This window comes from Microcaecilia unicolor, chromosome 3 (genome assembly GCF_901765095.1).
Source record: "Microcaecilia unicolor chromosome 3, aMicUni1.1, whole genome shotgun sequence".
Taxonomy (NCBI): Eukaryota; Metazoa; Chordata; class Amphibia; order Gymnophiona; family Siphonopidae; genus Microcaecilia; species Microcaecilia unicolor.
Window position 1 is genome coordinate 525914701 of NC_044033.1, and position 519930 is coordinate 526434630.

Here is a 519930-nt window from a genome sequence, read left to right on the forward strand (position 1 = left end):
CTATCCAAACCTACTGACGTATCAGGAGTCTCTAAACAGTAATAAGATATTAACTGTAAACAATGTCCATGTTGCAGCTTTACAACATTTCTTCCATCGAGACTAACCTCAAGTGGGTTGCCAATACACCCACTGTTGTGACATTATGTGCCCTGACATGACCCTCAAACATCACGTTTGCCTGGACATAAGTGAAGAAATGCAATCTGCTAGCTAATTAAAGTGCACTTGACAACAACCATCTCTGGCTTACTGGAGTAAAAAAAAATAAAAAATAAATAAATAAAAAGCATGGTGGACTTTTAAGGGCTTTAGAGTACATGCTAAGTATTAAGGCTCATTTGCAATCCAATGTGTGAAAGATTCTTTTCACCTTTGTGGGCATGAGGCCAAAGGAAAAATGCTGGCAGGATGATTAACAAAAAAATCACCCTACAGATTTCGTACAGGATGAATCAGTCACTACAGCAGAAATTACTACCACCGAAAATAAGACCTTCAATGTCAAGTACTTCAGATCACACTCATCTAGTGGTTCAAAGAAAGGCTTCAGCTAGGTTTTGGCATTAGGGGCCCAATATTCAAAGGATTTATGCTCCTAAGCTGGCCTTTTTGTAGTTTTGGTTTTTATTTTGCATGTGTTAAATGGCCTCAACTATATATAACTTGTAACCACTCGCCTCCACCTACCCTCCTCTCCTCTTTCCTCTACACATTAATTGATTTGATTACTTTATTTTTTTGTCTATTAGATTGTAAGCTCCTTGAGCAGGGACTGTCTTTCTTCTATGTTTGTGCAGCGCTGCGTATGCCTTGTAGCGCTATAGAAATGCTAAATAGTAGTAGTAGTAGTAAATAGGTGCAACCAGAAAAAAAAAAAAGGCCAAAAAGTTCTATTACTGGTTATTCAACTTAGTTTCAAGAACTTTATTTTTTTTTGCTGACTTTTCTTCTGGTCACAGAGATTGGTGGACTGATTTTTAAGATTTCTAGGTTGAACCTTTGTGTTTGAACTTTAGAATGCTGTTGCCTAGAATGTTGCTTTAACATTTTTTATTTTGCAACGAAAAATGGATTGTTTGCACCCAGAACACAGCTTCCTTGCAAATGGTTCTGCCCACATCCATTGTATATAGGCTCAGTCAACACACGTTAAACTTGCATTTTTTTTCAATTTTATTTGAAAACATGTACATTTTTAGACAAATGGTATTAGTATATAAATTTGATTTTGTTTATACACAATATAAAGACATTTCCTTCATTATGTTTCAATTATAAAGACTGGAAGGAAGATCCACAGGCAAGATGGGCCGTCTTGGGCACAAGAATAATAAAAATGAGTTGTATAATGCTTAAGCGCACAAACACATCAGAAGAGGTAACCATGTTAGTGTGAGAGATACTTTCATTGCCACATCATCATAAGCAAAAAGCACGCTCGTTCTAACAGAGAAATGCAGACATGCAGGTTATTAGCTAAAATTTGGCATGCCGTACAAAAAGGCATATGCGTGTGCACACAACAGCTACACAGAGCTGTGGACCAGCTTAAAATAGCTGTCGGTTTATTTAACCAACGTGGTTTCAGAAAATGTCTTACTGAAGCACAGTAGACCATCAGCATCCTCATTTTAACTGCCAGAAAATAAGAAACTCATCTGCAGTGCATTAGATATTAGTTCCCTGGGTGTTCAGTGCCAGCCAGGTTATACGATGCATGCTAAAAAGAAACCAAATGGTCTTAAACCGAGTTTAATAAATGCAGGATTCTGAAGAACATGAGTTCATTACTGCAGCACTCAGGCATGCCTGATTTTGGACGGTGTGTAGTTTTTATCTATTGCTTCATCTTGTAAAAACATGTGGAGACATCGTTCATTCTGTGCCAAAGGGTGGCCTGCAACTCTGAGAAGAAAATAAAAATTTCAATTAGATTATTTTTTTGTAGAAAATGTTTGAGCAAACCTCCAGAAAGGGGAGTAAGTCAGGTTATTAGTTGCAATTGAGTGTGTTATTTTAAATAGCCTCCCCCCCTCCACCCCCCAGAGGTTTATGGTCATAAAATGAACAAATCATCTTCTCCCTCACCTTAGAAGCATCAAATCCAGAATCATCCACACAGGACATTCAGCACAGTAAAAAAAAAAAAAAAAAAAAACCAACCCTATTTGACAAATCAAACTTTGACACTACCTTCCACTTCTATGCACAATATACAGTAAAGCTTTTTTTTTTTTTTTCTGATACCCTTAATTACAGCAAGTTAGATTGGTGAATGTGTATACTGAAAGGTAAAAGACAGTAGTGCATTACAGATTTCCTGTAACCAGTTCCATTCACTCCTATTGATCTCAAACTAATATCTTCAGGTCTTGCTTCCTTTCACTCTTTTTAAATCAAACAAAATAAAACATGGAAAAGAAAATAAGATGATACCTTTTTTATTGGACATAACTTAATACATTTCTTGATTAGCTTTCGAAGGTTGCCCTTCTTCGTCAGATCGGAAATAAGCAAATGTGCTAGCTGACAGTATATATAAGTGAAAACATTCAAGCATTACTATGACAGTCTGACAGGGTGGGAGGATGGGGGTGGGTCGGAGGTATGCATGGGGACATCAAAGCATATCATTGATATTCTAACAGGGTGGGTGTGGACAGGTGAGGGGAGGGTGATCAACAGAGACATACAGCTTTATGGTTTATAATGGGTTAGGAACCCCAGGTCCTTGTTAAGTCCTTTCTGTTGGGTGTTAAAATATTCAATCATTCTGACTTCAAAGGTCTTACGTTCTTGTATGGTTTTAAAGTTACCTTTCAGTATTCTCACTGTGAAATCACTGGTACAATGTCCTGGTTCTGTGAAGTGCTGTCCCACCGGGGTGGGGGCCCTACTGGCTGTATTGTTCATGTGATGTCTATGTAAATTGAATCTTGTCTTAAGCATCTGGCCTGTTTCTCCAATATAGCATCCTTCGTTACATTTTTTACACTGAATGATATATACCACATTGGAAGATGAGCAAGTGAAAGATCCCTTTATGTTAAATATCTTTCCTTTGTGGATGACTGTGGGGGTCCTGTGAAATATTTTGGCATAGTTTGCAACTGGATAAATTACAGGGAAGTGTGCCCTTCTGTTCCTTTTTAGTCTGTGATGGAAGTTTACTTCTGATTAGCTTGTGTTTTAAGTTGGGTGGCTGTCGGAAGGCCAGTACTGGTGGGGATGGGACTATCTCTTTCAGTAATTCATCCTCCTGGAGTATAGGTTGTAGATCTCTTATGATTTTCCTCAGTTTTTCCAGCTCTGGATTGTATGTCACTACAAGGGGGATTCTGTCTGTGGATTTTTTCTCCTTGTACTGTAGCAGATTCTCCCTGGGTGTTTTGAGGGAGAAGGCAATATTCTTGGAGATTATTTTGGGGTTGTAGCCTGTTTGAAGGATGCAGTCAGGCTTTTAAGGTATCTGTCTCTGTCCCCTGGGTCAGAGCAGATACGGTGGTATCTTGTGGCTTGGCTGTAAATGATGGATCTTTTTGTATGTGAAGGATGGAAGCTGGAGTTGTGGAGGTAGCTGCATCTGTCTGTGGGTTTCTTGTATATAGATGTTTGTATACAGCCATCACTGATTGAGACCGTGGTGTCCAAAAAATTGACTTTTTCTGGGGAGTAGTCAATTTTGAATCTGATTGTAGGATGGTATGTATTGAAGGCAGAATAACATTGTTTCAGAGTTTCTTCACCCTCCATCCAAATCATAAAAATGTCATCGATGTACCGGTAGTATTTTAGAGGTTTGGTCTGGTGTGTATTCAGAAATGTGTCTTCCAGCTCAGCCATAAAAAGGTTGGCATATTGGGGTGCTGTCCTGGTGCCCATCATTTGTAGATAGATATCATTGTTAAAGCGGAAGTAGTTGTGAGTTAAAATGAATTTGATTAATTTTGTAATAGTTTCTGGTGAGTATTGATGGTCCAGTGTGGATTTTTTTAGGAGTCTTCCACATGCAGCTATGCCATCCGCATGTGGAATGTTGCTGTATAGTGATTCTCCATCCATCGTGACCAGAAGGGTGTTAGGTGGTAGTTGCTTGATATTTTTCAATTTATTCAGAAAGTCTGTGGTGTCTTGTATGAAGCTGTTAGTTTTGTGTACGAGAGGTTTCAGAATTCCCTCTATGAATCCAGATATTTCTTCCGTGAGTGTGCCAATACCTGATATGATTGGTCTGCCAGGGTTTCCCGGTTTGTGGATCTTGCGTAGCATGTAGAATGTGCCCACAGCAGGCTGGTTTGGTATGAGTTTCTTCAGGTGAGGTTGCGCTTGTGTAGGAAATGTTTTGATAAGGTCTTTCAGCTGTTTTGTGTAATCCTGTGTGGGGTCCTCAGTTAGTTTCTTGTAGTATTTATTGTCTGGGAGCTGTCTGTGCCCCTCTTCAATGTATTTTTGTATGTTCATAATTACCACTGCGCCTCCTTTGTCTGCGGGTTTGATGATAATGTGTTCATTAGTTTGTAGGGTTCTTATGGCCGCTCTTTCTGGTGGGGTAAGATTGTACAGGATTCTCTTTTGTTTGTTGAAAAGTTGGGATTTCACCCTATGTCTGAAACTTTCTATGTAATTATCCAGCTTGTAGTTTTGTCCCTCCTGTGGGGTGAAATAAGTGTTCTTTCGTTTAAGACTGTATTCCGGTCTGTTTGGTGTCCCTTTATTATAGAAATGTGTTTTAAGGCGAATTTTTCTAAAGAATTCTTCTAGGTCTGAGTATAGTTGGATTTCATCTAGTTTCCTGGATGGGCAGAATGAGAGCCCTTTGGAGAGCACAGAGACCTCATGCTGTGATAACTGATGGTTCGAGAGGTTTATTATCCCCATTTGGTTTGCATCTGTAAAGGTGTGATCAGTATTCCCTGGTTTGTTTGGGCTCTGATTTTCACATGCCTCAGATGTGTATCCAAGTGTCTCCAAGGAGTCTGGGGATGTTGGTTCTGCAGAGTTGTAGCTATTCAAGGATAAGCAGTTTCTCTCTCTTTGATTTTGAAGAAGAGAATATAGCTTTATTTCCTTTTTGTGGATAGCAATGTATTGTTTTTCTCCTTGGATGTTATGTAGGTCCTCTTTAAGTTGGTTCACAAGGTGTGGATGTAATTCCTCCATGTTCCTCATGATTACATCCCTTTGGGTTTGTATTATTCTTTTTTTACTTGTAGAGTTGATGTATAAGTTCATTTCTTAGTTTCTGACTAGTGCGTTTGCAGAGTTTCTCTGCATAGTCAGAATTGTAAGTTGAATGTTTTCACTTATATACACTGTCAGCTAGCACATTTGCTTATTTCCGATCTGACGAAGAAGGGCAACCTTCGAAAGCTTATCAAGAAATGTATTAAGTTATGTCCAATAAAAAAGGTATCATCTTATTTTCTATTCCATGTTTTATTTTGTTTGATTTCTATTGATAACCTTAAGAGTGGACTAACACGGCTACCACACTCCTCTACTCTTTTTAAAAAATCCACATTTTTAAACTGGAGAATTCTATAGTAAGGAGATGTGTAAAACTGGTAGTAGAAAATAAAATCGCAATTTCCTCAACAACAAAAAAAAAAACCATGGACATGGAAGAGGATCAAATATATAAGATCACGTTCATTGTTGATTTAATCTTGAATTGAGAATGAATGTGACTGTTGAGCAGACTGGATGGATCATTCAGGTCTTTATCTGCTGTCACTATGTTAATACATAGGATGGTGAACCCAACTTGCGCTAAATGAGGCAAGTCTCACTGGGAACGATTTTGGCTGTCAGGACCTGAGGCACAGCTGTGTTGACATCAGAGTAAAACTTACCCCTATAAGAGCTACTTGCAGCTGTAGCCTGAAGGGACAAGGACTTTGTGAGCTCTTTCAGAGCCATGTGGAGGCTTGGGACTTTACATCTTTCCCTGTCCCCAACTGCCACATGGAAGTGAAGAATTAAACTGTGAAGAATTAAACTGTAAAGGCCTGATCCTGTTACTCCTATGGTAGGTCCCACGGATAAGTTTGTGGATGCCGGGGAAGGTATTTGCCTCAGTGATTTCTCCTATTTTAGTGGATAGCCCTTTCAAACCTCTACCTCCCATATTCTACCGCCCATAAATTTCATTGATGGTCTACCCTCTGGTTCTTGAATCTGGAGAGGGTGATATGAACACAGGAGGTGATAATTCTAACAGTCTGACAGAGTGGGAGGGTGCTGAAATAGAATTTAGATGGGACCTTAATACCCTCAGAGATGTTTATTTTTGCATCCGCAATGGCTACTACCAAGTTAACTGTGATTAAGTCAGTTCATTTCTCAGTTTATGTAATTTTTTATATGGCCTTCTTCTACTGTTCCCCCTAGAATTTTCAAATGCAGAATTGTGGAAGATGACTAGACTAGAATCTAGTGTGTCAATTTGCCCTTCCCAATTATGTAACTTTTCTGCTGAAGCTCCTGTCAACTTCGCAAGAAGAAATGATTAGAACAGCAAAGAGATTTCTGCTCATACTTGAATTAATTACCTTATTGGAGAATGCAAATCAAGCTTTAATGAAATAATTTTAAGAATTTCAACAAGCATGTACTTGAAAAAGAAATCAGAAAAAGACACAGAAACACAGGGAAAACCCTTAATAGAAGAATTAAACGTCATCCATTAGTCCACAATATTGCTGGAATCAAGTTGGAAATAAAGATACAGAAAAAGGAAAAAAAAAACACCTTAACAAGGCAGATGAATCCTATACAGCAACAGCCAGATTATGTACTAACCAAGGGGAACTACCATCACAAGCCAACACTAATTCCAATTGCTTAGGTTCAAGAAATCTCACACTAGAAAGCCGTGCGAAAAATACAACAAAGAAAATGTTCCACTCAATGTGGAAACTCAAAAGAGTAAAACCTTTCTTCCCAAGGGAAACATTCTGCAGCCTGGTACAATCAATGGTGCTAAGCCACCTAGATTACTGCAATGCCATCTATGCCGGATGCAAAGAACAAATCATTAAGCAACTCCAAACTGCTCAAAACACAGCAGCCAGACTCATATTTGGAAAAACAAAATACGAAAGCGCCAAACCCCTAAGAGAAAAACTACACTGGCTGCCACTTAAAGAACGTATTGCATTCAAAATCTGCACCCTGGTTAATAAAATCATTCATGGTGAGGCCCCGGTCTACATGCCAGATCTCATAGACTTACCAACCAGGAACACAAAAAGGTCAGCACGCACATTCTTGAATCTCCACTACCCCAGCTGCAAAGGACTAAAATATAAATCAACATATGCATCCAGCTTTTCCTATATAAGAACGCAACTATGGAATGCACTACCATACGCCATAAAAACAATGCACAACCTAAAAAACTTCCGAAAATCACTAAAAACCAACCTGTTCAATAAAGCATACCATAATGATCCATCCTAAATACTAGACAACAAAACTTACACCAGAACTGGACAAAACCGAACTCTCTACACCTGACTGCTTCATTTACTTTGCCGCTAATGAACTTTAACGCAATACCACTTTATTTCTCATTCCGGAAATGAATTCTCTATACTTGATTCCTTTCTAATCTGTCACTTATGAACTTTAATGCAATAGCACTTTGTATTTCTCATCCTGGAAATGGCGATCACTATTACGGAATAATGTAAGCCACATTGAGATTGCAAATAGGTGGGAAAATGTGGGATAAAAATGCAACAAATAAATAAATAAATAAATAACCTATCATCGCCATTAAATTTTACATAACATAACAAGAAATTTAAACAAGACAATTTGTTTTTGAAATCAAAATGGGATCTCACTAAGGATAATTAGCAGTATAATAAACTTGTGTTTTATTTTCTGTTAAAAAGAATGACTTGTTCAGTTGAAATGTTAAAATATTATGTCCTGGAAGTTTTGTATGTGTCAGTGGAGGATTTGCCTGTGATTCCTAAAGCTTTTTAAGCGCCCACCTCTATCAAGAGAATGTGGGGTCAAATCAGGAGAGTTTAACGAGTTCTTCTCTAGGAGGGATTTAAAATTTGACTTATTAGAGACATCCGTGGAAGAAAACTAAATAGTAGTAACATTTTAGCGTTCTATTGATATAGATGAGATTAAAAAAAAAAAAGATTTTAAATATCAGCATATTATTTCATGGTTATAAGATCGATGTTTTTCCACATTTGACTTTTAATACCTTAGAGATAAAGAGAGAATTTCTGTTTCTATGTGGTCTAAAGCAGAGCTTAACAATTTTTTTTTTTTTTTTGGGGGGGGGGGGGGGGGGGACACACAATCCCATGGCCGTGGCTGCTGCAATGCCAGCGACCCGCTCCGTGTAATGCTAGCAACTCCACAGAGGCACATCTAAATTAAATATCAGAATACAACAACATTTTCTTTTCAACTTTCTCAATAGATTTTTTGGAAGGAAGAGAAAGGGAGGTGCAATTTGATTTGTGTATTATCAGAGTTTTAGAGGGATATATTTTGCAGTCTTGATTTATGAGGAATAGAAGAGGATAAGTAATGCAGGAGATCTTATTAGAAGTATTCCTTTTTTTTTTTTTAATTTACATGACCTTCTCCAGTGGTGCTTTTGGGATGTGACAGGCTTCCTTATTGTTTACGATTTTAATTTTCTCCTTTTGCCTACAATTGACAGAACTGTAATAATTTTTTTATGAAAAAAAAACCCCCAGACAAGATCATGGACATTACAGACATCTTAATCTTTAGCACCCTCAATTTGGCATTAGATTTCTGTATATCAAAGGGGTTAATGGCTTATCACTTTTGCACAAAATGCTGAGTCCTATTTAGGATACCTTTCAAATAGTGATTCCCATACTTCAGTTTGTTACTAATATCATCAAAATTACAGATACAGTGCACTGGAAAAGTCTTTATAGCCTTGTTTAAAACAGTTCAAAACGCATTCATGTAGAAGCTGATTTCACTGATCTACACAACATACTGCATATTTTCAACATGAAAGAATTACAAACATCTTCAAAAAGTTATTAATAAGCCCAAAATTCTCCACACTATTTGCCACAGTAACATAGTAACATAGTAGATGACGGCAGAAAAAGACCTGCACGGTCTATCCAGTCTGCCCAACAAGATAACTCATATGTGCTAATTTTGTGTATACCCTACTTTGATTTGTACCTGTGTTCTTCAGGGCACAGACTGTATAAGTCTGCCCAGCACTATCCCAGCCTCCCAACCACCAGCCCTGCCTCCCAACCACCGGCTCTGGCACAGACCGTATAAGTCTGCCCAGCACTATCCCCGCCTCCCAACCACCAGCCCCACCTCCCGATCTTGACTAAGCTCCTGAGGATCCATTCCTTCTGCACTATTTGCCACAGTAAACATTTCCGTTTACAAAACTTGCCGTATCAAGGCCCATATGTTAGAGACAAAACTGAATTAAAAAAAAATGTAAATAGAGAGGTGTGATAGCCGTGTTAGTCCACTCTTAAAGGTTATCAATAGAAATCAAACAAAATAAAACATGGAAAAGAAAATAAGATGATACCTTTTTTATTGGACATAACTTAATACATTTCTTGATTAGCTTTCGAAGGTTGCCCTTCTTCGTCAGATCGGAAATAAGCAAATGTGGTAGCAGATAGTATATATAAGAGAAACATCAAAGCACTACTTTGACAGTCTGACCGAGTGGGAGGGTGGGGGTATGCATGGGGACATCAAAGCATTTCATTGATATTCTAACAGGATGGGTGTTGGTAGGTGAGAGGAGCAGAGAAATACAACTTTATGGTTTATAATGGGCTAGAAAACCCAGATCCTTATTAAGTCCTGTCTGTTGGGTGTCAAAATATTCAATCATTCTGACTTCAAAGGTCTTACGGTCCTGTATTGTTTTAAAATTACCTTTCAGTATTCTTACTGTGAAATCACTGGTGCAGTGTTCTGGTCTTGTAAAGTGTTGGCCCACAGGGGTGGGGGCTTGACTGGCACCGGCTATTTTCATGTGATGTCTGTGCAGATTGAATCTTGTCTTAAGCATCTGGCCTGTTTCTCCAATATAGCATCCTTCATTACATTTTTTACACCGAATGATATATACCACATTGGAAGATGAGCATGTAAAAGATTCTTTTATGTTGAATATTTTTCCCTTGTGAATGACTGTGGGGTCCTGTGAAATGTTTTGGCATAGCTTGCAGCTGCATATGTTACAGGGAAACGTGCCCTTTTTTAAAACAATACAGGAACGTAAGACCTTTGAAGTAAGAATGATTGAATATTTTGACACCCAACAGACAGGACTTAATAAGGATCTGGGTTTTCTAGCCCATTATAAACCATAAAGTTGTATTTCTCTGCTCCTCTCACCTACCAACACCCATCCTGTTAGAATATCAATGAAATGCTTTGATGTCCCCATGCATACCCCCACCCTCCCACTCGGTCAGACTGTCAAAGTAGTGCTTTGATGTTTCTCTTATATATACTATCTGCTACCACATTTGCTTATTTCCGATCTGACGAAGAAGGGCAACCTTCGAAAGCTAATCAAGAAATGTATTAAGTTATGTCCAATAAAAAAGGTATCATCTTATTTTCTTTTCTATGTTTTATTTTGTTTGATTTCTATTGATAACCCAAAAAAATTTAAAAATCAGATCTTGTTCACCATAAAAATAACAAGCAGTAACCCATGACAAAAAAATGATAAAACAATAAATTACTTGGGAAAAAACATATGCAACAATCATCAAAAAAGTGGAGGAAAAGTCCTCATAAAACTATTATAAAAAGACACCCATAAAATAAATCATGGAGGCCACAAATCAAATTGTATCCAGTGAAAAAGTAATCATAGATCTAAAAAAACCTACATAAATAATGTGTTTCTTTATTTTATAGCATATCTCTTTATATCAAAAAAATCATTTCTTTAATAAATATATTATAGAGATCAAAAAGTGCACTTAAGCTTTGTTGCTAATAGTGATTCACTCCGCAGCATTGGAACTTCAAAGAACTCAAGACATAAAGCTCCTCATTCGGCATCCCAATGGAACCAATCTTCTAATGTTGAAGCAATGTTATAGCCCCCAATATAGCATCATGGATCAACAGAGGTAGGCATAGGTCCCAACGGGGATCCGTTTCGCTACGGCTTCTTCTGGAGACCTAGCCATGAGGACACCGTTGCCTTGTAAACCTGCGGTTTTCATTGTACTTTTTGAGCTCTACAATATATTTATTAAAGAAATGACTTCTTAATATAAAATAGACAGTTATTTGTGGAGGTTTTTTTAGACCTATAATTACTTTTTCACTGGATACAATTCGAGTTGTGGCCCCCCCATGATCTATTTTATGGGTGTCTTTTTGTATCAGTTTTATGAGATCTTTTCCTCTACTTTTTTGATGATTGTTACATGTTTTTCATGAGTAATTTATTGTTTCATCACCATATGTTAGAGAGCCACCAGTGTCTGATCACATTAGCTGATCTGATCTCAATACCCTTCCACTGTAAGAAGTTAATTTGAAGCAAATGCCTATACATAATGAACATGAAGCTGCTGAAACTCGGTGGTAAAGAATACAAGAATATTTAAAAACCTTTGTAAAGTGCAGACAAGCTAAATAAGACAGGTGGTCCCACAAAACAGAAGCAGGTGTAGCGAAGTGACTCAAAGGCTTACATCCTAAGCTGGAGAAACTTTCCAGTGTGAGCTCCATTGATGACATCACTAATGTTCTATTAATGACATCACTAATGCTATCCTGTTTTCCTTTGGAACAAATGCTGACTGCTCGACAACTGGCACTGTGGCTTCCTGGACTATGGGATGGTCTCCCCGAGAGCTGCTGAGCAGATGGCATTCAGCTATTGAAAAGGGGTGAAATCTTCTGTAGCAGACTGGCTAACTTACTGACAAGGGTAGTACAGCAGGACTGATGGGATGGGAGGACAGAGCTCTCTGGTAAGTAAACACACACTTGCATAGGAATGGGGGGGGGGGGGGGGGGGGGAGGGTAACCTCGAGAGAACTACTAATGCCCATAGAATGGGAAATAAAGTTCTGAATTGAGGAAGCAATGGAAGAGGCAGACTTGAATTTTGTGGCAATCATGCAGATGTGCTACAAGAAAGCAAAGTTAACTCCCTGTAACAAGTGATCTCCAAGGACAGAAGGCCAATTAATCTTACATGGGGGCGACATCATCCATGGAGCCTGGTGAGGAAAACGCTGCCTAGTATAATTTTATTTTAAGAGTTTGAGGCAGCGCTCCCACCGTGCACATGCAGACGCATTCTCACCTGATTTGCAAGTGTGGGACCAACAGTCCTATAATATGGCTAATAATAAATCCAAATCCTAGAGGAGGTGGGAGGGTATGTAAGACTAATTGGCCTGCTGTCCTTGAAGAACACCTGCTACAGGTAAGTACTTTCACTTTCTCCAAGGACAAGAGGCCATATTAGTCTTACATGTGGGAAACCCTAACTCCCAGGCTCACCCAAAACAAATAAAAACGGGCCTAGGAGGGCGGAGTTAGATTCTAGATAAATTCTGCAAGACTGTCTGACCAAACCAGCTGTCGCTTCACGTATCACGCTCAAGGCAGTAGTGGGATGTGAATGTGCAAAATCTTTTCAATGGAGGTTAATCTCAAGTGGGCTTCCGATGCAGCCATTATGACATCTGACATTATGAGCCTTGACATGGCCCTCCAGAGTTAGCCCAGCCTGGGAATGCAGTCTGCAAGCTAATTTGAAAGAGTGTGTTTACCAATGGCCACCCCCATTCTGTTGGGATCAAAAGAAAGAAAGGAAAAAAAAATTGAGCAAACTGTCTATAAGACCTAGTATGCTCCAGGTAAAATGCAAAGGCTCGCTTGCAGTCCAAGGTGTGCAGTGTGCTTTTGCCAGGATGAGCATGCGAAGAATGGTGGCAGAACGATTAAGATGGAACTCGGACACTACCTTTGGAAGGAACTTAGGGTGGATATGAAGAACTACTCTGCTGTGATGAAATTTTGTGTAAGGTGGATCTGCTACTGGGGCCTGAAGCTCACTGACCATGCAAACTGAAGTAACTGCCACCAAGAACAAAACCTTCCAGGTCAAAGTACTTCAGATGACAGGAACCTAGTGATCAAAAAGAGCTTTCATCAACTAGGTAAGAACATCACTGAGGTCCCATGACACAGGCGGAGGTTTGACAGGGAGGCCTTGTCAAAAGCAAACCTCACACAAATTGAACTACTAGATGGTGTCCTATACGGTGATGGTAAGCACTAATTGCACTGAGGTGAACCCTTACGGAGCTGGTCTTGAGACCTGATTCGGACAGGTGCAGAAGGTATTCAAGAAGGTTCTGTGTAGGGCAGAGAAAGAGGATATAGGACCCTGCTCTCACAGCAGACAGCAAACTTCCTCCCTTTGAAAGTGTAACACCACTTAGTAGATTCTTTCCTAGAAGCCAGCAAGACTTTGGAGACACCCTCCAGGAGATTCAAGGAAGCCTATTCTACACTCTCAACATCAAGGACATAAGAGCCAGAGACTGGAGATTGGGATGCAGATCTGCATTAGGAGGGTTAAAAAACATTCCAATCTCCATGGTTCTTCAGAGAATAACTCCAGAAGAAACAGGAACCATAACTGTCTGGGCCAATAAGGAGGGTGGCCAGTGAAACTGGTAATCGTGGAAAATATATAACAAGTGTAGAAAAATGGTACAGCCTGAGGCCTTGTGGAAAAAGATAGGTCAAGTAATAGGACCTAGAAATCAAATGGGCCTCTCTGTATCAAAAGATGACAAGAAAACAGTGACACTGGTTTCTGACAGTTTGGAAGATGCTAGATGTCGAAACTAAGAGATGACGAAATAACTGTATAAACACCAGAGGTGCAAGAAGAAAAGGAGAAGTTGTGGTCAGAAGTCCAGTACGAACCAGGTGTGGAAAGTTGGGGTTTTTCAGTTATGAAAATCTGCGGTTAGAAGTGTCATAACAGTCATCTGGAAAATTAGGCGTAACATGTTTATCGGTTGTAATTGGATATAACAAAAGAGAGGGAACGAAGTACAAACTAAAGTCCAAACAAAAAAACAGCACCATGGGCCTTTAAAAATGGAACACAGTTCTTTAATGAATGAGCCTTGACAAAAAGACCCGACACGGGCCGTGTTTCAGTGACTAGCACCTGCGTCAGGGGTCACAGTGATGACGTGGAAAACTTGGGGAATAACTCGAATATATTCCTCTACAATATATTATTCCTTACCCCACGTCTCATATAGTAAAAGCTACAAAGCAACAAGGCACTTTCACTTTCTGTATCCAAACGTGGGGTAAGGAATAATATATTGTAGCGGAATATATTTGAGTATTGCTTGCCTTCTGGAGACCAAAATCTTAGCCACTGAATCAATGAAATTGAAACAGAGTTGGGCACAAGATTTTTTTTTTTTTGTTACTTGCAGCTGTTGATTAGAAAACAGAGGGGAATAGCTATCCTTCTAGTTAAGCATCTGCAATACTCCATTCTCTCTCCCTGTGTTGATCTTGAGGGACAGTGGGCGACTGCAGTTGCAAAAAGCTTCCCATTACTATTGGCTGATCAATATACTATATACGGGCCAAATGTCTATGACCCGACATTTATCATGTATCCAAACAGGTATCAATATTTAAAGTTGATCACATCTTTGGGGGGGGGGGGGGGGGGAAGGACACCTAAGTGTCCCTAAGGATGCAACCCTGGAGAGAAAACATTTAAACACTTCAAGGTGCCAAGCAGCGAAGGACTCACTACAGAATTTTATCAGAAATTTGAGTCCATGCTTGTTTTTACTTACCCAAAAAAGTGAGGGATTTTTTTCTGAAGCTGCTCTTGTGGTTTCCCTATACCACTTCTCACCAAGAATTAAAGAACCATAACCCTTCTTAACTATGACTAAGATAAATGCAAACGTTTTGGCTGAAAAACTGGCCAAAGTGATTAGGTCCCTTGCCCATACATCTCAAAGTGGTTTAATCAAAGGCTGTATGGTGATGGATAATGCTCAAGTATTCTATTCATGTAGTTTATGCAACCAAACATGCCAGATCCCGCATGAAATCAGAATGAATTCAGATATAAAAGAGGTGACCGTACGCAATGTAATTCTTAAGGCATTTGTTTTTGCAGGCAATGTGTTATTATATTTTTCGCCACTGCAACAATCTCTACCATAGCTGTTCACCCTGTTACATGACTCTGGAACTCTGTCAGGATATACTAAGACAAACCATGCCGCTCAATATTCACTACAATACTCCAGTTAAATAGAAAGGGAGTCAGAGATGCAGGTTCATCTTAGCTCACCACGGAACAGGGCAGCTGTAGCCAGCTGACCCCCATGGTATTACTACAGGATCGCTTTTATAGGTTAAGATACGCCATCAATTAGCCATATACTTGGCAGGCAGGTAACTGCAAACCACTGGAATAGCCTCACAAAACACCTTACACATAACTAGACATTACCAAATAAGAGAAAGTACAAAAATGAGTAAAACAGAATGATATTTCTTCTATATTGAGTTCATTCTTTTGTAGGTAATACGATTTAATGGATGGCATTATTTTGTTCACCCATCAATGATGCAATGTTTATAACTGCAGTGCAATAACCTATAATCATTTCAAAATATAAAACAGACACTTCATATTCCATGAAGCTTACAATCTAGCAAAGACGAATAAGTTGGTTACTAAAGCAAACGCATTTTGTGAAACATGGTTAAACTAGCAACATTAAGACTGCGAAAAGACTGAAAAGTAATATCAAGTAGATTTTTACGAAGGACCACAATATGAACAGACAGCATGAAGGTAGCAGCTTGAAAGGCTGTTCTAGATCACAGGTTCTCCACCAGGTCCTCAGCACAAACTAAGCCAGTCTGGTTTTCAAGATATCCACAATGGATATGCATGAGAGATTTGCATACAATGGAGGATGTGCATTGATTTATCTCATACATTTCATCATGGGTGTCCTGAAAACCTGAATGGCCGAGTGTCTGAGGACTAGGTTGAGAATCCCTCTTCTAGACATATGGAGCAACAAGGCTGAAAGCATATGGTTAGGAAACGTAACAGTTCACCAACTCGTTGTAGGTCATTTGACCCATCAGTACAGCTTACTGCTTATCAAAACAGCATATTAATCCTTCATATTTTGTTTCTTCAAAAATTATATGCTACAAGGTTTCTAAAGATTTATCACTCCATAATGCATTTTTGAATAAGACAAATGATACCCATATGTTTTATGGTCTTTATAGGACTAAGTTTATTAATTTTCTCCGTGTGTAACTTCACATAAGGAGTCCATAGGTAAACGATCAGAAGTGCAATTATCAATTCTTACTGTTCAGAAGATAGTGCATTCCTTAAAAGCAAAAACCAGCATCAACCTAAAACATTTTCCCCATAAATGCTATAATTCTGAGATAATTTACATAAATTAAAGCAAAACAAATACAAAATTCAGGTCAATACCAGGATATGATCTTGCTGGAAGAGTTCCAGCAGATATGCTAATTTATGATGTTCACATAATCAAGCAGAGCAATTCCAAGCACAATGCTTTTCATGTTGGTTAGAAGATATGGAGAAGGTAAGAGAAAGGAATTTAGCTCAAACCATTTTCAGTTACCGAGTAAGGAAAGTTGAATTCAGCTACAGTACCCTGGGGGGGGCTCATAATCTCAGTTTGTACCTGAGGCAATGGAAGGCTAAGTGACCTGCCCAAGATCACAAGGAGATTTGAACTGGGCTTCCCTGGTTCTCAGCCTGCTGCTCCAATTCTCAACTGCCCAGAAGCAGTATTGTGAGGCACACAGGTTTGATTTCTAGGATGGGGTTAGACTGCTCCAAATCACAAGGTGGGAGAAATCTGAAGAACAGAGGCACAATCACAGCCACTGTCAGACCACATGCTGCTGCCTGGCCCCTTCAGATTGTCGATTTCTCTTATGCAACCCAGAGCAAAATATTGAGCAGCTGAGAATGAAAATGCACAGAACTTCACCTAAGAAGTCATTCAGTTAGAAGATGCCGACTCTTCAAATGTGTCTAACTATTCTGTGTTCTAGTTTGTGTATATAATTGGACACAGGTTGGGGAGCCAGGTGCTGTTCAGTGCCTGTAAGTCAAGGCTGTCAATACTTACTTGTTAATAAACTGTTCAAGCCCTTGCTTCCTTTCCTCTATAAACGCGTCATCAAATATTCCGTCATCTCCCCTGAAAGGGAGCTGCCGTAAAAAAGCTTTTCCAGGCAAGGATGGAACTACCACCTAAAGACAAGCAAATGTGAAAAATGATTAGAATCCTTAGGAGCCCCAGTGCAGCTTATTTGTTATTTAGGCATCCTTATCTTTGCCTGATCATCCCAAGAACCTCTATTTCTAGTCAGGTGGCTAGAGAACTCAGTCCCACGAGGAACACACTTTATACTCTTCTGCTATGTTCATCACTTGACAGGACTTTGAGGCTACTGACCTGTTCTAAACCATCTGTTTGCTTGTGTCCATTGTTAACTTTTAATCCAAAGTTAAAACAAAGCTCTCTTTTCATCCTGCACACTAGAATAGCCTTATTCACTCTGCCCTGTGATCCTTTATACCTGGAGCTCTGCAGTGATTTCACCAGCTTCCCTCAACTGTGCTCCATCTCCAGTCACCTTCTGTTCTCCACCAAAGACTCCCCATCTACTACATATCCTACAGAGGGTTATCTTTCCCTCCTGGAAATGCCTCATTTGCCTCTTTGGGCTCAAGCTTAGGAGATTGGATTAACCTTATATTTGTTGTGCACAATGATACTGATGCTTCTCAAACTTTATGCAGTCGCAACCCCATTTGAGTGGACAAATAAGCAATGACCCCAGCCCTACTTCACTCCCATGCTGCTACCTTAGACCCACATGTAGTGCTGGTGTGATGCTGCCATGTTCTACAGCTGCCACTGAAGCCACAGTAGCCAAGCTGTAGCACTCCTGTTGGACCCCCATTTTGGGGCCACGACACAGTTTGGAAAGTGCTGCCCTTCACAAATTACAAACATAACATTACAATGTCACAGGATGCACTAGTGCTTTTCTTTTTCATGGCTATTCTACTTTTTCTGTTTTTAAGTTTAGAGGATTTTTTTTTTTAACTAATTTGCCTACTTTCTTACTAACGCATCTTTTTACTGTGTACAAAAAAAAAAGGGGTAAAGAAAAGAATTCTCTTTATTCAGGTCACTGTCATTTGGACAGCAGCCAAAATCCTCCTGGATCTTTTGTTACTTGGGGGCTCTGCTCCATGCAATGAAAGAAAGCTTCTAGAAGAGGGTCATTCTGGGGCTTATAGTTGGCACCAGTAGCCGAGAAAGAAGCACCTTGGTGGCGTATATTAATTCACAGGAATGTGTTGATGTAAAAAAAATAGACAAAGTCTGGCTGCTAATAGCACACCTGGAATGTGGTCTTTGAGAAGGAGGTTTCCTGGCACAGACACTAGAAACAAAGTCCTGAAACATAAAATCCAGATTCTGAGACAGCCAGGTATACTTACTGTAAAACAAGTCACCATTAACAAATGTTCCTTGCATTAAAACCTATAATAAAGATTTCTTCCTCTCTATGAAATTCATCAAAACATCAAGAATGAAAGCACTCATTTTAAGAAGATCAACCTTCATAACTAATACAGTAAATGGCTGCATGAAAGACCAAACAGGTCTATCCAGTCTACCTAAGATTGGATTTTTTCATTTGAGGTAGGTGATTGTGAGTGTACCAGTTCCCATAAGGAAGCCAGCATAACTCTTCTTCCTGGTCCCACCACCATTCTCTACAATGCCAAAGAACTGGCCTCTACCGCTTCCACTGGTAGGCCACTTCAGATCATTATCTTCCTCTACGATTCTTATAAGAGCAATAATAAACCCAACCAACCATCCAGGTTCCTCTATCATGTCTTACTATTAATTTTTGTAATAACCCTGTTTTGGGTTAAATGTCTGTTCAAGGCAGAGAGTCTAGAAGTTTATATCAAATCAGTAAACAGTCGTCTAAAAAAAAGGAATATTTATCTGAGCCAATGTATGTCTAACTGTTATGGTCACCAGTGGCAGTTTCATATGTGTTGGCTCAAAACTTATTTTGTTGACAGCAACTTGGTATTTGAAATATACTTTGAAGTAGATTTTAGTCACAATTGTTGCACAATATACACAACGATTAAGCAATGACCTTAAGACTGTATTGAAAAAACTACACAATTTCTGATGGTCCCTTTATTTTCCTGAACACACCACATAAGTTATAGCAAGAGAGGATTAACAGAATTGTTCTGGAATACTGCGATACTTATATTTGGTGTTATTTGATGGTCAGGCTGTTAGGGGTTGTAACCTGCTCACAACTAATTTCCTAGATCAGAAATAAAATGGGAACCTTGAAATTCAAATCATCCACAGGGCACAGATGGTAGAAAACTAGACTGGGGCTATCAACATAGAGGTCCCTGCTTCCAAATTTTCAAAGAGAAGTCTGCAGATCTGCAAGCAGTGTCACTTAACACACAACCAGGAGCTTTTCCTGAACCCCAGGGAAAAAAAAAACAACTCACCTTGCTTTCTCGCTCTAGTTCACTTCGCAACCATTCAAAATCACTGTATCTTCTTCGAACAGAAGACTCTTTCAACTTGAAAATAGGAAGATTGGTCTAAGAGAAAAACATTTCAAAATTAGTGTTTAAGATGAAAAAAACATGATGCATAAATATTTTTAAACATAAGAAATCAAGGGACTTGATTAATTTATCATAATGAACAACTGACAAGAGACAGGAAAGGAGGTTGTTCATTTAAGTTTGTCAGTGCATTTCTTTATCATAAAGACTGGACTCTAGAGATCAAAGAGTGTGGGGAAGTCTAATTTAAAATTGGGATCCATAAACTAAGTATAATTCAACATTTTTTTCTACCAAGTGAAATAATTACAAATACATAACATACTATAAACAAACAACAATAAAGAGCAAATTCATACTATACGAAAGATCTCAGTAATTTGAAAAACAAAAGTACTATAAAACAATTTTAAGCTGCTTTGTGTGGAGAAAACACGTGCATAAACGGGTACAAATGTGTTGCTATTGGTTGTTCTTCTAAATTAAGTAGGTAGATTTTGCCACCATTTGTGCCTAGTCCAACTTAAAAAAAAACAACCTAGCTTTTAGCAACATGCAATTACTAATCTGAAGATTTTAAAACTGCAAATAAAGGAAAGTGACTATGGCATCCAAAAGTCTTGACACACTTCCAACTGATTTACTACTACTAAAAAAAAAAGTTTACAAAACCCCAAACATTTAGTTATTCATTACCCTTCAATTAGGTGAAAACAATATTTTGACCCTTCTAAACTAATAGATGGTGTATGTTCTAATTTCAACAACCACGGGTTACTTTCAGCAGCCTTCTAAAATTCTTTATAACCCTCTGTTTGTAAACTCCTCCAGCAACCAGTTTCAACGGTGAGACAATTTTAGGAAATGGAACTGTTGAAGTCAACATTAAGATCTTCAGACCAATAAAAAAACTGATAGAACTGGCCAAAAGAAGAAATTAGGTCTTACTTAATAAATTTTCAATTAGTCCTTCCCACTGTTCCAGAATCTGTGGGATAGTTGTGTCCATCAACCAGCAGGTGGACATAAAGAACTGAAAACTGAGCCGAGACCTCTCTCTCTCAGCATCCAGTATAGCTCCTCAGTAATTACGTAGACAAGGAGTAAGGAAAAACTCTATAACCTAACACTAACCAGACAAGAAAACATGTATGGACCTCTCTCATCTCCAAGCAACTTGTAGTGAACAAAAAAGATATGCAGGAAGCACAATGCAAGGTGATAGTTATTATTTTAACCTACTACTTTGCACAGACTAAACATCTAAGAAACCTTGGGAGGGCCTCTGGAATAGTGGAAAGGACTAATGGAAACTAAATTATCAGGTAAGACCTAATGTCTCCTTCCATTACAAGCTTCTCACTATTCCTGAGTCTGTGGGATGTTCAAAAGCAATCCCTAGAGTGGGTGGGATCCTGGTGCTGACGCCCTGAAGACCGAAGCCCCAAAACCTGCTTCCAAGCATGCAGCAACGTCTACCCTGTAGTGCTTGGCAAAGGTATGCAGTGACAACCACATCATTGCCTTGCAAATATCAGTTGAAAACAGTAACATGGTGTCCGCCCAGGATGTCACTGTACATCTCGAAAAATGACCCCGCGAGGAGCCTGCTTCCTCACAAGTAAATAAACTGATGTGATAGTCTCCTTCAGCTATCTAGCAATTGTGGGCTTGGAAGCCATGAGGCCCGCGCCTCTGCTTACTAAAAAGCACAGTCTAACCCCCTGATGGCGAACCTATGACACGCGTGTCAGCACTGACACGCGTAGCCATTTTCGATGACACGCGGCACCGCCGCAGTGTGGTCCGCCCTCCCTCCTCGCTCCCAGAAACTAACCTTAAAGCCTCCTTTCACGTCGCAGCAAGCAGCAGCAGGGCAGGCCACTCCTTCCTTCCGTGTCCCGTCCTCGCCTGACGTCCGTGAGGGCGGAGCACAGAAGGAAGGAGGAGAGGTCTGCCTTGCTGCGGCTTGCTGCGACGTGAAAGGAGGCTTTAAGGTTAGTTCTGGGCCCGGTAGCGGGTGGAGGGGGGGCCCAGCGACCTCGGGTGGGCAGCGATCTTTCTCGAAGTGACACACCACCTGAGTTATGCTCGGTTTTTTGGCGAATTTTGACACACCAAGCTCAAAAGGTTGCCCATCACTGGTCTAACCGATTTGCAAAAAACTCATTCGTGACTTCCAGATACTTAATGAGGACTTTACACGCGTTGAGAAGCTTCAAGGAATAATACAAAGCCTCTTTGTCCTCTCTATGAAAAGACTGAAGCTCCACAGAATGGTTGAGATAAAATGCAGGTACCACTTTTGGAAGAAAGGAACGAACGAACCATGGCCAGGGAGACACCAGACTCTGAACAGCAAAAAAGCATCCCAACAAGAAAATCTGAAATTCTGAAACCTTATATGCTGACATAACAGCCACCAAGAACGCTGTCTTTAGCGTAATGTCTTTCAAGGAGACCTTCTGAAGTTGCTCAAAAAGGGTGTCCGAAGAGCCCAAAGGACTGAATTAAGGTTTCACTGTGGACATAGCGTATGAAAAGCATGCAAGCGGCCCATTCCCCACAAGAATCTAACAAGATCCATGTGAGCCGCAAGAGATATCTTCTGTAGTCGGCTCCGGAAAATGCGATCCTTTTCAACATGTGGACTACCGTGGGCCAAGGAAAGCAGATGTGTCTTTGACTAGGGCTGCCAGTAGGGCATTAAGCACAGTTCTTTCCAAAGGCCGAAGAACGTGGGCACTCTGGCACTCCTTTTTGTCACCATCAGTTCCAGAAGTGGAGAATCTCATCAGTCTACTACCAGCTGAAAAATTCTGGTTGGACAGTTCCCATTCTCCTGGGTCTACGGAGAGCCTGCTGAGAAAGTCCATCTCAAAACAAAACAACGAAAAGAAGTGTCCCCCTAACTACAAGTCACACAATATAAAAAAAAAAAAAAAAGAAAGAAAGAGAGAAGTCGAGGGTAGACCAAATGTATATCCAAAGAGCAGGTTTATTACATTTTAAAAAATCGTAAGACTCGACACAGTCCTGTGTTTCAGCGCTTGTTGCACCTGCCTCAGGAGTCAATGTCAATTATCTCAGCCACTGACTGTAATAACAGATAAATGGGCTTGAATACAGCATTCAGTGAAGACACAAGAAGGTATCGTCACAGCAACAAATTCAAGCATAAATGCGTGTCAGCCGAGGACTACTGAGGCAGGCGCAGCAAGCACCGAAACGAAGGACTGCATCGAGTCTTGATTTTTTTATGTGAGAATAAACTTGCTGTTTGGATATACATTTGATCTACCACCTATTTCTCTTTTTTTGTATATTGAGAAAGTCTCTCGCTACATTCAAGGACCCAGCATTCCAATTCCCCAGGCTAAACAGAGACAAGGCAGATACTCCATCTACTACATTGTCCAAAAGAAGGAAGGCACCTTTCGTCCTGTCTTAGATCTTAAAGCTCTAAACTGCTACAGCCGAGTGTCCTGCTTTCACACATCAGATAAGGAGGGAGAAGTAGAGTTAGCCTATCTGCCCACAGTCCAGGTCTAAACTAGATCTCTTAGGAGGGTCAGTGGGGTAAGAAACTGAAGCACCTTTCAGCAACTCTGACTGTCCCTGCTTCAATAAATATAGACCTGGTGTAAGAGCAATATAAACTCCGGAGAGAACAAAACTCCCGATGCAACTGAATGCTTTTGTCAGGTCCTGAGGCTGGAAAATGGTGGTTGTGCTCTGCGCATGATCAGCCAGAGGCTGCTCTTCACTGCCAGGCAGCCCCAACAAAATGGCGCCTATTTCCATGAACTCGAATCAAACTGTGCACTGGCCCTGCTGGAGAGCCTGAAGACCCTAGCATATTCAGATGCTGCATCAAATCTGAAGATGTGCCGCCGCCAATCGACTCCTCTGTCCTGTGAGATTTCTGACTTACACGCAGTGCAACACCCCCGATGTCAGCTGGAGAGTCCCACAGCAAGACCACCACTTAACTGCCTCTGCAGGAGACGCCATTCACCCCAACTGTCACAAGCACAGCACAGCGTGCCCAAAGCGGTGAGTCACAATCCCTCCCCTGCACCAAGTAGAACTTGCAGCCCTCCAAGCGGTTCTGAGTCAAACTAATTGGACTTATCAATGCTGGCTGCTGCTCACAAGCTCACAGTCTTCAGAAGTCTTAAGGCTCAGGACTGAAACTCTGTCCCACGCTCTCCAACAAACCTCTTTCCTTTTTTTTTTTTTAAAAGTTGTGCTGGAAAAGGAGAGCTCCACAGGACACATGGGAGAGGTGAAGGGAGGGAAAAAGTAAATTCACAGGGGCACCACAATGATCTGAAGACCTTCAAGGTATGACTCTGCAGACTCAAGCCCCGACAAAGCTCAGCTGACCAACTGAATGGGGGGAAAGCTGACAGTCGCCCAGGAGCACATGGTTCGGTGTGGAGTATCCTTAAAATACCATTGCAACAGGACATTTAGGGAATCCCAGTAGAGAGATTTCAACAATGCTGAAAGTAAGCCAGGTGTGCTTAATGACAGAGCAGGATAAAGGATGCACATTATCCCCTTCAACTTCTAAGCAGCTTGTAGATCCAAGGAAAAAAAACACAATCTGAAGTGCCTGTATACAGATGCTAGAAGTCTAAAAAATAAGATGGGAGAGTTAGAGTAAATAGCACTAAATGATAAGGTGAATAGGCAGAATATTCAACTTGTCGAGGGCACTTCAAGGGGAGGCCTATTAATTGTGAAATGAAAAGACATCATTACGTTATTCAGATAAGTTCACGTTTTGATATACATTTATGTTTAAGCACTAATGTGTGGGGCAGGGCGATAGCACATATAGAAATAAAATGAAAGGGAGGCCCGATGAATGAAGTGCTAAACCACTTGGCAACGAAATATATTGCCTTTTTACAAAAGAAAGTGGTGTGTTGGCTGAGGGCTCCCTTTATCACACATATATATGTATTTATAAAAAGGTTTAAAAAAAAAAAGGTATTTGTGATCTTTCTGCCTGTATTGAACAGCAGATTTTTGAACTTGGAATGCTATTAGCCCGGACTTAAAGCAAATATTGAGTCTTGGTTTTTTGTTTTTGAGCTCTCGTTAGTACCAAAGACTGAGGGATTTGTTTTGAGGGTAAATATAATAGGCATCTCAAAGACTTGGTGGAAAGAGGGCAATCAATGGGTCACTGTGTTATAGCAGGGTACAAACTGTATTGCAATGATACAGAGGATCAAACTGGAGGGGGAGTTGTGCTACATGTTAAACAGAACATAAGAGTAGCCATACTGTGCCAGACCAATGGTCCATCTAGCCCAGTATCCTGTTTTCCAAACAGTGGCCAAGCCACATCACAAGTAGCTGGCAGAAACCCAAATAAACATTCCACATAAAACAGATAGCAGCGTGGAATCATTATGGATAGAAATTCCATGTGTGAAGGGAAGGAGTATTCTTGTAGGGCTATACTACCATCCAGCGGGACAGAACAGACAGACAGCTGAAGACATGTTTACAGAGATTAGGAAAGCTTGCAAATTGGGCAACACTATAATTATGGGTGATTTCAATTACCCCAATAGTGACTGGATAAATGAAATATAATTTCTAGACATAATAAATGACCACTTCTTGGAGCAACTGGAACCAACAAGAGGGGGAGCCATTTTTCTGGTTCTTGGTAGCGTGCAGAACATAGTGCAAGAGGTGGCGGTGTTGGGTCCCCTGGGAAACAGTGATCATAACATGATCGAGTTTGAGCTACTATCTGGGAAAGGGGGACTATAATAAAATGAGAAAAATGGTTAAAAAGAAGCTAAAAGGATCGGATGCTAAGGTTAGGACACTAAATCACAAGTGGACGTTATTCAAAAATACCATCTTAGAAGCCCAGACAAAGGTGGAAACAAGAAAAAATGACAGCCAGCATGGTTAAAAGATGAAGTGAAAGAGGCTATTAGAGACAAAGAATGGAAACAGAATCCAATTGAAGAAAACAAGAAGCAACATAAGCAGTGTCAAGCTAGGATGCAAAGCACTGATAAAGAAGGCTCAAAAAGAATAAGAAGAAGAACTTGTCGCAGAGACAAAAATTCATAGCAACACCTTTTTCAGGTACATCAGAAGCAGAAAGCCTGTGAGGGAATCCATGGGACTGTTAGATCATCAAGGAGCAAAGGGGTACTCAGGAAGGACAAGGCCATAGCCAAAAGACTAAATGAACTCTTTGCGTCAATCTTTACGAAAGACGATATAAGATATCTACCTGTACTGGAAATGGTTTTCAAGGGTGATGATGCAGAGAAAGTGAAAAAAAATCTCGGTGAACTTGTAAGATGTACTGACCCAAATTAACAAGTTAAAGAGTGATAAATCACCTGGACCAGATGGTATACACCCCAGGGTACTGAAAAGAACTCAAACAAGAAATTGCTGATCTGTTAGTGATCTGTACCTGTTGTTAAAATTATCCATAGTACCTGAAGATTGGAGGGTGGCCAATGTAATGCCGATATTTTAAGAGGGTTCCAGGGGTGATCTGGGAAATTATAGACCAGTAAGCCTGATTTCAGTGCCGGGCAAAACAGTGGAAACTTATTATAAAAAATAAAATTATGGAAAACAGACAAACATGGTTTAATGGAACAGAGTCAGAATGAGTCACCAAGGGAAGTCTTGCCTCACCAACTTGCTTCATTTCTTTGAAGGTATAAACAAACATGTGGATAAAGGCTAGCCGGTTGATGTAGCAAATCTAGATTTTCAGAAAGGTTTTGAAAAGTTCCTCATGAGAGACTCCTGAGAAAATTAAAATGTCAAGGGATAGGAGGCAGTGTCCTTCTGTGGATTAGTAATTGGTTACTGGTCAGAAAGCAGAAGGTACAGTTAAATGACCATTTTTCTCAACAGAGGAGGGTGAATAGTGGAATGCTGCAGGGATCTGAACTGGGATTGGTGTTACTTAACATATTTATAAAAGATCTGGAAAACAGAACACTGAGTGAAGTGATTATATTTGCAGATAACACAAAGCTATTCAAAGCTGTCAAAACAAATGCAGATTGTGAAAAATTGCAGAAGACTTTAGGAAACTTTAAGACTGGGCATTCAAACTGACCCACATTGGGAAGAATAATCTGAATCAGTTACCTGATGCTAGGGTCCGCCTTAGGAGTCAACACCCAAGAAAAAGATCGAGGTTGTCACTGTAGACAATACGCTGACATCTTCTTCCCAGTGTGCAACAGAAGCCAAAAAGCCAACAGGATAGTAGGAATTATTAGGAAAGGGAATTATTAGGAAAGGAGGAGTGGCCTAGTGGTTAGGGTGGTGGATTTTGGTCCTGAGGAACTGAGTTCGATTCCCGGCACAGGCAGCTCCTTGTGACTCTGGGCAAGTCACTTAACCCTCCATTGCCCCATGTAAGCCGCATTGAGCCTGATGAGTGGGATAGCGCGGGGTACAAATGTAACAAAAAAAAAAAAACACCACCAAAAATATTAGAATGCATCTGTACTGCTCCATGGTGCGCCCTCACCTTGAGTACTTCTGGTCGCAGTATCTCAAAAAAGATATAGTGGAATTAGAAAAGGTTCAAAGAAGAGCAATCAAAATGATAAAAAGGGATGGAACTCCTGCCATATGACGAAAGGCTAAAGAGGTTAGGGCTCTTCAGCTTAGAAAAGAGATGGCTGAGGGGGGATATGATTGAGGTCTATAAAATCCCGAGTGGTGTAGAATGAGTAAAAGTGAATTGATTTTTCACTCTTTCAAAAATTAGAAAGACCGGGGGGACACAATGAAATTATATGGAAATACTTTAAAAAACAAATAGGAGGAAATATTTTTTCACTCAAAGAATAGTTAAGCTCTGGAACTCACTGCTGGAGGTTGTGGGAACAGCGGTTAGCATATCTGGTTTTAAAAAGGTTTGGGCAAGTTACTGGAGGAAAAACCCATAGTCTGTTGTTGAGGTGGACAGAGGGGAAGCCACTGCGTGTCCCAGGATTGGTAGCATGGCATGTTGCTACTAATTGGGTTTCTGCCAGGTACTTGTGACCTTGACTGGCCATTGTTGGAGGCAGTGTACAGGGCTAGATGGGTTACTGGTCTGACCCAGTGTGGCTATTCTTATGTTCTCCAATCCCGTGGAACCTCTCCCATCTCCAAGGAGTAGACTACTGGTTAGAGCAGTAGATGAGAACCAGGAAAGCAAGGACTCAAATCTCACTTTTTTGACACTTTGTGACCTTGGACAAATCACTTCACCCTTCATTAAGGAGAGGGAGACTAAGCTTTTTTTGGGGCACCATCCACCCTCTGTACTCGAGTTGTAAATTGTCTTGAGCTAGTACCTAGAAAGGTAATTCAATCCAAATCCTCCTTATCCAAGTCAGTTTTAGGTTTCTTCCTCTTTGGTTTTCCATCATTCTAACCCATTACTACAATTCATATATTCTACTTTCAAATTATACAGTACATATCCAAACTTCCCAGATTATCCCATACTCAATCCAGTACCCAGATTATATCAATCATCCCCATATCACACCAACAAGCTCTGTAATAATCTTAACTATCATCTGAACTAGCCAGGCTGTTCCCCAAACAGCTAACAAGGCTGTTGTCTTAACATCTGACTACTTAGGACCCAAGGTCTATTGGTCCCTGACCAATCTTCTGCTACACTGACTACCTAGTAGCCTGCAGTGCCACTATATCGTATCTTCTCCCTGTTTTTTCATTATCATCTCTTCCCTTAATGGTGTCAAAGAAGAAATTTTACCTTACCTGATAACTTCCCATCCTTAAGTCCTGCTAAGTCAGTTCAGACTGAAGGGTTATATCCCTCTATCAGCAGATGAAGGCAAAGGCTTAAAGATTTCAACACAGGTGCAGCCAGGAATATTCCTAATATGCTAATGCCACAGATAAGAGAAACTACATACACGTGGAACCCATTATCAAATGGGAAACCCCTCTGTAGACAGCAGAATATTAAAGAAAATTATGTATAACTAGTAAAAAAGGCCCGTTTCTGGCACAAATGAAACGGGCGCTAGCAAGGTTTTCCTCGGAGTGTATGTTTGAGAGAGAGTGTGTGTGTGTGAGAGATGGAGTGTGTGTGTCAGAGAGATGGAGTGTGTGTGTGTTTGGGTGAAAGAGAGAGATGGAGTGTGTGTGTGAGACAGAGAGATAGAGAGTGTGTATGTGTGTGTGTGTGTGTGTGTGTGTGTGTGTGTGTGTGTGTGTGACAGAGAGATAGAGACTCTGTGTGTGTGTGTGTGTGTGTGACAGAGAGATAGAGACTCTGTGTGTGTGTGTGTGTGTGTGTGACAGAGATAGAGACTGTGTGTGTGTGTGACAGAGAGATAGAGTGTGATAGACAGAGAGAGTGTATGTGAGAGACAGAGTGAGTGCCCCCACCCCCCCTCTCAGGGTCCCCTTCCCCCCCACTTTATGGTCTGAGGACCCCCTTCCAACCCCACCTCTCTGGTCTATGGAACCCACTCCCCCCCCCCCCCCCCATCAGGTCCCTGGACCCCCCCTCCCCTGCCCAGCGACCCTCCTCTCAAAGCAGCGGGAGCGCGGTTGTTATAATAGTATACGCGGCTGGCTGGCTGTTTTTTCTTTACATTTCTCTTTTTCTGTTCCTCTTCCCCGTCGACATTTTCCTGTGCATCCATTGGTTGCGTGTCATAATGGGTCCAGTGACGTCAGCGATCCACGGAGCCTAGCAGACCAACTCCAAAGGAGCCACAGTCTGAGGCAGCAAGATTAGAACGTTGGAGGTGAGAATTATATAGGATGAATAGAGTGGAGGAGTGGCCTAGTGGTTAGGGTGGTGGACTCTAGTCCTGGGGAACTGAGTTCAATTCCCACTTCAGGCACAGGCAGCTCCTTGTGACTCTGGGCAAGTCACTTAACCCTCCATTGCCCCAGGTACAAATAAGTACCTGTATATAATATGTAAGCGGCATTGAGCCTGCCATGAGTGGGAAAGTGCGTGGTACAAAATGTAACAAAAAAAAACATAGGAAAGGATAGCCTAAAGCTAAGGATTACCAGCACACTGTAATCTTCCCAGGAGAGAGTCCTAGACTGGTCTAGCAGGACTCAAGGAAAGGAAATTAACAGGTAAGGGTAAATTTCTCCTTCCTCACCATCCTATTAGACCAGTCCAGACTTACAGAATGTATCGTAGCTTTATCCCACCAGGTGAGTGAAACACACAATACCTTGCAACACAGCTGTGGCAAATGCAGCATCTTCATTGGCCTGAACCTCAATTTTGTAATGTTTCACAAAAGAATGCAGTGAGGACCAAGTGGCTGCTATGTGGGGATATCCTCAGGGTCAATCACGCTTCCACCCAAGAAGAAAAGTGAGCTCAGATCTGCTGAAATCTCTTTCCAATTGAGGAGGTAAGTTGTTCCTATTGCCTTATCCAAAGCGCAACAGATTTTGAGGCTGCGTCACCTTTTGCAGCCCACGGAATATAACAGCCTCACTTACAAAAAGAATCTGAGACGACAAGATAATGCAAAAGGAGGCTCTGTATATATTCAACTTACAAAGGATTCAAAAACCGAACTGCAACTCCTTGTGACACTGAGCAGGACACTTAATCCTCCACTGCCCTAGGTACAAAACTTAGATTGTAAGCACACTAGGGACAGAGCACCTGCAAATATGTAAACCGCTTTGGCTGTATCACAGAAAGGCAGTATATCAAATCCATGATCCCCTTTATCATTTTTGATTCCAGAAAAGTTGGAAGCACAATCATCTGATTTAGATGAAGGGGGAAAACCACATTCAGAAGACAGGCTGGTACTGTTCTAATGGAAACAAAATAGCTGAAAAGGACAGGTAAGGATCTCTGTAAGAGTCTGCAATTCAGATACTCTCCTGACCAAATGGTCACTTAAAAAAAAAAAAAAAAAAAAAAAAAGACTGTTTAATGACAAAAGCTCAAAGGGTGGTTTGGAAAGAGCCATTAAGACCAAACTGAGGTCACAAGGGCTAAATTTTCTGAACTGCCTACAAAAATGGACTGAAAACCTCTGCTTCAGAGAATAAGGGCCAAGCCCTGGTCAAGACCCCACAAGAACATAAGAATTGCCCTACTGGATGAGACCAAAGGTCCATCTAATCCAGTATCCTGCTTCCAACAGGTGGCCAAGAAAAGTGACAAGTACCTGGCAGAATCCCAAGTAGCAGAAAGATTCAATGCTACCATCATTCAGTGATGATAAGCAGTGGCTTTCCCCAGATCTAACAGTTCATGTACTTTACCTCCAGGAACCTAACCAAACCTTTTTTAAACCAAGTTTAAGTTTCAATTCAACGTATCATCAACAACACCACCTAGATCCCTTTCTTGGTTCGTAACTCCTAACGTGGAACCTTGCATGACGTAGCTATAATTCGGGTTCCTCTTTCCCACATGCATCACTTTGCACTTGCTCACATTAAACGTCATCTGCCATTTAGACGCCCAGTCTCCCAGTCTCGTAAGGTCCTCTTGTAATTTTTCACAATCCTCCTGCGATTTAATGACTTTGAATAACTTTGTGTCATCAGCAAATTTAATTATCTCACTAGTTTCTTAATAATAGTCTCTACCATTTTGCCCAGCACCGATGTCAGACTCACCGGTCTATAATTTCCTAGATCTCCTCTGAAACCTTTTTTAAACATCAGCATTACATTGGCCACCCTCCAATCTTCCGGTACCACGCTCGATTTTAAGGATAAATTACATGTTTCTAACAATAGCTCCGCAAGCTCATTTTTCAGTTCTATCAGTTCTCTGGGATGAATACCATCCGGTCCAGGAGATTTGCTACTCTTCAGTTTGTAGAACTGCCCCATTACATCCAGGTTTATAAAGAATTCATTAAGTTTCTCCAACTCGTCAGCTTCGAATACCATTTCCAGCACCGGTATCCCACCCAAATCTTCCTCGGTGAAGACCGAAGCAAAGAATTCATTTAATCTCTCCGCTACGGCTTTGTCTTCCCTTATCGCCCCTTTTACTCCTCGGTCATCTAGCGGTCCAACTGATTCTTTTGCCAGCTTCCCGATTTTAATATACCTAAAAAAAATTTTTACTATGTGTTTTTGCCTCCAACGCAATTTTTTTTTTTTAAGTCCCTCTTAGCTTTCCTTATTAGCGCTTTGCATTTGACTTGACATTCCTTATGCCATTTCTTATTATTTTCAGTCGGTTCCGTCTTCCATTCTCTGAAGGATTTTCTTTTAGCTCTAATAGCTTCCTTCACCTCACTATTTAACCACGCCGGCTGTCATTTGGTCTTCCGTCCTCCTTTTTTAATACGTGGAATATATTTGGCCTTGGCTTCCAGGATGGTGTTTTTGAACAGCATCCACGCCTGATGTAAATTTTTGACCCTCACAGTCGTTCCTCTAAGTTTTCTTTTCACCGTTCTTCTCATTTTATCATAGTCTCCTTTTTAAAGTTAAACGCTAACATATTTGATTTCCTATGTATACTTACTTCAAAGCTAATATAAAATCCGACCATATTATGATCACTATTATCAAGCGGCCCCCAGCACCATTACCTCCTGCACCAGATCATGCACTCCACTAAGGACCATCAAAGCGGTTTACAAAATGATAAATAAGAGTTAGAGAGGAGGAACTACAATATTCATAGGAAGTGCAGGAATAAGGAACAAGGAAAAGGGGTGGAGAGGAAAGGGGCAGATAGCCTGTCAGGAACTCTTCTTACTCCAGAAAAGTGCAGGAATAAGGAACAAGGAAAAGGGGTAGAGAGGAAAGGGGCAGATAGCCTGTCAGGAACTCTTCTTACTCCAGAAAAGTGCAGGAATAAGGAACAAGGAAAAGGGATAGAGAGGAAAGGGGCAGATAGCCTGTCAGGAACTCTTCTTGCTCTAGAAGACTATCTAGTTAGAGGCCCAAATACCTGTTTGAAAAGATAGGTTTTAAGGGCATATGACAGACAGTAACAAGCAGAGAGTTCCACAGAGTAGGTCTGGACAAAGAAAACATTGCTTTCTATTAAGTGGCTAATGGCATTATGTGAGTGTAGGAAAATTGAAAAGATGTTATGTGGCAGAACTAAGTTCCCAAGCCGGTTGAGCGAGACAGTAAGTACCGAGAGAAGATAGGAGGTTGGCCAATAGAGTTTTGTGAATTAAGGCTATGATTTTATATAAGTACATAAGTATTGCCACATTGGGACAGACCAAAGTTCCATCAAGCCCAGTGTCCTGTTTATGACAGTGGCCAATCCAGGTCACAAATACCTGGCAAGATCCCATAAAAGCTTAATACATTTTATGCTGCTTATCCTAGAAATAAGCAGTGAATTTTCGTCATTTTAATAATGGTCTATGGACTTTTCATTTAGCAAGCTGTCCAAACCTTTTTTTAAACCCCGCTAAGCTAGCTGCCTTTACCACATTCTCTGGCAAATCCAGAGTGAAGAAACATTTTCTCCGATTCATTTTAAATTTACTACTTTGTAGTTTCATCGCATGCCCCCTAGTCCGAGTATTTTTGGAATGAGTAAACAAACGATTCACGTCTACCTGTTCCACTCCACTCATTATTTTATAGACCTCTATCATATCTCCCCTCAGCCGTCTTTTCTCCAAGCTGAAGAGCCCCAGCCACTTCAGCCTTTCCTCATAGGGAAGTCGCCCAACCCCCTTTATCATTGTCGTCACCCTTCTCTGTACCTTTTCTAATTCCACTATATCTTTTTTGAGATGCGGTAACCAGAATTGAACACAATATTCGAGGTGCGGTTAAACCATGGGCAGATACAAAAGCATTATAACAGCCTCATTTTTGTTTTCCATTCCTTTCCTAATAATACATAACATTCTATTTTCTTTCTTAGCTGCCTCAGTACACTGAGCACAGGGTTTCAATGTATCATCAACGACAACTCCTAGATCCCTTTCTTGGTCAGTGACTCCTAACGTGGAACTTTGCATTCTGTAGCTATAATTCGGGTTCCTCTTTCCCACATGCATCACTTTGCATTTGCTCACATTAAACGTCATCTGCCATTTAGACGCCCAGTCTTCTAGTCTCGTAAGGTCCTCTTGCAATTTAATGACTTTGAATAACTTTGTATCGTCAGCAAATTTAATTACCTCACTAGTTACTCCCATCTCTATATCACTTATGTTAAAAAGCAGCGGTCCCAGCACAGACCACTGGGAAACCTCACTATCTACCCCTCTCCATTGAGAATACTGACCATTTAATCCTACTCTCCGTTTTCTCTCTTTTACCAGTTTTTAATCCACAACAGGACACTGCCTCCTATACCATGACTCCAATTTCCTCTGGAGTCTCTCATGAGGTACTTTGTCAAACACCTTCTGGAAATCCAGATACAAAATATAGCGGAAGATACATACCTGTAGCAGGTATTCTCAGAGGACAGCAGGCTGATTGTTCTCACTGATGGGTGATGTCCACGGCAGCCCCCTCAGAACAGGAGAGATTCCCTAGCAAACTCCAAAAGTCTCGTGGGAGGTCCAGCGCACGGGGCACGCCCACCACGTATGCGCGGCCGTCTTCCCGCCCGTGCGTGACCACTCCCGCTCAGTTAAATGAATAGCAAAAATGAAACAAACACTCCAAAGGGGAGGCGGGAGGGTTTGTGAGAACAATCAGCCTGCTGTCCTTGGAGAATACCTGCTACAGGCATGTATCTTCCGCTTTCTCCGAGGACAAGCAGGCTGCTTGTTCTCACTGATGGGGTATCCCTAGCCCCCAGGCTCACTCAAAACAACAAAAAGGGTCAATTGCAACGGCGAGGAAATAAGAATTGACCTACGAAGAACAACTAACTGAGAGTGCAGCCTGAACAGAATAAAACAGGGCCTAGGAGGGTGGAGTTGGATTCTAAACCCAAACAGATTCTGCAGCACCAACTGCCCAAACCGACTGTCGCATTGGGTATCCTGCTGAAGGCAGTAATACGATGTGAATGTGTGGACTGATGACCACGTCACAGCCTTGCAAATCTCTTCAATAATGGCTGACTTCAAGTGGGTCACTGACACTGCCATGGCTCTAACACTATGAGCCGTTACAGGACCCTCAAGAGTCAGCCCAGCTTGGGCGTAAGTGAAGGAAATGCAATCTGCTAGCCAATTGGAGATGGTGCATTTCCCGACAGACACTCTCCTTCCTATTGGGGTGAAAAGAAACAAACATTTGGGCGGACTGTTTGTGGGGGCTTGTCTGCTCCAGATAGAAGGCCAATGCTCTCTTGCAGTCCAATGTGTGCAACTGACGTTCAGCAGGGCGGGTATGCGGACGGGGAAAAAAGGTTGGCAAGACAATTGACTGGTTCAGATGGAACTCCGACACCACCTTTGGCAGGAACTTAGGGTGAGTGCGGAGGACTACTCTGTTATGATGGAATTTGGTGTAAGAAGCATGGGCTACCAAGGCTTGAAGCTCACTGACTCTATGAGCTGAAGTAACAGCCACCAAGAAAATGACCTTCAAGGTCAAGTCTGGAACAGAACTGAGGCAGCTTGTGATTGGCTTGAGAGGCAAAAAGATCCACTGAGGGGGTGCCCCACTCCCCGAAGTACCACACTCGAATTGAGCGACCACTCGTGCGGTTGCATAATTCTGCTCAACCTGTCGGCCAGACTGTTGTTTATGCCTGCCAGGTACGTGGCTTGGAGAAGCATGCCGTGCCGGCGAACCCAACGCCACATCCTGATGGCTACCTGACACAGGGGGTGAGAACCGGTGTCCCCCTGCTTGTTGATGTAGTACATTGCAACCTGATTGTCCGAATTTGAATGACTTGAAAGGACAGCCGATCTCTGAAAGCCCTTAGAGCGTTCCAGACCACTCTCAACTCCAGAAGGTTGATCTGCAGACCTGATTCCTGGAGGGACCACAGTCCTTGAGTGTGAAGCCCATCAACATGGGCTCCCCACCCCAGGAGAGATGCATCCATCATCAGCACCTTTTGCGGCTGAGGAATTTGGAAAGGGCGTCCCCAAGGTCAAATTGGACTGAATCGTCCACCAGTAGAGAGAATCGCAAAAACTGGTGAACAGCTGGATTGCATCCTCTAGATTCTCCGCAGCCTGATACCACTGGGAAGCTAGGGTCCATTGAGCAGATCTCACGTGGAGACAAGCCATGGGAGTCACATGGACTGTGGAGGCCATATGGCCCAGGAGTCTCAACATCTGCCGAGCTGCGAGCTGCTGAGACGCTCTGGCCCGAGAGGCGAGAGACAGAAGATTCTCCGCCCTCTCCTCGGGTAGATAGGCATGAGCCATCTGTGAATTCAGCAGAGCTCCTATGAATTTGAGTGTCTGAACTGGGCGGAGTTGGGACTTTGGGTAATTTATCACAAACCCCAGTAGCTCCAGAAGTTGAATAGTCATCTGCATGGACTGTAGTGCTCCTGCCTCCGAGGTGCTCTTCACCAGCCAATCGTCGAGATAAAGGAACACATGCATTCCCAGTTTGCGTAGAGACGCCGCAACCACTACCAGGCATTTTGTAAACACCCGTGGTGCAAAGGGTAGCTCACAATACTGAAAATGCTGTGTTCCCAGACGGAATCAAAGATACTGCCTGTGAGCTGGTAGTATCGGGATGTGGGTATAAGCATCCTTCAAATCCAGGGAGCATAGCTAATCGTTTTTCTGAATCAGGGGGAGATGGGTGCCCAGGGAAAGCATCCTGAACTTTTCTCGGACCAGATATTTGTTCAGGCCCCTTAGGTCTAGGATGGGACGCATCGCCCCTGTTTTCTTCCGCACAAGGAAGTACCTGGAATAGAATCCCAGCCCCTCTTGCCCTGGAGGAACGGGCTCGACCGCATTGGCGCTGAGAAGGGCAGAGAGTTCTACTAACGGTAGAACTGAATTAGTAAAGTGCAAGTACTGTATTACTGTTTCGTCCAGGAAACAGCTACAGTTCTATTTTATTTATCACACTGTCCTACATGCACAAGTACTTCAATGCCACACTCAGCCTCTGGATGACCTACAGATATTGTTGTGCCTTGCTCTCCATGGATTGTCTCTGTGAAACTTAATCTCACAAGAGGTTTTAAAGGCAGCTGAATTTTTCCTCCCAGGTAACCACATTTGTTCATTGTACTAATGACTTAAGATCAAAATTGCAGCTAACAAAACTCTTATTATGTTAGAAGTCAAGATTATACTCAAAAAAGTTGGATTGCTGTAAATAAAGGGATTCTTATCCATAGGAAGAGATGAACTGAAGTCCCCCAGAGTGCAAGATGAGTCAGAGAAATAAAAGAACCAGATTATTTGTCTCTAATTGCACCTATTGGCTTTTTACCCGACTTCAACCTTCTGCATTCAAATATTAATTCCCAGTGTCTAAAGCCAGAAAAGACTTTGGAACCAGAGTGTTTTCTCCAGGTGAGAGTTTGCATTTTCAATTCCTTCCTCTCAAATTACCTTCCAAAAAGGATTAACTGCTCTCTTTTATTGAGCATTTAAAGATCAGGCTTGTGAAAGAGAGCTCCCTCAGAATATCCATACTTCTGGGTACGGAAGTGTATAAAGTTAATCTCTGAAACATATCAGGCTTACAGGTGCAATATTAGGGTACGAATGCCAATGCAGCTCGTGTTACCATCCATTTACCCTTTTGAACTTTTGACACTACTAACGTAACACCCAACTCATTTTGCACAATACAATCATTGGAGGTTTAAGTACCTTTACACCTATCAATTTTGTGCATAAGTAATCCGAAGGAGGTCTTCGGTCATTTCAAGTGTAAGAGCACAGAAGGATCAGCATTCCAGCTTGGGAGAAACTCATTTCAAAATAAAACAAAACAAAAAATGCTGCAAACTTATCCAAAGGGCACATCATTAAAGGGGAGTGTCTGGAGCTGGGTGTTTCTCCTTATCTAACTCTCCACAGAGCATGCATGAATTTTGTTTTAAATGCTGATGTCATGATGAAACTTAAATTTACAGTCTCTTCTACCTCCTTGGATGTCCCTCTGTGATTCCCAAGCCAACCTGAGCTCCACATACAAACTTCAAGCTTCAGCTTTCTCTACATCAGCACCAATCACCACCACCATAACCTTTCTAGCTTCCTAAGCCCCATTACTGGAATTTTAGATTAATTCCTCTTCAACATCCTTATCAAAGCCTGCTGGTCTCTACATAGCATAGCAACAGCCTGTCCTTTCTGGTCTCTATTCTATAATTTGTAATTCATGAAAATGTTAATTTACTCTTTATCTTATAACACACACATTTATTTGTGTAAGAGCTTGAACCCTAGGGTTCCCCATTTTGTACTGTTTCATATAACAGAACACCACAATTTTGAAGGCTAACAGCTATCTACTTATATTTGTATGGGAATTCAAAACATACCGCAAAATGGCCAACATTGGCATGTCTTTTCTACTATATGATACTAGTATGGTTAAATGAGCTATGAGCCGCTTTACCAAACGAATGGAACAAAATCCCTGTACGTACTCCAGTCAGACAATTCTCCCTCCATCAACTGGAAGAACCAAAGTGCAATCCTCACAACAAACCAGAGACCCAATGACAACCAACAACAAAAAGATAAGCTTGAATATCAATATGACCATAAATTCAAAAAAGATAGACGCACAAACAACTACGAACTGTTAAGCATACCAACATCAAACACGGCACATATACCCCGATACCTACAGGATATATAAATGCTAGATCAGCAGTAAACAAGTCAGCGATACTTAGAGACTGGATAAAAATGGAAGAACTAGGTCAACTGTTCATAACAGAAACATGGCTACACCTCAGACAGCCCAGTACTGCTCAACCTATGCCCATGGGGTTATAAAATAACACACATCAACAGAACTAAAAAGGAAGGAGGTGGGGTTGCATTAAAATACAAATCCCAATTAAAAGTAGAACATATTGCTGAACATATATCTTTAGCACTTGAAATCCTGGCATGCAAAATCACAGATACATGAAGCAGATGAATCCATTACGAATGGGTTGTGTCCACCTACCAGAAGAGGGAGCTAGAGAACACTGCAAACCATAGTGCCTCTAGGACGGCTAGCTCCATCTGCCTCTCAGTATTTTGAAGCTTCCAAAGAAGTGTTAAACCGCAAAGTAGCATAACATGAACTTTCCTCACAGTGAACGAACACCCCAGAACAGGAGCAATAACACAAAGGCGGGACGAACTCAACCTCCTGTAGTAGAACAGAAATCCTGAAGACTGTTTTCCAACTTCTCCCAATGAGGGAACATGTCTGCAGGAAAAACTGAACACAAAACAGAGTCAATCCGGAAGGGATCACGGAGTCATCTGCTGTGACTAAAGGAAAGAAAATTACCAAGGTGAGAACCTAATTTTCCCTTCCTTGTCATCAGCAGCAGATGAATCCATTACGAATGGGATGTATCAAAGCAATCCCTAGATAGGGCGGGAACAAGCCACACCACGCGCAAGCACTTGTGCTCCAAAAAGCGCGTCCCTCCTAGCAGCCACATCCAGCCTGTAATGACGGGCAAAAGAGAGCTTAGAAGCCCAAGTAGCTTAACTACATATCTCTTGAAGAGAGAGTGCTTCCGTGTCAGCCCAAGAGGAGGAAATCGCTCTTGTGGAATGTACCTTAAAGGCGTCAGGCGGAGGCCGGCCAGATAGCAGATACGCAGAAAAAATGGCTTCCTTAAGCCAACGGGCTATAGTGGCTTTAGACACTGGAGACCCTCTGCGAGGACCTGACAACAATACAAAAAGGTGATCAGAGGTCCTGAAAGCATTTGACATCTGCAGATACTGCAACAGAACCCAGCGCACATCCAGAAGGTGCAACTGCCCAAAAGACTCTGGAAACTCCTCCCTAGTAAAGGAGGGCAGAAAAATAGGCTGGTTTAGGTGAAACGCTGAAACCACCTTAGGCAGAAAGGAAGGCACAGTACGTACCGTTACTCCGGACTGAGAACTGCAGAAATGGGTCTCGACAGGACAGCGCCTGGAGCTTAGACACCTGTCCCGCCGATGTAATGGCCACCAAAAAGACTGTCTTTAGAGTCACATCCTTCTCCGAAGCTCACCTCAGCGGCTCGAAGGGCGAACACTGAAGAGCCTTTAATACTAGCCCCAGGTTCCAAGCCGGACAAGGTGTCTGCACGGGAGGACGGAGCCGAAATACCCCTCTAAGAAACCGTGCAATGTCTGGATGTGCAGCTAAGGAGAGGCCAGCGACCTTCCCTCGAAAGCATGCCAATGCTGCCACTTGCACCCGCAGGGAATTATAGGCCAAGCCTTTTTGTACACCATCCTGCAAAAAGTCAAGAATTGGCGAGACAGAAGCCCGCATGGGTGTGATCGCCTTTGGAACACAGGCCTCAAACTAGTGCCAAATCCGGGTATACGCAACAGAAGTGGACTGCTTGCGGGCCTGCAAGAGAGTGGAGATGACCTTGTTAGAATAGCCCTTGTCTCTCAATTGCACCCTCTCAATAGCCATGCCGTAAGACCAAAGCGGCAGGGATCCTCCATGGTTACCGGGCCCTGTGTCAACAGGTTCGGTACCAGAGGCAAAGGAAGAGGAGCCTCCACCAGCATCCGCCGGAGGTCCGCATACCAGGGCTGCCTGGGCCAATCCGGGGCAATGAGAATCACCACTCCCTGGTGCAGCCGAATTCGAAGGAGTACTCACCCTATCAAGGGCCAAGGCGGGAACACATATAGGAGGCCCAGAGGCCAGGGTTGAGCCAAGGCATCCAACCCCGCCGAGCGAGGATCTCTCCATCTGCTGTAAAAGCACGGGACTTTGGCATTGGTGCCTGACACCATCAGATCTGCTACGGGCGTTCCCCATTTGGCACAGAGTTGAAGGAACACTTCGTCTGCCAACTCCCACTCCGCTGGGTCGATGTGGTGTCTGCTTAGATAATCGGCTTGCACGTTGCTCTGACCTGCAATATGAGCTGCTGACAGGAATTGTAGATGCAGCTCGGCCCAGTGGCAAATCTGAGCAGCCTGCGCGGCCAGTGCTCTGCACTGCGTTCCGCCTTGACGATTTATGTAGGTCACTGTCATCATATTGTCTGACAGCACTCTGACAGCCAATCCCTCCAAGGTCGATTGAAAGGCCAGCAACGCCTGGAAAATTGCTTTTAACTCCAAGTGATTGATGGACCACTTCTTCGAGTGTCCACAGACCCTGGGCATGCCTCTCCTGGCAATGAGCTCCCCAGCCCTTCAGGCTGGCATTGGTTACCACCAAGCACCAGTCGGGGAGTGCTAACGGCATTCCTCGCCGCAGCTTGGTGTCTGAGAGCCAACACTCCATGCTGAGTCGGGCCGCAGGGAGCCAACTGAGTCTGAACTGATAATCCTGGGAAATGGGAGGCCAACGTTGTAGCAGGGAACACTGCAGCGGTCTCATGTGCGCTCTCGCCCAAGGCACCACTCCTAGGGTGGCCGTCATCGACCCCCAAGAGCTGGACAATGTCCCAAGCTCGCGGGCAAAGCATCCTCAGGAGCAGACGGACCTGGGTCTGAAGCTTGCACCTCCTTTGCTCGGGTAAAAAAACCAAGCCCCAGGCCGTGTCGAACCGAACCCCCAAATACTCTAGAGATTGAGAGGGGGTCAGGTGACTTTTGGGTATATTGACGACCCAGCCCAGAGATTGCAGTACCGAGATCACTCTGGCTGTTACATGACGACTTTCTGCAGAGTCCACTCTGATGAGCCAGTCGTCGAGGTACGGGTGAACCCGGATACCCTCTCGCCTGAGAAAGGCAGCTACTACCACCATTACCTTGGAAAAGGTTCAGGGAGCTGTGGCGAGACCAAAAGGCAAGGCCCAAAACTGAAAGTGTTTTCCCAACACCGCAAACCAGAGAAACCGCTGGTGCGGGGGCCAAACAGGGATGTGCAAGTAAGCTTCTTTCAGGTCCAGAGACGTGAGAAACTCTCCTGGCTGAACCGCCGCAATGACGGAGCGCAGGGTTTCCATGTGGAAATGCCGTACTTTGAGTGACTCGTTGACTTTCTTCAAGTCGAGAATGGGCCGAAAAGGCCCACCTTTTCACGGCACCACAAAATAAATGGAGTAACGACCGCAGCCACGTTCGGCGGGAGGCACGGGGGATCACTGCTCCCAGGTGCAACAAGCCTTGCAAGGTCTCCTCTACCGCCGCCCGTTTGACGGCAGTGCCGCATCGGGACTCCAAAAACACTTCTCTAGCTGGGGCAGTAAATTCCAATCTGTAGCCGTCTCTGATCAGGTCCAAAACCCACTGATCTGAGGTAAACTTGACCCACTCCTCGAGAAAGAGGGAAAGACGTCCTCCAACTGCAGGAATCGAGGAGTGAGCCGGCGCACCATCATTAAGAGGATCGCCCATGAACTCAGGCCTTGAACCGGCCGCTGTGGAGCGTTTGTCCGAGCGAAAGGAGTTCCTCTGCTGAAAACGGGCACGCGAAGTAAACCCAGCAGAACGCCCAGGGCGGTACCTTCTAGCTTCACGGAAGCGAGGTCTGGAAGAGGAGGGAACCATCTGACCCTTGGAAGAAGGCCGCGGCCTATTCTCGGGTAACCCGCTGGGGTTTAGCATCCCCCAGGCCCTTGACAATTTTCTCCAACTCCTCACCAAATAGGAGAAGGCCCTGGAAGGGCAACTTTGCTTAGAGGCCATGTCAGCCGCCCAATGCTGAAGCCATAGAAGGCGGCGAGTGGCCACCGCCACAGACATCTGTTTAGCCAAGGCTCTGACCAGATCATAAAGGGCGTCAGCCAAAAATGACAAGGCCGACTCCATCCGCGGTGCCACCTCCACAAGGGACTCCGCTCCATCCCCGGGCTGTTCCACTGCCTGTTGCAACCAAGCGAGGCAGGCTCGAGCAGCAAAACAACTGCACACAGACGCCCGTAAGGCTAGACCTGAAATTTCAAAGGGCTGTTTCATTGCTGATTCCAGTCGTCGGTCCTGCTTGTCCCTCAGGGCGACCCCTCCCCTCTAGTGAGAGGGTAGTCTTCTTCGTCACAGCCGTGACTAGGGCATCTACTTTAGGCACGGCCAAGCGTGCCAAGTGCTCCTCACTAAGAAGGTATAAGTGCCCCATTGCCCTGGCAACTTTCAAAGGCCCCTCGGGGTCAGCCCAATGGGCCGAAATAAGCTCTTGGATGGAGTCATGCAAAGGAAAGGCTCGAGCAGGCTTCTTAGTACTTGCCATCCTTGGATTACCAGAGGAGGCCTCACCAAGCGCAGGATCTTCAATAGAGAGGGCCTGCAAGGCGTCAGAAATAAGCGCTGACAGCTCCTCACGGTGGAAAATCCTAACCGCGGTGGGATCATCTGGATCCAGTGGCAATCTGGCACCTTCCTCTGGCTCCTCAGACCACGAAGGCCTGCCAGATCCCTCAGAATCCCCACAGCCCGACCACGGGGGGGAAAAGGGAGGTGCGCCACTCTATGAAGGGGAATTTACCCTTCTATGCTTGTCCTGCGGCCAACTGTCTGGGGAAAAAACGCCTGACAGCCATCCCGGGCCAGCCTCCACTGGAGGGAAACCAGGTAGCAACGCAGAGTCAGACACCTGCGGCAGAGCCCTCTTTAACATGAACACTTTATGTAAAAGCAACACAAACGCAGGGGAGAAAGGCTCACCCTGGTCTCCCGGTTCCAATCCGGGGCAAGCAGCTCCTCTGGTAGCCTCCATCTGAGACTCCCCTCCAGCTCAGACCCCTCCGCTCCTGCGGGGGTCGGACCATGCGACGCATCCAAGATGGCGCCCGCTGTCAGCTCCACCGAGCGGGAAGAGACATCGCTCGCCATGCTCATACCAACCCTGATGTCTGCAGAGCACGATTTACAGAGCCCCGCTGCTAATCTGCGCTTGTCACAATGTGAACAGCGCTTAACAACCTCCACAGCCATCGCTGAAAACGGCGAAAAATTTCAAAAGCATGGACTAATGACACAAAGCCAAGATGGATTTAGTGAAGGGAAATCTTGCCTCAACAATCTAATTACATATCTTTGAAGGGGTAAACAAACATGTGGATAAAGGTGAGCTGGTCAATACTGTGTATCTGGATTTTCAAAAAGCGTCTGACAAAGTACCTCATGAAAGACTCCAGAGGAAATTGGAGAGCCATGGGATAGGAGGTAGTGTCATACTGTGGATAAAAAACTGGTTAAAAATAGAAAACCAAAACAGAGAGTAGGGTTAAATGGTCAGTATTCTCAATGGAGAAGGGTAGATATTGGGGTTCCCCAGGGTTCTCTGCTGGGACTGCTTCTTTTTAACATATTTATAAATGATCTAGAGAAGGGAGTAATTAGTGAGGTAATTAAATTTGCTGATGACACACAGTTATTCAAAGTTGTTAAACTCACAAAAGGATTGTGAAAAATTACAAAGGTAAAATTATGTATCATACCTGATAATTTTCTTTCCATTAATCATAGCTGATCAATCCATAGACTGGTGGGTTGTGTCCATCTACCAGCAGGTGGAGATAGAGAGCAATCCTTTTGCCTCCCTATATGTGGTCATGTGCTGCCGGAAACTCCTCTATGTCGATATCCAAGCTCCATCCGCAGGACTCAGCACTTAGAGAATTACACCCACAAAGGGACACTCTGCCCAGCTCACCACCGCCGAAACGGGGGAGGGGAATTAACCCAGCTCATCCCCACACAAGTGGGGGAGGGGAATCCATCCAGCTCATCCCCGCGGAGCGGGGGAGGGACACCACACCCGCCGATGCGGGGGGATCTGGCTTATCCTGCAACCGCAACCGCGGGAGGAGCTGACTGACCCTAACACCGCCGAAGCGGGAGGGGTACAAAGCTGCCCTACTGCCGCACGAAGCAGGAGGGAGAGCCGGCAGAATTTAAGTCTCAATCCAGCCCCGTAAAACGGAGGGGAGAGGAATGCAGCAGCTCACTAACACAAATTCGTCTCAACTCTTGAAGAATCCATTGAAAAACTTGAACACGAAGTCCTCCTGAACAGGAACTGAAGACTAAACTTGAACCTGAAATGCAACCAGAATATAAACAATACAGATATCTGGGAGGGACTATGGATTGATCAGCTATGATTAATGGAAAGAAAATTATCAGGTATGATACATAATTTTACCTTCCATATCATCATGCTGATCAATCTATAGACTGGTGGGATGTACTGAAGCAGTACTCACCCAGGGCGGGACATAAAAATCCCTGACCGCAACACTGAAGCTCCAAACCGGGCCTCCGCCCGAGCAGCCACAGTCAAGCGGTAATGCCTGGAGAAGGTATGGGCCGATGCCCAAGTTGCCGCCTTGCAAATCTCTTCCAAGGAGAGGGATCCGGCCTCTGCCATCGAGGCCGCCTGAGCTCTAGTGGAGTGAGCCTTCAGCTGGATAGGCGGCACCTTCCCCGCGGCCACATAAGCCGCTGCAATGGCTTCCTTGACCCATCTTGCCACTGTAGGCTTAGCAGCCTGCAGACCCTTACGAGGACCTGCAAACAGGACAAACAGATGATCCGACTTCCGGAAATCATTGGTCACTTCCAAGTATCTGATGATGACTCGTCTCACATCCAGATATTTGAGAGCAGAGTATTCCTCTGGGTAGTCCTCCCTACGAAAGGAAGGGAGACAGAGCTGCTGATTCACATGGAAGCGAGAAACAATCTTGGGCAGGAAGGAAGGCACTGTGCAAATAGACACTCCTGCCTCCGTGAACTGCAGAAAGGGCTCTCGACATGAGAGTGCCTGGAGCTCGGAAACTCTTCTGGCTGAAGTGATAGCCACCAAAAAGACTGCTTTCAACGTCAGGTCTTTCAGAGATGCCCTTGACAAGGGTTCAAAAGGCGGCTTCTGCAAGGCTCTTAGTACCAGGTTGAGATTCCACGCAGGCACCACTGAGTGCAGAGGAGGGCGCAGGTGATTAACTCCCTTGAGAAAGCGCACCACATCTGGCTGCGAAGCCAGGGAAGCACCCTTCAGGCGGCCCCTGAAGCAAGCCAGAGCCGCTACCTGGACTTTAAGGGAACTGAGCGACAGGCCTTTCTCCAGACCTTCTTGCAGGAACGCCAACACTGAAGAAATTAGAGCAGTGAAGGGAGAAAGTGAGCCTGCTTCACACCACGCTGCAAAGGTACGCCAAACCCTGGCGTAAGCAGTAGAAGTAGAGCGCTTCCTCGCTCTCAGCATAGTGGCGATGACCTTGTCTGAGAAGCCCTTCTTTCTCAGACGCTGCCGCTCAATAGCCAGGCCGTAAGACCAAAGTGGGAGGGATCCTCCATCACCACGGGACCCTGATGCAACAGGCCCTGCTCCACTGGCAGCCGCAGAGGATCGTCCACTGAGAGCCTGATCAAGTCCGCATACCAGGGACGTCTGGGCCAGTCCGGACCCACCAGGATTATCCGGCCCGGATGCTTTGCCACCCGGTCTAGCACCCTGCCCAACATGGGCCAGGGCGGGAAAACATAGAGAAGCTCCTGTGTCGGCCACTGTTGGAGAAGAGCATCTACTCCCAGGGATCGAGGGTCCCGTCCTCTGCTGAAAAAGCGCGGCACTTGGCAATTGGCCGATGACGCCATCAGATCTAGGCTCGGCTGGCCCCAACGCTTCGTGATGTCCAAGAACGCCTGAGCAGATAGCTGCCACTCTCCGGGATCCAAGGTATGGCGACTGAGAAAGTCCGCCTTGACATTCATGACTCCGGCAATGTGGGCCGCTGACAGCTGTTCCAGGTTCGCTTCTGCCCACTGGCATAGATTCATGGCCTCCTTGGCTAGAGGGGCGCTCTTGGTACCTCCCTGGCGGTTGACATAGGCCACAGCCGTGGCATTGTCCGACAGGACCCGTACTGGCTTCAACGCCAGTACCGGGATGAACTCCAAAAGCGCCAACCGAATGGCTCCGAGTTCCAGGAGGTTGATAGACCACTTTGCCTCTGCAGGAGACCAAAGCCCCTGCGCTGTCCTTCCCAAGCAGTGGGCTCCCCAGCCCGACAAAGAGGCGTCCGTCGTGACGACATTCCACTCCGGGGTCACCAGAGGCATTCCCGCAGACAACTTGTCTGTCTGCAGCCACCAGCTCAGCGCCTTGCGCACTGCTGGGTCCAAGGGAAGGCGCACAGCATAATCCTCCGACATCGGAGTCCAGCGCTGCAGCAGAGAGTGTTGTAGTGGTCTCATATGAGCCCTGGCCCAGTGCACTACTTCCATCGTGGCTGTCATAGAGCCCAACAGCTGCACATAGTCCCAAGCCCGAAGAGGAGAGGCTACTAGGAACTGGTCCACCTGAGCCTGAAGTTTGACAATCCGATTGTCTGGCAGGAACACTCTGCCCACTTGGGTGTCGAATCGAACTCCCAGATACTCCAGGGACTGAGTCGGGCGCAGCTGGCTCTTCTCCCAGTTGATGATCCACCCCAGGGAGCTCAAAAGAGCAACCACCCGGTCCACAGCTTTGCCGCACTCTGCATAAGAGGGGGCTCGGATCAACCAGTCGTCCAGATAAGGATGGACTTGTACTCCTTCCTTTCGCAGGAAGGCCGCGATGACCACCATTACTTTGGAGAAGGTCCGCGGAGCAGTAGCCAACCCGAAAGGGAGGGCTCTGAACTGGAAGTGTCGGCCCAGGACTGCAAAACGCAGAAAGCGTTGATGAGGAGGCCAGATGGGAATATGCAGGTACGCTTCCTTGATGTCCAAGGAAGCCAAGAACTCCCCTGCCTTCACTGCCGCTATAACAGAGCGGAGAGTCTCCATGCGAAAGTGCCGCATTTTCAAGGCCCGATTGACCCCTTTGAGGTCGAGGATAGGCCGGACAGAACCTCCTTTCTTTGGTACCACAAAGTAAATGGAGTAACGTCCCTTGCCAATCTGATTTTCTGGCACCGGAACGACCGCACCCAGGCGTATCATGTTGTCCAAGGTCTGCTGCACTGCCACAGCTTTGACCGGAGACTTGCAGGGAGAGAGTACAAACCCGTCTCTTAAGGGTCGGCAGAACTCTAACTTGTAGCCGTCTCTGATGACTTCCAGAACCCAAGCGTCTGAAGTTACCCTGGTCCACTCTCCCAGAAACGAGGACAGGCGTCCTCCAATCTGCACTGGGCCATGGACCAGGGCCCCGTCATTGGGTACGAGACCCTGGGGGAGGACCGGAGGGCGCACCTCTGGGACGGCGGTCTCTGCGAAAGGAATGCTGCTTGGGGGAGAAATTCCTCTTGAAGGAAGAGGGGGCAGAGGAGCCCGACTTGCCTGGGCGGTACCGACGGGCTTCCTGAAACCGTCCTCTGGAGATACCGGGGCGAGCACTGGCCCGAGCCCTGACCTCTGGTAACCTCTTGCCCTTAGACGTGCCGAGATCAGTCACAATTTTGTCCAGCTCGACCCCAAAGAGCAGCTTGCCTTTAAAAGGCAACTTTGCCAGGCGGGACTTAGAGGCGTGGTCCGCAGACCAATGTTTCAGCCAAAGCCAGCGCCGCGCAGAGACTGTCTGAGCCATACCTTTAGCCGAGGCTCTCAAGACATCATACAGTAAGTCTGCCAAATAAGCCAAGCCCGATTCCAGGGCCGGCCAGTCAGCCCTCAAGGAAGGATCCGAGGGGGAAGCCCGCTGCACCATCGTCAGGCACGCCCTGGCCACATAGGAGCCGCAAACTGAGGCCTGCAAACTTAAGGCAGTCGCCTCGAAGGACGACCTTAAAGCCGCTTCCAATCTTCTGTCTTGGGCGTCCTTTATGGCCGTGCCACCTTCCACCGGCAACGCCGTTTTCTTAGTCACCGCAGTGATTAAAGAATCCACGGTAGGCCAAATAAAGGCCTCACGTTCACTTTCAGGCAAAGGATAGAGGCGGGACATAGCCCTAGCCACTTTGAGGCTCGCTTCCGGGACATCCCATTGAGCCGAAATTAAGGTGTGTATGGCATCATGCACGTGGAAGGTTCTAGGCGGGCGCTTCATCCCCAGCATAATGGCAGAGCCAACAGGGGCTGAGGGAGAGACGTCCTCTGGCGAGGAAATCTTCAAAATGCTCATGGCCTGCAGTAACAGGTTGGGCAAATCCTCTGAGCGAAAGATCCGCGCTGCAGAGGGGTCATCCACTCCATCCGAGAGGGAATCCGTCTCCTCCAAGGAATCCCCAAAGGACCGTTGGGAGAACTCAGATACGCTGCCCTCATCTACATCAGAGGAAACAGCGTCCTCTAAGGCCTTGGAATTCACCAGAGGGCGTTTACTTCCGGGGGCCTCAATCCCGTTATCGGACAAGGGAGAAGGGGCAGCGTTTTGCATAAGGAAGGCCTGATGCAGCAGCAAAATAAACTCGGGGGAGAAACCCCCCAGACTGTGTATTTCAGCAGCCTGGGCCACAGCCCTAGACGCACCCTCAACCGGCGCTCGCAAGAGCGGGGGAGAAACATGCTGCGCATCCAAGATGGCGTACGGCATGACACTCCGCGAAGGAGCCGTGCGGGAAGAACGGCGCTTAACTTTAGCCGCCTTTTTGCCGTCGCCCAAATCAAGGGCGGCCATGGCATTAACGTCTCCCACCTCAAGGGCGGCCCAAGAAGAAGCCGTCCGAGCAGCGTGGCCGGCCAAGATAGCGGAGGCGAGCAGCGGGGGATGGGTGTTTATGGCGGGAAAAACCGCCGCACCGGAGGAAGAACCGGGACACTGACCGGCCTCCAAACTGACACCCAACAAGGGTGTATTAGACTTTAAAACCCCCGCATCCCCGCTAGAAGCGCCCAAGCGATCCGGGGAGCGACTCTTTGCGCCCTCGCCCTCCGACGCCATAGGCCACGTGGAGATCAATCGGGGAACCCCCTGCCCGCTATAAAAAGGTAAAAATTACCTGCTTCTCGCTCCGAGCTGTAACGACCTGGTGTCCCAGTGAGTAGCTGCAATAAACGTTTAAATAAACTTCGAAATAAACGCCCTTAAGGACGTCCAAAATTTTTTTTTTTTTTTTACGGAGCCAGCGGGAGGGGGGAGAAAAGGAGGGACCTGGCGCCACCAGGTTTGCACTTGCTCAAGAAGAGCCCTCAACCCCAGGTACTCAACAAAACCTAAAGATTAGGCTTGGAGACCTAGCCAGAGCTGCTGCTGTGTGTGACCACCAGATGCTGAGATAGAGAACATACTGAGGAGTTTCCGGCAGCACATGACCACATATAGGGAGGCAAAAGTTTGCTCTCTATCTCCACCTGCTGGTAGATGGACACAACCCACCAGTCTATGGATTGATCAGCATGATGATATGGAAAGGACATTACAAGACTGGGAGACTGGGCATCTAAATGGCAGATGCATTTAATGTGAGCAAGTGCAAAGTGATGTATGTGGGAAAGACGAACCCAAATTATAGCTACGTAATGCAAGGTTCCACATTAGGAGTCAACGGCCAGCAAAGGGATCTAGGTATCATCGTTGATTATATGTTGAAACACTCTACTCAGTTTGCTGCTGCTGCAGCAAAGAAAGCAAATAGAATGTTAGGTATTATTAGGAAAGGAATGGAAAATAAAAACAAGGATGTTATAATGCCTTTGTATCATTCCATGGTGGGAACACACCTCGAATACTGTGTGCAATTCTGGTCACCGCATCTCAAAAAAGATAACGTGGAATTAGAAAAGGTATAGAGAAGGGCCACTTCCCTATGAGGAAATGCTGAAACGGCTTGGGTTCTTCAGCTTGGAGAAAAGACAGCTGAGGGGAGATATAATAGAGGTATACAAAATACTGAGTGGAGTGGAACGGGTAGATGTGAATCGCTTGTTTACTCTTTCCAAAAATACTAGGACCAGGAGGCACTGAATGAAGCTACAAAGTGGTAAACTTAAAACGAATCAGAGAAAATATTACTTCATTCAACATGACAGAGAATGTGGTAAAAGCAGTTAGCTTAGCGTGGTTTTAAAAAGGTTTGGATGGCTTCCTAAAAGAAAAGAAGCCATTATTAAAATGGACTTGAGGAAAATCCACTGCTTATTTCTGGGATAAGCAGCATAAAATGTATTGAACTGTTTTGGCATCTTGCCAGGTACTTGTGACCGGGATTGGCCACTGCTGGAAACAGGATACTGAGCTTGATGGACCCTCAGTCTGTCCCAGTATGGCAACACATATGTACTTATGTATTCAGGACTATCTGGAATATTCCTTCTCCACAAGTCCAATCTGTATTATCTGCTGGAGGAAAAATATGACTGACAATATGCCAAACCTTTCTGTCTGGTGTGCGGTGGTGGTGGCGGACAAAAAAAGAAAAACAGGATGTTAAGAATTATTAGGAAAGGAATGCAAAATAAGACCAAGAATTCTATAATGCCTCTGTATCGCTTCATGGTGCGACCTCACATTGAGAACTGCGTTCAATTCTGGTTGATTTATCTAAAAAAAAAAAAAAAAAAAAGATATAGCGAAATTAGAAAAGGTTCAAAGAAGTGCTGTCAAAATGACAGTGATTGGAACTTCTCCCATATAAGGAAAGAGAAAGTTAGGCCTCTTCAGCTTGGAAAAGTGACGGCTACAAAATCTTGAGTGGAGTAGAATGGGTATAAGTAAACCGATTTTTCACTCTTTCAAAAAGTGCAAAGACCAGGGGACACTCAATGAAATTACATGGATATACTTTTAAAACAAACTATTTTCTCACTCAAAGAATAGTTAAGCTAAGGAATTTGTTGCTGGAGGATGTGGTTAACAGTGGTTAGCTTATCTGGGTTTTAAAAATTTTTGGACAAGTTCCTGGAGGTAAAGTCCATAATCTGTTATTGATATGGACATGGGGGAAGCCACTGCTTGCCCTGGGATTGGTAGTATGGATGTTGCTACTAATTGGGTTTCTTCTAGGTACTTGTGACCTGGATTGGCCACCATTGGAAGCAGGATACTGGGCTAGATGGACCACTGGTCTGTCCCAGTATGGCTATTCTTATGTTATGTAAGTTCCAAGCTAAATAAGTTCTTCTACCAGTGATGTCACAGAAATCTTTCAAGCTTCTCTGCCTCCATCTGCTGGTACAAGGACACAACCCACTGGTCTAGACTAGTCTAGCAGGACAAAATGTAAAGTCACCTTTTAAACAAAAGCCCCAAAAGATCTTAACACTGTTGATATTTTAAACTGAAAATGCATTTTAAGTGTTTCAGAAAAGATGTTAAAGCATTTATATGCAAAAAGATCACTATTTTTTCTCCCAGAACTAGAAATCACAAAATTAACGTTTCTTTTATCCTCTAAAAGACAAGCAATGCATAGACTAAAACAGACACTCCTTTCTCTTGAAGTCTGAGTGATTAACAATAATAAAGCATAGTTCAACAATGCCATTAAGTACGACACAGTTCCGCTGATTGGCAGCACTGCCACAACAATACAGTATTTCTTTCAGCAAAGCCTAACAAACAGTAATTATGGCTCTAATATCCAAAAAGCTTTTAATCACACATCTTTCTTCATTTCAAATTCTTTGCCTGCCTCTTCCTAAAATTCTAGGGACATTTTTCTGTTTATAAAGGGGAGTGGATCAGTATTTACACACGAACACCGAGGAGTTATTTTACCTACTGATCTCATCAATAGTCAGTTTGGATTCTTAGGGGTACTTTTAATGTCATTCTGTCTTTTGTCTGTTTTGTCGTCAAATAGTCATTTTGGGGCCACTGAAGAAGCTGTCGTGTGTAGCAGAATGAAGTTAACAAAAGGAATGTGCACACATTAGTGGGTGAATGATGCAGAAACAGGTTTGATGCACAGTATATTGACATATGTGCTAAGTAAGATATCAGCTATTCTACCCCAATGCAGATATGATTTTAGGAGAGCACAATGCAAAGAAAATTACCACCTGGTCCAAGGCATGAAAAGGTTAGTTTACCTTTTGGATCAGGGAAGAAAAGCTAATAAGCCTGCTCCCCCCCCCCCCCCCCCACCCCAAGACGACTCAAATCCTCCAGACCCCCCCCCCCCCGATACCCCCACAAATAAACCTGGTGTCTAGCGGCAGCCCCCAAACCAATAGCCTAGGTAGTCTAATGGCCCCTCCTCCATGGCCCTCTAGCCCCAACATTTAAAAACAAATGTTCCTGCTGTTTAGTAGCATACCTTCCCACCCCTCTTCTGGCCCCACCAGCCCCCATCATGTGTATCAATGTCTCTGCATTGCCATTTTAGAAAATGAAGGTGCCCGACCCCATGCGATGCAACTTGGAATGTACCTAGCAAGGACAGTGTGACAAATAAGGGTGAAATGGGATGGGGGAGGAGGGGGCTACTACATTACCAGGATGGGAAAATTATGTCTTACTGCTGCACTAAGAGAAAGAGAAGTTATCAGGTTTGACAATTTTCCCTTCCTTAGTGTAGCAGCAGATGAATCCAGAAACTAGCGAGATATATGCAAGCCATCCCTAAAGGGGGGGGGGGGGGGGAATCCGTCGCGCCTGCGGAAAAGGACAGACACCTCAAAACTAGCATCCAACAGCGCAGCTACATCTAAACAGTAATGCCTTGAGAAGGTATGCAGAGAAGCCCAAGTAGTCACCCTACAGATCTCCCCCAGGAAAAAAACTCCATACCGCTGCTCAGGTGGTCACCATGTGTGGAATGCGCCCGTAGACATGAGCAAGCTACGGCCTGCCAGCATATATGCTGAAGAAATGGTGTCCCGAATCCACCGCACAATGGTTGCTTTTGACATTATCTCTATTCAAACATGACAGCAACACAAAAAAGATGATCCAGCTATTAGAAACTGTTCACGACTTGCAGGTAGCAAAGAAGCGCTCTGCAAACATCCAAGCACCGCAGGACCTGAAAATCCATCGGATTATCCTCCTCACAAAAAGAAGACAAGATGATTGGCTGATTGAGATGAAACACCGAGACAACCTTTGGCATAAATGGCGTCAACAGTTCGAATAGTCACTACTTCAGCCGAGAACCAACGAAAGGGATCCCGACACTACAGGGTCTGAAGATTCAATACCCGTCAAGCCGAAGCCATGGCCACAAAAAACACCATCTTCACAGTAAGATCCTTCTATGATGCCCTACGCAGAGGTTAGAATGACATCCCTCATACTGCCTTGAGAACCAAATTAAGGCTCCAATCCGGAAACAGACATCGAAACAGTGGTTTGAGACTGACCCAAATCAGAAAATGGACCACATCCAGATGACAGGGCAAGAGCTTCAAATATCTGAGAGAGTCATTTTAAGCCCAGAATCACAGATATAGAAGGCAGTCAAGCAATATTTATTTATTGCATTTTTATCCCACATTTTCCCACCTTTTTGCGGGCTCAGTGTGGCTTACAATACATTATGAATGATGGAAATTACATTTTGTTACAATTCGGTTATGGATTACATTGTGAAGAGTTATACGAGACAAAATCAAAGTATCGTTAAGGAATATATCAATGGAAGAGAACATTGAAACATTGGAAGGAAAACAACGAGAAACTAGAGGGTCTGAGGACAATATATAACATATAATAACGAAAAACCTATGGTATACATTTTCTGTGATTAAAGGTATGAGTGTGGTGAGATTTCAGGATTGAGAATTCATAAGTGGATGTGTTGATGTTTGTGTGAAGCAAGAGAAAAAAAACACAAAGCTTTATTCTCACATCAATGGCAAGTTCTTTCACTTGAAACTATATAATCTATATATATAAAACTCACCCTCAACGTTCTATTTGCACTAACGTCACTGAAGCCAGGTTCGTAAGTTCGAAGCTCTGAAGCCACACAAAATCACAGTCTGTGGGCCCCGCCCTCGCGTCAAACGTTATGACGTTGAGGGCGGAGCACATTCTCAGCTCCAACGTTGTACTGCACTGTAGCTCTGCTCCGCCCTCGCGTCAAAATGCGATGACGTCGAGGGCAGAGCACACGTTACTCTTATCGGTTCCTACTGAAGGGGCATTCACATGACGCTGAAATCTTCTGTTTCGGCAGGTCAGTGGGGTGGGGGGGCCTTCGGAGAGGGGGGAGCGCCGGCAGCGACGACATCGGTGGGGGTGGAAGGGGGTGCACTGGCAACACACACATCGGGGGGAACGGAACTGTCACGGATGCTGGGGGGCGTGCCAAAAGGGCCAGGGTCACAGCACATTCGCACGGAGCCTGCAGGGGGGCCGGCGACACATGGAGACACAAAGGGACGGAGGGGAGCCTTGCTAGCGCCCGTTTCATTGCGATTTGAAACGGGCCTTCGTTACTAGTCTTTTGATAAAAGATTATTTCCCAGAAGCCAGAGGCACTTGCTCAAATAATCCAAAATCATGTATTATTTCTCTTGAAAATGGCAGATACAAATCAAGGTCAGATATACAAATAGTACATATGAGTTTATCTTGTTGGGCAGACTAGATGGACCGTACAGGTCTTTTTCTGCCGTCACTTACTATGTTACTGTGTAACCCGTACCCAAAGAGAATTACAGGCCAGGCCCTTTTGCAGACTCTCCTACAAAAAGGCCAACAGATACAGCAAAGAAACAGAGAAAAGGACCCACACCAGAGAAAAGCACCACGCCTCAAAGGTGCAGCTCACACTCGCATACGCTGAAGTAGTAGACTGCTTTTAAGGCTGTGAAACAGTCAAAATGACCAACTCCTAATAGCCTCTTCAGTCTTGCCCTCTCAAGAGCCAGGCCTTAAGACACAGGGTAGAGGAGGTCAGAAGTCAACAGAAGATGAAGGGAAGCCTCCATGAGGATGCGAATCAAGTCTGAATACCACAGACTCTGAGATCAATCTGGAGCCACTAGCACCACCATGCCCCGATGGCACCCGATCCTGTGGATGACCCTATCAGCGGCCATCTGCCACAGTTGAAGAAGCGCTTCCAGACCCTCTGAACAAAATTCTCTTCTGCCACTGAAGAACCTGGCCATCTATGAGTTGGCCCTGGTAACCATGAGATCTATGGATAAGAGTCTCACCACTGCTCGATCAGCTGACAACTCCCACCCTGCCTGGACCAGGACATGGCGGCTGAGGAAGTTCGCCTGCACGTTGAGGTTGCCGAGAGGTACGTCAAGTGCTTCTTTGCCCACTGCAAAAGAGTCCATGCCTCAGCTGCCAAGGACACACTGCACGTGCCTCCCTGCCATATGATGTAGGCCACTGCAGTTGTATTGTCAGATGTGACATGAACCGGGTGGCCATCCAGCAAGGCCTGAAAGGACGTCAGCGCATATGCTATTGCCCACGGCTCCAGGCGACTGATTGGCCATTTCGCCTCCATCACAGACGAGATGCATGGCACATACCGATGGAGACAATGTACCCCTCAGCCCAAAAGACTGGTATCCGTCACCACCACTACCCACTGCGGGGAAGCCAAATGCACCCCCCTGCTCAAGTTGGAGATGCAAAGCCACCAGCCCATGTTGCGCTTCGCCACTGGCAACCACCGGAGATGAACCTGTTAATCCTGTGACACTGGTGACCAGTGACTCAACAGCGCCAGCTGCAACAAACAACTAGGAGCACCTACCCAAACCGTCCAATTAACCTTTTGGAATTACTCTGAACAAAGTCACGGTCTTTCACTATCTTGCTATGAATTATAGAAGAAAACTTCACTATGGAGTGGCCTGACCGCCTTTTTGAAAGAATTCACTAAAGGCAGTGTACAGTTGGAATAAATCAAACACAAGTAACAGAATTACAGTAGTAAAAATATTCAAACAACATTACAAAGTATGGTATAGTATACTACTTACAATGTCAACAATACGTAACAGAACATTTTAATAGATAAGCAAAGATGGAACAAATAGGTAGGTAAGAGTAACAGGAGTCAGAAAATAAGGTTACTAATTTAAAGAAAGTTGCACATGAGGTCAGAGAGATGAATAAATGTTATCTCAGCTAAGGTAAGAGTCGATAAACTATATTAAACACTATTGAAAACAACAGCAAAAGATTATTAGAAATAACGGACTGCCTATGTGTGGTCCATCTGTAAAAAGTCTAAAGTTGTCTAAATTCAGATAGGCAGTACTGAAAAAGGTGGATAAAAGATTTTTTTTTTTTTTTGTTTTTTTACTTGAAAGCTTCCTATATCTAGATATATATCAAGAAATAAAATTGAACAACACTAAGGGCCTTGTTTACTAAGCCATGCTGTAGGCACGCTAGTGTTTTTAGAGCACGCTAATACTAGAGACATCCATAGGAATATATGGGTGTTTCTAGCGTTAGCATGTGCTAAACTAAAAATGTTAGTAAACGGGGCCAGAAAACAGCAATAAAACTCTGTATTTTGTGCTAATTTTTCTACACTATTCAATACTATTGTCAGATGTATATACATAGCCAAATTTAAGTGAGGATATCTTGTTTCCTGATTGGTTCATCTTAACTGTTGTAATCTGCCTTGGGAAGACTGGTGTTATAAACATGGAATATACTGAAAATTAAATGAAACTAAAATTGAACTCTCCTTTCATTGGGGCACATGGAATCACATCTTCATTTCTTTTGTAGAAGTTTACATTTTAGATACACAAATGGGTTATTCTATTTTTAGAATGTTTCAGGGACAAGTGGTTTTACAAGTCAAAATAATAAAAACACTTTGTTTCATGCAGATCTCTCATTTGTTAAAACATAACTAAAAAGGGTTATAAGCCCCTAATGCTGTCCACTGGTTTTCTCTTATAATTTCTTAAGACGTGGAGGGGCATAATTGAACGAAAACGTCTATCTCCATGGGCGTTTATCTCCGAGAACGGGTCCGTGAAGGGGCGGACCGAACTGTATTTTCGCAAAAAAAAAAAAAGACGTCCATGTTTTATTCGACAATTTGTGAGCTGGGCGTTTTTGTCTTTCAGCGATAATGGAAAATGAAAGCGCCCAGCTCAAAAACGAATAAATCCAAGGCATTTGTTCGTGGGAGGGGCCAGGAGTCGTAGTGCACTGGTCCCCCTCACATGCCAGGACACCAACCGGGCACCCTAGGGGGCACTTTTACAAAAACAAAAAAAAAGGTAAAAGAGCTCCCAGGTGCATAGCACCCTTCCCTTGTGTGTTGAGCCCCCCAAATCCCCCTCAAAACCCACTGCCCACAAGTCTACACCATTACTATAGCCCTAAGGGGTGAAGGGGGGCACCTACATGTGGGTACAGTGGGTTTGGGGGGGTTGGATGACTAAGCATTAAGCAGCACAATTGTAACAGGTAGGGGGGGATGGGCCTGGGTCCACCTGCCTGAAGTCCACTGCACCCCCTAACAACTGCTCCAGGGACCTGCATACTGCTGCCAGGGAGGTGGGTATGACATTTGAGGGTGAAAATAAAAAGTTGTGAAACGGCATATTTTGTGGTGGGAGGGGGTTTGTGACCACTGGGGGAGTCAGGGGAGGTCATCCCCGATTCCCTCCAGTGGTCATCTGGTCATTTAGGGCCTTATTCGTGGAAAAACAGGGTCCAGGAAAAGTGCCCTAAATTCTCGCTAAAAACGCATATTTTTCTTCCATTATCGGCGAAAGGCACCCATCTCTGATCGCCCGATAACCACGCCCCAGTTCTGCCTTCACCACGCCCCCATCAACTTTGTCCGCATCAGAGTGCAGTTGAAAACGTCCAAATTCGGCTTTCAATTATACCGCTTTATTCGTTTTTGTGAGATAAACGTATATCTCCCGATTTGGGTCGCAATATAGGCATTTTTCTTTTTCAATTATAAGCTGGATACTGTGCCAAAAAAAAAAAAAAAAAAACTTCTCTTCTATCTGGTCGATAATAAAAGGAACTCACTGTGAAAAACTATCCACCTTAAAAGGTTGTTTTGTTGCTGTACATGAGCAATTATGATACTGCATAACTGTGTTTTTGTTCCTAGTCATGCATCCAAAGGTTATATAATCCTTCTAAGAAAGCCAGTTAATCATTTAACTTATTAGTGGAACATAAGCACATTTTCAACATAGTAATACTAGAGCCCCGCTAAGGAACAGGTTATTTTGAGTTCGTCTTCACTTGAAGACGCTTGCTTTCCTTGTGCCATCACCAACCAGTTGGCTAGGCAGTGCCTTAAAAGATGGAGGATAAAGGATTTTTTTATTTTTGACATTTATATCCCACATTATCTCAAACAAACTCAGGTTCAATGTGGCTTACATTTGCGATCTGAAAGCGCAAAACCCCTCCGCAAAAACTACACTGGCTCCCAATCAAAGAAAGCATTGTTTTCAAAATCTGCACTCTGGTCCACAAAAGTATCTACGGTGAAGCCCCGGGATACATGACAGACTTGACTGACCTTCCAACTAGAAACACATCCGAATCTACACGAATGTACCCAAATCTGCACTACCCAAGCTGCAAAGGACTCAAATACAAATCAACCTACGCATCCAATTTCTCCTACATAAGCACACAACTGTGGAACGCATTACCAAAAGCCTTGAAAACCACGTTCGACCACCTAAACTTCCGGAAAAAACTAAAAACTAACCTGTTTAAAAAGGCATACCCTACCAATCCATCATAAATGCCTGATCTCTGCAACACAACAAACCTAAAGTACGAAATGGACATAACACAACTCTTCCATTGAACGATTCCCTAATGTGGCTGGGCCACATGAACTTTATCTTACCACAACATCACTTTGTATTTGTTTACACCGAAGTATGCAAACACCTCTCTGGTACTATGTAAGCCACATTGAGCCTACAAATAGGTGGGAAAATGTGGGATACAAATGTAACAAATAAATAAATAAAATACAGTGAGAAGAATAGAATTCAGTAACATCATGGGAGTAAGTCAATGAATATGTCAAACATTGAACAATGAGATTACCGTATATGATGTCGCACATTCATAAACAAAGCATAGACAGTTATTAAAACGTTATCACATGCACACACCAAAATAGGCATCCATACACACACCGCAAAAGTAAACAACTTTCACAGCACAACACAGTTTATACAATTGTTTTAACCACCCTTAGGTTTCGCCGTTGGGTTTAACTAGAAATATTATGTGCATATAAGGTCTGGAAAAATTAATTACAACAACCGAAGTTTAAAGCAAATGCCCATTACTTGGTAGCAATAATGAAACAGTGATGGAATATTCACATAGCAGCAGTCAACAGATTCATTTTCCACTGAACATAATTAACTTTGTATGAGCTTGGCAGCTACAAATGTGCTGCTTGCTACTGTATTTTGTATTTTTGTATAGTTTGCCTGCCTAATAAAATCACACTCATCTATATACAAACACACAGCCGTTAGACAAAGATTCCAAACCCCCAAAACAAACAAATGCCTTTTACAACAGACTTGATGAAATAAATATACACAACAGAACTGGACAAATGTTGGCACATTTAAACTGATTCTGGACAGAACTTCTGCATGAAGGAAACTCTTCCCTCATTACTCAAAACCTCTCTTTGAAACAGTAGTAATTAAAAAAACAAAATCAAGTGCATTTTACAATTTACCACTGTATTCCACACAACAAAAATGAGCAAGCTCCAACATACCATCTTTTTCTTGGGATATATGCACAGGAAAAAAAGATGTTAAATGCTCCAAAGTTTCAACCTAATTAATGTTTGTTTGTTTTTAAATCTTTGTACTTATAAATAGAAAGAGTGAATGTGGGGCACCCGATTCTCATAACATGATGTCTGTGTCTATTGTCCTTTACTAGGTGAAAATATCTCTGCAGGATCCTATAACCAGCCCCCCCCCCCCCCCAACCCCCTAAGACACAATGATTACAATTTATGAACCAATTACTACTCTAACCGATGAAACCGATACTACTTGTGTACATCCGTATGCTGCACAAGCCGGTATATCTCTATATATAAAAGGCACCACCAACGTTCTAAATGAAGCCTCCAGCCGGAAGTGTGAAGGGGGAGAGATATCCAGTTTCCCCATGAGTGTCTGCCAAGCCCTCGCTCTCTCTGTAACATAAACAGTGAAGGAAAACACAGCAAAGCACGAAATCAAATCGCTCTCTCTGTAACAGTGAAGGACTCCGAGGGGGGAGGGGAGAGAGGGCAGAAGCCCTCACTATCTCTGTAACACAAACACAGCAGAGCAGGAAACTTAACACTGAAGGACTTGACTCCGAGGGGGGAGGGGACAGAGGGCAGGGACACACACACTCCCACATGCACACAGAAGAAAACCTTGCTAGCTCCCGTTTCATTTGCATCAGAAACGGGGCTTTTTTACTAGTAAGTACATAAGTAATGCCACACTGGGAAAAGACCAAGGGTCCATTGAGCGCAGCATCCTGTCCACGACAGCGGCTAATCCAGGTCAAGGGCACCTGGCGAGCTTCCCAAACAAACATTCTATACATGTTATTCCTGGAATTGTGGATTTTTCCCAAGTTCATTTAGTAGTGGTTTATGGACTTGTCCTTTAGGAAACTGTCTAACCCATTTTTAAACTCTGCCAAACTGCCGTCAATAAAGAACGACAATGTGGGTGCAACAGCTGATAGGTTTGTTTGCTTTGTTTTGGGTGTTAATATGGCAGCTGTGCAGGAAGACAGCTTCAGCTTTGACATCATGCCATCTCCTGTTCTCAATCTAACCTCCTTGGTCTGACCAGAGGACTGGGACTACAGGAAACAGGTCTAACTGGTGGCCTTGAACATGTATGAGGAACCCACAGGCTATTAAGAACCCAAATCCTGGGATCTTAAAACAATAACTGAACTGGGTCCTCTATATGATTATTCAAGTCCCCAACTATCAACAGCCTTTCTCTACGGCCAACAAAGAGATATGATCTAATAAATGTATTTGACACAACTGGAGCAGACTATGGTCTATCCAGTATCAACAAAATGTAAGGCTCTGTCTGTAGTAGTCACTAGCAAGACTTCATCAGCAGAACTGTACAATCCTGTAGACTAATTCTGAAAGCAGAGGAGTAGGCCTAATGGTTAGAGCAGTGGGTTGAGAACTGGAGAACTAGAGTTTAAATACGACTCTTCTTAGGCTAGACATAGTAGCCCAGCCAGTCAAGACATTGGTAGTTTCATGCCAGGAAAGGAAAGCTAAAAGTCACTTATGAGTCTCCAAGCTTACATCAGTAACAGTTAAAGGGCGGATGTTCAGTATCTAGTGTTTTACCTACCTACTGAACACTCTCCATAATGCACAACAATCCAAACACAAGATAACCACAATAACAAGATTTAGTCTGGCCAATTTCACTTCTGCAGGAATGCCACAGCAGCCTGCAAACATTTTTCAGAGAGATTCCCTTTTGTATGACTAGAGTCCTCCGTTTCTCCATGGGCTTTTAGGAGCGCCATTAATGTTGTTGTTTACACCTAGCCTTGGACACATCAACCATTCTATTAAAAACAAATTCTGATATTACACCTAATGCTACCTCTCCAGGGCTTCAACCAACTCCACCTAATTTTAGAAATTGTTTTCTACTTTAAAATGATTGCTCCTAGTGCAGTGGTTCCCAAACCTGGTCCTGGAGGCACCCCAGTCAGTCAGGTTTTTCAGGATATCCACAATTAATATTCATGAGAGAGATTTGCATGCACTGCCTACACCTCATGTAAATCTCCCTCATGAATATTCGCTGTGGATATCCTGAAAACCTGACTGGCTGGGGTGCCTCCAGGACCAGGTTTGGGAATCATTGTTCTAGTGTATTAAACCTTTGAAGAATTTGAAAGAGTCCATCCTATTTAGATCCTGAAGTCTAAAATCATAACAGCTTTTGAAACTGACCCCTGCACCTTTTTTCAGTATCTGCTCCCTGGCTTACGCCACGCCAAAAAAAGAGTTGCTATTTCAGACCTACTATGAGGTTTGCCAACCACTATAACTTTGATAGCATGCCGGGAAAGGAAAGCTAAAAGTCAGTTGTGAGTCTCCAAGCTTATATCAGTAACAGTTAAAGGACGTTCAATATCTAATGTTATGGAAACAGTAATGGAATTCAAACGTGCATGGGATAAACACAAAGGAATCCTGTTTAGAAGGAATGATTCCGCGGAATCTTAGCGGAGATTGGGTGGTGACACTGTTAATTGGGAAACAAAACGGGAGCTGGGCAGACTTATTTATTGCATTTGTATCCCACATTTTCCCACCTATTTGCAGGCTCAAAGTGGCTTACATAGTTTTGTTAACACAATTAGTCCTGGATGTCAGGTACAATTATTGTTGTGCAGAGATTAATTAAGGGAAGAATTAGAGAGAAGGAAGGAATTTATTAGGTATAGTAGACTTCTACGGTCTACGTCCTGATTGTAACTGAATAGATATGGATGGGCTGGAGTGTAAATTTTATGGGGCTTTGATGTTAGCTTCAGAACTTAGTACAAGAACAGTGCGGGGCAGACTTCTACGGTCTGTGCCCTGAGAAAGGCAAGGACAAATCAAACTCAGGTATAAAGTATCACATACCATGTAAAATGAGTTTATCTTGTTGGGCAGACTGGATGTACCGTAAGGTCTTTATCTGCCATCATTTACTATGTTACTCTTTAGGGTTCTACATGGAATGTTGCTACTAATTGGGATTCTGGAATCTTGTAATTCTTTAGGGTTCCAGAATCTTGTTATTCTTTGGGGTTCTACATGGAATGTTGCTACTAATTAGGATTCCAGAATCTTGTTATTCTTTGGGGTTCTACATGGAATGTTGCTACTAATTAGGATTCCAGAATCTTGTAACTCCTTTAGGATTCCAGAATCTTCAGAACTTTTAGTACAAAAACAATGCTGGGCAGACTTCTACGGTCTGGGCCCTGAGAAAGGCAAGGACAAATCAAACTCGGGTATAAAGTATCACATACCATGTAAATGAGTTTATCTTGTTGGTCAGACTGGATGGACCGTTCAGGTCTTTATCTGACGTCATTTACTATGTTACTCTTTGGGGTTCTACATGGAATGTTGCTACTCTTTAGGGTTCCAGAATCTTGCTATTCTTTGGGGTTCTACATGGAATGTTGCTAGTCTTTGAGATTCTATATGGAATCTTCGGAACCTTTAGTACAAGAAGACTAAAATGACACATCCCAGTTATCCCACCCTGTTTAGGTGTGGCCAAGTAGCCTGATAGTAAGATCTGGAAGGGCTCTGCTGTCAAAGTGCCCGGGACGCACGAGATCCCGACAGGAGGCGGCTTAGCCTGGGTCTCTGGGAGGAGCCAGGCCCAGCTCAGTCGGACTCTCACCTTCAGTCGGATCTCGTAGGTGGTGAAGCGGGTCCGACCCACTCCCACCGTCTGCGGGCTGCTCACGTCGATCTCCAAGAAGTTACTGGGCGGCCCGTAGGCGTCGTTCAGGGTCTGCGGTTTGCTCAGCAGACGCCGAGTATCAGCCACGGTGTCCGCCATGACCGCGCTCCTCGTCGGCCACCACCGCCCTCGCGCGCCGCTGCCGCTGGGGCCTAACCTGCCCGACACCTCCTCCTCCGCCTCCGCCTCTCTCCAAGGCAACCGCCGCCCGGAAACGGGAAGTGACGCCACACGCACACTAGCGCGGCGTCATGGGAGACGTAGTTTTTTTTCCCCCCCGACATAGGACTTAAACGCCGAGAGGGTTGTTGTTCTGTTCAGTTCGCGTTTCTTCGAACCTCCTCCAGTCCTTGCGGCAGTCTTTGATCAGGCAATATGGACGTTAATCACCAAAATCATTTTAATAGACCGCTTTTATTGTACACAACTACTACTACTTATCACTTCTATAGCGCTACAAGGCATACGCAGCGCTGTACACTTGAACATGAAAAGATAGTCCCTGCTCAAAGAGCTCACAATCTAAATATGGAATGTTGCTGGTGGAGTAGCAACATTCCATGTAGAATCTCAAATAGTAGCAACAGAATCTGAAATAGTAGGAACATTCCATGTAGAATCTCAAGTAATAGCAACATTCCAGAATCTCAAATAGTAACAACATCCCATGTTCCACTGCACTAACCACTAGGCTACTCCTCCACTAGCAACATTCCATGTAGAAGTCGGCCCTTGCAGATCACCAATGTGGCCCACGCAGGCTTCTGCTTCTGTGAGTCTGACGTCCTGCACGTATGTGCAGGACGTCAGACTCACAGAAACATAAGCCTGCGTGGCCGCGTTGCTGATCTGCAAGGGCAGGCTTCTACATTACTACTACTTCTACTAGTTATCACTTCTATAGCGCTACAAGGCATACGCAGCGCTGTACACCATACATGTAAAGACAGTCCCTGCTCAAAGAGCTCACAATCTAAATATGGAATGTTGCTGGTGGAGTAGCAACATTCCATGTAGAATCTCAAATAGTAGCAACAGAATCTGAAATAGTAGGAACATTCCATGTAGAATCTCAAATAGTAGCAACATTCCATCTAGAATGTCAAGTAATAGCAACATTCCAGAATCTCAAATAGTAACAACATCCCATGTTCCACTGCACTAACCACTAGGCTACTCCTCCACTAGCAACATTCCATGTAGAAGTCGGCCCTTGCAGATCACCAATGTGGCCCACGCAGGCTTCTGCTTCTGTGAGTCTGACGTCCTGCACGTATGTGCAGGACGTCAGACTCACAGAAACAGAAGCCTGCGTGGCCGCGTTGCTGATCTGCAAGGGCAGGCTTCTACATTACTACTACTTCTACTAGTTATCACTTCTATAGCGCTACAAGGCATACGCAGCGCTGTACACCATACATGTAAAGACAGTCCCTGCTCAAAGAGCTCACAATCTAAATATGGAATGTTGCTGGTGGAGTAGCAACATTCCATGTAGAATCTCAAATAGTAGCAACAGAATCTGAAATAGTAGGAACATTCCATGTAGAATCTCAAATAGTAGCAACATTCCATCTAGAATGTCAAGTAATAGCAACATTCCAGAATCTCAAATAGTAACAACATCCCATGTTCCACTGCACTAACCACTAGGCTACTCCTCCACTAGCAACATTCCATGTAGAAGTCGGCCCTTGCAGATCACCAATGTGGCCCACGCAGGCTTCTGCTTCTGTGAGTCTGACGTCCTGCACATACGTGCAGGACGTCAGACTCACAGAAACAGAAGCCTGCGTGGCCGCGTTGCTGATCTGCAAGGGCAGGCTTCTACATTACTACTACTTCTACTAGTTATCACTTCTATAGCGCTACAAGGCATACGCAGCGCTGTACACCATACATGTAAAGACAGTCCCTGCTCAAAGAGCTCACAATCTAAATATGGAATGTTGCTGGTGGAGTAGCAACATTCCATGTAGAATCTCAAATAGTAGCAACAGAATCTGAAATAGTAGGAACATTCCATGTAGAATCTCAAATAGTAGCAACATTCCATCTAGAATGTCAAGTAATAGCAACATTCCAGAATCTCAAATAGTAACAACATCCCATGTTCCACTGCACTAACCACTAGGCTACTCCTCCACTAGCAACATTCCATGTAGAAGTCGGCCCTTGCAGATCACCAATGTGGCCCACGCAGGCTTCTGCTTCTGTGAGTCTGACGTCCTGCACGTATGTGCAGGACGTCAGACTCACAGAAACAGAAGCCTGCGTGGCCGCGTTGCTGATCTGCAAGGGCAGGCTTCTACATTACTACTACTTCTACTAGTTATCACTTCTATAGCGCTACAAGGCATACGCAGCGCTGTACACCATACATGTAAAGACAGTCCCTGCTCAAAGAGCTCACAATCTAAATATGGAATGTTGCTGGTGGAGTAGCAACATTCCATGTAGAATCTCAAATAGTAGCAACAGAATCTCCAATAGCAGCAACATTCCATGTAGAATCTCAAGTAATAGCAACATTCCAGAATCTCAAATAGTAACAACATCCCATGTTCCACTGCACTAACCACTAGGCTACTCCTCCACTAGCAACATTCCATGTAGAAGTCGGCCCTTGCAGATCACCAATGTGGCCCACGCAGGCTTCTGCTTCTGTGAGTCTGACGTCCTGCACGTATGTGCAGGACGTCAGACTCACAGAAACAGAAGCCTGCGTGGCCGCGTTGCTGATCTGCAAGGGCAGGCTTCTACATTACTACTACTTCTACTAGTTATCACTTCTATAGCGCTACAAGGCATACGCAGCGCTGTACACCATACATGTAAAGACAGTCCCTGCTCAAAGAGCTCACAATCTAAATATGGAATGTTGCTGGTGGAGTAGCAACATTCCATGTAGAATCTCAAATAGTAGCAACAGAATCTCCAATAGCAGCAACATTCCATGTAGAATCTCAAGTAATAGCAACATTCCAGAATCTCAAATAGTAACAACATCCCATGTTCCACTGCACTAACCACTAGGCTACTCCTCCACTAGCAACATTCCATGTAGAATCTCCAATAGTAGCAACAGTCCATGTAGAATCTCCAATAGTAGCAACAGAATCTCCAATAGTAGGAACATTCCATGTAGAATCTCAAATAGTAGCAACATTCCATATAGATTCTCAAATAGTAGCAACAGAATCTCCAATAGTAGGAACATTCCATGTAGAATCACAAATAGTAGCAACATTCCATATAGATTCTCAAATAGTAGCAACAGAATCTCAAATAGTAACAATATTCCATGTCCCACTGCACTAACCACTAGGCTACTCCTCCACTAGCAACATTCCATGTAGAATCTCCAATAGTAGCAACAGAATCTCCAATAGTAGCAACATTCCAGAATCTCAAATAGTAGCAACATTCCATCTAGAATGTCAAGTAATAGCAACATTCCAGAATCTCAAATAGTAGCAACGTTCGATGTTCCACTGCACTAACCACTAGGCTACTCCTCCACTAGCAACATTCCAGTTAGAAGCCTGCCCTTGCAGATCAGCAACACTGCCGCGCAGGCTTCTGTTTCTGTGAGTCTGACATCGTCCTGCACGTACATGCAGGATGTCAGACTCACAGAAACAGAAGCCTGCGCGGCCGCGTTGCTGATCTGCAAGGGCAGGCTTCTACATTACTCCTACTACTACTACTACTTATCATTTCTGTAGTGCTACAAGGCATACGCAGCGCTGTACACCATACACAAAAAGACAGTCCCTGCTCAAAGAGCTTACAATCTAGATAAGACAGGTAAACAGACAGAACAATTAAGGGTAATGGAATAAAGAGGTGAGGATAAACGGACAGGGCAAGTGAGTAGTAGTTAGGACATAACATAACAGAGGTGTAACTTTCTTAAATTCTGACACAGTCCTCATCTCCACGACCTCCACTGGGAGGCCGTTCCACACCTCCGTGAAAGATGTGTGGATATTATGAATTATGTACGAGGGGCGTAGCCAGACATCTCGGTGGGAGGGGACCAGAGACCGAGGTTGGGGGCACATTTTGAATGCCGCCCCACACCAATGCCTCACCTCGCCCCCCCCTCACAAAGAAATACCTTTGCTGGCAGGGGTCCCCAACCTCCGCCAGCTGAAGCCTTCAGCACGGTCTCCGGCACAGCCGCGTTCACTGCCTGCCCCCTGATGTTCTTCTTGTGCATGCAGACACTCAGCGGTCTCCGACGCAGCTGCGTTCAGCGGTCTCCGGCGCAGCTGCATTCAGCGGTCTCCGGCGCAGCTGCGTTCGCTGCCTGTCCCCACTCTTCTTTTTTTCTCCTCCTCAGCGTCAGCATGCACAGGAGGAGCAAGAAGAAGAGCAGGGGGCAGGCTGCGAATGCGGCTCTGCCGGAGACCGTGCTGAAGGCTTCAGCTGCATAAGGTGGGAGGATCTGTAATTATTGTTGATATTATGATAATTTCATTCAAAGTGTTCATACATGGGGGTGGGGTTTGGAAAGGATAAAAGTATCTGCTTGGTCTTTGGTTACCCACAACCCCAGCGGAGACCCAAGAAGATAAGGGGTGTCCTGTCCTGGCATAAGAAGTGGGGGCTGCAAAAGCAACAAAAATTGGATTGTCTTCCGCCTTCGTGGAAGCGGGAAATTACTTCAGAGGAGGGCGGGACACAGTGAGGGAAGGCCCGAGGCAGCCTACTTCCTTCAGAGATACCACCGATTCAAAGATTTAAGAACTGAATGCAGGGTGGCAGAAGCCAGAAGGGGGCTGTCAGAGCTGAGGGTGGACAGGTAGGGGCTCAAACTAGCAGCTGAGAACGGGGCTAAGGCTGCAACTGGGAGCTGCCTGTAAGGTGCCCTCCAGAGGTCGGTGCCCCTGCCACACTTACCATGCTGCATCAGCCCTGGGCATCCAGAACTTTTTGAGTGAGACCAGGGTTACATTATCTTCCCTATCAATCACTTGTCTTAGGATATAGGAGAGCTTGGAGATTTTGAACCAGGCATGACTGACAAGGTTTATAAGAGGTGGGCACTTAAAGGGTTGAAAAGGGTGTCTGATCTTTTGGAGGATGATGACCATCTTATGCTACTTGATGAGGAGATAAAGAGAATTTATGACATTAACCCCAATCATATGTGGTGGTGGCGGCCAGGTGAATTCAGGATTTTGGAAATTATTCCCTGGATCAGTTCCTGTTGAGTTTAAAATTCATCAAATCATAAGTACATAAGTAATGCCACACCGAGAAAAGACCAAGGGTACATCGAGCCCAGCATCCTGTCCACGACAGCGGCCAATCCAGGCCAAGGGCACCTGGCAAGCTTCCCATACGTACAAACATTCTATACATGTTATTCCTGGAATTGTGGATTTTTCCCAAGTCCATTTAGTAGCGGTTTATGGACATGTCCTTTAGGAAACCGTCTAACCCCTTTTTAAACTCTGCCAAGCTAACCGCCTTCACCACGTTCAATTACGCGTTGGGTGAAGAAAAATTTTCTCTGATTTGTTTTAAATTTACTACACTGTAGTTTCATCGCATGCCCCCTAGTCCTAGTATTTTTGGAAAGCGTGAACAGATGCTTCGCATCCACCTGTTCTACTCCACTCATTATTTTATATACCTCTATCATGTCTCCCCTCAGCCGTCTCTTCTCCAAGCTGTATAGCCCTAGCCTCCTTAGTCTTTCTTCATAGGGAAGTCGTCCTATCCCCACTATCATTTTAGTCGCCCTTCGCTTCACCTTTTCCAATTCTACTATATCTTTCTTGAGATGCGGCGACCAGAATTGAACACAATACTCAAGGTGCGGTCGCACCATGGAGCGATACAACGGCATTATAACATCCTCACACCTATTTTCCATACCTTTCCTAATAATACCCAACGTTCTATTCGCTTTCCTAGCTGCAGCAGCACACTGAGCAGAAGGTTTCAGTGTATTATCGATGACGACACCCAGATTCCTTTCTTGGTCCGTAACTCCTAACGTGGAACCTTGCATGACGTAGCTATAGTTCGGGTTCTTATTTACCACATGCATCACCTTGCACTTGCTCACATTAAATGTCATCTGCCATTTAGCCGCCCAGTCTCCCAGTCTCGTAAGGTCATTCTGTAATTTTTCACAATCCTGTCGCAAGTTAACGACTTTGAATAAGTTTGTGTCATCTGCAAATTTAATTACCTCGCTAGTTACTCCCATCTCTAAATCATTTATAAATATATTAAAAAGCAGTGGTCCTAGCACAGACCCCTGAGGAACCCCACTAACTACCCTTCTCCATTGTGAATACTGCCCATTTAACCCCACTCTCTGTTTCCTATCCTTCAACCAGTTTTTAATCCACAATAGGACATTTCCTCCTATCCCATGACCCTCCAATTTCCTCTGTAGCCTTTCATGAGGTACCTTGTCAAACGCCTTTTGAAAATCCAGATACACAATATCAACCGACTCCCCTTTGTCCACATGTTTGTTCACTCCTTCAAAGAATTGAAGTAAATTGGTCAGGCAAGATTTCCCCAAACAAAAGCCATGCTGACTTGGAGGCATATTTTCAAAGCACTTTGGGAGGCTAAGTTCCATAGGTTTCTATGGAACTTTGGGAAGCTAAGTGCTTTGAAAATGAGCTTGTTGGTCTCAGTAATCCATGTCCTCGGATGTGCTCTGTAATTTTGTTTTTGATAATAGCCTCTACCATTTTCCACGGCACCGACGTCAGACTCACCGGTCTATAATTTCCCGGATCTCCCCTGGAGCCTTTTTAAAAAATGGGCGTTACATTGGCCACCCTCCAATCTTCCGGTACCACGCTCGATTTTAAGGATAAGTTGCATATCACTAGCAGTAGCTCCGCAAGCTCATTTTTCAGTTCTATCAGTACTCTAGGATGAATACCATCCGGTCCAGGAGATTTGCTACTCTTCAGTTTGCTGAACTGCCCCATTACGTCCTCCAGATTTACCTTGAAGTCAGTAAGTTTCTCCAACTCGTCCACCATTTCCAACACCGGTATCCCACCCAAATTTTCCTTGGTGAAGGCCGAAGCAAAGAATTCATTCAATCTCTCTACTACATCTTTATCTTCCTTGATTGCCCCTTTTACCCCTCGGTCATCCAGCGGCCCAACCGATTCTTTTGCCGTCTTCCTGCTTTTAATATACCGAAAAATTTTTTGCTATGTTTTTGTGCCTCTAATGCTATCGTTTTTTTGTAATCCCTCTTGGCCTTCTTTATCTGCGCCTTGCATTTGCTTTGACACTCCATATGCTGCGAGGTAAGAACTCCCAAAAGCAATTTCAAATATACACAAAATGGTGGGAGCTCATCCACTGTCTGACGGCCAAGGATCAATGTCAGTGCAGGAGGAAAAAGCCGAAGGTGCCCAGCTCAAAAACAAACAAATCCAAGGCATTGGGTCGTGGGAGGGGCCAGGATTCATAGTGCACTGGTCCCCCTCACATGCCAGGACACCAACCGGGCACCCTAGGGGCACTTGTAACAATTAAAAAAAAAAGTTAAATACCTCCCAAGTCCATAGCTCCCATCCCTTGGGTGCTGAGCCCCTCAAATCCCCCACAAAACCCACCGCCCACGCTGAAGGGGGGCACCTACATGTGGGTACAGTGGGTTTTGGGGGTGGTTTGGAGGGCTCCCATTTATCACCACAAGTGTAACAGGTAGGGGGGGAATGGGCCTGGGTTCACCTGGGTGAAGTCCACTGCATCCACTAACAACTGCTCCAGGGACCTGCATACTGCTGTGATGGAGCTGGGTATGGCATCTGAGGCTGGCATACAGGCTGGAAAAAAGTTGTTAAAGTTGTTTTTTTATGGTGGGAGGGGGTTAGTGACCACTGGGGGAGTCAGGGTGGTCATCCCCGAATCCCTCCGGTGGTCATCTGGTCATTTAGGGAACTTTTTTGGGACTTGTTTGTGGGGAAAAAAGGGTCCAAAAATGACCCAAATTCGCACTAAAAATGCCTTTCTTTTTTTGATTATCGGCCGAAGGCGCCCATCTCTCCTCGGCCGATAAACACGCCCCAGTCCCGCCTTCACCATGCCTCCGACACGCCCCGTCAACTTTGACCGTTTCCGCAACAGATTGCAGTTGAAGATGCCCAAAATCGGCTTTCGATTATACCAAGATGGGCGCCCATCTCGCGATTTGGGTCGAAATATGGGCGCCCATCACTTTCGAAAATAAGGCTGATAACGTTCTATGAGAGTGCGGAAATTGCCAGCTAATTAATGCTGTGTAATTTATTCAGTGATGTTAATGCATTTGTCAATCTCAATTTTAATCTCCTGTAATATTCTTTTCTGATCTCTCAGGTACTTCCCGCACATTCTCTCATGTGACTCACATACTAGCTCACGTGTGATTCATGTTCTGCCTCTTGTGTGCTTTCACACTAGCCCATGGGTACTCTGCACACTGGCTCTACTGTGCTGCACGCTCTAAATCTCGCTTGCTTCACGCACTGGCTCTTCTATGCTTCATTCTCTCTCTCTCTCTCTCTCTCTCTCTCGTGAGCTTCATGCACTGCCCCTTGTGTGCTTCTCGCACTGTGTCTCATGTGTTTACAGGTCCAAGAAAACAAATAGGCAGGTGATTCTGAAGATGCAGCATGGAATAGAAAAAAAGATGCGAATCGCCAATGGCAATGTTGAGAAAAATAATTTATTCACCATATTATTTAAAATAAACCCGACACCACCACGTTTTGCCCTCTTAAAGGGCTGCATCAGGGGCTAGCATATAACAACTGTAAAAAAGACATATACATATGTGTATAAATAAATCATCCCAGAACAACATACTAAAAAATAAAACATATCATAAAACATATATAAAATCATATATACATCAAACATATAAACGGCGAGTGACCGACTCACTCGCAAATGCGCAGTAGAGACTTCCCTCTCTGTCCCGCCCCCGCGTCAATACGTGATGACGAGGGCGGGACAGAGAGGAAAACTGCGCCGTCGAGGTTGATACCGCTCCCCCCCACCCGCCCACCCGAGGTCGCCGCTACCGTTACCCCCCTCCCACACACACACACCCGGCCCGGGCCCTCTCTCCGCTACTAAACTTACACATCCATTCGCCGGAACACAGCACGCACATCAGCTGAGCTGCCGTCGGCCTTCCTTCCCTGCCTGTGTCCCGCCCTCGCTGACGTTACGTCACAGGAGGGCGGGACACAGGCAGAGAAGGAAGGGCCGACGGCAGCTCAGCTGATGTGCGTGCTGCGTTCCGGCGAATGGATGTGTACGTTTAGTAGCGGAGAGAGAGAGGGCCCGGGCCGGGTGGAGGGATGGCGGCGACTCCGGGGGGGGGGGGGAACGGTAGCGGTGGCAACCTCACGGGGAGGGAGGGAGGGGGAAGGAAGGAAGTAAAACCCCAATACCAGCCCGTTTTTACGGGCTCAACGGCTAGTAAACAAATAAATCACACAAATTTATACATACCCCAGTGGTGCAGTAAAACCAATTCCACCTATGGACTAAAACAACTAAAAACAAGAAACAATGGCTTCGTGTATGAAACGATGGAGAATCAAAGCAGCCTATGGTATAGAGTATAAATGAGCAGGATCAGCATCTAACAATGTATGCTAAAAACAGCAAGAAAAAAAGAACAGCAGGAAACTAAAACTGCTTAGGTAAAAACAATATTATCCATATCTTATGTAGAATCAGCGTAGGTCATATAAACAGCATGATTAAATAACAGCAAGAGACTGAAACCACATAAATAAAACAATTATATCTATGTCATATGTTCCAAATAAATACTATAGTTTACTAAACCTAGATGTGCCACAGGGCACATCTAATTCCTATGGGCCTGGCCACACATAACCCGAGCCATGCCCCAGCAAACAACTCCCTAAACGTTAGTCCATCAATAATTCAAAATAAGCAGCCAAATATACTCCTAACTCTGATTCGTTTCCAAATATACCTGAGAGGGTTTCTTGGTTCCAGTCACAACTGCCCCCGTGATTGGGAATTGCTTTGCTACATTCCACAAGTCCTCGACTGACTTGTGGAATGAAAAGGAAAGAAACATTATGTCTTACCTGATCATTTTCTTTCCTTTAGTCCCATTAGATCACTGTTTTTACACTAGGTCATGCTTCGAGAACAGTGACGCTCACACTCTCATCAAGAAGCTCAGAAGTTTTCTTTCTCCATCCTCTTAAGGTGTTGTTAGAGAAATCCAGTGTTTGCACAAGACTCTCCTTATGAGAACCAATAGCACTTTGCCATACAGGGACTCCTGAGGCAGGCCTGAATGGCCGAAACACGACTCGTGTCGAGTCCAGTTTTTTAAGAATAAACTCTTGCTGTGAACTTTTTTCTGAGTCCAGTAGAAGTTTGTTTGGCGTCATCCATCTTGTCACCATCACCGTGTTCTTTTCTTGGTTACACCTTGTTGGATACATGCTAAGTGCACATTCTTCCCAGAAGTTGAGACAGATTTCTCAGTCTCTTTCGTTTATAAACAAAACAAAGAGAGAAAAGTTGAGAATATCTCATGTTCTGGCAAAGCCTTATCTAAGGCTTCTACTCAGTAGTTATCACATTACATGATGAGTTTGTATTTCACTTCAGTTCCAGTGCTCAATACCTTGTCTCTACGACAGGCAGCTTCCATAGCTTTGGCTTATGATGGGCCCTTATGAATAAATTGATATTCTCACTACCCTCTGTACGCTATATATAACCTCCACTGCATTGTCATTCAGAATACTCGGGACTCTTGGACTGTACAACAGTGGCATAGCTATGGGGGCCCACGGGGGCCTGGGCCCCCCAAACTGACTCTGGGGCGCCCTCCGATTTCAACACCCCCCTCCGCATAACTGACCCCTGGACCCCTCTATCGTGACCCTCTCGACCCCTCCCCCCTTTCCACCAAAAGCCCTACCCCGCCGCCGTCTTGTTCCTGTGCTGACGACTACCAAACTTCTCTTCTCAGCTGCGCCAGGGCGTTGCTTGATGAATGATCATCTGTTCAAGTTTCTGTGCGTGCGTCTGACATCAGACGCAGGCACATAAACTTCAACAGATGATCATTCAACAAGCATCGCCAGCGCAGACGAGAAGAGAACTTTGGCTGTCTTCAGCACAGGTATGCGACGCTGGCGGGGGAGGGTTTTCTGCGGGAAGGGGGGGGGTTGAGAGGGTCGCAGCACAGGAGTCCAGGGGTCAGTAACGCGGAGGGGGGGTGTTGAAATCGGAGGGAGGGGGGAGTCTGGAACTCGGTGGGAGGGGCGTGAGGGGGCCTTGAACTGGGAGTGAGGGGGGTCTGGAACTCAGAAGGGAGGGAGGGAGGGGGTCTGGAACTCAGACGGAAGGAACGGAAGGAAGGGAGGGAGGAGTCTGGGGAGGGGGGTCTGGAACTCGAAAGGGATGGACGGAGGGAGGGAGGTCTGGAACTCGGAAGGGAGGGGGGTCTGGCACTTAGAAGAGAGGGAGGGAGGGAGTCTGGAGGGAGGGGGGATTACCTTGATAGCGCCCATTTCATTGCCTACCGAAACGGGCCTTTTATACTAGTAAAATCATAAGTTCACTTTCATATATCAAACCAGCAGGGTTAAAAGACTGTGCCAACTGACTCCCCAGCTAATGGGGAAAGGCGGTCAGCCTGTTTCTCCTATCTGTGTCCTCTTAAAGAGCTCCGGGATCAGTAGTCCTGCTTGTGTCACTGCAGAATGCAAGACTACCATTCCCAGGATGCCTGAGGCCAACATAACACACTTTCTCAAATTGTCCCTGAAGACTTAGAGGGAGTTGGTAAGTTTACAAAATGCACATTTTTTTTATCTCATGTAGAAATGTCATATCACATATGGATAAACACAAAAATGTGAGTGGAGGGGGGGGGGGGGGGGGGGAGAGACAGACAGTTTTCAAAAATCAGATGTTTTCGCTGAAGATTACTCTGTGATTTTCTTTAATTATTCCTGACATTTCACCCATTCATATTGTGAACCCGCTCTAATAGCAGAAGGAAAAAACAAAATACCCTTGTCTTGTCTCCTTGTTGATTCATCGTTCTCAAGGAGACGGGGCTGTTTGTAAAAGAGAAGTTATTTGTTATTTAAATCACTTTTTGCCGAAGATGTTTTATTTCTCTATTTGTGCTTCTAAAATACTTTAACAATGGGCTTTTTTTTTGCAATGTCTATTCAATTCACAGCAATTTATAATAAAATCCAGCACTAAGTGGGCACAGGTGTTGATGTCTCCAGTGTGCTGGAATGACTCAAACTACAATTACAAGGATCGCAATCCAATGGGGTGGAGCGTAATCCAAGTATGATTAGTATTGCTATTTCTCTAGACACAGTGTTCCAATGGAGCAGCATATAATCCAAGTATTTTTTAGGCAATCGCTTTACGGATAATGTTCTAATGGGGTACTACAACTACCTGTGGCGTAGCCACGGGTGGGCCTGGGTGGGCCAGAGCCCACCCACTTAGGGCTCAGGCCCACCCAACAGTAGCACATAGTTAGCGGTAGCTGCTGGGGATCCCATGCTCCGCCAGCTGAAGACAACCCCCTGATGGTAACGAAAATGCTATTCTCCATAATACTGGCACCTGCTCGTGCTCAGTTTTCAGCGCAGGCCTGCTGCAGACTGCCAAGGTGGAAAGAAGTGTTTTCCCACCAGCTGAGATATTTTTTTTGGTGCCCAACCCACTTCTTGCCTTGGCCCACCCAAAATCTGTTGTCTGGCTACGCCCTTGACTACTACTCAAGATTTCTAAAGCGCTGCCAGACTTACGCAGTGCTGTACAGTCAAACATGAAGAGAGAGACAGTCCCTGCTCAAAAGAGCTTACAATCTAAAAGACATTACAACAGAGACAATCAAATTAGGACAGCATAGTACATCTGATTACACAATAGTTCATAGGGAAAGACTAATAGATCTAAACAGCTAAAGACAATTAAGGTATGCAAATGCATAATACAGACAGATTGGTAGTGGTATTGAACAGAGGAGTAATGGCAAGGTTAAGTGCCAAAAGCAGAGTCGAAAAGATGGGCTTTGAGCAAGGATTTGAAGATGGTTAGGGATGGGGCCTGACATATCAGTTCAGTTCAGGTGTAGGGTATCATCTGAGTATTTGCATGCACGCCCTTTAAAGATAAGGTTTCCCTGGGGCAGGACATAATCTGAGTATTTTCAGGCACCTCCTTTTACAGAAAATGTTCCAGTGGAGTGGGGTATAATCTGAGTATTTCCATGTACTCCTTATATGTAGACAATGTCACAATATACATCCCTTACAAAAATGATCTAACAGAAATCACCAAAGAAGCTTGAACATCATGAACTCATGGGTGAATGCATTTCAACTAAAACTTAGCACAGAAAAAAACACACTGTCTCATCCTCTCATCCCAATATAACACGAACAAACCCACCAACATAACCACCCCAGACTACACCCTCCCTATCTCACTCAGACAGCCTGAAAATTCTCGGAGTTACAATCGACCGAAATCTCACACTAGAGAGCCAAGTGAAAGCTACAACAAAATGTTCCACTCAATGTGGAAGCTCAAACGAGTGAAACCTTTTTTTCCCCCGAGGGAATATTTCGCAACTTGGTACAATCTATGTGTCACACATGAACTTTACTGTACCATAACCTCACTCTGTATTTGCTCATACTGGTATTGGCGATCGTCTCTACGAAATTCAATGCGAAGAAATGCAAAGTGATGCACTTAGGGAATAGAAATCCACGGGAGACGTATGTGTTAGGCGGGGAGAGTCTGATAGGTACGGACGGGGAGAGGGATCTTGGGGTGATAGTATCTGAGGATCTGAAGGCGACGAAACAGTGTGACAAGGCGGTGGCCGTAGCCAGAAGGTTGCTAGGCTGTATAGAGAGAGGTGTGACCAGCAGAAGAAAGGGGGTGTTGATGCCCCTGTATAAGTCGTTGGTGAGGCCCCACCTGGAGTATTGTGTTCAGTTTTGGAGGCCGTATCTTGTTAATGATGTAAAAAGAATTGAAGCGGTGCAAAGAAAAGCTACGAGAATGGTATGGGATTTGCGTTACAAGACGTATGAGGAGAGACTTGCTGAACTAAACATGTATACTCTGGAGGAAAGGAGAAACAGGGGTGATATGATACAGACGTTCAAATATTTGAAAGGTATTAATCCGCAAACGAACCTTTTCCGGAGATGGGAAGATGGTAGAACGAGAGGACATGAAATGAGATTGAAGGGGAGCAGACTCAAGAAAAATGTCAGGAAGTATTTTTTCATGGAGAGAGTAGTGGATGCTTGGAATGCCCTCCCGCGGGAGGTGGTGGAAATGAAAACGGTAACGGAATTCAAACATGCGTGGGATAAGCATAAAGGAATCCTGTGCCGAAGGAATGGATCCTCAGGAGCTTAGTCAAGATCGGGAGGCGGGGCTGGTGGTTGGGAGGTGAGGATAGTGCTGGGCAGACTTATACGGTCTGTGCCAGAGCCGGTGGTTGGGAGGAGGGACTGGTGGTTGGGAGGCGGGGATAGTGCTGGACAGACTTATACGGTCTGTGCCCTGAAGAGCACAGGTACAAATCAAAGTAGGGTATACACAAAAAGCAGCAAATATGAGTTATCTTGTTGGGCAGACTGGATGGACCGTGCAGGTCTTTTTCTGCCGTCATCTACTATGTTACTATATGTTACTATGTAAGCCACATTGAGCCTGCAAATAGGTGGGAAAATGTGAGATACAAATGCAACAAATTAATAAATAAATACAGATAATGCTCCAGAGGGGTGTGTGTTCTGCCCCAATTTGCATGGAGGCAGGCTGTTTGTTCTTTATGAATATATGTTAGCAATGTCTGTAACAGGTTAATTGCCTGTACGTTTAATGTAAGGATGCGCCCTTAAGTACATAAGTACATAAGTACATAAGTAGTGCCATACTGGGAAGACCAAAGGTCCATCTAGCCCAGCATCCTGTCACCGACAGTGGCCAATCCAGGTCAAGGGCACCTGGCACGCTCCCCAAACGTAAAAACATTCCAGACAAGTTATACCTAAAATGAGGAATTTTTCCAGTCCATTTAATAGCGGTCTATGGACTTGTCCTTTAGGAATCTATCTAACCCCTTTTTAAACTCCGTCAAGCTAACCGCCCGTACCACGTTCTCCGGCAATGAATTCCAGAGTCTAATTACACGTTGGGTGAAGAAAAATTTTCTCCGATTCGTTTTAAATTTACCACACTGTAGCTTCAACTCATGCCTTCTAGTCCTAGTATTTTTGGATAGCGTGAACAGTCGCTTCACATCCACCCGATCCATTCCACTCATTATTTTATACACTTCTATCATATCTCCCCTCAGCCGTCTCTTCTCCAAGCTGAAAAGCCCTAGCCTTCTCAGCCTCTCTTCATAGGAAAGTCGTCCCATCCCCACTATCATTTTCGTCGCCCTTCGCTGTACCTTTTCCAATTCTACTATATCTTTTTTGAGATACGGAGACCAGTACTGAACACAATACTCCAGCTGCGGTCGCACCATGGAGCGATACAACGGCATTATAACATCCGCACACCTGGACTCCATACCCTTCCTAACTACAAATCCCTGTAATCTTGTAGTTCTCTATAACAGGCTCTTTCTGAGCACATGGCCTAGATCCCAGTGTTTTATGGGACTCTTCCTGTGCATGTTGGAGTAGTTGCCCCCCACTCCCACCCTTCCTCCCTCAGGTCTATAACAGTTAGTCTGCAGCATTCTCCTCTGTGAACTGAATCTGCCTATGCTGTACTTTGCTGGATGACCCCCTTCAAACTGCTGAGTTGCTATCAAGATTTTGCCAGTGTACAATTATAAACAGTATTTCTACTCAGCGTGTTGCTGGGTCTTCTCAGCTTCTCTTGCATGGAGAGAGAGCTGGTTAAGAACAAACTTCCAGTTTGCGAGGCAAAACTCTTGTTCAGCACAGCTGAACTGTAAATGACTTGTAATTGTTTGATTACTGCAGTAAAGAAGATTTTGGTTCAAGAGTTCTCATAGTGATGTTCCGTACTCTGGAATAAGCTGCAGCGAATCACAGCCAGTGAGAGAGCTGAACAGCGCGGGGTATAATCTGAGTGTTTGCAGACACCCCCTTTTACAGATAATGTTCCAGTGTGATTGGGTATGGAAGAGCAAAGTTTCTTTGGCAAGAGAAGCACTTTTCGTTCCTCCTTGTCTGTAGATATAGGAAACCGCTGTTATCTTATCCGAGCACACTCTCACTGACATGCCCCGAATGAGAGAAGCAAACACCAAAACAGAATTCCTGATTGTTCTGAGCTCTAGTCTGTTCATAGATCAATTTCAACATAGAGACATTACGATTGCTCACAATACACTAATTCAGGAAGTCAAATACCTGTGGAACATTACAAATGTGGATCAAGCTCCTTGTGCAATGTTAATATTAACATTAAAACCTTTGGTCATCCAGAGACTGGTGAGAGATTCGAGCTAAGAAGTTTCACCAACTGTAAAAGCTCAGGAGTCATTTACATTGCCCAGTGCCCATGTGGATGACTTTCGGGCTCATTTTCAAAAGAGAAGGACGCCCATCTTTCGACACAAATCAGAAGATAGACGTCCTTCTCACAGAAACGTCCAAATCGGTATAATCGAAAGCTGATTTTGGACGTCCCCAGGGATGGTCAAAGTTCAAGGGGGGTGTATCGGAGGTGTAGCGAAGGCGGGACTTGGGTGTGCCTAACACTTGGACGTCCTTGACCCATAATGGAAAAAGAGAAGGACATCCCTGACGAGCACTTGGACCTGTTTTATTTTCACCCGGACCTGTTTTTCTTACGACTATAGCACACAAAGGTGCCCGAAATGACCAGATGACCACCGAAGAGAATCAAGGATGACCTCCCGTTACTCCCCCAGTGGTCACTAACCCCCTCCCACCCTCAAAAAACATCTTTCAAAATATGTCGTGCCAGCCTCAGATGTCATACTCAGGTCCATGACAGAAGTATGCAGGTCCCTGGAGCTGACATTGCTGCTTGGATGTCTCAACGCCATCTAAAGCTCAACATGACCAAAACTGAACTTCTCATTTTTCCCCCTAAACCCACCTCCCCTCTTCCCCCTTTCTCTATCTCTGTTAATGGCTCTCACATCCTCCCTGACTCCTCGGCTTGTAACCTTGAAGTCATCTTTGATTCCTCTCTCTCCTTCTCTGCCCATATTCAACAGATCGCCAAAACCTGTCGCTTCGTTATCTACACTATTAGCAAAATTCACCCCTTCCTTTCTGAATACACTGCCAGAACCCTTATCTACACCCTTGTCACCTCTTGCTTGAACTATTGCGATTTACTTCTCACTGGTCTTCCGCTCAGCCATCTCTCTCCTCTCCAATCTGTCCAAAATTCTGCGGCATGACTTGTTTTCCACCAGAATCATTATACTCACACTAGCCCGCTCCTCAAGTCACTTCACTGGCTCCCTGTCCGCTTCCGCATTCAGTTTAAACTTCTCGTACTGACCTTTAAATGCATCCACTCTGCAGCCCCCCATTACCTCTCCGCTCTCATCTCTCCCTACATTCCACCCTGTGAACTCCGTTCACTAGACAAATCTCTCGTCATCCTCCTTCTCCTCCACTGCTAACTCCAGGCTTTGCTCCTTTTCTCTCGCAGCACCTTATGCCTGGAATAGACTTCCTGGACCTATACGTCTAGCTCCATCTCTGTTTTCAAATCTATGCTGAAAACCCACCTTTTCACTGCTGCTTTTGGCTCCTAGCCACAATTGCCCTCCCCTTATCCCTTCCTCCCTTCTCACCCATTACTTCCCTCACCCGTAACTGTCTTCTCTGTCTGTATTATTTAGATTGTAAGCTCTTTTGAGCAGGGACTGTCTCTTTGTATCAGGTGTTCAGCGCTGCATGCATCTGGTAGCGCTATACAAATGCTAATAATAATAATAATTGCTGAACAAGGGGTGTGATCTCATTATATCCCAATGCCATTTTATGATCCCCATTATGGCTTCTCCTCCGGGTACATATCTCGTCACAAAAGTCACGATCTTGTCTTTGTCTTTCCTGTAGCAACAAGTCCCTGTTATTAAATTTCGCCCTGGTATAAGCGCGCTTCACAATTTTACACGGATAGTTTCCTTGTATTAATCTGGCACCAAAATGTTCAGAATGTGCCTTGTAATCTTGTTCTGATGTGCATATGCGCTTAAACCGAAGAAATTGGGAAAACGGGAGACTCTGAGCTGTAGTTTCAAAGCACTTAGACTTACAAAGTTCTATAGGTTACTATCCTGCTTATAATCGAACGAGAAAAACGCCCAAGTTCCGACCTAAATCGGGAGATGGACGTTTATCTCACAAAAACGTATAACGCGGTATAATTGAAAGCCGAACTTGGACGTTTTCAACTGCACTCCATCACGGAAGCGTACAAAGTTGACGGGGGCGTGTTGGAGGCGTGTTGGAGGTGTGGTGAAGGCGGGACTGGGGCATGGTTATCACCCGAACAGAGATGGGCGCCTTTCGCCGATAATGGAAAAAAAGTATGCGTTTGTAGCTAGAATTTAGGGCACTTTTCCTGGACCCTGTTTTTTCACGAACAAGGCCCCAAAAAGTGCCCTAAACGACCAGATTACCCCCAGAGGGAATCGGGGATGACCTCCCCTGACTCCCCCCAGTGGTCACAAACCCCCTCCCACCACAAAATATGCCGTTTCACAACTGTTTATTTTCACCCTCAAATGTCATACCCACCTCCCTGGCAGCAGTATGCAGGTCACTGGAGCAGTTATTAGGGGGTACAGTGGACTTCAGGCAGGTGGACCCAGGCCCATCCCCCCCTACCTGTTACAACTGTGCTGCTTAATGCTTATTAGTCGTCCAACCCCCCAAACCCACTGTACCCACATGTAGGTGCCCCCCCCTTCACCCCTTAGGGCTATAGTAATGGTGTAGACTTGTGGGCAGTGGGATTTGAGGGGGATTTGAGGGGCTCAACACACAAGGGAAGGGTGCTATGCACCTGGGAGCTGTTTTACCTTTTTTTTTTTGTTTTTGTAAAAGTGCCCCCTAGGGTGCCCGGTTGGTGTCCTGGCATGTGAGGGGGACCAGTGCACTACGAATCCTGGCCCCTCCCACGAACAAATGCCTTGGATTTATTCGTTTTTGAGCTGGGTGCTTTCATTTTCCATTATCGCTGAAAAACAAAAACGCCCAGCTCACAAATTGTCGAATAAAACATGGACGTCTATTTTTTTTTGAAAATACGGTTCAGTCCGCCCCTTCACGGACCCGTTCTCGGAGATAAACGCCCATGGAGATAGACGTTTTCGTTCGATTATGCCCCTCTATGCAACTTTGTAAGTCTAAGTGCTTTGAAAATGAGCCCATCTGTCTCCGTGCTTTCGGATGACAACTCCCATATTCCAGAAACGTATTCCTGTCTGTACTCTTAGTGAATACTCTCGTACTAATCTGTTTGTGCATCAAAAGTATCTCTACATCTAGGAAATGTATTTTATCATGTGAATAAGTTAACGTGAACTGGATTCTGGTGTGGCAGCAATTCAGCCAATGATGAAATTCTTGAAGTGCAGGCATTAAAGATGAACACTGAAGTGGTTGTCAAACGTTCAGATAAGGGGGGGGAGCCACGGTGTTGCTTGACAGAACTGCAGGACATATGGGGTATTGTTATTTGAATATTTTTACTGCTGTAATTGTGTATTGCTCATGTTTGATTTATTCTTACTGTAAATAAATCCTAATAAATAAATAAATAAATTCAGATAGTGATATTATTATTTTTGTGGGAGTGATTGCTCCTGGTGCGCTATCATTGTTGCTAAAGTTATTCAAATAGCGATCGTATTCTTATTATTGAGGGCATGTTTGATCCTGGGTGCTCTGTTCTTGTTTATGTGAAGTTATTCAAATATTGATCTACTTCTTATTATTATTGTTGAGGGAGTGTTTGTTCCCTGCGCTCTATCCTTGTTGCTAAAGTTAAGAACAAATAGCCATACTGGGTCAGACCAATGGTCCATCTAGCCCAGTATCCTGTTTCCAACAGTGGGCAATCCGGGTCACAAGTCCCCTGGTAGAATCTGAAAGAGCAGCAACATTCCAGAATCTCAAAGAGTAACAAGATTCCGGAATCCCAAATAGTACCAACATTCTATGCTACCAATCCCAGAGCAAGCAATGGCTTCCCCCATGTTTATCTCAGTAGCAGATTGTGGACTTTTCCTCCAGAAACTCTTCCAACGTAAGAGTGGCCATACTGGGTCAGATCAGTGGGTCCTGATATTATTATTATTATTACAGAGAGTGTTTGTTCCTTGCGCTCTGTTCTTGTTGATAAAGTTATGCAAATAGAGATCTTCTTCTTCTTCACCTTCTTCTTGTTGTTGTTGAAGTGTTTTGTTGTTAATAAAGTTATTCAAGACCGTCATGGCGGCGGCCAGGTCGCCCTTGGTTACTCTCTGCTCTTTCTTGGGTACCGTCCGGCACCGGTGCAAAGTGGTGCCGCTGATTTCGCGGTTTTGTCCAGGTGAGTAGCTGAGTCCCGGTCGAGCTCCGGTACCGGGAAGGGGGTTGGGCACCGGGCCCGCCTCCCTGCTTCTGTGTCATTCGTTGCCCGACCGGCGGTGCTGTGGCATCTTGTCCTGCTTTTTCATTCCAGTTTCTCCCAAGCCTTCGATCCAGGGCTCAAGTCTCTCTCCTTTGCCACCGACCTCGCCCTTTTCTTACAACGCGCGTTAACTGTTAGCGCTGCGCGATAGGGATTGTTCACTTTCAACCAAGGTTTGGTTACTACTCAGTCAGTGCCTCCAAAGGACAGGATACTGTCTGTCCTCCTCGTTCTCTTCTGCTGCCTGTTGAAAAGCTGATACTGCAGTCAACACGGTTCTCCCAGGATGATCCCATCCCCTAGGAATGGAGAAACTGCCTTGGGGGTTGGAACAGTGGACTTATAGGGAGCCAAGGTTCAGATTCTGCCTTGCACTTTGTGGCTTCCCCTCACTGCTTCATTTCCAGTCTATCTATCCTATATAATAAAATGCACCTCCAACATTCTGAAGCTGACTGCATGGCTGAGGCATTCCTGCTCTCTGTATCCATCTCCTGAATTGACATCACGTACTTCCGGGTTCGTCACAAGCAGAAGTGACCAACCACACGAGGTTTCTGGGCTTCAGAATGTTGGAGGTGCATTCTATTAAATAGGATTGGTCAGTTCCTTTCCTATATAATAAAAGGCACCTCCAACATTCTGAAGCTGACTGCATGGCTGAGGCATTCCTGCTCTCTGTATCCATCTCCTGAATTGACATCACCTACTTCCGGGTTCGTCACAAGCAGAAGTGACCAACCACACGAGGTTTCTGGGCTTCAGAATGTTGGAGGTGCATTCTATTAAATAGGATTGGTCAGTTCCTTTCCTATATAATAAAAGGCACCTCCAACATTCTGAAGCTGACTGCATGGCTGAGGCATTCCTGCTCTCTGTATCCATCTCCTGAATTGACATCACATACTTCCGGGTTCGTTCGTCACAAGCAGAAGTGACCAACCACACGAGGTTTCTCGGCTTCAGAATGTTGGAGGTGCATTCTATTAAATAGGATTGGTCAGTTCCTTTCCTATATAATAAAAGGCACCTCCAACATTCTGAAGCTGACTGCATGGCTGAGGCATTCCTGCTCTCTGTATCCATCTCCTGAATTGACATCACGTACTTCCGGGTTCGTCACAAGCAGAAGTGACCAAGCACACGAGGTTTCTGGGCTTCAGAATGTTGGAGGTGCATTCTATTAAATAGGATTGGTCAGTTCCTTTCTTATATAATAAAAGGCACCTCCAACATTCTGAAGCTGACTGCATGGTTGAGGCATTCCTGCTCTCTGTATTCATCTCCTGAATTGACATCACGTACTTCCGGGTTCGTCACAAGCAGAAGTGACCAACCACACGAGGTTTCTCGGCTTCAGAATGTTGGAGGTGCATTCCATTAAATAGGATTGGTCAGTTCCTTTCCTATATAATAAAAGGCACCTCCAACATTCTGAAGCTGACTGCATGGCTGAGGCATTCCTGCTCTCTGTATCCATCTCCTGAATTGACATCACGTACTTCCAGGTTCGTCACAAGCAGAAGTGACCAACCACACGAGGTTTCTCGGCTTCAGAATGTTGGAGGTGCATTCCATTAAATAGGATTGGTCAGTTCCTTTCCTATATAATAAAAGGCACCGCCAACATTCTGAAGCTGACTGCATGGCTGAGGCATTCCTGCTCTCTGTATCCATCTCCTGAATTGACATCACGTACTTCCGGGTTCGTCACAAGCAGAAGTGACCACCACACGAGGTTTCTGGGCTTCAGAATGTTGGAGGTGCATTCCATTAAATAGGATTGGTCAGTTCCTTTCCTATATAATAAAAGGCACCTCCAACATTCTGAAGCTGACTGCATGGCTGAGGCATTCCTGCTCTCTGTATCCATCTCCTGAATTGACATCACGTACTTCCGGGTTCGTCACAAGCAGAAGTGACCAACCACACGAGGTTTCTGGGCTTCAGAATGTTGGAGGTGCATTCTATTAAATAGGATTGGTCAGTTCCTTTCCTATATAATAAAAGGCACCTCCAACATTCTGAAGCTGACTGCATGGCTGAGGCATTCCTGCTCTCTGTATCCATCTCCTGAATTGACATCACGTACTTCCGGGTTCGTCACAAGCAGAAGTGACCAACCACACGAGGTTTCTGGGCTTCAGAATGTTGGAGGTGCATTCTATTAAATAGGATTGGTCAGTTCCTTTCCTATATAATAAAAGGCAGCTCCAACATTCTGAAGCTGACTGCATGGCTGAGGCATTCCTGCTCTCTGTATCCATCTCCTGAATTGACATCACCTACTTCCGGGTTCGTCACAAGCAGAAGTGACCAACCACACGAGGTTTCTGGGCTTCAGAATGTTGGAGGTGCATTCTATTAAATAGGATTGGTCAGTTCCTTTCCTATATAATAAAAGGCACCTCCAACATTCTGAAGCTGACTGCATGGCTGAGGCATTCCTGCTCTCTGTATCCATCTCCTGAATTGACATCACCTACTTCCGGGTTCGTCACAAGCAGAAGTGACCAACCACACGAGGTTTCTGGGCTTCAGAATGTTGGAGGTGCATTCCATTAAATAGGATTGGTCAGTTCCTTTCCTATATAATAAAAGGCACCTCCAATATTCTGAAGCTGACTGCATGGCTGAGGCATTCCTGCTCTCTGTATCCATCTCCTGAATTGACATCACGTACTTCCGGGTTCGTCACAAGCAGAAGTGACCAACCACACGAGGTTTCTGGGCTTCAGAATGTTGGAGGTGCATTCTATTAAATAGGATTGGTCAGTTCCTTTTCTATATAATAAAAGGCACCTCCAACATTCTGAAGCTGACTGCATGGCTGAGGCATTTCTGCTCTCTGTATCCATCTCCTGAATTGACATCAGGTACTTCCGGGTTCGTCACAAGCAGAAGTGACCAACCACACGAGGTTTCTGGGCTTCAGAATGTTGGAGGTGCATTCTATTAAATAGGATTGGTCAGTTCCTTTCCTATATAATAAAAGGCACCTCCAACATTCTGAAGCTGACTGCATGGCTGAGGCATTCCTGCTCTCTGTATCTATCTCCTGAATTGACATCAGGTACTTCCGGGTTCGTCACAAGCAGAAGTGACCAACCACACGAGGTTTCTGGGCTTCAGAATGTTGGAGGTGCATTCTATTAAATAGGATTGGTCAGTTCCTTTCCTATATAATAAAAGGCAGCTCCAACATTCTGAAGCTGACTGCATGGCTGAGGCATTCCTGCTCTCTGTATCCATCTCCTGAATTGACATCATGTACTTCCGGGTTCCTCACAAGCAGAAGTGACCAACCACACGAGGTTTCTGGGCTTCAGAATGTTGGAGGTGCATTCCATTAAATAGGATTGGTCAGTTCCTTTCCTATATAATAAAAGGCACCTCCAACATTCTGAAGCTGACTGCATGGCTGAGGCATTCCTGCTCTCTGTATCCATCTCCTGAATTGACATCATGTACTTCTGGGTTCGTCACAAGCAGAAGTGACCAACCACACGAGGTTTCTCGGCTTCACAATGTTGGCGGTGCATTCTATTAAATAGGATTGCGAGTGCGCAGCGTCCTGCACAGTAACGCTCAGACACCAGAGAGAGAGGGGGGGCCTGACACCAGAGAGAGGGAGGAGGTATCTCAGGTATCTCTGTCACACACACACTCTCTCTCTCTCACAGTCAATGTCTTTCTCACTCTCACAAACTGTCTCTCACACACTCTATCACATTCACTCTCTATGTGTCACACAGTCACTCACACACTCTCTTGATCTCATACATTCAGTCTCACAGAGAGTCTGTGTCTCACACACACTCTCTTGATCTCATACACTCAGTCTCACAGAGAGTCTGTGTCTCACACACACACTCTCTCTCGCACACACTGTATCTGTGTGAAACACACTCTCTCTCTCACACACTGTGTCTCACATACGCGCTTGCACACTGTCATTCTCACACACACACACACACTCTCTCTCTCACACAGACACACTCGCACCCAAACTCACTCTCTCTCTCACACAGTCACTCTCACATACACTCTCTCAAACATACACACTCCGAGGAAAACCTTGCTAGTGCCCGTTTCATTTGTGTCAGAAACAGGCCTTTTTTACTAGTTTATTTATAATGTTTCATTTTACAAGGGTCACTTGCAAATAGTAAATCAGAGATGACTGTAATTTTAATACAATTCAAAAGAGAAGAAAATACTAGGAATATGTTATATTGTTATCATGAAATGACTATGCCTATCTTCTCATACCAACATTCAAACTATAAGAATTGTACCTGCTATCACGAAATGATTATATCATAACCACACTCTGTAAGCCACTTTGAGCCTGCAAATAGGTGGGGAAATGCGGGATAAAAATGCAATAAATAAATAAATAAATATCTACAATCAATGGCTTTCTTAGACCACAAAAAGTGGAAAAATCAGGAGGGGGGGGGGAGAGGAAAGCTTTATAAATGAGGAAGTATTATATTAATACATAAATCAAAGAAAATGGCCTGGTCAATTCATATTCTTCTAATCTTAATCAGGAATCTTATTCTCTAACCTCTAAATTATCCAGAATCTTTTTATTATCTAGAAAAACTTGAAGCTGGTCTGGTTCAAAAAAAGACATATTTCTCCCAATAAATTATTTCAAACATTTACATGGATATACTAATGAAAATGTTGTCCCCAGTTTTTTTTTTTTTGTTTGTTTCTTCTCTCAAAGCCAAGAATCTCTTTCTTCTATCCTGTGTTATTTTTGTGACATTATGGAAGAGCCAAATCTGTTGTCTGCAAAAGCTTTTTTAAGGAGTTTTTGAAGTATAGTTTCATAATCGAATTAACGTCAAATACTAAAGACACATCAGTTCCAGTTTATAAGTCCTCTGGGGGTTGGAGTTGGATCTACTTGTGCTTGTTTGTAAGTTGCTTTCAGTTCATAATTGAAAAGGTGAATGATAAATTCAAAATATTATTTCTTCTTGAAGCTATTCTTTCTCATTTTGGGTCACGCACTTTGGTAATTATGTCTAGAACATGTTATTTTATGTTGCAGTTCTTGTGTTTGAGAACATATTCGAGTTCACAAAACATCTTTAAAATACGCTGTTCTCATTTGGAATTCTTGAATAATCAGATTTTTAATTTTTTAAGATCTTGTAGGAAAAAAGCCTCCGAAAACATCTGGTGTTACACATTGAATTATATACACATCCGTTTATCCATCATAGGCTTAAAAAACTTCCAAACTTTAATTGTAACATTTTTAAATTTTTATTTAAAAAAGAAAAGCTCCTTACTTAATTTTGTAAGCATTCAATGAAAGATCACCCCGATGCTGGCTATCGTTTTACGATGCCTAACCCACTGCCTCAGGAGGTGATGACCTTAAACCTGGAAAAGTGCAGTGAAAGGTTACCCTGACATTGGCCACCGTTTGACAGGCCCTAACCCACTGCCTCTGGGGGTGATGACCTTAAACTGGAAAAGTGCAGTGAAAGGTTACCCTGACATTGGCCACCGTTTCGCAGTGCCTAACCCACTGCCTCTGGGGGTGATGACCTTAAAATGGAAAAGTGCAGTGAAAGGTTACCCTGACATTGGCCACCGTTTCACAGGCCCTAACCCACTGCCTCTGGGGGTGATGACCTTAAACTGGAAAAGTGCAGTGAAAGGTTACCCTGACACTAGCCACCGTTTCGCAGTGCCTAACCCACTGCCTCTGGGGGTGATGACCTTAAACTGGAAAAGTGCAGTGAAAGGTTACCCTGACACTGGCCACCGTTTCACAGGCCCTAACCCACTGCCTCTGGGGGTGATGACCTTAAACTGGAAAAGTGCAGTGAAAGGTTACCCTGACACTGGCCACCGTTTCACAGGCCCTAACCCACTGCCTCTGGGGGTGATGACCTTAAACCGAGAAGGTGCAGTGAAATGTCACCTCGATGCTGACCTCCGTTTCGCAGTGCCTAACCCACTGCCTCTGGGGGTGATGACCTTAAACTGGAAAAGTGCAGTGAAAGGTTACCCTGACACTGGCCACCGTTTCACAGGCCCTAACCCACTGCCTCTGGGGGTGATGACCTTAAACCGAGAAGGTGCAGTGAAATGTCACCTCGATGCTGACCTCCGTTTCGCAGTGCCTAACCCACTGCCTCTGGGGGTGATGACCTTAAACTGGAAAAGTGCAGTGAAAGGTTACCCTGACACTGGCCACCGTTTCACAGGCCCTAACCCACTGCCTCTGGGGGTGATGACCTTAAACCGAGAAGGTGCAGTGAAATGTCACCTCGATGCTGACCTCCGTTTCGCAGTGCCTAACCCACTGCCTCTGGGGGTGATGACCTTAAGCTGGAAAAGTGCAGTGAAAGGTTACCCTGACACTGGCCACCGTTTCACAGGCCCTAACCCACTGCCTCTGGGGGTGATGACCTTAAACCGAGAAGGTGCAGTGAAATGTCACCTCGATGCTGACCTCCGTTTCGCAGTGCCTAAACTGGTGCCTCAGGGGTTGATGACAAACCAGTAAAGTGCCTGAGGCAGCAGGTTAGGCACCACCGCTGACCTTCTGTTCAAAATATTTGTGAGTGACATTGCTGAAGGGTTGAAAGGTAAGATTTGCCTTTTTGGAGATGATATTAAGATTTGTAATAGAGTGGACACCCTGGAGGGTGTGGAAAACATGAGACAGGATTTTCAAGATTTAGAAGAATGGTCCAATGTTAGTCAGTTAAATTTAAACAAAAAAGTGCAGAATGATGCATTTGGGGACTAGAAATCCAAGGGAGCCGTATGTCCTAGGAGGTGAAAGGCTGATATGCACAGACAGGGAGAGGGACCTTGGGGTGATAGTGTCCGAGGAGCTTAAACTAACAAAACAGTGTGACAAGGCGGTGGCCATAGGCAGGAGGATTGTAGGCTGCATCGAGAGAGGTGTTTACCAGCAGAAGAAAGGAGGTGTTACTGTCCCTATAGTCGCTGGTGATGCCCCACCTGGAGTATTGTGTTGGGTTTTGGAGGCCATATCTTGCTAAGGATGTAAAGAAGCGGTCCAGAGGAAGGCGACAAAAATGGGAAGGTGTTTGTGCCAAAACATATACGAGAAGAGACTGTAAAACCTGAATATGAATACTCTGGCTGTGATGAGCTAAGACCAATACTGGGCAGACTTGTACTGTCTGTGTCCCGTATATGGCAATCTGGTTCAGAACACAGTTATTTGTTTGATCTTTTGTCTTAGTAGATTTGATAGGGCACGTGTTTATTGTGCTGAATCACACTGGCTTACTGTTCAGGCAAGAATCGCATTTAAATTGCGTTGCTTAATATTTCAAATAGGGCAACTGTGGCTTTAACTCCAGATAAAATATGGTTGATGAAGATGTTCTTTAAGAATACAGAGAAGGAATTTATGGGACTTAAAATACGTATATTCCCAGATGTGTCAAAAGAGACTCAGAAAAGACGTCGTCAGTTCTTATTACTTAAGCCAGGAGTTCTTCAGATTGGTGCTACCTTTTACTTGCGTTACCCATGTAAATGTGTTGACCGGTGCCAGTCGGTAAAATATGTTTTCTTTGAGCCCTTACATCTTACAGAATTTCTTGTAGTCAGATCTTTGGGGTTAAGAGAATGTTAATGATTTAGTGACATTAATATGTATATTAATGAGCTCTGTTAATGGAAAGACATTTTGTTGCCGCACAGGGTTTTTTTTATCCTATTTTTTGCTTATGTTGCAATATTTCCTATATGATAATTCCACTTATGTAAATCTTGGATCCAAAATTGAGGACTTGAGTGCACCTATTCATAAATTTCTTCTTTTATTTTATAATTGCATTATGTAACCAATACTGAATAGTACTACTACTACTACTACTTAACATTTCTAAAGCGCTACTAGGGTTACGCAGCGCTGTACAATTTAACATGGAAGGACAGTCCCTGCTCAAGGAGCTTACAATCTAATAGATAAGAGTGAGACAAATATAGGACAATCAAGCCATTGTGACATCACTGATGAGGTTGGCTCTTAGGCATTGGTGGATTGAGGCATTATGACATCACAATCTCAGCTCTGGATACCAGAGACTGAAACTCTTCACACCAAGGGGGGAAGTGGGCCAAGTATAGGACAGTCGAGCCATTGTGACATCACTGATGAGGTTGGCTCTTAGGCATTGGTGGAATGAGGCATTATGACATCACAATCTCAGCTCTGGTTAAATCACTGCTATATGTAATACTACTACTACTACTTAACATTTCTAGAGCGCTACTAGGGTTACGCAGCGCTGTACAATTTAACATGGAAGGACAGTCCCTGCTCAAGGAGCTTACAATCTAAAAGACAGGTGTACAATCTAAAGACAATCTAAACAATCTAAAGACAAGTGTACAGTCAAAAGACAAGTGTAGAGTTCCTCTGATAGGGCATACTATATTTCACGAAAGGTTAGGTGCCGAAAGCAGCCTTGAAGAGGTGAGTTTTAAGCAGAGATTTGAAGATGGGTAGGGAGGGGGCTTGGCGTAGGGGTTGAGGAAGATTGTTCCAAGCATAGGGTGAGGCAAGGCAGAATGAGCGGAGCCTGGAGTTGGCAGTGGTGGAGAAGGGAACTGAAAGGAGGGATTTGTCCTGTGAGCGGAGGTTACGGGCGGGAACATAGGGGGAGATGAGGGTAGAGAGGTAGTGAGGAGCCGCAGACCGGGTGTATTTGTAGGTAAGGAGGAGAATCTTGAATTGTATGCGGTATCTGATCGGAAGCCAGTGAAGTGACCTGACGAGAGGGGTGATATGAGTATATCGGTTCCGGCGGAATATAAGACGTGCGGCAGCGTTCTGAACGGATTGAAGGGGGGATAGATGGCTAAGTGGGAGGCCGGTGAGGAGTAGGTTGCAGTAGTCAAGGCGAGAGGTAATGAGAGTGTGGACGAGAGTTCGTGTGGTGTGCTCAAATAGGAAAGGGCGAATTTTGCTGATGTTGAAGAGGAAGAAGCGACAGGTCTTGGCAGTCTGTTGGATATGCGCAGAGAAGGAGAGGGAGGAGTCGAAGATGACTCCGAGGTTGCGGGCAGATGGGACGGGGAGGATGAGGGTGTTGTCAACTGAGATGGAGAGTGGAGGAAGAGGAGAGGTGGGTTTAGGTGGAAAGACGAGGAGCTCGGTTTTGGACATGTTCAGCTTTAGGTGACGGTTGGACATCCAGGCAGCAATGTTGGATAAGCAGGCCGATACCTTGGCCTGGGTCTCCGCAGTGATGTCTGGTGTGGAGAGGTATAGCTGGGTGTCATCAGCATAAAGATGATACTGAAAACCATGAGATGAGATCAGTGAGCCTAGGGATGAGGTGTAGATTGAGAAGAGAAGGGGTCCAAGGACAGATCCCTGGGGAACTCCGACAGATAGTGGGATGGGAGTGGAGGAAGATTCATGAGAGTGTACTCTGAAGGTGCGGTGGGAGAGATAAGAGGAGAACCAGGAAAGGACGGAGCCTTGGAACCCAAAAGAGGACAGTGTGGCAAGAAGTAAATCATGATTGACAGTGTCAAACGCAGCGGATAGAATAGTCTACTTTTCTGTACGTTTTTAATTGATTAGAAATTTAAATAAAATATATTTAAAATAATTCATGGAACGGTCCCTTTTTATATATAGATTTGATTCATATTACAGATCAAACGTTTAAACAATCTGCTAGAAATCCATTAAGGTTGATTTTTCCAAGTCCAAGAGGAATGAAACTGTCCAAAATTTGTCTCTTTTTTTTTCATATTTGGTAGCAAAAACATGTAACTCCTTATCCTTAAATGTAACCTCAGAATCAAATTATTTTATTTTTAGAAAAGCACTAAAAACAGTTTTATTCTTGAACTACAGTCTGCATAAGTAATGATAGTTCTGTCAAACTGAAGATTTTTGAATTTTATGTTTGGTATAAGCTGTTGTAACTTCCAGGGTAATTGATCTTGCCTCTAATTGTAATTTATTTCTTTATTTATTGCATTTGTATCCCACATTATCCCACCTATTTGCAGGCACAATGTGGCTTACATAACAGTGTCATTCCTGAATATCACAAACAGTTATTAGTGTGCAGAGATTAAGAGGCATATTTTCAAAGCACTTAGCCTTTCAAAGTTCCATAGTAATTTATTCAGTTGCAAACTATGCCAAAATATTTCACAGGACCCCACAGTTACCCACAAAGGAAAGATATTCAACATAAAGGGATCTTTCACTTGCTCATCTTCCAATGTGGTATATATCATTCAGTGTAAAAAATGTAACGAAGGATGCTATATTGGAGAAACAGGCCAGATGCTTAAGACAAGATTCAATTTACATAGACATCACATGAACAATACTGGTGCCAGTAGGGTTCCCACGCCTGTTGGTCAACATTTTACAGGACCAGGACACTGTACCAGTGACTTCACAGTGAGAATGCTGAAAGGTAACTTTAAAACCATACAAGAACGTAAGACCTTTGAAGTCAAAATGATTGAATATTTTAACACCCAACAGAAAGGACTTAACAAGGACCTGGGGTTCCTAGCCCATTATAAACCATAAAGCTGTATTTCTCTGTTGATCACCCCACCCCTCACCTATCCACACCCATCCTGTTAGAATATCAATGATATGCTTTGATGTCCCCATGCATACCTCCGACCCACCCCCATCCTCCCACCCTGTCAGACTGTCATAGTAATGCTTGAATGTTTTCACTTATATACACTGTCAGCACATTTGCTTATTTCCGATCTGAGGAAGAAGGGCAACCTTCGAAAGCTAATCAAGAAATGTATTAAGTTATGTCCAATAAAAAAAGGTATCATCTTATTTTCTTTTCCATGTTTTATTTTGTTTGATTTCTATAGATTCTACATGGAATGTTGCTATTCCACTAGCAACATTCCATGTAGAAGTCGGCCCTTGTAGATCACCAATGTGGCCGCGCAGGCTTCTGCTTCTGTGAGTCTGACGTCCTGCACGTACGTGCAGGACGTCAGACTCACAGAAACAGAAGCCTGCGCAGCCTTCTACATGGAATGTTGCTAGTGGAATAGCAACATTCCATGTAGAATCTCCAATAGTAGCAACATTCCATGTAGAATCTCCAATGGTATCTATTTTGCTGTCATAGTAATGCTTGAATGTTTTCACTTATATACACTGTCAGCTAGCACATTTGCTTATTTCCAATCTGAGGAAGAAGGGCAACCTTCGAAAGCTAATCAAGAAATGTATTAAGTTATGTCCAATAAAAAAGGTATCATCTTATTTTCTTTTCCATGTTTTATTTTGTTTGATTTCTATTGATAAAGTTCCATAGAAACCTATGGAACTTTGGAAGGCTAAGTGCTTTGAAAATATGCCTCTAAGTAATCTGTGCTGACGTCAATTTAGGAGAACGTGGAATGTATAAGATGTTTATTATTATGATGATGATGGTGGTGGCACCTCATTGGCTTTATGCATTCCAGATGCTACCACTGTTTTTGATAGTGAGAGATGAAAAACATGTACTCTGTGCTGTTCAAAGATATTTGTGGCAAGGGGAACGAGTGCGATTGCCTATAGCTATTACCCAGATGCCACAAATACAGGGGAGGTTTGGGCCTCTTAAATTTAAGCTATTTTATGATAGCCTGTGGTGTGCAGCACATCAGGGGTTGATATAGAGACACACAGGATTTTGTTTTGTAACTTCTATAGAAACCAGTTTCACTGCTTCAGTACATTTTATTTGTTTTCTGCACACTACGTTACAGCCTTCCCCTCCATAAGTACATAAGTATTGCCATACTGGGAAAGACCAAAGGTCCACCGAGCCCAGCATCCTGTTTCCAACAGTGGCCAATCCAGGTCACAAATACCCAGCAAGATCCCAAAAAAGTTCAATACATTTTATGCTGCATATCTCAGAAATAAGCAGTGGAGTTTCCCCAAGTCCATTTTAATAACGGTCTATGGACTTTTCCTTTAGGAAGCCGTCCAAACCTTTTTTAAACCCTGTTAAGCTAAACGCCTTTACCACATTCTCTGGCAACGAATTCCAGAGTTTAATTACACGTTGAGTGAAGAAAAACTTTCTCCGATTTGTTTTAATTTTACTACTTTGTAGCTTAATCGAATGACCCCTAGACCTAATATTTTTGGAAAGAGTAAACAGATGATTCACGTCTACCCTTTCCACTCCACTCATTATTTTATAGACCTCTATCATATCTCCCCTCAGCCGCCTTTTCTCCAAGCTGAAGAGCCCAACACACTTTAGCCTTTCCTCATAGGGAAGTCATCCCATCCCCTTTATTATTTTTGTCGCCCTTCTCTGCACCTTTTCTAATTCCACTATATCTTTTTTGAGATGCGGCGACCAGAATTGAACACAATATTCAAGGTGCGATCGCACCATGGAGCAATACAAAGACATTATAACGTCCTCATTTTTGTTTTCCTTTCCTTTCCTAATACATCAGGATGTAATGACTTAAGATAATTTGAAAATTTCTTCCTTTTAACTGGGTGATTTAATCCATTTACTTTGTAAGTGATAATGTGTAAATTAGCCATCATACATTAAAAATTCTGAAAACAAAACTAAGCCCCATGACCAATGTCGAGATAGTAGCAGGCTTCTAGAAGAAAAAAGGTTATTAAACTAGAAATAGAATACATAACCATGACCATTTTAAATCTGTACAAAAACATTACTTGGGAGTCATAATTGATAGATCTTTGACAGTGGAGCAGCATGTGAACTCTGTGGTCAAGCAAATGTTCTTCTCCCTTTGGAAGCTTAAGCGTATCCAGCCTTATTTCCCTAGAGAGGTTTTCCGCAGCCTAGTTCAGTCCCTGGTTATAAGTCGTCTCGATTACAGCAACAGTGTCTATGGGGGATGCACATCCATGTTACTAAAAAAACTGCTCAGAACATGGCAGCTCGACTCATCTTCGGTAAATCGAGATTTGAAAGTTCAAGCCCACTACGTGAGAGGCTGTACTGGCTTCCTGTGAAGGACCGTATCGTTTTCAAGATCTGCGCATTGGTGCACAAAATCATCTATGGAGATGCTCCTGCTTACATGGACACTCTCATTAACTTGCCACCCAGGAACTCCTGCAAGTCAGCTCGCTCGTATCTCAATCTCCACTATCCAGCTTTCAGTGGCCTAAAGTATAAGACTGTGTATGCTTCCTCTTTTTCTTACCTTAGCACTCAGTTCTGGAATGGGCTGCCCCAAGTGGTTAAATTCACCACTGATCACCCGACTTTTAAGAAGCGGCTCAAGACCTTCCTTTTCGGTAGAGCATATGCCGTGAGCCCTCCTGGTGCCTCATTCTTCTGAACCACGGCTGCCACAGCGACAAATTGTCACCTTCCCCTCTCTCCTGCTCCCTCCTGCTGTTCCTCTTTCCCTATTACGACTCTAATTACTGTATTCTGTAATATTGTTATTTAATAGACTATTGTATGCCACATTGAGCCTGCCCGTGGGTGGGAATAATGTGGGATATAAATGCCATAAATTAAAAAAAAAAATAGTAAAAATAGTTCAACATAGGAAAGGTAAATCAAAATACCAAGGGTGAGAATGGAACTAGGTCCGAGAGAGCGTTGTGAAGGAGAGGCCTTTAGTGGGAGGTTTGATGATGCAGGTTGTATAAAACTACTTCCAAGGCATCGATACAGTAGCCAATAGAACCTTGTTAGCAGGTTTTCAATGAAGAAGATTTGTCATCATTAGGAAGGGTGCAGTGATAGATCGATGCGAAGCAGAAACAGGCTTTCAACGCATGTGTATTGATTCCAAGAAAAGCTTTAATTCAGTAGGTTCCAGATATGTGTGCATTCGATTATTGTAGTTTACATGCATTCTGGCTGGATGAAGAAGACCAAATTTAGCCCCAATGTCTTTTAATGATTGTCGCAGTTGCAGAAATTCTTTCCTTTTAATCGCAATAGATTTGCCTAAGTCTGGAACAATTAAAAGACGCCTTGATATAATAGCTGAGGATGAGATTTAGCTGCAATAAAAATTGCAAGAGCTTGCTTGTATCTAAGTAGTTTGGCGACTATCGGTCTAGGATTTTTCACCGGTGAGATAGGCCTTGATGGTACTCGATTCGCTCTTTAAAATTCTAACGACATGTCTAGTTTAAGTTGGAGGAGCTTAGGAATCAGGTCAGTTAGGAAAGGGATGGCATCTGTTACTTTGGATGTTTCTGGAAGACCAAGAATTCTGATATTACACGCCAATTCAGTAGGTCTTCCAGTTCTCTTTGCAGTTTAGAAATGTCCTGTTTATGTTTCTCAGCCTTTCCCGTTTGTCTGTCATAATTAGATTGTAAGCTCTGTCGAGCAGGGACTGTCTCTTCATGTTCAAATGTACAGCGCTGCGTACATCTAGTAGCGCTATAGAAATAAGTAGTAGTAGTAGTTCTCCGTTGTGAACCGATCGGCATGCCTGTATTTCCAGCTTAGAAACCTCAGCATATTGAGTATTAAAAACTTCAAGTTCTGATCAAATTGCTTTTGTGGCTTCTACTTGCTCTGTCATAATGGATTTTAAAGATCTCATTTCTTAAACAAGGAGATCCAGTTGAGTATCAGACGCTTTCGACGCCATTTTTTTCTGGCGTGCTCGGTTCTCTTTCCTGCCCACTGCCACTGCTCTGGGCTGGTGCCGCCACGTCTTCAAAATGGCCACGGAGACTTCCTGTGGCAGACCCACAACATTACCGCTTGAAGTCTGGAGAAGATTGGGTTTGTAGTAAAGTGGGCACTTCATGGCACCAGTCTGAAGTCTTTAGGGTGCGATCAGTCCCCAGCTGCAGTTCCGCTAGGCAGTTCTGTGGGTGGGCAGCTTGCCGCCACTTTCAAAAGCAGAGTCTGATCCTCTCGCTCCTGTCCATCCTACTCACCTAGTCTGCTGGATATTAAGGACCATCCACACCCCCAAAATACCAACCAGACTGCTCCGCCAAGAGGTCACCATTGTGCAACAGCTACTGACCACCCGTAAAATTTCCACTCAAAAGGCAGGGGCTGCTTCTGTGCATTGCTCTGAATGCACATTTGAATATTAATTTATTTGCCTACGATTCTCATTGTGTGCTGCCACGAACGGTAAAAAGCTTGCAAAGCCCCTTGGTGCATGACTCAATAAAGACCGTGCTCGCTAAACCGGCTGGAGCCGGTCGTAAACCCACGATGCTGGTTCGGTAAATCTTGTGTATTGGGCCCTTATTTGCGTCTAAAATCTGTAGACTGTTTCCCTGAAATCAAGTCAATCCAAAGCAGTGAAATGCTCATAAGGAGTGGAGGAGTGGCCTAGTGGTTAGAATGGTGGACTTTGGTCCTGGGGAACTGGGTTCAATTCCTACTTCAGGCACAGGCAGCTCCTTGTGACTCTGGGCAAGTCACTTAACCCTCCATTGCCCCATGTAAGCCGCATTGAGCCTGCCATGAGTGGGAAAGCGCGGGGTACAAATAAAATAAAAAAATAAGAAAAAAAAGATAAAGAACTTGATCTACCATGTTGTGCCCATGAGGATAATGCTTAATAGCTCCCAGAGAGAGAAAATGAAGCTTTGATTTATGAGAAAGCATCACATCACCATGAATTGAGACCTTTGCTGTCCAGTCTGCCTGCTGTAACAAAGGTGCCCTTCCGTCAGCACTTTAAACAGTACTGGAGGACATAGTGTTGTGCTTTACTTATGTCAAAATTTCAGCTGAGACTACTGAGCTAAAAAGTGATGGATAATCATTTTTAATGTAGAGGATCTGTTCTCACAACATTTTATAAGTACAGTGGGGGAAATAAGTATTTGATCCCTTGCTGATTTTGTAAGTTTGCCCACTGACAAAGACATGAGCAGCCCATAATTGAAGGGTAGGTTATTGGTAACAGTGAGAGATAGCACATCACAAATTAAATCCGGAAAATCACATTGTGGAAAGTATATGAATTTATTTGCATTCTGCAGAGGGAAATAAGTATTTGATCCCTCTGGCAAACAAGACCTAATACTTGGTGGCAAAACCCTTGTTGGCAAGCACAGCGGTCAGACGTCTTCTGTAGTTGATGATGAGGTTTGCACACATGTCAGGAGGAATTTTGGTCCACTCCTCTTTGCAGATCATCTCTAAATCATTAAGAGTTCTGGGCTGTCGCTTGGCAACTCGCAGCTTCAGCTCCCTCCATAAGTTTTCAATGGGATTAACATAGTAACATAGTAACATAGTAACATAGTAGATGACGGCAGAAAAAGACCTGCATGGTCCATCCAGTCTGCCCAAGACAAACTCATATGTGTATACATTACCTTGAATTTGTACCTGTCCTTTTCAGGGCACAGACCGTACAAGTCTGCCCTGCAGTATTTCCCGCCTCCCAACCACCAGTCCCGCCTCCCATCACCAGCTCTGGTACAGACCGTATAAGTCTGCCCTCCCCTATCCTCGCCTCCCAACCACCCCCCTCTTCCCCCCAACTGCTCCACCACCCAATTTCAGCTAAGCTTCTGAGGATCCATTCCTTCTGCACAGGATTCCTCTATGCATATCCCACGCATGTTTGAACTCCGTTACCGTTTTCATCTCCACCACCCCCCGCGGGAGGGCATTCCAAGCGTCCACCACCCTCTCCGTGAAAAAATACTTCCTGACATCTTTCCTGAGTCTGCCCCCCTTCAATCTCATTTCATGTCCTCTCGTTCTACCGCCTTCCCATCTCCGGAAAAGATTCGTTTGCGGATTAATACCTTTCAGATATTTGAACGTCTGTATCATATCACCCCTGTTCCTCCTTTCCTCCAGGGTGTACATGTTCAGGTCGGCAAGCCTCTCTTCATAAGTCTTGGAACGTAAATCCCATACCATCCTCGTAGCTTTCCTTTGCACCGCTTCCATTTTTTTAACATCCTTCGCAAGATACGGCCTCCAAAACTGAACACAATACTCCAGGTGTGGCCTCACCAACGTCTTATACAGGGGCATTAAAACCTCCTTTCTTCTGCTGATCACTCCTCTCTCTATACAGCCTAGCAATCTTCTAGCTACCGCCACCGCCTTGTCGCACTGTTTCGTCACCTTCAGGTCCTCAGATACTATCACCCCAAGATCCCTCTCCCCGTCCGTGCCTATCAGACTCTCTCCGCCTAACACATACGTCTCCCTTGGATTTCTACTCCCTAAGTGCATCACTTTGCATTTCTTCGCATTGAATTTTAATTGCCAAACGTTAGACCATTCTTCTAGCTTCTTCAGATCTTTTTTCATGTTTTCCACACCCTCCGGGGTGTCCACTCTGTTGGAAATCTTGGTGTCATCCGCAAAAAGGTAAACTTTACCTTGTAACCCTTCGGCAATGTCACTCACAAATATATTGAACAGAATCGGCCCCAGCACCGATCCCTGAGGCACTCCACTACTCACCTTTCCCTCCTCCGAGCGAACTCCATTTACCACCACCCTCTGGCGTCTGTCCGTCAACCAGTTTCTAATCCAGTTCACCACTTCGGGTCCTATCTTCAGGCCGTCTAGTTTATTTAAGAGCCTCCTGTGGGGAACCGTGTCAAAAGCCTTGCTGAAATCTAAGTAGATGACGTCCATAGCACGTCCTTGATTTAATTCTCCCGTCACCCAGTCAAAGAATTCAATGAGATTCGTTTGGCACGATTTCCCTTTGGTGAAACCATGTTGTTTCGGATCTTGCAACTTATTGGCTTCCAGGAAATTCACTATCCTTTCTTTCAGCATGGTTTCCATTACTTTTCCAATAACCGAAGTGAGGCTTACCGGCCTGTAGTTTCCAGCTTCTTCCCTATCCCCACTTTTGTGAAGAGGTACCACCTCCGCCGTTCTCCAATCCCTCGGAACCTCTCCCGTCTCCAAGGATTTATTAAACAAATCTTTAAGAGGACTTGCCAGGACCTCTCTGAGCTCCCTCAATATTCTGGGGTGGATCCCGTCCGGTCCCATGGCTTTGTCCACCTTTAGCTTTCCAAGTTGTTGATACACACTCTCTTCCGTGAACGGTGCTATATCCATTCCATTCTCAGGTGTACTTTTGCCAGTCCCTCGCGGTCCTTCTCCAGGATTTTCTTCAGTGAAAACCGAACAAAAGTAGCTATTTAGTAAATTGGCTTTTTCTTCATCATTATCTACATAGCGGTTCGCTGTATCTTTTAGTCTCACAATTCCCTTTTTAGTCCTTCTTCTTTCACTAATATATCTGAAGAAATTTTTGTCGCCCCTCCTTACATTTCTAGCCATTTGTTCTTCCGCTTGCGCCTTCGCCAGACGTACCTCTCTCTTGGCTTCTTTCAGTTTCATCCGGTATTCCTCCCTGTGTTCCTCTTCTTGAGATTGTCTATATTTCTGGAACGCCAACTCTTTAGCCTTTATTTTCTCAGCCACTTGCTTGGAGAACCATATCGGTTTCCTTTTCCTCTTGCTTTTATTTACTCTCCTTACATAAAGGTCTGTGGCCCTATTTATTGCTTCTTTCAGCCTGGACCACTGCCCTTCCACTTCCTGTTTGTCCTCCCAGCCCATCATCTCCTTCCTCAGGTATTCCCCCATTTTACTAAAGTCAGTACGCTTGAAATCCAGGACTTTGAGTTTAGAGTGGCCGCCCTCCACTTCAGCCGTTATATCAAACCAAACCGTTTGATGGTCACTGTTTCCCAGATGTGCTCAGCCAAGGTCTGGTGACTGGCTAGGCCACTCCATGACCCTAATGTGCTTCTTCCTGAGCCACTCCTTTGTTGCCTTGGCTGTATGTTTTGGGTCATTGTCGTGCTGGAAGACCCAGCCACGACCCATTTTTAAGGCCCTGGCGGAGGGAAGGAGGTTGTCACTCAGAATTGTACGGTACATGGCCCCATCCATTCTCCCATTGATGCGGTGAAGTAGTCCTGTGCCCTTAGCAGAGAAACACCCCCAAAACATAACATTTCCACCTCCATGCTTGACAGTGGGGACGGTGTTCTTTGGGTCATAGGCAGCATTTCTCTTCCTCCAAACACGGCGAGTTGAGTTCATGCCAAAGAGCTCAATTTTTGTCTCATCTGACCACAGCACCTTCTCCCAATCACTCTCGGCATCATCCAGGTGTTCACTGGCAAACTTCAGACGGGCCGTCACATGTGCCTTCCGGAGCAGGGGGACCTTGCGGGCACTGCAGGATTGCAATCCGTTATGTCGTAATGTGTTACCAATGGTTTTCGTGGTGACAGTGGTCCCAGCTGCCTTGAGATCATTGACAAGTTCCCCCCTTGTAGTTGTAGGCTGATTTCTAACCTTCCTCATGATCAAGGATACCCCACGAGGTGAGATTTTGCGTGGAGCCCCAGATCTTTGTCGATTGACAGTCATTTTGTACTTCTTCCATTTTCTTACTATGGCACCAACAGTTGTCTCCTTCTCGCCCAGCGTCTTACTGATGGTTTTGTAGCCCATTCCAGCCTTGTGCAGGTGTATGATCTTGTCCCTGACATCCTTAGACAGCTCCTTGCTCTTGGCCATTTTGTAGAGGTTAGAGTCTGACTGATTCACTGAGTCTGTGGACAGGTGTCTTTCATACAGGTGACCATTGCCGACAGCTGTCGTCATGCAGGTAACGAGTTGATTTGGAGCATCTACCTGGTCTGTAGGGGCCAGATCTCTTACTGGTTGGTGGGGGATCAAATACTTATTTCCCTCTGCAGAATGCAAATAAATTCATATACTTTCCACAATGTGATTTTCCGGATTTAATTTGTGATGTGCTATCTCTCACTGTTACCAATAACCTACCCTTCAATTATGGGCTGCTCATGTCTTTGTCAGTGGGCAAACTTACAAAATCAGCAAGGGATCAAATACTTATTTCCCCCACTGTATAAAGTCCCATGTTAGGATGGGCATGAAAAGGTTTTGTGCAGGTCCTGGTCCTGGAGCGTGAGCCTACACGAAGGATTCAGAGCATGTGACAGTATCCTTTGACAGTCCAAAAAAACAAACATAAGGAAAAACAATATATGTGAGATCCATAGTAAAAAGTTCGGTACATAATTGGAAAGACTGAAATGGGGGGGGGGGGGGGAGGGGGGGAGGGCACATACAGAGATGAAAAGGAGAAGATTGAACTCCAGAAATGAATCTGGAAGTCCCAGTAAGGGTGAGCGGAGAGAAGGATGAGAAGGAGCAGAGATGAAATGGAGAGGAGGCGAAAGAAAGATTTAGGGGTCATTTTACTAAGATGCGCTATTCCTATGGGTGTCTTATCATTTACCTCGATAATCGTTAGCGTGCCTTAGTAAAAGGACCTCTTAGTGCTAGGCATCAACTAAATTGTGAACAGGCATAGGAATAAGGCTAACGAACAGCAGTGAAGAGAGACATGTATTGAGGGGAGGGGGGTCACAGAGACTTGGTTTCCTTCCCTTCATCAGCTGTGCCTATAGAAAATCTATACCCCCCGTTCTAAAATGTTTTCCATTTGTTGCCTGTAGTATGATTCAATATACTGCCTTTCTGTGGTTCCAATCAAAGCAGTTTGCATGTTATATGCAGGTACTTATTTTGTACCCGGGGCAGTGGAGGGTTAAGGGACTTGCCCAGAGTCACAAGGAGCTGCAGTGGGAATGGAACCCAGTTCTCCTGGTTCTCAGGCCACTGCACTATCCATTAGCCTACTCTTCCGCTCTGTTCTATGTCCAACGTCTGTTCCATGTATCTACACATTACCCCACAAGATCTATGTGATATCCACTTAAATATTTGACCAGGAAGAGGCCAGTGGCAACTCTGAAAGAGCTACAGGCTTCCATGGTCAAAGTGTGCATGTGAAAACATCCCAAACACTCCACAAATCTGACCTGGCCTATATGGTAGGGGTGGTAAGAAGGAAAACATTGACTAAAGAAAGCTGACTTGCATCCGTTTTGACAACGGTAAAGGAAACTCAGGAGATACTGTAGTCATGTGACAAAATGTTCTGTGGTCTGACACAAGTAAAAAGAACTTTTTGGCCTGCATACTAAGCATTGCATTTGGCACAAACCCAGCATGTAACGTTTCACAGAGCCATCTCTGCTGTTAAACACGGTGTTGGCAGTATAATGTGGGCATACTTCTCATCAGGAGATCCTGGATCATTTGTCAGAATAGAAGGGGCAATTATTATTATTATTTATTGCATTTGTATCCCACATATTCCCACCTATTTCCAGGCTCAATGTAGCTTACATAGGTTTGTTAACATTGTCATTTCAGGATATCAGATACAGTTAGTGATGTGTAGCGATTAGGAAGGGAAGAGAGAAGAAGGAAGGGAGTGATTAGGGTAGTTATAGAAGGTGGGCGTTCCTAGTTGAATACAGAAAAAAAAGTGTGAAAACGTCCATGAGGTAAATCTGCCGCCCTCTGCAAGAAAACTGAAGCTGGGATGGAAGTATCAGGGTTGCCAGATGGGCGGTTTTCCCGCCCAATTGGGCGGTTTTCCGCAACCCACTGCGGGAAACTTTTGCCCGTGGCGGGTTGCGGTTTTTTGGGCTCGTTTTCTTTTTTCTGTGCGGGTTTTGGGCGGTTTTTTGGCCGGCGGGGGGTGGGGCTAATGGTGACAGAGGCGGGGTTTGTGACGTTTTCGGCGGGGTTTGTTGATGTATTGGTCGGGGTGATGATGGTGGGGGCGGGGCGATGATGGTGGGGGCGGGGCTGATGACGGCGGGGGCGGGGGTGATGACGGCGGGGGCGGGGGTGATGATGGAAGGGGCGGGGATGATGACGTCAGGGGTGGGGTGATGACGGAAGGGGCGGGGGTGATGACGTCGGGGGTGGGTTTTGAGCGGTTTTGTGTGGGAATTTTTTTTTTCTATATGGCAACCCTGGGAAGTATGTCTTTCAGTATGATAACACAAAACACACAGCCAAAGCTACGGTGCAGTGACCAAGGGACAAAAAAGGTAAATGTCGTTCAGTAACCGAGTCAGAACCTGTGTCATGATGTGAAGATCACTGTCTACCAGTGTTGTAAAGAAGCATGTGTAACATCGAAAACTCAAGCCCCTGGATTCTATAAAGGTCACCTGAATTTGTGTGACAAAATTTGGGGCTAATCCTGAGATGAACTGTTAAAACTAAAACCATTACTGTCTTATGATTGCCGTGATAAATTTTATTCTGATGTTGATTTTAGCTTTTTGTTTTAAATTGTTTATATTCTTACTAACCGTTAAGCCCGTAAAAACGGGCGAGTATTGCAGCCCTCCTCTCTCCCCTGGCCTCACCCCGTCCACCGATCCCCCCCCCCCCCCCCATATCCAGCGACCCTCCTCTTTCCCTTGGCCTCCCCCCTCCCCTCATATCCAGCAACCCTCCTCTCTTCCCTGCTCTCACCACAAGTCCAGCAACCATGGCCTCTCCCCCCTGCCCTCCCCCCATGTCCAGCTACCCTCATCGCCGCCGCTCCCTCCCCCCTCCGTGCCGGGCACCCTGCACTGACCTGACCGCGCCTCTCACCTCCGTGTGGAAGCGCTACAGGCAGCAGCAGATCACTCTACTGCTGCCTGCAGCGCTTCCACACGGAGGTGAGAGGCGCGGTCAGGTCAGTGCAGGGGGCCCGATACGGAGGGGGGTGGGAGCGGCGGCGGGGATGGGGGGAGGTTGGAGGTTGTTTTGCGCGATGTTCCTTTCCAGGCGGCGTCCGACAATTCGACTCTGTTTCCCTCTCTGTTCCGCCCTCTGACATCATGACGTCTTGACGCGAGGGCGGGACAGAGAGGGAAGTCTGTACTGCGCATTTGCAAGTGAGCTACTACATAAAGCCGACACCTACACAAGACCACAATGTATTCTTCTACCACATATATACGCACTTGATTGTAAAACCACGTGTTAACAAGTACGCAAGTACACAATGCATTCTTCCACCATGTATGTACGCACTTGATTGCAAAATCATGTGCATATCTGAAGTCCGGAAATGGCAATCGCCATAACGGCAAATGTAAGCCACATTGAGCCTGCAAATAGGTGGGAAAATGTGGGATACAAATAATAAAATAATAATAATATGTTTGATAATTGGTAAAGAGTTTAAGGGGGTGGAGTGTTTAGTTGGACGATACATCAGTTACCCATTGTTTGTTTTGTATCTTTATTTTACATTTATTCTATAATCTGCCTCCTTCTCTTTGTGGGTCTAGCGAAGGATATAAATGTTAAATTAGACTAACAAACGATTGAAGACCTATCTCTTCGAAAAAGCATACCACAAGGATCAAAACATATAAATCCCATATACATCACAACAATGCCTCAAGACATTACCTCACGTACTCCACTTCCCCGTACTCTCTCCCTTCCAACAATCTACCCATAGATAAAAACTGTTTACCCCATCGCTCTCCTGCTATTATTCGATCACCCTAGTAATTCCCCAACGTCATATCCTATAGTTTCTACGCCCCAAAGGTGATTGATCTGACTGTATCTTCTTAACTTTTCACAATGGAACCCATAATCGTAATGTAACAAACTGTATTTCCATTATTTACAATGTATTGTAAGCCACACTGAGCCCGCAAATAGGTGAGAAAATGTGGGATACAAATGCAATTAAATAAAAAAAATTAAAAAAAATGACTGCTTTTTGCCATTGGTGCTTAGATGGCAACTTCTATAATTGGGGAAATAAAGCCCGTGCTGGGCAGATATCTACGGTCTATGCCCTGATCGTGGCTGGACAGGTCTGGAAGGGCTGAAGTAAGGCTTTGATGTCGGCTTCAGTACTTGGTGAATAAGGCCAGTGTCAGCAGTCTTAACATTAACAGTCTGTGTGCCGAAAATTGCAAGGGTGGAAGAGGTCTTGATGGGAAAGTTGGTGAGATTTTTTTTCCCTCCTTTACTTTGCTCCCAGTCCAACTGTATACATCTGACTAGGATTTATGAGTACACATCAGTTAGCAATGGTTTTATTGACCACTAGACAGGCACCTAGAGGTGAGTTAATTTGCAAAAATGAGAATTTCCTAACCCCGGCTCACTTGCCTGTACCTTTATCCCCCTCCTCTTTAATTCCCCTTGCCTCTTACTTGTTCTGTCTGTTACCTGTCTCTAAGTATTCAGAACATCTGATGATTTCTCCATATATCATACAATATAGAGCTCACACACACCTTCAGTGTCTATTTGATACTCACACTGAAGGTGTGTGTGAGCTCTATATTGTATGCTATATGGAGAAATATATTATAGACAACCTTGAAAATCATCAGATGTTCTGAATTTGTATGTTAAAGCCTCCTGGTCATTGATGTGACCCCTGACGCAGGTGCGGTAGCACCGAAACACGGCCCGTGTCGGGTCTCTCTTCAATCAATTTTCATTATTAAAGGATTTTTTTTTTTAATGTAAGAACTGTGTCCCTTTTATTTGTAAAGGCCCTTTGTGCTGTTTTTCTTGGAGGAAGACCGTTGTGACATCTGGACCGTGGGGAGGGAAGGGTTACAAAATGGACAAAATCTCTGGCTAGGTGCAAATAAAGGCTGATGACACCAGAAGCCAGGCCTGGTTCTGGTTAAAATGGAAATCCCAGGTATTTGAAGAAGGTACTAACTTTGTTTAAAGAGACTAGAGAATTCCTTCCAACCACTTCTTTTGTCCTTGCAGAATACACCACTCACACAGCAGAGGTTGTGACTCCTCCTGATTCGGTAGCAGACACTAAGTCCAAGGCCCCTGAAGCCTGCACTGGCCCTTTAGAGCATTATGACTGTCTGACAGTAGCGGGCGAACTAAGGAAAGACGAGCACCAAAGAAGGGTTATGCAACACTTGCAGAAGCTACATGAGGATCTGAAAGGATATGCCATTGGTTCCAGCAGCATTCTCGCCAAGGTGAGCCGGCCGTTATTATTTTATTATTTGTAGCATTTGTATCCCACATTTTCCCACCTATTTGCAGGCTCAATGTGGCTTACATTTGCCGTTATGGCGATTGCCATTTCCGGACTTCAGATATGCACATGATTTTGCAATCAAGTGCGTACATACATGGTGGAAGAATGCATTGTGTACTTGCGTACTTATTATTTATTTGTTACATTGGTACCCTGCGCTTTCCCACTCATGGCAGGCTCAATGCGGCTTACATGGGGCAATGGAGGGTTAAGTGACTTGCCCAGAGTCACAAGGAGCTGCCTGTGCCTGAAGTGGGAATCAAACTCAGTTCCTCAGTTCCCCAGGACCAAAGTCCACCACCCTAACCACTAGGCCACTCCTCCACGCAACATTCCATGTAGAAGTCGGCCCTTGCAGATCAGCAATGTGGCCGCGCAGGCTTCTGCTAGGACGTCAGACTCACAGAAACAGAAGCCTGCGCAGCCTTCTACATGGAATGTTGCTAGTGGAATAGCAACATTCCATGTAGAATCTCCAATAGTATCTATTTTATTTTTGTTACATTTGTACCCTGCGCTTTCCCACTCATGGCAGGCTCAATGCGGCTTACATGGGGCAATGGAGGGTTAAGTGACTTGCCCAGAGTCACAAGGAGCTGCCTGTGCCTGAAGTGGGAATTGAACTCAGTTCCCCAGGACCAAAGTCCACCACCCTAACCACTAGGCCACTCCTCCACTGTTGCTACTATTTGAGATTCTACATGGAATGTTGCTATTCCACTAGCAGTCAGCCCTTGCAGATCACCAATGTGGCCGCGCAGGCTTCTGCTTCTGTGAGTCTGACGTCCTGCACGTACGTGCAGGACGTCAGACTCACAGAAACAGAAGCCTGCGCAGCCTTCTACATGGAATGTTGCTAGTGGAATAGCAACATTCCATGTAGAATCTCCAATAGTAGCAACATTCCATCTAGAATCTCCATTAGTATCTATTTTATTTTTGTTACATTTGTACCCTGCGCTTTCCCACTCATGGCAGGCTCAATGCGGCTTACATGGGGCAATGGAGGGTTAAGTGACTTGCCCAGAGTCACAAGGAGCTGCCTGTGCCTGAAGTGGGAATTGAATTCAGTTCCTCAGGACCAAAGTCCACCACCCTAACCACTAGGCCACTCCTCCACTTGTTAACACGTGTTTTGCAAATAAGTGCGTATATGTGTAGTAGAAGAATACATTGTGGTCTTGTGTAGGTGTCGGCTTGTCAGGTCTTGGTGGACTGTGCAGTTGGCATAGGGAGGTTCCTCCTTTGCTGACCTTAAAGGGATACTGCCAGGATTGGGACTTTTTAAAAGAAGGGATCTTGGAAATTTAAGTGGCACTTTTTAAATTATGCCTTACCAGCTATGACTTTTATTAAAACTTGTTTGCTTGTTTATTTATTTATAATAGTTACATTTGCACCCCACATTTTCCCACCTATTTGCATGAGCATTGGATGTCACCTGACCTACTGGCGTGTGCATGTGGTGACCTCTCAGCACACAGTGCCAGTAAATCAGAGAGAAATTTTACATGTGCACACTACAGTGTTGTAAGTTTCAACTTCCATTCCTCCTTTGCTTACAGTGCTGTGGCTCAAATCCAGAGAGCGACTGAGGGAGCTGACTGGAATTTTCTTTTATGTACCATTAAATTCTTGCGGGGACGGGTTGGGATGGGTTAAATGTTTGCGGGGATGGGTAAGAATCCAGTGGGGACGGGTGAGATTCCAGCAGGGACGGGCGGGGATGGGTAAGATTTCTGTCCCCGTGCAATTCTCTACTTTGAAAGCTAGTCAAGATGATACCAACTTAGTACCTTTTGGTGCTCATTTTCAAAGCACATAGACTTACAAAGGAGCAAAGAGGGGCATTTTCGATATGATGTCTAAATCAGACTTTGGACGTTTTGTGCTAAACGTCCCAAATCCAAATAGGAAATATGGCCATTTTTGAAACCACACAACTTCTGTCTTTTTTTTTTTTTCTAAAATACCATTTGTAACAAGGATTTATGCTCTGTGTGTTTATCTTTTCAGGCTATTTTCAAAAAAAGCACAAATGTAAAACATAGAAAATCAAGCCATTGAGGCGTAGGAGGGGCCAGCATTTTTAGTAGACTGGTTCCCTAGACATCCCAGGAGAGCAATGGGGCACCCTAGGGGGCACTGCTGTGGATTTCATATAAATATTCCCAGGAACACATCTCACGTTGCTCACTTATCTTGTCTACTGAGCCCTCTAAAACCCCCTACCTGCAACTGTACACCAGTACAATCGCTCTTTTGGGTGAAGGGGGCACCTATATATGGGTACATTGGGTTTCTGGTGAGTTTTGGAGGGCTTACAGTTTCCACCACAAGTGTAACAGATAGGGGGAGGTATTGGCCTGGGTCCACATGTCTACAATGCATTGCACCCACCACTACACTACTCCAGGGACCTGCATGCTTCTCTGATGAACCTGGCTATAACATCTGAGGCCGTGTCACGAAAGCCCTTGGGCCACAGCCACACCCTGACTGCGGCAGAAAAGTCCCCTGGCCATCCAGAAGGCAGGAACTGTGGTACGGCTGGAACTGAAGCCAGGCGTGAATGTAGGCTGGGACAAGATGAGGTGGACTTGACTGGAGCTGGAACCAGGCAAGCAGGATCCGGGACAAGACAAGCAAGGCAGCAACTAGGAACAAGCAACCCATTGCAAAGACAGTGAGTGTCAGGCCCCGTTGCTCTGAAATAGGCCAGTGGGGTCTGAGGTCAGTGAGGAGTGCCGCAGCCTAACTCCTGTTGCAGGAATACACAAAGGTGCTGCCCTTGTATGCATGTGCATTACTAAGAGACCCCACCCCCTGGCAGGACTGAACCAGGGCGGCCTGTGCCTCCCACAGAGTGGTGCCACCAGTAGCCTACCCCAGTGAGGAATGCCGAAGGGAGCTGCAACCCCCCACCCCGGGTTCCTGAGGTCAGTGCGCCGCCTGGGCCTCACAGCACAGCCAGGGCCTTGAGAGTGCTCCCTCCTCCAGGGGCCTCCTCTCCTTGGTCTAGGGTAGAGTATCTGAGGAGCCTGATGATAGAACTTTCTCAGGAGCAAAGAAACAAGACTGGCAGTCTTCCACAAGTTGTCCTCGGAACCATAGAGCTTCTTGGAATCAGGGGTGTCCTAGACCACGCCCCCACAGTCTAGTTCTTCAGGCTCGATACGAAAAATAGGCTTTTCCTTTGGTTCATCCCTGGACATGGAGTCTGGGTCTCAGATGGTAGGCATGAACAAGCTTTATCCTGAAGAAGCTTCCCTCCCCGGAGAGATTCACAGCCTCCTTGTTCTCCAGACGAGGAGGACACATTTCAGCTTGCTGCTCGGGATATTCCTCCGCTCGAATCCCATTGGTCCGGGGCAGAGCATCAGGAATACCAGTGATGGCTATGATGACAGCTGGTGTCTCAAAATCCAAACAGGGTCGGTGACAAGAGTCACTCCAGGTGGAAATTTCACCTCTCTCCCAATCCAAGGTCAGGTTGTGTTCTTGTAGCCAGGGCAATCTCGAGACGTTGGGCTTCACTGATGGAGGACATATAAAGCGATTTCCTCCCTATGGTCACTGATGCACAAGCGTACTGGAACCGTCCGGGTTTTCAGATGTCCTTGAATAGTTCCATAGACTGAGGAGACCGGAATGGGTTGGACAAATCTTGGGTAGGAATCTTGAAGTGCTGTACAAGGGCTTCACCGATAAAGTTTCCTCCTGCTCCAGAATCTAGGAGAACCTGGACACGCTTCTCTCCTTGATATAAATCAAGTACTGCCAGAACTAGAAGTTGGGTTTGAAAATTCCTGGGGGACAGACCCAGTGCAACTCCCCTAGCCAGGACTCGGCTCAGAGATTCATATTTCTTAGGGCAATTGAGAGCATAGTGTCCACTCTCACCACAATAGAGGAATAAATTCAGGGTCCGACACCTCTGCCTCTCTTGCATAGAAAGGAGGACGTGGTCCACTTGCTTGGGTTCTTCATTTTATCATAGTCGTTTTTTTGAAAATTAAATGCTGCTATGGTGGATTTCCTTTATGATTTCACTCCATGTATTAACTCAGATTTTATCATGTGATGATCAGTGTTTTCTAGTGGATCGAACACTGTTACCTCTCGTACTATACCCTGCATTCCACTAAGGACTAGATCTACAATGGCTCCCCCTCTTGTTGGTTCCTGGACCAGTTGCTGCAAGAAGCATTCATTTATTACATCTAGGAATGTTACCTCCTTAGCGCTCCCTGATGTAACATTTATCCCGTCAACAATGGGGTAATTGGACTCTCCCATTATTATACTGTTGCCCAATTTGCCCACTTTCCTAATTTCGGTAACCATTTCCTCATCTGTCTGTTCGTTCTGTTCTGGCAAATGGTAGTAAAGCCCTACCAGAGTACTTCTTCCTTTCACATATGGAATTTCTATCCGTAAGGATTTCACGTATCGATTGATGCCATTTCAAAGGCATGGGTTTCTCTTTGTGTTCTACTAAGTTTAGCAAGAATCACGGCATAAGAGGACTTATTTGTCCTACGAGACCCTTTATAAACTTCACGTAACGAGCAAAGTTTACTTAGTTAAAATGTACTTAAGACAAATTGTGCTTATGTACAGAAAGATTCACTCAACCCTGTTTGTAAACCACTCTGTGGCATGTGCTGATACGCTTCTCATATATCACAGTTGTCTTTTGGACAGACTGATTTCATTTGGTCTCACAGGCACTGTCATACACCGGTTCTTCTCTTTTCTTTCTGGATGTACTTTCAAGGTCATGCCTTGGTCTTCCATCTAGTATGTTGTGTCATGCAAGGTTGGGTCACTCTTAAATATTAATCTTAGTCTCCTGGGTACAACCATCCAAGAGTGTGGGATTAATGCTTGCTATTATGCTGACAATATTGTACTACTTCACCACACAGACGCTCTTTTCCCAGCTTTACTGCCTCTAGAACATTGTTTGGCTAAATTTGCAGACTGGCTTCTTGAAAATTCATTAATCCTAAATTGGTCCAAAACAGTTGCCTCCTGGCTGACTGGTCACCCATCTTGTCCTTCCCCTACACCAGCTCTATTGCACTCCCCAGCACTGTTCTCTTTAAGCTGAGCAGGAGTTCTCCATCTACAGTTCTGCCAGTGGGGGGGGGGGGGGGGGGGGTGATGTTTCACTATCACATTTTCAATAGTGAGGGACAGGAAAGCCCTGCAGGACTTCAGGAAACCCTAGCGATTGAAAACATAAAACAGTTGGAGGACTCCTGCTTAGCACAGAGGGAACAGTGCTCCCCAGACCACTTAGTAGATTCCTTCAGATACCTTGGTGTCTCTGTATTTCTTCTGTAGTGCAATGCTGCTTCCGTGCTCTTTGTCAGATAAGATCCATTCGTGGCCTGTTAGACAACTCCAAACTTAATTCTTCATGCCACTGTTTTCTTATGGCTCAATTACTTTGACATGGTATTTGCCGGTCTCCCCCATTCATCTCTCAAGTGCCTTCAATCAGTCCAAAATACAGCCATTAGGATCCTCTGTCACACCTGCAAATTTGATTGCGTATCTCTCCTTTACCAGCACCGCTGGCTCCCAGTTCCAGTAGGAAAAAGGAGGTGATGATGCCCCTGTATAAGACTCTGGTGAGACCTAATTTAGAATGTTATGTATAATTCTGGAGTTTTATTAAGAGTTTGCTATGACACAGTATTCCCACTTGCTGTACAGCTCACATGCAGCTGGCTCGTATGAACAATTTGACACACATCATTTTCAGTGACTCATCGATTGGAACTTGTGACTCCTGACACAGGCTTAGTTGCCGAAACATGGCTGTGTCAAGTCATCTGTTTTCTTGTGCCACAAACCTTCACTAATAAACATAATGTTGACTAAAGATATCAGGGACTGGATTGAACGTCATTTGCTTTTCCTCACTTTCCCATTGTCCTTTCCTTCCTTGTACAATTCTGGAGCCCGCACCTTCAAAAAGATACAAACAGGATGGAGTCGGTCCAGAGGGCGGCTACTAAATGGTCAGTGGTCTTCTTTATAAAGTGTATGGGGACAGACTTAAAGATCTCACTATGTATTGTGAGCACTCTGGAGGGCTGGTGCGAGGGAAAGGGGATAGTGGGTCTTTCAGCCGGCATCATCCCCGTTCATTCAGCCCAGCTAGGAGAACAGGGCGCCCTCTAGGGATCAAACGGCCAGGGAAAGCTGTAATACAGGAGAAAAACTACACTTCCCAGAAGCCAGTGCAGGGTCAGCTGAACTCCCAGGAGGGGGAGGGTGGAGTGACTGATTGGGAGATGAGGTCTGATCCTGGAGATGGGGAACAGCTGGTGGAGCTTGGGGAGGAGGAGATGGAGTGGAATAAAGAGGAGGTAGAAGGAGAAGGTAAGGAGGAGTGCATGGAGGTTGGAGGGTTTGCTCAAACTTCCTCAGGAAAGGTAAAGGCTTTGGTGGCGGGAGTGTGGCCCAAGCTGTGCATACTTGGAGAGGATAAGATAATCCAGTGGGGAAGCCACTGGTGGAAGAAGCTAACCCATAAACTATCTAAGGGTAGAAGATAGTGCTGATGAGGGGAGGCTACAATGGGGAGCAAGACAAAGGTTTGCTGGGTGTGATATTCTGAGTTAAGATTGGACTGTGTTAATAAGCTGAATGTGGAAAAACTGAACTGACTCTTGCATTCTTGATGAAGAAACTGCTTGAAGATTAAAGCTGTATTAAAAGATGCTGAGAGAATAAAGACCTGTGGTTTTCAAGAACTATAAGACTGCTGGAGGTTTGTGTGTCCCAGTCGTGAGCTGATCCTGGTTGCAGGTCAGCTGGGCAGCAGTTAAACTAGGACAAGCAGTGCAGCAAGGCCGTGGTTGCAGCTCGTACAGGGGAAAAGCTAGCCAAGCTAAGCAGGGTCGACCCCGGCTCTCACCTGGAAGGGTGACCTGGTTACAGAATGGTGGCAGTGGTGGGATTGTCTGAACAACCCGCCGGCAAAAGAAGCGTGCATTGCTCCGAGTTCCGGTAAGCATATACGGGACTCGGGTAACCAGGAGGAGGGGGGATATAGAGGGCCAGAGCTGTGTAATACCGCACTTGGAGAGTGTTCTTTGTTGTTCCCTTTCTCTCAGGTACCGGTGGCTAAGGCGACATGGAGTCGAAGGAGCTGCTGTCTTTTATGGCCCACCAGTTCCAAAAGCAGCAGGAAATGGCTCAGAGACTTCTAGAGGATTCCTTGGCTGCTTCTCGAGCACAGATACAACCGGTGCTGGAGGTGGTGCAGGAATTGTTACGGGCAGTACCCCTACCGAGGAAAGAGAGCACCTCATTGGAGGCTACAGCCACTGGAGCTGTGCCTGGAAGCCTGGAGCCTGGACGGGTTAATTGGCTGCCTTGGGGCAAATTAACAGAGCAGGACGACATTGAGGATTATCTGGGGACTTTTGAGCGGGTAGCATTGGCGGCTGCCTGGCCTCAAGAACAATGGACCATCAGACTGGCTCCCGCCCTGTCCGGGGAAGCCCTGGCAGCTTTTCGGAGCCTGTTGCCAGGGGACGTGGTGGATTACCAAAAGCTGAAAACGGCTATTTTGGACCGGTATGGGGTAAGCAGACAAACTTATCGCAGGCGCTTCCGGAGTTGGAGGTGGAGGGAGGGGGAGACTCCGAAGGCCTTGGCCCAGAAGCTGATGGACTTGGCTATCAAATGGTTAGAGCCTGATAAGAGGGCAGTGACCCAGTTATTGCAGGATCTGGTGCTGGAGCAGTTTTTAGAGGCTCTACCGGAGAGTATCCGGGTTAATTTGATCAGGAAGGGATGTGAGACTCTGGAAGAAGCTATCAAAGGCTTTGAATACTTCCTGGAGTCACAATACTCCAAGGGGGGAGAGGATGTCTGGCGGGGTGGTCGGGGTAAAATGTTCAAAGGATCTGGGTGGAGGGAGGAAGGGCCTAAGGAGGATGATAGAGTGTGCTACCGATGTGGGAAGTCGGGACATCTGAGGAGGGACTGTAGGGCCAAGTTGGGGCTCATATCTCAGGTAACCCCCTCTAAGGAACCCCAGTTTACGCATTGGGTTAAGATAGGAGGGGTCCCGGTGGAAGGACTTTTGGACTCAGGAGCGGACCAGACAATGTGCTCCCAGAAGTTGTGGGGGCAGATTGCCCGGAAAGGGGGTCAGCAGGGTAGGAAGAGAGACCGGTCTGTGGCTATTCAGTGCATACACGGGGCCTCCTCAAGGTATCCAGTCCGGCTAGTAGACATACAGGACCAGGAGGGCCTTCAGTGGGTGTGGGTGGCTGTACTTCCTAGGCTACCTCAGGATCTCATTTTAGGAAGGGATTGGGCTCCATTCACATACTGCCTTGGGGGTAAGCAAGCCTTGGTATCTACCCGGGCCCAGGAGAGGCAGGGAAAGGAGCAGGAACTGTCCCTGGCACAAGTATTTCCCTTCCAGGGAGAGGTTATGGGAAGGCCGGGGAAGACAAGGAAAGGCTCTCAGCAAAAGAAACGAGGTCAGGAGCAAAGGCGGCAGCATTGTCAAGAGCTCCTTCATCAGGGGAGGTTCCCAGGGGATACGGAACAGGTGTTAGAGAGATTCCCTGATTTTCCCAAAGAGCAAAAAGATGACCAGACATTGCAATATGCGTGGGAGCGGGTAGATCAAGAGGGAGAAACCAGCTTCCCTCGGTTTGTTAGTGACAAGGGGTTGCTATATCGGCTGTCCTGTTTAGCCGGGGGGAAGGAACCTCAGAAGCAGTTAGTAGTACCGAGGGGGTTTAGGGACCTGGTGTTACGGGTATCTCATGATCATATCTTAGGGGGTCACAAGGGGGCTCAGAATACACTCCGGCAGGTATTAAACAGATTTTACTGGCCCGGGGTGTATAAAGAGGTGGAACAATTTTGCAGCTCCTGTAGTCAGTGTCAGAGGGTATCAGAGCAAATACCGAACAGAGTGCCCCTACAACCCTTCCCCGTATAGGGACTCCTATTACCCGTATGGCAATGGATATGATCGGGCCCATTGATAAGTCCCGAAGGGGGTATTCCTATATTCTAGTGATCATGGATATGGCCACAAGGTATCCCTGGGCCGTGCCGCTTCGTACCACCTCAGCGAAAGTTATTGCGGCCCAGCTAATTCGGATCTTTTGTGAGGTGGGGTTTCCTAGGGAAATGATTACCGATCGGGGGACCAATTTCATGTCACGAACCCTGGCCCAGGTGTGGGAGGCTTTCGGGATACAGCATATTCGGACCGCAGCTTACCATCCTCAGACTAATGGCCTGGTGGAGAGATTCAATAAAACCTTGAAAATGTTGTTGAGGAAAGGGTTAGGTTCCTCCCATGAGGAATGGGATCTATTGTTACCATTTGTTTTGTATGTGTGTAGGGAGAATGTTCAGGCCTCTCTGGGCGTATCACCATTTGAATTGATGTATGGGAGATCACCCCGGGGAGTGTTGGATGTGTTAAGGGAGCAGTGGGTTCCTCCGGAAGAGGAGGATAGGGATGTAGTGAACTATCTAGTGAAGCTGAAGGAACGGTTGCATAAATTGAGCCGCAGGGCTCAGCAACACTGGGAGAGGAGTCAGGATTACCAGAAAGCCTATTATGACCGGAAAGGGGTGGAGAGGGCATTGGAGGTGGGGGACAAAGTCTTGATCATGGTTTCAGACTCACCTCATAAGTTCACAGGACGCTGGAGGGGTCCTGCTGTCATAGAAAAGAAGTTAGGTCCAGTCACCTACTTAGTAAGGAATGAGCAAGGCCGGGAGCAGACCTATCATATTAATGTGCTTAAACCTTGGCAGGAGAGAAGGGGACTATTTGGTCAGTCTAGGATAGAAGCTGAGGAAGAATTAGGACCACAGATCACGGAGATATTTAAGGCAGGAGAACCGCAGATTGCTACTACATTGCCAGGGAGTCAGCAGAAAGAGGTTCAGGCACTGGTGGAGGAGTTTCGGGATGTCCTGACTCCTTGCCCAGGGGAAACTCACCTTATCATGCATGATATCATCTCGGAGCCGGGCCGGGTGGTCAGACAGAGACCTTACCGTCTCGCACCCCCAAAGAAACAAGAGGTGGTCCGACAGGTACAGGAGATGCTGGATTTTGGGGTCATTGAGGAATCTGTCAGTCCCTGGTCGAGTCCTGTGGTGTTAGTGCCCAAGTCCGATGGTACGTGGCGGTTTTGCATCGACTTTAGGCAAGTTAATGCGCTCTCTGATGCCGACGCCTATCCGATGCCACGTATTGATGAGCTTTTGGATCGCTTGGGTACTGCACGATATCTGTCCACCCTGGACTTGACAAAAGGGTATTGGCAGATCCCTCTGACTCAGGAGGCCAAGCCTAAGACAGCTTTCTCTACACCCATGGGGCTCTATCAATTTAAACGCATGCCGTTTGGTCTTAATTCAGCGGCTGCTTCCTGCCAGCGGTTGTTAGATCAGGTGTTAAGACCGCATCAGCAATATGCGGCGGCTTACCTGGACGATGTTATCATTCAGAGTGAGGATTGGCCCTCGCATATTATAAGGGTGAGGGCGGTATTAGAGGCTTTCCGTCAAGCAGGTTTGACTTTGAACCCGCAAAAGTGTTGTTTTGGGCAGGAGAAGGTTAAATATTTGGGATACTGGGTGGGGAATGGTCAAATAACTCCGCTCTGGGATAAGGTAGCGAGTATCCAGGACTTTCCATACCCCAAAAATAAGAAGCAGTTAAGGAGCTTTTTGGGCCTAGTGGGGTATTATAGGAGGTTCATACCCCACTTTGCCTCCATTGCTACACCCCTCACTAATAAACTTCAGAAGGGGTCCCCCAACAGTCTACGATGGGAGGAGGAAGGGCTGCGGGTGTTCAATGAGTTGAGAGTGGCCCTGTGTCAGGAACCCCTGCTGCGAGCCGTGGATTTTGATAAGCCCTTTGTACTGCAAGCTGATGCCTCGGGGGTAGGTTTGGGGGCCGTGTTGTCTCAGGTACACGAGGGGCAGGAACATCCCCTGATGTACCTGAGCCGGAAACTGCTCCCCCATGAGGTCAGGTACTCAACCATAGAGAGAGAATGTTTAGCGATAAAATGGGCCGTGCAGATGTGCCATTACTATTTAGATGGTCGGAAATTTACTCTGGTTACGGATCATGCGCCTTTGAGGTGGTTGGGCCAGATGAAAAATAGTAATGGTCGTCTCACAAGGTGGTATCTGGCTTTACAGCCCTATCAATTCAAGGTGGAGCATAGATCAGGCAAATTTCTGACAAACGCAGATGTTCTTTCGCGAATTGCCAGTACAGGCCAGGAGAAGACTGGCAATCGTTTGAGCAGGGGGGTGTGTGAGCACTCTGGAGGGCTGGTGCGAGGGAAAGGGGATAGTGGGTCTTTCAGCCGGCATCATCCCCGTTCATTCAGCCCAGCTAGGAGAACAGGGCGCCCTCTAGGGATCAAACGGCCAGGGAAAGCTGTAATACAGGAGAAAAACTACACTTCCCAGAAGCCAGTGCAGGGTCAGCTGAACTCCCAGGAGGGGGAGGGTGGAGTGACTGATTGGGAGATGAGGTCTGATCCTGGAGATGGGGAACAGCTGGTGGAGCTTGGGGAGGAGGAGATGGAGTGGAATAAAGAGGAGGTAGAAGGAGAAGGTAAGGAGGAGTGCATGGAGGTTGGAGGGTTTGCTCAAACTTCCTCAGGAAAGGTAAAGGCTTTGGTGGCGGGAGTGTGGCCCAAGCTGTGCATACTTGGAGAGGATAAGATAATCCAGTGGGGAAGCCACTGGTGGAAGAAGCTAACCCATAAACTATCTAAGGGTAGAAGATAGTGCTGATGAGGGGAGGCTACAATGGGGAGCAAGACAAAGGTTTGCTGGGTGTGATATTCTGAGTTAAGATTGGACTGTGTTAATAAGCTGAATGTGGAAAAACTGAACTGACTCTTGCATTCTTGATGAAGAAACTGCTTGAAGATTAAAGCTGTATTAAAAGATGCTGAGAGAATAAAGACCTGTGGTTTTCAAGAACTATAAGACTGCTGGAGGTTTGTGTGTCCCAGTCGTGAGCTGATCCTGGTTGCAGGTCAGCTGGGCAGCAGTTAAACTAGGACAAGCAGTGCAGCAAGGCCGTGGTTGCAGCTCGTACCGGGGAAAAGCTAGCCAAGCTAAGCAGGGTCGACCCCGGCTCTCACCTGGAAGGGTGACCTGGTTACAGTATACTTTGGAAGAAAAAGGGAGAGGGGAGATATGATAGAGACATTTAAATACCCATGCGGCATAAATGCACAGGAGGTGAGTCTCTTTCAATTGAAAGGAAGCTCTGGAATGAGGAGGCATAGGATGAAGGTGAAAGGGGATAGACTCAGAAGTAACTTGAGAAAATACTTCTTCGTGGAAAGGGTGGTGAATTTGTGGAACAACCTCCCGGTGGAAGTGATGGAGATGAAAACAGAATCTGAATTCAAGAGAACTTGGGACAAGTACATAGGATTTCTAAGGGAGTGAAAAGGAGAGTAGATGGCATGGATGGGCAGATTGGGTAGGCTATATGGTCTTTATCTACCTACATTTTCAATTCAAGATCCTTATCATTGTTCACAAAGCACTGTATACTGACATTCTTCTTCACTTATACTTCCTTACTGTCCTTCTCATAATCTGTGTTTCTGTACAGAATTGCTTCTTTCTCTCCCCTCTCCATCCTGTGTCCATCTAGGTTCTATACATCAGTCACCTTTGTAGTTCTGGCCATGTGTTTCTAGAACTCTCAACTGTGCTGAACTCTCGTACACAAAACTTAAAACAGGCTCAAGGCCCACCTTTTCACCGGTGCTTTTCTACCAGCTAAGTAGGCTATGGCCGATCTTGCTGAGACTGACTGTTCACCTGATCTCTCTGCTTACTCCTCTTTGACCTCTCTGGGTCCTGATCTCTATTCTTTTCTTCAATTCTTCTGTTAGTTTTATGTCATTCCATTGTAAACAGCTTTGTTGTGGCGACACTGAAGGCGAGATAGTATGTCTTCAATAAATCATAAGCCATAAACTTCACTTGGGCCCCAGACCATAGAGTTTGCAGCAACTCCAGCTAATCTTCCCTCCAGAGGGACAGTGGCCACCCCCTAATTGTCAACACTTTTTGGACCCCAGCCCCAAACATCAGTAGCAACGCCGAGCCATCAGTGAAAAGTTTTATAAAAGCACAAGCATGTCCAAGGTGTTAGCTGTGGAGGGCTTCGTAGTACCCCCTTATACAGGTGTAGTATGGAGGAGGTGCACTATTCTTTATAAGAAGAAAAATGTTGAGCCCAACTGTCGTATGTGGCCTAAACTTTGTGGTCCACTCAGAAGATCCTTCAGTCCATGGCACCAAAAATGCACATAAAATGTCAGTTAAACCTTTTAATGAGGGAGGTGTGTGGATGGAGGGAAGAAGTCAAGCAGTCTTTGGGATTGCTGCCCAGACACACACACACACACACTCTCTCTCTCTCTCTCTCTCTCTTACTTTTTAATCAGTTTAGGTTAATTTATAAAATTTTGGGTATTATACCCAATATTATCTCAAAAGCATGTTAAGGCAGCATTTCCTATGAACGAAGGAGTCAGAGAACATATGAAACCCAGTTTGATCAATGACTGAAAATGAATAAACTAAATTTTGAGTGTCCTCGTAGTGTAGCTCTAAATAAAACCTAAAATGTCCTTATTGTGATAGCTGGGCTTTACTTGGCCCCTGTTGATCACGGTAAAGATACATATAGATAGGAGGGGTGGGGGGTGGGGGTGCTGCTGGATCTCACCCTGCCTTCTGTTTTTTTTTCTTCTTCTAGCATGTACCAATTAATGAGTTTTTAAATAGAGAAATAACTGTGTCTTAAATGTAGGTCCATGAGCTCTACATTCAAGTCTGTCTAGCAATTACAGCACGCCAAATGAGACCATTCTGTTGTCACATGAATCCTTCTTTGGTCTAATGCACGTCCCGTATGTTTCTGAACTTAACCAACTACCGAAGGACTCTTGTAGATTATTGCAGTGAGCGTTGATGTAGGCTCCTGAGCCGAGCAGATGTTGGCTATTTACAAACCATTGTTTAATTGCGAAACAGAGTTCTCTTGTTCTGTACTAGTCCACCTGTGTCTGTGGAGAAGAATAGTATTTATGCAAGGTTTTCCTATTTGCATAGTAATTTGGGTTGATATTGACATCGTTACGATTCTTGGTCTTCTCCTGTTCGCTGCTGTTGTGCAGATTTGAAAATAAATTAAAGTAATCGAAGCAGTTCTTGTCCAGACATGATTTGAATACAGTGCTACAACTGGGATACCTCAGGTGGGTGCACCAGCTTTGAAAAACTTTAATCGTCTCGCTCACCTTGCGGTTGGGAATCTGAAAAGTGACCCGCTTAAGGCCATGCAGAGAGGCAGTCACGGAGTGGGAGGTGTACGACTGCCTGTAACTGAAGCCCGCTTTCTATAAGTCAGAAAAAGCTTTACACACTGTCTTATAGCATAGTTCTGTTCAGTTTTTACATGAATATGTGGAAAAAAAGGCTAGAAATCAAACTACACATTTGGACTGAAAAATATGCAAAGAATCCTTCTCTGTAGTGGTGAAAAGAGGTTAAGTGGATTGTTCTTCTGAACTTCACAACCCAATACAAGTTCTTTTTTTTATTTTTTTATTTATATGAAGTCTTTATTGAACATTTATGCAATACATTTTGTTCAAAGTACAAACCATCAGTGCACTTGTACGTATATGGCCGTGTGACAGATATTCCAACAAGATGCTTTCTATATTATGACAACATTTTTATGTTTTTACAAAAATACCTCCCCCCATCCCTACCCTCCCCCCCTCGCCAACTTATGGGGAATACACTATACTCTTCCATTCATACATTTGCACATGCATAACTCTAGGCTGTGTTCACATCATTGAGAAAAAATTTCCAGGTCGAATGCCATTTGCTCTTTTGATGTTTGCGCTCTTCTACAAGTCTCTCCATTTCACACACATATCGCAATTTGTTATACCACTTCGCAACCCAATACAAGTTCTAAGTCAGATTGAATGCAGGGGGGCTAAATATTCCAAATTATAAAGTAGAAGTCATATATACAGACATTCACTGTGGATGCTGAATAACTATAAAGTGGTTTATGGTTTATTAGACTTTATACCGACTTCGTGAGAACATAACAGTGGTTTACACACAAAACAATAGAACAGAAAGAACAGAAAAGAGAGAAACAGGCTAAGAGTGGAGGAGTGGCCTAGTGGTTAGGGTGGTGGACTTTGGTCCTGGGGAACTGAGTTCGATTCCCACTTCAGGCACAGGCAGCTCCTTGTGACTCTGGGCAAGTCACTTAACCCTCCATTGCCCCACGTAAGCCGCATTGAGCCTGCCATGAGTGGGAAAGCGTGGGGTACAAATGTAACAAAAAAAAAAATAGATACTATTGGAGATTAGTACATAAGTACATAAGTAGTGCCATACTGGGAAAGACCAAAGGTCCATCTAGCCCAGCATCCTGTCACCGACAGTGGCCAATCCAGGTCAAGGGCACCTGGCACGCTCCCCAAACGTAAAAACATTCCAGACAAGTTATACCTAAAAATGCGGAATTTTTCCAAGTCCATTTAATAGCGGTCTATGGACTTGTCCTTTAGGAATCTATCTAACCCCTTTTTAAACTCCGTCAAGCTAACCGCCCGTACCACGTTCTCCGGCAACGAATTCCAGAGTCTAATTACACGTTGGGTGAAGAAAAATTTTCTCCGATTCGTTTTAAATTTACCACACTGTAGCTTCAACTCATGCCCTCTAGTCCTAGTATTTTTGGATAGCGTGAACAGTCGCTTCACATCCACCCGATCCATTCCACTCATTATTTTATACACTTCTATCATATCTCCCCTCAGCCGTCTCTTCTCCAAGCTGAAAAGCCCTAGCCTTCTCAGCCTCTCTTCATAGGAAAGTCGTCCCATCCCCACTATCATTTTCGTCGCCCTTCGCTGTACCTTTTCCAATTCTACTATATCTTTTTTGAGATACGGAGACCAGTACTGAACACAATACTCCAGGTGCGGTCGCACCATGGAGTGATACAACGGCATTATAACATCCGCACACCTGGACTCCATACCCTTCCTAATAACACCCAACATTCTATTCGCTTTCCTAGCCGCAGCAGCACACTGAGCAGAAGGTTTCAGCGTATCATCGACGACGACACCCAGATCCCTTTCTTGATCCGTAACTCCTAACGCGGAACCTTGCAAGACGTAGCTATAATTCGGGTTCCTCTTACCCACATGCATCACTTTGCACTTGTCAACATTGAACTTCATCTGCCACTTGCACGCCCATTCTCCCAGTCTCGCAAGGTCCTCCTGTAATCGTTCACATTCCTCCTGCGACTTGACGACCCTGAATAATTTTGTGTCATCGGCGAATTTAATTACCTCACTAGTTATTCCCATCTCTAGGTCATTTATAAATACATTAAAAAGCAACGGACCCAGCACAGACCCCTGCGGGACCCCACTAACTACCCTCCTCCACTGAGAATACTGGCCACGCAATCCTACTCTCTGCTTCCTATCTTTCAACCAGTTCTTAATCCATAATAATACCCTACCTCCGATTCCATGGCTCTGCAATTTCTTCTACATGGAATGTTGCTACTCTTTGAGATTCTACATGGAATGTTGCTATTCCACTAGCAACATTCCATGTAGAAGGCTGCGCAGGCTTCTGTTTCTGTGAGTCTGACGTCCTGCACATACGTGCAGGATGTCAGACTCACAGAAGCAGAAGCCTGCGCGGCCACATTGGTGATCTACAAGGGCCGAGTTCTACATGGAATGTTGCTAGTGGAATAGCAACATTCCATGTAGAATCTCAAATAGTAGCAACAGTGGAGGAGTGGCCTAGTGGTTAGGGTGGTGGACTTTGGTCCTGGGGAACTGAGGAACTGAGTTGGATTCCCACTTCAGGCACAGGCAGCTCCTTGTGACTCTGGGCAAGTCACTTAACCCTCCATTGCCCCATGTAAGCCGCATTGAGCCTGCCATGAGTGGGAAAGCGCAGGGTAGAAATGTAATAAAAAAAAAAAGAGTAGGCTGTGTTAACCTGCTTCAGAGCCATTGTAGGCCTACTGCAATTAATAAACCTTCAAAGCAACTTTAAATTTAGGGAAAGATGATCCTGCTTGCAAACTCAAAGGTGCAGAATTCCACAGCTGTGGTACAGCACAAAAATGTGTAAGCCATTACTTATCATTATGCAAGCTGTAGTTATATTTGTCTTAATTTTTGCTTTATTTTACTTGCTTCTAAACTGCTTGGTTAGTAGTATAACAAATATATTTTGAAATGTATACATAAAGGGAAGGGCATGGGACTTGACATACCGCCTTTCTGAGGTTTTTGCAACTACATACAAAGTGGTTTACATATATTCAGGTACTTATTTTGTACCAGGGGCAATGGAGGGTTAAGTGACTTGCCCAGAGTCACAAGGAGCTGCAGTGGGAATCGAACCCGGTTCCCCAGGATCAAAATCCATTGCACTAACCACTAGGCTACTCCTCCACTCATTCCACCAATAAGAGCCAACCTCATCAGTGATGTCACAATGGCTTGATTGCCTGACACTTGCCTCACTTCTGATATTGTGATGTCACAAGGGAAAGGGGGAAAGGGAAATGGGACTTGATATACCGCCTTTCTGAGGTTTTGGCAACTACATTCAAAGTGGTTTACATGGTATATGCATGGGTAAATGGAGGATTAAGTGACTTTTCTGGGGTCACAAGGAGCTGTAGTGGGAATTGAACCCAGTTCCCAAGGATCAAAGTCCACTGCACTAACCACTAGGCTACTCCTCCGCTAGCAACATTCCGTGTACAATCTCAAATAGGAAAGGGAAATGGGACTTGATAAACTGCCTTTCTGAGGTTTGGTCTGTGGTTTTTGCAACTACATTCAAAGCAGTTTACATAGTAAATACATGTTACTATTTGTACCTGGGGCAATGGAGGGGTTAATTGACTTGTCCAGTGGGAATTGAACCCAGTTCCCCAGGATCAAAGTCCACTGCACTAACCACTAGGCTACTCCTCCACTTGCAACATTCCATGTAGAATCTCAGGTAGTAGCAACATTCGATGTTCCACTGCACTAGCCACTAGGCTACTCCTCAACTTCTTCATGTAATTCCTACATGTAACTTCACACTATTAAAATGGGCATTTTTGACGCACACACCTTAGTCGCATATGAACCTAATTTTCAGAATCCACTTGTCAGCTCTCTTTATGTTTAAGCATAAGATGGTCTTGGAAGTACATGTGTAAAACAATTATATAAGGCCAGCGGGGCAGTCCTCCTGTTGCCCTGGGCTAATAAGTGATGCTGCTGGACTTTTGTTGTCAGCGATGGTATTCGGGGAATTTTCTTCTTGTATGCGTGTTCATAGTTCTCAGTTGATAGTACTGGACAGCCCTTTGCCCTGGCCTCAGGTACCACTGAGGGATTATCTCGGAAGAAATCTCAGTCCACGTTTAGCTCCAGCTCCAGACCTTGGATGATAGTGTCAGTTACATCATGTGGACACTGGCTACTTGAAGCAAAAGGAAAGAAATTTGGAAGGCGCAGTGGCGTAGCCACAGGTGTGGGCCTCAGTGGGCCAGGGCCCATCCACTTAGGGCTCAGGCCCACCCAACAGTAGCACACGTTTAGTGGTAGCTGCTGGGGATCCCAAGCTCCGCCAGCTGAAGACTTCCCCCTGATAGTAATGAAAACACTACTCTCCACGATACCGGCACCTGCGCATGCCTACTGCAGACTGTCAAGGTGGAAAGAAGCATTTTCCCACCAGCTGAGATATTTTTTTGGTGGGGGGGAGGGGGGGGAGAGAACACTTGGTGCCCACCCACTTCTTGCCTTGGCCCACCCAAAATCTGTTGTCTGGCTACGCCCCTGGGTAGGAGGAGATCAGCAGCCAGAAAAAATAGCAAGTGACTTAACAGAATATAGAGAGAGCGAAAGCAATGACAATCTCTCTATATAAAAGGCAACACCAACGTTCTATGAAGCCTCCAGCCGGAAGTATGAAGGGGGCGAGATATCCGGTTTCCCTATGAGTGTCTGCCCCGCCCTCTCTGTAACACAAACAGTCAGTGAAGGAAAACAGCAGAGCACAAAATCAAATCGCTGGCTCTGTAACAGAAGGGGGAGGGGAGAGAGGCCAGAGAGCAGGGACACACACACTCCCACATGCACACAGAAGAAAACCTTGCTAGCCCCCCCCCCCCCCCCCCCCCGTTTCATTTGCATCAGAAACAGGGCTTTTTTACTGAAGGACTCAGAGGAGGGAGGGGAGAGAGGGCAGAGGGCAGGGACACACACACTCCCACATGCATACAGAAGAAAACCTTGCTAGCCCCCCCCCCCCCCCCCGTTTCATTTGCATCAGAAACAGGGCTTTTTTACTGAAGGACTCAGAGGAGGGAGGGGAGAGAGGGCAGAGGGCAGGGACACACACACTCCCACATGCATACAGAAGAAAACATTGCTAGTCCCCGTTTTATTTGCATCAGAAACGGGGCTTTTTTACTAGTCTGTTTATAATGATGCAAAATATACTTAAAGATCCAGGAGGCAACTTTAAACTATCCACATTGGGACAAATATTACTTGTACACATGGGCTTTCCGCCAGTTCTCAAAATGGAAGTACATATGCTCTTTTCTTGCTAAAATTTGCTTTGAGGCATATTTTCAAAGCACTTTGGGAGGCTAAGTTCCATAGGTTTCTATGGAACTTTGGGAGGCTAAGTGCTTTGAAAATGAGCCTCTTTGTGTACAAAGTACACATGGTCAGTTAAGAGGCTCATTTTCAAAGCACATAGACTTACAAAGTTCATAGATTACAAATGAACACCTAGACCTGCTTTTTCTCTGAGCAGAATTTTGGCAGAAAAGTACATGGAGAAATCTGAAAATGAATTCTACATGCACATTATTCCTCCCCCAACCTAAACGCAGTCCCTGGACTACCTCCTCTTTGATGTGCCTGAAAGTATTTCTGTTGTGCTAGAATGTGTGGCCAACAAACTTTTCTGCCTCAATTTCCCGCTGAAATCTCCTTCCCTTTTGAGGAAAACCACCCACCTCATATGAAGACCTCACAACATAACCCGAAGAAAGCCACCGCTTGGTGACTGAAACGCTGGTTCCACTTACTCGGATGTGGCAAGACCTGGACAACTGTCTCTTTAATGCCCTGTTCATTCTTTCACTGTCTGCCACATGGGGGCATTGCAGCAGGAAACAGGCTGCAACCACAGTACCTGATGTGACTCTCTGGGTAGGGTTACCATACGTCCGGATTTCCCCGGACATGTCCTCTTTTTGAGGGCATGTCCGGGGCGTCCGGCGGATTTTGCCCCCGCCCACGTTTGTCCAGATTTCTAGACAAACGTGGGCGCGGGTGCGGGCAGGCGCGTGCGTGCGGTGGGCGTGTGGGCGGGCGATCGGCGCGTGGTCTCCCGTCCCCTCCCCTCCCCTTCCTTACCATGTTCCCTGGTGGTCTAGTGACGTCTTCGGGGCAGGAAAGAGCCCCCTCTTTCCTGCCCGGAGCGCTGCCTCCCCTGTCTATCATCCTTCTCGGTCTGGCTGGGGATTCAAAATGGCCGCCGAGAGTTGAACTCTCGCGAGGCCGCTTCAACTCTCGGTGGCCATTTTGAATCCCCAGCCATACCGAGGAGGATGCAGCAGGCAAGGGCAGGCAGCGCTCCGGGCAGGAAAGAGGGGGCTCTTTCCTGCCCCGAAGAGAAGACGCTACTAGACCACCAGGGCTAGACAGTAAGTGAGGGGGGGGTATGTGATGGGGGGGAGGGGACTATGTGACGGGGGGGGGATAGGGGCGGAACCTGGACCCGAAGGGGGCGTGGCAGGGGCGGGGCATGAGGCGGGGCGGGGGCGTGACTTGTGTCCTCTTTTTCAGAGGACACAAAATGGTAACCCTATCTCTGGGTAGACACATCTGTGTGACCCACAAGAAGTCAGATGCCTCTGTGGGGGTGGACTCTGACTGGACAGGATGGTAGATATACTCGTGTGGTCCCAGGACGGGGTAAACAATCAAGGTAAACTCATTACATATCTGGTACAAATTGCACTGGGGAAAGAATGCTTTCTGACAATGATTTTGAAATTCTTTCCATGATCTAATCCTTCTTTCTGCTGTTTCTTTTCAGCTTTTCATGAGACGCAAACCTCCGAAAGGCCTGTATGTCTTTGGAGATGTTGGTAAGTTACTGTGGGTGGTGAAAGCCTTAGACATGTGCGTTTAGAGCAGTTTTACAGAAATTCATCAAAGGGTTCAGGATACTGCCATGTACAAGTGTATAAGTACATAGGTAATGCCATACTGGGAAAAGACCAAGGGTCCATCGAGCCCAGCATCCTGTCCACGACAGCGGCCAATCCAGGCCAAGGGCACCTGGCAAGCTTCCCAAACGTACAAACATTCTATACATGTTATTCCTGGAATTTTGGATTTTTCCAAGTCCGTTTAGTAACGGTTTATGGACTTGTCCTTTAGGAAACCGTCCAACCCTTTTTTAAACTCTGCTAAGCTAACCGCCTTCACCACTTTCTCCGGCAACGAATTCCAGAGTTTAATTACACGTTGGGTGAAGAAAGATTTTCTCCGATTTGTTTTAAATTTACTACACTGTAGTTTCATCGCCTGCCCCCTAGTCCTAGTATTTTTGGAAAGCGTGAACAGACGCTTCACATCCACCTGTTCCACTCCACTCATTATTTTATATACCTTTATCATGTCTCCCCTCAGCCGTCTCTTCTCCAAGCTGAAAAGCCCTAGCCTCCTTAGTCTTTCTTCATAGGGAAGTCGTCCCATCCCCGCTATCATTTTAGTCGCCCTTCGCTGCACCTTTTCCAATTCTACTATATCTTTCTTGAGATGCGGCGACCAGAATTGAACACAATACTCAAGGTGCGGTCGCACCATGGAGCGATACAACGGCATTATAACATCCTCACACCTGTTTTCCATACCTTTCCTAATAATACCTGTTTCCTGAGCCTGACTGCTAAGGTTATAAGCAGTCAGGCTCAGGAAACACCCCTATCCTGTCTTCCATTATAGTTCAGTATATTTGTATCTATGTTGTTATTTTGTGATGCTGCACTGACAATATACTGCTATATGCTCCTCTGAGAAAGGGATAACATTGAGGGGTTGGGAAGAGTTCCAAGAGCCCTGCTCCACGGCCTTCCTCGCTTGTTGGTCAGGCAGTTCCCTACTGATCCTTTGTACTTCCAGCTTACTTGGAAGCAAGGGTGGGATCTGGTGTCATGAGCCTTCATCTGCAGCACCCTGCTGATTTTCTTGTTATGTTATCCCCCCCCTATCCTAATCTGGTCATTGCAGTGATGATCTCGGGTTGAGAGCTGTGCACTGGGGCTCCTTCTTGAACCCTACCCCCTCCACCCAGAAGCTGCAAGTGCCGCTTCCACACCATCCTCAGCCCCAGTTGACCCAGGAAGTAGAAGACCCAACTCAGGGGATCAAACCAGGAACCATTCTGCATGGCGGTGTTGCTTGCTGATCCAATCAGGCCGGTCCTAAAGTAGTTTGGATTTATGCTCCTAATTTTGAGAGTGGCCTCCGAAGATTTACTCAGTTCCTAAACTTATACTCAGAATTTCACTAAATTGGGTGGCAACAGGGGCAGATTTAGGGTGGGGAAAAAAGTTTTCAGTACTATGTTCATAAATGTAGGTAAATGGCCATTTTTCTCAATGGAGAAGGGTGAATAGTGGAGTACAGCAGAGATGAGAAAGGGACTTGATATACTGCCTTTCTGTGGTTTTTGCAACTGCATTCAAAGTGGTTTACATAGTATATACAGGTACTTATTTGTACCTGGAGCAATGGAGGGTTAAGTGATTTGCCCAGAGTCACAAGGAGCTGCAGTGGGAATCAAACCCAGTTCCCCAGGATCAAAGTCCACTGCACTAATCACCAGCCTACTCCTCCACTCCACTAGCAGGCCTAAATTTATATATACGTAACTTTTTAAGCTCTTAAATTAACGTGATGAATTTTCATCTGAAAAATTAGGCTTTTAACAAGGGGAAACAATTAAGGTCCAGTAAAAATGGGGCTTTTACTGCACCTTAAATTACCATGGCAATGCCTAACCTTCTGTAGTTCAGAACCGCAGGTTAGTCAGTTAGTCAGTCCTGTGATATGACTAACACTGCTTACAGGCAGACTCGCATGAGGTGTTTTTGTGCTGTGATGGCAGCATCCGGCCACTGATCACCTCTTCTTGAAGGGGCCAGTCAAAGAGGCATAGTACCCTCCAACCAGAAGCCCTCCCCCAATTTGAAGCTGCACACCTGGAATGCCCCACTTGGACCTATTTTGCACGTCCCCTGGGGTCTAATGGGGTTTAGGCAGGAGCGATCTCTAGTTGCTTCTGCCTTTGCTGGCACCCAGTTCAAAATTGTGTTGGCGACACCTAGTGGTGGTTTTGTGGTACCAGTGTTGGGGGACTTCTGGTGTGGATCGGATTTGGAGGGGAGCTGCCAGGTAGGAGGGTGTTGTGGGGCATTGGGGGAGAGAGCCATGCCTTATTGCCTGGCCCTTTATGAAGTGCCCAGGAGTACTGGACTGCGGTTTTTGTGGCCTGATACTCTTGAGATGAAAAACTAATGCCAGTCTTTTGCTGGTGATATTTTTTCAGAAAAGTTACATATTAAACTTACATGCTATCGAGTTTGCATGTTTTACATCTCAGTAGTATGTAACCTGTGGTCATTGTTCCCACTAAGCTGAACAGGAGTCCTCCACCTACAGCCCTGCCAGTGGGGGGTGCTGTTTAACTGTCACATTTTCGATAATGAAGGACAGTCAGGCTCTGCAGGACTCCAGGGAACCTGCCTGTCTCTAGCGATTGAAAACACAGTTTTGAAACACCATCCCCTACGGGCAGCAATGCAGTTTGGAGGACTCTCATGCAGCTTAGAGGGAACAGTGCCCATGATACTTTAAAATTTCCAGGTGTTAGAATGACATAGCTTGCTTTAGTGCCCTTTAATATGCGTTAAGGGACAAGTAACTCGTGTTTCTTGCCATAATGCAGCTTGTTAATTATGCCCAAAATTGTAGCTGAAAATGGGTCACAAATTTAGAAGCCAAATTTAGGACCAGAAATGTAGACGTTTAGCTTTTTTTGAATATTGAGCCCTATAATTCTTCTTGGCTTTCCACTCTGCCACCAAGCAAAGGGCAAATTAATACAAAACAAAAACCTTGCCATTCTCTTTTCAGCATTGGCTTTGTGGAGTAGCCTAAAGGGTAGAGTGGGAGGCCAAGAACCAGAGTAGGCAGGATTCAAATCCCACTGCTACTCCTTGTGATCTTTGCCAAGTCTGTTGCCTCCTGTACACACTTTGATTGTAAACCCTCCAGGGACAGGGAAGTAACCAACTGTACCTGATTATAACTTACCTGGAGGTGGAAATAAATCCAAGAATGGGAATTGGAAAGAGACGTGAAGCCTCTTCAGGGTCACAGTCCCGGGACCTGAAGAAAAAACCCCCAGAGGAAATAACCAGTGGAAGTTCCTTAACCCCATTTGCCCCAGTCTCAATGGCAGCATAACCAACTTTCCCCCCAGTTTAAAATTGGGAGGAGACCAGTAAGGAGATGAGTAGGGAAGATGTGAAGGTTCTGATTTACTTTTTATTTGAAGAGTTATTATACTTCCCAGGGTTTACCTGTGTGCACTACAATTTATAATTTCCAAATCTTGCTTGATCTACAGTATATACATTGTAAAGGTCAGCCAAGGATGCAGCTTTCTTTACTTCATTACGATTTGAACTTTTTTTATAGCTAAATTTTATTAGATTGGGTTCACAGCTTGCCCTTGTTCTGCATTCTCTGTAATACGTTTAATATAAAATGCCATAAATAAGTCAGTGCAGGTTACTCAGCTGCAGCCAAATGTGCATCTGTGAAGTGTCTGTTCTCAGCTCCTGAGAAAGCACTGTATGTTACAAAGATGCTAGCTTGTTAGGCCAACTTGTGAGAACCAAACTGAGCAATGTCAGGCCTTAGTAGCAGGCCTAGCCCTTAGTAACAGGCCTAGCATAGGAAAGAACATACACCTGGCTTTAGTCTTAATGTAAACCGCACTGAACTTGGTTGGCAATTGTGGTGAATAAGCCATTGTATTGTATTGCATTGTATTTAGCCACGGGATGGGGCAATGAAAGGAGACTGGTTGAAGTGTGCCACTGTCCAGAAAGTGCCCTTCCATGGCTGAGAAGATGTTAGTGGCTGGAGCAGACAGCTGATTAGGTTTTTACAAATATGCATATATTTTATTTCACTGTTTTGCCCTACAAACAAGATTTAGCACACTTTAACATGCAACAGATTTCAAAAACAGAAATCCATGTGCTGTTATGAACAACATTAGACTAATGCTGAGCATCAGTGAATCCGCCAAGATGGCCTAGATAAATTGGACTTTGGGGATAATGTAGGGCATGCTGGTGTTTGGATTAGAAAGTTCCGTTTCCTGAATGGCAGACCCTTACTCGGTGTAATCTGTTAAAATTCTCAGGGAATATCTGTGCTTTATAAGCCATTTGAGCTGATTTTTGGTAGTGTGATAACATAATTAATTATTTAGAAAAAAAAAAGAGAGAAAAAACCCAAATGATAATGGCGTTTGTTCCTAGTGATGCAAGTCCGTGTGACATCATCCCCCCCCCCCCCCCCCCCGCGACTTAAATTCTAGACCTAGGTTGTTCATCTTACTTTTGCATTCCTTTTGTACTTGCTCGTCAGAGGGTAGTGGGGAAGCTGTAGCATAAACTTATTCAATCAGGCCTGAAATAATGGAAAACACAAAAGGGGAGCTGAAAGGTGAGAAAAGAATTTTTCCCTATTGGGTTGCCATGAAGGATCCTGCCTGTCTGTGGTACAACCAAAGCAGTTCGCACATTATATGCAGGTACTGCCTCTGTCCCTAGAGGGCTCACAGTGTAAGTTTGTGGGGCAATGGAGGGTTTAGTGACTTGCCCAGAGTTACAAGGACCTGTAGTGGCAATTGAACCCAGTTCCCCAGGATCAAAGTACTAACCAGTAGGCTACTCCTCCGCTAGCAACATTCCATGTAGAATCTCAAATAGTAGCAACATTCCATGTAGATTCTCAGATAGGGAAATGGGATTTGATATACTGTCTTTCTGAGGTTTTTGCAACTACATTCAAAACGGTTTACATAGTATATACAGGTACTTATTTGTACCTGGGGCAATGGAGGGTTAAGTGACTTGCCCAGAGCCACAAGGAGCTGCAGTAGGAAGCGAACCCAGTCCCCCAGGATCAAAGTCCGCTGCACTAACCACTAGGCTGGGATTCCGTAATCTTGCTATTCTTTGGGTTTCTACATGGAATGTTACTACTCTTTGAGATTGTGCATGGAGTCTTGTTAATGGGACTTCATATACCACCTTATATACTGCAATATTCCATGTGCAATCTCCAATAGGGAAATGGGGGCTTGAATTACTGCCTTTCTGTGGTTTTTGCAGCTACATTCAAAGTGGTTTACATGGTATATACAGGTCCTTATTTGTACCTGGGGCAACAGAGGGTTTAAGTGCCTTGCCTAGAGTCACAAGGAGCTGTAGTGGCAATTGAACTCAGTTCCCCTGGTTCTCAGCCCACTGCGCTAACCACTAGGCTACTTCTCCATTCTGTAGTAGCCAGGCTCAGGGGGCATACGTACTGGCCACAGACCTGTCAGAATGACTGAGCTGGATGTGAGGGGTTAAAAATGGAGGGCGAGAGAGAGAGAGGGGGAAGTCCTTGCAGAGCTGTACTCAAAAGCAGGCTCAACTTTTGATGGAGTTGAAAGCCTAAAAGAATAGGAGCAAATTGCTGGGCTTAAAAATTGTTCTGTTAGCTTTCTCGATGGCAGGAATAATCCTACCTCCTTAGAAAAGTATCTGTGGCCTTGTGAAATTCTGTAGGAATGAGTGTGGCTTCATTAGCTTTAAACTAATGAACCATCATTAGAGTAATCAGTACAGACTGTTTAAATTAGCTAACAGTGGGTGTTTTTTTTTTTTCTTTTAATTCATAGGCACGGGAAAGACAATGGTGATGGACATGTTTTATTCACATGTAGAGGTGGAGAGGAAAAAAAGAGTACATTTTCATGGTTTTATGCTAGATGTACACAAAAGTAAGTGTTCGCAAGCTGATGGTTAAATCACCTGATGACAAGTGACCTAGTAATAATCAGAACTTTTTTCTCCCATATGGGCTAATGTATCAGTTCATTCAAAATGTTTTTTTATCTAGTGCTGTTGGTGTACTCTGTACCCGTTACAAATAACTATGTTGGAGTCAGATACAAGTTACAAAGCTCATAATCCAGCTAGGCTGAATGGGAGGGAGAGGAGGGGTGCGTGATTACTCCTGCTGGTATTCTGCGCTAAAAAAAATCAACATGCTGCAAAATTCTGCGCACAACATTTGCAAAACCTGAGGCTTTGGACTTTCCCAGTATTTTTTTTTTTTTTTTGTTATTACCAATATTACAGAGGAACAGTTTGCCTCTCTGCAAATGAAATGAAATAGGAGTGATCTAAGACAGTTTAGAGTGAGATGAAAAAAATGTGACAACTAAGATTTAGTACCGAAACTTGTAGAAATGTACTTGGTGTGCTGAAATCTAAGAAAACAGTACGTATACAAAAATTGAGGACTGCTTGATGATACATAGAGCCGTCATGGCCACAGGGGCGTAGCCAGATCTCACGGTGGGAGGGGGCCAGAGCCCAAGGTTGGGGGGGCACATTTTGAATGCCACCGCCCCCCCCCCCCCACCACGCCTCGCCCCTTCACAAACAAATACCTTTGCTGGAAGGGGTCCCCAACCTCCCCAACCCTCACCAGCCGAAGCCTTCTTCAGCACGATCTCCGGCGCAGCTGCGTTCGCTGCCTGCCCCCTGCGCTTCTTTCTTCTTGCTCCTGTGCACGCTGACGCTCAGCGGTCTCTGGCTTAGCCGCATTCGCAGCCTGTCCCCTTCTGTTCTTTCTTCTTGCTCCTCCTGTGCACGCTGACGCTGAGTGTCAGCGTGCACAGGAGGTGCAAGGAAAAAAGAAGAGCAGGGGGCAGGCAGCGAACGTGACTGCGCCGGAGACCGCGCTAAAGAAGGCTTTGGCTGGCGGGGGTTGGGGACCCCCACCAGGCAAACCAGGGGCCCGGACGAAATTTGCAGGGGTCCAGGCCCCCGTGGTCCCTTGTAGCTACGCCCCTTCATGGCCAACTGTAAGAAAAATCAAAACCTCAGCATAGCATGGATTGATTTATAAGAGAACTTTAAATACATCCCAGATTTCTCATTGTCTCTCCAGACCAGTGATTTGCAACCAATGTGTCATGAGCACCCAGAAAACGTGTTGCCAGGCCAGCCAACATCAACAACAGTGGCTAGGAGAATAGAGCGGTGGCAGGGAACACAGGCCAGGAGCAAGAGACAGATCTACATACAAAGCCGTGCTTCTTCCAGGTTATGTAGGTAGCAAACCATCCTCATCAGGCTTTCACTTCAGTGTCTCTGCATACTGGAAATGAAAACCTGCTAATCATGGTTTGCTGCCTGCACAGTCTGGAAAGGAGTGCAGAGTGAGAGTTCCTGTAGCCACCTACTACTACTTATCATTTCTATAGCGCTACCGGACGTACGCAGCGCTTCACACTTGAACATGGAGAGATAGTCCCTGCTCATTAGAGCTTACAACCTCTCTTGCTGCTGGGCTGTGTTTCTTGCTATTGCTGTTTCCTCCAAGCTGCTATCCTGCTGAGCACTGATGCTGCACTTATTTTTTTGTGGGGGAAGGCGGAGGGGACATAGAACTGCTGGACCATAAGAGTACAGGGAATGGAGAGGGGACAGGGAGTTGCTGGACCATAGGGATAGTGAAGAGTAGAGAGGAGACACAGAGCAGCTGGACCATAAGGGTATAGAGGTAGGGAGAGAGGACAAAGAAATACCGGATCATAGAAGTGGAGGAGAAGGAAATGCTGGACAATAGGGGTGAAGGAGAAAGGGAGGGGGAAATGCTGGATTATAGGGGTGGAGAAGAGAGAAAGGGGAGAGGGACAGGGAAATATTAGACCATAAGGGAGGGGAGAGAAGCTGGACCATAGAGATAGAGGAGAGAGAAGAGGGAGCGGGAAATGTTCTACTATAGGAGTGGAGGAGAGAGAGGAGGGGAAAATGGGTCATAAGGGTGGAGGAGAGAGAAAGAGGAGTTGGGGAATGCTGGACCATAAGGGTGGAGGAGAGAGAAGAGGGAGCGGGAAATGTTCTACTATAGGGGTGGAGGAGAAAGGGAGGGGGAAATGCTGGATTATAGGGGTGGAGAAGAGAGAAAGGGGAGAGGGACAGGGAAATATTAGACCATAAGGGAGGGGAGAGAAGCTGGACCATAGAGATAGAGAAGAGGGAGCGGGAAATGTTCTACTATAGGGGTGGAGGAGAGAGAGGAGGGGAAAATGGGTCATAAGGGTGGAGGAGAGAGAAAGAGGAGTTGGGGAATGCTGGACCATAAGGGTGGAGGAGAGAGAAGAGGGAGCGGGGAAATGTTCTACTATAGGGGTGGAGGAGAAAGGGAGGGGGAAATGCTGGATTATAGGGGTGGAGAAGAGAGAAAGGGGAGAGGGACAGGGAAATATTAGACCATAAGGGAGGGGAGAGAAGCTGGACCATAGAGATAGAGGAGAGAGAAGAGGGAGCGGGAAATGTTCTACTATAGGGGTGGAGGAGAGAGAGGAGGGGAAAATGGGTCATAAGGGTGGAGGAGAGAGAAAGAGGGGGAATGCTGGACCATAAGGGTGGAGGAGAGAGAAGAGGGAGCGGGAAATGTTCTACTATAGGGGTGGAGGAGAAAGGGAGGGGGAAATGCTGGATTATAGGGGTGGAGAAGAGAGAAAGGGGAGAGGGACAGGGAAATATTAGACCATAAGGGAGGGGAGAGAAGCTGGACCATAGAGATAGAGGAGAGAGAAGAGGGAGCGGGAAATGTTCTACTATAGGGGTGGAGGAGAGAGAGGAGGGGAAAATGGGTCATAAGGGTGGAGGAGAGAGAAAGAGGAGTTGGGGAATGCTGGACCATAAGGGTGGAGGAGAGAGAAGAGGGAGCGGGAAATGTTCTACTATAGGGGTGGAGGAGAAAGGGAGGGGGAAATGCTGGATTATAGGGGTGGAGGAGAGAGAAAGGGGAGAGGGACAGGGAAATTTTAGACCATAAGGGAGGGGAGAGAAGCTGGACCATAGGGATGGAGGAGAGAGAAGAGGGAGCCGGAAATGTTCTACTATAGGGGTGGAGGAGAAAGGGAGGGGGAAATGCTGGATTATAGGGGTGGAGGAGAGAGAAAGGGGAGAGGGACAGGGAAATTTTAGACCATAAGGGAGGGGAGAGAAGCTGGACCATAGGGATGGAGGAGAGAGAAGAGGGAGCGGGAAATGTTCTACTATAGGGGTGGAGGAGAGAGAGGAGGGGAAAATGGGTCATAAGGGTGGAGGAGAGAGAAAGAGGAGTTGGGGAATGCTGGACCATAAGGGTGGATGAGAGAGAAGAGGGAGCGGGAAATGTTCTACTATAGGGGTGGAGGAGAAAGGGAGGGGGAAATGGGTCATAAGGGTGGAGGGGGGGGGAATGCTGGACCATAAGGGTGGATGAGAGAGAAGAGGGAGCGGGAAATGTTCTACTATAGGGGTGGAGGAGAGAGAGGAGGGGAAAATGGGTCATGAGGGGGGGGGGGGGAATGCTGGACCATAAGGGTGGATGAGAGAGAAGAGGGAGCGGGAAATGTTCTACTATAGGGGTGGAGGAGAAAGGGAGGGGGAAATGGGTCATAAGGGTGGAGGGGGGGGGGGGGGGAATGCTGGACCATAAGGGTGGATGAGAGAGAAGAGGGAGCGGGAAATGTTCTACTATAGGGGTGGAGGAGAGAGAGGAGGGGAAAATGGGTCATAAGGGTGGAGGGGGGGGGGGGAATGCTGGACCATAAGGGTGGATGAGAGAGAAGAGGGAGCGGGAAATGTTCTACTATAGGGGTGGAGGAGAAAGGGAGGGGGAAATGCTGGATTATAGGGGTGGAGGAGAGAGAAAGGGGAGAGGGACAGGGAAATTTTAGACCATAAGGGAGGGGAGAGAAGCTGGACCATAGGGATGGAGGAGAGAGAAGAGGGAGCGGGAAATGTTCTACTATAAGGGTGGAGGAGAGAGAAAGGGGAGGGGGGGGGAATGCTGGACCATAAGGGTGGAGGAGAGAGAGGGGTGATAGTGTGATGCTATAGTAGGTGCTGGTACCAGGACTCTCCACTTCTTCACAGCTAAAAATTCTGATTTTTTTTTCTTATATTTATCACTGCCTAAATTGATTTTCTGTTCAGTTAACCTGCTACTTGAATTGTGGTCTTGTGTGTTTACTACTCACTTCTCCAAAGGGAAAAACACCTTAAATACTCTTCTTCTGTCTTGCTGCTTGGCCTTCTCTTGCTATTTTTTGAGATAATTTTGCCTTGCTCTCATTTTGTGTTTTATTTTCAGTTCTACTTGGTTTTTGTCCTGATTAGAAAGGGTGGAATTTATACTGGCTGGTTTATAGGGTGCAGCTGGCTGCAGTTTCAGTTATGACATTTATAACTGATTTATCCTAATTAGAAGTATGGGCACTAATATTGCTCGTTATGGTAAGAATAACTGGATTTTTGAGAAAATAAACTTAAGATTTAAACATTTCTGGCTCTCTGTTGCTCAGGACTGAGTTGACTTTTCTCTATTTGGAACTGGTTTTGCCTGTGGTACAAGAGTTTAAGGACTAGATCAGTAGAGATAGTCTGTGAGCACATTTTTGTACACTTTTTGCCCCTCCCTTCCCACCCCTAGGCTTGTTCTCCCTATATAGAAAACCTGAAACATTAATTAGCCTCAATAAACCCTTTCTTAGATAATATTGTTCATTGATATTTCTTAACATAGAGCACCTTTTCACACTTGTTTAACAATGTAATGCAATATTTGCTGTCGGGGGCTGACTGAGAGTACTCTGGGCCCCCTGACACTGAGACTACTGGCCCCCCCCCCCCCCCCGCCATGCTGGCTCCCTCCCACCATGTTGCCGCTGTCCCCCTTGGTACCTTGAAGAGCCCTGGTGGTCTAGTGGCTGTGGCTTCTTCAGGGGCAGGAAATAAATACCCTCTTTCCTGCCCACCCGCAGCCTCTACTCTGCCCAGCGTGGCGCCATGTTAACAAAATGGCTGCCAAGACTGCCTAGTTTCTGCAGCCATTTTGTAAACACAGCAGTGCAAGCAGGAAGAAGAGCAGCAGCTGCCTCTAGACCACCAGGACGCCATAGGACCGTAGTGTACAGCTGCGGGCAACCAGGCAGAGCCTCTGAACCCCCCTAGAACCTCTGGGCCCTCTGGCACTGCCTGGTTGCCCGAATGGTCAGTCCGCCCCTGTTTGTTGTAACTTAGAGCCAGATGCATCAACTCCAGGGAAAGGGGACTTGATATACTGCCTTTCTGAGGTTTTTGCAACATTCAAAGCGGTTTACATATATTCATGTCCTAATTTGTACCTGGGGCAATGGAGGGTTAAGTGACTTGCCCAGAGTCACAAGGAGCTGCAGTGGGAATCGAACTCAGTCCCCCAGGATCAAAGTCCGCTGCACTAACCACTAGGCTACTCCTCCACTCTTCCCTTCCCTTACCGATCCCTTAGCGAATCGGTAAAAACCGGGCATGCATGAAGGAAATCACATGCAAATGAGCTGCTCGCTGTTAGCTCATTTGCACGCGATTTCCTTCCTAAGGAAGGGAAGCCAGTCGGCCAGCTGAGCATGCGCAGAGCAGCCAAGCGTTATTCTGGCTGCTCTGCGCATGCCAAAGACAGCTTCATACACGTCCTTCACTCAAAATAAAAAAAGGACGTCCCTGACGAGCACTTGGACATTTTTTTCTTCAGATTTTGTGATGGGCGTCCTTCTCTTAGACATGTTTTTCTTATGTGGCCGAAATGACCACGCCGGAGAGAATCGGGGATCGGGACGTGCGAGGACGTCCAAATCAAAACTATTTGGACGGCCCTTTCAATTATGCCCCTCCAGGTCTCTCTCAGCCAATCACAGCACGTTTAGCTGTCACTGGTGTCAGCTAAACGCGCTGTGATTGGCTGAGAGAGACCTGGAGGGGCATAATCGAAAGGGACGTCCAAATGGGCGTCTTTGCACGTCCCGATCCCCAGTTCTCGGCGGTGGTCATTTTGGGCACGTAAGAAAAACACGTCCAAGAGAAGGACGCCCATCACAAAATCTGAAGGGAAAAACATCCAAGTGCTCGTCAGGGACGTCCTGTTTTTTTTAGGTTTTTTTGAGTGAAGGACGTCCAAGTGTTAGGCACTTGAAAGGACGTCCCTGATGAGCACTTGAACGTTTTTTTTTTCTTCCGATTTTTGCAATGGGCATCCTCCTCTGCATGGGTCCCGCACAGCCCCAACGAGAGGTGCAGACCTCCCGTTAGGTTTTCCACGGTGTATGGGGTCGGAAAACGGCTGTGCATCTGCCTTGCATGCGCATTATAATACTAATTAGCTCATTATAATAACCTGTAGATCATTTCCATTCTGTTTTAGTTAGCTGCTACCTTGACAGGAAAATGGCTCGGAGAAGCCTTTTGTGAATATCTTGTTTTACTACTTGCTCACTAGACTGGCTAGAACTGGTTTAAAAACCACGTTGCTGGCTCGTTACGTTTAGTGCATCTGGCCCTTAGTCTTAAGGCAGACCATCTGGAAATATCAGCTATGAAAGAAGAAATCAATAAATTCAATTAAAGGTGCTTCCAGCTCTACACATTTTCCAACCAAATTATCCAGCACTGCCACAGATAATAAAGCAATAGAGAAATAGGTGGGTCACAGTATGTTATGTTATGTTATCAAGGACTTATTCCTCGCCAGCTGTCTTAAAAAAGTAAGATTCAAGGCAAGTTACAGTAATTGAGAAGTAAGTGTGCTGCGGTGGCTAAGAAAGCAAATAGAATGTTAGGTATTGTTAGAAAGGAATGGAAAACAAAAGGTGAGGACATTATAATACCTTTGTATCGGTCCATGGTGCGACTGCACCTCGAATATTGTGTTCAATTCTGGTCACGCGTCTCAAAAAAGATATAGTGGAATTAGAAAAGGTACAGAGAAGGGCAACGAAAATGATAAAGGGGATGGGACAACGTCCCTATGAGGAAAGGCTGAAGCATCTAGGGCTCTTCAGCTTGGAGAAGTGACGGGTGAGGGGAGATATGATAGAGGTCTATAAAATAATGAGTGGAGTGGAACGGGTAGATGTGAATCATTTGTTTACTCTTTCCAAAAATACAAGGACTAGGGGGCACGCGATGAAGCTACAAAGTAGTAAATTTAATACGAATCAGCGAAAAACTTTCTTCACTCAACGTGTAATTAAACTCTGGAATTCATTGCCAGACAATGTGGTAAAGTTTAAAATAGGTCTATATGGCTTTCTAAAGGAAAAGTCCATAGACCATTATTAAATTGATTTGTGGAAAATCCACTGCTTATTTCTGGGATATTTTTTGTATATAAAACACTTATAAAATTTGGATGGTGGGGGTCGTCAATGATTAAAGACTGTCATGGCTGGTAGATAAGAGTATTCTTTCGTACACACAGCCAATTGAGACTATATGAGATGTCCCTCAGATTCAATCAGAATAGTACTTAGTGGCACTCACTTTTCTACTTTCTATTCTTGAATATTATTGCTGTGTTCTTTTGGACATAATAAGTAGAACGCCTTAGTATTTTGACAGTATTTCTGGGATAAGCAGCATAAAATGTATTGAACTTTTTTGGGATCTTGCCAGGTATTTGTGACCTGGATTGGCCACTGTTGGAAACAGGATGCTGGGCTTGATGGACCTTTGATCTTTCCCAGTATGGCAGTACTTATATACTTATGTACTTGGGATTCTGAATGGAATGTTGCTATTCTTTGGGGTTCTACATGGAATCTTGTTACTATTTAGGATTCTAGAATCTTGCTATTCTTTGGGTTTCTGCCAGGTATTTGTGACCTAGATTGGCCACGGTTGGAAACAGGATGCTGGGCTTGATGGACCTTTGATCTTTCCCAGTATGGCAATACTTATATACTTATGTACTTGGGATTCTGAATGGAATGTTGCTATTCTTTGGGGTTCTACATGGAATCTTGTTACTATTTAGGATTCTAGAATCTTGCTATTCTTTGGGTTTCTGCCAGGTATTTGTGACCTAGATTGGCCACGGTTGGAAACAGGATGCTGGGCTTGATGGACCTTTGGTCTGTCACAGTGTGGCAATACTTACGTACTTAAACTAATTACAGATTATCAGGAATTACAAAAATTAAATCAGAGATAATATTATATCCCCCTTGACCTAGCCTATAAATAAGTATTTAAAGCCTTTCGAAATGAAGCATAACTTCTTATCAAGCGTAACTCAGATGGAAGATTATTCCAATGGTGAACAGCTGCAAAGAGGAAAGAGCAAGAGAAAACTGCTTTGTAGCATATACCTTTAGTCGATGGATAAGCTGACGTAAGACACGTGCATCCTAGAAGTAGTCCTAGAATTAAAAAAATTCACCAGCTGAGATCCACCTTCTGGAGAAGTTCCATCCAAAAACTTAAAAACCAAACACAGCACCTTGAATATTATTTGAGACTGCACAGGCAACCAGTGCAGTTGATTCAACAAAGGAGCGTACATGATCCTGTTGAGATTTCTGGATTATTAAGCTGGCAACTGAGTTCTAAATCAACTGTATCTTAGAAAGTAACTTAGTCGGCAGTAGTTAACTGTATAATAATCCTAAAGTGATCGTGTAGAAAATAAAGATCTCAACAAACTTAGGGCCATGTTTACTAAGCCGTGCTAGCCGTGTAGATGCCCATAATATTCCTATGGACATCTACACAGTTAACGCGTGCTAATTTTAACATGCTCTAAAAACTCTAGCGCACCTTAGTAAACAGGGCCCATAGTTGTTTAAATTTAAAATAGGCTCGTCTAATTAAACCGTTAATATGTGATTCCATGTTTAATGATGAATCCAGAACCACTCCCAAGACTAATTGAGACCCGTCTTCACACAGAATCATCTGAGGGATTTTAGCCACTCCCAAGACTAATTGAGACCCGTCGTCACACAGAATCTTCTGAGGGATTTTAGCCAAGTCCAGTGAAACCCATAATATCTTGGACTTGTCTGCAATCAGCTTAAGTTTAACCTTAACAGACCGATCTTTTATCCTGTTTATACAACTGTTAACCAAAGAAGTGACAGGTTCTATTCTATACAGGGATCAGGAAAGAAAATATTGTCAGTGTGAGACAGTAAGAGTTCACCCGGGTTCAACTTGGTATATCCAAGAGAGCTCATTTACAAATTGTACAAAAGTGAAGATATAGGGGAGCCCTGGGGAACACCACAAGGAGACACCCATAGAGAAGAAAACCTACCATCCTTAAAAACTACATACTGTCTATTCCTCAGAAATGATTCAAACCAATTTAATACTGGACCACTGAAGCCAAATTCAGATAACATATTTAGTAGAATGTCATGGTTAACAGTATCAAAGGTTGCTGAGATATCAAATTGTAACAACACCATCTCTCCACCTTTTACACGGAATTTTTCTAACCTCAGAGATCAAAAACAGCAGCAGAGCCTCAGTGCTATGAAAAGGTCGAAAGCCATGCTGGGAGCTATGCAAAAGATTAAACCTTTCAATACGGTTAGTGGTCTGGGCTCCTACAGCAAACTCAACCAATTTAGCAAGAAAACGAATGTTTGCGACAGGTCTAAAATTGGAAACTGAAGTTGAGACACCGTTTACCTGTTTTAATACGAGTGTCAGTACCATATGTCCTAAATTTAAGGGGAACCAGCCAGATTTCAGTGCAGAATTCACAAACAGACACAGCCAATTTAATAGCTCAATGGACAGGTCCCTTTTATAAGTTAAGATAGAATTGCATCCAGTGGACTACCAGATGTAAGGTTTAAAGAGGACTTAGAAATAGGTTCAAATAAGGTCCATAATCTTTCGGTTGGAATATTATCAAGCAAAGCTTTATCTAGATTCCCTTCAACTTTATCTTCAAAATCCTAAGAGAACTTAAAGGAATGGTAAATAGGATCTACTTTTGAAGCAAAGTAACCGGTAGAAGGCTGAGCTAAACTGGATGACTTAGGAAACTGTAGATTTTCTTGTAACAAGCAAAACAATTTCTTCAAATTAGGTCTCACTATTCCTATCAACTTTGAGTAATAAGGTGGAATGGATCCTCAGAAGCTTAGCCGAAATTGGGTGGCGGAGCAGGTGGGGGGGAAGAGGGGTTGGTGGTTGGGAGGTGAGGATAGTGCAGGGCAGACTTATACGGTCTGTGCCAGAGCCGGTGATGGGAGGCGGGAAGTACTGCTGGGCAGACTTGTACGGTCTGTGCCCTGAATAAGGCAGGTACAAATCAAGGTAAGGTATACACACATGAGTTTGTCTTGTTGGGCAGACTGGATGGACCATGCAGGTCTTTTTCTGCCGCCATCTACTATGTTTAAGACTTTTTAGCTAGACTTAGATGATTTTTCTATGCTGTCTGAGCAACCCTCCAACAAGCCTTCTCTTCTTCACCCTTAGATTTCCGCTAGCAACATTCCAGCCTTTGGCATTTCTTCTTCAATTCTAGCAAATCACTAGTAAACCAAGGGGGGGGGGGAGGGGTCACATCTTTTTAGAAGATTTGACTGCTCGTTCAGGGGCTAATTCTTCAAGTTTACCTTTGGTAGTATATTTCCAACTAGATAATAAAACATCTGGGTGTTCCTCTGAGGTCTTCAACAAAGGAATGAAACTAGACCAATAATGAGTCATACTAACCTTACCCCTACCCAACCTATTATGCCTAAAGCAATTGTGCCTAACTTCAGCAGTGGTAATATTCAGCATAATTTGGTCTGACCAAATCATTGGATCCTATTTACAAAAGGTTATCATAAAACAACTTTATGATGAAATTGTGCACAGTCCATAGGTTGGTGGCTTGATTTTGAGTAAATGGTCTGATTTCTGTGAATATACTCAGTCTGTACTTGTGCACAATTGGCTCTGAGAAAGCCCCCAATTTTTATTGCATCTCTCTGGAGACACAGGGAGCCCACTCCTTGCTTGTTATAAAAACGTTGCCAGTGGGTGACATGATCAAAAGAAAACATTTATTTATTATCACATTTATATCTCACATTTTCCCAACTGCGTCAGGCTCAATGTGGCTTACATCGCACCGTCATGGCAAACACCAATCCAGTGAATTAAACTAATACAAGATATAACCTACATAGGAAATAGCGGAAAGAACAGGGAAGCCAGGGGAAAAGGAGGGGAGGGTGAGTGAGCCCAGAATTGTCATTAGATTGATGCGTGTCTAGAAGTGGAGACACAGGTTGAATCCTTGTGGTAGGCTCTTCCAAATAAGAAGGTCTTGAGAGATTTCCTGAAATTTAGATGGTTTTGGATGGATTTTAATGCTTTTGGTAAGGCATTCCAGAGCTGTGAGCTGATGAAGGAGAAGGATGAAGCATATGTGGATTTATACTTGAGACCGTTGCAGCTTGGGTAATGAAGGTTTGAGTAAGAACGGGATAGTCTTATTGCATTCCTGGGTGGTAGGGTGATTAGATTAATCATGTAGCCTGGAACATCACCGTAAATAATTCTGTGAACTAGGGAGCAAATTTTAAAGGAGATACGATCCTTGACAGGAAGCCAATGCAATTTCTCTCGAAACATGATGTGCCCTGCAGCAGATGAAAGGAAAAGGCCCCAAGGTATAGTAGATGTTGGAGAACGCCACATGGTTGAAGCGAAACACACCCTTGTGGAACTCATTTCCTGTGTGTTGTGGGCATTGGTATATGCTCCCCAGCCCAAAGGCCAGTTTATAAAACACACAACCCAAAAATGAGGCCTTAAGCACAAACGAAAAGTGATTTCATTTAAATTATAACGGGTGAGACAATAGAAATGGTCACACCAAGACCTGGAAACATAATAAGTGCTGAATTTCATGAAATTTTCACATATGACGAGTACAACAGAATGATTTGCCTATATTGTTGTCAGAATGCCAAAGTTCTGAGAGAATTATAGGATAGATTTTGTGTGGCACTCATAATTATCTGAGCAGTGGGGCAACGTGCTTTCATGGGGAGCTCAGGCAGATAACATCTTCAGCTGGCGTGTCTTGGGCATCCCTGCTTGCCAAGGTATTAATTTTAACGTGGTGGGGTGGCGGCAGCAGCAGGAAGGAAGTTAGAGGGACGAAATACATGGTAGCACATAATTGATCAATTTGGAAAAAGTGGCACGCAGTTTACAACAGGTTTCCGATCCCCTGATATAGGCTGATGCATAGAAGCTAAGATTTTTCTTATGTGTTCCCTGTGTATGTGAACAGCTTTGATTGTATTTTTTTAATGATTTGTTTATTTATTAATTTTAAACTTTTAACAAGAGTACACTTGTCATATGCAATACAGCCAGGTAAATAACAACAAGGAAGGAAAATTACAAAAAAAAAAATTAAGAAAAAATTATTCTCATCCGAGAATTACACTGAAAGAAAAAAAATTACTTTTTCCTTTATAACATATTGTTCTGCTTTCTTAGACCACAATCTCTTGAGGGTGTTAATGAATTAGAGAAGATTACAAGGAATAACAATTACTTAAGCAAGGCTGCGTGAACCAAGTGGCGTTCCTTGTGGGGGGGGGGGGGGGTGCGGTCCGACCCGGGTGCACGCTGCTGGGGGGGGGGGGGGTGCCACGCGCCTGTCGGCTCCGCTTGTTCCATGCTCCCTCTGCCCCGGAACAGGATACTTCCTGTTCTGGGGCAGAGGGAGCATGGAACGAGCGAAGCCGACAGGCGCGCGGCACCCCCCCAGCAGGTAAAAATGCACCCGGGGGGGTGTCGTTTCGCCAGGGGAAGGTGTCGTTTCGATGGGGGAGGGGCATCGGCGATCCGCCCCGGGTGTCAGCCGCCCTAGGAACGCCACTGCGTGTACCCCCTTCTTTTAACGGTTGTTATTTCAGCTGATCATGAGAATAGAAATCATATTTCGTCTGACCCAACCTTACAGTACATTTACAGGGATAAGCAAGAAAGAAAGTTCCCCCCACTTCCACCATCCTTGTTTTCATAGCCAAAAAGGCTTTTCTTTTCCGTTGAGTCATCTTTGTTACATCAGGGTATATCCATATTTTCTCACCTCCAAAGTGAGAGTTAGTATTTTTGAAGTAGAGTCTCAAAACAGAATTAAGGTCTTGTTCAAAAACAAAGGAGACTAAAAGCATTGCCCGCTCTGTTACATTATCTAGAGCCCTAATGGCGAACCTATGACACACGGCGCCGCCGCAGTGTGGTCCGCCCTCCCTCCCGGAAACTAACCTTAAAGCCTCCTTTCACGTCGCAGCAAGCAGCAGCAGGGCAGGCCACTCCTTCCTTCTGTGTCCTGCCCTCGCCTGTCGTAACGTCTGCGAGGGCGGAGCACAGAAGGAAGGAGGAGAGGTCTGCCCTGCTGCTGCTTGCTGCAACGTGAAAGGAGGCTTTAAGGTTAGTTCCGGACCCGGTAGCGGGTGGAGGGGGGGCCCGGCGACCTCGGGTGGGCAGCGATCTCGGGTAGGGGGGGCCCGGGGGTGGTCCTAGTAGCAGTGATTTTTCTTGAAGTGACACACCACCCGAGTTATGCTCGGTTTTTTGGTGAATTTTGACACACCAAGCTCAAAAGGTTGCCCATCACTGATCTAGAGACTGTTCCAACAGCTTTGATTGTAACCACAGGAAGGCATTATATCAGATCCTATCCCCTTTCCCCCTCACAAGTAAATCTCGTACAGTTGGGGTAGCAAAGAATTAGAAACAAAAACCCTTCCTTATGAGGAGGATTGTGTAGCTGAAAAGCAAATACAGCAAATTAATCTTGAAAGCAGTTGTTCAAACCCAAAAGAAATAAAAGTGTATATTGACAGTGTTTTGTTGCCAATTAAAATGAATAGTTCTGTGCATTCTGTTCAGGATATTAATGAGCATTTGGGAAAGTACATGCATGTACCAGAAAACTAGAAATTATGCCTTTGAATTTCCTGGGAATTATCAGTAACTTTATCCAAAATGATACCATGCATGAAATAATATTGTCAGTGTTTCACGTTTTAGCTGTTGATGAGAGCACTGACATAGCTGTGCTTGATCCAGTGCTTTAAATATAGACCCATATATTCTTCAGATTATAAAACCTGATTTGGTGGACTGTTAGGACCTCAATTATTTCTGCAATCAGAGAAATATATTAAAAAAACAAAACAGTGACTTGATTTAATGAAAATGGTAATGTTCACATCTGACAGTGCCTCTGATATTAGGCAAGCTCAGTGGTCCTGCAGCTGAAGTATGTTATTCTCCGAGGATAAGCAGGCATAACAGTGTCATATGTGGGTGACATCATTCACAGAGCCTGGTGCAAACACTACCATAGTTCACTGTCAATTTAAAACTTTGAGGTAGTGCCCCCACCGCACATGTGTGTGTGCCTTCCTGCCCAACACTCAAGCACGGGACCTTTCCGCAGAGCAGAGAGGTTGGCTTTCTAATCTCTCTTCAGCGCATCAAACTTTTACCTTTTGGTGCCTTCCCTTTTTCGGGATAATTTTTTCTTTAAATTCTTCTTTTTTTGTATTTTTCATTTTTTGGTCTTTGGAGGCCTTTGTGCCCTTCTCTGCCCTGGAAACGTTGACCATTTTTGGGTATGTGACTACTCAAGCTCCCTGATCCATAGAGCCTTTTGACCTTGCGTCGGCCGTTTTTCCCTCCATGTCAACAAGGGTGCCAAGTGGCTTTAAGAAGTGTACTCGATGCAATAGAACTGTTTCAGGCACAGACCACCATAACTGGTGTGTTCAGTGCTTGGGTCCAGAGCACCGGGACATACAGTGCACCTCGGCATGCAAGCCAGGACCCTTAAAGCCCACAGAGTCAAGGGTGAAAAATGCTGCATTTGTTCTGCATTGACATCGGCATCCACATTGAGTATGGCAGAGGATTCAGCACTCAACGTGGAACCTGAATCGGGACAAATGTTGGGCTCATTATCACAACCATGTAAGGACTCTACGCCCTCTTCATTGGTGCTGCATGCATAGAGGAACCTACAGCGTAAAAAAATCTAAGAAGCATCAACATCGCTCTCCTTGTAGTCACTCTGCCAACATTTCCCCTGCATAGACATCCTTGATGCATGGGAAGCATCCATTCCACAGTGACTTCTCTCCTTCTCTCCAACTAATTTCTCATCGAGTGCCTTCAAGGTCTTCTAGTTCTCCTATGCCTGCACAGGCTATAACTCAGTCTGCATCCATATTGCTTTCTCAGCCGGTACGACTAATTCTCGATCTGCGAGACTTAAGTTTGTACTCAAAGAAAAATTTCACATGGTTTCCTTGGGATCACTACTTCCCATGATACAACTCAACGACTGGCTTTGCTTTCTAGATCTGAAGTAGGTATACACACACATTCCTATTCTCCCTTCACACAGAAAGTTCCTCTGCTTCTTTTGTGGGACTCTGCTGTATCAATACAAAGTCATTTGTATTTCAACAGGACAAAGAAGCACTTTTGTGTCTTCAGAATAAGAGATTGGAGAGAAGAGGGGGGGAAGGTCTCTATTTTCCTGGTGTTTCTAAATGGACTCAAAGAAGACGGAAGAACTTTTTTGCTTATCATCAGAAAGTTTGGCTTCTTTTGAAAAACAAGGAATGAAAAAGGTAATTTTAGGAAAGGGGATTGGGGAGGGAAGAGCAAGGGGTGATGCTGCCTCACAAGAGTGGTGCCTGAGGACCCCGCCTCAGGTGGCCTAATGATAAGGCTGCCACTGAGCATGCGGACGTTATTTCCCTGTTGTTAAAATCTAAGGGGTCAATATTCAGTGTGGTTTAAGTGGGCAAGAGAGGCCAACCACTGATGTTTTGCAACAGTTAACTGGGCAGCGCTGTGGAGTATTTATTTATTTATTTATTTATTGCATTTGTATCCCACATTTTCCCACCTTTTTGCGGGTTCAGTGTGGCTTACAATATGAGTTAAATGTTGGAAATACAATTTGTTACAGATTGGTTATGGATTACATTGTGCAGAGTTATGCGAAACAATTGAGGTGTCGTTTAGGAATGTAACAATGGAACCTAAACATTGAAACTTTGGTAGGAAACAATGGGAGCTTAGAGGACGATAAAAAGGCATGAAGACATATGGTATATATCTTTCTGTGAGTAAAGGTGTGAGTGATGTGATATTACGGGAATGAGAGTTCAGAGGTGAATGTATGATGCATTAGTGAACAGTAATTGTGGACTTTATGTGTTTTGTTTCTTTCCGTAAATTTTTTCGAAAAGATGGGTCTTCAATAATCTGCAGAAGGAAGCTTGCTCGTTGAAGTTGCGCGGCAGTGTATTCCAAAACTGCGTGCTCAGATCACACAATCCAAATCTGGGCAGTGCAAGGGGCACAGTCAGGGAGGAGCTGGCACTTATGTGGCCATGGGCCACTGGGACAACGTGAACAAGGGTGGGCCCAGAGCCCAGGTAATACAGAGCCACACAGCAGTTGCAGGTAAAGAAGAAGAACTTTTATTAAAGCTGTTGGGTCAGGGGTCCTTTTCTATTCACAGGTAGGAGGAGAAAGGCAACATAAAACCAGGGGCATAGCCAGACACCCAATTTTGGTTGGTCCTGGGCCCAAGATGTGCGGGCAGAAAAACTCCACCTTATCCCACAAGTGATTTGGTCTCTCCCTCTCTCACCTGCATGCCATATGGTCTCTCAAACATCCCCCCTCTCCCGCATACCTTTTAAATAGCAGATTTTCACTGGCAGCGAGCATCAACTAATACACACTGCTCATGTTGGCCCTACAGTCTTCCCTCTGATGCAACTTCCTGTTTCCACATAAGTGGGAATACATCAGAGGGAAGGCTATGGGGCCAGTGTGAGCAGTATGTATCAGTCACTGCTCACTGCAGGTGAAGATCTGCTATTTACAAGGTAAGTAGGAGGGGCAGTTGTTGGGAGTTTTCGTCTGGTGGGGCTTGGGGATCCGTGCCAGCCACATCATAGGTGTACTGCTACTGGGTGGGCTCGGGCCCACCCAGGCCCACCCTTGGCTACGCCACTGCATAAAACTAGTTTGTAAATGTAACAGCGTTCTTGTGTGGCCTGTTCCTGCAGGGCCACTGTGTACCTTATGAGCCATTGAAATCTGCCTTGCTCAGGCATCTCGCCTGGAAATCATTCTTTCTAATAGTTCAACTAGGATAGGTGAAGTCTGGGTCACCTTTGAACTGTACACTTAGCTTCATCATAACAATGAAGTTCTATGCATTCATCCAAAGGTGGTTGTGCTTTTAATCATGTCACTGAAATAATTTTTCCTACGTGTTCTGAATTGCATGAGCATCCACAGAAGTCCTTGTGCAGTCTGGACTATAAAAGGGCTCTCGCTGTCTTAAAAGACCTGAGTTGATCAGAAAGTCTTTGTAGCTGTTTGTTTCGTTTGACCCCAGTAGCCAAGTGAATTGTAATAAATTGGCTAGCATCCTCTATCCAGTTTTGTTAGAGTCGCATGCATCTAGCCAGTAATGTCAGGCATCATCAAATCAGAGCCATTGAAGCTACTGTAGTTCATATAGTAGATGATGGCAGAAAAAGACCTGCACGGTCCATCCAGTCTGCCCAACAAGATAAACTCATATGTGCTACTTTTTGTGTATACCTTACCTTGATTTGTACCAGTCCTTTTCAGGGCACAGACCGTATAAGTCTGCCCAGCACTATCCCCGCCTCCCAACCACCAGTCCCGCCTCCCACTACCGGCTCTGGCACAGACCGTATAAGTCTGCCCAGCACTATCCCCGCCTCCCACCACCGGCTCTGGCACTGACCATATAAGTCTGCCCAGCACTATCCCCGCCTCCCAACCATCAGTCCCGCCTCCCACCACCGGCTCTGGCACAGACCGTATAAGTCTGCCCAGCACCATCCCCGCCTCCCAACCACCAGCCCCGTCTCCCACCACTGGCTCTGGCACAGACCGTATAAGTCTGCCCAGCACTATCCCTGCCTCCCAACCACCAGTCCCGCCTCCCACCACCGGCTCTGGCACAGACCGTATAAGTCTGCCCAGCACTATCCCCGCCTCCCAACCACCAGTCCCGCCTCCCACTACCGGCTCTGGCACAGACCGTTTAGTCTGCCCAGCACTATCCCTGCCTCCCAACCACCAGTCCCGCCTCCCACTACCGGCTCTGGCACAGACCGTTTAGTCTGCCCAGCACTATCCCTGCCTCCCAACCACCAGTCCCGCCTCCCACCACCGGCTCTGGCACAGACCATATAAGTCTGCCCAGCACTATCCCCGCCTCCCAACCACCAGCCCCGCCTCCCACCACTGGCTCTGGCACAGACCGTATAAGTCTGCCCAGCACTATCCCTGCCTCCCAACCACCAGTCCCGCCTCCCACTACCGGCTCTGGCACAGACCGTTTAAGTCTGCCCAGCACTATCCCCACCTCCCAACTACCAGTCCCGCCTCCCACCACCGGCTCTGGCACAGACCGTATAAGTCTGCCAAGCACTATCCCCGCCTCCCACCACCGGCTCTGGCACTGACCGTATAAGTCTGCCCAGCACTATCCCCGCCTCCCACCACCGGCTCTGGCACTGACCGTATAAGTCTGCCCAGCACTATCCCCGCCTCCCAACCATCAGTCCCACCCCCACCACCGGCTCTGGCACAGACCGTATAAGTCTGCCCAGCACCATCCCCGCCTCCCGCCACCGGCTCTGCCACCCAATCTTGGCTAAGCTCCTTAGGATACATTTCATCTGAACAGGATTCTTTTATGTTTATCCCACGCATTTTTGAATTCCGTTACCGTTTTCATTTCCACCACCAGTATGAAATCTGTCTTACTGGACAGCATGTGTATAGCATCTACTTGGTCCCTACTCCATACCTGCACACAACTGCTTGGTCCAGTCTTCAGTAAGAGAGCATGCATTCTGTTGAGCTGTGATGACTAAGCTTTTTTTTCAAGAAATCAGCCTTTTTAGCAGTGACCAGGCTGCTCCAGCACAATAGACAAGAGAGTTTGTTTATAGATTGAGTGATCCTGAATTTGGAAGTCAACCACTTGTTTGTCTGACTTGATCCTACTTTGTTGAGCAGGATACTTAAAGACCAACTGTGTGCAAAATTATATCACAAATAATAAATGGGGATTCTCTGCAATCCTGAAATATTTTGTGAGTCCCCATAAACAAGGGAAACGGTTATCCCTGGTTTACAGTCAATAGCAAAAAGAAAGTAGTAGTAAAAAAAAAAAAAAAATCTGAGTTATAGCTGAAATGTCATGATCTCTTAATTACAGCACTTTGCTTGCCTCCCAAACACCAGCCCCTCCTCCCACCACCGGCTCTGGCACAGACCGTTTGTCTGCCCAGCACTATCCCTGCCTCCCAAACACCAGCCCCTCCTCCCACCACCGGCTCTGGCACAGACCGTTTGTCTGCCCAGCACTATCCCTGCCTCCCAAACACCAGCCCCTCCTCCCACCACCGGCTCTGGCACAGACCGTTTGTCTGCCCAGCACTATCCCTGCCTCCCAACCACCAGCCCCTCCTCCCACCACCGGTTCTGGCTCTGGCTCAGACCGTATAAGTCTGCCCAGCAGTATCCCCGCCTCCCAACCACCAGCCCCGCCTCCCACCACCGGCTCTGCCACCCAATCTCGGCTAAGCTTCTGTGGATCCATTCCTTCTGCACAGAATTCCTTTATGCCTATCCCACGCATGTTTGAATTCCGTTACCGTTTTCATGTCCACCACCTCCCGCGGGAGGGCATTCCAAGCGTTCACCACCCTCTCCGTGAAGAAATACTTCCTGACATCTTTCCTGAGTCTGCCCCCCTTCAATCTCATTTCATGTCCTCTCGTTCTACTGCCTTCCCATCTCCGGAAAAGATTCGTTTGCAGATTAATACCTTTCAAATATTTGAACGTCTATCATATGACCCCTGTTCCTCCTTTCCTCCAGAGTATACATGTTCAGGTCAGCAAGTCTCTCTTCATACGTCTTGGAACGCAACTCCCATACCATCCTCGTAGCTTTTTTTTGTACCGCTTCCATTTTTTTAACATCCTTCGCAAGGTACGGCCTCCAAAACTGAACACAATACTCCAGGTGGGGCCTCACCAACGTCTTATACAGGGGCATCAACACCCCCTTTCTTCTGCTAGTCACACCTCTCTCTATACAGCCTAGCAACCTTCTCGCTACGGCCACCGCCTTGTCGCACTGTTTCATCGCCTTCAGGTCCTCAGATACTATCACCCCAAGATCCCTCTCCCCGTCCGTGTCTATCAGGCTCTCCCCACCTAACACATACGCCTCCCTTGGATTTCTACTCCCTAAGTGCATCACTTTGCATTTCTTCGCATTGAATTCACCCAGTCAAAGAATTCAATGAGATTCGTTTGGCACGATTTCCCTTTGGTGAAACCATGTTGTCTTGGATCTTGCAACTTATTGGCTTCCAGGAAATTCACTATCCTTTCCTTCAGCATGGGATGATACTAAGATCTGTAACAGAGTGGACACCCCGGAGGGAGTGGAAAACATGAAAAAGGACCTACGGAAGCTAGAAGAATGGTCTAAGGTTTGGCAATTAAAATTCAATGCGAAGAAATGCAAAGTGATGCCCTTAGGGAGTAGAAATCCACGGGAGACGTATGTGTTAGGCGGGGAGAATCTGATAGGTACGGATGGGGAGAGGGATCTTGGGGTGATAGTATCTGAGGATTTGAAGGTGACGAAACAGTGTGACAAGGCGGTGGCCCTAGCTAGAAGGTTGTTAGGCTGTATAGAGAGAGGTGTGACCAGCAGAAGAAAGGGGGTGTTGATGCCCCTGTATAAGTCGTTGGTGAGGCCCCACCTGGAGTATTGTGTTCAATTCTGGAGGCCGTATCTTGTTAAGGATGTAAAAAGAATTGAAGCGGTGCAAAGAAAAGCTACGAGAATGGTATGGGATTTGCGTTACAAGACGTATGAGGAGAGACTTGCGGACCTGAACATGTACACTCTGGAGGAAAGAAGAAACAGGGGTAATATGATACAGACGTTCAAATATTTGAAAGGTATTAATCTGCAAACGAACCTTTTCCGGAGATGCGGAGGCAGTAGAACGAGAGGACATGAAATGAGATTGAAAGGGGGCAGACTCAAGAAAAATGTCAGGAAGTATTTTTTCACGGAGAGAGTAGTGGATGCTTGGAATGCCCTCCCGCGGGAGGTGGTGGAAACGAAAACGGTAACGGAATTCAAACATGCGTGGGATAAACATAAAGGAATTCTGCTCAGAAGGAATGGATCCTAAGGAGCTTAGACGAGATTGGGTGGCAAAGGCGGTGGCGGGAGACGGAGATGGTGCTGGGCAGACTTATACGGTCTGTGCCAGAGCCGATGGTGGGAGGCGGGACTGGTGGTTGGGAAGCGGGGATAGTGCTGGGCAGACTTATACGGTCTGTGCCAGAACCGGTGGTGGGAGGCGGGGCTGGTGGTTGGGAGGCGGGGCTAGTGCTGGGCAGACTTCTACGGTCTGTGCCCTGAAGAGGACAGGTACAAATCAAGGTAGGGTATACACAAAAAGTAGCACATGTGAGTTTATCTTGTTGGGCAGACTGGATGGACCGCGCAGGTCTTTTTCTGCCATCATCTACTATGTTACTATGATACTATGAGGCATATTTTCAAAGCACTTAGCCTCCCAAAGTTCCATAGAAACCTATGGAACTTAGCCTCCCAAAGTGCTTTGAAAATATGCCTCTATGTGCGTAAATGCTGATCCCTCCCCCAAATTCCCCTCCAGGAGCCACTTTGGGAGGATAGAGTTATAAAATTGTGTGCACAGCCTGTACATGCATAAGTGCCTAAATCTTTGCAGAAATCATTCTTTCTGCGCAGCAGTGGTTTTCTAAACTGTCCTTGTGAGAATAAAGCGGCTGTATTTCCTTTGGTCTTACACTCGGTTCTTATGCAAAGTGCCTCTCTTTAGTCCTCAGCATGGAAAGTTGCTTTTTTTTTCTCCCGTAATAAAAACATTTATTGAAAATAGAAGATTTAATGAAATTGTGACATTATGAACACAGAGGATCCCTAATTAGAACATGGATGGTATAAAAAACAAAACTTAAATGAGTGTGATGTGCTTAATGGAGCTTAGATGGCGACTCTGGCTGTGAAGAACTAAGGCCGGTGCAGGGCAGACTTCTACAGTCTGTGTCCCGTAGATGACAAGAGAGATTGGGATAGGCTGGAGAGGGCTTTGACGGCAACTCTAGTAGTTAAAACGTAAGGACAGTACCAGGTGGACTTTACAGTCTGTATCCCAGAAATAGCAAAGAAAGACCGGGATCAAGAATTTTTTATTATATTCGTTGTTGGTTTAACCATGAATTGATAGAGTGTGAATGTTGGACAGACCGGATGGACCGTTCAAGTCTTTATCGGTCATCATCTGCTATGCTACTATACTATACTATGCTTGTTCTTCTTTCACCTTCCAACTCTCGCCTTGAGCATATGATCTTTTTCTCCTCCTTACCTGATTTGTTTCTTCTACTGTTTCAGTGTACTTTTTGAATTACCCTATTGTAAGCCACTCTGACATTGTATAGTGTAGAGCAGTGTAGAAGGTATTCCAATAAAGAGAGTATGCACAGTGCTGCGTTATTTGGCCATATCCTCATATGCAGCTGTGGAATCCTTTGCCATTTAACGTGAAAATAATGGGCGACCTAATCAACTTTCGGAAATCACTGAAGACTTGTCTCTTCAACAAGGCATACCACAATGATCCATAATAGGACCTGTAACGCATCACCGCTTACATGATATTCCGAATGTGATCTCTCTATACCTGATTGCTTACTTCTATGATGTCATCCATGTTCTTTATGTAATACCAATTGTATCTTTATACTCTGGAATGGCGATTGCCATGACGGTACATTGTAAGCCACATTGAGCCTGCAAATGGGTGGGAAAATGTGGGATACAAATGCAACAAATAAATATTGTTCCTTAGCTTCTACTTTTCTTAATAATTTAATGGAAAGATTCCTTTTCGCTCTTTCTGAATAATTATCTGTATCAAGTGCAGCTGATTTTTTTTCCCCCAAACATTTATCTACTATTATTTTCACTTTTTGTCTACCTAAGGAATTCATCGCCTTAAACAGAGCATGCCGAAAAGAAAGGCAGGACGAATGGCCAAGTCTTATGACCCCATTGCTCCCATAGCTGAGGAAATCAGTGAAGAGGCATGCCTTCTCTGCTTTGATGAGTTCCAGGTAAGAAAGTCAAGAAAGAGAACTTGCAAGAGTACTTTTGGCCCTTATCTAGTAAACTGCACTATCCTTTCATGCAGCTGTTTACTCTTGATTTCCCTGCACCAATCTTATCTCCAATGCAGTAAGAAACTTTAGCTTGGGAAAAATAAGTGGTAAAACCATTGTGCTAATGGGTTACTTAAGAACATAGGAATTGATGGCAGATAAAAACTAACATGGTCCATCTAGTCTGCCCTGTACAGTGGCTAGACTTGTAGCTGCTGATCCATACAGATGTGCAGGTTACCACCTCTCTGCCTTTGTATAGGGTTGTATCTGCCTATCTGTCAAGTCTCTCGAGACTTGTATAGCTGTTTCTTAAGAGTTATTTAGCTATAAGTCTCAATATCTTGAAGTATAAACCCCTAGCACATCAACACACCTAAATCTCTTGTTCTTTTCTGAAGTTCCTTTATTGAATAACATAGATGATTACTCACAGTTAGATGTTCATAAGCACAAAGGAACCCTGTATCAGTGGAGAGAAGGTAGAAGCTTAAGTGGGATCAGCTCATTGCAGACATAAGAAAAGTAGTTCCACAGATAGAGGCAGCTCTGAGTTAGGTGTTTGGGAGTGCAGTACCCTCTTCTAGGAGGGTATTTTCGGGGTGAGAAGACTAGTGCTTTTCCAGAGCTACAACAGGATCATTGCTTTGTCCTGGAGCAAAATGGATACTGTCCTCCTCATGGACGGGGAAGGGGGGAGCTAGAAACTCATACAGACTCAGACAAGAAAGAGTAGAAAGGCCAATAGGGACAAAGCCTGCCCTCGAGTGGCAAGGGCGGCTCTAGGGGGCAGCCCCTGATTGGAGAAAAGGGTCATACCTGGCTGACCTCTCAGGACAGAGATAGCAAGAATGGCCAGGAAGTGCTGGCACGTAAACAAAGAAGCCAAGCTTGGCTGAGACAGAGGAGTGATCTAAGCAGCATCACAGCCAGTAGTAACGGATCTTATACAGACAAGCAAGTGGGGTTGCGTTGTCTGTGAACTACATTACACACAATGCATTGCTCACACACATATCCTAGCAGTGAAGACTGCAGCAGTAAAGATCTTTAGAAGTAAGAATAGCAGTGAAGGCATTAACACATTTCAGGGTCACATTATAACCAGTGCCAGGCTGTCAGGGGACAGAACATATCTGTCCAGGTTTCACTTCCTCCCTGCCTTTGTTTAGGGTTGTACCAGCCTATCTGTGCAGGTTGCATCTCCTCTCTGTCTTTGTATAGGGTTGTACCTGCCTATCCGTGCAGGTTACACCTCCTTCCTGCCTTTGTATAGGGTTTTACCTGTCCATGCAGGTTACACCTCCTCCCTGCCTTTCTATAGGGTTCTACCCTCCTATCCATGCAAGTTACACCTCCTCCCTGCCCTTCGTTAGGGTTGTAGCTTCCTATCCATGCAGGTTATACCTCCTCCCTGCCTTTGTTAGACTTGTAGCTGCCTATCCATGCAGGGTACACTTCCTCCTTGCCTTTGTTTAGGGTTGTACCTGGCTGTCCGTGCAGGTTACACCTCTCTGCCTTTTTTTAGGGTTGCAGAGTTGTACTTGCTGCTGTGTGCAGCCCACATTCCTCTATGTCTGTGTCTTAATAGACAGAAAAGGGGACAAGTGGAGGCAAAACATATAGACTGATAAGAGAGGAATGAGAGAGATAACACGGATGACTAACTTGAGAGAAAAAAACTGCCTGTGCAGTCAGAAAAGGTGGATGAAAATGATGAGTACTTATGGTAAGCAGGTGCTGCTTTTTCTGTGTCTACTACTATTTGTTTTTGTAGCATTTCCTTTTTTATCTCCTTCCCCGAGTGCCTCCACTGAGGGGCAGTTTTGTAACAGGGTGTGCAGTAGGAGCCTTTTCTTATAGAATACCAGTGTAACTGTCAGATCTGTGAGTTCTTGTACCAAGTACAGCGCTGCCGAGCCTGGTACTCGGACCAGGTTCTGCTTGGCGGCCGGACAACTCCGGGTTTCACCTGCGTTGACCGCCGTTCCCCAAAGGTTGAGCCCCTAGGTGCGGGCGGCCTGCAAGGCTTACGAGATGGAGCAGGAAGCGGGGTGATGAACGTGACAGCCAGACAGGCAGCAGGCAAGAGAGTGATCCAGGTACATACAGGCAGAGTCAGTAGGCAGGCAGCAGGTCAAGAGAGTAATCCAGGTACAGGCAGAGTCAGTAGGCAGGCAGCAGACACGAGAGTAATCCAGATACAGGCAAGGTCAGTAGGCAGGCAGCAGACACGAGAGTAATCCAAGTACAGGCAGAGTCAGTAACGAAGAACAAAGTAGAGGAGAAGCACACTACTGAGCAAGTAACACCTACCAAAGTAGAAGCCGAAGCAAGGAGTCTAGGGAGAGCTCAACTGATAAAGTGCTGGCGTCTGACATCAGCAGGGAGAAGGGGCACAGCCATAGGACAAGAGCAGGGGAAGGAGGATCCGGAAGACCAATAGGAGAGAAGCAGAGGAAGAGCAGACCCGGGTGGGTGGAAGCAAAGCAATCAAGGAGCCTGGAAGCCAGGCAGAGAGAGAGCAGAGCCAGGTACATGGAAGCAAAGCAATCAAGGAGCCTGCAGCCAGAGAAGAACACATGGCTCAGGGCTGTGCCAGTCAAGTGTGCGTGTCGACGGGACCCTGTGCAGCCCGGGGACGCCGCTTGCGTTGAGGTAGGGGACATGACAGTAACTGGATAGATATATGGCTAATGTTAAGGCACGAGTGCTTTATACCAGCCAAAGAGCTGGTGTAAGTGAGAGTGTCTCAGTGGGTCACATATAGGGTTACCATATGTCCAGTTTTACCTGGACATCTCTCTTTTTGAGGACATGGCCGGGCAACCGGGCGGGTTTTGCCAGCCTGCCTGTTTGTCTGGATTTTCACTAGACCACCAGGGCAGTAGAGTAAGGTAAGGGGAGGGGAGGACACCCTTAGGTGGGGTGTGAGGGGGAGGTGAAAGGGGTGGGGTGATATGTGACAGGGGGTGGGGGTGTGGTGGGGCGGGGCATGTGTCCTTTTTTTTTTGGGGGGGGGGGGACCAAATATGGTAACCCTAGTCATGTACCTCATCCCATGCTATGGAAGCTGAGTATTTCCAGAACTGCACTTAGGTGGCATGCTGTCATTGTTCTAAACATTTGCACTTGTAATAGGTTGTAAATGTTACTGCCTACTTTGTAGAATTGCCCTGTAAAAGCCATAGTTTTATTCCCCAAAAAGCCTTTCATCCTCAGGGAATAACTATTTATTGGCATAAATGTCTTTAGAAAATTGCCCTCCAGAGGGTGATGTTAGAATTGGGTGGTTATTATATAAAGGCAATATAGACATCTATGATCGTTTATAAAATAGGCTCCCAAATGGATAAGACACTGACCTCCTAAGCCAGGGATTGTGGGTTCAAGTCCCAGCTGGGGTGCTCTTTACCAGTCTTTGTTTATATAAACGCTTCCATAGCAGTCTCCTTCTCCACAACAAAACAGGTTCTCATTTCAGTTTTTACATGTTACCACTACAGGCAGAAGAGGGGTTTTTGATCCTTGCTGCCCCCAGTCTCATGGGAGACTCTGTTCTCTCCTCATTCCCTCTGCACTGCTTCCTGGCTCCATTACTTCCCAGAGACCCATCTTATATCTTTTTCCTTTAAATGCTTCGAGTCTCTCCTTCCTTTCTCTTTGACCTTTCTGAACCACTGCAGTGAATGTGCAGGTCCCTCTTTCCTCTGCTCTCCTTCTCACATGTGGATGAGCACGTGATGAACACTTCACTCCTATGACGACCTCTGTTCACTTCTGCTGCTCTTTATCCTTGAAAGAAAGACCAGGAGTAAGGAGTTTCCTCCCTCAGAGCAGGAATATGCTTCTATCTGCACCTGGATGCCTTAGAAAAAGTTCCTTATAGTTAAATGCCAGAAGCACCATCACCGGGACTTTACCCCAGGGCCGCCGAGAGGGGGGGCAGGGGGGACAAAATTCCCCCGGGCCTCCAAGAGGGGCCCGGCGCCGCAGTTCCCAGTCTCACCCGTCCGCCCTCGGCTCCATCGACATCCCTCCCTCCGTCCGCCACCGGTCCCCCTGCATTCAAATCACAGCGCCTCACCTCCATGTGAAAGCGCAGCGGCAGATCACCTCTCTTCAGGCCTTCCCTCCCTGTGTTCCGCCCTCGTCTGATGTAACTTCCTGTTGCCGCAAGGGCAGGACACACGGAGGGAAGAAGGCCCGAAGGGAGGCGATCTGCTGCTGCGCTTTCACACAGAGGTGAGGTGCTGTGATTTGAATGCAGGGGACCCGGTGGTGGAAGGAGGGGGGCTGTCGACGGGGCTGGGGGTGGGCGGGTGGAGACTGAGGACTGCGGTGCAGCGACCTCGGGGGGGGGGGGGCGGCCTTGCCCAGGGCCCAGCCCAGTCTCTCGGCAGCCCTGCTTTACCCTGTGGCCCTCTGCATCCACAACAGGCGCTCAGAGAAAAGGGAAAGCACGTTTCCTCCCTTCCCAGCTCCTGACAGTAGAATTTTAACGGAATTCAAACATGTGTGGGATAAACATAAAGGAATCCTGCTCAGAAGGAATGGATCCTAAGGAGCTTAGACGAGATTGGGTGGCAAAGCCGGTGGCGGGAGACGGAGATGGTGCTGGGCAGACTTATACGGTCTGTGCCAGAGCCGATGGTGGGAGGCGGGACTGGTGGTTTGGAGGCGGGGATAGTGCTGGGCAGACTTATACGGTCTGTGCCAGAACTGGTGGTGGGAGGCGGGGCTGGTGGTTGGGAGGTGGGGATAGTGCTGGGCAGACTTATACGGTCTGTGCCTGGAAAAGGACAGGTACAAATCAAAGTAGGGTATACACAAAAAGTAGCACATGTGAGTTTATCTTGTTGGGCAGACTGGATGGACCGCACAGGTCTTTTTCTGCCGTCATCTACTATGTTACTATGTTTCCTCAGAGTCTCTGAACAACATCCGGGAATTATAGCATGTGCCAACTGCTAGAAGGAAGTACCATAGAAAAAGCTCAAAGTCTCCCTACTGATCAGACCAGAGCAATATGTCCTCTGAAGGGAGGCGCATAGACATTAGCAAAGTGTCGTTCGGCAGCTTTTCCCATGGCTAAATTTCATGTTGAGAAACAGGTCCTAAATTTGGACTGGCATAGGTCAAGATAGGGTTGAGTTGAAACTTATGCTCGATCTATTTTTGTGTATCTAAAACTAAAGTAGAGCACAATGAAGGATATTTATACTGTACAAGCTAATCCTATAATAGAATCCTTTCTTCTTTAAATATTTTTTAAAACTGGAGGAAAAGCCTCACGTGTCATGATGTAACTCCGAACTTCGCAGTTTACACTATCATACACTTACGGAGTACTCACTCGCATCATTGGCATAAAAACCTCCAGTCATTCCTAATTTATTATTTACTCTGTATTAAGCCTAAATTACTCTTGATCACAATTCTATAAAGTGTTCAGACTCTTGGAACTTATCTTTGCAGTCATACAGTCTGGTTACTATCCACGGCCAGCTGTGGCCAGAGTTTCAGGTCCTGCTTCAGGGTCCGTGGTCACTGCAACTATCTACAAAAGATACAGACACTGTAACTGAATACACAGCCTCCAGTGCTCACTCACACTTTCCATGCAAATTCTTTAGCATAACCTCGCTTCTTATCTGCAGTCTCTCCTTCTTTTTAGCCCAGTTCTTCACTTTCAACATGGTGCTCCTTATTATGGCGTGACGACAGATGCCATTTGTCTGCGCCAACCAATGAGTGTCCTAGAGTCTCTAATCAGTGGGCGGTTCTCCATCATTTAAAGATCACTGACGTAAAACCCCATCTTTAGTACAAATTTTAAAGTACTTTTTAGAAAAAATGGTGCCATTCAATTTTCAGGTTGAGCCCTCTTGGGTGCACAGTATATAATTTGTAAATCCATTTTTGTTCTTGCTGGAGGAGCACAAGTTTCCTGTCTCCCCTTTTATGTTGAGTTTTACTTGCTGTAAAACTACACATTTAAGACCATCAGTCGTGGTTTTGTTTAAGGAAACAAAGGGGCAGACGATCTGCAAACTCCAAGATGGAAAATATACAAAGCAGATCGTTGATGGATAAAAATGATTTTAATAATAAATTAAAATATGCATACAATAGCCCGACACGGGCCGTGTTTCGCCCTACTGGGCTGCTTCAGGGGCTCTTCAATGTTTCTCCACTACCAAAGGAGGAGTAAGATGATAAAAGCAACTGTAATATAATATGCAGTTGATATCTTGAAAAAAACGGCTCTCCCAGAGATGTTGAAACAAATGATCAATAGCATGCGATCAATCAAACAGTCACTTGTCTCCCAGAATGCCGAAAAACCAGTTGATATCTTGAAAAAAACGGCTCTCCCAGAGATGTTGAAACAAATGATCAATAGCATGCGATCAATCAAACAGTCACTTGTCTCCCAGAATGCCGAAAAACCAGTTGATATCTTGAAAAAAAACGGCTCTCCCAGAGATGTTGAAACAAAAGATCAATAGCATGCGATCAATCAAACAGTCACTTGTCTCCCAGAATGCCGAAAAACCAGTTGATATCTTGAAAAAAACGGCTCTCCCAGAGATGTTGAAACAAATGATCAATAGCATGCGATCAATCAAACAGTCACTTGTCTCCCAGAATGCCGAAAAACCAGTTGATATCTTGAAAAAAACGGCTCTCCCAGAGATGTTGAAACAAATGATCAATAGCATGCGATCAACCAAACAGTCACTTGTCTCCCAGAATGCCCGGCATTCTGGGAGACAAGTGACTGTTTGATTGATCGCATGCTATTGATCATTTGTTTCAACATCTCTGGGAGAGCCGTTTTTTTCAAGATATCAACTGCATATTATATTACAGTTATTTTTATCATCTTACTCCTCCTTTGGTAGTGGAGAAACATTGAAGAGCCCCTGAAGCAGCCCAGTAGGGCGAAACACGGCCCGTGTCGGGCTGTGGTTTTGTTTAATGCAGTGTGCTGCCAGTGGTGCGGTGGTCTTTTAAATATGTATATTGCTCTTATGCTCTGTTAATCGTGTGGCCAATTTCCTTGACGTTTGTCCCACATATAGCTTTTCACAGGGACAAATAATACAGTATATCACAAATTCAGAATTACTTGTTGTCCTAGATCTGAGAGCAAAAATCTTCCCAGTCTGAGGGTCTATCAACTCTCGTGTGTTAAGCATCATGTTGCACATTCTGCAGGAGCCACATTTGCTGTGTCCGAAATCTGTACATTCCCCTAGGGTTTGAGGTCTTTCAACTGCTGGGGATAAAAAAATTTTCAGATTTCGGCCTCTGCTGTAGGTTGATCTCACCCGAACTTTTGCAAATGCAGGGAGCGTTTGAATGATGTGCCAGTGTCTTTTAATCACTGCAGCCATTTTTAAGGCCATTGATGAGTATCTTAGGACGCATGTTATCACTTCGTCTTCCCCCTTGTCATCTTCCTCCCTCTGCAATAGTAGATAATCTCTATTGTTGTATTTTGTACCATCAAATTCAATCTTTTTATCCTTTCCTAAGTTTAATACTGCTCTGGCCCAATGGCACCATTGCAAACATGACTGTAGACTACTGCAACATGAATAGCAAGTTGGCTGTCGACTTGAAGGTTCCCTGAGCACTCTGGTCAGTAAGTGAACTCTTGATTCACTGTGTCTTTGTCTTGTGGCAAGCTGTGCCCCATCAGCAACTTTTCTTCTTGTGCCCATCTGTTTTGTTGTCTTTGACCTAACTCCATGCACAAAACCTGCTTACCGTACTGGCAATACATTTTTGTTGCAATTGCTCAACTCCTCTCCGGTCCTACAGATAGAGAGGGATGTCAAGGAATACAGTAATCTGCCACAGAGTCTGGAGAACCAGAGGAAATGATGCTGAGATCATGCAAACAGCATTCTAGGACTTTACTGAGCAGCACATTGGTGATAGGGCTGGAGGAGTAAAAGTACATAAGTAATGCCACACTGGGAAAAGACCAAAGGTCCATTGAGCTCAGCATCCTGTCCACGACAGCGGCCAATCCAGGCCAAGGGCACCTGGCGAGCTTCCCAAAGTGAAGATCAGAAAAGCCAAAAGAACCTCTCCGAAGGGACACCACCTTGTAAGTGGTGGAGGGGCTTCCGTGTTTCAATGACTCAGAGGGCTATGCTGAAGGGTTACCCATATCAGACAGGCCTCTGAGGAGAAACCAGACAAAGAGTGTCCCAAATTAGGGAGAGGGGAAAGATGGTGACCTGAAGCTCGTACACTCAATGGCCTAGCTGTCCTCTGAAGTTCAGTTTTTGTTCACTTGAAATTTCCTCTCTGCATTGCAGTTGCCTTAGCAGAGGAAGGGGACAATGGGGGGTCAGCCGCCGATGACCAGCGTTTTGTCCCTTGTGCAGCAAGTGTGGGACCGCTGTATGACGAGCTGCCCATAGATGACTGGGTTGATGAGTCCTTTGATTAGCGCCGACGAAGGAGCGTCGATGCTCTTGGACCTGGAAACAACTTTATCGCTCAAAAATCATTTAACCACCATGCCCAAAGGAGTGGAGGAGTGAGTCAGCAGTGTATGCTGAAACGGAAGTCGTTTACAGCTGAACCCGTGTCGGCGGTGCTACTCCTAAACCCTTAAGAGTTATCAGCTTGGAGTTTTTGGCTCCCGTGGAGGTTGCATTGAATGTCATCTGGAGGGTGCTCCAGGACCTGAAGGTGGTAGAGAATGACTTTGCTTCGATTAGACTGTACCAATTAGATTTGATTAGACTGTACCAATTCTGGTCCCCATCTAGAGAATTGCCTTAACAACAGTAGTTAGCTGACACTTTGGGACTTATAATCCCACCCACCCCAAGGTTTTCCAATCATTTATAGACAAACCAAACCTCATTACCTTACTCAATCATACAAAGGCAGTCTTGCAGACTGTTAACCCAACATAGTACACCTGTTCATACCCATTTCAACTAATCAGGATGACTTTTATTCTCTGCAATAATTGTGATGCTTTAGTATCAAGGCCAATCATCTGGAGACTTAAAGCTTGTCCTATCTGTCTTCAGCTATCTAGTTTACAACAAGTGCTCAGTAAAGTAATGCAAGAATTGGATACAATTAAAGCAGCTTCTAGGACTGCACAGAAAAATAGCTTCTCACCACTCCCTCAAACAATAAAACCACATAAGAACAGATGGTTCACAGTAGGCTCAGGCAGACTTCGTCAGGTGACACAGAAGCATCCACCCGCACAAGTGTTGCCACTAAAGAATTATTTTGCTCCATTACAGCACTGTAATGCTCCTGAAAATAGAACTGAGGCAGAGGAAAAAGCAATAGAGTTGGAACAAAAAGACATGAAGGTACCCAAAGTGAAAAGACACCCCCAAATCACTAATGTTGAAACACATACCAAGAAATATAGATGGAAAGCGATGGCCACAAATGCTCGTAGTCTAAGCAATAAAGTTCATGACCTTCAAGCCCTGATGTTGGAGGCAGATGTTGTTGCAATCACAGAGACATGGCTCAACGGTTCCCACGAATGGGATACAAGCATACCAGGCTATAATCTATTTAGGAAGGATAGAGAGGGTCATAAAGGTGGAGGAGTAGCTCTGTATGTGAGGAATGATATCATGGCGACTGAAATGACAGGGACCTGGGGAAAAGAAGAAGCGATATGGATCACCTTAAAAAGAGAGGATAGAACCTCGGTCCAAGTGGGTGTTGTCTACAGACCCCCGACACAATTAGAGGAACTAGATAAAGATCTGATCGCGGATATTCAAAAATTAGGAAAGAAAAAAGAGGTTCTGTTGATGGGAGATTTCAATCTGCCGGATGTAGATTGGAAGGTTCCATCTGCCAAATCGGAAAGAAGTAGAGAGATCGTGGATGCTTTCCAAAGTGCTCTGCTCAGACAGATGGTGACGGAACCCACGAGGGAGGGAGCGATGCTGGATCTGGTGCTCACAAATGGGGATAGTGTGTCAAATGTCCAAGTGGGTGCACACCTGGGAAGCAGTGACCATCAAACGGTTTGGTTTGATATAACGGCTGAAGTGGAGGGCGGCCACTCTAAACTCAAAGTCCTGGATTTCAAGCGTGCTGACTTTAGTAAAATGGGGGAATACCTGAGGAAGGAGCTGATGGGCTGGGAGGACGTACATGAAGTGGAAGGGCAGTGGTCCAGGCTGAAATAAGTAATAAATAGGGCCACAGACCTTTATGTAAGGAGAGTAAATAAAAGCAAGAGAAAAAGGAAACCGATATGGTTCTCCAAGCAAGTGGCTGAGAAAATAAAGGCTAAAGAGTTAGTGTTCCAGAAATATAGAAAATCTCAAGAACAGGAACACGGGGAGGAATACCGGATGAAACTGAAAGAAGCCAAGAGAGAGGTACGTCTGGCGAAGGCGCAAGCGGAAGAACAAATGGCTAGAAATGTAAGGAGGGGCGACAAAAATTTCTTCAGATATATTAGTGAAAGAAGAAGGACTAAAGAGGGAATTGTGAGACTAAAAGATACAGCGAACCGCTATGTAGATGATGATGAAGAAAAAGCCAATTTGCTAAATAGATACTTTTGTTCGGTTTTCACTGAAGAAAATCCTGGAGAAGGACCGCGAGGGACTGGCAAAAGTACACCTGAGAATGGAATGGATAGAGCACCGTTCATGGAAGAGAGTGTGTATCAACAACTTGGAAAGCTAAAGGTGGACAAAGCCATGGGAACGGACGGGATCCACCCCAGAATATTGAGGGAGCTCAGAGAGGTTCTGGAGGGTCCTCTTAAAGATTTGTTTAATAAATCCTTGGAGACGGGAGAGGTTCCGAAGGACTGGAGAACGGTGGAAGTGGTCCCTCTTCACAAAAGTGGTGATAGGGAAGAAGCTGGAAACTACAGGCCGGGAAGCCTCACTTTATTTATTGGAAAAGTAATGGAAGCCATGCTGAAGGAAAGGATAGTGAATTTCCTAGAAGCCAATAAGTTGCAAGATCCGAGACAACATGGTTTTACCAGAGGGAAATCGTGCCAAACGAATCTCATTGAATTCTTTGATTGGGTAACTGGAGAACTGAATCATCGACGTGCTATAGACGTAATCTACTTAGATTTTAGCAAAGCTTTTGACACGGTTCCCCATAGGAGGCTCTTAAATAAACTAGATGGGCTGAAGATAGGTCCCGAAGTGGTGAACTGGATTAGGAACTGGTTGACGGACAGACGACAGAGGGTGGTGGTGAATGGAGTTCGCTCGGAGGAGGGAAAGGTGAGTAGTAGAGTGCCTCAGGGATCGGTGCTGGGGCCGATTCTGTTCAATATATTTGTGAGTGACATTGCCGAAGGGTTAGAAGGTAAAGTTTGCCTATTTGCGGATGATACTAAGATTAGCAACAGAGTGGACACCCGGGAGGGAGTGGAAAGCATGAAAAGGGATCTGAGGAAGCTAGAAGAATGATCTAAGGTTTGGCAATTAAAATTCAATGCGAAGAAATGCAAAGTGATGCATTTAGGGAGTAGAAACCCACGAGAGACTTATGTGTTAGGCGGGGAGAGTCTGATAGGTACTGAGGGGGAGAGGGATCTTGGGGTGATAGTATCCGAGGATCTGAAGGCGACGAAACAGTGTGACAAGGCGGTGGCCGTAGCGAGAAGGTTGCTAGGCTGTATAGAGAGAGGTGTGATCAGCAGAAGAAAGGAAGTGTTGATGCCCCTGTACAAGTCGTTGGTGAGGCCCCACCTGGAGTATTGTATTCAGTTTTGGAGGCCGTACCTTGCGAAGGATGTTAAAAAAATGGAAGTGGTGCAAAGAAAAGCTACGAGAATGGTATGGAATTTGCGTTCCAAGACGTATGAGCAGAGACTTGCTGACCTGAACATGTATACCCTGGAGGAAAGGAGGAACGGGGTGATATGTTACAGACGTTCAAATACTTGAAAGGTATTAATCCGCAAAAAAATCTTTTCCGGAGATGGGAAGGCGGTAGAACGAGAGGACATGAAATGAGATTGAAGGGGGGCAGACTCAAAAAAGATGTCGGGAAGTATTTTTTCACGGAGAGGGTGGTGGATGCTTGGAATGCCCTCCCGCAAGAGATGGTGGAGATGAAAACGGTAACGGAATTCAAACATGCGTGGGATGTGCATAAAGGAATCCTGTGCAGTAGGAATGGATCCTCAGAAGCTTAGCCAAAATTGGGTGGCGGAGCAGGTGGGGGAAGAGAGGTTGGTGGTTGGGAGGCGAGGATAGTGGAGGGCAGACTTATACGGTCTGTGCCCTGAAAAAGGCAGGTACAAATCAAGGTAAGGTATACACATATGAGTTTATCTTGTTGGGCAGACTGGATGGACCATGCAGGTCTTTTTCTGCTGTCATCTACTATGTTACTATATAGTCTTGTTAATGAGCCACATGGATAATCTAATCGAATCCTTTGAGAATATACAGCAAATGAAGTTCTACTGAAGTAGGAAACGGTTAAGATTTGAAAATGATAAAAGACCAGAAAAAATTTGAACAAAATGAATATTGTTGTAGATGATTAATATCGAGATTGTTGTTTTCCCAGAGTTCCGGGTATGACTCCTAATGTTTTTTTTTCCTCTGAAATGATTCCTCTTAATATATTAATTCAAAAGGAGTGAAGCCTGTGAAACTGGGATTACTTTAATCAGCGGGAATTGGATTGGAGATTTAAGGGTTTGTATTGTTAAACAATTTCTGGTTTTAAAAGGGAAAAAAAAATGAAATCAGGTGTATTACTTTCACTAATATTGGACAATAAGTATGTTTCCAATGAAACTGATGGACTATGCATCGTTATGGTCTTGAAGAAACCAACCAGATGATCAATGTGGAATAATGATTTAGATAAATAATAACCGGGGATAATCGGGTTAATACCACGTTTTCTTTGTTTGCTGTTGCTTATATTGATCTCCTTGTCTTGTTTCACTCTCCCTATTTATTTTGTGGTCTAAGAAAGAGAAAGATTGTATAAAATCCATTTATCTTGTTGAGATTGTTTTCTTCTAATATTGTTTTAATGTACAATCATCTCTGTTTTACTGTTTTGCAAGTATCCTTGTAAAATGAAAAAATTATAAATAAATGATTAAAAAAAAGAAAAGCCAAAAGAAATATGCCTGGGGTTCCTTAGCCGGGGATCATGATGACAAAAAGCTTGCATACCTCACCCCAATGGCCTAAAGGATAAGGTATTGGCCTTCTAAGCCTGGGATTGTGAATTTGAGTCCCATCTGGGGTGTGACCTGTGACAAGCTTTCTTTTCTGAGATTCACTTTAAACCAGCCTCCCTCCCTGCCACACAAGGACATCAAGATCACAGACAGTGTTCTTAAGACGCAAAGTGGCACAGATTAAACCCTTCACACAGAAGGTGAAGCAGGATGGCCCAAGTTAAAGGGGTGTAGGCTGTATGTAACAGAAAGCAGACACCAATTCAAAGGCAAAAAGTGCGCGTGCAACAGGAGAACAGTCTCAGGACTTATTGCAGAAGTTTTGCAACTCAACTGAAGAGTCCCAGGTTCATCCAGATCCAGTTGGGCTTCTGCTCCTGCCACCCAAAGCTAGTGCTACTACTACTACTTATCATTTCTTTAGCGCTACTAGACATACGCAGCGCTGTACACTGGATAGGAGACAGGCCCTGCTCGACAGAGCTTACAATCCCCTTGGCAAACTTGAATTGCTGTCCTGCGGGCCGTTATTTGCCTTTCTGAAGGATGTTTCAGTGGGCGTTCTAAAATGTGTCTGGAATATAGAGATTTCATCTTTCTTTCAATGCCTCAGTCTGCAGTAAAACTGCAGCTTCTCCTCTAGAAGCCAAGGAAAGCCTCCTGACGTATTACTAGAAGTGAGACAAGGTCCTCAGTGATGTTGAAGTAGTTTGAGATAATGGATTTATCTTCTTCCCTGCAGCTCTGTGAAAGCCATCTGACTTCACAGCTCCAGTGGCCTAATGGATAAGGCACAGGCCTCCTAAGCCAGGGATTGTGGGTTCAGATCCCACCTGGGGTGCTCTTTCCAGGTCTTTGTTTATAGAAACCCTTCCATATTAGTCCCCTTCTCCACAATAAAACTGGTTCTAATGCTAGGTTTCGCATGTTATCCATGCAGGCAGAAGAAGGGTTTTGATCCTTTGCTGCTCTCTCTCTCTTGGGAGACTTGCAATTCTGTCCTCACTCCTTCTGCACTGGTTCCTGGCTCCCCCACTCCCCAGGGACCCTTCTTAGTCTGCTATTGAGACAGACATGGGGAAGCCACTTCTTGCACTGGGATTGGTAGCATGGAATGTTGCTACTGTTTGGGTTTCTGCCAGATACTTGTGACTTGGCTTGTTTACTGTTGGAAGTAGGATACTGGCTAGATGGACCATCATTCTACTACTACTACTACTACTTAACATTTCTAAAGCGCTACTAGGGTTACGCAGCGCTGTACAAATTAACATAGAGGGACGGTCCCTGCTCAAAGAGCTTACAATCTAAGAGACAAGTGAACGGTCAGTCCGATAGGGGTGGTCAAATTGGGGCAGTCTGGATTTACTGAACGGTAAGAGTTAGGTGCCGAACGCAGCATTGAAGAGGTGGGTTTTAAGCAAAGACTTGAAGATGGGCAGGGAGGGGGCTTGGCGTAAGGGCTCAGGAAGGTTGTTCCAAGCATAGGGCGAGGCGAGGCAGAATGAGCGGAGCCTGGAGTTGGCGGTGGTGGAGAAGGGTTCAGAGGGATTTGTCCTGTGAACGGAGGTTACGGGTGGGATCGTAAGGGGAGATGAGGGTAGAAAGGTAGTGAGGGGCAGCAGACTGAGTGCATTTGTAGGTAAGAAAGAGAAGCTTGAATTGAATGCGGTATCTGATTGGAAGCCAGTGAAGTGACCTGAGGAGAGGGGTGATATGAGTATATCGGTTCTGGTGGAATATTCTGACCCAGTATGGCTATTCTTATGTTCTTAAGCTATCCGCGGTAATGCAGAAATTTGATTCCTTCTCATGTTCACCTGTGTGTGTGTACACGTGTATTTTACAAAGTACACATGTACCTCACAAGCTACCCAAAGACCACCTTCAGGAATACTTCCCCATTCTCTCATTGATACCCAAACACCTGTGTGTGCACGTTCACTCATGCAGTTTGATAGTAGCAATTTTTCTGCCTGTAAAACGGTCAGAAAATACTTCTTAAAATTACTTGCTGAATGTCTGTATCTTCATTTTGTTCCATATTCGCTACATCTCAAAATCTTAGACTTATAGCATTTGCATATAGATACCTAAATGTATTCTCTTCATTCCTTTTCATTAGCAGTCGATTCAGGTAATTTGGACTCATTCATATTTGCCGTTTGCTTAAATCAATCTGTGTTATCTCTGCTTCTTCCACACCTTCTGCAACAGGATATTCTGATTTCTCTGTCTTTTGTCAGCCCCTCACTCCTGTGCATGGTTCAGAGCGAGGGACCATCAAAGGACAGAGAGAGAATTAGATTTGAAGAATGCCTACATCTCCTTTATTTGTTGGTGCCGGCAGTCGGACTTCTTTCAGGTTAAATTGAAGCCCATCCTGTTGAAACTGCTCCCTTTTCCCCACAGACGTTTCCCAGTTCCTAATGAATCCATACGATTGTGTGGGGGAGAGAATCTTTTCTTCGGTATCTGCAGCAAGTTAATATTTTCACGATCTGCTTTTGGTATAATGCGACTTCTTTGCATATCCTTTTATAACTTGATTGATTCAGTGTACATGCTTTGCAATACATGCTTAAATAAGCATAGGTAAGAATGGACAGTAATTAGTTGACGCTGATGTGTAGGTGTGAGTATAACAAGGCTGCTGTTCTTCAGTGGGTAATTCCTGATGGTTCTGCTGCTTGTTTTTGCAGTTATCATTATCATAAAAATCAGTAAGAAATAAGTTTTGGAGATGGCAGTGTGCATTTGCTATAAATAGGAATATTTTTAAAAGCCCAGACTTCTTCCCATTCCATACAAGCAAGTGAGAGGTTTGCCTGTTGTGCGAGGGAAGTTGAGGTCTGTCGTGCTCTTCATGGTCTTGTGTAGCCAGTCCGTTAGCGGCCCCACTTTCAGATCCTAAACAGCAGTATTAGGAATACAATTAGGGAAAACGCTAAAGAATCCTTTCATCTTTCTTTTACTTTCTGACACTTTGTTATAAAGGATAGAGCAGAGACAGCCCAGAGGTGTGCCACCAAAAGCCCTATGCTGTGTGACCTGCAGACCCCAGCATAGAGCTTCCCGTCCTAGTGACCCCACAGTTAGTCAATTATGTTTATTTTAAATATTTGTAGACCACAACTATCCACAGTTCTAGACAGTTAAAACATACATAAAGTACATAAGTAATGCCACATTGGGAAAAGACCAAGGGTCCATCGAGCCCAGCATCCTGTCCACAACAGCGGCCAATCCAGGCCAAGGGCACCTGGCGAACTTCCCAAACGTACAAACATTCTGTACATGTTATTCCTGGAATTGTGGATTTTTCCCAAGTCCATTTAGTAGCGGTTTATGGACTTGTCCTTTAGGAAACTGTCTAACCCCTTTTAAAACTCTGCCAAGCTAACTGCCTTCACCACGTTCTCTGGCAACGAATTCCAGAGTTTAATTACGCATTGGGTGAAGAAAACTTTTCTCCGATTTGTTTTAAATTTACTACACTGTAGTTTCATCGCATGCCCCCTAGTCCTAGTATTTTTTGAAAGTGTGAACAGACGCTTCACATCCACCTGTTCCACTCCACTCATTATTTTATATACCTCTATCATGTCTCCCCTCAGCCGTCTCTTCTCCAAGCTGAATAGCCCTAGCCTCCTTAATCTTTCTTCATAGGGAAGTCGTCCCATCCCCGCTATCATTTTAGTCGCCCTTTGCTGCACCTTTTCCAATTCCAGTATATCTTTCTTGAGATGCGGCAACCAGAATTGAACACAGTACTCAAGGTGTGGTCGCACCATGGAGCGATATAACAGCATTATAACATCCTCACACCTGTTTTCCATACCTTTCCTAATAATACCCAACATTCTATTCGCTTTCCTAGCCGCAGCAGCACACTGAGTAGAAGGTTTCAGTGTATTATCGACGATGACACCCAGATCCCTTTCTTGGTCCGTAACTCCTAACGTGGAACCTTGCATGACGTAAGAAATTACATAACATAAAGTATATTGATACCCAGTACTGGAAATGTATCATGCATAGTTATTTGGATATCTTGAATACCTGAAATGTCTCTATAGCAGTTCAGAAGTCTTGAGGTATTTTATAGCAATAAAGCCGCGGGTTTTAAACCACTTATCTTAAGGCAGGTGTCCGGTGTCAAAGTGTTGTTGGCATCTCGTGGACTAAATCCTGTGCTATCCGTGCTTTAAATCCGTGCTAAACAAACACATCTCAGTTATTTTGTTCCCAACGTAGAACCATGGTTCGCCAATCAGCGTCTTCATGAGAACAAACAAACAGCTTTTCCACTCAGCTCCTTCCGATGGGAGATCAAAAGTTCCAGCTCCTCGTCTGTTTGTTTAGCATGGATTTAAAGCATGGATGGCACAGGATTTAGTCCACGAGATGCCAGCAACACCGGACACCTGCCTTAAGATAAGTGGTTTAAAACCAGCAACTTCTGAACTGCTGTAGAGGCATGTTGGATATATAGTCACAAGGTATACAAATTGAATATCACTGCTTATAACATAGACAAGGTAGGGAGGCAGGGACCCAGTGCTATGATTGAGCTGGAAGTGTTATAGACTGGCACCCTGGCAATTGGTGAAATAGCACTTCATATACACTGAGCATCAATAATAATTTTATATAAAAATTCAATTATTATTGTAATCATTTAAACTGGTACAAATAGAAGATACTTGTTAGGTGTGTATGATACCAGATGAAAGGTATTAATCCGCAACGAATCTTTTCCAGAGATGGGAAGGCGGTAGAACGAGAGGACATGAAATGAGATTGAAGGGGGGCAGACTCAGGAAAGATGTCAGGAAGTATTTCTTCACGGAGAGGGTGGTGAACGCTTGGAATGCCCTCCCGCGGGAGGTGGTGGAGATGAAAACGGTAACGGAATTCAAGCATGCGTGGGACAGGCATAAAGGAATCCTGTGCAGAAGGAATGGATCCACAGAAGCTTAGCTGAAATTGGGTGGCAGGGGGAAGAGGGGTTGGTGGTTGAGAGGCTAGGATGGGGGAGGGCAGACTTGTATACGGGGTCTGTGCCGGAGCCGGTGATGGGAGGCGGGACTGGTGGTTGGGAGGCGGGAAATACTGCTGCACAGATTTATACAGTCTGTGCCCTGAAAAAGACAGGTACAAATCAAGGTAAGGTATACACATATGAGTTTATCGTGGGCAGACTAGATGGACCGTGCAGGTCTTTTTCTGCCGTCATCTACTATGTTACTATGAAAGTTTAGACGTTTAATCTTGATTAGAGATTAAATTTTAACTGCCAAGCATTAGATCATTCTTCTAATCTTTTTAGATCACTTCTCATGTTGTCCAGTCTCTCCAGGTGTCCACTCTGCTGCAGTTCTGCGTGTCTTCCACAAAAAGGCAAATTTCCCTTTCCTTTACTTTAAGTAGTTTCTCACTATTCCAGAAGATAGTTGTGTCCATCAACCAGCAGGGGGAGATAGAGAACTGAAAACTGAGCTGCGATACCTCTCTCTTGGCATCCAGTCCAGCTCCTCAGTATTTTCTATCTCCAGCAGGTGGGAGGACACACTTTTCAGCCTCTGGTCCTGAGTGATTTGCTCCTTGTCCAGTTGATCAACTAGTCCCCAGTAGTGCTTTGCAGGTGGCTTGAGCCTGCAGAGTCACATCTGGAGATCTTCAGATCCCTATCTCTGGTGCTCCACAAATTTACTTCTTCCCTCTCTGCCCCTCTCCCCTGTTTTCTGTGGTGCTCTCCTTTTCTAGCACAACAACCTTAAAAAAAAGAAAGGAGAAGGAAAAAAGGCTTATTGGAAATCGTGGGACAGAGTATCAATCCTGATTCTTTCTCAGCTGGGGTAAGACTTGTGAAGATTGGGGGGAGCTACCAGCAGTGGTAAGTCGACGAAAGTTTGACTCGGAACTGTTTGGAGCAGGGGAGGGGTCCTGAATTACTGCTTTGGACTGCACTGTGCTGCGTTTGTGCCAGTTGAGGTAAATAGCAACTCCCGTAGAGGCAGTTAAGTGGTTTTCCTGCTGTGGGACCCACTGGCCTGTTTTGGGGCGTTGCAGTGTGAGCAAGCCAGTAATCCTGTGGGACATAAGAGAAATGGTTGGCGGCAGCACGTCTTTGGATTTGGCACAGCATCCAAATATGCCGGGGACTTTGGGCTCTCCGGCAGGGCTAGTGCACAGTTTAATGCAGGAGAGCACAGGAACAGGCTCCATTTTGTTGGGACTGACAGGCCATGAGGAATAGCCTCTGATCAAGCGTGGAGTACAACCGCCATTTTACAACCTCAGAGCCTGACAGAGCATTCAGCTGCGTTGGGAGCTTTGTTTTCTCCAGAGTTTATGTTTAAATATATTTTATTTTAAGAGGAGTATCAAATGTGAACATTACAGATTGAAACTACAACAACAATATATGGCAATAATAGAAAAATACAGATATAGGCAGTAATATAAATAGCCCTCGATAAGGCCTAACCCCCCCCCCCCCCCAACACACACACAAAAAAATATCAAAAACAAAAATTGAAGAGTATCCCAAGGTGAGGAGAACATTTATAAATCTAAATTATTTAAGAAGGCAGAGTGGACATTCATAGTCAGTGTCCAAATAAGGAGTCCATATTTTGAGAAATTTACGCTTAGTGAACGCCCTCTGTCAGAAATAGAGTTGCTCTATCCGCAATAGCTCCTGCATCTGATTACGCCACTGAAGCAGAGATCGTGGTTCGGGATGGATCCATTGGAGGAAGATGCAATGCTTAGCAATCAAACAAGTCTTATGTTAAAAAAAAAAAAAAGAGTGGAGACCCACGACCCCTCCACTATTTCATCCATGACATCCAGTACACTACGAAACAGTATAGCATCCCAGGTGCGGTTATACATCTAGCGCAAATGAGTCCGAAGTGTGAGTCAAAAAGGATGGATCACAGGGCAATCCCAGACACAGTGTTTATAAGAAACATCTTGTGCCCCACATTTGAAATCCCATTTTTTAAAGTTCAGGATGGGTGGATATACATTCACAACAAACATTTGCAGTGGAGTTCCTGTAATTGAGCGCTTTCCACCCCAAAAGAAACACTGCTTAAACTTGTATGCAAGAATAAGTCCCAAAATCAATAGCTCATTGTGTGGCAATCCTCTGAAAAGGATTCATGCTTCTGGGATGTTTCAATCCTTCATAATATCTCCCCACCAAACCTTTATGCACAGCAGGTAAGGGCCAGTATTCATCAAAAGAGGAGTCTTGAAAATTAACACCACGTGTTGTCACTAAAGAATGTACATGGTGTCAAAGTTGTAAATATGCATACCAGGGGCGTAGCCACGGGTGGATGGGCCCACCCAATTTGGGGTCAGGCTCGCCCAGCAGCAGTGTTCCTGCAAGTAGATTGCAGCGATTCCAGTCGCGGGGCAGGCTCGCAGCGATTCCCACACGCTGCCTGCCACTCAACAATCTCCTTGCAGCTACTAAGCGCTATCCCGGAAGCCTCTCCTCTGCCACAACTTCCAGGTTCTGTCCTGTCAAGATGCGGCAGAGGAGAGGCTTCCGGACTAGCGCTTAGCAACTGCAAGGAGGTCGTTGAGCAGTAGGCGGTGAGGTGTGTGGAAATCGCTTGCGCTGCCAGCGACCAGGAGAAGAGAAGCGAAGGGGACGAAAGATGAGGGTGAGGGAAGATGGAGTGAAAGATGCTGCACGGGGGAAGGGATGATGAGGAAAAGATGTTGCACAGGGGAGGGAAGACGGGGGACAGAAGCTGCACAGGGGTGAGGGAAGATGGAAGGAAAGATGCTGCACAGGAGGGGAGGGAAGATGGAAAGATGAGGCATGGTGGGTGGGGGAGATGCTGCACGGGGAAGAAGGGAGAGGTACAGCAAAGGGGTGGATGGGTGAGGAAGGGAGAAGTCTTGGCTGCATATGAGGTGGAGGGGAGGGAGACATTCTGCATAGAGAGGGGATAGGTGGTGAGAGGGGGAGAAATGTTGAACATAGGGGTAGAGAGGAGGGAGAAATGGTGGGCATAAGGGTGGAGGGAAGGGAGAAATGTTAGACATGATGGAGAGGGGAGGAATGGAGAGATGCTGCATGGGAAGGGAAGAGAAATGTTGGACCCAGGACACAAGGGAGAGGGAGAGAGAAATGTTGGACATGATGGTAGAGGGGAGGAAGGTAGGGATGCTGTATGGGAAGGGGAGAGAGATGTTGGACCCAGAACACAAAGGAGAGGGAGAGAGAGATGGTGGACAGTGGGAATGAGAGGGGGAGATGGACATGGGGGTGGATGAAAGGGGAGGTAGAGGTACACAGTAGGTGGTGAGGGGAGAAAGAGAGGGAAAATGCTGGGCCATGGGAGAGAGGACAGGAATGAAGAGAGAAGGAGCAGGAAAATATAAGGCTACCAGGGTGGGGTGGGGAGGGGATCAGATGCTGGTTAGAAGGGTGGAGGGAGGAAGACGATGGGAATGGTGGAACCCTGTGGGAGAGGCCAAGAGGGGGAGGAGGGGGTGGCAAGGAAATGAATGAGAGCGATTACAGAGGGTAGAAATATGGTAATGGGGAGTAGATTAAAGATGAAAGAGAAAGTAGGGATGGGGAGGAGTAAGATGGGGAATGGGAGAGCTAGTGGGTGAAAGAAGAAGATGGAAATTTGATAGGCAGTTGAAAAGTAAAAAGGAGGCGAAGAAGGGTGAGAGAGAGGCAGAAAAGAGCTAAAAAGGAATGTTCAATATGTCAGAGGCAGGAATAGTGAGGGAACAGACAGGAGAGAGGAAAAAAGACATATGGACTGCAGCCGCTTGAAGAAGAATTAGCAGACGACAGAGAGGAAAGCAGAAAAGAGAAATTGGAACCAGCAAGATGGGAAAATAAAATGTCCAGACAACAAAGGTAGAAACAAAGCATTTTATTTTGAATGCTTTAAATGGAATATGTTAGCTTTTGGAAACGCCTTTGTATTGTGTTCTGTAGAAAAGGAAATGCATTTCTGTTTTATGTTTCCAGTATTGTAGTAATGCTATGTTTAACTTCTTGGGGTTCCCTTTCAATTTTTGTCTAAACATTTCTATTTTTAATTTGTGATCCCTTTTTCTGTATTTGGTGAGGGTCTGTTGGTGTGATAGTAATGGCAGGTGGGAAATTGGAGGGGAGGCAAAGAGGAGAGGGAATCGGGGAGGGGAGCCCTCCTTTATTTTCTGACCTGGGCCCAAGCAGGTCTAACACCAGTCCTAACCCTTGTTGTATAACTGGTGAGGATTCCCAGTCATCCCCAGCTAAGGACCTCCTCCAAAGGCGGCCAGAACTCCCTTTTAGCAAGCTCTGGCAACAGCATCCTTGAACCATCGACAGCTAAGCATGTGTGGGGTGCTGGCATCAGTGGCTTAGGGTCGCTGCTGCTGCTGCCTGCCAAGCTTGGTAAAAGAGAGTTCTGGCCACCTTCAGAGAAAGTCTTCAGCTGACAGAGCTTGAGGATCCTCATTAGCTAAAGTATTTATATTTTGAGGTGGAGGTAGGCGGAGCAGAGAAAATTTTGTGCCCACCCACTTTGGGCTCAGGCCCACCCAAAACTGGCTGTCTGGCTACGCCATTGTCTAGGACATCCCTATCCCAAATGAAAACCAGATATAGTAGTAAAAGAGGAAAAAACCCCCACCAGAATGGTACTGATTAAAGTGTTGGTCCCAAGTGATTGTGGAGAGAGGGAACATAAGAATAGCCATACTGGGTAGCCCAGTATCCTGTTTCCAAACAGTGGCCAAGCCAGGTCACAAGAACCTGGCAGAATCCCAAATAGTAGCAAGATTCCATGCTAACGATCCCGGGACAAGATGGGGCCCTCTGTCTATCTCAATAGCAGACTATGGACTCCAGGAACTTGTCCAAACCTAGATGATCCAGAACCTCTTTGTTTTCCCACAATTCTCTTTGGATCAGGATCCTAATGCTTTTCAGGTGCTCTGTTTCCAGTGAATGAGCCGTGTGCCACCTTGTTGTGCCTTTCTGCCTAAACATTTTTCCACCATTAGCACTTCACAGTTAGCCACGAGATGAGTAACTCTTTCTAGCTTTGCTTGTCTTCTTAAACTATTGTGGATTCTTTGTGTCTAACCTCACACCAGGAATTCTGCTTCCGTTTTTACTCTGATTGCATCTGACACCTGTATGGAAGAATGGTGCCAAAGATAAACTTTGTAATTTCTTTCTCAGAGAATTATTAGTTAAGGATTTACAAAGCCACATTTCAGTACCAAAAATATGGTGTCCCCCCCCCCCTTAAATAATACAATTTGGAGCAGTTTTATTTTTGTGGAGGAGTGTGGTAGCCGTGTTAGTCCACTCTTAAGGTTATCAATAGAAATCAAACAAAATAAAACATGGAAAAGAAACTAAGATGATACCTTTTTTATTGGACATAACTTAATACATTTCTTGATTAGCTTTCGAAGGTTGCCCTTCTTCCTCAGATCGGAAATAAGCAAATGTGCTAGCTGACAGTGTATATAAGTGAAAACATTCAAGCATTACTATGACAGTAAAATAGATACCATTGGAGATTCTACATGGAATGTTGCTACTATTGGAGATTCTACATGGAATGTTGCTATTCCAGTAGCAACATTCCATGTAGAAGGCTGCGCAGGCTTCTGTTTCTGTGAGTCTGACGTCCTGCACGTACGTGCAGGACGTCAGACTCACAGAAGCAGAAGCCTGCGCGGCCACATTGCTGATCTACAAGGGCCGACTTCTACATGGAATGTTGCTACTGGAATAGCAACATTCCATGTAGAATCTATGGAAATCAAACAAAATAAAACATGGAAAAGAAAATAAGATGATACCTTTTTTATTGGACATACCTTAATACATTTCTTGATTAGCTTTCGAAGGTTGCCCTTCTTCCTCAGATCGGAAATAAGCAAATGTGCTAGCTGACAGTGTATATAAGTGAAAATTTTTGTGGAGAAACCAGCAATGCTGTTAAGACTGTTAAATCCCATGCTCCTACTTTTGTGATAATACTAATTACTTCTAATACATGCTTATGTTTGTCATTCATGATATGGAGCTGTACCAATCAGCAGATGACGAAGTCTCAGGCACTCACGCATGTAAATTAAGTAGTAGAATTTTTTTCTCCTTCCTTTCTTATATTATTTGAGTCAGTCAGAATGGAAAGCAACACTAGGTCATATAAAGTCTTTTCTCTTAAATGCTAATGATACGTCTCGCTCTCGTTGTCAGCGGAGTAGCATTACTGGCAATTTGCACCCATCTCTTGTAATGAAACCCTCCCCCACCTCCCCAATCACCCTTCCGCCCACAAAGGAAGGCTTCTGCTATTGTTGCAGTAGTACTTGGGCTTTAAAATGACCGTGCCCTTCCGGCAAAGATCAAAAGAGATGAAATTAGCACCCATGTACAGAGACTGACTCTTGATTTATTAATTAGAGTGCCTTTTAAGAAAAGTTAATTTATTCTGTTAAGGAAAGAAAGAAAAAAATCAAATTCTCTAATTCAAAAACGCCCCAAATTAATCCTTTGTTCGCGTTCTTTTCTTCGTTGGCTGTTTGAAACATTTTTACCTCAATAGAAAGTTAAATGTGGTTATACAGGGTCATTTCAGGTGTTTATTCCACAGCCTAACCGAAGGTTATTGTAATCCTTTGCCAGGCATATGTTGATATATTTCTTTCCCAACCTTTCAGAGTGAAATCCCCTACTTTCATAGACACAAAATTGGCCTATAGATAACACTCTTTTATCTGTGGGAAATTATTTGGGTTAAATAGACCAATGCTAATTACTTCCCTTTTCTTTATTAATTCAGATAAATATGCATATCTAGAGGAAAGACGGGTTGGGTGAACAGTGCGTTGACATAGGGTCACAAAGTCTTTTCCCCTTTCGGTCACAGGTTTAAATATGGCTTAGGCAGGGGTGTGCTGGTAAAATTTTAACAACGGGCTCTCTCTCTGGGCATAGCCGGCCCTGAAATTTTGGGGGTGGGGTGTGGAAATACATGCCTCTCTCTCTTCTTGCTTGTGTGGGCACGCTAGGCATACCTTTGCCGAGCCCCACCAGCCAATAAATGGACTGCCACCATTCTCTGCTGCTTTGTTTCTGGCTCTGAGCAACATGATGGAACCTTCTTGCACTTGCATGAAAAGTCCCAGCCTGATGCTCAGAGTCAGAAACAAGGAGCAGGGAACAGCAGCAGTCTATTTACTTGGCTGGTGGGGCCAGCATCACTGCCAGCAAAGTAAAAGAGAACTCAGGAGGGGGCCCAACCCCACATTTTGGGAGTCAGTTGTTAAAGTAGCCATGGGGAGGCCTACTTTAACAACCGGCTCCCAAAATTCTTAACAAACGGCTCTCGCGAGCCCGTGAGAGCCCGCTCCAGCACACCACTGGGCTTAGGTCAGTAGAGAGCAAAAATCGTAACATGGTAAATAATTGCAGAAAAAGACTTAAAATGGCCCATCCTGTGTCCCCAGCAGTGTTTTCTCCACTTTGTGTACACGTGCATAGAAATTCCTATATAAAATGAAGTAACCAGTGTCCCTTCCTCAGTATCCCTCCTCTAACCTTTTTGAGTAGTGGGTTTGCCTTTTAAGTTTGTAGCTGCTACTTCCTTATCCTGCTAAGACCAGTGTAGGAGGCAGATGCTGCCGGGCATGTAGAAACCAGTGAGTTAGTATCAAATTTCTTCAGTGGGTGCCCCGGTTGGCCTCCTGGAAGCAGCCGGACCGCTTGTGGAGGCCAGAGAGCAAGCTCTGCTTCTTCTGAGGAGCCAATTTTGGTGAGGCCATTTTGTCGCTGCTCTGCTAGAATCATGCTCGGTGCAGTTTGCTTTGAAGCCCTTTGGGACCGGGGGCTGCAAGGCAGGGGCTTGAGGCCCCATATGTTACAGGCCCTAATTGTTTTAGAGGAGCTCTAGGCTAGAGCAGTGGCGTTCCTAGGGCGGCTGACACCCGGGGCAGATCGCCGATGCGCCCCCCCCCCCCTGGGTGCAGCGCCTCCCCCCCCCCCCCCCCCCGGCGAAATGAACCCCCCCCCCCCCCCCGGGTGCATTTTTACCTGCTAGGGGGGGTGCCATGCACCTGTCTGCTTCGCTCGTTCCATTCTCCTTCTGCCCCGGAACAGGTTCCTGTTCCGGGGCAGAGGGAGCACGGAACGAGCGGCACCGACAGGCGCGTGGCACCCCCCAGCGGCGTGCACCCGGGGCGGACTGCACCCACCGCCCCCCCCCCCCAGGAACGCCACTGGGCTAGAGGAGTTTAAGGGTGTTGCTCCAGGTCCTTTGGGGAGATCTCCCTGATGGCCAAGGATCTCGGGGGATGGGGTCCCAGCTTTATCTGGGGATATTTCCCAGGTTTGCAAGCAGGCTGAGTTTCTCAGGGCTCTGATGATAAACAGGGGCTAATCACTCTTCTGACCTCCTTGAAGACGGCATGTGAGATACGAACAGTGTGGAAGACAGTGGTTCCTTCCTGGGGAGATGCCTCCCTGTTTGGAGCAGAGCTATACCTCTGAAAGGATGAGGACTCTCCAACCGTGAGGCTCTTCTATAGGTAAGAGCTCTCTTCCTTAATTGAGCAGGTTTCTGGCTCACCACATTTCTGGGCTCACCGGAGAAGAGCTTACAGATGAGATCCCATACTTGAAGGTCTCTACAAACCTTTTAGAGCAGGGATGTAGGCAATCATGGTCCTCAAGGACCACAACCCAGTTGGGTTTTCGGGATTTCCACAGTGAATATGCATGAAATTGATTTCCATGTACTGCTTTCATTGTATACAAATAGATCTCATGCATATTCATTGTAGAAATCTTGAAAACACGATTGGATTGTGGCCCTCAAAGGCTGTGGTTGCCCACTCCTGTTCTAGAGTGGAGGAGTAGACTAATGGTTAGTGCAACGGGCTTTGATTCTGACAACCTGAGTTCAATTTCACCTGCAGCTCCTTGTGACCTTGGGCAAGTCACTTAACTCTCCATTGCCCCAAATACAACAAAGAAAGTGTCTGTAAATAATATGTACAGCGCTGCTGCGTACGTTTAGTAGTGCTATAGAAATGATTAGTAGTAGTAGTATTCCAGATGGGAGTTGCCAGACATAGTTCTCTAGGGCTCTAAATGCATGGGCAGTCTCTATCCCCTTCCACAGGAGGACCCTTGACGGATGGTTCCATCTCCATAAAGTAGACTCTTTGGTGATGATGATCACCAAAAAGACTACTATACGAATGAAGGGCAGCTCAGTCTGTAAGGATGCTATGATTACAAGGTGGAGTTGTTTCTTAAGGAAGCCTTTTAACAATTCAGCTCTTGGCATACAGGCTTGGACTGGTTGGTGCTTACCACGGACATGAGTCTGGGGTGCTGGGATTCTCTTTATTTGGGTCATATAGTACAGAGACATCTCCATCAGAGGCCTCCTGGATTATCATTCATCTGGAGGCCAGGGCCATTCGCTTGTCACTTCAGTTCTTCCAGCCACTCCCACAGGAAGAGGCAGTCATGGTGCTGTCAATGTAACAGAGGTGGTATACCTCAACAAGCGAAATGGGACCAGGAATTCAATGGTTCCGAAGATTGGTTGGATTTTTTCCTGGGCAGAATATCATCTGGCAGTGATCTCCGTGGCTTACATAGCAGAAGTAGGCAGTGTTCAAGTGGATATTCTCAGCAGGCATTCCCTGGATGTGGAGAAGTGGGAGTCCCTCAGCTTTACAGGTCCTAGTAGATTGCAAGCAGCTTAAAAGGGTTTATCGCAGGGCGTGCTCAGGCATCCTGCGGGAAGTTCCAGATTAGTGCGCGCACAGCATGCGATAAGAAATTATTTTTATTTTTTTACTGTAGAGGGGCGTGTCGGGGGGGGGGGGGGGTCAGAGAGTGGGCATTTCTGCATTAATTAGTGCAGCTACACTACCGTGCGCTAATTAATTAGCATATGAGCCCTTAACATCTACAAAACAGGTGGCATTAAGTGCTGACGTGCTAATCACACTTCATCACCCTCCCCCTCAGTCCCGCCCAACTCTAACTACTACCTGCAGGAATCTCCAGGCAGTTGACCCCCCACCCTATCCGCTAGTATCTCTGATCTCCTCCCGTCCATCACGTCCTCCGAGTCCGTCGACAAGGCTGTTTCCAATTACAATGCCACTCTCTCCTCCGCCCTAGACACCCTTGCACCGTCTGTTTCCCGTCCCACTAGGCGCACTAATCCCCAGCCCTGGCTTAACCCTTGCACCCGTTACCTTCGCTCCTGCTTCCGATCGGCTGAACGCCTATGGAGGAAATCTCGCACCCATACTGACTTCATTCACTACAAATTCATGCTATCCTCCTTCCAGTCCTCCCTATTCCTCGCCAAACAGGACTACTACACTAATTTCACTAATTCCCTCAGTTCTAACCCTCGTCGTCTCTTCGCCATCCTCAACTCCCTCCTCAAAGTACCCTCCGCTCCCACCCCCCCCCCCTTCACTCTCTCCTCAATCACTGGCTGATTACTTCCGCGACAAGGTCCAGAAGATCAACCTCGAATTCACCACTAAACTGTCTCCTCCCCTTCATCCTATTACCCACTCCCTCAACCAATCAACCCAGGCCTCCTTCTCCTCCTTTCCTGATATCACCGAAGAGGAAACCGCCAATCGTCTCTCCTCCTCGAAATGCACCACCTGTTCCTCAGACCCCATCCCCACCAACCTACTTACCACCATCTCTCCCACTATCACCCCTCCCATCTGTCATATCCTCAACCTCTCTCTCTCCACTGTAACTGTCCCTGACACCTTCAAGCATGCTGTTGTCACACCTCTCCTCAAAAAACCTTCACTTGACCCTACTTGTCCCTCTAACTACCGCCCCATCTCCCTCCTACCCTTCCTCTCCAAAATACTTGAACGCGCCGTTCACAGCCGTTGCATTGATTTTCTCGCCTCTCATACCATCCTCGATCCGCTTCAATCTGGCTTTCGCCCACTTCACTCGACAGAAACGGCATTATCCAAAGTCTGTAATGACCTGTTCCTCGCCAAATCCAAAGGTTATTACTCCATCCTCATTCTCCTCGACCTATCCGCCGCTTTTGACACTGTCAATCACAACTTACTTCTTGACACACTGTCCTCTTTTGGGTTCCAGGGCTCTGTCCTCTCCTGGTTCTCCTCTTATCTCTCCCATCGTACCTTCAGAGTACACTCTCATGGTTCTTCCTCCACCCCTATCCCGCTCTCTGTTGGAGTCCCTCAGGGTTCTGTCCTTGGACCCCTTCTTTTCTCTATCTACACCTCTTCCCTGGGCTCCCTGATCTCGTCTCATGGCTTCCAGTATCATCTCTATGCTGACGACACCCAGCTTTATCTCTCCACACCTGACATCACTGCGGAAACCCAGGCCAAAGTATCGGCCTGCTTATCCGACATTGCTGCCTGGATGTCCAACCGCCACCTGAAACTGAACATGGCCAAGACCGAACTTCTTGTCTTCCCACCCAATCCCACTTCCCCTCTACCTCCACTCTCTATTTCGGTTGATAACATCCTCATCGTCCCCGTCTCATCTGCCCGCAACCTCGGTGTCATCTTCGACTCCTCCCTCTCCTTCTCTGCGCATATCCAGCAGATAGCCAAGACCTGTTGCTTCTTCCTCTATAACATTAGCAAAATCCGCCCTTTCCTCTCTGAGCACACCACCCGAACAGAGCACAATCATTACCTCTCGCCTTGACTACTGCAACCTACTCCTCACTGGTCTGCAACTTAGCCACCTATCCCCCCTCCAGTCCGTTCAGAACTCTGCTGCACGTCTTATCTTCCGCCTGAACCGATACACTCATACAACCCCCCTCCTCAAGTCACTTCATTGGCTTCCGATCAGGTACCGCATTCAATTCAAGCTTCTGCTACTAACCTACAAATGTACTCGATCTGCAGCCCCTCCTTACCTCTCAACCCTCATCTCCCCTTACGTTCCTACCCGTAACCTCCGCTCTCAAGACAAATCCCTCCTTTCAGTACCCTTCTCCACCACCGCTAACTCCAGGCTCCGCCCTTTCTGCCTCGCCTCACCCCACGCGTGGAACAAACTCCCCGAGCCCATACGCCAGGCCCCCTCCCTGCCCATCTTCAAATCTCTGCTTAAAACCCACCTCTTCAACGTCGCCTTCGGCACCTAACGTCTACACCTCTACCCAGGAAATCTAGTCTGCTCAACTTGACATTTCGTTCTTTAGATTGTACTCCTTTGAGCAGGGACCGTCCTTCTTTGTTTATTTTGTACAGCGCTGCGTAACCCTAGTAGCGCTCTAGAAATGTTAAGTAGTAGTAGTAGTAATAACCACATTCTAATGAGAACATTCTGATATACTAGTAAAAAAGGCCCGTTTCTGTAGGCAAGGAAATGGGCCTTAGGCAGGCAATTCCCCCCCCCCCCCCATGCTACGGCCCCCTCGAACCCCCCCTTCCGCAAACCTGCCACCACCGCCGCCGCCGTTGTTGTGCTACCTACCTTCCCTTCCCGTAGGTTCCTCAATCATCTTCTTAGAAAGTTTAACTCCGTGCGTCTGACGTCAGATGCACGGAGTTAAACTTTCTAAGAAGATGATTGAGGAACCCACCCGAAGGTAGTGCACAACAGCGGCGGGAGGGGGGGGGGTGCGGTTTTCGGCGTTCCGGGGGAGGGGGGATCGACAGGTTCGCGGGAGGGGGTGGGTTTCGAGGGGGCCATAGCGCGGGGGGGTGACAGCTGATTCCGAGGCAGTAGGAGGAGTAGGGAAGCACGCTGCGCGTGTTTCCCTACTCCTCCCCTTGCCTTGGAATCAGCTGTGTTGACGTCAGTGACGTCCGTGCGTATCTGCCTCGCAGACCACTTGCAGCCAGGGAGCCACGGTCCCAAGCATAGAACGTTGGAGGTGAGAATTATTATATAGGATTGTTTTCAATAATGTTTTTTGTAAAAGCTCAAGAAAGGAGAAAAGGTCTCAGCACTAGGGTGTTACAAACTGCACTCTTTCATGCGCAATTCATTCATAGATTAAAAAAAACCCAAAATATACGTTTTTTTTGAGCCAGAACACCTTAAAGCATTTCTTGAAATGAAAAAATTAGCCATAAAACCTAAAGAGTAATTGATGGTGTCATCTGATTATAAAGATATAACGGGATCGTAGGCCAGGCCATATAATTTTTATATTTTTTCTTTTCTTCTTGGGATCTCCTGTTATCTAATTCACCTCCTCCCCCCCCCCTTGTGTATTGTGGTCTAAAAAATTGTATAAACTTGTTTTTTTCCTGTAGGGTTCAATATATGAGCCCGACAATTCTTGCTCTTTTTTTTTTCTTTTTATGTATTCAAGTTTTACAATGTATTTCAATTGCATGTTAAGTGTGTAGAAAAAAAAGTCAAATTAATAAATAAAAAAAAACAGTTTTGGACTCTTTGATACCTGATTGGTTCAGACTTTTTGTCGTTTTAGTCAGTGGCGTAGGCAGAAGACAATTTTTGGGTGGGCCAGCGGGTTGGATGGGTGGGCACTACAACCCCCCACCCCACCCCCACCCCCACACACAGTCCAGCACATTTCAAGTTATCGGTGCTGCCTCCATTCACCTTCTCCCACCGTGGCGCTGCCTCCTCTCCTGCACTTCATGGTCTTCGTCTCCCACCCCCGCGGCAGCGCTCTATCGGCGCTGCCTGCCTGACAGCTGACAGACGCGGCGCGATGACGTCCTGCTCCGGGACCTTCCCTCTGCCGTGTGCAATCCGCCCTGCGTAAACAGGAAGTTGAATCAACGCAGCAGAGGGAAGGCCCCGGAGCAGGAGGACGTCGCGCCGCTGTCAGGCAGGCAGCGCTGATAGCAAATTGAAAGCACTGCCGCGAGGGTGGGAGACAGAGACCGTGAAGTGCAGGAGAGGAGGCAGCGCTATGGCGGGGGTGGGAGAAGGTGGGCCTGGGCCCACCCGTAGCTACGCCCCTGGTTTTAGTATAGAGCTGGTGGCCATTTATGTTAATAAGAAACGTATAGTAGGCAGCACCATTATTTGTAATCTCTTATAACTTGCTTCAAATATTATTTGTAAGAGTTTATACAAATTTGTTTATTTCACCACAATTTTTTTTTCTGTTCAGCATATTTTGTGTCTGAGTGAAACAATGGCCACCATCGGATGTAGACAGTAACTGACAGACTGCTCAAATACATTTCTTTTCTTTTTTTTTTTTGTGGCACAATTTTGGTATTGAATTTTATATTTGTATGGTCTGAAAAGAGGTTTTTTTTTTTTTGCCTATGCTTGAGTTGCACATAGATGAGGGGAGTTTGTGAGCACCCTAGCGCGCCAAGGCTTTTTCCTTCTCCTTGAGCTTTTTTGAAAAAAAAAAATATATGTATGTGTATATATATATTTATATATATACATAAATTATATAATAATTCTCACCTCCAACAGGATGTGCTTGGGACCGTGCCTGCCGGAAGTGGTCTAGGCAGGCACGCACTGACCTCAGTGACAGACAATTTGGCAAAGCAAAACAATCTGAGTGCTTGCCATTAGGACACAGGGTAGATAGGAGACTTTTAAAAGACTGAAGGAACCGAAGTGTTAAATGGGGGGGAGGGGAGAGTTCTGAATGACTGAAAGACATGAACATTTGGGAAAGGAAAACAATCTGAATGCTGGCCATTAGGACACAGGGTGCATAGGAGAGTTTTAAAAGACTGAAGGAACCAAAAGTGTTCGGCGGGGGGGGGGGGGGGGTTTGAGTTCTTTCAGTATCTCCAGATGCATGCCATCTGGTCCAGGTGATTTACTACGCTTTAATTTATCGACTTGGCTCAGTATGGAGGCATATTTTCAAAGCACTTAGCCTTCCAAAGTTCCATAGGTTTCTATGGAACTTTGGAAGGCTAAGTGCTTTGAAAATATCCCTCTATATCTTCCAGACTCGCCAAGATTTCTTTCAGTTCTTCTGCATCATCAACTTTGAAGACCTGGTAGATCTCTTACATCTTCTTCCATAAAGACTGAAGCAAAGAAATTCAGTCTCTCTGCTATGGCCTTGTCCTCTCTAGTGTCCGTTTTCCTCCTTCATGATCTATCGGTCTCATAGATTCCCTCACAGGCTTTCTGCTTTTGATGTACCTGAAAAATTTGTTACTATGAATTTTTGCCTCTGGCGGCAAATTTCTCTTCATATTCTGTTTTAGCCTTCGTTATCAGTGCTTGGCATCTAACTCGCAAGTGCTTATGTTGCTTCTGTTGGGAGGCGGGGCTGGTGGTTGGGAGGTGGGGATAGTGCTGGGCAGACCTATACGGTCTGTGCCAGAGCCGGTGGTGGGAGGCGGGGCTGGTGGTTGGGAGGCGGGGATAGTGCTGGGCAGACTTATACGGTCTGTGCCAGAGCCGGTGGTGGGAGGCGGGGATAGTGCTGGGCAGACTTATACGGACTGTGCCAGAGCTGGTGGTGGGAGGCGGGGCTGGTGGTTGGGAGACGGGGATAGTGCTGGGCAGACTTGTATAGTCTGTGCCAGAGCCGGTGGTGGGAGGCAGGACTGGTGGTTGGGAGGCGGGGATAGTGCTGGGCCGACTTATACGGTCTGTGCCAGAGCTGGTGGTGGGAGGCGGGGATAGTGCTGGGCAGACTTATACGGTCTGTGCCAGAGCTGGTGGTGGGAGGCAGGGATAGTGCTGGGCAGACTTGTACGGTCTGTGCCTTGAAAATGACAGTTACAAATCAAGATATACACAAAAAGCAGCACATATGAGTTTGTCTTGTTGGGCAGACTGGATGGACCGTGCAGGTCTTTTTCTGCTTTCATTTACTATGTTACTATTTTGGTCCTTTTTCCATTGTTTGAAGAATGTTCTTTTGGCTCTAATAGCCTCTTTTACTTCACCTTTTTAAATATATAATAAGTTTGATTCTTTTTTGGACAGAGAACAATTTGGAGTTAGAATGAGATGAACATTGTTTGTAAGGAAAGCATGGTTGATGGCGAAGAGATGTATCTTATTTCAATGGGTACAGGAAAGTCCTCCCACATTGATGTTGTGGAGAAATCAAATGCATAATTCCATTTGTATGGAGAGAATGTCAGTCAAGTGATAAGGAAAGAAAACAATTAATAGATTTATCCAGTTCCAGACCCCTTTCCTGGACTTTTTAACACCTAAATTGAGAAGCACTCACCTAAATACTTTGAGTAAACTAAGTAGTATGCTTAGGGTTAAGAATTAACATCCACTTGTAGTTTAAGGTTGTCCAATTATTTTATTTTTTGTTTTTGTTACGTTTGTACCCCGTGCTTTCCCACTCATGGCAGGCTCAATGTGGCTTACATGGGGCAATGGGGGGTTAAGTGACTTGCCCAGAGTCACAAGGAGCTGCCTGTGCCTGAAGTGGGAATCAAACCCAGTTCCTCAGGACCAAAGTCCACCACCCTAACCACTAGGCCACTCCTCTAGGCCACTAGGCCACTCCTCCACTCCACTTAGTAGCATTGTCTGGACTTGCAATAACAGGAGAAATCAGGGTGGGGGAAGAGGGAGAAACAAATGCAGTTTTTTTTCTTTTTTGGTGGGAAACAAAAAATATGTATACTATCGGCTACTGTAATAGTACCATGCTGATGTACTCTTAGGGGCCCCTTTACAAAGGTGCATTTGGCACTACACATGTGCAGTGTGTGCCAAAACGAGACTACTGCCAGGCTATGGCCCCCGCTCCCCCTGTAGTAATTTCAGATTTTGCTCGCGCCCATACCTCCTGGATGATTTATTTATTTATTTCCTCCCACACGCGTAATTTTCGGCTGTAATTGGCACTTGACGCTGATCGGTCACTGCACGTGTAGTACATGAGCGCCTACTGCTAGATCAGTGGGTGGTGTTAAGGGCTCAGGCCAGTTTTAGGTGTCCTGGTGTCATGTCCCCTACCTCAATGCAAGCGGCGTCCCCAGGCTGCGCAGTGTCCCGTCGACACGCACACTTGACTGGCACAGCCATGAGCCATGTGTGTGTAGTTCTTCTCTGGCTGCAGGCTCCTTGATTGCTTTGCTTCCACCCAACTGTGTCTGCTCTCTCTCTTTCTCACTGCCTGGCTTCCCTTGCTTCTCTCCTATTGGTCTTCCGGTTCCTCCTTCCCCTGCTCTTCTCCTATGGCTGTGCTCCATCTCCCTGCCAGTCCCTGCTGATGTCAGACGCCAGCACTTTATCAGCTGAGCTCTTCCTGGACTCCATGCTTTGGCTTCTACTTTGGTAGGTGTTACTTGCTCAGTAGTTTGCTTCTTCTCTACTTTACTACTACTACTTATCATTTCTATAGCGCTACTAGACGTACGCAGCGCTGTACACTTGAACATGAAGAGACAGTCCCTGCTCGACAGAGCTTACAATCTAATTAGGACAGACAAACAGGACAAACAAGAGATAAGGGAATATTAAAGTGAGGATGGTAAAATAAGGGTTCTCAACAAGTGAACAAGGAGTTAAAAGCAGCATCAAAAAGGTGGGCTTTTAGCTTAGATTTGAAGACGGCCAGAGATGGAGCTTGACGTACTGGTTCAGGAAGTCTATTCCAGGCAATAAGGTGCAGCAAGATAAAAGGAACGGAGTCTGGAGTTAGCAGTGGAGGACAAGGGTGCAGATAAGAGAGATTTACCCAGTGAACGGAGTTCCCGGGGAGGAATGTAGGGAGAGATGAGAATGGAGAGGTACTGAGGAGCTGCAGAGTGAATGCACTTATAGGTGCTGACTTTGCCTGTACCTGGATTACTCTCTTGCCTGCTGCCTGCCTACTGACTTTGCCTGTACCTGGATTACTCTCTTGCCTGCTGCCTGCCTATTGACTTTACCTGTGCCTGGATTACTCTCTTGCCTGCTACCTGCCTACTGACTTTGCCTGTACCTGGATTACTCTCTTGCCTGCTGCCTGCCTATTGACTTTACCTGTGCCTGGATTACTCTCTTGCCTGCTGCCTGCCTACTGACTTTGCCTGTACCTGGATTACACTCTTGACCTGCTGCCTGCCTGGCCGATATGTTCACCACCCCGCTTCCAGCTCCGTCTCGTAAACCCTGCAGGCCGCCCGCACCTAGGGGCTCAACCTCTGGGGCACGGCGGTCAGCGCAGGTGAAACCCGGGGTTGTCCGGCCACCAAGCAGAACCTGGTCCGAGTACCAGGCTCAGCAGCGCTCTACTTGGTACAAGAACTCACAAGTCTGACAGCTGGTTTCATTTTTACCGCAGGCCCTTTTCCCGGCCCATTAAAAAAAAAGCCTTTTTTTGCATATGCGGTGAAAACTGGCCTGACGCGCACCTAATACCTACACTACCACAGGCCACTTTTTGCCACAGCTTAGTAAATGGACCCCTTAGATATTTATTTCTATTGTGTGACTTTATAAAATAAGAACCAAGACCCAAACCAAATCTTAACACAAATTTACACCTGCTCTGAAGGAGATGTAAATTTGTGCATGTGCTTATGTATTTTATTAAATACACTCATACAAATTCAAGCACCACATTGCAGCAAGTGTAACTTCCAGAGAGCATCACTTTACCATATGCTGTGGGAATGTCCAGACATTAAGAAATTCTGGGATAATATTATGGAATTCTGTGAGACATTAATTCATAAGACAATTAGATTGTCACCTAAAAATCTAATCTTGGGCCCAGGGGGGAGCGGGTTAAATCTGAGGCACACAGAGGGGGCATATTCATGTATAAGGCAATAATTATAGGGAAGCAATGTATTCTGCAATTTTGGACTCAGGATATTGGGCCCTCTTTCTGGCAGTGGAGGAATTTGCTTCATACCTTGGTGCTTCTGGAGGCACGTGAGGTGCACCGAAGCCCTAGGAGTAAACAACGATTCTGGGAGATTTGGGAGCCGTACGTGCAGGCCCTATCAGGCAGAGCCCGCAGCTTACTAGTGAACTCACTCACATTGTAGCTTGTGATAGGAAGAAAGACATGTTAGAATAGGCTGACGTGGGAGGGAGGAGGGTGGGTAAGGAGATGGGAGGGAGGGGGGGATGTGTGTTTTTATGCGTAAACATATGAAAACTGATTTAAGTTAAAGAAATGTGGTTTTCGTAGTAGATTAAGAATATGCTATAGTGCTATGGCATTGATCTGTTGAGTTTACGTGTTTTTGAGGGGGAAGGGGGTTGCATAAAAAGGGGGGGGGGGAAAGAATTGTATTATATGTTATTTGATATATTGCTATGAATAGAGGATTCTGACTCTGAGAGTGATGATCTTTCTGTATCATGGCATGTGATGTTTACTAATAAAAATAATTAAAATAAAAAAAATAAAATAAATACACTCATACATTGCAGATCATATGAAAGTAGGTTAACTCTTTTTTTTTTTTTTTTTCCTATAAACATACTTTAATCATGGAAAATGTTTTATCAGATTGCCCCCTTTCCCAGTCCTCCTGCATTTTTCTTTTGTCCACAAACCTCACTTCTTACAGCCATCTTCTCTTCCGTCTTCCTGTACTTCACAGCCTTCTTAGTGCTTCTCCCTTGTTCCACATGTTTGTGATTCCCTCTTTTCTTCCGCCATCTTTCCCCAGTCTCGTGTTCTTTTTTTTTAATGTCAAATGTTTTCAATAGTAACATAGTAGATGACGGCAGAAAAAGACCTGCTCGGTCCATCCAGTCTGCCCACCAAGATAAACTCATATGTGCTACTTCTTGTGTATACCTTACCTTGATTTGTATCTGCCATTTTCAGGGCACAGACCGTAGAAGTCTTGCCCAGAACTAGCCCTACCACCCAAACACCAGCCTCACCTCCCAATCTCGGCTAAGCTTCTGTGGATCCATTCCTTCTGAACAGGATTCCTTTATGTTTATCCCACGCATGCTTGAATTCCACTACCGTTTTCATCTCCACCACCTCCCGCGGGAGGGCATTCCAAGCATCCACCACTCTCTCCGTGAAAAAATGCTTCCTGACAGTTTTCTTGAGTTTGCCCCCCTTCAATCTCATTTCATGTCCTCTCGTTCTACCGCCGTCCCATCTACGGAAAAAGGTTAGTTTGCGGATTAATACCTTTCAAATATTTGTATGTCTGTATCATATCACCCCTGTTTCTCCTTTCCTCCAGTGTATACATGTTCAGGTCAGCAAGTCTCTCCTCATACGTCTTGTAACGCAAGCACTACACAAGAAAACAGTCCAATTCCGCATCGTGGGAAAAGAGTAGAAACAAGGAAATCTTATCTTTTAACTCCTAACCACTACTCACTTGCCCTGTCCTTTTATCCCCACCTCTTTATTCCCTTGCCTCTTAGTTGTTTTGTCTGTTTACCTGTCTTATTTAGATTGTAAGCTCTTTGAGCAGGGACTGTCTTTTCGTGTATGGTGTACAGCGCTGTGTATGCCTTGTAGCGCTATAGAAATGATAAGTAGACAGATAGATAGATCTCACTTATAGCAAAATCAATAACTTACTGGAGGATGATTAAGGCATTGATAATATAAACCACTTATGATCTCATAACTTGACTTCCCTATCTATAAAAGTCTTTCCAACTGAGCTGGTTCAAACAAAAAAAAAATTAACTCATGACAAGGTAATGAAACGTTTGGAAGGAGATTTTTCACCCCTCGCTTGATACCATCTCAGTACTGTCACTCTTCTCACCCAGTAGGTACTGTTGCTCTTTCCTCCTATTTCTGCTAGAAGTACAGGGACTTTGAGTAGGGTATCCACTCCCTGGGTTGCGCCAACTGCATCTACATCTCTGCTTTTTGTCCAGGGAGTGTATATAGGGGTCAGAGCAGCCACTACAACCAGTAGTTAATATTTTGTGTCCCTGTGCTTCCAATGGCACCAATAGCAATACCAGGATCTGGGAGCTGAGAACAGCAGTAAAAGCAGCGATGGAGGAAGAAGAGAGTGGGAACATAAGAACGTAAGCGTTGCCATACTGAGACAGAGCGAAGGTCTTCTAGCCCAGCATCCTGTTTCCAACAGTGGCCAATCCAGGTTACAAGTACCTGGCAGAAACCCAAAGAGTAGCAACATTCCATGTAGAACCCCAAAGAATAGAAGGATTCTAGAATCCTAAAGAGTAACAAGAGTCCATGTAGAACCCCAAATAACAGCAAGATTCTAGAATCCTAAAGAGTAACAAGATTCCATGTAGAGCTCCAAAGAGTAGCAACATTCCATTCAGAATCCCAAGTACATAAGTATTGCCATACTGGGAAAGACCAAGGGTCCATCAAGCCCAACATTCTGTTTCCAACAGTGGCCAATCCAGGTCACAAGTACCTGGCAAGATCTCAAAACAGTACAATACATTTTATGCTGATTATCCTAGAAATAGTAACATAGTAACATAGTAGATGACGGCAGAAAAAGACCTGCACGGTCCACCCAGTCTGCCCAACAAGATAAACTCACGTGCCATTTTTTGTGTATACCTTACCTTGATTTGTACCTGTCTTTTTCAGGGCACAGACTGTATAAGTCTGCCCAGCACTATCCCCACCTCCCAATCACCAGCCCCGCCTCCCACCACCGGCTCTGGCACAGACCGTATAAGTCTGCCCAGCACTATCCTCGCCTCCCAACCACCAGCCCTGCCTCCCAACTACCGGCTCTGGCACAGACCGTATAAGTCTGCTCAGCACTATCCCCACCTCCCACCGCCGGCTAAGCTTCTGGGGATCCCTTCCTGAAGTCCATCTTAATAATGGCTTAAAAAAGGTTTGGACAATTTCTTAAAAGAAAAGTCCATAAGTCATTATTAAGATGAACTTGGGAAAATCCACTGCTGATTCCTAGACTAAGTAGCATAAAATCTGTGATACTTTTTTGGGATCTTGTCAGGTAGTTGTAACCTGGATTGGCCACACTGTATACTGGGCCTGATGGACCTTCAGTCTTTCCCAGTCTGCCAACGCTTATGTTCTTATGGGTCAGCTTTGTTTTAGGTCACCAGTCATAGCAATTTTAGGATTGCAACTGCCAGCAAAGCTAGGTAGTATTTGCATGATAAAAAGTGTGATTTGCCTTCTTTTCTGCATTGCAGTACCCTGGTGATGAAATGAACATCTTCTCCTTCCACAGGTGACCGATATTGCTGATGCTATGATCCTCAAACAGCTTTTTGAAAACCTGTTTCATAATGGAGTGGTGGTGGTAGCAACATCAAACAGGCCTCCCGAAGGTAAAAAAAAAGAAATCCCACTTTACTATGAAGCGCTACGCATTCAAGGAATAGAAAACAGAAGTTTGTTTATTTAAAAACTTGATGAATCGCCAATCTTGGCCAAGGCCAAATTGAGACAATTTGTACATGGTTAAAATATAAGAAACATGAGTTAGAACCTCCAGTAGATACAGGATAGACACAGTCGTTCAAGAAGAGAGAATTCATCCTGAAGACAAACAGTCAAACTAACTTTCACAGCTACTGCTGCCCCCTGTCCAGCACTCCAGCGTCTTCAAAGGCTATAAGAAAAAAGTGAGATTTCAAACTAGCTCTAAATTGGTTATAGGATGATTCTGATCTAGTCAAAAGAGGAAGATTGTTCCATAAACTGGGTGCCAGGACAAAAGTAAGCACTGTGTCTGAGAAACCCTTTATTACAGACTCGACACGGATCTGTGTCGAGTCTGTAATAAAGGTTTTCTCATTTTATCCTCCTGTCCCAGTCTCTGGAGTCATTGGTCCATTTCCCAGTCCTGTTTGTTTGTCCCTGTGCACTCCACCATCCTGCTGGCTATGATCTTTGCTTTTTTTAAAATATAAATCTTGTTTATTAACATCTTAAACCATTGTCACATTACAATCCACAATAAACTGTAATACATCAAGATGTTTCGAGCATTTTTCCCCTTTTTCTACCCCTTCCAAGTTTTTCATTTGATTTAATTTGACATTTATGTTCTTGCTAACCAGAAAAATCAGTTCAAGATGGATTACATTATTAAAAATATAGTCATAACAGGAGTGAAGGAAATCCAAATAAATAAGTGAATATTGTTAGTGTCACTCACACACACAAGGAGTGACATGGGTGCACATACTGCAGCGGGACATGTTTATCCACTCCTACCCTAGCTGAGATAATATTTAACCATCTCTCTGACCTCACATGCAACTTTCTTCAAATCAGTCATCTTACTTTCTAATTCTTCCTACTTTCTTACTCATCTATATGTTACAACTTTGCCTTACCCTTCACTACCAATTATAATGTTCTAGTACATACTGAGGCTCATTTTCGAAGCACTTAGACTTACAAATTTGCTTAGTAACCTATAGAACTTTGTAAGTCCAAATGCTTTGAAAACGAGCCCCACTGTGTTGTCATTGCAAGTAGAATACCATGCCATACTTTGTATTGTTTTTGAATATTTTTACTGCTGTAGTTGCCTATTGCTCATGTTTGATCTATTCTTACTGTACACCGCCTTGAGAGAACTCCTTCAAAAAGGCGGTAAATAAATCCTAATAAATAAAATAAATAAATAATGTAAATCTCTCTCTATTTTCAAATACCTAATCACAAAAGACAGACTTTAATTTTTTACCAAAATGAAGATCATTTGTTTCCTCCCTAAGCTTCAGAGGCAGGACGTTCCAAAGTCTCTAAAAAGCTCATCTTCAGTGGGGAGGTGGGTATACCTGTACTAAACCTTAAAAACATTGAAGTTTATTATAAAATGTTTTACCTGTGGTGGGAGCTTATTATTGATAACTCTTGGATGTTACAAGTTTGAAAATCGTTGCTACTGGGGGTTAGACGGTTTCCTAAAGGACAAGTCCATAAACCACTACTAAATGGACTTGGGAAAAATCCACAAATCCAGGAATAACATGTATAGAATGTTTGTACGATTGGGAAGCTTGCCAGGTGCCCTTGGCCTGGATTGGCCGCTGTCGTGGACAGGATGCTGGGCTCGATGGACCCTTGGTCTTTTCCCAGTGTGGCATTACTTATGTACTTATGTCCTCTACTTGGCTCACTTTTATTACATAGAGCAGTGATTTAACCTATTGTGATGTCATAGTGGCTCATTCCACCAATAAGAGCCAACCTCATTAGTGATGTCACAATGGCTTGATTGTATAGAATGTTTGTACGTTTGGGAAGATCGCCAGGTGCCCTTGGCCTGGATTGGCCGCTGTCGTGGACAGGATGCTGGGCTCCATGGACCCTTGGTCTTTTCCCAGTGTGGCATTACTTATGTACCGTATTTTTCGGACTATAAGACGCACCGGACCATAAGACGCACCTAGGTTTTAGAGGAGGGAAATAGGAAAAAAAAAATTTTCCTCTTTCCCTCCTCTAAAACCTAGGTGCTCCGGTGCGTCTTGCCCGGGTTTTGGACCTCCGTTGTGTACTTACAGGATTCCATGTTCCCTGCTGGTCTAGTGACGTCGGGGCAGGAAAGAGCCCCCTCTTTCCTGCCCATCGCGCTGCTCTCCGTGCTTCTCAATGCTTTCTGATGGTCTCGGCGATATTCAAAATGGCCGCCGAGAATCTCGGCGGCCATTTTGAATCTCGCCGAGACCGTCAGAAAGCATTGAGAAGCACGGAGAGCAGCGCGATGGGCAGGAAAGAGGGGGCTCTTTCCTGCCCCGACGTCACTAGACCACCAGGGAACATGGAATCCTGTAAGTACACAACGGAGGTCCAAAAACGCTACCTTCGGACTATAAGACGCACCCCCCATTTTTCTCCCAAATTTTGGGGGAAAAAAGTGCGTCTTATAGTCCGAAAAATACGGTACTTATGTCCTCTACTTGGCTCACTTTTATTACATTGAGCAGTGATTTAACCTATTGTGATGTCATAGTGGCTCATTCCACCAATAAGAGCCAACCTCATTAGTGATGTCACAATGGCTTGATTGTATAGAATGTTTGTACGTTTGGGAAGCTTGCCAGGTGCCATTGGCCTGGATTGGCTGCTATCGTGGACAGGATGCTGGGCTCGATGGACCCTTGGTCTTTTCCCAATGTGGCATTACTTATATGTACTTATGACACTCTGTAATGTGTTAACAGCTGCTTAATTGTTAGCATTTTGCCTGTTCTCCCTTACTTGAATAAAGACTTCTTTCAATTTAAAAAAAAAAGAAGTTAATCTTCAATTTGTCCTAAAAGATGTCAGTCAGTTTCAATAAAGGGCATATAAAGCTGTTTCTATGCAGTTAGAGATTTAGGTCAAATGACAAACCTGCAATCTTTAACTGTGTGAATTCAGGCACAATGAAAAATGAAACTGAGTTAAAGGATAACTCCATAGCGGAAAGAAATGGACTGGTACACTTCTGTATATCGGTAGCTGCCTGAAACTAACATACAATTTACAATAAAATGGGATGTTCCTTTTTGTTTTCTTTAGCCTACTTCTTTGAGTATAACATATTATTACAGCACAATTTACCATAACATTCCCAGTCTCATTCTCAAAGCAGATCTAAAAATACAGCTCGATAGGATCTCATTTAACGTTACAGTGGAGGAGCAGCCTACTGGTTAGAGCAGCAGGCTGAGAATCGGTGAAGTTAAGGTTCAAATGCAGCTTTTGCCACCGACGCACACTTCACCCTCTCTCGTCTCAAGTACAGCTTAAATTGAAAGCCCCCCTGGGACAGGGAAATAACCTTATTGTAACCTACCTTGAATTTGAATTTGGAAAACACAGGTCCACACCAACTTTGATAGCATTTCTACCCCCAAAGACCTCACCACTAATTAAAATGGGTACAACTGAAAATTCAGTTCATTATCTTAATAAGGCAGTAAAATGCAGACACATATGTTCAATGCATATTAACCACCAAGTCTGCTCAGTAAGGTGGTTTGGGCTGCCACTATGTACAGGCTGATTAGTGGAGATTCAGATGGTTATCCTTAACTGTGGAAAATAAGAATGGCTGTTAATTTTAATATGCTTTAATACGCTTAGTTTTGATATTTTAGTGGAGCGGAGGAGTAGCCTAGTGGTTAGTGCAGTGGACTTTGATACTGGGGAACTGGGTTCGCTTCCCACTGCAGCTCCTTGTGACTCTGGGCAAGTCACTTAACCCTCCATTGCCCCTGGTACAAAATAAGTACCTGAATATATGTAAACCGCTTCAGTCCCATTTCCCTTTCCCTCTTAATGGTTGAGTGAGTTTGCAGTTTTTTCTTTTCTTTTCTTTTGGATTGCAATTGTACACTGCTTTGACTTGCCTTTTGCAAATGAAGCGGTATAGCAAATTATAAATAAACCATATCCCTCCGTGCTCTTGTTCTGAGTTGTACCTGTTGCTCCATGCAGGATACCATCCACTGGCCTACGCCTTGTTTAAAATCTAAAGGTCATTGATTTGGTGTGATTTAATCCTCTTGCTGTATAGGGATCCTCTGTGTTCGTTATCTTTTTCTTCAGCATCATCTACATTACCTTTACAACCAGTGAACCTCTGTGTTTATCCCAAGCATTTTTGAATTCCGTCACTGTTTTTGACCTGACCGGCTCAACCGGGAGAACATTCTAGGCCTTCACCGCCCTTTCCATTAAAAAGTATTTCTCGATGTTACTTCTACGTTTACCTCCTTGCAACTTCATTTCATGTCCTCTAGTTCTACTGCTTCCCCATCTCTGGAGAAAAAAAAAGTGTATGCTAATGTTTTTCAAGTATTTATTTTTATTTATTTTATTTATTTAGATTTTGCTCACACCTTTTTCAGTTGTAGCTCAAGGTGAGTTACATTCAGGTACTCTGGATATTTCTCTGTCCCAGGAGGGCTCACAATCTAAGTTTGTACCTGAGGCAATGGAGGGTTAAGTGACTTGCCCAAATTCACAAGGAGCAGCAGTGGGATTTGACCCGGCCACCTCTGGCCAGCTACTGTTAGAAATATGCAATCTGTCCCTAAAATCGAGTGTAGTACCGGAAGACTGGAGGGTTACCAATGTTACTCCGATTTTTAAGAAGGGTTCCAGAGGAGATCCGGGAAATTATAGACCGGTGAGTCTGACGTCGGTGCCGGGCAAGATGGTGGAGGCTATTATTAAGAATAAAATTGCAGAGCATATACAAAAACATGGACTGATGAGACAAAGTCAGCACGGATTTAGTGAAGGGAAGTCTTGCCTCACCAATCTAATGCATTTTTTTGAGGGGGTAAGCAAACATGTGGACAATGGGGAGCCGGTTGACATTGTATATCTGGATTTTCAGAAGGCGTTTGACAAAGTGCCGCACGAAAGACTCCTGAAGAAATTGCAGAGTCATGGAATCGGAGGTAGGGTACTATTATGGATTAAGAACTGGTTGAAAGATAGGAAGCAGAGAGTAGGATTGCGTGGCCAGTATTCTCAGTGGAGGAGGGTAGTTAGTGGGGTCCCGCAGGGGTCTGTGCTGGGTCCGTTGCTTTTTAATGTATTTATAAATGACCTAGAGATGGGAATAACTAGTGAGGTAATTAAATTCGCCGATGACACAAAATTATTCAGGGTCGTCAAGTCGCAGGAGGAATGTGAACGATTACAGGAGGACCTTGCGAGACTGGGAGAATGGGCGTGCAAGTGGCAGATGAAGTTCAATGTTGACAAGTGCAAAGTGATGCATGTGGGTAAGAGGAACCCGAATTATAGCTACGTCTTGCAAGGTTCCGCGTTAGGAGTTACAGATCAAGAAAGGGATCTGGGTGTCGTCGTCGATGATACGCTGAAACCTTCTGCTCAGTGTGCTGCTGCGGCTAGGAAAGCGAATAGAATGTTGGGTGTTATTAGGAAGGGTATGGAGTCCAGGTGTGCGGATGTTATAATGCCGTTGTATCGCTCCATGGTGCGACCGCACCTGGAGTATTGTGTTCAGTACTGGTCTCCGTATCTCAAAAAAGATATAGTAGAATTGGAAAAGGTACAGCGAAGGGCGACGAAAATGATAGTGGGGATGGGACGACTTTCCTATGAAGAGAGGCTGAGAAGGCTAGGGCTTTTCAGCTTGGAGAAGAGACGGCTGAGGGGAGATATGATAGAAGTGTATAAAATAATGAGTGGAATGGATCGGGTGGATGTGAAGCGACTGTTCACGCTATCCAAAAATACTAGGACTAGAGGGCATGAGTTGAAGCTACAGTGTGGTAAATTTAAAACGAATCGGAGAAAAGTTTTCTTCACCCAACGTGTAATTAGACTCTGGAATTCGTTGCCGGAGAACGTGGTACGGGCGGTTAGCTTGACGGAGTTTAAAAAGGGGTTAGATAGATTCCTAAAGGACAAGTCCATAGACCGCTATTAAATGGACTTGGAAAAATTCCAAGGTATAACTTGTCTGGAATGTTTTTACGTTTGGGGAGCGTGCCAGGTGCCCTTGACCTGGATTGGCCACTGTCGGTGACAGGATGCTGGGCTAGATGGACCTTTGGTCTTTCCCAGTATGGCACTACTTATGTACTTATGTACTTATGTACTTATGCTTTAACCACTAGGCCACTCCTCTAACCCTAAGAACCTTCTTACTCTTTGGGGTTCTACATGGAATGTTGCTACACTTTGAAATCTGCATGGAATCTTGTTATTCTTTAGAATTCTAGAATCTTTATTTATTTATTTATTTAGATTTTTCTCACGCCTTTTTCAGTAGTAGCTCAAGGTGAGTTACATTCAGGTACTCTGGATATTTCTCTGTCTCAGGAGGGCTCATAATCTAAGTTTGTACCTGAGGCAATGGAGGGTTAAGTGACTCGCCCAAGATCACAAGGAGCAGCAGTGGGGATTTGAACCCCAGCCACCTCTGGTTTGCAAGACTGGTGCTCTAACCACTGGGCCACTCCTCCACCCTGGAGAAATTTGTTACTCTTTGGGGTTCTACATGGAATGTTGTGTTGTGCATGGAATCTTGTTATTCTTTAGAATTCTAGAATCTTTATTTTAGATTTGCTGACACCTTTTTCAGTAGTAGCTCAAGGTGAGTTACATTCAGGTACTCTGGATATTTCTCTGTCCCAGGAGGCCTCACAATCTAAGTTTGTACCTGAGGCAATGGAGGGTTAAGTGACTTGCCCAAATTCACAAGGAGCAGCAGTGGGATTTGAACCGGATATCAAGACCAGTGCTCTAACCACTAGGCCACTCCTTAAACATCAGTATCTCCTCTGTTCCTCCTGTCCTCAGAGTATACATAGTGTGATGAGCAAGGGAGTAGATCTCAGGAAACTGAGCTGGTTCACAAGGGATTGGGACCTATTCTGCCTCAGGACAGGCACAAAACCCATAGGACGGGGGAAACCCGGCATGTCCTTAGGAAGGGAGCCAGCCCATATCTGAAGTTCCTTCCCAAAAAAGCAGGAGTCAGTCCTCAGAGGCAGAGCCAGGACTTAGACCAAGCCCAGTATCCCTGGCTGACTAAACAGTATGTGATTTATTTTTATTGTTACATTTGTACCCCGCGCTTTCCCACTCGTGGCAGGCTCAATGCGGCGGGCAATGGAGGGTTAAGTGACTTGCCCAGAGTCACAAGGAGCTGCCTGTGCTGGGAATTGAACTCAGTTCCTCAGTTCCCCAGGACCAAAGTCCACCACCCTAACCACTAGGCCACTCCTCCACTAGGAACAGAGGGAGCCTAGGAAGGGATGGGGCTGGATTTGTCTTTCAGGGAAGACGGTGACACGGGAGAGAGCCGGAATAGATGAAGTTTATGAAGGAAGGAGAGCAACTTCCAGTTTTTATTTATTTATTTATTAGGATATATTTACTGCCTTTTTGAAGGAATTCACTCAAGGCGGTGTACAGTAAGAATAGATCAAACATGAGCAATAGGCAATTAGAGCAGTAAAAGTATTCGAACAACAATACAAAGTATGGCATGGAGGCCCTTAATTGAGCAGCAATGAGCTAAGTAGCTGTGGTTTTCTACTGTTTGTCTGTGATATATGGTAATTACAGTTATTAGATATTAGAAGCGCAGAAATGAAATGTCTAGGAGGAGGTTGGTAGAGGATCGGTGATTACATTGAGGTGACTACATTGATAACGATCTCACTGATCAGAAACTGTCACGAGTCTGAGGTCCTCTCCCCCTTCTTTATTAATATTTATATCTCACAATTTATTGTATTTTTCCAGTTGATATGGTATACTACTTGCAATGACAACACAATCAGGCATATTTTCAAAGCACTTAGCCTTCCAAAGTTCCATAGGTTTCTATGGAACTTTGGAAGGCTAAGTGCTTTGAAAATATGCCTGAAAATGTACTAGAACATTAAAATTGATAGTGAAGGGTAAGGCTAAGTTGTAATATTTAGATGAGTAAGAAAGTAGGAAGAATTAGAAAGTAAGGTGATTGATTTGAAGAAAGTTGCACGTGAGGTCAGAGAGATGGTTAAATATTATCTCAGTTGTGTAGGAGTGAATAAACATGTCCCGCTGCAGTATGTGCAGCCTGAGTCAATCCTTGTGTGTGTGTGTGTGTTTGTGTGTTTGTGTGTTTGTGTGTGTGTGTGTTTGTGTGTGTGTTTGTGTGTGTGTGTGTTTGTGTGTGTGTGTGTGTGTGTGTGTGTTTGTGTGTGTGTGTGTGTGTGTGTGTGTGTTTGTGTGTGTGTGTGTGTGTGTGTGTGTGTGTGTGTGTAACAAGTTAGTTACTTCTTCCGTTAAAGGTTTGGTTGAAGATCCAACCTTTCACCTGCTTCCTAAAGTAGAGGTAGTCTTGTGTTAAGCGGAGCCTTTCAGGCAATGCATTCCAGAGTGTGGGGGGCTACTCTGGAGAAAGCTCGCTTGCGGGTATCACATCGTGTAATGTCTTTTGGAGAGGGTGTAGTTAGTGAAAGTCCTTGGGAGGACCTTAGTGTCCTTGGCGGTGTGTGGAGGATCATCCTATTCTTCAGATACTCGGGGCCATTTCTTTTCAGGGCCTTGAAGATCAGACACAGAGTTTTAAATTTAGCCCTGTATTGTACTGGTAGCCAATGAAGTTTTTGCAAAAATGGTGTGATGTGGTCATGTCGCTTGCAATGGAAGTTGAACGGTTAGATGTGAAGTGTCTTTTCACGCTTTCCAAAAATACTAGGACTAGGGGGCATGCAATGAAGCTACAATGTAGTAAATTTAAAACGAATCGGAGAAAATGTTTCTTCACTCAACGTGTAATTAAACTCTGGAATTCGTTGCCAGAGAATGTGGTAAAGGCGGTTAGCTTAGCGGAGTTTTAAAAAGGTTTGGACGGCTTCCTAAAGGAAAAGTCCATAGATCGTTATTAAGTGGATTTGGGGAAAATCCACTATTTCTGGGATAAGCAGTATAAAATGTTTTGTACTTTTTTGGGATCTTGCCGGGTATTTGTGACCTGGATTGGCCACTGTTGGAAACAGGATGCTGGGCTTGATGGACCTTTGGTCTTTCCCAGTATGGCAATACTTATGTACTTATGCAGTAGCCGTATTTCCCTCTTCGCTTCTTTGAGTTTAATCTGGTAATCTTGTCCTTGATCCTTTAGTTGCATTCGTTTGTATTTCTTGAACTCAGCCTCTTTTGCCCTTATTTTTTCAGCCTCTTGTTTGGAGAACCATATAGGCTTCCTGTTTCTCTTGTTTCAGTTGCCATATTTATAGCAGTTTTCACCTTGGACCACTGAGCTTCCACTTCACCTATATCTACCCATTCCATCAGTTCCTTCTTCAGGTATTCCCCCATTTTACCAAAATCAGCATATCTGGAATCTAGTACTTTGAGTTTTTGCATCTGCACTCCGCTTTTACTCTTACATCAGACCATATCATATGATGATCACTATTGCCTAGGTGGGCACCTACCCGAATGTTGGAAACACTTCTTCCGTTTGTGAGCACTAGATCCAGCATCACCGTTTTCCTCGTGGGTTCCATCAGCATTTGTCTGAGCAAAGCACTTTGACAGGCATCCATGATGTCTTTGCTTCTTTCAGATTTTGAGAGTCAGACAATTCCAATCCACAACAGGAAAGGTGAAATCTCCCAGCAGCAGTGCCTCTCCTTTCATTCCACGCTTATGGATGTCTTCAATCAGATACATGTCCAGCTCCTCCATTTGTGCTGAAGGTCTGTAGATAACACCTGTGCAGATACATGTTCCATCTTCTCTTTCCAGGGCGATCAATAGAGCTTCTTCCTTTCCCCAGGTTCCTTGCGTTTCTGCCGCTCTGATATTATTTTTCACATACAGTGCCACTCCTCCATCTTTTCAACTCTCCCTAACCTTTCTAAAAAGATTATAGCCTGAAACATGTCTCTATAATGGCAACATTATCCAAGTTTTCCTCTAACATATAACGCTTTGCAAATCTTGAACCTTTTTATTTAGGCTACGAGCATTTGTGAATCTTTTCAACGCTGGGAAGCATCCGTACCGGGGCTCCAACAGTGACGTTACCCATCGTGGTAATCAGTTGTCCTGCTTGTCCTTGGAGATATCTTGTATTGATCTGCTTTCTTGCTCTCGGTCTGGATCTTGCGGATCGTCTGCTTTGCTGTTTCTTAGGACCTTCGTTGTTAGGCATAATGTCTGTCTCACCTTGGAAGGATGTTCTTAGCGGGAAGGAATTTTAAACAGATGTTCACATGATCTTATGATTTTATTAATAAAGACATGTAAAGAGATTGAACAAAAATGAAGGAGGACTTAGTGAATTGAAGCAGGACTACAAGAAAATTTTGGATCAATTCAAGAAAGAACTGAGGTTAGTGAAATATGAGAAATTTAGAAGGGATGAGATAATTATAAGAATGGCAACATACACCCTTGGAACAAAATAAAAAATTAACTAGGGAGAAATCTGAACAATAAAATAGAATTGAGAGAGATCAGCTGTCCGAATAGGACCAGAGAGAGGAAGAGACCATGTAGTAATTCAGAGGAGGTCTTTGACACCTCTACTTCACTATATACTACACCACCGTGTACCAAAGTATCAGGTTTTTCAGCTAGGCCAGCTTTGGAAACGAAAATTGACAACAGAAAATCCCCACACAGGAAGTCAGAAGGGGGTGTTCAAAAGAGGGGGAGGAGGGGCTTTTCAGTATAGAATAATTGCATCCAGAGAATAAGATGAATAATAGAGTTTATAATATTTCAAAAAGGGTATTGACAAAGACAGAAACACAAGTATTGAATAAGGGTTTTAACTTGCCCCCAACTCTGCCTATAATGCTTTTAACACCCATGTTTAACTTTTTAAGTTTGTGGGAAAGTTAAAAATTGACTACTTTTCCACTAAGATTGTCAGCAATGTTGACATGTCTGTTAGTAGATAGCAGCCACTTTGTGTTACCACCCCCCCCCCCCCCCCTTATACATACTTATGAAAGCTTGGTTCTACTACTACTACGATTTAACATTTCTAAAGCGCTACTAGGGTTACGCAGCGCTGTACAATTTAACATAGAAGGACAATCCCTGCGTATTTCAAAACTGGAAGAAAAGAGTAATAGAAGAGTCTATTCTAACATCACTAGGGAGAAAAGAGCCACAATTAATACATTATGAAAGGATGTGCGGTGGTGATTCTAGATAGAGATGCAAATATTTTGGAAATTTAAAGACAGGTGATCCCACCTTTTTTTTTTTAAATATCTGTCAAGGTATTAGAACTATTCACAGAGGGTGCCCATCAAGCGCGGTGCACCAAGTTCCAGCAGTCAATTTGATACGTACAAAACAAAACTGTGTGTCACATATCTATATATATAAAAGGCAACCCCAAAGTTCTGAAGCCTCCACGGAAGTTGAGGCGCCCGAGATATCCGGTGTGCCCTGGAGTGTCTGCACCGCCCTCGCGTCAAAACGTCATGACGTCCAGGGCGGAGCTATTGACACTCCACGGCCGAAACGGCCCACAGCGAACAAGGCAAGTAGCTTCGAGGGACGGAGGGAGGGCGAACAAGGCAAGTAGCTTCGAGGGACGGAGGAAGGGGACCCCTTGCTAGCGCCCGTTTCATTCCGCTCAGAAACGGGCATTTTTTCCTAGTCATATATACTTTACAAGAAATACGTTACCCTTGACTCATGATTTTTCGTTTTATACCCCCCCTCCCTCCCTCCCTCCCCCAGTCCGCAAGCACTTCTACCATACCTTCTCCTGTCAACTACTTTAAGTAACTCAGAGATTTGTCTTTCTCTACTGTCTCCGCAATGCACTCACCGGTGCTTCAGGCATTTTGTCAAGCAAGGGCCCATCGGCTATCTTGGACCACAGGTCTCTGTATTGTCTGGCCCCCACAGAGGTGGTGGATTTAAGAGAGGTCAGCACCCAACGAGCCATCTATTTCGTAGCACCCTTCCACACTGCTAGCTTAGGAGGTGCCTCCTCCACCCATGACCTTTTATAAGAAATTATAAGGGGATCCTTGTTCTTAAGCAAGAAATTAGTGCACTACTCAGTATAGCAAGGGACGGCCATTTCTTAGCCCATAAAGAGATTGGTTTTTTTGGATGTAAAGCACCCTGTCATTCCAATCATGTACATACTTCCCAAGATTCACAAATCCCTGCAGTCACCCCAGGGGAGACCAAGCATATCGGACTGCTTTCTGAGACCCTTTGTGCAGAGAATTTCTTCGTATACTTGGGATTCGACAAACAAAATACCCTTAAAGATGTAAAATAGGAAGTATTTTTCTTGTGACTCTCAATGTTGAATCTTTGAATACAAATATTCCACAGCAGGAAGCCATAGAAGTCATTAGACAGATAGTAAAACAGAGAGATTACTCTTTGAAAAGGGCTTTTAATTTGTTTTATTAATGTGGTGAATAAATATTTCTGGTGATGGATAATCATGTAAGCCCTGCTGCTTTCTGGTGGCAGATATCTTGTATCTATCTGCTTTCTTCTGCTGGCATTCTGGATCTTGTACATTGTCTACATTGCTGTTTCTTTGGGCCATTTGGTGTGAGGGCAAGGGCTTAGATCTTTTCCCTTGTCCTACACAAAACCTGCTCCAGTACCTTCATACCTCTCTGAGTCTGGTTTAAAAACAGCTCTGTAAAGGTTCGTCTCAGTGCAATTAGTGCTTACCATCACCATGTAGAAGGTAAGCCCATCTCTGTACAGCCTCTAATTCGATTTATGCAAGATGAGCTTCTGACAAAGCCCCGCATAAAACCTCCCACTTGTGTCATGGGACCTCAGCGTCGTCCTCACCCAGCTGATGAAAGCTCCTTTTGAGCCACTTGATTCTTACCCTGGAAGTTATTCAAAGTTGTTAAATCGTGGGAGGATTGTGAAAAATTACAAGAGGACCTTACGAGACTGGGCGTCTGAATGGCAGATGACGTTTAATGTGAGCAAGTGCAAAGTGATGCATGTGGGAAAGAGGAACCCGAATTATAGCTACATCATGCAAGGTTCCACATTAGGAGTCACAAACCAAGAAAGGGATCTAGGTATCGTCGTTGATGAAACGTTGAAACCTTCTGCTCAGTGTGCTGCAGTAGCTAAGAAAGCAAATAGAATGTTAGATATTATTAGGAAAGGAATGGAAAACAAAAATGAGAATGTTATAATGCCTTTGTATCACTCCATGGTGCGACCGCACCTCGAATATTGTGTTCAATTCTGGTCGCCGCATCTCAAAAAAGATATAGTGGAATTAGAAAAGGTGCAGAGAAGGGCGACGAAAATGATAAAGGGGATGGGACGGCTTCCCTGTGAGGAAAGGCTAAAGCGGCTAGGGCTCTTCAGCTTGGAGAAAAGGCGGCTGAGGGGAGATATGATAGAGGACTATAAAATAATGAGTGAATGGGTAGATGTGAGGCGTCTGTTCACGCTTTCCAAAAATACTAGGACTAGGGGGCATGCGATCAAGTTCAAAGTAGTAAATTTAAAATGAATTAGAGAAAATGTTTCTTTTTTTTTTGTTACATTTGTACCCCGCGCTTTCCCACTCATGGCAGGCTCAATGCGGCTTACATGGGACAATGGAGGGTTAAGTGACTTGCCCAGAGTCACAAGGAGCTGCCTGTGCCTGAAGTGGGAATTGAACTCAGTTCCTCAGGACCAAAGTCCACCACCCTAACCACTCCTCCACTCACTCAACGTGTAATTAAACAATTCGTTGCCAGAAAATGTGGTAAAGGCGGTTAGCTTAGCGGAGTTTAAAAAAGGTTTGGACAGCTTCCTAAAGGAAAAGTCCATAGACCGTTATTAAATGGACGGGGAAAATCCACTATTTCTGGGATAAGCAGTATAAAATGTTTTGTACTTTTTTGGGATCTTGCCAGGTATTTGTGACCTGGGTTGGCCACTGTTGGAAACAGGATGCTGGGCTTGATGGACCTTTGATCTGCCCAGTATGACAATACTTATGTACTTATGTCCTGCTTTTGGAGACATTCACTTCAGCTTTCAGGGTCAGTGAGCTTCAGGTCCTAGTAGCTGATCCACCTTACACTAAGTTTTACCTTAACAGAGTAGTTTTCTGCATGCATCCCAAGTTCCTCCCTAATATAGTGTTGGAGTTCCATCTTAGTCAATTGTTCTAATATAGGTGCTAGTTAAGGTGCCTATTTTAAGCCCATTCTATAAACCACCTAGTTTATAGGTGGTCTATAATTTTTTTAATAAATAAATAAAAGTAGGCCTACTACTAAACATTTCTATAGCTCTATTAGACATACACAAAGCTGTACACATTATATGCATGCAGTTCCTCTGTCCCTAGTGGGCTCACAATCTAAGATGTTATTTGTACCTGGTACAATGGAGGGTTAAGTGACTTGCCCAGGGTCACAAGGAGCAGCCGTGGGAATCGAATCCAGTTCCCCAGCTGACTACAGTATCCATTAGGCTACTCTGCTCCACTCCGTAGGCACCTATGTTTCTTTCCAGATAACTAGTACAGGAGCAGAGAACACATGGACCTCTAGGTGTGACCATTTACAGTAGTCCTGTAGCTGTTGTAAATACCCGTGTCTAGGTATATGCATGAAAACACATAAATCATAGTGTTCTGTAATTTACACACACACACTTGTGCATTCTGTTCAAACTCTGCCCTTCCAAACGCCTACCGACAAAGTATAAAACCATCAAAGTGTAAGCGTCTACTTTTCTGCTAGTCTGAATTCTGAAAGAAATAATATTCATGCATAAGAAGTAAATGACTAGAATATTGACAGTTATTACCTTCTTACTGCCTAAAAGCCAAATTGAGAAATTAAAGAGTAGTAAATCACCTGGACTGGATGGCATACATCCAAGGGTACTCAAAGAACTCAAGCATAAAATTGCAGATCTGCTGTTAGTAATATGTAACCTGTCATTAAAATCGTCCGTAGTACCTGAAGACTGGAGGGTGGACAATGTGATGCTGATTTTTAAAAAGGGTTCTAGGGGTGATCCAGGAAATTACAGACCAGTGAGTCTGACATCAGTGGCGGGCAAAAGAGTGGAAACTATTATGAAGAATAAAATTACAGAACACATAGACAAACTTGGTTTAATGGGACGGAGTCAGCATGGGTTCAGCTGAGGGAGTCTTGCCTCACTAATTTGCTTCATTTCTTTGAAGGCGCAAATAAACGTGGATAAAGGTGAGCTGGTTGATCTAGATTTTCAGAAAGCTTTTGATAAAGTTCTTCACAAGAGACTCCTGAGAAAATTAAAGAGTCATGGGATAGGAGGCAAGGTTCTGGTGTGGATTAGGAATTGGTTATTGGACAGAAAACAGAGGGTAGGGTTAAATTGGCATTTCTCTTATTGGAGGAGGGTGAACAGTGGAGTGCCACAGGGATCAGTACTGGGACCGGTGCTATTTAACATATTTATAAATGATATGGAAATCGGAACGACGAGTGAGGTGATTACATTTGCAGATGACACAAAACTATTCAAGGTTGTTAAAATACATGCGGACTTTGAAATATTGCAGGAAGACCTTAGGAAATTGGAAGACTGGGTATCCATGCGGCAAATAAAATTTAATGTGGACAAATGTAAGGTGGTACACATTGGAAAGAATAATTTGAATCATAGTTACCTGATGCTAGGGTCCACCTTGGAGGTCAGCACTCAAGAAAAAGATCTTGGTGCCATTGCAGATAATATGCTGAAATATTCTGCCCAGTGTGCGGTGGCAGCCAATAAAGCAAACAGGATGCTAGGAATTATTAGGAAAGGGATGGTGACTGACTGAAAATACTATAATGCCTTTGTATTGCTCAATAGTGGACCTCACCTTGAGTATTGCATTCAATTCTGGTCGCCGTATCTCAAAAAAATATAGAGGAATTAGAACAAAGAAGAGCGACCAAAATGATAAAGGGGATATGAGAAAAGGCTAAAGAGGTCAGGGCTCTTCAGCTTGGAAAAGAGATGGATGAGGAGAGATATGATTGAGGTCTACAAAAACCTGAGTGGTATAGAACGAGCAGAAATAAATTGATTTTTTACTCGTTTCAAAACTACAAAGTCTAGAGGACACTCAAGGAAGTTACCGTATTTTTCGGACTATAAGACGCACTTTTTTCCCCCAAAATTTGGGAGGAAAATGGGGGGTGCGTCTTATAGTCCGAAGGTAGCGTTTTTGGACCTCCGTTCCGTACTTACAGGATTCCATGTTCCCTGGTGGTCTTGTGACGTCGGGGCAGGAAAGAGCCCCCTCTTTCCTGCCCATCGCGCTGCTCTCCGTGCTTCTCAATGCTTTCTGATGGTCTCGGCGATATTCAAAATGGCCGCCGAGAATCTCGGCGGCCATTTTGAATATCGCCGAGACCATCAGAAAGCATTGAGAAGCACGGAGAGCAGCGCGATGGGCAGGAAAGAGGGGGCTCTTTCCTGCCCCGACGTCACTAGACCACCAGGGAACATGGAATCCTGTAAGTACGGGACGGAGGTCCAAAACCCGGACAAGACGCACCGGAGCACCTAGGTTTTAGAGGAGGGAAAGAGGAAAATTTTTTTTTCCTATTTCCCTCCTCTAAAACCTAGGTGCGTCTTATGGTCCGGTGCGTCTTATAGTCCGAAAAATACGGTATATGGAAATACTTTTAAAACAGATAGGGAGGAAATATTTTTTCATTCAACGAATAGTTAAGCTCTGGAACTCTTTGATGGAGGATGTGGTAACATCAGTTAGCATATCTGGGTTTAAAAAAGATTTGGACAAGTTCCTGGAGGAAAAGTCCATAGTCTGCAATTGAGACAGACATGGGGAAGCAACTGCTTGCCCCGGGATTGGTAGTATGGAATATTGCTACTAATTGGGTTTCTGCCAGTTACTTGTGACCTGGCTTGGCCACTGTTGGGTAACAGGATACTGGGCTAGGTGAACCATTGGTCTGGCCCAGTATGGCTTCTCTTATGTTCTTATGCTCTAAAACCAGGCAACTCTTTTTATAGAATTATACCCTTACCCCCAGATTCTATATAGTGCACCTAGGGATCCATGCTGAAATCTAGGCGTATTCTATAACAATGCATGCAACTTAATTGGCTTAACAAGCTAATCAGCTTCGATAACATCACTTAAGAAATAATAATCGATCACCTAAAATTCAGAAAATTATTAAAGACTCACCTATTCGGAAAGGCATATCCGACTGACCCAACTTAAATGACTCAAACCTGCAACACTTCACTATCAAAGATCGTATTGGACATTAACAAACCCTTTTACCTCAAACCCAACTTGATTGAATCTTATCTTCCCTATCCCACTACAACATTTTGTACTTATCCCGTACTGGACTTGGCGAATGCCTTCACGGTATTATGTAAGCCACATTGAGCCTGCAAATATGTGGGAAAATGTGGGATTCCTCAATCTACACTATCCTAACTGTAACGGGATAAAAAATAAATCCACATACGCGACCAGTTTCTCATACATCTGCATGCAGCTATGGAACACACTACCGAAGGCCATAAAAACAACGCAAGATTTAACCATCTTCCGAAGACTACTGAAAACAGAACTTTTCAAGAAGGCATACCTTAAACATCCATCTTAAATACTAAACAATAACACTACACACGATCTACACAAAACCAAAATCTTACCACATGACTGATTAACCTCTTCTCTATTAATGATCAAGCACATTAAACCTTAGGTCAAATATGGTCACTCTACAGTCGTTGACCCAATGTATGTTACAATCCAATGCATTACTCAAAAACCTTCATGCAATACCTTAATGTATTCTGCTTTACCATATATGTATGCACATGATATACATATATACCATGATTTGTTCCATATATGTTATGTTCCATGTATGTCCCATGTATGTATGCACCTAACACAACACCGTTTGTAATTCTGTTACCCGGAAATGGCAACCGCCATTACGGCAAATATAAGCCACATTGAGCCTGCAAATCGGTGGGAAAATGTGGGATACAAATGCTACAAATAAAATACAACTGTAACAAATAAAAATAAAATAAATAATGAGCACTAATTGGCAATAATTAGAATTTATGTGCAGAACTCGCTAAGCACATTCTGTAATGAAGTGCACCTAATTTCTAATGTGCGCAGTTCAAAAGAGATGTGGCTGTGGGCGTGGAAATGGGCATTTTGTGGGCATTCTGAAATTTACACGCGCAATTATAGGATATGGCGCAGTGTGGACAGATCTATGTGCAGGGATTTAGGCCACATTTTCATTGGCCTAAATGGACACACGCAGTTTTAGGCGCTAGGATTTGCCACCTAAGCGTATTTACTGTACCGCGCCTAAATCTAGGCACCGCATATAGAATACGCTTAGGTGGAAATCTTTACCGCACAGATTTTTTTAGTCGCCAATTATAGAATCTGGCCCTGAGTGCGTAACTTACATTAACACAGGTTAACACAAGAAGCACATTATAAGCCTTCTAGAATCAGGGAGAGATCTCTGGATCTAACTTAATCTTTGAAAAGAAAAGAGCTGAATTCAAGTAAATCAAGTCAAGTGAGTGCAATATGTAATTCAAGACAACAAAATCCCAGATATACGACTGAATGTACCATCTTTAAGCAGGGGTGTAGCCAGACTTCGGCGGGAGGGGGGTCCAGAGCCCGAGGTGAGGGGGCACATTGCCAACTTTGACGACCCCTGCCGACGACCCTCTCGATGCCACCGCCGTCGCCTACCTTTGCTGGCGGGGGACCCCAATCCCCGCCAGCCGAGGTCCTCTTCTTCCCGCGCAAGGCTTCGTTCTGTTTCTGTGAGTCTGACGTCCGTTGCTGGTCGATCTGCAAGGCTTCATTCTGTTTCTGTGAGTCTGACGTCTGTCGCTGGCTGATCTGCAAGGCTTCGTTCTGTTTCTGTGAGTCTGACGTCCGTTGCTGGCAGATCTACAAGGCTTCATTCTGTTTCTGTGAGTCTGACGTCCGTTGCTGGCAGATCTGCAAGGCTTCGTTCTGTTTCTGTGAGTCTGACGTCCGTTGCTGGCTGATCTGCAAGGCTTCGTTCTGTTTCTGTGAGTCTGACGTCCGTCGCTGGCAGATCTACAAGGCTTCATTCTGTTTCTGTGAGTCTGACGTCCGTCGCTGGCTGATCTGCAAGGCTTCGTTCTGTTTCTGTGAGTCTGACGTCCGTCGCTGGCTGATCTGCAAGGCTTCGTTCTGTTTCTGTGAGTCTGACGTCCGTTGCTGGCAGATCTACAAGGCTTCATTCTGTTTCTGTGAGTCTGACGTCCGTTGCTGGCTGATCTGCAAGGCTTCGTTCTGTTTCTGTGAGTCTGACGTCCGTTGCTGGCCGATCTGCAAGGCTTCGGTCTGTTTCTGTGAGTCTGACGTCTGTCGCTGGCTGATCTGCAAGGCTTCGTTCTGTTTCTGTGAGTCTGACGTCCGTTGCTGGCAGATCTACAAGGCTTCGTTCTGTTTCTGTGAGTCTGACGTCCATTGCTGGCTGATCTGCAAGGCTTCGTTCTGTTTCTGTGAGTCTGACGTCTGTCGCTGGCTGATCTGCAAGGCTTCGGTCTGTTTCTGTGAGTCTGACGTCCGTTGCTGGCTGATCTGCAAGGCTTCGTTCTGTTTCTGTGAGTCTGACGTCCGTTGCTGGCCGATCTGCAAGGCTTCGTTCTGTTTCTGTGAGTCTGACGTCTGTCGCTGGCTGATCTGCAAGGCTTCGTTCTGTTTCTGTGAGTCTGACGTCCGTTGCTGACTGATCTGCAAGGCTTCGTTCTGTTTCTGTGAGTCTGACGTCCGTTGCTGGCTGATCTGCAAGGCTTCGTTCTGTTTCTGTGAGTCTGACGTCCGTGGCTGGCAGATCTACAAGGCTTCATTCTGTTTCTGTGAGTCTGACGTCCTACACATACAACGTGCAGGACGTCAGAACGAAGCCTTCCCGGGAAGAAGAGCACCTCGGCTGGCAGGGATTGGGGTCCCCCGCCAGCAAAGGTAGCCCACGGCGACGGCGGGAGGGGGGGTCCAGGGCCAAATCTATGGGGGCCCAGGCCCCCGTGGCCCCACGTAGCTACACCACTGTCTGTAAGTACAAAAGAATAAGGAAGATTTCCATCTAGGATAAATATATGGATGTCTTAAGTCTTTGCTCAGATGCCATCTAGTGTTTGCCAGTGTTGGTGCAGCTTTTTGGAGGTGTCCTGTGGGGTTGTTTTTTGTAATATCCCTTCAGGGAGATTTGCTTTGATTCAGAGAGTAGTCATGTTGCTGTGAAAGGCAGGAGCGCAGTAACTATGCAGCCCAAACACTTATTTGTGTCGCCTTTTTCATGATTTTGTGTGCTGGAAACTTTTGTTGCTTTATTGATTTTGCCAACAGTTTGGGTAAACTAATAGTGTAGATGAGAAAAACAGGCCAGAACCTATATGTTGACATTTTCTTGGACTAATACAAAAATATGTTCGTGGATACTATTGCAGCTTAACTCGCCAAGTTTCATAAATCCTCTTTGTGGGCTGCTCTGAAAAATGTACCTATAAATTCCAATACCTTAAAGTAAATGCCAGCAGATAATGTGAATTTTTACTGTTTTGATGCTATATTCAAATTCATCTTATCTGTTGACTACCCCTCATCAGGGCCGCTGAGAAACTGAGCCGGGCCCTCCCCCCAGGACTGCCACGTAGCCAGACCACAAAATGGGGGCGGGGCACATTTTGCCCCACCTCCCTGCCCCTTGCCACAACTGCACATACCTTGGCTGGCCGGGGTCCCTAAGCCCCGCCAGCAAGCCTTCCTCCAGCAGTGTTCTCCGCCACATTGCCTGCCCCTCACGTTGCGGCAGCAGAGACCTCCCCCTGCCCAACCCCAACCCAGCCTCTGTGAACGCTGCCCTTAGCTGACATTAATAACAGATACTCTGGAAAGTAAAAGCAGCCTGAGCATCTTCATTGTGCAGTAAGTCCAAGAAACCCAGTAGTAAGGTTGTTGTGCTGTTTGTTTTTACACGTTGCTTATCTGTTACATTACAGCAGTCCATCTTTCAGGACAAGCTGTTCCTGCTGCTTTACTATTCAGAAGACTTCAGGACCATCTGTTTAGCTCTGTCATTTATTTGACAACCATGCTCTCTTCAGCAGCAAAATCCCCAGGCTGCTCACAACAGGAGAGATCCAACTTTGGTTCTCCTGTGAAGAAGGTGGGCAATGCAAAGCCTTCATCTTGTACCTTCGGCCTGAGGTAAATCCATCTCCCGAGAAAATGTTGGCTGTCATCCAGAAGAGTTTTGAAAATACTGTAATTATGATATTCATTTAAATGCTTTTATCTGTAGAACCACTTGGAATTTCAGGACAAACCTGACATGATTTTCAAGCTTTAGATTTATGAGACATGGCTCATCTCGTAATGCTGCTTGGCACTAGGATAATGGCATTTAAAAACGATTATCAGATTTAAACATAATGGCATTTATAAAATCATCAGACGTTGCAATCTATCTCCTTAGCCACTTGCAAACTCAAGACAGGTTAATTTTAAAGCTGAGGATTGACGTGTAAATCAGTGCCATATTGCTTTAAATGTACAAAATAATTTTCCTTCTGTCCAAGGCAGTTAAATCACTTGTCAGATTCTGAAGACCAAGAGCCATGGACGAGACTTAATCCACACATTCTATCTTGGACAATCAAGTATTGAAGCAGCAAGGTGATGACTTGCTCTCACCTTATTAAATACCCCTGAATGTTCTCCTTTAGAAGAATTGGTTCAGGATTTTTTTTTTTTCGGGGGTGAGGGAACTAGTTAACTCCATCTGATTTTGGGGTTTTTATCTCTGAAAGGTTAGTACTGATTGCTAAGCTTCTGTTCGTATACTCTTTGATTTTTTGTTCTGTTGTCATTGGTTGTCCTGTGTCTTGGTTAAAATACAGATATCAAGGCAGAGTGATCAGTAATAAAATTAAATCGGTCAAATTTTCAGCTACATAACCCCAATTCTACCAACCATACATGTGTCTTACCCACTATAATATCACCTTGTATTCATTCATAAATTGTATTTCTTCAGACCGGAACCGGCTAACGTCGTTAGCAGTTAACACGTAAGCCCCATTGAGCCTGCAAAAAGGTGGGAAAATGTGAGATACAAATGTAACAAATAAATAAATAAACAAGAAATCCTTCTGAGTACATAAGTACATAAGTATTGCCATACTGGGACAGACCAAAGGTCCATCAAGCCCAGCACCCTATTTCCAACAGTGGCCAATCCAGGTCACAGGTACCAGGCAAGATCCCAAAACAGTACAATACATTTTATACTGCTTATCCTAGAAATAAGCAGTGGATTTTCCCCCAAGTCTATTTTAATAATGGCTTATGGACTTTTCTTTTAGGAAGCTATCCAAACCTTTTTTAAACCCGGCTAAGCTAACTTCTTTTACTATGGAGGAGTAGCCTAGTGGTTAGTGCAGTGGACTTTGATCCTGGGGAACTGGGTTCAATTCCTACTGCAGCTCCTTGTGACTCTGGGCAAGTCACTTAACCCTCCATTGCCCCTGGTACAAAATAAGTACCTGAATATATGTAAACCGCTTTGAATGTAGTTGCAAAAAAACCTCAGAAAGGCAGTATGTCAAGTCCTATTTCTCTTCCCTTTCCCTATATTCTCTGCAAAGAATTCCAGAGTTTAATTACACATTGAGTGAAGGAATATTTTCTCATTCGTTTTAAATTTACTACTTTGTAGCTTCATTACGTGCCCCCCTAGTCCTAGTATTTTTGGAAAGAGTAAACAAGTGATTCACTTTTCCTGTTCCACTCCACTCAGTGTTTTATATACCTCTGTCACTGTCAGTATCTGCATAACTACGGAACTGGCCTGGCTCTGCCCCTGGTGCGTGCTCATACGGTGGCCTTAGCAGCTCTGCCTGGTTAAGTGCCACTGAATATCCTCTCCTAAGTTGCGCAGTGTGATGCAACTGGGCAGGAGCCTCTCTATCCTCATTTTGAATATTGGGCCCAGTGAGTTTAAAATGCCTTATGATCAGTGGAAGTTTCCCCAGCAAGTACAGAAAGGACTGCAAACCTGTATTAACATATTCGTGTACACCACCCCCTGCCTCTGGCACAGTTACTGAAGCTGCTTCTTAGAAGGGCGTATTGTAGAGGCTTTGAAATTAGGGGCATCTTCAGGAGGACCATCCAATGGGAAGGGGAGAGTTCTCCCCCTCCCCCCCCTGGGATAGCTGGGCAGAGGCAAAACAGGGGCCTAGAACTTTGACTCAATACCTTAGCACAGCACGGAAACAGGAAGAAGCTGCCTTGCTAACTAGAGTATAATTCAGTGTGGTTTAGGTACAAGATAAATCAAAATGAATTCATCCTATATAATAAAATGCACCTCCAACGTTCTGAAGCTGACTGTGTGGACATAAGCCTTGAGGCATTCGTGCTTCTGTATCCATCTCCTGAAGTGATGACATCTCCCACTTCCGGGTGCGTCAGCAGCAACAGTGCCCAATCACAACATAGCAGCGCGAGCCAACTCCGTCGCGTACCTGTGCTGACGGGGGACCCCAACCCCCGACAGCTTAAGTCCTCTTCTGGGCTGCCGTGTTGCTTGCTGAATGATCTGATAAAGTTTCTGTGCGTGCGTCTGACATCAGACGCACACACAGAAACTTGATCAGACCATTCAGCAAGCAATGCCGGTGCAGACGAGAAGAGGACTTCGGCTGTCGGGGGTTGGGGTCCCCCCATCAGCACAGAAACGCAACGGCGGCGGGGGAGGGTTTTCAGAGGAAGGGGGGGGGGTCGAGAGGGTCATGGCAGGGGGGTCCAGGGGTCAGTAACGCAGAGGGGGGGCGTTGAAATCGGAGGGAGGGGGGAGTCTGTAATTCGGTGGGAGGGGCGTGAGGGGGCCTTAAACTGGAAGGGAGGGAGGGGGGTCTGGAACTCGGAAGGAAAGGAGGGAGGCGTGGGTCTCGGAGGGGACAGAGCGAGACAGCGAGGGAGGGTGGGGGATTACCTTGCTAGCGCCCGTTTCATTGCCTACCGAATGGGCCGTTTTTTTACTAGTTGTTAAATAAAACCACAAAGAGAAACTGGTCCTGTTGTTTTATTAAGTACAGTAACATTCGCTGAGCGGGGAAATAGGGATGGTCATAGTTACCTATGTTAAAATGTAAGTTTTATTTCAATACAAAAGTCCATCATGGCATAAGAACGTAAGAATAGCCATACTGGGTCAGACCAGTGGTCCATCTAGCCCAATATCCTGTTTCCAAACAGTGGCCAAGCCAGGTCACAAGTACCTGGCAGAAACCCATACTACAAATCCCAGGGCAAGCAGTTGCTTCCTCTTGTCTGTCTCAATAGCAGACTATGGACTTTTCCTCCAGGAACTTGTCCAAACTGTTACTACATCCTCTGGCAAAGAGTTCCAGAGCTTAACTATTCATTCAATGCAAAAATATTTCCTCCTATTTAGTATTTCCATGTAACTTCTTTGAATGTTTGTTTATGTCTGAGGTTTAGACTGCTGTTTCAGTAGTATCATAGGTTATAAGAACAAGATGCTTTTCGTGCTTCTCACCTGTTTCCTTCAAGAGCTTGAAGTTTTTCTGTTTCTTCCTCATCTGTTTCCTTCAAGAGCTTGAAGTTTTTCTGTTTCTTCCTCATCTGTTTCCTTCAAGAGCTTGAAGTTTTTCTGTTTCTTCCTCATCTGTTTCCTTCAAGAGCTTGAAGTTTTTCTGTTTCTTCCTCACCTGTTTCCTTCAAGAGCTTGAAGTTTTTCTGTTTCTTCCTCATCTGTTTCCTTCAAGAGCTTGAAGTTTTTCTGTTTCTTCCTCACCTGTTTCCTTCAAGAGCTTGAAGTTTTTCTGTTTCTTCCTCACCTGTTTCCTTCAAGAGCTTGAAGTTTTTCTGTTTCTTCCTCACCTGTTTCCTTCAAGAGCTTGAAGTTTTTCTGTTTCTTCCTCACCTGTTTCCATCAGGAGCTTGAAGTTTTTCTGTTTCTTCCTCACCTGTTTCCTTCAAGAGCTTAAAGTTTTTCTGTTTCTTCCTCACCTGTTTCCTTCAAGAGCTTGAAGTTTTTCTGTTTTTTCCTCACCTGTTTCCTTCAAGAGCTTGAAGTTTTTCTGTTTCTTCCTCACCTGTTTCCTTCAAGAGCTTGAAGTTTTTCTGTTTCTTCCTCACCTGTTTCCTTCAAGAGCTTGAAGTTTTTCTGTTTCTACCTCACCTGTTTCCTTCAAGAGCTTGAAGTTTTTCTGTTTCTTCCTCACCTGTTTCCTTCAAGAGCTTGAAGTTTTTCTGTTTCTTCCTCACCTGTTTCCATCAGGAGCTTGAAGTTTTTCTGTTTCTTCCTCACCTGTTTCCTTCAAGAGCTTACATTTTTTCTGTTTCTTCCTCACCTGTTTCTATCAGGAGCTTAAAGTTTTTCTGTTTCTTCCTCACCTGTTTCCTTCAAGAGCTTAAATTTTTTCTGTTTCTTCCTCACCTGTTTCCATCAGGAGCTTAAAGTTTTTCTGTTTCTTCCTCACCTGTTTCCTTCAGGAGCTTGAAGTTTTTCTGTTTCTTCCTCACCTGTTTCCTTCAGGAGCTTGAAGTTTTTCTGTTTTTTCCTCACCTGTTTCCTTCAGGAGCTTGAAGTTTTTCTGTTTCTTCCTCACCTGTTTCCATCAGGAGCTTGAAGTTTTTCTGTTTCTTCCTCACCTGTTTCCTTCAAGAGCTTAAAGTTTTTCTGTTTCTTCCTCACCTGTTTCCATCAGGAGCTTAAAGTTTTTCTGTTTCTTCCTCACCTGTTTCCATCAGGAGCTTAAAGTTTTTCTGTTTCTTCCTCACCTGTTTCCTTCAGGAGCTTAAAGTTTTTCTGTTTCTTCCTCACCTGTTTCCTTCACGAGCTTGAAGTTTTTCTGTTTCTTCGATTTTTCAGTCCCTTTCAGAACCGTGTGCAAGCATTGCATCTTGACAGTTCGATAAGTAGTTATGCGAGACTGGAGCATAACGTTGTAGTATTAGTTCTCTCAAGAGGTCCAGAGTCTTGAGACTCCTATCTAGAGAAAATTAAGGCATGCATTGTCAATCTGTTGGCCTTTTTTATGGTAGACTCAGCTACCACTGATATGAGAACTGGAATCTGTTGTATCTCTCAGCTACCTGGATACGGCAGTCACAAAGTATCATTTTATGAACAGGAAATTCTCTTTCTGAATATGGGTTGGTTAAGGCCTGGCTTTATGAGCAAGCCTTTGGAGGCTAAAGAATAATGCGTTTGTTCTTGAAGTCATATTTATCTCTTTTTGGGGTCATGGTTGGCGGCTGTGATGAAGACAGAGGCTCCTTTCACAATCGGAGTGGAGCAGCAGCATGGTTAGAGACAAAAACCACAAACACAAGTCCATATGTAGGCAGAGGGAATACAGACAACCCACCTAGGGCACCAAATACTTGGGCTAATCAAGAGGCAAGAGCTTGATTCTGCTTGTTTTAAGGCCGTGCTATATGATCTTTGTGTGAGTGACGTCTCTAGCACTCTCAGTGATGTCCATGGACACCAACATCTTAAATACAGACCATAGAATTCAAGATTTAAATCTTTCTTCTCCCACCAACACTGTGGGGCTCATTTTTGAAAGAGAAAAATATTTTTAAAGCATCTGGACATTTTGCTTGCCAAAACGTTCAAATCGCTATTTTCAAAACCTATTTTGCAGATGTTTATCTATGCAGTTTGTCTAAATCACAAGGAGGCATGTTGGGGGCCGGATTAGGGTGTTCCTAACACTTGGAAATTTTTCTTCCATATTGGAACAAACCAAAAATATCCAGGACTAAAACTAAGACATTTAGAGCTAGACCTGTTTTAGTAATGACTATTGATTCACTCAAGCTCACAAATTACTAAATTACGATTAGTGCTATTGATTAAGAATGCAACGCCAGAGTTTTTGGAATTAAGGTAAGTAACCGGCAGCATAATCACATTACTAGATTGTAAAGGATTGTACACACAAAGTGCAAAACCCTTACGAGAGAAGCTACACTGGCTCCCACTCAAGGAACGCATCACTTTTAAGTATACACATTAGTCCACAAAATCATCCACGGTGAAGCCCCAGCCTACATGTCTGATTTAATAGATTTACCACCAAGAAACGCCAAAAGATCATCCCGAACTTTCCTCAACCTCCACTTCCCTAATTGCAAAGGGCTTGAAATACAAGACACTGCATGCATCAACCTTTTCCTAAATGAGCACGCAGTTCTGGAATTCACTGCCGCGCAACCCGAAAACGATCTACGAGCAAACCACCTTCCGCAAACTACTGAAGACCCATCTTTTTGAGAAAATTTACGGAAAGAACCAAAACACATAAAGCCGCACTCACTGTTCAATAATGCATCATTACAGCCACTCTGAATTCCCATCCCCCTAACCTCACCTTCGCATCTCCCGTAATCTCACCACACTCATACCTTACTCACAGAAAATGTATACCAAATGCTTTCCTGTCATTATATATTGCCCCTTTTAGTTTCCCGTTCTTTCCTTTCCAATGTCTCAATGATCTTTTCCACTGTTATATTCCTTAATGATACTAGACTTTGTCTCACATAACACCTCATAATGTAATCCATAACTGAGTTGTAACAAACTGTACTTCCAGCTTTCAGAACGTATTGTAAGCCACACTGAACCCGCAAAAAGGAGGGAAAATGTGGGATACAAATGCAATAAAATAAATAAATAAATAACACAGAAATCCTGTAATCTGTGGATACATGGATCTGTTTATTATTGACCTTTAAGACTTTTACTAATGTGGAGTTTGTTTTGGTTAGATGATGTTGCGCCGGGCCTACGCCTTATAGTCTGATAAATCTCGGGCTGGCTGGTTAGCGATACTGAAGCTTTTTTTCTCCACTTAGATCAACACTGATTGATGTGAATTGAAAGAGAGCTCTTTCCTGTATCCATTGTGTTACACAGTGAGAAGCTGTGGTTTTGAGTTTCAATTTAATAACGACTAAGCCACAAAAAAGTGCCCTAAATGACCAGATGACTGGCCCCCCCTTACTGTCCCAGTGGTCACTGCCCCTCCTCCCACCCATCCCCAAAGATATGAAAGAAACAGTACATACCAGGCGGGGCTGGTGGTTGGGAGGCGGGGATAGTGCTGGGCAGACTTATATGGTCTGTGCCCTGAAGAGCACAGGTACAAATCAAAGTAGGGTATACACAAAAAGTAGCACATATGAGTTATTACTACTACTACTATTTAGCATTTCTATAGCGCTACAAGGCATACGCAGCGCTGCACAAACATAGAAGAAAGACAGTCCCTGCTCAAAGAGCTTACAATCTAATAGACAAAAAATAAATAAAGTAATCAAATCAATTAATGTGAACGGGAAGGAAGAGAGGAGGGTAGGTGGAGGCGAGTGGTTACAAGTGGTTACGAGTCAAAAGCAATGTTAAAGAGGTGGGCTTTCAGTCTAGATTTAAAGGTGGCCAAGATTGGGGCAAGATGTAGGGGCTCAGGAAGTTTATTCCAGGCGTAGGATGCAGCGAGACAGAAGGCGCGAAGTCTGGAGTTGGCAGTAGTGGAGAAGGGAACAGATAAGGATTTATCCATGGAGCGGAGTGCACGGGAAGGGGTGTAGGGAAGGACGAGTGTGGAGAGATACTGGGGAGCAGCAGAGTGAGTACATTTATAGGTTAGTAGAAGAAGTTTGAACAGGATGCGAAAACGGATAGGGAGCCAGTGAAGGGTCTTGAGGAGAGGGGTAGTATGAGTAAAGCGACCCTGGCGGAAGATGAGACGGGCAGCAGAGTTTTGAACCGACTGGAGAGGGGAGAGGTGACTAAGTGGGAGGCCAGCAAGAAGCAGATTGCAGTAGTCTAAACGAGAGGTGACAAGGGTGTGGATGAGGGTTTTGGTAGGGTGCTCGGAAAGAAAGGGGCGGATTTTACGGATGTTGTAAAGAAAGAAACGACAGGTCTTGGCAATCTGCTGGATATGATCAGAGAAGGAGAGAGAAGAGTCAAAGATGACCCCAAGGTTTCGAGCTGAGGAGACAGGGAGAATGAGAGAGCCATCAACAGAAATAGAAAATGGGGGGAGCGGGGAGGTGGGTTTGGGGGGGAAAATGAGAAGTTCGGTTTTGGTCATATTTAATTTCAGGTGGCGTTGAGACATCCAGACAGCAATGTCAGACAAGCACGCTGAAACTTTGGTTTGGATGCAAGGTGAGATATCAGGGGTAGAAAGGTAGATTTGGGAGTCATCAGCATAGAGATGGTAAGAAAAGCCATGGGATGAGATTAATGAACCAAGGGAAGAAGTGTAGATAGAAAAGAGGAGGGGACCAAGAACAGAACCCTGAGGTACGCCGACAGGCAGAGGGATAGAAGTAGAAGAGGATCCACCAGAGTGAACACTAAAGGTGCGGAGGGAGAGGTAGGAAGAGAACCAGGAAAGGACAGAGCCCTGGAATCCAAGTGAGGACAGGGTATCGAGAAGTATGCTGTGATCGACAGTATCAAAAGCAGCGGAAAGATCAAGAAGAATGAGGAGGGAATATTGACCTCTGGATTTAGCCAGTAATAGGTCATTGGAGACTTTAGTAAGCGCAGATTCGGTTGAGTGGAGAGGGCGAAAACCAGATTGTAGTGGGTCAAGAATAGCATGTGAGTTATCTTGTTGGGCAGACTGGATGGACCGTGCAGGTCTTTTTCTGCCGTCATCTACTATGTTACTATGTTACCAGCCTCTATGACAGCCTCAGATGTTATAGCCAGTACAATTGGAGCAGCAAGCAGGTCCCTGGAGTAGCCTAGTGGTCAGTGTAGTGCATAAGGGGGTAATGGTGAGTTGTGTACCTAGGACCTTTTATGTGAAGTCCACTGCAGTACCCCCTAGTGTGCCCCACTGCTCTGCTGGGATGTCTGTATAGCCAGTCTACTAAGAATGCTGGCTCCTCCTTCATCCCAATGGCTTGATTTTGTGTGTTTTTCACTTGGATTTTTTTTTAATGGACCAAAAAGATAAACGTACAAAGCACAAAAACATTTAGCAAGTGACCATGTTTGAAAGAAGCAAGTCGATTTGCTGTTTTGAAAATTGTTATATTCGCCACTTGAGGAAAACATCCATAGTCTGATTTAGACATCATATCAAAAATGCCCCTCCATGTGACCTTGAGCAAATCACTTCACCCTTCATTGCCTCAGGTACACCTTATTCCCCTCCCCAAATGGCTCAAAATAGGAGTCATATACCTGAAAGTAACCTGCACTGAGCTTGGATATAGAAAAGGTATAGGGTGGTGGACTTTGGTCCTGGGGAACTGAGGAACTGAGTTCAATTCCCACTTCAGGCACAGGTAGCTCCTTGTGACTCTGGGCAAGTCACTTAACCCTCCATTGCCCCATGTAAGCCGCATTGAGCCTGCTATGAGTGGGAAAGCGCGGGGTACAAATGTAACAAAAAATAAAAAAAAATAATACATTTAAAATACAAATCCAACAATGTAACAGTAGACAAGGAATCACTCTACTACTACTACTACTTGACATTTCTAGAGCGCTACTAGGGTTACGCAGCGCTGTACAGTTTAACAAAGAAGGACAGTCCCTGCTCAAAGGAGCTTACAATCTAAAGGACAAAATGTCAAGTTGGGGCAGTCTAGATTTCCTGAGTAGAGGTATGGTGGTTAGGTGCCAAAGGCGACATTGAAGAGGTGGGCTTTGAGCAAAGATTTGAAGATGAGCAGGGAGGGGGCCTGGCATATGGGCTCAGTGAGTTTGTTCCAGGCGTGGGGTGAGGCGAGGCAGAAAGGGCGGAGTCTGGAGTTGGCGGTGGTGGAGAAGGGTACTGAAAGGAGGGATTTGTCTTGAGAGCAGAGGTTGCGGGTAGGAGCGTAAGGGGAGATGAGGGTAGAGAGGTAAGGAGGGGCTGCAGATCGAGTGCATTTGTAGGTGAGTAGGAGAAGCTTGAACTGTATGTGGTATCTGATCGGAAGCCAGTGAAGGGACTTGAGGAGAGGGGTGATATGAGTATATCGGTCCAGGTGGAAGATAAGACACGCAGCCAAGTTCTGAATGGACTGAAGGGGGGATAGATGGCTAAGTGGGAGGCCAGTGAGGAGTAGGTTGCAGTAGTCAAGGCGAGAGGTAATGAGAGAGTGGATGAGAGTTCGGGTGGTGTGCTCAGAGAGGAAAGGGCGAATTTTGCTCATGTTATAGAGGAAGAAGCGACAGGTCTTGGCTGTCTGCTGGATATGTGCAGAGAAGGAGAGGGAGGAGTCGAAGATGACTCTGAGGTTGCGGGCAGATGAGACAGGGACGATGAGGGTGTTATCAACTGAGATAGAGAGTGAAGGGAGAGGAGAAGTGGGCTTGGGTGGGAAGACAATAAGTTCGGTCTTGGCCATGTTCAGTTTCAGGTGGCGGTTGGACATCCAGGCAGCAATGTCGGATAAGCAGGCCGATACTTTGGCCTGGGTTTCCGCAGTGATGTCAGGTGTAGAGAGATAAAGCTGGGTGTCGTCGGCGTAAAGATGATAGTGGAAACCATGAGTTGAGATCAGGGAACCCAAGGAAGAGGTGTAGATTGAAAAAAGAAGGGGTCCAAGGACAGATCCCTGAGGAACTCCAACAGAGAGCGGGATGGGGTGGAGGAAGATCCATGAGAATGTACTCTGAAGGTACGGTGGGAGAGATAAGAGGAGAACCAGGAGAGGACAGAGCCCTGGAACCCAAATGAGGACAGTCTCATGGAAATACCATAATTGTCAGAGCCAGACAAAACACAAGGGAGAAGACAAAACAAAAAAAGCCTTTCAAAAGAACTCCATTTCTCAGGTTCGATCTCATGGTAGGAAGTAGTAAAGGAAAGATCCACAGATAGGCAATGGATGGATTTTTTATTTATTTATTATTATTTTTTTTTGTTACATTTGTACCCTGCGCTTTCCCACTCATGGCAGGCTCAATGCGGCTTACATGGTGCAATGGAGAGTTAAGTGACTTATCCAGAGTCACAAGGAGCTGCCTGTGCCTGAAGTGGGAATTGAACTCAGTTCCTCAGGACCAGAGTCCACCACCCTAACCACTAGGCCACTCCTCCCACAGGGCTCTTGCCAGTAGGGTAGGCAGAGAGTCCAATCTCTCAAATACATTTGGAGAGTTTAATGAATAGCCAGAAGGCAGTTGGAATGAGAAAGTAAATGTGAAAGGAGTGAAACATCCCTTAAAAGGCGAGAATGGAGAATGACCTGCCACAAGTTCCTGTTAAGAAAGATGAAGAAGAGATGGACAACTTAGAAGAATAATCTCTTTAAGCTGGGGGAAGGACTGTGTAATTAAGAACCAAGGGCTTAAAAGATTTGTGCTCTGCCTAAGCAATATAGAGTAGATTCTATATATCACACCTAAAAAAAAATGGTGCTGAAACGAAATACGCCTAATTTTTGGGCATATTTTATAAAATCTAAATTTCTGTGCAGGTTATAGAATATGCCGAGCACCTGCCCGTGCAACTAAATAGTCGCAGGCAGTTACGCCAAGTAAAACTTGGTGTAAATCCTGATGCCTAAATTAGGCGTGGACCGCGTGTATTCTACAATAACTAGAATAAGATTTCAGAAACACCCATTGCACGCCTACGGTCACGCCCCTTTTTCAACTATGCAACTTAGAATTTATGCACATCATGTTATACAATATGCTTAGACAATTCTGCACGTAAATTCTAATTAATGCCAATTAGTATCAATTAGTGGCAATTATTAGCGCTCATTGGCTTTTTAACTAATTAATTTGTGAACACAAATCCAGAATATGACCAGATTTGCGCACGCAACTTAAGTCACGCTATATAGAATCCAGGGGTATCTCTATAGGAGATTTATAGCAAATTGGAGTGGAGGAATGGCCTAGTGGTTAGGGTGGTGGACTTTGGTCCTGGGGAACTGAGGAACTGAGTTTGATTCCCACGTCAGGCACAGGCAGCTCCTTGTGACTCTGGGCAAGTCACTTAACCTCCATTGCCCCATGTAAGCCACACTGAGCCTGCCATGAGTGGGAAAGTGCAGGGTACAAATGTAACAAAAAAAATAAAATAGATACTATTGGAGATTCTACATGGAATGTTGCTACTGTTGGAGATTCTACATGGAATGTTGCTATTCCACTAGCAACATTCCATGTAGAAGGCTGCAGGACGTCAGACTCACAGAAGCAGAAGCCTGCGCGGCCACATTGGTGATCTGCAAGGGCCAACTTCTACATGAATCTCAAATAGTAGCAACAGTGGAGGAGTGGCCTAGTGGTTAGGGTGGTGGACTCTGGTCCTGAGGAACTGAGTTCAATTCCCACTTCAGGCACAGGCAGCTCTTTGTGACTCTGGGCAAGTCACTTAACCCTCCATTGCCCCATGTAAGCCGCATTGAGCCTGCCATGAGTGGGAAAGCGCAGGGTACAAATGTAACAAAAATAAAATAGATACTATTGGAGATTCTACATGGAATGTTGCTACTGTTGGAGATTCTACATGGAATGTTGCTATTCCACTAGCAACATTCCATGTAGAAGGCTGCGCAGGCTTCTGTTTCTGTGAGTCTGACGTCCTGCACATACGTGCAGGACGTCAGACTCACAGAAGCAGAAGCCTGCGCGGCCACATTGGTGATCTGCAAGGGCCGACTTCTAGTGGAATAGCAACATTCCAGGTAGAATCTCAAATAGTAGCAACAGTGGAGGAGTGGCCTAGTGATTAGAGTGGTGGACTTTGGTCCTGGGGAACTGAGTTCGATTCCCACTTCAGGCACAGGCAGCTCCTTGTGACTCTGGGCAAGTCACTTAACCCTCCATTGCCCCATGTAAGCCGCATTGAGCCTGCCATGAGTGGGAAAGCGCAGGGTACAAATGTAACAAAAATAAAATAGATACTATTGGAGATTCTACATGGAATGTTGCTATTCCACTAGCAACATTCCATGTAGAAGGCTGCGCGGGCTTCTGTTTCTGTGAGTCTGACGTCCTGCACGTACGTGCAGGACGTCAGACTCACAGAAGCAGAAGCCTGCGCGGCCACATTGGTGATCTGCAAGGGCCGACTTCTACATGGAATGTTGCTAGTGGAATAGCAACATTCCATGTAGAATCTCAAATAGTAGCAACAGTGGAGGAGTGGCCTAGTGGTTAGGGTGGTGGACTCTGGTCCTGAGGAACTGAGTTCAATTCCCACTTCAGGCACAGGCAGCTCTTTGTGACTCTGGGCAAGTCACTTAACCCTCCATTGCCCCATGTAAGCCGCATTGAGCCTGCCATGAGTGGGAAAGCGCAGGGTACAAATGTAACAAAAATAAAATAGATACTATTGGAGATTCTACATGGAATGTTGCTACTGTTGGAGATTCTACATGGAATGTTGCTATTCCACTAGCAACATTCCATGTAGAAGGCTGCGCAGGCTTCTGTTTCTGTGAGTCTGACGTCCTGCACATACGTGCAGGACGTCAGACTCACAGAAGCAGAAGCCTGCGCGGCCACATTGGTGATCTGCAAGGGCCGACTTCTAGTGGAATAGCAACATTCCAGGTAGAATCTCAAATAGTAGCAACAGTGGAGGAGTGGCCTAGTGATTAGAGTGGTGGACTTTGGTCCTGGGGAACTGAGTTCGATTCCCACTTCAGGCACAGGCAGCTCCTTGTGACTCTGGGCAAGTCACTTAACCCTCCATTGCCCCATGTAAGCCGCATTGAGCCTGCCATGAGTGGGGAAAGCGCGGGGTACAAATGTAACAAAAAAAAATAATTTGCAGTTTGCTGTGAGAAGCGTGGCAGTCCCATTGCTCTGGAACTGATACAAACAGCCGTTTGCATAACAAAGAATGCAGTGATTCTTACTGCTGAGGAAACTGATTTAAAATAATAGTTTACTGTGAGACTGAAACAAGCAATAATTTTCCTCAATAGCAACGCTATGATTATAGTGTTATAACATTTATGGAATTCATCATATGCTGTGAAGAATGTTACTGATGCCTTGCTTGAGAGAGACAGTGTGACTACATTATTGAGACTCCATGAACTAGAGTGTTGCCAAACATTAAGCTAATACTTCATCTCTAGAGGAAAGAGAATGTCGTTGCCACACATTATATTAAGTTTAATCAGGGCTTTTTTTCTGCCAGTATTTTATTTCTTTTTATTTCATTTGTACCCCACATTATCCCACCTATTTGCAGGCTCAATGTGGCTTACAGAGTTTTGTTAACATTGTCATTGCAAGGTGACATATACATTTAATGTTGTGTAGAGGTTAAATTAGGGTAGAAGGAGGGAAGTGATTTAGGTAGTTATAGTAGATGAGTTATCTTAATTGAGTGGATTGTCGGGTGAATTATCGTGGCTATTAGTTCTCATTGAGGGGCATAATTGAACGAAAAAGTCTGTCTCCATGGGCGTTTATCTCCGAGAACGGGTCCGTGAAGGGGCGGACCGAACCGTATTTTCGAAAAAAATAGACGTCCATGTTTTATTCGACAATTTGTGAGCTGGGCGTTTTTGTTTTTCAGCGATAATGGAAAATGAAAGCGCCCAGCTCAAAAACGAATAAATCCAAGGCATTTGTTCGTGGGAGGGGCCAGGATTCGTAGTGCATTGTCCCCCCTCACATGCCAGGACATCAACCGGGCACCCTAGGGGGCACTTTTACAAAAACAAAAAAAAAAGGTAAAAGAGCTCCCAGGTGCATAGCACCCTTCCCTTGTGTGTTGAGCCCCCCAAATCCCCCTCAAAACCCACCGCCCACAAGTCTACACCATTACTATAGCCCTAAGGGGTGAAGGTGGGCACCTACGTGTGGGTACAGTGGGTTTGGGGGGGGTTGGACGACTAAGCATTAAGCAGCACAATTGTAACAGGTAGGAGGGGGGATGGGCCTGGGTCCACCTGCCTGAAGTCCACTGCACCCCCTAACAACTGCTCCAGGGACCTGCATACTGCTGCCAGGGAGGTGGGTATGACATTTGAGGGTGAAAATAAAAAGTTGTGAAACATCATGTTTTGTGGTGGGAGGGGGTTAGTGACCACTGGGGGAGTCAGGGGAGGTCATCCCCGATTCCCTCTGGTGGTAATCTGGTCATTTAGGGCACTTTTTGGGGCCTTATTCGTGAAAAAACAGGGTCCAGGAAAAGTGCCCTAAATTCTAGCTACAAACGCATACTTTTTGTCCATTATCGGCGAAAGGCGCCCATCTCTCCTCGGCCGATAACCACACCCCAGTTCCACCTTCGCCACGCCTCCGACACGCCCCCGTCAACTTTGTACGCTTCCGCGATGGAGTGCAGTTGAAAACGTCCAAAATCGGCTTTCCATTATACCGATTTATTCGTTTTTGTGAGATAAACGTCTATCTCCCGATTTGGGTCGAAATCTAGGCGTTTTTCTCTTTCTGTTATAAGGTGGATTGTATGCCTTACTGAAGATATATGTCTTAAGAAATTTGCGGAAGATAGTTGTTTTGCTGATTGTTCTCAGGTCCGTAGGTAGTGCATTCCACACTTGCGTGCCCAGGTACAGTGTACCGGCACCTTTTTTACCTCCCATGTGGCGTGCCCGACATCCCTCTTTCCCCTCCATACTTCTCGGCTCTGGGACCGGGACGGCCCCTCTTTCTCCCACTAACACCCTGCTGCAATTCTATAAGAAGAAGAAACCGAATAGGCACAGCGCACTTACTCCCCTGAGACCATCTGCTTTGCTGCACTGACGCTGGAACTTCTCTATGCCGTGGTCTGCCCCTTCTGATGTAACTTCTTTCATCCTCAAGGGTAGGCTGCGGCAAAGGGACATTCCGGTGTCAGCACAGAGGATCCGGCCTCAGGAGAATAAAGGACTCGTTTTTTTTCTTCTTATAGAATTGCACCAGACAAGAGTGTTAGCGGGAGAGAGAGAGGTGGTGTCCCGGTCCTGAGGAGAATTGTTGGACGTGGGAGGGCAGGGGATGGAACTGCTTCCATATGAGGAAAAGCTAAAGAGGTTAGAAAAGAGACAGCCTGTGTGTGTGGATGGGGGGGGGGGGGGGGGGGGGGATATGATTGAGGTCTACAAAATCCTGAGTTGGGTGGAGATGAATTGATTTTTCACTCATTCAAAAGTATAAAGACCAGGGAACATTCAATGAAATTGCATGGACTGATATTACTCCATTCTGTTTTGGAGGGGATGAGTTTTTCATGTAGCGTAGTTTTTAGTGGTGGGTGGGGGTCCCCATTTCATCCATAGTGACTCCGTTTTTCTCTGCACATTGTTGTGTCGGGGAAAGATAGGGTTCTTCGGGGGGGGGGGGGTAGTGATTTGCATAGGGAAGCGAGGGGTGGGGTACAAAGATAGGAATAAGTGGACAACATAGTGTCATGTTCAGCAGTTCATCTTGTGTTGCTAAATTGGAAAACACTCCTTTCAGGTAGTGCTCTTCACATGGTTGGAGGTTGGGGCTCACATTGTTCTTTTATTTGCCACCTAGCATAGGACTCTTGTCTCCACATGGGTGAAAGGTGGACGTGTGTAGGCTAGGAGGACCTGGGCGAGGCTAGGCGCTTAGGTCGCAGTATATACTCATTATTTCTTTTCTCTGTTAGAAATGTGATCTAATGTCGACCCAGTTTGTTACATAGAATGTCATATCTCCTGTGAAACATACAAAACTTTTATCTGTTTGGGGTCGGTGAGGTGTTGTCTTTTGTGGGGCAGCGGAGAGGGGTAGCAGTTCTCATTCGAAAAGGTTTAGCTTGTAAAGTGGAATTATTATCTAGAGACTTGAGGGGAATTATGTGTAGTTACATCTATGGCCCTAGAATGTAGAGTTTCTCCTTTTGGTGGTTCTATGGACCCAATAAATATGATCCTACATTTTTTAAATTCTGTGGTTCAATTTTGTCTCCCTTATCACTCGCTGAAAATGCTGGTGATTGGAGATTTTAATTTAATGTGTAATCCAAATTTTGACTCGGCATTCCCACCATGGAGGGGCTCAAGCACAGGTTCTTCCCTCCTTTATGAGATCATTGAATTTAGTAGATACACGGCGTTCTCTCCACCTGGGGGAGAGAGACTTTACTCACCTTTCTTGTGCTCACGGGACACTCTCTCGTCTTGATTATACCCTGGTGGAATGTTCCATCTTTTCCACTGTGTGATAGTTCCTGAGAAGATCTCTGACCATGCAAGGGTATAGATTGATATGAAGGCCCCTACTTTCGTGGTGGCGTTTTCCCTCGTATCTTTATCATGATGTCCACTTTCATAAATGCATACAAGAAAAATGGGCAACACATACACATTATAATCAGGCTCACTCAGAACGGCCATCTCTTTTTTTGGTCAGCCACCAAGGCAGTGCTTCGAGGTGATGTTATTGCGTATGATCATGCCCGTAATAAGCGCCTGGACTTTGGGGTTCATCATTTAGAATCTTAGTTGAAGAAGGCCAGGAGGGCCTACATACGAAGACCCCTGTCAAGTTACGAGGGAACAGCTTCACACTGTGCAGGTAGTATTGAACTCCCTATAACACGAATGCACGTCTCGCTCTCTGGTGTTTCGAAAATTCCACCTTCACCGTTTTGGCAATGAGCTGGGGCACTTGCTTGCTTGACTTGTTAAATTGTGGGAAGGGTCTTGAGTGATTGCTTCTTTAAGGGACTCCCAGGGGAAAATGTTTTATAAAAAATAAAGGTATCTCTAAAATACCGACACAAATTTTTTCTCAACTCTATACGGCCGATAATCCCCCTGACACTGCTGCATTGAATACTTATTTAGAGGTGGCAGGACTACCACGTTTAACTCTTCAAGACGTTCAGTTACTTACTGACCCTGTTTCAGCTAAGGAGAGATATAGGAGGTCATCAAATCAAAACATGCATATTCCCAACACACACAGGGGTGACCCAAGGCAATCTGCTGCCTGAGGCAGGGATGAGATGCCACCCACGCCTGGTCTTGATCTGGCATCTCTCCCCCCCCCCCCCCCCTCCTTCCCTCGTCAACCCTCTTCCCCCATGTTTACCTTATTTTTTTTCTTTTCTAAAAGGCAGTACCGGCAGCGATTCCCATTGGCTGCCCTGCTGCCAGCACCAGCCTCCTCACTCTACTGTAATCCCGCCTCTGGGGAAACAAGTTACGTCAATAGGCGGCAGTAGGGAGAAGAGGCCGGCGGCAGGGCAGCCTATGGGAATCGCTGCCACTGCCGCCTTTTGGAAAAGAAAAAAAATAAGGTAAATGTGGGGAAGAGGATTGAGGAGGGAAGGGGAGAGTGCCGCCTGAGGCTCCCATCTCAGTTGGCCTAATGGTAAGGCCACCACTGAACACACAAATTACTGTCTTGATGTAAATGTGCACATTTTCAAAGCTATTTACCAAGATAAATAGTAAATTTACCTGAGTGAAATAGCTTAGCTGTAGTTTTTGCTCTCTTCTGGCCAGCTACTACTACTTAACATTTCTAAAGCGCTACTAGGGTTACGCAGCGCTGTACAATTTAACAAAGAGGGACGGTCCCTGCTCAAAGAGCTTACAATCTAAGAGACAAGTGAACGGTCGGTCCGATAGGGGCAGTCAAATTGGGGCAGTCTGGATTTACTGAAAGGTAAGAGTTAGGTGCCGAACGCAGCATTGAAGAGGTGGGTTTTAAGCAAAGACTTGGGCAGGGAGGGGGCTTGGCGTAAGGGCTCAGGAAGGTTGTTCCAAGCATAGGGTGAGGCGAGGCAGAATGAGCAGAGCCTAGAGTTGGCGGTGCTGGAGAAGGGTACTGAGAGGAGGGATTTGTCCTGTGAACGGAGGTTACGGGCGGGAACGTAAGGGGAGATGAGGGTAGAAAGGTAGTGAGGGGCAGCAGACTGAGTGCATTTGTAGGTAAGAAGGAGAAGCTTGAATTGAATGCGGTATCTGATCGGAAGCCAGTGAAGTGACCCGAGGAGAGAGGTGATATGAGTATATCGGTTCTGGCGGAATATGAGACGTGCAGCAGAGTTCTGAACAGATTGAAGGGGGGATAGATGGCTAAGTGGGAGGCCGGTGAGGAGTAAGTTGCAATAGTCAAGGCGAGAGGTAATGAGAGCGTGGACGAGAGTTCGGGTGGTGTGTTCAGAGAGGAAAGGGCGAATTTTGCTGATGTTAAAGAGGAAGAAGCGGCAGGTCTTGGCTATCTGCTGGATATGCGCAGAGAAGGAGAGGGAGGATTCAAAGATGACTCTGAGGTTGCAGGCAGATGAGACGGGAAGGATGAGGGTGTTATCAACTGAGATAGAAAGTGGAGGAAGAGGAGACGTGGGTTTTGGTGAAAAGACGATGAGCTCAGTCTTGGACATGTTCAGTTTCAGGTGGCGGTTGGACATCCAGGCGGCAATGTCGGATAAGCAGGCTGATACCTTTGCCTGGGTCTCTGCGGTGATGTCTGGTGTGGAGAGATATAGCTGGGTGTCATCGGCATAGAGATGAAACTGGAAACCATGAGATGAGATCAGGGAGCCCAGGGAAGAGGTGTAGATTGAGAAGTGAAGGGGTCCAAGGACAGACCCCTGGGGGACACCAACAGATAGGGGGATAGGGGTGGAGGAAGATCCATGAGAGTGAACTCTGAAGGTGCGGTGGGAGAGATAGGAGGAGAACCAGGAGAGGACAGAGCCCTGGAACCCAAATGAGGACAGCTAAGAGCATATATGGACTTGTATAACACTCGTATCTTTAGCTGGGTTAAAAAGAGGCATTTCTGGCAGTGTGTTTGGGTCATGAGAGGAAAACATGTGTTTCCAAACATACACATAGTATTTTATCCCCTCATTCTGACAGTTTCATAGATAGCAGAAGCAATTTCAGCACACATTTTGTGGCTGCTAGTTTGCAAAGGGAAAGATGCGTGGTTTCCCTTTGAAAATCCACCGTCCGTGTACATTGCAATCAGTGTGGGCCGTTCAGTGCTTCCACCCCTTCCTCTCATCTTAAACTCTGGAATTTGTTGCAGGAGAAAGTGGTGAAGGCGGTTAGCTTAGCAGAGTTTAAAAAGGGGTTGGACGGTTTCCTAAAGGACAAGTCCATAAACCGCTACTAAACGGACTTGGAAAACTCCAAAATTCCAGGAATAACATGTATAGAATGTTTGTACGTTTGGGAAGCTTGCCAGGTGCCCTTGGCCTGGATTGGCCGCCGTCGTGGACAGGATGCTGGGCTCGATGGACCCTTGGTCTTTTCCCAGTATGGCATTACTTATATATATATGTACTTATGAATATTAGCCATGCGCACTTTGAAATCAGCCTGTGAGCACCGGTCAGTGTACACATTTGCAGAGATAGACATCAAACAAGTCCCCTAACCTTCCTGTGCTCAGCTTTTTGGGGCTGGGACCCTTTGAATTATCTTGCACAGAGCTGTTTACACTAATGGTGCTGTAAATAAATATTGTTGCTGCTTTGATTTTGTATTTCTTGTAGTGGCTTCTCGTGTACCCATCTCATATTATATGGCAAAGCATTAATGTAGAGCCCTGTTGTCTAACACAGAGTATCTTTTTTTTTCCATGTATGCTTTTGTCTTGAAGTAGTATTATAGTTAAGACTGTTTAAAGTGGCTTTGTAGACAATGCTAATGCCCAGGCACTCTGATCCGACAAAGTGTGTGTCTGGCACTGCTTGGAAAATGCAATTAAAAGAGAGTGTATTACAGAAGGACTTCATTATGATCTTTCTCAGTCTTCAGCAAAATAATGGGATTTGGAGAGACACGGTATGAAAACCTAGAAGTTTGGGCAATTTAAAAAAAAAAAAAAAAATCTGCAAAGAGTTTACAAACTAATCTTAAGATGTCTTCGTAGCCAAATCAGATTCTGGAAACGCATTGTACATTACCACATTAATTAGCATCATATTTGAATTTAAAAAAAGAAATGCTTCAGCTTAATGAATACTGTCTTTCTGCTTGAGTGTCATCGAAATACGGAGGGCTTTCAAGCTAAATGAATTCTCTCCGCAGAGCTCGGCTGCTTGTTGAAAGCACGTTTGATAAAATTAGGGGGTTCCCTCCTCCCCACTGCCTTGGCTGAAGAGACTGGAAATCTGATACATGATTGCTATGGTTCGTCCTTACATGAGAAATGAAGATTATGGTTTTGCTACAAGTTGTAGGAATGAATTAGAGCCAAGACCTGAAGGAAAGCATAGGGAAAGAAGACGATGAAACGGCAACTTTTGAAAAAAGAAAATTACATATTACACTTATCACCATATATGCTTTTACTTCAAAACCTGCTATTTTGGTCTGTTTTCTTTTATTTAATTTCTTTATTAAAAAGTATTTTGGTGGGTAATTGTGTACATCATCTAGGTGGGGAAATGGATGTTTTGGTCTTAGAAGCGGAAACCTATTATAAAATATTGATAGCGCTTCCAAAAAGTACATGTATTTGGGTCTACACAGAAGACATAATTAACACCAGGGCTTTTTTTGAGGGGGTACTCGGGCGTACTGAGTACCGGCACCTTTTCCAGTGTCACCTAAAATTGACCCATGGACCACATGTTTTAATGAAAGAGCTTAGGCTCTACACACCAATTCTGCCTTGTCAGAGATTCTGTGACTGGTTGCAGGGGGCCTGGCTATTGTGGGGTGGGTCCCTCAGTGATCACCCCACCCCTGAAGGGTGGCCTGGCATTTGAGTACCGGCACCTTTTTTGCTAGAAAAATTGCACTGATTAACACATTCAAAAACAAAGCAGAATCATTAGGGTGGTTTCCAACATACCATTTGTCACATGATTCGTCAAGGTGCATTGTAAACATAATTCGCTTTATTTACTTCTTAACACATGTTAAACAGAAATAATACATGTGATATTACTGTAATGCACATTAATATCAGTTACTGCAAACTACACAGTTATGAGATGTAAAACATGTAGATGCATGCAGATCTTCATGTTCATGATTTTTTCTGTCAGGGATAATCAAGTGACTAAGCCAGTGGTTCCCAAATATTTTCGGTTCACAGCACTCTTAGTGTCTGAGCAATTTTTCGCAGCCCCCCTTAGCCACTTAGGCCTCCGCACACCCCCAGGTCTTCACTCCCCCCTCCACCACATAGGTCTCCCTTTCCCTGCAGCTTCCTCCTCTCACTCCAGCACACCTCTCCATTCCCTGCAGCTCCTCTCTTCCCATAAGTTCAGCACACCTCTCCCTTCACTGCAGCCCCCCTCCTCCCAGAAAGTTCAGCACACCTCTCCCTTCCCTGCAGCCCCCCTCCTCCCAGAAAGTTCAGCATACCTCTCCCTTCCCTGCAGCCCCCCTCCTCCCAGAAAGTCCAACACACATCTCCATTCCTTGCAGCCCCCCCCTCCTCCCAGAAAGTCCAACACACATCTCCATTCCTTGCAGACCCCCTTCTCCCAGAAAGTCCAACACATCTCTCCCTTCCCTGCAGCCCCCTCCTCCCAGAGAATCCAGCACATCTCCCTTCCCTGCAGCCCCCCTCCTTCCATAAGTCCAGCACACCTCTGCCTTCCCCAAATCCAGCATCGCTCGGTACCTTCCTTACCGCAGGTCCAGGATCGCTGCCGCTTCCTTCTCCCGCCACTGCTGCAGTACTTGCAGCTTACATTTTCGGGCCATCCGCAATTCACACAGGCACTCCGGGGCCTGCCGCGTCTGGCCCTCTCTGATACAATTTCCTGTTGCGAGGGCTGGACACGGCAGAGGGAAGTCCCCCTAGTGCCTGTGGGAATCGCGAACGGCCCGAAAATGTAAGCTGCAAGCACTGCAGCGGCAGCAGAGGAAGAAGGAGGAAGCGGCAGATTCCGGACCTTCGGGAGGGGTAAGTAGGGAGCGATGCTGGATTGTGGGCAGCGGGAGGGAGGTCAAGATTTGCTGTGGCACCCCTGAGAGTTTGCTGCGGTGCACCAGGTTGCCACGGCGCACAATTTGGGAACCACAGGACTAAGCCATGGCCCAGTGCTCCTGGGCTGCATCTTAAAGAGGCTGGGCATTAGTTTGTACCCCCTGTCCCCTCCCCCCATATCAAATCTGTTCCTTGAAAGTCCCCCTTCCACCCACCAGGTGTTGATGCCCCTGTACAGGTTGTCGGTGAAGCCCTACTTGGAGTATTCTGTTCAGTTTTGGAGGCCCTACCTTGCTAAGGATGTAAAAAGAAGCAATTCAGAGAAAAGAGATGAAAATGGTATGGGGTTTGTGCCACAGGATATTGAGAAGAGACTTAGGGGTTTGTTTTACAAAGCCGTGCTAGCGATTCCTGCGTGGCAAATAAGAGGAAGCCCATAGGAATTGAATGAGCTTCCTCTCATTTGCCGCATCGAGAATCGGTAGCGTCTTTGTAAAAGAGGCCCATAAATGACCTGAAGATGTATACCATAGAGGAAAGGAGAGACAGGGGTGATATGATACAGACATTCAAATATTTGAAAGGTATTAATCTACAAACAAACCTTTTCTAGAGATGGGAAGGTGGTAGAACTAGGGGACGTAAATTTAGGTTGCAAAGGGACTGACTCAGGAATAACATCAGGAAGTACTTTTTCACGGAGAGGGTGGTAGATGTCTGGAAGGCCCTCCCACGGGAGGTAATAGAGATGAAACTGGTTAACAATTCAGAAATGCGTGGGAACAACACAAAGGAATCCTATAGGGAAAGAGAAGGGAACCAAACAACTTAGCGGTGTTTAGGTGGCAGCTCTGGTAATTGAGAAGCAAGGCCAGTCCCGGCCAGACTTCTACCATCTGTACGCTGATCACGACTGGACGGATTTGGATGGGCTGGAGTGTTGCTTCAATGACAGCTTCAGTAGTTGGAGAAGAAGGCCAGTGCCAGGCAGACGTCTATGGTCTGTACGCTGATCACGACTGGACGGATTTGCATGGGCTGGAGTGTTGCTTCGATGACAGCTTCAGTAGTTGGAGAAGAAAGCCAGTGCCAGGCAGACTTCTGCGGTCTGTACGCTGATCACGACTGGACAGATTTGGATGGGCTGGAGTGTTGCTTCGATGACAGCTTCAGTAGTTGGAGAAGAAGGCCAGTGCCAGGCAGACTTCTACGGTCTGTACGCTGATCACGACTGGACAGATTTGGATGGGCTGGAGTGTTGCTTCGATGACAGCTTCAGTAGTTGGAGAAGAAGGCCAGTGCCAGGCAGACGTCTATGGTCTGTACGCTGATCACGACTGGACGGATTTGGATGGGCTGGAGTGTTGCTTCGATGACAGCTTCAGTAGTTGGAGAAGAAAGCCAGTGCCAGGCAGACTTCTGCGGTCTGTACGTTGATCACGACTGGACAGATTTGGATGGGCTGGAGTGTTGCTTCGATGACAGCTTCAGTAGTTGGAGAAGAAGGCCAGTGCCAGGCAGACTTCTACGGTCTGTACGCTGATCACGACTGGACAGATTTGGATGGGCTGGAGTGTTGCTTCGATGACAGCTTCAGTAGTTGGAGAAGAAGGCCAGTGCCAGGCAGACTTCTACGGTCTGTACGCTGATCACGACTGGACAGATTTGGATGGGCTGGAGTGTTGCTTCGATGACAGCTTCAGTAGTTGGAGAAGAAGGCCAGTGCCAGGCAGACTTCTACGGTCTGTACGCTGATCACGACTGGACAGATTTGGATGGGCTGGAGTGTTGCTTCGATGACAGCTTCAGTAGTTGGAGAAGAAGGCCAGTGCCAGGCAGACTTCTACGGTCTGTACGCTGATCACGACTGGACAGATTTGGATGGGCTGGAGTGTTGCTTCGATGACAGCTTCAGTAGTTGGAGAAGAAGGCCAGTGCCAGGCAGACTTCTACGGTCTGTACGCTGATCACGACTGGACAGATTTGGATGGGCTGGAGTGTTGCTTCGATGACAGCTTCAGTAGTTGGAGAAGAAGGCCAGTGCCAGGCAGACTTCTACGGTCTTGCCTTGAAAATGGCAAGGACAAATCAAGATCAAGTATACATATGAAGTATCGCGTCATACCTTATGCTATGAGTTCATCTTGTTGGGAAGACTGGATGGATTGCACAGGTCTTTATCCGCCGTAATCTACTATGTTACCGTGTACGCTACCCTCCCCCAAACCAGGGCCTATCTTTACTAATCCCTGGAGTCTAATAGGTAAGCTGTGTAGTTCATATACCATTGGAGTGACTAATGTGCAGTATCGAGATACCACAGGTTAGTCACTGTTATGGGAAATTAAGGGGCAATGAAAAGCCAACATTTACTAGACTTTAATATCTATCCCCCATCGTTCTGTAAGCAGCAGATATTGAAAAACATACATGTCTGTGGGCAGCTGATTAAGGGGTCAAGCTATGACACTCAATCATTTAGTAAAAAAGTGGTTTTCAATGCACACACTGCCTCCGACTTGGAATACATTCCTCTCAGCTCAGCAATAATCTGTCCCACACCTTCCGAAGCCATTCAGTCTGCGAGGAGAGAGGGGATTGAGCTCCTTCAGCACCTTGCTGTGATGCTGCTTGATGCCAAGTATAAAAAGATAGTAGTTGTCTCTCTTTTGTAGATAATGAGTTGCACGAATAAAAATACAAAGGCAGAAAAAGACGCCTTCTTGCCGACAGTGAGTGAGGCAGTTGCCCTTACACCTTCCCAGAACAACTACACCAAGCGATGCTACTAGTACTACTACTATTTAGCATTTCTATAGCACTACAAGGCGTACGCAGCACTGCACAAACATAGAAGAAAGACAGTCCCTGCTCAAAGAGCTTACAATCTAATAGACAAAAAATAAAGTAATCAAATCAATTAATGTGTACGGGAAGGAAGAGAGAAGGGTAGATGGAGGCGAGTGGTTACAAGTAGTTACGAGTCAAAAGCAATGTTAAGAGGTGGGCTTTCAGTCTAGATTTAAAGGTGGCCAAGGATGGGGCAAGACGTAGGGGCTCAGGAAGTTTATTCCAGGCGTAGGGTGCAGTGAGACAGAAGGCGCGAAGTCTGGAGTTGGCAGTAGTGGAGAAGGGAACAGATAAGAAGGATTTATCCATGGAGCGGAGTGCACGGGAAGGGGTGTAGGGAAGGACGAGTGTGGAGAGATACTGGGGAGCAGCAGAGTGAGTACATTTATAGGTTAGTAGAAGAAGTTTGAACAGGATGCGAAAACGGATAGGGGTGGGATAGCTCCCACCAAGCTGATAAATTGGAGTTTCACTCAATTATTCTGTAAGGAATAAAATACATCCTCATCATTGGGTAGTATGCAAAGCAGAGAATAAAAAGCAATTATATGTATTATCCCAAATCAACCTCCAGAAGGGATCTGCAGCCTGAGGAACAAAATGAGCTTCCCATCTCTAGATTTATTAATGGTGTGGAGACGAGAGTTCTGAGCAGCTTCATACAGGTGAGAGAGAATACCTTTCATATGACCTTTCTCAAAAAGTATAATCTCAAAATCTTTCTTTGATTTAAAAAAAATGGCCACACAATCAGATGACACCACAAGGTGATGGAATTGGAAATATACTACTACTACTACTACTACTATTTAGCATTTCTATAGCGCTACAAGGCATACGCAGCGCTGCACAAACATAGAAGAAAGACAGTCCCTGCTCAAAGAGCTTACAATCTAATAGACGACATCCTCCCCAAAGCTTCGTTCAGATCCCCCCTCTCCAAAAATACATCTTTAACAAAATTTATAGCCCGCACAACTATAACATCTGAGCGGGTTAGAATAAAACAAACATAATCATGATCTCAAACGTCATTAGAAAAGAACTGGGAAAAATTCCATTGGTAGAGTGCCAAACTGCCACCCCTATCTCTTTAGAAAATCTCTGAGCCAAAAGAGTGAAAGAAGTCGTTGAGCTGTAAGGTCAGTACTGGGTGGACTTCTATGATCTGTATCCCAGAAATGGCAAAGACCAGGATTAACCTGAATTGATAATGAGTGTGACTGTTGGGCAGACTGGATGGACCGTACAGGTCGTTATCTGCCATCATCTACTGTGTTACTATGAGAGAGCCATGAGGAAACACCACCTTTTGGCAAACCATCTCTCACACTTCAAAAATGTGAGAATAAAGGGGATGTTGCACAACTAAAGTTGGTCTTTCTTGAGGACTAAGAAAGATAAGATCAAAGAGCAGCCAAAGCTGCAGCACCAGCACGTTTAACTTTATCCATTGAGTTACCGCTACTGGGCTGCTCCACTGGAAAATAGCTTTTAAACAAACATACCAATAATTAACTTGAAAGCCCAGTAAGAGTCACTGACACATTATAATTCACTCTAGCGTTCTTGCCGTTCCACAAAACACATCAGGCACCTTTGCAGAGCAAAAGAAAAAAAAAGTGGTAAGACCAGCATCTTAATTTAATCTTACCTAACCAAGATATGGCCTTATCTGTTCACCAGGCCAAAAGCTAAGTTGCTGATAATAACAGCCCACAGATATTTAAGCTTAGAATCCACCCTAAGGCCAAACCTTCCTAATTATTATTTCCTGCATTTGTATCCCACATTTTCCCACCTATTTGCAGGCTCAATGTGGCTTACAATGTTCCGCATTTGCCATTCCAGAGTAAAAAGGTACAATTGATATTGCATAGTGAACATGGATGACATAGTAGATTATGTGGATAACATGATAGATCATCATTTCAGAGTAGAAGATACAATTGGTATTACATAAAGAATATTGATGCCATAGTAGATTATACAGATAAAATAATAGAATGTCTTTTCAGAGTAAAGATGCAATATCCCATTGTCTAGAGGCTCAAGAAAAACAGGACATAAGAGTACATTTTGCAAAATTAACAGAAAACCCAGACACCTGGCCAAAGTCTTCGATCACCTGGTAAGGAGGATGCAGGATCTGAGAATAAAATAAGGGTGTCATCGGCTTACAATAAGAGAGAACTTGGTTTCTCCTGTAATAAGCACTTTTGGGGCAAATGGGGCATTATGCACTGCAATTGCAAAAGGCTCGTTTGCCAAACCAAATAGAAGGGAAGAGAGAAGTGCCGCTGGGTTCCTCTTGCAAGAACCATCCATTCACCTTTACTGTCACAACTGGGTCTGCATGTCAAAACCAAGTACGGACAGCACACCAAATTAATAAGCAGGGCTAGTCAATGTCATTGCAAATTCAAAAGTTATACAAGATATTATTGTAAAGTGTTTTGATACTGTGCTAATAGCTGGTATATAAAAGTAACATAGTCAAATCAACCTACATTATCAGAACCATACCTGCACTTTTTGAAAGCTGCTTAATCTGGGTGTACGGTATCTGAAATGAAAGGTTCAATTTGAAGGCCTAATATTTTTGCAAAGATTTTATATTGGACATTCAACAAGGAAATGGGGCAGTAACTGGAGCAATCCTGAAAAGAAGCCCACTCTTCAATAAAATCTTGACACTATAAATCACTTTGATTTTGTATAGGAGAAGAGATATTGCAAATTTTTAACAATAAACAATACCTTTCAATAAAATATAAAAATGATAAAGGGGCTGGGATGATTTCCCTATGAGGAAAGGCTGAAGCGTCTACGGCTCTTCAGCTTGGAGAATAGATGGCTGAGGGGAGATATGAAAGAAGTCTATAAAATAATGAGTGGAGTGGAACGGGTACGCGTGAATCGTTTGTTTACTCTTTCCAAGAATACTAGGACTAGGGGGCATGCGATGAAGCTACAAAGTAGTAAATTTAATACGAATCGGAGAAAGGTTTTCTTCACTCAACGTGTAATTAAACTCTGGAATTTGTTGCCAGATAATGTGGTAACGGCGGTTAGCTTAGCGGGGCTTAAAAAAGGTCTGGACAGCTTCCTAAAGGAAAAGTCCATAGACCATTCTTTATTTGTTGCATTTGTATCCCACATTTTCCCACCATTTTGCAGGCTCAATGTGGCTTACAGTATGCCGTAGTGGCGATCGCCATTTCCGGAATGAGAAATACAAAGTGGTATTGCGTTAAGTACGTAGATGGTAGAGTGAATTATAGATTAAATTAGGTGATCAGTTCATTTCAGCTTGAGAAATAAGGTGGTGGTGTATTAATGTTCGTTAGTGACAAAGTTACTGAAGCAGTCTGGTATAGAGAGTTCGGTTTTGTCTAGTTCTGGAAGAGTTTCGTTGTCTGGTATTCTTAAATTGACTTGGGGAAAATCCACTGCTATTTCTGGGATAAGCAACATAAAATGTAACAACTTCAGCTGAAACAGGGATAAATCCTTTAGCTATAGTTTTATAAAGTTGAAGGTCTTTGTTTTTGAGCTTTTTATAGCTGTTAGTACCTCAACAACAGAAAACAATTTATCAATAAGCTGCTGGAGTAACTTCAGATGCTTCAACCACTGGACAATATCAACAGGGCCAGCTGTGAGCTCTGTAAAAGGGCTGCTTTGCTAACTTTTTTTCAGAGTGGCGGGAAGCCCAACGCGGGTTTACCGCAAGCTAATCTGGAACTACAGCTTGCTGAACGCGGGCGCCAGCGGTAGTTCCAGCCCCAGCATGCACCATTTGCCGCACTACGGAAAATAGCTATTTTCCAGCACGGCGGTAATCAGGCAGTGGTACGTGCTACCCAGTTTTTACCTTTTTATCTGCTTCGGTAAAAAGGCCCCCCGCCGCTTGCACAGCGCGTTTTTTAACACAGCTTGGTAAAAGGACCCCAAAGTTTGTAGCCATCCAGCTAGAGGTCATAAACTGATATCATAGAATTTATAGAGACTTAAGATAGAGGACGAGAGGGAGGGAGGGGTGAAGGGGATGGGGAGGGAAGATGTCTGGGGGGGGGAGGGGTTAAAGGGGTAGGTAAGGAGAGAGATGGGAGAGGGGGTTGGCGAAAGGGGGGAAGGGATTTTGAAAGAGTTGAATAGATTAATACAAGTTATGTTGTGAAGTGGCATTATAAATTATTGAATATATCAAGTTAACAGTAGGTGGCATAGGGAGGGAGGAGGGGAGAAAATGAAAATGCGAAGAATCTCTGCAGTAGTACTTTACCTACTGGGTTTAGTTTCTCGAATGACTTTTGGTTTTATACACTATGTTGACAATTGTCTCAAAATTTATATCGTTGTTTACCAATAAAAAGATTTAAACATAAACTGATATCATAAACCACTTAGACCTGTTCTTCGGATTAGGCAGCATTTCAAATATATATTAAACATAAACATCCCTTGCCAGGAGTGGAGGAGTGGCCTAGTGGTTAAGGTGGTGGACTTTGGTCCTGAGGAACTGAGTTCGATTCCCACTTCAGGCACAGGCAGCTCCTTGTGACGCTGGGTAAGTCACTTAACCCTCCATTGCCCCATGTAAGCCGCATTGAGCCTGCCATGAGTGGGAAAGCGCGGGGTACAAATATAGAAAAAAAAAAAAAGTTGAATTGCTCTTCTCAGCTTTATGCTGTTGAGCAGCTGTAAAAGCAGCTCAAATGGTTTGTTAGCATGATTCTAAAAAATCTCACTTGGTAAGCTGTATGCAGTAGGCCATGTGTGAGCTTTTCACCCTGTTTAACTCTCCTCTAACTTTCAATAATTTGTGCAAGCCATTATCAATCTTCAATTTTCATTGTCTGATAGTGCCAAAGAGGCCTGTGTGTGATCTAACTTCAACATAGAGCCTACATCACACGCCTGTAAGGTGCTGAGTAAGCATGAAGAAATAAACCAGAAATCAATACAGGTGTATGTTTTATGAACTGAAGAATAAAAATAAGAGTCTGAAGTGTCGCAGGAATGCAGCTTGTACAAGAAGAGTTAAGAAGTTTGCAGGGAGGAGGGATCAAAGAGCACACAATTGAAATCCCCACTCAACAAATAGTCTCCTTCAGTACAGAAAACAAAGAGGAGAAAAAAAAACACTGGAGATCGGGTTTAGGAGTATGAACATTCAATAATGTAAGAGGCAAAGAATCCAGTCAGAAAGTCCATAGTTATTATGTACAAATGTCCATGTGATTGATGTATTTCCAGAAGTCAGTGTCGCTCTCTGGTATGGGGAAGGCGCTGTAGGCACACAGTTGCAGTAGAGTGTATACGGTCAGGGTTACACATGGGAAATGGCATGCAGGTTCTGGAAAAGATTAATCTATAACAGTACTCAAAAGAATAAAATAGTTAAAAGCAGAAGAAAAGAGGGTCTAAATTAAGGCTTCCATGTTGTGACACTCTCATGCAGCAGAATGAGGAACGGGCGTGAGTGGGAAAGAACAGAGTGGCATCGTTTAGCAACAGTGTGGTCACAGATGTTCTTGGAAAACAGAACAAAGATGGCTTCTCAGGAAAATGACTTAGATTTCCAGTAAAAGCTAGTCTATTGTTGACCTTTCCAGTAAATATTAACCAACTCATTACCATAGCCAATCAGCGTTAACCATTATAGTAGCATAGATCCAATAAGATGTGATTACTGTCATATTACCTGTATCCTGAATGGACATATAAAAATGAGCGTACTTCCTACTTCAAGCCAGAGAGACAGCCAAGCTGCTCTCTCCTATGAGAAACCAATGAATTGTATCTGAATTGGCAAGTAATCTGATTGCTTTCTCATAAGTAACCAAGAGTCTTTTATATCTACTAATTGGCTTTGAGTGTTAAAATATAACATTAAAGCCTCAGACCCAGAAAACACCTATGTGTAGCTGGGGTACAATATTCCCATAACCAAGTGATTGTACATGTTGCTTGTATATTCTTTGGAGTCTTAGATATATAGAGGTAATTACATGTAGCAATATTCTGTACTCTCAGTGAGATATCACTGATCTGTTAATTGTACAAATACTCAATGAGGTATCTAATAAAGAGCAATCTGGGAAGTATTCAGATACTGTATTAACTGATTGAGTCACAAGTCTGAGTTTCCTATGAGAAATCCTATGCTTATATTGCTTTTCCTATTGATCCTGTATTGCATTTATTTGGTGAGTAATAAAAACTTTATAACTGGGATTATTTATCATATCTGTAGTTTTCTGTTACTTAGTTTCTGTATTACTCAGAGTGTGTGCACTGTTCTGCTGAATCAGAAGTCTAGGTATCACAGAGAAATAGATGTAATTCCCCATAATAAAGGACACATTAAGGCAGCCTTTGGTGTATTGTTCCTTCTAAGCTATTGTGGCTGAACCACAGAGCTGGGAGGGATAGATACACCCTAAAATAATTATACAAGCTTGGTCACTTGTTTTTTTATGTTCTGTCCAAAAATACAAGGACTAGAGGGCATGCATTGAAGCTACTGTAGTTGTTGCAGGAATTACCACTATTGTTAGCAGAGTCTGTGGTACTTCAGGAGTCAAACACCAACACACCAGAATGAGAGAGAAATCTTCTTTATTTGCCAGCAAACAAAGTAGGACATCAGCTCTAGCTCTCTCTGTGTCCTGTCCTTCTGTGTCTCTTCTTCTGAGCTCTCTCTGTGTCTCCTGTCTTCTCCTGTCTGTTGTCTCTCCCCTTTCAGCTCCTTCTTCTCTTCTCAGCTCCTTCTCTTCTTCTAACGTAAGCTGCTTCTGCTCCCAGTTATATAGGGTCCTACACCTCTCTAGCCCCCCTTTCTCACCAGATGGTAAAGAATAGATTGATTACCCTGTCTTGAACTAATTATTACTTACACATTACTTAAAAATATCAGTTACATAGGTTTCAGATATTTCCTAAACTGACCTATGACCTGGGGCCTCTCAAACTAGACAATGTGGCACCTATCTCCTGAATTTTATTATTATTATTAAATTCTCATATTCCCAATCAACTTCATAACTTAAGTTCATTGAGGGGCTAAGTCTTGCTTAATGGCACACAGACATGGTTTGTTATTACTTTCAGAAGACCAGTCCTACACTTAGCTATATCAATCAAGGAGAAGAGAGTTGACTTGTCCTGACCTCTTTCACCTAGCTAAGACTGTGGATAATTCAAACCAGATGATGACCTCTTAAACTGCAGACAAAGCTCACTTGAAAAGTCAGACACTGAATTGAAAAGATATTCTACATAGAAATAGAACTTATTAATTAAACAGAATAAAACATATTCTAAAATAAGCAGAAATCAGAATTCCTTATAAGACAAAATCTAAATCATCTAGAATTATTTAAACAGCATTCAGCCTACTCTTTTAAAACTGCAGTATGCCTTGCTTGCTGATCCCCTCGAGATTGAATGGCATCCAGATGTGGTAAATATGAACAATCCATCACTCAAAAAGGGACAAAGAAAGTTTCATTTCTCACTGACCTTTCTAACCTCTAGTCTAGCAAAAGCTAGACTTTTGAGCAAATTAAACCCAGATGGCATTCTTCCATCACTTGCAGGACTGAACCAAATTTAAACAGAATTAACAAATATAATTTCTCTGCCCAGGCTGCCTCATAGTGAGTAATAAATTTAAAACAAACTCAGAAAATATTTCTTCACTCAACATGTAATTAAACTCTGGAATTCATTGCTAGAGAATGTGGTAAAAGCAGTTAGTTTAGCAGGGTTTAAAAAAGATTTGGACGCATTCCTAAAAGAAAAGTCCATAAGCCATTATGAAGATGGACTTGGGAAAATCTACTGCTTATACCTGAGATAAGTAGCATAAAATCTGTTTTACTCTTTTAGGATCTTGCCAGGAACTTGTGATCTGGATTGGCCACTGTTAAGATACTGGGCTTGATGGACCTTCAGGATGTCCCAGTATGGCGATGCTTATATTTTTTCTCTGCCATCCTTAAGCATAGACAATACCTTATTTAATCCAGCACTCTGCCTTGGTCCTACTCCATCAGTCTCCATGGCTGGAACTTCTGTGCTAGAACTTTTGAATATGTCCCGTACTCTTTACGAGCCAGATTGAAGGCCAGAACAAAGTAAGGCAACAAGTCTAAGTCAGTACGCTTGCAGAATTTTCAAATAGCTCAACTGAACTTCCTGCAGTGTTTGAAGTGGAAAAAACTGTCACAGCCTTTATTAAATAAGTTCTGGAAAAGAAGTGCATGCTATCAGAGGATCTCTCCCTGCTTGCTTGGGAAGAGCACTTTCCATCTCTACACACTGGTTTCCATATTAAATCCAGGCTGAAATTCTGCTTGACTGTCACTAGATATATTCATTGAATTCTGTGCTTTTTAAAATTAATCATAGTATTTTCTGCCTTACTCAAATATAGAAACGCTATTGCGTTCAGTTCTGGTTGCCATATGTCAAAAAAGATTTAGCGGAATTAGAAAAGGTTAAAAGAAGAGCCACTAAAATGATAAAGGGAATGGAACTCCTCTCGTATGAGGAAAGGCTAAAGAGGTTAGGGCTCTTCAGCTTGGAAAAGAGACGGATGAGGGGAGATATGATTGAGGTCTACACAATCCTGAATGGTGTAGAACGAGTAGAAGTAAATCAATTTTTTTAACTTGTTCCAAAAGTGCAAAGACCAGGGGATACTTGAGGAAGTTACATGGAAATACTTTTAAAACAAACAGTGACCAAGCCAGGTCACAAGTACCTGGCAGAAACCCAAGTTGTGGCAACACTCCATACTACAAATTCCATAGTACATACTCCAATAGCAGACTATGGACTTTTCCTCCAGGAATTTGTCCAAACCTTTTTTTTAAACCCAGATACGCTAACTACTTTTACCACATCCTCCAGCAAAGAGTTCCAGAACTTAACTATTCGTTGAGTGAAAAAATATTTCCTCCTATTTGTTTTAGAAGTATTTCCTTGTAACTTCCTCGAGTGTCCCCTAGTCTTTGTACTTCTTGAACGAGTAAAAAATCGATTTACTTCTGCTCATTCTACACCACTCAGGATTTTGTAGAACTCAATCATATCTCCCCTCATCCGTCTCTTTTCCAAGCTGAAGAGCTCTAATCTGTTTAGCTTTTCCTCATACGAGAGTTCCATCCCCTTTATCATTTTGGTTGCTCTTCTTTGAACCTTTTCTAATTCCACTATATCTTTTTTGAGATATGGTGACCAGAACTGAACGCAGTACTCAAGGTGCGGATGCACCATGGAGCGATACTTACCTTTACATATGAAAAATTATTTATAATCTCTTTAAAGGGCAAAAATGGACTTGTTAAATTCAGAATCTTCACTTTTCCACTTGGTGCACGCAGGGGCCTGATTTATCAGAAAATTTCTCCCATTATTTAACTCTCAGATATAAAGGCCAGCAAACAAGTTTCATTGGGTTAAAATAGTTCACATTTCATGAGCTTTTTGAAAGGTAGACACTCGCCATCCGGTTTGTGAAAAAGTTGACTTGATCCTATTGGAAAAACCATGAGGCCCACAGCAGCACTGGTACTGCATGGAGAGCTTGGTTCCTGTTGTTGGGCTGGCAGTGATTGCAGAGCAGTGTTCACAAGTCTTAGGAGGTCTACAGAATCCTTATATTCTGCCAGTGTTGCTATGCTCATATTAGCCCTCTTCTCAAGTCACTATCCGTTTCCGCATACAGTTCAATAAGAGGAGTTTGAACTGTATGTTCACTCTACAGCTCCTCAGTACCTCTCCACTCTCATCTCTCCCTACACTCCTCCCCTGGAACTCCGTTCACTGGGTAAATCTCTCTTATCTGCACCCTTCTCCTCCACTGCTAACTCCAGACTCCGTTCCTTTTATCTTGCTGCACCATATGCCTGGAATAGACTTCCTGAGCCGGTACGTCAAGCTCCATCTCTGGCCGTCTTCAAATTTAGGCTAAAAGCCCACCTTTTTGATGTTGCTTTTAACTCCTAACCCTTATTCACTTGTTCAGTACCCATATTTTATCACCCCACCTTAGTAATTCCCGTATCTCTTATTTGTCCTCTTTGTCCTAATTAGATTGTAAGCTCTGTCGAGCAGGGACTGTCTCTTCATGTTCAAGTGTACAGCGCTGCGTACGTCTAGTAGCGCTTTAGAAATGATAAGTAGTAGTAGTAGTCCTTGGGATTCTGGAATCTTGCTATTATTTGGGATTCTGGAATCTTGCTACCCTTTGTCCTTATCCCTTGTTTGTCCTGTTTGTCTTGATTAGATTGTAAGCTCTGTCGAGCAGGGACTGTCTCTTCATGTTCAAGTGTACAGCGCTGCGTACGTCTAGTAGTGCTATAGAAATGATAAGTAGTAGTAGTCTTTGGGATTCCGGAATCTTGCTACTCTTTGGGATTCTGGAATCTTGCTACTCTTTGTCCTTATTATCCCTTGTTTGTCCTGTTTGTCTGTCCTAATTAGATTGTAAGCTCTGTCGAGCAGGGACTGTCTCTTCATGTTCAAGTGTACAGCGCTGCGTATGTCTAGTAGCGCTTTAGAAATGATAAGTAGTAGTAGTAATCCTTGGGATTCTGGAATCTTGCTATTATTTGGGATTCTGGAATCTTGCTACCCTTTGTCCTTATCCCTTGTTTGTCCTGTTTGTCTTGATTAGATTGTAAGCTCTGTCGAGCAGGGACTGTCTCTTCATGTTCAAGTGTACAGCGCTGTGTACGTCTAGTAGCGCTATAGAAATGATAAGTAGTAGTAGTCTTTGGGATTCCAGAATCTTGCTACCCTTTGTCCTTATCCCTTATTTGTCCTGTTTGTCTGTCCTAATTAGATTGTAAGCTCTGTCGAGCAGGGACTGTCTCTTCATGTTCAAGTGTACAGCGCTGCGTACGTCTAGTAGCACTTTAGAAATGATAAGTAGTAGTCCTTGGGATTCTGGAATCTTGCTACTCTTTGGGATTCCAGAATCTTGCTACCCTTTGTCCTTATCCCTTATTTGTCCTGTTTGTCTGTCCTAATTAGATTGTAAGCTCTGTCGAGCAGGGACTGTCTTTTCATGTTCAAGTGTACAGCGCTGCGTACGTCTAGTAGCGCTATAGAAATGATAAGTAGTAGTATTTAGGAGGGAGGGAGGGAGAGAGCGCTCAGGATGGTTATGGGAACTGGTTACTCCTCTGAGAACAGTAGCTGCAATTGCTGGGTTAGATAGGGTGGGATCAGAAAAGGTTGTAAAAATGTGGAGAAATCACCAGGTAATTGCCAATGAAAGCTTTATGTATTTGTAGTTTTTATAAGGACACTAGGAAAAAATGCCCGTTTCTGAGCGGAATGAAACGGGCGCTAGCAAGGGGCCCCCTCTCTCCGTCCCTCCGAGCTACTTACCTTGTTCGCTGTGGCGTTTCCGTTTCGGCCCTCGTCGAGTGTCATAGCTCCGCCCTCGACGTCATGACGTTTTGACGTGAGGGCGGTGCAGACACTCCAGTGCACACCGGATATCTCGGGCGCCTCAACTTCCGTGGAGGCTTCAGAACGTTGGGGTTGCCTTTTATATAGAGAGAAGATGTTCTGATTAAGCCAGAAGACTACAGAAGTGGAGGAAATCAGTCTCGGGCTCCCTTGTTGAGTACCATCAAAGTGTATTATTTTGAGTTATCAGTAGGGTCCCCATTGACTTCTCTAAATATTTCAAATAGTTAGACATGTGCTATCATGCAGTTTACTACTCCACAGGTGTAATTTTATTTATTTATTCAAAACTTTCTATGCTGCTCACAACAAAATCATCTTACATTGATCAGAACACTAAAAAATCATCCCCACACTTTTACAAAGAGGTGCATCTTCAACATCCATCTGACAGTATATGTGAGATGGCCAAAATAATGAGCTCATTCCATCATATTATTGTAAATTCAGATATAAAAGCAGTGTTGAACCCTGATAAGAACCCACAGCACATCCTTGATGTTTTACTGTGTCCGAATGCTTTTCTAACTCTGCTCTATTGCATTCTGCAGAACAAGGGCTGTACCACACTGAGACTTCAAGAAGTCATTACTAGAGAATGACATGGGGACAAAGTTTGTCCCCGTCCCCGTGGGTTCTGTCTCTGTCCCCATCCCTATGGGCTTTGTCCTCATCTGCAGAAGCCTCGAACAATTATGATTTTATATTTAAATCTTTTTATTAAAGCAGAAAAAGGAACAATATGCTGTGCAACTGTTGTGTATAAATTGCAAATAGAAAAAAATAATAACAATGAGCAACTATAATAAACCGTCCCACTACAACTCTCTACCCATCCAGCCCCAACAATAGCTGACTTCTACTGCCCCAAGGAATCCTAATCCACCCTGTTAAAATGTCCAGAGGTACAAAATACAGCCGGTTCTCTATGCCCAAGAGGGGAGAAATATGCTCTGTGAAGCATTGTTACGATTTTTTAATCTGTGGATGAATAAGAAGTCATCAACTATCTCAGGATTCAGTCTAGCTCTCCCGTCTTCCACAGTCCTTCCTGCAATGGAAGTTGTCTTCTTAGAAGATGTGCTGGTAGCAGGATGTACAGGATCCCCCATGCAAATTTTGCTAGTTGTGGCCAGTATGTTTGCTTGTTTATCCAAAAAATCAAAATATCATTGTACCACTCAAACATTAAATAACAATCCAGTTCATTAACCGGCTTCAAAGTAGAAAATGACAAAGGGACAAAGTTTGTCCCCGTCCCCGTGGGATCTGTCCCTGCCCCGTCCCCACAAGCTCTGTCCCTGTCCCTGCAGTTACTGCAGGTCTCTGTCCCCGTGTCATCCTCTAGTCATTACACAACCAAAATTTTCTACAGAATCGGGCCTAAAAGTTATTTTCCATGGTTACTACCACCATTTATATATTATTTGCCTTTAAATTTCTTGTCTTTGAGAAGAAACTGTAATTCCTTCTTTTGAGAAAGATGATTGGAGGACAAAAAGAGCATTCTCCGAGGACAAGCAGGCTGCTTGTTCTCACGACTGGGTTGACGTCCGCGGCAGCCCCCACCAACCGGAAGAAGCTTCGCGGGACGGTCGGCACGCAGGCCACGCCCACCGCGCATGCGCGGCCGCCTTCCCGCCCGTGCGCGACCGCTCCCGCCAGTTACTTTTTTCCCGCGACTGAGAGAGTGGTGCGTTTGCCTCTCTCTCTGTTCAGCCGCCGGATTTTCGACCGCGTTTACGCGGATCGTCGCTTGGACCGTTCGGTTCCCTCTGTTTTTGTTTGTATTGTTTTAAAAAAAAAAAAAAAAAAAAGAAATTTTTTTTTGCGCGTGTGGAGCACGCGCTCCCCTTTTTCCCTCGCTTTCTAGCGGGGACGCCACGTTGCGACCTAGTGGCCGCTCGGTCGGTTGATTTTTTCGTGGTGTGATTTTAGCCACCATTGCCGACTTTGACTTCGCCGACGCGATTTTTCCGTCGATGTCCTCGAAGGTCCCGAGTGGATTTAAGAAGTGTGGTCGCTGCGGCCGGCCGATCTCGCAGACCGACACCCACGCTTGGTGCCTCCAGTGCCTCGGGCCGGAGCACAATCTCAAGTCGTGCGCTTTGTGTCTCGGTCTCCGGAAACGGACTCAGGTTGCGAGGCAAGTTCTGCGGGACCGTCTTTTGGAACTTGCGCCGGCCCCTCGACGTCGACCTCGACGGCATCGGTATCGAAGGCCGGTTCTTCGGTACCGGTATCGATGCCCGAGACATCGGCACCGATGGCAGCGACCCCAGGAGAACAGGTCCCGTTGGCCCGCCGGTCCGCCGGTGAGAGTGGGGTTGAGAGGCCGCGTGGGCAGTCGGCCCCGGTCACTCCCTCAACTCGTGAGCCACGGGACCGAACCCTGTCGGACCCGGTACCTCGAGACCGAGGGGGATCGACCTCCTCCTCCTCCATGCCCTCCGGCACCGGTGACGTGCACCGGAAAAAAGATAAGAAGCGCCGTCACCGGGAGCCCTCGGTGCACCCTGAAGAGGAGTCGACGCCGAAGCGTCATCGCAGAGAGGAGAGATCTCCGTCGGTGGTGGAGGTACCGACGCGTCGGGGTTCCGGCACCTCGGTGCCGTCTCCTGGCCCCCAGCAGCTTCTGGCACCGACACCCTTACCGGCCCCACCGCCTTTCCCGGCAGCGGGCCTGGACGAGTGCCTCAGAGCCATCCTTCCGGGGATCCTGGAAGGGCTGATGCGCCAGGCTGTGCCGGCGTCGGGGGTGCTTGCGCCCCCGGCGCCGATGACTGTGGCGCCGGCGAGCTCTAGCCCGGCGCCGGGGCTGTCGACACCGCCGCCGCTTGCGGTGCCGGTCTCGACCGCCACGCAGGTGGAGTCCCCGTCGACGTCGATGGAGGGAGCTCCGTCCCCGCCGGCGCGGGAGTCCACCGCTCGACGACACCGAGACCTTGGTGCCTCGACGTCGAGCCGGGCCCGGTACCGGACTCAGCTACATGAGCTAATGTCCGATACCGAGGATGAGGACTCGTGGGGGGAAGAGGAGGACCCGAGATATTTCTCCTCAGAGGAGTCTACGGGCCTTCCCTCGGACCCCACGCCGTCACCGGAGAGGAAGCTCTCACCTCCTGAGAGTCTCTCCTTTGCCTCCTTTGTGCGGGATATGTCTATAAGCATTCCCTTTCCCGTGGTCTCTGTGGAAGAGCCGAGGGCCGAGATGCTCGAGGTCCTCGACTATCCATCACCACCTAGAGAGTCCTCCACGGTACCGCTGCACAATGTCCTGAAGGAGACGCTGCTTCGGAACTGGGTGCGACCACTAACTAACCCCACCATTCCCAAGAAAGCAGAGTCCCAGTACAGGATCCACTCTGACCCAGAGCTCATGCGGCCCCAGTTGCCCCATGACTCAGCGGTCGTGGATTCTGCTCTCAAGAGGGCACGGAGTTCGAGGGATACCGCCTCGGCGCCCCCGGGGCGGGAGTCTCGCACTCTGGACTCATTTGGGAGGAAGGCCTACCAATCCTCCATGCTCGTGACCCGCATCCAATCTTACCTGCTCTATATGAGCATCCACATGCGGACCAATGTGCAACAGCTGGCGGACCTGGTCGATAAGCTCCCGCCGGAGCAGTCCAGGCCTTATCAGGAGGTGGTCAGGCAGCTGAAGGCGTGCAGAAAGTTCCTGTCCAGGGGGATTTTTGACACCTGTGACGTGGCATCTCGTGCTGCGGCCCAAGGTATAGTGATGCGCAGGCTCTCATGGCTGCGTGCCTCTGACCTGGACAACCGCACCCAGCAGAGACTGGCTGACGTCCCTTGCCGGGGGGATAATATTTTTGGCGAGAAGGTCGAGCAGATGGTTGACCAACTGCATCAGCGGGAAACCGCTCTCGACAAGCTCTCCCACCGGGCGCCTTCAGCACCCGCCCCCGCGGGCGGGCGTTTTTCCCGGGCACGGCAGGCTGCACCCTATTCTTTTGCGAAGCGTAGGTACAACCAGCCGGCCCGAAGGCCTCGTCAGGCACAGGGACAGCCCCAGCGCGCTCGTTCCCGTCAACAGCGTGCGCCTAAGCAGCCCCCTGCGCCTCCACAGCAAAAGCCGGGGACGGGCTTTTGACTGGATCCATGGGAACATAGCCGCCCTACAAGTGTCCGTACCGGACGACCTGCCGGTCGGAGGGAGGTTAAAATTCTTTCACCAAAGGTGGCCTCTCATAACCTCCGACCAGTGGTTCTCCAAATAGTGCGGTACGGATACGCCCTGAATTTGGCCTCCCTGCCTCCAAATTGTCCTCCGGGAGCTCAGTCTTTCAGCTCCCATCACAAGCAGGTACTTGCAGAGGAACTCTCCGCCCTTCTCAGCGCCAATGCGGTCGAGCCCGTACCACCCGGGCAGGAAGGGCAGGGATTCTATTCCAGGTACTTCCTTGTGGAAAAGAAAACAGAGGGGATGCGTCCCATCCTAGACCTGAGAGGCCTGAACAAATTCCTGGTCAAAGAAAAGTTCAGGATGCTTTCCTTGGGCACCCTTCTGCCAATGATTCAGAAAAACGATTGGCTATGTTCCCTGGATTTAAAGGACGCATACACTGACATCCCGATACTGCCAGCTCACAGACAGTATCTCAGATTTCGCCTGGGCGCACGGCACTTTCAGTATTGTGTGCTGCCCTTTGGGCTCGCCTCTGCCCCACGAGTGTTTACAAAGTGCCTCGTGGTGGTAGCGGCCTACCTACGCAAGCTGGGAGTGCACGTGTTCCCATATCTCGACGATTGGCTGGTCAAGAACACCTCGGAGGCCGGAGCCCTCCGGTCCATGCAGTGCACTATTCAACTTCTGGAGCTGCTGGGGTTTGTGATAAATTACCCAAAGTCCCATCTCCAGCCAACTCAGTCTCTGGAATTCATAGGAGCGCTGCTGAATTCCCAGACGGCTCAGGCCTACCTTCCCGAAGCGAGGGCCACCAATCTCTTGGCCCTGGCTTCGCAGACCAGAGCGTCTCAGCAGATCACAGCTCGGCAGATGTTGAGACTTCTGGGTCATATGGCCTCCACAGTTCATGTGACTCCCATGGCTCGTCTTCACATGAGATCTGCTCAATGGACCCTAGCTTCCCAGTGGTTCCAAGCCACCGGGAATCTAGAGGATGTCATCCGCCTCTCCACCAGTTGCCGCACTTCACTGCTCTGGTGGACCATACGGACCAATTTGACCCTGGGACGTCCATTCCAAATTCCGCAGCCCACGAAAGTGCTGACGACGGATGCATCTCGCCTGGGGTGGGGAGCCCATGTCAATGGGCTTCACACCCAGGGTCTGTGGTCCCTCCAGGAAAAGGATCTGCAGATCAACCTCCTGGAGCTCCGAGCGATCTGGAACGCACTGAAGGCTTTCAGAGATCGGCTGTCCTGCCAAATTATCCAAATTCGGACAGACAATCAGGTTGCAATGTATTACGTCAACAAGCAGGGGGGCACCGGATCTCGCCCCCTGTGTCAGGAAGCCGTCGGTATGTGGCGTTGGGCGTGTCGGTTCGGCATGCTTCTCCAAGCCACGTACCTGGCAGGCGTAAACAACAGTCTGGCCGACAGACTGAGCAGAGTCATGCAACCGCACGAGTGGTCGCTCCATTCCAGAGTGGTACGCAAGATCTTCCGAGAGTGGGGCACCCCCTCGATGGATCTTTTCGCCTCTCAGACCAACCACAAGCTGCCTCTGTTCTGTTCCAGACTTCAGACACACGGCAGGCTAGCGTCAGATGCCTTTCTCCTTCATTGGGGGACCGGCCTTCTGTATGCTTATCCTCCCATACCTTTGGTGGGGAAGACCTTACTGAAGCTCAAGCAAGACCGCGGCACCATGATTCTGATAGCGCCCTTTTGGCCCCGTCAGATCTGGTTCCCTCTTCTTCTGGAGTTGTCCTCCGAAGAACCGTGGAGATTGGAGTGTTTTCCGACTCTCATTTCGCAGAACGACGGAGCGTTGCTGCACCCCAACCTTCAATCCCTGGCTCTCACGGCCTGGATGTTGAGGGCGTAGACTTCGCTGCGTTGGGTCTGTCTGAGGGTGTCTCCCGGGTCTTGCTTGCCTCTAGGAAGGATTCCACTAAAAAGAGTTACTTTTTCAAGTGGAGGAGGTTTGTCGTTTGGTGTGAGAGCAAGGCCCTAGAACCTCGTTCTTGCCCTGCACAGAACCTGCTTGAATACCTTCTGCACTTATCAGAGTCTGGCCTCAAGACCAACTCAGTAAGGAATCACCTTAGTGCGATTAGTGCTTACCATTATCGTGTGGAAGGTAAAGCCATCTCTGGAGAGCCTTTAGTCGTTCGATTCATGAGAGGCTTGCTTTTGTCAAAGCCCCCTATCAAGCCTCCTACTGTGTCATGGGATCTCAACGTCGTCCTCACCCAGCTGATGAAACCTCCTTTTGAGCCACTGAATACCTGCCATCTGAAGTACTTGACCTGGAAGGTCATTTTCTTGGTGGCAGTTACTTCAGCTCGTAGGGTCAGTGAGCTTCAAGCCCTAGTAGCTCATGCTCCATATACTAAATTTCATCACAACAGAGTAGTGCTCCGCACTCACCCAAAGTTTCTGCCGAAGGTGGTGTCGGAGTTCCATCTTAACCAGTCAATTGTCTTGCCAACATTCTTCCCCAGGCCGCATACCCGCCCTGCTGAACGTCAGTTGCACACATTGGACTGCAAGAGAGCATTGGCCTTCTACTTGGAGCGGACACAGCCCAACAGACAGTCCGCCCAATTGTTTATTTCTTTCGACCCTAACAGGCTAGGGGTCGCTGTCGGGAAACGCACCATCTCCAATTGGCTAGCAGATTGCATTTCCTTCACTTACGCCCAGGCTGGGCTGGCTCTTGAGGGTCATGTCACGGCTCATAGTGTCAGAGCCATGGCAGCGTCGGTGGCCCACTTGAAGTCAGCCACTATTGAAGAGATCTGCAAGGCTGCGACGTGGTCATCTGTCCACACATTCACATCTCATTACTGCCTCCAGCAGGATACCCGACGCGACAGTCGGTTCGGGCAGTCGGTGTTGCAGAATCTGTTTGGGGTGTAAATCCAACTCCACCCTCCAGGACCCGAATTTATTCTGGTCAGGCTGCACTCTCAGTTAGTTGTTCTTCGTAGGTCAATTTCTGTTGTACCCTCGCCGTTGCGAGGTTCAATTGACCTGGGTTATTGTTTTGAGTGAGCCTGAGAGCTAGGGATACCCCAGTCGTGAGAACAAGCAGCCTGCTTGTCCTCGGAGAAAGGGTATGATACATACCTGTAGCAGTTGTTCTCCGAGGACAGCAGGCTGATTGTTCTCACCTACCCTCCCTCCTCCCCTTTGGAGTTGTGTGTTTCATATTTTATTGCTTGTCATTCAACTGGCGGGAGCGGTCGCGCACGGGCGGGAAGGCGGCCGCGCATGCGCGGTGGGCGTGGCCTGCGTGCCGACCGTCCCGCGAAGCTTCTTCCGGTTGGTGGGGGCTGCCGCGGACGTCAACCCAGTCGTGAGAACAATCAGCCTGCTGTCCTCGGAGAACAACTGCTACAGGTATGTATCATACCCTACCTCTTAACATGAAAGTAAATATTACCAGCAAGGGATGGGGGAACCTGATCCATGTGTGGGGAAGAGGGAAGTGGATTATCAGAGTTGAGGTAGTGTATATTTTTAAAGATTATATAATTTCTTAGAGATTTGGGGAATTGTATAAATGAAAATAAATAAATACAGGCCTCAAATTAAACTCAAACCATTGACAGCTGGACTGGACTCACTATATTTCCCTGGTTCAAATCTTTTCCACCTCGTTTGGATGTGAACATTCACCCATAGATTATTAATAATTTAAGGTTTAGACTCTCGTTTCTTTCAATAGGTCAACGCGGAAAACACACTTTTCCCGACCAGTCGGAGTAGATTAGCATTTTGTTTCTATAAGAACTGGAATGGAGCAATTCCAGTCACCTGAATAAATTCCAATTTGATATTTCGGACACCCTAAAAATTCTCGGAGTCACCATTGACCGACACCTAACACTTGAGAATCATGCGAAAAACATAACTAAAAAGATGTTTCACTCAATGTGGAAATTAAAAAGAGTCAGACTATTTTTCCCAAGGAATGTCTTCCGCAACCTGGTACAATCATTGGTACTTAGTCATCTGGACTACTGTAACTCACTCTACGCCGGCTGCAAAGAGCAAATACTCAAAAAACTCCAGACAGCCCAGAACACAGCAGCCAGACTTATATTCGGCAAACCAAAATACGAAAGCGCAAAACCCCTACACGAAAAACTACACTGGCTCCCACTCAAAGAACGCATCACGTTCAAACTCTGTACCTTGGTCCATAAAATCATCCATGGTGACGCCCCCAGCCTACATGTCAGACCTAATAGAACTACCACCCAGAAACGCGAAAAAATCCTCTCGCACATTCCCCAATCTTCAGACTCCCATGTGTAAAGGCTTGAAATACAAATTAATGCATGCATCAACTTTCTCCTATACAAGCACACAGTTCTGGAACGCGCTGCCACGCAGCCTGAAAACGGTCTATGAAATGACCAACTTCCGCAAACTGCTGAATACTTATCTCTTCGACAGAATATACCACAAAGATCAACACGTGTAACTGTTCATTCTTTAAGATATCCAGATATGTTCTTTATGCTCTTTAATGTCTTTGCTCTAACACTATCATGTATTTCACCATCATGTACCCAAAGCTTTCTGTAAAACCAGTGGCGTAGCCAAGGGTGGGCTTGGGTGGGCCCAGGCCCACCCACTTTGGGTTCAGGCCCACCCAGTAGCAGCATACTTATGATGTGGCTGGCAGGGATCTCCAAGCCCCACCAGCTGAAAACTCCCAACAAGTGTCCCCCCTGCATACCTTGTAAGTAGCAGATCTTCTCCTGCAGTGAGCAGTGACAAACATACTGCTCACACCGGCCCCACAGCCTTCCCTCTGATGTATTTCTGCCTAGGCGGAAACAGGAAGTTGCATCAGAGGGAAGGGTGTGGGGCCGACCGGAGCAGTGTGTATTAGTTGCTGCTCGCTGCTGGTGAAAATCTGCTATTTAAAAGGTATACGGGAGAGGGGGGATGTTTGAGAGATCATATGGCATGCAGGCGAGAGAAGGAGAGACCAAATCACCTGTGGAACGGGGCGAGGTTCTTCTGCCCACCCATCTTGGGCCCAGGCCCACCCAAAATTGGGTGTCTGGCTACGCCCCTGTAAACCAAATGTTTACTCTTCTATTTCCAGTATCCACGATGAATTGTAAGCCACATTGAGCCTGCAAAGAGGTGGGATAATGTGGGATACAAATGTAATAAATAATAATAATAACAATTCTCAGATTAAAACCTAGCTCCTGCGCCTGTGTTCTCGGGCTTCGTTATTCTGACATTTCGTTATACACAGCTATATTGAACTAATGTTTTATTTTTTGTTTCTGTTAGATTTTCCATACGAGCAAATAAAGCATATTTCCTAGACAGAGCAGTGAAATAATCATATAAAAGTGTTTGTCTCGTGTTAAAATTACTCTTAGCTTCTCATTACAGAGTTAAGTATTGGGTCATTCAGTGCCTTCTAATGTACCTTCCTTTCTGCCACTGGCTAAGGTTGCAAATGAATGGAAATCAATTTCAGTTCATCTTTTCTTCTTCTCCTTTATCCTTTTATCAGCCCCAGGGCTTTATTTGCTGGGACTAACAGACTAGCTAGCATTCTTAGCAACGCTGAGCAGCCAAGCTAATACTCATTTTCTCTTTCAGACCTGTATAAAAATGGGCTCCAGAGGTCTAACTTTGTACCGTTCATTGCTGTGCTGAAGGTAAGGAAAGTGACTTTCTGAATGCTTCTCCTATTTGGTCTTTCATATTGCTAATCAGAGCCTGTGTAGGATCGCTTTGATCTTGTCTCCAAGAAGAATTGCATCCTTTTAATTACTGTAGGGCCACAGCAAATGGAACTAGAGTGGAGGGGAAAAATCTAACTTTTTTTTTAAAACATCTTTTATGCTCAAACGTCAGTGAACAAGCTAAATAAGGTGCAACATCTGATAACCTCTGAAAAGGAAAATGCATAGAAAATGGCTTTCTGAAATGCGTTATTTGAAATCACTTTACTCTGGTTTCTTTTTTTTTTTTGTAGTGCGTAATTGAATGCATTTAATTTAATTCCTGTGTGCCAGAGGTTTATGGCTCAGTGCCTGCAGGTTTTACCTATATGTAAACTCGCTGTCCCTTCCTTCAGTGGTTTCTCTATAGTGTTGTTGCTGATCACACAGCGACCAGGAGAAAAACGTGCGTGTTAGGACAAAACTGCTAGAACAGATTAATTTCATTGTAGGCAAGGCCCACATTCTTCTGTGGCAATGTTTTTTTGAAATTCAGCAGCGTTTCAGGAGCACATTTGTATACATTTGAATAAATGAAAGCTAATCTGAATTATTCTTTTAGAACCCAATGTCAAATACTTTTATCAGCTGTTCCTTTGAACTGTAATCAATTTTTATTATTTTTCTATTTTCTCTCTATATTGGAGGTCGTCCCTCTCCCCCTCCCCCTTTTTTTAACATTCTTAATTACTTTTTTTGTTTTCCTTCTTGTAATTTTTTGTTATTTGAGACTGAAGGGAGAGCAGGAAAGCACGCAAAACTTAGCTAGTTGCATTGCCCATGCAAAAAGGGATTGCTGGTGCCCCTCAATAAAAACAATGTGGGATCATCAAGATTGCAGCTTGTGAAAAGCAACCAGGACAAGCACTTGTAGACATTCTGAGCGGTCAGTGATTTGGAGGGGGGACAAGCACACATCTTTTTGCAGATGACGATATTCAATTCTTGACTTTATATAGTTTAAATGTTGAAAGAGTTTATCTGAAATTTGTGTTCTTGGGTTTTCATTTTGTGGCTTCTATAAAAATAGACAGAACATATTTAGCTCCAGTTTAGATAAGTTTATTGCTCATGTTTGATTTCTTCTTGCTGTACACCACCTTGAGTGAATTCCTTCCAAAAAGGTGGTCAATACATTCTAATAAAGAAAGACAGTTGTAGGAATTGAGATGTGCAGGTCAGTTTGTCTCAAGTTTCACCAGTATTTTCGAACAGAATCTGCTGACGTAGAACATGTTCTAAAATACGGAGAAATGGATAGGGGGATGGGATTTGCAGCATAAACATCCATTTTAGAAAAATAAACACATATAATATTGACTTTTTTCAGGCTGGCGCATAATCAGCTATCTTTGTGATCTTAGAAACATAAATGAGGGCTGAACAACAACAACAACAACAATCATTTCTAAAGCGCTACTAGGGTTACGCAGCGCTGTACAATTCAAACATAGAAGGACAGTCCCTGCTCAAAGAGCTTACAATCTAAACGACAAGAGAACAAACTAAGGACAAGTGAACAATCTAGAGGACGAGTGAACAGTTAATCTGATAGGGTGGATAGATTGAGGTATTTTATATTTCTCGAGCGGTTAGGCGCCGAAGGCAGCATTGAAGAGGTGAGTTTTAAGCAGAGATTTGAAGATGGGTAGGGAGGGGGCCTGGCGTATGGGTAAAGGAAGATTATTCCAGGCATAGGGTGAGGCAAGGCAGAATGAGCGGAGCCTGGAGTTGGCAGTAGTGGAGAAGGGTACTGAGAGAAGGGCTTTGTCCTGTGAGCGGAGGTTGCGGGCGGGAACATAGGGGGAGATGAGGGTGGAGAGGTAGTGAGGAGCCGCGGCCTGAGTGCATTTGTAGGTAAGGAGGAGGAGCTTGAATTGTATGCGATATCTGATCGGAAGCCAATGAAGTGATTTGAGGAGAGGGGTGGTGTGAGTATAACGGTTTTGGCGGAATATAAGACGTGCAGCAGCGTTCTGAATGGATTGAAGGGGGGATAGATGGCAGAGTGGGAGGCCGGTGGTATGCTCAGAGAGGAAAGGGCGAATTTTGCTGATATTGAGGAGGAAGAAGCGACAGGTCTTGGCAGTCTGTTGGATATGCGCAGAGAAGGAGAGGGAGGAGTCGAAGGTGACTCCGAGGTTGCGGGCAGATGGGACGGGGAGGATGAGGGTGTTATCAACAGAGAAAGAGAATGGAGGAAGAGAAGAAGTGGGTTTAGGAGGAAAGACAAGGAGCTCGGTCTTGGACATGTTCAGCTTCAGGTGGCGGTTGGACATCCATGTCGCAATGTCGGATAAACAGGCCGATACCTTGGCCTGAGTCTCCGCAGTGATGTCAGGTGTGGAGAGGTATAGCTGGGTGTCATCAGCATAAAGCATCAGCATAAAGATGATACTGAAAACCATGAGACGAGATCAGCGAGCCCAGTGAAGAGGTGTAGATTGAGAAGAGAAGGGGTCCAAGGACAGAACCCTGGGGAACTCCAACAGATAGTGGGATGGGAGTGGAGGAAGATCCATGGGAGTGTGCCCTGAAGGTGCGGTGGGAGAGATAAGAGGAGAACCATGAGAGGACAGGGCCTTGGAACCCAAAAGAGGACAGCGTGGCAAGAAGTAAGTCATGATTGACAGTGTCAAACGCGGCGGAAAGATCGAGGAGGATGAGGATGGAGTAGTGACCTCTGGATTTGGCCAGGAGCAGGTCATTGCAAAGTTTAGAGAGTGCCGTTTCAGTCGAGTGCAGAGGGCGAAAACCGGATTGAAGTGGATCGAGGATGGCGTGAGAGGAGAGAAAATCAAGGCAGCGGCTATGAACGGCGCACTCAAGTATTTTTGAAAGGAAGGGTAAAAGAGAAATGGGGCGGTAGTTGGAGGGGGAGGTAGGGTCAAGTGAAGGTTTTTTGAGGAGAGGTGTGACAACGGCGTGCTTGAAGGTGTCGGGGACAGTTGCAGTGGAGAGAGAGAGGTTGAGGATGCGACAGATGGCGGGGGTGACGGTATGGGAGATGGTGTTGAGTAGGTTGGTGGGGATGGGATCAGAGGAACAGGTGGTGCATTTCGAGGAGGAAAGAAGGCGGGAAGTTTCATCCTCGGTGATCTCAGGGAAGGAGGAGAAAGAGACCTGGGTAGGTTGGATGGGGGAGAGGGTTAGAGGGTGAAGAGGAGGTGGTGGCTTGGTCGTGAACTCAAGGTTGATTTTTTGCACTTTGTCGCGGAAGTAGTCGGCCAGTGATTGAGGAGAGAGAGTGGGGGGAGTAGGAGCGGGGGGGCACTTTTAGGAGGGAGTTAAGGGTGGTGAAGAGACGACGAGGGTTGGAGCTGAGAGAATTGGTCAATTGGGTGTAATAGTCCTGTTTTGCACGGAATAGGGAGGAGTGGAGGGAGGATAGCATGAATTTGTAGTGGAGGAAGTCTGGAAGGGTACGAGATTTCCTCCAGAGGCGCTCAGCGGATCGGGTGCAGGAGCGAAGGTGACGGATGCAAGGAGTCAGCCAGGGCTGGGGATTGGTGCGTTTTGTGGGACGGGAGATTGAAGGTGCGAGGGTATCCAATGCAGAGGAGAGAGCGGTATTGTAAGCGGAGACCGCTTTGTCGACAGTTGCGGAGGACGTGATGGAGGGGAGGAGATTAGAGATAGTAGATGATAAGGTGGAGGGGTCACTAGCCTGGAGGTTCCTGGAGGTGGTGGTTAAAGTTGGACGGGGTGAAGGGGGGGGGGTGAAGAAGTGTGAATGTGATCAGGTGATGGTCGGAGAGAGGAAGAGCTGAGACGTGGAAATTGGAGGGTGAGCCGGAGGAGGAGAGGACGAGGTCAAGACAATGGCCGTCACGGTGAGTAGGGGTGGTGGAGCACAGCTGGAGGTTGAAGGAGGATGTTAGGGTGAGGAACTTAGAAGCATGGGGGTCGGATAGGTCATCAGCATGTACGTTAAAGTCTCCGAGAATGAGGGACGGAGATGAGGGGTCAAGAAAGACAGAGAGCCAAGCATCGAAGTCGGTAAGGAAGGAAGGGAAGGATTTATCAGGGGGGCGGTAAATGACTGCCACTCTGAGTGGTAATGGGTGGAATAGCCGGATGGAATGGGCTTCAAAGGATGAGAAGCAGTGAGACTGCGGAAGGTGGAGGGGTTGGAAACTACAGGAGGGTGAGAGTAATAGCCCAACACCTCCGCCGTGGCCAACTGGGCGGGGCGTGTGGGAGAAGAGATAGCCCCCATGGCAGAGGGCTGCAACTGAGGCAGAGTCTTCCGGGGAGATCCAGGTTTCGGTTAGGGCGAGCAGTTGAAGGGAGCGAGAGATAAAGAGATCGTGGGTGAGAGGCAGTTTGTTGCAGACTGAGTGGGCATTCCACAAAGCGCATGAGAAGGGGAGGGAGGAGGGGGGAAGGAGGGGAATAGAGACGAGATTGGAGACGTCCCGGGATCGTTCGCAGGGATAGGACGGGGACAGGTGAGGGGGACCTAGATTAGGGTTGATGTCTCCCGCGGATAGCAGGAGGAGGAGCAAGAGAGTACGGAGGAGGGTGGGGGAGGTCGGGCGACGGAGGCGACGAAGATGGGGTGTACTTAGGAGGAAAGGGGATGGGTTAATGGCAGGAAGGAAGTGCCGAAGGTTGAGAGCTAGAAAGGAGGATGGGGACAAGAGGGATGGTGAGGTGAGGGACGGAGGTGAATAGGGTATTGCGGTGGCGGGCAGGCTGGGAGGGCAGCAGGTAGTTCTAATGGTAGACAGTGGGAGTGGGGGGGAAAGAAGATTAGGAAGGGACAGGGCAAGGAAGAGAACATGGACAGGGGTCATAGGTGGTGAGTGAGGTGTAACAGGTGACTGTATGGTGAATGAGGTGTTAAGCAGTTAACAGGTGTTAATGGGTGCCTATGTAATGAATGAGATGTTAAGCAGATAGATAGGGCTTGACGCTAGGTTTTGGGTTGGTGATTAGGTAAGTCAATGGCTGATAGGCTAGCAGGTAGGTAGGTAAGTCAATGGCTGCGAGGCTCGCAAGCAGGCAGGCAGGCTACTTGATTTGTTAACAGGCAGATGGTTTGGAGCAAGCAGGAACAAGCCGAGGCAAGCAGGAACAAGCCGGAGTAGGCAGGAACAGATGATGGGCAGGCTGGCAAGCTGATGCAAGCAGGAACAAGCCGGAATAGGCAGGAACAGATGGGCAGGCTGGAACGAGCAGGAACAGATGAACTGAGTCAGGATGAGCAGACGGACAAGCTGGGCTCAGGAAGACTGGAACGAGCTGGAACACGCTGGAGCAGAAGGATCGGAGTAAGCAAGGAGAGGCTGGGTCAGGCAGGCTGGAACACACTGGAGTTGATGGACAGCAGGGGGAAGGCTGGATCGGCGGCTGGAACTAGCTGGACACGCTGGATCCGGTGGACTGGGGCAAGACGGAAGAGGCTGAATCGGGCAGACTGGAACACACTGGAGCCGATAGACTGGAGGGATCAGGCGGGCTGGAACGAGCTGGGCTCAGGAGAACTGGAACGAGCTGGAACACGCTGGCTGGATCAGGCGGGCTGGAACACGCTGGAGCCGATGAACTGGAACAGGCGGGCTGGACACGCTGGAGCCGATGGACTGGAACAAGCGGGGGGAGCTGAGTCAGGCGAATTGGAACAAACTGGGACACCAGGAAGAGCGGATTGACTGGAGCAAGCAGGGAGAAGTTGGATCAGGCGGACTGGAACAAACTGGGATCAGGAGGACTGGAACAAGCTTGAACACGCTGGAGCGGAATGACTGGAGCAAGCAGGGAGAAGCTGGTCAGGCGGACCGGGACACGCTGGAGCCGATGGACTGGAACAGGCAGGGGGAAGGCTGGAACGGCGGACTGGAACAAGGTGGATCAGGAGCACTGGAATGAGCTGGATCCTGCTGGAGCCAGTGGACTGGAGCAAACAGTGAGAAGCTGGATCAGGCGGACTTGAACACAGTGGAGCTGATAGTCGGAACACGCTGGAGTCGATGGACTGGAACACGCTGGATCTGCAGACTGGAACACACTGGAGTCGAAGGACTGGGACACGCAGGGAGAAAGCTGGATCAGCGGACTGGACAGCAGAGGGAAGGCTGGATCTGTGGACTGGGACAAGCTGGGATCAGATGGATGGAACAAGCTGGAACACGCTGGTGAAGATGGACAGCAGCAGGCAAGGAGCATCAGGCGGGCTGGAAGGCACTGGAGCAGATGAGCAGCCCGGAGCCAGCAGGGGAAAAGCTGGAGCCGGTGGACTGGAGCAGCAAGCAGGGAGAAGCCGGGGAGGGTGGACTGGGGCAAACTGGAGTAGCTGGGCAGCCGCACTCAGAAGCAGAGCAGTAAGGCGCATGGGCCGTGGAGCGCAGTACCCCGCCCCGAGGACCCCGCGATGGGGGGAGGCCGCGGGAGGACGGGCAGCGTGGGCGTCGGGCCGCCGGAAGATTGAGAGATCCTCGGCCAGTGCAAGCAGCGCCAGAGGCAACCCCGGACCAGGCCCGCAGCCTGCATCCACAGTCGCCAGAAGCGCCGCGGTGGGCCCCTTGGAGTCTGGACCGCCGGTTGGGTCGGGCCGCGCCACGAGTTCGGGTGCGCACCACGAGGCCACGGGCGAGCTTGCTCAGCTCACCCGGGTCACACAGTGCTCTCACCCGACACGGCCCGGGCAGTTCCTGCCGGGGAACGGGCGGCCGGACTCGCCCCGGACTCGGCGAACTCGGTGCCCGACCGCACGCGGCCGCCTCACAGCCGCAGCCAAGCCGCAACGATGGAGAGCCCAAACCGTCCCCCGACGCGGCTCCCGGAGTCGGCAAACCCGACGCGGCTCCCGGAGTCGGCTGAGAAGTTTATGGGTCTTTTCCCAGTCTTTTCCCAGTGTGGCATTACTTATGTACTTATAACATTTAAGTGCCGGGAGCAAGATGGCCGACAGAGAGAATGCATGAGAAACCGCTTTACTTGGCCTTTTTCCTTTGTCATTATGCCACTGAAGCATAAAAGAAAGGTTAGAGTCTTTCTTCCTGAGGCCTCCTCGACCCTTCTAGCTCATTCTTTCGTGCTCTGTAAACAGGCGAGCACAGAGTCGGGAAACCCCCGCTGGATGGGAGACACAGGGAGAGTCCCCGTCATTGGGGGAAATATCTCTGTCACCCTCTAATCAAATACCTCTGCCGCTTCGCCTACTGGAGCCCTCAGTGGTGGCACCTGAGATGCCAAGAGAAAATGTGGTAGCCCCTTCTGCTGAGGAGAGGGATGCCAAAGACTCAAGCTTGGCATTTGGAATAGCAGCACAGTCAGTAGAATGGACCTGCTCTGTGTCTTCCCTTTTGACCCATCCCGCCCCCTCTGATGCAGCTTCCTGTTTCTGCAAGGGCAGAATGAGTCAGAAGAGAAGCTCTGGAGCAAGTTGTAGGCAGCGTCCCTGTATCGCTGCTCTGCTGCTTCCCTCTAAAAGGCCTGTTTTAAAGTATGGCCAAGAGAGAGGGTGAGATGCCGAACCACGAGTGGTCAGGAGAAGAGGAGGAAGAAATACTGGACTGGTCACACGGGGGGGGGGGGGGGTGAGAGGTACTGGACAATGGGAGGGGAAGGTAAGATGGAAGGGGAGCGATGTTGGACGGAGGTGCAGGGGATAGAAAGAGAGAAGCTAGACAATGGAAGAAATAGAAGGAAGAGAGATGGAAACATGTTATACCCAGAGTGGGGAGCCAGAGGGGAGGGAGGAAAAAGAGAGGAAGCAGTGTTGGACCTAGAGCGGAGTGAAGAAACAGATGCTAGACAGCAAGAGGAGGGAGGGAGAAGGGATAAGGAGAGATGTTGGCCCTGGGGGAGTTGGTGGGAAGAGGACAGTGCAAGAGGGAGGGAGGGAGAGATACTGATCCTTCAAATCTTGCGATTAATCATAGTTAATAATTTTTAATCGCGCAGTTAAAATTTTTGATTGAAATGCAGCCCTAATTTTATTATGTATGTATATTGTAAATTGCCTTGAATGTTTACCAAGAAGGTAGTGTATAGTGTATAAACGTATAGGTTTACCATTGCCTTCCTCAGCCACCTTCCCACCCCCCCCCCACCCCCACTAGGGCCAGGTACTCACTGACTAAAAGTGACCAGAGGCTGGCTACACAACAGATAAGTTCTAGAAATTACTCTGGCTCCTCCCATGCGCCACTCCACCGTCTCATCATCCACATAGCTCAGAGACAATCTGTAGGGATATTCAGAAGCAATATCCGGATAGTGCTTCTGAATATACCAGTCAGTAGCAGTTATCCGGATAGTAGGTGCGGTTATATGGATAAGGGCTTTTGAATATTGACCATTAAATGTCTGTGTTTCTGGTCTAGGTTGCATGAGAATATTTCTATAGCTTTCTTACCTTTCTAATGACAATTTATGCGCACTTTAGATTTCTTAAATGTTTCTCTTATTTACACAGATGTATTTCATCTCCTCAAGTGTCTTATTAATTCCCAGCCAGCCTCTGCCATGCCATTTGATTTTCTAAATGTTTTGAATAAAAGATTTTCTTTTCTTTTTGTAATAATTCTATTTCTTGATTCAGGTCCTAATTACTTTGCACTATTTCTCCAAGGACAAACGGGACAGTAAATCCTCACAAATGGGTGATGTCACCTGACAGAGCCTGGTGCGATAAAGCTCTCTCTACCTTTGCAAGTCAGAAGAATACATTTTCCACGCTGCAATATTGTGCAGGGTTGCCTCCGCTCTCGTTGGTCAGTGGAGCCAGTCAAATACACGCCTGTCTCATTCATAGTAGCTAATCTTTTGAAAAAATTTTATTACATGGGAATTGCCAGCTTTCTTCGGTTTTTTTTGTTTTGTTTTTTAGAGTGTAATTTATCAAAACAATTTCTGCATGGAAAGCGTGTTTTACACATGGAAAATGGCTATGATCAAACTGTGCAGCCAAATTTTTATGCCAAGAATGGGGCACATGACTGTGCTGCTACGCTTAGGCCTTAAGTGGCGAATTCTATAATTCAGTGCCCAACATTTGGTATGAAAACGCATTCCAATGGATGCTAGGCACGGAAACGAGGTTCAAACGGCAGATTGGTGTGGAAATTTATTTATTTATTTGTTGTATTTGTATCCCACATTTTCCCACCTATTTGTAGGCTCAATGTGACTTACATTGTTCTGTCATGGCGATCGCCATTTCCGGAGTGAGAGATACAAGTGGTATTACATTAAAGATCATGATTGACATAGTAGATTAAGCAGTCAAGTATAAAGAGTACATATTCGGAATGAGAGATAAAGTGGTATTGCGTTAAAGTTCATGCGGGAAGAATAGTCCTTGGTAGTCGAGTATAGAGAATTAGGTTTTATCCTGTTCTGGCTTGAGTTTCGTTGTCTGGTATTAGGATGGATCAATGTGGTATGCCTTGTTGAACAGGCTGGTCTTCAGTGATCTCCGAAAGTTAGTTAGGTCGTGTATTTTTTTCACGGCGAGTGGTAATGCATTCCATAGCTGCGTGCTTATGCAGGAGAAGCTGGATGCATATGTTAATTTATATTAACATATACACTTACACGCCCAGTTATAGGATAGCACACAACTGCAAAGGGGGCGTTCCCATGGGAGGGGTACGGGCGGATCAGTGGCATTCGGGGAAATTGCGAGCAATATTATAGAATACTGCAGATATGTGTCCAACTTGTGTGCCAGGATTTACACCTGGTTTCAGTTAGTGTATGTCCTCACAGATCATGAAGATCATGTTTTGCAGCGTTGCGTACGCCTTGTAGCGCTATAGAAATGCTAAATAGTAGTAGCAGTAAGGATCAAAAGGGGTACTCAGGGATGACAAGGCCATAGTGGAGAAACAGTGAATTCTTTGCTTCGGTCTTTACATAAGAAGATGTTGTTATTTACGTGATAATGTTGTTCAATCATAATTGATAATGAATGTGACTGTTGGTCAGATTGGCTGGACCACGCATGTCTTTTCTGTCATCATTTACTATGTTACTGTGCGCTTCTTAGCATTTAGTGTACACTAAATCCATTAGCACACCTTAGTAAAAGGAGCCCCTAGTAACATATTAACATAATAACATCCTATATAATAATTCTCACCTCCAACATTCTGACTTGCTGCCTGGGACCATGGCTCATTCCGAGTTGGTCTGCTAGGCTCTGTAGATCAGGCTGACATCACCATAGCCATTATGATGTCAACTTCAGAACCTGGGGGAAAAAAACATGCCTCACAGCTGATCCATGTCCAGAGGAGGGTCGCTGGACATGGGTAGCTGGAGGGGGGGCAGGGGAGAGAGGAGGGTCGCTGGACATGGGTGGCTGGAGGGGGGGCAGGAGAGAGAGGAGGGTCACTGGACATGGGTGGTAGGAGGGGGGCAGGGGAGAGAGGAGGTTTGCTGGACATGGGTGGCTGCAGTGGGCGCAGGGGGAGAGGAGGGTCGCTGGACATGGGTGGCTACAGGGGGAGAGGAGGGTCGCTGGACATGGGTGGCTGCAGAGGAGCCGAGGAAAACCTTGCTAGCGCCCGTTTCATTTGTGTCAGAAACGGGCCTTTTTGACTAGTGGTAAATAAATGATGACAGATAAAGACCTGCATGGTTCATCCAGTCTGACCAACAGTCACATTCATTATCAATTTATGATTGAAAATGCTATATGGCATATATCTTTCAGAAAACAATTCTCTACATACTACTACTACTACTTATCATTTCTATAGCGCTACTAGATGTACGCAGCACTGTACACTTGAACATGAAGAGACAGTCCCTGCTCGACAGAGCTTACAATCTAATTAGGACAGACAAACAGGACAAACAAGAGATAAGGGAATATTAAAGTGAGGATGATAAAATAAGGGTTCTGAACAAGTGAGTAAGGGTTAGGAGTTAAAAGCAGTATCAAAAAGGTGGGCTTTTAGCTTACATTTGAAGACGGCCAGAGTTGGAGCTTGATGTATCAGCTCAGGAAGTCTATTCCAGGTATATGGTGCAGATAAAAGGAACGGAGTCTGGAGTTAGTGGTGGAGGAGAAGGGTGCAGATAAGAGAGATTTACCCCGTGAACGGAGTTCACGGGGAGGAATGTAGGGAGAGATGAGAGTGGAGAGGTACTGAGGAGCTGCAGAGTGAATGCACTTATAGGTCGATAAGAGGAGTTTGAACTGTATGCGGAAACGGATAGGAAGCCAGTGAAGTGACTTGAGGAGAGGGCTAATATGAGCATAGCGACACTGGCGGAATATTCGTCGTGCAGCATAATTTTGAACAGATTGAAGAGGAGAGAGATGGCTAAGTGGAAGACCTGTGAGAAGCAAGTTGCAATAGTCTAAGCGAGAGGTGATAAGAGTGTGGATGAAGGTTCTAGTAGTGTGCTCAGAAAGGAAAGGGCGAATTTTGCTGATATTATAGAGAAAGAAAGGACAGGTTTTAGCAGTCTGCTGAATATGTGCAGAGAAGGAGAGGGAGGAGTCGAAGATGACCCCAAGGTTACGAGCTGATGAGACAGGAAGGATGCGAGTGTTATCCACAGAAGTAGAGAATGAGGGAGGAGGAGAGGTTGGTTTAGGGGGAAAGATAAGAAGCTCAGTCTTGGTCATGTTTAGTTTCAGATGGCGCGGAGACATCCAGGCAGCAATGTCAGACAGGCAGGCTGATACTTTGGCCTGGATTTTGGCTGAGATTTCTGGTGTGGAGAGGTAGATCTGGGCGTCATCAGCGTAAAGACGATACTGAAAACTATGGGATGAGATCAGAGTACCAAGGGGAGAAGTATAGATGGAGAAAAGAAGAGGTCCCAGGACAGATCCCTGAGGTACACCAACTGACAGTGGGACAGAAGTAGAGGAGGATCCACTAGAGTATACACTAAAGGTACGCTGGGAGAGATAAGAAGAAAGCCAGGAAAGAACAGAGCCCTGAAATCCAAGTGAGTGTATCAAAGAGCAGGCTGTGATCAACAGTGTTAAAAATCAGCAGATAGATCGAGAAGGATGAGGATAGACCTTTGGATCTTGCCAGGAACAGATCATTGGAGACTTTTGCAAGCGCTTTTTCAGTTGAATGAAGGGGGCGAAAGCCAGATTGAAGTGGATCAAGAATAGCTTGAGATGAAAGAAAGTCAGGGCAATGGCGGTGAACAGCACGTTCAAGTATCTTGGATAGAAAAGGGAGGAGGGAGATGGGGCGATAGTTGGAAGGACAGGTAGGTTTTTTTAAGGAGTGGTGTGACTACGGCATGTTTGAAGGCATCAGGAACAGTCGCAATGAAAAGTGAAAGATTGAGGATATGACAGATAAAAGGGATGAGAGTAGGAGAGATAGTGTTAAGTAGATGGGTGGGAATAGGATCAGAGGAACAGGTAGTTGATTTCGAGGAGGAAAGAAGATGTGTAGTTTCCTCTTCAGTGATTTCAGAAAAGGAAGAAAAGGGTGCAGGGGTTGGAGGGTTGAGAGAATGGACTAAGGGAAGGAGAGGTGGAGGTGACCTGGTTGAGAATTCAAGTTTAATCTTGTGAACCTTATCATGAAAGTATGTGTATTAGCAAGTTTGACTGATTTTACTTCACTTATTGGAAGGAGGAAAAGACCTCAGATGCTCAGCTTGTTGTCATTATCACTTCAACAAAAATGCAGTGCGAACGTCCTCACAGGTCTAAAAAAACCTCTTCATAGCTTATTTTTTCAGAAAGAATTTTGGTAAATTGGTTAATCCTTTTCTTTACTTTAAATTCTGATCATTATTCCCTATTGGGGACCTTAAGACTTGAAGGACACTTTTCTGCTTCAGAGGAAATTCTTCTCTTCTCGGTTTGCTCAACAGAGTGCCTCCGTTTCACTGTGTGCTTCCTTGGTAGACAAACCGCCAGCTTTTTATTCGTAGTGTCCCGTCCACAAGAGAACAGACGAGTAAAATCAAGATCTACGTGAACTTTATACTTCAGCTATTTGCTTGCTATTTTAATGACAGTGTTTATTTTTACCTAATAGTAACATACATGGAGGGGCATAATCGAACGAAAACGTCTATCTCCATGGGCGTTTATCTCCGAGAACGGGTCCGTGAAGGGGCGGACCGAGCCGTATTTTGGAAAAAAATAGACGTCCATGTTTTATTCGACAATTTGTGAGCTGGGCGTTTTTGTTTTTCAGCGATAATGGAAAATGAAAGTGCCCAGCTCAAAAACAAATAAATCCAAGGCATTTGTTCGTGGGAGGGGCCAGGATTCATAGTGCACTGGTCCCCCTACATGCCGGGGCACTTTTACAAAAAAAAAAAAAAAAAGGTAAAAGAGCTCCCAGGTGCATAGCACCCTTCCCTTGTGTGTTGAGCCCCCCAAATCCCCCTCAAAACCCACTGCCCACAAGTCTACACCATTACTATAGCCCTAAGGGGTGAAGGGGGGCACCTACATGTGGGTACAGTGGATTTGGGGGGGTTGGACGACTAAGCATTAAGCAGCACAATTGTAACAGGTAGGGGGGGGATGGGCCTGGGTCCATCTGCCTGAAGTCCACTGCACCCCCTAACAACTGCTCCAGGGACCTGCATACTGCTGCCAGGGAGGTGGGTATGACATTTGAGGGTGAAAATAAAAAGTTGTGAAACATCATTTTTTGTGGTGGGAGGGGGTTAGTGACCACTGGGGGAGTCAGGGGAGGTCATCCCCAATTCCCTTTGGGGGTAATCTGGTCATTTAGGGCACTTTTTAGGGCCTTATTCGTGAAAAAACAGGGTCCAGGAAAAGTGCCCTAAATTCTAGCTACAAACGCATACTTTTTTTCCATTATCGGCGAAAGGCGCCCATCTCTGTTTGGGTGATAACCATGCCCCAGTCCCACCTTCACCACGCCTTCGACATGCCCCCATCAACTTTGTACGCTTCCGCGATGGAGTGCAGTTGAAAACGTCCAAGTTCAGCTTTCGATTATACCGCGTTATTCGTTTTTGTGAGATAAACGTCCATCTCCCGATTTAGGTTGGAACTTGGGCGTTTTTCTCGTTCGATTATAAGCAGGATAGTTACATAGTAGATGACGGCAGAAAAAGATCTGCACGGTCCATCCAGTCTGCCCAACAAGATAACTCATATTTGCTGCTTTTTGTGTATACCCTACTTTGATTTGTACCTGTGCTCTTCAGGGCACAGACCGTATAAGTCTGCCCAGCACTATCCTCACCTCCCAACCACCAGCCCTGCCTCCCAACCATCGGCTCTGGCACAGACCGTACAAGTCTGTCCAGCACTATCCCCGCCTCCCAACCACCAGTCCCGCTGCCCACCACCGGCTCTGGCACAGACCGTATAAGTCTGCCCAGCACTATCCCCGCCTCCCAACCACCAGCCCCGCCTCCCGATCTTGACTAAGTGTTCCTGCATTTGTGTTAACGAATTTGAAGATGGCGTCCACCTTTTTTAAAAGGACGCTGACACAGGCTGCAGCAGCTGAGCATATGGAGGAGGGACAAGGATGTTAAGATTAAAGAGAGTTATATGATAAAGTTGCTAGGGAAAAGTGGAAATATTATCAAAAATGGATTAATGAATCCTTGAACCGACCTAAGGAGTTGTTTTCTGTGGTTCAGTCATTGACTATGACAGTAGAACCTTTCTCATGTGATTCTGGGTTCACTGCTGGTGAGTTTGCTGATTTTTGTTTTTAATTGAAGGAGTCAAAATTAGTACAGGCTTTTCCAGTTGATGTGATTGCTTGTAAGCATGTTTGGGTGAATGACAATTGCTGGGACACATTTATGTCGGTGTCTGAAAGAGAGGTGTTGACTCATTTGAGTTCTTGTCGTCCAACACGATTGGTTGTGGATCCCTGCAGACCATATGTTATCAGGAGTATGTCTGCTTCAGTTGTACCTGTGTTGACGGTGATGACTAGCAAGTCTCTGGGGAGTAGTCATGTACTGGATGTTTTGAAAGCGTCCACTGTTACTCCTAAGGTTAAGAATCCTGCTTTGGGGACCACTGTACTTAGCATTTTTCAACTGGTTGCTTTGATACATATGTTGGCAAAGATTGTTGAGAGGGTGGTATTCCAACAGCTTGAGGAACATCTGTTGCAAGGGCAATGTCTTGATCCATTCCAATATGGATTCCATGGGGTGCACAGCATGGAGGGGTTGATAGCAGCCACACTGGTTGAAGCTCGTCAAGGGTTGGATAAACGTATTTTATTTTACGGTGTTCCTTGATGTGTCAGATATATTTGACAGTAATAGCAAAGGAGTGGGAAATAGACCAGGCTAACCAGAGACAAACGAGGAGACTTCAGTCGATTGTAGATAGTTTATTGGTGAAGACTCGACACAGTACCGTGTTTCGGCTGGTAGCCTGCATCAGGAGTCTAATAAAATAACATTAAGTTGCTATCAAGTATAAACTGTGATAAGATTTTTGTTATATTTTGTTATATTAATCTTATCACTTTATACTTGTTGTAGCAACTTATTATATTTTATTAGACTCCTTATTCAGGCTACCAGCCGAAACACGGTACTGTGTCGAGTCTTCACCAATAAACTATCTACAATCGACTGAAGTCTCCTCATTTGTCTCTGGTTAGCCTGGTCTATTTCCCGCTCTTTTGTTATTTCTGTTGTTGAGTGGGATCTCAATGTTCCTCCGCCTTTGCGGACTGTCACCAGCTGCACTTGACACTGATAACCATCGGCCTGTGGCGTTGCGGTATCTGTGCTGGAATTGTTCAAGTCATACTTTTCAATTTGAGTGGGTACTAAACTTTCTGCAATGCAGATGTCCACTGGAGTACCTCAGGGCTTGTCTCTGTCTGGTATATTGTTTAATATGTATTTGGCACCAATTTGCCAGGTATTGTGATCTCATGGGCTGAGTTACCGCATTTATGTAGATGAAATACAGTTGTTTATGTATGCCATTGACAGAGCCAGTTCCTGTTATGGTCGGTCGATTTGCAAATGATTTTGGATGAGTTGAATCATTGGATGTTTGAGAATCAAATTCGGAAAGGGAAAATAGGACGATATACTGCCTTTCTGTGGTTTTTGCAACTACATTCAAAGTGATTTGCATAGTATATACAGGTACTTATTTGTACCTGGGGCAATGGAGATTAACTCTCAATATGTCAAAAACTGTGATTTTGATGGTAACCAATGATTCTCCTAGCCACTTTCTTTCTGAGGTGGTAGGATCTGATACCACAATTAAGATTTCATCTGTGGTAAAGTATCTGGGGGTATGTTTTGATACTGCACTGTCTTTTTCAGCTCAGATTCAATCTGTGGTAAAGACTCCTTTTTTAAGTTGCATTTGCTCAGTAAGCTGCGTCCACTCATTCCTCAAAGTGACTTTCAACAGGTTTTGCAGAGTCTAATTTTGTTAGGGTTAGATTACTGTAGTCTGTTATGTTGTTTTACCTGCTGTACATGTTCAAGTTTTGAAAGTTGTGATGAATTCTGCTGTTATGTGGTTTATCGAAACATGACCATATTACCCCCTTTCTTCAGCAGTTGCGCTGGCTATTTGTGCAGGACAGGATTAAGTCTAAGCTTATGATGATGGTCCATCATGAAACATCTCAGTATTTGTTGGACTGTCTTTGTTGGTATCATCTGAAGCAGATGCTTCATTCTGACCAATCAGTAGTGCCCGATTTTCGACTTTTGCATCTGGAATGCACTAGAAAGAGAATTTTCTTTTTTTGTGTAGCAGGTCCTACAGATTGGAACAAACTCCCTGGTACCCTGAGGAGTGTTGTGAATTGGGGGGTCCCGAGCCCCCCAAGAAGGCTGGAGTGACCTTAATCTGACTCCATCTCTAAATAACACTAGTACTGGGGTAATCAAGGAGTTATGAAGTTCTAAAAGGAATTGCCACTGAGAGAGACGTTAGGTCTAAGGGACCCGCATTAGTCCGCCTCTCAGCACTGGCAAGGAATAGATACCAGCCTTATGACAAACTGGATTTAGGCTACAGGTTATACAATGCAGCGAATGATAGCCTGATACAGCAAAAGCATTTATACTTACAGCCTTTCATCATTAAGTGAAGCCCACAAATCATCATTTGGAATGAGGAGTTTATTTGCCAAGGTACAAGTCAAATCAGTGATTGACAACAGGCATGTACAATAAATTAATTATAGAAATATAATAAGCTGCAAACAGGTGTTAATTATTTGCTAATCTTTTATAATTTCTTTTACCAATTAGAGGTTTTACAAGGGAAAGCAATTAGGTAATTTGTCAATTCTGCTGGACACATTGGTTTCCCTTGGAGAGAGAGTGGCAACCCTTTTCTCTCTAGCTTAAACCAGGAAAAACCCTGATTTTTATAGGCGCCCTCAGGATATGGATAATATGACAGTAGATATACCTGATTGGATCTATGCTAATGTCATGGTTGTCACTGATTGGCTCATGCTAATGAGTAGCTTCTATCTTGCTAACATGGTTTTGTCTCTAGCTCGCTTGACCACAAATCTTAAGCAAGACCCTGCATCCAGCTACGCCTTCCCTGCTCACAGGAAAGTCTCCCTCCTCTCTTGGACAGCTAGTTCCCTATTTTCTTTGCACCTGGTATGACTCACTCATTTCTCAACTTGTTTTTCTAACTTACATTAGAGAAAATTCCACTTTGTAACAGATACGGGCTTCCATTTTGTGCTGAAATCCTCCATTTTGTTTCCATATCTATTGCCCTAACTTTTAGGCCTCAATCCGGGCTACAAACTAGGCCATACTTTTCCAGTAAGCTCCCAGTTATGTCAGCCATCAGATTTCTGACTCAGCCAAGGTCTGTAATGGCCTGAGCTCTATGACTGGGCCCGCCACCATTCCGGTGGGGGGGTCTCTGGCTGTACCATAATTATACAGGAGCCAGAACTGGACTCAAAAAAAAACTGTTGAAGCATAATTTTTAGATGTAAGCTGAAATATGACTTCAATATAACAAGGACACAGCACAGTGATGAGTTTGTATTATTTGTTTGGATATGTTAGTTACTATTTTTGTGTTGTTTTCTTTTTATTGTTTATGTTGATTTTATATCCTGCTCTGGATGAGCGGTTTATAAATGACAATAAATGAAATGTAACTCCCTTAGCATGCCTCAATTTGAGGCAAACTCAATGGATCCTGTCTACCCACTAGACACAAGCCATGGGTTGGCTTTGGGATGTCATATTTGTCACACTGTGTGCACTGGTATCCATACCCATCTGGATTGGTTTGTTTTATTCGTTTCTTGACATGATTATTTTATACATTCTTTTTAATGTTTCCATCTTTTATTTGTATTTAATGTTTTAATAGTTTTTGTCCTATGAGTTTTGTCCAACCATTGTAATTTTTGATGCATTTACTTCTTGGTTACCTTTTTATATATTTTTTTTTGCTTTTATAGTTGATTATATACATACTAGGATAAAAGGCCCGTTTCTGAAACCAATGAAACGGGTGCTAGCAAGGTATTGCCTTTCTGCAATTAATGTTTTGAAAGGGATTGTTAGGCTAAATGTGTTCTCACCCTCCCTCCCTCCCTCCCTCCGAGTTGCAGGGCCATGTCCCCCCTCCGTGCCTCCCTGCGTCCGAGTTCCAGGGTCGTCCCCTCCCTCCCAGTTCCTCTTCAATGTCGCCTTTGGCACCTAACCACTATACTTCTATTCAGGAAATCTAGACTGCCCCAACTTGACATTTCGTCCTTTAGATTGTAAGCTCCTTTGAGCAGGGACTGTCCTTCTTTGTTAAACTGTACAGCGCTGCGTAACCCTAGTAGCGCTCTAGAAATGTTTAGTAGTAGTAAATTGGGTTATGCAGCAAGACAATGATCAAAAAAACAAAAGCAAGTCTGCATCTGAACAGCTGAGGAGAAACAAAGTTCAAGTGTTAGATTGGCCTGATGAGCCCAATAGAGATGCTGTGGCACGACCTAAATCTATGTGTGTCTGAATTAAAACAGTTCTGCAAAGAAGAGTTGGCTAAGATTACTCAAAAGACTGATACCAAATTGTAAGGAGCACTTGGTTGCAATTATTGCTGCTAAAGGTGGTGCAGCCAATTATTAAGTTTAGGGGCAGGTACGTTTTCACATGGGTGATGCAGATGTTGGATAACTTTGTTCCTTGAATGAAGTAGTAACTTAAAAACTGTGTTATCCATTTACTCAGGTTTCCTTTGTCAAATATTGCATTTTGTTTAAAGATCAAAATCATTCAGAGTGACATATGCAGTAAGAGGGGAAATGAGGAGGGGGCAAAAACGTTTTTCACATCACTGAAGATTTACATAGAGAGAGAGAGATACTCTTATATATATATACTAGTAGAACCATGCCCGTTTCCTCAACTATGAAACGGGCCCTAGGAAGGCTGTCATGTAAGCTTTTTTGTTCTCTCTCTCTCCTCTGCCCTCCATGTCTAGCAATTCTTCCCTCCCCCTCCCCTCCATGTCCAGCGATTCTCCTCTTCCCTGCCCTCCCATCCGTGTCCCACGATTCTCTCCTCTACTGTCCTCCCATCCCATGATTGTCCATCAATTCTCCTCTGCCCTGCCCTCCCCTTCCCTTCCTCCCTCCCCTCGATGTCCCGCGATTTTCTCCTCCCCTCGATTTGTACCTGAACGTTCTCCGGCTGGCTGGCACTGGCTTCCGTTCCGTTCATAACATCCCTCCTGACATCAGCTCGCCTCCAGTGTTCCCTTCCCTCTCACTGTACCGCCCTCTGACGTCATTACGTCTTGATGCAAGGGTGAGACAGTGAGGGGGAATGGAACGCTGGAGGCTGGCTCACATCAGGAGATGTTACGAACCCAGGCAGCCAGACATGGAACGTTGGAGGTGCAAATTATTGTATAGGATATATGTGTGTGTGTGTGTGTGTGTGTGTGTGTGTGTGTTTGCGTGTATTATATATATAAAATATTGTTGTCCTTGGAAACCCCATGTTACAGTAAAATAAATTTATTTTGAATAATGATGTTAAATTCTTGGCCAAAGTGCGAGCCAGTGGGTCAAATGATATTCTACCCTACCTAATACATTGAGACTACACAGGCTTCATAAAGGGGAGGCAAGGCTCAGCCAATGTACCAGTAGGTTGAAGCGGTTTACAATGAAAAATTACATACAATTATTAGAAACAAAGTCAGATAACAAAATTTCCAAGTTTGCAATTAATCAAGAGGACCCTTCTAAATATTTAACAAATAACTGTGCTTTCAGTACTTCTATGGAATCTCATGTAACTGTATTCTGAGCATAATAGAGCAGGATAACACATTCCAGCATTCAGGGGAAACTCCATTAATGACCTGTTAAATAAAGTGGCGTATTTCAAAGCATTTAGGGGCCATTTTAATAAGCTACCTAGGCACGTACGTTTGTCTTACACTCGTCAGTTTTGAATTACCGCGTGGCCCGGGCAATAATTTCATTTTCTACTCGCCCCGGAAAATTTCTGGTGCACGGCGCTAACCTACGTATAAGCACATAACACATACGTATAAGCACATAGCACATAAGCACCGCTGCGCTGGGAAAAGACCCAAGGTCCATCAAGCCCAGCACTCCATCTCCGACAGCGGCCAATGCAGGCCCCAAGAACCTGGCAAAAGCCCAAAATTTAATAACGATCAATGGACTTTTCCTTCAGGAATCTATCCAGACCCCCTTTAAACTCAGCAAGGCCAGCTGCCGTCACTACCTTCTCCGGCAATGAGTTCCAGAGTCTAACTACGCGCTGAGTAAAGAAAAACTTTCTCAGATTCGTTTTAAACCTACCACATTCTAATTTCATCTTGTGTCCCCTGGTTTTATTATTGTTAGAAAGTGTAAACAAACGCTTCACATCTGTCCACTCTACCCCACTCATTATTTTGTAGACCACTATCATATAGCCGCCTTTTCTCCAGGCTAAAGAGTCCTAGCCGTCTTAACCTCTCCTCATAAGGTAGTCATCCCATCCCTTTTATCATTTTTGTCGCCCTTCTCTGCACCTTCTCCAATTCATTTATATCTTTTTTGAGATGAGGCGACCATTGTACGCGAGCTGATGATTACTGCCCAGTTAACGTGTGAGACTTTACTGCTAGGTCAATGGGTGGCGGTAAGGTCTCAGGCCCAAAATGGACGCACGCCAATGTTTATTTTGCTGCGTGTCCATTTTTGGCTAAAAATTTAAAAAGGCCTTTTTTGCAGGTGTTCTGAAAAATGGACCTGCGCGCTCCCAATACACATGCCTACATCAGCGCAGACCATTTTTCAGCGCACCTTAGTAAAAGGACCCCTTAGACTTACAAAGTTACGTGGAGGGATGTTTTTGATATGACGTCTAAATCTGACTTTGGATGTTTTGCTGAAAATGTCCAAAAATCAAATAGTGAAAATGGCTGTTTTCAAACCACTAAAACATCTATCTTTTTTCTTTGAAAATGACCATTTCCTAGGTGTCGTGCTTAGTATGTCTATCTTTATGGACCATTCCCCCCCCCCCCCCAAGTGAAAAACACACAAAATCAAGCCATTGAGACGTAGGAGGTCAGCTTTCCCAGTAGGCTGGCCACACAGGCAGAGCAGTGGGTCACCTTAGGGGGCACTGCAGTGGACTTAACATAAAAGGTCCTAGGTACATATCTCATCATTACCCCCTTATATTGTAAAGGGAGTCCTTCAAAACCCACAAAAAAAACTTGCTGTACCCATCTATAAACCACTACAATAGCCCTTATGGCTGCAGGTGTCATGACATCAGCTCACCCCCTCTCAATTGACACTTTCCACCACAAGTGTAATAGAGTGGATTGTGGGCCTGGGTCACCTTCTCTGAGCCTTGCCATCCCTTTGTGAAGCCTGTCAAGCTACTCCAGGAACCTGGTTGATACTCTATTAAGACTGGCCATAATATCTGAAGCTGTTATAGAGGTTCTTTCATTTCCATCCTTGTGGGGATGGAGGGGGGGTCAGTGACCACTGAAAGAGTAAGGGGGTGTCATTCTTTTATTCCTGCAGTAGTCATCTGGTCACTTAGGGCACTTTTTTGTGGCTTATTTGTTAATAAAACAGGTCTAGACCAACTTACAGCCCTGGATGTTTTTGTTTTGTTCCATTATGGCAGAAAAACTTCCAAGTGTTAGGAACACCAAGATCCTGCCCTTAACACGCCCCTTTTGTGATTTGAACACACTTCTGATGGACCATAGAAAAATGTCTAAAAAGAATGGGACTTGGGGGTGATTGTATCAGATGATCTTAAGGTAGGCAGATAGGTAGAAAAGGTGATGGTTAAAGCCTGAAGGATGCTCGGGGTACATAGAGAGGAATGACCAGTAGGAAAAAAGAGGTGATGGTGCCCTTGTATAAGTCTCTTTGTGCAGTTCTGGAGACCACACTTCCAAAAATAAACAGGATGCAGTCGGTCCACAGGACAACTACAAAATTGGTCATTGTTCTCTGTCATAAAGATTATGGGGACAGACTTCTGGACCTCAAAATGTATGGGGGGGGGGGGGGGGAAGACAGCAGAGAGGGGATATAGAGACATTTAAGTATCTCTGTGGCATTAATGTAGAGGAGGTGAGCCTTTTCAAATGCAGGAAAACTGCCTGGAATGAGAGGGCATAGGATGAAGTTGAGAGGTTAAAGGCTCAGGAGTAATCTAAGGAAATACTTTTTATGGAAAAAGGGGGTGGATGCGTTGGAATAGCCTCCCCCAGTGGAGGTGGTGGAGACACTGTGTCTGAATTCAAGAAAGCGTGGGACAGGCATGTGGAGGTATTGAATTCTGCAGATGGGCAGACTGGAAGGGGCATTTGGCCTTTATCTGCCGTCCTGTTTCTATATCTATAATTGGTTTTGAAAATACCAATTTGGATATTTTTGTGAGAAAAACATCCAAATGCAGATTTGTGTCACTTTGTGGATGTATTTCTCTTTTGAAAATGAGCCCCATAGTAACCTGTTGTCAAATCTGCTACCAGAAATAGTGAGTCCTTGAGCCAAACAATGTTCGGCGGCCAAACAGCTCTGGCCTTACCTGCGGTAGGAGATGAAGAGCAGGGCACTGGAAGCTGGAGACGGAACTAGGCAAGGTCTCTAGGCAAGCGGTAAGCAGAAGCTGTAGTCAGGTCCAGGCAAAGTCTCTAGGCAGGCAGCAAGCAAAAGCAGAAGTCAGGTCCAGGCAACGTCTCTAGGCAGGCGGCAAGCAAAAGCAGTAGTAAGGTCCAGGCAAAGGTCTGATCAGGACGGGCAAGAAGCAGTAGATGAAGGTCACCAGAGCACTAGCAGGGAGACAGAGATCAGCTGGTAGAGAGAGCACCGACAGGTCGGCTTGCAGGAGGAGGCGGAGTCCAGGCCCGATTGGCCAATCCGGAAATCGGAGGCTTGGCTACAGTTCCCGGACCCCGCACCCGGAAGAGAGTAGCTTCCCAGGAATGCCGGCGCGGACAAGTTGGCCGGCGTTCCGAATGGCTGCCAGAGCAAGGTGCCAACCCTACTCCGTCAGCCGAGGAGCCAGAGGATCGGGGAGAGAGGCGTCGGCCTGGTCAGCATGGCTGACGCTCGCCTTCACTAAGGCGGAGCCGAGGAGCGGGCCGATCGGGAGGAGCACCAAACGGAAACTGGTGAGGGACACAACACCTGTAGAACCTTGTAAGACTAAGTGCTTTGAAAATGAGCTTCATAGTCTTTAAAATCAGTAACCACTAGAAGCTCAACATTATTAATGTAAGTAGATAGAACACAGTGAAAAATATTTTTAACTTCAAATAAGAGGATAAATAGCCTGGACTGTAACCACATAAAAATTTATATGAGGTACAAAGCAATTTTAACTCTATTCTAGCTGCAGTTGGGCGATAATATCACTGTTTCAATAGAGGAGTAATTATCAGATTTCATCTTAAATAAAATAGGTTTTGTATCTATATTTTGAAGAATTTGAATTGACACTAGGGGTCTTCCTAGGCCGGCCTAAAATATAAGATGTTACAGTATTCCAAACAAAACAGAATAGTAGCTTGGGCTATTTTTTACAAATCGTCTAAAGAAGTTGCAAACAGATCGAAGCATCCATAACTGATCAAAAACAGAGTTCACTATCTTTGCAATCTATAAATTCATATCAAAATTGGAATGTATTATTACACCAAGACTCTGTATTAAGTTCTGCAAAAGGAGAACCTTTCTACTGATCGTCTGGTCAGTCTCTGAAATTGGTATTCTTTGACTGTCCACCCAAAACTGTCTTTTCTGTGTTGAGCTTAAGGGGATGAGCATTCATCCAGTTTAAAATCATACTGAAACATCTTATTAAACAGTCATAAGGTCTCTGATAAAGATGGTGACATGTAAAATCAAAGCAGATTTGATGAAAGGAGAGGACCTCTAAGAAGCGTAGAGTTCTAGAGGACATGTAGGGAATCGAGAGGTGCGATAAGAATAATGGAAAGCAAATAGTTTTTTATTTTATGTATCAGAGTTAATATTTTGAAGGGAATCCTAAATGCAACTGGTAACCAGAGTCCCTTAAATAGTCATATGGTCCCATTTTTCCCCCAGTTATAAGCTTGATTATGGTATTTTGAGTCAATTGTAAACTTTCAAGATCAGCAATACGGAAGCCTTGGAAAAGAGTGTTTCAGTCATTAAGTGAGTGAACTAGAAAGCAGAGGCTAATTGAACAATTCATTTTAAGTTTGAAGAAACATTTCTTTACTAGTAAAACATGGCCGTTTCTTGCGGCAATGAAACGGGCGCTAGCACGGTTTCCTTCCGGACCTCCCCCCCATCGCTACTCACCCCGTCGGCGACGGCGTTCGTCCGCCATTGTTGCGGACCTCGGCACCACCTTCAATGTGCTGACATAGCTCCGCCCTCGACGTCATCACATTTGACGCAAGGGCGGGGCCCCAGCACATTGTTTTCTGTGGCTTCACCACCACGAAGGCTTCAAACTGGAAGGAAGTGCCCGGAGGACCTGACAGTGACGTCAGTGTCCTCAGAACATTGAGGGTGAGTTTTATTATATAGGATAAGATTAGTAGGGTAATGTTTGATTGGTAGGTTAACTTGTCTCTAGTGATCCCTAGGATTTTCAGGGAGTCAAAAATATCCATCTTAGTGCCAGATAGTGATAGGGAACTAGAAAGACTGTTCTCGTAGAAAAGATAAGAGCTCAGAGGCCGTTTTAATAAGCCGCGTAGGTGCCTATGCGCACCCAACGCATGTCAATTTGGAGTTACCGCCTGGCTACCGTGTGGCCCTTGCGGTAATTTCATTTTTGATGTGCGTCCGCTACGCGCGCCCGTTTTACTACTACTACTACTACTACTTACCATTTCTAAAGCGCTACTAGACGTATGCAGTGCTGTAAGCATTGGTATTTGTAAACCATTCGGTGTTGTGTGGTGAAGTGAGTATCAGGCAGTGTGTTTTTTCCCTGTTCAGCTTAGATTTGAATGCTGATGCCCAAGATTCCGTAATGCTTAAGCCGTCCGTGATCCTGGTCGTGATTTTGTGCAGATTCTTTTTAAAAGGGATAGAAATGGACACGTCATCGACATATATAAAGGGACTGAAACCTTGTTTAGATAGTGATGGGGCATTCTTCTTTCCATGGGGGAGAGATTGTGGTGTTTGTCTTTAGTTGATACGATCTGGAAGACAGAAATCCTATGAACTAGTTAAGGACCCTCCTTCCGATGCCAATTTTGTCGAATATTTTTCATAGGATTTGGTGGTTGACCATGTCAAATGCACTTGACATGTCAAACTGAAGTAGGAGTAGATTTCCCATTTGAATTTAGCCAGTAGTGTGATCAGCACTGTTTTTGTGCTGTGCTGAGGCCTGAAACCCAATTGGGATTGATGTAGCATGGAAACTTTGTTGATGTAGTCAGCTAGCTGGTTGGCTGCTATGCCTTCCATCACTTTAGTCATTACAGCTATGTATGCCACTGGTCTGTAATTCGAGGTATCTTTTAAAATTTTCTGCATCCTTTGGGAAAGGTGTGAGCAATATGTTGCCCTTTTCCTTTGGAAAACGGTCTTCCTGTAACATGAAGTTCAAGTGTGAGGTGAGCTATAAATACAAAACATAACAACCTGGTTATACTCCCTCAAATTAAAACTTAACCCAGACAGGAAGGGGCCCTTTTACTAAGGTGCACTGAAAAATGAATCTGCGTGCGCCCAAAACACGCACAGCCCATTTTTCAGCCCACATGAGCCTTCTTCAGAATGCATTGTTATTGACTTGGTCTGCTTAGGCGGATGATCTGCATTACCTCTCCACATCAGAAATCTCAGCAGAAATCCAGGCCAAGATATCTGCCTGCCTATCTGACATTGCTGCCTAGATGTCTCACCGCCACTTGAAGCTCAATATGTCCAAACCTGAGCTCCTTATCTTCCCACCTAAACCAACCTCTCCCCTTCCCCCACTCTCTATTTCTGTCGACTACATGCTCATTCTTCATGTCTCATCTGCTCGTAACCTTGGGGTCATCTTCGACTCCTCCCTCTCCTTCTCTGCACATATTCAACAGATTGCTAAAACCTGTCATTTCTTCCTCTATAACATCGCCAAAATTCGCCCTCTCCTTTCTGAGCACACTACCAGAACCCTCATCCACACTCTCATCACCTCTCGCTTGGACTACTGCAACTTGCTTCTCACCGGTCTTCCACTCAGCCATCTCTTTCCTCTTCAATCTGTTCAAAATGCTGCTGCACGATTAATATTTCACCAAAATCGCTATGCCCATAGCCCTCTTCTGAAGTCACTTCACTGGCTCCCTATCCGTTTCCGTATACAGTTCAAGCTCCTCTTATTAACCTATAAGTGCATTCACTCTGCTGCCCCTCACTACCTCTACACCATAGGCGGTCGGTGGCCCAACTGTTTGGGGAGGCTAAAGGGGGCGGAGTTAGGGGTGGGACCAGGGGTGGAGCTTAAATCCATAATTGTCTGAGAACACACAGAAAAAAATAAATAAATAAAAATAAAAGTCACAATTAATACCTTTTATTACATTTAGATATTAGATATGTATTATATGTCAAAGAATAAAGTAGTTGCTCAAAGCATATACTAACCACAATCGCTCAACTGCAAAACACTATGCACAACTTTGTGCAAAAACACACTCAGAACCTTACTGTACCATAAATATTACACTGGGCAGAACCTAATACACCAATATACCACCCATACGGAAAATGCAGACCGTCAACAATATGAAACAAGGGATCATATCATCACAATTCTCATGTTTAAAAATGCCATAAATAAGTAAATAAATATAAACTTTTAATGTTGAGCACCTGATTCTCAAAGTGGACATATTCCAAACACTATAATGAAAATAAAATGATTTTTTCTACCTTTGTTGTCTGGTGACTTTGTTTTTCTGATCATGCTGATTCTGCTGCTATCTGTCCTCTTAACTCAGTTTCCAGGGCTTCCTTTCCATTTATTTCTTTACTTTCCACCTTTCTTCTTCATTTCTTGTCCTACGTCCGTAAGTAAAAGCTGGGTCCTCCGCAGACTTGACTGTCCAGTGGATCCAACTTCTGTCTATTTTCTTCCTCCATGTGCAGTTTTTCTACTTTCTTCATCTCATCTCCATCCTCACTCCTCCCTTCCCCTCCATCCATGTCCAGCATTTCTTCCTCTCCCTTCCCTCTCCTCCATCCATGTCCAGCAACCGTCCTCTCCATCCACCCACCCATGTCCAGCAACCCTGTCCTCCCCTCCATCCACCCATGTCCAGCAGCCGTCCTCTCCCTCCTGCCCACCAATTACTCTTCTCTCCCCTGCCATCCGTAGCTTTCGCTTTCTCCCCCCCCCCGGGTCCTGTCTCTTCCGCCGCTCTCACCCATCCGCGTTGCTCATTTTTAAAGCCTGAGGCCTTCTCCCTCCGACGCCGGCGAGTCATACAGCCAGCATTAATCTGCCTGCATCGCAGCCTCTCCCTCAGACGCTCCCACCTCTGTGTAAGACAGGAAGTTGTATTACAGGAGGCGGGACGCGTCTGAGGGAGAGGCTGCGATGCAGGCAGATTAATGCTGGCTGTATGACTCGCCGGCGTCGGAGGGAGAAGGCCTCAGGCTTTAAAAATGAGCAATGCGGATGGGTGAGAGTGAGGGGGGGGGTGGCAGAGTCGCACGGGAGGGGTGGAGAAAGCAGAGTCAGACTGGTCGCTGCAGCATTTGGCGCTTAGGCGCCATCTCTTTTAAAGATCCGCGCCCCACGCCAGGGAAGTCCACGATTGGGCTAAGCCTCTTATACGGGGCACCTATGCTCTACACCCTCATCTCTCCCTACACTCCTTCCCAGGAACTCCAAACACCAAACATGCAGTTTTAAAATAAATCCTAGAATCTATTCTGAGCCAGTGTAGCTGATTTAATAAGGGGGTAACTTCATGAAATTTCCCTTTGTTAAAAATCAATCTCGCTGAGGTTCTAAAAACAACTGTGGCTTTTAGTTCCAGTTTTCATTAGCTGCAGTCCATGTTTGCAGAGGCAATTCTGCTTTCATTATTTAAAGTATTATATATATTCTGGCTTGGATACTATTTGGGTAATTCTAAAGAATCTCCAGGCTCTGTTGGGTATGGATGAAGATACAACATTTTAATCAAATTTGTGACATTCAGAAGCTAGAGAGAGGAACCTGCAGTGATTGTTTTCAATACAAGCTCTTGTCAGCTTATAGTGTTAGTAGGGAAATGATATTACAATGAAATTAAACTTTATATATTAGAAAATAATTTGAGAAATGTGTTGCTCTTGATTGTAATTTTTCAGAGCGTATAGTCCTCATATTCAGTGACATCAATGTGCTTTTTTTCTGGATTGTGCATCAGTGTCACTTCATTGGCTTCCGATCAGGTACCGCATACAGTTCGAGCTTCTCCTACTAACCTACAAATGCACTCGATCTGCAGCCCCCTCCCTACTCTCTACCCTCATCTCCCCCTACGTTCCTACCCGTAACCTCCGCTCTCAAGACAAATCCCTCCTTTCAGTACCCTTCTCCTCCACCGCCAACTCCAGGCTCCTCCCTTTCTGCCTCGCCTCACCCCATGCCTGGAATAAACTCAATGAGCCCATACGCCAGGCCCCCTCCCTGCCCATCTTCAAATCATTGCTCAAAACCCACCTCTTCAATGTCGCCTTTGGCACCTAACCACTACACCTCTATTCAGGAAATCTTGACTGCCCCAACTTGACATTTCGTCCTTTAGATTGTAAGCTCCTTCGAGCAGGGACTGACCTTCTTTGTTAAACTGTACAGCGCTGCGTAACCCTAGTAGCGCTCTAGAAATGTTAAGTAGTAGTAGACTGGTATCATGTCTGCAGTCTTGTCTGCTCGCAAACTTGGGGTCATCCTCCCTCTCCTTCTCTGCCCATATTCAACAGATTACTAAAACCTGTCGTTTCTTCCTTTATAGCATCGCCAGAATTCGCCCTTTCCTTTCTGAACACACTATCAGAACCCTCATCCACACTCTCATCACCTCTCGCTTAGACTACTGCAACTTGCTTCTCTCAGGTCTTCCACTCAGCCATCTCTCTCCTCTTCAATCTGTGCAAAACTCTGCCGCATGACAAATATTTCGCCAAAGGTTGTTATGCCCATATCAGCCCTCTCCTGAAATCACTTCACTGGCTCCCTATCCGTTTCTGTATACAATTCAAGCTCCTCTTGTTGACCTATAAGTGCATTCACTCTGCAGCCCCTCACTACCTTTCCACCCTCATCTCTCCCTACACTCCTTCCCTAGAACTCCGTTCACTAGGCAAATCTCTCCTAATTGCACCCTTCTCCTCCATCGCTAACTCCAGACTCCGCTCCTTCTATCTCGCCGCACCTTATGCCTGGAATAGGCTTCCTGAGCCATTACATCTAGCTCCATCCCTGGCTGCCTTCAAATCCGGGCTAAAGGCCTACCTGTTTGATGCTGCTTTCGACTCCTGACTTGTCACTTTTATCTTATCCTTATGTGTCCTTCTGTCTGTCCTTCCCTTATCCTTTTTGGTCCTGTCTGTTTGTCCTGATTTAGATTGTAAGCTCTTTTGAGCAGGGACTGTCTTCTTCATGTTCAATTGTAAAGCGCTGCGTACGACTGGTAGTGCTATAGAAGTGATTTATAGTAGTAGTAGTATTTCAGTAAGAATATATATCTTGCTTGTGCTTAATCAGCTTTATAACTAAATACAAAACAGGAGACATATCAAAATGTTACTTTCTCTTGTTACTTGTGCACAGTTTGGGTAAGCAGAAAAGGCTGGTAATCATGATTTACCCTTGTGGTGTTATAAATACTATCTGCTCTACCAGTGCTTCTGTTGCACAAGGCCCACCATGGACACAAATCCTTGTGCAACCAGCAGTGCGGGCGCACAAGGACCACCATGGAGATCTGCTCTGTAGCTGGCTGCCAGCACACACTACCATCACAAGGCCTATCACGGAGACTTGCCGTACGGTTCTTCCAGTGCAGAAGGCTGCTTCAAGTCCTGCCCTGGGCGGGTCCTTGGTGCAGAATGGAGAGCTGCCCCAGGTGATGCCTGTAAGGGAGGACAGCCTTCAACCATCCTCCCTGACAAGCACCGCCTAGGACAGCTCTCCTTATCCTCACCAGGACTTGGCTCTTGGCATCCATCGAGGACCAACTCCAGCCACCATAAGAGGACCAGCTCCAGCCACCATAAGAAGCCGTGCCTATCAATGGCTTCAACACTACCCCACCCCCTCATGTGCCAATAAATTGGTGCCAGTCCGCGATGCAGAAGGCAGAGCTGTCCCAGGTGATGCCTGTCAGGAAGGATATTCCTGAAGATTTTTTGACAATTGTATCTTTTGCCGGTAGTAAGCTTCCTGGTAGAAGGTCAAGAATTTTTAAGCTTATGCTTCCCTCCGTTAAATATGTTTGATTAAAGAGAATGTTGGAGAATTCCTTTTCTTATAGGCGACTTCAACTTAAAATACTCTTCGTGAGGTTATTAGATTTTCTGACTCGTATTTTTATATTTAGAAAATGCTTAAAGACTTTCTATTTCACTGACACCTGAACGTTTCTGAGTTCTCTCTACTCTTTCTGGTTCTTTAGGTATTGTATCTTGTAGTCTATTTCTTTTGTAAACCACTTTGGGACCCATTTTAAACGTAGAAGTAGTTTATAAGACTAACGAATAGTATAGAATAATTTGAGCCTGTGGTTTTTGAGAGTGCTTTTTAACCTAAATTTCTTGACTTTTGAAGGCAATACCACCTTCTTCAGATCAGAAGTGAGCAGATGATGACAAATAGAATATGGTACTTTGTGTGTCTGAGTGCTTTGAAAATCAGCCCCAAAGTATTTCCCTGCTATATAAGCTGTGGAGCGGCATTTTAGAAAGGATATACAAATTGGAATTGAGACGTCAATATGATGTCCTGCCGACATACAGCCTGTTCTAAAATACACAGAGCGATGGGCCTTTACATGCATCTAAAACCTGACTAATGCTTCGGAAATAAGCACCAAAGTATCATAAATTTGAATTTAATGTTAATTAATTCAAAATATTGGTTTATAGTTCTTTGCAATGTCCCTATAGCAAACAAAAGAATTTGTAAATTTTCCTCCTGTCACTTTATACCTTGGAAAATAAACCCAGTATATTCTAAGGATGGTGACTTAGATGAGATTGAGTACACTACAAACTTCATTATACAGCACCAGGCCCTCTGGGCTGCATTCTCTGGAATTTGGTTACAATAATCAAGGTGGCAGCTACACTAGCGGGGCAACCAAAACCAACTCTTCCAAAATCAGTGCTCCAAAAGCTTCCTTATCTAGCCAGGCATCTACAGACAGGACATCTGCAGCATCTCAAGTTTCAAGTTTATTAAAAGAGGTTCAAAACAATGTCTAGGTGGTGTACAGTCTAAGGCCAAGACCATATCCATAGCACCATCTCCATCTCTGTCATATTTCAACTAGCAACAGCAACATTTAAGTCCAGACAAAGCATAGGTGGGTTCCCTCAAAATAATTTCTAAGACACCTGAATCCAAAATATCTTGAAGCACTCAGGATCAGAGGAGGCATTTCACAATCAAAGGGCAGGAGTGTTGAACACAAACATCTAGCCTTCAAAGATACCTTAACTGACTCAGAATTAGTTTTCAATGTAAAAGATTTAAGATGTAGGGATAATGAAGGGAAATCAAGATGTTGTTAGGGTGAGATACTGCTGAGGAGCTCTGCAATTGTATTTTTTTTTTCGTTGAAATTTCCTTAATGCTGAAGTAGAAAAGGAAATTGAGGGATTTTCCTCCACTCCCGATTCAACCTGCTGTAGGTCATTGGCAAACTACCACTGAAGGTTTTGCTGAACTGAATAGAGTCTCAGGTGCTTCCGTGATGCAAGAGCAAAGGCAAGTCTCCTGCCTGGAGAGTGAACTTTCACTTCGCCCGTCAAGTCCTAAGTACCCTCGGCTGCTCCAGAGTCTGGAGGAGAGCAGCCACAGGAATGTGGATTAGTGATGACCACAGTTGTAGTCCTTGGGGAAAGGTTTCTCTCTCAGCCTCCGACATGTGAGAGTTCTCCAGCACCTGGTATGATCTTGGCATCGAGTATGTAGAGTGCTTCTGACCGTGTAATAGGGCCTCGGCCTGCCCCAGTTGTTAGTAATGTGGAGGATGAGGGAGGTGTTAATGGCATTAGCCTCACCATTGGTTGCTTCAACCATTGATACAGCAGGCAGAAATTACATTGGACTCCATTTGGATGGTCCTTGAAGCTTTACAGAAGGTGTGTACCACCTTTGTTACCCTTACTACACAGAACTCAGTTAAATACCAATCTTTGCAATCTTAATTGGAGACTCAAACCACAAAAGTTGACCACTTATTAGTGAAATCACCTCAGTGGAGGTAATATAGACTGCTTTGATCCAGGAGAGGAATATGTTTCATAGAAAGATTGAGAATCTTGCCAATTATATGAAAGCTTTCAGTTTGAGACTGCTAAATTTCCCACAGTCCTCAGTATTGCCCCCCCCCCCCCCCCCCGCCAAGAATCTTTTCCACTGTTTTATAAAAGTTTACTTCCTGCTAAACAGACTCAAGGAGCTTCAGAGGTGGTGGGTCATTCGGTAGCAGAGGTTAGAGTGGAAAGTACATAAGTATTGCCATACTGGGAAAGACCAAAGGTCCATCGAGCCCAGCATCCTGTTTCCAACAGTGGCCAATCCAGGTCACAAATACCCGGCAAGATCCCAAAAATGTACAAAACATTTTATACTGCTTATCCCAGAAATAGTGGATTTTTCCCCAAGTCCATTTAATAACGGTCTATGGACTTTTCCTTTAGGAAGCCGTCCAAACCTTTTTTAAACTCCGCTAAGCTAACCGCTTTTACCACATTCTCTGGCAACGAATTCCAGAGTTTAATTACATGTTGAGTGAAGAAAACGTTTCTCCGATTCGTTTTAAATTTACTACATTGTAGCTTCATCGCATGCCCCCTAGTCCTAGTATTTTTGGAAAGCGTGAACAGACGCTTCACATCTACCCGTTCAACTCCACTCATTATTTTATAGACCTCTATCATATCTCCCCTCAGCCGCCTTTTCTCCAAGCTTGGATGTAACACATTTTGGAGCATTCTGCTGCAGATACTACAGGAAGGACTATTTTGTTGCTCTCATTTGTGTTCCTTCAAGCCAGAGATACAGTTTTAGGCCTGTTCAGATTTATCCAGACATGTACAGATGGACCCAAGACAGGACAAGAAGTGTTGTCTCTGGGGGCCAGAGCTGTTTTGCGTTTTCCTTGTAAATGTGTGATTTGTTTTAATAATGTACACTATGTTTTTATGAGCCATCCCGACTGAGATCCTTATTGGATTCTAAAGGGTCTTTCCAACCTGTGGTTGCTTGTTACACTGAGTGTCCATCTTTTCTTTTTCCTTTTAGGTATTTCTGGATAAGCCGGCTCCTTCCAGTATTTCTGATTCAAGATAAGGCGCAGTGCCCCATCGGGTGCACGGAGCCGACAATAACATGGCGCCGTGCCCCGATGGGCCTGCGCGCCGATGCCAGTGGGGTGCGGGCGAGGCACGGAGGGCACGTTCCCGCCCCTCAGTAGCACCCTGCCGGAAAAGGAGGAACTACCATGGGGCTTAAAACCCCCAGAGCGGAGCCCGGACGTCCTCTTCTGGCGTCCGGGCATCAGCATGCACTCAGCCCCACCCGCCCGATTTAATGTGGATATGTTCATGTATATATTCTGTCGCAGCTTTGGCGGGGTACCCAAGCCTGATGGTGTAAGCTAGGCAGCTGGGATAGCTGCGCTTACGTTTGAGCGCCCTTGCTGTACGGCGGGGAGCTCGGTTTACGATTGGCGGCGTAAGCATAGGCAGCTGGGATAGCTGCGCTTACGGTTGAGCGCCCGTGCTGGACGGCGGGGAGCTCTGTTAACGATTGGTCAGTCTCACTAAAGATGGCGGACTGGGTTGGCTACTAAGTCGGAAATATGATTGGCTTGGGTATACCCAGGGTATGATGTTTGTATTCTAAATAAAGCTGCGGCCAAGTGTGCCATCTTAAGAAAATACCATGTGTCATGTTATTATTGTGTTATTGCTGTAATCTCAAACCTGCATGCCTGAGGGGTCTCGGCTGCCTATGTTATTGGTTATCCCCCTATTAGTGGATTATAGGCAGAGCTGCCGAGAGACAGAGCAGGGCTGCTGCTACCGCAGCCACCCCACCCCCACCCCTTTACGTTCCTTCATGTGCTCCTCCCTTGGTCTGTCTCTCTCCTGCTCCTGTGTGCCTGCCTGGACCTGGGTTATCCTGGGTAACCCTAACCATGACTCTCTTACTGAACACCCTCACTTATCACCCCTTCCACTGCAATTTCCCCCCCCCCCCTAGCTGTCTGTTCGTCTGTCCAATTTAGATTGTAAGCTCTGTTGAGCAGGGACTGTCTTTTCACGTTGATTTGTACAGCGCTGCGTAAGCCTAGTAGCGCTATAGAAATGTTTAATAGTAGTAGTATGAGCCAAGTATAGGACAGTCAAGCCATTGTGACATCACTGATGAGGTTGGCTCTTAGGCATTGGTGGACTGAGGCATTATGACATCACAATGTCAGCTCTGGTTAAATCACCGCAGCTCCTCAGTACCTTTCCGCTCTCATCTCTCCCTACACTCCTCCCCGTGAACTCCGTTCGCTGGGTAAATGTCTCCTGTCGTCCCCCTTCTCCCCCACTGCTAACTCCCGGCTCCGTTCCTTCTATCTCGCTGCTCCCTATGCCTGGAATAGACTCCCTGACTCAGTCTCTGGCTGTCTTCAAGTCTAGGCTTAAAGCCCACCTCTTTGCTACTGCTTTTGACTCCTAACCATGACTCTCTTACTCAACACCCTCACTTATCACCCCTACCACTGCAATTTCCCCACCCCTAGCTGTCTGTCCGTCTGTCCAATTTAGATTGTAAGCTCTGTTGAGCAGGGACTGTCTTTTCATGTTCATTTGTACAGCGCTGCGTAAGTCTAGTAGCGCTATAGAAATGTTTAATAGTAGTAGTAGTAGTAGTTATCACATTAATACATTCACCCCGGGTCATGACACACAGGAGCAGGAGAGAGACAGACCATAGTGCCAGGCTCCCCTTGGAGGCTGGGCCAAGGGAATCTTGCCCCACCCCCACCCTCTCCCCTTGCTAGCCGTGACTATAGCTTCTGGATCAGGTTTTATTTTAATTGATATACCGCCAAGGGTGCATACCATCATAGTGGTTTACAACTCAGTAACTACAACAGAAACTAATAGAAAAGAAAGGGAAAGCATTGCAATATTGATTTTTCTTCATATTTTGTTTATTTTATTTATTGCATTTATATCCCACATTTTCCCACCTCTTTGCAAGCGCAATGTGGCTTGCAATACATCATGAATGGTGAAGATGTAAAAGAAATAAACATTTAGTATTACAGAGGATTTTGGGTAACATGATAATAATAAAGCATGGTATTAGTATAGCAAGCAAATATACAAGGCCGTGCAGGATATATGTGAAGGAGTTCACATTTGTTGGTCTTTGTGGTATGCCTTGATAAAGAGATGGGTCTTCAATAGTTTGCGAAAGTCAGTTCATAGATCGATTTTAAGTTGCGCGGCAGCGCGTTCCAGAATTGTGTGCTCACGTAGGAAAAGGTTGACGCATGCAATTGTTTGTATTTTAGACCTTTACAGTTGGGGAAGTGGAGATTGAGGAATGTGCGGGATGATTTTTTAGCGTTCCTGGGTGGTAAGTCTATGAAGTCTGATATGTAGGCTGGGGCATCTTCGTGAATGATTTTGTGGACTAAGGTGCAGATTTTGAACGTGATGCGTTCTTTGAGAGGGAGCCAGTGCAACCTTTCTCGTAGTGGTTTAGCACTCTCATATGTTGTTTTGCCGAATATGAGTTTACGTTGAGCTTTATAAACCTCAATGTTTTTCTGTTTCAAAATTCCTTTGATATGATATTTCTAACTACAATAAAAAAGAGATATAAGATGTAACAAACTCTGTTTCCTTTGAATTGTATAACGATGCTTGTGGGAGGCTCCTGAAGAAAAGGAGGTGTGGTTTTGGAAACAGGTCTTTCGTTTCTCATAAAATATGCTAATTGAAGGGCATAGATGTATAAGTTGATTTACATCAATGCTTAGAACATGAGCTTTTAAACACTGGAAATAACTTCTCTCCCGCTTGTTAAAATTATACACGTCAGAATTTTCAACAATATACCTATATATAAGATGTGCACTTTTTATGCGTATCGTTGCAGAGGAGGGAGGAGGGTTTGAACTCCCTACCAGGGTTTATAGTCCCTGGATGCTTTGTGCCAGTAGACCTTGTATGTAATTTTGAAAGGGGAGAGTATGCGCATACCTTCCCTTTGACTTTGCAGGTGGACGTTTAGTTCTGCTGCTTTTGGGAGTTTTGTTGAGGAGTGTGGTAGCCGTGTTAGTCCACTCTTAAGGTTATCAATAGAAATCAAACAAAATAAAACATGGAAAAGAAAATAAGATGATACCTTTTTTATTGGACATAACTTAATACATTTCTTGATGTTACATGGAAATACTTTTAAAATAAATGGGATGAAATATTTTTTCACTTAATGAATAGTTAAGCTCTGGAACTCTTTGCTGGAGGATATGGTAACAGCGGTTAGCGTATCTGGGTTTAAAAAAGGTTTGAACAAGTTCCTGGAGGAAAAGTCCATAGTCTGCTATTGAGACAGACATGGGAAGGAACTACTTGCCCTGGGATTTGTAGTATGGAATGTTGCTACTCTTTGGGATTCTGAACGGAATCTTGTCACTCTTTAGGATTCCAGAATCTTTCTATTCTTTGGGGTTCTACATGTTATCAATAGAAATCAAACAACATAAAACATGGAAAAGAAAATAAGATGATACCTTTTTTATTGGACATAACTTAATACATTTCTTGATTAGCTTTCGAAGGTTGCCCTTCTTCGTCAGATCGGAAATAAGCAAATGTGCTAGCTGACAGTGTATATAAGTGAAAACATTCAAGCATTACTATGACAGTCTGACAGGGTGGGAGGATGGGGGTGGGTAGGAGGTATGCATGGGGACATCAAAGCATATCATTGATATTCTAACAGGATGGGTGTGCATAGGTGAGGGGTGGGGTGATCAACAGAGACATACAGCTTTATGGTTTATAATGGGCTAGGAACCCCAGATCCTTGTTAAGTCCTTTCTGTGGGTGTTAAAATATTCAATCATTCTGAATTCAAAGGTCTTACGTTCTTGTATGGTTTTAAAGTTACCTTTCAGGATTTTCACTGTGAGAGTTTTGTTAAAAGCTCTGATGCAGTCTGAACCCCGAAAGTGTGCACAGTAAAACCATCTGCCTCAGGCACAGCTGCCGTACACGCTGTTCAGCTCCTAAAATTGTTAGTTGCCTTTGAATCGTGTTTTCCTTATGGATCTTTTCAGCTCAAACCGACAATATTGGAAACGCTAACAGAACTAGAAACATTACAGACCGTGAAATGTATCGTCACACTCCCAACAATGACATCGGGATCTTGTTGTGACTAGGTAAAAGATTCCAAATTAGCGACAGCAGTCCCTCTGATTTAGATATAACCCTAAAAAAGGTAAATCCGAAGAAAACCAAGCTTTTAGTAGTTGGAACAATGAAAGGAAACCTTGAGGAATCTGTCCTTGTAAGCTGGTCTGAGGAGCTCTATTGCACCAGCCTGAACCCGTTTCAAACATAGCAAATTTAGGAAACATGGCTTTAAATCCTGAGAAATAGAGACATTTGTTAGGTATTGAACTGTTTTGATTTTGTATGCTGCTTTTGTCCAGCCACCTGTTTTCGGAGCACAGGCCCTCGTTTTTTTCAATTGACTGGACAAGCTGATAATTTGCTATTTTCTGGAAAGAAAAGTGGCTTTGGCCTCTTTGATGGAAATGATGTGTCAGATCACTGCGGTATAATGCTCAGCCAGCCCAGCGGCTTACAGCAGCTTGAATAGACTGGAGCAGCTTTTGATGGCCAGAGTTAGACCCTCTGATCTCTCTTAAGCTGTCACCTGAGTGAGGCTTCTTGGCATTAATCCTTTGGTAATGTGACATTTTTACCGATCAATTGACTTTTATCTTGACTGAGAAGGAAGGCAGGGACATAATGGGCCTCAATGCTGTAGACCCCTATAGCACAGCACATTTCTTTTGTGGGGAAGTATTTTTTGTGCTTGTAGGTATCAGTAGTAATTAAGGAGGACAAATAACTTGAGCTCGGAGCGCTGTTATAAACTGTTCTATTCTTGAATCAAATAGAACACAACATAGTTTCTATACGAAGAAGGGCAACCTTCGAAAGCTAATCAAGAAATGTATTAAGCTATGTCCAATAAAAAAGGTATCATCTTATTTTCTTTTCCATCTTTTATTTTGTTTGATTTCTATAGATTCTACATGGAATGTTGCTATTCCACTAGCAACATTCCATGTAGAAGTCGGCCCTTGTAGATCACCAATGTGGCCGCGCAGGCTTCTGCTTCTGTGAGTCTGACGTCCTGCACGTACGTGCAGGACGTCAGACTCACAGAAACAGAAGCCTGCGCAGCCTTCTACATGGAATGTTGCTAGTGGAATAGCAACATTCCATGTGGAATCTCCAATAGTAGTAACATTCCATGTAGAATCTCAAAGAGTAGCAACATTCCATGTAGAATCTCCAATGGTATCTACTTTACTGTCATAGTAATGCTTGAATGTTTTCACTTATATACACTGTCAGCTAGCACATTTGCTTATTTCCGATCTGAGGAAGAAGGGCAACCTTCGAAAGCTAATCAAGAAATGTATTAAGTTAAGTGCAATAAAAAAGGTATCATCTTATTTTCTTTTCCATTTTTTATTTTGTTTGATTTCTATATCATTAACATAGCCGAATGCATTACTGAGGAAACCTACTTTCTAAACACATGCATTATACATCGGAGTAACGTTCTTCGTCTGTAAAAGCACTACAGTCATTCCTGCCAAGTACAAATCTCATCTTAGTTTTAAGACCCCTCCAAAGAAATGCAACGCAAGTTTCATATTATAGCAGGGAAAATTCTAGAGGGGGGTACGAGCTTTGATATGTTTGCTCTTTACAACACAAAAAGGATCTGCTTGTTTTGCTAAAAATTCTAATTGTTGCATGCTCTTTGACCAAAAATATACTCTGATTGGGTTTACTGATAATAACAGTCCTAATTTTGCATAGGCGAAATATACTTTGTCTCTGAAATTTGAGTCATTCCTACTCTCTTTTGGGGACTTTCTAAATAACTTTTATGCAAAATGCTTTTACCCAAATACTGTAGAAAATTAATTTATCCCAAACTAGATATGGCATAAAGCTCTTTAAATACAGAATATAAACTGCAATACATTTTGCTTTAAACATTCATCGGTCCGAGTTACAATCAAATGAAACAATTCTGTGCTTAAAAGACTTGTGGAAAGTATATTGTACATACGAAATACCGGGTCCTCAGCATAACAAGATAAATTAGTTTAATTACACATGGCAGTTTCTTTTGCTTGTAACGTAGGGTTTTCTCCTTTGCTTCCCAAAAAGTCTGAGCCAATTAACAAGGCTTTTAAGCTCTTTGTCACAGGCCGCCTTGGAGGTCTGCAGAGAGGGGCTTTAATCCAATAAACATTTGATTGAGATCATGAAAAGAAAGCATGAGGAGAGGCTCCAACAGGAGAGAGTGTTTGCCAGTGTTACTAACCACCAAGGGCTGTCAGGAATTTACCAAATTAACCAGGAGGTCTTCATATCTCGCACGTGAACGTGTCTCAAGCAAGAATGGAATAGTTATTTAATTTTGTGTGAACCTCATATTGTACAAATGTCTTAAAAGGCCATCTCTTTTCTTCAAAGACCTCACTGTTAAGTTGGGTTGGATGGGGCAAGGGAAGGTTGTGAGAAACACACATAGCGAATAGCACTGGCTGAAGTTGGTAGGAAAAAAAAAAGGATATCTAAAGAGAAGGGAATAGATAATTAGGCGTAATTAGCTTGAGTGAATAGTTGTCTCCATGGCCTTAGCTTGAATAAATTTGGAAAAGAAAGCCCCAAATGGTGACTGTCCTTTGATGTTAGAAGAGCGATTGTGACTTGGAAGTATAAAGGCACTATTTTATAGTTCATGCATAACTGTGGTGACACAGAATGAGTGAATGAAGGACTCACCCCCCAGCCTGCTTTACAGGGAAGACGTTTACATTCTCGTGAAATGATCTGTGTCTGAAGGTTGGTAATGAGGTAAGAGTTAGCCATCTTTAGCTTTTACTTAAGTCCTCATCTCTTTTGTTTTGTTTTGTTTTTAACTCTTGGGAAATCTCCTTTCTCAAATCAACTGGTCCTTTCTCCCTCTGCTAATGGCTCTGGTGTGACCAAAAGCTGAAAGTGGGATCAGCTGCATCAATCATACTTTTAAGGGTGGCTGTAGCTAACAGGGAAAGTTTTCTGGCTGAGATTTGTTTCCTCAACGCAAAGTAAAATTGCAAATATGAGTTTATGTTGCACGATCAGCGCATGCATGCGTCAAGCCCCATGTGATGCAGCTCCTTATTTAAAACATTTCTTTTTAAGGTTATTTTTACCGCGGGATTTACTGGTAAATACATGTTTCTTTCCCACTGTCCTTATATGTATTTTGCAAAAGACTCTGTGTTCAACAGATCCTTTTGTAAAATCATGTGAACATCCTGACCTCTGCTTCCCAATTCTTACCTAGATGCCTTATGCAAAATCAGGCTTTGACTGTGTTATAAGTATATAAGTACATATATAAGTATTGCCATACTGGGACAGACCGAAGGTCCATCAAGCCCAGCATCCTGTTTCCAACAGTGGCCAATCCAGGTCACAAATACCCGGCAAGATCCCAAAAATGTACAAAACATTTTATACTGCTTATCCCAGAAATAGTGGATTTTCCCCAAGTCCATTTTAATAATGGTCTATGGACTTTTCCTTTAGGAAGCCATCCAAACCTTTTTTAAATCCCGCTAAGCTAACCGCTTTTACTACATTCTCTGGCAACAAATGCCAGAGTTTAATTACACGTTCAATGAAGACATATTTTCTCCGATTCGCTTTAAATTTACTACTACTATCTGCCTGTTTCGCAATTCGAAATGTCTGCGTGCTATTTTCATTCTTGCAGTTTGACCCAAAATGTTTTGTAATAAAGTTTATTAGTACCATTAGTAATTTTTGTATTTGTGTAAACAACTGTTGTCTTTTGATCGGCCACCTGGCATGAAGGTGGTAGAACAAGGCAAGAGCCAGCTGTTGTGGTGCACATGGATACAAATAATGTAGGAAGGTGTGTGAGAGATGTTCTGGAAGCCAAATTTGCCCTTTTAGATAGAAAGTGGAAATTTAGGTTCTCCAAGGTAGCATCCTCAGAAACGCTCCCTATGCCAGAACCCCTAGGGGCATACTGAGCTCCAGATGTGTGTGAAATGATGGTGCAAAGAAGAGGACTTTAAATTTGTTAGCAACTGGACAGCATATTTGGACGGTGGGGGAGGGGAGTAGCCTGATGGTTAGTACAGTGAGCTGAGAACCTGCAGCTCCTTGTGACTCTGGGCAAGTCACTTATTTATTTATTTAGATTTTGCTCACACCTTTTTCAGTAGTAGCTCAAGGTGAGTTACATTCAGGTACACTGGACATTTCTCTGTCCCAGGAGGGCTCACAATCTAAGTTTGTACCTGAGGCAATGGAGGGTTAAGTGACTTGCCCAAGATCACAAGGAGCAGCAGTGGGATTTGAATTGGCCACCTCTGAATTGCAAGACCAGTGCTCTAACCACTAGGCCACTCCTCCACTCCACTTAATTTGCCATATCCCCAGATATAGAAACTTAGATTGTGAGCCCACTAGGGACAGATAAACCATTTTGGTTGTACCACAGAAAGTTGGTGTATCAAATATATGACCCTTTACCCTTGGTTGATGGACTTAACCTTGACCAGTATTTAAACTAGATCACAGCAGGGGTGTAGCCAGTCCTTTGATTTTTGGGAACCTCAGGTGTGGAGGGAAGTAACACGTTCCCTCCTCAACCCCCACCCCCACACACATGCACATTAAAAATACTTTTGCTGGTGGGGCTGCCAAAGCCCCACCAGCCAAAGAAATTTGGTTCCTGAGCTGCTCCTCTCCTCCTTGTGCTGCTACTGTAATGCAGAAGTTGTCAGTATACCTCCAGCTGCCAACACTGGGATTTCTCTTCATGCATACTCAAGTCGCACAAGAACTGAGCATGTTGGGGGAATCCAGGAGTCAGCGACTGAGGCATGCCACTGAGTGGAGGCATAGCCTAGTGGTTAGTGCAGTGGACTTTGATCCTGGGGAACTGAGTTCAAGTCCCACTGCAGCTCCTTGTGACTCTGGGCAAGTCACTGAACCCTCCATTGCCCCTGGTACAAAATTAAGTACCTGAATATATGTAAACCGCTTTGAATGTAGTTGCAAAAACCTCAGAAAGATGGTATGTCAAGTCCCATTTCCCTTTCCCCTTATGACATCACAATATCAGAAGTGAGCCAAGTATTGGACAATCAAGCCATTGTGACATCACTGATGAGGTTGGCTCTTATTGGTGGAATGAGTGGAGGAGTAGCCTAGTGGTTAGTGCAGTGGACTTTGATCCTGGGGAACTAAGTTTGATTCCCACTGCAGCTCCTTGTGACTCTGGGCAAGTCACTGAACCCTCCATTGCCCCTGGTACAAAATTAAGTACCTGAATATATGTAAACCGCTTTGAATGTAGTTGCAAAAACCTCAGAAAGGTGGTATGTCAAGTCCCAGTTCCCTTTCCCATTAAAGCAAGCAGTACAAGGAGGAGGGGAGCGGCTCAGGCACTGAATTTCTGTGGCAAACAAAACTTTGGCGTCCCCGCCAGCCGTTTAATAGGGTCCTGCAGGTTTGGAGGGGGCCTGAGCCCAAAGTGGAGGGGCTTGGACCCCAAGGCCCTCCTATGGCTACACCACTGGATCTCAGGTGAGGTATTTTCTAAGGTTATCCCAGTAGAGAGGGTGTGATTGTCAGGATCTTGGCCATGGCACATAGGCTGCCTCCAGTGTTTGGGGTCCCAGTGGGAATAACCAATAGGAAACAGTGCAAAATCCATAAAGTACTTGGGCTTTTTTTTAAGTTCCAGTGTCTTTACTTAACTTTAAATACATAAGTACATAAGTAATGCCAGACTGGGAAAAGACCAAGGGTCCATCGAGCCCAGCATCCTGTCCACGACAGCGGCCAATCCAGGCCAAGGGCACCTGGCAAGCTTCCCAAACGTACAAACATTCTATACATGTTATTCCTGGAATTTTGGATTTTTCCGTTTAGTAGCGGTTTATGGACTTGTCCTTTAGGAAACCGTCCAACCCCTTTTTAAACTCTGCTAAGCTAACCACCTTCACCACATTTTCCGGCAATGAATTCCAGAGTTTAATTACACGTTGGGTGAAGAAACATTTTCTCCGATTTGTTTTAAATTTACTACACTGTAGTTTCATCGCATGCCCCCTAGTCCTAGTATTTTTGGAAAGCGTGAACAGACGCTTCACATCCACCTGTTCCACTCCACTCATTATTTTATATACCTCTATCATGTCTCCCCTCAGCCATCTCTTCTCCAAGCTGTATAGCCCTAGCCTCCTTAGTCTTTCTTCATAGGGAAGTCGTCCCATCCCCGCTATCATTTTAGTCGCCCTTCGCTGCACCTTTTCCAATTCTACTATATCTTTCTTGAGATGCAGCGACCAGAATTGAACACAATACTCAAGGTGCGGTCGCACCATGGAGCGATACAACGGCATTATAACATCCTCACACCTGTTTTCCATACCTTTCCTAATAATACCCAACATTCTATTCACTTTACGAGCCGCAGCAACACACTTAACTTTAATAACAGAAGAACCACAATACAGCACACCTTATTAGTCAGAATTCCACAATATTCATGCTCACTATCCACCAGCATATCTATCCAGAGAGACAGCATTATGAAGTTGATTTTTCTTCTCTGCAGCTGCCATTTCATGTTATGCATAAGACTTACTAAGTTCCACCACATTATATCAAGCCTTTTGCTATTGTTTCAGTTTTGCAAAATCAGCTTAAGAACCAAAGATATATCTACAGAGAAAGCAATAGGGTGTCATCATTTTTGAATAGCAGTCTGAAGTCCAAGGGCTTTCCAAATTATAATTTTTATAACACAGGTTCTTGTGGATATCAAATATAACAAAACTATGTCCCCCTGCATCACTCCAAAACTCTGCTAGAGTTGGGCAAAGCTAAAACTTTCAAGTATATTTTGTAGTTTACATTTATCACTGAAACTCACCTCTAATTACTGATTTGTTCTTGATCCTTTCCTGTTTTTTTCAGTGGCAACAATTTGAGCTTCTACTAAGGAACCCTGTATACTGTTCTTGGCCAAGAATTCATGATATAACAAGGGAAGTTTATCCACTAGTCACACAGAGCAAACTTTGTAGAATTCTGCATTAAAGCCATCTGGTCCAGGGACTTTCCCAGTAGGCATGGAATTAATGGTGTTTATGATTTCATTAACCACGACACCCAAATTTGCCATCATCTGACTGGAGTGTTTGCTGTATTTTACTAATGAGAATGACCCAGGGCAAGTCATTTCACCGTCCATTACCCCGGGTACAAAAACAAAATGTAGATTGTGAGCCCACTAGGAACAGAAAAAAAGTGCCTATATATAAACTGTTTTGATTGTAACCACAGGAAGGCAGTATATCAAATCTTTTCCCCTTTCCCAAAGGGAGAGTTTAAGGTTATCTTGTATAGAGGAAAATCTGAGCCAAATCGCTGCATGATCTCACACCAAAACATTTAAGTGCTGGCTGCTCCACAAGTAGTAGAAGGTTTCTAGATATTTAAAAGTAATTTATTCTTGACTAAGCTCCATATGGCAAGGAATAGAAAGTAAATTCCTTACCAGTTGGATTGAACAAGTAATAGACCTAGCTGGGTTTTTTTTTTTTTTACTGAATGCAGCACTGACCACGAGCGGGAAGGTTGGGTCTTACAGGAGGAGGACTGATCCAAGATCACAGAATAATCTCCTTCAACCACAATACATCTATCTTCCAACAAGGTGGTAGGCAAGGAGTGAAAAAAAACCAACAACAAAAAACCTCAAGCTTGTCTGCTATAGTGATTTAAATATTACACAAGTTGAAGGTTTTCAGGCCTAAATGTAACTTAACTTTCATCCGTCTTCCTTCACTGTCAGAGCATAAGTGATTGCCAAAACAAGATAGCCACCCTATTTTTCTTACCATGGCAGCAGAAGTGTTCATCTTATATTTGAGCAAAAGAAGTTTTAAGGGCTTTTTATAATTTAAGTGTGTTTCCTCTAGAAAAAATATCAGATTTCTTTCTGCAATTCAAGCATGATTTTTGTTCTTCTTAATTGGATTATTGAGTCCTTTTGCATTCAAGGATATAATTTGCATTGATTGTGTCATCTCATATCTTAACCTTTATGTCTCTTGGGGCCATAGAACATTCCACTAGCACAAATATTACCTGTACCTTCATCAGATGACTGTTGTATGTCCCCATACATGAATATAAAACAAGCAGAGCATATTAGTGTATATTTTCAGGTGCACCATTATAAACAAAAAAACTACACAGCGGAAGCAAATAAGCACAATTGTCCCCTCCAGATTCCAGAGTCACCCTTTCAGTGAAGATCTTACGATCTTACACGTCCAAAGCCACTAACACTTGAAGCACAACTCAGGGGATCCCCCAGTTTCAGCAACATCCCTCAACACCCCTCAAGTAGTTCTTCACAAGGTCCATACGCCTAGCTGTCACGCATGTTTCCCCAGCTGCACCCATTCTGCCCACACACCCATCAAACTCCGATTCCATATTGCCAGACCTTTCCCATACTGGTTTGCTTCCAAGTCTTTAATGCTTCTATTACATCCGTTCCCATCAATCATACATTCAAGCTATGACACCAATCCTCACACAGACCTCACCGTCACTCTTGCTATTCCCTAAAACCGTTCCCTTTCAAAATGCAAGCATGCCCCTGAAATCTATCATACCCCCAGTCACACATTTTGGTACATAAATAATGCCATACTGGGAAAAGACCAAAGGTCCATCGAGCCCAGCATCCTGTCCCCGACAGCAGCCAATCCAGGTCAAGGGCACCTGGCAAGCTACCCAAACGTACAAACATTTTATATACGTTATTCCCGGAATTGTGGATTTTCCCAAGTCCATTTCGTAGCGGTCTATGGACTTGTCCTTTAGGAAACCGTCCAACCCCCTTTTAAACTCTGCCATATATCACTACTGTTCTTCCACATACTCTTAAACAAGAATAAGGATTCTTACTACACAAAAACAGCAAGCCAGGCTGAGATCCCTGCAACCAATCTGTTAAGTCTACCAAGAGAAGGCTTAACATCCATATCTGTCCAAGGTATTCATGCACTCTGAACCCAAGACCAGACACAAAATACATATAAACCAGTGGCGTAGCCACAGGTGGGCCTGGGTGGGCCTGGGCCCACCCACTTAGGGCTCAGGCCCACCCAACAGTAGCACATGCTTAGCAGTAGCTGATGGGGGTTCCAAGCTCTACCAGCTGAAGACTTCCCCCTGATGGTAATGAAAATGGTGTGCGCTATGTTACTGGCACCTGTGAATGCTCAGTTTTCAGTGCATGCCTGCTGCAGACTGGCAAGGTACAGATATTTTTTTTTGGGGGGGGGAGGGGAAGGGGAGAACACTTGGTGCCCACCCACTTCTTGCCTAGGCCCACCCAAAATCTGCTGTCTGGCTACGCCCCTGATATAAACAATGTTCTAATCCAGATAGGCGAGGGAGAAAACCACATTTGAGTAGGGTAGTTCAGTCTTGGATAAACTCCTGAAGTGTCATTGACTCATCAAAATTCTGAGTCTTGTTTGGATTAATTCTCATACACATTGGAAAACGTACCTTACCGTACTACAATTGTCTTTATAGATTCTGACGGCTATAAATGTATTTAACAGTAGAGAATGACCTTATTCATTACATTTACTAGAAGGGTAAGACTTGTTTTCTTTAAAGAAAGCAATCAGCATTTTTAATCAATAATGGGCTGATTTACGCTCTGCACAGGCAGAATAACTAGAGTGGAGGAGTAGGTTTTCAACCCAGTCCTCAAAGCACACTCAGCCAGTTGGGGTTTTCAGGATGTCCCCATTGAATTTAATGAGGATATCCTGAAAACTCCGACTGGCTTGGGTGTACCCCGAGACTGGACAGAACCAGAGAAACCAGGGTTCAAATCCCAGTGATGCTCTTTGTGATCTTGTACTGTAAAACCTCCAGAGACAGGAAACCATAACCAAGTTGTAACAAATGTATTTTCATTATTCTTATCTTATTGTAAGCCACACTGAGCCCGCAAAGAGGTGGGAAAATGTGGGATACAAATGCAAACAATAAATAAATAAATAAAATACCTACAGTACCTGAAAGTAACTTGCTTTGAGCTACAGTAGAAAGAGCCATGAGCGTAACAAAAAAACAAACCTCCTCCTCAGAGAAGGCTCAATCATCCTTTCAGGTTATGCATTTTAACCATACCTAGTTAATATACCCAGGATGTGCTTCTGTAGTATAAGTCAACCCCAGAATGTATTTCTGGCTATTAATATGCCCTGCTGCCCCCCTCATCATCATCTTTTGGTATTTTAGTTGAGAAAATAATAAAATGGTACCACCCAGAAAGTCAACACACTATGAAACCATTAGTCACGTGACAGTTTTATTTCAGTACAAATAGATTCGCTGAACGTTTTCTGTGTTTAAAAGCTTCAAACACCGCCTCTCCATGAAAAAAGACAACCAGTACACTGTGGCCAACTCAGCTGTCACGTTATTACCAAAAAAAAATCCGTCTCTCTTCCGTCTGGCGTAGAAGACGGCCAAAATCGCCTCTCCGCTGAGATCGATCCGACTGCTCCAAAACAATACACCACAATTCATCAAATTGATGCCCAAACCACTCACAATGAATAGCCAGAGGGGCTTCCCACTTGTATGTTCTCAGGCCAATGGCGTAGCCACAGGTGGGCCTGGGTGGACCAGGGCCCACCTACTTATGGCTCAGCGGTAGCTGGTGGGGATCCCAAGCTCCACCAGCTGAAGACTTCCACCTAATGGTAACGAAAATGCTACTCTCCACTATACCGGCACCTGGGCATGCTCAGTTTTCAGCACATGCCTTCTGCAGACTGCCAAGGTGGAAAGAAGCGTTTTCCTGCCAGCTTGGATATTTTTTTGGTGGTGGGGGGGGGGGGGGAGAGAACACTTGGTGCCCACCCACTTCTTGCCTAGGCCCACCCAAATTCTGTTGTCTGGCTACGCCCTTGTCTCAGGCAGGAACGATGTTCCATTAATCTTGTCTTTACAGCTCTAGTCGTCTGGCCAATATATACCAGATCACAGGGGCATTGATTTAAATACACAATCCCCTCCGATTCACAACTGGTGAAGGATCTCAATATGCACTTCTTACCGGATCTTGAGTGGATTCTCTAACATAATGTGGCATATAGAACAATGCCCACACTTCACATGTTTAACAGTGGAGGAGTGGCCTAGTGGTTAGGGGGTGGACTTTGGTCCTGGGGAACTGAGGAACTGAGTTCAATTCCCAGCACAGGCAGCTCATTGTGACTCTGGGCAAGTCACTTAACCCTCCATTGCCCCATGTAAGCTGCATTGAGCCTGCCATGAGTGGGAAAGCGCAGGGTACAAATGTAACAAAAATAAAATAGATACTATTGGAGATTCTACATGGAATGTTGCTATTCCACTAGCAACATTCCATGTAGAAGGCTGCGCAGGCTTCTGTTTCTGTGAGTCTGACGTCCTGCACGTACGTGCAGGACGTCAGACTCACAGAAGCAGAAGCCTGCGCGGCCACATTGGTGATCTGCAAGGGCCGATGTTGCTAGTGGAATAGCAACATTCCATGTAGAATCTCAAATAGTAGCAACAGTGGAGGAGTGGCCTAGCGGTTAGGGTGGTGGACTTTGGTCCTGAGGAACTGAGGAACTAAGTTCGATTCCCAGCACAGGCAGCTCCTTGTGACTCTGGGCAAGTCACTTAACCCTCCATTGCCCCATGTAAGCCGCATTGAGCCTGCCGTGAGTGGGAAAAACGCGGGGTACAAATGTAACAAAAATAAAAAAATGTTGTCCTTTACCAGCATTCAATCTCCTCAGTGTCCAAACGTCATTTGGGCTTAGTAAATCCCCCAAATTATATCCCCTTTGGTAGGAGAACAAAATATTAGCATGTTCAAATACAGGATGCACTTTAAGTAATTCAAAATGTCTTTTAAGTGCTTGACTTATTCTACTAATATTAGCATTGTATTTCTTCACAAAATGTAAGTTATCTTCTTGCCGTCTTACCGCCTTATATTCCAACAGTGCTTCCTTTGGATTAAAAAATGCGCTTTTTGCTGCTTTATTGACCAGTTGTCTGGAGTATCCACGCTGCAAATCAAAAGAAAAAAAGCAGATCAAAAAAGACAAAAAAATAGAACAGGAAGGTAACAGAAGAAGTGGTTTATTACAAGTTACCCGAAGTGGCCACGTTTCGCCCTCAGGCTGCGTCAGGGGTAAAAAAACTACAAAATAAAAATACATAATGAGTAAAACATAAACTTCACCATTGTATATTTGATAATAAAACATATCTAAAAACACTATCACATCATATAAAATAAAAACAGATCAAATCTAAAAACATAATACAATAAAATATAATATCAAATCAATATCAGTTAAAAACATTCAGATTAAATATGCATGCAATAAAATAATAATTTTAATACAAGACATGATATCAACACAAAATATAATAATATCAACACTAAATGTATATCAATAGAACTGCATCGGACAGATAGGTGGAGATATACAACACTAAAATAACTGAATGACCGTACATACTAAATATTGCCTACCTAATAGGGTTCTATGCAGTTCTATTGATATACATTTAGTGTTGATATTATTATATTTTGTGTTGATATGTCTTGTATTAAAATTATTATTTTATTGCATGCATATTTAATCTGAATGTTTTTAACTGATATTGATTTGATATTATATTTTATTGTATTATGTTTTTAGATTTGATCTGTTTTTATTTTATATGATGTGATAGTGTTTTTAGATATGTTTTATTATCAAATATACAATGGTGAAGTTTGTTTTACTCATTATGTATTTTTATTTTGTAGTTTTTTTACCCCTGACGCAGCCTGAGGGCGAAACGTGGCCACGTCGGGTAACTTGTAATAAACCACTTCTTCTGTTACCCTCCTGTTCTATTTTTTTGTCTTTTTTGATCTGCTTTTTTTCTTTTGATTTGCCATTTCTGTGGCAGATCTTTGCCTTTTTTTTTGTTTCTGTATCCACGCTGCATAAATTTTTGACATAAACCAGTGCTCCGTTTCTTAAACTCAGTATCAGAGGAACAGATTCTCCGATATCAGAGGCAGTGGGCAAAAGGAATATTCTTTTTCATAGGTGGAGGTTGTGTACTAGAATAGTATAACACGGAATTCCTGTCAGTAGGTTTGGGATAAACCATAGTGGAAAAACCCTTACATTGTCTTTTCAACCCTGACATCCAAAAAAGTACTTTCATGATTATTCTACTATGTTACTATGTTAACATTAGCCTCAAATCGAATAGTGGGATGACAAGTGTTCAAAAACCCAATAAAATAATGATTCAAAGTGTCAAAGGCAGCACTTAAATCTAATAACACCATCAGTAACTTTATCAAGGTATCTCCAACAATCATCAATGATATCTAATAGAACAGCCTGACTGAAAATCAGACACCAACTCATGATCTTCTACAAAATCAAGCAATTGAATTAATAAAACTTTCTCCAAAATCTTAAACCAAAATGTTAAATTCGAGACAGGCCTATAATTCCCAGGCACATTGGATCAAGAGTAGCTTTCTTGGACGCACAACTGCAGTTTTCCAACTAGTAGGAAAGAGACCAGGGCTCAGCGATTCATTAATCAATGGCAAAAAAGATTGAACCGCAACTTCCTTGACATTCATCAATAAGATTGAAGGGCAAGGATCTAACAATGAAGCAGAAGGATGAAGAGAACTAGCCATATCAACCAGCTCTTCCAGAGAAACTTCCCTAAGTCAGCTCGTTGAAACATCTTGATCAACACCAATAAATTGGACGGACAGTGACAAAGAGAAATTGTGTCCAATAGAGTTATCACATTGTACATCTAATCCAGCTCATATATTAACAATTTTTTCATGAAAAAAAAACAGCTTAATGGAGAGGGAGAGATTTTTAAGGCACCCTGAGAAGCTGTAAACAGTTATTAATGGATAAAACAATCCTAGATCTATTAGGAACTTTTAACAATAATTGAGAAAAGTATCACTTCTTGGCATCTAAAACTTCCGTCTTGTAGTCATCAGCTAGCCTCCTTCAAACAGCCCTATTTCTGAGATTTTTTTTTTTTTTTTAATCTCTGCTCCAAATTCTTTCAGCTTTCCTCACAGATCTCTTAAGAATGTTAAGCTGATCATTAAACCAAGGTGAAGAAAAATTCCTAGAATTATGTTTAATAACCATTTTTGTTGTCAGATTCTTATACAATGAACAAACAGAATTCATCAAGTGTTAAAGGGGCATGAAGCCAAGTCCAACTGGGAAATACCCAAAGCAAATTGATCTAAATTATTTATTTATTTATTACATTTGTATCCCATATTTTCCCACCTATTTGTAGGCTGAATGTGGCTTACATTGTACTTGAGCGGCGTTTGCATACTCCGGTGTAAACAAATACAAAGTGATATTGTGGTAAGATAAAGTTCACGTGGGAATCGTACAATGGAAGAGTTGCGTCATGTCCTTTACGTACTTTAGTTTTGGTGCGTTGCAGAGATCGGCATTTATGTTAGATTGGTAGGGTATGCCTTTTTAAACAGGTAAGTTTTTAGTGATTTCTGGAAGTGTAGGTGGTCGTACGTGGTTTTCAAGGCTTTTGGTAATCAGTTCGACAGTTGTGTGCTTATGTAGGAGAAGTTGGATGTGTAAGTAGATTTATATTTGAGTCCTTTGCAGCTTGGGTAGTGCAGATTTAGGTTAACAAAATTTGGATTCAAAACCTCCTTCACCAATGGATAGATTAGATTAGATTATTTGTAATCCACCCTTATCCAGGGCAGCTAGCATTAGCAACATTCACAAAATCAGATAAATAACAAAAACCAAACAAAATCAATAAACATGTTCAAAGTACTTTAATAATAACAAAAAATGTTAATTACAATCATGTTTCAGAAGGTCCAAACTTCCTAGACAGCTTAATAGGTGGTTGAAAATCTGATTTAATTAAATCAAGTTTAATTAAATAGGTAAAAGTAATCAAATAATGATCAGGCCATGGATTAAGAGAAAAAGTCAAAGAATCAAGCTGTCACCAGTAGTTTATGATGGCTCACCATAAACTATTAAAAACAAAAACCAGATCCAAAATATTTCAAGAATCCTGTGTAGGAACATGGGCAATCTGAGTAAAAAACAAAATCCTCTGAAGTTGTGACAAAATTCTGACTTAAAACAGGATAAGTAGGAAAATTGAAATCACCCAACACAACTATAAATCTAAATGAAAAGTTAATCTAGCAATAATATTGAGCAACTCATCTAAAACACACAGTGGTGAATTGGGCGCTCTATAAAGTAGTAAAAAAAGCAGTATCCATGTTGTGGCCAACTAATACGACCATAGCCTCAAGTAAAATATAATCACTCAGTTGTGGAGAAAAAAACTGATTTAACAATTAAAGCTACTCCCTCACCTTGTTTCCCCTCATGAGTAAAGGCATATGCTTGATAGTTAAGAGGACATAGCAAACCTAAAGTACAATATCATATCTTTTAACCAAGTTTCTGTTAAAAAAAAACAAAACAAAAAACAAATCCCATTGTTCTTCTTTCAACATATCAGGAATAAAATGTTCTTTTTGATTCACTGACTAACTATTCATTTGCAAGCAATGAGGATTAACACTTAACTTGGATCTCTTAAAACCCAATCCCAAATTCCTATAACAGCCCTGAACTACCACCAGAGGAATAAGCAAACCTACCCTATCAAAACAAGATTGAATACACATAGTAAAACCCTAAAATCAAACCAAAATTAAACCAGAAACAATAAATCAATGTCACGAGGTAAGAATCTTCCCACTGAGTCTCCAATGGCTTTCCAAAGGGCTCACTATGGAGCGTTTGCCTTCTGCTTGATAGGGATGCTCCCGGGCTTATGTCTCTGGTAGATGACATCACAGGGCGGGTCCTCACTCCAAGGTAGGAAGATGTTACAGCAACCCAAGCAAGGCACAGAGAAGTTAGAGATGTCACAAACAGTCCCCAGGAGAGGCTCACTGCCACCAGACGCTCCTGGGTTTATGTCTCTGGTAGATGATATCACAGGGCGGGTCATCACTTTGCAAGAATTACATGGCATCGTTTCACCAGGGCGGAGAAGTGCTCGAGGGGCGCGTAGGACAGGTCTCCGCACAGTAGCTAGCTCCATGGACAGTCAGCACACAGGGGCTCGGCACTGCACTTCACGAAAAAGATGACCTTGTAAACTATTTTGGATGAATTTGCTTAGCAAAATGGTCTATAAAACCTGCTTTAACTGAAGACTCTGTCCCACCAACATTAGCCAGCGTTTCACTGAACTGCTGCTTCAGGGATTACAGGAACCAATCATGGCAATCATGTTCACTTGAAAATTGCACCACTTCAAAATGGTGTCAGCTTCCTTTCAAAACTTACTATCCTTTCCTTGAATAGCGCCTCTATTACCTTTCCAACCACCAAAGTAAGGATTATCGGTCTGTAGTTTTCTGCTGCTTGTTTGTCTCCACTTTTGTGAAGAGGGACTACATCTGCTCATCTCTAATTCTGCAGAACCCTCCCTGTATCCAAGGATTTATTAAAAAAAATCTTTAAGAAGACCCACCAGAATCTCTCTGAGGTCCCTCAGGATTCTGGGATGGATCCCATCTGGCCCCATGGCTTTGTCCATTTTCAGTTTTTCTAGTTGTTCTTTAAAGCTTTCTTTTATAAACGGTGTATTATCAACTTCATTTTCATATGAGTACCACAGGGATCGGTCCTGGGGCCGGCTCTTTTTAACATCTTTTTGAGTGATATTGCGGAAGGGCTGTCTGGTAAGGTTTGTCTCTTTGTGGATGATACCAAACTCTGCAACAGGGTAGACACCTCGGAAGGTGTGGATGACATGAGGAAGGACCTAGCGAAGCTTGAGGAATAGTCCAATATTTGGCAACTAAGATTTAATGCTTAAAAAATGCAGGGTCATGCATTTAGGTCCCAAGAATCCGAGAGAGCGGTACAATATAGGGGGTAAAGTGCTTCTGTGTACAAAGGAAGTGCGAGACTTGGAGTGATTGTGTCTGATGACCTTAAAGTTTCCAAACAGGTAGAAAAAGTGATGATCATATCCAGAAGGATACTTGGGTGCCTAAAGAAAGGGAAGACCTGCAGGTAGAAAGAGGTGATGGTACCCTTGTATAAGTCTCTGGTGAGGCCCCATTTAAAGTACTGTGTGCAATTCTGGAGACCACATGTACGGAAAGATATAAACAGGATGGAGTCAGTCCAGAGAGCGGCTACAAAATTGGTAAGCGGTCTTGGACATAAAACATATAGGGATAGGCTTATGAACCTCAACATTTATAAGCTGGAAGACGGGAGGGAGAGAGGAGATAAAGATAGAGACATTTAAATATCTCAGGGGCATTAATGTACAAGAAGTGAGCCTTTTTCAAATGAAGGAAAACTCTGGGATGAGGGGACATAAGATGAAGTTAAGAGGAAATAGGCTTAGGAGGAATCTAAGAAAGTGTTTGTTCATGTAAAGGGTGATGGAAGAGTGGAATGGCCTCCCGGTGGAGGTCGTAGAGGTGAGGACTGTGTCAGAATTTAAGAAAGCGTGAGACATGCTTCTTCTTCTCCCCAGGTCCCCTGCATTTCAGCTGCTTTAATATTGTTTTTCGCATATAAAGCTACCCCTCCACCTTTCCAACTATCTCTATCTTTCCTGAATTCGTGGGACTTATTGAACCAGATCTCTGTGATAAAAACAATATCCAAGTCTTTCTGTAACATCAGAGCTTGCAAATCATGAACCTTGTTGCATAGACTGTCAGCATTCGGGCTCATACCTTTCCAGTTACTTATTGACTCTCACCTTCTGTTTATCCTTCTGGCTAAGATGGTTAATTTATTGTTTAAATTTTTTATTGACGAATAAACATATCAAAAATTTGTCCAACATCGGTCATGCCTTACATAATAGAGATATCGTAATACAGTCATATAATAATTTCCATGGACATCCTAAAGATGGTTAATTTAAAATCTTTCTTCACCTCTGTCACGCTTTTGCTGTTGAATTTGGGGTTTTTTTTGGGGGGGGGGGAGGGGAACTTGTGGAGTTTATCTGCTTCTGTTTAGTACCCCCACCTTCTAGTTTAAATAAAGGAATCCTGTGCCGAAGGAATGGATCCTCAGGAGCTTAGTCAAGATCGGGAGGCGGGGCTGGTGGTTGGGAGGCGGGGATAGTGCTGGGCAGACTTATACGGTCTGTGCCAGAACCGGTGGTGGGAGGTGGGGATAGTGCTGGGCAGACTTATATGGTCTGTGCCAGAGCCGGTGGTGGGAGGCGGAGATAGTGCTGGGCAGACTTATACGGTCTGTGCCAGAGCCGGTGGTGGGAGGCCGGAATAGTGCTGGGCAGACTTATATGGTCTGTGCCAGAGCTGGTGGTGGGAGGCGGGGCTGGTGGTTGGGAGGCGGGGATAGTGCTGGGCAGACTTATATGGTCTGTGCCAGAGCCGGTGGTGGGAGGCAGAGATAGTGCTGGGCAGACTTATACGGTCTGTGCCAGAGCCGGTGGTGGGAGGCCGGAATAGTGCTGGGCAGACTTATATGGTCTGTGCCAGAGCTGGTGGTGGGAGGCGGGGCTGGTGGTTGGGAGGCGGGGATAGTGCTGGGCAGACTTATATGGTCTGTGCCAGAGCCGGTGGTGGGAGGCGGAGATAGTGCTGAGCAGACTTATACGGTCTGTGCCAGAGCCGGTGGTGGGAGGCCGGAATAGTGCTGGGCAGACTTATATGGTCTGTGCCAGAGCTGGTGGTGGGAGGCGGGGCTGGTGGTTGGGAGGTGGGGATAGTGCTGGGCAGACTTATACGGTCTGTGCCAGACTGGTGGTGGGAGGTGGGACTGGTGGTTGGGAGGCGGGGATAGTGCTGGGCAGACTTATACGGTCTGTGCCCTGAAAAAGACAGGTACAAATCAAAGTAAGGTATTATTTATTATTATTTATTGCATTTGTATCCCACATTTTCCCACCTATTTGCGGGCTCAGTGTGGCTTACAATAAGACTTGAATAATAGAAATACATTTGTTACAAATAAGTTATGGATTACATTGAACAGAGTTGTGCGAGGCATTCGAATATCGTTGGTAGTATAACAATGGGACAAAACATAGAAACATTAGAAGGAAACAATGGGAAAAAACATTATTAGGCGTTATTAGGCGCCTAGACATATAGTGTATATAGTTCCGTGGACGAATGTATGGATGACTGGATAAAGGGATGATGGAACAGATGCGGATGTGTATTGCATTGTGGACAATGCGTGGTCTCTATGTGTTTTGGCTCTTTCCATAAGTTTGTTCGAACAGGTGTGTCTTCAGTAGTTTACGGAAGGAGGCTTGATCATTGATCATTCTTAGGTTGCGTGGTAATGTATTCCAAGATTTCGTGCTCTTGTAGGAAAAGGTTGACGCGTGTATCGTCTTGTACTTCAAGCCCCTGCAGGTTGGGTAATGGAGGTTGAGGTGAGTTCGGGATGATCTTTTGGCGTTTCTAGGTGGTAGGTTTATTAAATCAGACATGTACGCTGGGGCTTCACCGTGAATGATCTTGTGGACTAGTGTGCAAGTTTTAAAAGTAACGCGGTCCTTGAGTGGAAGCCAATGTAGTTTCTCTCGTAGTGGTTTTGCCCTTTCATATTTCGGTTTTCCGAAGATGAGCCTGGCTGCTGTGTTCTGGGCTGTTTGAAGTTTCCTTAGTATTTGCTCTTTGCAGCCAGCGTATAATGAGTTGCAGTAATCCAAGTGGCTAAGGACGAGGGATTGCACTAGGCTGCGGAAGACGAATCTTGGGAAGAATGGTCTAATTCTTTTCAATTTCCACATGCTGAAGAACATCTTCTTGGTTACGTTGTTTGCGTGAGTTTCGAGTGTTAGGTGGCGGTCGATGGTCACTCCAAGGATTTTTAGTGTTTCTGAGATTGGAAGTTTTAGGTTTGGTGTGTTTATCACGTTGAATTCTGTTGTGTTGTATTGGGAGGTGAGTATCAGGCATTGAGTTTTTTCTGCGTTCAGTTTCAGGCGGAACGCATCTGCCCATGTGTTCATGATGTGTAGACTTTTATTGATTTCGCTGGAGATTTCTTTGATGTCTTGTTTGAATGGGATGTATATTGTCACATCATCGGCGTATATGTACGGGTTGAGGTTATTGTTTGATAGGAGTTTTGCTAAAGGGATCATCATTAGGTTGAATATAGTTGGAGAGAGAGGTGATCCCTGTGGGACTCCACATTCAGGTGTCCATGCCTTGGACGTGGTTAAATTTGATGTGACTTGATATGAGCGCAGGGTTAGGAACCCCTTGAACCAATTCAAGACATTTCCTCCGATGCCAAAGTATTCAAGTATGTGTATTAGGATTTCATGATCAACCATGTCGAAGGCGCTGGACATGTCGAATTGTAAGAGGAGTATATTGTTGCCGGTTGCAATTCTTTGTTTGAATCTGGTCATTAGGGTGATTAATACTGTTTCTGTGCTGTGATTCGAACGGAATCCTGATTGGGCATCATGCAGTATTGAATGTTTGTCTAGATAGTTTGTGAGTTGTTTGGTTACCATACCTTCGGTTAGCTTGGTTATTAGTGGTATGGATGCAATTGGCCTGTAGTTGGTTATTTCGTTTGTGTTTTTCTTTGTGTCTTTGGGAATTGGTGTGAGTAGGATTTTTCCTTTTTCTTTTGGGAAGAGTCCATTTTGTAGCATGTAGTTTATGTGATTTGTTAGGTTTGTTATGAATTGTTGAGGAGCAGTTTGCATGAGGCTATTTGGACATACAGTGGGGGAAATAAGTATTTGATCCCTTGCTGATTTTGTAAGTTTGCCCACTGACAAAGACATGAGCAGCCCATAATTGAAGGGTAGGTTATTGGTAACAGTGAGAGATAGCACATCACAAATTAAATCCGGAAAATCACATTGTGGAAAGTATATGAATTTATTTGCATTCTGCAGAGGGAAATAAGTATTTGATCCCCCACCAACCAGTAAGAGATCTGGCCCCTACAGACCAGGTAGATGCTCCAAATCAACTCGTTACCTGCATGACAGACAGCTGTCGGCAATGGTCACCTGTATGAAAGACACCTGTCCACAGACTCAGTGAATCAGTCAGACTCTAACCTCTACAAAATGGCCAAGAGCAAGGAGCTGTCTAAGGATGTCAGGGACAAGATCATACACCTGCACAAGGCTGGAATGGGCTACAAAACCATCAGTAAGACGCTGGGCGAGAAGGAGACAACTGTTGGTGCCATAGTAAGAAAATGGAAGAAGTACAAAATGACTGTCAATCGACAAAGATCTGGGGCTCCACGCAAAATCTCACCTCGTGGGTATCCTTGATCATGAGGAAGGTTAGAAATCAGCCTACAACTACAAGGGGGGAACTTGTCAATGATCTCAAGGCAGCTGGGACCACTGTCACCACGAAAACCATTGGTAACACATTACGACATAACGGATTGCAATCCTGCAGTGCCCGCAAGGTCCCCCTGCTCCGGAAGGCACATGTGATGGCCCGTCTGAAGTTTGCCAGTGAACACCTGGATGATGCCGAGAGTGATTGGGAGAAGGTGCTGTGGTCAGATGAGACAAAAAGTGAGCTCTTTGGCATGAACTCAACTCGCCGTGTTTGGAGGAAGAGAAATGCTGCCTATGACCCAAAGAACACCGTCCCCACTGTCAAGCATGGAGGTGGAAATGTTATGTTTTGGGGGTGTTTCTCTGCTAAGGGCACAGGACTACTTCACCGCATCAATGGGAGAATGGATGGGGCCATGTACCGTACAATTCTGAGTGACAACCTCCTTCCCTCCGCCAGGGCCTTAAAAATGGGTCGTGGCTGGGTCTTCCAGCACGACAATGACCCAAAACATACAGCCAAGGCAACAAAGGAGTGGCTCAGGAAGAAGCACATTAGGGTCATGGAGTGGCCTAGCCAGTCACCAGACCTTAATCCCATTGAAAACTTATGGAGGGAGCTGAAGCTGCGAGTTGCCAAGCGACAGCCCAGAACTCTTAATGATTTAGAGATGATCTGCAAAGAGGAGTGGACCAAAATTCCTCCTGACATGTGTGCAAACCTCATCATCAACTACAGAAGACGTCTGACCGCTGTGCTTGCCAACAAGGGTTTTGCCACCAAGTATTAGGTCTTGTTTGCCAGAGGGATTAAATACTTATTTCCCTCTGCAGAATGCAAATAAATTCATATACTTTCCACAATGTGATTTTCCGGATTTAATTTGTGATGTGCTATCTCTCACTGTTACCAATAACCTACCCTTCAATTATGGGCTGCTCATGTCTTTGTTAGTGGGCAAACTTACAAAATCAGCAAGGGATCAAATACTTATTTCCCCCACTGTATGTCTAGTTTGCAGTTGGATTTGGCATATCTTTTGAGAGTTTTAGAGATGAGTTCTTCTGGTAATAGTTCAAATTCGGTCCAGGTTCTGTCTGCTGGGTGTGTTCCTTCTTCTGGATCTAGACAGTCTAGGAGAGTGGTGTATTCTGTAGTGCTGGCGGGTATTTTTTGTCGTAGTTGCACAATCTTCTCCTTGAAGTATTTTGCAAGGTTGTCAGCACTTGGTGTATCTTTGCCGTTGGTTGTAACTGGTGTGGTGTCTAACAGTTTGTTCACGAGGTTGAAGAGTTTATGTGTGTCTTTGTAGTTTGGTCCTATTAATGTTTTATAGTGTAGTCTTTTTGTCTGTTTGATGGTGTATTTGTATTTTCTCCGAAGTTGTTTCCAGTCGTTTAGTGTTTGTTCATCTCTCTTTTTATTCCAGGCTCGTTCAAGTCTCCTGACTTGTGTTTTCAGTTTTTTCAGCTCTTCGTTGAACCATGGATTTGCATTTTTCCTGTGTGATGTTCTGGTTTGGACTGGGGCGATTTTGTCTAATGTTGTTGTGCTTATATCGTCCCATTCTTGGAGGAATTGGATGGTGCCAGCGTTTGCAGTCCATTCACTCTGGTAGATCTGTTGCCAGAATGTTGTGGGGTCTATTTTTCCCCTTGTTGTGTAGGTTGTTCGCTCATGTTTGTTGATTGTGTTCGGTTGTGTTTTTTGCCAGTAAAGTGTGACATTTGCTTTATGGTGGTCTGACCACAGTGTGGGTGTCCATCTTGTGTTGGTGAGTGTGATAGCTGAGTTTGGTTCGAGTCTATTTGTTATGATATCTAGTGTGTGTCCTTTTTCGTGTGTTGGTTGTACGTCGGGTGTTTGCAGATCCCAGAGTTGTAGGAATTCTTTGAATTCTCGTGTGCTTGGTAGGGTGTCATCTTCTAGGTGTAAGTTGATGTCTCCTAGTATGAGGATGTTTGAGGTTGATACGCAGGTATTCGAGATGAAATCCATGAGTTGTGCTTGGGCATCTTGCCATTTTCCTGGTGGCCTGTAGAATAGGATTGTGTTAAGGTGTCCTATTAGACTTGGATGGTTGATTCTTGTCGATGCAATTTCAAGTTGTGGTGAGGTAGATTCGCCTGTGATTGTGATGGTGAATTCAGGTTTGTATATTAAAGCTATTCCGCCTCCTCTTTTTTCTCTATTTCTTGTCCAGTGCGTGATTTTGTATTCTGGTGGGCACGTTAGTAGGATGGCGGGGTCCGTAGGACTATGGAACCAGGTTTCTGTGATAAATAAGAGGTCTAGTTTGTCTGTGGTGATCCAATCTAGTATGTCTATCGAGTTGCTTACTGCTGATCTTGCATTGACGTATCCTAGTTTGATTTGGTGATGTGGTTCCAAGGCGGGGTTATACACAAAAAGCAGCAAATATGAGTTATCTTGTTGGGCAGACTGGATGGACCGTGCAGGTCTTTTTCTGCTGTCATCTACTATGTTACTATGTTATGTCTAGAAATGTATTGCCTATATTTCTCCCTAAGGATCCTTTTTCCTGTATCAGATAGATGTAGCCCATCACTACAAAATGGCCTTTTGTTTTTCCATATATTTATTTATTGGGATTTATTAGCTGCCTTTATAAGAGATTCACCCAAGGCGGTGTACAGCAGGTACAGTTTAACATTAAACTTACAATTCTGTTAACAGCATAACAATAGTAAAATAACCAAGAATAAACATAAATACAATAAATGAGGTAAACTTGAAAACTGTAAATTGAAACCTAATAATAGAACTACCGTCAAACAGTATCAAAAATGTACGTAATTCAAATACAATACAGTGTTAGCATAATACTAATGATATACCTAATGAACATGCATTAGAACATTCAACTAACATAGATGTAGCTGAGGGACCAAGTACAAATATATGATGGGAACAAGATGTGTGGTACAGAGTCAGTTAGGATAATTTGATGGTTAGCTAAACGAATTGGAGAAAATTTTCTTCACTCAACGTATAATTAAACTCTGGAATTCGTTGCCAGAGAATGTGGTAAAGGCGGTTAGCTTAGCAGAGTTTTAAAAAGGTTTGGACAGCTTCCTAAAGGAAAAGTCCATAGACTGTTATTAAATTGGACTTGGGGAAAATCCACTATTTCTGGTATAAGCAGTATAGAATGTTTTGTACTTTTGGGGGAATTTTGCCAGGTATTTGTGACCTGGATTGGCCACTGTTGGAAACAGGATGCTGGGCTTGATGGACCTTTGGTCTTTCCCAGTAGGGCAATACTTATGTACTTATGTGGCAAGTTTGTTGTATAGTTTGTTGTATAGTAAGCTAGTCTAGGTGCAGAATGAGTGTATAGTCAGTCACCCTATGAATTAAAGGCTTGGGAGAAGAGACAGGCTTTCACCTGCTTCCTGAAGTAGAGGTAGTCTTGAGTTATACGTAGCCCCCCCCCCCCCCCCCCCCCCGGGAGTAAATTCCAGAGTGTGGAGGCTTCTCATTGCTGCACCCATAGGAGCCAACTCTGTGGGTGCTTGAGCACCCACAATATTGAGAACATTCCTTGTATGTGTCTAAGGAGGGGTTATTTCCATTGGGCTTAGCACCCCCAATAATTTTGAAAAGTTGGCTCCTATGGCTGCATCCTCATATGTATTTAAAAGCTTCTTTTTGGCACCAGGCTTTGAAGTTCTCTTTGTTTTGTCATCTTTCCTCACCCTTTCCATAGGCAGGCAGTGTTTCAGAAAAAGCCACAGTCCTTACCAAGGACCTCATCCCTTCCGCTAGCTTCTGGAAAGCTCCCTGTACTACAGGCAGTGCTATCCGTGACCAGGTCATTTGTTCCTACGTGTATTACATCAACCTGAGAACCTTTTCTCGCTTCTCTATTTGCACTCTGTATTTGGTTTGTATTTCCTCTAACTGAGGAGCCTGGAAGGCGTAGTACTTTGTTGGGGGCCCATGGAGTTCATTTCCTATGTACTGCCTCATATAATGGAGTTCCCTAACAGTTTTGAGATGTTTTATCTGTGTAGAGGGAATGCGATTTCCTTTGAATTACTGTCTTGGTCTCTGGCTTCACTTCAGTTCTAGTTTCTGCTACAAACGAATTTTTTAGGGGGATCTCTTGGTAGGGTGGATGCTCTGTGTGCTTCGACTTTTAGTTTTGTAGAGGCAGTTTATTAAATAAAGTGATCTTGAATGAAATTCAAGGTACCTTAAATCACAAGGTGCCTGAATGGAGATGGCTATACAGGGGGTAGGAGCCATGGGGTGGGGGTGGGGGAACCATGACAGGGGAGGCAATGAAGTATTTATTTATTTATTTATTGTGATTTACTAACCCCTTTATGAAGAGATCCATTCAAGGCAGTGGAAGTAAAGCTGTCATCAGTCATTTCTAGCACTGGTTGTTTTAACTAGGGAACTTTATACCTGGCAAACCTTTTAGGGGCTCATTTTCGAAACAGAAAAACATCTAAAAAGTGGCAGATTGGGGGTTTTTTTGTTTGTTTTTTGCCAAAATGGCCAAATCACTATTTTCTAACCCAGTTTTTTTAGATGTTTTTTTTTTTTTTTTGCAGTTCATATGCAGTGCATCCAAATCACAAGGGGGGGGGGGGGTGTCAGGGGCATGCTGGGGCAGGATTTGGGCTTTCCCAAAACATGGACATTTTTATGTCATAATGAAAAAATGCCCAGAGCTAAAAGTTAGATATTTTGGTCTAGACCTGTTTCAATCACAACTAAAGGCCCTGTTTACCACCTTTTTTAGGGAACAGGACCCAGGCCCTTATCCAACTCTGAACTTACACTTGTGGTAGAAAGTGTGAGCCCTATGAACCCCACCAAAAACCTACTGTACCCACATATTGGTGACGCCTGAAGATATAAAAGCTATTGTTGAGGTGTACAGTAAGTTTTTAGTGGATTTTGGAGGACTTACCATACAATAAAAGGGGGGTAAGGGTGAGAAGTGTACCTGGGACCTTTTATGTGAAGTTCACTGCAATGTCCCCTAGGTTGCCTCATTGCTCTTCTGGGATGTGTGTGTGACCAGTCTACTAAGAACGCTGACTCTTCCAACATCCCAATGGCTTGTTTTTGTGTGTTTTTCTCGTGGATTTTTTTGTTTTCCCCCCAAAAAATGGTTCAAAAAGATAAAATCACAGAGCACAACATCATCTTGCAAGTGATGGACGTTTTTCTGGTTTGAAAATTGCTATGTTTGCCACTTGATCTTTGGACATTTTGCAAAACATCCAAAATCAGATTTAGGCATCATCAAAAATGCTTCTCCAGGGCACCTAATGTTAAACTTTCTGAATATAGGCACCTAATTTAGGTGACTGTGGTGAGGCTTTCTGCTCCCTCTGAAGATCAAGATCATTGATCTTTCTGCCTCACCTTTAATTTCATACAGTTATATACACATGGCTTTTGCCCGTGCTGGATTATTTTCCGAAGTATGATTTGTCTGTATATTCAGAAAGTCATCAGAGAAGGGGGTGGCTGCATGAAAAGCTTAATGTTTTCAGGTAATCCCTTTTTTTTTTTTTTTCTTCCTCTCATGCATTTTCAGAATGAAGTGGCCTTTTATGCCCTTAAGATGATTTAATTGCTGAAAGGCAAACAACCGAGCAACTCACAACACTGAGTAATTATGGTCGATTGTGTGTTGCGGGTGCAGGGTCACACGAATCCCAGTCGTAGGGAAGTACGCACAGAGCTAAGAAGGAATTTGGATTTTTCTGTTGTCAGATTGTGTAAAAATTATTTACAGTTAATGCTAGCATAAAGGTTAGAAAGGTTGATGAAGCGATACTTAGTCTTCCTTTTGCTATTCACTGCGTGTCAGAATGCAATTACGACTGATTCATAAAACTGTCTTGAAAAAACACCGTCTTTATTAAAATGCTGATCAAGATAAGAGCTGACAGTAAAAAAGAATAGAACATTTTAGTCTTGTTGCTTTTGAATGATTGCTAATTACCCCAGAGGTCATGTATAAAGCGAGCGAAGATTCACTGACATTATTTATTTAAAGGAGAAAAAAAAAGTCTGCTGTTCCCACAATGTTTGAGCAGAAAGATACAAGCTAAGTGCATCGGGAACAATAGTTTGATCGAGTTGTTTTTGATGCTTTTAAATATTTGACATCTTTTGCAATTTTATTCCTTTTGGCATGGTAGACTTCCTTATAAGATATCTTGAGTACTATGAATTATTTGATGGGGTTACTTTGAAGCGAATGATTTCAAGGCTTGTCTTATACTGCCTGGCTAAACCACTTCAGCAACTAAAACTAGTATATAAAGCCATCCTTATGTCCCTGGTACCTCACCAAACACAATATTAATTTATGGCTCAGTTGTGTCTACTTCATCCATGGCCCTTTGAGTTAGGACTCCTTGACAACAGCCTCAAGTAGCCTGCAGTTTCAGTCTGGAGCAGATGTTCTTAACCCAGTCCTCGGAACAGACCTGGCCAGTCAGGTTTTCAGGATATCTACAATGAATACGCACGAGATAAACTTGATTACAGTGGAGGTAGACATGCAAATTATCTCATGGATTGGGTTGTGCACCCCTGATCTGGAGGAAAGTTGTTTACTGCATGCAACAAGGAAAGACTTAGTCAAATAACAGACCTTCTGTGCTCTCCTTCTTCTGCCACTAACCTACTACTTAACATTTCTAGAGTGCTACTAGGGTTACGCAGCGCTGTACAGATTAACAAAAAGGACAGTCCCTGCTCCAAGGAGCTTACAATCTAATGGGCGAAATGTCAAGTAGGGGCAGTCCAGATTTCCTGAATAGAGGTGTGATGGTTAACCTTGGAATGTAAACTTCTTTGGGCAGGGGCGTATCGTACCTGAATAATTCTCGCTACTGTACAGTGTTGTAAAAATTTTAGGGAGCCCTTTAACTAAAGGGTGGAAGGGGATAGATTGCTCGTGGCACTCAGCAAATCGGGTCTACCATTGGGCTCATCCAAGAACCCAGCGGTAGGAGTGTCCGGTGGTAATCTGGCAGCATCGCCCGCTGCCTGGTTACTGCTGGGTTAGTGCCGGAGCCCTTACTGCCTCCTAAAGGTCTCCAGCTGCATGAAAAGAGAGATGACCAGCAGGAAAAAGGAGGTGATAGTGCCATTGCATAAGTCTCTTGTGAGATCCCATTTGGAGTACTGCGTGCAGTTCTGGAGACCGCACCTACGGAAAGATATAAACAGGATGGAGTCGGCCCAGAGAGCAGCTACGAAATTAGTAAGCAGTCTTGAATGCAAAAATTATAGGGACAGGCTTATGAACCTCAACATGTATACGCTAGGAGAGAGGAGGGAGAGAGCAGACATGATAGAAACATTTAAATATCTCAAGGGCATTTATGTACAGGAAGAGAGCCTTTTCCAAATGAAGGAGAGCTCTGGAACGAGGGGGCATACAATGAAGTTAAGAGGGAAGAAAGTATTATTTCATGTAAAGGGTGGTGGAGGCGTGGAATGGCCTCCCAGTGGAGGTTGTGGAGTCAAGGACTATGTAAGAATTTTAAAAGGCATAGGATAAGCATGTGGGATCGTTTAGGAAAAGGAAGAGTTAGAGGTTACAGAGGATGGGCAGACTAGATGGGCCTTGTGGTCTTTATCTGCCGTCATGTTTCTATGTCAGTGAGGGGACTAATTTTGCAGGGAACTTCCCTAGGGTATAAAACCCTCTGCTCAGTTCAAATCCATGTCTTTGGCTCCTTGTGTCCCTGGCTGAATGACAGCCATCCAGCCCAAAGGTCCTGGTCATTTAATCCTGAGCCTGGCTACCTGGAGAAGTCTAGGAACATTTACAGTTAGAGCAGCTGCTTAAGCTCTGTGCTGTAACTGGGACAGTAAGAATGAGGAACCTAATGTGCCCTTTCCTAGGCCTAAGGAGTAAAGGCGAAGCTTGCCTTAGTTATATATTTCCAGCAGAGTAGCTACACTGGTATATGGAACAGCTTCTGAGGCTGAGGAAACAAGAAACACTCACAGCAACAATTCTCACTCTTCTCACCAGGGTCAAACTACCTAAGACACTGCTTTGGAGTCTCAGAACATTAAAGTGAAGAAATACTTTCTTAGATTCATTTTAAATTTATTACTTTGTAACTTCATCGCGTGCCCCCTAGTCCTAGTGTTTTTGGCACGAGTAAACAAGCGATTCATGTCTACCCGTTCCATTCCACTCATTATTTTATAGACCTCTATCATGTCTCCCGTCACCTCTCTCACTCCCCCTCAGTCCTGTAAAGTTTGTTGGTTGCCGCCGCTGGCGGCAGGAGCAGCATAATAGGCTGCCTTCGGCCAGCCCCTGGGTCTTCCCTCTGCTGGGTCCTGCCTTCTCTGATGCAATTTCCTGTGGGCAGGATGCAGCAGAGGGCACATTCACTTCTCTATTCTGTTTCGAATGAGACTTCCAATACAACAGTAGGTTTGGCCAGTCAGTCCTTCATAATCTGTTTGGGGATTATAATCTAGGCCCATTTCTTTCAATTTTAGATAGCCACTTAAATTGCCTGTGTTTAAAGAAGGTAATGTGGCATTATAAAATAGGGTCCCAGAACTACTACTACTACTACTTAACATTTCTAAAGCGCTACTAGGGTTACGCAGCGCTGTACAATTTAACATAAAAGGACAGGCCCTGCTCAAAGAGCTTACAACCTAAAGGACAAGTGAGTAGTCAATACGATAGGGGCAGTCAAATTGGGGCAGTCCGGATATCCTGAAGGTAAGAGTCAGTTGCCGAAGGCAGCATTGAAGAGGTGGGCTTTAAGCAGAGACTTGAAGATGGGCAGGGAGGGGGCTTGACGTAAGGGCTCAGGAAGGTTGTTCCAGGCATAGGGTGAGTCGAGGCAGAATGGGCGGAGCCTGGAGTTGGCAGTGGTGGAGAAGGGTACTGAGGGGAGGGATTTGTCCTGTGAACAGAGGTTTCGGGTGGGAACATAAGGGGAGATGCCTTTGTGTCTTAACACTGCCCTTAAGCTTCATGTTGACGTTCCATTGTGATATTCCTTATGATAATTCGATTATCTCGCATAATTTGTACAATATAACCCATAACCAAGTTGTAACAAATGTATTTTCATTATTCTTATCTTATTGTAAGCCACACTGAGCCCGCAAAGAGGTGGGAAAATGTGGGATACAAATGCAAACAATAAATAAATAAATAAATAGTGAGGGGCAGCAGATTGAGTATATTTGTAGCCTAAGAAGGAGAAGCTTGAACTGAATGTGGTATCGGATTGGAAGCCAGTGAAATGACCTGAGAAGAGGGGTGATATGAGTATATCGGTTCTGGCGGAATATAAGACGTGCAGCAGAGTTCTAAACAGATTGAAGGGAGGATAGATGGCTAAGTGGGAGTCTGGTGAGGAGTAAGTTGCAGTAGTCAAGTCGAGAGGTAATGAGAGCGTGGACGAGAGTTCGGGTGGTGTGTTCAGAGAGGAAAGGGTGAATTTTGCTGATGTTGAAGAGGAAGAAGCGACAGGTCTTGGCTATCTGCTGGATGTGTGCCGAGAAGGAGAGGGAGGAGTCGAAGATGACTCCGAGGTTGCGGGCAGATGAGACGGGGAGGATGAGGGTGCTATCCACTGAGATAGAAAGTGGAGGAAGAGGAGAAGTGGGTTTTGGTGGAAAGACAATGAGCTCAGTCTTGGACATGTTCAGTTTCAGGTGGCGGTTGGACATCCATGTAGCAATGTCGGTTAAGCAGGCTGATACCTTTGCCTGGGTCTCCGCGGTGATGTCTGGTGTGGAGAGATACAGCTGGGTGTCGTCCGCATAGAGATGATACTGGAAGCCATGAGATGAGATGAGGGAGCCCAGGGAAGAGGTGTAGATTGAGAAGAGAAGGGGTCCAAGGACAGATCCCTGGGGAACACCAACAGATAGCGGGATGGGGTTGGAGGAAGATCCATGAGAGTGAACTCTGAAGGTGCGGTGGGAGAGAGAGGAGGAGAACCAGGAGAGGACAGAGCTAGGATCAGGCGACCCTCAGGGGGAGGAATGCTGGCTTCGGCCTAACCCCTGGTAAGCCTTTCCTCAGCTGAGAGGTACCCACCTCTACCACCGGCTGCCTTTCAGGTGCTGTGGAGGACTTGCAGCTCATCTGCATATCCTTACAGCCTTCTCCGGGGTGACACCCAGGTCCACCCCGATCCACTCAGGGCCTCCGCTCTAGGTGCCCAGCGCTCCCACCAGGTGCTGTGGAGGACTTGCAGCCCTTCTGCATTTCCTCATAGCTGTATCCGGGGTGACTCCAGTTCCACCCCGATCTTCCCAGGGCCTTCTCTCCAAGAGCCCAGAGTTCCCCAGGTGCTTTTTGGCTAGGATCAGGCGACCCTCAGGGGGAGGAATGCTGGCTTCGGCCTAACCCCTGGTAAGCCTTTCCTCAGCTGAGAGGTACCCACCTCTACCACCGGCTGCCTTTCAGGTGCTGTGGAGGACTTGCAGCTCATCTGCATATCCTTACAGCCTTCTCCGGGGTGACACCCAGGTCCACCCCGATCCACTCAGGGCCTCCGCTCTAGGTGCCCAGCGCTCCCACCAGGTGCTGTGGAGGACTTGCAGCCCTTCTGCATTTCCTCATAGCTGTATCCGGGGTGACTCCAGTTCCACCCCGATCTTCCCAGGGCCTTCTCTCCAAGTGCCCAGAGTTCCCCAGGTGCTTTTTGGCTAGGATCAGGCGACCCTCAGGGGGAGGAATGCTGGCTTCGGCCTAACCCCTGGTAAGCCTTTCCTCAGCTGAGAGGTACCCACCTTTACCACCGGCTGCCTTTCAGGTGCTGTGGAGGACTTGCAGCTCATCTGCATATCCTTACAGCCTTCTCCGGGGTGACACCCAGGTCCACCCCGATCCACTCAGGGCCTCCGCTCTAGGTGCCGCGCGCCTAACGGCGCGTGGGGCATTTTTCTCTTTGTATCTAATCTTTTTCCAGTTGCTAAAGTACCTTAATCATTTATGGCCCCTATTCACATTCTCTTCCTAGCTCTGTCCCTTCCTAATCTTTTCCCTCACCCCCTACCTCTCTCCGCTACAGGAACTCACTTCCCATCCATTGACTTCATCACCTCACCTTCTCTCCTACCCTCTTCCTCCCTCTTGGCTTTTAATCTCCATCTCTTTCTTCCCTCCATTTTGCCTTCCCCATTCCACCTAAATACCTCTCGCCTTCGACGCCTTCGTGGCCACACCTCTCCTACTCTCCTCCGCTCTCTTTTACTCCTTCTCTTACTCTCAGCTGGTGACATCAATCCCAATCCTGGCCCTCCTCACCAACTATTATCCAAACTCTACAGATCTCACCGTGACCTCTCTAACCTCATCTCTATTCCTCTACTCCCCTCCTCTTCTCTGCCCTTCTCTTGCGCCCTATGGAATGCCCGCTCTATCTGTAACAAACTCCCCTATATCCAGGACCTCTTTATCTCGCGTCACCTCCATCTGCTCGCCATAACAGAAACCTGGCTCTGCCCTGATGACTCTGCTTCAGTCGCAGCCCTGTGCCATGGCGGTTATCTATTTTCACATACTCCTCGCTCTGCTGGCCGTGGGGGCGGTGTTGGACTACTTCTCTCTCCCTCCTCCAGATTTCAACCCCTTCTTCCACCTCAATCTCACTGTTTTTCCTCCTTTGAAGTCCACTCTATCCGCCTTTTCTCTCCTCTGCCTCTTCGAATAGCGGTCATTTATCGTCCCCCTGATAAGTCCCTTTCATCCTTTCTCAGTGACTTTGATGCCTGGCTTGCCTTCTTCCATGATCCTTCCTCCCCCTCTCTCATCCTTGGTGACTTTAATATTCCTGCTAATGATCCTTCCAACTCTTATATTTCCAAGTTACTCGCTTTAACGTCGTCCTTTAATCTCCAACTATGCTCCACCTCCCCCACTCATCAAAATGGTCACTGTCTTGATCTCATCTTCTCCTCCAACTGTTCACCCTCTAGTTTCCTTGCCTCCGATCTTCCCCTCTCTGATCACCATCTTATAACTTTCACACTTAAATCTCCTCCCTCCCAGTCCCGTCCTATCCTATCTAATTTATCTAGGAATCTTCACGACATTGACCCTTCATCTCTATCCTCCCATGTTTCAAACCTCCTCTCTACTGTGGCACCATCCACGTCTGTCAACGAGGCTGTTTCTTCTTACAACAATACTCTATCCTCTGCCTTAGACACTCTTGCACCTTTGATGACCCGCCCTGTAAGGCGTACAAAACCCCAACCTTGGCTGACTTCTAATATCCGCTACCTACGTTCCTGTACCCGCTCCGCCGAACGCCTCTGGCGGAAATCTCGGGCCCTTGCTGATTTCTTACACTTTAAGTTCATGCTGACCTCCTTCCAATCTGCTCTTTTACGTGCCAAACAGGATTATTATATCCAACTGACCAACTCTCTTGGCTCTAATCCTCGACTTCTCTTCACCACATTGAACTCTCTCCTCAAGGTGCCCCCTCCCCCAACTCCCCCTTCATTATCTCCTCAGACCCTTGCTGAATTCTTTCACAACAAGGTTCAAAAGATAAACCTTGCTTTCTCTACCTCACCAGCTCTCCCTCCACTAGTCCGTTCCCCTCTCTCTCCTTCCCCTCATTCCCTTTCCTCCTTTCCTGAAGTTACTATTGAGGAAACTACACTTCTCCTTTCTTCCTCAAAATGTACCACCTGTTCCTCTGATCCCATTCCCACCCACCTTCTTAATGCCATCTCTCCTACTCTTATTCCTTTTATCTGTCACATTCTCAACCTCTCACTTTCCACTGCGACTGTCCCTGCTTCCTTTAAACATGCTGTGGTCACACCTCTCCTTAAGAAGCCTTCACTTGACCCTACTTGTCCCTCTAATTACCGACCCATCTCCCTCCTTCCTTTTCTCTCCAAATTACTTGAGCGTGCTGTTCACCGCCGCTGCCTTGATTTTCTCTCCTCACATGCTATTCTTGACCCATTACAATCTGGTTTTCGCCCTCTCCACTCAACTGAAACTGCGCTTACTAAAGTCTCCAATGACCTATTACTGGCTAAATCCAGAGGTCAATATTCCATCCTCATTCTTCTTGATCTTTCCGCTGCTTTTGACACTGTCGATCACAGCATACTTCTCGATACCCTGTCCTCACTTGGATTCCAGGGCTCTGTCCTTTCCTGGTTCTCTTCCTATCTCTCCCTCCGCACCTTTAGTGTTCACTCTGGTGGATCCTCTTCTACTTCTATCCCTCTGCCTGTCGGTGTACCTCAGGGTTCTGTTCTCGGTCCCCTCCTCTTTTCTATCTACACTTCTTCCCTTGGTTCATTAATCTCATCCCATGGCTTTTCCTACCACCTCTATGCTGATGACTCCCAAATCTACCTTTCTACCCCTGATATCTCACCTTGCATCCAAACCAAAGTTTCAGCGTGCTTGTCTGACATTGCTGCCTGGATGTCTCAACGCCACCTGAAATTAAATATGACCAAAACCGAGCTTCTCATTTTCCCCCCCAAACCCACCTCCCCGCTCCCCCCGTTTTCTATTTCTGTTGATGGCTCTCTCATTCTCCCTGTCTCCTCAGCTCGAAACCTTGGGGTCATCTTTGACTCTTCTCTCTCCTTCTCTGCTCATATCCAGCAGACCGCCAAGACCTGTCGTTTCTTTCTTTACAACATCCGTAAAATCCGCCCCTTTCTTTCCGAGCACTCTACCAAAACCCTCATCCACACACTTGTCACCTCTCGTTTAGACTACTGCAATCTGCTTCTTGCTGGCCTCCCACTTAGTCACCTCTCCCCTCTCCAGTCGGTTCAAAACTCTGCTGCCCGTCTCATCTTCCGCCAGGGTCGCCTTACTCATACTACCCCTCTCCTCAAGACCCTTCACTGGCTCCCTATCCGTTTTCGCATCCTGTTCAAACTTCTTCTACTAACCTATAAATGTATTCACTCTGCTGCTCCCCAGTATCTCTCCACACTCGTCCTTCCCTACACCCCTTCCCGTGCACTCCGCTCCATGGATAAATCCTTCTTATCTGTTCCCTTCTCCACTACTGCCAACTCCAGACTTCGCGCCTTCTATCTCGCTGCACCCTACGCCTGGAATAAACTTCCTGAGCCCCTACGTCTTGCCCCATCCTTGGCCACCTTTAAATCTAGACTGAAAACCCACCTCTTTAACATTGCTTTTGACTCGTAACCACTTGTAACCACTCGCCTCCACCTACCCTCCTCTCTTCCTTCCCGTTCACATTAATTGATTTGATTTGCTTACTTTATTTATTTTTTGTCTATTAGATTGTAAGCTCTTTGAGCAGGGACTGTCTTTCTTCTATGTTTGTACAGCGCTGCGTATGCCTTGTAGCGCTATAGAAATGCTAAATAGTAGTAGTAGTAGTAGAGAGGACAGAGCCCTGGAACCCGAATGAGGACAGTGTGGCAAGGAGTAGATCATGATTGACAGTGTCAAAAGCGGTGGATAGATCGAGGAGGATGAGGATGGAGTAGTGGCCTCTGGATTTGGCAAGGAACAGGTCATTACAGACTTTAGAGAGTGCTGTTTCTGTCGAGTGTAGAGGGTGAAAACTGGATTGAAGTGGATCGAGGATGGCATGAGAGGAGAGAAAATCAAGGCAGCGGCTGTGAACGTGCGGCACGCTCAAGTATTTTGGAGAGGAAGGGTAGGAGGGAAATGGGGCGGTAGTTGGAGGGACAGGTAGGGTCAAGTGATGGTTTTTTGAGGAGAGGTGTGACTACGGCGTGCTTGAAGGTGTCAGGGACAGTTGCAGTGGAGAGAGAGAGGTTGAGGATATGACAGATGGAGGGGGTGACAGTATGAGAGATGGTGTTAAGTAAGTTGGTGGGGATGGGATCAGAGGAGCAGGTGGTACTTTGCGAGCAGGAAAGAAGGCGAGTGGTTTCCTCCTCAGTGATGTCCGGAAAGGAGGAGAAAGAGGCCTGAGTTGGTTGGTCGAGGCTTGAAGGGTGAAAAGGAGGAGATGGTTGGGTAGTGAACTCAAGGTTGATCTTTTGCACCTTATCGCGGAAGTAATTGGCCAGTGATTGAGGGGAGAGTGAGGGGGGGTAGGAGCGGAGGGCACTTTGAGGAGGGAGTTAAGGGGGGGAAGAGACGACGGGGGTTGGAGCTGAGAGAATTGGTCAGTTGGGTGTAATAGTCCTGTTTGGCAAGGAATAGGGAGGAGTGGAAGGAGGATAGCATGAATTTGTAGTGAAGGAAATCTGAATGGGTGCGAGATTTCCTCCAGAGGCGTTCGGCAGATTGGGTGCAGGAACGAAGGTAGCGGATGCAAGGGGTCAGCCAAGGCTGGGGATTAGTACGCTTTGTGGGACGGGAGGTGGATGGAGCGAGGGTGTCCAGAGCAGAGGAGAGAGTGGCATTGTATGCGGAGACAGCCTTGTCGACAGACTCAGAGGACAAGATGGAGGGGAGGAGATTGGAGATAGAAGAGGATAAGGTGGGAGGGTCAATAGCCTGGAGATTCCTGGAGGTAGTGGTTAGAGTTGGACAGGGCTGAGGTGGGGGGTGAAGAAGTGTGAAGGTGATCAGGTGATGATCCGAGATAGGAAGAGCTGAAGTGTGGAAATTGGAGGGGGAGCCGGAGGAGGAGAGGACGAGGTCAAGACAATGGCCGTCTCGGTGAGTCGAGGCGGTGGAGCATAGCTGGAGGTTGAAGGAGGATGTTAGAGTGAGGAACCGAGACGCGTGAGGGTCGGATTGGTCATCAACGTGTATGTTAAAGTCTCCGAGAATGAGTGACGGAGATGAGGGTTCAAGAAAAATGGAAACCCAGGCATCGAAGTCGGTGAGGAAGGAAGAGAGGGATTTATTAGGGGGGCGGTAAATGACTGCCACTCTGCTTGGCAATGGGTAGAATAGCCGGATGGAGTGTGCTTCAAAGGATGAGAAGCAGTGAGACTGCGGTAGGAGGAGGGGTTGGAAACTACAGGAGGGCGAAAGTAGTAGCCCGACGCCTCCACCGCGGCCAACTGGGCGGGGAGTGTGGGAGAAGAGATAACCTCCATGGCAAAGGGCCGCGACTGAGGCCGAGTCGTCCGGGGAGAGCCAGGTTTCAGTTAGGGCGAGCAGAACTGTCTGTAGTAGCACACAAGTGCTCTCGTACAAATTTGTACCTGCTCTTCTGCTTATCCTCAGAGAAATCAAGTTGCTTACCTGTAGCAGGTGTTCTCCATGGACAGCAGTATACATGTCCTCACATAAAAGTTGTATTCTATTATGAGCTTTAGAAATGGCATATACCCCAAGATTCTGTATGGGTTGCCTAAATTTGGGCGCAGATCCCAGATCCGAGCAGAAAATTATTCAGTTAGGAGCTGACAATTATTGACGTTAACAAGCACTTAATTGGCAGTAATTAGGAGTTATGTTCGGATCTGTCCTATGTCCTATTCTATAACATGTATGCCTAAATTTTATAGCACACAACTCCAAAAGGGGCGTGGCCATGAGAGGGCATGGGCGGGTCAGGAGCGTTCCCAGAAATTAGGCGTGATATTACAGAATGCCTGCCTTTGCCCTTCTGCCATCAGCTACATGAGCCTCACTGAAACCAGGAAAACAATCACCAACAAGTGATATTATTCGTCATGAACTTCTTTGTTTTAGAGCATCCTCAGATATTCCCACTATAGACAACACACAGTATATCTCTGTGGCATGTTCAGGGGAAGGGGAAGGATTGAATGTGATCTCCAGTCATTTGGAGGAATGCGGATACATTATAACAACAATGCAGTCATGGCACACTCGTGACTTGTTATGCTTAAATAAATAGCGACTCTTTTCTATACATATATCAACTTTACTTGCAAATGTATGTAGAAGAACATTTCTTTATGGGGATCGTCAGAATCTTCAACAGCAATCCCTTCCGGGTACAGCGTCCCTCATTTTTAGGGCGCCGTATAACTCCTCATAGATCAACCCAATAGTATATATTTTTACTTTGATTTTATCTTTCTTTAAATCTTCATGTTTCATATTTCATTTAACAATTAACAATTAGCATTTAAATAAGTATTAAACTCTTCAATTTGAAGTAACAAAGTACTTAGCTTTTTCGCCTTGTCCCGGGCCCGGCCCAGTCTCTCGGCGGCCCTGGCCATGACTGCATTGTTGTTATAATGTATCCGCATTCCTCCAAATGATTGGAGATCACATTCAATCCTTCCCCTTCCCCTGAACATGCCACAGAGATATACTGTGTGTTGTTTATAGTGGGAATATCTGAGAATGCTCTAAAACAAAGAAGTTCATGACGAATAATACCACTTGTTGGTGATTGTTTTCCTGGTTTCAGTGAGAGTCAGTTTGGATGCATTTACCAGAGATAAAAGGATACATAGTATTTATACGAATCGGTTACATGAGAGCATTTCCACAGCTTTTGGCAGGCGTAACTGCTGGCACCCAAAGTTAGGCGCGAAATGCGCACTAAGCTAGTTTTCTCCGCACAGAACACAACTTACAGAATACAAAAAAAAAGATAAAGTACAATTAGAAAAGGTACAGAGAAGAGTGACGAAAATGATAAAGGAGGTGGGAGTCCCCTATGAGGAAAAGACGAAAGCGGCTAGGGCTCTTCAGCTTGGAGAAGAGATGGCTGAGGGGAGATATGATAGAGATCTACAAAATAACGAGTGAAGTGGAACGGGTAGACGTGAATTGCTTGTTTGCTCTTTCCAAATATTCTAGGACTATGGGGCATGCGATGAAGCTACAAAGTAGTAAATTTAAAACAAATTGGAGAAAATATTTCTTCACTCAACATGTAATTAAACTCTGGAATTAATTGCTAAGAGAATGTAGTAAAAGCGGTTAGCTTAGCAGGGTTTAATAAAGGTTTGGATAGATTCCTAAAAGAATGTTAGCTTAGAGAGGATCATCCCAGTGCCTAACTTTCAGTGCCATTATTTGAATCTGGCCTTTTAGCAGAAAAAACAGCACTTATTACAGTGCTTATTAAGTTTTTCTCCTTGGCAAATTGGGAAAATCTGTGCATAATTTTTCAGCTGTGAAACTATATTCAGATGAATGGTTAATGAGTTGCAGTGGAAAACAGCAAAACTAATTTGTAAAAATTGGGATAGTAAATCTTCTGGGCTACCTTCTTACCAACCTCATTTACATATAAAAATATTATATTAAAAACCTCTGTAATGAGCACAACAAAGGCACACTTTAGTATAGATCCTACTTGGCCTTGAAACTTTGGAATTGATACTTTTTGTAGTCACGTATGAAGGCTTGTGGCTCCATCGGCTAGGTTAGAGCAAGTTCTAACTGAACTGAAAACCCAGAGGGGCGAGAGGATACTGCTGCATATAAAAAATAGTGGTGGGTTTTATTTATAGCATATCATATGTGACGTTTGCTCCACAGCCCTAGTGGTAAATATGCTCAGTGTCCAGAAAAAAACAGGACCCCCGACATTTTTTCAAATAACCCAAATTCAGGTCATTTCTGAGTACTTTATTTTTCCACATTGAGCTCTTAATTAATGAATCCCCAGAATTCATGGAGCCAACAGCTCAGTGACGTCGAAGACTTTGTGAATGTGTCAAGGTTGTGCAGAGAAGGGCGACGAAAATGATAAAAGGGATGGAATGACTTCCCTATGAGGAAAGGCTGAGAAGGTTAGGGCTCTTCAGCTTGGAGAAAAGATGGCTGAGGGGTGATATGATAGAAGTCTACAAGATAATGAGTGGAGTAGAGCTGACAGATGTGAAGCGTTTGCTTACACCTTCAAACAATAATAGAACCAGGGGACACAAGATGAAGCTAGAATATGGTAGATTTAAAACAAATAGGAGAAAGTTTTTCTTTACTCAGCGTGTAGTTGGACTCTGGAACTTGTTGCCGGAAAATGTAGTGACAGCAGCTGGCCTTACGGAGTTTACGGGGGGTTTGGACAGATTCCTGAAGGAAAAGTCCATTGAACATTATTAAATTTTTTGTTGTTGTTTTGCCGGGTTCTTGAAGCCTGGATTGGCCACTGTTGGAGACAGGATGCTGAGCTTGATGGACCGTTGGTCTTTTCCCAGTATGGCGGTGTTTATGTTCTTACTAGTAAAAGAAGCCCGTTTCAGAGCAAATGAAACGGGCGCTAGCAAGGTTTTCGTTGCCAATACCCCCCTCCTCCCTCCCTGGCCAACCCCTTCGTTGTTCTGCCATTGCTCCGCCCCCAACGTCATGACGTTTGACGCAAGGGCGGGGCCCGGAGCGATTTGCCACCCCCGCCTCCCTGCCTCCCTCCCTGCCAACCCCTTCGTTGTTCTGCCATTGCTCTGCCCTCGAGGGCGGGGCCCGGAGCGATTTTGGTGGTTTCACCACCACGAACCTTCGAACCTTTTTGAAGGAAGTCAGAGCTTGGCTTCACTGACGTCGGTGTCCTCAGAACGTTGAGGGTGAGTTTTATTATAGTAGATGTTAAGGTTGAAGGAAGACACTTTGAACACAAATGATGAATTAACTGAGGAAAAAACGATTATACTAATGTATTTTCAAAGGTCGTACTAAATGTTTAAACAGTTGCAAAGTATTTTGAAACTATGTAAGGAGTTTATATCGTTTATATCTGGTGAATAAAGAATGACTATGAAGATAGCAGGCTTGTGATGCTTCTTTTGCATGAATATACAGCTCTTCAGCTTTACGGGATCTTTTTCTTTTTTTCTATAGTACTAAGAATAGCTTTTCTTTGTTGCAGGCACTCTTTATGTTACTGATCTTTAAATGGTATAATTTGAGATACTTAACCGTGTCTTTCTCTTGTAGATGTACTGCAATACCATCCCACTGGATTCTGGTATAGACTACAGGAAAAGGGTGATGTCTGCTGCAGGGAAACTTTACTACCTGTGAGTTGCCTTTTGGTTACTTGCTTGTTCTTACAGTTATGTTATTAGAAACATAATATTTTCACACGTACCTTTGATTCAGTAGTGAAGGTGCATTGACTCTATCCTCTCTGGCCTGCAGAAAGTTCCTTTCACCCCAGGTCTTGAATGGGGTCAGGCGCTTTTACTTACTCTGCATCGACCACTTGAACCTCTCACTGCCACCTGCCTGATAAAGAGATAACAGCCGGAGCTCTTGCGCTACATCCACTGTTTGATCCTCTTGCCATCTCTGCCTGCTGTCCGGAAGAAGTGGTCGTACAGGCTTAATCTCAACAGTCTGGAAGTAGGTTTTGCTGTTTCCTCTGGGAGCCACGCCGCAAATGGAGGTCAATTTTATCATGGGAGATGGAAGAGAAGGTGGCTAGTGTTACTAGAAGGGACTAGGAGTGGGGCCATACAGAAAAAAGGGAACATAGTAGAGGATGGCAGATAAAGACCTGTACGGTCCATCCAGTCAGCCCAGCAAGATAACTCATCACATAAAATATGATGCAAACTACATATGTATACTTGATCATGATTTGTCATTTTCAGGGCATAGACCGTAGAAGTCTGCCCAGCATTGACCCTGTTCTTCAGCTACTGAAGCTCAATCTGTCCAGCTATGATCAGGCCACAGACCTTAGAAGTCTGCCCAGCAAGATGATAATCCAGGTTCAAAGTAGATCCAAAAGCAAAAGGGTAGACCCCAAGCAAAACAATAGTCCAAAAGAAAAGGTCTATCCACGATCCTCCACAGCAAGCATCATCCAAATAGAGCTCCATCCATACTCTCTCACTGCAAGCAATCGTCCAAGTAGAGGTCTGTCCACGAGGTTCCACAGCAGTCCTCAATTTCTTTTGGCAGAAGGCTCTCTCACCTTTTGCAAAGGAAAGAATGGTCTCCAACCCTGCAGGTCCGCCAGCCAAAGGGTTCTGACTAGACTTCTCCCTTTAGGTCAGGGTGACTTTACAGTTTTCCAGTGGTTCACGCCTCTGTTGGCCCTAAGAAGTCCTGGCAATGATAGCTTCTCCCCTGTTGGCCTAACAGGAGCCTTTTCTCCCTTTTTGTGTCCTGTTTATAAGAAAAGTTCACAGTTCATCCATCTATGCAAAACCATAGGCAAATAAAGATACTTGCTTAGTCACTGGGCATCACTCATTCCCAGGGAATTATGTCACCAGCTCCTAAGTACATAAGTAATGCCATACTGGGAAAAGACCAAGGGTCCATCGAGCCGAGCATCTTGTCCACGACAGCGGCCAATCCAGGCCAAGGGCACCTGGCAAGCTTCCCAAACGTACAAACATTCTATACATGTTATTCCTGGGATTTTGGACTTTTTCAAGTCCATTTAGTAGCGGTTTATGGACTTGTCCTTTAGGAAACCGTCCAACCCCTTTTTAAACTCTGCTAAGCTATCCGCCTTCACCACATTTTCCGGCAATGAATTCCAGAGTTTAATTACACGTTGGGTGAAGAAAAATTTTCTCCGATTTGTTTTAAATTTACTACACTGTAGTTTAATCGCATGCCCCCTAGTCCTAGTATTTTTGGAAAGCGTGAACAGACGCTTCACATCCACCTGTTCCACTCCACTCATTATTTTATATACCTCTATCATGTCTCCCCTCAGCCGTCTCTTCTCCAAGCTGAATAACCCTAGCCTCCTTAGTCTTTCTTCATAGGGAAGTCGTCCCATCCCCGCTATCATTTTAGTCGCCCTTCGCTGCACCTTTTCCCCTCCCTCCATCACTTCTCTCATAGCTTCCCTGATGGCTATTTCTTCCCACACAGGGGTCCCATGTCCTTACCTTAACCGTAAGGGTGTTGCATGGGTCTAACCTCAGATGCAAGTAGTGACTTGCTTAACATATGTGCTAGGCTGTGGGTACTCCACTTTATGTGACAGGACATACACCCCGTCACACTGACCCAGTATGACTATTCTTATGTTCTTAATGTAAAGATTGCCAAAATTCATAAGCCCCTCTTTATGATATCCCAGAAATACCACCTAATATGATTTTGAGTATATCGTACAGGACTGCAGCACTGAGAGTACAAGTGAAAGAAGAAAGTGGCACAGGAGATAGGCATAGGAGGATTTAAACAACGGTCCTGTCAGGTTTAGTTTTTCCAGCGTAGCAGTACGTCAGAGGTGTTTGCACGATACAGAGATTTTCCTTGGCAGAGTCATATTTGATGCTACATCTTCATACAGTTGCCAATTGAATATACACCATTCACTGTATTTTACAAGACTCCTGATGAAGGCGCGGTTTTGCGCCGAAACACAGCTGTGTCGAGTCAGAGTCAAGTATGTCAGTGTTTTTAATTGAATAAAGAACTGATTTCCTACATACGTCGTCTCCGGTTGTCTTTGGAAGAGCCTACCCTTCCTACTCCCTGTTTTGTGCATCGTTCTCCGTAGGATTTTAGTGTACCTCCACCCTTTGTGGTGGTCCTTCTTCTCATAGGAGGAGACAGACACAGGCATTAACATGTAGATAGTGGACGGAGCTTTGTTTTCTTGGATCATAGGGTATAATTTTATAAATGACAGGGATTTGAGCATGTAGAAGGCTTTTGAGTGGAGGAGTAGCCTAATGGTTAGTGCAGTGGACTTTGATCCTGGGGAACTGAGTTCAAATCCCACTGCAGCAGCTTGTGACTCTGGGCAAGTCACTTAACCCTCCATTGCCCCTGGTACAAAATAAGTACCTGAATATATGTAAACCGCTTTGAATGTAGTTGCAAAAACCTCAGAAAGGTAGTATGTCAAGTCCCATTTCCCTTTCCCTTATGACATCACAATATCAGAAGTGAGCCAAGTATTGGGCAATCAAGCCATTGTGACATCACTGATGAGGTTGGCTCTTATTGGTAGAATGAGTGGAGGAGTAGCCTAGTGGTTAGTGCAGTGGACTTTGATCCTGGGGAACTGAGTTCGATTCCCACGCAGCTTGTGATTCTGGGCAATTCACTTAACCCTCCATTCCATATCATCAAGCTGATCAATCCATAGACTGGTGGGTTGTGTCCATCTACCAGCAGGTGGAGATAGAGAGCAAACTTTTGCCTCCCTATATGTGGTCATGAGCTGCCGGAAACTCCTCAGTATGTTCTCTATCTCAGCAGGTGGTGGTCACACACAGCAGCAGCTCTGGCTAGGCCTCCAAGCCTAATTTTTAGGTTTTGTTGAGTGCCTGGGGTTGAGGGCTCTTCTTGAGCAAGTGCAAACCTGGTGGCGCCAGGTCCCTCCTTTTCTCCCCCCTCCCGCTGGCTCCGTTAAAAAAAAAAAAATTTTTGAACGTCCTTAAAGGCGTTTATTTCGACGTTTATTTAAACGTTTATTGCAGCTACTCACTGGGACACCAGGTCGTTACAGCTCGGAGCGGAAAGCAGGTAATTTTTACCTTTTTATAGCGGGCAGGGGGTTCCCCGATTGTTCTCCACGTGGCATATGGCGTCGGAGGGCGAGGGCGCAAAGAGTCGCTCCCCGGATCGCTTGGGCGCTTCTAGAGGGGATGCGGGGGTTTTAAAGTCTGATTCGCCCTTGTTGGGTGACAGTTTCGTGACCGATGAGTGTCCCGGTCCTTCCTCCCGCGTGGCGGTTTTTCCGCCATAAACGCCCATCCCCCGCTGCTCGCCTCCGCCATCTTGGCCGGCCACGCGGCTCGGACGGCTTCTTCTTGGGCCGCCCTTGAGGTAGGAGACATTAATGCCATGAACGCCCTTAATTTGGGCGACGGCACAAAAGCGGCTAAAGTTAAGCGCCGTTCTTCCCGCGCGGCTCCTTCGCGGAGTGTTGCGCCAGACGCCATCTTGGATGCGCAGCATGTCTCTCCCCCGCTCTTGCTGTGCGGAAGTGCACAGTCTGGGGGGTTTCTCCCCCGAGTTTGTTTTGCTGCTGCATCAGGCCTTCCTTATGCAGAACGCTGCCCCTGCTCCCTCGTCTGGTAAAGAGGTTGAGGTCCCCGGAGGTAAACGCCCTCGGGTTGATTCCCAGGCCTTGGAGGACTTTGTCTCCTCCGATGTAGATGAGGGCAGCGTATCTGAGTTCTCCCAACGGTCCTTTGCGGATTCCTTGGAGGAGACGGATCCCCGCTCGGTTGGAGCGGATGACCCCTCTGCAGCGCGGCTTTTTAGCTCAGAGGATTTGCCCAACCTGTTAGTGCAGGCCATGGGCATTTTGAAGATTTCCTCTCCGGAGGACGTCTCTCCCTCAGCCCCTATTGGCTCTGCCATTATGCTGGGGACGAAGCGCCCGCCTAGAACCTTCCACGTGCATGATGCCATGCACACCTTAATTTCGGCTCAATGGGATGTCCCGGAAGCGAGCCTTTAAGGTGCTAGGGCTATGTCCCGCCTCTATCCTTTGCCTGAAAGTGAACGTGAGGCCTATCTGTGGCCTACCGTGGATTCTTTAATCACTGCGGTGACTAAGAAAACGGCGTTGCCGGTGGAAGGTGGCATGGCCCTAAAGGACGCCCAAGACAGAAGATTGGAGGCGGCCTTAAGGTCGTCCTTTGAGGCGGCTGCTTTAAGTTTGCAGGCCTCAGTTTGCGGCTCCTATGTGGCCAGGGCGTGCCTGACTATGGTGCAGCGGGCTTCCCCCTCGGATCATTCCTTGAGGGCTGATTGGCCGGCCCTGGAATCGGGCTTAGCCTATTTGGCAGACTTGCTGTATGATGTCTTGAGGGCCTCAGCTAAAGGCATGGCTCAGACAGTCTCTGCGCGGCGGTGGCTTTGGCTGAAGCATTGGTCTGCTGACCACGCCTCTAAATCCCGCCTGGCTAGATTGCCTTTTAAAGGCAAGCTGCTCTTTGGGGTCGAGCTGGACAAAATCGTGACCGATCTCGGCACGTCTAAGGGCAAGAAGTTACCAGAGGTCAGGGCTCGGGCTAGTACTCGCCCCGGTACCTCCAGAGGACAGTTTCAGGAAGCCCGTCGGTACCGCCCGGGCAGGTCGGGCTCCTCTGCCCCCTCTTCCTTCAAGAGGAATTTCTCCCCCAAGCAGCATTCCTTTCGCAGAGACCGCCGTCCCGGAGGTGCTCCCTCTGGTCCTCCCCCAGGGTCTCGTACCCAATGACGGGGCCTTGGTCCACGCCCCAGTGCAGATTGGAGGACGGCTGTCCTCGTTTCTGGGCGAGTGGACCACAATAACTTCAGACGCTTGGGTGCTGGAAGTCATCAGAGACGGCTACAAGCTAGAGTTCTGCCGACCCTTAAGAGACGGGTTTGTACTCTCTCCCTGCAAGTCTCCGGTCAAAGCTGTGGCAGTGCAGCAGACCTTGGACAACCTGATCCGCCTGGGTGCGGTCGTTCCGGTGCCAGAAAATCAGATTGGCAAGGGACGTTACTCCATTTACTTTGTGGTACCAAAGAAAGGAGGTTCTGTCCGGCCTATCCTCGACCTCAAAGTGGTCAATCGGGCCTTGAAAGTGCGGCTCTTTCGCATGGAGACTCTCCGCTCTGTTATAGCGGCAGTGAAGGCAGGAGAGTTCTTGGCTTCCTTGGACATCAAGAAGCGTACCTGCATATTCCCATCTGGCCTCCTCATCAACGCTTTCTGCGTTTTGCAGTCCTGGGACGACACTTCCAGTTCAGAGCCCTCCCTTTCGGGTTGGCTACTGCTCCGCGGACCTTTTCCAAAGTAATGGGGGTCATAGCGGCCTTCCTGCGAAAGGAAGGAGTACAAGTCCATCCTTATCTGGACGACTGGTTGATCCGAGCCCCCTCTTATGCAGAGTGCGGCAAAGCTGTGGACCGGGTAGTTGCTCTTTTGAGCTCCCTGGGATGGATCATCAACTGGGAGAAGAGCCAGCTGTGCCCGACTCAGTCCCTGGAGTATCTGGGAGTTCGATTCGACACCCAAGTGGGCAGAGTGTTCCTGCCAGACAATCGGATTGTCAAACTTCAGGCTCAGGTGAACCAGTTCCTAGTAGCCTCTCCTCTTCGGGCTTGAGACTATGTGCAGCTGTTGGGCTCTATGACGGCCACGATGGAAGTAGTGCCCTGGGCCAGGGCTCATATGAGACCACTACAACACTCTCTGCTGCAGCGCTGGACTCCGATGTCGGAGGATTATGCTGTGCACCTTCCCTTGGACCCAGCAGTGCGCAAGGCGCTGAGCTGGTGGATGCAGACAGACAAGTTGTCTGCGGGAATGCCTCTGGTGACCCCGGAGTGGATTGTCGTCACGACGGACGCCTCTTTGTCGGGCTGGGGAGCCCACTGCTTGGGAAGGACAGCGCAGGGGCTCTGGTCTCCTGCAGAGGCAAAGTGGTCTATCAACCTCCTGGAACTCAGAGCCATTCGGTTGGCGCTTTTGGAGTTCATCCCGATACTGGTGTTGAAGCCAGTACGGGTCCTGTCGGACAATGCCACGGCTGTGGCCTATGTCAACCGCCAGGGAGGTACCAAGAGCGCCCCTCTAGCCAAGGAGGCCATGAACCTATGCCAGTGGGCGGAAGCGAACCTGGAACAGCTGTCAGCGGCCCACATTGCCGGAGTCATGAATGTCAAGGCGGACTTTCTCAGTCGCCATACCTTGGAGCCCGGAGAGTGGCAGCTATCTGCTCAGGCGTTCTTGGACATCACGAAGCGCTGGGGCCAGCCGAGCCTAGATCTGATGGCGTCATCGGCCAATTGCCAAGTGCCGCGCTTTTTCAGCAGAGGACGGGACCCTCGATCCCTGGGAGTAGATGCTCTTCTCCAACAGTGGCCAACACAAGAGCTTCTCTATGTGTTTCCGCCCTGGCCCATGTTGGGCAGGGTGTTAGACCGGGTGGCAAAGCATCCGGGCCGGATAATCCTGGTGGGTCCGGATTGGCCCAGACGTCCCTGGTATGCGGACTTGATCAGGCTCTCAGTGGACGATCCTCTGCGGCTGCCAGTGGAGCAGGGCCTGTTGCATCAGGGTCCCGTGGTGATGGAGGATCCCTCCCCCTTTGGTCTTACGGCCTGGCTATTGAGCGGCAGCGTCTGAGGAAGAAGGGCTTCTCAGACAATGTCATCGCCACTATGCTGAGAGCGAGGAAGCGCTCTACTTCTACTGCTTACGCCAGGGTTTGGCGTATCTTTGCAGCGTGGTGTGAAGCAGGCTCACTTTCTCCCTTCACTGCTCCAATTTCTTCAGTGTTGGCGTTCCTGCAAGAAGGTCTGGAGAAAGGCCTGTCGCTCAGTTCCCTTAAAGTCCAGGTAGCGGCTCTGACTTGCTTCAGGGGCCGACTGAAGGGTGTTTCCCTGGCTTCGCAGCCAGATGTGGTGCGCTTTCTTAAGGGAGTTAATCACCTGCGCCCTCCTCTGCACTCTGTGGTGCCTGCGTGGAATCTCAACCTGGTGCTAAGAGCATTGCAGAAGCCGCCTTTTGAACCCTTGTCGAGGGCATCTCTGAAAGACCTGACGTTGAAAGCAGTCTTTTTGGTGGCTATCACTTCAGCCAGAAGAGTTTCCGAGCTCCAGGCACTCTCATGTCGAGAGCCTTTTCTGCAGTTCACTGAGGCAGGAGTGACTATTCGCACAGTGCCTTCCTTCCTGCCCAAGATTGTTTCTCGCTTCCATGTGAATCAGCAGCTCTGTCTCCCTTCCTTTCGTAGGGAGGACTACCCAGAGGAATACTCTGCTCTTAAATATCTGGATGTGAGACGTGTCATCATCAGATACTTGGAAGTGACCAATGATTTCCGGAAATCGGATCATCTGTTTGTCCTGTTTGCAGGTCCTCGTAAGGGTCTGCAGGCTGCTAAGCCTACAGTGGCAAGATGGGTCAAGGAAGCCATTGCAGCGGCTTATGTGGCCGCGGGGAAGGTGCCGCCTATCCAGCTGAAGGCTCATTCCACTAGAGCTCAGGCGGCCTCGATGGCAGAGGCCGGGTCCGTTTCCTTGGCAGAGATATGCAAGGCGGCAACTTGGGCATCGGCCCATACATTCTCCAAGCATTACTGCTTGACTGTGGCTGATCGGGCGGAGGCCCGGTTTGGAGCTTCAGTGTTGCGGTCAGGGATTTCTATGTCCCGCCCTGGGTGAGTACTGCTTCGGTACATCCCACCAGTCTATGGATTGATCAGCTTGATGATATGGAAGGTAAAATTATGTATCATACCTGATAATTTTCTTTCCATTAATCATAGCTGATCAATCCTTAGCCCCTCCCAGATATCTGTACTGTTTTATTCTGGTTGAATTTTAGGTTCAAGTTTAGTCTTCAGTTACTTCAGGAGGACTTCGTGTTCAAGTTTTTTCACTTGGATTCTTCAAGAGTTGAGACGAGTTTGTGTTACAGTGAGCTGCTGCATTCCTCTCCCCTCCGTTTTACGGGGCTGGATTGAGACTTAAATTCTGCCGGCACTCCCTCCCGCTTCGTGCGGCTGTAGGGCAGCTTTGTACCCCTCCCGCTTCGGCGGTGTTAGGGTCAGTCAGCTCCTCCCGCGGTTGCGGTTGCAGGATAAGCCAGCTCCCCCCGCATCGGCGGGGTGGTGTCCCTCCCCCGCTCCGCGGGGATGAGCTGGACGGATTCCCCTCCCCCACTTGTGTGGGGATGAGCTGGGTTAATTCCCCTCCCCCGTTTCGGCGGTGGTGAGCTGGGCAGAGTGTCCCTTTGTGGGTGTAATTCTCTAAGTGCTGAGTCCTGCGGATGGAGCTTTGATATCGACATACTGAGGAGTTTCCGGCAGCACATGACCACATATAGGGAGGCAAAAGTTTGCTCTCTATCTCCACCTGCTGGTAGATGGACACAACCCACCAGTCTATGGATTGATCAGCTATGATTAATGGAAAGAAAATTATCAGGTATGATACATAATTTTACCTTGCCCCTGGTACAAAATAAGTACCTGAATATATGTAAACCGCTTTGAATGTAGTTGCAAAAACCTCAGAAAGGTGGTATATCAAGTCCCAGTTCCCTTTCCCTATTTGAGATTCTACATGGAATGTTGAAACTATTTGAGATTCTACATGGAATGTTGCTATTCCACTATCAACATTCCATGTAGAAGCCTGCCCTTGCAGATCAGCAATGCGGCCACGCAGGCTTCTGTTTCTGTGAGTCTGACGTCCTGCATGTCAGACTCACAGAAACAGAAGCCTGCGCGGCCCCATTGCTGATCTGCAAGGGCAGGCTTCTACATGGAATGCTGATAGTGGAGGAGTAGCCTAGTGGTTACTGCAGTGGACTTTGATCCTGGGGAACTGAGTTCGATTCCCACTGCAGCTCCTTGTGACTCTGGGCAAAGTCACTTAACCCTCCACTGCCCCTGGTACAAAATAAGTACCTGAATATATGTAAACCACTTTGAATGTAGTTGCAAAAACCTCAGAAAGGCAGTATATCAAGTCCCATTTCCCTTTTATAAAACTGCCTACGGGGTCTGCGCATGTAAAAAGTAAGCACACAAAAACATAAAGGGCAGTTTTATAAGAGAATGCCTAGTTAAAGTCCACTTGCTAGATGATACTAATGGAAATGGTAGTTGCTGGAGCTGGAGTAAATGTCCATGCCAATATTTGTCAAATATGCGTGTAAGTGATAGTATTTTATAATCTACTCGGTACTCTGCCCAGACTCCAGCACCAGCATCGTTTCAAAACATACATGTTTGCACTGGTCGGTATTTCATAGCAGGTCATTCACACAGGTATGTGGCCACATCTGCATATAAAAGAATAGGATACTTCCAAAGTGGACACTTACTTTACTACTTAAGTACATACCTTCTAAGCCATCCTTGCATATGAGTCTGTCGATACTAGCATATACATGCACACAGTTGCATTTGCCTTGGAGTCGGTGGAAATGTATTCACCTGGTTTCCCCGAGATAATTTTATAAAGGTACATAGAAGCATATTTTGGATTTCTAAAATTGAGCACTATGAACTCATGAATAACAGTTCTGATCTTTTCACTTATATTAAAAGAACGTTTTTTTTTTAACGGTTTTTATTGATGATACGATGCTTAACAGAATCATAGAATTTAACATGTTTCATCGAAACATCACATTGTAATTATATACAGACATCTGAATTACCATCATCAGTAGTTTATCAATTTCTCCCACCCTCCCCCCATCATCCTCCCCTCCCCCTCCTCCCCCCACCTTCTGACAACCCACTGACCTTTATGCACCATGTCTTAACATCTAGACTCCGTACCCCGCCCTCCCACCTCCCTCTACCCTTTTAATCATAATAAGTGTTCACTCTACCATCGTCGTTCAAACTTTTCCAGGGTAACCCCGCTATCCATGATATCATATTCTATGTTAACTACTGTCCCTTTCCCGTTAGGACTGTTGATAGGGTACCATGGAGCAAGGAACAAAAGAACGTTTTTAAAAGACACCAAGGGGCTCATTTTCGAAAGAGAAAAAGCATCGCAAACACAGCATAAAGTGGCATTTGGGCGTTTTTCAAACCTCAGATTTGAGATGTTTTTCTCTGCAGTGCATACAGATCACGAGTGGGTATGTTGGGGGCCGAATTTGGGCATTCCCAAAACTTGGATGTTTTTCTGCCATAATGGAACAAAGCAAATATGATGTGGACTAAAAGTTAGACATTGTGGTCTAGACCTATTTCAGTTACGGCTAAGTCACAAAAAGGCACTCTAAATTACAAGGTGATCACTGGAGGGATTAAGGCATGACACCCCCCCCCCCTTACTCCCCCAGAGATCACTGACCCCCCTCCCACCCCAAAGAAACAGTACATACCATCCTATGTGACAGCTTCAGATGTTATGGCCAGTCCTGTTAGAGCAGCAGGCAGGTGCCTGGAGTAACCTAGTGGTCAGTGCAGTGGACTGTAGAGAAGGGGACACAGGCGCAGTGTGAGCCCTTCAAAACCCACCAAAAAACTACCGTCCCTACATATAGGTGACACCTGCAGACATAAGGGCTATTGTAATGGTGTTGGGTGGATTCGGGAGGCCTCACCATACAATATAAGGGGGTAAAGTTGAGATGTGTACCTGGGAGCTTTTATGTGAAGTCCACTGCAGTGACCCCTAGGCCATACTGCTCTGCTGGGATGTCTGTGTGGCCAGTCTACTAAGAATGTTGCCCCCCCCCCCCCCAATACATCCCAATGGCTTGTTTTTGTCCTAAAAGATAGACACACTGAGCACAAACCTTTCTAGCAAATGGCCATTTTTGAAACAAAAAGTTGAACGTTTTTATGGTTTGAAAATGGCCATATTTGCTACTGGATTTTTGGACATTTTTTGCAAAACGTCCAAAATCGGATTTAGATGTCATATCAAGTAGAGGAGTGTGGTAGCCGTGTTAGTCCACTCTTAAGGTTATCAATAGAAATCAAACAAAATAAAACATGGAAAAGAAAATAAGATGATACCTTTTTTATTGGACATAACTTAATACATTTCTTGATTAGCTTTCGAAGGTTGCCCTTCTTCCTCAGATCGGAAATAAGCAAATGTGCTAGCTGACAGTGTATATAAGTGAAAACATTCAAGCATTACTATGACAGTAAAATAGATACCATTGGAGATTCTACATGGAATGTTGCTACTCTTTGAGATTCTACATGGAATGTTGCTATTCCACTAGCAACATTCCATGTAGAAGGCTGCGCAGGCTTCTGTTTCTGTGTACGTGCAGGACGTCAGACTCACAGAAGCAGAAGCCTGCGCGGCCACATTGGTGATCTGCAAGGGCCGACTTCTACATGGAATGTTGCTAGTGGAATAGCAACATTCCATGTAGAATCTATAGAAATCAAACAAAATAAAACATGGAAAAGAAAATAAGATGATACCTTTTTTATTGGACATAACTTAATACATTTCTTGATTAGCTTTCAAAGGTTGCCCTTCTTCCTCAGATCGGAAATAAGCAAATGTGCTAGCTGACAGTGTATATAAGTGAAAACATTCAAGCATTACTATGACAGTAAAATAGATACCATTGGAGATTCTACATGGAATGTTGCTACTCTTTGAGATTCTACATGGAATGTTGCTATTCCACTAGCAACATTCCATGTAGAAGGCTGCGCAGGCTTCTGTTTCTGTGAGTCTGACGTCCTGCGTGCAGGACGTCAGACTCACAGAAGCAGAAGCCTGCGCGGCCACATTGCTGATCTACAAGGGCCAACTTCTACATGGAATGTTGCTAGTGGAATAGCTCCTCACATATCCAAAGATGAGAACTATGAGAATGGCCACAGTCTACTTGCCGAAAATACATTTGCCTTAATGATTGCAAAACTCAGCCATACATGTATCTTGTTTCAATACCTTCATAGGTTGACTCATTTTTTGGGAACCCTCGGACGATACCACTAAACGGCAATATCATACATTTCTGCCTAGTGGCTCAGCATCTCTTCATAGGGTCTTCCCTCCATAAACTATAAGTGCTGTTTTTTAATGCTGTGACAAACAAACTCAAAAAGTGCCAAAATAATATACGTGTTGTAAATAAACAGAGAACTCTTAAAAAACTTATCTTGAGTTCTGGTCCATGTCTCGCTGGTGTGATCCACTTAGGCTTCCCCTAAATTGCGCCCGACGCCGCGGGTTTCAAAACTTGCATCAGGGACTCGGGTTAAAGACCCCTTAGATTCACAGCGATATACAAGCATAGACATCCGAAACACTGCACTCGAATGTTCTTGAAAGGCGCTATTTAAAGGCTGTAGTACAATGTCGCATCCTAGTGACACGGGGTACGGGCACGGGGTACGGACAACAAGTGCCCATGCAGGTGGGCATGGTAGATTCACGGATCCAGATCCCGATGGTGCCGCCTCCCCCTCCGACTCGGCTCTCATCAGTCCCCATTAGTACATTACCTCAAGTATCGTTTATTACATCTAGGTCTGACATACCTTTGGGTAGTACAGCAGGCTCCTCGTTACCTTCTACACAACCTTTTTTAGGGGGCACAGGTCCGGTAACAAGATCCGGCCAACAGCGCAATCAAATATAATTAATATATCAGAAAAACAATTGACATCGGCACAGTCGAGGGTATTAGAACGGGGGCTGTCATTTGTTCCTACAGTATTGTATAATTCTTTCAACACTCGTATTGATTTGGCCCGCATTTTTCGTAATTTACAAGTTAAATTATTTTTTTCTCAGGGCACTGGCATTAGGAGAGACATTTCTATTTTTCGTCCAAAATCATGTTGGGTTCCTCCTGGACCGATGGACCCCCATATAGCTATGTTTAAAGCACTTGTAATGCGGGATCTTGAACAACTGGAATTGGTACAAGAGGCGAAGACCTTAGGGAACAAGCGTTTTGTTAATACCACTCGGGAGGAACGGGGAGCCTTACAGGAATTAGCTACAGATTCCAACATTATTATCCGCCCGGCGGACAAAGGGGGCTCGATAGTAATCCAAAATAAACACTCTTATGTCCAAGAAGTTTATCGTCAACTTCGGGATCCGGAATGTTACCAAGTGTTACTAACTGATCCAAAAGAGACTTTACAAATAGCTATTTCAGAAGTGGTAGAAAAGGCAGTCCAACAAGCAATGTTAACAAAGGCAGAGGCTAGATTTTTACAACCTCGTGACCCACGAACTCCGGTGTTTTATACGGTGCCTAAAGTGCACAAAAGTTTAAATCAACCTCCGGGACGCCCTATTGTATCCCTTACAGGTACCATTTTGGAACCTTTGTCCAAAATGCTGGACCATTTTCTTCAACCACAAGTTAAGTTAGCTAAATCATACATACAGGATACCGGTCATTTTTTGCGGCATATTGAAGCTATGGAGTACGTGTCCCCGACAGTCCTTCTTGTAACATTGGATATCGAAGCGCTATATTCTAACATTCCACAGGAGGCCGCTTTGGAGATAGTACGGAAGACCCTTTTGGAGGATACAGTAGAGGAGAGAATCTCCATTGATGTATTAATGGCTTTTGCATCGTTGGTATTGAAACATAATTACTTTGAATTCGATCATACGTTTTATTTACAAAAGAAAGGAGTTGCTATGGGTACAGCAGCCGCCCCGAGCGTGGCTAACCTGTATGTCAGCCAATTTGAGGAAACTAATTTATACCAGTCCCATTGGTATAAAAACAATATTAGAAATTGGCTCCGTTTCATTGATGATGTATTTTTTCTTTGGGAAGGTACGGAAGAACATCTGCAATTATTTTTACAATGGCTGAATAACAGGGATACAAATTTGAAATTTACAGCAAATAGCAGTACCATCAATATATCATTTTTGGATACGTGGATATACAAGGCAGGGAGTAAATTACAGGCTACAGTGTACCATAAACCCACCGATCGCAATACTTTGCTATCCTGGAACAGTCATCACCCACATAAATTGAAGTGGTCTCTTCCAATAGGACAGTTTTTACGTCTCCGCCGCATTTGTTCCACAGATGAAACGTTTAAAGCTCAAGCCTCGATTCTTATGTCAAAATTACAAATGCGAGGTTACACCTACAAGTGCATCCAACAGGCATACAAAAGAGCTTGGTATGCCCAACGTCCATTACTGTTATTAAATAAAGAGAAGGAGAAGGAACAAATGGATAAAACAGTTTGTGTCCTAGGCTTTTCCACTCTAGCCACTGAGGTATCTCACCTAATTTTCAAACATTGGCAAGTACTGACTTTTCATCCAGTGTTTCAGGAACAACCTTGTATTGCTTATACAAGGGGTAGAAATCTTAGAGACCAACTAGTGCATACACATTTTCCCCCACGGCTCCCAATTAAGGGAATAGGATGCCATCAACCGTGTGGTCAATGCCAGTTTTGTACAATGACCAGCATAATGACTCATTGGTTCCATGGGAGCACTGAACATATGTACAACATGGAACAACAGACTACTTGTTTATCATCCTATGTGGTATATATTATATACTGTCCATGTTCTCTGTACTATGTAGGACGTACGATGAGAACTATGAAAGTACGGCTGATTGAACACAAAAGTAGGCTGAATACTAAAACATTATCGGCTCCTCTAGTACTGCACTGTTTGCAACATCATCATATATTTACGGACCTTAGATGGTTCATAATAGAACAGGTTTCAGAATCCAGAGGAGGACAGGATCGTACTACAACCCTGATTAGGAGAGAACAATGGTGGATACATAAGTTACATACAACTAATCCTCATGGATTGAATGAATCGGTAGAATGGAATTCTATGATTTAATCCATTATCCATTTTTCCTTTTTTCCTTTTTTCCTTTTGTCCTTTTCACTCCATTTACTTATTTATAATTTATAACATGGAGACATTACCATCATGTACCTGTAGTTGGAATTTATATTTTTATATATAATCAAAGAAAGAAAAAACATACATATATTTTCAGTATGCAGTTATCTCTCCGTTCAGAAACTATTTTGGTAAGGGTAATGAAGTGGATATATTAACCAGCGTCAGATTTTTGCTCTTACTTCTTTTACAGAGACGTCACTAGGATGCGACATTGTACTACAGCCTTTAAATAGCGCCTTTCAAGAACATTCGAGTGCAGTGTTTCGGATGTCTATGCTTGTATATCGCTGTGAATCTAAGGGGTCTTTAACCCGAGTCCCTGATGCAAGTTTTGAAACCCGCGGCGTCGGGCGCAATTTAGGGGAAGCCTAAGTGGATCACACCAGCGAGACATGGACCAGAACTCAAGATAAGTTTTTTAAGAGTTCTCTGTTTATTTACAACACGTATATTATTTTGGCACTTTTTGAGTTTGTTTGTCACAGCATTAAAAAACAGCACTTATAGTTTATGGAGGGAAGACCCTATGAAGAGATGCTGAGCCACTAGGCAGAAATGTATGATATTGCCGTTTAGTGGTATCGTCCGAGGGTTCCCAAAAAATGAGTCAACCTATGAAGGTATTGAAACAAGATACATGTATGGCTGAGTTTTGCAATCATTAAGGCAAATGTATTTTCGGCAAGTAGACTGTGGCCATTCTCATAGTTCTCATCTTTGGATATGTGAGGAGCATTAAAACTACCAAAGAGTTTTGTGTATAAGGGAGATTTAAGTGGTTTCAGGCTAGTGGAATAGCAACATTCCATGTAGAATCTATAGAAATCAAACAAAATAAAACATGGAAAAGAAAATAAGATGATACCTTTTTTATTGGACATAACTTAATACATTTCTTGATTAGCTTTCGAAGGTTGCCCTTCTTCCTCAGATCGGAAATAAGCAAATGTGCAATTCAAAAATGCCCCCTCCACATTTCACCAGAACATGACCATCTTCAAGTTCATTGTTTTATTTTGTAATTTTTTTTTTAAACATGGACCAAACAGTCACCAAAATTGTCCCACTACTGAAAAAAAATGATCTTCATTAGTTACTGCTACTTCTTAGACCCAGCAAGGTTTTGGCACTAACTCATGCTATTTTAGCACAGGCCCTAATTTATGCATTGAGACCTAGTTTTTAATAACTGGGGTTAGCAGTAAAATATCGCGTCTTAACAGTAACCCATGTTGATAACTTCTTCTCTCAATTTGCTGTAAAATAAGAAACGTGCAGTGACTGTTTTAAGAACCATACAGGTTCCATTGTTGCTTTTATAGCATAGATGTTTTTTTATCAACTTCAACACAGGCAACCTGTTATGAAATTATCCCCATAAGGTGCTATTTCCAAAAAAAGACCTGCCAAAATAGTAGTGGAGAGAGCTTTAATCAAGGCTTATCAGGAGCTGAGGACAAAAGCCTCCAGGCAAACAAGAGATGATAACCAAACCCAAGATTTGAAAATCAGAAGGTGTGCAAACAGCAAGAATTAGAAATAATTTTAAATGGTATTGGAAGGTCAGGAGTTGCAGAGGAAGAGGTCAGATTGTGGTGGGAGGTTGATGCAGTTATGGAGTTACTGGCACCAAGCTTTAAAAAGAGGGGTTTTTTTAAGGGGGGCCCAGTGCCGACAAGGCTTCCAGAGGCAGGCAGAAGGTTCTTCTCCCTTGGTCTGTCTATCTCATACTCTTGTGTGTCGGAACCCAGGTGAGTTTATTAAAGCAATAACCCGGGTCCTCAGACACAGGAACAAGAGCGTGAGCAGATTCAGGAAGTTAAGGGGGGGGCGGGAGGTGGAGGCGGCCCAAGTGGGCGGGGGGGGGGGGCAGCGGTGGCAGCCAGAGTTGGAGGGGGTAACAGTAGCAGCCCGAGTGGGGGAGGGTTGTGGCCCGGGCCCAACTCTGGACTGTCTCTCAGCGGCCCTGCTGCATAATAGAAGCCATTCAGGCATCATGGTTTCACTAGACGCAGGTCTTGTCAGACAAATCTGATTAATTTCTTTGACTGGATGACCCAAATTGAGGCAGAGCACTAGATGTGGTGTATTTAGATTTTAGCAAAGCCTTTGGCACAGTTCTGCATGGATGACTAATAAATAAACTGAGTGCCCTCGATATGAGCCCTAAAGTGACTGACTGGGTTAGGAACTGGTTGAGTGGAAGGTGACAGAGGGTAGTAGTAAATGGAGTTCATTCTGAGGAAAAAGATATTACCAGTGGTGTGCTGCAAGGTTCACTTCTTGGGCCGGTTCTTTTTAACATTTTTGTAAGCAATATTGCCGAAAGGACGTCTGGTAAGGTTTGCCTCTTTGGGGATGACACCAAAATCTGAAATAGGGTAGACAACTCTGAAGGTGTGGATAACATGAGGAAGGACTTAGCAAAGCTAGATGAATTTTTTTTTTTTTTTGTTACATTTGTACCCTGCGCTTTCCCACTCATGGCAGGCTCAATGCGGCTTACATGGGGCAATGGAGGGTTAAGTGACTTGCCCAGAGTCACAAGGAGCTGCCTGTGCCTGAAGTGAGAATCGAACTCAGTTCCTTAGTTCCCCAGGACCAAAGTCCACCACCCTAACCACTAGGCCACTCCTCCACACATGAATGGTCTGGAATGTGGCAGCTTAGATTTAATGCTAAAAAATGTAGGGTCATGCATTTGAGCTGCAAAAACCCAAGGGAACGGGACTTGATACTGAAAAATATCAATGCAACAAGCAGGGGAGTAAGAGGAAGGCAAGTACATGATTTGGGTGTGGAAACTTTTTTTTAATGCTGTCAGCACACAAGAATGAATGGAGGGTTTTTTGTGTTTGTTTTTGTATGAAATGGAAACAGAGGGAGAAATAAAAGAATTGCAGTTTCTACCAGCTTCTGATGCAGCTTTCCAACCACTGTGCTGAAAAGGAGAGCAAATGGAGAAGGAAAACAGAAGATCTTGTCTTCCAGAGCTGTTGCTGCCAGGAAGTCCAGAGGGAGAGATTGTAGTGGCATATGTCCTTGAAGATGAAGCCATGGACATTAACCTGGCAGCACTTCATGCTTTCAGTTTTGTTGACACCCTGTATCCCAGAATGCAGACTTTTGTGATCAGGTTGAACTAGACAGATCAATGCTCAAGCTCTTTTAGACTCTGGGAGCGTTAAACCCCTTATCAGAAGGGAGCTTGTTAAGGGGAATCTAGATTGATTATGAACAAAGAATAACTTTGGCTTTTGTCCACTGAGACCAGAGGCAGTATCCTACTGCTTGCATTGTAGTAAAATGAACTCTAGGGCAAGCCAGGCGTGAAGTTGGAATCTTACCTTGGTCCCATATCCAGCCATTCTGGGACAGGATTTCCCAGACTTCGAAGCTATGAGGGCCAAGCTGACAACCAGGCTGACAGATTATGAAGGAGTCATTCCTACAAGTCTATTCCTCAAGGATCCAGACTTGTACTTTAGGGACTAAGCTAACAGTGCTTGGTAGAGAAGGCCGACTATGCTAGGAATTTACTACCCATTTTTTATTTTGTTTGATTTCTATTAATTACCTTAAGAGTGGACTAACACGGCTACCACACTCCTCTACCCGCTACATAATGAAGACTGCTTTTGAAATTAAGGAGACCATTTTCCCTGATGCAGACAAGTGAAATGTGAATTCCTGTCAGACGCTTGTCTCCTGTATTGTTACATCTAAGTGCTGAAGATCTTTTGGTGCAAACTTTGCACTATGGCAGTTTCTGCTCTTAGTAGGTAAGTTTGAAAAAAAATTATTTAGAGATTGAAAAAAGAAAAAGACGATATGAATCACAGTTACATTGTATAATAGATTTTTGATTATGAAACATTATTGGACTGATGACAAATGATAGTGGTGAAAAGTATCTATCAAGAGATATCTTCTGCCACATGATCACCTCCTAGTGGTCTGATTAAAACAGTTTAGGAAGAGATTTACTCTTCTGATTGGGTGATTGACCAACAGATAGACCGAAGTGTTTTATAGTCTAAAATGAGAGAACAGGGGGGAAATGAGGAGAGTCACGTAGGCAACTTAGGTTACAATATAGTCTCATAATAAATCAAAATCAAGAGTAGACTGTAGAAGCCAAATTAATAGTTTTAATAATTTTAAGACACAATGGGGTGGGGGGGGGAAGGATGTGAAAAGTAGATAAGACCCAATGTTATGCCTGAATGGGTTGGGTAGGATAAACCTGGGTAATTTTAGCGGAGCCCAGATAGAAGATGAGTTCCTAAAGTTTGCATAGGAATAGGTCCAAGTAACAGATGGGAAATAGTCCCTAGCCAAGGAAACTAGAGATTGCCTCCACTCTTTTTCATAATAAGAAAAAAAACAGTATATAGGATAGCAAACATAAACTTAAAAGTAGTTGAGCAGCCACATTGGAACGGGGGACACGCCAGGGCTGTGCGCTATCGCCCCTATTGTTTGCCTTGACAATGGAACCATTGGCCCAGTACATACGCAGACATCTGCATATACATGGTCTGACGATGGGGCTTGTGACACACAAAATTATGTTATTCGCGGATGACGTCCTTTTAACAGTGACTCAACCAAGTGAGTCATTACCTCAGATAATGCAGGGATTGAGTCACTATGGACAGTTATCTGGGTTTCGGGTGACTATGGGCAAATCAGAGGCTTTGGGACTTGGACTAACGAAGGTGGAGGAGGCTGCATTACGGCAGCAGTTCACGATTAAATGGGTCACCCGTTCTCTCAGATATCTAGGCATTCATCTAACCCCCATCTTAGCGGATCTCCACCAGGCTAATTTCCCCCCCCCGAAACTCAAGGAACTATTTCGAGATCTAGATCGATGGGAAGGATTAGAATTATCATGGTTGGGACGGGTAGTAGCTATCAAAATGATGATTTTGCCAAAACTTCTCTATCTGTTTCTAGCATTGCCACTGCCGGCTATGACGGGGTTCTTTCACAGGCTCAATTGAAAAGTTTTTGCTTACATATGGCAACATAAACCGCCCCGAGTAAAAGCAGCCATTATGTACCAACCTAAAAAGCGAGGGGGCATGGGAGTCCCGAACTTTAGCTTATATCATCAAGCAGCTCCATTGCGTGTGCTAGTGGAATGGAGCGCTGGTAGTGTAAAACCATGGATCCAGGTGGAGCAGCACTGGTTGGGGCTGACTAATCTACGTTCTATAATATGGATGCCAAGGGGTCAGGCTCAGGCCTACATTAGGAGAGCCCCTTTGGCGATACAATATCCCTTACAGATTTGGATGGCTATAAGGAAGAGATTTTTTCCCAACAGAGTATATTTCCAACAGATGGCGATAAAAACCACCCCGGGGTGTCCATTGGGGATGGATAATCCATTATATGGCCAGTGGGAAAACAGGGACTTGGCACACTAGGCCAATTATGGGAGGAGGGTCAGATGGTACCATTTGTAGAATTACAAGAGGAATATGGTTTGCCCTCGTACCATTTGTTTCACTATACCCACCTCAGAGATTATTTAAATAAGAGAGCTAAAAGAGAACTGTCCCTAGAGGAGAAGGCCATAGAAAAGGCGGTGAGAGTGGGCAGTCAAAGGGGGTGTGTGTTTCTCGCCTTTACGAGGCTTTGCTTAATGATACGGGGCCCATATTGTACTACCTACAGCGTTGGGAACGGGAATTGCAAGTAAACATAGACTACACTCAATGGGAAAAAGCCTTGGTCTGTCTGTTGATTGAAAATAGTTATAAAATATTATATCAATGGTACTATACACCTAAACGACTGGTAAAAATGTATGGCCAGGGGTCTGACCAATGCTGGAGGGGTTGTGCAGCGGTGGGGGACATACTTCATATTTGGTGGTCCTGCCCAAAGGTGCAACTCTATTGGTCAGAATTGCTAGATCTGTTCGCCCAAGTGACTGGGGTACGATATCCTACCAAACCAGAGATTTGCTTATTACATGTTCGCCCACCGGGCGTTCTTTTTGTAGATCATCGGATCACAGCCGTCTGGTTGGTGACTGGAAAAATCGCTTTGGCATCGGCTTGGAAAAATCGCGTTGGCGTCGGCTTGGAAAAGCCTTGAGACACCTCCAGCACTCAAAGTGATAAATAAGATGAACTACCTTTATCAAATGTCCAAAATGACAGCTATAAGATCTGGACATTTAATGAAGTTCAATGTGCAATGGAAACGATATAGAGCAAGGAGAGCACAAAGTGGAATAGATTTGGATGCCCCTAAATTGATTGTTCCAAGACTGTGAATGTTCTACATTTGAGCATGTCCTCATCGACCTTCAACACTACTGTGGGCTTAGACATTAGAGGAGGGGGAAGGGGGGCTTATTTGTAAACTGTTCAGTGTTGATTATTCACTCAATATGTAATATCGGCTGAGGTAACTATTGTTTAGAGAAAAAAAATTTCAATAAAAATATTTGGTAAAAAAAAAAAAGTAGTTGAGCAGCTCCTAGTACCCCCACCCTACAGTCAACAAGTGCTTCAGTTAGGATTCCTTTTACAAAGGCACGCTAGCGTTTTTAGCACCCATAGAAATCTATGGGTGTCTCTTAACGTTTAGTGCAAGCTTTTTGTAAAAGTACCCCTTAGTTCATCACCACTTGCCAGGGAGCAACTTAGGAGAAGAAGAAAGCCTGGGAGTGAATGCCCTGCATGTTAGCTAACTAAGCCTCTGGGGTCCAACCTGCCTATGCCTATCATGGAAATGCCTTTCAAGTGGGTTGCTATGGATTTGGTAGGACCATTGGAGAGAACCACCCAAGGCAATTGGTGCATTCTCATCATTCTTGATATAGCATCCAGTATCTAGAAACGGTACCAATGTGTAATTTGAAGACCACAGCATGGCAACTGCCTGATAGAAATCTTCTCACAAGTGGGCTTGCATAAGGAGATACTAATGGATCATGGAATCTCATTCACGTTACAAATAATGAAACCAGTTTATGCATTGTTGAAGGTAAAGACTTTTCATACCTGAGCGGTGAGAACAACTTTCTCACCCTCTGCATAAACATGCATTGAGCCTGATAACGGCCTCTGAGTAGGATAAGCTTTGTGCGTTGAATCCTACAAACATGCAATGGAGTTGCTGGGTAGAGATCAATATAGCTCATATTTGGTGGAACTACTGAGCTATCTTCATCATGCTGTGATGGTGTCCGACGATGATCCAGCATAAGCGATTTGCTTCAAAGAAACATTTAGTACTGATCTTTGAAGCAAATCACTTATGCTGGATTATTGCAGGCCCAATGGGAAGCAACAGGAAACTCTGCATTTTTTGTTGTAGCACCTCTGCTGTGGAATGTCCCTCCCCCCACCCCCAATATATCAGTCTTGAAACCACACTTCCTAGGCTCAAGCTCATTTTTCACCCAGCATTTGGTTGAACAGGGCTCTCCCTGGGTACCTTTCTTGTTTCTTCTCTTTACTTTGCATTGCTTAATTAATATTAATTTTATACTTTGTAATCCACTTTGATGAATTGTGGTATATCAAATTCTGAATAAAGAATAAAGACCCACCAGATGCAAACATGCTGATGCTTGTCATCACAGTAATGCTGAGAATCAATAACTGGAAGAACAATACCCATCTATATATTAATATATGGTGAAACACACTGTTTATTTTGAAAGTACAAAAGTCTATCCGAAGAGAAAACCTGTGATCAGTCAATATGTCAACTATGTTGGACAAATGTAGACATTTATGTACTATCGTGATTGTGATATAAATTATACAGGTACTTAGTACAGTTCTGCATGGATGACTAATAAATAAACTGAGTGCCCTCGATATGAGCCCTAAAGTGACTGACTGGGTTAGGAACTGGTTGAGTGGAAGGTGACAGAGGGTAGTAGTAAATGGAGTTCATTCTGAGGAAAAAGATATTACCAGTGGTGTGCAGATTAATTTTATGTAATTGTTATCTTTAAGTTCTTTAATGAAGAAATGTGAACACAAATCAAACCACACAAAATTGGGAGACCCTTTGGATGCAAAATGAAGGTGGTGCTAACCTATGTCCCTTAACTATGATTAATGGAACTACCATTAGTGATGGTATTTACCAGTCTGATCAACTTAAATGCAAGGATTCAAAGAATCAAATTATAAAGATGTTTGAAAAACCAAAAATCAAATATAAAAATTGAATTCTAAAGGAAACTAGAAGCCAATGAAGGTCTTCCAGAGCTAAGATAATAAGGTCGTAGAGACTCAAGAATACATGTGTCTGAATTTCAAATGTTCTGGAGTGTATTCAGTTGAACTTTGGACAGACCCCCATATACAGAAAATTACAGTAGTCCAACACTGTTGAATTCACCACCTTGGGCACAGTAACCAGATCCTTATATCCCAGATAAGGCTTTTAAAATTTTGAATCAACCTTTATTGATAAGAAAAGGGCTTCACTTGACAACGGGGTCTAAATATTCAGACTACTCTCTGTGGTGACTCCCAAGAATTTTCATCTGTAGCTTAGGTGAGGTGTAGGAACTATCAAGGAAGGCTTTTGAACTAAAGTACCTTATTCTTACAGATGTTTAGTTTTAACTTGTTAACATTAAGCCAGACGCTGACTTTGTCAAACTCCACTTGCATTTTAGAATCTTCTCTGATTGTTTTGCCCCTGAATCAAAGTAGATTGGATATCATCCGCAAACATATGAAGCTTAACTCAGTGGCATAGCCTGGGCCCCCCTCAAATTTCCTCTGGGCCCCTGGTTTTGCTGGCGGGGGTCCCCAACCCCTGCCAGCTGAAGCCTTGTCCAGCGCTGGTCTCCGGCACCTCCGTGTTGCCTGCCCTGCTCTTTCTTCCCCCTCACGTCCTGCATGCTCCTTTTAGTGAAAGTGAGAGTTTCACTAAAAGGAGCGTACAGGACGTGAGGGGGAAGAGAGATCAGGGCAGGCAACTCGGCGGCGCCAGAGACCGGCACTGGAGAAGGCTTCAGCTGGAGGTTGGGGACCCCCGCCAGCCAAGGTATTTGCTGCAGCAGTGGGCGGGGAGCGGTGGGGGTGGTGGCGGGGCAGCAGACCAAAATCCCCCCACCCCTACCCCACCTCGGGCTGTAGCCCCCTCCCACCGCGAAGTCTGGCTACACCCCTGAATCTCAATCAGCTTTCCCAGTAGTTAGAGGTAAATGTTAATGGCTTGATTTTATAACAGGATGTGTGTGTGAAATCCCAGAAGGTGCCTATTTTAAGCTGGTTTTAGAAATGCAGATGTAATGAACATCCAAAAAATATGTAGGTAGGAAATAAATACTATCATCAAGAATTCCTATTCATATCACAAGTATGTCAACTTGAAACATATGTGTCATTCTTTAAAAAAGGAGAAGTATGGTCTTCATTACAGAGGTTTTCAAATCCTTTATTGCTAGTAATTGTCAGTTGGAAATCACCAGATCCACATCTCGACAGACCTTCGTGCCAAAAAAACTATTTTGTGAAATGTTTCAGGCAAAAGCGAGCAAAGAACTTAACTTGGAAAAGAACAAATAAATACAGCAATGTGATCACGTTTTGAGCACTGGCTCTGCTTCAGGGCACGCTTAAGTCCTGTCTTTTTACTGAAGCCTTTGGCTAATCTACGTGTTGTTTTCTCTTTCCTTCATGTTTCACACCAGCTGCGCAGTTGCCATGTCCGGATCCTGGGCGGTATATCAAGCACCTGGAAATAAATAAATAAATTTAATGAGCCTCCACCCAGTAACTCAATCAGGATTTAAGGATGCATTTGAGAACAGAATATCACATCTTCATACAAAAGTTACTGGGATCAATTCCTTGTAAATTACTACCTCGTAAAAAACCAGTCAGCACATCCATTTTCCTAGGTTCTGAAGCATTCTGTTTTGCTATTTAACTATGACACAAATATCACATCAGGCGTATTCCACTGGGTACTGGGAATACGCATCAGGTTTGTTGGAGAAACATAGGGCTAAAGGCAAGAGTGACTTGAAACATCAGTGTTTAAATGTCCCAATAAAGAATTTCTTTTGGGGGTAATTCTATAAAGTGGGCATTAACATTTATGCACTGATTATGTGCATAAATGATTAATGTGTGCGCTATTCTGTAAATACAAGCATACCAGTGGAGGAGTGGCCTAGTGGTTAGGGTGGTGGACTTTGGTCCTGGGGAACTGAGGAACTGAGTTCGATTCCCACTTCAGGCACAGGCAGCTCCTTGTGACTCTGGGCAAGTCACTTAACCCTCCATTGCCCCAGGTACAAATAAGTACCTATATATAATATGTAAGCCGCATTGAGCCTGCCATGAGTGGGAAAGCACGGGGTACAAATGTAACAAAAACAAAACCCCTGGATTCTCTATATGGTGGCCAAATTTGGACATGATCCAACTCGTGAGCAAACTACTAGATACCACACCAGTCACTACAACCAACACAGACACCCCATCAGCAGACAACCTTGCTAAATACTTCAACGAGAAAATTGTAAAGCTACAACTCACGTTACCACCTAATACCACCGACCACGAAAAATTCATTGACTGTCTGGACCCAATCCCCGATAAATATCCTGCAGACAAAATCTGGACAAACTTCGCTATACTTACTGATGAAACCGTCACCCAAGAGATAAACAGGTTCGCCAAATCCCACTGCAAACTTGACATATGCCCCAACAACCTAATAAAATCTGCTCTTCAACGCTTCATAACAGACCTCATGAAGCACCTAAACTACATGTTACAACACAGACTCTTCCATAAGGATAAAAGAAACATACTACTTACACCAATACCTAAAGACACAAAGAGAAAAGCAAATGACATAACCAACTACCACCCAGTAGCATCTATCCCTCTGGCAGTCAAACTAATGGAAAGTATGGTAACCAAGCAACTTACCGATTACTTAAACAATTTCTCAATATTACATGAATCACAATCAGGATTTCGATCCAACCACAGCACCGAAACAGTACTAATCACTCTCCTAACCAAATTCAAGCAAGCAATTGCAACTGGCAATAGTGTACTTCTCCTACAATTCAACATGTCCAGCGCGTTCGACATGGTAAGCCACAAAATACTATTAAACATCCTAGAATACTTCGGGATTGTAGGAAACGTACTTAGTTGGATCAAAGGCTTCCTAACTGCAAGAACATACCAAGTAATATCAAATTTGAATACATCATCACCATGGAAATCAGAATTCGGAGTACCCCAAGGATCACCGCTTTCACCGACCCTTGTCAACCTAATGATGACACCTCTATCCAAAGCGCTATCCAACCAAGGCCTCAATCCTTTCATCTATGCAGATGATGTCAGGATCTACATCCCGTTCAAACGTGATCTAACAGAAATCACAAATGAAATCAAACACAGCTTCCAAATCATGAACTCATGGGCGGATGCATTCCAACTAAAACTCAACGCAGAAAAAACACAATGTCTCATCCTCTCATCACAACACAACACGAACAAACCCACCACTATAAACACCACAAACTTTGCCCTTCCTGTTTCAGATAGCCTGAAAATTCTAGGAGTTACAATTGACCAAAATCTCACACTAGAAAGCCATGCGAAAAACACAACAAAGAAAATGTTCCACTCAATGTGGAAACTCAGAAGTGTAAAACCTTTCTTCCCAAGGGAAACATTCCGTAGCCTGGTACAATCAATGGTACTAAATCAACTAGATTACTGCAATGCAATCTATGCCGGATGCAAAGAACAAATCATTAAGAAACTCCGAACTGCCCAAAACACAGCAGCCAGACTCATATTTGGAAAAACGAAATACGAAAGCGCCAAACCCCTAAGAGAAAAACTACATTGGCTCCCACTTAAAGAATGTATTACGTTCAAAATCTGCACTTTGGTTCATAAAATCATACACGGTGAAGCCCCGGTCTACATGTCAGACCTCATAGACTTACCAACCAGGAATACTAAAAGATCATCACGTACATTCCTGAATCTCCACTACCCCAGCTGCAAAGGACTAAAATATAAACTAACATATGCATCCAGCTTCTCCTACATAAGCACGCAACTGTGGAATGCACTACCAAAAGCCACAAAAGCAATACACGACATAACTAATTTCTGAAAATTACTAAAAACCAACCTGTTCAACAAGGCATACCACAATGATCCATCTTAAATACCAGACAACAAAACTCATACCAGAACTGGACAAAACTGAACTCTCCATTCTCACTGCCTAAGTTACTCTGTCACGATTGAACTTTAACGCAATACCATTTTATTTCTCATCACGAAAATGAATTCTTTATACGAGTGCAGCTTAATTGGCTAAATGAGCCATTAATGATCCACTAACAACCAGTCATTGACATTCATTAGCACCAGTTAGGATTTGATTGTGCATTTGGCCACAACACTTGGTGTTCAAATCCCATATGGCACAACTGAAAAGGGGGTGTGACCATAGGAGGGGCATGGCCGTGTCAGGGGTGTTCCAGAAAGTTACGCACGTTGTTATAGAATGATGGGTCAGCACACTCAACGTGGGCATTAGCATTGAAAGCAAGTTCCAGCAGGAGTAAGTCTGGTGCCCAAAGTTAGGGCATGGGAATTGGCACTAAACACAATCCTATAAAGAGCGCACACCCTTTAAAAAGCGCAGATTGTTTCCGGCGGCCATTTTTGAGAGTCATTTTACAGAACTTGGCAGTAGTTACACTTATGCACGTAACTTATAGAAGACTAGTTAAACGTGTATCTCCAGTACTTAAGTCAGCTGTATTGTCTGTCTTGAGCAGGGACTGCCTCTTATGTGTTTGTGTTGATCTAGTAACACTATAAAACTTAGTGGTAGTGGTGTGCTATTATTTATGGGTAGGTTACAATAAAGCAAACACAACATCAAAAGGATAAGAGAATGCCAAACTCAGATAGTCACAAAAATGCATATCACAAAGTGTGCACTTGCCTTATAGATTAAATGCAACGGGAGGTGCCCTCTAGGCACCTTGATATCTCTATGGACAGTCCTTTTTTTTAATTATTTCTTTATTATTTCAAAATAAACATTTACATAATATAAATGCAGGAAAATCAAGAAAATATAAAGAAAAATATTTTGTCCTTTACATCAAGGAACAAATAAGAAATTATATTGTTACTTAGTCCACAATAATATGGTCAAGACACAAGGAAATTGTACATTGAAATGTAAAAGTAAACTCTTTAAACTGTGAGGGCAGAGACCATTCTGAGCTTGCGGTTTCAGCTCCCTACTAGGGTGACCGGGCCTCTTTCATCTCCACTCTTTAGCAACTATAAACTGACGCAGTTTATCTAGTTCAAAAAATACATAATGTGCAGCATTCAGGAAAATGATACATCTACAAGCGAATTTCAATTTAAAGGTACCGCCTAGGGAGAGAACCCGAGACCTAAGTCCTAGAAATTCTCTCCTCCTCCTCTGAGTATTTTTACTGAGGTCAGGAAAATTTTGTATTTTTGATCTGAAAAACTGGGTTGAGATATGTCTGAAGTAGAGTCTGAAAACATGGTTTCTATCAGTCTCGAATGCAAAGGTAGCAAGGAGAGTTGTGCGCTCCGTTATTATTTCTAAAGATGTTTCTAAAAGTTGTGATGCATTCAATTCTGGAGCTTCTGTTCGAGCTATGTTAGCTCCTGTAATGTAAAAAGCTTTTATAATTGGAGGTGTAGCTTCTTTGGGAATACCAAGCACTTCAATGAAGTACTTTTTTTAACATTTCTATTGGTGATATTAAAGGAGTCTTTGGGAAGTTTAAGAATCTCAGGTTATTACGCCTGAGTTGATTATCGAAAAATTCAATTTTCCTTTGAGTTGAATCTTTATCTGTTACCATTTTAGCAACAACTGTCTGTAAACTCTTTATCTCATGCAAATTTGATTCACATTTTCTTTCCTGCTCCTGAGCCTTCGATTCTATCGTTTGCTGAAATTTTTTCAAATCTTTCACTTCAGAGTTAAAGGAATTAGTTAATTGTAGTAGAGATGAATTGATGGTCTGAATCACCTCCCAGAGGGCCTCCAAAGTAACTGCTGCAGGTCTACTCCTCACGCCGAGCACGCTGAGCGGGGTTTCCTGGCAGGGGGAGGGCGAGGAATCAGTACCTCCTGCCCTCTCTCCAGATGACGTTCCTCCCGGAGCCGCTAACCTCCAGAAGACCTGTCTGAGGTTCTCCCATTGTTCCCGTCTCACCGCTCGGTCTCGGCGGTGCAGCCTGAAGAGGCGGACTTAAAGACGCCGCCTCTAGGCTAAGATCCCCCTGTTGTCCTGGGGATCCAACCAAAGCTGGTGCCAGGGCTCCAGATGCACGGAGGCCAAAAGATTCCAGGGTTGGCTGCCAGAGCGTCGGGTTTCCGCCAGGGCTCGCGGCGGCTTTTGCCCCGACTTTCCCCTTTCTCTTCACCATAATATCAGGTGAGAGAAACTACTGGAGCGAAGCCTGGAGCTTGAGAGCCGACATGTAACGCTCCCTCACACGGACGCCATCTTCTCTATGGACAGTCCTGACTAGATCCATGAGGCTTCCTCTACCATGACATTCTTACATCTCTAATGAATGCCATTTGAGCCTGGGGAATCGGCATCTCTTAAGCATTTCCACCTGGAAGATGCCCTTTCGAGAAGCAGTTATTTCAGCCAATTTTCAGAGCGCTTAGCTATGTGGGCCCCAGCACTGAACACTGGCCAGGACCTGCATAACAATCTGGTGCCTCTAAAGTCCTCTCAATCCCCCCCCCCCCCCCTCAAACTTTCCCCATCCCTTCTACCCCCTCTTCCCAGCCTGCCAGATTGAAAGTGCTCCTGCCCAACCCCAACCCCTCCTCAGGCCAACGACGTAAGGTAGGCCTGGGGGGTGGGGCAGGAGGGATGAGGGGCTATTTGGTAGACCGAGAAGGGGACCAGGGGTACTTCACATGTACTAGATTGTTATGCAGGTCCTGGCCAGTATTCAAGCAGGGCCACATAACTGTCCTACGCGGGCCTTAGCTGAATATCAGCATAGGCTCTGGCAGGCAGCCCTCAAATTCATAGCTTCCTCTGAATTTTGGATCCAAAGTAGTTGGGTAGCTATCGTACCATTATAAGGTTAATAAATGTTTCAGTTCCCTTTCTGAATCCTTTTTGATTGTTTGTTTTAACACATGACATGGCTGGTTTACTTGAAAAGTTAGGGGTTCTGAGAGTCACATATGGATGATCCAAAAGGTGTCACTGTGGGGCAGGCTATACAAAGATTGTCCTGGGAGCAGACAGAGCAGTGGCATACCGAGGATGGAGCAGTCCACACTGGGTGCACGCTGCAGGAGGGGTACAGGGAGCAGCCACATGGCTGTCAGCTCAACCGGTTCCCTGCTCCTTCTGCTGTTACTTCCTGTTCCAGGACAGAGGGAGCCGGGAACCAGCGGAACTGACAGCCACGCATTTGCTTCCAGCACCCCAGCAGGTAAGAACAATGCACCTGGGGGGGGGGGGCTTGGATGTGATACGCCGTGGGGGTGTCGTGCTGCACCCAGCGGGGGGGAGAGAGATGCTGCAGCGAACTGCCCCGGGTGGCAGCCAACCAAGGAACACCACCGAGGCAGAGCAACCCAAAGGCTCACCTTGAACTGGACATGCCCCATCAGAGCTTTGTTACGTAGGATGTTGTGTTATCTGTCTTCTTCCTTCACCCCACCATTAAACTGAATGAAGTCTAATGCATATTGATGTGTAGATCAGGTTGATGTTTGGATGGGAGGGGGGCAAAGGGTTCCTCAGCTCTATCAGTTTGACCTCTTCTCCTCAAACCCCCGCCCCCCAAACTTTATCTCTTGAATAGCTGCGATTTAGTCAACATTTCAAAGGCTACTTCTCTGGCTTTTGACTGCCCTGTGTGTTTCCAAGAGAACCAGAAGTCTTTTTCCCCTTCTTCATTGTCTGCCCAGAGTATTAATGAATTTGGCTTGTCTCATTACTGGAAGCAGCTAAAAGCACAGAAGTCTTTCAGAGTATGCAAATAAGGCGGAATTATCTACCTGAGAGTTAATATTCTCAGCTTTTAAGTGTATTCTAAATGTAATGTTTGTGTTTAGAGCATAACATCCTGTTCTTTTATTATTATTATTTTTTATTATTGTTATTATTATGGGCAGAAAGCTAAGCAGACTCAGGCAGCTGTTTGATGTTGGCTTCAAGTGTTATTAATTTCATATTCTATTATTCTGTTCACTGTAGCACAAGTGAAGCTGATGGGGAGGCCGTGATGGATAAGTTGTTTGATGAGCTGGCTCAGAAACAAAATGATGGTACGTAAGTTAATTTCTCTTGAAAGAGAATACATTTAGATCACAATGCCCGTTCCGCACTGACCAATTAATAAGTTCCATTGCTGTGTATGGGCTGATGCCATGCTCAAGTGGCAGGGCCATTGTATCAGCATTTTGTCTAATTTATGTGTTGAATCATGTGCTATTATTCATCAGGGCTCTGCATTTCCTAGCTGGGAAAGAGATGAATTTTATAGTAATTATCCAGACAAGACTGAGCCTTTGTTCCTGTTCCCATAGTAACTAGACCAAGGACTCTACGAGTGCAGGGCAGAGAGCTGCGCCTGAGCAAAGCCTGTGGCACCGTGGCCGACTGCACCTTTGAAGAGCTATGTGACAGAGTAAGTTCCCGGTCATTTCCAGGCTCCTTTGCCACCAATCCCGTCTCTGTCATTTTCACGGTCAGCTTTTTCTTAGCTCCTGCTCTGCTTGCACAAAGGATTCGAAATCACTAACATATCTAAAAGGGAAGGGTTGGAATTTGAGTCACCCCCCTACCCCCCCCCCCCTAGATTTGCATCAGTGTCGGCCTAAACCAAGCACTGCATCCTGATCTATCATTTCTGTACTTACAGAATGGATTATTTCCGAATATCACACAGAGCAGTGATGGACACACATATAAAACACATGGGAAGGCGGTAGAACGAGAGGGCATGAAATGAGATTGAAGGGGGGCAGACTAAAGAAAAATGTCAGGAAGTATTTTTTCACGGAGAGAGTAGTGGATGCTTGGAATGCCCTCCCGCGGGAGGTGGTGGAGATGAAAACGGTAACAGAATTCAAACATGCGTGGGATATGCATAAAGGAATCCTGTGCAGAAGGAAGGGATCCTCAGGAGCTTAGCCTAGAATGGGTGGCAGAGCTGGTGGTTGGGAGGCGGGGCTAGTGTGGGCAGGTATATACGGTCTGTGCTGGGGCTGGTGGTTGGGAGGCGGGACTAGTGCTGGGCAGACTTATACGGTCTGTGCCAGAGCTGGTGGTTGGGAGGCGGGGATAGTGCTGGGCAGACTTATACGGTCTGTGCCGGGGCTGGTGGTTGGGCGGTGGGGATAGTGCTGGGCAGACTTATACGGTCTGTGCCAGAGCTGGTGGTTGGGAGGCGGGACTAGTGCTGGGCAGACTTATACGGTCTGTGCCGAGGCTGGTGGTTGGGCGGTGGGGATAGTGCTGGGCAGACTTATACGGTCTGTGCCAGGGCTGGTGGTTAGGCGGTGGGGATAGTGCTGGGCAGACTTATACGGTCTGTGCCAGAGCTGGTGGTGGGAGGCGGGACTGGTAGTTGGGAGGCGAGGATAGTGCTGGGCAGACTTATACGGTCTGTGCCAGAGCTGGTGGTGGGAGGCGGGGTTGGTGGTTGGGAGGCGGGGATAGGGCTGGCCAGACTTATACGGTCTGTGCCCTGAAGAGGACAGTACAAATAAAAAAGTAGCACATATGAATTTATCTTCTTGGGCAGAATGGATGGACCGTGCAGGTCTTTTTCTGTCGTCATTTACTATGTTACTATGTTACATAGTAACATAACATAGTAGATGACAGCAGAAAAAGACCTGCATGGTCCATCCAGTCTGCCCAACAAGATAAACTCATATGTGCTACTTTTTGTGTATACCTACATTCTAAGACTGCTGTTGCATTCTTTTTTTTTTTTTTAAGTATTTTTATTGATTTTAAAACAGTGGTACAGTGAATAAGTCAATACATCAGCAAACAAATTACAAAAAGCGTGAAGGAGGGGAAGAGTTAAAAAAAAGGAAAGGGGAGGGCAAAATGAAAAGCTTCTCTTCAGGCATCTGTAAGGTAAGTCAGGAACACACAGACACAATAGACAATTTGGTGGTACTCCCCCTTGACGAAGCGTAGTTTGCGAAACAGGCACCTGTCGGGGCTTCTGAGCATACCATTATGAATAGATAAGTGCTGTGGAATCATTAAGTTATTATAAAGTTATAACTATATGCATGTCATTGAGAAATTTGAAAGAGACACGATATAGGTAGGTGGGGGAAGAGTCAATGATTGAAACATATACGTGAGCAAAGATTCACCGGAGAGTGAAATGAAAATAGCCGTGCTAGCCATATAAGATCCTACCTCACAAAGTCAATTAATCTATTTAGCTTTCCCGCTAAATATCCTCTGCCATTTTACAGTGTTTTGACTATCTGAGAAGCGAGCAGAGTTTGGCCTAAGAGTTTTGACAGTATTTCTAGGATAAGCAGCATAAAATGTATTGTACTGTTTTGGGATCTTACCAGGTACTTGTGACCTGGATTGGCCACTGTTGGAAGCAGGATACTGGTTAAAGAACATTTGCCTAAGAATTGAAAGTCTAGTGGTAAAGTTTTCTACTGAGGGAGGAGGAGGAGGTTTAACTGACTGTGAGGTCATTGGTCAGTAACACTGGACAGTAGCACTGGGCACTGACCTGGACAGTAACAACCCCCTCCAAAAAATAAAAAAAAAAGACCCTGAGAGATTTACAATAGAAGCATTACAATATAGCAAAATTACATATAAATCCCTCTAAAACTGTGCTTTTCAACCCATTCTCAGAATACACCCATCCAATCATATTTTCCAGATGTCCAAAATGTATATGCATGAGTGAGACTTGCATGCACTACCTCCATTGTATGCAAGTATACCTTGTCCCGGGTTCTTTGACTGGCTGGTTGTATTCCAAGGAATGATCTAGAAGCACCTAATTTCCACCCTCAGACTCACTGTAGTAGAAAACCAACCATATAGAAATAAAGTACCTCAGGTAACCTTACTATTTCATCAAACGTTGATAAACACAATGCTAAATAAATGTGGAAAATAGGACTCAAAATTTGCAGGAAGACCTTAGGAAGTTGGAAGACTGGGCATCTAAGTCTTGGCATTTAAAATAATTGCCTGGCAGAGATCTAGATTTTCAAATCTGCTTTAGGGACATAAGAGCAAGATTAGCCATACTGAGTCAGACCAATGGTCCAGCCAGCCCAGTATCCTGCTTCCAACAGTGGCTAATTCAGGTCATAAGTCCCTGACAGAATCCAAAATAGTAGCAACATTCCATGCTACCAATCCCAGAGACAAACAGTGGCTTTCTCCATGTCTGTCTCAATAGCAGACTGTGCACCTTTCCTCCAGGAACTTGTCCAAACCTTTTTTGAACCTACATACACTAACCGCCGATACCACGTGCTCTGGCAACGAGTTCCAGAGCTTAACTATTCATTGAGTGAAAAAATATTTCCTCCTGTTCACTGCTTTGACAGTACGATTCAGAGAATCTGAATTACATCTTTACAAGAGTCTTTTTTTAAAGACTTCTCAGCAATTATTGATGTTCAGAATCACAAGATTTTATCGTCCTTGACTCATCAAGACTCCTGACACAGGCATTAAAGCTGAAACACAGTGCTGTGTCGAGTCTTTTGAGTACTCTTATGGAATAAACGTTTTAAAACTGTCCTGTTGACTACACTACTCCGCCCTTGCAGCACTTTAAAAGTAGTGCCATGTAACTTCCTTGAGTGTCCCCTAGTCTTTGTACTTTTTGAAAGGGTAAAAAATTGATTACATTTACCCATCCTACACCACTCACTTTTTGTAGATATCTATCATCTACCCCCTCAGTTATCTCTTTTCCAAGAGTCTTAACCTCTTAAGCCTTAACTTATATGAGAGAAGTTCCATCCCCTTAATCATTTTGAATGCCCTTCTTTGAACCTTTTCTAACTCTGCTATATCTTTTTTAAGAAAGGTCATACAGAATTGAACGCAATACTCAAGGTGTGGTTGCACCATGGAGCGATCCAGAGGCATTATAATATTTTTTGTCTTATTTTCTATCCCTTTCCTAATAATTCCTAGCATTTTGTATGATTTTTTGGCCTCCGCCACACACTGGGCAAAAGATTTCAGCGTATTGTCCACCAAGACACCTAGATCTTTTTCTTGAGTGCTGCCTCCTAGGGTGGAACCTAGCATCAGGTAACTATGATTTGGATTATTCTTCCCAATGTGCATCAATTTACACTTGTCCACATTAAATATCTGCCATTTGGATGACCAGTCTTCCAACTTCCTAAGGTCTTCCTACAAATTTTCACAATCCGCATGTGTTTTAACAAATTTGTGTCATCTGCAAATTTAATCAGCTCACTTATTCCTATTTCCAGATCATAAATAAATTTCTTTGAAGACAAGCAGGCCATATTCTCATCCACGTCGCCCTGCATGAAACGTTTGAAATAGTGTAGTGCAGCTTTAAGACACGTGCCAACATCCCCACCATGAATGCGTGAGTGCCTTCCTGCCCTCAGCAAGAGCGCGGGACCATCAGTCTTATCCGCTGTGAGAAGAAGCACTGTTTCGCAGCTCCCTCACTGTGTCTGATGCAGTTGTTATTTTCGACAACCTTTTGTGCCTTCCCAGTGGGATTTTTGCATGTGTTCTTCATTTTTCCCTTTTGGGGATGTTTTTCCTTTTACCCCTTATAGGTCTAGTTTGTTTTTCCCCATTTCTAGGCTTTCTTTATTCTTTCCGTTCTCAGTAGGCCCTCATAGGTCTGAACTCCAGTCGGGCTCTTGTCCTTACTGTTTTTCTTGGTGTTTTGCCCCTTTTTAAGGTCACCATCAGGTCGTTTGATTGGGCCACAGCTGTTTTCCCTTCCAGGTCATGGAAGCGCTGTGCTTGGTGCAATAGGACCATCTCTGGTAAGGACACCCATTCTTAGTGCCTCCAGCATTTGGGGACTGAACATACACCTTCCAACTGTGTTCTTTGCCTTTGTATGAAGTAAAGGACTCATTTGGCCAGAGAGGCTCAGAGAGAGAAAATATTTGGAGCCTGGTCTGAAACCTCAACATCGGCATTGGCTTCATCGTTGAGCCTTGCACACTGGCATTAGGTGCATCGGCCCCTGTGGCTGATTATTAGATAATGGGAGTGGCCATGCATCGAGCAGGTCTCGCCTGCCTTGACATCAGCCGCTTTGCAGGGAACCCGTGACTGGTCAGCATTGGACTCAACACTGAGGAGGCATAGGGATTCAACGTCCTCCTCATTAGCACCAAGGAGCATGAATTGCTGGCTTCAGGTGAAGGCCAAGAAGCATTGGCATTGATCCTGCTCAATGCATGGGGCCAGGAGCACTGGGGCACTGAGGGATCTGGTCCCCGATAAGCATCGGCACCAGGAGAACCGCTCTCCCTCCATTGTGGAGGTGCCAACACGTGGGTCTCCATGCAGTCAGGACCAGGCACCCGCACCAACCCTGATGATTCAGCAAGCTGCTTCTCAACCGAAGCCCCAGCCTCTCCCAATGGCGGCCCTTGAGGAACATATCCGGACCATGTTCCATGAGCATTTGGCGGGGATCCTTTAGCAGAGTGCATTGGCATCTGTAGTGCATGCACCTGCCATGCCTCTTCCTACTGCCCTGCAAGGCCCTCAGCCTGCAGTGAGGCCTCTGACCCCGGCGCCACGTGTGGTACCGGCATCGGCAGCTGCCTGTGCTGGTACCCCCTTGATGTCGGTGGAGGAAGCTTCAGTGGAGTAGAGGGTGGAGTCTGCACCTCAGTGCCCCTCTAAACAAAGACATGGTTGCTCTATCTCGAGGCAAGCTCGGTCTCAGCCCTCCCTTGAAGAGTATTTTGCTGACACCGATGAGGAGTGCTCATGGACGTTTGTTGAGGACCCTAAGTAGTTCTCTGGACTTAAAGGATGCCTACATTCACATCCCAATATTTCCATGCCACAGGAAGAATCTCAGATCCACTACCATGTGTTGCCATTTGGCCTCACGTCAGCTCCCAGGGTTTTCACCAAGTGTCTAGCGTTAGTCGCAGTGACTGGAACTCCATGTGTTTCCCTGCAGAGATGATTGACTGGTGAAGAGCACATCAAAGGACGGTGCTCAGGAGTCCATGCGGAGAACTATTCAGATACTGGAGATACTAGGGTTCATTTTAAACTACCCCAAGTCCCATCTGTTCCCGGTTCAGCAATTGGAGTTCATTGGAGCCCTTCTAGACGCACAGCAGGCACGAGCCTATCTCCCTGTGCCAAGGCCGGACACTCTAGTCACACTCACCATTTGAGCTCGGGCCAGCCAGCAAGTTATGGCTCGGCAAATATTGAGGTTTCTAGGCCACATGGCCTCCACGGTTCATGTGTTCACAATTATCTTTTATTTTTTATCACACATGGAGTTAATGTATTCATATTGGCCATAGTATGACTCACTAGATCACAGAAAGCACATTTTTTTCACTCACTAATGTGGATCTTTTATTTCACATTCCATTCATCTTTTTTGCTTCAAATTGTTTTCACATCTCTCTATATATTCATTTTTAAAATTCATTTGTGTGATCCTCAAATGTATGTTCATTTATCTCTTTCCTTATAAGTTTACTCCTGATAAAGGCTGAGAGAGCTGAAACACAGCCTGCGTTGAGTGTATAAGTGCATCTGGAACTGTGTTTATACTTGTATTGGATCAAAACAGAATATACAGTAATCAATAAAGATATTGTTGTCATCTTGATACTTCATTCCAAGCACTTCTTTGAGGTGTTGCTTTTGCATTCAAGTGGGAGGACTGGTTTTCTCTTTTTTTGGACTCCACGGTGCATGTCACGCCCATGACATGTCTTCACATGAGAACGGCCCAGTGGACTTTAGCTTCCCAGTGTTGTCAGGCCTCTGAGAATCTATCGGACATTATCCAAGTGACACCGGAGTTGGTTCAGTCCCTTCTCTGGTGGTCAATTCGAACCAGTTTATTTATTTGTTGCATTTGTATCCCATATTTTCCCACCTGTTTGTAGGCTCAATGTGGCTTACATTGTTCCGTCATGGTGATCGCCATTTCTGGAGTGAGAGATACAAATGGTATTACATTAGAGATCATGATTGGCATAGTAGATTAAACAGTCAAGTATAAAAAGTTCATATTCAGGATACAAGTGGTATTACATTAGATCATGATTGGCATAGTAGATTAAACAGTCAAGTATAAAGAGTTTATATTCGGAATTAGAGATAGAGTGGTATTGCGTTAAAGTTCATTTGTGGTAGAGTAGACTTTGGTAGTGAGGTATAGAGAGTTGGGTTTTATCTAGTTCAGGCTTGAGTTTCGTTGTCTGGTAGTTAGGCTGTATTCTTTTGGTATGCCTTTTTGAACAAGCTGGTCTTCAGTGATCTCCGAAAGTTGGTTAGGTCGTGGATTTTTCTCATGGCAAGTGGTAATGCATTCCATAGCTGCGTGCTTATGTAGGAGAAGCTGGATGCATATGTTAATTTATATTTTAGACCTTTGCAGCTAGGATAGTGGAGATTCAGGAATTTGCGTGCTGATCTTTTAGTGTTCCTGGGCGGTAAGTCTATGAGGTCTGACGTGTAGACTGGGCCTCTCCATAAATGATTTTATGAACCAGAGTGCAGATTTTGAATGTAATACGTTCTTTTATTGGGAGCCAGTGTAATTTTTCTCTTAAGGGTTTGGCACTTTCGTATTTCGTTTTTCCAAATATGAGTCTAGCTGCTGTGTTTTGGGCTGTTTGGAGCTTCTTGATGATTTGTTCTTTACATCCGGCATAGAGTGAATTGCAGTAATCTAGGTGGCTTAGCACCATTGATTGTACCAGATTGCGAAATATTTCCCTTGGGAAGAAAGATTTTACTCTTTTGAGTTTCCACATTTGCTTGGAACATTTTCTTTGTTGTATTTTTCGTATGGCTTTCTAGTGTGAGATTTCGGTCAATTGTAACTCCGAGTATTTTCAGGCTATCTGAAACAGGAAGGGTATATTTTGGGGTGTTTATAGTGGTGGGTTTGTTTGTGTTGTGTTGTGATGAGAGGATGAGGCATTGTGTTTTTTCTGCATTAAGTTTTAATTGAAATGCGTCCGCTCATGAGTTCATGATTTGGAGGCTGTGATTAATTTCATTAGTGATTTCTTTTAGATCTTTTTTGAACGGGGGATGTAGATCGTGACATCATCTGCGTAGATGTATGGATTGAGGCCTTGGTTGGATAATGATTTGGCCAGAGGTATCATCATTAGGTTGAAAAGGGTCGGTGACAGCGGTGATCCTTGGGGTACTCTACATTCTGGTTTCCATGGTGCTGATGTATTCGAATTAGATATCACTTGGTATTTTCTTGCGGTTAGGAAGCCTTTGAACCAGCTGAGAATGTTTCCTCCAATCCCGAAGTATTCTATGATGTTTAATGATGTTTGACTGTGGGACTCACATTCCAAATTGTTCAACCCTAGAAGTTGCTGACGACAGATGCATCCTGCCTGGAGTGGGTAGCTTATGTAGATGGGCTTCACACCCAAGGTGCTTGGTCAGCTCAGGAATTGGATCTTATTCAAATGGCCAATCAGGTTGCACTGTATTACACCCACAAGCAGGGGGGTACCGAATCATATCCTCTGTGTCAGGAGGCCATTCAGCTGTGGCACTGGGCCGTGCAGCACAGGATAGTTCTCAGAATCATGTACCTGGTAAGTAAATCCAACACACTGGCCAACAGATTTAATAGGCTCATGCAACCACACATGTGGTCACTCAGAACGAGTGTTACCCACAAAATCTTCCGAGTGTGGGGCACCTCCTCGGTGGATCTCTTTGTCATTCTGCTCAACTACAAAGTCCCTCAGTACTGTTACAGGGTCAGGGCACATGACAGACTAGCTTCGGATGCCTTCCTCCTTCACTGGGGCATTGGTCTTCTATATATTTATCACTCCCATCCCTCTTGTGGAGAAGACTTTTGAAATTCAAACAAAACAAGAGGACCATGATTCTGTTTGCTCCTTATTGGCACAGACAGATCTGGTTCCCTCTTCTTCTGGAGTTATCCTCTGAAGAACATTGGAGACTGGAGTGTTTTCCGACTCTCCTTTCAGAACCAGGGATCTCTTCTGCATCCCTACCTCCAGTCCCTGGCCCTCACAGCCTGGATATTGAGAGCTTAGAATTTGCTTCCTTGCATCTTGTAGGCACTACTAGTATGACTACTAATCACTCATAGGGCCTCTTACCAAGCTGTACTAGCGGCTCCCAGTGCGGTAATGCTGACAAAGCCCATTCACTTTGAATGGACTCCATTGGCATTGCCTTATGGGAACCGCCAGTGCTCCTTTATAAAGAGGCCCTCTTTTATCGCACAAATGAATTTTGAAAGTGAATATACAGAGAAATGTGAAAACAATATTAAGCAAAAAACGTGAATGGAATGTAAAATAAACTCTGGAATTTGTTGCCGGAGAATGTAGTAAACCTCACTCTCGATACCCACGTGACGAACACGACAAAAAAGATGTTCTACTCGATGTGGAAACTCAAAAGAGTTAAGCCTTACTTCCTGAGAAGCATTTTCTGTACCCTGGTACAGTCTATGGTAATAAGTCACTTGGACTACTGTAATGCTCTGTACGCCGGCTGCAAAGAACAGACTATTAAGAAGCTCCAAACAGCCCAAAATACCGCAGCCAGACTCATATTTGGAAAAACCAAATACGAAAGTGCGAAACCCTTAAGAGAGAACCTTCACTGGCTACCACTCAAGGAACGCATCGAATTCAAGATATGCACGATCGTACACAAGATCATTCACGCAGATGCCCCACTTTACATGTCTAATCTAGTGGACCTACCGCCCAGAAACGCCAAGAGATCAGCCCGCAAATTCCTCAATTTGAACTTCCCCAGCTGTAAAGGACTTAAATACAAGCAAGCATACACCACCACCTTCTCGTACAGAAGCACACAGCTATGGAATGCGTTACCCCCAACCTTAAAAACCATGGACAATCTAAGCAACTTTCGCAAATCCTTGAAGACACATCTCTTTAACAGAGCCTACAAAAAGAACCTCTAAAGACACAAATCACCACACAACCTACCTACACAACTAATTACACCTCCTACATCACCCTATTTAACACCCCTTCTCTTTCTTCAAATATCTTCATCCTGCCACCGATTATATCTAATATCCTCGCATGAATATGTCATAATAACACTCTGTAAGCCACATTGAGCCTGCAAATAGGTGGGATAATGTGGGGTACAAATGTAATAAATAAAATAAAAATAAAACTTAGTGGGGTTTAAAAAAGGTTTGAATGGCTTCCTAAAGGAAATGTCCATAGACCATTATTAAAATGGACTTGGGGAAAATCCACTGCATATTTCTAGAAGAAGCAGCATAAAATGTATTGTTTTGGGATCTTGCCAGGTACTTGTGACCTGGATTGGCCAATGTTGGATACAGGATGCTGGGCTTGATGGGCCTTTGGTCTGTCCCAGTATGGCAATACTTATGTACTTATGCACTAGATATCAATTATTCTGAACTCGTTTGGTTAGAGGTATGAAAGCACCTAAGTGTCCCTGGGATCTGAGCCTGGCTGTCCCTAGTGAAGGAATGGAAATTTATTATATATATTAGAATAAGCAGGGTGGTGGTTATCTGAGGCATCTGTGTTACCACCTAGCAGAGGGAGGAGGAGCCTTCCTGTTCAGGAAAGCCTGTGCCAATTCAAGCAGGCACCTCGTTGTATACCCGCAGACATTGAGGGTCCTGTTTTCTTTAAAAGGCTTTCATCTTTGTGGTGTGTGGCTGCAAGGTGTGCCCAAAGGGACATGCCGTACCCCTTGGGAACTCCTTGGAGCACAAAGGAGCAGTAAGGGGCAATAAGTACGATTTAACATCAGGCGAGTTTTTGGAATTTTCATGTTTTGTTGTTAACTTATGGGGAAGCGCAAAGTGAAACCAAAGACATCAACTCTAAGTGTCCCGGGTTCTCTGGATAAACACCTGATTCCCTCTGGACTTTCGATCAATCAGGTACTTTCTCCCCTTGGAGCCTCCCTGAGCTTGCCAGAGTGTACCCCTCCTCTCCCTCCTTCTTCCTGTCAGATAGGGGTATCCCACGAGGTTTCCCCTCCAACTGAGGTTCAGTCTGAAGGAGTAACTTCTTCTTTATACATAAGCACACAACTGTGGAACGCGCTACCAAAAGCAGTGAAAACGACCTACGACCACCTAAACGTCCGGAACATGCTAAAAACCACCCTGTTCAAAAAGGCATACCATCCCGATCCAACTTAAAAGACTAACCTCGGCTACACAAGAAAACCAAAGCACATATGATCACAATACTACCCTTTCACATTACGACTATTCTGTGGCTTTGCCATATAAACTTCATTTTACCACAACAGCACAATGTATTTGTTCACACCGGAAACATTAAATGCCATTCCGGTACTATGTAAGCCACATTGAGCCTGCAAATAGGTGGGAAAATGTGGGATACAAATGTAACAAATAAATAAAATTTATTGTCATTCTCTAAATTACCAACGGTTATTTTAGGTGCTCCTTCTCTTCTGCAACCTTCAGCTATTGAGGACAAACAGTAAATAGCTTTATGAGATTTGTGGGATTTAGTTCAGCATTGGGAGAGTATGCTCAAAGCCACTGTCTCTCAGACACCTGTTCTTTCACGAGAAGTTGTTGATAAATTGATGATCGTGGACTCTAAAGTACAAAGTTTAGATAAGAGTGTAACTGGGGTGGAAAAGCAAGTTTCTACTCTTGACACAGTTCCCCACAGGAGGCTCTTAAATAAACTGGATGGGCTGAAGATAGGACCCGAAGTAGTGAACTGGATTAGGAACTGGTTGACGGACAGACGCCAGAGGGTGGTGGTGAATGGAATTCGCTCGGAGGAGGGAAAGGTGAGTAGTGGAGTGCCTCAGGGATCGGTGCTGGGGCCCATTCTGTTCAATATATTTGTGAGTGACATTGCCAAAGAGTTAGAAGGTAAAGTTTGCCTATTTGCGGATGATACTAAGATCTGTAACAGAGTGGACACCCGGGAGGGAGTGGAAAACATGAAAAAGGATCTGAGGAAGCTAGAAGAATGGTCTAAGGTTTGGCAATTAAAATTCAATGTGAAGAAATGCAAAGTGATGCACTTAGGGAATAGAAATCCATGGGAGACGTATGTGTTAGGCGGGGAGAGTCTGATAGGTACGGACGGAGAGAAGGATCTTGGGGTGATAGTATCTGAGGATTTGAAGGCGACGAAACAGTGTGACAAGGCGGTGGCCGTAGCTAGAAGGTTGTTAGGCTGTATAGAGAGAGGTGTGACCAGCAGAAGAAAGGGGGTGTTGATGCCCCCGTATAAGTCGTTGGTGAGGCCCGACCTGGAGTATTGTGTTCAGTTTTGGAGGCCGTATCTTGTAAAGGATGTAAAAAGAATTGAAGCGGTGCAAAGAAAAGCTACGAGAATGGTATGGGATTTGCGTTACAAGACGTATGAGGAGAGACTTTCTGAACTAAACATGTATACTCTGGAGGAAAGGAGAAGCAGGGGTGATATGATACAGACGTTCAAATATTTGAAAGGTATTAATCCGCAAACGAACCTTTTCTGGAGATGGGAAGGTGGTAGAACGAGAGGACATGAAATGAGATTGAAGGGGGGCAGATTCAAGAAAAATGTTAGAAAGTATTTTTTCACAGAGAGAGTAGTGGATGCTTGGAACCTCTCTCGCGGGAGGTGGTGGAAATGAAAACGGTAACGGAATTCAAACATGCGTGGGGTAAGCATAAAGGAATCCTGTGCAGAAGGATTGGATCCTCAGGAGCTTAGTCAAGATCGGGAGGCGGGGCTGGTGGTTGGGAGGCGGGGATAGTGCTGGGCAGACTTATACGGTCTGTGCCAGAGCCGGTGGTGGGAGGCGGTGCTGGTGGTTGGGAGGCGGGGATAGTGCTGGGCAGACTTATACGGTCTGTGCCAGAGCCGGTGGTTGGGAGGCGGGGCTGGTGGTTGGGAGGCGGGGATAGTGCTGGGCAGACTTATACGGTCTGTGCCCTGAAGAACACAGGTACAAATCAAAGTAGGGTATACACAAAAAGTAGCACGTATGAGTTATCTTGTTGGGCAGACTGGATGGACCGTGCAGGTCTTTTTCTGCCGTCATCTACTATGTTACTCTTGCAGCTACGTCAGTCATTACTGTTAGGGAATTGTCATGGTGCATATGTAAAGTTAGAAACAATTGAAAAATCTGCAACTTTTGAATTTTTCTTGTATATACTTGCATTTTCCCAGGGAGATACTCTTGAGGAAATACCTCAAGGAGGTGGGCTTGGCAGCAGCAGATACTCTCCTGATTTCAAATTGTTATTATCTTCCTAGGAAGAGAAAATTACAGGATGACCAGCAAGGGGTGGATCAATTGCTCTCATTTGAAATTGATGTAACAACATTTTTAGAAGATACTCAAGATGTGAGCAATACTAGATCCACCCTTCTGATCACTTTGGCTTCCGAATTGGATAAATCGGTTGTGTTAAAGAATTAAGCATTTTCAGAAAAAGGATGAGGTATTTTGTGGAGCAAAAATTTGCATATTTTCTCAGGGACTAATCAGGAACCGTATACCTCTGATTAAGCATAGACCCCCCAATGAAAGGACTGGATGACTGTCGTTAGAAAATCCTGACATCCCAGTAGTTGTCAAGGTAAAAACACTGGAGGTTCTACTATCTTCATAACTTACTGTAGAATCTCAAATAGCAGCAATAATAACAAAAACTTGGGTGAAATTGAAGATGTTATGGCAGGTGAGATCACCTATAGGATTCTGGATGGGCCTTTGTAAGAATCTGGGTATCACCCTCCAGTTCTCCTATGAAACACCATCTCAGATAGCCTAACAGAGAGAGTTAACCAAGACCTGCAGCCATTGGAGAATGGTATCCATAGGAGAACTGAAGGGTGATAACTAAACTCTTGTTTTTTTTGTAATGAAATGTCAAATTCAAATATACCCAAGTATACAAACTTGTAAGGAAATAAAGAGCAAAACAAAGAAAACTAGAAGAAATTATACAATTATCAGTGTTCTAGGATTAAAGCCCACAAATGGCGCAAAACAAGATCATCTGGGAGAAAAAAGAAAGCAAATAAGAAATAATAAAAAGTAAATTCTGCTAGATATTTCCATATACATTATGCCAAACACCTAATGGAAGAGTCTGATTGGCCGCCTGAATATTTCCTTCAAAGGAAGATGGTAAAGAGTTTTATCAGAGAAAAAAAAAGTTAGCTGTGATGGCTCATAAAAAATTAAATTTTACATCATCATCTCACAATATACATTTGCAAGGGAACTTTAAGTAGTATCAAATCACTATTTACAGGACCCTAGGTCTAAGGAGAAGAAACTGGTGTCGTCATTTCATTTTATTGGTTCTTGTATCCCACATTTTCCAAAACAAAGTTCAATGTGGCTTACAAATTTAACAAAAGACATACAGTTGGACTCACAGATTCGAAATAGACAGGCCTAATTGCATGATCAGATAAATCAAGATTGCAAAACTGGTCATCTCTTAAGTATCATTTTATCTATTGTCGTTGAGGATTAGCCTTCTTCTATAAAAAAAAAAAACGTGTCTTGAATAGATAGGATTTAATCATCTTGCGGGAGAGTAGGTAATCTGTTATCCGTCTCATATCTGTTGGTAGTGAGTTCCACGCCTTCGTTGGGTAACACACGCTACATCTGGAAAAACCTAGAGTTTAATACCTGAAGAATCTTTTCAAGACATGGTCCCAGGCAACCATATTTTCAAGTGTTGCAATCAAAATTGCGGTTTGAACAGAAGTAGCTAGGTTATCAGATAGGATGTTTAGCTTGAGAGTTCCAGTGAGTCTAACGGAGTAGACTCTTCAACAACTGAAGCCCCAGTTGGGATAGGAACATACTAAGCACACAGAACAAAACTTCAATTAAGGGTCCTTTTACTAAGCTGCAGTAAGCACTAACGCATGCTTACCGCAGTTTAAAAGGGCTTTACCGCAGGGTACGCCGAGGCATCCTGCACTGTTTTAAATATGCATGCGCTACCCACACATTAAAAATACTTTTTATTTTTTTGCCGAGGGGGGCGTGTCTGGGGGGGCCAGAGAGTGGATGTTTCTGCATTAATCAGCACACACAATGCCAACATGCTAACTGATTAGCACAGGCTTAGCACCTGAGCCCTTACCGCCTACAAAATAGGTGACGGTAAGGGGTCACACACTACTTTTTGTCTGTCCCCCATATGATTTATGACGAAGACCATTCACCATCTTAGCAGCTGCCCTCTGGACCAATTCTATCCTGTTTCTACCTTTTTGAAGGTGTCTCCAGAAGTGTACACAGTACTCTAAATAAGGTTTCACCAGAGACTTATACAGAGGAATCATCACCTCTTTTTCCTGTTGACCGTTCCTCTGCTTATGCACCCAAGCATTCTCCTAGCTTTTCTACCTGTTTGGCCACCTTAATATTATCACATATGATCACACCCAAGTCCCACTTCTTGGGGTACACCCAACCAGTCGGAATTTTCAAGATATCCGAATATCCTAAAAAACCCTGACTGGCTGGGTTGAAAACCTCTAGCCTAAAGTGTTCTGCTCCCTCCAGTTTTTACAGCCCAGAGTGGAGTGGAGGAGTAGTCTGATGGTTAGTGCAGTAGCCTGAGAACCAGGGCAACTGGGTTTGATTCCCACTGCAGCTCCTTATGACTCTGGGCAAGTCACTTAACCCAGTGCAGTAGCGAGGGTGCCTGACACCCAGGGCGGGTCGCCGCTGCGCACCCCCCCCCCCCGGGTGCAGGGCACAGCGCCCCCCCTCCGGAGCGCATTCCCCACCCCCCGAAACGCACCCTACCTTTCAGCGGGGGGGGGCAGGCGGGAGGGCCGATCCGCCCCCAGTGCACGTCACTGGGAGCTGCGTCGGCTCTGCTGCTTTCCTGCTTTCTCTGCCCTGGAACAGGAAGTAACCTGTTCCGGGGCAGAAAGAGCAGGGGACCAGCGAGCCGACACCCCTCCCCCCCCCCAGCGCGTGCACCTGGGGCGGACCGCCCCACCGCCCCCCCCCCTTCCTACGCCACTTACTTAACCCTTCATTGCCCCAGGTACAAAAAATAAGTACCTGTATGCAGTGGTGTGCTGGTAAATTTTTAACAACAGGCTCTCTCCCTGGTCCACCTGTTGCCTCCCCCCCCCATCTCTGCACCCCGCCACCTCTGTGCCTCCTGTCTTTGTGCCCCCTCCACCTCTGCCCCCCCCCCCAAATTGCAGAACTGGCTATACCTGGGGAGGGAGCCTGTGGGGGCAATACATTACTCTCTGCTCCCAGGTTCCAATCTAATTCATGTTTAATGTGGGATAAAATGCCTTAAATAAGTAAATAAATAGAAACTCTGAACGTTGAGCATCTGATTCTCATAACATGATGTCTGTTTTAGAAGCCTTTTACCAAAAAAAACAAATCTCTGCACCAATATAACAGGGTTAGGGTGTCCCTATAACCAGCCCCTCCAAATGACACCAGTTATGATACATAACAAATTACTACTCTACCTATGAAAAGTTATTCCCTTATTATACTTCCTCTGTGTATGTATGCACAAGCTAGCATGTTTGAAAACTCAACTTTTTTTTTTTTTTTTTAACAGTATCCGGTCCACAGTCCCCACCCCACCTCACCTAGGTTATTCAAGACCTCCTCCCCGCTTCCTCTGTACGCATCCGTATGCACATGCCGGCATGTTTGAAAATACTTTTTTGAGTATCCTTCCTATGGTCCCCACCCAACCTACTTCAGGCTTCCTCCCCGCTCCCCCGGCCCCCTGAGCCGCAGGGTCCCAGCACATACCTAAAGCCTTTAAGGCAGCCACCCTGGTGGTCTAATGGATTCTTCGGGGCAGGAAAGATCATAGTAACATAGTAAATGACGGCAGATGAAGACCTGTATGGTCCATCCAGTCTGCCCAACAAGATCCCCAGTCTTTCCTGCCCGCTGCGGGCGCTGACCCTCTGTTGCCTTCCGCATCGTCTTTAAAATGGCTGCCGAGACAAGAGCGGGCCGCTGGAAGTCTCGACATCCATTTTTATAGTCTGGCTATGTGGCGGTCAGGTGGGGGGGGGGGGGGGGCAGCAGTAGAAACCCTGCCCCGGGCCCAGCTCAGTCTCTCGGCGGCCCTGCTCCTCCGTTCAATAATTCAGCACAGCCACACTTGCTCTCTGTGGAGGCTGATGAAGCAAGACTCACACTGATACACAGGCCAGCAGCATCATACTTTCGCATGCATGTGGTAACCTCCAAGTGCAGCTGGCCCGTGAATGTGTCAGTGTGAGCCTTGCAGCATCAGCCCAGGCAGAGAGTAAGTGTGGCCGCCCTGAATTATTGAAGCGAGGACTCAGAGGATTTGCTGCTCAGTGCCAGTTAACCATGGATTGCACTTGGAGTTATAAGATTGGTACTGATGCTGATCACATATTCCTTGATAAATCCTAAATGAACAATATAAAGTCAGATTTTTGAACTGGTCAAAAGTAGGGAAAAATAGTGAACAAAACCAGTGAGTTTTGCTTTCCAAGTTTGAGATAAGATTGTTGTGCATGAGGCTTCACTTTTGTGTACCCTCTGTAATTAAAGAATTTGATGAGAAATCAAACATGCAGATACTTATGCAAAAAAAAAACTGCAGGACTTATTAGTCTTGAATCCAGATAAGACTACAACTTGCTGGATTTCTGGTGCATTGTCCCCCCCCCCCCCCCCCCCCCCCACACACCGAGTTCAATTCCCAAAGCTGCCTGATGGTCAACAATGGATTGAGATCCTGGGGAACCAGGTTCAATGCCCTCTGCAGCTCTATGTGACCCTGGGCAAGTCACTTAACCCTCCATTGCCCCAGTAATACAATGTACTACTTAGACTGTGAGCTCATCAGGGACAGACCCAGGGAGTGGAGGAGTGGCCTAGTGGTTAGGGTGGTGGACTTTGGTCCTGGGGAACTGAGGAACTGAGTTCGATTCCCGCTTCAGGCACAGGCAGCTCCTTGTGACTCTGGGCAAGTCACTTAACCCTCCATTGCCCCATGTAAGCCGCATTGAGCCTGCCATGAGTGGGAAAGCGCAGGGTACAAATGTAACAAAAATAAAATAGATACTATTGGAGATTCCACATGGAATGTTGCTACTATTGGAGATTCTACATGGAATGTTGCTATTCCACTAGCAACATTCCATGTAGAAGGCTGCGCAGGCTTCTGTTTCTGTGAGTCTGACGTCCTGCACGTACGTGCAGGACGTCAGACTCACAGAAGCAGAAGCCTGCGCGGCCACATTGGTGATCTGCAAGGGCCGACTTCTACATGGAATGTTGCTAGTGGAATAGCAACATTCCATGTAGAATCTCCATTAGTAGCAACAGTGGAGGAGTGGCCTAGTGGTTAGGGTGGTGGACTTTGGTCCTGGGGAACTGAGGAACTGAGCTCGATTCCCACTTCAGGCACAGGCAGCTCCTTGTGACTCTGGGCAAGTCACTTAACCCTCCATTGCCCCATGTAAGCTGCATTGAGCCTGCCATGAGTGGGAAAGCGCGGGGTACAAATGTAACAAAAAAATTAAAAACAAAAGCTCATCAGGGACAGACCCAGTACCTGTAAAATGAAACTGTAGACTGCTTGGTTCTAAGCAATATATAAATACTGAAATGAATGCTTGTACAATTATTTTTCTGATTTTGTTCCCTTCTTGAACTTGCAGGAAATTAACCCTGGCTTAGGCAAAAGATGAGCTACTTGGAAACTGGGGAAGCAACAGACCTGCAGGCTTCTTGCACTCTGTTTTACTTCCTTTTTAATTTCACATATCAACATATAAGAAAAATAAACCAAACAAACACTGTCGGGTCGTTATTTAGCTATCAATAAAGACTTCCTGATTTCCTCTTCAACTCATCCTCGCTCTTTGTGTCCATTGCTTTTGCTGTACGTAAGGATTCCCCTCCTCGCTTTGTGTTTTTCTGTTGGGTGCACGCAAAATCATTTCAGCGCACTTGTAAAAAATGCCTTTTTTTATTTTCACCGAAAATGGACGTGTGTCCATTTTGGGTCTGAGACCTTATCACCAGCCATTGACCTAGCGGTAAGGTCTCATGCGGTAACCTGGTGGTAATGCTCTGTGCGCGTGAAATGCTGATTTCCGCCCACGCGACAGAAATTAAAAATATTTTCCAGCGCGCGTAGCAGACGCACAGCAAAAATGAAATTACCACAAGGGCCACTCGGTAGCCCGGTGGTAACTGAAAATTGATGTGTATTGGACATGCGTAGGCACCTACGCAACTTAATAAAAGGGTCCCCTTAGTGTAGCTGGGTTTTAAAAAAAGGCTTGAATGGAGCAGAGCAAGATGGTGGTGATAGCAGAATGGAGTGGTGATCTCCCGGCCCTGGACTGTTGCACAGCCCCTTCCTAGTTTGCTGTTTCATTAACAGATGTTCTTATAGTTTCACTCCCAGATTTCATGCTTGAGAGACAAATGGCAACTCTTCTTTCTCAATTGTTAGCAATGGAAATGCCAAATCACAAGCAGGCTTTCTATTCCAGAGAAGCTCCATTTTCTTAAAGATCAAATTTAGCTCACTAGCAACTAACTAGTTCTTAATCTCAAAACATTATTCGATTTACATTAGTGGATACTTCAGAACTGAATGTCATTCATATAAATTCTGAAAGATATATTCTGCTTACAGCTCTGTTTCCGCCCCTCCCCTAACCCGGCTCCTTTTTTATACAGATAATATCGGTTTAGTGTGTTAAACTGCCCAATATTATCCTTGTAATTCCTGAAAATATCTGCATTAGCAAATTATGCATTCGCCAACCAACATCAAATATTAAAGGAATCACTTCTCCATACCATTCGTTTTAATAATAATGACATTTTTGTTTTCAGCCATTAGGCGCCAGTGACTACTTGGAAATGTGTGTGGCCTTTGATACGGTTTTTATTCGACACATCCCACTACTCACAGTGTCAAAGAGGACCCAAGCTCGACGCTTCATTACCCTCATTGATGCCTTTTATGATCATAAGGTAAGGACAAGACGCTTCCATAAAGCACAGAAAATTCCTTTGCTTTAGAAATACATTTTCTGCTTCACCTGCCTGTGAAACTTACCAAGCATTGCAAATGCTTGTTAGGAAATATATCCTTAACCATTAAGCTGTGTTATGCGCTAACGTGCACCTGACGCACCAAAAATAGCCTAACAGGATGCGCTAAAGAGTTCTGCGTTAGTTACATAAGAACATAAGAGTAGCCATACTGGATCAGACCAATGGTCCATCTAGCCCAGTATCCTGTTTTCCAAACAGTGGCCAAGCCAGGTCACAAGTACCTGGCAGAAACCCAAATCATGGCAACATTCCATGTAGAACCCCAAAGAATAGAAAGATTCTGGAATCCTGAAGAGTGACTAGATTCCATGAGGAATCTCAGAATAGCAACATTCCATACTACAAATCCCAGGGCAAGCAGTTGCTTCCCATGTCTGTCTCAATAGCAGACTACGATAAGAACATAAGAGTAGCCCTACTGAGTCAGACCAATGGTCCATTTAGCCCAGTATCCTGTTTTCCAAACAGTGGCCAAGCCAGGTCACAAGTACCTTGAAGAAACCCAAATCGTGGCAACACTCCATACTACAAATCCGAGGGCAAGCAGTTGCTTCCCATGTCTGTCTCAAGAGCAGACTATGGACTTTTCCTCCAGGAATTTGTCCAAACCTTTTTTAAACCCAGATACGCTAACTGCTGTTACCACATCCTCCGGCAAAGACTTCCAGAGCTTAACTATTCGTTGAGTGAAAAAAATATTTCTTCCTATTTGTTTTAAAAGTATTTCCATGTAACTTTCTTGAGTTTCCCCTAATCTTCTGCCCAGTGTACGGCGGCAGCCAAAAAAGCTAACAGGATGCTAGTAATTATTAGGAAAAGGATGGTAAATAAGACTGAGAATAATATAATGCTTCTGTATCGCTCCATGGTGCAACCTCACCTTGAGTATTGCTTTCAGTTCTGGTTGCCGTATCTCAAAAAAGATATAGCGGAATTAGAAAAGGTTCAAAGAAGAGTGACCAAAATGGTAAAGGAGATGGAACTCTTCTCATATGAGGAAAGAGCTTAGGGCTCTTCAGCTTGGAAAAGATGGCTGAGTTGAGTCCCTGAATACATTTTGCTCTAGTATTAGAAATATAAACATACTATTTGTAACAGAATTTTATAGCTATTTTCCATAAGTAGCAAAGATAGTGTGGTTTTCCCTACTCTTACCTTGAGTTTGTTCTATTCATTTTCAGATAGGGAGCATTTAAATTCTTGTTCCCAAGTGATATCAAGGTTTGTCTAACGTTGTATATTTGCACAATATGAATTTGGATACCATCTCTTCAAGGTAGAGGGAGGTGGGGTTTGATATACTACGTTTTTGTGGTTACAGTCAAAGCGGTTTACATATTATATACAGGAACTTATTCTGTATCTGGGGCAATGGAGGGTTACGTGACTTGCCCAGGGTCACAAGGAGGTCAGACTACTGCACTAACCATTAAGCTACTCTTCCACTCTGATTTAAATGAAAGTGCAGTGCTTAGCATATAATGCCAGCAAATCTCTCACTGCTTTCTCTGTTATAAAATGTTCCATCTGCAGGCAGCTAAAATAATCTGTGACAGGTAGCTGAAATTAGAGATTTGAGAATGTGGTTATTATTTGAAAAACTGACTTAATCGACTCGGGCCAGTGCCTTCCTATAATTGCATGCAAAGTTCTGACTCATATGAAGGCAGGCAGAGGAAGGGGATGGAGGCATGTGATAGCAGAGAATTAAAACACGTTGTGAAATATGAAACAGCTGTAATACAGTTACATCATATGAAGACCAACGCAATATAGTAACATAGTAGATGACGGCAGAAAAAGACCTGCACGGTCCATCTAGTCTGCCCAAGACAAACTCATATGTGTATACCTTACCTTGATTTGTACCTGTCCTTTTCAGGGCACAGACCGTATAAGTCTGTCCAGCAGTATTTCCCGCCTCCCAACCACCAGTCCCGCCTCCCATCACCGGCTCTGGCACAGACCCCGTATAAGTCTGCCCTCCCCTATCCTAGCCTCTCAACCACCAACCCCTCTTCCCCCCGCCACCCAATTTCAGCTAAGCTCCATATCCACTCCATAGACGATTATTTGGCATGCTGCAGTCAAATGACTGTAAAGCACATTGACATCCTTTCTGGATAAAAGACGGTAGATGTAAGCAGTGAGTAATTTTAGTATCATCTGCAAAATGTTAATATCATCCTGAAACCAATCTTTCATCCAGCTGTCCTCGGCATACTTGAAGTAGCATCGTTCTCTGCGAGCTCCACCACACGATTGTGCTGCGAATACCATCTCTTCTCCTATTTTTGTTTAATTTCAAAGCTTTGAAAAGTTGCAACATTCTTTGGGATCTTCAGAGGTCATTGTCATTCTCCCTCACCAAATGAAGGGTGTCAGTAATGAAGAAATACTGGCGAGGAGCAAACAAAATGTAATCTGTTTACAAATCAGGGCTATTTTGCATCGTGTTATCCAAATTAAGCCAGTTATTGTGATACCCGGAAAACATCTGCGGCAAAGATAAACAAAATCAAGTTCGTCTTTGTGGAGGGATTTCACCCAGCTGCTCTCAACTAGAAGAATCTGTCAAAGAAAGTATCTATTAGCTGATCATGTGGAGTGACTTTACAGCATAATCTATATGCTCCCATTTGCTACAGGTTATTGTAAAGACATGAATTAGACTAGTTTAGCTTACGCTTCCCTGTGACTTACTTCGAAGAAGAAAGCCATGTACGGTAGTTACACGTTTTGGCTGACAGACCAGCCTCCTACACGTATCCTACGGGTCAGCTTCAGCTTAGGGCGAAAGGGTTTCAGTCATTTTTGTCTGATTTTAGTTATCCCAAAACATTTTCTCTTTATTGTGGTAGACATTCTAGATTCTCTGGCTGTAATAGCTTTAGTTGGAGCACTTTTAGGATAAAGCAAAGGTGAGATTTGGAGAGCGCGTGAGAGCTGGCTTCAACATATGCCTGGGAGTAGTTCTTGTGAGTGTTAAAGTGGTGTGAATGGCATGTGGGCAGCAGTGTCCTGAATTTTAATTTAATCTGAGATTTATAATTCACGTCTATCATATCAAGATTGAATAAAAACAAAATACAGTATTCACTGACTTTTCGTTTAAATAACCCCTAGTTGCCAATCTCATAAACAATAAAAATATACTAAATATAAGAATTCAAATCTAATCTTACCTAAAACTCCCTCATTTTACTAAACATCACACTTAAACTGACATATCTAATCTTTCACTGATGAAATGCCAGGCTTTTTTTTTAAGGGTTCCAGAGGTGATATAGACCAGTGAGCCTGACGTCAATGCTGGGCAAAATGGTAGAGACTATTATAATGAACAAAATTACAGAGTATATATATATAAACATGGATTAATGAGACAAAGCCAGTATGGAGTTAGTGAAAGGAAAATCTTTCCTCACCAATCTGCTACATTTATTTATTTGCTTATTTAATTTATATCCCACATTATCCCAATAGATCAGGTTCAATGTGGCTAACAGCTTATTGTAATTAACAGTACAAAAAGTGATGCGGGATAATATACATTAAGTAATAATAACAAAATAAATGAGAAATGAGTAACTACAATATGTAATATGGAATTAGAAATTGGAATAATTATACAATTAGGGGTTTAAATTCATTATGATCATCCATGAGAAATTGCTTAAACAGAGAGGCTTTAAGGTGTTTCCGGAATATCAAATAATTAGGTTCCCATCTGACGAATTTTGGGAGGGAATTCCACCATTTGGTACAGAGGTAAAAGAATCCTGACTTATAGATTGACTTGTAGATCACATTTTTCCAGTTGGGATAGTGGAGGGTTAGAGGGGGAGATTAATTAAAGGTTGCGTATAATCAGGGCTGAATAAACGTGGATAAAGGTGAGAATGTCGATATTGTGTATCTGGATTTTCAAAAGACATTTGACAAAGTAGCTCATGAATGATTCCTGAGAAAATTAGAAAGTCCTGGGATGGGGGTGCTAGCAAGCAACGGAAGAAATGGAAGCATGGAAGAGGAGCTCCGGTGTGATCATTTTAAAATCAACAACTCCCTACTTCTACCACCACTAAGTACATAAGTATTGCCATACTGGGAAAGACCAAAGGTCCATCGAGCCCAGCATCCTGTTTCCAACAGTGGCCAATCCAGGTCACAAATACCCGGCAAGGTCCCAAAAATGTACAAAACATTTTATACTGCTTATCCCAGAAATAGTGGATTTTCCCCAAGTTCATTTAATAACGGTCTATGGACTTTTCCTTTAGGAGGCTGTCCAAACCTTTTTTAAACTCCGCTAAGCTAACCGCCTTTACCACATTCTCTGGCAACGAATTCCAGAGTTTAATTACATGTTGAGTGAAGAAAAATTTTCTCCGATTCATTTTAAATTTACTACATTGTAGCTTCATCGCATGCCCCCTAGTCCTAGTATTTTTGGAAAGCGTGAACAGACGCTTCACATCTACCCGTTCAACTCCACTCATTATTTTATAGACCCCTCAGCCACCTTTTCTCCAAGTTGAAGAGCCCTAGCTGCTTTAGCCTTTCCTCATAGGGAAGTTGTCCCATCCCCTTTATCATTTTCGTCGCCCTTCTCTGCACCTTTTCTAATTCCACTATATCTTTTTTGAGATGTGGCGACCAGAATTGAACACAATATTCGAGGTGTGGTCGCACCATGGAGCGATACAAAGGCATTATAACATCCTCATTTTTGTTTTCCATTCCTTTCCTAATAATACCTAACATTCTATTTGCTTTCTTAGCCGCAGCAGCACACTGAGTAGAAGGTTTCAACGTATCATCAACAACGACACCTAAATCCCTTTCTTGGTCCGTGACTCCTAACGTGGAAGCTTGCATGACGTAGCTATAATTCAGGTTTCTCTTTCCCACGTGCATCACTTTGCACTTGCTCACATTAAACGTCATCTGCCATTTAGACGCCCAGTCTCCCAGTCTCGTAAGGTCCTCTTGTAATAACTTTGTGTCATCAGCAAATTTAATTACCTCACTAGTTACTCCCATCTCTAGGTCATTTATAAATATGTTAAAAAGCAACGGTCTCAGCACAGAGCCCTGGGGAACCCCACTAACTACCCTTCACCACTGCGAATACTGTCCATTTAACTCTACCCTCTGTTTTCTATCTTTTAACCAGTTTTTAATCCACTATAGAACACTACCTCCTATCCCATGACTCTCAAATTTCCTCTGGAGTCTTTCATGAGGTACTTTGTCAAACGCCTTCTGAAAATCCAGATACACAATATCAGCCGGCTCCCCTTTATCCACGTGTTTGTTCACCCCCTTCAAAGAAATGTAGTAGATTGGTGAGGCAAAATTTCCCTTCACTAAATCCTTGTTGACTTTGTCTCATTAATCCATGCTTTTGAATATGCTCTGTAATTTTTTTCTTAATAATAGTCTCTACCATTTTGCCCGGCACCGACATCAGACTCACCGGTCTATAATTTTCCGGATCTCCTCTGGAACCCTTTTTAAAAATCGGCATTAGGGGCTGCCCGTTGTCACCCATGTTGTTTGTGCTGGCCTTGGATCCTCTCATTCGAGATATTGTGAATACGGCGGATATACAGGGGGTGCATCTTGGTACTGAACAGTTTAAGATCTCTGCTTTTGCGGACGACTTATTAGTGATTCTCACGAATCTGAGGGTATCATTGTCGAATGTCTTAGAGATCATCAAGGAGTTTGGAGACTTTTCCGGGTTTTCCCTTAACTTAGATAAATCTGATGCATGGAACTACCTTCTCTTACATGAGCACGCAGTTGTGGAATGAATTACCTACTACCTTGAACACCATAGAAGAAATAACCAACTTTCGAAAATCTGTGAAGACGCATCTCTTCAAAAAGGCTTACAAAGAAAACTCATAACCTGACTAAATCACCTCGCCAACTCGCCCAGCTACAACAGTCTAATATTCTCTAACCTCTCTATCTACCCACCTAAACTTTTTCTCCTTTCCCTACTTAACATTGTTACATCACTAATCATATCTAATATCCTAGAATGGCAAAACCATAACAAGACTCTGTAAGCCACATTGAGCCTGGAAAATGTGGGATACAAATGCAATAAATAAATATATGTATCTGTGGAGGAGTGGAATGGGATGAACTGTCCACTTAAAAGAACTGATAACTCGTTTCTCTATCTGGGGATCCAACTTCCAGGAGATCCGGAGCAATTGTACCGAATGAATGTGGCAAGGTTGTTTGGCGCTACAAGGCAGTGTTTGGAGAGGTGGTCTACACTGCCACTATCACTGTTCAGTAGGATCTCCTTATTTAATATGATACTGTTCCCAAAGTGGCTCTATTGTTTCCAAATCCTGTCGCTTTATTTTACTAAGGGAGACTGGAGAAAGCTGATGGGAATGCTTTCCAGGTTCATTTGGAATAGGAAACGCCCACAGGTGCGCTGGCAAAGCATGATGGATGCATGGGATAGAGGAGGTTTTGGGATATTAAACTTGCAAAGATACAATAGAGCTTGTTTGCTGAGACACCTAGGGGATTGGCTGCAGGGAACATCACACTTTACTCCACGAGAGGTGGAGGAAGAGTGGGTCGGCACATTGAGGTTACAATATGTGATACAGGCACATCAGTCAGTATTGCCAGCCCACTTGAGGAAGAGTATATTGGTCAGGCCGCTTCGACTGCTTTGGAGAGAATTAGGACGCGAATGGAGGTTTGATGCACAGTATTGTAGGTTGTTGCCTATAGTTGGGAATGGAGACTTTCTCCCCGGGTTAGAAAATCGCAGATTTAGAGTATGGCGGCAGAAGGGGATTGACTCCTTAAATGATATAGTAGACTCTGATGGTAAGGTAAGGAGATTGGAATCTTTGGGACTCGACGGGCTAGAGTGGATGGACAAATTTGCATATCAGCAGGTCTCTCACTATATCGCAGTGATCCCTAGACAATCTTTGGTTGTTGATATGCCCAATCTGATAGCCCAGCTTTATGGAATGCCTAATGATGACGCCGCTTCTATTTCAATACTCCACAAAAGGCTTCAGCAAGGTCAACCACCTAAAGTATTGCGTAGCCTGATGGCAAAATGGTCAGCAGACTTGCAAAAAGAAGTCACATCGCAAATGTTGTTGAGGAGTATGAGGCAAATCCCAAAAAGAACGAGCAGTGCAGAGCTGAGGGAATGCCAGGGAAGGGTGATCCTGCGAGCGTATATGTCTAAGCTGAGATTGCACTTAATGGGAGGAGTGGACTCACCTCAGTGTGAGAAATGTGGGGGGCCGCAGAGCACCTTGTATCATGCTATGTGGGAGTGCCCCAAGATACAACAGTTTTGGGCAAAAAGTTTCAATTTTTGAGACAAATTTTGAATATCAGTATCTCGCTACAGCCAGAGCATGTTCTGCTGGGGGTGGACGCTTTGGCAGGGCTGGTGCTGTCCCATCAAAACCTACTACTATATAAGGCGTTTTTAATTGGGAAAAAATGCATACTAGTCAATTGGGTGGGCCAAGAAGCTCCTACATACTGGCAGTGGCGTAACCGGCTGCATGCTTTCTTATTAATGGAACTGCGAGAGGTTCATCTGCACTTTAAAAGACAAAAGGAGTTTTATTTAACCTGGAAAAATTACATACATATTCTAGCACCACGAGTGCGTAGTTTTATTGTCAATCGGATGGGGGATTCCCTTACTTAGAATGGGAGGAACAAGGCAGTCTCGGGATGAGGGCAAGGGCTCATATTAATAGAGTTGGATCCTTATGGTGGGGTATAGGGGGGAGGGGAGAGAAAGGGGAAGGGGGGCTTCTGCAGGGGGGTATGGACGGTAGGGTCTGGGGGGAGTAGGGGGTTGAGGATGGGAGGGGGAAGGGAAGTTTATTCTGTAATAGGTGGGATACGATGCAGTTCAGGGGTTGGGCTAATATATGTTGAAGATTTGTACTATGCTGCTACAAGCAAATTGCGATTGCCTGGAGACAGGGTTATTTGTCTAAATGTAAAAAACTTGATGACACGCTGATCGCAGTGAAGTATCTTTGGTTAATAGCATACTTGTATGTCTGTACACTTGAGTTGTGGCTTGTAATGTTTGCAATGTCATCAATAAAAACGTTGAACTCTAAAAAAAAATTGGCGTTACATTGGCCACCCTCCAGTCTTCCGGTACCACGCTCGATTTTAAGAATAAATTACATATTTTTAACAATAGCTCCGCAAGCTCATTTTTCAGTTGTATCAGTACTCTAGGATGAATACCATCCGGTCCAGGAGATTTGCTACTCTTCTACGCATACACCGGCGTTCCAGCCGAACGAGAGAGAGGAAAGTGAGCTGTTCCTGCCTGAAGAATGGCGTTCCCCTGATGACGCTACAGCGAAACATGCTTGCATGTAGGGAACCGAGGATACATAACAACAGAGAACTGGTTCAGAAGCTCTACAATATTTGTTTCACTGCACGTTATTAAAGTGACTGGTTTTTAGCATGGACTTAAATTTCGGGTAAGATATTTCAAGGTGAAGCTGAGGTGGAAGAGAGTTCCAGAGAGAAGGTCCCTGAAAACTGAAACTAGCTTCTCTACAGATAGTAAGCCGAGAGGGAACTAATATAAAGTTTCCAGATGAAGAACGAAGAGAACTGGAGGGTGTGTAAGGGGTAAGCAGAGACGAAAGATACTGGGGGGCACTGGGAAGGCGAGACTTAAAGGCCAAACAAATCTGTTTAAACTTAATCCTGGAAGAGACTGGCAGCCAGTGTTCAGTTCAGAGAAGGGGAGTAACGTGGTCAAAGCGATGAGCTGAGTGAAGAACCTTAATAGCGGTTGATTGAACAAGTTGAAGATGCTTTAATGAGTGAAGAGGAAGACTAATAAAGAGAGAATTACAGTAATCTAAATGAGAGGCTACGAGAGAAAGAAGCAGAGTGCACAAAAGAGAGATGTCAAGAAAAGGGCAAATATTAATTGGTAATGAATCTTTGGCGCATTCATTTCCTTGATTTTTCTTGTTACTCTTTTGTTGAATTTATGTAGGAAACGTGTTTGCTTTCCTGTGAACTGTTTCTTACTGTTCTTTTTTTTTATTAGATATAAAATTTAATAAAGCTTTTGAAGTGGATTAAGAACTGGATAAAAGTGGCTCGCCGCCCCGAATTTCACTGCAGAAGTTAAGGCTTTCTTTGGGAGGTATAAAATTTCCTGATTTTTTTTTCAAATATAAGCAAGCTTTTTTTTAATAAAGGCAGCTATTTTTTGGTCCTCTTCTAATCTTAAAACTTGCCCTGTATGGTTCTATTTGGAGCAGGCAAACACTGTGAAGGTGACACCAAAGATGATGCAGAACAAAACATCCAACGGACTCAGAGTTCACATCAGTAGCTTTATTCAAAGTATATAATGGGCTCGACACGAATCGTATTTTGGCCACAGAGGCCTGCTTCAGGAGTCCCTACACAATACAAAAAATGTATACATAAAAATACTATTCTAAAAGCAAACAATATTAATAAATCAAAGCAAATGCAGAGGAATGATGACAGTACAAAGAAACCGTGTATAAAACAAACATATCTACCATTCACAACATGGTAATACATATGATAATGCTGATAACATAAAAAAAACTAAATCAAATATAATGAGCTCAAACGTATGACATTAATACTACTACTACTACTACTTAACATTTCTAGAGCGCTACTAGGGTTATGCAGCGCTGTACAAAATAAACAAAAAGGTCCCTGCTCAAAGGAGCTTACAAGCTAAAGAACGAAATGTCAAGTTGGGGCAGTCTAGATTTCTTGGGTAGAGGTGTAGACGTTAGGTGCCGAAGGCGACCTTGAAGAGGTGGGCTTTAAGCAGAGATTTGAAGATGGGCAGGGAGGGGGCCTGGCGTATGGGCTCAGGGAGTTTGTTCCATGCGTGGGGTGAGGCGAGGCAGAAAGGGCGGAGCCTGGAGTTGGCGGTGGTGGAGAAGGGTACTGAAAGGAGGGATTTGTCTTGAGAGCGGAGGTTACGGGTAGGAACGTAAGGGGAGATGAGGGTTGAGAGGTAAGGAGGGGCTGCAGATCGAGTACATTTGTAGGTTAGTAGCAGAAGCTTGAATTGAATGCGGTAACTGATCGGAAGCCAATGAAGTGACTTGAGGAGAGGGGTGATATGAGTGTATCAGTTCAGGCGGTAGATAAGACGTGCAGCAGAGTTCTGAACGGACTGAAGGGGGGATAGGTGGCTAAGTGAGAGACCAGTGAGGAGTAGGTTGCAGTAGTCAAGGCGAGAGGTAACGAGAGAGTGGATGAGAGTTCGGGTGGTGTGCTCAGAGAGGAAAGGGCGGATTTTGCTAATGTTATAGAGGAAGAAGCGACAGGTCTTGGCTATCTGCTGGATATGCGCAGAGAAGGAGAGGGAGGAGTCGAAGATGACACCGAGGTTGCGGGCAGAAGAGACGGGGACGATGAGGGTGTTATCAACCGAAATAGAGAGTGGAGGTAGAGGAGAAGTGGGTTTGGGTGGGAAGACAAGAAGTTCGGTCTTGGCCATGTTCAGTTTCAGGTGGCAGTTGGACATCCAGGCAGCAATGTCGGATAAGCAGGCCGATACTTTGGCCTGGGTGTCTGCAGTGATGTTAGGTGTGGAGAGATAAAGCTGGGTGTCGTCAGCATAGAGATGATACTGGAAGCCATGAGACGAGATCAGGGAGCCCAGGGAAGAGGTGTAGATAGAGAAAAGAAGGGGTCCAAGGACAGAACCCTGAGGGACTCCAACAGAGAGCGGGATAGGGGTGGAGGAAGAACCATGAGAGTGTACTCTGAAGGTACGATGGGAGAGATAAGAGGAGAACCAGGAGAGGACAGAGCCCTGGAACCCAAAAGAGGACAGTGTGTCAAGAAGTAAGTTGTGATTGACAGTGTCAAAAGCGGCGGATAGGTCAAAGAGAATGAGGATGGAGTAATGACCTTTGGATTTAGCAAGGAACAGGTCATTACAGACTTTGGATAGTGCCGTTTCTGTCGAGTGAAGTGGGCGAAAGCCAGATTGAAGCGGATCGAGGATGGTATGTGAGGCGAGAAAATCAATGCAACGGCTGTGAACGGCGCGTTCAAGTATTTTGGAGAGGAAGGGTAGGAGGGAGATGGGGCGGTAGTTAGAGGGACAGGTAGGGTCAAGTGAAGGTTTTTTGAGGAGAGGTGTGACAACAGCATGCTTGAAGGTGTCAGGGACAGTCGCGGTGGAGAGAGGTTGAGGATATGACAGATGGGGGGGGGTGATAGTAGGAGAGATGGTGATAAGTAAGTTGGTGGGGATGGGGTCTGAGGAACAGGTGGTGCATTTCGAGGAGGAGAGAAGATGGGCGGTTTCCTCTTCGGTGATAACAGGAAAAGAGGAGAAGGAGGCCTGGGTTGATTGGATGAGGGAGTGGGTGATAGGATGAAGAGGAGGAGAAGGTTTAGTGGTGAATTCAAGGTTGATCTTCTGGACCTTGTCGCGGAAGTAGTCAGCCAGTGATTGAGGAGAGAGTGAGGGGGAGGGTGGGAGCGGAGGGCACTTTGAGGAGGGAGTTGAGGGTGGCGAAGAGACGACGAGGGTTAGAGCTGAGGGAATTAGTCAACTGAGTGTAGTAATCCTGTTTGGCGAGGAATAGGGAGGATTGGAAGGAAGATAGCATGAATTTGTAGTGAATGAAGTCAGCACGGGTGCGGGATTTCCTCCATAGGCGTTCAGCCGATCGGGAGCAGGAGCGAAGGTAACGGGTGCAGGGGTTAAGCCAGGGCTGGGGATTAGTGCGCCTTGTAGGACGGGAAACAGATGGTGCAAGGGTGTCTAGGGCGGCGGAGAGAGTGGCATTGTAATTGGAAACAGCCTTGTTGACAGACTCGGAGGACGTGATGGACGGGAGGAGATCAGAGATAGTAGCGGATAAGGTGGGGGGGGGGTCAACAGCCTGGAGATTCCTGGAGGTAGTGGTTAGTGTTGGGCGGGACTGAGGGGGAGGGTGATGTGGGGGAAGTGTGAATGTGATCAGGTGATGGTCAGAAATGGGAAGAGCAGAGATGCAGAGATTAGAGGGCGAGCAGGTAGAAGAGAGGACGAGATCAAGACAGTGACTAGATTTGTGAGTAGAGGTGGTGGAGCTCAGTTGGAGGTTGAAGGAGGAGGTTAGGGTGAGGAATTGAGAAGCGTATGAGTCGGATGGGTTATCAGTGTGTATGTTGAAGTCACCAAGAATGAGGGATGGGGAAGAGGGCTCAAGAAAAACAGAGAGACAGGCATCAAAGTCAGTGAGGAAGGAAGGGAGGGACTTATCAGGGGGGCGGTAGATGACTGCAACTCGGAGTGGCAGCGGGTAGAATAGACGGATGGAATGGACTTCGAAGGATGAGAAGCAGTGAGACTGTGGAAGGAGGAGGGGTTGAAAACTGCAGAAGGGTGAAAGTAGTAGGCCAACGCCGCCACCGCGGCTAACTGTGCGGGGTGAATGGGAGAAAAGGTAGCCTCCATGGCAAAGGGCTGCGACTGAGGCAGTGTCTTCGGAGGTGAGCCAGGTTTCGGTTAGGGCGAGCAGATGGAGGGAATGGGAGATGAAGAGATCATGGGTGAAGGTAAGTTTGTTGCAGATTGAGTGGGCATTCCACAGGGCACACGAGAAGGGGAGGGAGGAAGGGGGGAGGAGGGGAATGGAGATTAGATTGGAGATATCGTGGGAACGTTTGCATAGATGAGACGAGGACGAGGACATGTGTGGAGGACCTGGGTTGGGATTGATGTCTCTCGCGGATAGCAGGAGAAGGAGCAAGAGAGAGTGGAGAAGGGTGGGGGAGGTAGGGCGACAAAGGCGCCGAAGGCGGGATGCGCTGAGGAGGTATGGGGAAGGGTTCATGGCAGGAAGGAGGTGTTGGAGGTTAAGAGCTAGGAAGGAGGAGGAGGACAGTAGGGATGGTGAGGTGGTGGGGGATAGGGGTAGGTAGGGTATTGCAGTAGTGAGCAGGACGGGGGGGGGATGGGTAGTGAGTTCGTGTGGTAGATAGCGGAGGGAGGGGGAAGAGATTTGGGAGGGATAGGGCGAGGAATAGAATGTGAATGGGGGCCATAGGTAGTGAGCGGTAGGGAGTGAGTGAGCAGGCAAGTTGGACGAGCTGGAACAAGCTGGATCAGACGGGCTGGGACAAGTTTGATCAAACGGGCTGGAACAGCTGGAGCAGGCAGCAGGCAGGGAGAAGCTGGATCAGGTGGGGTGGAGCAAGCTGGTGCAGATGGACTGGAAGCTGGATCAGGCGGGCTGGAGCAAGCTGGTACTGATGGACTGGAACGAGCAAGGGGGAGCTGAAGAAGCTGGATCAGGCTGACTGGAGCAAGCAGGATTAGGCGGGCTGGAACAGCAGGAGCAGGTGGCTGGAACAAGCAGGAAGAGCTGGATCTGACGGAGGCTGGAGCAGACGGTCTGGGACGAGCAGGAAGAGCTGGATCCGGCGGAGGCTGGAGCAGATGGACTGGGACGAGCAGGAAGAGCTGGATCCGGCAGAGGCTGGAGCAGATAGACTGGGACGAGCAGGGGGAGCTGGATCAGGCGGGATGGAGCAAGCTGGAATAGGCAGGCTGGAACAGCTGGAGAAGCTGGAACGAGCAGGGAGAAGCTGGATCAGGCGGACTGGAGCAAGCTGGATTAGGCAGGCTGGAACAGCTGGAGTAGGTGGTTGGAATAAGCAGGAAGAAGTTGGATCCGACGGACTGCAACAGGCTGGTGCAGATGGACTGGAACGAGCAGGGAGAAGCTGGATCAGATGGAGTGGAACAAGCTGGACGAGCTGGATCAGGCGGGCTGGACCAAGCTGGAGCAGGTGGCTGTAATAAGCAGGGAGGCTGGAGCAGACGGACTGGAACAAGCAGGAAGAAGCTGGATCCAACGGACTGAAACAGGCTGGTGCAGATGGACTGGAACGAGCAGGGAGAAGCTGGATCAGATGGAGTGGAACAAGCTGGACGAGCTGGATCAGGCGGGCTGGACCAAGCTGGAGCAGATGGCTGTAATAAGCAGGGAGGCTGGAGCAGGCGGACTGGAACATGCAGGAAGAAGCTGGATCGTGCGGAGTGGATGGAACAGTAGGGAGAAACTGGGTCAGGTGTCCTGTAGCAAGCTGAGCAGATGGTCCGGATTCAGCAGATGGGCTGGAACAGGTAGATGGATCAGAGCAGGCAGGGAAAAGCTGGGTCAGCAAAGTGGAGCGAGCTGGAGCAGGCAGATGGAGCAGATGGATCAGAGCAGGCAGGCAGATGGGTCAGAGCAGGCAGGCAGGGAAGAGCTGGGCCTACAGAAAGACTGGGACAGGGTGGGGCCGATGGACTGTCTCTGCCTGGTCTCTGTCCCTGCCCCGGTCGGCCCGACGCACAGGACGCTGGATCGCCCCGAAGTCAGACTGCAGACGCTGGATCGGCGGGCTGGAACGGGCTGGGGCTGCTGGACTCGCCTGCCGGCGCTGCGAAGCCACTGTAGGCGTCCCGTGGTCCGCAACTGCAATATGCGCCCAGGCTGTTCCGGCCGGGGAGTGCGGCGGCAGTGCACAGGACCACGGTCGACCAGTGCGGCAGGCAACGGCCCGCCCGACCCCTCCGCGCAAAGAGACCAAGCACTCCGGGCTCCCCCGGACTGCACGGGCCGATGCAGAGAGACCGCGGGAGCCCTGAGCAGCCGGGTGACAGTGGGGGCAGGCTGCAGCCACGCGGCAGGCAGACGACAGGCAGCCACAGTCAACCGGACCGTCCACCCACGCCGGAGACCAACGACGCCGTCGCAGCTCACCACCGATGGCAGCTCCTTCCTCCTTCAAACGGCCAAGACGGCGCAAGTGAGTCCTATTCCTAAGAACCCACGGAGCTTGTCGCGGAGCTTTCTACCTGGCGGCCATAAGTACATAAGTAGTGCCATACTGGGAAAGACCAAAGGTCCATCTAGCCCAGCATCCTGTCACCGACAGTGGCCAATCCAGGTCAAGGGCACCTGGCACGCTCCCCAAACGTAAAAACATTCCAGACGTTATACCTAAAAATGCGGAATTTTTCCAAGTCCATTTAATAGCGGTCTATGGACTTGTCCTTTAGGAATCTATCTAACCCCTTTTTAAACTCCGTCAAGCTAACCGCCCGTACCACGTTCTCCGGCAACGAATTCCAGAGTCTAATTACACGTTGGGTGAAGAAAATCATAACATAAGAGACATAAAAATATATAATATTGAACCAGATAAAATATGAGTATAATGACCATAAAAGAAACCCTAAAAATTACAGAAATTATAAAACAGAAAAACCTCATATATGAAAGTAAAAATGTATACATAAAACATGTCAACATATGTCACGTTAGGATGTTCCCATCCGAGATAGAATTACATGTGGCTATGCCAACTATATTTAGATAGCATGTATGTGCAGGGTAAATTTACACATATAAAAGGGGAATTAAGTGCAAATTTGGCTGTACTACCCTTGTTAATGGAGATAAGAGAAGGAAAAAAGGAATGTATTGACTAAAAACAGGAGGATATGAGAATGGGAGTCAGGACTACTATGTAAGACTACAAAAACAGTACCTGTGAAGTGTAAACATATAACTTATCAGCGCTCTATAGGATTTGAAAGTAATGTTGTAAAAGATAAGAAGAAAAAGTAAAAATAATGAAAAACTGGAACTACAAAAGCTAAAGAACTTGAGACAAAAAAATATATATCTCAACTATTACAATGAAGTCCATGCCATTTCAGACTGTAAAAAATATAAAAATAAATACAAAATTAAAAGAAAAGGACAGAAAAAAAAAGGGAAATGCACATCTACCTGGAATGCTAATGGTAAAATGTGAAACAAACATGAGGGGACACTGGAGCTTGGATGAGTGGCAAGGAAAGAAAAAGGTGCTGGTACGCTGTACTGGTACAAAAAAAGCCCAGCATATTAAAAGCCTTAAGTCTGTCCCCATATGCTTTATGAAAGAGACCACTGAACAATTTTGTAGCCGCCTCCTGAACCGACTCCATTCTGTTTGTTTATTTTCATAAGTACTGTCTCCAGAAATGCACGGGGCCTCACCAGAGACTTATATAAGGGCACTATCACCTCTTTTTTTCCTGCTGGCCATCTCTCTCCCTGTACACGAGCATCCTTCTGGCTTTGACCATCGCCTTTTCTACCTGTTTGGCCACCTTGAGATCATCGGATTCAATATAAGTATTAATTTAAAGGCTGTGGCGGACATTTAAATTAAACAGTGGTGCTACCTGATAACAACCCAGTATTTCTGAAACCAGCACCGTGAAAACAAAAACCTGTTTGCACTAACCCATTTTTGTTTTTCTACCTTTCAGGTGCGAGTTGTTTGTTCCGCAGATGTACCTCTGCAGAGCCTCTTTGTGCACAAACCCCAGGACAGTGAGAATGAGGAAAGCCGAATATTGATGGATGACTTGGGGCTGAGCCAGGTAGGAGGCCTGAACCTCAAGTCCTCTTATTGTGAAACAGAAAAAATGCTTAATAAATGCTTAATGGTCTCATCTTCATGTATTAAAAAAGATGGAAGGAAGGCCAAATGATACCCGGCATGGTTACAAGGAGAGGTGAAAGAGGCTATTCTAGCCAAAAGGATATCTTTCAAAAAATAGAAAAAAGATCTGAATGAAGAAAACCGAAAATAGTATAAGCACTGGCAAGTTAGATGCAAAGCACTGATAAGGAAAAGAAGTCTGCCATAGAGGCAAAAATTCAAGGAAAACATTTTCAGATGCTTGAGAAGCAGGAAGCCTGTGAGGGAGTTAATAGGTCCATTAGATTATCATGGAGTAAAAGGGGCACTCAGAGAGGACAGGGAGATATATATATATACAGTGGTGGAAATAAGTATTTGATCCCTTGCTGATTTTGTAAGTTTGCCCACTGACAAAGACATGAGCAGCCCATAATTGAAGGGTAGGTTATTGGTAACAGTGAGAGATAGCACATCACAAATTAAATCCGGAAAATCACATTGTGGAAAGTATATGAATTTATTTGCATTCTGCAGAGGGAAATAAGTATTTAATCCCTCTGGCAAACAAGACCTAATACTTGGTGGCAAAACCCTTGTTGGCAAGCACAGCGGTCAGACGTCTTCTGTAGTTGATGATGAGGTTTGCACACATGTCAGGAGGAATTTTGGTCCACTCCTCTTTGCAGATCATCTCTAAATCATTAAGAGTTCTGGGCTGTCGCTTGGCAACTCGCAGCTTCAGCTCCCTCCATAAGTTTTCAATGGGATTAAGGTCTGGTGACTGGCTAGGCCACTCCATGACCCTAATGTGCTTCTTCCTGAGCCACTCCTTTGTTGCCTTGGCTGTATGTTTTGGGTCATTGTCGTGCTGGAAGACCCAGCCACGACCCATTTTTAAGGCCCTGGCGGAGGGAAGGAGGTTGTCACTCAGAATTGTACGGTACATGGCCCCATCCATTCTCCCATTGATGCGGTGAAGTAGTCCTGTGCCCTTAGCAGAGAAACACCCCCAAAACATAACATTTCCACCTCCATGCTTGACAGTGGGGACGGTGTTCTTTGGGTCATAGGCAGCATTTCTCTTCCTCCAAACACGGCGAGTTGAGTTCATGCCAAAGAGCTCAATTTTTGTCTCATCTGACCACAGCACCTTCTCCCAATCACTCTCGGCATCATCCAGGTGTTCACTGGCAAACTTCAGACGGGCCATCACATGTGCCTTCCGGAGCAGGGGGACCTTGCGGGCACTGCAGGATTGCAATCCGTTATGTCGTAATGTGTTACCAATGGTTTTCGTGGTGACAGTGGTCCCAGCTGCCTTGAGATCATTGACAAGTTCCCCCCTTGTAGTTGTAGGCTGATTTCTAACCTTCCTCATGATCAAGGATACCCCACGAGGTGAGATTTTGCGTGGAGCCCCAGATCTTTGTCGATTGACAGTCATTTTGTACTTCTTCCATTTTCTTACTATGGCACCAACAGTTGTCTCCTTCTCGCCCAGCGTCTTACTGATGGTTTTGTAGCCCATTCCAGCCTTGTGCAGGTGTATGATCTTGTCCCTGACATCCTTAGACAGCTCCTTGCTCTTGGCCATTTTGTAGAGGTTAGAGTCTGACTGATTCACTGAGTCTGTGGACAGGTGTCTTTCATACAGGTGACCATTGCCGACAGCTGTCTGTCATGCAGGTAACGAGTTGATTTGGAGCATCTACCTGGTCTGTAGGGGCCAGATCTCTTACTGGTTGGTGGGGGATCAAATACTTATTTCCCTCTGCAGAATGCAAATAAATTCATATACTTTCCACAATGTGATTTTCCGGATTTAATTTGTGATGTGCTATCTCTCACTGTTACCAATAACCTACCCTTCAATTATGGGCTGCTCATGTCTTTGTCAGTGGGCAAACTTACAAAATCAGCAAGGGATCAAATACTTATTTCCACCACTGTATATATATATATATCACGTCAGACTCACAGAAACAGAAGCCTGCGCAGCCTTCTACATGGAATGTTGCTAGTGGAATAGCAACATTCCATGTAGAATCTCCAATATATATATATATAATCACTGGAAAGTTTTTGAAAAATTGGCATTGCGTTTGGCCATCCTCCAATTTTCAGGTAGAGCAGACAATTTTAATAAGTTACAGATTGCTAATAGTAGATTTGCAATTTCCTTTTTGAGCTATTTCAGTACTCTAGGGTGTATACCATCCAGTCCAGGTGATTTACTGCTCTTTAGCTTGTGAATTTGGTTTGTTACATCTTCAAGGTTCACCAAGATTTGTTTCAGTTCTTCCGATCATCACCTTCAAATATCATTTCTAGCATGGGTAGTGACCTTATATCTTCCTCAGCAAACACTGAAGCAAAGAAATGATTAAAATTGTTTGCTTTACCTGAAAATTGGAGAATGGTCAAACGCAATGCCAATTTTTTTAAAAGGTTTCAGAGATGATCCAGGAAATTACAGACCAGTAAGCCTGACACCAGTGCCAAACAAAATACTAGAAAATATTATCAAGAACAAAATTACTGGACACATAGACATAGCATAACGAGAGAGAGTCAACATGGATTTAGCCAAGGAAGGTCTTGCCTCAACAAGATGTGAACAACTATGTGGATAAAGATGAAACAGTTGTGATTTTCACCCAGTGTACCATGGATAGTCCGCAGGTGTGCCACGGGACTCTCAGTGGCTGCGGTGGGGGGGCAAGGATCCCCAAGCCCTGCCAACTGAAGATGGCCCTGAAAGCTCCCAGAAGCTCCTAAACACATTTCCACCAGCACAGATACTTGTAGTTTGTAATGTACACTGCAACTATACACTTTAGATTGATGTCCCTCTTTCATATTTGAATTTGGAAAATTTTAGCGGAAGTGCATTTCATTGCAAATGAATCAAATTCTGAGCTAGTTCAGTTAGAATAAGTTTGTGAATGCACATTTTAATTAGGGCTGCATATTGATTAAATTTGTAATCGCGATTAATGGTATGTCATTTATTTTCTTTCCCACTGCATCTTCTTGTGACTCTGAGCTAGAGAATGACACGGGGACAAAGTCTGTCCCTGCCCTGTCCCCGTGGGTTCTGTCTCCATCCCCGCCCCGTCCCCGCAGGTTCTGTCTCTATCCTTGCCCCATCCCTGCAGGCCCTGTCTCTGTCCCCGCCCCGTCCTTTCTCCTTCCCCATGGGCTCTGTCCTCATCTGCAGAAGCCTCGAACAATTATGATTTTATATTTAAATCTTTTTATTAAAGTAGAAAAAGGAACAATATGCTGTGCAACTATTGTGTATAAATTACAAATAGAAAAACAATAACAGTGAGCAGCTATAATAAACCCTTCACACCACCACCCTCTACCCTTCTAACCCCAACAATAGCTGATTTCTACTACCCCAGTGAATGCTAATCCACCCTATTAAAATGTCCAGCGGTACAAAATACAACCTGTTCTGTATGCCCTAGAGGGGAGAAGTCTAGCTCTCCTGCCTTCCACAGTCCTTCCTGAAATAGAAGTTGTCTTCTTTTTTTTTTTTTATTTGTACCCCGCACTTTTTCCCACTCATGGCAGGCTCAATGCGGCAGGCAATGGAGGGGCGGGAAGGGAAGGGAGATTTGGGGGGTAACAAGGGTTGGGGGTACAGGGGGGGAAGGGATGGGTAGAGAAGAGAAGGGAATCGAACTCAGTTCCCCAGGACCAAAGTCCACCACCCTAACCACTAGACCACTCCTCCACTCTTAGAAGATGTGCTGGTAGCAGGATGTACAGGATCCCCCATGCAAATTTTGCTAGTTGTGGCCAGTATGTTTGCTTGTTTTTCCAAAAAATAAAAATATCGTTGTCTGCATCACTCAAACATAAATAATAGTCCAGTTCATTAACAGGCTTCAAAGTAGAAAATGACATAGAGACAAAGTTTGTCCCCGTCCCCGTGGGATCTGTCCTCGCCCCATCCCCGCAAGCTCTGTCCCCATTCCCATGGTTAGTGCGGGTCCTCATCCCCGTGTCATTCTGTACTCTCAACAAGTCACATAACCCTCCATTGCCCAGAATCACAAGGAACTGCAGTGGTAAAAAATAGCATCCCTCTAATCACGCGATTAATCACGATTATACATTTTAATCATAATGCAGCCATAAATAAAGAATAAAAAGTAATGAAAGATAAGAAATACAATATACAAATTGATGAAGCTAAAACAGCATGCAGAATCGCTATGAACAGCCTTACAGTTTTCACATCCTACTTCAGAAAAGCAGCCCAAATTTTAATGTGTTATTTTCTCTAATTTACATATTGAATCTGCTATTGAGCAAGTTAAAGAGCGCTCCTTCATTCTTTTGCGCTTTGTCCAAAAATTGTTTTTCTTCTCTGGGTCAGGATAAGTGAAGTGCCAGTCAAAGCTGTTGTTGAAGTCTCTTTCTCCTGCAGTTGACTGCTTTTTTTTCTCATTTTTTTAGGAGTCTTACATTTTTTATGTTGGTTTCTATTTTATTTTTGTTACATTTGTACCGTGCGCTTTCCCACTCAGCAAGCTCAATGCAGCTTACATGGGGCAATGGAGGGTTAAGTGACTTGCCCAGAGTCACAAGGAGCTGCCTGTGCCTGAAGTGGAAATCGAACTCAGTTCCTCAGGACCAAAGTCCACCACCCTAACCACTAGGCCACTCCTCCACTGTTGCTACTATTTGAGATTCTACATGGAATGTTGCTATTCCACTAACAACATTCCATGTAGAAGTCGGCCCTTGCAGATCACCAATGTGGCCGCGCAGGCTTCTGCTTCTGTGAGTCTGACGTCCTGCACATACGTGCAGGACGTCACACTCATAGAAACAGAAGCCTGCGCAGCCTTCTACATGGAATGTTGCTAGTGGAATAGCAACATTCCATGTAGAATCTCTAATAGTAGCAACATTCCATGTAGAATCTCCAATAGTAGCAATAGAACCTCAAATAGTAGCAACATTCCATGTAGAATCTCCAATAGTAGCAACAGAATCTCCAATAGTCACAACATTCCATGTAGAATCTCCAATAGTAGCAACAGAACCTCAAATAGTGGCAAACATTCCATGTAGAATCTCCAATAGTATCTATTTTATTTTTGTTACATTTGTACCCTGCGCTTTCCCACTCATGGCAGGCTCAGTGCGGCTTACATATTATATACAGGTACTTATTTGTACCTGGGGCAATGGAGGGTTCAACATGATGTTGGCTCCCCGCTGGTTTTATGTATTTCAAATGCTCCCCCTGTACTTGAGGAGACGGGTGGAGCAGTTGCTGAACAGGGAGATACAACTTTTTCTTTGGAGAGGGAAGCGCCGCAGACTCCCTGTGATAATTTTCCAGAAGCCAAGAACACATGGAGGCTTGGGCCTTCTTAATATGAGGTATTTGACCATATCTAGCTCCATGAGGCATATACAAGACTGGCTGATGGATGGGACGTCCTTCTCGGTGACCCATGTGGAGGTCTCACTCTCTCCTACAGCGCACATCAGTTGGCTTCTGCATACCATCCCAGGGAAAACTGATATGCTATTACATCATAACCCTCTTCTCTTATCGGTGAGGGCAACCTGAAGGAGGTTATGCAGACGCCACCATTTTTCAGCAGCAACTACACCTTTTTTAGCGTTGTTTCATAACCCTGATTTCCCCGCAGGAACTAGTTCCCCAGTGTTTGCCAGATGGAGGAGGCTAGGAATCTATTATCTAAGCCAGCTTCTTACGGAGGAAGGTAGAACTGCAACGAGAATTCCAGATTCAGCTTACAGATCATTTTGCATATATGCAGCTACATCATTATGTTACATCCCTGGGATGGAGTACTTTAAGTGAGGACGTACAGGACACTCTGAACACAGGATCCCGAAATAGGGTACCACTGAAATATCATCATCGGTATTTGCTAGATTCCACAGAAGACTTGGATTATAAGAGGCTAGCACAAAACTGGACCAGTGACTTAAACATGCAGATAACAGCAGATCTGGTTCAGAGATATGTGCTGAACATACAACGAGACTCACTCTTTTCACGACATTGAGAACTACAATATAAATTTGCGCTGAGGCTTCACATATCTCCGAGCCGTGCCCGTCGAGCAACAATCAGCTCTTCAAGTGTGTGCCCAATTTGTAATACGGCACAAGCATCATTGGGCCATATGTTTTGGACATGTCCATATGTTGCTCGTTTTTGGTCTCATCTACTTAAAGTAGTTCATGATCCTCTGATTCTGTTCAACAAATACCAATACCCCTCACGGGCCTCATCGCAGTTTCGCTGTTTTTTTAAGTAGAGGAGTGTGGTAGCCGTGTTAGTCCACTCTTAAGGTTATCAATAGAAATCAAACAAAATAAAACATGGAAAAGAAAATAAGATGATACCTTTTTTATTGGACATAACTTAATACATTTCTTGATTAGCTTTCGAAGGTTGCCCTTCTTCCTCAGATCGGAAATAAGCAAATGTGCTAGCTGACAGTGTATATAAGTGAAAACATTCAAGCATTACTATGACAGTCTGACAGGGTGGGAGGATGGGGGTGGGTCGGAGGTATGCATGGGGACATCAAAGCATATCATTGATATTCTAACAGGATGGGTGTGGATAGGTGAGGGGTGGGGTGATCAACAGAGAAATACAGCTTTATGGTTTATAATGGGCTAGGAACCCCAGATCCTTGTTAAGTCCTTTCTGTTGGGTGTTAAAATATTCAATCATTCTGACTTCAAAGGTCTTACGTTCTTGTATGGTTTTAAAGTTACCTTTGAGGATTCTCACTGTGAAATCACTGGTACAGTGTCCTGGTCCTATAAAATGTTGCCCAACAGGCGTGGGAACCCTACTGGCACCAGTATTGTTCATATGATGTCTATGTAAATTGAATCTTGTCTTAAGCATCTGGCCTGTTTCTCCAATATAGCATCCTTTGTTACATTTTTTACACTGAATGATATATACCACATTGGAAGATGAGCAAGTGAAACATCCCTTTATGTTGAATATCTTTCCTTTGTGGATGACTTTGGGGTCCTGTGAAATATTTTGGCATAGTTTGCAACTGGATAAATTACAGGGAAGTGTGCCCTTCTGTTCCTTTTCAGTCTGTGATGGAAGTTTACTTCTGATTAGCTTGTGTTTTAAGTTGGGTGGTTGTCGGAAGGCCAGTACTGGTGGGGATGGGAATATCTCTTTCAGTAATTCATCCTCCTGGAGTATAGGTTGTAGATATCTTATGATTTTCCTCAGTTTTTCCAGCTGTTTTTTTAAGAAAGTGATCCTAATAGGGAAAAAAGTCATCCTGCTTTGCTGGTGAGAGACTTGGGCACCAACTTTTCACATGTGGCGTACTCACATGATAGAGCTGCGGAACTTAGAGCGCTGTGGAATTAAAGACATTTCCTCAAAGGAAGGGAAAAAATTTCAACGAACTTGGGAAAAATTCTGGGACACTTTGTAGTCGTAGTCTTAATTGAGAGTAATAATGTCTCCCTGTAGTGAACCCTGAGTACCGGAATGTTAATGGGGAGGGTGGGGCGGGAAGGGAAGGGAGATTTGGGGGGTAACAAGGGTTGGGGGTACAGGGGGGGAAGGGATGGGTAGAGAAGAGAAGGGAAGCAGATGGAAACTTCATTCTGTAGGTGATGTTTGTAATTATACTGTACATGTTCTGGTGCTACAGTTGAATAAAAATGATTGAAACATTAAAAAAACAAAATTTTGTTATGTACCAGCCACTTCCTAAAGGTATAGAATATGGTATAGGATTGAAACAAAACAAATATCAGAGAAAATATTTATTCACTAAACATGTAATTAAACTCTGGAATTTATTCCCAGAGAATGTGGTAAAAGCAGTTAGTTTAGCATGGTTTAAAAAAAGGTTTAGATAACCGTTCATAAGCCATTATTAAGATGGACTTGGAAAAATCCACTGCTTATTTCTAGGATAATATTTGTTTTACTGTTCAGGATCTTGGATTGGCTACTGTTGGAAACAGGATTCTGGGCTTGATGGACTTTCAGTCTGTCCCAGTATGGCAATGCTAATGTACTTTTGTTCTTAACTGGAAGTCATTCTGTGTAAATGAACTTTCAGCTGATGTGGTGACTGGATTAAGCTAAATGTCATCATGTAATCTGAATATTGTTTTGCTACTGTTTTGTTTGACCTCGTTTTCGTCCTCCTTGGGCTATTCCATATGGAGGATTGAACGTACTAAGTTCATCCAGAAGATTCTGAATGGTTTTTCTTACTTCCATTGTCACCCAGTCCCAGGGGGGTCTGGTCTGGGCAGGCATCAGCAGGCGTAATTCAAAACTGATCCCCATGACCACTGCTTTCTGTCTCTCTAGGTCTAGGTGTATTCTGGGCCATTTATGTTCCCACATATAGTCTATTAGAATCTATCAGTATTTTGTGCACAAAATGAGTGTCTGGTGTGTGTTTAGTTTAGTTAGTAAAATAAGTGACAGGTAAGGAATACTTGAAAATGAAGACAGAGAGAGGTTTCGGATAGAAGGCATTTATTCTTACCAAAGTTTCAAATTAATACAGACATCGGATGGATTCTGGGTTCAATGGCACAGCGCTCTGCCGTCTGAGATGCGTTGGGGACGACTCCGAACTTAAGCCAAAATCACCCTTCTTTTATACTCTCATCTCTCTATTGAAGTCTATGGCAGCACCTATTTTGGGACCTGTTTTTTTCAAATATTTCTCAATTTCTGCGGTTAAACTGTCGCGTCCTGCCATCTGTGCATTTTGTACCCAGCTCTTCCGTTCCATGTATTTCACAAGGTTGCAACATTTTCCGGTAATATCAACATGTTTTTTTGGAACAAACTGTTTTTTGCGGTTACTAACATTTTTTCTGTTGAGATACCAGTTTCACATAATGTTTTTGCAACACCTCTCATCACATCTTCTGATCTCTGTATCATTTTATACATTAATATAAACAATTGACTCCATTTTGAAAGCCACATTTTTTTTCCATTTTATCCATCATTCTTTCATTTCAGGTGCTATATATTATTTGAATATTGTACCTATACCTGTTTGTGTCAAGACTCTTTGTTCTGACCTGCTTTCTGCAGATTATCTAATATTATTTCATTCGTTAGTTATTTTGCCTAGTCAGTTCTTTATCAGATGTTTTAGGCCCTGTGGCTCTGTCCATCACTATTCCAGTGGTAGATCTAAAACCAGGCCATATATTAACATTCCCCTCTTCACCCTATCCCATAGGGTGACACCAGGGTAAATATACCATGGTACCATCCATTCCAGAAGGTATCCTACAAGGCCATAAAATTTTCTGAGTCTCAGTGCAAACTGGTACAGTCTGAGTTATTTGGTTTCTGATTACCATTCTGGCACCACTTCAATTATTTCAATCATTTCTACTTATCAATATCTATGGTTATACAAAAACTACTATACTTCTACCCTTTAACATGCAAATTCTATCTTATTCTTACCTATTTAATCATTAATTCTTTGGTTATATACTGATTATATCTTATCTTATAAAGCTTTATATGGTTAAATTGTATCCCTGTGTGTGCTATTACCTGATTATACAGATGCAGACATTTCTCTAGTGTCTCTAGCAGTTGCATAGCGATTGGTCCTTCTCAGAGGGAGATAGTCCAATGTGTCATCCCCTGTGGTGTTGGGAAGGAGATTTTCGTACAGGGCATATTGTCCTGCTGTTGTCTTTTTCGTGATTGCGGTTTCAATTAAGCGTTCTACTAAGCCTCTAGCACAAGGGATTATGCAACGCCCTACAAGCACAAAAATTGCTACCACTATGATTATCGTTGTGGCAGCTGAAATGATAAATGTCTTCCATTTACCAAAAGCTTTATCCATCCAACCAGTCCAGGATGTATCAACGCCAGAATTCTCTGCCAATTCTTGTGACAGTGAGGTCAAGCCTTCCAACGCTCTGGTGATTGATCCATCTGGAGCTGTATTGTTGGGGATAAAGGTGCAACACTGTGTACCTATTTTATGGCACACTCCGCCCTCTGCTGCCAGAAGTTGGTCAAGTACTAATCTGTTTTCCAACGTCATCCGGCTAGTGGCGTCTAATTGCGCTGCAATTCCTTGAACTGCATCCCTGGTATAATTGACAAATCTCTGCTGGTTGTAATATATATAGTTTATCCAGTCTACATTTTTATTTATCGTCGCCCACCAAAAGAAGGCAGATTCGAATCCTGCAGCTATTTGGTTTCTGGCTTTGAACTCATCAGGAACCCCTCTTGGAACTCCAATTGCATCTATATAGACCCGATCATCAAAAGATCCAGGCATTGCATTTCTCTTCACTCGTGAGGAAGAGCTGCTATGAGGAGGGAGCAAAGATGCTATGATGATTGGAATTACCAATTTTACTAGGGCACATCTGCCTGTCCAACTTCTGTGGAGGGTATGGTGGATAGTATAGGTTCCACAATACCACCATATGTCTGCTCTAGCCTGCGAAAAGTTTGTGAGATTTAGATTTCGTAGAGTTCCTTGTCCTAGGGTTGTATTACAATTGGTCAAATTACCAAGAAACCGTGTGTTTCTCACCCCATATCGTTCCAGACATGTATGATATCTGGTAGCAGGATCTGGAATCCTGAATGCAGGTGGAACCCTCAGCCGAGGGGGTAAGTAAGGGTGGTGCTTGTCAAGATGTTGACAAGACTGATTGACTTCGTTTTTTACCTGCAATAATTCTAACATACACCAAAATCCATCTGGATCATTTTGGAGATCCAAAGGGAAAGGAACTACAGTTGGTTCTGCTCTTGCATGGGCACAAAAATAACAATTAGAGACATTCAAACTCTTTGTAGTATAATGCGCCCATTCGAGCCATAGGTTTGTTTCTCCAAATCCTGTTTCTAATGCTATCAAATGTTTAGAATTGTTAATTGGCACAATCTGGTAAGGAATCTTTACTTCTGGGATTTTTGTTGGCATCAAAGGATTCGCTTCAGTTTGGGCTGGAGGTGGAATAATTTTGAATTTTCCAATGGGATCTCTACCTGTGGCATCAATTCCTAAGGAATAAGTTCTGTATGTAACAGCCGTTACTCCTCTGAAAGTGATAGCCACTTGATTACATTTAGTCATTGGACAAAGGCCAGTCCATCGCAATTTCATGATGGAAATGCTCTTTTTTAGATCTGGAATCTCACTACCTGAGTAGGGAACCCATGAACCTGTGTACCACCATACTTGTGCCCAACTTCCGCAATTGGAGAAGGGACACAGGTATACCTCAAAAGCTGACAAATATTGCTGTACCGGATGTTCCCCACACATTGTGTAAGCACACACATCAAGGGTTATTGTGGTTGTGTCCTTGGTAGTGGGTAATGTTATTTCGTAGGTGGTAATAAATTGTTGTAGGAAACTTTCTAGATTCTGTGTTCCTTGTATCGTGGGCATGGTGAGCATACACAACAGGAGGACTAAGGACTTCATGTTGGCAGTTTTCATGGTTAAATGTAAGATGTGGACTGTACCAAAGGTAATTGGCGGTTAATGAAAATGAGTAACACAATAAATCCTAGGGTCCTAACCAGAACTGTAATTGCTATAATTAATATTCCTAGGTATACCAAAGATTGATATATCATTAGGAAGAATTTGGGTTGGGTTGGTAAATTCTAACGACTGGGTAGGGTGGGTAAATTCTAACAGCTCCTCTTTCAGGAGTGTCGGGGATAACAAAAAGACTGTATACTTCCAAAGGTCCCAATCCAACCTCTCTAATGAACACAAAGGGTATCCAATCAGTGCCCAGTACGGCGTATGTGATAATCCAAAAATCTACAACGTCACCAGTTGCTGGTCTTATTAGGAGGTCGTCGGTTTGTTCTATTTGTAAACCTAAAGTTCCTCCAAACAATATCACAGTGTCTGTAACCGTTCGGCTAGGACCTAGTGTCCAATTCTCAAACAAAGGTTCACACAATGTCAGATAGCGGGTGAAGGGGTCCCAATTGGGATCGTCTTCTGGAGCTGGGTCCCAATGAGGATGTATTAACTCTCTTAAATCAAAAAGGTACTCTGGGGGTTCAGGGATTAAGTGTACACCTATACTAAAAGGCGATGGTGGGGGAGAATCAGGTGGAGAGGGCGGGTTATCTGGTAAATTCTGGGACATATATTGATGGTTACTTAAGGATGATGAGCTATCTGGGAGGTCGAGTGGCTGGGATGGTGATGTTTGGAGTGGCTAAAGTAGTATTCGTGGGAGGAGGAGCGTCACTAGGAGGAACCAGAGAATAAGGAGGAGGGGTGGGTCGTAATTCAAGCAAGGTAATATTATCCTCAAAAGTAGTTGTAAGATTGGGGACAATATGGACCGAGCTACTGATATTATTGGGAACAGTTGTAGAATGCAAAACAGGAGAATCAGTGAGGACAGGAGTAGTCGCAGAGGTTTCAATAGGCTCTGGAGGATAGCCAGTTGAAAAGTCTGTCGTGGCAGATGTGTCTGCCCAGGGGGTGGGATGACTGGGGGCAATGGGACCTATCTTTGAGGTCGTCTGGGGGGATCTGTATCCAAACAGGCGTGTAAATGCGGTGTATTGTTGGGGCTCTGTGTAGGCTGCTGTAGTGAGTGGTGGAGCAGGAGTAGATGTAAGTACCGAAGTAGTTACAAGTACTGCTGGAGTAGTTGAAAGTACAGAAGTAGTTGCAAGTACTACTGGGGTAGTTACAAGTACCGAGGTAGTTGCAAGTACCGTGGCGTTTCCGGCTGGCAAGGTAACGTTGCCAGTGGGAAAGGCAGTAAGTGTGATCCAAAGATCCAGGAGGTTACTGTCAGCAGTATAGGTAAACAGGGTAGTGAAAAACAAAACCAAACCTATACAAAGTAGGATGATGCACACAAGTCCAACAGCAAACAATCGAGCAGATGGAAAGCAGAAGAAGAGGGTGTATTGATGTAACACCGTCACTGCTGCTGAGACAACGCTCGGACGGGTGCTGGTTCCGTCCGTGTCGTCAGGATTGGTGTCGCCTTCCAAATAAGTGTCGTCGAAGTCGTTCGACCAATGGGAATTGGTTTCAGATACCTGCTCAGAGTGACACTTATCAACAGGGTAAAGTCCAATGTCCAGTGGGTCTGGTGGATCAGGTTCCTTGATATTATCGAGGGCAGCAAGGTTCTCAGCAGTTGGTTCCCTGCGGAGACTCTTACTAGCGGGGGAGGGTGGTGGTATCAACACTTTCACAGGAGTGGTTGGAAAGGGTGGTATTGGAATAGGAACTTTATGTAGAGAAATAGTCTGTAAGGGAATGAGTTCTTCAGGAGTGAAAATCGGCGGAAATTGCTGTGGCATTTATCTGGCTTGATTCGGGAAGTACAAATGTAGAATGTCAAGCAGCTCACAGATGTTGCTGTGCAGATTCTGTACTGTGGAAACCGCAACAGACTCTTGTTCTTCCGGATTCAATTGTCCTGCTAAGTTGCGGATTTGGGTGAGATCTTCTGCAAGGTTACGGATTCGGATGAGACGGATGCGAAGATCAACGTATGGAAGTGGGAGTGCTGGAACAGTTGGAGGAAGAGGTGAGGACGGCAACTCAAACACAGGTTCCAATACAGGTGGTTGTTCTGCTGGTGACTCTGGAGAATCGGCGAAGGCTTGGATGACTATGTCAGCCAGATCAAGGAGGTGGGATTCAGGAGATGGATGGTCTAAGTTGATTAAGTGGTTAAGTCTTTGGTCGAGTTGGTCAAGATGGTTCAAGAGTGTTGGATGTGGGGTCGGTGGTCTTGGGCTCAGTGGTGGTGGAGATGGAGTTTGTGGTGGGACTGGTCTCTCCAGTGACTGTTGTGCTGGAAACATCAATGGAAACATCCAGGAGGCCTGATTGGGTATTTGGATAGGCGCGGATATCTTTCAGATGGACCCAGGATGTGTGGTCCTCAAGCTTGGCAGCTGTGGCTGACAGAGCTTCTATCTTGAAGGGCCCAACGTAGATGGGATCTCGCCAGGTCTTGTGCGTGTAATAACGCCGGTGCACTAGATCGCCCACTTTATAAGGGGGGGATCTATTGGCATCACAATCCCCTCTTCTGTCCGAAATGGCCTGTGGAATTGAGGACAGAGAACTTACAATAGTCTGCAAGATATCCCAATATACTGAGTATTGATCGGGTACTTGAGTGTCTGGATTGCCAGGTAGGAGTCGCATCTGGCGACCTGTACATAATTGGAACGGCGTCAGTTTAAGGGAAGAGGATGGAGTGGCACGGAGAGATAACAGTGCCAAAGGGAGGGCATCAAGCCAATTCTTTATCCCATTTGCCATAAGCTGACGCATTTTTGTTTTAAGCAATCCATTGTATCTTTCAACCAAACCATTACTGGTGGGTTTGTAAACACAGACAGTTCTATGTGTAATACCGAGTGCTGGAAGGAGGTTCTGCAGGAGTTCATTCACAAAGTGTGTACCATTATCTGTGGTAATTTTGCCAGGAATACCAAATCGAGGAATAATTTCATTACACAGTGACTGTGCCATGGTTTGTGCGGTTTCTCTAGTGCAAGGGAAAGCTTCCACCCACTTAGAGAAACTGTCCACGCAGACAAGCAGATACCGTTTACCACGCACAGGTGTCTGCATATCTGTGAAATCAATATACCAATGTTGGCCAGGTCCCTGGACAACAGGCAAATGACCGGAAGGGATGACAGGTCCTCGTTTAGGTGTATACAGAAAACATTTGTAGCAATTATGAACTACGGTGTGACACATGGGCATCATTTGGGGAGCCCATAGCTTGGAAGACAATTGATCATACAGTGTATTAGCATTTAAATGTAAAGGATAATGGAGGGCATGCAAAAGAAGGGATAAAACATGCTGTGAAACACATAATTGACCATTAGGATGGGTCCAAAGACCATTTGGATTAAGAAAACATCCAGCTTGCTTCCACAAAGTGAGTTCTGCTTGTGAAAGTGAGGAAGTGAGGGTAGTAGAGAAGTCTGAGGTTAGGGATTCAGGGGGAGGGGACGTAACAGGGGGCTCTGATTCAGGAGATAGTAAGGAGGTTATGGCAGGAGGTGCAGGGAAAATAGGTGGGGTGTTTGGAGAGGAGGATTCAGAGTGTGTGGAGTCTGAAGGAGTAGAAGGAGGTGTGTCAAGGGGAGGCACTTCGGTTGCAACAATTACCGGAAGCGCCACATCAGTAGGGGACTCAGAAGGAAGGCTGGAAAAGGAAGTGACCTCACGGGCTAGTTCATCAGCAGCATGGTTCCCATTAATGGCGAAAGAAAAAACTGTCTCCTGATGAGCTTTAATCCAGGAGATACTGGTGCGGAGGCCTTTTTGATGGCGCTTCTCCAACGCATCAAAAAGTGCAGTCCACAAAGGTAAGTGACTGAGAGGTTGTCCCGTAGAGGAAATCATACCCCTCTGGTTCCATTTGCGAACATGGGAATGCAAGGAAGCAAAAACATAGTCTGAATCGGTGACAATGCTCAAATCAGAGTGTAGTGCTTTATACAGTAGGACTTATAAAACCGCTGCAAGTTCTGCGGTTTGGGCTGTAAATGCATCTGGTAACCGGAATTGTATAGGATCCAGAATGTGTTCTTCCGGTGTATAATGGAGGGCGGCAAAGCCAGCAACTCCGTTTTGCTGAGAACCATCTGTAAACCAAACCTCGCCACTCTGCAAGATTTCTGAATGCAGATGGAGGGATTCGGGAACAGACAATTGGGTAGTGCACTCATGGGGAAAGATTGCATTCTGTGCTGTCTCTGTTACAGTGAGTAATGGATCTAGGCGTTGAAGGTCAGTTAAAGTTAATGGGTGAATAGAGTGCACTACACTGAACAAAAGTACTTGATACTTTTGTAATCGGCAGACAGTCATGTGACTAATCTGTTTGTCCAACAGATATTTTACATCATGGGACGTGTGAAGAATCACCGGAAGGTGAGGAATGTAGCTGTATAATTTCGTGACAGCTGTGCTGGCGGCAACAAGGCCTTTCTCACAAGTGGCAAAGGCTCTTTCAACAGGGGAAAAAGTACCTGAAAGGTAACCACAGGCAAGATCATCATGTTCTTGAGTGATTAGGCAAGACCAAGTAGTCTCAGTATGCACGACCCAAAGGTGTACATCCTGAGAAACCTCAATAGTTGCCAATGGGGAGGAAAGCATAACATCTTTTACAAGAGCCATAAGATCTGATGTTTCCTGAGCTGTGAAGTTAATGGGTTCTCGTTTAATTTTCTGTTTACCTTGTAATTTCATATAAAATGGCTGTGTTCGAGCTGAATAATTGGGTATCCAAAGGCGACAAAAATTCAACATGCCAAGGACACCTCTGAGATCAGAAACAGTAGTGGGCATCCGCAAGGAGGATACATGTTGGAGAGTATCGGGACCTAGGCCCTTCTGACGGGGGCCTATGTGGTGTCCAAGGAAGGTAACATGTGTCTGAGCTACTTTTAATTTCTTTCTGTTAACTTTATAGCCTTTCGTAGCAAGAAAGCCAAGGAAGTCACAGGTGACCTGAACGCATGTGTCAAAGTCAGGGCAGGTAATGAGCATGTCGTCTACATATTGTACAATAGAGGTTTGTGGTGGGAGATCGTATCTGTACTGTTTAAATTCCTGTATGTGTCCTGCTAAAGTTTGAGAAAAGACTGTTGGACTGTCTGTAAATCCCTGGGGGAGACGGGTCCACTGATATGTTGTGTTATTGAATTGGAAAGCCGTTAGCGGACGGCTTACAGGGTCAAGGGTGATGGAAAAGAAGGCGTTGGATAGGTCAATGGTGGAATGATATGTCTGCAAAGAGATACTATTGAGGAGTGTAGTTGGGTTTTCCACGTTTGGAAATACCGCGTAAGTGAGGTCATTTAGCGCGCGTAAGTCTTGTACTATACGGAAGGCGCCAGGCTCTTTCTTTGGCACTGGGAATAATGGAGTATTGTATGGTGAATTACACTTTTCAATGATACCTTGCTGTAATAAGGAATCAATTTGTTCCTGAGCTCCAGCAATAACTTCAGGTTTTAGCGGATACTGGGCAATTTTAGGGCCTTTACAACCCGGTAGCAGCTGAATACGATGGGGAGGGCCTTTAACCTCACCATAGGGTTTCTCAGGTGTGGCCCAAAGAAAACTTGGTAGGTCATTCAGAGCGACCTCTATTTGTTTCTCAACCATAGAGGTGACAGCCATCATGAGTGAAGTGGTTTCATTAGGGGAAGGATCAAAATGAATCTCAAAGTGAAATAATGTTAACAAATCTCTCCCAAGTAAATTGACAGGGCATAATGGAGCATATAAAAAGGGAGCAGATAGTTGTTGATCCGCATAGGTAATTGGCAAGGGCTCAAGCAGGGGTGTGTCTGTAGGGACACCATCAAATCCTGTGGTGGTAATATTGTTAGGGGAAACTTTAAGAAGATAAATAAGCAGCGGCATGGGATATCTGGTTATTGCAGTCACCATTCTGACACTATGAGGAACCAGGTTTGTCCTTATTAGAAAGCTTAATAGAAATATAATTTAATAGTCCAAGGACACAAAGGTGAGGCATAGAGAAACAGTCTGTCGCCGGAAGCCCTCTAACGCTGTGGTTTGTCTTCCGCAGGATTTGGCCGAAGGAATGTCCATGTTTACAGGAGAAGAGGAAATCTTTGCCTTTCATCGAACGCTATCCCGACTCACACAAATGCAAACTGAACAGTATTGGAAGGATGGTGACAGAAGCCAAAACTAGCTGTAGAATGAAGAACTTGAGAAGAAATGCAGTTTATGAAGGAAACATCCAGAATAGAACTGCTGTGGATATGGATGGGATTATTACTTACTACACATTATCTTAGAGGACCATTTACTCTTCTCTATCCGTGTCGCAACAAATGTTTGCACAGATTTAGGAAATATTCATATTACTAGCAAGGATATATTATACTTCCGTTGTCTGAGTTCAAGCTTTATTTTATTGTGTTTTTCCTCCAAAACAGAGAACAAATTCTGTGCCCGGGGATACTGCAGAGCAGGAATCCTAAATCTGGCCTGGAGCACCCCAGCCGGTCATGTTTCTTCCTGAAGAGGAAACTGCATATTTTCTTTCTTCCTCCAAACTGACTACCTGTTCCTCAGATCCTATTCCCACCCATCTACTTAGTACCAGGGGCGTAGCTAGGTGGGAGCATGGGCCCCCGCAGATTTAGCCCTGGCCCCCCCCTGCTTTCACACAAACCCCGCCACCAACCCTCCCCCGCCACATTCAGCCGCCGTCATCAGGTACCTTTGCTGGCAGGGGTCCCCAACCCCCGCCAGCCGAAGTCTTCTTCAGCGCCGGTCTCCAGCGCGTTGCGTTGCTGATCTGGACGTCAGGACTCACAGAAACAGAATCCAGATCAGCGAACGTGTCAGACTTGGAGACCGGTGCTGAAGGGCACTTCGGCTGGCGGGGTTTGGGGACCCCCGCCAGCAAAGGTACCTGACGGCGGCGGCCGAATGTGGTGGGGGGGGTGAAAGCAGGGGGGCCAGAGCTAAATCTGCAGGGGCCATGCTCCCACGTAGCTGCGCCCCTGGCAGTGGCGGGGGAGAGATGGCGGCGGCAGGAGGGGGGATCGAAAGGGACGGGGGAGGGTCGGCAGCGCCGGGGGGGGGGGGCTAAAATGTGCCCCCTCACCTCGGGCTCTGGACCCCCCTCCCGCTGAAGTATGGCTACACCCCTGCTTAGCACTGTCTCTCTCCTACTGTCATCCCTTTCATCTGTCATATCCTCAATCTTTCACTTTCCACTGCGACTGTTCCTGATGCCTTCAAACATGCCATAGTCACTCCTCAAAAAACCTTCATTGGACCCTACCTGTCCTTCCTGTTATCGCCCCATCTCCCTCCTCCCTTTCCTGTCCAAGTTACTTGAGCGTGCTGTTCGCCACCGTTGTGTTGACTTTCTTTTGTCTCAAGCTATTCTTGATCCACTTCAATCTGGCTTTTGCCCTCTTCATTCAACTGAAACAGCACTTGCTAAAGTTTCCAATCTGCTGCTTTTGACACTGTTGATCATCGCCTACTCCTTGATACACTGTCCTCACTTGGATTTCAGGGCTCTGGTCTTTCCTGATGTTCTTATCTCCTATCGCACTTTTAGTGTATACTCTGGTGGATCCTCCTTCACTTCTATCCCACTATCAGTTGCTGTACCTCAAGGCTCTGTCTTTTCTCCATCTGTACTTCTTCCCTTGGTGCTCTGATATCATCCCATAGTTTTCAGTTTCACTTTTATGCTGATGACTCCTAGATCTACCTCTCCACACCAGAAATTTCAGCAGGAATCCAGGCCCAAGTCTCACCCTGCCTATCTGACATTACTGCCTGGATGTCTCACCACCTTCCGAAACTAAACATGACCAAGACTGAGCTTCAAGACAAAGCGCAGTGCCCCATCGGGTGCACGGAGCCGACAATAACATGGCGCCGTGCCCCGATGGGCCTGCGCGCCAATGCCAGCGGGGTGCGGGCGAGGCACGGAGGGCACATTCCCGCCCCTCAGTTGCACCCCGCCGGAAAAGGATGGACTACCATGGGGCTTAAAACCCCCAGAGCGGAGCCCGGACGTCCTCTCCTGGCGTCCGGGCATCAGCATGCATCGTTGATCTGGCGTGTTGGTCTAGTGGAATGGTCCTTGCCTAGTGTGTGCGAGGTCTAGGGTTCGAATCCAAAGTGAGCTCACCCTTTACTGTTCTGCAGAGTTGCTGGTTAAGGACCTGTCGATCCGGAGAGTTTTCGTGGGCATGGCGGTGCGCTTCTTTTCGCCCGGCTGGGAGCGTACAGTGGGCGCCGTTGCGCGGTCCAGGGCCCACCCCTTATCCTGGTGGGTAGTAGAGTGTGGGAGCGGGAGTCCGCGCGGCGGGGGGACATCGGGCCGTGATCCGTTTCATTTGGATCCACGATCTCCGCCCCATCGTATGTGCGTGGGGGCCATGTGGTCAGGGGATCAAGGTCAGTTAGAGTGAGGCCCGACAGTGACGACAAGGAGTGCAGCCGGTCCCTCCCCTCGCTGCACCTTTGCACTATTACCCCCATCCGTTCCGGTTTAGGGCCGCGGTGTCGACCTGGTCTGGGAGTCATGCAGAGAGCGCGATACAAAAAAAAAAAAAAAAGAGGGGGAGGGAAGGTTGGAGACGTGTGAACTCAGGGATGGTGCATGTTGCAGTCATCCAGGGGTTTTCCTTCGGAAATGTCTTTCTTTCGCTGGACGGACAGGCGAAGGAGTAGGACAGGCGGCGGCCATCTTAGCTAGCACGATCAGGGGATGTTCCCATGGCAGCCATATTGGGATGGGAAGAACAGGGGGCAGCCATCTTGTTAAGAGCCAGGGGCGGCCATCTTGGTAAGAGCCGTTTGGTAAAATTTTATCTCCACCCCCACCCGCGCAGCCGTCATCCAGTACACTCTAAACCCACCTCTCCTCTTCCCCCATTTTCTGTCTCTTTGGATAACACTCTCATCCTCCCTGTCTCATCAGCTCTTAACCTTGGGGTTATCTCCGACTCCTCTCTCTCTATTTTTCTGCACATAGCCAACAGACTGCTAAAACCTGTTGTTTCTTTCTCTATAATATCACCAAAATTTGTCCTTTCCTTTCTGAGCACACTACCAGAACCCTTACCCACACTCTTATCACTTCTCGTTTAGACTTTTGCAAGTTGCTTCTCACAGGTCTCCCACTAAGCCTTCTCTCTCCTTTTCAATCTGTCGAAGCCCCTTAAAATTTACACTCCAGCCCATCCATATCTATTCAGCCACAATCAGGGTGCAAACCGTAGAAGTCCGCCCAGCCCTGGTTTTACTCTCCAATTACCGGCGTTGCCACCCAATCTCCGCTAAGATTCCATGGATCCATTCCTTCTAAACAGGATTCCTTTGTGTTTATCCCACGCACGTATGAATTTTGTTACCTTTTTCATCACCACCTCCCACGGGAGGGCATTCCACATATCTACCACCCTTTCCGTGAAAAAATACTTCCTGACATTACTCCTGAGTCCCCCTTCAATCTCAATTCATGTCTTCTAGTTCTAACACCTTCCCATCTCCGGAAAAGGTTAATTTGTGGATTAATACCTTTCAAATATTTGAACATCTGTATCATGTCACCCCTGTTTCTCCTTTCCTCCAGTGTATTCATGTTAAGGTCGGCACATCTCTCCTCGTATGTTATGCAACGCAAATCCCATACCATTTTTGTAGCTTTTCTTTGCACCGCTTCCAGTCTTTTTACATCTTTAGAAAGCAATGGCCTCCAAAAGTCCCTACATTCTGTTACTATTAATGTACTGTGTACTTCTATCAACTTTCCACAATTAACATACAGACAGTTATATAAGTATTTGCACAACCTAATCCCAAGTACTTTCTTCAAAACATGACCAAGTGAATAGCATTTTTTTTAAATGCTGGCTGTGATAGTCCAAAAATATGTAGATATTCTGTGTCAGTGGCTCACGCAGTTGTGCTAAATATCCGGATAAGATGTTCTGTGCCAGAACTCATTCAGATTGTTTCAATATCCAGTTTTCTATCTGCCATAAGTTATCCAAGCAGTAGATGGAATATACTATCCAGATAAGTTTCAGGGCTGCTCTGGCTCTGCTTTTGTTAGGCCCCAGCACCAGTGGCGTAGCAGGGGCGGTCCGCCCTGGGTGCACGCCGCTGTGGGGGTGTCGGCTCTGCTGGTTCCCTGCTCCCTCTGCCCCGGAACAGGTTACTTCCTGTTCCGGGGCAGAGGGAGCAGGGAACCAGCGGAACCAACAACCCCCCAGCAGCGTGCACACGGCAGGCAAGAAGGGGGGGGTTGATGCGCCGAGAGGGGGGGCTTGGGTGATGCGCAGAGGGGGGTGTCATGCTGCACCTGGGGGGGGTGCGCAGCAGCGAACCGCCCCGGGTGGCAGCCGCCCTCGCTACGCCACTGCCTAGCACAGAGGCAGTATGCAGGCAGTGTCTCTGAGTACCCTGGTGATCAGCATTTATCCAGGTAGTGAGTGGTGTTATTTGGATAAGTCCTTTTGGCTATTGACCCAAACATTTTCATCCTGATTGCATTCTTTGGCATTAAACAGCAAAATTGCAAAAATGGTAGCTTTAACTGTAAATGTACAACTTATTGCTTTCAACAGCAAACTCAGTTAACATTCCCAAGTACCGTTCCCAAGTACTTTTTCCAGGCAGTTAATAACATTTCGATTATAGAATTATTCCATTTCGCCTACAAGTCTTTTACATGCACAGCCCTGAGTCACATCATTTATTCTGATTAGGAGATCACTTTATCTGTTAACACTTGAACCTTTCACATTACTTACTCTAAACCATTTCCACTGACACTACAGTGACTTATCACAGCTTGTTTTGCCTGTTGCAGCACCAGGTAAATGCTTCTCGGTGGTTTCTAGTCAGAACACTTTACATAGCATGCATATTGTTGCTGTCTCTGCCCAAACACTAATAGTTCCTTTCTTCCTTAACACATAAACTAAGAATAGCATTTTCTGTCCTTCTAGTTTGGCTGCTAAAGCTCCCTAGTCTGAGCCTGCCACGCTGTCCTCTGTCTCTCCTTTTCTCTGCAAAGAATCTGGCTTTCACTTGTGTTGGCCAGCACTTGTTGCCTAATTATTTGCAGGTGTCTAATTGTTTTCACTGAGACTGCCTGCTTACTTCTGTGAGCGCTCTTGTTGTCCCAGGAATGACCAGTGTTCCCATGGGCTCACTTTCAGTTCTCTGCTACGTGCCGTGAACCTCCCTCTAGTGTTTAACCAACGTGAAAACAGTGCTGCGTTATCTAGCGCATCACAGTACTCATTGTGGCTATTCTGACAACCTGACTGGCTGAGGGTCCTCCAGGACATGTTTGGGAACCACTGCTGGAGAGGAACAAATGCCTGAGTGCCAGGATTGCCACTATACCTCAAGTCAACCAAGCAGGCTGATTTATTTCTGGTTTTGCCCCAAACCATGCACAGATTTGTGATTCCGATTTTCCATCGATTTCTCAAAGAAATTTAGAGCAAGTATTTAGAATTTGCAGACTAAGATCCATGAATGCACTGGGGAAAATCCCAGTTGAGCTGAGGTGAGATGGCAGCCATGTGTTGGATTACTTAATGATGACTGGGGTTTTTACACTACTTGCACTCTCCAAATCCTATCCAGGATGCAAGTGTTAGTTGGGATTCATTAGCAACCTTTTCTTGCAAGGAGGGCTGCATTTTCATTAAAATGTATAATCATGATTAATCGTGCAATTAAAGGTATGTTATTATTTTTTCCCCACTGCAGCTCCTTGTGGCTCTGGACAAGTCACTTAACTCTATATTGCCCAGAGTTACGAGGAACTACAAAGGGGGAAAAAAATAATATACCTTTAATTGCGCAATTAATCGCAATAATAAATTGTAATCAAAATGCAGCCCAGAATAAAAAGTAATGAAAAGATAAGAAATACAAATTGACAAATTACAAGTGGATGAATGTAAACCAGCATGCAGAATCGCTATAAACAGCCTTACAGTTTTCACAGCCTGCTTCAGAAAAGCAGTGCTACTTGCGAGAAAATCAAAAGTCTCATCTGGTGCTAGTTAAATTTTCACTTTTAAGTTGGCATTTTTACAGTTCTCCAGAATTCCTCAGTCACATTAAGAACAGTGTCAAAAGCCTCTGTACCTACTGTGCGATCTGATTGATTCATGCGTTTCTGACTTCATAGCCAGTTGTAACAAATAGGATGGATCCAACAAGTATGTGAAGTGACTTGGGAGCCTGGTTCCAGCTCTGCTGCTCCCAGTGGATCCCTGAATTTCTGAAACACAGTTTAAAGAGTTTCCAGAATAGCAGTGTAAAGAGTCAGTTGTATAATCAGCCTTGGGCAGTATTGTTTGCTTTGCCTTCCAGCACCCTTGCATTGCACAGATTTTCAGACTTTATGCCAACTCTGGCCGCCTTCAGAAAAGACTCCTGCTAGGCCTGAGTATTGGCCCCCAGCAAGAAAAAGATCAATTAAAAAAAAAACCCAGGTACAAATGAAAGAGCACATCATTCTGTATAATACAGTTTAATATATTCTGATTTAAAAGAGGTTGTACAAAACATTTATTCTATATAGAAGGGGTTCTCAACCCAGTCCTCAGGACACATCCAATCAATTAGGTTTTCAGGATACTCACGATGAATATAGTTGCATACAGTGGAGAGAGTGTATGCAGTCATTGTGGGTTATCCTGAAAACCTGTCTGGCTCAGTGTGTCCTGAGGACACCTGTTATATACAAGTGGTGTATTCTAATGTACATAGTTGAAAATTCTACAAAAATATTATTTAAGAGAGAGGGATTGTCAGCTCCTATTTTAAAAATCTCACACAAGCAGGTTTAAGTGAGAAACTCCTCAGCAGTTTGTACTGTAATATTATAGGGTTTATGCTCCCGTCCATTCTATGGGATCTAATCCAATGTGCATCCTGTGATTTTTTTCTGGAAGCAAGAGCAACCCTCCGAAGTGTTGTCTACTGGTTAAAGAATTGAATTACAAATTGGGAGACATTTGCTGGCTGCAAGATTAGATCCCTTCTCTGTGTCCTGGAGGAAGACATTTTATCTCTCTGTGCCTCAGTTTTAATCCCATCTCTATCAAACACCCTTTATGGCTTTCAGTTCTAATCCCAGCTCTATCTCTATCACACACCCCCGTTATGGCTTTCAGTTCTAATCCCAGCTCTGTCCTTGAATCTCTTGTGTGTGATTCCAGCTCTGCCTCTACAGTAAATTCCTGTGTGACATTGGGCCTCCGCTGTACCTTAGCAATAGTAATACCAATGTGTTACCCTCAGGATCTGCCCAACCATTAGGCAAGAGTAGACAGTGTCCTGGAGGAAGACATTTTATCTCTCTGTGCCTCAGTTTTAATCCCATCTCTACCACACACCCTTTATGGCTTTCAGTTCTAATCCCAGCTCTGTCCTTGAATCTCTGTGATTCCAGCTCTGCCTCTACAGTAAATTCCTATGTGACATTGGGCCTCCGCTGTACCTTGGCAATAGTAATACCAATACCAATGTTACCCTCAGGATCTGCCCAACCATTAGGCAAGAGTAGACAGTCACTTTGGCTGCAACTTCTTGGGGGCAATTAAAAGCAGCTACAGTCAGCAGAAAGCAATAGGTCTGGACAGCCACACAAACTCAAAGGAGCATCTATGCATACTTTAACCTGCCTTTTTATAGGGTATTTGTGGAATGTTCATGATTGTGGAGTTTAATCATCAAAATCTTGGGGAGAGGGGGTGCTCAAGCTGAAGACCTGTGTGTGAGAGGCTAAGGTTCACCTAGGGTACCCACCAGCCTTGCACTGCCTTTTATTGCTTCTGCTCCTTTGGGAAGCTTTTATGCAATCCAAGCACCCTAGATATAGCTACTTAATTCCAAACAGGAATCCTGTGTATGCATACCTGTTATTTTTCTTGACAAATGTCCGTATAAAACAAGATTTCTGTTTGACAAAACCAGCTTTCGGCGCTATGTGTAGGGAAAGCTTGTGTCCAAATAGCTGTGATTGCATTTGTGAAGGGCAGGAATTTAAAACCTGGTTATAAAGTCGCACTTTGAGGAGACAGGCGCAGGTATTCTGTGAGCAGCAGCAGAAAAGGGACAATCCCACATCACTGGTGACAGTGCTGCCTCTCTATGGATTAATAGTTCTGTATTTATTTTGGTCAGTTATGTTGCCTGTTCTGATCAACTCGTAAGAGATGCAGAAGGAAGAGAGGCACCCTTGATGTGAGCATTCTTTGCCTTCGACTTGCACAGGATCACTGCTTCTGTTCCCAGCGAGAGAAGACAGCTAGCTTCATTACAGTTACTGCGTAGTACAAGGAGTATATGGCATATAGTGCTCTTGACAAGCCCTCCAGCAGGTTCTCCTTTAGCCCTTCTCTGAGAGCCTTACCTCAACACTGCCCCCCAGTGGCCAAGGACACATAGGAAGCATTATGATCTTGTCTGAATGCAGTTTCTGTGAGATGAGCAACAGCAGTGGGAAGCAGATACTTCACCAAGACACTGGCATTATAAATGGAGAGCTTACTGTTTCGTTTTTAATCTGAAAAGTGCCTTTCTACCTCTCCATGGATGGAGTTACAGCTCCTTTCTTCTGTCTCCCTTTAGCCTTATATCTGCAATATCTATTGTGCTCTGAGTGTGAGACATGAGCTGTCTCTTGTCCCTCTGGAAAATTAAAATCTCCAACTTTGTTCTGTGTGGTTGCTCTGTGCCATTTCAGCCCCTTCATGATCACTTTCTGTTTAACATCTTCTACACACTCCTTAGAGCACAGAGCAGTCTGTCTGATCCACCGGGTGAGGGGAAAGGCAAAAAGCCTCAAAGAGCAGTTGCTGGATCTGAGAAGTGTTCTGATATCGGAACGATGCAATTACACTCCCGAGATGTGCCTGTACCATTAGAATGGGGAGCACGAACTCCTCCGTAAACAAATTATTTCTAAATGTTTGTATTATTTATTGCTAAAAGTATGATGTAGAAATGATGAGACTTGTTATTTGTCTTGCCATCTCCACAATAGCAAATCAGTGTTGGATGCATATTTATATGAACACTGCCCAATGGTGAAGCAGCTTTAATAAAAATCAGTGACTGCACAGAGGAACCACTTGACATCTGACTTTAAATCATTCATTTTCCAAAGATTATTTAAATAATTGCTTGACTGCAACCCATTCTGACTCGATAGGAGATTATTTGCCTGTTTTTGTTTCCTGGATGCCTTCTGCTGTGTTCAGTCGTCACTATTTATAGACCTGATTTTCAGGGTATGCATGAATATTCATCAGCAGAATGTGCTTATATTTGGGCCGAGTGCTCGGTTAACCTGTATATTTTGACCTGGTAGAGGTTCCGGAAGACTCAGAGATCTGCAAGATGAAGGCTGCCTACAGTATTCCTCTTGGGGTAATATCTCCAAAGGATTAGTTCTGCTTATACCATGACAACAATGAAGCTCCCTCCTAAGCTGGGGTATGTTTTGTACCTCACCTTAAGCACTAGTTTGTTAGGGAATAACAAATGAATTTAAAAAAAATCAGTCTCTCAGATCTACTGCTAATGCATGCCTTATGACTTGTGCCAAGCAGGGCTGCCTTCTGGAGTTCAGTTCATGAAGATGAGGTGGGTAGAGTAACATAGTAAATGATGGCTCAAGAAGACAAACTCATTTTAAATGGTATGTGATACTTTATATGTAAATAAAAAATATATATATCCTGTAGATCCAATCCATGCATTCACTATGGCTTACAAAATTAAAATAAAATACAATCAAAAACAAAACAAACAGCCAACAAGTTGAAAGTGTGTAGTATATTTATAGTGTGATAAATTGTTTCCCCTTCCTCCATTCACAGACCATCCATGATGACATGTGTGATGATCCAAAGGTGGCCAAACAGGTAGAAAAGGTGACAGCAAAAGCTGGGCACATAGAGGAATAGCCGCCGAGAGACTGGGCTGGGCCTGCCCCCCCCCCCCCCCCTCCAAGGCTACCACACCACAGTCCCCTGTCAACAGCCCCCCTCCATCTGCCACCGGGCCGAGCCCCCTGCATTCAAATCACAGCACCTCTCCTCTGGGTGAAAGCGTAGCAGCGGTAGATTGCCTTCTTTCGGGCCTTCCCTCCCTCACTTAAACAGGAAGTTACATCAGACGAGGGTGGGACACAGAGAGGGAAGGCCCAAAGGGAGGCGATGTGCCGCTGCGCTTTCTTACAGAGGTGAGGCGCTGTGATTTGAATGCAGGGGGCCCGGCCCGGTGGCAGACAGAGGGGGGCTGTCGACGAAGCTGCGGGCAGGTGAGATCGGGGACTGCGGCACTAGGCCCCCCTTGGAGGCCCGGGGAATTTTGTCCCCCCTGCCCCCCCTCTCGGCGGCCCTGATGACCAGTAGGAAAAAGGAGGTGATGATGCCCCTGTATAAGACTGGTGAAACCTGATTTAGAATATTGTGTACAATTCTGGAGACAGCGCCTTTAAAAAGATATAAACAGGATGGAGTCAGTCCAGAGGGTGGGTACTAAAATGGTCAGTGGTCTTCGTTATGAAGTGTTTGTAGACAGACAAAGATCTCAACATGTATTCTTTGGAAGAAAAGTGGGAGAGGGGAGATATTATTACATTTGTACCCCGCGCTTTTGATGGAGACATTTAAATACCTATACAGCATAAATGCACAGGAAGTAAGTCTAAATTGAAAGGAAGCTGTGGAACAAGGGGGCATAGGATGAAGGTGAAAGAGGGTAGACTCAGAAGTAACCTGAGCAAATACTTCTTGATGGAAAGGGTGGTGAATTTCTGGAATGGCCTTCCAGTGCAAGTGGTGGAGATGAAAACAGTATCTGAATTCAAGAGAGCTTGGGACAAGTACATAGGATCTCTAAGGGAATGACAGGGAGAATAGATGTCATGGAGGCCATATGGTCTTTATCTACCTGCATTTTTCTGTGTTTCTAGGATTCGTTAGGTAACAATACATTTTTTTTTATTAGTTTTCAAAGTTAACCCTTATTCAGATCAGAAATAAACAATGTTGATAAATACCAGTATATATAAGTGAAACACAAAGGCATTTCAATGACAGTCTCACAGGAAGAGGGTAGGGTGGGTTAGGTGAGAAACAGGGAGGGCTGGGTGAGTGAGCGACAGGAAGAGATGGATGATTGATAAGAGGGTGACAAAGCAGTATAATTTTATGGTTTATAGTGGGATAGAAAACCCAGATCTTTGTTAAGTCTGGTATGGTGGGTATCAAAATATTTAATCATTTTGATCTCAAAGGTCTTACGTTCCTGGATTGTCTTAAAGTTTCCTTTTTATATTCTTACCATAAAACAATTGATGCCGTGTTCTGGTTTTGTAAAGTGCTGTCCAAAAGGTATCGTCTTATTTTCTTTTCTGTGTTTTTGTTTTATTTCTATTTATTACCTTTAAAAGTGGTCAAACACAGCTACTGCATCACTTTGCGTAGGATTTGTTAGGAAGAGACACAGTGAAGTGGCAGGAGCTGTGGGGGTGGGTGACTGGGTCTGTGTGAGGTGTGTCTGTGAGTTGTATTATGTATATATTTGTATCTGTCTTGGGAAAACTTGGGTGGGTGTTCGCTCTGGATGTGTGTTGCTTGTTGGTGTGCATTTATATCTATGTGTTTGTGGGGGGGATAGGGTATGTGTGTGTGTTGGAACTATGGCGAGTGTATGTATTGGATGTGTTGGTGACCAGCTAGGAGAGAGGACTTGCATCCAGAATTGTCTGCTGATGGTCCAATAATCCATGAACGTTTTAGGGGAGAGGACGTACAGGGAAGTTTTGGTACCAAAGGAATTTTGTTTTTAATGTTATTGTAAACCGCTGAGATGAGTGATAAATACAATTTTTTGCAAATAAATGGATGGAATCTGCACCGAGTGCTATTGTTACAAACTCAAACATCAACGAGCAAGAAGGGCCTCACCGGCTATGAGGGCAGTTCCATCAGTAGGAGCCAGGTATTGATTCCATTGTAGAATTCTAGCGTAATCTGGTATCAGCAAGTTGGTTTAAGCGTGAGTGCCTTAATGTTACATGGATGCACCTAGCTTCCAGTGTTGGTGGGAGCCCCACCCTTGTCCTGCCATGTGTTCACCTCCCTTGCAATCACATGGTATACGAGATAGTCACGTATTTTTGGCAGCATGCTGCTGTATCCCACCGCAGATTCAGACCTACTTGTGTATTTGCTACTATTCTAAACATTTATGGGCGCAAAAGGGTTTGTGTCCAATGTATACAGTTGCCATTCACAGTGATTATTACAGGCATCTCCAAGTTCAGTCTTCGAGGGCCACAAACAGGTTTTCAGGATATCCCTAGTAAATTCAATAGGAATAGCCTGAAAACCTCAAGGACTGTTTTCGAACAGGCCTAGATTCTTGAAAACCTTAGCGGCAGGTAATGGATGTGGGCCTGGACGTTGCACTTGTGGGAAACAAAGACCAACAAGGCCTACGGTGACCTGCTGGTAGAGGTGGTGGAGGCCAGTTTAATGGCAAATAGAAGCGAATGGTGGGGTGCAATGATGGAGGCAGAATTTGGGGATTAAGTGGGAGATATTGCGGCTGGGAGGGAGTTGGCGTTAGTTTGAAAATGGGAATTTGTAAACTTAACTATCCAGGATGGTAGAGAATCAGGGAGGAAAGATCTCCACCTGGCCAGGCAGGATGGGAATTTAATGCCATCATTTACCATGCTACCATATTATTAGCTAATCTGTCGCTGGCTCTGTCTCACCCTATTCTGCTTCTTTCCTTTCTGTACATCTGCTATAGTTTTTATCCTAAAACTCTTTCTCTCCCTGCTTTAAAATGTTGCCCAACAGTGCCTCTTCTATGTCTTCTTACACAGTTTTTAAGCAAGCTCGGCATGCTTTCTGCTGTGCCTGCATTCAGACTTTACAGCCCTTTACCTGACCTTTGATATGTCAAATCTTAATATCTCCCAGTTTGGGATGTTTTGTGAAAAATGCAGTCCACTGATTTCTCCCCTTCCTCTCCTGCTGGGTCCTGGAAGTCTATTGGGCTCATTTTCGAAAGAGAAGGGTGCCCCGACAGAAATCGGGAGATGGGCATCCTTCTCCCAGGGCCACTCAAATCGGCATAATTGAAAGCCGATTTTGGGCGCCCTCAACTGCTTTCCGTCGTGACCAAAATTCACGGGGGGGTGTCAGAAGCATAGCGAAGGCAGGACTGGGGCGTGCTTAACCCATGGGCGTCCTCGGCCGATAATGGAAAAAAGAAGGGCGTCCCTGACGAGCTCTTGGCTGACTTTACTTGGTCCATTTTTTCTTGCGACCAAGCCTCAAAAAGGTGCCCGAACTGACCAAATGACCACCGGAGGGAATCAGGAATTACCTCCCCTTACTCCCCCAGTGGTCACTAAACACCTCCCACCCTCAAAAAACACTTTAAAAATATTTTTTGCCAGCCTCAAATGTCATACCCAGCTCCATGACAGCAGTAAGCAGGTCCCTGGAACAGTTTTAGTGGGTGCAGTGCACTTCAGGCAGGTTGACCCAGGCCCCCCCCCCCCACCTGTTACACTTGTGGTGGTAAATGTGAGCCCTTCAAAACCCACCAGAAACCCACTGTACCCACATCTAGGTGCACCCCTTCACCCCTTAGGGCTATGGTAGTGTTGTACAGTTGTGAGTAGTGGGTTTTGTGGGGGCTTAGCACCCAAGGTAAGGGAGCTATGTACCTGGGAGTAATTTGTGAAGTCCACTGCCGTGCCCCCTAGGGTGCCCAGTTGGTGTCCTGGCATGTGAGGGAGGACCAGTCCACTACGAATGCTGGCTCCTCCCACGACCAAAGGGCTTGGATTTTGTCATTTCTGAGATGGGCGTCCTCTGTTTCCATTATCGCCGAAAACCGGGGATGACCATCTCTAAGGTCAACCTAAATGTTGAGATTTAGGCGTCACCGACCGTATTATCGAAACGAAAGATGGACACCCATCTTGTTTCGATAATATGGGTTTCCCTGCCCCTTCGCCAGGACGTCCTCAGGAAATCTTGGGCGTCCCGTTCGATTATGCCCCTCCACATCTCAGTTGACCTAGGGAACCTGTTTTTAGCAGTATAATTTTCCACAAGGTCGGACAAGGTCAAATGGCTTTCAGACCTTCCATGAGCAGTAGACCCTCTCAGCTTTTCTGTGCATCCTGCAAAGCCTTCTCTCCCAGCTGTTGCTCTTTGGTTGCTTCCCTCCCCCCCCCCCCCTTAAAATGTATGTTTTACAAAAGGAGAGACATATAAAGAGCAAGAGGAACCCAGGAGGAGGTCAGCTGAAGAGCAAGGGCTCTGTTTATCTCATTTATCAGCACAAGCAATGGTTATCCCATGCATTTCATTTCATTCTGCCAGTGCTCAGCCGGATAAAGCACAAACGCTGCTTGCCAGTGGCATTCACTGTGCTGGAAAAACAAGGACAGAAGTCAGGTTCTGACATGTAATCTGGTGGGCAGGAGCTATGTCAACCACAGCTGAGCTCTACTGCGACCTGCGGGGAGAAGATATAGCAGGCTTTTTTTCTTTCTCCTCTGAGGGCCCAGCATACCTGCTGTCTGCTTACAAACAGCTTGCCCAGCACAATAAAGACAATTTGTAATCTGACATTATACAGAGCCACACATTGACCCCTTGCAGGTACAATGAGCCTCTTTTATTCTTCTGCACATGCTCTCCCTCTCGAGTAGGGCAGTGGCAGAGAGTGCTGTATCTACATCCAAAGCATATGTTTTATTGACACAGACACATTTTAAGACTGTGCATGTGGAAGTTGAAACGTCAGTAGGGACCATCAGGTCAATATTCAGCCGGTAATGCTGACAGCTCTGACTAATGTAGACCCGGATTTTCAGTGCTGGGTCCTGTGCAGGCACCAGGTCTTCAGCAGGGCACAGGCGTTATGTGTGTATGGCCAGTATTCAGGGCTGTACCAACACAGATAACCAGGCAAAGTTAGGACTGACTTTTGAGTGTCCTACTTGCCTGGTTAGCTATGCAGGGACATAGTAACATAGTAGATGACGGCAGAAAAAGACCTGCACGGTCCATCCAGTCTGCCCAAGAAATGTGCCACTTTTTTGTGTATACCTTACCTTGATTTGTACCTGTCTTTTTCAGGGCACAGATCGTACAAGTCTGCCCAGCACTATCCCCGCCTCCCACCATCGGCTCTGGCACAGACCGTATAAGTCTGCCCAGCACTATGCCCGCCTCCCAACCACCAGCCCCGCATCCCCCTACCAGCTCTGTTATCCAATCTCGGCTAAGCTCCTGAGGATCCATTTCTTCTGAACAGGATTCCTTTATGCTTATCCGACGCATGTTTGAATTCCGTTACCGTTTTCATCTCCACCACCTCCCGCGGGAGGGCATTCCAAGCACTGAATGTTGCTAGATAATGCCCACCTCCTTCCCGACTGTCCCCAATTACTCCAGCACTAACTGGTGAGAGGGGCAGCGTTTGCAGTAGATATTCAGTGCCACTGTGCAGATAAGCACTGCTGAAAACCTGCGGGTGCACCACTCACTGTGATTTAACTGCCTGGTTAAACCATTCTATCAACCCCTATCCTGTTCTCAGGAATACACATATGCTGCAGATACAGGGCGACCAAAGCTGATTTTTCCCATTTCAGCTGAAACTGAATCTGCAGCCCAAACCAAAACAGACCCCATCCCCCCCCCCCCCAAACAGGAACAGCCTCCACTGCCTCTCCCCCCTCACCTCTAAACCGAGATAGCCTCCCTAAGGGGGTTTACCAAAGGAAAATCCTGCCAAAGGAATCTTATTGATGTCTTTGATTGGGTGACCAAAGAACTGGATGAAGGATGTGCGCTAGATGTAGTCTACTTGGATTTCAGCAAAGCCTTTGATTCGGTCCCCCACAGAAGACTCGTGAATAAGCTGAAAGGGTTGAACTTAGGACTGAAAGTGGTGAACTGGATAGGAAACTGGTTGACCGACAGGTGGCAGAGGGTAGTGGTAAATGGAATCCGCTCGGAGGAAAGGAAGGTGAGCAATGGAGTTCCTCAGGAGTCGGTGCTGGGGCCTATTCTGTTGAATATATTTGTGAGAGAAATTGCTGAAGGGTTGGAAGGAAAGGTGTGCCTTTTTGCAGATGGCACAAAAATAGCCAATAGAGTGGAGGGAGTAGAAACATATCCAGAACTACCTCCACTATATCTACCTGCCAAAATATTAACATGTTTTCTCATCATCACGCTACCTAAGATCCTCTTGCTATTACTAAATATATATTTTCTTATATAATTCTTATATATTTCTTATATTTCTCTTACTATGCTTGCTGAAAAATACTACCATGTTCTATCATTATCATGTTACCCAAAATCCTTCTGTTATTACTAAATGTATACTTTCTCAGGCATTGTCACTACTCATGACGTATTGTAAGCCACATTGAGCCTGCAAAGAGGTGGGATAATGTGGGATACAAATGCAACAAATAAATAAATAAACAATGAGAAGGCATCTCCGAATGTTAGAAGAATGGTCGAGGGTCTGGCAGTTAAAATTTAATCAAATACTACAACTCAGACCTTACCCAATTACAAAATTACTAAAATTAGCCACACAAAGTGATAATAATAATAATGTGCTCAGTCCGTACCCATTCCAACCATTATATCCCCAAAAGGAATATGTGGCAGTGTCACAGATGGAACCATCATAGCACATTAAATGTTCCGCCTCCTTAAATCATGTATGCACATACAACAATGCCTACCACAGCTGTGCTGGTAGTTATTGGTTATTAGTTTTCCCCCAAACCCTGTGTTCCAACATATATACTTAAATATGCATAGAAAATTACTTTTCATGTACTCATTTATGACAATAGCTCTTCAATATACATAGCACACTGCTTAGCCGAGATTGGGAGGCGGGGCTAGTGCTGGGCAAGACTTCTACGGTCTGTGCCCTGAAAATGGCAGATACAAATCAAGGCAAGGTATACACAAGAAGTAGCACATATGAGTTTATCTTGTTGGGCAGACTAGATGGACCGTACAGGTCTTTTTCTGCCATCATCTACTATGTTACTATGTTATATTACAATGCTAAAGGATCAGGAGATACAGCTGTACTGTTTTATAACCATAAGCAGATATGTAACAGCCCTACCTATGTATGTAATTTCACATTTGCTTCTCACTGGTCTTCCGCTCAGCCATCTCTCTCCTCTCCAGTCTGTCCAAAATTCTGCGGCACGACTTATTTTCCGCCAAAATCGTTTTACCCACACTAGCCCACTCCTCAAGTCACTTCACTGGCTCCCTGTCCGCTTCCGTGTACAGTTCAAACTTCTCTTACTGACCTTTAAATGCATCCATTCTGCAGCCCCCCATTACCTCTCCTCGCTCATCTCTCCCTACATTCCTCCCCGTGACCTCCGCTCGCTGGACAAATCTCTCTTGTCGTCCCCCTTCTCCTCTATTGCTAATTCCAGGCTTCGCTCCTTTTCCCTCGCGGCACCTTATGTCTGGAATGGACTTCCTGAGCCTGTACGCCTAGCTCCATCTCTACCTGTTTTCAAATCTATGCTGAAAACCCACCTTTTCACCACTGCTTTTGGCTCCTAACCACTACTCAATTCCCCTATCCTTGTTCCTTTCTCACCCAGTACTTTCCTCGCCCTTAATTGTCTTGTCTGTCTGTATTTTTAGATTGTAAGCTCTTTTGAGCAGGGACTGTCTCTCTGTGTCAGGTGTTCAGCGCTGCATGCGTCTGGTAGCGCTATACAAATGTTAATAATAATATATATCATTAATATCCGAATAGCAGTATTTTGAAATAATTCAGAAAATACATATAAGGTTTACTTCCCTTGAGGATAACTTGTGCTCGTGTCCAAACTCTACATACTATCCATTCATCCTGAACAATTCTCACAGCTTCAAAACATAGTCCCCTTTGACTCTGGCCGAGTTTCACGTTGCATCTTCAGAAAGGGAATCTACAAACAAACATAAAAATTACCCACATACCTCTCTCACAAGCAGGAACATACACTTTAACCCTGAGCTCCTACATAACCACACAAAATTCTACCATACGTTTGTTTTGTTTTTTTTTTAATCATTTATTTATAATTTTTCATTTTACAAGGGTCACTTGCAAACAGTAATACAGAGATGACTGTACATTAATACAAGATAAGAAGAAAACAATCCCAACTAGATATATGGATTATATACAATCTTTCTCTTTTTTAAACCACAAAATAGGAGTGAAGCCTGTGAAAACTGGGATTGCTTTAATCAGTGGGATTTGAATTAGAGACTCAAGTATATGTATTGTTAAATAATTTCTGGTTTTTAAACGAGAGAATGTAATCAGATGTATTATTTCTAACTAAAATCTGGACAATAAGTATGTTCTCAATTAAATGAATTGACTATACACCATATTTGGTCTTGAAGAAGCCAACCAGATGATCAATGTGGAATAATATATTAGATGAGTAATATCTGGGGATAATCAGGTTAATACCATGTTTTCTTTTTTCTGTTTCATTGATCTCCTTGTCTTATCTCACAATTCTACCATACTTACTAAACAAACTATAGAATTCAGTTTCAGACACAAACCCCGGGCGTGTCCGCACCAAGGCTCCTCCCTCCAACAGCACGGAGCATGTGAGATCACTGCCCCCGCGCGCTTTAAATATCCGTCAGAATCCCATCCCACATTCCTTATTGGTCAAAATCCGGACTCCCACACAAAGCCACAAAGCTGACCCTCCCGCCTCCAATCAACCCTAAATGCCTGCTTAAAGTATCTGCTCAAAGTATTGCAATATTACTACTACTAATACTATTTAGCATTTCTATAGCGCTACAAGGCGTACGCAGCGCTGCACAAACATAGAAGAAAGACAGTCCCTGCTCAAAGAGCTTACAATCTAATAGACAAAAATAAAGTAAGCAAATCAAATCAATTAATGTGAACGGGAAGGAAGAGAGGAGGGTAGGTGGAGGCGAGTGGTTACAAGTGGTTACGAGTCAAAAGCAATGTTAAAGAGGTGGGCTTTCAGTCTAGATTTAAAGGTGGCCAAGGATGGGGCAAGACGTAGGGGCTCAGGAAGTTTATTCCAGGCGTAGGGTGCAGCGAGACAGAAGGCGCGAAGTCTGGAGTTGGCAGTAGTGGAGAAGGGATACCCAGACCCAAACCCCCTTCGCAACCTCACAGCCACTCAACCTCCCTATTCAAGCCACAAGGTTGCACCGTGTCCCAGGAAAAAATAAAGCGCTGCTCCTTTCGAATCAGTAAATTACTCAGCGAGCCCCCTCTCATCAATGAGATCTGCAAGAGAATTGTATATCTCAAGTCCACAACACCATGTTGATGCTCCTGCCAATGAGCTGACAGGGGTGCCTCTGCCTTGCAAGTTCGAATATTGCTAATGTGTTCACCAATTCGAGTCTTTATCTTGCGAATAGTATGTCCAATATAGAACATATTGCAAGGGCACCATATACAGTAGATCACACCCCTAGAATCGCAATTAGTCCTATTATGCATGTAAAACAGGCGGGTGCTGTGTGGGAGCTGAATCTTATCCCCCTCAGAGACATATTGGCAATATACACACCCTTTGCATTTATAGTGTCCAGGATGGGCATCATAATCCCTTCTCGGGCTCGAGAAGAGTTCCCCAAGATTCCGCCCCCTCCTGTATGCAAAGCAGGGAGGGTCATGAAACGGGGCGTGAACCCTCAAAATATGCCAATATTTATAAATAAGGCGGATGGAGTTAGACATCTGAGAGAAAGGTATCACACACACCAAAGGTTTAATCGACTCCTGAGTTTTAGAATACAAGGGCCAATGCCGGTCTGCATTTGTCGCCTTCTTATAGGCATTCCAAATAACTCTGCCCGGGTACCCCCGTTGACGAAATCTTTTGACGCATAAAGCCTGCCTGTTCTTTAAACTCTTCCTTGAAGGAGCAAAGACGCTTCAGACGTAAAAACTGGCCTGTGGGAATATTATCACGAAGGATAGGAATGGCTATAAGAGGGCGGCAAATGCCTTTATTTTTGCTTATGCTGACCGATTAGCATAGTACACGCCTACTCTCTGCCCTCAACCCACCCGCCCCAGCACTGAAAAACAAATTTTATTTTTTAGCGCTTGGGTAGCCCACGCACATGCAAAATTACTGCAGGATGCTTCAGCGCATCCTGTGGTAAGCACTTTTTTTTCTGCAGTAAGCACGTCAGTGCTCACCACAGCTTAGTAAAACGACCCCAAAATGTTTAACCTATATATATAGCAATTACAGATACATAGTAGATGACGGCAGAAAAAGACCTGCACGGTCCATCCAGTCTGCCCAAGACAAACTCACATGTGTATACCTTACCTTGAATTTGTACCTGTCCTTTTCAGGGCACAGACCATATACAGTGGTGGAAATAAGTATTTGATCCCTTGCTGATTTTGTAAGTTTGCCCACTGACAAAGACATGAGCAGCCCATAATTGAAGGGTAGGTTATTGGTAACAGTGAGAGATAGCACATCACAAATTAAATCCGGAAAATCACATTGTGGAAAGTATATGAATTTATTTGCATTCTGCAGAGGGAAATAAGTATTTGATCCCCCACCAACCAGTAAGAGATCTGGCCCCTACAGACCAGGTAGATGCTCCAAATCAACTCGTTACCTGCATGACAGACAGCTGTCAGCAATGGTCACCTGTATGAAAGACACCTGTCCACAGACTCAGTGAATCAGTCAGACTCTAACCTCTACAAAATGGCCAAGAGCAAGGAGCTGTCTAAGGATGTCAGGGACAAGATCATACACCTGCACAAGGCTGGAATGGGCTACAAAACCATCAGTAAGACGCTGGGCGAGAAGGAGACAACTGTTGGTGCCATAGTAAGAAAATGGAAGAAGTACAAAATGACTGTCAATCGACAAAGATCTGGGGCTCCACGCAAAATCTCACCTCGTGGGGTATCCTTGATCATGAGGAAGGTTAGAAATCAGCCTACAACTACAAGGGGGGAACTTGTCAATGATCTCAAGGCAGCTGGGACCACTGTCACCACGAAAACCATTGGTAACACATTACGACATAACGGATTGCAATCCTGCAGTGCCCGCAAGGTCCCCCTGCTCCGGAAGGCACATGTGACGGCCCGTCTGAAGTTTGCCAGTGAACACCTGGATGATGCCGAGAGTGATTGGGAGAAGGTGCTGTGGTCAGATGAGACAAAAATTGAGCTCTTTGGCATGAACTCAACTCGCCGTGTTTAGAGGAAGAGAAATGCTGCCTATGACCCAAAGAACACCGTCCCCACTGTCAAGCATGGAGGTGGAAATGTTATGTTTTGGGGGTGTTTCTCTGCTAAGGGCACAGGACTACTTCACCGCATCAATGGGAGAATGGATGGGGCCATGTACCGTACAATTCTGAGTGACAACCTCCTTCCCTCCGCCAGGGCCGTAAAAATGGGTCGTGGCTGGGTCTTCCAGCACGACAATGACCCAAAACATACAGCCAAGGCAACAAAGGAGTGGCTCAGGAAGAAGCACATTAGGGTCATGGAGTGGCCTAGCCAGTCACCAGACCTTAATCCCATTGAAAACTTATGGAGGGAGCTGAAGCTGCGAGTTGCCAAGCGACAGCCCAGAACTCTTAATGATTTAGAGATGATCTGCAAAGAGGAGTGGACCAAAATTCCTCCTGACATGTGTGCAAACCTCATCATCAACTACAGAAGATGTCTGACCGCTGTGCTTGCCAACAAGGGTTTTGCCACCAAGTATTAGGTCTTGTTTGCCAGAGGGATTAAATACTTATTTCCCTCTGCAGAATGCAAATAAATTCATATACTTTCCACAATGTGATTTTCCGGATTTAATTTGTGATGTGCTATCTCTCACTGTTACCAATAACCTACCCTTCAATTATGGGCTGCTCATGTCTTTGTCAGTGGGCAAACTTACAAAATCAGCAAGGGATCAAATACTTATTTCCACCACTGTAAGTCTGCCCAGCAGTATTTCCTGCCTCCCAACCACCAGTCCCGCCTCCCATCACCGGCTCTGGTACAGACCGTATAAGTCTGCCCTCCCCTATCCTAGCCTCCCAACCACCAACCCCTCTTCCCCCCACCTGCTCCGCCACCCAATTTCAGCTAAGCTTCTGAGGATCCCTTCCTTCTGCACAGGATTCCTCTATGCATATCCCACGCATGTTTGAACTCCGTTACCGTTTTCATCTCCACCACCTCCCTCGTAGCTTTTCTTTGCACCGCTTCCATTTTTTTAACATCCTTCGCAAGATACGTCCTCCAAAACTGAACACAATACTCCAGGTGGGGCCTCACCAACGTCTTATATAGATGATAAGCCTCCTTTAGCTACAGGAATGTCTTGTGAAATTAACTCTGCATGTTTTCCTCCAAATTTCGGTTCTAATGAATCTGAGTGTAGACCTGACCCAAGTCCTTGTTACATTGTCCACATTCCTTTTATCCTTGTATTAGCCAGATAACAGGGTCGCATGTCTTTAATCACAGCACAAGTCTTTGCTTTGCGCTGGCACCAAGCACTGCAAACTCAGTGGTATGTATCAATTACAGGTATAGAATGGTCATTCTGTATAATACACTGGTTATGTGTTGGCAGGGTCTCCTACCTCTACAATCCCCCCCCTTTTAAAATGGATGACCCTCCAAGAGTGCCAGCTAAATTCATTGAACGTGTGTGTTTGTATCCATTGGCACAACAGAACTTACAAGGATGTTGAACTATAGCAAACATATACGATTAAATATAAAGCTAATTAATACATCATAGGCCAAATTCTATATGATGTTGAAAAAATTTCACGCTAAGTGGTATTCTTTAATGGTGCTCCAAGTTGAGTGCCATTTATAGAATAGCACCTAGCACTGATTTTCACACAAGAAAAGGTACGCTGATTGATCAGTACAGATTTTCTATGCAGATATTATGCATGGATATTTTTGTGCCAAAATTAGTGCCGATGTTGATGCTGATATTAGCATGTAATATGTGATGATGTCATCTGTGCGGTCACAGTAGGAAAAATTGCATCTACCTGTAGGCAGTCAATTTTCTGAGAAGATGACACCCTCCTGTTGGCCAGGTTAATCCTGGAAAAGTCAAAAAGGCTCTTCTTTATCCCTGGCCACAAGAGGAAGTTGTACCTGCAATATAGGAGGGCCTGGAAGAAGCTGACCACCTCCTATAGCACAGGAGCATACTTCCATAGAGAGATAAGTGCAAGGCTCCTGATTGCATATATCAGCTGTGTCTCCAGTACAAGAAAGAACTGTTTGCAAACTAATCTTGTACCTATGGCAATGGGTGGTAAAGTGAATAGCTCAAGACAACAGGTAGGTAGTGATGGGATTTGAACCAGACACCTCTGAATGTCATATCCACTGTTCTAACCACTAGGCTACCATCTCCACTCCACAGCACAATGTTGTGGGAACATAAGGTACAATATATATGGCACTACATAGCATAGCTATATAATATTTCATTATATTTATTTATTTATATATTTACGGTTCATTTCTACCCTACATTTTCCCACAAATGCAGACACAATGTGGCTTCCATGAATTACAAAAGTTAAAAGATACAACACATGAATTTAGCAGTAGAATAAGGATAAAACGTTAGCAGCAATTAGGATGGCTAAACAGCAGAATTACGAATGGAATACATTTGTTCAAAAAGGTACGTTTTCAGCAGCTTCTTGAAAAGAAGGTGGTCAGCTTGCGATTTTAGGTACAGGGGAAGAGCATTCCAAGTCTTTGGGCTGGAGTAGTGGAACGTAGAGGCAAAAAGAAGCTTGTATTTAACACCCCTGCAAGATGGATAATGTAGTTGTAAAAAGGTGCGTGCTGTTGTGATGGCATTTCTAGGTGGGAGATCTATGAGAGGAATCATATATTCCGGAGCTAAGCCGTAGACTATTTTATGTGTCAGAGTGCAGATCTTGAATGTGATTCGTTCTCTCACAGGTAGCCAGTGTAGATTGAAACATAGGGGCTGCGCAGAAACCAAGCGTGGTTTGCCCAAGATGAGTCTTGCAGCAGTATTCTGGGCAGTCTGGAATTTTCTCAGTAGATGCTCCATAAGTCATATGGCACCATAAGTCAGAGCCTGGCTCATTTAAGATATCCTGATACATATTGGGACAACGTTTTCATAAAGACTACAGGCATTGGGCCAGACCAGCCAAGGACTGCTGGAATTTACCTTGTCAGCTATACTGACGCAGTTGTGAAAGCACCTGCATATTGTTATCAGCCAAGGACTGCCGTAGTTCCCCTTCCAGGTGCACTGATGCAGTGGCATAAACTACAACTGCACATCTCTACTATAATAAAAAGCACCTCCAACGTTGTGAAGCTGACTCCGTGGCTTCACTGAAGTGAAGGGTTCGTAAGGATCGTTAGATTCGTCAGTCTGTCACCATCTCTCTCGGCCCCGCCCTCGCGTCAAAACATGATGACATCGAGAGCGGCGGACATATCAGAGGCGCGAAGGCGGGGCCGAGAGAGATGTTGACAGACTGACGAATCTGACGAACCTTACAAACCCTTCACTTCAGAGAAGCAACGGAGTCAGCTTCACAACGTTGCAGGTGCGTTTTATTACACTACACAGCTCCCTAATTTTGCAGTTAAACATCGCAGGGTGGCTGGAGGGGGGGAGAGAGGGGGGGCAATGACCCTGAAACTGGGAGGGAGGGAGGGGGGGCCAGACCCTGGAACTTGGAGGGGGGCAGCCGGACCCAGGAACTGGGAGGGAGGGTGACACTGAAACTGGGAGGGAGGGGGAAAGGGCCGATCCTGCAACTGAGAGGGACGGAGGGGGGGGGAACCCTGGAACTGGGAGGGAGGGGGGCAGGACCACCCTGGAATTGGCAGGGAGGGGGGCCCCTGGCACACACTCTCATTCTCACACACACACTCTCGCACCTAGTCTCACTCTCTCTGTCACACACACTCACACATTCACTCTCTCTCTATCACACACTCTCTGAAAAACACACACACTCCAAGGAAAACCTTGCTAGCGCCCATTTCATTTGTGTCAGAAACGGGCTTTTTTTCCTAGTTGTTTATATAACCATGGCTCATGGTCAGGGTGACCATGTAGCATGATGCAAGTGAGATAGTGTTGTGGCTTTTCAATTTATAACACCTGAAACAAAGTTGTTATAAACATTCAGAATCTGTGTGTCAACTGCAAGGCCAAGATTTAAGTCACCAAATTACCTGCAGCCTACAGTTTCTACATAAAAGAGGCTCATATCTGAGGCAAATGGCTGCTTGCTTTCCATCTGAAGCGCAGTCCCTGCTCTGCCTGCCTGACTGATCAGTCTGAGGAACACTCTGCCACCTGCTGGATATCTGGTGCCATCTACATCCAGTTTGTATAGTTGCCATGTAATTGCTGTGTAGTGCTATTGGGCTAGGATAACTGGCTGCACTGGAAGCTTACCTTAGGAATTTATGTGTGCTTGCAAAGACCTTCTTTGTCATACTCTTTTCATTTTGTTCTTGCTGTAATGTAAATAAATAAGCAATCTATTTTTATAATACCTTTGGGTGCTGTGTCAATACTTGTTTGGGCTTTAGGATATGGATCTATAGATAAAGGGATCAGTGTTACTATTCAGACAGTACACTATCTAATATCAAAGTGTTGCTGTTTTATATTTTTCCATATTGTAAGAGTCACGTTCCCCAATTATACCCAAAAAGAGTGTAATCTGTACTTGCCCCACAGATTGGAGGTTCCACCAGGATAAGAGACTAGATGACATGATCTCTTTTCAGATAAGAGCTAACCTGCACCTTGTATTGAAAGGGTCTGGGGGTTTAAGCTAATTTTGAAACTGCATAGAATGTGTTCTAGTCATTGTTACAGGCTTGGAGCTCTTCCTACAATATATTATCATTGTTTACAGTACACTGGGAACATATTTGGTAAACAATTCTGCTTTGGCAGTTTTCTTGGGAAAAGAATCCTTGAAACTAGAGGCTTGTTTCTGAATAGAAAATAAACCAGAAGTAACTGCCAGAGAGCACCTTGTTTAGACCCCAGATATTACAGAAATTGCACTGTTTTATACAGCTGTAAATGCAGGTGCCTATTTGCTGTCTAAACAAATGTAAACAATATATTACAAGAGCCAAAGCTTCTCCCTAGAAGTGCAATTAAGTACAGTGACTAAATTAATACTAACAAGTGTTTAATTTAAACTAGATACCACTGAGTAAAAGCAGCAAAAGACAAAATCTTCTGAAAGCAGAGAGCAAGCACATTAATTCTTTATGTTCATTAATGAGATGGTGTTCTGATTTCTTATTTCACTGCCGTATGCTATAATTAATTTCTCATAGCATACAGTCAATTCTAGTCCTTAGCTCTGAGTAGCAGCATATCTGTTTATTCAAGTTTTAAACAAGTGGGCGTTCAGAATGGCAGAGGTCACCCTTAAAGTTCATTGTCTAGTTGTCACTTTGCTCCCCAGTAAGTTAATCATTGGAGGAGATTGTGTGTGAACTTACACAGATTTTTCTGTGCACAGAAAGGCTTGCTAACAGCAAACTGACTTGGGAGCTTGCAGACCTCTACAAAAAGGTTGTGGATTTTTCTGAACCTGTTGAACGCTTTGAAGAGTGGTAAGCATTGTTTTTAGAAGCCACAGTGAAAGCAGGTGTCTTAGGACTCGAGAGTAAGCAATGCATAGATAAGATGGGTGTGAGAACAGATACTTGTGTACCTTTGATAAAGGCATAGTGAATCAGACAGGTGAGCTGGATCGGGAAGGTGACATGGGTAAACAGACAGGGAACATTATCTCTAAGCAGTTCAGAGGGCTCACTATTAAATGTTTTGCATTTAATCACACAGAACCTGAGTTTGAAACGCTTTCTAGTATGTCATTTTCTGTTGTTTCTCTCTCCTTAGGGAGCAATCCCCTAGCTTAGACTCTGATCAGCAAACGATCTCAGAGTTCACTGCCTTAATGTTAATGCTGAAGGTTAACTCTGAGTCAGATGTCTGTCTCAGCTGGGAGGAAGAGCAAGAATTCAAATTAGTTTCTTACCTTGAGGAAGGAAACATTGTGGATTAACTCACAGGAGATGTGAAGATAAGGGACTATTGTCAGAGCAGAAGATTATGTCAGCCTTTATTCTGGTACTGAAAGGCAGCACTGGTATATTGCCATCTCATTTTTAGTGAACACAGGGAAAAGTTCTCATTTAATAACGTAACTACTGCAAGCTTCAGCTTGTGAAACCAACAGTGTTGATCTGTCTCCGGTACAGGCTGATGGGAAACTCTGGCATAATGTTAAAACAAACTCTCTTTTTATCTGTAGCTGACAGGGAGGAATGCAGTGCTGAGAGAGAAAGTACAATTCACAACACCCCCCCCCCCCCCCCCCCCCATTCTTTAAGGGCATAAGTCAGCCAGAGTCTAAGGCTGATCATTTGATCTTACCAGAATGTGGTTTGACTATGCGTCTCTCTCCCTTATATAAAAACTGTGAAGAGAGCTCTTTAAACAAAGAGACAGCACCTGCTTCTCCCCCTCCCAGAGAGAGTACTGTTATTAATCTGTCTGAGCTCAGCCATGCAGAAGTGATAACACCACAGGAATTAGAGAGAGGAGAGGATGAATTGTAAACCACCTGGCACCTGGAAGGAGGATAACCAGAGGGACACTGTCATACCAGGGTACAAATAAATAGGGTGGATCAAATTGGTGGAGGGGTAGCACTGTATGTTAAAGAGGGCCTTCAATCAAATAGATTGAAAATTCTGCAGGAAACAAAATACATCTTGGAATCCCTATGGATTGAAATTCCATGTGTAAAGGGGAAAAGGACAGTGATAGGAGTGTACTACCGTCCACCTGGCCAGGATGAACAAACGTTTGTAGAAATGTTATCAGAAATTAGGGAGGCTAACAAACTGGGGAACACAATAATAATGGGTGATTTCAATTTCCCCAATATTAGGCATGCTAGAGAGGTAACATTCCTTGACAAAATCAAGGACTACTTTATGGAGCATAAGTACATAAGTATTGCCACAATGGGACAGATCAAAGGTCCATCAAGCCCAGCATTCTGTTTCCAAAAGTGGCCAATCCAGGTCACAAATACCTGGCAAGATCCTGAAATAGTTCAATACATTTTATGCTTCTTATCCCAGAAATAAGCAATGGATTTTCCCGAACTTTTCCTTTAGGAAGCCGTCCAGACCTTTTTTAAACCCCACTAAGCTAACCGCTTTTACCACATTCTCTGGCAACGAATTCCAGAGATCAATTACATGTTGAGTGAAGAAAATGTTTCTCTGATTCGTATTAAATTTACTACTTGTAACTTCATCACATGCCCCCTAGTCCTGGTATTTTTTGAAAGAGTAAACAAACGATTCAAGTCTACCCGTTCCACTCCACTCATTATTTTATAGACTTCTATCATATCTCCCCTCAGCTGTCTTTTCTCTAAGCTGAAGAGCCCTAGCCACTTCAGCCTTTCCTCATAGGGAAGTTGTCCCATCCCCTTTATCATTTTCGCCCCCTTCTCTGTACCTTTTCTAATTCCACTATATCTTTTTTGAGATGCAGCGACCAGAACTGCACACAATATTCAAGGTGTGGTCGCACCATGGACTGATACAAAGGCATTATAATGTCCTCACTTTTGTTTTCCATTCTTTTCCTAATAATACCTAACATTCTATTTGCTTTCTTAGCCGCCGCCACACACTGAGCAGAGGGTTTCAACGTATCATCAACAACGACGCCGAGATCCCTTTCTTGGTTGGTGACTCCTAACATGGAACCTTGCGTGACGTAGCTATAATTTGGGTTCCTCTTTCCCACATGCGCATCACTTTGCACTTGCTCACATTAAACGTCATCTGCCATTTAGACTCCCAATCTCGTGAGGTCCTCTTGTAATTTTTCATAATCCTCTCATGATTTAACAACTCTGAATAACTTTTTGTCATCAGCAAATTTAATTACACTAGTTACTTCCATCTCTACATCATTTATAAATATGTTAAAAAGCAGAGATCCCAGCACAGACCCCTAGGGAACTCCACTATCTACCCTTCTCCATTGAGAATACTGACCATTTAACCCTACTCTGGGATAGGAGGTAGTGGCCTATTGTGGATTAAAAACTGATTAAAAGATAGAAAACAGAGAGTAGGGTTAAATGGTCAGTATTCTCAATGGAGAAGAGTAGATAGTGGTGTTCCCCAGGGGGGTCTGTTCTGGGACCACTGCTTTTTAACATATTTATAAATTATCTAGAGATAGGAATAACTAGTGAGGTAATTAAGTTTTTTTTTTTTTTTACATTTGTACCCCGCGCTTTCCCACTCATGGCAGGCTCAATGCGGCTTACATGGGGCAATGGAGAGTTAAGTGACTTGCCCAGAGTCACAAGGAGCTGCCTGTGCCAGGAATTGAACTCAGTTCCTCAGGACCAAAGTCCACCACCCTAACCACTAGGCCACTCCTACTGATGACACAATGTTATTCAAAGTTGTTAAATCACAAGAGGACTGAACAATTACAAGAAGAACTCACAAGACTGGGCATCTAAATAGCAGATGACATTTAATGTGAGCAAATGCAAAGTGATGCATGTGGGAAACAGGAATGTGGCTGATGTCATTCTGTGACAGACATAGCAAGCCTATGGCCAGGAAAAATGCCACATGCAGCTGTGGACCTGGAGACTGATGTGTGACCAGATCATTATAAGTTCTCTCCGCCACCCCCACCCCCCACCTTGAAGTGACTGGTAGAGGTGGAGGAGAGAGGCAGCAGGTTAGGCTGCATTCCTCTCCTCTACCACCTAGGCTTGGACTGCTGTTTTGAACCACACATTTGTACCTTATCCTGTCCAATAAAAACAAAAACAAACCAGCACAACCTGACCTCCTGCTGTTCTCCTTCTCTTCCTTCCACCAAATCTGTACTGGGATCAGTTATTCTATAAGAGGCTGAACAAAGAGGCTGGGAGATTGACAGGCAACTAGTATGAAGACAGGATAAAACTGAAGACTGGTTGATGGAGAGAGAAAGGGATTAAGAGGACTGGATGAGTTAGGTGAGAAAAAAGAGGTAAGAACTGGGGCAAGACTCTTCCTCAGCTCTTTCAGATTTCCCCATCCCAAGATCCCAAAAGAATCTTTCTTTCTTTCTTTCATATCACTTGCACAGAATCTCAGAACTTCGCTCCTCATCCTAATCCCTCCTCAAGTTTTCTACCCCATCTCAACTGGAACAGACCAAAGGTCCATCAAGCTGCTTATCCTAGAAATAAGCAGTGGATTTCTCCCAAGTCCATCTTAATAATGTCTTATGGACTTAGCAAGATATCCAAACCTTTTCTAAACTCTGCTAAGCTAACTGCTTTTACCACATTCTCTGGCAATTAATTCCAGAGTTTAATTCATATTGAGTGAAGACACATTTTCTCTGATTTGTTTTAAAGTTACTACTTTGTAGCTTCATTGCATGCCCCCTAGTCCTAGTATTTTTGGAAAGAGAAAACAAACAATTCAAGTCCACCCGTTCCACTCCACTCATTATCTTATAGACTTCTAACATATCTCCCCTAACCACTTCAGCCTTTCTTCTTATGGAAGTCATCCCATCCCTTTTATCTGCCTTCTCTTCTGTTGTAGACTCACTATCTGTGGATCATCTTTTCTTTCCTCTCACCATCTACCAGATCTCCTCTTCCTCCCTTTTCCCAACATAATTACCTGAAATTCTTCAGCCATAAAACTCACAAAAAGATTTAAAAAGTAATCTAAACAAAATATGGCTGGAAAAGAATTGTATGCTATTATTCAAAATAATCCCTTTATTTTATAAGCAAGCTAATGCAAATATATGCAAATGTGCCACATACCACAACATTTCAGAAACTCTGCCACACTTTTTCATTTGGCCTGGCTCTGGTTCTGGGTTGTGCTATGGTGAATGGAATGGAACCACCCACACACGTCACCTTATGGGAAAAGTTTTGCAGAAAACGACACAACTTTCAAATTGTACTTTTTTTCAACATCTATTTGAAGAAAGTCAATAAAAAGGGACTTTGCAAATGCAGAGAAAATGCCAGATTTCTATTGCTTATGTTTGACTTATTCTTACTGTGCACTGCCTTGAGTGAATTCCTTCAAAAAGGTGGTAAATAAATCCTAATGAATAAGTACATTTCACCTTTTCTTTCCCATCTGTTTCCTAAACAAAAAAGTACTCAAGGTAAAAAACAGTTTAAGTAGATGTTCTAAGTGATATTTCTGATATTTCTGCATGAGTGTATAGCCCAGCATTCAGCCTAGTGTTCATAATGACTACAAACAAATTTGCAATATACTTATGACTGTATATGACACCGGCCACAAGGTGGCGCCACAGGATAATAATTATACTAGTCTACGCCTCAGAAATAAATCTGGACCTGCTATGGTCCTGTCAAAAGTTTAGTATAGTCAGAATGTTCTTAAACATAGAAATATAAAACTGTAAACTGCAATAATATGCCCCCGGATTTTATTTTTTTAAATAATTTTATTTACATTTGTATCCTGCTTTAAACCAAAGCAGGTAACAACTCTACATAATTTAAAATCAAATGAAGTCAGACAAACAACATCAATTAGGTAGTTCTGGATACAGTCAAAAACTCCAATAAACTTCATCCCTCCAACAAAGCCATTACAAAGCAGAAATTGTTTAAACTGCTGAATATTAGCACAAAGTCTCGAGTGACCTGGGAGCCTGTCCCACAATCCAGGTACTGCAACAGAAAAAAAACACGCATCCGAGTTTCAGAATAATTATATACCATTGCAGATAGAAGGCATAACTGTTTTGCAGTTTCTAATCTTAAAGATCATCTCGGACAATACATACTCAATACATTAGCAAAATACATATGCTCATTAGCATAAACACATTGGTGAATCAATAGCAGAACCTTAAACGTGACTCTGTACATCTCTACATCACAGGTAACCAGTGAAGCTCTTTCAGTATCAGTGTAGAGGAGTGTGGTAGCCGTGTTAGTCCACTCTTAAGGTTATCAATAGAAATCAAACAAAATAAAACATGGAAAAGAAAATAAGATGATACCTTTTTTATTGGACATAACTTAATACATTTCTTGATTAGCTTTCGAAGGTTGCCATTCTTCCTCAGATCGGAAATAAGCAAATGTGCTAGCTGACACTCTGCCCAGCTCCCATTTTGTTTCCCAATTACCAGCGTCACCACCCAATCTCTGCTTAGATTCCATAGATCCATTCCTTCTAAACAGGATTCCTTTGTGTTTATCCCACACGTTTATTTTATTTATTTGTTACATTTGTATCCCACATTTCCCCACCTATTTGCAGGTTCAATGTGGCTTACATAGTACCGGAGAGGCATTCGCCGACTCCGGTATGAACAAATACAAAGTGATGTTGTGGTAAGATAAGGTTGATGTGGAACAGACATATTAGGGAATCGTAGAGCGGAAGAGTTGTGTTATGTCCATTACGTACTTTGGTTTTGTTGTGTTGCAGAGATCAGGCTCTTAAGTTGGATTGCTAGGGTATGCTTTTTTAAACAGATTGGTTTTTAGTAATTTCCGGAAGTTTAAGTGGTCATACGTTGTTTTCAAGGCTTTTGGTAATGCGTTCCACAGTTGTGTACTTATGTAGGAAAAACTGGATGCATAAGTTGATTTCTATTTAAGCCCTTTGCAGCTTGGGTAGTGGAGATTTAGATATGTTCGTGTTGATTCAGATGAGTTTCTGGTTGGTAGGTCTATGAGGTCTGTCATGTATCCCAGGGTTTCGCCAAAGATGATTTTATGAACCAGGGTACAGATTTTGAAAGCAATACGTTCTTTGATTGGGAGCCAGTGCAGTTTTTCATGGAGGGGTTTTGCGCTTTCAAATCGCATTTTTCCAAATATAAGCCTAGCTGTCGTGTTTTGGGCGGTCTGAAGTTTCTTTACGGTTTGTTCTTTGCATCCTGCATAAATTCCATTGCAGTAGTCTACGTGGCTTAGTACCATTGATTGTATCAAGTTGTAAAATGTTTCCCTCGGGAAGAATGGTTTCACGCGTTTGAGTTTCCACATTGAGTGGAACATTTTCTTTGTTGTGGATTTCACTTGGCTCTCTAGTTTAAGGTTGCGGTCTATTGTAACGCCAAGGATTTTCAGGCTGTCGGAGATAGGGAGGGTGTATTGGGATGAGAGGATGAGACAGTGTGTTTTTTCTTTATTGAGTTTTAGTTGAAATGCATTTGCCCATGAGTCCATGATGTTCAAGCTGAGTTTGATTTTGTTGGTGATTTCTGTCAGTTGATGTTTATAAGGAATGAATATTGTGACATCGTCTGCATAGATGAAAGGGTTAAGGCCTTGGTTGGATAAGGACTTGGCTAGTGGGGTCATCATTAGGTTGAAGAGGATCGGTGATAGTGGTGATCCTTGAGGTACTCCACAGTCTGCTTTCCATGGTGATATGTTTGAGTTTGATTTCCACCAATCCCGAAGTAATCTAGTAGTCTTAGTAATATGTTTCCCCCTCATGGCCGCATTGAGCCTGCCATGAGGGGGAAAGCGCGGGGTACAAATGTAACAAAAAATAAAATAAAAATGTTATAGTTTACCATGTCGAATGCACTAGACATGTTGAATTGGAGGAGGAGTATGCTTTTGCCTGTTGCTATTTCCTGCTTGAATTTGGCTAAGAGAGTAATTAGTACTGTTTCAGTGCCGTGGAGAGGGCAAAATCCTGATTCATGTAATATTGAAAATTTGTTTATATAATCAATAAGTTGTTTAGTCACCATGCTTTCCATCAGTTCGACTACCAGTGGGATAAATGCTACTGGGCGGTAGTTTGTGATTTTGTTTTTTTCTTGGTATCTTTTGGTATTGGGGTGAGTAGGATGTTGCCATTTTCCTTGGGGAAGAGGCCTTGCTGAAGCATGTAGTTTAGGTGGGATGTGAGGTCTGCTATGAAGCGGTAAGGGGCGGATTTTATTAGGTAGCTGGGACAGGTATCCAGTTTACAGTGAGTGTTGGAGAACCTACTAATCACCTGGGTAACTGTTTCGACGGTGAGGAGAGCGAAGTTTGACCAGGTTTGGTCAGCTGGGTATTCTCCAAGGGTTGGGTCCAAACCATTGAGGAAGTTCTCGATATCGGTATTGTCCTGAGGTAGTGTATTGCGTAGGTTTGCAATTTTTTCATTGAAGTATTTAGCAAGTTTGTCTGCAGATGGGATGTCTGTATTGGTTGTAGTGACCAAGGTGGTGTCTAGTAGTTTGTTCACGAGTTGGTATAGTTTCTTCGTATCTTTGTAATCTGTCCCTATTTTAGTTTTATAGTATGATCTTTTGGACTGTCTTATTGCGTATTTGTATTTACTTTGTGTTTGCTTCCATGCGTTTGTGTTCAATTTTGTTTTACTCCATGCTCGTTCGAGTTTCCTGGATTGTGTTTTTAGCTTTTTCAGATCATCGTTGAACCATGGTATTGAGTTATGCCTAAATGAGGTTCTTGTTCGTAAGGGTGCTATTTCATCTAGTATGCTTCTGCATCTTTTATCCCATTCTATGAGGTAGTATATGGAGTCCGTTTGTGCTGTCCATTCATTATTGTATATCTGTTGCCAGAATATTTTCGTGTCTACTTGACCTCTTATGCTGTAGGTTGTGTTCGTGTATACGGTATGAACCCTTCTTCCGCCATTTTAGGGATGTTTAGTTTGTAGTGATCAGTCCATGGTGTTTCTGTTTAATATCTGTTATTATTAGGTTCTGGTCTGTTGATAGTTTGTGTGAGATGAGGTCGAGTGTGTGCCCTTTGACGTAGGTTGCTTGCATATGTGGCCATTTGAGATCCCATATGTGGAGGAATTCCTTACATTCTCGTGCGTTGATAGAGTTTGGGTCTTTCAGGTGAAGGTTAATGTCTCCAAGTACTAGTATATTGGTGTTGGTTACACAAGTGTTTGAAATGAAGTCCATGAAGTTTGTCTGGCCTTCGTTCCAGTTACCTGGTGGTCTGTAAAACAAGACACAGTTCAGGTGATCGCGTAGGGTTTTGTTGTAACCACTCGCCTCCACCTACTATCCTCTCCTCCTTCCTGTACACATTAATTGATTTGATTTGCTTACTTTATTTCTTGTCTATTAGATTGTAAGCTCTTTGAGCAGGGACTGTCTTTCTTCTATGTTTGTGCAGCGCTGCGTACGCCTTGTAGCGCTATAGAAATGCTAAATAGTAGTAGTAGTTGTGAATTCTGATTGAGGCAATTTCGTTGAGGTGTTATGGACTCTACAGTGGTTTCAGTGGTAAAGTGGGATCGATAGATTAGTGCTATGTCTCCGCCTCTCTTTTCCTTTCTGGTCCAGTGTATGATTTTGTAACCTAGAGGGCATAGGTCTAGGATTATCGGGTCCTTTTGATCATGGATCCAGGTTTCAATTATTTTTTATTTATTTATTTATTTTTGTTACATTTGTACCCCGCGCTTTCCCACTCATGGCAGGCTCAATGCAGCTTACATGGGGCAATGGATTAAAAGTAAATCAAGGTTTTCTGATATGATCTAGTCTGATAGTATTGTTGTTTTGTTTACAGCGGATCTGGCGTTGATATAACCCACTTGGAGTTTTTGGTATGGGTCTTCTATGTTTGGTGTGTGGATTTTTGTTAGTTGCCGTTTCTTTGTTAGTGTGTTTGCTAGGACCTTTCTTTCCCTTCTGTTGTGGTTGTCCGCAAGTTGGTGTTCTTCCTTTGTTTAGGTTGTTGTCGGTTTGATGAGGTGTGGTGTGTCTGAACAGTCTTTGGTGATTATGTAGTATGAGTTTGATGTTACTTTCTGTGAGTGGGGTGGTTAGTGTTAGGTGGATCAATGATAAGGAGTAGATTACTAGCAGTAGTTTGACGGTATTCATTTTGGATTCAATTTACTGTGGGGTACTAGTAGGCTGTGTTCGATAAGATGCATGATAGAACTTTATTCTTTGGTATGTAATCTAGTGTTCTGGTCTTGTGTGTTTTTCAGCTTGCCTTTTAGCTGTTGAGATCAACAGTGGCTCCGATTTCAGTGATATGTTAGTGAGCAGAGGGGCCAACTCAGGAATAATGTCAAGAAGTACCCCCTCACCGAGGGGTAGTAGACATCTGGAATGCCCTTCCACGGGAGGCAGTGGAGATAAAAACAGCAACAGAATTCCAAAATGCGTGGGATACACCCAAAGGTATCCTATTCAGAAGAATGGATTGGGAAGCAGTCTGTGCCCTGATCGTGGCTGGACAGATTCAGCTTCGGAAGTTGGAGAACAAGGCTAGTGCTGGGCAGATTCCCTCGGTCTGTGCCCTGTTCATGACTGAACAGATTTAGATGGGCTGGAGTGGGGCTTTTCAGGGGCTTCGATGACTACTTCACAGGTTTTAGAACAAGGACAGTGCCAAGCATACTTCTATGGTCATCGCCCACACCCGGCAGCCTTTGTAGTATGACGCTTCAAAAATCCTCCAGAACTACTCTATGCACCAGGGTCTTATGCTGGCAGTGTCCCTCCTATTGTCTGACACCATGGAGTTTTGATTACCTTTGCTTCATGACCTGGGTTCGTGCTGCTGGTAGCAGTCTTGTGTTCCTGCTGTTGTTGTGTATCGGAGGGGCCTCCGCCGTGCCGCTCCGGCTCCTCGTGTCACTGACGTTGCCTCGACCGCTCTGGCTGGGAGGCGCCATCAGCTGCGCCCTCGGTGGTCTTGGTAATGGTCTTGAGGCCCTTCATGTCGCCATCGTTCCCCGTTGCCTGGCAGCTCCGCCAGACAGGGCTCCTTTCTCTGCTGCTGAGGAACGGGGGAGGAGGCAGGGTCGGGTGTGTGGCCGCTGTCACTCAGCTTTGTCACTCTCCAGTCACTCAGCTCTGAGCTACTTCTATCCGTTCAACTATTTTCTCACCTCTGCAATAAAGCTGCCTCTCCTCAGATTTCTACCTCCAACCACTGTTACAGCTCTCAGAATTACGGAGTCTTTGTGCCCTGGGGCAACACTTCTGAGCATCTGACTGTCAGTAAATTATCTGTATTTATTCAATAAAAGAAACTTTAAAAAATAAAGAGACTTCAGGTGTGTTCTGGTGTGCCAAGGTTATACTTCAAGATATTGAGACTTTACAGTTAACAATTCTTGAGAGGCTTGACAGTTTGAATTCCATTACCGTTTTCATCTCCACCACCTCCCTTGGGAGGAAATTCCATGTATTTACACCCTTTCCGTGAAAAAAATACCTCCCGACATTACTCCTGAGTCTGCCCCCTTCAACCTCTAGTTCTACCACCTTCCTGTGTCCAGAAAAGGTTTGTTTGTGGATTAATATCTTTCAAATATTTGAATGTGTGTATCATGTCACCCCTGTTTCTCCTTTCCTCCAAGGTATACACATTCAAGTATGAGCAACATCCAGTATGGCTAGCAAGGTGAGAACAATGCACGAGATAGGTATATTCAGAATATTAGTAAACCATGCAAGGATTTTGCAGCTATCTTAACACATTTATTACTAGCTTTTGAGATCTACATTCCCTCCACTAGGTCAATTTGCATATGATTAGGATTTACAGCCAATGCCAAGGCAGCTTCCAAAATGCTCTGTATCCCTAAGATTTCACCTGAACTGAATTAGCCTGTTGCTCTCTAGCAGTGTTCAAATATTTTCAACAGTGGGCTGCATGATCAGAAGTTTCTATGTATGTGGGCCACAAGAATATTTTAGCCTGTTGAAGTACATAAGTACATAAGTAATGCCACACTGGGAAAAGACCAAGGGTCCATCGAGCCCAGCATCCTGTCCACGACAGCGGCCAATCCAGGCCAAGGGCACCTTGTAAGCTTCCCAAATGTACAAACATTCTATACATGTTATTCCCGGAATTGTGGATTTTTCCCAAGTCCATTTAATAGCGGTTTATGGGCTTGTACTTTAGGAAACATTCTAACCCCCTTTTAAACTCTGCCAAGCTAACCGCCTTCACCACGTTCTCCGGCAATGAATTCCAGAGCTTAATTACGTGTTGGGTGAAGAAAACTTTTCTCCGATTTGTTTTAAATTTACTACACTGTAGTTTCATCTAAACCCATGAACCTCTTCTGAAATTGTAACTTCAGATCTACCAAATAGCTCTACAATGCTTCAAAATCATGTCTGCTAGTTAATTAAGGGGCCCTTTGCATTACTGTACTGTAATATGGCATGCTAAACATTTTTTAGATGGGGGCATGTCATGGGCAGAGAATGGGAATGGAAATGTAAACCAGTTAGCACACCATTACCACAAGCTGTATACACGTGTTTAACATGGGAGCCCTTGGCGCCTCTTAAATAGGAAGCAATAAGTGCACCCATGTCAGTCCCAGGGAGGGGGGGGGGGGGGGTTCTCAAAAATTCTTTAACATTTTTGTCACTTTAATTTTTAATTAAGTTAAAAAAAAACTTTGTATCTATTGACCCTCATATAGTCCCCTTACTGCCAATTTGGGGGAATGTGGGCAGGACATGGGCGGTCTTCCAAGTATTAAATAAGGATGGCACCTGTAAAGCCTTTCAAGATTTGTGTGGCGAGCAATCATTTGACTCCTCAGGCCTTTCTCTCCTACTTGCAGCTTCGTCGTTGCATTGCCTTGCTGCCACAGACCTCCTTGGCGCTGAAAAAATGGGAACAATTAGTAGAGATATACGATCTAGAAGCTCAATTAGCAGTTCCCCTGAAATATTTTCATTGTCCATTAAGAGAGGCGTTGCCTGTGGTGTGCTATGGGGACTTGGCGCAGAGTTGGTCTGGGGAATTGGGGTACCGGATTCAGGATAAATTACATCAAGCTAGCTTGCGTGCCTGCTATGGGGCCTTTGGGACTGCTGACATTCGGGAGCTGCAATATAAATTTATTACGTGCTTCTACATCTCACCACATAGGGCCTTTACGGCTACCCTGCGCCCCTGTGATGATTGTCCAAAGTGTTCAGGATCTGGGCCTCAACAGTGCCGCCGAGAGGGGGGACAGGGGGGACAAAATTCCCCGGCCCTCTAAGGTTTCACAGGGTGCATATCATTGAATAGTATTTCCTTTGAGCACTGGAGAACTAGGTTTCTGCGTTGTTCATGTGCTATGGAGTCTGCGTTGTTAGCTTTGGTGCCAGCCTTTGAGCATAGGTTGCCTAATAGTTTCAATCATCGCACATTAACAGTTCTGTCTCTCATCCCCTCACCAGTCCTAGCTCCTTACCTACTGGTCCCTTATCCACACCCAGCTCCTTATCTATTGGTCCCTTCTCCACACCCAGTCACCAATTACCCTCTTTAACCACCTTTATAGCTCTATTTCCGGCCTCTTAATTCGTGCATCATGACTTTTCACCACATTGTTCCAATACGTCCAATATCTTCTCTCTCTCTCTCTGCCCCTATCTACCACCATCTCTCATCTCCCTCTCCCTCTCCCAGTCCCCCATCCATCATCTCCCTTTTCTCTCTTTCAGTCCCCCATCCATCATCTCCCTTTTCTCTCTTTCAGTCCCCCATCCATCATCTCCCTTTTCTCTTTCAGTCCCCCATCCATCCAGCATCTTTCCTTTTTTTCTCTTAGCCCCCCCCCCCATTTAGCCAGTGTCTCTACTTTCTCTGCCCCCCATACTGCATCTTCCCTTACTCTGTTGTCCCCACACCAGCATCCCCTCTTTCTCCTTTCTCGCTCTCCCCCAAATCAGCATATTCTCTTTTTCTCTTCTCACCCTACTCCCCCTACTCCCATCTTTCATTACCTCTGCCACCACTGTTGTTAACCTTGGCATTAGAAGTACAGCACAAAACCCTGAAAATAAAAGAAAGCATGGGGACTTAGAGCCCTTCTGTACATGTAAGGTCTGCTGCATTTCCATTTTCTCTCACGCTCTGGTCAACATTGAGCCTGCGGTGGTCAGAATTAGCCCCAGGTATTCAATGACAGGCAATGTCTGGGCACTGACACTGAATATCTGGGGTTAATTGCAAAAGTGCTGGCTGCCAGAGCTTATGTGAGCCCTGGCTGAATATCAGCCAGGACCTGTTTAAAGGATGCAGGTGTTCTGATTCCCTCCTCCCTCTCCCACTGATAAACAAGCACAGGCCTCATTCCCTACACACCAAAGGCCTTCCTCAAATCTGCCTGATGATCTGGGGGGAGGGGGAGAATCATACTTGATCATGGTCTTTCTTTGTTGTTTCTGCGACATAGATATGAGATGGGGCTTGTGCCAAAAGACATATGAGAAGAGACTGGAAGACCTGAATACGTATAGCCTAGAAAAGGAGAGACAGGGGAGATACGATACAGACATGTTGGGCATTTAGGTCTTATCTGCTGTCATTTACTAGGTTACTATGTTACCTGGAGTAGAAAAGTGTTAGCAGGTGGGATTACCCTCTTCTTCCCCCAGGAAAAATCCAAAAAAGAACTGCTGTGAACAGGGCTGGCAAACAAATTAAACTTGCTTTATTTAACTATTTACACAGGTCTATATTACTCAGGTACTAAAACAAACACAATAGTCTTGGCACTTAATCTCATAAAGCAAATATAAACAAACATCAATAGTCTTGGCACTTAACTTTTTAAACCAAATACTTTCCAATTTATTCAATTCTACCACTCTATTTGACTCAGATATTTAGAATCATAACTTAGTCCTTTATACTTTCCAAACCCTTTCAATATGACCAAAACCGAGCTTCTCATTTTCCCCCAAACCCACCTCCCCGCTCCCCCCGTTTTCTATTTCTGTTGATGGCTCTCTCATTCTCCCTGTCTCCTCAGCTCGAAACCTTGGGGTTATCTTTGACTCTTCTCTCTCCTTCTCTGCTCATATCCAGCAGATCACCAAGACCTGTCGTTTCTTTCTTTACAACATCCGTAAAATCCACCCCTTTCTTTCTGAGCACTCTACCAAAACCCTCATCCACACCCTTGTCACCTCTGGTTTGGACTACTGCAATCTGCTTCTTGCTGGCCTCCCACTTAGTCACCTTTCCCCTCTCCAGTCCGTTCAAAACTCTGCTGCCCGTCTCATCTTCCACCAGGGTCGTTTTACTCATTCTACCCCTCTCCTCAAGTCGCTTCACTAGCTCCCTATCCGTTTTCGCATCCTGTTCAAACTTCTTCTACTAACCTATAAATGTACTCACTCTGCTGCTCCCCAGTATCTCTCCACACTCATCCTTCCCTATACCCCTTCCCGTGCACTCCGTTCCCTGGATAAATCCTTCTTATCTGTTCCCTTCTCCGCTACTGCCAACTCCAGACTTCGCTCCTTCTGTCTTGCTGCGCCCTATGCCTGGAATAGACTTCCTGAGCCCCTACGTCTTGCCCCATCCTTGACCATCTTTAAATCTAGATTGAAAGCCCACCTCTTTAACATTGCTTTTGACTCGTAATCACTTGTATCCACTCGCCTCCACCTACCCTCCTTTCCTCTTTCCTCTACACATTAATTAGTTTGCTTTATTTTTTGTCTACTAGATTGTAAGCTCTTTGAGCAGGGACTGTCTTTCATCTATGTTTGTGCAGCGCTGCGTATGCTTTGTAGCGCTATAGAAATGCTAAATAGTAGTAGTAGTAGCAGTGAAGTCTTTCTTACCAAGGTAGTAGCTGTAAGCACTTCCCTGCTGCTTAGTTAAATCAGTGTGTGGGCTTGGCTGTGTTGCCTAGGTCCCTCCTCTCCTTTCCTTGCAAGTCCACCCTCTCCCAGTCCCCTTCAACCTCACCCCTCCACTGGAGACTTCTTGGGCTGGTGGCTGCTATGCTGGACTTCTAGGCCTGCTGTGCCTAACCCTGCTGCTGCTTCCTGGAAGCTTTCCCTGGGCTCTGACGACTGGCTATCCTCTCAAATGCTGCTGTCCTCGGCTGGGCTCCTGGTGCTAGCCACACCTAGGAAGCCTTATCCCTTGCTGGGCCCCTAGTGTTAATTGCACCCCAGATGGACCTCACTGGTCCTCTTTTCAAGAGAAGCCGCTGGGGTTTATCCCGGCTGGGGCTCAGGATTACCAGCCCTTAACAGGGCTCTGCAACTACCAGTTCCAGGGTTCCCTACTAGAGGACTATCTTTACTCATCTTGGCCCTAGGCACTGAAGGTGCTCCCATAGGCTACTTTTTTTCTGCCCTGAGCTGCTCCCAAAGGCCTCTGTGCTGTACCCAAGGGCTGCTGTTCCTTCTTCTGCCCTGAGCTACTCCTAAAGGCTTCTGTGCCTGAAGCAATCCTCTGCTGGTCTTCTTGTCTTCAGGATAGCCTCTAAGGTTACTCAACAGGACTTTGCCACTACCAGTAACAGGGTTTCCCCAATAGTGAGTGATCTCCCATCTCAGCCAGAACCATCAAAAATGACTCAGTATAAGACAAACACCCTTCAAAAGCATGATCTCTTTCAGTGAATTCCCACCATGCCATTAATCTCCCTCTCCCCTAAACTCATGAGGAGCTGGTTTTCAATTCCTTTATTCTGAATCAGCTCTCTCCATTCAGTATGTGTGCATCATGGATCCCACAAGCTTTATTACCTTCAGTGAATTACTACTACTACTACTACTTAACATTTCTAGAGCGCTACTAGGGTTACGCAGCGCTGTACAAAATAAACCAAGAAGTACGGTCCCTGCTCAAAGGAGCTTACAATCTAAAGAATTAAATGTCAAGTTGGGGCAGTCTAGCTTTCCTGGGTAGAGGTGTAGAGGTTAGTTGCCGAAAGCGACATTGAAGAGGTGGGCTTTAAGCAGAGATTTGAAGATGGGCAGGGAGGGGGCCTGGCGTATGGGCTCGGGAAGTTTGTTCCACGCGTGGGGTGAGGTGAGGCAGAAAAGGTGGAGCCTGGAGTTGGCGGTGGTGGAGAAGGGTACTGAAAGGAGGGATTTGTCTTGAGAGCGGAGGTTACAGGTAGGAACGTAAGGGAAGATGAGGGTTGAGAGGTGGGATAAGGTGGGATACAAATGCAACAAATAACTTGCAAAGAAACTCCCATCAACCTGTCGGTTTGCCCCTATTTGCATGCAGGCAGGGTTGTGGGACCTATACCCCTCCTGCAAATGTAACAAAATTCTAACAGCCATATTCCTCTACAGCTCTACTAAAGCAAGCAAACTGACAGTTCTCCTTAGAAAGAATAAACCTGTTTGTGTTTTTAAAGGTACTTTACCAGGATTTCTTTCCTCCCATTATTTCTTAATAAAACCCATGCACAGGGGGGTTTCACTCACATTACATTTCATCTGCCATTTGGATGCCCAGTCTTCCAGTCTCAAAGGTCTTCTTGCAATTTCTCAAATCCTCTACTAACTTAACAACTTTGAATAACTTTGTATCATCCGCAAATGTAATCACCTCATACATTATTCCAATTTCTAAACCATTTATAAATATGTTAAAAAGCAGCGGTCCCAGCACAGACCCCTAGGGAACTCCACTATTTACCCTTCTCCATTGAGCATACTGACCATTTAATCCTGCTTTTTGGTTTTATCTTTTAACCAGTTTTTATTCTGTGATTTTAATTTCCTCAGAAGTCATTCATGAGGTACTTTGTCAAATGTCTTCTGAAAATCCAGACACAATATTGCAGTGGTGTAGCTACGGGGGGCCATGGGGGCCTAGGCGCAACGCTGAAAACAGGACAGGGCGCCAGACAATATGAAACCAGTGCGGGACAAACACTTTAGCTGGCAGGGGCTGGGGACCCCCGTCAGCCAAGGTACCTTCCAGCAGTGTGGGGGGGGGGGGGGAGGGGAGCGGGCAGGCAGGCAGCAGCAGTGGGGGGGGGGGGGAGCAGAAGTAGCGCAAGAGGGCAACAGTGGGGAGGCGGGCCAAAATGTGCCCCCCACCTTGGGCTCTGGCCCCCCCCCTCCCGTCAAGGTCTGGCTTTGCCCTTGCAATATCACCCAACTAACTTTTATCCACGTTTATTCACCCCTTTAACACACAATCAAGTCATGCTGGAGTTTTACCTTGTCTTTCCTACCTGGTTGCCTTGGGTCAGGACTATCCAAACTTTATAGCTGGACATGTATATTAAGAACTTAATGCCTAAACCTTGGTAGCAACACTGATTAGAGAAAGCGAAGATACATACCTGTAGCAGGTATTCTCCAAGGACAGCAGGCTGATTGTTCTCACAACTTGGTCGATGTCCACGGCAGCCCCCTCCAACGGAAATTTTTCAAAGCAAAAATCTCAAAGCTTTGACAGAACCTTCTGGTGCGCGGGGTGAGCACACTGCACGGCCGTCTTCCCGCGAGAGTCCCGCTCAGTTACCGTTTTTCCGCGGTGAAGAGGGGCAGTGATTTGCGTCTCTTCTGTCCCCTTCAGAGAGCCTTCACGCCGTTTTCCGGAGTTTTTCTCCGGTTTCTTTTGGGTTTCTTAGACTTTTCCTTGTCTTTTAAAGTTAAAAAAAAAAAAAAAAGTAGAACCTTTACCTTTTAATTTTTGTTGTCCTCTAAAGTTTCCTTTCGCTTCCACTGCGGCCCTCTTAGGCCACGCGTACACAGTTTCTCTTTTTGTGCTCTCCTTTTTGGCACAATCGCAAATTTTGATCTTGCCACCGCTATTTTTCTGTCCATGTCATCGAGGACTCCCAGTGGCTTCAAGAAGTGTACTCGGTGCAACCGGACTATCTTGGGTCCGACCATCGCCCAGACTCATGTAAGTTGTGTCTTAGCTTGAAAAAGCAAGCACAGGTGTTGAGACAAGCTCTTCGGGATCGTGTTTTTGGAGCTTCGTCTGGTTCCTCGGCATCGACATCAGTACTGAGGTCGGCGGCATCGGTTCCTGGGGAGGGCTGCTTCATTGGGGAGAATGGGGGCCTGCTAGCATGCAAAAACATGCTGAACAGGGCTCACCATTCCTCCCTAATGGTCTGCAAACCCTAACGCCAGCTCCGAGCTAGCGTAGGGTTTGCCACGACCAGTGAGCCAATCTTTGGCATCCTGGTCGCTGATCATTGGGGATGAATAGATTTAGCATGCATTTGCAAGCTATTTGTGCTAAGAGCCCTGTTTTGCATGCATTTCCATGCTAGTTGCATTCAGAGCCCGCACGTTGTTTCACGTGCTCGGGGGCATTAGCAAACACAGGCGCTAGTATGGCACTAACAGCCTGTAGCACCTGTGTTTGCTTCTGATCATCAGGGTGTCAGAAAGGGTAAACCGGACTACAAATCCCAGGTTCCCAGGGGAGAGACCCATGACCTCTTTGAGCAAGCTAATGCCAAGGATTACGAACAGCTGCAGGGGAAGGGAGAACAAACAGAGCCCATAGACTGGTTGCCTGCAGAAAGGATTTCAGAGACTCAAGAGGTGAATGTGGGGGCTGGAATAGAGCCCATGGAGACTTCTGCCCTAGCCCAGGTAAGGAGGGGGCAATCTAAGGGCTTGATAGCAACTTTCAATAAGTGGAGAGAAAATTTAATAGAAGCATCTGAGCACGTTCTCTGGAAACGTAACTGAGCTTGAGTTTGACCCATGGGGTGGATGCCAGGAGCAAATTGCTGGTGTGAAAGGGAGGGGGTCACCTTTCCTCAGGTCTAGGGTTACCATATGGCTCCAGAAAAAGGAGGGCAGATTGAGCCAGTCTGGGTTTTACTTCCATTGCTTTAAATTGTATTAGCTATTCTCCATACCCTTTTCCCCATAGTTTTAAAACTTGAAGTTTCTGCCACAGCATTAACAGATAAGTCTCTAGAATGCACAGAAGGGTCCAGTTCAGTCTTCATTCCCAACCACCCTCTCCAACTCCCACCCCCTAGCTCAACTCTTCATTTATAGTCAATTCTAATTAAGACAACAAAAGGGGAATTTTCATTAGAGTTTTAAATACATTTAATTAGTTTCTAAGAAGCAAACCCTAAATAAATTACAAATTACACCAGTCAAAAGGATCATTATATTCATCTGATATCCCTAGTACCTTAAGACATTTTGATTAAACAACTCTATAATACTAAGATGCAGACAGTAGACCAGCAGTGAGAGGGGTGCTATCCAGTTTTTTGCATTGAGTGTCACATGTATGATTATCTCCCATTTGGTGAGATGTCATATGCATGTGCTCGATGCAAAGAGCTCCTAGCTCTCAGAGAATGAGTCTGTTCTCTTGAGGCTAGAGTAGCAGACTTGGAGGAGCTGAGGGCGACAGAGAGGTACCATAGAGGCCTACAGAGATGTTGTAGAGAAGTCACACCTCCAATCTGGCAGCCTGGTGGAGGTTGTGGAGACGAGTACTGTGTCAGAGTTTAAGAAAGCATGGGGCAAGAAAGTGGGATCCCTTAGGAAAAGGAAGAGTTAAGGGTTACGGAGGATGTTCAGATTGGATGGGTCATTTGGCATTTATCTGCTGTCATATTTCTATGTATGTTGAAATGGACTACCCCCTTGAGAAATCTCCAGTGGACAGGATATGGATGACATTCCCCCAGCTCATAAGAGTTAGTAGCACAGGTGGTAAGAAAATTCTCCACTGCCTACTGCATGCTAGACACATGCCCCAATTACATTTTGAAAATGCCCCGTCAAATTGACCAACTTAACTTTCACATTTCAGGAAGGACAATTCCCAATGAAAAAGGGCAACATATTGCTCACGCCTATTGCAAAGGATGCCAAGAAAAACATCAAAGATACCTCTAACTACAGGCCAGTGGCATCCATACCTCTAATGACCAAAGTAGTGGAAGGCACAGCGGCCAACCAGGTAGTTGATTACATAAATAAAATTCTCCATACTAAACGATTCCCAATCAGGCTTCAGGACTCACTTCAGCTCAGAAACGGTGCTAATTGCACTAATAGTGGAATTCAAAAGGGAAATCACAATTGGGAAAAACATCCTTCTATTACAGCTCAACATGTCCAGCGCATTTGACATGGTTGACCACCAAATCTTACAAAGAATACTCAATAAAATTGGAATTGGAGGGAATGTACTTGAATGATTCAATGGATTTCTGACCACCAGTCCTTATCAAGTAAAGATGAATCCCACCACCTCTTCTCCATGGAAAGCGGACTACGGGGTCCCCTAGGGTTCACTGCTCTCCCCAATACTATTCAATCTAATAATGGCACCCCTTGCCCGATCACTGTTCAAACAAAGCTCCAACCCCTTCATATACACAGATGTGACAATATTCATTACTTTCAAGAAGAACTTATCTGAAATCACTACCAAGATCTTTGACTGCATAAAACTGGGCATCAGCGTTCAAATGTCAATTGAATAGGGAAAAAACATATTGCTTAATACATCACCACACAATATCAAATGCTTCACAGACATCAATGCCATGGGAACATCACTCTCAACAGCAAACTAAAAATCCTAGGAGGAAAAGTCCATAGTCTGCTATTGAGACAGACATGGGAAGCAACTGCTTGCCCTGGGATTTCTAGTAGAGTGTTGCTACAATTTGGGTTTCTAACAAGGTACTTGTCATCTGGCTTGGCCACTGTTTGGAAACAGGATACTGGGCCAGATGGACCATTGGTCTGACCCAGTATGGCTACTCTTATGTTCTTACCATAGACTGCAATCTATCCTTTGATGATCAAGTTAACAGATACTACAAAGAAAATGTTCCACACCATGTGGAAACTAAAGCATATAAAAAACTATTTCCCTAGAGAAGTATTCTGCACACTTGTCCAAACCATGGTTCATGCGGATTACTACAACGGAATCTAAGCAGGATGCAAGGAACGAACATTAAAGATATTACAAACAGCACAAAACAGAGCAGCAAGACTCATACTTGGAAAAAAAAACTGATTTGAAAGAGCAAGACCACTACTCCAAAACTTACAACTGGCTACTCATCAAAGCATGCATATCCTTCAAGATATGCACCATGGCCCAAAGAATAATCTATATAGCTGGCCTAATAGATTTACCAATACGCAACAAACAAGAACACAAGATCCTACCTCACTCTTCACTTTCCCAAATGTCAAGGCCTAAGATACAAATCTACACTTACAACCGGTTTCACAAATGTTTACACCAAAACATGGGACTCTCTACCAAAAGACTTAAAATGTATGAACTACCTGCTATTCTGAAAACATCTGAAAGCCCACCTATCCAGGAAATCCCTTTCTGACAAAATCACATAGCCAAGGAGATCCCATCCATCACACCATGTAACATTATCACTGACTGAAATGAACCAGGCTTGCGTTGATCCCAAGAATTTTGATACTTGTTTATGCAAGTTAAAGCCACATTGAACTGACCAACAGGTTGGAAATAGAAATAAATGATGTACCAATTCTCACAATAACAAGTACACAGTTGCTCATATCCTCTCAGCTCTTGATATGAGCAACTGTGTACTTGTTGTTGTGGGGGTTGGTATATCATTACAACAGTTGACCAAGAATCTTGAAGGACTGTTGAGAGCCATTTGAGGGGAGAGAAAAGAGCTGTTAGTGATTAAGTGATTGTCACCTAGAAGGCATACCCCTGTGATTAGGCCACTCTCAAAGCACTCATGTAGGCCTGATTGTAATAGAATGTAGATATCATGATAGAGGCCTGAGTAGCAAGGCCTGTGTAATAATATATGAGGCATTACAGACCACATGCATGTTAAGGGAATGGAAGGATTTGTGATTCTTATAGATAGCTTCTTTGCCTGCAGGTGGTCTTATGCCTATGTGTCTGCAGTCACTTGCCTCAAGCACAAAGAGGAATTTTGTCATAGCCTGAAGTTGCTGCTGCTCTTGTTCAGAGAAGAAAATATTTTGGGTGTCTCTCTGGAAGAAGGCCTGTAGAAACTGAATAATACAGCATGAGCTGGCTGGCCAGCTAATGCATGCTGTGAACAGCGTTGTTCAAAGTACTAAAGTAAAAGTAAAATGAAAAGCACATTTAAAAATTTACATAAGTAAAAAAGTTATTGCCTAATATAAGTACGTAAGTATTGCCATACTGGGAAAGACCAAAGGTCCATTGAGCCCAGCATCCTGTTTCCAACAGTGGCCAATCCAGGTCACAAATACCTTGTGCTTTTTGAGTAAAAAGTAAAAGCATCACAACTACAATAAATGCAAGTATTGTTCACGTTTTTATTCTAACAACTTTACCACTCTGCCATTCAATCCACTTTGCTTTTAGTAAAACTAAATATTTGAAAATGACCGTCACTCATGCAAGTGTGTGTGTGAGTCATTAATCCAGCACAGCTAAAAAGGTGTTCCAACGACTGCACTAGGAGCAAGTGGAGTCTTCAGTCTGATAAAAAGTTCTTTCAAATCAGATCAGGCTACAATATTACTGTTGTCTTCTGACTTGGTCTGCAGGTATTGATCAAGAGAATCTCTGTCTGAAACACTTGACTTCTGCATAGCAAATTGTACTTTTTAAAAATTGTCATTATCACCTGCATTAGAAACAGTGCTAATTCATCAGTTGCATTTTCAACTTTATCTTCATTATCATGCTGTCCAATTACAAAGAAAGCTTTCACAAAGTTGGAATCTCTTCTGTTCTAATAATGTTTCGTCTGATGGCAAACTCTGAATATCTTTGAGAACCGATGTTAAGAATGTCAAATGTGTGGGAACCCTTCAGTCTTAAGGCCAGACAAGCAGGCTTCATCTCTAAAGACTTTTTACATTGTGCTGACTGTTCACTGGATTGATAATTTTCCATGGAATGACCAGCAGGCTGTTGTGATAGAGGCCTATCTGTTCACCAAGAATTGCAACCAGCTTCATCTCCACTTCAAAGTGACCCAACTCATCATTGTTCTCTTTGGCTGGAGACCAGTAATCAGTTCAACAAACATAAGCAACTCCACTGTTCATACAGGCTATATTCATTGAACAGCAACATTTAGGATGAGAAGATCCACTGTTTGCGTGACAAGGTTTGCAATTGCAAAATCCTGTTCCTGGTTTTGAAGTTTCAGTTGGTTTACTGAGGAATCATCATTTAAACCTCGCTTCCACTTTTACTTTTTACTGCATCAGATGTAACTAATCGTACAAATTAGCAAAATTCCACAGGTGAGCTCAAGGTCTGCCTCCAGCTGGTTGCACAGGTGTACTATTATTTCCTTATCAAATCTGAACCTGCACAGGCATAGTTCCTCTCATATTCACCACCTGTCTTACACACCTTTATATCCTCTGCATAGGGGGTCTTCCTCCTTCTCTGCTGCGAGCCAGTAACTACAGGAGCAACACCTTCTAGTCATCAGAAGTAGCCTAATGGTTAGTGCAGCAGACTTTGATCCTGGGGAACTGGGTTTGATTTCCACTGCAGCTCCTCGTGACTCTGGGCAAGTCACTTAATCCTCCTTGCCCTAGGTACAAATAAGTACCTGTAAAACCACTTTGAATGTAGTTGCGAAAACCATTCCCCCTTTCATGCACATCACCATCAAAACCAGTCATGGCACAGGAACATACACAGACAAGCAATGGCATAGGGATACATCTAAATGTGTACACACAAACAGAGGTAGAAAGGAACACACCCAGATACTCAAACACACATATCTGCAGAGATGGAAATCAGAAGGAGAGCTCTGGCGGTTGAAGGACAAGGAGAGCAGATGATTAGTGGTGTTACTGGTATTAGGAAGAGAGTAAAAAGGGAATAGAGTAGGTGAGAATGGGGCAATACTACTACTATTTAGCATTTCTATAGCGCTACAAGGCGCACGCAGCGCTGCACAAACATAGAAGACAGTCCCTGCTCAAAGAGCTTACAATCTAATAGACAAAAATAAAGTAAGCAAATCAAATCAATTAATGTGTACAGGAAGGAGTAGAGGAGGGTAGGTGGAGGCGAGTGGTTGGATTTAGGGAAGGCAGAGGAGTGGATAGTTTGAGGATGAGTAAAGATTGAGGGGCTGATGCACAATGGTACCCGTTAATATGGCTGCTGCAGGAAAAGTTAGAGTTGTGACCAATGCATAAAGAGTATCTCATGGAAATGAGATGCACAGGTCCCCCCTTTGCTTGAAGCTGCCACATTCATTTGACACAATGCCCAGAGGGGGGCTTGAGAGGGGGTCCAGCAGACCCCCCCAGCACACCTAAAAAGACTCCCTGGTGGTCTAATCACCCCTCCCCTAAAAGTCCCAAGATGTTGATGGAGAGAATTACTGACCTAAACATGTATACACTGGAGGAAAGAAGAAACAGGGGCGATAGTATTAATTTGCAAACAAACATTTTCCAGAGACAGGAAGGTGGTAGAGGGGGCAGACTCAGGAATGTCAGGAAGTATTTTTTCACAGAGAGGGTGGTAGATACCTGGAATGACCTCCTGCAGGAGGTGATGGGAGATGGAAACGGTAACAGAATTCAAAAATGCGTGGGACAAACACAAAGGAATCCTGTTCAGAAGGATCGGATCCAAAGAAGCTTAGGGGAAATTAGGTAGTAAAACCGACACTGGGCTGACTTTTACAGTCTGTGCCCTGATGGAGGCTGAGTAGGTTTGGATGGGCTGGAGTGGAGCTTTGAGTGCTTTAACAACTTAAGAAATTTTAGAACAAGGCCAGTGCCTGGCAGACTTCTACGATCTATGCCCTAAAAATGGCAAGGATAAATCAAGAACAGGTATACATATGATGTAACACTTCATACCATATGCAATGAGTTTATCTTGTTGGGCAGATTGGATGGACTGTACAGGTCTTTATCTGTTGCCATCTACTATGCTACATACCTTAAGTGTGCAGGAGGCAGGAGAAACCTTCCTCCCTCCTGCTGCTGTGCCCGGCCCTCTCAAAATGGCAACACCCGGCCCCTGCCCAGTACAACCTGGGATGCACTGGGAGGGGCTAAATAGCATATAAGGAAAGAAACTCCCAGCAGGGAGTTTTGGTTCGGGGGGGGGGGGGGGGGGGGGGGGGTGGCCAGGGAATTTTTTTAAAGGTCTGGGGGCAGGGGTTAGGTTGGCTGTCCTCAGCACTCACAATGAGCAGCAGTCTGTTTGCACTATACAATGCAAGCAGGCTGATCCCCACAATGACAGGTCCAGACCTCACATAAGATTTTGCATGTTAAAGGTAGGTGCTCACAGTCTGTGCATTGCTTGGAATGCTCACTTTAATACTAATGAGCTTGTTGCAATACATTTGTATAGGATTCTTGGTAGCTGCTAACAGCACATGTTAGAGCCACGGAAACCCCCTTTATGCATTACATTTGCTTTAGACTGGCTACAACCGGTCTAAAGTAAACATTTAAAGATTGGTAAGCTTTGTGCATCGGTCCCTGAGCATGCACTGAATTGCCAAACACAGCAGCACAATCAAAGTTCCAGACCAAAAGAGACACCGTTATTCCATTCTAGTTGCCATATATACAGGGCCGCAACAGACAAAGCCGGGCCTGGGGCAGAACCGGACCACCGCAAGCCGCACCCCCCCCCCTTTCTGTTTTTGCCTTCCGGGGGGGGGGGGGAGGGGGGGGCAGTAAGCTGCTTCCTCCATGCCTGCTCCCATGGTCTGTCTTCTGCTCCCATGGTCTGTCCATTCAGGGAGTCAGAATCCAGATGATTGCATTAACGAATTATCTCTACTTCAGGAAGCAGGTGAAAGCTTGGCTCTTCAACCAGGCCTTTACTGGAAGAAGCAACTAACTCGTTAGTCTTATTGACACACACAAGGAGTACTCAGGCTGCATATACTGCAGCAGGACATTTATCCACTCCTACCCTAGCTAATATTTAACCATTTCTCTGACCTCATGTGCAACTTTCTTTAAATCAATCACCTTACTTTCTAACTCTTCCTACTTTTTTACCCTTCTATATGTTGCATCTTTGCTTTACCCTTTGCTGTCACCTATAATGTTCTATTCCGTATTGTGTTGACATTGTAAATAGTATACCTGCCATACTTTGTATTGTTTTTGAATATTTTTACTGCTGTAATTGTCTATTGCTCTCGTTTGATCTATTGTTACTGTACACCGCTTTGAGTGAATTCCTTCAAAAAGGCAGTAAATAAATCCTAACGCGATATCGAGCTAATGCAATCATCTGGGTCCTGGGCAGCACACAGGAGCAGGCAGCAAGAAGCTTGTGGGCCCCCCTTGGAGGCAGGGCCCAGGGAATTTTGCCCCTCCCCTCAGCAGCCTGATTACATACATTACATATTCAGCGCTATTCTATGCAATAGAGTGCAATAGCATTTAGCGCCGATCCTGCACTTCACTTTTGGGCGCCAGACTTACGCTTGCTAAAACCTGGTGTAAATGCCAATGCCCACATTAGGAAGTATTCTGTAATTCCACGTGCAAGTTTTCGGAACACCTCTAACAGGCCTGTGGCAACACTTCCCTGAGTTATGCACCATGGGAGTTAAGTGCTGTGCCTTATAGAATAGTGCACATCCAGATGTATGCACAAATTTTAACGAGTGCCAATTAACATCAATAATTGGTTACTAGCATCTAATTATTGATGGTTCAGAGCTTATTATCCAATTTATCTGTGCTCGCATCTCAGAAATTTTGGAAACCATATATAGAGTCCTAGGGTATAGGCAGCCCCACCCAGTGCATGCCCATTCCCCATCACAAATAAACCCCTTTAGATGAAGCATATTTGTGCATGATTATATATTCCCCCTTTATAGAATGTTGCTTAGCACAATCCCTGATGTTTGGGCACTTACCTGCTCACTCCAGGTGCACACTTAGGGTCAGATTCAGTAAATGGTGACAAAAAAAAAATTCAGCGCCTGAGCATCCTTTATACAATAGTGTACAGCGACGATTCCCGAGCCAAGTACTTACACCTGCTGAAACCAGGCATAAATCAAGGCACACAAGCTGGGTGTGCATCCCCAGTATGAGCGCTCCCTTCTGGGTTGTGTGCTGTGTGATTTGGGCACCCAGTGTTATAGAATAGCATGTAGGTAGATCCGCATGCAACTCCTAATTGGTACCAGTTAACATCAATAATTGATTGCTAGCATTCGATTATTGCTTGTCAGTGGCTCACTAACCAATTAAGTTGCATATGCATCTCGGGATTGCTGCCTATCTTTTCTAGAATTACCTCCACAGTGTATATTTTTACCTGAAGTAAGAATGAGCATTCCCTGGGCGTAGAACTGCAAGGTATGCACATTTTGGGGAGACAGGGACAGGTGCAATATATCTGTGTGCTTTCATAGCCTAGGCACCCTGGGGTGAAGGGGTTCAAACAGCAGAATAAGGCCAATCACAGTGAAATGTCTTGCACAATTTATTTCATCCTCCTTACCTCAAATACAAACCTTCTAAGCGCACTGGGGATAGTGAAATACCCACTGTACTTGAAATGTAATCTGCCCTGAGCTACTATTATATTCAATATAAACAAGGGAAGGGTAAAATATTTTCATAAAAACAGACAGCAGATGGGGCAGTAAGACCAACAAGGAGCTGCACAAAACAAACACGAAAGCATGTCAGAGATTGTAAACTCTGGATCTCATGATTATTCACACCTTCTGAAAGGGGAAAACAAAAGCTGGGATCCAAACCAGGCAACATTTGGCACAGCTCATCATGTTTACAATGCTTGCCAACAAGCAGCTGATAATCAAAGCCCACCATATTCTGTCCTTGGTCTGATGGTAATGTGGATTTAATTAGCTGCTTTTTTTCAGATATGCGCTGGGGCTGATGATACAAATTCGGGTACTGGAAGTATTTTGCTCCCCAAGTGGGTTTACAATTTAAGTTGTACCTGAGGCATTGGAGAGTAAAGTGAATTACCCAAGGAGCAAATGCCAGTAGCTGTCCCTACTGTTCTACTCATACCCTTCAGTCTCACCTTTTATCACTATCTTCTCTGGCCAAACACTACAATGATGCCTCCACAGATCAACCCAGTATGGAATCTGCAGCACATGCTTGCTGCCTGCCACAAATTTGTTTTTTAGGCCTGTAAAGAAATACAACAAGCAAGTTTTTAAAATTAAGCTTCTGCTCGAGATTGTTGCGCAACAATCTGCCCAATTATGTTCGAGCAGATCAAAAAGAGACGCTGTTGGCAGTGCTACAGGTCCCCCTCCTCGCACATTTGCACAGAGACAGGGGCAGGGTTTTTAGTCTCTAATAAAGCTCCTTCTTTCATGCAAAATAATTTAAAAAAAGAGTCTCTTATCCAGGCATCAACATTTTCAGTACATGTGAAATGGAAGCGCATCTGTTTCGATGCTTGGGGGGGGGGGGGCGGATAAGGCGTGGGGCTGTCTGTGTACAGATCAACGTGGCAAGGGCAAAGCTTCTCCCTGCCTGACCTGCTGCTGCTGCAGCTCGTGCGACGGTGCTGCTGGGGGCGCGCGGCTCGCTCGCGCCTCTACCTCGCTCCAGAAGACAGAACGCTCGCTCGCGCCTTCTCCTCCCCTCCCCCTCCATCTGCTGCAGCAATGAGCTCATCCTTCCCCCAACAGAGGGGGGAGGGGGGGGAGAGACTCGCACAGCTTTCCAGTTATAAATAAAACCCACGTGTTCTAGTAAATAAGCACGCACGAGCCAGCCCCTCCCCCTCCTCCCAAGTTCATCTCCTCAGCAATCTCTGACGTAATCACAAGCGCCCTCCCCCCCCCCACAAGATAAGTTCTATATTTACCAGAAAGTGCAGTAGTTACCGTCGCCATCTCCTCCTCCCACCCGACATATTATTATTTATTACCCCGCCTCCAGACCGTAGTGATATGGCGCGCGACTACGCGAATGAAACAAAGCGAGGTAGCAGGGCGCGCGCACACACGGTCAGTCCGGGACGCTGGGGGGAACGGCTTGGAGTAAACCTCCTTGGCCTAGCCCAAGAAGCGCATACCGCCGCTGTATGCCTAAAATAGCAAAACGTTTTATCAGATTGTTTCATTTATTGCACGGGGCGGAGGAAAACGCGGGAAAACCAAAACTCCAACAGGCACCGACGGTAAAGCAAGGAGGGAGGGAGGGAGGGAGGACCACCACAACAAAAACGGGCACACGCCTCCTCCTCCTCTCCGCCCCCCTTCCCCTTCGTTCACGCCCACTTTCACCAATAGGACGCCTCGCACTGGTGACGGACAAGCACGAAGCCCAACGGGGAAAAGGGTTCCGACCCCGACCGTTCACGCGTCCGTTCTAGGGGATGACATCATCGTTAGTGCGCGTCGGTCTAGCTTAGTGGAAGGAGGGGCGAGGCGGTGCAAATGGCGTCATACGATTGGCAGGTGGACTAGGGCGGGAAAGTGCTAGGAAGGCGGTCGCTCCGGAGTTTACCTCAGGGAGAGGAGGGGGTGAAGAAGAGAGACGTCTGGGTTCGTATGGGGGAAGGGGGCATGGGTTTGCTTCTGTGGAAATATATGGTGGGGTGGGGTGGGGAGTTACTTCATGAAGACGTGAATGAGTAATGTTTGATTCGAGGAGGGGAATGTTGGCACTGGTGATTTTTCTGTCAGGTTACTGACCTGGAAACTTTTGGAACTTGTTTCCTTTTCCTTAGTTGTATTAGAAGGTGAAGGTCCCAACTTGCGCTGATCTGGCACTTTTTATTTTTTTTTAAGGATATCTGTTCTCATGAGCACCCCCCCAATATTAAGAAAGTTCCTTGTATGTGTCCAGGGAGGGATTATTTTCATTGGGTTTAGTACCCCCACAATAAGTTTGAAAAGTTGGTTCCTATGTCTGTTCTGGGATCATTTAAGGGTGGGGAAGATCTGCATGAAGGGCACTGGATTAGTTTAGAGAAGTCATTACCAATTCACTCTTCAGGATATTTCTAGACATTAAGTTTTAAGGGAATGGGACTTGATATACTGCCTTTCTGTGGTTTTTGCAACTACATTCAAAGCGGTTTATATAGTATATACAGGTACTTATTTGTACCTGAGGCAGTGGAGGGTTAAGTGATTTGCCCAGAGTCACACGGAGCTGCAGTGGGAATCAACCCCAATTCCCCAGGATCAAAGGGGTTCTTTGACTAAGGTGCACTGAAAAAGTGGCTGCGCTAATGTAAGCACGTGTTTTGGGTGCGCACAGATCCATTTTTCAGCGCACCTGTAAAAAAGGCAAAATGAAAATTGGCACCCGTCCATTTTGGATCAGAGACCTTACTGCCACCCATTGACTTAGCGGTAAGGTCTCATGTGGTAACCGTGTGGTAATTGTCTAGCGATTACCACCCAGTTTCTGCCGCATGCAGGAAAAAAATTATTTTCCGGAATGAAATTACCACCTGGGCCACATGGTAGCCGGGCGGTAACTGCAAATTGGCGCGCATACGCGTCTTAGTAAAAGGGCCCCAAAGTCTGGTGCACTAACCACTCTGGCGACTCCTCCAGGGGGATACAAGAATGCATAAATAAAATAAATATGTGCTAGGTAGAACTGTATACAAATCTCTCTTGTGTATATGCATTGTGAATATTATGAGAACCATAATGGTTAAATATATTGCAAGGACTGGGCTACAAATCGTACTGTACAGGTAGCTGGGGAGCAGTAGAAAGGCATTGGATTAAGCTGGTCCTGGACCAGCCTCATCTCCCTTGGTCCCAGATACAGACTGACCAAATTTCGGTTTTGATTTCAGTTAAGGCACCAAAACCATCCCCAAATCCTTTTTCTTCCCAGTTTTGCCTGAAACGTTTTTAAAAATTTCAAGCCAGAAAAACAACAATAGCCCTCCATGGGTATCACACAGAAAAGGCAAAACAGCAGAGAGAACCAAACAAAAAAGGAGGCAGTCCACACCAAAGTGCTAGAAAACTTTAAATGATCTTCAATAGACTTGACACTAATCATGTTTTGGCCCTAGAAGGCCTACATGAATCACAATCAGGATTTCGATCCAACCACAGCACCGAAACAGTACTAATCACTCTCCTAACCAAATTTGAAGAAGCAAATGCAACTGGCAATAGTGTGCTTCTCCTACAATTCGACATGTCCAGCGCGTTCGACATGGTAAACCATAAAATACTATTAAATATCCTAGATTACTTCAGGATTGGAGGAAGTGTACTTAATTGGATCAAAGGCTTCCTAACCGCACAAACATACCAAGTGATATCAAATTCGAATACATAATCACCATGGCAACCAGAATGTAGAGTGAGTACCCCAAGGAGCACCGCTTTCACCGACCCTCTTCAACCTAATGATGACACCTGTAGCCAAATCGCTATCCAAACAAGGCCTTAATCCTTACATCTACGCAGATGATGTCACGCTCTACATCCCGTTCAAACATGATCTAACAAAAATCACAAATGAAATCAAGCACAGCCTCCAAATCATGAATTAATGGGCAGATGCATTTCACCTAAAACTCAACACAGAAAACACAATGTCTCATCCTCTCATCACAATATAACACGAATAAACCCACCACTATAAACACCCCAGACTATACCCTTCCTGTTTCAGACAGCCTAAAAATTCTCAGAGTTACAATTGACCGAAATCTCACATTAGAAAGCCATGCGAAAAATACAACAAAGAAAATGGTCCATTCAATGTGGAAACTCAAAAGAGTAAAACCTTTCTTCCCAAGGGAAACGTTCCGCAGCCTGGTACAATCAATGGTGCTAAGCCACCTAGATTACTGCAATGCCATCTATGCCGGATGCAAAGAACAAATCATTAAGAAACTCCAAACTGCCCAAAACACAGCAGCCAGACTCATATTTGGAAAAACGAAATACGAAAGTGCCAAACCCTTAAGAGACTACACTGGCTCCCACTTAACGTATTACGTTCAAAATTTGCACCCTGGTTTATAAAATCATTCACGGCGAGGCCCCGGTCTACATGTCTGACCTCATAGACTTACCAACCAGAAACACAAAAAGGTCAGCATGTATATTCCTGAATCTCCACTACCCCAGCTGTAAAGGACTAAAATATAAATCAACATATGCATCCAGCTTCTCCTACATAAGCACGCAACTATGGAATGCACTACCAAACATCATAAAAACAATGCATGACCTAACAAACTTCTGAAAATCACTACAAACCAACATGTTCAGAAAAGCACACCACAGTGATCCATCCTAAATACCAGACAACGAAACTTATACCGGAACTGGACAAATACCGAACTCTCTTTACTTGACTGCTTCATTTACTTTGTCACCAACGAACTTTAACGCAATACTACTTTATTTCTCATTCCGGAAATGAACTCTCTATACTTGACTGCTTAATTTACTCTATCATTTATGAACTTTTAATGCAATACTACTTTGTATTTCTCATTCCGGAAATGGCAATCATCATTACAGCATAATGCAAGCCACATTGAGCCTGCAAATAGGTGGGAAAATGTGGGATACAAATGCAACAAATAAATACTTCAGGAGTCTAAAAACAATCACAATACTTTTAAAGATTTAGGAAATCCAGAAAACGTATTTAAAAATATATAAAAAATATATATAAATGAAATAAATTCACAAATTAAGAGAGACGTCTAAATACAACCATAAATTATATGGCATAAATGATAAGGTGGAAAAGGCTCAAAGAATATGGAGAGATCAACCAGGACGTGCTATGGCACTGGAAGTGAAATTGGATGGGCAAGATATGTGTCTAGTCAATATAAACGCTCCTAACAAGGACAATTATACTTTATCCAAGGAGAACTTAAACAGCTGAGGGGATGGTCTATTATGCCCATACTCCTGGCAGGGGATCTCAATTAGGTAATGAACGAGCAGTGAGACAGATCTGAAACACTGAGGGAGAGAAGAGTCACTAAATTCTCATTACAATAATCTTGCCATGAATTTTGTCTTATTGATGTCTGGAGGAAAATGCACCACACCCTCAAAGACTATACCTGTTATTCTGCCATTCACAACTCCTACTCTAGGAGTGATTTATTTATTTTGGTTAACCATAGTCTCTATACAAAATTACAGTATTGTGATATTGTTACAATTGTAAGTTCAGATCATTCTCCTTTACATCTTTGGTTACAGACAGGAAGAGGCGGAGACAGAGGTGGAGTCGTATGGAGAATGAATACCACTTTTATGTTAGAGAAATTGAGAGCTATCTTCTAGAGTATTTTGAGAAAATTTACAATGAAGATATGAATCTGGGGACTCTTTGGGACACTATGAAAGCAGTCTTTAAGGGAAAATGTATAGAATTGAGGGCAAGAGCAAAGAAGGAAAAGATAAAAATAATATGGACAAATTCAAAGAGAACTAATTCATATAGAACAAAAGCATAAGAAAGACCAAGCAGAATTGCTGACATGTAAGGTTCTGTCTTTAAGACTGGTTTTAAACCAATTAGCTTTGGAAGAAGTGAAGGGGATTTACAAAAAACTAGGACTTAGACAATATATCTCTGGGTGGAGGATAGATAAGTTATTAGCCTCACAACTAAAAAAACGTGTTGCTCAAAACACAATACAGGAAATAAGAAATGAAGAGGGCATACTGAAGAATGATAGTAAAAGAATAGCCAAATGTTTTATTGTGGAAAAATTACAAGAGGACCTTACGAGACTGGGAGACTGGGCGGCTAAATGGCAGATGACGTTTAATGTGAGCAAGTGCAAAGTGATGCATATGGGAAAGAGGAACCCGAATTATAGCTACGTCATGCAAGGTTCCACGTTAGGAGTCACAGACCAAGAAAGGGATCTAGGTGTCGTCGTTGATGATACGTTGAAACCGTCTGCTCAGTGTGCTGCTGCGACTAAGAAAGCAAATAGAATGTTAGGTATTATTAGGAAAGGAATGGAAAACAAAAATGAGGATGTTATAATGCCTTTGTATCGCTCCATGGTGCAACCGCACCCCGAATATTGTGTTCAGTTCTGGTCACCGCATCTCAAAAAAGATATAGTGGAATTAGAAAAGGTGCAGAGAAGGGTGACGAAAATGATAAAGGGGATGGGCTGACTTCCCTATGAGGAAAGGCTAAAGCGGCTAGGGCTCTTCAATTTGGAGAAAAGGCGGCTGAGGAGAGATATGATAGAGGTCTATAAAATAATGAGTGGAGTTGAACGGGTAGATGTGAAGCGTCTGTTTACGCTTTCCAAAAATACTAGGACTAGGGGCCATGTGATGAAGCTACAATGTAGTAAATTTAAAACGAATTGGAGAAAATGTTTCTTCACTCAATGTGTAATTAAACTCTGGAATTCGTTGCCAGAGAATGTGGTAAAGGCGGTTAGCTTAGCGGAGTTTAAAAAAGGTTTGGACGGCTTCCTAAAAGAAAAGTCCATAGACCATTATTAAATGGACTTGGGGAAAATCCACTATTTCTGGGGTAATCAGTATAAAATGTTTTGTACTCTTTTGGGATCTTGCCAGGTATTTGTGATCTTGATTGGCCACTGTTTGAAACAGGATGTTGGGCTTGATGGACCTTTGGTCTTTCCCAGTATGGCAATACTTATGTACTTATGTTTTATTGATTATTATACCAAATGATATTTCTTTGAACTATCTGGTTTGGGGAACAAATTGAGTCCTTTGTGACAGTTCTGAAAGGGAAACAACTTTCAGAACAGTGTAAAGCTAAGCTAGATGCCCCAATTCAGGGCAAATAATTGTGGGAGGCAATTCATAGCACCCGTCCTCCCCTCAGAAAGGTTGCAGACCATAGTGCCCTACCCATAGAATTTTATAAAAAATTCTGGCACATTATAGTGGGTCCTCTGTTGAAGGTACTTAATCTGGCCTTAGAAGTTGGGGTTATGCCAGAATCATTTTCATATGCTAATAAATTATATTGCATAAGAAAGGGAAAGATCTAACTTACTATAGCTCATATTACCCCATCTTGCTACTTGATGTAGATGCTGAATACTATAATAAGACCTGTAATTCATAAGGATCAAATGGGCTTCATTAGTGGTTGAAATGCATCATATGAACTCAGGATTAGAGGTCCTACAATTTTTTTGGCCCTAAATGCAGAAAAAAAACTTCAACAGGGTGGAGTGGAAGTTTTTGCTCACCCTGTTGGAGGCCTTAAATTTTGGACCAAAATTTATAGAGGTGATTAAGGCTCTTTATAAAGCACCAAAGGCTACACTGTAAATAAATGGAAAATTGTCAGACTAATTTCTGCTAGGGAAAGGGACCCAACAGAGGTGTCCGCTCTCCCTTCTGCTTTTTGCCTTGTCATTAGAACCTTTTGCAGAGGCTATCCACCAGAATAGAAAATATTAAAGGAATAATAATTGACAAGGTAGAACATAAACTAGCATTATTTATTGATGGTTCTCTGTTTTTCCTGTACAATCCAGAACAGTCATGCCTGGCTTTCTTGAGTATGTGTGAGGAGTATGTGCGGGATGGAACTATTCTGGACCTGGTGTTTGCGAATGGAGAAAATGTTTCCAATGTCAAGATGGGAGACCATTTGGCATCTAGTGATCATCGAATGGTGTGGTTCAATATTAAAACAGGGGAGGGGGCTCATTCAAGATTGAAGGTCCTGTATTTCAAAAGAACTAACTTTGCTGAGATGGGGAAATTTCTCAAGGAACAGTTAGTAGGATGGGAACAGCTGAAGGATATAGAACAGCAATGGACAAGACTGAAAGAAGCTATATTAAAGGCAACTAACCTTTATGTTAGAAATCTACATAAAAGTAAGAGGAAAAGAAGGCCGCTCTGGTACTCAAATGTAGTAGCTGAAAAGATAAGGGGAAGGAGGTTAGCCTTTACATGTTATAAGACGACTCAGAAAGATGAAGACAGGTGAGAATACCTGGATAAGTGAAGAAAAGCTGTCAGGAAAGTGAAGCAGCAAATGGAAGAAAAGATAGCTAATACGGTAAAATTGGGGGATAAGACCTTTTTCAGATATCTAAGTGACAGGAGGAAGTGCCAAAATAGCATTGTGATGCTCAAAGCTGAGGGAGAGAAATATGTGGAAGATGATAAGGATAAAGCTGAACTGCTTAACAATTATTTTAGCTCTGTGTTCATGAATGAAAGACCGGGGGTAGGGCTGCAGAAAACAAAGGCTAAAGGGGATGGATGGATGGATGGATGGAAGGTAGACCAAGACCCATTTACGGAGGACTGTGTTCATGAGGAGCTTGCCAAACTAAAAGTAGACAGAGCGATGGGGCCAGATGGGATACACCCGAGGGTGCTTAAGGAACTCGGAAAAGTTCTGTCGGATCCGCTGATGGACCTCTTCAATGCTTCCTTAGAAACTGGAGTGATACTGGTGGACTGGAGAAGGGCGGATGTGGTTCCTTCGCACAACAGTGGAAGTAAGGAGGAGGTTGGGAATTACAGACCTGTCAGTCTGACCTCAGTGGTGAGTAAGCTAAGGGAAACGCTTCTAAAAAGGAGGATTGTGAGCCGTTCTTAGAAGACCGTTCTTAGAAGACCTTTGGGATGGAATTTGGGATCTATTGCCCTGTAACATAGATGTGCAGTTATGTACCTACTATTGAATCTACAGATTTAGGGTTCTTATTTGACTTTGCATGGCTGATCATTTTTTGGAGCTTTAAACCAACTTTCAGGAAACACTGCGCCATGGAATTTGGTGGACTACTTCCATGTAGCGAAGATAAGACATACAGAGAATCTGTGTGTGGGGGGGGGGGGGGGGGGGATTTCCTTCCCCTTTCTCTCTTATGCCAGTTATAACAGTTTTGTTCAAAATCTTAGATTGTTTTAACTGCATTGATTAGTATGATGGGAGCTTCATGGAAATTAAGTTGTACAATCACCCCTATTCCCGGTGGAGATAGGGTGTGCTAGTACTGCTCTCCGGTTTATAATAGCTCATGTGCTCATCAACCATAAGCCTCTGATACTATGTAATGTTTATGCCCCTATTGATTATAACAAATCTTTTTTACAACTGGTGTCCCGGAAGGGTGGAAGGCCAGGTTTTAGGACTCAGGCTGTAAAAATATCAGCTAGGTTTAAAAATCTGTGACTGGCTGAGCAAGGACGTGCTTTTCCTGCAGGTTAATATGTGTTCTACTTTGAGACCTATCCACTGGAATAGTGATGGGCCAAGCTACATAGCTTTAAACAGCTGAAAAGCACTGACTAGGCCTGATAACAAGATGATGGCCTTATAGCAGAGAGCCTGCAAGAGCAAGGACTGCTTGGTGAGGTCTAATGAAACCTGGTGCAACTTCCAAATTGAGTGTAACACACATGATGTAGAAATTAAAGACAGAAATGATAAGAAGTTTGGTTCATAACACGGAGTCTGTCTTTAATAAGTTGGCACCCAGATCACAAGATGTTATGAAATTGATATATCCATATTTAGATATCTTCATAAGAACAAGTTGTTGACAGAAAAGGAACATAGTAAATAAAATAAGCCCGAATGCGATGGCAGGAAGCTTTTGTGCCTAAACAGGTGAAAGGGAAAAAAACAAATTAAAACATGTGATTCTTACACCAAGAACTTCCAATAATACGGCATAAAACATACATACTAATCAGTGACTGAAATGATATGTCTAAATGATGACAAGCAGGACAGCTGCAGCATTAAAAGGAAAGAGAAGGTGGGTTGGGTTATAAAGAACCAACAGGAAATAACTGAAGAAGTGAAGCAACGCTGTATTCTCATGGCACGCAGCCATCATCTTCTCAACAGGAAAGGTAAAACTTATTTTATTTACTATGTTCCTTTTCTGAGTGTATGGGTATTAATTTGTCATATTTATGGGTATTAACTTGTCATATTTGCACCACGATTCTGATGTCCTGTTTCACAATTTATTGCATTATATGCTTCTCTTATATTTTCCTGTTTCGATGCTACTTCCAACCTATCCGGTAGCCGCCCCAAAAGCATTTAATATATATTTACCTTTGTTTTATTTATTCTAGAGGTATAGCTCGAAATCGGTGTTTCAGTAACATATATGTTACTCTTATTATAGTATGTAGAAGTATCATGTTTTGTTTAATGTCTATATTTTGTTTCTATACACAGCTCCCAATATAACTTTACAGTTTATTATTTGCCTTACATTACAAATTGGGTAGGCCCAGTTTTTACCATATAATATGTACACTCTACTTTTATTTCGCAGCTGGATCCTTAAAGTCTTCAGAATCGGCTGCCGCCCTTAAGGTGCCCTACAGTTCATCCCTCATATACGTAAATATACAGACATGATGCCAAGCTCTGCTGTTACAGGCTGGAGATTATTGCCAGGTCCTTGTTTACATTTTGTAATTTAAAATTGGGAAATTTTTACTCCAATTCCCTATACTCTATACCTTTTCTATTTCTATATCTTTATCTTGCAATAAGTTAGAACAATTGACAATTACTGGTACTGGCTGGGATTGCGGTAAAACACCCCATATTGGGACTAATATCTGCCATAGGCAGGTTAACCATGGTTGGGGTGACAGTAACTAAAAATATAGATTTTGGAAAATACACCTGTTTTAAGGTGTCCTCTAGTGAGGTGTTTGATTTTGCGTAACTGGTATATCTGGCCCCCTTGGATATACTTATAGCTGGTGTCGATCAGTTGCTTGGGTTTAACTACTGATCTAGAGATTAGTCGGGAGGTTGCCTGTCCTAATTCCGGCAGGGTATATCCTGGATTTCTGAGTCTAGAACACTTAGGAACGTTAACTGGGGGTGTGTATAGGTCAATGATGCGTTTATGGGGCTCTTGACTATGTATAATCCCTACTCTTCAGACTTTTTTCTTTAATACTTTTACTAATTTTAATGCTTATATTGGGTTGTGAGCAAATGTTAGTTCTCTGTCTCTCCAAATTATGGGGATTTCTTTACCATCCATTTTGTGAGTAGTTAAATCTTGTACAAGTACTTTGATGGTGGAGTGAGTTCCTATTTCTTTGGACAGACTACATAAGGTCTAGACATTAAAAGTTATTTGAGTTATGAAAGATACGTAAGAGTTATTGGATTTATTACTGAAGATACATAAGAGTTTTTTTTTGGAGTTATTACAGAAGATACATAAGATGTTTGATATAGTGTAGAAACAGTTAGATAGAGTTCAGGGACTGATGCTCTGCGAGGCTTCCACTTGCTGAGGGGCAAATTCTTGTGTTGTCCCTATGGTAGGTGACAGTGCCTAGTTAGGGATTGTTAGGGGTTTAGATACAGCTAGGGGACTAACACAAACATAGTTTTAGGGACATGTAAATACTTGGATATAGCTTAGGTACTAACCCAGATTTCGTCATAAATAATGTAGGGAATTTAGTAAGCACGGTTAGAGTAGTTAGGGAATGACGGAACGGACATTTGAGTCCTTTAGCATAGATTTTGCGCGGTGCGTGTCCCCCGCCTTATATCTATCTGTCTACCCGGCGCAGGGTAACACAGTAGTGGGGGTGTGCCGTTAAGGTATCCCCACCGAGACGTTGGAGTGACCTTTCGGATTTCCTCCGTGTACCTGTAGTTTATTGTCACGTTAGTTGTGATAACCTACGGAGTTGGTGATTTTTAGTTGTATTCATAGTCGGATTTCTATTGGCAATTTTATATTCGGATTTCTTGTGGAGATAATAGTAACAGATAGTAGTGATATAGGTGTTGTATAAGATTAGATTTGCCAGTACACCTCGCTTACCGTGTTGGCACGCCCCTGATTGCCACATGTAAGCCGCATTGAGCCTGCCATGAGTGGGAAAGCGCGGGGTACAAATGTAACAAAAAAAAAACAAAAAAGACAATACAATCAAAAAAATGAGGACAAATGTAGAGGGAATCCAAAAAAGCTTTATTAATAACCATAAAACGTTTTATGGTTATTAATAAAGCTTTTTTGGATTCCCTCCACATTTGTTCTCACTTTTTTGTTGTTAAAAAAAAAAAAAAAAAACCCTCATACCAAAAATAATTCTGCTTTATAACAAGCTCTGACAAATTAATCAAAAATTCAGTGGGGATCCAAGCATCCAAAGGTCTCTGGGTTAGGGCTTCCCGGATAACTTCAAGGGCACCCTGTTGAGGAGAAAGTGCGTAGAATCCCGAAAGCGCGGGGTACAAATGTAACAAAAAAACAACAAAAAAGACAATACAATCAAAAAAGTGAGGACAAATGTAGAAGGAATCCAAAAAAGCTTTATTAATAACCATAAAACGTTTTATGGTTATTAATAAAGCTTTTTTGGATTCCCTCCACATTTGTCCTCACTTTTTTGTTGTTAAAAAAAAACCCCTCATACCAAAAATAATTCTGCTTTATAACAAGCTCTGACAAATTAATCAAAAATTCAGTGGGGATCCAAGCATCCAAAGGTCTCTGGGTTAGGGCTTCCCGGATAACTTCAAGGGCACCCTGTTGAGGAGAAAGTGCGTAGAATCCCTAATATAAGATGGGATTCCTGACGTCAAAGGTTTAAAAAAAATGTCCACAAATTGCCAAAGAGGTTCCAAGATCAAATTTCTTGTACAAACAATGGGACATGCTGGTGGACATTCAAGCCGTTTATGAATTTTTGGTTAAAAAATAGATCTTTGGGGGTCCTTGGATGTTACTCCTTAAGAAAAGTTGCTTCTTTAGAGGTAAACACCCCGTTTTAAAGAAGGCACTACCAAAGTTTCAATACATTCCTGTACATTTTGCACATGATCGGCCTGTAACTTAAGATACGTAGTAGTGTCCGTCAAATGCCTTAGAGCCTCCTCATGATAATCATTCTTGGATTGTACCACAGTCGCTCCTCCTTTATTGGCTTTCAACACTAACAATGAAGTGGATGTTTGTAACTGTTTCAAGCCTACAGCCTCCGGTCTTTTCAAATTAGCCCCCCGTCGGGGTAATAAAGTAGTAGTTTCAGTATGAATGAGATCTTCATCACCAGTTCCTTGAACGTAGTAATCAATGGATTCATATTTCCTCCCCTCAACAAAGGTCTCCCTCCCGATACACCTAAGCTCCACAGTGCTCTGCATCTAATCCCTCCTCCATCCCCCCTACAGACTAGATAAGTGAGTGTTTGAAGAAAAAAGCCTTTCTACACAAGATGTATCATAAATAAAGACACAAATCTGCTGGAAATTGTACCTATAGAGTCCGAGGGCCCGCCTGTCTTGCATGGCTAATCCATTTCCAGGCTCAACATGGTGTGTACTGATAAGATCTCAGGCAATACAAGCATACTGATGTCATTTTAATTCCCTCTGTAGTGTGGCATCTGTAACATCAAGGTAATCAACCTGCCCATTTCTAGCCATCATAACAAACATAAAGAGCTGTTTAAGGTGGTCTGTCCACAATAGTGAACTATGCCATCTGGTTATTTCTAATCTTCCCACACAGAGGCTTGGCAATGCGATCCAATGAGTTACGATGATGGCAAGTTCCCATAGATCAAAGTTGCGAGTAGGGCACAAAGTGCTTCTAGCATACGGTGGGTTAGGTCGCAAGACTGGTGTCTGCCCATAGTAGAGTATAGTTTTAGAACTATTCAATGCAAACTTCTACTATTGACCTATAAGTGCATTCACTCTGCCACTCCCCAGTACCTCTCCACTCTTGTCTCCCTCTATGTCCCCCCTCGAGTACTCCGTTCTGTAGATAAATCTCTCTTATATGTCCCTTTCTCCTCTACTGCTAATTCAAGACTCCGTTCCTTTTATCTCGCTGCACCTTACGCCTGGAATAGACTTCCCGAGCCTGTACGTCTAGCCCCTGCTTTGGCTGTTTTCAAGTCCAGACTCAAAACCCACCTCTTTACCACTGCTTTTGACTCCTAACTCACTTGCCCTGTCCTTTATCCTCACCTCTTTATTCCCTTACCCTTAATTGTTCTGTCTGTTTACCTGTCTTATCTAGATTGTAAGTTCTTTGAGCAAGGACTGTCTTTGTGTATGGTGTACAGCGCTGCATATGCCTTGTAGCTCTGTAGAAATGATAAGTAGTAGTAGTAGAACACAAACACTATCAGTTGAAAAGTTGCAAACCTGACAACTGCACAAGACAATGAAGGCCTGTACCACCACCTCAAATAGGTAATGGGTGGGTCCCCTCCTAGAGAAGGGCGGCGAAAATGATAAAGGGGATGGGACGACTTCCCCATGAGGAAAGGCTAAAGCAGCTAGGGTTCTTCAGCTTGGAGAAAAGATGGCTGAGGGGAGATATGATAGAGGTCTATAAAATGATAAGTGGAGTGGAATAGGTAGATGTGAATCGCTTGTTTACTCTTTCCAAAAATACTAAGACAAGGGGTCACGGAATGAACTACAAAGTAGTACATTTAAAACGAATCAGAGAAAATATTTCTTCACTCAACATGTAATTAAACTCTGGAATTTGTTGCCAGAGAATGTAGTAAAAGCAGTTACCTTAGCGGGGTTTAGAAAAGGGTTGGATGGCTTCCTAAAGGAAAAGTCCATAGACCATTATTAAAATGGACAGGGAAAATCCACTGCTTATTTCTAGAATAAGCAGCATGAAATGTATTGTGCTGTTTTGGGATCTTGCTAGGTACTTGTGACCTGGATTGGCCACTGTTGAAAACAGAATGCTGGACTTGATGGACCTTAGGACTGTTCCAGAATGGCAATACTTATGTGCTTAGATATAGTGAATTAGCTCGGTTCAGTTGGTCTATGTAGCACTTTACCTCCTCCTTGGTGTTGAGAAGGAATGTCTTGCTATCATGTTACACACATAGTTTGGCAGGGAAGAGAAAAGCAAATTTCAGGCCCGCTGATGTAGATCTGTACAAAATGGTTCCAGTTCCTCCTGCTGCTGCTGTGCCACATGTGCAGAGTAATCAGTGAACAGCAGTACTTGTGGCCCCTTTAATCTAACTGCCTCACTTTACAGTAAGCCTACAATGATTTCTCTTTATCTGCCCAGCACATATACCAGGCTCAGGGCCACCGAGAGGGGGGGTCAGGGGGCGGCAAAATTCCCCGGCCCTGGGCTTCCAAGGGGGGCCCAGCGCTGGGGTCTCTGTCTCTCTCCTTCTCCTGACGGGACCCCAGGTGAAACTCAGCATGCACGACCTGAGAGAAAAAGCAGGGGTAGGCCACGCAGCAGAGTGAAGAAGAGCAGCACTGGAGGAAGACTCTTCTGCTGGCGGGGCCTTTGGATCCCCGCCAGCCAAGGTATTTACAGTTGCAGTGGGTGGCAGGTGGTGGGGGACGGCGGTAGCAACAATCTTTGCAGGTGGGGGGCGGCAGCAGCAACAATCCTTGCAGGTGGGGCGCAGCAGCTGTGGTGGTGATCCTGGGGGGGTGGGCCCGGCGGCGTACCTGCCCCGAGCCCTGCTCAGTCTCTCAGCGGCCCTGACCGGGCTATGGCTGCCCGAGGCTTCTGGTCACTTTCTCTTCGAGGGCCAATACAGTGTGCATGCGCACAAATAAAGGACAGTCCCATCTCCTCCCACAGTTCAGCGTCTAGGACACTTTCAGGGAGGACGATAAGACGTAGGTTGTTCTGTTAGCTGTGGTTGTCCTGTTCCTGCATGCATTCCAACAAAATGGCTGTGTCCGCCTACAACGTGATTCATCCTAGCTAAGTGCTGAATATTAAAGTTAACTAGCTATGCCTGGATATTCAATTCTGGTGCCTGAACGTGGCCCGGCATTGAATATCTTGGAATAAAGCTGGCTGAAACACTCTAGTTTAGCTGTGCACCTATTGTTGCATGAGGAAGGCTCCTGTGGATGCAGAATTCATGCTTGCATTTAACACTGTGACAATGCAGAGTCAGGGGTCAGTATTTTTTTTATAGTAGAGTTCCAGGCAACATAATTTAGCTCAGATAATTTTTGTTGATTATAACCAATGTTGGCAGGTTTTTTCTTTTTTTTTGTATTGCTTGGGAATATACAAATTGCATTCTTTTTTTCTTGGGACAACTGTCTAACTAGTGAATAGTATACCTCAACCATTAATTATCTTTAATTGATTTTGACAGGTGGCTATGCCCACTTCCGGTTACGCCAACCAATCAGAATTGAGGATCCGCCCAGGCCATGCCTATGACCCACCCCTTTGATGATGTCACTGGATATGACGACATGGCCCTGCCCAAGTTGCATCTTTTTTGCATAATCCTGCCCCTAACCCTGCCTTATTTACATACCCTGCTCCAAACTCCACCCCTTTTTGCATAACCCATTCCAAACCCGACCCCTTTTGTGACATCTCATGAAGTGACATTATAGCCAGACCCCTTTTGGTACCATGGCACACCCTCTTGTCTCCCTCTTTCCTTGGTAGGGTGACTCAGATGTTTTCCTTTTTTTTGTTGGTTGTGTGCTTTGGTCTTATTTCCAAATGATTGGATTTGTCTCTAGGCTTGGTATAGCGATTTGGCTGCACAGAATCCCTGTGATTGGATTTGTTTGTAGGTTTGGTGTATCATGTCTGTGCTGAAACTAACAAATAAGCGCTCTTTTGCTCGCAGGTTCCTGTCATCCAAGACCATCAAGATGACCGTCAACACAGCAGCGTGCAGACGCCCATGTGGCCACAGCTACATATGTCATTTTGTAAGACTATCAAGTGCTGACAAGATGGCCATCATCACCGCAATGTGTGGATGCTACATGGTCGCAGTTCCAAATGCCATTTTGTAAGTCCATTAAAAGCTATGAAAAAAGATGTGGCATCTATATTGGTTGTGATGTTACTTTGAACAGTAGGGCTGATTGGCAATCCCAGTTCTGTTCGTGTTCTATCCTCTTTTTACAACACTATGGTTCAGTTTGTCTGTAGGTTTGATGCATGATTGTGTCTGCACCTTTTCCCCTGTTGTTGAAGTTTCACTAGCCAACTCTTTTTCTTGATCTGGGGATAAAAAAAAAGTAGAACATCATGACACTAACAAACACACACCCCCTTTCATTCACAGGTACCACCACTGGGGGGAGGGGTTGTCAAGATGGCCGTGAACACAGCACTGTGCAGATGTCTTGTGGCCACACCTAAAAGCACCATTTTGTAAGATTAGCAGGTGCCATGTGGCAGCAGCTACAAGTGCCATTTTGTAAGACTATCAAGTGCTGAGAAAAAAGACTGTATCTATAGGCAAGTAACCTCATATTAGAAGCAGCTTAATGGAAAAAGCTGCTCTTTTCAAAGCATAAATGCTTAAAAATACCATCATGGATGCTCAGACCAAATGTATTCCATATATTGACAAAGGTGGAAAGAAGAGCAAATGACAACCATCATGGTTAAAAGGTGAAGTTAAAGAGGCTATTATCAAAGAATGGAAAAAGGATCCGAATGAAGAAAATAAGCAGCATAAAAGCACTGTCAAGCTAGATGCAAAGCATTGATAAAGAAGGCTAAAAGAGAATATGAAGAAAAACTTGCCACAAAGACAAAAACTCAAAGTAACACCTTTTTTAGGTACATCAGAATCAGAAAGTGAGGGAATACATGGGACTGTTAGATCATGAAGGAACAAAAAGGAGCACTCAGGGAGGACAAGGCCATAGTGGAGAGACTGAATTAATTCTTTGCTTTGGTTTTTACGGAGGAAGATGTAAGAGATTTACCTGTACCAGAAATGGTTTTGAAGGATGACAGTGTGGAGGAACTGAAAGACATCTCGGTGAACCTGGAAGACATACTGAGCCAAATAAAATTTCAGAACACATAGAGGGGCATTATCAAACAGGGACGACCATCTCTAAGGGCGCCCATCTCTAAGGACTTCCCGGCGAAGGGGCAGGGAAACCCGTACTATCGAAACAAGATGGGCGTCCATCTTTCGTTTCGATAATACAGTCGGGGACACCCAAATCTCAGCATTTAGGTCAACCTTAGAGATGGTTGTCCCCGGTTTTCGGCAATAATGGAAACCGAGGACGCCCATCTCAAAAACAACCAAATCCAAGGCATTTGGTCATGGGAGGAGCCAGCATTCGGGCACCCTAGGGGGCACTGCAGTGGACTTTTCAAAGTGCTCCCAGGTGCATAGCTCCCTTACCCTGGGTGCTGAGCCCCCCAAAACCCACTCCCCACAACTGTACACCACTACCATAGCCCTAAGGGGTGAAGGGGGGCACCTACATGTGGGTACAGTGGGTTTCGTGTGGGTTTTGAAGGGCTCACATTTACCAGTACAAGTGTAACAGGTAGGGGGGATGGGCCTGGGTCCGCCTGCCTGAAGTGTACTGCGCCCACTAAAACTGCTCCAGGGACCTGCATACTGCTGTCATGGAGCTGGGTATGATATTTGAGGCTGGCAAAAATATTTTTTAATTTTCATTTTAGGGTGGGAGGGGGTTGGTGACCACTGGGGGAGTAAGGGGAGGTCATCCCCGATTCCCTCCATTGGTCATCTGGTCAGTTTGGGCACCTTTTTGAGGCTTGGTCGTGAAAAAAAATGGACCAAGTAAACTCGACCAAATGCTCGTCAGGGACGCCCTTCTTTTTTCCATTATCAGCCGAGGACGCCCCAGTCCTGCCTTCGCTAAGGTGCCAACAACACCCCCCCCCCCCCCCCCCCCCCCCCCCGTGAACTTTGGTCGTCCCTGCAACGGGAAGCAGTTGAGGACACCCAAAATTGGCTTTCGATTATGCCGATTTGAGCGACCCTGAGAGAAGGACACCCATCTCCCGATTTGTGTCAGAAGATGGGCGCCCTTCTCCTTTGAAAATGCCCCTGATAGACAAACATGGTTTAATAGGACAGAGCCAACATGGGTTCAGCCAAGGGAAGTCTTGCCTCACCAATTTGCTTCATTTCTTTGAAGATGTGAATAAAGATGAGCCAGTTGATATAATATAGCTAGATTTTCAGAAAGCTTTTGACAAAGTTCCTCATGAGAGACTCCTGAGAAAATTAAAAAGTCATGGAATAGGAGGCAATGTCCTTCTTTTGGTTTAGGAATTGGCTATTGGATAGAACACAGAGGGTAGATTTAAATAGCCATTTTTCTCAATGGAGGAGGATGAATAGTGGCGTGCCGCAGGGATCTGTACTGGGACTGGTGCCATTTAACATATTTATAAATGATCTGGAAATCAGAATGATGAGTGAGGTGATTAAATTTGCAGATGACACAAAACTATTCAAAGTTGCACATGCGAATTGTGAAAAAGTGTACTATAGACTTCTTTTCTGCGTTAACATTCATAGTTCTATGTGGATCACATAAAAAGAAGAAGACATCTGGGAATTTACATATTAAAAAACGAAATCTAAAAAGAAAATCAGTTCACATATTTCTTAAGGCGGTTTTAAGTTGCTTACAAAATGATTGAAAATGAGTGAGAACATGTACAGATAAAGATAGAGTATTCCAAATTGTCGCAGCTTGATATGAGACTGAAGCCGAATGTTGTTTTAAATATTCGACTCACTTAACTGAGGGAAATAACAGAGATGTTTGTCCCTGCAACTGTTGTCATCTCAACACAAAGAAAAATCCTACCAAATATGAAGGAATATTTCCTTGCAAAAACTGATAAACTGTACACAGCTTAAAGCAACATCTTGCTGCAACCACAAGCCAATATAATTTATAATAATAAGGAGTGATGGATTCATCCAATGTTAAGGAAAAAATCACTCTTATGGCTAAATTCTGAATCGTCTGCACATATACCACATATACCACATTACAGTAATCTTTTTTTTTTTTTTTTACAGCAATAAGGATTGTACTATAAGCCTGAAAGGAAACAGTTTGAAGTTTCTTTGAATCGATCTTACCTTTCTTAATAACAGAAAGGAATTTTTATTTTATTTCTTTTATCATTTTAAAAATTGAATACAAGACCACTCTTGCATAGGAAATTCAGAAAAGAAGCATATAGTACAATTACATAAACAAATTACATAAGAAAAATGACGTATACACTTCTACTCTTAAGTAGCCCACTCAAAAGAGAGGGGGGGGGGGGGGAGAGAGAGAATAGATGAAACAGCATGGAGCTGAAAAAAAACATGAAAAACAAAATCTAATATGTGCAGACTGGTATCAGACTTTCACTTTAACCAAGCATTTATCTAAACTAGAATTACATCAGAGACCAAAAAAGTTCAAACCCCCGATCCCCCAGAGGCAAATTTCTTCACATTACATAGTAACATAGTAAATGATGGCAGCTAAAGACCTGTACAGTTCATCCAGTCTGCCCAACAAGATAAACTCATTTTACATGGTATGTGTTACTTTATATGTGTACCCACGTTTGATTTCTCCTTGCCTTTCTCAGGGCACAGACCGTAGAAGTCTGCCTAGTACTGTTCTTGTAATAAGTTCTGAACCTAACGTCGAAGCCCCTTAAAATTTACACTCCAGCGTCCAGCCCATCCCTATCTATTCAGTCACGATCAGGGCATAGACCGTAGAAGTCTGCCCAGCTCCTGTTTTGGTTCCCCAAATACCAGCGTCGCCACCCAATCTCCGCTAAGATTTTATGGAACCATTCTTTTTAAACCGGATTCCTTTGTGTTTAAGGATCTCAGTTGTTGAGGAATAAAGAAAACATATTGTTCATTATTACATTTTATAACACATTTACAAGGAAGTCTTAGCTGAAAAACAGCACCTATAGAGAGAGTTTCTTGGCATGTTGTAAGAAATAATTTATGTCTCTCCTGGGTAGCCCGGGAGAGATCCGGAAAAATCCAAACCTTTTTTTACCCTCAACCATTTTTGAAGCTTTCCTAAAATATATCCGCATCAATGAGTTCAGGTCCTGTTCGAATATCAAAGACACAAGTAAAGTAGCCCTTTCCACCACAGCAGTTGCAGATTGAAGAACTCCTAAGGTATCTAAAGTATCTACTGAACCCAAAGTTCCCACAGGCGCTGAATCTTTTCTCTTAGGTAAGAAGTAAATTTTCCTATAGATGGTATTGCTTCAAGCAGGTAATCCAAAACTTCTGCAAGATGTCTTTTAAAAGCTTATCACAGGAAAATTCAGCACACGAATGCTAAGATGTCTTATTTGATTTTCCAAACTCTCCATTCTTCTATTTAACACTTCTTTATCCTTAATTATAGCAACTTGTACTTCTTTAATTTTACCAGATTCTTCCTTTATTGCATTATCTTGATCTTTAAAGTCCTTAACGCTACATTCGTGTGCCTGACCCAATGTTTGCACTGACTGCACCAAAGATGAAATTTCCAAAGAACAGCCATGTATGGAAGACTCTAGATGGATCAGTGCTTCTCCCAGAGTCTCTAATGTAAAATTCTTGGTAGTAGTTAAAGCTGGGGGTATCTTTTCAGAAGATTCCCGGGGAACCTTCTCTGGGGCCTTGCCAGATATCGGCAGAGATATTAATCCAGATGCTTCATCTTAAGGTGGTTTTCCTCCTGCACTCACTGCTGACAAACCAATGACAACACTAGATCTAGGAGAATCCCCCATTACGGCTGCTGAAGATGCCATGTCTTTCTTTGGGGTCTTCTCAGCCTCCTCCTTTTTCTGCTGTTGCCAAAGCAGTAGAGCAATCTGGTCTGAGGGGGACAAAGATGTCTCTCTCAAAAGCTGAGATTCACCCTGCATCCCATGCTGAGCCAGGATCTCACCCACATTTCCTGCCTGATAAAGGAGCACGAATCAAGCTTCAGTTGAACCAGAGGGGTAGATGTGGCTTTGGTGGGGAAAAAACTGCACTTTCCCCTTTCATGTAGAAGGCATAATGAATCAGGAAAACAAGGTAAACAGAGAGCTGATATTTTTGCTTCCTCTCAGTCAGCCATTAAAAAAAAGGAATGTTTTATGACCTTATTAACTTAATCTGTCACTGTCAGTTGGCTATCAACTTCGACTCCTAAGATCTGAAAGGAAAATTCAAATTTAAATTGGGTCTTATTGATAGTACCCTCAATATATTTTGGGGAGCAAAGCCAAAGAAATGTAGTCTTTTCTTGATTATGTTTTAATCAAAATTCCTTTGCCCAACTCTATGATGTCAACACATTTCTGTATTTCCCTCAGAATATCCATATATGCTTTTGGAGCCAATAAAATAATGGTAATACCATCAGCATATATATATAGAAGAATACTTTCAACTGTTCCAGGAGTTTCCCTAATGGCTGTAACAATACATTAAATAGCATAGGTGAGAGGTGACCCCTGCGGTACCCCGCAAACAGGTACTCAACTGACAGTACACCCTGAAGGAAGACCTTAGGAAACTGGAAGTCTGGGCATCCAAATGGCAGATGACATTTAATATGGACAAATGCAAAGTAATACATATTGGGAAAAATAATCCAAATCATAGTTACCTGATACTAGGGTCCACCTTAGGAGTCAGCACTCAAGAAAAAGATCTTGGTGTTATAGTACAGAATACACTGAAATCTGTTGCCCAGCGTGCAATAGTGGCCAAAAAAGCAAACGGGATGCTAGGAATTATAAGGAAAGGGATGCAAAATAAGACCAAGAATATTATAATACCTCTGTATTGCTCCATGGTGCAACCTCACCTTGAGTATTGCATTGAATTCTGGTTGCTGCATCTCAAAAAAAGATAGAACTAGAAAAGGTTCAAAGAAGAGCAACCAAAATGATGAAGGGGATGGAACTCCTCTCATATGAGGAAAGGCTAAAGAGGTTAGGGCTCATCAGCTTGGAAAAGAGAGGGCTGAAGGGGGGGATGTGATTGAGGTCTATAAAATCCTGAGTGGTGTAGACCAGGTAAAAGTGAATTGATTTTTCACTCTTTCAGAAAGTACAAAGATCAGGGGACACTCAATGAAATTACATAGAAATACCTTTAAAACACATAGGAGGAAATATTTTTTCACTCAACAAATAGTTAAGCTCTGGAACTCACTGCCAAATGTTGTGGTAACAGCAGTTAGCGTATCTGGGTTTAAAAAAAGGGTTTGGATGAGTTCCTGGAGGAAAAGTCCAGAGTCTGTTATTGAGATGGACATGGGGGAATCTGCTTCTTGCCCCAGGATTAGTAGCATGGAATGTTGCTACTAATTGGGTTTCTGCTAGGTACTTGTGACCTGGATTGGCCACTGTTGGAAGCAGGATACTGGGATAGATGGACCATTGGTTTGACCTAGTATGGCTATTCTTATGTTCTTTTTTTTAGCCATACTGAATTTCTGCTCTGCATGAGATGTTTTTTTCAGCAGTAGGAGTGGCTGGGGGTTACAGATCTGTTCATATTCTGCGCTGTCAAAATATACAGTATACCAACATGTTAAACACTTGTACCTGAATACCTTGATTGATTTAACACAATAGCTTGAGAACACCTCTGCACGAATACAGGGAGTCCCTATAACTAGCCCCTTCAAATGACACAATGATTACGATTTAGAACTAATTACTACTCTAACCGATGAAACCGGTACTTCCTATATGTATAGCCATACGCTGCACAAATCAGCAAGTTTGAAAATATAAGTGAGATCAATTAAAAATGCTACCAACAATAAAGAACAACAGCATGGATGCAGCAGCTCATTGCCTATAGTTGACAAGGTATGAATTTTGGGAGCGATTATAGACAGTTCACTGTCTTTTAATCATTATATCATGCAAATTGTGAAGAGTTGTTTCTTCAAATTGAGGAAGTTGTGCTCTGTTCACTGTCTACTTACTGACTTAGCCCTCAGACTACTTGTGCATACCTTGGTTCTCTCTACATTGGAGTACTGTAACACTTTTTTATGTGGCGTTATTCAGTGGCAGATGCAGCGCTTGCAACTAGTGCAAAATGGAGCTGTGTGTCTACTTAAAGGAAGTGACCGAACCAAACATGTACCCCCTCTTCATGGGATGAGCATTGGTTCCCCTTTTCTTATAGAGTGACATATATGTTTCTACTATTGATATTTAAGGCTCTTTCTTATGGAATCCCATTTTATTTGGACTTGGTTTTTTTTATTGCCCTTTACTCCGTCATGGACACTTCGCTCGTTTCAGAATCAGCTGCTTCAGATACCCACGCTTTCCATCACTCCTTTAGCCACACTTAGAAATAAGTTATTCACTGTGCAGGGACACATCTTGTGGAACTCCCTCCCCTTAGATTTTCAGTTGGCACAATCTCTTGATGATTTTAAAGTTAAACTTAAAACCCATCTGTTTCACCAGGTATTGGGCATTAGGTGTTCGGTTGCTGCTAGATGGCGGTAAGTGGATTAATGTGTGGCAGAATTGATCTGTAACTTCCTTTCATTATTGTAATTCCTTTTCTTTTTTCATTATTGTTTGAAATTGTAAACTGCTCTGATATCTTTCTCCTGAGTCATTTATTAAGGGCCTCTTTTACAATGCCGTGTTACTGATTCTCCGTGCGGCAAATGAGAGTGGGCTTCCTCTCATTTGCCACGCGGGAATCGGCAGTGCAGCTTTCTAAAAGAGGCCCTAAGTGTGTAATAGACTTGAAACTTGAAATCTGCAAGCACTTACATGGTCGTTTTTTGGTGACAGAATCTTTTCTTCTGCTGTAGGCACGCTGTAGCAGTATGTGGCCTGGTACTTTTCGGTGGGTTTTTTTCATTCTTATTCCCTGGCCTCTAATATACAGAATGATTGTGTTCTTTCTGCATAGAACACGTATACCTTTGGTAAGGATCGTGTTAGTTTGTGCGAAGAGACAAATCTTGACATTCAGTGCCACTGCTCTCTGTAAATTCCATTTCTGTGTTATGGTGTTTTTTTTTTAAATTGAAAAACTACAAAAGATCATGCAGACCTTATACACTTCCACGGTCTGTGCCAGAACCGGTGGTGGGAGGCGGGGATAGTGCTGGGCAGACTTATACGGTCTGTGCCCTGAAAAGGACAGGTACAAATCAAGGTCAGGTATACACAAAAAGTAGCACATGTGAGTTTATCTTGTTGGGCAGACTGGATGGACCGTGCAGGTCTTTTTCTGCCGTCATCTACTATGTTACACCATACCATTCATTCTGGCACATGCGCTGGACTATAGTATCCTGTTCGGGGGGGGGGGGATTTTCCTGGTTAAACCTATCTATAAGGAAATGATTAGACAAATGAGGAGAGCCCCTCTCCTGTGTAACACCCTCCCATACCCCCACCAACACCACTGCCTGAAAGGTCAACTGTGACCAGATGTTCTGACATATAGGGAAAAAAAAAACAAAGCCCCTGAAATTTTTACAGTTTCATAAGAACACATGTGATATTACATTACTACTACTACTTATCATTTCTAAAGCGCTGCTAGACGTACATTACAGTTACTCTTATAGTCGTCCGCTGCCATTTCAAAGTTCTATGCAGATTACAAGTTTAACAGCGTGATGCTTCATTAGTTTATGATTTTTATTATTATGATATGTGGTAAATTGGTTACTACTGCCTTTTCATACATGTTATGCAATGACCATAGCCTGTACAGGCTGTGATTTACACTTCTATGCTTTGTCACTGTTCAGTATGTCCCAAAGTCTGAAACAGGTACAAATATATTGAGAACTACAGACTTTTGTAAAAGGAATCAAGTTTTCTTTCGAGTATAATACAATAGATATAATTTATTTAATTTTGCTCCTTCAAGAGAGATAATAGAGGGGCATAATCAAACGGGGTGCCCAAGTTTTCCTGAGGGTGTCCTCGGAAAGGGGCGGGGAAACCCGTATTATTGAAACAAGATGGGCGGCCATCTTTTGTTTCGATAATACGGTCGGAGACTCCCAAATCTCAATATTTAGATCGACCTTAGAGATGGTCGTCCCCGGTTTTCAGCAATAATGGAAACCGAGGATGCCCATCTCAGAAACGACCAAATCCAAGCCCTTTGGTCATGGGAGGAGCCAGCGTTTGTAGTACACTTGTTCCCCTCACATGCCAGGACACCAACCGGGCACCCTAGGGGGCACTATAGTGGACTTCAGAAATTGCTCACAGGTGTACAGCCCCCCCCCCCAAAAAAAACCTAAAACCCGCTCCCCACAACTGTACAACACTACCATAGCCCTTAGGGATGAAGGGGGGCACCTAGATGTGGGTACAGTGGGTTTGTGGTGGATTTTGAAGGGCTCACATTTACCACCACAAGTGTAACAGGTAGGGGGGGGGTGGGCCTGGGTCCGCCTGCCTGAAGTGCACTGCACCCACTAAAACTGCTCCAGGGACCTACATACTGCTGTTTGATTCTGTTTGAGTGGGTGGTTCTTCTGTTTGCTGTGACTACTAGCTCAGCCTTGAGCTGCCTCTCCGTGTGGCACGTGGACAGCTCTTCCGTTTAGCTGGGTCTACTAGCTCAGCCTTGAGCTACCTCTGTATGTGATTTCTGTTTGACTTGGTTAGGATTATTTGTTTATAGCTGTGGATGTAGCACAGCCCTGAGTGTCCTCTCTGTTTGGTTCTGTTTGTGCTTGAGTGGGTGGTTTTTCTGTTTAGCTGGGACTACTAGCCCAGCCCTGTGCTACCTCTCTGTGTGATGTCTGTTTGACTTGGTTAGGACTATTCATTTATAGCTAGGGTTCTAAGCCCAGTCCTGTGCTGCCTTCCTGTGTGGTTTTCTTATCTTTTACTCGTGGTTTCTACCATGTGAGTCTAAGTGGGGTTGTCTTTTCCCCTTCAGTTTCTTTGTGTCTATGTGTAGGGTCTTTTGACCCCTTGTTGGTGGCTCTGTTTAGTGCAGTCTGTGTGCACTGCTTGAGTAGTACTTGCTCAAGAGATTCCGTTCTGTTTCTTTCCCTTTCCCTTTGGTGTGATTTGGTTCCAGTTCGGCCGTGAGGCCCATATGCTTGGACTCTGTACGAGTGGATTCCAGTTCGGCCATGAGGCCTGCCTGAGTGGTCTATCTCTTTTCTGGTGGTGCTTGTTACTTATCTTGAGTGTGCTGTCTATTTGCCATGTTTCGTATCATGTGTATTCAGTGCCTGGTTCGCCTCTGCTCCTCCCCAGAGGACTTGTCTGCTGCAGCCCAAGGACTCACTATCCCGGGTTTCATGACACGTGCCCACTTGTCAAAATGAAAGATAATTAACGGTTGATGAATGCTAGTGAGGTTTACTCTAGTGTTTATTGTGAGGGGAGCTCCTCACCCTCCTTCCTGATCAGAGTTTTCAGGGGACCCTCTCTTTTGGGTACCACTTCTTTCCTTGCCTCAGGCAGCAAATTGCCATGAGTTGCTCCTGGGGGTAAGTGCTGTCAGTGGAGGGGGGCAAGAGGAAAAACGTTATACCTGGGGGATAAGTGCTGCCTCTAGTGGAGAAGGGCTAGAAAAAAGTGCTGCCTGTAAGGGGGGGAGGAAAAGTGCTGCCTGTGGATGGCCTGAGGAAAAAGGTTCTGCTTGTTTAGGATGGGGTTGGGGGGGGGGCTATGTTTTTCTATCCATGTGTATGGTATGGGAAAGTGCTGGTAAGGTGGGAGGAAGGGAGAAAGAGCTGGGATTTGGAGAAGGAGAAAGTGAGTGGGTGATGGTGTCAGGCCTAGGTAAGAGGAAAGGGAATGTGCACTCTCCCCTTGCTAATTTATGTGAATGTGAGGGGGCATAATGAGAAACATTTCCTCTGGGCAGCAGCCCTGGACTCCACAGCTCCAGGGGGCCCTCGCAGTCCATCATTTCTTCCTATTCTTGCTACCCCATCTAAGGTCTCCTTCCCTTCCCCTCACCTTCCTTTTATAACTTGTCACGTTTTTGTTCACAGGAGGTTGCCAGCGTGGCAATGATTTGGATACGCTGCCTGTGTCTGCCCTGGCGCTGTTCCTCTACCGCGTTCAACCCCCTTCTGATGCAACTTCCTGTTTCAGCCTGGGAGGAACATGACAGAGAAACAGCTACGGGACAGACACAGGCAGCATATCAGAATCACTGCCGTGTCGGTGACCTCCCATGTCTAAAAACGCAATTTAAGATAGGGAAGTTAAGGGGAAGGGAAGGAGAATTTAGAAGAAGGGTAAGAGATGGCAGACCAAAGGGCCCCTCCCTGGAGCTATTTTAAAGTTGATTGGGGGGAGGGGGTTGAGAGATAGGGGGACATGCCATACTGAGAGTAGGGGGAGGGGATGGAGGAAGACATGATGGGCCCTGGAACAGAGGGGAGGAAGAGAGATGGCAGACAATGGGGTGGAGAGAGGGAGAGATGTTGGACCCAGGGGTGGTGGGGAGGGAGGGAGAGATGCTAGATGGAAAGGCAGTTGGGAAGAAAGATGCTGTATCTAGGAAAGGAAGAGATGCTGGCTCATGTGGGATGGAATGGAGGGACGGAACAACAGCAGGAAATAGAGAGGGAGCAATGTTGGACCATGGAGGGGGAAGAGAGGTGGAGAGATGATGGACCATGTTGGGGGGAGGGCGGCAGGATGGGATAGGAAGATGATGGGGGTGGAGGAAAAAGGGACATGGAGATGTCAGGCCATGGGGGGGGGGGAGGGGGAAAAGAGATACTGTGCTACGAGAGTGGAGGGAGGGGAAATAGTGGAAATGGCAGAACCATGTGGGAGAGCCCAAGAAGGGTGGCAGGATAATGACTGAGAGGAGGATAGTGAATACAGAGGTAGTAATGGAGGGCAGATGAAAGGTGTAAGGGAATAGCAAGCTGGGGAAGAAGTGAGATGACACATGGGACAGCTAGGGAATGAGAGAAGAATTTGGAAAGTTAATAGGTAGCTGTAAAGTTAAAAGAAGGAGAAGGGTGAGAAAAGGTGAAATTTGAGTGGATAAAGAGGTAGAAAAGTAAATAGAGAGGAAAGAGCTACAAGGGAAGGATCAATATGTCAGAGAGGTGCAAAGGAATAGGACAAGGTAGGAGATAAAAGAAAAGAGAAATGGACAGCAGCTGCTGGAAAGAGATTTAGCAGAAGACAGGCAGAGAAATTGGTACCAACATGACTGAAAAATAAAATGTCTGGACAACAAAGGTAGAAATAAGTGCTTTATTTTGAATTTATTAACCCAAATATGTTAACTTTGAGAGATGTATTTCACATTTGTATTGTGTTCAGTGGCATAGCAAGCCGGTTGGGGGGGGGAACAATTTTTCTCTCTGCCCCATGCCCCCCACCTAAATGCAAGGTATAAATACCTGAGCTGGCAGGGATCTCCAGGCTCCTCCAGTTGAAGACTTCCTCTTCCTTTGCTGCTCCAACAGCTAGAACTCTCCAAGCTTTGAAGCCAGTGACAATGTTTCCGAGCAGCTGCCACCACTGCTGACCTACCCCTGTGAATGCTTGGTTGTTCTGTATATGTGAAAACTGAGCATGCATGGGGAGCCCAGCAGTGACGGCAGCAGCTTGAGGACACAGCCACCAGCTGCAGAGCTTGGAGAGCTCTGGATTTTGAACCAGAGGAGGTGGTCTTCAGCTGGCACAGCTTGGGGATCCCTGCCAGCCACAGCAAGGGTGATGGCTAATTTTGGGGGGACTCAGGCCCAGGTCCCCTGTGACTATGCCATCGATTGTGTGAAGTGCATTTGTATTCTTTTTGCTGGGATGTCTCAATCCATTTTTTTTCCAGTGTTGCAGTATTTGCCAAGTTTAACTTCTTGGAGTTCCTAGTTAATTTTGGTGTTCATATTTCTATCTCTTGTTCTGTATTTGGTGAAGGTCCGTCTGTGTTTCATGCGTGTTAGTAATGGTGGGTGGGGAGGTTGGGGGAGGGGGCCCCCTCCTTAATTTCTGCCCTGGGCCCCAACATGTCTAAAACTGGCTTTGGTGCTGGCTCATTTCAGTTAAAAAATTATATATATATTTTTTTTCCCACTGTTTGATATGCTGGCTTCATGTTCAGTGTGTTTTGAATAACCATACTGAGATGTATGCAAATGAATATGCTAATGTGTGAAGCCCCACCCTCAACATGAAATTGTCAAACTACTCCCATGTAAAGGAGACCTGGGAAAAGACACTGTTTATCCTTGAGATTAAGTATAGCATGGAATCTTGCCACTTTTTAGGACTCTGCCAGGTGCTGGTCACTATTGGAAACAAGGAGATTTGGGTTAAATTGACCCTTCATCTGACACAGTAGGGCAACTCCTGTGTTCTTATAAGAAAGCTCCAGCCAAGTTATTGCTACCTTCATTTGCTCCCACCCCTGTTCATTCTGTCCCAGCAGTAAACTATGAAGTGATTATCTACTGGCTACCTTTGAGCTGTACTGAGCACACTGTCAGCACTAACTAAAAATAACCACTCCAGGCCCAATTTACTACATGGGATCTCCTGGGCTGAGCTTAATGGAACCTAAACCTATTATTGGC

The 519930-nt window shown here is 44.7% G+C and overlaps 2 protein-coding genes across 2 annotated transcripts; one reads left to right on the forward strand and one right to left on the reverse strand.

Annotated features, from left to right (window-relative positions):
- Positions 1-1152: 1152 nt before the first annotated feature.
- SNX3 (sorting nexin 3) lies at positions 1153-64323 on the reverse strand. The gene is made up of 4 exons (XM_030199183.1): positions 64051-64323; positions 19706-19801; positions 17259-17383; positions 1153-1908 (listed from the first exon to the last, which is right to left on the reverse strand). The coding sequence occupies exons 1-4, from the start codon at positions 64210-64212 to the stop codon at positions 1803-1805; spliced, it is 489 nt and encodes a 162-aa protein (XP_030055043.1). The 5' UTR covers positions 64213-64323; the 3' UTR covers positions 1153-1802.
- A 20315-nt stretch (positions 64324-84638) lies between these two features.
- AFG1L (AFG1 like ATPase) lies at positions 84639-435058 on the forward strand. Its single transcript, XM_030195195.1, has 13 exons — positions 84639-84738; positions 109503-109729; positions 131065-131116; positions 137005-137106; positions 160334-160464; positions 200852-200951; positions 269151-269209; positions 348633-348715; positions 380287-380357; positions 380619-380719; positions 400222-400362; positions 416831-416944; positions 434656-435058. The coding sequence occupies exons 1-13, from the start codon at positions 84639-84641 to the stop codon at positions 434782-434784; spliced, it is 1410 nt and encodes a 469-aa protein (XP_030051055.1). The 3' UTR covers positions 434785-435058.
- The last annotated feature ends 84872 nt before the right edge of the window (positions 435059-519930 follow it).

What these genes read in the sequence shown, in the direction of transcription:
- SNX3 (XM_030199183.1), bottom strand. Translation starts at nt 64,212, where the DNA reads ATGGCGGACACCGTGGCTGATACTCGGCGTCTGCTGAGCAAACCGCAG. An exon ending in CCTACGAGATCCGACTGAAG is followed by an intron (nt 19,802 to 64,050) that starts GTGAGAGTCCGA and finishes TTTTTCTCTTAG; the next exon opens with ACCAATCTTCCTATTTTCAA. An exon ending in CTTGAACAGTTTATTAACAA is followed by an intron (nt 1,909 to 17,258) that starts GTAAGTATTGAC and finishes TTTTCTTCTCAG; the next exon opens with AGTTGCAGGCCACCCTTTGG.
- AFG1L (XM_030195195.1), top strand. Translation starts at nt 84,639, where the DNA reads ATGGCGGCGGCCAGGTCGCCCTTGGTTACTCTCTGCTCTTTCTTGGGT. An exon ending in CCAGCAGCATTCTCGCCAAG is followed by an intron (nt 109,730 to 131,064) that starts GTGAGCCGGCCG and finishes GTTTCTTTTCAG; the next exon opens with CTTTTCATGAGACGCAAACC. An exon ending in GCAGGGAAACTTTACTACCT is followed by an intron (nt 348,716 to 380,286) that starts GTGAGTTGCCTT and finishes TGTTCACTGTAG; the next exon opens with CACAAGTGAAGCTGATGGGG.